This window comes from Vidua macroura, chromosome 5 (assembly GCF_024509145.1).
Source record: "Vidua macroura isolate BioBank_ID:100142 chromosome 5, ASM2450914v1, whole genome shotgun sequence".
NCBI classification, from domain to species: domain Eukaryota; kingdom Metazoa; phylum Chordata; class Aves; order Passeriformes; family Viduidae; genus Vidua; species Vidua macroura.
Window position 1 is genome coordinate 3,761,298 of NC_071575.1, and position 495,773 is coordinate 4,257,070.

Below are 495,773 nucleotides of genomic sequence, written 5' to 3' on the forward strand. Positions count from 1 at the left end.
ACTGATGACACCTACAGGTTTTCATCACTTCCTGGGTTTTTAACGTTTTGTGACACCACAATTTAAAAGTAACAGCAGAGCCTGCAGTTCTGACAGTTACGTGCAAGTCAGGGAAAAATATTTATATATACATGTGTAACTGAAAAAAAACCCGTTCTTTTTTCTTTAGGCATTATTTTACTGCATCTTAGACTCATGTACTTGGGCTGAGCGCACTGTGATTTATAATGCTGCAACACAAACACAGTGCTCAGCTGGCATTGCGGTGTAATTTCCTGATAACCATGGTAGAACAAATTTGCTCAATCGACAAGCAAATGTGTGGAACGTTACTTGTTATCATCCCATTAGCTTCATGGCTTATGTATATCCTAATTACACTGCATTTAAGCTGAGGGCATTCATTTTCTGTTGCACGTGCTTGGTAAGAAGGAATCCAGTAGAGAAAATGTTAAGTGTGTGGTTGCATGTGAGTCACACGTTGGACATCGCGACACGTCAGAATTTCTGTGGTGACAGCGGCACAGACAGCGGTTGGATTTCCTAAGCTGCTGTTTAGTAGAGCAGGCTGTGGCTGTGCAGACCGTTCTGCAGCCCCTTAAACAGGGACAAGAGCCCCTGAATGGCAGCAGGGCCACCCATGGGAAATAAGGGGCTGCAGGAAGCTGTCTTTGATTTTCAGCCACTGCTGGTAGGAGGGGGCAACGTCAAAGGAGTTTTGATACCATTTACAATATTGAACAAATCTGGACATTGTTTAGAAATTTATTAGCAATTTTAAAATAACATCATTCCTTAGATAAAAATGCAATCTTACAGGAATATACATTTGTCCCACACAGAGTTGACCCTATAGCTCACTGGCGGGCCACTCGCTCTAACTTTCCTCTGTTGATTTTAAAACGTGCGAGAGGGCAAGACGGACTCTGGCACTGATGACAGGCTTACATGACGGTTACAAACTGTACAGCAGTATTTACAAAAGCATTTCTGTGGGTTCATGAAAACTAGATATAAAAGTGTGGAAGGAGGTAAAGAATTGAGACAGGGAAGGGCTTGGGTGGAGGTGCAAGGGAGGGCTGGGAAGGTGGGCAGGGAGCGTAGGGAAGAGTGGGAGAGGAGGTTTATATCTGGACTGATTTATACTTGAGAGAGGTCATTTTACAGCTCTGGGCAATTCAAATGAAGGCAAAACACTTATATTTATCAACATTTATAGCTGATGTTCAGAGCAGGGAATGGTGCTCCAGGGCCTGAACTTAAGAGGTGCTGAGGAACCCCATCTTCCCTGAAGTCACTGGGAGACACTGGTACGCAGTACCTGCTGGGCCAGACCCAAGCCATGCACAGGCAGTACCCCCGGACCTTAAACCCTTTGGATCCTGCAGTGCTCAGTCCTTGGTGCTGATGTGAATTCAGACTGAGTGAGAGATCAGCTCCTAAATTACACTTTCGCTCCTGAAACTGGACTAGATTCCAACCACTTCTTGCCAGAATTCACCCAAAGTGACTCATTCCTTGCTCTGTCAAGCGGCAATTGTTTGGAGGGAGATTCATCATTCGGAATTGATTTTTAAGGCAGTTTTATAAGTATCTCCCCTTTTTTTTTGTGTGTGATGCAGCAATGTTTGTCAGAGATATTTACAATGTCACTCCTCCTCCTCCAAAATCTTCCCACATTCAAACTGTTAAGACTAAATAAGCTTGAAACAATAATTTCTATGAGCAATCATAAAGTCGATGATGCTTAGATAGTATTGGCTGCCAGTCTACCTAGGTGCTTGAGATGGGAACAGACTGACTTAGGATGCTTAAAATACTGAAAGCATTTCAGCCTAACTGGGAGAGAGCTAACAAAAAAACACAGGTATTTAATCACCTGAATGATGATGCCAGCAAATGGTGTCTGAGTTTGTGGTTCTGTCTCAAATAGGGAAAAGCTTTGGAAAGGGGCTGTTGGAATGCTGGCAGAAAAATCTGTGGTTGAGTGGAGTGATGTCTGCTCTTGCCTGAGCCTGTCCCTGCTCCCCTGGGCCTGGGATGCAGCTGCTAATCCTGGCCTAAGGAAATGACCAGGCAGAGCCAACTTCAGGCCGCAGGAGTGGAGGCAGAGTGCCTGACATGGGGTAGAAAAACAACAGCATGGGAGTGTGGAGACAAGCTCCTGATCCTGCCTAACTAAGCCCTTGGTAATGCTAATGAAGATTCCCTCATTACATCAGTCATTGGCGCTGCTCCTCTCAATTAGCCCTTTAGAAAGGGACTTGATTAAGTTGCCTAATTGTCCCCTGCCACCTGAGATCTCTGCCATCCTCTGGGGCTGGGGGCTGTGACACAAGCCCTGTGTGGGCCAGAGCTGTGCCTCTCCCTAGAAGGTGCAGCAGACCTGGCAGAGGTATCTCAAATGACAGCGGACACCCGCGTTTAGGCAACTGAGTCGAGCCCTGTGCCCCTAAAGAAGGCCTGGTTTTTATGCTCAAGTGTTAAGTTCCCCGTAAGGGAGAGGAGAAGAACGGAGAATTTAACTAGAACACTAATGTTTGTATCAGAAGAGGGTTTGTTGTTTTTTTTTTTTTTTTCCCATTCCAGTGTCATGCTACTGAGTTTTGTGAAAGCAATTGGAGCCCAATCTGTCTTCAGAACAGGACGTATCTCCTGCTGTGCTTCTGCCCTCACCCACCCAACCTCAGGGAGCTGTAGCAGCAAGGCCAGAGTGGTTTTAGCTTTCCAGAAACAAAGCAGGAACAGAGATAAAAGCTCCACGGACTGAGATCCCATGGGAAACTTTCTGGATCCCTGGGCTTGCTCACCCAGAATAAAACTTTTAAAGTTTCACAACATTCAAAAGAAGAAAAAAAGAAACCCTGTGCAGCTATTGAGAATTGTATTTCTTAGACTCCTTTGAGGAAGAAAATAGATGGGGGAAAGATGTAATTAAATTTTTCAGGGCCCAATTCTGTTTTCCACATCCTTTGCATCAATATAACTCCTTGGCCTCTAATGCCCTCCAGTCTCGTGTTAGCAAGATGGGAACTGAGGCTTCTGATGGCCTGGAATGTTTTCTTTACATGCACTACAGTTTTCATTATGAGAACTGATAAAATCTCACTGCTACCAGAAACCCCTGACTGGATTCTACTTCAATATTGTTGTGCTCCAAATTCCCCATTCAGTGTTCCTCTCCCCGCCAGTGCCCCTGCTGTGGGGACAGTCACAGCAGGACCATGGATGTATCTCAGGATACTCAGTTCTGTCTCAGTAGGGCTGCTTCACTTCAGCTCCCTGGACCAGTGGGTTGGGGTTTCTCATCTACTCGTACAAAGCAAGGCCTGCAACTCCATCTGTGACACAGGTGACCAACCCCACGGGCTCGGGGTGCTGCCACCTCGTCTGCTTGTGTCTGTGTGCAAACGCGCATACATTTCATACAGCAATCTGAAACTCAGGCAGAAAAGACACAGGAGCCTGGCTGAGACCCATACATCTGTTATATTGGCGTCAGTCTAAAGAAAGCAATGATACATTGCTTTGGAAATTATCAAGAAATGTAAAAAATGCATTTGCCCTTTTTTTTTTTTTTGTTGTTGTTGTCGTCGTAGTCACTGGGGCAGGGTTGTGAGTCAGAAAACAAAGCAGAAATAGATGCGGTTCTGTACATGGCGCCTCTCTGGCTGTCCCTCCGTGCTGGGGTGTGGTGGGCAGGGCAAGAAAACAGGCGGGACCCCTGCGGTAGCAGCAGCATCTACACCATCATCGTCCACACGTCCAGCTGAAGAGGCAGATGATGCACAAAAGGTCTGTGGACAACGAAACTCCAGCTCTGGATCATGAGTTCCACTTGCTTTCCCATCACGTCAGCCACACAGAAATAGGGAAGAAAAAAAGAAATGCACCCGATGTGGCTGACCCAGTACTGTCTGGACTAATGAGCAGGAGTGATACAGGGAGGAGGTTTGTTGTTTTATAAGAAATGTCTTTAGTCTGCAGTGTCCTCTCACGAGTCAGAGATGCTCAGAGGCAAACAGCAGATCATTTTCCCCATTCTTTCCTTCCACGCCACTTCTCAGCCATCAGTTCCTTCAAAGCTTCCATCCACAGCACAGTGATTGTACCCACCATCCACTCCCATACACAGGGAAATGCTCCAGGAACTAAACCTGCCCCCTCCTTCCCACTGTCCCCCAGCCTCTGCCTCACTCGCAGGAGGCAGCAGCTCTTTGCTCAGGCCTGTCACAATGTGCACATTGGAAGTACCTGAAATGAAAAAAAAGGAAAAAAAGCCACCCTCCCCAGAAAGAGAAGTTTGCACAGCTGGCACCAGCAATTACTAAATTTAACACCTCCCCCTCAAACTGCAGAATTCATTTGCATTCTCTGCTAGCCGTTCATTTTCCACTCTGCAGCACCTATGAGGCCTTCCAGGAGAGAGTGGGGTTTTCCCTGGCCATAGGCTCTGACCCCCGAGGGAGCAACATCTTTCACCAAGAATGGCTGGGGCAATATCCTTCCTGTCATTTTCCTTTCCATCAAGAAAAAGCCTAAAAGATGGGCTGTCAAGCACCCAAAGCGCTCGTTGTCACTAATTTAGGTAAGCGCTGTTTCCCAGGAGTGAAGAACCCCTGTTTTCCATTGGGAGGGTCAGATGGATTTTGCAGTGAAAGAAGATGAGTTAGGGAGCCCTTACACGGCATTTTCAGGAACAGGCAGGCACGGGCATTCTTCCCTTTCAAAGTCCCTTTGGAGCACATCAGCAGCAGCAAACTCACAGGGAGACACACGTGTGTGCCCATCTCCGTACAGGCACCAGGGATGACAGGATGAGACTGACCCACACCAGCTGGTTACTTTCTCCAGGGAAGCCTTGAATTATGACTTTGATGACAGATGCTTGTACAAATGGATTCGTATTTCTCTAGTATTTGGTTTTTTTTCAAGGTATCTTGAGCTGATACTGGCCAGTTCAAAAAGTACAGACAAAAATACCCTTTGCTATTTCTCCTTTACGCCCCAGAGAATCGAGCAGAAAAACAAGAGTGTCACAAAAATAACGTAATCAATGTATGAAGTGAAGGGTGTTCTCGGGCATCTGCAGAACCTCAAGATTCGGATCAAAGTTTAGCTCTGAGTCAGATCACACCTCAGAACTGATCTGCAAGTTTGTGAATCATCCTGAGGAGGGAAAAAAAACCCAGCAGTAGTCTAGACAAAAAACAGTTGCATAAAATCTAACAATACCTGCCTGTTTTTTCAGCCTCTCTCAGGGTTAGGGCCAACCTTCAGTGTGAGAGAGTTTCACACTTACTAGTCAGGAATTGTGCCTGGGACATGCTGTGCTGCCAGATGTTTTGTGACTTAGTACCACCCACCAAAGTCTGGGAAGAGGATTGAGACCATGCATAGGAACACCAAAAAGTCACTTGGCACCTGCATCCTGACCAGCCTGCAGCAATTCCACTAATAAAGATCCACAACTCTCTCCCTCTCCCTCTGCTTTTAGCCCAGACCAGGGTTAGATAATTTTACTTTGCCAACTGTTCTGATTCTTGCATTTCTTATCCCAGGATCCTGCTAAAATTGATCAGGGTTCAGCTATTTAATAAAATAATTCTGAAGCCAGATTTTTTTACGCCCTGCTCCTTAAATTGCTGGTGCCAGCTGAACATGTAGGATGGATCTGCCAAATGGGCTTTGGGGGTCTTGCCACCCTTGAGTGGGACGAGACCTTTAGAGGAGCTGAGCAAAAGGAAAGAAAACAAAGCCTGAATAAAATGTCCCAGTCTTGGGAAGAAAGATTCTCTACCAATAAAGTCATCGTGCACGTTAAAAGGGAGTGAGGAAGAAGGAAAATGAACACAAGATATGCAAAATCAGTAACGTTCAACCTGTCAGTGGATTGCAGAATAGTTACTTACACCAGGTACACTTTGTTCATCGTACAAATTAAAAAAGGAAAAAATAAAATAAAGTAGTACCCTTTCCCCAACCACACGTAAAAAAGCACTTAAAAGTTCAAAGGTAAAGCTTGGCACATTCCAAATACGAAATGACTCACTTGACATGCAGCAAAATATACAAGAAGTGATTCTTTTTTTTTCTTTTTTTTTTTAAACAAACTTAATTCAATTCATTATCTTTGCTTGGCACAATTGCAATTCATTTTAAAAAAATATTTGAAAAATACTGAAACTGACCTGAATTCAAGTATAACGGTTTCTTCAACAGAAACATTATCAATGCAATAAAACATCACACAGAATATATCGAAGCGTAACGTCTTCTGGTTTGTTTTTCTTTTTTTTTGTTTCCCCCCACCCCCGTAAATTTTTTTTCTATACAGTTTTAATGCCGACACAACTTACAATTTTATTTTAAAATTAATATTATTGCATTGTTTTTGCATATCTTGTGGAACAGAAAATGCAAAGTTACTGATTCCCTTTTCGAAAGCAGAGACAGTGGTTTGTTTTTGCATTCGAATGGCCCCAGATACAGATCTCACCAAACCCAGCAGCTCAAACCAGGACGTGGAGAACTGCTCTTACACACACACACGCACGCACACGCACTCGCTCCTATTGCTCCCACACTCACAGATACACTGAGCACTAAAAAGAACCCAAATCAATCACTCAAATGTGCAAGACTATATCAAGTGCATTGCCTACTATCCTTAAATTATAAAACAACAACAACAAAAGGTTTCAGTTGCTAGTAAATAAAATTACAAATCCTCGGTGTACATAATGGTTGGTAAAACTCATCTATCGTTATACTTCCACCAAATTCCAATGGAGAAACCACCCCAACCCCAGTTTAAATAATACAACATGATCAAACCAATTTAACATCTGCAAAGGTGAAAATAAACCAAAACAAAAAAGGTAGGTGATTACAAAACGCTGTAAACACTCCCTTCTCCCTCAAAATAATAATAATAATAATAATAATAAAATAGTCAAAATAAAAACTGCAACATGCTTTCAAGAAAATACCAAACTGCGAAACAAGAAGAACTCTGCGCAGGCCCGGCGGCCTCTCAGCCCCGCCATGCCTGCTCTCCCATTGGCTGGCACAGTTGGCGCGCTAGCTCTGATTGGCCGGCAGGACACAGCCTAAACTCTGATTGGCTGGCGAGTGACCGCCCGAGCTCTGATTGGCCGGCAGGGGCCGCTGCCGGAGTCTGGGCAGGGCTGGGCCGCGCCTCGGGCTTCTCCTGCTTCCTCCTCCCCGTGGCCGTGTGGGAATCCACAGCAGAAGTCTTCCTCTCCTTCCGAAGCAAAGGGCCTTGGCTTTATGGAGACGGTGAGGCTCATACAGAATATGTGCAAAATGATTTTTACAAGCAAGGTTGAAAGACACCCGTTTGGCGCAGGGTCCTTTTGGCTAGGGCGATCCACAGGAAGCTGAGGTTCCCCTTCGTGCTCCGGAGGCAGCTGTCGTTCCTTGTGCAGGGACTGAAAAAAAGAGGGAGCTGGCTCTCCTCCTCTTCTTCTCCTCCTCCTCACTCTTCCTTCATGGACACGTGCTGGGGTTATATCCGCTCCTGAAAAGCTTTCTTACACCACCCAACTCTGCGACTCGTCCCAACAGAAATGAATGAAGAACGCTGTTCCGGTTACTCCAGGTCACGAGAACAGTGAGGCACTTCTGAAACAAACCCATTAGGAACATTGAAACAAATAAAAAACCAGCATCGCTTCCAGCCCTGGCAACTACAGGCTGCTGATATAAATCCTGCTGTCCTTGAGCTCCTCCTGACTTATCCTACAATCCGGGTTCTGCACCTCTTCCTCTTCCTCTCCTGCACTGTCCTGCCCTGGGTCCCTGCAGTTAGCAAAAGGCAAGAGGTTGCCATTGGGGCTCTGCTTGCTGTTACCATTGAGAATGTTGTCTGCTGCATTTTCCATCTCTTCTATCGTCATGTCGCAGGCGTCTGCGAGCTCCTGGGTTGTGACCTCAATGAACTTTGGATCTTGAGCAAACTGCATCAGTCCTTCCGAAATCAAGACCTTCAAAAGCAGGTGGGGAACCAGAACACAAAGACACGTGTTAGTACCCTGCAGCATCAACCCTGCCACACCTCCAACGCAACCCTCTTCACTGCTGCGTTTCCTTCTCCCGTTCACACTTCTAAACCCCTGCAGGGAGAAGGGCTCTCCTTCTGCTGCCCTGCTCTTGCAGGGCCATGTTTTTCCAGCTGCCCCTGCCACAGCATCCTCGGTGCCCGTGCGCTCTTACCGCTTCCACCAGGCTGCTGGCGCTGCCGTGGAACTGCCGGCTGCTCCCTGCGGTCGGGCTGGGCACGGTCAGGGACACCGGCCGGGCTCTCCTGGGGCTGCCGCCGCTCTCCGGGTACCGGGAGCCGCAGTGCACCGACGGCAAGCTGCTGTTGAGCTTCTCCGAGGACTCGGCCCCGTCGAGGCGCAGCGTTGGGATGTTCTGTTGCGGCCAGCCCCGGTTGCACGGCGTGGCCGGGGGCGTAGCACACAGCCGAGAGAACATGGTGGGGGAATGGCTTCGCTGGAGCAGGGGACTCAGGCCGGCCACTGCTAATGCCTGCGGACAGAGGAGGGACAACGTGAGCGAGAGCTTGCAGGGCTGGGACAGGGAGGTGCTGGAGAAACCATCCGAGAAAGGCCTGGAGAGTCTTGAGGCTTATGAACACAGCTGCCAGGGTTTGGATGTGTGCTGCAAACTCATCTTGCAAGGTTGCCTTTTCATGGTGTACCCCGTGCTAGTGCCAAGCACTGGATTGGAAATTTTCAGAACCGCAGTTCTTTAACCTGGGAGCCACGGCACTGCCTGGAGGGATGCAGCCCCATTCCCACAGCACTGCCTGGAGGATGCAGCCCCATTCCCCACAGTTCTGCCAGGAGGATGCAGCCCCATTCCCACAGCACTGCCAGGAGGATGCAGCCCCATTCCCACAGCACTGTCTGGAGGATGCAGCCCCATTCCCACAGCACTGTCTGGAGGATGCAGCCCCATTCCCACAGCACTGCCTGGAGGATGCAGCCCCATTCCCCACAGTTCTGCCAGGAGGATGCAGCCCCATTCCCATGGCACTGCCTGGAGGATGCAGCCCCATTCCCCACGGCACTGCCAGGAGGATGCAGCCCCATTTCCACAGCACTGCCTGGAGAATGCAGCCACATTCCCACAGCACTGCCTGGAGGGTCCAGCCACATTCCCACAGCACTGCCAGGAGGATGCAGCCCCATTTCCACAGCACTGTCTGGAGGATGCAGCCCCATTCCCCATGGCACTGCCTGGAGGGATGCAGCCCCATTCCCCACAGTTCTGCCAGGAGGATGCAGCCCCATTTCCACAGCACTGCCAGGAGGATGTAGCCCCATTCCCCATGGCACTGCCTGGAGGGATGCAGCCCCATTCCCACAGCACTGCCAGGAGGATGCAGCCCCATTTCCACAGCACTGCCAGGAGGATGCAGCCCCATTCCCCATGGCACTGCCGGGAGGATGCAGCCCCATTTCCACAGCACTGCCAGGAGGATGCAGCCCCATTCCCCACAGTTCTGCCTGGAGGGATGCAGCCCCATTCCCCACAGTTCTGCCAGGAGGATGCAGCCCCATTCCCCATGGCACTGCCTGGAGGATGCAGCCCCATTCCCACGGCACTGCCAGGAGGATGCAGTCCCATTCCCCACGGCTCTGCCAGAAACACCACCTCTTCTCCAGTGGGGGAGACAGCAACTCATTTTCCCACCACTGACACCACACACAGCACAGACTTTTATTGCCAGTTGCTGGTTTAAGTGTCTTCTGAGGAACCTGAACAGATACCAGATATGAATTTTAGATGTGTGTGTGGTTGGCAATAACTTGAAATCCACCACTGGATTTTAAGGCATCTTGCTGTTGGTGGGAGGATCAATATCTGATGATTATACTTTCAGCCATCCAGTCCTTCCTGTAATCATATACACAACCTCTGAATCATTCAGCCTCCTCTTAAAATGAATTCCTCAAGAGGCCTCTTGTTGCACAGGGCTGATCTGATGCCTTATTGATGGTGACTGCTTCCTTGTTCTATAAGCAAGACTGTCAGAGTCATAAGCTCATCTCACAGAGCTCATGGCTGAGCAGTGAAATAAATGCACAGAAATTACAAAAGCGTGTGGATTCTGTTGTGTCCAGGCTGGGGCAAGGCTCTGGGTTTAGTCTAAGCTAACTGTGCAGAAAGGCACTGGCAAGCCTCCCTGCTCTTCACTGCCTGCCTGAGAATGCTGCCTCAAAGACATGACTTACACGAGACTTAAACTTGCCCTTTGGTGATGCTCCTTCTCTCCACTCACCACAGTGGGACTGAACTGACTAATTTAAACTGGACAGCTCACTTAAAGCTATCTAATGTTCAGTGAAGCTCAGGCCATCTGCCACTGAAATCCTTGGGTACTGATAATTATGTTGTGCTGATGACTTCAGTGTCAGAAAAAAAGGATTTTTCATTCTGAAAAAAGTAATTCTTGGTCACCTGCAAGTTCACCAAGGTTTTCTCAGTAATTAGATGTCAGACTCCTATCAAATTTCAATGAGGAAGAAAGCCCTTAAAACTTCTGAATAAGTCATACCCTGCAGGCTATGATGGCCTCAGCACATCCCTTAAACTGCCAGGACTTCAAGGAGAGACCTGGATCTGTCAGGCAGGACAACAGAACCAATTTTCCAGCTTGTTGGCAGAAACTTACACAAAATGTTTTATCAAGAATGTGAGGTTCTGAGGAAGCTGAAGGACGCTCTCTAGGACTGCTTTGAGCTTCAGCTGGACACATTTACATATCATGATGTACAGCAACAGAATCCACTAGGTTTAGCAGAGACAACCTTTCCACTCTTTGGTCTTATTTCAGGTCCTGTTGTTGGTTAACATTTTAGGTCCTGTTGTTGGTTAACATTTTTGTAAATGTGAACATTGCTGAGTGTTGCCAGCTGGCAGCCAGATGCCTCTTTCAGGCTAGCCCTTCAGTCTGGCTGAGTGACACTTGTGTGGGCAGAGCCCCACCCCTCCAGGTTTTGGGCTGCCTGGTGGGTTGGGGAAGGGTGAAGAGGTTTGGAGGGAGGTGATTCTGTCAGCTGTGTGGGCTGGGAGGGCTGGCAGGCCTGTGTTCCCTCTGCCTGGCCTGCCACGGGAGGGCAGGAAGTCTCAGGAAGGCTGTTGGTGCTGTGGTGAACGTGGGAAGCTGTTTCCTGACCAACTCTCCCTGCTCCAACATGTTTTCTGGTTGTCCCTGCCACAGCTGTAACTCTCTGCAGACCACTGCTTTCTGGAGCTCAATAATGAAAGGATAACTCTCTGGAAGTGGAGATGAGAAAAGCCAGGGAGCCTCAAGCCCACCCCTCTGTCACTCCTGTGACTTCTCACTCCTCCCATTCTTGCTGTGTGGCATTTTCTGCCCTTGTGGCAGCCTAAAGAAGCAGCAAGGCCATTCTACCCTGCCTGAGGGGGTTGCACAGAGCAGGATGCCACCTGCAAGGCTGGCACTGCCATCTGCACCTGTTTCTTTTACGGTGACAAAAAGTGGCAACATCAAAGCAGAAGACACAGCTCTCCTTTGGAGCCTGACAGCTGGCTAATCATCCAGGTATGTGTTTAGGCATACATTTGCTAGGCTCCTGAACACAGGTACAAAGGGCTTAGGAAGCTGATTGATTACATGTAATCAGTTTGTGTTTTAAAATGGCTAATTACACTTACTGGTTACCTTTAATTAATATTAAAGTAGACTGTGCACACTTTATTCATGTGCATACTGCCATCAAAGCCAGCGTAAGTGCACTGCAGCATGAAATTTGGGTAGTTATTTTCATCTTTTTGCTAGTATTTTATTTCATTTTATTCATTCATGAGCATCAGACAGTGATAACTGTGGCTGACTCCAAGGGACATATTCCTGTAGCATTCTGGGAATGATAAAAATCCTGATTGCTAAAACCTGGGCCTTTGGTATGGGTGAGAATCTATCCCAAATGATTTTTAAACAGTGGGTTGGGATGCTCTAGGGGGCACTGCAGGTGGCAGGGGCCACGTCTGGTTATTAACACTCACCTGATGATGGACCAGATGCAAAGGCAGGACTGTCTTCTGTGAGACGTCCACACCCTGGTTTTTCTGTCTTTTCAAACACTCTAAGTGAAAAGATGCTCTTCGACCTGAAACAGCAACACACACGATGTGTCCATCACTCATAACATGCTACAGGTAACCTGGTCTCAGTTTCTTTTAGTGCAGTCCCACTGGACATCCAGCAAAGACTCACATGCTTTAGGCTCTGTCCACTCCCCTCAGCACCGTGCCCTTTCCAAAGCAAATGTGTTTACAGAAAGCACTCAGGCATCACAAACCAACCAACTCCACCTTCCAAGCAAGCTGCAAGGTAGGATTGCTGCAAGGTAGGATTGCTGCAAGGTAGGATTGCTGCAAGGTAGGATTCTGCACACTTTTCTCCTTTAAAACACGTGCAGCTGATTTCCCTCCCAAGCAGTGGCAGCGCTCTCAGATGTGACAGCTGAGACTCTGGTGCTGGGCTGGCTGCACACAACACACAGTTGGGGACATTGTGCTGCTCAGGTGACACTGGCACCCTGCTGGCATGTGATCTGTGTCCCTCAGCTGCCAGACATACCACACTTTGTGAGACTGTGTCTATAGCAAGGTCAAGTGCAACTGAATCCATCAGTGGGGAATTTACTGGTGAATGGAAGGTGACTTAGACAGAAATGAATTTTCAGGATTTGGAAGGAAGGGAAGAGAGAAAAAAACATTTTAGAGGGAGCTGCTGAAACAGACACAGTTGTTTACTTGCTATAAAATTAAATTTTACTTCTCTAAATATGAGAAAGGTACTCCCAATGAGGAATTTAAAACTCCTGAAAAGGATGTTTATGATCAAGTGCTTTACTTCTGAAAAATTGGCAAATAAGTTCATTATTAAAGATTCACACTAAAATATTTTGTGGTCTTCTTCATTTTGTTGACATTTTTTCTAAAGAAGGAAAGATAAATAGAATTCTGAAAATAGTAAGTATCTTTAATATTGGATTGTTGAGAAAAAGCCCTCTCAGGGTTGGAGAAAATATGGTATAACCTAGAGAACGCAGGTTAAAAGTATTTCCTCTTTCTAGAGAAAAAACCCAACTACTAAAATGCGTATGACATCAGTATATAAATATTCACCAGAATGTAGTTAGTGAAGCATTGTATCAAGGGCTGACTGCCTTACAGATAGATATAGAAGTTGTCATTGCCTAATATTTTAAGATTTAAAATAAAGTAAATGTTGTTAGAACAGTGAAACATCCTGAAGGATTTCAGTGAAGACTCAGTAGCTTCACTTTAAATATGACACTACCAGTCTGTCAATGTTATTCTGTAAAAATGTATTTTATACACATGATTCTTTTTAGTTTCTCCCTTCAATGCCCTTTTCCACCACACCAATACTCAGAAAAAGGCTGAAAAATGCTATACCTAAGAGTTCATTTTGTCACAGACTCTTGATACTTTCATAAAACCTTGTGATTCATGGGTTTCATCTCACAGTGAAGCACTTGAAAATCTCCAGGGACAATTAGAGCAGAAGGCAAATGTATGTCATATTAACTTAATCTGACATTCAGTGTGTGCCTGGCAGCAGACAAAGGAGACAGTCTCTCATTTCTCCTTGCTGAATACACACAGAGCAGAACACCGTAGGCTCAAGGCTCACCTATTCAGTGACTTCCTGGTGATTGTTTGGAGAGCCTACAGCTCTCAAATAGACTGCCCTAATTGACAGGCAGGCTTGATCAAACAGATCACAGGGACTGTCCAAACAACCACAGGCTCATCTGCTGACTGAGTGTGAAGCCAGCAGAGCCATGTGCCTGATCAGGATTGTCTGCACGCCCTGGGATTCATGGCCTCATGAGCTGAATGCAGCAAACAGCAACACCCGTGCCCACACAGGCTGGGATTCCTTCAGGGAGATGTGGGAACTCCATCAAGGTGGAGGGAACACAGCCCAGCCCTGCTGGGAGGTTACCTAGAGCTGAGGAGCACAGGAACCCCTTCTTCGGAGAGTGCCGGGTGTCCTCTCCTTTGTTGTGTTCTGGTGGAGTGAGTTGTCTGTTTTCATCATCTTGGTATGCAAGCCTGGAAAGGAGAGTAGAGGGATTTAGAAAAGCAGCTGATACTGGGCAGAAAAAGCCTTCTTCCAGCAGGGAAGCCAGGAAGGTCATGCTAGCAAAGGGATGCAAGAGCAAGCTAGCTTCAAACTATTACTGGTCCAGGAGCAGTAACAAGAGACCATGAGACAGAGAACTCTAAAAATGAGCTCTGGGAACATCAGGAGGTAGAAGTGAATGTGGGGGGCAGCCCTGCAGATGCCTCATTCAGAGAAAGAAAGTCCCAGGTGAAAAAATAACCTTTAATAAGCTTTTCAATGTTACTTCTAGGGCTGAACTGGAATTATTTTCTCATATTTGAGTTGTCTAAAATTTTCTGACCTTCTCCCATAAATTGAAATTTTTGTGGAAATATGTCACCTCTTCCCACCTCTCCCCCTTAATTAAAGAACCACCCAAACACCTTGACTAAAGCTGCAAAGCTCACATTTCGGTAGAGAGCAGACTTGGTTCACTACAGTACTCAATGTCTTCATTCAAATTTTCATCGTAAGTCTCATCCTGAGACACTTCCTCTTGGCAAACAATTGCCAGCTGGCTGTCTCTGGAACTGGAGCTAATGAGCAAAAAAGACAAGTCAAGATACGGAGATGGTAAAGACAACCTGTTACAAAGACAAGAATGACAGGCTCCATCTGTCTAGGTTTATTATGATGCTGAAGAGCCTTCATAGGGAAATCAATGACTGAACAGAGCTACAGAGTTCACAAATACAAGGCAACAATCTTTGTCTGTGTCCTCTTTCACAGGATGAGATTCTTAAACTGTTAAATGTATTTTGTCCTCTGTGACTACCTGCATTCTATGAATGTGCACATCACACTGACCACATTTCCAACCATATGCCTCACTGAACTCACAGTAAAATCTGAATAAGGAATAAGCTTTCTCCCTTGCTGCAAAAGATTTGGTTATGGATTTTAGAGAAGCCTCCTGGACACTCACAGTAACCTTCTCATCTCTGTGATGTGTGGCCTTTGCTTCCCAAATCCCTCAGTCTGCACCAGCTCTGCCCTCTGCCTGCTGGTCACGTTCTCATCCTTGCTGCCTTTTCCACCTTTCGTCCCCTTTTTTAACTGCAGAGTGCTTCTACTGAATTCAGTAGGATCTGTTCAAAGCCTTAGGTGTGCCAGCCCTTAATTCCCTGCTTGCCTCCTCTCTGTCCCTCTGTTTCACATTTCAGCACTCGTATTTTGCTTCATTTGGACTTTACTTTTTCTGAGGAGTAAAGTAAAACCTGGAGGTAGCTTGAATCTTTGAGGTATGGACATGGAGGTAGTGGAAACGATTTCAATTTCTTACTAGCTTTTGCAGAAGAGAGCAGGGTGGCTTTTGTTTTCTTTTTCGTATTTTAGGGACTGGAGGGGCAACATTATCTTGTCATCTGGTTAAAGCAAAAACCATTGGGAGAAATGTGGGTATGCATTGTGTAAAAGGGCCTGTAGGACGGTGCTGCAGTGACCCTCCTCTGAAATGGGAGGGTGCAGAGGGGAAAAAAATCAGTACCTGGCATCTCCTCCTGTTCAACTGTCTGTGTTTAGCCAAAACCATACGGAATTTTTGCACGAACGTGCCAGGGTGTACTTCACTATGCTTTGATCAGAGGATGTGTAGATGTGTGAGCCCAGCTAGAATCTCTAAAAAACCCCAATCTAGAAAATAGCCAGAACATGGACCGCTACTTGCCCCGAGTTGGGAGCATTTTCTGGAGCTGTCACGGTGATCGCTATCTCTATTTCAACCCTACTGACACCAAAAAGGAGAGGTCATATTCAGCATTAATGGGAATTTGGAGTTTGAACAGGATGAAGATAGTGGGTCTTGCACCCAGGCAGCATTAGGGGGGTTATGGAGAACACGTACCGTCCCAGTGTCTCGTAGTAATGTGTCCTAATTCAAGGAACGTGCCCAGGGAAGCAAGGAGAGAAAAGAACACCCCGTTAGCAGTGTCACACCAGCACGAGTTCAGCAGGGAGGAGGGCACAAGGGAACACATGCTGTGCAACTCCCTCAGGAAGGCATGAAATAGAAGAACCATGGGACTCTTCACTTGGGCAATTCTGCACCCACTGAAGTTCCTCTGTCTTATTGTCCTATTCTGACCTTTCTGGGGGCAGCATTTGGCCACCTTTTCACACTGTGTACTCTCTGCACTGAAAAAAAAAAATCCATCTCTTTCCTGCTGTTTCTGAAAGTATTAAAAGAAATCCCCCACTGAGAAAAATTATACTCCTTTTGTGATAGTCATCTGTGTGTAGAGAGCTTGAAAACTGTCCAGAAAAGGGGATTTTCTTTGCTTTGTTTCTGAAAACCTTGCCTCCCTCCTCCCAGAATGTCTTTGGTGACCTCTGTAGGGATGTGACCTGCTGAATGAAAACCCACTGACTTCAACAAAGCTCCCTATTGGGCGATTAAGACATGAAGAGCAGTCTCCTTGAGTCACCAGTTGATAAAACACCTCCCCGTGGTGAAGGAGGGATAAATAAGGTTCCCTTTGGCTCTTACAAAGATTTCCTCCTGATAAAGCCCAAAGAAGTCAAGTGTGTTGGTCAGCAAGAGCGCTGGTGCTCTGCAGTGGCCAGTTGGTGTGTATCTGTGGGCTTTGGCACAAGTGGAGAACCACAAGGCTCAATCCAGGCTGCAGGCTGGGCAATGTCTGGGAGTGACTTTGGCTTGGCAGCAGTGCTCTGGTGTTTGCATGCACCTTCCAACACCTGCTCCCTCGGCTCCCTCTCTGCTGGGAGACTTACCTTTTGGATGGGAGTTTCCAGGGAGCCTCCTGCACGCATATGGTGGGTGACAAGGGGGTCCCATGGCCTTCCACCGTGCTGACAGTGCTGGGGTAGCTGGGTGGGCTGGGGAAGCGACACAGGGCAGTGTTGTTGGCATTGTTGATGTTGGCGTTGGAGCCTGAAGATGAGTAGCTGCTGGGAGTGAAGGTGGAGTCCACCAGCTTCTCATGAGATGGAGACTCGGTATCTCCGTGGTTGTTGCCAGACTTGTTGATGTGCAAAGGTCTCTGGGTGGTGAACGTCTGGGGGAACCCACTCCTGCCGTCACTTTGGTAATAGCTCACGTGGTTTCCAAACAAGCCTCCAGCTCTCTGTCAGAGAAACAGAAAGGATTTTTCCTTTGTGAGTGAGATGTGCAAGGGCCCCGGTGTTTTCCTTCTTAGACTGCTCTTGAGGGAAAAAAAAAAAAAATGAGGACCAAAGTGTGCATGATGGCACTGGTGCTCTCTCTTCCAGAAGGCACTGTGAGGACTTCTCTGTCACAGAGACTAGCTACACACAGGCTGGGGCTTCAGAGGGCTGGCAGGTGTATGTCTCTGCACCTCCCACCAGTCCTGGGGGTCCAGGATGGGCTATGGATGAAAGAGCCAGGGAGCTGCTGTCTGGTTTTCCCAGTGCAGTTACAAAGGAATGTTTAGGTGTGAGGGGGAATTTGAGAAGAGCACCAGAAACTATTAAGCAGCTGGAGGAAGAAATGAAGATAAATGAGCCAGTTATGTACTGTTTAGATGGGCAGTGAAAGGGACTGACAGCATCTTTCTGTAAAGAAAGGAGGAAAATGCCAAAGGACAGGAAAAGAAAGAAAAGAAAACAATTTACCAAAGAAAAGATTTATAAGAAACAGGAATTAAATAAGAGAGAAATGTTTTAGCTAAGTTGCTCAGAAAATTTTCTCCTTCCATAAGGGCTCTACTGGGTCCTTGTGTACTTTTTGGAAGGATGCTACCAGTGCCACTGAAAGGAGTGAACAAAACACTAAAGTGTGCCTGGCTGCTGCTCTGCAGATTGCAAGATGGCTGCACTGATCTGTTCTTTAATTTAGGTTTCATGAGGGAATCTTCCAGTGAGAAGTTTCCCTTGAGAGAAAGAGAGAAGGGATTGGGATAAAACTTAGGACCTAGGTCCACACTATTTTCTAGTAAGATCTACCAAACAAAGAGGGCCCAGCTGAAATGCAGAATGAACAAAAGAGAATGTAGCACTCTGAGCTCAGCCTCAGCTCACAAACTTGTTCAGAACCTACCCGGAAGATATCATCTTCAGAGGCAGCAGAAACAGCTTCCTTCATGGCCTTGTCCAGCTCTTCTTCAGCTGTCAGGTCTCCAGAAATTGCTCGTCGGATCTCGGGCCCAATGTCGTGGAGTGTGCGCAGACCAGCCTGCAAAACAGCAAACTATAGAGCTTCATATCTCCGAGTGGGCACGGGAGAGACAACAGCATTGCCATTTCTTCCTAAACACTGTGGAGCCCCTTCAGTTAACACAGCACCCCCCAGCTCCTAGAGAAACACCAACAAACCCTGTTCTTTCATCTCCACCTCAGGCAGAGAGAAACTCTCTCCACACCAAGGAATGTTTGTGCAATGCAAACCAAGGAATGTTTGTTGCTAGTCCTTGGCTCCATCACAGCAGGACATAGACACAAATCCACAAGCTTGACTGAGCAGGTCTGCGTGCTTTCAACTCTGGGTTCTCAGATCCACAACCAGAAGCTCTAGAGCAGCCACAGTTCCAGCTGAACCACGTACTCTGGTGCCTCAGAAAATCTCTTCTTTTTCATCAGCAGCTTAAATATGGATTTAATAACTAAGCTTCTGGCATTGGACCTACTAAGTCCTCAAATCCCTCACTGACTGGAGTCTGTTCCAAAGAGTCCATCCAGGGCGGTAAGCTGTGGGTGTACCGAGGCCTCGTTCTGTGTTTGTGCCCACATCACAGCACTTTTCAGCTTGCAGAAACTCCAGAGTCACCCTTTTTTCTCAAAGTATCCTCGAGGGACATAAATATCCTCGAGGGACTGCTTGTACAGTCAACAGGATTTTCTCTTTCTGTCACACAGCCTGGTAATCTGCTGAGTGAACATGTATCACAGTGGGGAACAAATCCCAGTCCTTACAGTCTGATGCCCTGTCCATTGGATGGCCTTGGCATCCAGGTATGCTTTTTGCATTTTAAGTGATTTTGTCTCCTGGCAACATGCACTCAGAATGGGTCAAATGTATGTGGGAGTAAGCAAATGTCTGTAGATACCAGTTCAAAGGATCCCAAATATCAAATATTACTGGCAGATTGATAAATTGTGATTATGCCTCACCTGTGCCTTCCATTTCCAGAGCTAAGGGATTGTGAGCCCATGATACTCAGGTATTTATCCAAAAGGATTGGTGTGATAATTCAAGTGGTCTACAAACTCCTTTCCAGCAGGGATAGCCCATTGCAACCCCCAGAATGGCTGAAGAGGGAAGTGGGGCCACCTGTCTCTACTGTACCACCCCTGTCCACTCGGGGCCCGCTTGTCACCTGTAAGGACAGCGCGTTGCGCTGCGAGGGCTTCCCCACCAGCCCCTGCTCTTTACGCTTCTTGAACTTCCGGAAATACTCCTGGATCAGGAAAGTGGCGTAGAACTTCCCCACGGTCACCTCGTCATCTGCAAAGGGAGGGGGGCAAAAAAATAAATTCAATAAGCAGCTGATTTATCGGTGTTATTTGCTCATGTGGAAGGAACACTGGGCACTGCAGTTCATCTCTGCTTTTTATGGCATCAGGAGGCAGGGCTGAAGGAAGGGGTTGCTCTGCAGCCAGAGCTTGCTGTGAACAGTGAGGAGGAGAGGTGCAGGTGGCATTGGGACAGACTGGCTCTGCTGGCACAGAACCCCTGCAGCAGGAGCACATCCAACCTTTGCAGTCTCTGGTGTTGGTTAACCACGAAGGATCTTGTTATAGCAGCAGCCTCCCCGTCTGGGTCAACACATGCTGCTGTCTTGTGACAGCCTGGGGTAAGACTTATTCACAGGCTGGCTCGCCAACAGCCTCTGACTGATCATCCATCCCAGGCCTGCTCTGACCCTTCTCTGCACTGGGATTCTGTCCCTTTGTGCCTAACATGGGTGTGAGTGAACAGAGAAGATCACCTCTCCCCTGAAATGCAGTCACAGCCGTGCTCCCACACAATAAAAACTGTCAGTCAGCCAAAACGTGCACTACGTTTTTCTCCAGGTAGCTCTCCTCCTTTCTTGCAAACCCACTGGAAATTTTAGAAGGCATGGGCCACTGAACTTCAGAGCAGGCTGAGCAAAGCTCAGGACCTGGCTGCTTCTGCTGGCTGACTGCCAAGTGCTGTTTTGTGCCCATGGGGCCACCTGGAAAGTCAGTGAATGCCACACTGGATGCCTACACACCAATTCCCGTTTATACATATTTTTTTCTTTCCCTGATTTCTCAGCAGTAAGAACAGCACATTCATGTTCCTATAGAACAGACCTCAGCCTGATGAAATACTGATAGCTTTGAGAAGAAAGCCTGTCCCCCCTATTCCACCTGATGATCATGAGGTGCACTAGGACAGGACAGGAGGGGGAAAAAAACAGAGATCCTCAGAGACAGGGACAAGATCCTGCACTCACCACCTGCAGGAGGCACCACCTGGTCCAGCAGCTTCATACTGGTGCGCTTCCAGATTTTCTTAATTATTGCTCTCAGCTCTTCGTTGGCTTGCTCCAGGTTACCTGCAGGGTGAAAATCATCAGAGACAGGAATTAAGCAGACCCTGCAGAGGAGCAATTTAATGTCTGGCGTGGAAATCTCAGGAGGTAAATATCAGAGTGTTTTCAGTAGTGGAAAGTTTTGGGCCAAGAGATGCTCAGACCATTCCTAAAGCTCCCTCACAGCAAGAGGTCTTCTTCCTAAATATGCATAGTCATCTCTGGGTAGAGAGGTGACTTTCCTTCTAAATACCCATTTCCTCTCAAATGAGTTACCTTCAGTTTTAATTCTTGATTTATGTACATTCAAACCTCTCTCTTCTCTCTCTCTAGGTGTCTGAAACCAGTATCTTGTCCTTCTAAAGGTGGTTTTTCCTGCAGTTCTTCTTATTTCTCCCCAGCACTAAGGCTCCTGAGGATGCTGCACAGAGCTCTGCATGGCAGTAGTTCTTGTAATAGGATGCAGTGAAGATAGGGACATGGAATAACTTGCTGAGGATGCAACACATGGACAGCATCAAAGGCAGAAACCTGACTCAGCAGGGCTAATTCCAAACTCCTGCCCTGACCGCTTAAAAGATCCTGCTAAGGCAAGAAAGAAAGAAAGCAAGCTTTTGAGGCTTTAGATGGTTTCCCAGGAGTTCATTGGCAATGACTCCAAGAGTTTGAGGCTCTCTCAGACAGGCAAGAGAATTGAATCCTTTTTGGGTCTCTGTTTCATAAGGCACAAGATATCTTACAGGGATTGTGGGTGGCTTTTTCCTCAGGAGAGTCTCTTGCGCTACAGACAAATTCTGTTTAGCACAACTTTCAAGGCCTTAATATCATTTTTCGTTTTGCCACTGTTTTTTGGCTCAGCTGTGTACAGCTGGCACTGTAAGGCAAAGTTCTGCTGATCACTGCTTCCCCAGGCCTGAAATGCAATGCAGCCACTCCTGAGGCAGAGGTGTTTAGCTGTGCATCACAGACCTACACTCCCTTTCAATGCATCTCATTAATACATGAAGCCAGATTTGGACTCGGGACCAATATCTTTCATTACAGCAGGTGACAGCAACAAAGAGGACAAGCTGAGCCCCAAATCTTGTCTGCTTTCCTCAAATATACCTGCTGTCTATGCAAAGCTATTAATAGTCCCTTTACTTCTCATCTCTCTTTACAGCACCACTGTTACTATAATGTAATGTTAACTCATGCTAATGGAAGCACAGGAGGAGTTTGTGTGAGATGAGACCCTCGAGTCCAAGCTCTTTTTTCTCCCTTGGATTGGAAGATCAGTGGCAACAGCCGTCAAGAAGTGGGTCAGCTCTGCAGACAGGGTACAAAGAGGAGGCTTCTTTGCCCTTCATCCTTCTCCTAATTGCTGTGTGAGCAGACATTGATCTAAAACTTTAAACTTTCAGACCACTGTGAAGAATGTGATCAGTAATTTGAGATAATACTACAGGAAGCACCGGCTTCCTCGGGGAAGTGGGAAACACTGTGCTTTCCTTAGAAGATATTATTCCTCCAAACCTCTTTACATAGCTTTTTGTCCCACGTGCTGCATATGAGTAATTTTGGATCATTTTAAACATTTAAACATTTTATTCCAGCTCAGGACACCTTGGCATGAACACCTTTGTACCCTTGCAGTCAGCAAGCTTCTCACCTTCTGTCTTGATCCTCAGTGCTGTTCTGACCAGTGCAAAGAGAGTGGCATTGAACATGACGGTCCCATCGCTGTTCAGTGGCATATTCATGGACACAAGGCGCTGTGGGATGAAGAGGAGAAAGACAACAATCACACTGCCACACGTGGACTGAAGCATGCTCCTCCTTATGTGCTCCTGACCCCCTCCAGACCTGCCATGCCTCTTATGTGAATATCCATGGCCTGTGGATTAGTTACACCATGAGAATGCCCTGTTATTTCTCTCTCTCCTAATCTGTCTCGAGATGGGTGTTGGACAGTAGAAGCAGAGGTGTGTTCTTGGTATTTGAGAGCTGTATTTAGCACAGATGTGCTCTCCTAACCAGGCAAAAGGCTGGTGGCCCTGAGTAGTGCACAACCCACCTGCTGGTGGCCCTCCAGCCCTCGACTGGGTGGTTGGAGCCCAGAGGAGCGGGTGAGAGGCACGGGCAGCCCAGGGGTTGTTCAGACACGCTGTTGCTGGCTCTGCCTGGTGGGCAGCGAGCTGGGATGTGCCCAGTGAGTGAGGCAGGGCCAGCTAGGAAATGCCACGGCAGGCTGTTTAGTGAAAAAGAACTGGTCTGGTGGAAGGCAGCCCTGCCCAAGCACGGAGGCTGGAATTAGATGGTCTTTAAGGTGCCTTTCAGGCCAAACCATTCTGTATTCTCTGGCTGATTCTCTGGTTTAGCTGCTGTGAGCCCAGCCTCCCCGAGAGCAGTGTGCCTTACTTTGCAAGCCACCCGGTGAGGGCAGAGCTTCCCGAAGCCCAGCGGGGGCTGGATCCGCCGGAGCAGGGTCACCACATCCAAGTGTTTGATCCGTCCCCTAAAGAACAAAGCACAGTGAGGGCTGCAGCCTGACCAGGGCTGACCTGCTGGCTGGCCTGTGGAGTGCAGCCACAGCTAAAAAGTGTCACTAAGGTCTCATCTCAGCCTCATGCTGCTGCTCCCTGTAGCCCAGGCAAAACTTAAAGTATTATTTCAGGCCTCTTGCATTTAGTGCCTTCTGCAGGATTTGCCTGGCACTCATATAACTTCTACTAGTGCAGAAATTCCAGCTGTCAGTCATATTTGAGTTAATACTTGCAAGAATTGACCTCAGCCTTTTCAACATTGCAGTTTCTTAGTGCATGAACAGATAATTTGGGGCACTCTTCCCATTCACTGACCTGATCAAAATAAATACCTGCTTATTTACTTGTTGGGCTGAGGCCTGTAGCAGCCAGAGACGTGTAAAGGGTCTATTTCCTTGTGGTTTACCTCCCACATAAATAGCCCCAAGCCACTGCCTTTTAATACTTTAATGTTTATGCTTTGGGCTAGAGTGAGCACAAAACAAAGTACTGAACTTCCTTCACAGCAGCAGTTGGGTTTCTCTTAAATTTGGTAAATGGCATCTCAAAAGAAGAATTCTCTCATGGAGGGAGGAAAGTTACCAGGGCCAGAGGAGGGGCATGGGACATGGATGGGGAAGAGGAATAAAAGAGCTTCCCATTTATAAAGAGGGAGGAGCAGGATGCCATCTGAACTGAGTGGCTATCTGTTACATGGCTTCAGCCACTCCAGTCTTGCCTTCAAGGAAGCACAAGCAGTAGCATCTGTTTTGCTAACAAATGGTGTATTTATTACAAGTCTGTGCTTATTCCCCATCCATATTAAAAGTCCCCAGCCCAGGAAGTCACCACGAACGGGAAGAAGTGTTTAAATTCACGTATCACTTTCATAACGTGACATGCCCTCACATATGGCAGAACCTAAGCCCAGACTAATCTTGACACTATGTTTCCTACAGAGATCTGCTTTTAGTTTACACCCAAATCTCTTTTCCATGGCTTTTGCATTATGGAGGGGCTTTGCAATTACAATTATCAACTGTACAGTAATGCCACGGGGATCTAAAGGCACTTTAAGCCTAAGCATGTGTCAAACAGAGCATGTAATACTGAACGTCACTTAAGCCCTCATGTGAGTTGTTGTAGTGTAACTTTAAATCCCTGCAAGTCTGCTCTTGTGAATAGCCCCGCAGACAATGTAATGCAGCCATGTGAACGTACAGCTTGTGGTGGGCATATATGACATATGAAAAAACAGAGATTTGAGCAGAGCAGCTCTGCTGTGAGTACAAAGTCAAGCAGAAGAGTCAATATGGCAAACAAATACAACAATAATCCAACCCCCTAATCTCTTTTTCTCGGTCTCCTGCTGCCCCTCACTAAGTTTATATCTCCCCAACAGAAAGTAAAGCAATGGCCTGACAGGGATATCAGTGCAGCCCAAATGCTGAGATTTCTATGAGTATCTTTGCTCTTTGGGCTTATGGATTCACCAGCAGTACCTGGTGGTGATACCTGTTTTTGGAGTTTTGTACCAAAAAAAAAAAAAAAAGTTCCTGCAGGAGGAACATGGCACTTACTGCACTGAGTCTAGAGAACAGAAAATAATGGAATAATGGGCCTGCTCTCCTGAGGAGCTCTCTGATATCCAGGCTGGGTTACTTACTTTGCTTCAGGGTCATACTCTGCCCAGATCCTTTTAAACTCATCCAGGTGGTGTGGTCCTAAAATGGACCAGTCCCGTGTCAGGTAATCGAAGTTATCCATTATAACAGCTACAAAAAGATTGATGATCTGCAAACAAGGACAGAGATGATGTGACGGGTGAGGCAAGGAACAGTAAATTTTACCAGGTTCTCTATTTAAGGTCTGGATTTGGACTCACAAAACTAGGAAGCCATTGGGGTTAGCTTCTTTACTCCCCCATGCCAGCCCCCTGGTTTAAATGGGAAGAGCCCAGAGGTGGAATATTCTTGTCTGGTTACGTTTTTCTCTTCCCTACTAAATGGATGAGGCACAAATTTGCTAAATTCTTAGATGTGCTGTTGTGGCTTTTTATTTACCTGTGTCTTTGCCTGGCAGAATGAGGTGGGATTTATTTTCAATAGGCAGTGGGGCTGAGATAAAAGTCCTTTCTTCTGGCTCAAGACCAAAACTTTAAAAATGTTGCTGCCGTTCACCGGGAGAGTTTTGGGCACTGCTGCCAGCTGCAGAGCGTGTGCTGTCGCTCTGAGCAGTGCCACACTGCCAACACAGAGCAGATGCAAGTGGGATATGTGTATTCTCACAGTCATTGCTGCTGGCAGGGGAGGAAAAACTGCTCAGCAGCCAGAAGGAAGGTAGGAGGGAAGGTGGGAAGTGTGGCTGAGGCGTTGCTAGCCTCAGCACAGCCCACAACAGACTAATTTGGTTTTCTCATTTAGGGAGAGCGGGGAAGAGCAAAGAGCAATCCCTGTGCACAGAAGACAGGGATTGGAAGCAGAGCATCCCCCAGAGCTGGAGGGAGGCAGGGAAGGGGTGTTGTCACTGAAAGGATGCTGCTGGGAAAGACCCATGGGGAGGTTTTCCCCTCTTTGAGATCATTCTTGTCCTGTGCATTGCTGACAGCTGGGGAAGCAGAGGCTGGGTGTGACAGAGGGAAGGTCTGGCTTGGGGGCACTCACCAGGAAGGCACAGAGCATGTAGAAGCTGATGAAATAGAAGACGGCGAAGCTGCTGCCACACGAGTGATCGGCTTCCGTGGAGTTGGCCGGCTCCGACTCCGGGTCACACTTCTTGTCCGGGAGACATGCCAGCATGATTTCCTGCCAGGCCTCACCTGTGGCACACCTGGGCAAGGCAAAGGGCAGGGGGAGACAGCAGTGACCGTGGATGTGACAGGGACTGGCACATTAGCAACCTGTTCCTGATCCCATGAACATTAATGAGAATTTTGCCACTGAGGTCAGTTAAGAGCAAGTTAGGCCGATGGCTTTGACACCCCCTGGCATATCCTGCTCCTCTGTTTGGTTTTGTTGCCATCATCAGCATATCACTTCTGACTGGCTTTGGCTGCTGTGGGTACTGGGCTCTCACATTCCAAGCAGAATCACGGAGATGTGTGTGACATGGCTGCGGATTGCATCTAAAGAAGTCCTTCAAAATCATGACAGTGTTGAATTTGTGCCAGCTTCCCACCCCTTCAGCACCCCTCCCTGCCCCCAGCTGGAATAGGATGATGTGCTAAGCTGGGTGTGGCCATGCCTAAGCACAAGTTCATCATGTCCCTTTCCCTGCTATAAGTCACACTGGCCAGATTTGAACCAAGGAAGGTTTTGATGCATATCAACTTCGGAGAGCACTGAAAACTGGCTGCCTTCCTTCTGTGTAGGAAGACTCGTGTCCCTCCCCAGCACTGAGAATTACCAGGGTGAGCTGCTGGGCTACAAGAGACTTAATGGACCGGCCCCTCCATCTGACATAATTCCCGGGCTCCCCCACTGAAGGACAACATGTTACTACTCACCTCCTGAACGTGACACTGTAGGAGGAGATAAGCTGTGCCCGAGAGCAGAGGAATCGTGCTCCCAGACTGACACAATGCAGAGCTGTCATACACCCACCTGAAAAGCAGCAGCACTGCCTGGGGGAAGGTCTGGAAGTTATTGTTGCGGTTGATTTCTGTGGTATCGTTCAGCGCAATTTTACCAAACACCTGGCAGAAAGCAGAGGCCTTTTCAGATTAGCCCTGTAAAATCCCCAAACCTCTTGTCACCCGTAGCTCTCTTGGCCTCACCCTGACTCTGATATTTAATGCAATCTGCTTTTCTATTAAAAGAAATTTTTCTGTGTGTCTTTCATATTTGTTGTTGCTTCCCTGGCTTCTGCTTTATAACCAGAAAAGCACTGATTTTGCAATAAAAAGCATTTCATGTCAAAACAAGGTGTCCTTCCTTATTCATACACTGAATACATGACGTGGGGCCTTGATTTAATAGGCATTCAACTGGGAAGGGAGTCCAGCTGAAAGAGATCAGTAACAGAGAAGAAAAGGCTCCTTCCTTCATTGCTTATCTATCTTTGTCATGACGAAATGATAGCAAAAGACCAGCAGCTGTAAAGCCTTGAGCTTCCATCTCATTGGGGGGTCTTGGATCTTCACAAAACAATGTAAATACGTTGCCTTGGATCTGGAATTGTCCAAATGCCTGCCCTTCTACAGTCATGCTTGTCACCAGCAGGTGTTTCAGGGGTCCTCCCAGATGGCAGCAGCATGAGGATGATGACCAGATCTGCCCAGACAAGGATGTCCTAGAGCTTCCTCCCATGCCACAAAAACTAGTTCATCCAGCCCTGGCGTGAAGCCTGCAACCATCAGCAAACTTTTTTAGTTGCCTGTCTTTAGGTGTGAAGTCCCCAGCACAGCAGAGTTTCAGGCTTTAAAAAAATCTTGGATAGCTGCGGTACTTTCAGGCAGTGGGACTCAGAGTTTAAACAAATCTTGTGTGGCAGAAAGGTCTCTACACAGCACAGTCAGGACTATTTATTCCCCATTGATAACAACGTGGCAGAGATCTCAGGGGCTGAGAGCCGTAATCTCTCTGTAGCCAAAACAAGCAGCAGGAACAGAGCAGCTCCGAGAGAACACCGAGCTTCTTTTCAAGGAAATGTCACTGATAATTAGCACGCCGAGAGAAACAACAACATGGAGAGGGGCGCAGGGACAACGGTGGCGCGGCCTTGCCAGACGGGAGGGAGGGTCAGCACATGGCACTTTTCCTCAGGGGTTCCTCATGGATGCAGGGCCCTTCCCCTGCCTGGCCAGCCCCACGCCACAGGCAGCTCTGACTGCCCCAGTTGCACATATTTATCATTTCAGGCAAACGTAGGTAAGGGAGCTTCCCCATGATCTTCCTTTCGACCCCACAGCTTCCCTCACTCAGGAGGCAGCAGCTGCTGTGGGTGTTTTGCATCAGCTACCTGGGAGGAGCTGTTAGTGGAGGTTCCTCCCTTACAGCCTCTCCAATCTGTGCCTCCTGGGCCACCCGACGAGCAGCTTCATCCATCAGCATCGACTTGGATTTTTTCCACCTGAGCACATGAGGTAGTGAGGCTTGAATGTTGTTACGCTCCAGGTTGTGGCAGTAGCTGACATAAAGTAGTAGGTCTCCTTTATATGGGAAATTCGGATATTTTTATCAGTTCTGGTACATCCAGGCTTTCATAGCTTAATGGAGTGAGGGATGATTTTCCTTCCTATGTGTCCCTGTGTGTGTGAAGGAGCTCTGCGTGTCAGCACGTTCAAGAGGGCTGCACACAAAATGTCTGAGATGCCATTTGGACAAAAAGTGATAATCACAGGTCTGTGGGCTCTGGGGCAAACAGGGAAAATAAAAAGAAGTTGGTTTTCTTATTGGAAGGCATGAGGGCACGAAGCAACCTAGTAATCTAGATCAATGTGAAAGACAGATGTATGATCTTCAGACTGCTGAGATGATTTAAACAGAGGCTTGAATGTAAGCCAAGGGTTAAATAGGTAACTTAGAACTAGCTGAAAGAAAAAGGAGTAGAATTACAGAATAAAGCAACTGGCCCTGACCACTGCAGACCCCATCTGTGTGGGTGCTTGGAAGTCACTTATAGTGCTTTGTACAGCAATGTAATACCAGCTTAATACTCTGAAGTGATTTTCTGTATAGCACAGGAAATTCTGTAAGATCTTGGCCATCTTGGGTATTAAAGGCAAAACTGGTAAGTTTACAGTATGAGCTTAGTAGAGTAAATGACAGCTGTGATTACTGGGGCTATTGAGATAACCTGTGATAATTCAAGAAAACATTAATTTTATTTTTCACAGTGGGGCAGGGTAGATGGAGTTTGTGAAAACATGTGATTACAATAACAGGAAACAAATTAAAACAAGGTCACAGAGGTCAGATGAATTTCATTACAAATTCTGTTGTCATTGTGAAACCAAGAAGCCTGTCATGTTTGAAGACCTCTGGAAGCAATTATGCCATGCCTTTCCATACTGTGGCCTCTGATCCCAGATGGCTGACTTGTCTGAGAACTTTGATTAGCATCGAAGTGGGAAGTGAAGCTTAGCTTGAAAAGCAGTGCAGCCAAGGAGGGTGGGACTGTCACAGACTGTGCCTATATCCTGTGCTGTCTTCAGCAGTCTCTGTGCAACATCAGTTCCTTGCACAGGTGAATGCTCAACATGATTCCAAGTGCATTCTGCAAACTGAATAAGGTGATGTGTTGATGCAGCTTCCTGGAGAAACTCTGAGTGTTGGAACATTGGGTCTGATCCCATATTTACCTTCATGGGTGTAGCTCAAAAGCTGCTCTTTACAACTCAGTGGAAGTTATGCCAGTGTGAAAGAGATGCAAGAGAACATTTTGGTTCGCTCAGTGCAGCATGGCCATAAGCCCACTTAAAAAACTGGTTTGGACCAACAAGCAAGGCAGTAAATCTTCTTTGTGGATATTCCTTTGAGAATGTGGAGGGCAGGCGTGCAGGCGTGGTCCTTTTACTGTTTGCATATTGTGTTCTGCCCTTAAATGGGTCAATTTTTTTATTTGCTTGCTTTTTTTTTTTTTTTTTTTTTTTTTTTTGACTATGTTGTGCTGCTGTTGGAAGTACCTGGTCAGACAAAGGTTAGCTTCCATCTTACCTTACTGGGTGAAAACATTGCTGTAAGCCCCCACAACCACACACTGACCTAGTTACCCTGTCAGCCTGTTCCCATGCTCTAGCAGGAGAAGACAGACACACCCGAGCTCTTTAAGCATCACTTACCTGCATCCCAATCACAGCGTAGATGAAGAACAACATCACTATTAAAAGAGCCACATAGGGGAGAGCCTGGAAACGAAAGGAAAAAAAAAAAAAAAAAGAGAGAGCACTGTGTCTCTGCCTGGGTCGTGCTGCTGGCTTCGGGACGCGGGGCGCGGCTGGCCCCAGCGCGGCTCTGTAGTGCGGGCAGGTGGCCACTAGATGCCTCTACAGGCCCACGCTTGGTTGCCCGCCCAGCCCAGCAGGCACGGCTCTGTGCCATGGGGGATGGATGGAGCTCCGCTGCCTTCCTGGCACTCCCGCCCTTGACCGAGCCAGGAAAGCGAGGGAAAACCGGTGTCTACACCTGCTTACCAGGAGGAGAAAGCTCTCACAGCCAGCATTACTCTGGCACTAAATGGCAATGTGATATTTCCCTGCATCCAGTATGGTGAAATAAAAGATGCAACAGCTGCTGGAATCTTAATTCAAGGCTTCTGCTACGATGGCTGCTACCGCCCTAAGTACCTAAGGCAGCATCAGCGCCTTCCCTGTTGAGTGTTGGGTGTCCCTGATGGTGTCTGCCGTGCACCGAGCGTCACTGATCGGCTGCTGAAGAGGAGCTGCAGAGCCCTGATACGCAGAGCTGCCTCCCTGGGAAGGGGTCAGTGCAATCAGCCAAGTGCTGAGTGCTCCCGGTTTCCTCCACCACCACCAGGAATCAAGGGCTCGGGACTTCACAGGCTCAGGCTTTTTGAGCAGGAATCTTTTGAAATATCTAGCACTCAGAGCAGAGACTTTCAGAACTTGATTCAGAGGAAATGGGTGGACACATTCACTCTGAAAATGTGAGCACTGTCTCTGATCTAGGATTTTGAACACCCAGTTTCACAGAATATAATGAGCCTACAACATTATCAGAGGGCTGCAGCACCTCTGCTATGGAGACAGGCTGATAGAGTTGGGGTTGTTCAGCCTGGAGAAGAGAAGGCTCCAGAGAGACTCTGGAGTGCCTTCCAATACCTAAAGGGGGCCTACAATAATGACATAGAGGGATTTTTTTTTCAAGTGATAGGAGAAGGGTGACAGTTTTAGACTGAAAGAGAGCAGGTTTAGATTAAATATTAGGAAGAAATTCTTTGCTATATGGGTGGGTGAGACATGTACAGATTGCTCAGAGAAGCTGTGGCTGCCCCAACCCTTCAAGGCCAGGTTGGATGGAGCTCTGAACAACCTAGTCTAGTGGAAGGTGCCCCTGCCCATGGCACTGGTTGGAACTAGGTGATCTTTAAGGTCCCTTCCAACCCAAACCCTTCTGTAATCCTAAGTTCAACCCAACTAAATCCTGCAGGAAAAAACAAGGGAATATTTTCACTGGCCACCATGGAGGTTTGACTAAGATCTGCATAAATCATCTCAAAGAGATCTGAATATTAAAAAATCAAATCCTTTAGATGATGTCTGTAATCATCACCTTGAGTCTTAGGATAGAATCCTCTGGCTTTTTTAGGGGGCCAAACAAATCAGTATGTTTACCCCACAGTGTCATTGAAGAGACCACCAGCTCAGAACTGGGCTCCAAACATTTTGTGTGATTTAGCTGGGACCTGATACACACAATACCTAAGAGCTCCTGGGATAGTGTCCAGATAGGACCTGAGTTGTATAACTTTAACAGTACTTCTGTTAAAGTACTTCTGACAGTATTTCTGTTTTTCTCATCCAAGTGGATGGGAAAATGGATGTCTTCCATCTTCTCTGTCTGCCCCTTCACTTCCTTTTCATGTTCTTCTGCTCAGTCCATTCCTCTCCACTAATGCACCTTCCTGCTCATCCCTGGCCCTTGTTCCCCATGGCTCCTTCAGCTCCCCACCTCCAATATTCTACATTTCTGTCTCTGTCCTCCTCTGGCTCTGTCCTTCCTTGGCGTCACCACTTTCTCCTTGTCATTCCCACGGTCCTGCCGTGCCCTCAGCACCCTCTCACTTCCTACTCCTCCCACTCCCCAGGCTGACCCTGTTGCTGTCTCTGCAGACGGAAACCCCGCTGAGCATTTTCCCACCGCTCTCACCAGTGCCCCAGCTTGTACGTCAGCACTTCATGCCATGCCCAGGGCACGTGGAAGTTACCACGGGATCTAACTCCACGGGTTCCTTGCTTATTAGGCTGCCCTGTGTGAGCAGAGATGCTTCCTGGAAGCATGTGGGGACACTGAAGGGCCTGTGCCAAAGTCTGCTGGGATCCCACATTCTGAAATTGGAATGGCTGAATTGAGAGCGGCACAGTGGCTATTCTTAGCTACCAAAGGAGCCTCCCGGTAGCTGCAAGAGGAGGAGCTTGGAGCAGAGAATTCCATGTTATAAATGGCTAAAGGCTTTCAAGGGAAAAGGCACTTGCTTGCAACGCTGCCTGTTTTTTCCCCCTCCCCTGCTGTGGAAGATCCCTCCCTTCATATTTTCTCCCACCACCCTACAACCCTGCCTGAAGTGACTCTCCAGTTGAAGAGGTCTGAAGGTCACTGGAGGGAAGTACCAGGTGCTCCCTTTCCCATCCATCTCCTCCTCTCCAGCCATGCCAAGTTCACCTCAGGGTGAGCTATTGCTAAAGAGGCTGGAGGGGCACAGGGGCAAGGAACTGGAAAGTGTGACTCTGTCCCCTGCATCAGGGCTGGCTGAGCTGTGCCAAGGGAATCTCATTCCTACGCAGGCAAACAAAATGGTTCCCAGTGGCACTGCTCAAATAACAACCTGGGCACTGGCAGCTCTGCAAGCAATGGAAAAAGTCACTGTGGTGTGGATGTGTCAGAAACCTGCTGTGCAGGGTTAGGTCCTCTGGCAGTCAAGGAGTGTGCAAAATGAGTCCTTTGCATCAGCCTGGTGGTCTGGCTACCGGGACCACTGAGAGCTGCACTGGAGCAAGTCCGTGCTGATGCCTGGTGTGCACGTGTGCTACTTCTGCTAAGAAGAGACAGAAGTCACAATGAGCTGCAGCATTCAGGCTTTGGTCCCAGCTTGTGTTGTCACTGGTGAGGTTTAAGTTTTAAAGTGTGGGTCAGTTCCTTTTCCATTTGAGTCAATACCAAAGCTACTGACCATTTACAGCCTCAGTCTGGGGGCTGTATAGTTGCTGTTTCAAGGTTTGTGTGTTGTACAAGTTACTCTTTCACGCTTTTGCCTAGTGGTGTGTTCTGCATATTTGCTCATGTTTAGATCACTGTTTGTATTCCTGTGCTGTGTTTCCCTGCTGCTTCCTTTGGATAAGCCCCAGCTAACATCCAGGTTATGCTGGTCCAATAAATCCAGGTCAAGTACTTTTAGAATGCAGGAGTATGCCATTCTTCATCTCTAACTATCATTTTACTATATGTGGCTAGGTTTTTTCTAGCAAGCAACTGTGGTATTTGTTTTCCTCCAAAGGTGATGATTCTTATCCAGTCTGTTATTCTTCACTTCCTCCTATCTACTCTGAAACTTAACCTGCCACTGAAATGCAAGCTGTCTCCAGGGGAAAAAAAGCAGCAGCAATTTAATAACTTGGCATTGTTACCAGCTCAAAAGAGTAGGGCTAAAAAGGTGAATTCTTCCTGGATGAAAGTATGGAGGCCACACACCTCTAATACTCACTGGAAATCCTCAAAACAAGGCTTAAAGAAACTTAATTGAGACACGGGCCTTCCCCCCACAGCTGTGTATTTCACTTAAGAGTTACACATATGAAATACAGTTCAAATAAGGGAAAAAAAAAAAAAGATGAGACCGAAGGGTTACAGACAGGCAGTAATTGAGTTGAACTGAACTATTAAGGCTGTTCAGGAGGGTCTCAAGCAATTACTCATGCTTTAAAGATGAAACCCATACCCAGGCAGTCACTCCCTGCAAGTTCCATTTACTTGACTCGTTTGTGCCACCTGTCCCTGGGCACCTTTGAGCTCAGGCACTGGGGTGAAAGCTCTCCCCGAGAAGCCACCGAGGGAGATCAAAAGGAGTTGGGTCTTTCTTAGAGATAAGTGAAGGAATACCTGGAAGGACTTGATGAAGGTCCAAAGGAGTGTCCGGATGCCCTCCCCTCGGCTCAGGAGCTTCACGAGACGCATCACGCGGAAGAGTCGGAAGAAGGTGATTGAGATGCGAGAGTTTTCCTCTGCGTTCTGGAAGCCATTGGCACAGAGGCAGGAGTTACAACAGCACGAGAGGAACGAGGGCCCTGGGCCACAGAGGAGGCTACGCCGAGGGTTCACTGCACTGTTCCTTGTCCTGCTACTGCTCCCTGGGCTTCCACTCCCCGGCACCTCAGGGACAGGCCAAGGCTGCTCAAGCCTGCCCTGTCTCCCGTGGTGGTGAGGCTGCTCTGTAGGGCCTCTCAAGGCCATCAGCCTCTCCCTTCAGTTTGCCTGGGCTTTCAGGGATTAGGAATAGGATCTGCTCATACCCCTCCCAATACATCTCCTCACATCGGAAAGAGGCAATTCCCCTTTGACCTTGCACCGGAGGGGAAAGACACTTTCCCTTTTGGCCTGTCTTGAGTGGTTCACCCCAGTGAGTGCCTCAGCCAGCAGTTCTGGTGAATCTGGTGTCAGGCACCGGCCACGTGCTGCTTGCTCTGCTGGGAAACAGGAGCAGGTCCCAGATTTGCCCCTGGCTGCAAAACCCCACGGGGGCACGGTGTGTGCTGGTGTCACTGGCACCACTGCCAGCCTGGCTGTCCCTGTGCTGCTGTGGCCGTGCTCCTGCGGGCTGGGCTCTGGTCACTCGCTCCCACTGCTGGGCCTTTCTCATTTCTCATGACCCCTTTGTATTTCCCACAGTCTGTGCACTGACTTTTGTTTTTTTAAAAACATTTTATTTTGGCTTCGCTGCTACTGTTCAAGCGTGGAGTATTTTAAAATAGTCTTTCTTCTGGCCTGTTTTTTCTCACAGCATCTGCTTTGTCCCTAAGCATTTTCCCCTGGGGTTGTAACCAGCTCTGACATTCCTCAGCCTTCACATGTGTGAAGGCAACATCCATCTGAAGGCTGCTGCAGCAGCAGGCTCACCTGGCCTTGGCAGAGGACTTGCTGCCTAGCTCAAGGGCACAGCAAATGCCAAGTTTTCCAGTTTATTAACCCCCTAAAATACTGTGCCAAGCCTGTGGAGCTGGTGCCTTCCGGTAGCAGCACTGTGGGAATGTGACATCCCGTCACAGGGGGAGATAACACTGTCACCCTGCCACTTGACCTGCTGTGGAGCAAAGCGCATGGAAACCCCCTCTCTGTCCCCACCCAGGCTGCAAAGACTGCAGTTTGAGTCTAAACACCACCAAAAGAGCAACATTTAGGAGGAAGAAACAGTGCAGATCACCCCTGCTGTTAACTACTCACCACTGTGTAAACCAAGAGAGAACAGACCCTTTGGATTTCCTGTCACTGGGCAGTGAAAACAGCAGCTATTTGCCTGTCTGCTTCTGGTAAAACCCAAGGCACAGGAGCAGCCCTGGTGGGTGTTTCTGGGATGAAGTGCCCAGATGCAGATGTGTAGCTGGGTGTGCTCCTGTTTCTGAGCCAGGGTGAGCTCTGTCCCTGTCCCTATGCCGGGGCCGTAGCTGTGTGCTGGGTGTGACCCCTGCTTGCACAGAGAGCTCAGCACCATGTGCAAGAGATCAGGATTGCACCCAGCTGCTGTTTTTCTGTCTGCCTGTGGTGTGTCTGTCACCAGGTAACTTCCTCCAGGCTGTACCAAAGGCTGACAATCGCTGCCCGTGGAGTAACTGGGTGAAAAAGATCAGGGAAACAGCCTGTGTCATGAAAAGCCTGAGTGCTCCCTACCCCTCACATCATCCTTGTTTGATTACTTGGACATCAGGCTGTAGGCTTCAGCAAATTGGAGGGAGTTGCTCTGAGGTGAAGGAGGGAATGTGGCCTCCAAGGAATCAAAAATCACGGCACCGAATACTCTCAGCACTACAGTCCCAGAGGGATAACTGTAAGGTCAAATACCTCTTCCAGTCCTGTACAAGCCAAGCTCTAATACTATCTAAAACAGAGTTGAGGTCCAAATTTAGAGGTTGTATGGACAGCAATCATGCTGTGGTTGTGATTAAAAAACCAATGTTTTCTTATTCTACCTGCTGTTCTTCTGGTTGGCTTGGCCCTTTAGGTGGCAGCAAGTTGGGACTGGGTCTGGACAGAGGTTTTAGTATTCCTTTGTCCTTCCTTGCTGAGAGGAGGCAGCTACTGTAGGCAGAAATTTATCTCTGCCCTCCTAGTGCCCTGGAGCAGACAAAGTCCAAGCAGCAGATAAAACAGAACAAATCCCTCCCTGACGCAAATCTGCAACTTACTGGCATCAAACCACTTAGCCAAAAACTCAGCGATGCCTCAGAAGATTACAGTCATTTTAAAACTAGGTGGCTGTAGATTAGCTGATGCTTGAGTAGCCCTGCTTACTTCCTCCTGGCTTTCCTCCAGCTTTTTGAAGGCGTATTTTGAAGGCCTCCTCCTTGCCAGAGGAGGGAGGTTCTGCAGAGTGGCAAGCCAGGAACTGGAGCTACTGCAGCTCTGTGGGGGTGGTGTGGGAACTGCCTTGCACACCAAGGCAGCAGTGTTTTGTGCACCCTTACACCACTTACTCTTTTTTGTGCAAAATACCAACTCAAATGTTATAATGAATCACCTCGTTGAAGAGGAGTTTCAGAGTCCCAACCCTTTTTTTTTTTTTTTTCCTGGAGGCTTGGACATAAGGTCACACTGCAAACTCATTCAGTGTCACATTGACAAGTGGCACAAGGGCATTGTTTGTGGCTAACAAGAAATCTTACCAGGTCCAGTTCTCTCTTGGTGGTTCATTAGAAGGCAGAACAACAGTTAACTTGACCAAAGGAAAGCTCAGGATGCACAGGAGATACACATGTGCAGCATATTCACAGCTCATGTGAACACCAGACTCACACCAATACATGACATGGCAGCTTCATGCACAAATAACTAGGCTGGGCTTGGAGAGAGAACTTGTGATCACGGAGAAGAGGAAAAAAAGGAGTGTGTTAGAAAGAGTGTCACAGAAGCTGGGAGGGTGGTCTGTATTTTTGGTCTTACCATAGAGGAAGAGCATTGGGTATGTTCAGCTGGCTTTAAAGAAAGGCAGACAGAAATAAGCTGTAATAAGTCTCCAATCAAGAGCCCTAGTAAACTAGGTTTTGGCTAACACAGGAGCAACAAAATGGCAGAAGAGGGCAAAAGGGAATTTGAAAGAAATGCACAAGAGTCTGGGCTTATTCCCTAGGATGCTCAGGATCAAGGCTGGCTGTGGCAGAAGTAGGTACAACTGCCTCTGAATTTGATGTAAGCTCTCTCCACTACCACCACGTGAGTCACACCCAGTGTCTCCTGAGTGCTGGACACCCTGGCAGTGGAGGTACTGTACTGGTAACATGTTTCTTGTATCAGCACAGGGGCTGATTTAGCTGTCCAGCTCAGATCCAGGCCATGTCTGCACAGGGACCAGCCAGCTTCCAGTGCATCCGTCTGATTTGTAAACCCATAATATCCCAGTGCTAAAGCAACACTTTCTGTTTATGTAGCCCCATTCCCTTACACACAGCTCTGGGTGAGGCAACGGGCTGGGAGAGTCTAAGTGGCTCTTGGCAGCCCTACAACACCCAGCACCAGCTGTGGAATGTGGGCTGGTGCAGCTAATTAGCTGGCTCTGCCTTTACCCACCTCACAGCAAAGCCCTAGGAACTCAGTGGATGTGTTCTTGGAGGCCAGGCTGAGCTGAGCCCAGCCCTGGTCACGCCTGGAAGAGTCAAATTGCTGCAGACACTCTGCCTGATATTCCTTGATTAACCTCTGGGGCCATTTCCAATACTGAGAGCAATTCTAAAATATACCCAAGGCTGCAAGTATCCTTAGGTGTAAGAAGCAGAATTGTAAATTAAATGAAACTGTCTTTATTAGGAGTCCTTCAGTTCAATAGTAATGTAATCCTTCAGGCCTAACCTCTACCATATGCCAAACCTGTCTGCTAAAGTAGCATAAAGTGGGAACTGATGTATTTCTCCTTCTGCCAGTGTCAGAATTCCCCTCTAGAGCCATGGAGGACTCCTGCAGCATGCTCCTGCCCTCCAAGGATGCTGCAGTAATCAAACTGGCACTGTATTACCTAAAAAACCCTGTAGTTTGGATGCACAGCCTATTTTGGTGAGACGGGCAAATGAGAGCAATTAAAAACCCAAGGTACACCAACTCATTTAATAATTTGGGTTAACTCATTGGTTTGGTAGTGTCAGCTTTCATTGCTTTCATCCTCCTCTTTCACATGTTTGCTCTTGTGTTTTCAGATCACATACAGGCAAAAGTTGGCTTGAATACCAAATGAAGAAGCAGTGCCCATAGAGACATTTCTTACAAGTCAGGCATAGATTTTGATTTTGTGTTGCTAGGCAAACATCTTTCCAGCAAAGCGCTTCTCTGTCCCTTCCTCATCCCCCTTCCTCTTTCTAATTCTGCAGATCACCTTTTCTAACAGTAGAAGGACCCTTATTCTGCTGCTTGCTGCATTCCTGGTAGAAGGTACAAAGGCCCTTCAAAATAACTGAAGGAGGCCTAAAAATCTTTGGGATTCTCCATCCTTCCTGGCTGATGGTGTTTGTGCATCTGTGACTAACAGGCTGAAGAAGCCTTTTGAGGTGCTTTGGGATATTGTGCTTTCATTGTCATTTCCTCTCCTATTCCCTGAGCTAACTGGGCTGTGTTTTAAGATGTGGTCAAAAATGTACCAAATTATATCACTACCGATGGGAGAGGCTCAAAAGCAGCACAGGGAAGGTTCTGCTAATGCTGGAGGTGGGATTTGTACAAACTGTGGCACTGTGGGCTGAGGTTCCTGCTGTGCTTGTGCACAGTGTGTGAGGTCATGAGGGGGAAATCAACCCCCAGCTTTGGGCTGCTGAATACGTTTTTGGATACCCACAAAGGTTTCAGAAAGGAGACAAATCCTACCATCTGTGCCAAAGGGGCACCCCATGGACCTGAGCACAGGTATCTGAGAACCCGTTACTGGAACTTTCAAGTGTGGCCATTCCGAGCTCTAAAGCTGAGAGAGCTACTGCTAGATTATCCAAGAATCTCCAGCCTTGACAGTGATGTGGAATGCCAATTTTAGGACAAGGACAGGCAGCTGGCACCTGAGAATGTAGTGGTCACATCAGTTCCCAGAGATGGAGACATGGTGACGAGTACTTGGAATTAAAGCCAGTGTCTGTTGCCCATCTGAAGTGGACAGGATTTCATTTCTACAAATCTCAGAACAATGTGGAAAAACAAACCCTCATCTGCTTAATGTCTCTGAAAGAGCTTCTGGGGAAGCTACAGCACTGAGCAGAAAGCACTCTGGGCTGTAGTGTTTCATTTGCAGCTGTCCCTGGCCCTGCATGGGCTTTAACACGCAAAGGAACTTCAAGCCTTCTGTCCTGCCCTTCTCCTTCTGGGGCATGAGTAGCATGAACACACTGAATGGGAAAGGTCCACAGCAGGGACATCATCAGAGGTGATGTTCTGAGCAGTTTCCCTCATACAGAAAAGGGATCTGAAGTATAGATCACAAGTGCAAGGCCATATTTAGAGTGATATAGAAGGGAACCTGCAGGCTGAGTGGGAAAAGAAATATCTGAAGCAGGATGCACCTGTGTAAAGACACTCAGGGGGATGAGTGCAATGAGAACTGTTTAGGTTTTTTTTTTTTTTCCTTTCCTTTTATGTCACTATGTTTAAAATGGCAATAGAGATGTTGAGGAGCAGAAGAGGCCAAGAAAGAGAAGAGAAGGTTCTAGAAGCCCAAGTAAAAATTCAGTAGGATAAAGATTGAGTGATCCCTGCAACGTGTCTGAAAACCTCCTCAGGATATTGTTGCCTGCATCCATCTCATTCATGCTCAGCGTGTACCAGAGCACCAGCTTTTTAAACAGATAATTGCTTCACTTGCTGCAAACCTGTGAGCGTTCTTAGAGCCCTTACAGGCACAAAAGAGGAAGCCAAAGCTTGTGCCCATGATGAAGTCAGGATCCCAGGTAAGGAAGTCTCTGGGAGAGAAGGTTTATTCAATGGAGAGATACTTAAAATCTCAGAGACCACAGCCCTGGATAAGGTAACCGTGCTCCTGGTAATCGTGCTCTGCCTGGGTAGGTGGGAGTGAGGCTTACTGGGAACTACTTGTGAAGAACACAACCCCTCCAGGTGCTGTTGAACCTCCACAGTGTCTCACAAATCAAACTTGGGGTCTGATACTGCCATCAAGCCAAGGAAAAAGTTTCTAATGCGTTGTGCTTTGGAAGCTAGGAGAGGATAAAAGTTGCACTCCAGGAGAGCCAGTCTCAATCTTTCAAGAGCAGTATGTAACAGAGTCAATATAGTAGGATATTTATGCTGTAATGCAATCCATGAAATTCTGAAATTCTGAGAAGGGATGATGTGGCTTTTCAGACCTGTAAAGACAGCAGCAAAAATATGAGCAAAAAGGCTTTGTATAGTCACAGTAGTATCAAAGTTCCCTGAAATATCCATGCCTTAGAATATCTTTTGGATAAAGATTTGGAAGAAAGTTTCAGTGGGAAATTCCCAAGAAGAGATATTAATCCCACCTCATCCTTGTGGAACACTGGAGACAGAGGACCATGTTGGGAGGTTTGAGCTCCTTTTGGCTGGTTTGCTGACAGCTGTAATGGCTCTCCAGAGAAGCAGCACCTGGAAATGCCTGAAAGGGAGCTTCATTAGATCTGTACAGAATGTATTTAATCTGTATAACCACGGAGGCTCCTCTACTGCTGGGTAAGTATCAGTAGCTGTTCGGTAGCTGTTGAAGCCTGACTGCACTGAGATGACAGGACAGGCAGGCAGCATTCCCATTGCTCATGGTAGCAATTCTTTTACACCACAGAACACACTGAAGACGAGTTCAACTCCCTTGGAGGGGATCTGGCCTTTGCTGGGAAGTCCAAACTGATCTTTTCCCCAATGTCTGAGGAGCAAAACTTCCTTGCTGATAGCTCTTTACTTTCCAACAACACTTTCATTCGTAGTGAGGAATCCCTTTTTTTGCAAGAGATAATTCAACCTTTGTGTTGTGGAGAGCATTTAAGCAGCTGAATGCACAATGTTATAATTGCTTCACTAGAATTGTCTCAGTCAATGCAGAGGTACAACTGCAGCCTTCTAGCTATGCCTGATAGCCCCCTAGGTTAGAAGAGATGAGAGGAAATGTGTGTTTGAGATGCTGGCAATATGACAGAGTAGCTTCATATTTCTCAGGAGAATGAGTGGTCATATGCTTATGCTGCCTTTTGTGACAGTCTGTAATGGCCTTTCTCCACTGAGGAAACTGTGGCTCATGGATGAAGCTTCTAGGAGCCCACTCAGAGCAGCTGGTTGCTGCTGATGGATGTCTGCTAAGGTATTTCCTTGGCTGTTGTTGAATTTGGAGAGTGGAAAGTTACCAGTGAAGATGCCACATCTGTTGGAAATTTGATCTGTCAGCCTTGTCCCATGACAAGGAACACAAGATACACGTTCACTTCTTGCTTTTTTCTCCTCACTGCAGCAAGGGTCCCTCTGAGAATCTGCTCTGCAGAGCTCGCCTGAGCAGGCTGAAGTGTTGTGTTCCTTTGCATGTGTGGGATATCAGCCCTTTCTAGATCAAGGTCTTTGTGCATAGAGGTCTCCTCCAAGAGTCCTACTTCAGCCATGCTGCATCTGTGACTTTGGACACAAGGTGACGTGTGGCAAGAGACGTTCTGGGGAAATGAACTCATCAAAGCCATAGGTTAGATGTGGAGGGGAATTAAAAGCACAATTTGGCAATGACAAACCCCACTGCTCTTCTGGAGATGTTTCCTTCCCATGTGGTTATGCTGAGATGGGATCTGCAAGGTTGTGAGTTTCAAGAATTTACCAAAGTATGGGGGAAAAAGAAGAGGTTTAGGAGTTATCTGTGCCATAGAGACGTGGTAAAAGAAGACACTAGACATCCTCTTGTATTTGTAGTGTCAAAAATCTGAAGTGACCTCAGGAGGCTGAGTTGCACAAGTCTTTGTGGAGAGCTGGAAAAAGTCAGGGCTTCAATTCAGCCTGACTGCTGGCAGGTAATCATCTGCCATTGCACTGGGGAGTTACCACAGCCCCTTCCAGAGCCCTCTGTCTGCCACTGCTGTCTGAGGCTTTAATCACAAGAGCCCTGGAGATAACCCAGCAGCCACCAAAAGTCTGTGAGGTTATTATGAGGCCAGGCAGAAACGTACCTGGTATTTCTCTGACAGGGAATACTGCTGGATTGCAGATGGCATAACTGTAAATTCCCACAACCTTACAGTGAAATCAAATTATTAGCAGGGGAACACCCCCCCCCCAAAAAAAACAAAAACAAAAACACAGCAATAAATCAGAAAAGCTCCTCAAACTGTGCATTCTTCCTTTAAGTATGGAGCTCTTTGAAAATTTCTGGGAACATTTTGAATAAAACTAGCCAAAATTCTTTTTTTTTCCCCTGCAAAAATATTTTCTGTTAGAAGAATGCTGATGCTGAAAGTCAAATGTTCTGTAGAAACATGCCAATTCTGAAACAGGCATTTCAGAAATGTAAGGTTGAAATCTTACATTTTGTCCTCACACATTTTAATTTGGTTTACATTTCCATTATAAATCATATATAACTGAGAAAAAAAATCAATGCCAGATTAAACTGCTTTTACTTTACTTAAGCATATGTCTTGAATCTTGATTATTTCAATAGAAATGATCTTTTACTGAAAGTTTTTCAACTTTCAATTTTCCTTCTATTTTAAAACAGAAAGAAAAAATGTTACAAGGGGCTTTTGGAAACAAAAAAAATCGAGCTGTAATATGGGTGACGCACTAGAGGCTTTGTTGGATCATTTAATGCCTATTAGAAAAGGGCACCATCTTACAGGAAAACAGGGACTTGAGGGGTGTGATGCTGCTTTTACTGGGGCAAATGGTGAACACCTTGTGGATTTCCCTGGAAAAAGCTCTGAGGGTGTTCCAGTGCAATATATAACATGCAGCCAGCTCAGCCAGCTCTGCAGAGGAGACTGAACTCTCCTGCAGCAGGGAGTTAAAATTTCATTTGTTGCAATGAGGGGAGTTAGGGAAAATGCAACATCTGCAATGAGGTTTGCCATTACATTTCTGCCTGCCTTAACTCATGGGGGCCAAGTGTCAGCTCATCCAAATGCAATATATATGCATTTATACTTCACTGATTCCACATGATCTCAGACCTCTGGGGAAACATTACCATATCCCCAGGCAACAAAAGCCTGTTTTGAATACAGTTAATAAGGGCAAGGTAACTTCTTAAGCAAATGAGTCCTGCAGCTATCAGTTTTTTCCCCTTCATTTCCTATGTATTCTAAGATTTTGAAATTCTGGAACTTGCTTTTCTGATTAGCTTCTAATATGCAAATCATACCAATTTGAATAGCTTATAAATTAATTTCATATACATACATATATATACATATATATCTATATATATCTATATATATATCTCCACAAAATTGCCAGACAGAAGTCTTATGGTTCAAAGTGCTTAAGGGCTTAAGGTAAATATAAGGAAAGTCAATTGCTTTTATTTGGTTATGCAGATTACCCTAGATTGACAATTAGAGGACAAGTAATGAAAGGGCTGCTTTTTCACGCAGCTAAAAGCTCTATTTTTCCCCACGACTTTCAGAAAAGCAGAACAATTGGTAAAGTATATCTATGCAAATTATTTTTAAGTTTTAAGATGTTTTAATAATCCTTCTCATTAGCTCTGGGAAATCAAGGCTTATGGTAATCACGCCTGGGGGGCTCCTGAGAAAGAAGCAGATACTAACCACTGTCAGAGATGCAGTGCTCATTTTCAGGTACAGCTGGTCTGACTCAAAAAGGCAGGTGCAGCTTGCCTGTGTTTCATCACTTGTGTGCTGTGGGACAGGCAGCCAAAAGAAGCCCTAGAACATCTGGATGAGGAGGTGCTAAAGATGAATTGAGCCATGAAAATATTTTTTGAAAGGCTACATGTGTGCAGGTCTTTTTGTTTTGCAGGTGGAGTGACTTTGAGGATCTTCTGTTTGAGTAAGAGAGGAGAGGTTTTGCTGATTTGAACGTCTGATGAACTTTCCTTCATTAAACTTGGCTTTTCATTTGACCAGTTCTTGATTCACAAGGCAATGGCTCCCAAAGGAGATGATCAGTCTGTCCCAGCCTGGAGCAGCCTGAGGGGGCTGACCTTGGGAACAGAACGGGCCACTGAGCAAGATGGAGAGGGAGCAAGAGTGAGACTTTAGCTTTCCAGCTTTCCTCACTTTTATTACCATCCATGCCAACAGTGCCCTAATTTCTGTTCCTGAGCAGTCCAGTGTGCTTCACTGCATTTCCTAAGGCAAAGTTAACATGGCTTTTAAACATCAAACTCAGCAGTGTATTTATCACTGTGCTGGAAAGGGCAGTCTTCTTTTCCTCCACCTCTTTAGAGAGATTTATGTTCTGAATTACGTTGTTCATTATTCTCTTCCCCCCCACTTTTTTTTTACATTGTCTGGGAGGGAAGAGGGAGAGAAACCTGTGGGACAGGTTTTCCAAAAGGAGCACAGCCTGCATCTGGTTTTCATTCTGAGTAACAGTTCTTTTCAAATCCAGGTTGTCCCATCCCAAACACCCAAATAAATCCATCATTTTGACTTCTTATCTGGAGCAGTGTTGTGAAACACAGCTGCTGTGGAGGGCTGCAAGCTGGGAGATGTTCTCTGACACACTTGGCCTGCTCAGGCTCTTGTGTACTGAGACCATGACACCGATTTTGGTGTCAAAATAAAATAGAAGAAAAAGACCGTCCAAAACATCCACACCAATCCAAATGACTTTGTTGTGCACTGTGTAAGAACTGATTTTTCCATTTCTTGTAGCATCCCACAGCCTGCCTTGGAAATGAGAATGGCTTCAGAGCTCTTCTCTGAGATGAACTTCCTGAGCCACTGATAGGCAGGAACTTTGTGTCCAACACCTTGCAATGCTCCATTGGTACTGAGAGGGTGAGTGACATCTGCAGGCTCCTTCTTCCCTGCAGACTGGTGCTTTGAGGAATTAAGCAAACTCCCAGAGGAGTCCTTCTGCTGCCATGGCTGTGTTTGTCTTCTCTGCACTGGATGTTTGAGTACTTCTGCTGATATTTGTTAGTTATTTCTGAATTAGCTGGTAGGATTTCGTGGTGTGGGAAAAGGACAAGGAAGAAGGAAAAATGAAGACCAGAGTGAAACTTGTGTATTGAATGGTATTGGCTGTTTCTGGGGTTTCTCTGGTCAGCCTCAGGCGGAAAGGAGGAGGGAGACCTTTGGGCTTTGTAGAGTTCCAGAAACACGTGAATCCAGAAGGAAACTTCAGCAGCATCTTTGTTGTACTGTACAAGTCCTGGTTACCCCGGGGGTGTTAAGGTTGGAAGGAGGCCCGTGGTCTGCAGCAAAATCCCCACTCCTCAGTATAAATCTGGGGACTATTGGAGCCAGAGAGAGACTGGACCAGGAGCAGGTTTTCCTGGGAAGGGAGGCAGGTAGGCTGCCAGCTGAAAGATTCCACATGCAGTGTTGCCAGGACCCATCCTTTGGGAAGCCCAAAGGCTGTGGGACAGTGTGAAGATGGATGAGCCATCTTGTGCTCTGATGGAGGCTTTTAAAGAAACTGCACATGCTGGTGGAAGCAGGAGAAAACCCAATCACCTTTGTTTCAAAGCAAGAGACTTTGCAAGAAGCTCTGGATGACTGTAGGTGAACTATCAGCCCCTGTCAGTTTAGTGTAATTAATCTTTGCTCAAGGGAGGATATCCAGCAGCCCAAACAGAGAGATTGTTATGGACCATTTTCATCTGAGATTTGTAGCAGCTAGTATTTAATTCCCAGTCTGTGTCTTTTCATTGCCTTTTAAATTAGAAAGTTATTTAATGTTGATGCAGAACATTTCCTAGGAAAAAAACTAGCCTACAGACTCATTGGATTTCCATATGATATTATGGGATGCAATAAAGTCTGTACGTGTCATTCTGGGATTTGAAATGCCAATCACAGGCATTATCAGAAAACATTAGAAGTGGTCATATGGAGACTGGGAATAGATCTTACAAAGCTACTGGGCAAAATTTTATTGTTCTACACATCTTTCCAAGAATAAATTATTATTGATTTGATGAATTCTTTGGTTAAAAAAAAAAAAAAAAACAACCAAAAAAACCAAGGGTAGGGACTGTTTAGATGATATGTAATGCTCACTGTGTGTGATTTACTGTGTTCAGTCTCAAATTCCCTGTCTTTAAACATCAATTTGTTTTGATGTTTTCCTATTAACAAGTGTTTCTTTACAGCTGAGGCATCTTTGACTTCATGTCTGTTCATCTTATATAATGATGTCTGGCTTTGGATGAAGGAGATTTTCTCCCAGCCACTCAGACAAGGCTCAGCAGGCAGCACTGCTGGCTGGTGCCTCAGAGCTTCAAAGTGGAGTTGGAGAGAACAACTGGGGTGCGACCAGCTGGGATGTCCCATTGCTCTGCAACAGCAATTAGAGCCAAGTCACATTTTTTGGCCATCAATCAGCTGACCATAAGCTGATTCCAGTCCCCACAGCTTGGTCATCTGGCTGCAGCAGGGAATGGGTCCCATTTAGCAGAAGCCTGGGAAGATAGATGAAGCAGAAGTGGTTTTGTTGACAAGTTGTGCCAGACAGTCTCCACAAAGAACAGATCAGGGAGCGAAGGTAAGAGCACAACCATTTAAAAACCAGATGTCTATTAAGAAATAATAAAAGAACCACCCCTCTTGTGTTTGCCTGGGTGGTGCATGAGAATGTAGAGGAAGCAAGGCAAGAGCTAAATGAGGGTGCTATATTGACTATATTAGAAAGGGTAAAATTAATTTATGTGTGTTTACCTTTGATTACAAATCTGGGTGAGCAGCAAAGTCCCCACAACTGGATGTGTATTTGATGGGAGGTCTGTACATTTGGGTTTGCAGACTGGTACCATCACCATGCTGAAAGGCTGCCCAGTGCCTCGCACAAAAACCCTCACCAAAGGGAGCAGCTCTTTCCCCGGACTGATGGGATCTTGGCTGAAGACAGAGAGGAAAATCTACTGCTACATAAGATAGAGGGGAACCTCCTACAGCCTTGCTGCAAATGTCTGCTGCCCAAGATTTCAGCAAAACTGGGAGAAAATCACTGGGGGAAAGAAGATGGGGGAGAAGAGCAAGTTAAAGAGGAAAACAAGTTAAAAATGCTTGTGTTGTGTCTTCTCTTCTTCCATCACCTCCGTTGCTTTCATTGCAACTGGCAGTGCAGCCTGGGATGAGTTAGAATTTCTCTAAATAGGTACAGGATGGTGCACGCAGTGAGGTCTTGTAGCACCAATACTAAAAGCTCTTGTGATTTGCATGAAGAACAGGAGCTTTTGCAGCAAATCTGAGTGAGTGAAATGCAGGGGTTTGTGCCCTCTCTGTTACTGCAGCCTGTGTATGGAGAACAGCGACACTGGAAAATTCCTCGGGCATTCTCAGCAAGGTAGGTCTGAGAAAAAAGGGAATTAAATGCCAGAAACATCTTTCACTGCTTCAGGGAATTGCCTAAGATGAGAGAAGCAGCTGGATTTGAACTCACCTGAGCACCTTTTTGACCATCTAACTTAAGGTGCTTAGAGATCATTAACATTAATATATTCAGAGATGATCTAAGGAATCAAGAGTCAAGAAAAAATCAAGAGATTTTCCTGTGGATTCATATAAAGATACAATCTCTATTAGAGTTCAGGGAAAGTTAAAAGAAACTTCTGTTAGGCAAAAGGAATGATTTATCCTGGCTAGCAAGCCAATGGAAAAAAATAATCAGCTTGGGGTAGCTCTTTTTAATTTGAGTGTTTTAACTAGGTTTGTGGAAAAACACATTGGAATTAAAAGGAAAATGAAATATAACTGTAATATATCACAGATGTTGATGCCAGAATATTGTAGTGAGTTTTTTCTTCAAAGTACTGTGATAGAAAAATGACAAGTAAAATTAAATACTGGTCAGAAAATGTGGATATAGGCTTTTTAAAGAGCTCTTTGTACTGAAATTAAGATGTCATACACTTATTTTTACTATTGAACCAACACAGGACAAGGTCTGTGGCTCTTTGTGTTCCTACTATTAGCTTTTACTGTTATTGTAACAATAACTTACAGTCAAATAAGAAAACAGGACTTCTGCTCTAAAGGCCTTAAAAACCCAGCAAGGTTTTGGGTATGTGCAAGCCTGCACTAATTAAAAGCACAATTCACTCCTCAGGGCAGTCAGTGAGATGCTGTGGGCCCCCATTTTAAACATTTTCACTCAGAAGGACTCCAGACAGGTTTATGCATCAGGTCTTATAGTCATAGGGCTGTCTAACTTTCTTTTTGCTGCTTTCACATTTGGCTTCTAAAAATTTGTTCTCCTGGATCCTTTATTTTCGGTTTCTCTTACTTTAACTAACGAGAATGTTTGTGGTTAATTTTTTCCAGTGAGGCAAATTTATTTTTATGCTACTCTTAAGTCTTTCCTGCATTAAAATACATTCTGATTTTTCCGTGGGCCTGGAGTAATGTCAGAAGCCAAGTATAACAATTTTGTGGAAATCACAATATTGAGGTACATCCTTAAAATTGGGTGGTATGAAGAGTCTTTCAAAGTGGGAGCTACATGCCTTCTGCTTATGGTGCTAGTGCTGCTAGTAACAGCTAAATACTCAGGTAAACTGAGAAAGGAGCAATTTGCATTTACTATCCCCTTCTTTTGCAGAAAATACATACTTTTTTCTGATTGTCCATATTTCATATAGATTTCCATACAGAAAAGGTTGTGCAGTTATCAAAATCTACTCTTTTAAAGAGCAAATCACATTATGAACTCTGGAAATGCACTCAAAATACCAACATTTTAAAGACAAGAGATTAAAATAATAAAAAAAAAAAAAAAAGAGGCCCCATTATCATGACAAGTATAGACATAAATAAACCCAAAAATAACCCTGTTCAAACATGGTTGTGATTGGATAGCCATACCATACTTATTTCTCACCAATACAGGGTGAAAAACATGCACTAAAATTGTTGATTAAGCTTGGGAGGTGATCAAATTAAAATTGATCTAAGCCTGATCTGTGGAAGAATCCAGGGCAGCTCTCCTGATGTTCTTCAAAGGCAAAACAAAGCTCTTGCCACTGCTACAGCTCACAACCATGCTTCAACGTGGCTTCCTACAGCTGGGGCCACCGTGGTGTGTTACCTGAATTATTCCAGTGATAGAAACACCACCAGATTAAAAAAAAAAAAAAAAAAAAAAAGAAAAAAAAGGGCAAACTAAATCCACCCTCTCCCTCCCCCCCCCAATCAATTTTATCAGTAGCTTTTCCAAAAAGAAAACAAGTCATATATACATACATATACACGCACACAGGGAGAGCTCAGGACTAAGGACAACTTCTGGGATGGCAGCAGTAAGGGTGTGACAACACAAGATGTCAAAAGAAGCCACTGTGCTTCTCCAGCCCTTTGCTACATAATTTGGAGGCCTCTGCTACCCAGATGGCATTTGAGAGGGAGAGGAAGGAGTGGAGTGGGGGGAGATGTTTTCTGCCTCTTCCGGAAGGTTTGGGTAAACGAGCTTGCAAGTTGTGGGGGGATTGCAAAGATTTGCGTCCGGTGGCAGCAGCTGACGGCCAAAATCTGAGCAGCAAAGGGCGTGGAAGCGGAGAGAACCAGACAGGCAGAGAGAGACGGACAGACAGACAGACACAGCGACAGATATGAATGCCAGTCCCAGGTGAGGTGCAGGCTGGGTGCATGTCGTCCTTCCCGCGATCCTTGCTCCCTTGGAGGGGTGTGTGCCCAGGACTGTGTGGCAGGGCCGAGCGCTGCGGTCCTCGCGCAGGCGGCGGCGCCTGAACGAGGACTGCAGCGCTTCAGCCACTGGTTCTCTGCCTTCTGACACGTTGGTTGAGAGTGAAAATGAACTCACGGGGTTTAGTGTGGCTGGAGACGGGGGAGAGGAAAGCGAGGGAGAAAAGGAAGAAAGGCAGGGTGTGGGTTAAAAGGGAGGAGTGCAGGAGAGGGTGAAAGGGAGATTTAGGTATAGGCTTTCAGATATTCTAAAGAATGGGAGCAGGAGCCCATGGCAAATAATATGAAGCCTCTTGACACCAAAAGCAAGATGATTGTAAAAAAAGGCCTCATGCGCCTGGCTTAAGCCTGAGTTGCTTTACATCAGAAATAAAATAGACTAAATGAGAAATCACTGCACAAGTCTCCAAGTCTTGGGAGCTCGATGCTTTGGTATTTCTCTGGCCTTACTGCACTCAGGATTCAATCAAGCTGCAACCCTCTGCTGACTTCTTAACAGAATTTGGAAAACTTTCCAGAAGTGCGAGAAGAACTTTCCAGCTCTCCTGAACACCTGATGGACGAACATCAAACCATTACCCATAAGGCTGGGGCAAAACAGACCTGACCAACATTTTTTAGGGAACTAATACACCAAGGTGGGGTTTGTGTTTCCCTAACCTTCTTCACGGCGGGGGCTACTTCCTGAGCCACCCAAGTCCTCTGTCTCCCAGATGCCCACACACAACACTGCACTCCCCTCCTACCATCTCCCCCATCAAAACCCCACCATTTCTATCAACCCTCAAACCACTTGCAATGTTCACTCTTAGGGAAACATCTCCTGCTACAACAGGAGGGCATTTTATGCACGGAAAGATTCCATTATTTCACAAAAACCCTCGAGTCACTGGTTCTCTACCCCTGACAGCTCTCATCTTGTAACCATGCTCACCCCCTGGCTCATCACATCTGCTGCATCCTTGTGTACCTGTGCTGGGTAACTCCTCCTGCCCTGTGCCTCCTGCAGGGGTCACAGACACACTCAGACACTGTGCAGCTGCGGCACTGAATGGACAGGCAGGGTGAGAGACCTGTCCAGATGGTTTTCTCAGTCATCCTCATGCACCCCCGAGCACAGCTGGCAAACACAGAGGCACCTGCACATGCAGACATGCTCAGAGGCACCAGCAGAAGCCCTCAGAGACAGCAGAGCCCACGGGTAGGCACAAACCCTCCCTCCCTGACAGCCTTTCCAGACAGACAGATGGAACCAAACACTCAACACACCCCACTGTCACTGTGCTGCTCTGGGGACACATGTGCTCCCACCTGGACGTGCCTCTGGAACTCTCACACATCTGCAGGCCAAGAGCTGCCCTCTGCAGCTGGATGAGCAACCCCCCAGAGGCTCCTCCAGCTCAGTGGGCACTGACAGGAGCATTGCTTTGCTGCCAGATGAGGACTGAGCCATGCAGTCTCTTTGGTCTGACACTGGCAGGGGAAAGGATGAAGGAAAAAGGACCCTGTGGACCAAGGAAAAGTCAGTTTTCCTCTCCAGCCAAGGGGAAGGAGGTCACATGAACAGCTTTCCCAGTGACTCAGGGTCTGACTGTGTTTCTGTCATTACTTTGGGCACTGTGGCACAGCACAAATTGAGCTTGATTTTCCCATTTGATACAGAGCAACAAACAATAATGAGAAACTAAGGGGACAGCAGGCTGTTAGTTACCTCTACAGTACTCAACTCCAGGCTGTGTCTGCTCACGTGGAAAGGAAGGAAGTGCTACTCTGTGCCTGGAGCTATTTCTGGGATGATATAGTCCAAACCTGCTGTTTTTTTTTTTTTTTTCAACTCCTATAAGATTTATTTCCAATTATAATAGAGAGTAATAATTTTTACCACCTTAACATTTTCTTCTAAGGAGCTTAAGGGTTTTGTAAACTCTAATAACAATACCATTTTAACATAAGGAATACTAACAGTCTCCACTGATGGGAAGACTGAGGTACAGGAATCTAATAAAAGTCCAAGGAATATAATCCACAGGCCTCATACATTATACCATTTTTCATCTTACTCTCCAAAAGCCATTCTTTGTCATGGAGAGAGCTGACACATGGCAAAGGTGGTCTCTGCCTTGGAAGTTCTTTTTTCACAAAAGATTAAAAAGACCTTTCCTCCCTCTTTAGTTACTTAAGAAGTGGCATAAGAGTGCCCCAAAACTGAAGCACTAAATATTTAAAAAGCTTTTGGTGAGGGGGGGGGGAGAGGGGGAAATAAAAAAAATGTGCTTTATTTCATGGCTATAAAGTTAGTTGTACAGCAGTCACTGAGAGGAAAGCTCTGAAAATGCAGCTTCAGAGTGATGCAATTTAAATGTGAACTTGGCAAAAACTGTGCCACCCTGAAGTTTTTAAACCCACCAGATTCTTTGCACTTCTTCAATTGTGTGAGATGCCTCTGTGTGTCCGTGCAGCTCCTTGGGGGGACCTAGGAGATGTTCCCAGGTTGCAGGAAGCAAGAGAGCCCAACATGATTGGATTATTGCTTGACATATTTCCCCTCCACAAAGGTGTTTTATGTGAAGGCTTCCTCAGAAATGCTGAGGGGGGCCTACCTTGCAAGCACACGGCTTCCCACTATTTTGGAATGCACAGCCATGCCAATGAGCGTCTGCTGAGCTGGGCATGCACGTGCACACTCAGCCATGGGCATGCAGGGGAACATTCCTGCGTTCAGGAAGCTCCCAGGCACACTCATCCACAACCAGGTCCAGCTCTCACAGTGAGACAGTCAGTTACACACACAGCAACCTCTGAATCCATCAACAGCCATTCACTGCTGAAATACACGTGGAATACTTGTGCTTGCATTCACACTCCTTTCCCCCCAACACATGGATTTATGTCTGGACACTCTCCTGTGGATTTGTAGCCCATACAGGCATCCAAACACGCTCAGGGACATGGAGCACCATTAATGGAGTGCACACACAAACACCCACCCATGCGCACTCACATATATCTTAACGAAGGTTTTGGTCTGGGAAATTCCTTTTCAAGAAACAAAAATAAATGTCAAAAGAAAAAAATGAAAGACAAACCAGAACATGGGGAACTGCACAAACAAGAGCAAGCACATACCTGCACACACACACACACCGTGGAGGCTGTCAGTCAGTCAGGGCTCTCCTCACAACTACAGCTCAGTGCCTGCTGGGTTTGCTTCCCTGAGTGCAAACGTGTGGTGAACCTCACAGATTTCAAGCTTATGTGTCTGTGGCTGCAGGTCACACTGACCTGGGCCAGGAGTCTCCATCTTCCCTTCTAACTGACCACAGGAAGAACTGACCCTTCCCTCCAAGAGCAGCACCTTCCAAGATCCTACCACAAGCACTCTGCAGCTTCCAAGGAGTTAAGCAGAAATATTTCACCTGCACCTGACCAGTCTAAACATCTCCTGTTAGTGGAGCTGGTTGGCAGTTTAGGGTTTATTGTTTCTGTCCTTTTCAGACCCCAGGTCTCCCAGAACAAGACAAGACAGTGTACAGAAACACAGGGCAGGGCTTGCTCAAAGCCACAGACAGCAAGGAAGCAACAAGCCCCCGAGGAGACGGGAGAAGTGTGTCTGATAAACTGCCTCACACTGCTTGGCAAGATGACAACCGTCCGTCCAAGATGGGCTGCTACTTCCAAAGCCCATTTTCTACAGATGTAACATATCAAGTGCTGCTAGCAGGGAGGGAATCTGACAGGACAAACCGACATACAAAACATTCTCTTATTCAATAAGGGTTATAAGTGCAAAGGGATTTCAGAACATTTCAGAACAAACTCAATCCATAGCTGCCGCTTATTTATCGGTGCATCAAAAGGTTGTGCAAGTTTTTAGTAACAAACATTACAAACTAGTAGCAAAGGACTTGCCTAGATAAAAAGAGAGGGTTTAAACATGCCAAGTAACAAAAAGATGTGTGCAGAGATCTGTAAAACTGTATAGAAGGAAAGGATTCTTTAGAGGAAACAGAGGGACCATCACACAATGCTCTTCACAGCCCTTACTAAAAGAGTCAGGGCCAACCCTGCTGCCTCCTCACCTAAGACAGGTGCTGGTTGTTTGGACAGAGGCATGCCCTCATTTTTCATAAGCTTCTGCAGCTGAAAACTGGATTCTGGGCTTGCCTGACACGAACTTGAATTGAGACAGAGCCTTGTCGCTGGCAATTAAACACACCAGCACGGACAGCCCTGGAGACTGAAGATCACAACAATCATCAGCAGACACGACTGTCTCAACAAGATGCTGAGAATGAATGTGATTTATACTGCTTAAATTTGATGTCTGGGAGCTGGGTGTCTAGACAAACCTAACAAACCTAGACGCTCACCAGTCACCGGTGGGCACCTCCAAATAGCAATTTATTCCCCTGTCACAGCCGTGTCCAGGGCGCCTGGGAGGGGAGCATCCCTCAGCACTAGCAGCAAGAGGTCACCTGGCTGTGACTCTCTTCCTCTCAGACAATGGAAGTTAATGAGGAGATGAATCTGAATTTCTTCAAAAGGACCCATTGGATTTTCCGGCAGTCTAGGATTTCTGACTATTTATGTACCAAAACAAAAGGATTTCCTTCCTTTCTGCTTAGAAGACTTTTGTATGGATTCAAATGCATCAGTCAGGGAAGTCTTATTGATGTTTAATATGATTCATTTCCAGTTAACTGTGCTTATTCCCTCCAGTGCCATATACAGCTCTCTCTCTATGGATGAGAATTGAACTTTTCCATAATCTGAAGGCTATTGCCAGGTTCCCTACTTAGTTTGCTTGTGACAAGTGTGGAAGAAAAAAGGTTTTAATTTCACTCTTAAAAATTAACAACTTCAGCCTCATTGTAACATCCCTCTACAAAGTCAGACTAATATCTACCTAGTAAAAGGGTAACCAAAATTGTTTGCAACATTCTGTGGGACACATTTTTGTGTCCAGAAAGTAGGACATTTAAGAGATGCAAAACAAAAGTTCCTTTTCAGTTAAAAACTATTTTCCATTCTTACAAAAGACAAGAAAAATAAACTAGCTTAAAAAAAAAATAAAAATTCATTTATTCAAAATCAAAATGTTACAGCTTGAATAAATATTCTTGTTTCAGAATTATAAAATAAAAAGGAAAAAAGGAAAAAAAGAAAAAAGTTGAGCAGAAATTAAGCTAGAACCAAGATACGAAAATATTTTGTTTGGAAAGTTTCAAGTAAGGCATTTTTATTTTTCAAAACGCTGCCTGATTATTTTTATCTAAACACAGCACTGAGTGAAAACTATGCTGTCACTTCTCTGCTTGCAATGGGTTGCCTTTACAGCACACAATTCCAAGATGGAATGTTTATTCAACAGCCACATAATTTTGAAAATTCACGACTGATTTTCTATTCTTTAACATATCTACAGCAACTTTATTTCAATCTTTCTATTTTCCTGGCCTTTATAAGCTGGACTTTACAGTGTAATTCTTGTCCATGCTCATAAACCCATCATAATCTTTCTTTTGGAAATCTGTTTCCTGCCTGTCCTTTGTCCTATAATTCTATATCCATCTACCTCCAAAAAAAGAGACATAGGGGAAAAAAAATGCCTGGTGTGATTTATTTCCTGCTCATTTCAGTCTCCGTGGCTCACTCAGTCCTTCACCTGTCTGCTGAGATGGGCACGAGTGGGGCCAATCAGTGCCAATTGGGCTGGTGCAATTTGAGAGATGGAGCAAATCAGGTTGCAAACACACATAAAAAAAAAAAAAAAAAAAAAAAGGGGTTGGAACTCTGGTGCTTTGTTTTCCTTTGGGATTTCTGCGTTATTTTTATTTTATCTGCCTTTGTTTATTATCATTTTCACATTTGAAATGGAACATTAGGAGCAGGTTCCTCTAGACAGAGACAATTTGGCCTTTATTTCCTTTGGAGGAAGCCTGAGTGAGGAGGCACAGGGAGGATTCCTGTTTTGGTTCCCTCAGTTCCACCTCGAAAGAACTGACCTTTATCTCTCTGTGGGGTGGAGAGTATTGAGCTGCCATGGGAAGCACAGCATAACACTGGGCAGACCAAAGTCCTGTTCGAGCAGCTTCCCATGGCACAAAGAGCTTTTTCACTTACACTCCACGTTTCCCATCGCTTTTCCTGCTATACAGTTTAATTCATGCCAGGCGGATTATGGAGGGAAGAAAATGATGCAACAGTCAAAAAGTCCTTTAAGTCGTTCCAAAAAAAAAAAACCAAAAAAACCAGAATAAAACCAAACCAAATAAAAAGAAAAAAAAAAAAAGAAAACAAAAGAAAAAGAGCTTTGAAACTAAACAAAAAATTCTGAAAATAAACTAAAAAAAAAAAAAAAAAAAGGAGGAAGAGGGAGGGAAAAAAAAAAAGAACCCGGGAAAGACGAATGTTAGAGCAGGCACGATCATGGACAGACGCCAGCTACTTACGTTCACCTCGGTGATTGCTATATCAACAATGCTACCCACAACAATCAAGGCGTCAAATGTATTCCATGCATCACAGAAATAGTGCTGCATGTGGCAGAGAAGCCAAGGAGAGAGAGAGAGAGAGAGAGAGAGAGGAAAGGAGGAAGAAAGAATGAGAGAGAGAGAGAGAGAAGGGAGAGAAAGAGGGAAAGGGAGAAAAGAGGGGAAAAAAAGCAAAAAGTAAAATAAAATCAAATGAAAATAAAAAGAAAACAAAAGCATGAAAGAGGGGAGAGAAGAGGAAAAAAATAAGAAAAGAAAGAGGTTATGTGGGCATATTAAATAGTCTCTTACCACTCTACAGTATTGGTTGCTCAAACCTCTGTAACGTTTCACATGATGGAGGGTATCAACAAAAGCCTGGTTAGTCAGAAAGTTACACTCAAGCATGTCTACCTTTTGGAGGGAAAAAAAGCACACACACCCCAAACTCTGTGCGCTTTCACCAGTCACAGCCTTGGGGCCAGCTATGACAAGTGAAAAAGAAGGAGGCATTTCCCCCCCTCCTTTTTTTTTCCCTGGGAGAAGGAGAAGGACGACGGCAAGTTCAATAAAAGCATGACTAGAGGGAAAAAAAACCAGAAAACAAAAAGAGAGAGAAAAAAAGAGAGAAAGAGAGAAGGAACAGCAGAGGAGGAGGAGGTGGTGGTATCCTGGGGAGGGTAGAGTAATACTCACATTAGTTTCACTGAGAATGACGTCTATAATGCTGCCAATTACGATGAGGAAGTCAAAAACATTCCAAGGATCACTAAAGTAACCCTACATAAGGAAGGGGCAGGCAGGATGGGGATTAAAAAGGAATGTTAGACAGACAAAAACAGTTCAAAATTACCATTAGAATTTCTGCCCTGACACCTCAAAGGGTTTTCCTCTTAAGTCTACTTGTTGTGTCTCAAGCTGTAGCCTAGGCCTGGGTTCCCTGACTGGTGTGAGCAGCCCCTCTCCAGCTCATGCTATGCCAGAGAAGCCACCCCTCCCCTCCAGCTCTGAGACAGGGGATGAAGGGAAGTCACACAGATCATTTTGAGCGTGGCTGCTGGCAGGAATGGGGTTTGCAGGACCAGCTCCTCCAGACATCTCCATTCCTGGCAATGCAGCACCCTTCCCATTTGACTTAGGGGGGAGAGCACAGGAATAGCGTAACGTGGTTTCCTTAAAAAATGCTCCCCACTGTCAGTATCAATCCCCCAGTCCATGTTCCAGCTGTAGTGCTCTGTGCTGGCACAGGGAACAGCTGGCTGCTGTGCCACGGAGGAGAGGGCACAGTCAAGCTGGGGATGTGCTATCTAAATCTCACCTCTCAGTTTCTTCCAGTAATGCTTTAGGTCCTGTCTCAATAATACAGAGCAGGACTGGTACCTCTGTTACTCTGAAAGCACACCTGCACCACAAAATGGAGCTGTGAATGTAGCCTGGCTTGTCCCAGCAGGAAGGGGAAGAACAGGAGCAAAGTTAGCTTTAGCACTGCTCAGAGCCAGACCTGTTGCTCACTCCTGCCAAAGACAGTGCCACCGCAGCGCTGTCACCTTGGCTGACCTGGACAAGTGATGGCTGATCACTTCAGGGGCTACCCCAAACATCTCACTGTCCTAAGCAGAGCTCAGGAGATGCTAATCAGCACTGCTTACTGTCCTTATCCTGCATAGTTTTTTGGTGGATAGGCTGCAAGGACACAGGACCCTTTTGGAGAAGGTCCTGTTCAGCCTAGGAGATGAACCTCTGTATGTAAACTTCCTCTACAAGTCAATGTCATGAGCAAAGAAAATTCATCTTGGCTCACTGAGCACCTGTGCCATCTCTTGCCCTTGTTCTGCAGTCTTAAAAGGAGGCAAACATACAAAATCCTCCGTGCTGCTTTCATGTGTTTGGTTTTGTGAGCATGGGCTAACCTGACCTCCCTGTTTCCCAGCTGCAGCTTGTCTCCTGTGAGACTGAACCCGAGCTGCACTGTGACTGCTATTCTTAGTCCAAGAGTCAGGTCATGGGTAAAGTGTGAGCCTGTGTTCCCAGGCAGCATTGCAGAAAGCAAAAAGGAGAGAAGAAAAAAAAAAATTAAAGACAAGAAAGAAAAAAAAACCAACTTATCCCAGTACTGGCACTGTACAAAGTCAGGCTTGGGAACCTCAGATTACTGTGGGTTCAACCATCACGTGGAGCAGGCACTGGCAAAAAGTGTCTTTTTGTCTGCTGAAACACTGCCTCCATGAGACTTTGAGACTCACATTTATGAACAACATTACACTTTGGGCAGGGAAAAAAAAAAACAAAAGAAAATATGGAGCAGAAAAAGCCACTGCCCAGCTTGTTCCACGCCAGTGAAGGAGGCTGGTAGAGAGGACTTTGAAATCTTCCCCTCAAAACCAGAATAAAACACCTTTATTCTGCAGCCTGAAATAGGCAACTCTCTTAGCAGATCTACACTGGAAGGAGCAACCATCCCATGGCTACACATAACTACACAATTAGCTACAACAGGGAGGAAGCAAACAGGAGCAAAAGCAAATTCAGAGAATATTATTATTCAGCGTCCAGCCTAGAAATACACAACAAATATTAGAACGAATTCAGCGGTGATGTCCAGCATCATTAACAACCAGATGGACCTGGAATAAAACTGTAATTAGACTTCACCAAGAGGAAGGGGAGGGAGAGAGCAGCAGATTAAATTGTAGAGGCAAACGCATTTTGAATAAATAAAGGATAGACACAGATCATACAGAGTTACACAAAGTGCCTTTGCAGCCTGATGTGACCTTGGCAGACAGTGCACTTGCAGGATCAAAGCAGAGAGTAGAAGACAACAGACCCAATCCTCCTGCCCCTGTCCATGGGCACAGTCCTGCAGAAGGCAATGGCACTGCCCACATGCCAAATGAATACATGTTCAATAGCATGGTTCTCTTCTATTTCCTCTCAAATTGCATAGTTTTGGAATTAATAAGAATTTCAGCCGGAATCCAACCAACTTCAAAAAAACCCAAGAGTTTGATTTTGGGCAGCTGCAAGGCTGAAGATCCAAAACGTGTTGTTTAGATGATGACTTTTAATGTTTTTCAAATCTCTAGTGACAGGTATTTGGTATTTTTACTATGACTGACATCATACTGCAAAGAATGTTTTTGGTGTAACCAAATTTACTATTTTTTTTTTTTTTTCTGAGCAGCTTCTTACATAGAGCTCAATAATCATTGCTCTGGTAAAAGAGCATTTGCTGTTGACATGGATCCCAGGTGACATCAAAGTGGCATCAAATCCTGTCCTCAGATTACCACCAAAGCCAGTCAGTGATTTTTTGCTCCCAGTAGTAGTAATACAACCTCACTGGAAGCAATGACACTGCGCTGACAGACTTGGCACATCTCAGGAGAGATTCAGGCCTGGAAAGAAAAGGTCTCTTTTTCATTGCCATCAAAAATAGCTGCTTTGGACCTCTGAGACACCACAGTGCATCTGGAGTCACTCTGCTGACTTCAACAGTGTTGCTCCAAATTTACACTGCAAGTTCTTTCTCCTGGGATGCTCTAGTGAGTCTCAGCAGCAAGATCCTTGCTTGAAAATCATGGGCTGGTCTGCTCTGGGATCCCAGAGAGAGCATTATCCCAGTCTGTTATTGTGTGGCTGTAAGGTGAACACAGAGCTCTTCTCTTCCTCCTGTGTCTCTTAGATGAGTGACAGAGAGGAACCATGGATATGAATGAAGTTTTACTCAACCCCACATCCAAAATGCCAGTGTTGAATTAAGGAAACACATGGATTTTAAAACCTTCCTTTCCTCCTCACCTGCTCCCTCTGTGTTTCAAACAGAAGGGTGAAAAACAGGAAGATATTATTCACAGTGAGAGAGCTCAAGGAAATAGAGAACACAGATGCTTCATTGGGGTGCAAGGTGATGGAATCCTTCCCTGAAAAGCCACCCACCCTCCTTAGAGACATTTACCTACAAATGGCCCCATGGGACTCGGATTTGGGTCAGACCTCATAACCTGGTCATGAGTTATGAGTGTGCAATGAGAGAGAGCTACACCCCTTCAGGACTTGCCTCTTGTGACCTCAAAGTACCTCCTCAAGCCACATTCCCCACTGGAGTGTACCAGGGTGGCAGACAAACTGAATGAGGGAAGAGCTTTCACTCTAATAAAGACGTTGTATTTCCAAAATATTTTTCCCACCAGAAAGTTCTGCATACTTTTCCCAAGAGGGTGGAGGTCTGACTGGAAATGAATTGATGGCACTGTTTGTTTTTGCAGGACAGGAATTTAGAGTGTAATACCATATTTTACCCATAAAGGGAGAGGCTTGACCCTGATTTAGCTATTATTACATGCCACATAATGGCAACCTCAGGGGTTTACTGGGGAATGGTAGTCATCCTCTCTTGTGGGATGTCTTTGGAGACCCATGAAGCTTTTGGGGAGAAAAGAGGACAGAGAGAGACCAGGAGGGTTGGATTGAATATTCAGGAAGCATGAAATAGCCCCACCAGTAGAGCACATTTTTTCCCCCTTTTTTTTTTTTCCCCCCAAAGGCAGCAAATGATAGTGTATCACCACATGATCAATAAGTTTATGAAAGGCTGAGCATAAATATGCAGTAGCTGACTGGAATGGAATCTCATTTGTGTGAGAGGAGCAGACATTTCAAAATAAGTTTGCCAATAATTTTTAGGTTTCCTAGTTGCTGAGAATAGCTGTTAAAGAAACTAGGCTTTATTTAGGTGCTAACGGAGGCATTGACATCTCTGGACACCATTTCTTCTACTTTTTGTGAGTATGAGATCCTAAATAGGGTATCTAAGAAGCCTCAATAATAACAAGAGGGAAAATTGCCCAAGGGAGTCTATCTGAAGCTCAGAGTCATCTGGAGCCCATAATAAGAATATGTGATAGCTGGAGTGCTGAGCATCCCCACTGAAGCATAGAAGTCCTCAGGGGAAAGGTGCTGTGGAGTCGTGGGGCTGGCTGGGTTTTGAGCATCGAGCCCTGTGGGGCCTGCAGGGTCACTTGTGTGTTAGTTTACGTGCAGTTTTTTTATCTGCTTAGTCACAGGTTTTCATTTCTGCCTCTTCTGAGGCGGCTGGCAAAATTTAACAAACCCCTCTGAGAAAAAGGTCTCTAAAGATGAAGAGCACAGCAAGGTCAAGGCTATTATTCACTGGGTGGGACCTGAATGTAGGTGGGATGGTCCCCAGTAGAAGGTGATGCTGCAGTGCTGTAGGAAAAAAAGGGAAGGACATGCATGCATGTATGCAGGTTTGTATTTATAAATACAGGAATGAAGCATCAAGGAGGAGAAACTAAGACACAGAGATAACTGCACAGCTTAAAAGGAGGGCAAACTGCAGGATGACCTTGCTACCACTTCTCTGAAATAATTCTGCATGCTAAAACAATAAAAAGAAGCATCAAGTCTAAATCAGCTGAAGAGAGTAGATAGGAAGGAGAGAAAGGGGCTGATACCCTGATAGTCGGTGGGATTTCTTAGCAAAAATTTCCTGCTGATTGTAAAGGGCAAAGCAGACTTCGCTGGGGATTTGCAAAATGAGATGAACGGCTAGTCTGGCTGATATTTAGTTAATACAAGGACTCGTTTTTGAAAATGCTGCAGGGTTTTTAGAGCTGTGAGAGTCAGTTCTCAGACTTCATTGAAAGAGGCTTTCCCTGAAAATACTTTTGCAAAAGGGACAGTATTGAGTCAAAGGACATTTACACAGCTCCATAGCTCTTGGCACATGCTCCCACAGCAGATTTGGGGGATTCACGTGTGTCCTGAACAATCTTACAAAAGTACAATAGGAATGGAGATGTGTGTCAGATGCAAATTCTGTTGTGCTAAGATACCATTTAGCCATAACAGCAATCAGGGAAATTAGCAGAACGTAATAGAGGAGGAATCAAGTGGAGCATGCAGCTGCTTGGAGTTCCTGACAGGCTGCAGGAAAACAGCATCTATTTGCATACTATCTATCAACCCTCATCCACTGATGGATTAATTCTGAGACAGAGTCCCTGCAGTTCACCTACCAGTCACTGCAATGAGTCACTGCTGCAGGGAATTAAACAAGGCTCCCTTCCATTCCTTCAAATCTTTCCACACACAGGCAAAGAAAAGAGGAGCATTTCATCACTCCAGACTATTCTGGTGAGTTCTGAAGGAGCCTGATGACTCTTTGCTTATTCCATGAGAAAACAAGACCAACTTACAGCCCAAGATGGACATTCAAAAATGTCCTTTATCCTCCCTCACTTGTTTCATGCTCTCTCTCACAATGAGGGCACCTGTGAAAGCAGACAGGTGTCACTTGAGGTCTGAGGGCCTGCTTGGACATCCTGAATATTCTTCTTGACAGAAACAAGAGAGTTGGAGAACCTGAATGGCTCTGTCATCTGGAAAAAGACCTCAGATGTTTATTTCTAGGTCGCTGGTAGAGAATTGAGATTACTGGCCACTCTGAAGTGGACACCTTCTGATTATTGTTTGAGATCCTGTAGGTCCTAAAGCAAATTACAGGTCTCACCACTGCTTCTGGGGAACAAATATCTTCATCGCAGGAAAAAACCCAAAAAGCCCCACTGCCTGAACCAAAGTCCCCAGGCCACTATTTGACAAAGCTATCAACATTTATGGAGGCTGGAAATATAGAATCTCTTTTTTTTTTAATGCTCTACACACCTATTGATAATTGATAATCTCTGGAAGACATGACTAGAAAAGACTGTACCATATCTGTGAACGGAGAACTTCCATTGCCAGATTTTGCAATCCAGTTAATTTCACCAGAACTGTATTTTCTAAAGAGCACTGTGAGTGCCTCCATGCCCATCTACATGGAATTATGGGATGGTTTGGGCTGGAAGGGACCTTAAAGATCATTCAGTTCCAATCCCTGCTGTGGTCAGGGACACACTCCACTATCCCAGGTTGCTCAAAGCCCAATCCTGCCTGGCCTTGAACCCTTCCAGGGATGTGGCACCCACAACTTCTCTGGGCAACCTGTGCCAGGGCCTCACAGTAAAGATTTTTTTTCTAATCTAACCCAGCCCTTTTTCAGTTTGAGGCCATGCCCCCTTGTCCTATCACTATGTGTCCTTGCAAAAAGACCCTCTCCAGCCTTCTTGCAGGCCCCCTTCAGGTGCTGAAGGTGCTGGCACTTGGTGGCACGGTCATCTTACATCTCCCTCTATTGATTTACTGTAAAATGGTTGAAATACACAGGCTCTCACCCACGGGGGAGGCTCCAAGTGCAAGTTCTGGTCCCAGGTCCTTCAAAGACCGGGAAAGAAGCACGGCAAAGGCAAGATGGAAGCATTTATTATGAAAGCATCTCTTCTTAGACATAGCAAAGAGTGCATTTCCAGGCAGCATGCTGAGAAGGCCTGAGGAAACTATACCAGTAAAGCAAGCTGAAACCAGATGATTCAACCAGCTGATCCTGATGTAATTTTTGGCCTGGATTGCTCCTAAGTGCCTTTAAAGGAGGGTGAGTAATGCCTCTGAACAATAATGACTAAGGCCTCCTTGATATAAATGCATGAAAATGGTGGCAGAATAGCTGAAAGCTCTCTTATAAATTTTACTGTCCACCTAGGAAATAAGATAAACATTCTTGACCTTCCCACAGGTATATTGTGACACAGCAATACCCCATGAGGAATTAGGCCCTTTTTCTCATGAACAGTAAGCTCACAGCAGTCAGTTAACAATTACTGCCCTGCAGCCAGAAACCAGACTTGTTCTCAGCAAAGAGAAACAAAATCACCACCAGTTTTACCAGGAAGACTGAAAAGTGAATGTGATGGGTGAACAGATCTGCTATCATAAAGGGCATTCCATGAGAACTTTGCTGTCAAATTCCATTTGGAAGAAGCTGCAAGTGCTCAAAGACTTTGGAAGGTCTAAAGGCAGCATGTCCTGATGAGGGCAAATAAATAACTCCTGAAGGCAATAAACCAACCCAGCAATATGAAGCAGTCCTATGAAAAGAGCTAAAGGATGGGTTTTATTGTTTAAGATAGTCTATCTCCTAAAGCAGGACTGCCATCCCAGCCCAGGCAAGAATGACTCAAAAGAAGGAAAACTCAGGCTACAAGAACAGAAGTGCCATATCTCTCGAGAGTGAAGAGTCACTTCAAGCCGTGGGAAGATGAGACAGTGGCAAGCAGTGGGTGAAGAAGCATTCTGAATGTGGGGCTGGACTTGGATCAGCTTCCCTCTCTCCGTGTGAAACATGGAAGAGGCTGTGGACTGCCCTGACGTGGCTGCTGAGTGGATAGTGGCTGCTGAGTGGATAGTGGCTGCTGAGTGGCAGAAAGGCACAACGTTCAAGAAACAGCGCAGTAGGTATGAGCAGTAGGTTTTTACATCGTTTCTTTTTAAGTTACTCCATTTTCATAAACGGCTTAATTTATATGGATTAGAGTAGGTAGTAAAATAATACTTATTTTTATGGAATCCATCAACCGTAACTTGCCAAAAGAGGATGATTACTCTCATTCTACTCTTGGGGAAGCAGAAACAAAGAAAACTAAAGTTTCCAAGGTCTCCAAAAGCCAGATGCATGAGAGAAGAGAGATCACCTCTCTTAGATGTCAGCCAGGTGATCATTTGCCAGGGGAAGTATCACTTTCTAACATGACAAATGGTTCTCAACAGGTGCTGTACCACAGTCTGTTATCTGGTACCATTCCTACGTGAAGGTTCACATCTCTGAGAGCTTTGGACCCTTTAAAACAACCTCACAGGAAGTGACAGAGGGTTGGGATTTTTTGTCTGAGAGAGAGAGCAAGTTGCTTTTCCCTGGCACTGTTCCCATTCCAGGCTGTTGCTGCTGCTGTTGATGCTGCTGTGAGTGAGGCCCTGGTTCACCATCCCACTGGGCTTTTAACATCATGTGGATAATTTTCTGTATTAAATAATTAAGTGCAATAGCTAATACAGTGCTTCCCACACTGTTGCATTGTGCAGTCATATAATTATTTTTGATCATTTATAACGACATTAAAACCCCCAAGTGCCAGACTGGAAATACATCTGTCATAATGTTGCAGCAATATGCAAATTATCTGGGTATGTTTGCTGCGAAGGAAAAGGTCCTCTATCATTGAAGCTCTTACACAGCTCCTTTAACAGCCTTTTCTGCCTCCTGAATTCTCCACTGATCCTTCAGAAAGCTGGAGGATTGCACAGCTCTGGCTGATCCTTGTTAGAGATTTCACACATTCTCTACAGTAATTAGGGGATCTATTTGCAGAAAATTGCTGGCCTTGTCCTCCAGGAAGGAGAACATCCTGCATTTAAACAACAGATCTAAAACAGGGAGCAGCAGATCAAACAGCCTTTTTGTCCCTCACCAACTGTTTCCACCACAATATGAAAGGACAAATTCTTTTCCTGAAGAGGGAAGTTTGTTCTGGACAATATTTTGTTATTGGCCTCTTTCTTAGAGGCTGCAACAAAGAAACCAAATAAGGTGCACTCTGCTCATGTCTTTGTGCCAGATATATTTATTTTGTGCAATAAAATGGGAAAGAGCCACTTTATACAGGATGTCAACCAGTGCTGACAAGGAAGGCTTTGATGCTTCCTGACCCAGATTCAAGTAGAGTTATGAGCTAGGATTTAGGGTGAAAGTTTCATTTCTCATCATCCATCTCGTTTCTGCTGTTACATTCACCTACCAAGTGTTTTTCACACTGCATGACTTGTTTAGGTTCAGTCACGCCTATGCCATCTCAGAATATAAGCATATGCACAATAGAACAACAACTTTAGTCTGGCACTACTTTCTTCTCCTTTAAAGTGTTTGGAAGGGCCAGATTTCCTCTCCCACACACTCAGGAACTGGTGAGGAGCTCAGTGAAATCTAGAAGCCATCAAAGAGGATTCCCTGTGCTTTCACATGATAGGGAAGGCAGTTATCTGCTAGCTAACTCCTCTTTTGTAGAAACTGTGGCTAAATCAACCTCATCCCTGAGCATTCTGTTGCACATTTCCTTCCTCTGTATTGATAGAAGATTTATTATTCAAGGCTCTACTTGATGGGCCAGCAGTCTAAAGCACCATGATGTAGTTCCTCCTTGTTCAAATTGCACTGCCTTGTAACATGTTGGCAGCACTCTCCCCTGAGTAGTTTCAATTTATTACCTGGAATAACAAATCCAGGCTTTGGCTCTTGGCTAGTGGGATCTCCCATGGTCTGTGAGAAAGCCTCAGCTCTGAACTGCTGAGAGAATGCTGTGGCACAGACTGGGCTGCAAGAGGCTCACTTTCTTTCTTAGCCTCTCTTTTCCTTCCTTTTCCTGGACATATGGGCAGGTAGAAATTCTGTCAAGCAAGCAGCTTCCAGGAGCAAGTCTACCAGCTGACTGTGCCAACCCACTGATGTGCAGAAAGGACTGAGATGACCTGGTCATCCATGTCCAGAATAATTATCCCAAGTATTTCTTCCCACCAAAGTCACCTAAACATGCTGCTCTGACACACAGTACTTTTAGTATTTACTTTTTCAGAAGGGGTTAGAAAAGAGGTTCCTTCTTCCTTCCAGACCTGTGGATGTGAATGACAATATGCTCAAGCCTCTGCATGATGTGTATACTGTGCAAAATGCATGGGAATCCTGGCAGACAGGTAATCACAGTAAAGAGAAAGCAGAGGAGTGATTAAAGAAGGGATAAGATTTTTTCCCCCCCTTTTTCTAGTTTATTTCAGAAACCCTCGAGGCTGATTCAGCAATTCCTCGAGAGCCTCGGGCTGAGTGCACAGGAAATGCAGTCACTGGTATCTTTAGCTGGGCACGACAAAGACCTCAGGGATTTCTGGGTGTATGGCAGCTGCTGGGCTCCCTGAAGCAGCTGAGATTAATTCCAGCAGGGCTGCTGGTGGTATAGAAGATCCAGAGGAATATACAAGACATTCAGGCTTCACCACAACAAAATTTGGGGTGAAAAAGGACAGCCTTTCTGAGGTAACCTGATCATGCATTTTGAAAAAGGGCTGAGTTTAATCCACAGAAGTAGGGAAACATACTGTACCCAACTTCTACTGCAACTTATTCTGATGAGACAGTACACAGGGAGGCTCTGTGGCTGAGATTCTAATGTGTTTGAACATGGAGACCTGGGATGCCTGCCAGAGAACTTCAATAAAATGTAGAAGCACAAAAAGATGCTAATTAGCTTAAAAGGTATGGGTTTTAATTTAGTTTTTAATTTTCTAAAAATCCCTTCCCGTGTTTACTTTTTCTTTCAGCCCTGTTTCTGTTTTTCTTTTCATTTCATCACTTTTCGTCCAATCACTTCTTCCTCCATTTTATTAATACTTTACTATTTCAAGGTCTTAATTTTTTTTTTCTTTCTGCCTTTAAGGATATTTCATCTTTTCCCACTCTTCATCATCTGTATGGCTTTTCTTCCTCTGTGGACTTGGGCTTTCTCTCTTTTCCTCTCAGACCTAGTCCTTCCTGTTGGTTTTGTTCTTTCCTTTTCTTCAGCTAACAAATTGTCTTACCTGATCATTCCTAGTTCTCTCCATGCTCACTGCTTCTTACCCAACATCAAGCAGAGCTCACTCTTCCTTTTTGTTAAATGGTGTACATTATTCCCCACCCACAGGTTTTGACACATAATCAGCTTTCTTGCGCTTTCTTTTGCCTTTTTAAAGCATTTCTTTCACCCAAAGCCAGGGTGGTGGTTGGAGACTGACCTTCCTCTTGGAGGGGGTATGTGACTCATCAAATACTCCACGTGTAGAAGCTGCCCCTCCAAAACAGAAAAGATAATACCGAAGCTGAGGAAACAATTAGGTGGCTACCAAGCCAGTAAAGGAAGTTTGCAAAGTAAGAGCTGCTTGAGAACCATCCCATCTGGCCACATAGCATCGTGTGGCCACAGTCCATGGAGGGAAGCAGCTGCCTGCACCACGGGCTCACATTTACACAGCTTAAACCACTAATTTATGCCACCATACTGCATCCCAGAGCATGTGATTTTGAACTAAATATGATTCCTGTTGGATGGAGCTGAAGTGTTATTCAGCTCTGAGCAAAAGACCACTCAGTTGCAACTGGTTTTCCTGATGTTTTTTTATCAGTGCAGAATGTCTTTACTTCCCTTACTCTGTGTAAGCTGGAGAAATAAAACACTGTGATGAATGATGCCAGGGCAGCATCCTAAGCTATATTTCTACATGGACTAGAATGAAGTACAAAAAGCATTAGATTTCCAAAATTAACCAACATTGTTTCTATGGATATAAATTTCAGCTGTTTGTGAAAATGTTGAAGCCTCTATCCTGACCAAGGAATAACAGATTATGGTTTTGGTGAGAAAGAAGAATGCAAGTAGTATGAAGCAGCCAGTGTGACTTTAGGAGAGACTGCTCAAAGATCTGTTTATAGGCATAAAAGCATGAGAAATGTACTGGTAAAAAGGGAACAAAAACAGATGAGTCACTTTGCAGGTTTTAGAAGAAATATCTGTACATCAAATGCATGATAAACGCTGACTGAGAGGAGCTTAAAGAGGAATGAAGAAGTGTAAATGCATCAGGGGAGAAAGAAACACTGAGGACACCTAGATCCATCTAGGATGGAGTCTGAGAAATAACCATGGGTGGCACTTGTGACTTCCACAGCACAGAGGGTCACAGCTCTTCCTGGGATCACATGGGACTGTGTGCCTTGTGCTGAGTGTGAAGCTTGTTTGAAACAGCCCACTGAAGTCCAAACTCTGCTGCACAAAAATGACATGTAAGAATGGCAAGAATGCAGAGTAAAGCAGCAGTGATAAATGAGGGACTGAAGTAACTGAGGCAGGACAGATGGCATTTGTTACAGGCTGCTTTACAAGCAACATCCATAAACACCCAGGGAAGAAAGGTGCTGACAGTGTCTGGTAAATGGAATAGACTTGTGATCTGCAGTCTCTCTGATAGTCATAATCCCACAGAGGAAATCTCCAAGATTCCCTTTCCACACGCAGGCACAGATTTGACAAAATATATGATCATGTGCTTTACTTTATGCATAGCAGTAGTTCCATGGATATGTCTTCCCTACTTTGAGATGACAGGCACAACAGGAGAAAATACATAGCTCTTGGATTAGTGGTCCTGCCCTAGCTAATAAGGGGACAGATGAAGTGTTTCCTGAAAGAAAAAGTAGATGTGGCTCATCAGGAAAACAGCCATTCCAGGGAGCTGGAAAGATCTGAAATTCCTGGAGGAATATCCATCCTCACATTAGCATTGACAGATGGTGAAGCTTCATATGAATAGGAATTTTAAGTCACTGTCTTCAACTTGAAAAGATAAACCCCAGGCAGGTTTTGTAGAGCAGCTGGCCCTTCCTGGACTGGCTCTTGTGGGGATTTCTTCTTTAAGAAGCTGGAACAGTGGTAGCTGTGAGCACCACAGACAGCACAGCACCTCATTCCCTTTAGTACTTTTCACTGGAAAAAGCCTGAAGCAGCAGCAGCAGCAGCTTTCTCCATGCAGGAATTGGGAAATAGCTCAGCAGACTGGCTGGAGAATTTATAAAATTAGAAAAACAAAGCAGCAAAAGGCCTTGGCTCAACAGCATTACTTTTAGACTGTCTGCCTCTTTGAAGTAACCAGTCTTGAATCAGTTTATGAGCATCAGCCAAAGCAAGCACTGAGGTCCATTTGAGAGTTTTGCTTCAGAGCAGCATATTAATACTCTGTAAGGAGATGCAGGGCATGTAGTGGATGTTTTCTTTATCAGCAACCCTAATCATCCCAAATCGCTCGAGCTCACTGTTAGCACACCCTCCTGACAAAACTGCAGACATGGATGAGCTGTGTCTGACACAGTGCTTAGATTAATCCTGTATAAAAAAAAAATGGGGCAACTGACCCTCTGCACCAGAAGAAGTGTCACATAAACCCACAGGGTTCTCAGAAGCCTTGTCCCAGCCTGGCATGCACTGACTGTGCCACAGCAGCAGCTGCTCCAGCTGACATTCCCCTCTTTACAGCCACCCAGGAGACCAAGCAAACAAAACACTGCTCACAGAGGATGGCCAGCTGAAAGGACAAGTTTCAAAGGGGCTTGCTGACCAGAGCAACCAATCTCAGCAGTAACAGTATGTTTAGTTAGGAAAGCCCTCGTCTTCCTACTCCCTTCACATATTTTGTGTAAGTGTCAGGAGATGAGCCCTGACTTGGACTTGGCTCCTTATTCCTACAGCTGACCTTTCAATTAGTAAAGCCTGGCTCCCACCACAAGAAATAGGGGCAGGGCTGGATTATCCACGCTGGTTCTTTGTAGACAGGCACATGTGTGAACCTGCTTCTTATCTGTGCAACTGATTGTGTTTGCTTCTTTCACCTCTAGCATCAAGAGTAGCAAGTCAGAAGGACATCTCACAGAATGGAAATGAAGAAATAAAAAAGGGATACAGTAAAAAATTCTATTCAGTCAGGCTGCCACCTTTTCTGTTGTTATGCAGGTAATTCACAGTAGCACTGGTGTGCACTGTATTTAGTGGACCTTGGCAATGGTAGGTTAACAGCTGGACTTGATGATCTTGAACGATCTTGATGATTTTCCAACCCATTTCCAACGGAATCCATGCATCTGTAATCGTGGATGCCACACCATGGGCAGCAGCAGGAGCTCTGCAGATTGGGCTTCCCCTAAAGCTGTTCCAAATGGGCACATCCCTGTGGTGACTTCTGTGAGAAGGTAGCACCATAGCAGCTCCCAATACTTCAAGGATCTGTCCTAGTTCCCTTTCCAACTCTCCCTGGTGAAGGTATGAATAAACAGCAGCTGATTCCACCTTGTGCAGATGGAGAAAGCCTCATCCCTCTGTTGCTGCTGCTGCAGACCCTTCATTCCAAGGGGCCTTTAGGAAGTGGCTGTGCAAGGGAGAGCTCTGTGGTGGCTGCTTCAGAGTCACAACTCGGTTCCTGCTTGTCTTGCTGCAGTTGAAGGTTAAGCTGCAGCATCCACGACAGGGTTAAGCACCCAAAAAAAAGGAGAAAACAGACTGAATGTTGCCAGCTTCAATTCTGTGCTCAGTTCTGTTCTGCCACATTCTCCTGGGGCTTGTCATTAGAACACAACACCTTCATTTAACCACGTTTCCTCCTTTCTTGTTGTCAGTCATAAAGCTTACAACTCTTTTATTTTAGGGTATTCTTCTCACAGACAAGAGTGATGTTTGGGCACAAATTCAAAATGAGACAAAGCAGCTTAAACAAAGGCTGGTTTGTGTTTTATTGCTCGGGAAATGACAGACAAATCTGTCTGCAGCAGAGATGAGCATTTCATCTTGCCGTTTCCCATCTGGGAAACACTAATAACACTCAGCATCTCATTTCTTTGTTGGGGGGAGTTGGTTGGTTAGAGGGCATAGGTAGTGATGTTCTCCCAGGTGACAAAGAAATGATTTTGGACTTTCCCAGCTGGTTTTCCTGGAGACAACTTCCATCTGCAAATGTACTTTGGCCACGAGGTCTAGCCAAGCAGAAGATTGAGGTAACTACTTGCTCCAAGCTGGAAACTCCCACTTCAGAACACATTCTAGGCAAGTTCATCTTCAGTACTGGTGTGCAACCTGAGGAGAAGCAGAGAGTGCTCCTCCCCAGTGCTGGTCCACATCAGTCCCAGTGGTCATCTGGGAGAAGGGGTTGCCTTCTTTGGAGAGCAGGGAATGAAGGCTGCAGCCAAATCCTCGTACATAACAATGACAAGTTACACAAGGAATGTGGTGTTTCCAAACCCGAGTCACTGAACTGGCACTTAACAAAATTCAGTGTGAATATGCTGCAGGAGGAAAGTCTTTTTGCTGTGTTAGCTGTTTTCACCAGGTCAGTCATATTTTTCTTCCCTGTAATCCTTTGTTTCAATTTTTAAAAAGTTGAGGTTTCTTTCATTAAGGTATTTAATTAAAATAGAGGTATGAGTTAGTACCATCTTTGGCATACAGGCCAGACCAGGATTAGAAACATTTATTTTAAGTGCTGGCTATTCTTTCACCTGAGGTTGTTGTCTGAGTTCTAGCTCAAAAGACTTCATTAAGACTCTACTATTCTTGTGATAAGGAAAATTTATTTTTTACTCTCACTTTTACTATAGTGTAGTAGCTGGGGATTTAGTTTGGAAATTACAGAATCATGGAAAACTGGGCTGAGAGGGACCCTGTGGTCTATTCCATCTGCCTGTCTCAAAACAGATCATAGATTCCTAAACTGCTTGAATTAAAGATTCCCCCAACTTAATTTCAAATCCTCGAACTATAGAGATTCCACAATTACTTTAGGAAATCTGATTCAATGTTTTGCCATCCAGAGATACTTGCTTACCCTCAGTTGATTTTTTTCTTTTAGTATTTTTTTTTTGTGCAATAAAACTTGAAAAGGAGATTGAGCAGAGGAAAGTAAACCACAGGAAGTAGAAAGGCCTTCCACTATCATCAATGCCATTTCCCTACTGTAAGAAGCAACCATGTCAGGCAAAGCCTTCCTTGTATATGTACAGAACTCAGTATTTGACCTGGTTGAACTTCTCCCCTAAATGTTCTAAACCAAATTCTGCTGAGATTTCCACCTTCCTGAAAGTTAAGACTCTCCTATGAAGCAGAACTGCAAAATCAGAAGAACATTATAAAGCCTGTGAGATGCACTTCTGGGTACATGGTGTGCAGATAAAACTTCTATGAAGTGACAGAAAATTTGTTTGCTGACAGACATGGTGAATCTCAAAAATCAAACGTAGATGTCTCCTGAAAATTAAAATCTCTGCTGAAACAGATAATGATGCTTCTAAATTTCCCAAGACTGTGTTTGAGACTCACAAAAAACCTCCAAAACCCGTCTTTCAGCAGGACTGCCAAGATACTCCTAACTTACAAGAGAACTACATCCAGGATAGGATAGTGATATTGGGCTAGAAAGTGTGGAAGAAAGAGAGAAGCTGGGTGGGAATAAAGTCACCATGGAGTTGAAAAGCAAAAAATAGGGCCAAATTCAGTAGAAATGGAGAGCAAAGCTTCAGAACTGAGGATGAGAAAGATGTAAGATTACATCTGAGAAGAGCTAAATTCAGTCACCCCCTAACTTTAACATGAAGGACAAGTATGACTGCCAGACATAAAAGTTCTCATTTTTACCAATTCATAACTGATGCTTCAGAGAGCATCTTGACCATCTCCACAGTGTTTCAAAGCACTCTTCAAGACACAACTCCGTGTGTCAAGGTACCACTGAAGATATGAAATGACATGAGGGACCTATATTTAAGTATCTGGATTCAACTGTTTATGACACATCACTGAATTTAAACCCCACAGAAGAAAGTCTTGGGTAATTCTGTGAGGTCAGGATCTATGTCCTTGTCCTGCAGCAGCTGAGAGAACTTAACTAGAAGAGCTTGGAGGTTATAATCATACCCCACAGTGCAGCTGTACTAGCATAATATCATGGCCCAATGCACAGGACAATACTTTCAGACAGGACCTGCTGGGCTATTGAATATTATCAATGAAGTCTTAAATTCAAAACCAGAGCAATCCAAGCCATCACTGAGATGTAGCCCTCCCAGAAGAAACATTTTTTTTCCAAAGCTCATAACTCAAAATGAGTCATGCTTGATTAACTTCACTTGGGTCAGGAGACTAATCATGAGACGCTATTTTAAAATTATATAAGGAAAGTCAGAGAGAGAGCATTAGAATAACATTCAGAATGGGAGATATGTTATAGCCTTAGCAGTGTCACTGTGATAACTTAATGATAACTAGGAGCTGTCTCTATTAGCAGGTGTTGCCTTTTTTGCTTTTTTTTTTTTTTTGTTTTATTTTTTTAAAGTCTACTCTCCAGCAAAAAAAGTTATTAAATGTGAGACTCCAATCCAGAGAGCAACTGTCCAGCTCAGTTCTTGGTGGGGTAATAGATCAGAAAGTTTCACCTCCTCCTTCTCCTCACAGCTGCCCCACACACATGCACACACACACAGAGGCCAGGGAAATCTACTCCTAGTGCACCTACCTTGGGTTTGAAGGCGATTAATTTCAGGACCATCTCCACAGTGAAGAGGCCAGTGAAGAGCATGTTGAGGATATTCATGGCTTCCTTGAACATGCAGCTCTGACCATAGTGCTGAAAAATAGCAATCCAGCAGGAGTGTGAGGATAGGATGTGCCAGCAGCCAGGAATACACAGGACCCCTCCTGATCTCCCTTCATGCCAAGGTTCTCCAAGGAAGATCCCAGTGCATTTCATGTTTTCAGTTAAGAATTCCCATTTCCCTTCATACATAAGCACTCCCATGTCTCTATCCATTTTTGCCACTTTGGCAAAGTGGCAAAGAGCCATTTTGGCTCTTGATCTCCTCTTTTCAGAAGAATCTTTTTGAGGCGTGGCTACCAAAATCATACCTATCATTCCAATTCAGGGCTCATTATAAATTTGCACAATGTTACAATGTGATCTTCAATTGTGTTTTTTATCTCAACCTTCCCTCACACTTGGATTACTTTTTTGTTTGATTGTGACTGCACAGTGAGCAGGGATTTCACTGAGCTGTCCATAATGATACCAAGCCATTCCCCAGGTAATTACACTAAATTCAGGATTCTGCAAAGTACATGAGCAGCTCAAATCATATCTTTCCAATATACATTATCTTGCATTTGTCAACTCTGAATTAAATTTGCAGTCATGCTGCCCATTCACTTTACTTTATTAAGATCTTATGAAGCTACTCTTGATTACTATTACTATTGATTCAAACAATAGTGTCTTCAAATTCAAACAGTGTCTTCTGCAAGTGTTGCCACCTCACTTTTCATACCCCTGTTTCCAGATCATAATGCTTGAACTGATTGCACTGCCTTATTCTAAGGTCACCTTCCAGTTCATGTTACAAGACCCCATTTGTAGTTGCTTAACTTTACTAAACTTCAAACAGCTGGGATGGATTTTCATGTTCTGTATTGGCACAGGGTGATTTATTCAAAGCAGTTTCAGTTAAAACAATTCAGCTGCAGCTGAATGCAAGGTTGAGAAAATACAGTGTTGAGACATTTTTGGCATTTTTCTTGAAAGGCTCCAGTACTTGCAGGACTCTGTTTAGAAATGAGAAATTTGTTTGTTTTTAAGGAGTCAAAACAAAATTGTTGAAAGTGTCAGATGTTAGCAGGAAGAGGGTGAGAGTTAGATTCCTCATTTCAACTGCATATCAAAAGAAGTGAACAGGGTACAATTTTTTTTTTTTTTTTTATGTGTTTGTCCCTCTCCCTCAACACATGGTGTGAAGGTGAAAGTAGGTCTCAACCTCAGCCATTTGTGCATTTCCCCCAGCAAAGTCTACTACTTCATCACCTGGAGGTTTTCTGCTTGCTTACTTACTTGCATGGCCAGGCAGATGGTGTTCAGCAGGATCAGAACGAACATCAGGTATTCAAAATAGGTGGAGTTGACCACATACCAAACTTTGTACTGGTACTGGTTTTTAGGGATGTATCTCCGCAGAGGCCGGGCTTTCAGGGCATACTCTACACACTGGCGCTGTGGGAGAGGCAGGGTACATTTAAAACTCAAACTCAAAATATCAGGGTGGTCAGCTACCTTCAAATGTAATAAAAAATACAATATATTTCAATGTTTTTTTCTGAAATGAAAGAGCTTAGTAGAAGAATTTCTTTTGGGTCACAATGTGAATGTGCACATTCTACCTGTTAAAGACTTCTATATGCAATTACTTTGGCCAGACACTGCTGTTGTGCTCATCTAATCTCAGTGAAACGAATGGTACAGCAAATATTTTTAAGTAATTGTCCCTTGAACAAATCTTACAGCAAGATTTTTTTCTACATGACTCCTAAAAGATGTCAGCAAAGCCAGCTTACAGTTCTATCTGTTGGCAAGCTTAACATTTTCCTCTCTGTGTGCATTTATTTATTAAAAGCTTACTCTCAATGCATTTTCTACCTTTATTGACAGCAGGGTGTTGTAAATTACCTGGTTTTTGTCCAGCTCACAGTTCTTGTACTCTTGTTCTCCTTGTTCCTGAAATGTGACGATGACGAAACCAACGAAGATGTTCATCATGAAGAAAGCAATGATGATGATGTAGATAATAAAGAAGATGGAGATCTCAACCCTGTGATTATAGATGGGTCCCACATCCTCCATGTGGGAATCAATGGACCTATACAGCAACCTGAAAGCAAACAGGAGCCAAATGCAGAGAAAATCTGCAACTGCCTTGAGGCCTTATAGGTGATGCTATTAAAGTTTAACTTTGTGGTTTTCTTCCACTTGTATAAAAATTAATTCACTCAGAGATGTTCAGACTTGCACCGATCTGAGTGCAAACACTTGCAAAGGAGAAGACCTGGCTCTTGCTAATTCTACATTTGAACCTGTTCAGGGGTGAAATGTCTTCATAGTTGAACAAAATTATGCTCTTCAGTTAAAAAAAGACAGAACAGTCTCAACAGGGTTGTTAGGAATTGAGTTTTGTGAGAAAAGGGAGTCCTAGGAGTTAATGGTTGTTAACACTGCTGTTGGCATCACCTGGTGACACAGGTCAGGGTCAGCCCCTGCATGTCCACATCACCCTGAGTGACTCCGTGGGAGTCCCCAGCTCCAGTGGCACAGACAGCAGGGCCTGGAAAGACACTCCATGTCTGCCAGTACTGCAGAGGCAGCGTTTCATATTGCCCTGCTGACTCCACGGGGAGACTCAAACCTGGCAATGCTGGAAAGGACCTGACATGCATTTTACATCCATTTATACACATAATAATGGTAACAAATGCTATTATCACTACCACTAATGGAAATCATCTTTTAAGAACTAGAGACAGTGCTTTACACTGTTTACAAGTACAGTAACAGAAATCCCTGCAGGCCCTGAGGAATTTACAAAGTACATAATACGACAGTGCTACTATTGCTGTATTTGAAGCTCTAGACTTATTTAAATCATTAGAAAGGGAAAGACTATGCTCTGCCTCTGAATTTTCTCTTTTGAAATGAATGAGGACATTGCTAGCGTTGCACCGGCCCGAGAAACACTCACTCTGGCCAGCCCTCAAAGGTGGAGACGGTGAAGAGGGCCATCATGGCAGTGAGGACGTTGTCGAAGTCGAACTTGCTGTTCTCCCAGCTGCGGGGCTGGATCATGGGCTGGCTGACCTCCCCATCCTTGTAGGTGATGTAGTACCCTCTGTGGGTGGAGAGTGCAGACAGCAGTGGCACACCTGCACCGCCGGCGCGAGGCGCTGCGCGGGGGCGGCCGGCCAAGGGGAGGGATTGGAAAAGCTCAGACCCACCTGCACTCTGCTTCCGTCTGCTTGGAGCTGTCAGTGCAGCTGTACAGCTTGCCCTGAGAAAGGAAGAAAGAGGAGTGAACCTTCTGCTTGCACGGTACTTTTATGTGTATGTCCTGAGCACTTGTCAGGAGGGTGGTGAAAGGCAAGGAGATAAAAGCAGACATAAAGAAGGGAATGAACAACGCCCCCGTGCTTATCTGCCCCTTCCTCTGCAAGATGAGAGGCAGGGAGCCTGCAAGGAACAGTCCTTTTGATCAGCCCCCTTCACCTTCCCGGAACCGTGTCATGCCAATGTGCTGTTTAGGGAAGAACAACATTACTGATCATGTCATCTGATCACAGATGATGGGCAAGAGCTCTGCATATGCCTGGCTCAGTGTTGGAGAACTGGTAGCAGAAGCCCAGGTAACACTGACAGTGCCCCAAATGTCTTGCCTGTTACACACAAAAGACCCCATTTTCCCTTCCTCAAGCTTTTTATGCTGTTTTTCTCCCCATCCCTGAATACAGCTCAACGTAATGGATGAATGAATGGGCCCAATGGTTTTACCTTAAACAGCTGAACTCCAATGCAGGCAAACATGAACTGCAGCAAAGTGGTGACAATCACAATGTTCCCGATGGTTCGGATGGCGACAAACACACACTGGACCACGTGCTGCAAATGGAAGAGAGGAACAAAAGCCACTTGTGGGATTGTTCTCAACTGTTCTGGCTAAGGGAAAGGCCCAAGAATAAAAATAAAAATAATAAGAAAAAATTATTTAACCAATACCCATTGCCCAAGTAATGTCGCAGGAAAGGGGACCAACTTATTTCATTCCTTGCTGTACTTTTAGAAGCAGGCAGAAGCAGGTAGGAAATACCAGAACTCAGCTCTCTGAAACTTCCTGCATAAATGGGCAGCCAACAGCACAGAGGAAGGAGTTTATCTAATACAGAAAGGTTATGCTTAGGGTTGTGAGCCCATCTGTAACCCCAGAAAATCACATAGTTTCACCTCTGTGCTGATGGGGCCATTCAGCTGAAAAGCAGCTTGTCAGAAAAGGACCTGGCAATCCAGGTGGACACAAAGCTGAATATGAGCCTTCACTACAAAGATGGCAAGTGCTATCCTGGGCTGCATTAGGCAAGATTTTAACAAGCTGAGGAGGTGATTCCTCCCTTTTACTCAGCACTGGTGAGACTATGCCTGTTGTACTGGGTCTAGTTCTGGCTCCTCAGAACAAGAGAACCATGGACATACTGGAGGAAGTCCAGTCCAGCAAAATGCCACAAAGATGACTTAAGGGATTGGAGCATCTCTCCCACAAGAAAAGCTGAGAGAGCTGGGTTTGTTCATCTGAGAGGAGGCTCAGGGGAATCTGGTCAATGTATATTAATGGCTGAAGGGAGGATGCAGTGGAGCTCTTTTCAGTGGTTCCCACTGACAGGACAACGGGCACAAACTGAAACAGAGTAGGTTTATCTGAACATTGAGAAACACTTCTACTGTCAGGGTGACAGAGCATTGGAACAGGTCATCCAGAGAGGTTGTGGAGTTTCTCTCCTTGGAGCTACTCTAAAGCCTGGGCAACCTGCTCTCAGTGGCCCTGCTTGAGCAGGTCCCTTCCAACCTCAGCCATACTGTGATTCTGCTGAAACTTTACTTGAACAACTGCAAACACCCTTGTAGCCTGAAATAACCTGAATTTATAGTTTACAGAATGCACTGGGACTTTTCTAACCTTTAGTCCTTTGGCTCTGTTGATGGCCCTCAGTGGTCTAAGGACCCGCAGAACACGCAGGATCTTCACCACGTTAATGGCACTGGACCTGGAAGAAAGCATTGGAAGGTTTGAGAGATACAGCAATGTGGGAAGTGTGCAGCTAGGACAGACCTTTGAAATTCTGCACAGCCTGAGGCTGCATAAGTTATTTATTCAACTGTTTGCCATGGCACTTCACGGGTAAGGAAACCAATTTCTGATGTTTTCTTCAGAGATCTGGCTTCTTGTTCTGGATTTCATAATCTCTGCTGTATTAATAGAGGGGGAGTGGAACTTGGGCAAGGTGTATTTTTAGACCAGGGCAAACAGATTCTGTAGAAATCTATGATATAGAAATTGTGCCAAGATGTAGTCATTACCAAGGCATTTTCAGAGAAGGCTTAAAGAAGCACTCCACTGAAATATTCACAGAAGAGTGAAAAGTCCAGGAGACTCCAGCATTAGACTATCCACCTGGAGTTTGATCCTACAGTGTGTCTGGCCCCTGAATCCACAAATCATTTAGGTGTGTACATAAATTTAAGGATGTGAAAGCTCCCACTGAATTGATTAGGACGACTTATGTGCTCATTTTTAAGTACTGAACACAACTATCTTCTGCAGCAGAGCTCTCTGCGCCTTCCAAGACTAAAACCCTGACTGAGAAACTTCCTCGTGCTCAATGACATCATGTTCTCCTACTGATTTTGGGAACAGTTTTAATGTTAACACACCAAGAGTCTGACTTAGGTCTGGAAGAAAGAAACAGCAGGTCAAAACAAGAACTGTGCCATTCTTAAGACTTTGACTGAAAGCCCAATGGAACCTACAAATTGCCCTTCATCATTTAATATGCAAATTATGTGAGCTGCTAGCCTATGATGGTAACAACTGGGAGCTTGTTTCTTATCAGGTATGAATCTAATTAGGGAACTTCCTACCTGACACACAGTTGAGTAAATCTATAAATTGCTAAGTAAATTAACAGATGAACCAAAGGAAATCAGCATGACAGAGCAGCTACTATCACTCTGAAGATTCTCACAAAACTCATCAAGTGCTTGATGGCCTTCCATTGACTAAGACTCACAGCATCTTAGGAAGTAGGAAAACATTATCAGCTTCATTTTCCAAAGAGGTTATGAAAGTCTTGGAGATAACCATAAGTCACTGAACTGTCCTGAACTGATTCAGTGAAACAAAGGCCATGGAACAAAGCTAAGTGTCATGATTCCCAATACACCCATTTTTTATTCTCATTTGCTCTTTCTGAAAGATTCCCCTCTCTGGGTCACCAGAGTAGCATTTCCCAGTTACTACCTCCTCTCTTGAGGATGAATTTTAACTGTCTTGAACCATCTGAGAAAAACAGCTCATGAATACCCCAACAGGCTAGTAAGAAGAATCTTACCCAGGTGAGACAATGAGCCTGAGCCATCCCTCCCAGCTCAGCCCTACAATCCCCCCCCACCCCCCAAAAACCAGCCCGCTGGAAACAGCTCACTCACTGGATGCCAAAGGAGATGAGCGAAACGCTGACCACCAGCAGGTCTAAGATGTTGAAATAGTTCCTGCAGAAGGAGCCCTTGTGGAGGAAGGCCCCGTAGGCAGTCATCTGCAGGGAGGCACACGGAGACACAAACACACCTTGCCATCAGCAGCTGCTCAGGAGCCAAACCCACCTGGCTACGCTCAGAGTGGATAGCTGGGGAAGGGGCAGTATTTCTATTGTTGGCAGACAATTTACCCCCAGACCCCAAAGCAGAAGTTGAGCCCCAATGGAAAGAAAAGAGAGTGAAAAAGACAGCAAGACAACTGTGAAAGGCCTAACTAAAGAAAGCGAGGAAAATATGCACTTGAAGTGCAGTGAATACATAACATTTGAATTAGCAAAGCAGCAGAATGACTGTTTGCAAAAACTACTCTTTGCAATCATTTGCTTTCCTCTTTTTCTTCAGTGACAGAGGATACTTGTATTATATAAAGGCCTCTCTAGCAAAATTGAATAAAAAATACAAAATAAAATGGGTAATGTGTAATGCTTTTCAGTACTTAGACCAGCTGCAGTGGACAGTTGATCGCTCAGGGATAAGATGCTTTAGAGCTGAACTGAAACAATAGGAGGAATTACTGCTCTCTCCAGCTTGGTCCTTCTGTTCAGCTCAATCCCACGTCCCTTTTCCTATTAATTTTTACTCTACATGCAGTTGCATTTTCCCTTTAGTTTTCCTTACAAAGCCCAGGCTACATTCCTTGGAGCAGGGTCGTTTCTTTGTGGAGGTAATCATTATCAACATCACCAGGCAGAGGGAGGGAAAACAGTTCCATATTTTGCAAGGGAGGCTCTGCCCTGCCTGGGTGTGATGGGGTATTGAGAACCTGCTGGCTTTGAGGAGGATGTCACAGCTCCAGAACTGGATTGAGTGACAGTGTAAACAGAGTTCTCTTACCAAATATGAGCCTGGCACAGTTAAAGAGGGTGAGCTGATGGGGTATTTGTACCACCTACCTTAGATTTGGTGAGTGATCTAATGGAGCTGCTTTGAAGAAACCCCATCCCCACAACTGCTAATGTTCCTTTATTAGGAATTCTCATTCCCATCCAGGAATACAGGCTTCTAAGTTTGGTCCTCTGAATCTCATCTAAGTTAGGTGTCTAAAGTAACCTGAGGCGGACACCATGACACTGAGCTGTAGCCAGAATTCCAGCTGGGAAGTGTGAACTGGAAAGTCAAACTGGAGTTTTCTGGCTCCCACCAGTAGCTCAGGATGGTGTGCTGGCTGGAAGTTTCCAGCCTGTGACAACTTTATTCAGAACAAGGTGGAAGGGCACATGGTATATTGGATTATTTTCTTCACCAAACATCCATGACATCAGGGAACTGACTGTCAGTCAGACAGAAATCAGAGGAGGAGGAAGTATAAACTCTGGTCTTGGCTTAGAATTTATACTTGTACACACATTCAGCTGGGGAAGGGAGGAGGGGTTCTTGCCATAACAAAGGTGGTAAAGATGCCCTTTACTGGTTAGATTTTGTATGGCAATCTTGAAAGAAAGACACCATTGAAATCAGGAGGGGAAGCTCTGCTGAGTTTAAGTTCGGTACAAATTGTGGTTCTCTCAAGCCTATTGAGAGATTTTGTCATCTCAGAAGAGACTCTCAGAGAGTGTATAATCTATATCTACCTCCCATCTGGGGCATCAAACAAGCTACAGCCTTTTAGGATGCCAGTTAAAGATCCTTGGCAGTCACCTTGCCAACATTCACCAGAATGCAGGTGTTGTTATAAGCAGCATGGGGGCAGATGAAGCTTGTTCCTCTACAGCCTTGAACATCCCATGGCCATTCATTCTTTTGTTTTCACCACCTACATTAACTTTGCTGTTTTGCAAAACATTGTGCTCAGTGAAGGCAGCAGAGAAACATGTGCTGAGAAAACAAGCTATTTGTGACTTACACTTATGGCCCTTGCACTATTCTCCCACTTGAACTTAGAGAATATCCAGGGATGTTGTCATAAATCACTGAACCTCGGAAGGCCCAGGCTGGGTTAAGTTCTGCTTCCACTGAAGTCATTAGGAGTGTTACCACTTCCTTCAGAGCAAGCAGAATTAGTAACTGTGAGTCCAAACAGGTAACCTTGAACTATTGTTTAATTTTTAAACGTTGCTGTTGGGATATTTTCCTTTTCTTGACAGGCCTTTTGGATCTGCCATGTGATCTGTGCACATTCAGATTTATTGTGTAAACACAGATGCAAACTGCACACAGGCATAATGTGTACATCTCTCTGGAGAACATTATGGCTTTGGTAATTTCAAGTCATATCAAAAAAAGCACGTTTCTCTATAAAAATATGCAGGGGCCACCCTGCTTGCCAGCTTTCCATATAGATACTGTTATTAGGGTCTTGAGCTGCAAAATTTGAGTAACTCCAAGGCACTGCCTGCCAGCACTTAGAACTAGCTTGCTGAGAAAAAAAAAAAAGAAAAACAGCTGCCAAGTGAACCTAGCATTTAGAAAGCCAGAACTTTTCTCAATTACTGTTATTTAAATTATTAGCCTACTAATTTGGGAAAATTAGAGTTAAGAACAAGGCAGCCTATTTTTATTTTCTTCCAAGCCAAACCATTCTCCTGCACATTCCCCTTGGTACAGAGCATGTTCCTGGGAAACGGGAAGCTGGGTTTTGATGCAGCAATTTTCATTGGCAGCTACTGTCCTTGGTGTCTCAGTGATTTGTACTCTTGGTTCTCTCTCTACACCTAAAAAGTGAGCTTTGCACTGTGCTCCCTGACTTCTGCTTCGCTGTGCACCCTGTAAGGTCACAGAACTCATCAGGCACCCTTTGGGCTGGTTTCTGCAGAATAGAGACCTTATCTTTGCCTGTGTAAGAGGTGTGTGTATTCAGAGTTTCTTGCAGAGCAGAAAAATCCTGTTTTGGAAACACTGGCCAGGGTGGAGGGAGAAATTTATCAGGGGATGGCCATTTTCTTGGTCCTCTCTTACATTTCCCAATATTGCATCCTTTCATTGCAATTCCCCTAAAAAGCATTATTTTGCTATAGGCCCTCAATTACAAGTCTGAGTATTAAAATTTCCCAGGAGACTTTTAAAGCAACTACTGAAATGTCAAATGAAAAGAAAAACAACCCTTTGTGTAGAGATAATAACGTGGTTAAAAAAAAAAAAAAAGAGAGAGAGCGAAAGAGTGAAAGAAAGAGAAAGAAAGCGAAAGAAAAGAAGACAACAAGTGTATTTCTCAGATTGGTTACCTTAAGAATAATTTCTAATGTAAAGATACTAGTGAAGACATAGTCTGCATTGCCTAGGATCTGAAAAATAAGCACAGTTGGGTTAGTGGTACTGAGCGTGACCTGGGAACAAACAGGCGTGTGTGTTAGCAACAGAGATTGGCAGAAAACTAGAAAGCTTGTGAACAATTGATGGTAGAGAGGATGGGCACTTTACCTTCAGAGCAATTTCAATGGTGAAAATGACAGTAAAAACTATATCAAAATAAAAGAGAATCTGTAAAAACAAAAGGGGATAGGAGTGGGGGGGGTAGGTCAGTGACTGATCACTTGAGTGGGGAATCACAGTTAAAATCAAATACACGAGTGCTTTTCACGAGGGGATGAGGACGACTCTATAGGGAATGGTTTTGTAACAGCGTCCTGTTGAATGCAGTGAAGGTCCTGGCACAGAGGACAAGAAGCACATTACATGAAATCTTTCCTGAGTTACAATCCCATGAGCACTATACAGGCAAAATAACTTTTTGGTTGCTGTAGGATTTTTTTTTTTTTGTTGTTGTTGTTTTTAATCTCATAAAGAGCATTCAAAGGTTTTCCCAAATAGGATTCTAAACTGAGAATACAAAGAATTCCTGGTCTCTCAGTGGAAAACATGAGATTCCTTCTTATTAACTTCTATTCAGTCTTGTCCTGTGCCTCTCTCAAAGGAAGGAAAGCAAACTGCAAAATCATACTCTAGCTATTTCTTTTCTCTGTCCTGAATTGCTCTGGATTAGGATGAATAACAAAGACTCTGCCAGTTGAACAGCATCCCAGCCCTTGTATTGCAACCATAATTTAGTCATTTGCTAAAGGTGCCTAACTTAGATCCTGCATCTTTCTATTTGCATCCTGAATAACCAGCCAGCTGAAATGCTCTTCATTCCCAGGAACTTAGGCCTGGTGATGGAGAGACCTGTGGCATGCACAGACCACAAAAAGTGGTGTCACAGGAGGCAGCGAGAAGTCTAGAAGTGTAAAGGGGCTTTCAAAATAGCAGCATCAAGGACAGGAATGTCCTTCACTGCCAATATGTTGGCATCCCACAGTAAATGGGAACTTTCTCACTGATTTATGGGACCAGGATTGAACTCTCTTTGTTTCCAATATATTTTAATATCCCAATCCACTTTAGTGCTATCTACACTACAAATGTTGAACATCAAAAGTATCATGTCCATGGTTTACTGTTGTTTTACCACCATCATGTTTTAAACCAGCAGGCCAATATATGGAAGCTGTAGAAAATGGATAATTTGTGAAATTTAGACCTTTGCTGCTAAAACACTGATAAACATCAACCAGGGAACTGCCTGCTCCCATCCCACAGGCATTTATTGTATCTCAGCACCTGTATCCTCACTCAGATTTATAGGTGGCTAAATTCTTACAGCTTGGTATGCAGAGGGGCAGCTATTGCAAATTCCAGGGTTATTTCACATTGCACTATTAAAGCACAATCCAAATCTGGATTGAATTGCAGACGCTGCATGTCAAATAGGGGGGCTGTATCACTTACTGCTGCCATATAACTCAAAATTCTTCAGGTCACTGCTCAGTTTCTAATTCCAAATTTTCCTCAAGGCTGTCTTGGGCTCTACCAATTTTTGCAGCTTAGAGAATTAAGAAAGGGCCGCTTCAAAGGGACAGATCTTGATTTTAACCTATATTAATTTACATACATTACAACTGGAAATATCCTTTTGCCTTGCTGCTTTGTAAGTCCTGACATTTGATTATTTTATCAATGGAATAATTTTATAATTAACGGGCCAGATTCACGGGTACTCTCTAACTGCTTTGCATGACTCCACCAACATAAAGAAACTGCAAACTTGATTGAAGTGAATGATTAAGCTGTACCTATTGCTGCTTTAGCTCACCAGGGGCCTGCAAAGGATCTAGAACCCACTGGTGAATGTGGCCCCAAAGCTGCAGCCAGCAAAGATGAAGTCGTGCCTAATGAAAATGGTCACTGCCCCACCTGTGCAGGCAGCCCCATTTATCAGCTGTGTATATGCATCAGGCATATTTGCTATTATCTAAATATGAACTTGCTCTAGAGTATATTAAAGTGAATGAGCACCTTGCCAAGGTGCTAACAGGAGAATATTGTGAGCACAGTCTTAGCACTTGCTGGGACTTCAAAGGCTGTTTGGTCAGACTGGGCTGGCACTTCCAAGCACTCGCTGCCCGAGCCCTGTGTGACACAAAAGGACACAGCCTGCCCCAGGAAAGCAGCAGAGCCCAAGCCTCTCCACGAGCCCTTGCTGGGCTCTCTGTCCCTGTCTTCCTGCTCTGGGATGGTCTGTGCCAGCAGCATCCCCAGTCTGCACAAGTCCTGGAGCACAGGCTCGTGCTGAGTGAAGGCAGAGGCAGCTTTGCTTTCAGCTTGATTTCAGCTTGCTTTCTTCCTTTTCCTCCCAGGCTCCGTGTGGGCACAGGGGAGGGCACGATCTCACTGTTCTACTGTCACAGAGCAAAGGCAGGCCACATTTGCAACCCAAACATCTTGTCAGTGTCCCCTTGTGTGATACATTTTAAACATCTGTACCTGCAAAAGTTAAACACAGATTTTTCATGCAACACCAGTGGCTTCATATACACAAAACAGTGCTTTGCCTCAAACCTTCAGCTTTTTAATCCAGCACAACCAGCTCTGATTCTCTTTCTCCCCTCTCATTTAAATCTCTCTGCTACAGACTCAGTTTCTGTGGCATGTCAGGAGCCAATCTGCCAGCTGACATGCTGAAACACTAATACATATTGGCATTCAGTTATCCCTACAGAGTGTGCACCCTCATTTGTGCACAAGTGGGTTTATTGGTGGCACAGGTTGGATTATTTAGCATCCTCCTTCGGGACAAAATGCAAAGCCACTCTGAGATACGCTCAGGAATAGACTTCCATTAACACCTTCTCTGCATGCACATATGTGTTCAAATGCATGCTCAGGCCAGGATATTTCAGGGAGCAGTAAATTAAGGTTTATTATTAAACAAGAAAAAACCATCCCACTTTTCAATCCTAGCAAACTCTTCAGGCATTGAGGCACCAAAATGCCACTGCAGGCACCAGAAATCATTTCTGCAATGACCCCTGACTAATGGAAACAACCACTGGCAAAGTTAAAGGAGCACTGAACATTTTAAAAGGCAAATAAGAATGGTCAGGAAAGAGGGTGAGAATGTATCTCTGTGCTGAATGCTTTTCTCTTCTCTCCACAGGCAGGTAAGGAGAGGAGCACAGCATATTTTTTGAGGGTTATCTCAAATTTAATGATAGCTTTGCGGCTTGTGTTCAAAAAGTCTGATCCTAACCTTGATGACATCAATTTCCCCCAGAGTGACAGCATCAAACTCAAGAATGTTACTCCTGATTTACAGCAGTGTGAATAAAATGAAAATCAGGCCCTGGGCTTTTTAGTTTAAAAGACAGCATGTGGCAACAGAACAAATGTTCCAAAGGGAACCTGATAATCCCTCAAAATCAAATTATCTGTATCCCCAATCAATGTTTTTACAGCTCATTTCTAATGCTTTAATCCCAGGGAACAATAATTTTGCTTCAGCCTCCTGTTCTTCCTTTCCCTACACACACTTCTGAAGTGAACTAGAGGCCAGATTCTGCGCTGACTCATGTTTCCTGCAAAACCTAATGATTTCACACACAGCCTACAAAAGGCAGGAATCATGAAGACAGGCACTCCCAAGCCTCTGATGCAGCCTCTTCTGCCTTTCCTGGCTTCAAATCATGATCTGCTTGTCCCACACTTGCAATACCCAGTGAGGGAAGGAGGATGTGGAGCATACTTGGTTCCTAAAGGAGAGGTGTCGCACGGGGTCCTCAGCTGCCAGGGAGATGCTGCTGAGCAAGATGAAAAATAGGATCAGGTTGGTGAAAATGTTATCATTAACGATTCGATGGCAGTGGACACGAAACCTGCAAGAGAGAGGAGAGGCACAAATTTATCCCTCAAAGAACATTAAGACCTGGGAAACATTCCCCCCCCTCCTCTTCTGCCAGCAGGACTGGAGGATTGCCCTGCAGAGCATCTTCCCTCTGCCCCAGCACAGGGGCAAGGTGTGCAGGGCAATGCTGGCTCTCCACACAGGACTCACACTCGATGTGTTTGAATGGGGAACAATCACTCCCTCCTGACAGAGCTTTTTCTGATTTCCATGTGGTCTGAAACCTGCCAGCCCAGAATTATATCCCTTGCTTTCATTTATGGAACCATTCCTGATTCATTCAGGAGGAAAGCAGCAGAAACAGGCTTTAGGGTGCCAATGTCTTTCTGAGCTGGGACTGGAGTGTCACTTAACAGGAGCTGTGGGGGATCTACCTTGCTAACAAAGTACATTTGGCCTGGCCAAATGGATATAGGGCAGGCTGGCATCAGCAAATGACTTCTGAGAGACATCATGCCTTGCAGGTTGTATGCTAAACACAGGCCCACTTGGTGCTCTTAGTGGGAAGCTAAAAGGTAAAGAAGGAGCAGTCTCCCATCAAACTTGCTTACTGGAGACCATTACAGCACTTTCCATCTGTTGGTAGCAGGATGGGAGGAGTTAAACCCCATAATAGCTCTGTGCATAATTCTACAGGCACTTCATTAATCTATTTAGCTCTACTCTTGGCTGTTAGGGCTTCAAGTCCCTATTACAGCAATTTTACAGATGACTGCAGAGGTTAATTTAGTTCTACAAATGACAGGGGGTGGGTGGCAAAGCTAGCATTAGAGTCCACGAGCCCCAGTCCTCCTCAGTCCCTCCCTGTTACACATACCCAAGGAGGAGTGGCACAAGCTCTGCTGGGGAAAAAATGGCTCTGAATTCAGCGGTGCAGGAACAGCCCTGCCTTCCTCTGGGGCTGTGTTTGAAGGCTGAGTCCTCAGGAGAGACCCTGGAATACGTGGTGCTGCACAGAGCATTGGGCAGTGAGCTCACTGCTGTACCCTTGCAAAGATAAACTCACCTGTCTCCTAACAGCCCTCCACCCACAGGTGCTGCACATCTGTTCTGGAAAGGCAGTTGTGACAATATGAGGCTGCACTGCAGGAGCCCAGGGGTGGAGTGTGAGAGAAGAACTGTGCTCCCTAGGCTCCTCCTAGAGCTATGGACTCTCCTCCCCCTCTCATTTCTTCTTTTATGCTCATTCTTGATGTGCAGCAATGGGCAGAGACACATGAACTCCCTACTGGGAGTGGATTTTGGGCAGCCCTTAGGGCAGGAAGCTGTTACCTCCCACTTGATTGATTGCATGATGGCTCTCCTGCAGTTTGGACCTGGATGTGTCAGGAAATTCCAATTTTCTGACTCGCCTCTGTGTCCCCCATTTCTGAAGCTTTCCTGATTTGTGTCTTCAATCAAACCTTGCATGTGCCATGAACTCCCATTTTATATTTTCACTGTACTCCCTACAGTTGTGGTTTCATAGGATTTCATGCCTTAAAGGAGAGGTGGGTCAAAGGAGGCCTCGGGTGTGAACTGCTGAAAGGGAGCTCTGCACCTCATAACTTTTGGGGCCCAGTGTGAAAGGGGTACCAGCTCTTCACCTCCTTCTTCTGGCTAACCAATCTCTTAAGTACCTGTTGTTAGGACTGAAGATGAAAAAAGCACTGGCATCAGGCATGGGCACAGCCTTTTCCTTGAGGTGCAGCTCAGACATCGGGCGAGGTCGAGGGCCGACAGGCATCTCAGGTTCTTCCTCATCTTCCTCTGCTGCAAGAAGCATTTTTGTGTTTTATTGCAAAATACAACCCGTTCCAAAGTGCTAAGGCATTTGTCTCTGTCATAACTAGGGCTAAAAACCATTAAAATAGGATGCTGAAGCCTTGACTTTCTTGCCCTTCCTTCCTTTAAGGCAGTGCCCTTTACCCTGTGCTCACCCTGGCAGACAATGGTCTCGTCTCTCTGTAAAATCATTAGTGCTGGTAAACCTACAACATTCTCACAACACTCTCCTCACATGCTTCACAGTTCCTTCTGCAAAAAACAAACAGGAAGGCTACTTCTAATGGCTCATTTGAATCTTTCTTGCTGAGGTCTAGATACATTATTTGTTTTCTTGTTTTCCATGGACACGGAAAATTAAAAATTGCCTTCCTCTTGCAGAAAGCTTTTGCATACTTGACGACCACTCTTATGCCTCTGGGAGAATATCTGGTTCCTAGAGCAAAACAGCAGCAGCCTTTCCTGAGGTGCTGTGTTCCCCAGGTCTGTGATCACTCCTGCTACTTGCTTCCAGATTGTCTGCAGGATTAACCTGCAGCTGAGGTTTTACTGCTTCAGAGGAAAGCTAGATTAATTCTTATATCACGTGATGCTATCTTCCTGTTAAATGTCCTTCATGGAGACTTTTCATTATACTTTGGCATTAATTTGCCATCAGTGTCTGATATGCACAAAGCACAGATTATTTACTACAGAGCAACAATCTGGCCTGTCACTCCCCACTCTGCATTTCTGCTGCTGACTATTCCCAAAAGTGGCACTTAGACCTCTTCCTTACTGAAGGGCATATTTTTTTCTTTTGACCATTCCTCCAGTTTATCAAGATTGTTTTTCTTCTATTTGTGAGCATCTCCATGGAGCTGCTGCTACATCTGGAACTGTGTCTGGATGAGCACATGTATGCCCCAGAACAAACAGTGAGCACGTGCACATCGACTTACACTGATCAGAAAGTCTTAAAATTGTCCCCTTTTATAATTTAGTGGGGGGGGGGGGGGGGAAGGTCAGAAAGATGGGAATGAGGCTGAGACTCTTGAACCTGTGTCATCTCCAGGCAGATCAGTGAGCAACCTCAATATAGAAAATGCAGAGATGAAGGCTAAGTGGTACCTGAAAGAAAAGCTTCTGCCTTTGAGGATTTCTTCTACCTGCTGAAGTCAGATGTTGTTTTGTATATGACATGACAGGATTTTGCTATTTTAAAGATCCCAATCCTCTCACTTAATCAGCAAGACAGGAAAAAATCTTTAAGTAAAGAGCCTGACATGTTAGACACAACAGATTAATCTTCCAGGCACTGCAAAGAAGGACACTCTAATTAAAAGGTTCATCTTGAGTCCATAAAGGGAGATAAGCTCCAGGAATTGTGTTCCTTTAGGGTGAGATACTGTACTTGATCTGGTTACAGGACACATCAGAAAGAGCAGATGAATCAGCACAGATCTGATCTAGATATCAGAGAGAGGAGAAAAGTGCCCTTTTTGAAGGCATGCATTATTACATGTAAATAGGATTCTTTCTTTACACTGCCAGTACCAAGAGTTCAGCTCAAATTCGCTTGATAGATCTTTGCATAAATGTTTGAGCTGGTACATAGAGTCTGTACTTTTTAAGTCAGTCTATTTTTTAACAGCTCAATTTTATGTGTAATATGCTTCATAATACTCTTTCTACAGGCTTTATTAGTTAAAGAAATATCTTTCAGAAGTACTTTTTTACACAGGACTTGTAGAATAGGTGTTAAGGGTAATGTGCAGGTTTATGTAATATAACCATACTTTGCATGTGCACCTCTTATCTACAGGCTTCAGAGGAGGACAAAGAGTGAGGTAAGCCAATTCTTTTTCTTCTTTAACAGGCCAGAAAACCAATGCCTGGGATCATGTGGGATATTTGAAACTCATACTTAAGAAGAGTATTCTGGGTCCCTGCTCTGTGCCTTCAATGTGAGATCATTCTTCTTTTATTACTCAGAGGAATGCTTAAAATACACTTTTAAATGGGCATGGAGCAATGCCTCTGGAAAAGAGACCCTCAGCAGAAGGATCAGCCCCATGAAGACCATAAAGAACATTGCTCCTCTCCTCTTTTTCTTGTGTCAGCTATACAGCAAGAAATATAGATTAATGACTCTGGCAACCAAATACTTTCAGACTGAAAAATACATTCAGTTCCTCAGCCATAGATAAAGAACAGTGTTCTGCTTTTCACTTATAGTCTAGGGTGCAGAAGAAAGGAAACTTTGAGGGCCAAATTCACAAAGAATAACATGATTACAGCCTCATCCCAGGCCACTGCCCATGCTATCTACCTCCATATAGAAGCAGAACAGCTGCTCACATTTGTAGAAGTGAATGTTCTTTGGCTGTGGAGACAAGCACAAACAGGCCACAGTGCAGCATCAGTGAGAAATTCGATGATGGGGAGTTTGTTTTTTTTTTTTACTGAACAAAGACCAGAACTCTCATATAAGGACATTATTTTGCTTCAAGCTCCCATGAATCATCCCAAGCTTTTACCTTCATCTGACGTTCCGAATTCTTTGTCTATTTCTGTACTAGACTGCAAGGCTAGCTCCCTGTCTTCCTGTAATAAACATATCATCATAATAATCCTTCTAGTGTACACAAATCTCTGGGAGAACTCGTCTGCCCTTCCGAAAAAGAGGCCAGGTGACCAGAGGAGCTGCAACTCTTCTGGGGCTGAGGAGCAACACTGCGCAGCAAACGGAGTCAGAAGAGGTTAAAAACTGGTTTAAGGAGCAGAAACAAATCAGAGAATGAGCAAGGTAGGTTAGGAAAGGACTTATGTTGTTAGGAAAAACAAATGAAGTGACCAGTTCAAATGGTTTCTGAACACAGAATCTTCAGTCTTCACAAAGAATTGATAAATAACTCAGGGAACAGGTCTGTTTAGAAATGGCATTGAGGCCATACAATGGCAAGTGAGCAAGATGGTGGCCCTTTGCATTTCTAATAGGAGACAGGAGAAAAACTGATAAACCATTCAAATTTTAGGTTGTGTTCAAAAGTATGTTAAGACAGGGATTGACACCCTGAGGCAGGCATTAAAAATGTTTTCACTTGATTTTCTGCACTCTCATTCTATGCATGACAAAAAAAAAGTAGATGTAGTGTTTTGCTGTATCTTCCATTTATAAGCTCCTCTTTCTAAGCTGTCTACAGAAAGTAAATAAGCCCCAATTCTTTTAGCATTAGACTTAAAATTGACATTCAGATGACTGTTATTTCACTTGAAAAAATGTAATTTCCTGCAAATCCAAGCCAGCTGAGAAACAGAAACAAAACTGTATCAAGCTGTTTTAATTTGTGCTTCTTACTAAAGACTCCCACAAACCCTTTTAGCAACTGGGGATGTGTGTCCAGTAAGTTCCTGGGCCTACAGAGGTGATGGAAAGATGAAATCCAGAGTGACCTGCCTCAGGCAGTGTTAAAATAGTATTACTCAGAGTTAGAACCACACTCTACTCCTGATAAATTTGCTATAAATATGGAAGAATACAAGTACAGCATATGTGAGGACTTCTTGTACTGAAAATCAAAGGCAATGAACAGTTTTCCATTTTGCTTGTCTGAAGCTCTTGTCCATCTACTCAGAATGAACTCTTGTGTTCTTTTTTATCCTATCAAATCAACCTGTTATCAGACATTTATTTATTAGGAATCATGGAATAGAAGAGAAAGTGTTTTATAGCCTGTTACATAATCACAGAAACACAGAAGAGCAGGGCAGGGAAGGATCACAAAAATGCCTCTGCCAAGCCAGGTTCAATTAATTACTATATCTAAGCTTTTTCTGGGAGACATTTTTCTGCCCTGTCCTTAACAACATTCAGTGATGCTGGGCTTCCACAACCACCTCTGTGAACTTTTACAGCCTCACCATTAGAATATTCTAAATGCTGTGAATCTTATTAAATCTGTTGCTTCATAATGGAGATAATTCTCCTCCTATCTGTAGAAAATTTTATGCTGACATCTGTTGAGCTTGTGGTCATAAGATTCAGATCCTTTTCTCAAGGACTGTTACCTAACTAGCTGTCACCTAAGATCCTTTCTTTGTGAATTGTTTATTCCTGTCTATGCGTAGAGCCTGGCACTTTCAATTTTATTTAGACCATTTATCCAGGACCTCGGGAGCTCTTTGAATTCTAATGCTGCCCTCCAGCACGCTTCTTGTCCTTCCTAGCTTCATGTCATCTACAAATGTAATAAGCATATTGCCTCTTCCATCATTCAGGTCATTAACAATGAACTGAGCTGAACTCCAGACAGGCTTTTGGCTTGTACAAACTCACTTGGGCTACCACTACTCTCCCCATCAAGGGTCTGATCATTTCCCTCACCATCATCTAGACCATATTTTTCTAGTCAGCTTATGAGAACACTGTAAGAGATGGTCAGAAGCCTTAGCAAAGTTAAAGAATATGACACCTAGTTCTTTTCTCCTGCCTACAAGTGTTTTCAGCCCCTTTCAGAAGAAAATAAGGGTAGCTTGATCTGATCTGGTCTTGGCAAATTGTGTTGGCTGCTGATCATCTCCTTATCTTGTGGTCTTATAGTTTGTTTAATCCTTTGTTCTGGCACTTTTCCAAGAATGGAAGTTGAACTGACCAGCTCCAATCCCGTCCCCCATTTGGGGTCTCTTGAACACTGCTTAAAGTTCTGAGATTTTTTCAGCCAATCTTTCAAGTATCTGAGAATGAAGTTAATTAGGCCCTCCTGGCTTGAAAACCAGCCTAACTAATGCTACAGCTTGTTTCTTACACTTCTAGGCTGAGATCTTATGCCTTTAGAGTTATGCTGTGTCACATTGTTTGATTAGAAAACAGTGCAAAAAGGCATTCAGCACTTTCCCTTTCATGACTGTCTGTTGTGACACTCTGACCACTGAGTACTGAAAAAGGACACTGAAAACACTGTCACGTGTATATTTTCAAACAGGGAGGTTTTTAAATGAATTGATTCTCTGTACAGCTCTGTATTTTCCAACAAAGAGCTTTACAGGGGGCCAAATCAAATATGACTGATCAGTATAGGGACTTCAAAGGGCCCAGTCCACACACATGCAAGGACACCATCGTGTCCCATCACAAAAGCATTTCCAGCAGACCTGCTACCACAATTTGGCTTTGTGTACATCAGCAGCTGGAGCTTAGCAGCTGTCGAGTGAGGCATACAAGGAGGGAGATGTGTACCTGGTGCTTCTGTTGTGGGATAAGGGCTCTTTTCTTCATTTTCATTGGGCTGATAATCATCCACGTTGATCTGACAGAAATGGAAGGAGAAGCATCAAAGCCTTTGTCAGACAAGGCAGACAGTTTTCATTCCCTTAGAAACCCAAGCTGTTCATGCCATCACTGCACAGAGTGCTGGCTGCCAGCAGACCTTACCTTGGTAGCAGGTGGGGACTCTCCATCAGCAGTGATCGATTTCAGCTCAATTTTCTCCTCCTTTGTCTCTTCCTCCACAGCTGTTTTTTCCATCTCCTGTTTCTTTTCGGGACTAGCGGTCCTAGCAATTTTACAAGATAAAAACCAGAGTTACAAAGGTGGAAAGCTGCTTCCCTTTCAGGAACTTCACGTAGTACAGCACACACCATGAGAACAATCAACTGGCTGGCATCTCCATTCTGAGTTCAGCTTCCATACCAGGATCTGATCTATTTTTATGTGGTACCTCTTATTTTGTAGTTTTCTCAATGGCATGTGTTTGTGTGTGTGTTTGTGAAAATGCATATTTTAGGTCTGTCAGCTGAGATCCCTTTGTTCACCCAATGACAAAGGCATGGACCATTTCAACCCATATCTTGTGAACTTCCAACTACATTGCCTACAAATGTTTTGCCCCTCCCTGTGCCCCTGGAGAGAGGGAAATCTGCTGAGCTGCATGCAGGATGAAGCAGAAAGAGCTGCACAAGAGATCCCCTCCAAGCAGCCTGGAAGACAGTGAACAGGAGGAATAAGGAGAGGCTTCCCTGCTGTTGGCAGCTGGGAATGACAGAGGAGCTCCTCATCCAGCTTGTGCCCCTTAAGTGTCTGCAGAAGCACTAAAAGAGCTGGCAAGAGAAGAACAGCATGTGGCATCAAAAGAAAAAGAAGCTGCTAAATCTCATTGTGGGAATGACAGAAAATATTCCTCATGGCCCAAAGCAATCAGAAGATAGTAGGGAGATTCAAATGGAGTTGACACCATTTCATACTCATTCTCTGCTGATGCTCTGAAAACTCATCAGTAACCCAGACTTCCTTTCCTCTGCTCACACCCCTGCAACTGGGGGGATTTCCTAGGTAAGACATTTGCCTGTCTTACAGTTGGAATTCCTTTTCATAAAAATTTATATATACATAACTCCAAATATAATTACATGAACCATATGTATAATCTATACACATACAGACAAGTTATATATATTACATATACACACATGTATGCATAGGCATCATATTCATATATATGTATCTCCATGCTGTGTGTAATCACAGGAATGCGTGCAGATAGGTGTATGCAAATGGATTTACCTAGCTAGCTTTTTCCTTTCTTTTTCCTCTTCCTCCTCTTTCTGTGCAGATGTTAAACTCTCAGCATCAGCAAGGTTGTCCACAGCAATGGCCAAAAATACATTCAGCAGGATATCTGTTTGTGTGCTACTTAAAGAAAACAGGCTTTGAAAACTGCAGGAAAAGATTACACCAAAGGTTTCTTAATTGAAAATTTTTAGCAACCTGTCATCAGATCTCTTGGATTTTCCAAACTTCCATTTCACACAACTGCATATCCATCATGCACAAACCTACACCTTCCTTCCACACAGATAACACACTTTGTGGGTTTTCAAAATTTCACAACAGAATGGCTGATGTAAAACAGCAGATAGATTTACAGATTTACATTTTAGTTTCCAGTTTCCCAAGAGCGTCTCCCTTGGTGCAGAGAATCCCACTGAACATAAGAGGAGTATGGGATGCTCTGCATCTTTTGACACTTTAGGTTGCACGAGTGGATTTTATGGACAGCAAGCATAGTACTCTGATGAGCATTCCTGAGGTTAATTTAGTCTGGACAGTGAAGGGTTGAGCTGACAACTCTGCCATCTCCTAGCAGAGAGTCCATGCATGGCCAGTCATGCCCATGTAGCTGAAGGGCAAGGAATCACAACTGTTTTCTTCTCTTACCAGTCAGTGCTCAGATCTCGTGTTACAAATCTGACCATAAGGTTGTTTTATACATTTCTTGAGTGTAAGTCTTATTATACCATGATGACTTTTAAGCAAACCCTGGTTCAAGGCTTAGTCTGGGAACACAGACATCCCCCCCTCCCTGGGCTCCAAGGTCTAAAGGCTCCAAAGTCAGCCAGCACTGTAGAGTTGGCTCACATTTTCACAAGGGGATCCAAGTTGTAGCTTTTTTTTAATCTGTCAGCCAGATTGCCTACCTTGACCTTCAGATAAGTGGAATTGCACCACCTCACTTTGAAGTGAGGGCATGCAGGTCAACCAAAATGTCAAATAACAGGGTTTGAGAGATCTGAATTATGGGCACAGGCCAGAAGAGCTGGGCTGAGTCTATAAGGTGGCTTTATAGAAGCATCAGTAAAAAAGGAAATGTCACCTCTGACACAAGAGGGCCATTTATTAGGGAAGCAGAAACCAAACACGGACAAATTTGGAGCAAACTGAGATAGGGAACAGAGTGGCAGCTCTGTGTTACATGCAAATTCCTGTGAAGAGACACTCACAGCACAATCCTGCAATGTGCTTTCTGCCTCCTGGGGTGAGTACAGTGCCCTCATTTCACCTCAAAGCCAGACAGAACTGAAGTTACTCAAGACCAGCATAGGCTGGAAGATAACAGAGCACAAAATTTTCTGTTTGAAGAACACACAGATTGCAGGGACTGAAATGGAACACAGGTCCTGTTAGTTTATACATCAATTAATACATGATCTCACATAAATCAATTATGTCAAACATATGTTACTCCTGCTACAGCATTTGTATATAGCATATTGCAGATTATACATATTTTTATTCCACATAAGGCTTGGATGGAAGCACATGGAATATATTACTAAAAAAGCCATTAAAGTAAAAAAAAAAAAATGCAGTAAGTACAGTAGGAACACCCAGAGAATAGTTTGTGGAGAAGGCAGGAAAGAAAAACCTGTGAGAGAATTAAGGGGAATGAAAAATAAAAACACTAAACATGTAAAGATACTAAATAAAAACTAGCATGTGGAACTGGCACATAGCTGGCTCTTACAACTGTTTATATGCCTTAGCACCAGCTGAAACAAAATGAACTTTTTAAACTTTTGGCAGTGTAACACTAAAATTCAGACCTAAGGAAAAGGCAAAAATGTGAGGTGTGAAATTCACTATTTTCTGACACATCAAAGTAAATAGCGGTTTTAATTCATCCCCTCTTGCAGAAAAGAGTAGCATCAAAGGATACAGTTTCCACAGATGAAGAGGATGATGAAGTAAATACAGACCAACATTCCTGGAAAAGAGGGGCCGCCATAAGCCATGATCCCATCATACATCACCGAATTCCAGTCCTCCCCAGTCAGGATCTAAATGACACATTCCCACCAATAAGGGATACAGTGTTAGACCACACAGAGAATTTGAAAACCCCATTAACACAAAGATACCCACTGTCCTAGAGAACACCCCCTCCCCCAGGATGGAGCTGATGGAGACTGGCAGTGTCCATCTAGAACGTTAAAATAAAACAAACCACAGAACAAAGAAAATGCAAAGAAGGCCTGTGCTCAAAGTGTGAAAAAGCCCCAAAGAGTGTGTTCTTGAAGATGATGGCTGAAGGCAATGGCTCTCCTAGACAAATCCATTCAAGTGTCCCCTTGCTCCAAGCCTTTCCCTCCCACGGGACTGTTGTTCCAGACAGGCTGCACAGCCTTTAGCACTGCCCTCAGCACAGCCCTCCAGGCCACTGCCCTTCTCCTCCTGTCAGTGAAATCATGAGCCTGAGGCTCTTGGTGGGTCACTCCCAAAGCTGCAGAGGGCTTAAAGGCCCAGGGGATTTCTTCTGTGAGCAGCTATTTGCTCCCCAGAGCAGGGAGGACAGCAGCAGGGCTGGGCTTTGGCAGCAAGTGCTGCCCTGGGACTTGGCAATGGCTCTTCTCTTGTCCTGCCCTGCCAAGACTCCGTAGCCTTGCAACACACAGTTTTATCTTTGTTCCTACTTTGGGAGGGAATACCCCGTGCTGGGGCACAACCAGGCACCCTCCTCCTGGAGCTCTTAGGGTCCAGCCCCATCGTGGGGCCTGCCAGGCTGCAGGACCCATCCTGCCCCATGAAAATGCAACGTGTTGGCCCCCAGGGACCACTCGTGCCCTTACCTGAAACACAGTCAGGAGGGACTGAGGGAAGTTGTCAAATGTACTCCTCCTGGTCTGCATCTCATCAAAGTTAAACTTGCCCCCAAAGAGCTGCATGCCCAGGAGTGAGAAGATGATGATGAAGAGGAAGAGAAGCAGCAACAGGGAAGCAATGGAGCGGACTGAATTCAGGAGTGAAGCCACAAGGTTACTCAGGGAGTTCCAATATCTGGGAGAGAAAACAGGAGCAGTTAAAATTCCTTTGGTTCGAGACAGGTGCTCATGGACTGCACAGGATATTGGTTCTGTGCCTTCTGTGCAGAGCAGGCATTTCCAAACACCCTGTTAAGCAGTGAATCATTGATGTGCCTCCCTAAGATAACGAGACCTACTGCAGCTAATGAGTAATTTTACTACCACATGTGTACATACACAATTCCCTCCACCCCCCACTCCCTCCACACACACACACCCAGAAGATCATTACAGCACTCTCCATCTAAGGCTCTGCACATCTTATATCAATATACAGTGATTAGTTCTTGCTGCTTCAGTGAGTTACATTCTAACCAACCTCATTACAACACTCACAGATGTTGTGGCAGCCAGAATACCTCACTCCAGAGAATGGCCTGTAATAACTAGCAAGAACAGATGGGGAAACTGTTTGGATGCAAATACAAACTTGCCCAAAATTTGGAGTGTGTGAGTGTGTGCTTGGGCTCACTCACAGAGAGGTTGCTGAGCTCTCTGGGACTGGGAGGAATGAGAAAGGTATCAATGCTCCTTTTACAAGGACCCTAAAGCAAACTCCAGATCTACATTTATTTGGAAGACCACAACATCACTTGTTTTTTTTTTTTTGTTTTCAAACCTACTCTACCTATTCAAACAGGCTGCAGAACATTTTCAAATGGCTTTCAAATTCAAGAGACAGGATGGTTAAGACCTTTTCTGCCAGTGTATTCAGGCTTGTGCCCAGTTCAGACTCATGTATGATGCAGGGAGAGGATCCTCTTGCCCTTGTGGTTCCAGTTTAGGGTTCAGAGAGATGCCAGCAGCATCTTTGCTGCAGCATATAAGTTTGCATTCTTTGCCAGCCTGCAGAGTAGTCACAAGCTGGGAAGAGGCTTTAGAAAAAAAAATTCTAAAGAATTCACCACATCACCCATGAAGCAACTTCCACTCTGGTCTTGCATCTGCTCAGTCACTCCTAACCTACTGCTTAGCTGGTCATGAGCAATTCTCTTTTGTGCTTTGAGGCTGGCAGAGCTGTCAGACTGGGCTGAAGATTAGCTCTCATCCTCCAGTCTCCTCATTTTGATGCACGTCATTAGCAAAGCCTCAACAGCTTTCACAGGTCAGCAAGCCAGCAATGTTTGCCTTTGCTCTTCCTTCTGCCTGGCCTGCCACCAAGCTTTGAGAGTCCACCAAGGCCCTCTAGTCCCTTCTCCCAGGGCCCACAACTTTGAACATTTCTTTACTCAGAGGACTCTGCATTTCTAACCCTACTTTCCCTGAAGACAAAAGTTCCAGGTAAAAAGGATGGCAGATTGGTGCTCTGGCTCTTTTGTGGAAGCCTTATCCTTCAACTCATCATTTTTTTTCTGAAGGTAGTATACATCCTCATTAGAGACAAGGGTTCTTAAAATCCTAGTTAAATTAATATTTTTAAAATGTTGATCTAAAAAGAATACTTTTCTTGTCCTGGGGAAGGCAGGGCTGCCTGAGCAGCCCAATCACTTCAGGAGGATTAGCAATCTGATCTGCAGAGGGACATCACCGTGTCCTCTCAAGTTCAGCAGCAGGTTCATCTCCAAGGACTGAGCTTCAAAGAGAGCTGTGATGTTTTCCCTCCAGCTCAGCTTCAGCACTTCAGAGAAAACTAGGATGCTTTAAAGTTTAACTGCAATTAAAGAGATGAGCAATGAAAAACTACAGAGCAAAGGTAAGGGCATGGAAGCTGTGGGCTCAGTGCCACCAAATATCCACACGGAATGTGCAATGTAACAGCTCCCTGTGTTTGCAGTTATGCTCACAGCTCACACACTTTCACACTTTGGAAAGATGGGAAAGTGACACAGGAGAAGGGAAAAATTCATTCTGATGAAAGTCAAATGAATTCAGCATGCTTAAAGCAGAGGTTGATGGGCTCCAGGATATCTCCAAGTCCTCCAATGTCAGCCAGGACACACATTTTCTCAGTCTTCCTAGCTGTGCCCTTAAGAAGCAGTGAAGTTGTTACACATCTGAACAGTCCCAGTGACTCAGTTTAAGCTTAAAGGCTTTGCTATCTCAACTCACAACTGTGCAGACTTCTATCAGCTCTGCATTTCTTACAAATGGCTCAATACCTGGCATTCAGATTCTTATATAAGTATTGAGCTTCAAGCAATTAACTGAGATGGCCTGGTGGTAAGATTAGTGCTGTTTTATCTGTGTACTACTGCTAGCTAGAAGTACAGTACCACTAGAAAAGTAAATAAACCAATCAGGGAAAAAAAAAAGAAAAAAAAAAGAAGGAGAAAAAGGAAAAAGGAGAGGCTAAGAAATGCTTGACTGATTAGGATGTGAAAATAACAATAGTCTTATCTCAGGTCCTAGAAGCCTGATCTGAGGTTAACATCCATCCCATTTGGTGGTTACAGAACTAACATGAACTCCCTCAAAGAGAGATCTGGGATTACTCAGTGAAACACAAGGGTTTCATGTCAGCAATGGTTGAAGCCCAGACAAAGAAGAAGGGTCCCACTGCTTCATCCTCTCTGGTTATCACCTTACTACAAAGGAAAAATCAGCACTGGATGCTGGACGGAATAGGAGGGTTTGGACCAGGCAGCTTTTAGTGGGAAGTATGAGAGAAAGCAGTGCTGCTGCCCCAGATTTATGGGGAAATGGCTGTGCCTCTGAACAGCCCCCACTGCAGATCCCAGGGTGCCAGTGAACGAGGATCTGCAAACCCCCAGGTGAGCAGGATGTGAGTGTGATCCCTGTTTCAAAGGAGGAATGATGCAGAGAAGTCAAGTGGTTTGTTCAGCACCTCACACAGCAGCCAACTGCAGAACTGGATTAGAGCTTACCCTGTTCTACTCTCTTCCCTCCCCTCTCTCTCCATTGCCTTCCCCTGTAGCTTTATGATCACATCTCTGGCAATCACAGATGCAGGGCTTAAAACAGCAGCAACAGCTGGCAGAGTCATTATTGGAAAGCTGCCCACCCTGTTCATCCAATATAAAACCACTTTGACAGTGATTTTTGACAGAAGGTACAAAAAAATGGGGCACCCTTTCTCTCCTCCCTACAAATAACAGTGACTTACCTAGTGGCAGGATTAGGTATAAAACATCAATTTTCTGTATGCTGTCACAAATTATATTATTTATTTTTTAAATACAAAGGACTATAACACATATAAAGCAGTAAAAGCTTATTCATAATGAGAAAATAATCTGTCTTCTCATAACAAAGTGAGATGTTCTGCACAGCACTTTAAAAATTAGGGAGAATAAAGCAGATTACATTGTCTGCTTGTCTAATGTATTTATAATTTTGGAAGAAATGTATGGTCTTGAAATTCTAAATTATGTTTCTAAAATGATGCATTGTTCATCTGATGGTATCTTTATTTGTTCCTATTCTATTATGGAGCTATATTTGTGTTTCTTGTAGAATTGTATCATCTTGATGATCCAGAATTTGTTTGTGCATGGTGTTTACCATGGAAAATCAATGTAAATATATAAAAAATAGTCTACCTTCTGATATAGTCTTACCAGAGTAATGTTCCTGCTTTGTACCTTTTTAATACCCTAGATTATCACTATTCTCACTTCCACTGTATGTCCCCATATGCACACGAATGTATGCTTGGTATAAAACATGACTCTGTAATTCCTCCTGCCCCTCCCAGCTTTCCAGTCTTGTATCTCTCTGAATTATCATTGTACTCAGGTGGGGTATTCCACCGGGGCTGATAGTGTCATTAAAAAATCCTCATTGTACTTAGAGCTGAGTGAAAAATGTGTAATTTACTGGAGAAGGCAAAAGTTTGGCTTTAATGCCAAAGTATTCTGTCCTGCAGTAAGGCATGAGTGAGCCCAAAATACTGTTTTGAAGGCTTGTGTTAGGGTCTTCCACCTGAGGGTGAACGTCACCCACAGAGTGAAGAATTATGAAGAAAATTATGAATAATTACAAAAGATATAAATCTGAAACTACTGCAGCCTACTTGTCAATATTTTAGGAACAGGAAAGAAAGAAAGAAAAATCTGATTAATACATTATGCATCATGAGTCCTTCCTTAGCTCTGTGCTTTACACACAGACCCATGCACAAATTGCAGGAGACATATTCCAGGTAACACTTTTTCCAGGAAAAATTGTATTTTAATTGTGCTGCAGAGTGAAGGCAAATGTAACCAGTCCCACTGCTGATTGGTTCCATCATCACATTTCTGCCAGAAGCTTTAGGAATAGGTGAGTACTCCACCAGCTCAGGCTTTCTAAAGCATTAATGATATTCTCTCAGTGTTTGCCTTTCTATTAGAGAATTCTCTTAGCTAGCTTATATATTTCGTGTAGGAGTGGAGACATGTCTTGAAAAAACAATGACCTCTCCAGGATGCTATGCTGAAGCTCATGCTTTTATAGCTATTGGTATGTTGCCCTGGGTGTATCTGATTACCCAGTGCCTGAAACAGCTACTGCTTTCCTCAGAAACCAGGCCTGGGACTTGGTAATGGATAGATCCAGCAAAAACAATCCCCACACCAGAGATCCCCACTATTTCTGAAAGAGCAAAGATGCCTTTCTTGCTGGAAACTCCTGTTTCCCCTCTCTGGGGGGGAACGTTCCCCTCTGGAAGGTTTTCCCCTCTCCTATGATCACACATCCAAACAGATCACTTCCCTGCCCCCCTTTTGAAATAGTTGTAGGCTTGCTTTGGCCTCTCTCTCTGAGACTGTGAACCAATTTTCTGTCTTTGCCATCTGACCCTGAGATCCATCCATCCTGCCAGAGATCTGAGCCCCAGAAGCTTTAAGGGCAAATTTTGTATGATGCACAATTCCAAGTCTGTTGTGTTTTTTTTTTTTTTTTCTGCCTCTCAGCCGTCTTATCTATCTTCCAGCTTTGGACTTGTTTTTCTCATGTGCTGTGTTTTCTGTCTCAAATTTGTCAGAAATTTCCTCTGGTGGTGGTGGTGGGGGGATGTTACAGGAATTATAGGGACATATTCATGGCTGAGCAGGCAGAAAAAGAACTCTTTCACCACCTCAGTCAAGCTTCTTGTGAGGTGCTGGCTGGTGCCCACATGGGAAAAGGCAAACTTTGTGCTGCTTGGGGCAAGTGCTTGGATAGATTTGTAGCAAGAGCTCTGGGTAAGTTTGGAGCTGATCTCTCCTACAAACTCCCCTCAAGCTGAAAAAGCCCTGCCAAACCAAGCTGGTGTTTTGGAGGTACCTGGCTCGGCAAGCAGTGACTGTTTAATAGATACTATTGAGCTTTTATGCAGAGGGAGAGGGGAAAGAGTAAAAAGGGAAAAGAGGACATATTGGAAGATGGAAAAGGTCTGGTTTCTTCATAAAGTTGCTGCTTCATGATGGACTCCTTGGAAGGGGAATAGCTGGCAACATCCTTTGCCTGTAGCTGCTGGTATTGACACAATCTCCTGCTCAGGTCACTGTTGAGTCTACTGGAGCTGGCATGGGCTCCTCAGTCAAATGCTGTTTTGGCTCAAAGCCTTTCAGGCTCCTCTCTGTCATCAAAAAGCATCAGAGGAGGTCACAAGGCTATCTGCTGGTTTGGTTTTCTTTCTCTTTTGCAGAGAACTGTAAGAGCCTGAGGTCAGTTCACATTATTCCAGATTTCAGTTTAACACTTTACGTGGTATCAGGTGTCTCCAGCTGCCTGTGCCAGACTCCTCACCACTCTCACTGGGGATAGATGTCCAGTCTGTACAGCCCTCCCCAGCCTGTTACAGACTTCAGAAGATGAGGACTGTTAATCTAGCATTGCAGCACTCTCACTACCTAATTAGTGGTAGAAAAAGTGAAAGTAAACAGGGATGTGAGTGACTTGTGAGTGACTTGTACCCATACATGTTGTGCATCGAGCAGCAGCCCTCCTCCAGCCCCAAAGAAGAAATAAAGTACCTTGTGATTTTAAATATTCTTAGGAGCCTCACACATCTCAAAACGGAAATGCCCAGCGGTGACATGATCTTTGTCTCCACCAGGATGGTTTCCAGGATGCCTCCACACACAATGAAACAGTCAAAGCGGTTGAACAGGGACACAAAGTAGGCCTGGAGACCAAGGCTGTACATCTTCAGCAGCATCTCTGCCGTGAAAAGAGCTAGCAGCACCTTGTTGGCAGTGTCTCATGAAAAGCAAAAAGAAACAGATTAAGGAAACTTAGTCAAAAGATCATCACAACTCATCATCGGCCCTTGCTTCTAAGAGAAAGCGTTTTGAGGATCAGCCTGAAAAGTTAACTTTGTATAGCTTGGGCCAAAGAATTAACTCGAAAAGCGTGGGCATCTCATTCACAGAAACGCTTCAGCAAGAGGGTTACAGCAATTCTCATGTACTGCACATACAGCTGCAATGTATTACACAACCTCCAATGGCAGGGACACGCCTTCCCATGCACAACCTGCCTTCACACCCGTCATCTGCAGAGGAGAGTGGGAATAGGAGAGCTGCTGTGCTACCTACTGTTGCTTAATTAAGCCTTTTCAGCTGCTCTCACCTCCAGAGAGAATTCAGTTGTTCTGCAGACAGAAGAACGTTACAAATCACTCTTCATCACCTCCCTAATAATTAGAATTTATCATAAATGCCATTTCAGGGGAAACCTTGGACAACGTGGGGTTCCCAGTAGCTATCCATAAACTGGGAATCCAGTTGCTGCAAATATAAATTTAGCATAAGCTTCCGATTTCACTTACACCCAATGGAACACTACTTTGGCTGGAAAGGAGGTTTTTACATCTTTTCTATAACTTCTCCCACCTCAGGCAGATAAGTTTATTGTATTCTTTAGGGCCCTCCACAGACACAGAAGTGCTTGGAGCTGTGCACGCTCCTTTTACACTGTGTGGTTTAATGCATCAGCTCTTCTCTCAGCTCCCCTTTTCGACACCCTCCATAATAAACAGAACCAGCAGCTCCTCCTCACCTTGGACCTCCGTGAGCCAGTCTGGCTGGTTGTAGTGCTCAGAGGCAATGGTGAGGGTGTTGAGAAACACGAGGAAGATCACCAGCCAATAGAAAACATTGGACTTCACAGCAGCACGGCACTTCCTTCTGCAGAATCGATTCCATCGGCGCCAGTAGCGACTTGAAAAATTGAAGAAGGGAAAGTTCTTTTCAGAGAGGGATCTTTAGGCTATTGCAGCTCTCTGTTAAGGGAGACTCTAGTCTTGATTTATTGTTCAAGAATGGTGGGGAGTAACTCAAGTTCACCCTGAGAAACACTCTCTCATCTGAGTCGACACTTGTGAACATCCTTCCTATAGATATAGGAATAAAGTTTGTCCTAAACCAATTTGCAAGAGCTTCAAGCAAAACCTTAATCTGACTAAGACATCCACTGCAGAAACCTCAAGAGATTTTTTAGCTCAGTTGCCACAAAAATAAATATTCTCCTTGTACTTGATTCTTGTGGCCTGCAACGGCACCTTTCCCAGCCTCAGGACGGTCAATAGATTCTCTATCACATGGAGCTGAAGGATTAAGTCTTTGGAGAGGTGAGGTCAAACAAAATCCAAAGAACATTTCCAGCATTCAGCAACATTCAGGAGTAAGCCCAATACAAGGGCTAGTTCTGAAAAAAATCCCCAACTTAGGGGACTTCAGCATCTCACCTTCATGCCTGGAACTAAGGGTACCATTTGCTAATCAAGAGAGTTTTTAAAGTTTGCCTTCCATGAACACATCCCCTTGTGTCACTGATTTCTCAGGGTAATTACTAACCACAGAAGATATTTAAAGCTAATTACACACCTCCTACTCTTCAGAATTTAACTTGCATAGCAACCAGTTTCCAGGCAACACTTGCCACTGTATAATAAATCTAATAGTTTTATATAGATACTACATACATATGTGTGTGTGTCTGAAGTGACACACACATACACGATGTTACAGGAGAAAGAACTTTTCTTGGCTACTCTTGCCCTTTGTATAATTTTCAGTGGCAAATTATAGCCATGCTTGAGATCAGGGTTCTCATCTACAGGAACTAAAGCCAGACCATGTAAACACAATGTGAACAAGGATCTTGCAACAACATTTTAACAGGTGGTCAAATCTAGGGTGTTTCACCTGTGCAACTTACAAAGGCACCTAGTCTATCACAAACAGGTACATTGGGTGTTTTGCAGTGGATTTGGGGCAAGAAATAATCTTCCCAACTTCCAAAGTGGGCACCACACTTAGACATTAATGTTGTCATTAAACTCTTTGCAATCTCACACGCTTTTCTCCGTACTTTTGCACAAATGTGCGTGCACGTGCAATGCGTGGTGTTTTCTGTGCTTACACCTACATTCTTTACATGGGGATGTCACGTATGTGCTTCCCAAACTGACATCACTCATTGCTCCTTAGGTAAGTAGAAGGACTCAGCTACACACTGTGGCAGCAGCTCTCTGGCCACAGAGAGCAGGCACAGACTTCCCCAGGCATTTTCCCGGGGAAGGCTGTGAGAAAATCAGAGAAAAGAATGATAAACAATTCTTATCTCCACTTGTTGCACCTGCTATTGTGCCCATGTGGAATGTGTCATGGAGATTTGTTTACCAAAGGGTGGTTTCTTAATTGGACACTGGATGGTGTTTGGATTGATTGACCAATTAGGTCAAAGCGGTGTTGGATGGGCTGTGAGGGTTACTGAGTTTCTTAATAATAGGATTTTATTAATAATAGGATTTTATTTTTTATTATAAAATTAATTATTAATTTTATATATTAGAATATATTTATTCTAGGATAATATAGTAGAAGATGATATAATAAAGCAATTGATCAGCCTTCTGCAATCATGGAGTCAATGCTAATTATTACCCGGCTGGGAGCCTGCGGTGAGAACACACTCGCTCCAGTTATTCTGAAAATTCATTTAGTATTTTATAAACCTGACTCTGAATTCAGGGTTATGGAGGCAGTAGAAATGGACCTTAACAACCAAGTTCCATGAGTTCAGTCAGCCTCTCCAGTGAAACCCCAGAAATAGCCATGTTAGGACTGGCTCACTTTTCCAAAAGCTCTAAGTCAACAGAAAACCAAACACCACCAGAGAAGTTCATGTCCCAGGCTGAATGGGAGAATTTCACAAGATGCCAGCTTCATCAGTTGAAATCTTTACAATCAAGCAAAGCAGAGAAGTTCAACAAAGAGAGCCTTGAGCAGACAGGGCTGATGTTGATGGATGTAGTATAATTATGTGGTTGAACTGGGTTTTTATTTCTGGTTTTGTATTTTATGGTTTGAGATACAAAGGTAACATAGATAGGTATTTCAGTAGTCAGTAGTCCCTGTGCCTTATTTCAGTGTGACACTAAGAAAAAAATTATGACTAAAATCTGACATATTTAGCGGGATCTCCTAGAATCAGCACTGCATCCCAGCAATGCTGGTTTAAACAACTTCAGAAAAGAGCAAAAATGGTAGAAAGAAGGAAAAGCAAAAGTCAGTTTTACTTACCTAAATTTTGATTTTGAGATCCGATGCCTGAAAGACAAGAATTGTCATTAGAGTCTCTGAAGCTGTACCACACCTCCCAGGCTTTTGTGAAAATACAATAGAAAGAAACAAAGTTAAGCTCAATGCATTTTTTAATCCATGCTGTTTTCCCCTTGCATCTGTTGTAAGTCACTGTAGGCACTGGGCACGGCCAGAATTCCCCAATAACCAAATCCTGTGTTTTGGTGGGACTCATGAAGCAGAAGTCACGCCATGGGGGCATTCTACCACTTATAAATATCAGTGAACTCTACAACTGCTACCATATCTATTTCTCAAGTATGAATTTTTTTTTTGTCACTATTTTTTTTTTCTTATAATAAAAATTGTATGACTTTATACAGACAGACTTGTTGCTTTCATAAATCACCTGTCACTTCAGGATGTATACACACATTATGAAACAATAATGGTGAAAATAATGCTTTTTTCAGTAATTGAAGGAAAAAAAGTGCATGGCAAATATTTTCAAACTTAGATATAAACACTTATTGGTCTTGGTTATTTATGTAAATCGGTTTGCATTCAAATGAGTCTGTACAATAATAGATTCTGTTGCTATCAATGAAATTTTGAGAATTAAGCATTCCTGAAAATTTGGCCATATTCCCACTATATATGTGTTTAAATATCTAATTCCATGCATTTGGATTTATTCACCTACATAATCTCAGTAATCTTTTATGAGAAGTCACAGGCAAAGCTAGAAATAGGCCCCAGTTTTTAAACCACTGCCTTGTTGTGCTTGACACATGTCCTGTAAGGCCTTTGAACACTTTGGCTGTCTTTTGGTGAATCCACAGTGGTGCACAGAGAGAAATAAATGTGGATAAAATGCTGTGAGTCAGAGGTGACTTGTGGAGCTGCAAAATTTACCACCAATAGCAGCAGAAATGAAACTCTGGGGAATGACTGTGGAAAAAGTATTTCTGCTGGGTTGAAGCGTTCCTTAAGGTTCCCTCTATGAATGAAAGTGGGTCACTGGTGACAGCAGTCAGCAGAGGTCTTACTGCACTGCCCTAACTTTGGATTCACTGTTAGTGGAGAAGGGAGAATGTAATTCTCCAAGCATCTAACACTTCTTACTGTAGCAGCCTTCACAATGGTCCTGTCCCTGCTTGAGGACATCAGTTTCTGACAAGTAATCAGTGATAGGTCAGGTTCCTTATCTGGAAGAGATTTTAGTCAGGGGAACTTTTCACCAGCAGATGAGCTGAGCCAAAAAAAAAAAAAAAAAAGAAAAAGGCCTTTGCACCAAATATCCAAATACATCATTCCTGCTGTGTCACAGGCAGCCTGTCTAGGCCACACACTGGGCAGCAGTGAGGTTACAGACACGTGCAAGACTCTTGAGAAGGAAGAAATAATGCAGTGACAGAGCAGAATGCTAAATTATGCTGCAGGGACAAAGCAAGCTCTAACAAGGATGCCAAGTGAAGCACCTACAAAACACATCCTTAATGTTAAAGCTATTCCTACTTCTCACTGGGAATTCTGGCTTGAGGATCACTACCTACGAACTGTAATGGAGCAGATTTACAGGCAACAGGAAAGAGGGCTCAAAGAGGGGAAGTGAAAAGATGTAAAAATCACAACGAAGCAAAAAGCTGAGCACTGGAAAGGAGGTGGTGAGGATTTTGATAGGAATAGCTTGGCAGGGACAGAGGGGGAGAGAGAGAGAACAAGAGAGAGAGATGGAAGGGGATGGACAGGGAGTGTGAAATCCTCTGGTGACCTCTCTGGTTAATGGTTTCCCAGTGAGGCAGCACTGGAATCTTCTATTTATTTAAGCAAAAGAGATGCAGCAGGTGTAGTACTCATCATGCATGTGATAATTATATCTTTGGAGCATTATGAACAGCAGCCAAGTGCATTCAGTGCTCCCACAGGTTACCTACAGCCTTCATCCCCCTCCCTCCACCTTGCCTTACTGCTGTGGCAGAAGGCTTTATCACATGTGGGTGTGCTATATATATGGAAGAGGACAAGGAAGGAGGATTAGATTTATATTTAGAGGTAGAATCAGAGAGCAAAATGGAATTTTGGAAATAAACTGTATGATAAATGTTTCTGAAAACATTATGCATGAATCTGAAACACGTTTTTCAAATGACTCGTGTGATTAATTTTTTTTCTTTTTTTTCAGAACTTGGGTTACCAGTGTCATATAAAAAAATGCTTTTATGGCATCACTAGGGGCCATCAAATAGTCTGGAAATAGGGCCTTGCCACAGTGTCTGTGACACTCCAAGCTGGCACTTAATGGGTTCAGAGTGGAGCAGATTCTCTGCTGAGTTTAAACATGGATCTCTTTGCATCTCTGGTGTCCTGGGAGGTTTATGTGGTTGGGAAAAAGAGGGTGACTCCAATTGTGTCCAACTCTGGAATGCCTTGAGAAACTCTTGTTTAAAGTTATGGTATAGGAGCCTAATGAAAACCACTTCAGATCACTACTGAGTGCTTTTATCACAGGAACCATGTAACTCAGCTTGTCTTTTAGAAAAACAAACACAAAATTCAGATCTCTGTTTGACTAGCTATCTTTGAAATTCTCTAGAACTCCTCCAACCTTACATTGTTATGTACAGCACACAGATAAGATGGTGAAATTTAAAGGTTTTTTATCAACATAAACTCTGGATAATCAGCACAACTCAAATGTAATGAGATATCCCACATTCTGAGAGATAAAGTCTTCATTTCCCTGTTCATGGAGGACACCAGAGGAGGTGTTTGTGAAGGATGCGACAGTTTTGTGTAACAGGGATTGAGGGCTCTGTGGAATTGTACACACAACAGACAATTCTAGCATTCACACAACATTCCAGTTCTGGAAAAATCTTGTAGGTCACCAAGCATGACACAAAGGCCACATTGCAGTTGTTTTCTGGGTGTGGACATTATCAAACATGACCATTATCTAACTCTGTGGTCACAACTACTTTTATATTGTAGAGGCAACCATATCTTCATAAGGACTCCTAAAAGCCTTTGGATACCAGGAAAAGCTGTCAGAAAAGCAGCAACACAGAAAGGGACTTTACTAAGCTTCTAGGTTATATACAACTTTGGAGAACATCCAAAGAGCTTCTCTGGCCATATCTTACATATTTTGTTACTGTGAGAGGGCAGTCCTGGTGTGACATGGATTCTGCTTTGGTGCAATGTGGTGCATTCGTGCAGTAACTGGTAAGGTGGCACAATTAATTAATCTACGGAATAGCCTTAAGAAAATTGGATCTGTCTAACATAAAATTGAGTTGGTTTGCTATTCAACAGGCTTTCTTACAGGCTGGGAAAACAGGCCAGCATCTAAGCATTCAGTAAATAATCTTGCTCTCCCTGTGGCAAGTCACAGGAAAGGCGTGTCACAGAATCTGAAGCAGGAAGGAAATTCCTCTTCCATAAGGGCATGCTACATGTGTGTCCTTTAGACACCTAGAGCTGACTGTGAATATCAAAAGCACCTTGCTCGTAGTAAGTTGGAGAGCAGTATCTGAGACTGACACATAAGGTTGATCCTGTGAGTTTTCCTGCTGAAGTCAGCAGTGGTTTCAGAGCTTTTGGCAGACTTTTCTTCCCACTGCTCCTGATGTGATGGGAACTTTGGTTCCATCACATCACAAGGAGCCCATCTCCTCATAAGGTGAAAACCGGTGACAACTACAGCAAACCTGCAAGAAAACTTTTACCTTTACCACTGTCTGCTATGCTGATTGTTGCAAGAACTGCACAGGAATTAATTTCCATGCCAAAAAAGCACCAAGGGAAAAATCATTGACCATTCAGCTGCCAGGGAAACCTTCCATTGCTCATAAAACTTCCAGGACACACTGTTTTCAGTTGGAAAGCCAGTGTAAATTCTTCATTTTTGTTTATCCTGTTTTATTGTTTGAACTGTCTTTGGTGAAAAAGCAATTGAACTGTCCCCTGTACATATGGAAATCCTGGCTAAGGCGAAAATGCCAAGTGGGTTTTGTTTCAGTGAAAGCAGATAATTTTAAGCTCTCTTTCCCTTTGAGCTCAAGTGCTTCACTTTTCTATTGAGGCTCTGTGGAGCATTAGCTTCCACAAAGGTCTTTTTTTTAGCTAATGCATATGTATAAAAGCAAGCTCTATTGTGGCACTCCAGATCTGTATGGTTGTATTAGAAAATTAACATTCTGCTTGTATTGGAAGATTATATATGCTGACACCCTGCACAGAACAGATTACTCCTGATTATGAGCAATAGTCTATCCTCAGGAATCTGAGTCCTGCACAGCAGTAACCCCAGAGGCTCAGGGAAATTACTTGCTATTGGGAAGCTCTGGGTGCAAGAATATCCTGTAAACAGAACCCCACTGCTCCTGGGTCTGGGTTTGTCCCCCTGGTGCCTGCTGCAGAGGAAACGTGTCTCTTTGTACCCTGAGGCAACAGGTTATGAAAGCTGTGACACATCAAAAGAAGATAAGTTCCACTCCCAAATGCTGTCCTTGAGGATAAAAGCTGTTCTGCTCCTACTGCAGGGCAGATGTCAGCCCAGTACAAGGCAATACCATGACAGGAATAATATACTGTGGAAGTTGTGGAATGCTTTTCAATGTCCTGTGGAAGCCTGCAAAACCATTTTCAAATTCAGATGCCTGATAAAGTGCACTTCCTTAGGAAATAAACTGTGCTGTGCCACAGCACTCCCATTGCCAGCAGAATTACAGCAGAAATCATTATGAATTAAATTGGTTGGTCTTTGTTTTGTTATCATTCAAAATTTCTTAGATTAGTTCTTAAATTCTTAGATTCCTCCTGAAATTCCTGCTGGTTTGAAGGCTGGCATTTCTCCAGACAGGACAGTTAATAGAGGCAGTTTCTATAGCATGGATACTAGAGAAATAAAAGCTTCTTTGAGACAATTTATCAGTAGGCAATAGTTTGTGTTGGAGAGGTACTCTCCTGATCTCACATAGCATATGTCTCTGTGGAGCTGAGAAAGGCTGTCAGAGAAGTTCTCCTTTTCCAAAAGGCACATTTGAGCCTGGCTTCTCAAGCACATCTTTCTGTCAGTCACAGACCCAGCCTTTCAAAACTCTAAATTCTAAACTCTAGATTTTAAAAGAACAGAAAGAATAGTGAGTAATTCTAAGTTGCCTTCAATGAAAAAGCATTTTCTTTCAGTCTCCTGGGCATCTTTTTCCTTTTATCACGAGTGCATTTTGATAGCAAGCTCAGCCTATAAATGTAGTGGTGGTGCTGGGTGGTTAAACGCCCTAGGCAGCCTGATGTCAATAAATAAATATATTGCCTTTGACTTGAAAGCCCCACGTTGCTTCAGTCATGTCTGGTTGCAGCCTGCCCAGAGCAGCCTCTGCCCTCTGGGAAAGAGTGTTCTTATAGCAAAGCAATGGGGACTCAGAGCCTCGGGGTGAGTTTGGAATGCTGGTAAAAACACCGAGACTCATCTGCAACAGGTGAAACTCAACAATCAAACAAAAATCTTGGCTAACAGAGAGGAGGTGACTGCTCAAAAATCCAGGCCAAATCTTCAGCTAGAGCAAATCAGGATGACATGACTATATGCTAGTATATTATTAATACTAGTACTCAAAATCTAGTGCTTGATAAGGAATTTTTTTAAAAGCTCAACTGACTTCCCACATGAATTTTCACTGTTCTTGAACACTGGGCCAAATTCTGATTCTTAGGTTCCAATAAAAGAACACACTCATTCAAAGAAATCCTTTCTTACATTTTATACATTCCAGAAGGAATATTGATCCATGGGGGGTTTGAATGAGAACTCAGTCAAAAGAAGAGTATTTAATATTTCTTGAAACAATGACAGCTGGTTTCTTTGTCTGCCTACGTGTTCGATATGGTAATAAAGAAACCAGAAAGGATTCTAAGCCTCAGAATCAGAGGCAGGTCTGAATTGGCCCATAACATAAAGGAATTTGCAGATCCACAAGTTTGAAACAAACATTTTACAAAAGCAGGCAGCATTGGCAAAATCTGTATCTCACTCCAGAATTTCATAATCAGTGATAGAGCCATTCATTTTATGAAGGAAGGAGCCTATCCATCTCTTAAAGATGAAAAGCAATCTGAGGGAGGCCTTGAGGATTCTCAACTGTCCTTGGTAAGGACTAAACAAACCCTTTCACTAACAGATTTCAATTTGCCTACTATCCATCACCCATTTCCAGATGAAGTGAAAAGTGGCAAGGAAACTGTTTATCTCTCTGAATCTTACATGTCCTGCTCTGCTGAAACTTTGGACCCTGTTTTAACATTTAAAACATGAGAAGAAGAAATAAAACTCTGTTTTCCTGTAATTTTCCTATGTCCTTTTCCCTAAAATATATTTGACTTAGCCATCCCTTCTCTTAATGCCAAATCAGGGTACTGCCATTCTCCTGTGAGCACGCTGGGCTATTTTAAGTAAACTCCATTCTAAGCCATGATTACGTTTAGAGTTGGGTTTAACTTCAGCCCTCCTGGCCACATTCCAGCTAAGATAATTATGTTCTGGTTGCCAAAATTCCCAATGCAGTTTCAGTGCAAAACAAGTTATCCCTCATACAACCCCTTAAACACTTGTGCCTGTTGTTTTTAAACACCTGTCACATTTTACCCTGAAGGTGGCTGAACTCTAATGCTGTGGAAGCAATCCCCGCATTTACAGTTCATAAAGTGCTTTAGGATCCTTTGGGATTAAGAACATTAAATGAATGCAAGCTGCAATATTAAAAATACATGAAACCTTAGAGTAACTGCTGCCATTCTTTTTGGCACTGTGTCCACACGTATAAGGGACTTTACTACTCTGACATTCTGAAGAAACAACACAGCAAAGCACAACCAGTCCAGGGGGTTCCTGGAAAGAAACGATGACAACTTTCTGACACTGAGGCTGTGGAGGCTCCCACAAGGAAGGATGTGCTGCTCCACCTCATACTAACAAACAGGGAAGGATTTGTTGGAGATGTGAAGGTTTGGGTCAGCTTTGGCTGCTTCTCTGGACCAGATGAGCCAGGGTGGTCCCTTCCAACCTGACCTGTTCTGTGAACCATAGCTGCAGAATAAAGGGGTTCTCCAGAGTGGATCCAGCTGATGCTTCCTGTATAGTGCCAAGAGCACAAGCAACTTGGTGGGGTGCCAAAGAAAGGGCTACAACTGCCCCAGTGCTGTGCATACATCTGGCCTGGTTCCTGCAGGAAAGGGTTTATAATCTAAACTAAAAGATTCAGCAGGTTCCCAACAGCAGGCAGGTAGAAGAAAGCAATCACAAATAATTTCTCCGGGGGCTTGTAAATCACTGACTGACTCTTAAAGGAAAGTAGAGATTGAAATTACAATATATTCCACATACCACATCTTTTAAGGCAGATCACAGAAAAAAACACAGAACTGACTAGGATGGAAAAGATCTTTGAGATTATCAAGTCCAACCTGTGGCCTAACATCACCTTGTCAATCAGACAGACCATGGCACTGAGTGCCACATCCAGCCTTTTCAATCACCTCCCGGGACGGTGACTCCACCAGCTCCCTGGGCAGCCCATTCCAATGTCCAATCACCCTTTTTGTGAAGAACTTTTTCCCAATGTCCAAACTAAACCTCCCCTGGCACAGCTTAAGGCTGTGTCATCCTCTCCTGTTGCTGTTGCCTTGGAGAAAAGCCTGACCCCCACCTGGCTACTCCCTCCTTTCAGGTCTCCCCTGAGCCTCCTCCTCTTCAGGCTGAACACTCCCAGCTCCCTCAGCTGCTCCTTGTCTGGAATTTGTGTTCCAGACCCCTCACCAGCCTTGCTGCCCTTCTCTGGACTCGCCTCAGCACCTCAACATCCCTCCTGAACTGAGGGGCCCAGGACTGGGCAGAGCACTCGAGGTGCACCTCACCAGTGCCACGTACAGGGGAAGAATCACTGCCCTGGTCCTGCTGGCCACACCATTCCTGATCCAGGCCAGGTGCCACAGCATTCCTGATCCAGGCCAGGTGCCACACCATTCCTGATCCAGGTCAGGTGCCACTGGCCTTCCTGGCCACCAGGGCACACTGCTGGCTCATGTTCAGCTGCTGTCAGTCATAACCCCAGGTCCCTTCCTGCCTGGCCACTGTCCAGCCATTCTGTCCCCATCCTGTAGTTTCCTGGATCCTCCTTTCAGCTTTTTAGGGATGGGTGTCACTTTGTCCAGATTCCATTAATCTGGGACCTCCCTGGTGAGCCAGGACTGAAGATAAATGATGGAGAGTGGCTTGGAGAGTTCTTCTGCCAGCTCCCTCATCACACTAGGATGGATCCCATCTGGCCCATTCAAGCAACATCCAAGTGCTCAAGGCAGCTCCCGGGATAGGACAGAGCCTCAAAATACTCCAGCATGATACAAGCTTTAGCACTGATATGTTTAGCTCACGTGTCAAGGAAATTTGGAGGGAATAACGTATTGCCCCACAGCATAAAGTCCATTCTTGTTTAAATAATGCAAAAGGGAATAAAGGACTCCTCTTGCCTATACTTGCTCTCTGTGAGGTTAAAACTATTATTTTATTTTGCCATATTATGGCATTTCTTAACTGCTATCTCACACATTCTTGATCGCCTCCACTTATTACAATGGTGCAATTTCAAGGAGGCATTAATCCCCCCTAATTGTTGTATTTCTTTGTCACTACAGTACTCTGTCCAGCATTTAAAGGGTGTAATTCGGTCTGCAGGATGGGAGTTGCCCTCAATGTATTTCTATTATAAAACACTGTAAAGTGTACAAGAATCTTTAGAAAAATTAAAATAGACCGGTCATTTCCACTCTTCGGTTTACATAGACTGGTTTTGAAAGTCTATAACCAACGAGGAATTTTAAAATAAGAACACTGTTACCCACCAGTTTCTCTTTTAGATATTATACAAAACCAGATCTGCTTATCCTGGGCACTCTGTCCCTTATTTACATCTGCATAAAACAAGAGGTTCTTCACCAATGTCCAGAGTGAGTTTACATCACAATTAAGATAAGAACCTGGATCGATAGATCTTCTTCAGCCTCTCCTTTCACTCCCTGTGGGTTTTTTTCACCTTGAAAAGCCTGACACTTGCCTGGCTTTCCCCCCCAGTTCAACCCAGGCCCTGACACAGGAGCTGGGTGTACTCACGCCAGCCTTGCGCCGCAGTTCTCGCCTTCCATGTCCGCTCCGGGGACGTTGTCGGTGTTCACGGACTCGGTCTCGCTGGTGGGCATGCTCACTGCAAGGGTCAAAGGGAAGAAAAAGAGAGGGATGCCCATTAGAACCTGGCACACCTCTTAATGAGTGCATGACTGAAGGAACTGGCTTCATGAGAAGACCCTCAGCTGCAGCTCCTGAGGATTAAACAATTTGCTGAGCAAGTCTAGTGCCTCCCTGTACAGAGCAGGCTGGGCAGGTAGACTTCATGAACATACAAGTTACTCAAATGCTAAAGAAAAGGGAAGAAGCAGCTTCTCTCCTTCTTTCAGAGTCAGTTTCTGGAAATTTTGTGAATGAGAACCACTGGAAAGTAAAAAACCTGACAAACCCAGCAAGAAGCTTTTGTTTGATTCCGTTGAACATTTAAAAAAAATGCCTCTTTACCTGCAGCAGCCCAATCACCTCACTGCCCTCCCCAATCTTTTCTGCAATTATTAGAATACAAATAAAAGGTACCAGGATTGAGATGCATGCAGATAAACAGCATCTGTTAGCCTGATAACAAATACCACATGAAGAATACTGATGGCCCATCTGTCATTTACTAACCATGAATGTGATTCAACCTTACACCTAGAAACTGGACCTAGAGGTATCAGAGAGAAATTCAGACTCTCTGCCCCACTCAGATATTATCAACAAAGGAGCTAATGAACATGGACTTTGGTGCAGCTTTATACTGACTCTCTCAGCTAAGAACTGGACAGAATCTTCTAGGCTTTTACAGAAGTACCATGGAACAAACATCAAATGAAAGCAACCTTAGGTGTGAACCTCTCTCATCTAGATTCAAGAACCTGGTTTTAGTTGCTATCAAACCTCAAGATTTTATTTGCTTCTACAGACCAAAAAAAATCCCTCCAACCCATACCATTTTAATTTCCTCAGTTGCTCACAGCTCCTGCATAAGCTCCAATCACTCTTTACACATAATCTTAAAGGTAGGAAAATGGATAGGATCCAATATGTGTCCTGTCCCCTCTTCACCCCTTTTGGAATACACAAAAAAAAGAGGAAAAAATTGTACTTAAGACTGAATGATGGAGGAGTTAAACTGATCTCCCAGGAGCCTGGTAGAACTTCAGAACATCACCTGCATTAGCTGTTGCATACATACCTCAGATGAGGTATGTGCTGTTAGCTGTTGGAGAGATTTCTAACAGCCTGCAGAAACATATAACTCAATAATATGTCTGTTTGGGGGTCATTGGTGCAAAATGAGCCAATGTAGAACAAATGGGTTCTGCATTTCAATTGGGCAGATGGCTCATGGGGCCATGGTCTTCTTCCAGGGGCTAAAAAGACATCAGAAGGCCCTTTCAAAAATTTTCTGTGTTACTACTTTGAAAGCATTATGGTAGAAATGTCCCTCAAAATGAGCTATCTTTCCTTCATCCCACCACAATTCACATATCTCCAGCACACTTACTGGGAAATCTAAAATTCTTGTACTGTGTTCTTAGGACCACATGAAATGTGGCCAGACTCAGACTCTCTAGCACTTTTGACAGAACTATGAAATATTGTACTCTAATGGTGCCTACTCCTTTATGAAGACAGATGTTTTAATACTCTTGTCTATTTGGAAAGACAAATAAAGGAAGAAACTGAATTCATGTTCTGATATACATGAAACAGTCAAGTAAGCTATGAGAAAAAAAAACCAACATTCATAATTAAATTTTTTTGTCCAGAGTAAGCCCTGCAGGAGTAAAACCAAAATACTGATATTTCACAAGTCAGTTTGGAAGATGAGGTAAAACACTTCCAAGCCATATTTGAGCTTGTTTGCAAATAGAAAACTATTCTGAAGACATTGGCACGAGATCGATTTGCAGAGCAGCTTGTTATCCTGAGTGCATGAGGAGGACACTGCACAAGCACCAGACAAAGCCAGGCACTCACAAGCAGGAGAACACAAATTTGATTCATAGGCCAGAATGCACAGAGATATACGGACACACAGACACATGCAGTGTGGACACAGAGCGCAGTGGAACATTACCATGGCTTTCTGTGGAGTGACTAAACCAAGCAAACTTTCCTTTCTTCTCATCAGGCAAACCAGCTGGAGGGCTTCCTTTCACAGACAAGATGGTCAGTGTCAAGTACCAGGAACAAGACATCAACAGAGAACATGCAGCCAGTGACAGGCAAAAGAAAAAAACAAGGAACTCAGCTTACACCCGATATCCACTTCTGTCTGAAAACTTCATAATGTGAGTTAAAAGTGCAAAATGCAAAACAAAGGTATACAGAGGTATGAAATATCACTAACAGATTGTCAGACCATAACTTCTCACTTGCTTTCTGTTCTTTTTTATATCTGGCTCTTGAGAACGTGAACTTAATGAATTTAAGTTTATGGGTCATATCCCAGAGACCTCTTAGAGTGTGCCCTGTATTTCCCTGACCTTGCTGCTGCAGAAAGTCAAACTTCAGTGAAGTGAGAGGTGCAGGTGCAGTGGTACTTGGGCTGAAGAGACCCCATGGATCACTTTGCTGGCATCACCTCACAGGACCTCATTACAATGCACCAATGGAAAATGTTAAGGACAATCAAAAGTATTAGGATGGTATGAAGTATTAGAGGAATGATGGTCTAGAGGATAAAGGTCAGGATAGAGAGGACACTAGGGCTGAGTTCCCCAATGCCATATGCTCTCAGAAGCACAATCACTTTACCTGGCACCTCAGACCACCTTCATTGCCAGGGGACAATCAGGTGTGCAGTGCTGCGAGGTTCATTCACGCCAGTTAACAAAACCAGAAAATAAAGATGCTGCAAGAAGAGTTGTGCATAAACTGGGGCTGAATATGAGAGAAAGTAGACCAAGTGCAGCCCAGATGGCTTTCTTATCTGACTCAGTTCTCAGAGAAGCCAGACCCTGTGCCCACACCCTGGCTCCAGCCTAGAAACAAGGCAGGCATTTTTTGCAGTCCGGGTAATTAATTACTGGAACCATGTACCAAGAATGCTGGTGGTAAATCCACCACAGGAATGTTTTAATCAGGAAGAGATGTTTTTTCCAAATGGTGGGCTCCAGTCCAGACCAGAGTTGTGTTTAGGACCATGGCATACAGACAATGCTGTCTCAATGGCCATTTCCTCCCTGTAATTTTGGGAGTTGAGAGAGACAAAGGCAAAAAATATGCAAAGGCTGATGCAAATCATGGTGGCTTTGCTTACATGGGAATCTCCTTGTTTAGATTTATGGGTATCCATGACCCACTGGAGTTGATGAAATCTCCCGTTACCTACATATTCTCTAGGTAGCATAGATGGCAATTTTTTTAAAGTGAAGTGAAACAACTTTCTAAAGTCAGGCGAGTATCTCAGGGTTTCAACAGAGAGCAAATCATAAGGACCAATAGGTTTGATATTCTCTCTCCAGTTCCTTCTGAAGCCTTTGCACTTCTTACATCTTACCACAGTGTGGCTTATCACTGAACATGGACTTTTTCTCCTGGACTACCTAAACTCCAATTTCACATCGCTTACATAGCATTCCTGCAGCAGTTACAGTGGCAACAAAAGCTATATAGCAGCTTCCTTAAAAACAAATCTGAAAAAATGCTTTGTGTTATGTTAATTCTAGCTCTGAGACCTAACAGACAGAGAAAAGTAAGAGCAGAGTCTGCAGTCTGTGACTGACTAGACAGATGTGCAAGACCCTTTGAGAGCCTCTGTTCCATGTCACTGGCATCAAGCACTGATACCAGCTCTACTCCTGCACTAACATATGTCCCTCCCCCGATGAAATGCCCCATGGGCATGCAATGAATTATTGGATGGCAGGTTGCCAAAAGACAGCCAACCACTGATACAGAGAGCTGGCACAAGCAAATATCCTTCTGTGCAGTCCTGAGATGATTTTTCCTTCACACACTTGGAGAACAATATTTGCTTCCCAGCTCAGAAAAACAATTTCCACTGTTGCATCTTGCATTTATGAAATTCTTGTCATCTTGGCAGTGGAAGTAATTTTAATATTCAGATTTATTTCCATGGATTATATAATGCTGTCACACTTCTTGCTGAATCTCGCTTTAATACTGTGACATTGTAAGACTCAGAGTCAATCATGCTTGGGCAAAGGGTGCCCAGTTCCAGAAACACAGACAAAACAAACTGTTCACAGATTTAAATGGGACATGTTACCACATTGCAGATCTGGGCATTAACTATAAAACTGGATATATTGGAGGCTATTCACATTGTCTGACTTCCCCTCTCTGATTTAGCTGTTTGAGTTAGGCTACAGAGGCAGATAGAAACCACAGGTTTTCTGAATGATGTGCTGATGTGTCCCACAGTTGTATGGACTGGTTAAAGAAGACATTTACTTTACATCCTTGGGTTAGGTACTTGGAACAGTGTGACTATCCAGCAGTATTCATAGTGAAAGATCTCTGCAGTTGGTTTTCAGATTTTAAAAAAGCCAACAATACATTTGACTGACTTTTAAAATATGCTCACTCAGACTCTAATTTCTCCAATATGCCAAATTCTACCCGTAATGAACTACTTTGCAAAATATGGGTGTAAATAACCCCTTTTGCCCACACTGGCATTTGAGGTCAGAGAGACCTGAAGCCATCATTTCACTTTTTTGTGTCACCTTGGCCATATGACCAAGCTTTTCTACATAGCTGTTGAGTTTCTCTGCCAGGGGGGTGTAATTCTGCAGCTGCCCTGCCAGCCTCTCTGAGAGGTGCAGATGACACACATCACAGTAAGTGCTAAGTACTGTAGTTATTATTGATGCTAATGTCTCCCAAGTGGGACTCTGCACAACTACCATGCAAACCTAAAGAGCAAAGTAATCCTGTGAATTCTCCAGCTGGTTTTAAGATTTCTTTTCCCATCAAGCACAACAAGAATAAATTGTAATACCCAGGCTGCTTCCTTTAACAGTATGAAGTGAATGACTTTGTCTCTGGTAAAACCCTGCTTCCAGTGGTGCCTTTCATGCCCATCATTTCATGAATGAGTCTATGGACAGAATATCAATTGACTCGTGTTTTTTTGGTGGTGAGCTCTCATTTTAATTAATATGTGAATATTGCCTAGCTTTCCTCTTCTGCCTGTTTTGAAAATGCTGCAGTCATTCATCTTATTCATTCATTTAAATAAGATACAGCTTTCACTCTGCTCCATGCATGCAGTGCCTTGGGAACAATCAGTGGCTATGCTCTTAAATGCAAGCAGCATCCAGAAGATAAATTGCAGAGGTAAGACAGTTTTCCATGGATGTCCTGATTTTGTCAGGAAAATATAGTAGATATGACTGGGGAATTCTTTAGTGTTTTCTGCTTTGAAAGGGAGCTTTGTGACAGATAAGCTTTTACAGGAGAATAAGAAAGGGAACTTAAACTGTGTGTGGGATCTTGGAGGTTGCATGCCTCCCAAACTTAGTCAATGTGTCAATAAATCTAGCACAGTAAAAAATACCCAGAAAAAAAAGTGAAAATACTTGGAAAAGTATTTTCTAAGGGCTCAGAGACCAATACTCATAAATGACAGTATTATACACTACACTACATTTAACACATGTAACACATACACTTTGCATAGCCTGATTTTGGATTATGCACAGATGAATACAATTGCAAGGAGAACAAGCTGGATTCACACTCTCACTCAAGGTCAGCCACAGAACACAAGGATACCAATGAAGAGGCACAAAGCAATTGCCAGTTGCATCCACTTCAGTCAAACAGGAAAAAGCTTTTGGTAGAATCATCTTTCCATCCATGAAAGGCACCACAGCCACTGTGCAGTGACAGGACCTGTGATTACACCAAGCCCAGGCTGGGCACTGGACTGCACCACAGAGGCTGATGCAGTGTGACACTGCTTTACTGAATGGAGCAGCACAAGGCAGGAACATTGCCAATACTCAGATGGAGTATTGGATCATCCAATGTTCCATTCATAGATACGTTATCTACTTTACAATATAAATTGCAAAGTATATTTTAAAGTATATTTTTATACACTTTTATATATAAAGTATATATTTATAAAGTATATAAATAAAGTATATTTTATTTATAAAGGCTTGTTTTAACTCGTCCTTGTCCCCTTCCAGAGGGTCACCATATATCCATATACATGTTGAGGGGATATAGCTATGGGCTACATAAATTTGTACCTTACAGAGGGGGAAGAGGAGAGAGAGTGAAATGTATTAATTGTGCAGGCATGTGATTAACAGATCTGTCATTACCACATGCAGATTACTGCACACCTATAAATGCATTACCTTGCTACTAATTAATCTTCCTGGGACTTATTTTACTGTAACAAACTCCTCAGCTAGTTTGAACAGCTGCCATTTCCCTTCTTTTTATAGCAATATTGACAGTAATATGCTGCATTCCATAAATTCATTACAGCCATAAGTTCATTCCATAAGTGGAATTCCAGTGAGTGGAATGCATGTGCACAGAGGACCAAGTAATGGGCACAGTCAAACTGCTGGCCCTGCCAAGTGACAGTCTGCCAGTGCCACACATATTCTGTTCTGGATTTGAAAGGAAGAACTTAAAATCTCTTTACATTTGCTGCCTGAGGGACAAAGCTTTTCTTTGCATAACCTGTGGTATCTCAAAATATCTTGTAAGCACAGGGTGTGGGACTCACCCAAAAGTAGACTCTGCAGAAAGGAGTCTAACTCTCTGCTGAAAAGGGCAAGGGGGGCAGTGTCCCTGGATAACTGAGCAAACACCTGAGCCTGCTGCAGGAGCCCCTGCCATGCAGAGGATCTGCCTGCTAGGGCAATGCAAGTAACTCTCACAATCCCTGTGGCTGAAGGAGGATGGATTGGCTGGGTCACAGGGTGACAGAGGTGCTACCAGAACACACCTTGAAAGATGTCTCTCTCCTGAATCTGGATCCTCCTGTGACCTCCTAAACTGATTTTCTTGTCTGATAAATGACTTGCATCGTTTGCCTTGCTAGGAGCAACAGCTAAGGTGCCAAAGTGCAAGGCATTTATTTGCCAGGACATGGTTTATAGTGTTTCTGTGCCAGTATAATACTTTTTAGCAACCTCTCTGGTTCCCCACAGAATTCTGAAGCAATTCAAGGATGGACAGACAAAATGAAGGAAAGGCAAACCCGCTGAGGATCTATGACTCTTTCAACAGCATTTTGCAAAAAAATCACAACAACCCATTGGTAAGAATTCTACAAGTTTTCTCTCTCATTCTTCATGATTTTTAGCAGAGGAACTAGGACAGGCAGCAGTGCCATCAAACGCTCCTGAAACAACCCCACAAAATTATATGTGGGCAAAAAAAGCAGGAACATCTCACTGGAAAAACAGAAGGATTCCATTATTGCAGGCTGGTCTTGCAGGCGCCTTGGAAATGGGGACATGAGAGCTGCAAACACTGCAGATAATGTGTTGGGAAGTGATACAAACATTGATCATGAGCAAAATAACTAATGACAAGGGAAATGCCCTCGAGACAGTAAAAACCACTAAAAAAAAATCCCTCTGCTTTTTGTGCCTCTAATAATCATGAAGTTACTAATATTTCTCACTGGCAGTTATTAATGAAAAGAGACAAGACATAGGTTTTAAGCACAAATGTGGTTTTAAAACAGCCCATGTGCTGGGTTCTGCAACTGCAGCCCATTCTGCAGTTGCTGTTCATGGGGAACTTCTGCATCTGCCCACCTACACAAATGTACACCTGCATGATGGGGTGGTAACTCTGATTAGGATCTCCACTTCAGCAGCAGCATCTTTGTTCTTGCAGTGCACAGCCCTGTGAATCCATCTTCCCTGCAGAGTCCAGGAGAAGTAAAAAAAAAAATTATAGAAGCTACTTCCAAGCTGATCTGCTTAGGTCATCAGAAACTCTCCAGGGAGCCTAGGTGTCTGCTTTACACCTGGACTGCTAAACTTCAAAGGGACTGAGATGCAGCTCTGGCTGTTTTATGACATTCCTGCCTGTCAAAAGCCATTTCAAGGTGGGTGATGCCTGAGAACTCAGTGAGTGGCCTACAATTTGTGATCTAGAGCACATAAGAGGATAGGTCAGGACAGCAGGGACTGTTTGGGGGGTGCAATGGGTGGGAGATCATGCCCTGGTAGCTCACAATGGACATTTTCCCCAGAGGAAGCCTGCACAGCCCAACAACCAGGCACCTTAGGCAGGAATTGTGCCAATGAGAAGGTGTATCTTCTCTGGTATAGAAGAAGGAAAGTATTATCCAGGAGGCTGGCTCTTGTTGGCAGACAAAACCAAAAAAAAAAAAACAAAAACAAACCCCAAACCCGAAACAAACCCAAAAAAAGGAAAAAAAACCCAAAAACCAAACCCACAAAAAACCCCAACCAAAACAGAAACCCCCCCCCAAAAAAAAAAAAAAAAAAAAAAAAGCAAAAGAAACCCCAAAAAAACACAAAGAAAAGTGAATGTGAGGGAAAAACTGGGCTGTATTATTTCAAAGGACAGGCAGAACAACTGGGTAGTGACTGGGACACAGACAAAGAGATGGTGGGAAAGAAAAAGCAACTGAGATTTTAATCTGAAATACCACTCTGCAAGCTGGAAGAGTACTGTGCGCTCCCTGCATTTGAGAAAACTCAGTTTAGGGATAGTGTTTAAAATATTTAAGCATTAATCTCATGAAGAAAAAACAGCAGCAAGGCCCTGTCCTTCTGAACAGACAGTGACTGACTGAGATGAGTGCTCAGCAAGTGGAGACATTTTCTAATAGCAGGATTCATGTGGGATGTGTGAGAAGGCTTAGGGATGATGCTTTCCTTGATGGCAAACAATCAAGCAATTCCGTTCACTGATCAACAGATACAGCAACACATACATGAGATTTAGGTCTCTCCTGTTCCCAAATGTGCATAAAATTCTGTTTTGAAACTCTGTTCTGTTACATTTCTTCCGTGCCTAGTAAATTAAATGCTTGTGATTTTGTGTGCTGCTCCTGTGTGTGGTGTTCTTTCAGACACTTTTGCTAACATATTGACTAGTCTGATACTAGACACTATAATCACAATATCATGAGTCAGAAGCACGAGACATGCTAGCTGGGCAGGCTGTGTATTACTGTGCAGCCAGGAGAAAAGCAAAAACTGAAGCAAAAGAGCCTTGCCTCTAAAGTCAGCTTGTCAAACATATGATTAAAGCTTTTCTACCTCTTGAGCAAGGCATTGAGAATAGGCTAATTACCCAAGCCAAAGAAAGAAGCATTTTATAGTGGCCTTGAAATAATAGATTCCTGGTTTGCAAATACCTCCAGCATGCAGAAGATTCAGGGACTGATAACAACAGCTTGAGTTAAGCTTAGTGTGGGCAGGTGTTATGCAAGCTGCCCTCACACAGCTCTGTTAAAACAAGTAATTCATGACCTGGCATAGCCCTGTTATTCAGCTCCTGGTCCTTCAAACAGCCACATAATACACTTACATTTTGATCTGCACATCTGTGAGGATCCAGCAGCTCTGCCACTGCATCCTTGTTCTGATGCTTACCCCTTCTGCTACTTCAGACTAGGCACTTCAATGGGGTTGGTAACATCCTCGCCCTGATCCAAAGGGTCCCCTACCCTTGGGGTCACTACAAGTCCTTTGTAGTTTGAACCTGGACTGACATGTCTGAGTGCAGCCTTTCCTCGAGTGGAAAAGGAGAAGGGAGATGCATCATGCTGTGATTTGTGAACTTTGTAAATGGGACTGAGGATGTGAGCAGCCCTATGAACACCTGTGGGCACTAAAGCTGAATTTGAATTTAGGCCTCCAGATCTGAAAGGCCGATTCTCTAATCTGTTGTCTTGTCTCTAAAATCCTGCTAACTGAAGAGCTGCTGTCACCAGCAGGCAGACTCAGTGCCACAGCTATTTTCAGTTCAGTTCCTCAGTTGGAAGCATTTTCCTTCCCCCGCCACCTCTCCAGGCTTGATGTTGTCTATGAGATAACTGGCATGGAGACACCTGCTTTTCTCCCCAGGAGCAAACACAAGAGATACAGCAGAGATTTTTATCCCATCAGCAGACTGTACTGAGTGCATAGCCAGCAAGCAGAAGGGAGCAGGCACAGAGTGAGGGTGTGACTGCTGCTCCCTTGGAGCCGTGCCTGCCCCAGGGTCCTGCTGCAAGCTCCCCAAAGCACTGGAAAGGGCTGGGTGCCACTCACAGCTGTCGATTCTCCTCAGCTGCTCAGCACTGGCTGCTAGCTTGGTTACATATGTGCCAGTTCAGCTGTGCAATGCCACCGAGCCTCCCTGTCTCTGAGCTGTGCCTCAGATCTCCCGTCAGCCCCAGCTCATTGCACAGCTCCACTGCACTGCCCGTGCACAGCAGGGTCAGTGCTCTAACCTCACTCGTGTTTACAACAAAGTACTTTTATCTTTGCTTTCTTGTGTGCTTGCTTGTGAATCGACTTAAGCAAGCGATGAACGACTCAAGCTGCCTGGCAGTCAGGGCTGGGCAAGGTGGAGGAAATGAGAGTTTCCCCAGGAGAGCTCTACGAATGCACCTCCTGCACCCCTCAGTCTGTCCTGGGCTCTTCCAGACATCCTGCTCTGAGCCCTCCCCAAACAGAACTCTTGGTCTTGGCTTCAGTATTTACCTCTCTGCACATGAATCTTCAATTATAACATAAAATACATAAGGGAAGATAAAGAGATAGGTCACGATGAATAAACACTTAGATAAGGAAGGAAAAAAACATCATACCAGAACACAATTTCTATTACACATGGTTCCATCACACTCTTATAAAACATTCAGCTTACAGGATCAGTATTGAAGGTTCTACTTGTACTAAACTTTTCCTACATGTCATTGGACTAACCACACTCAATTGCCTTTTCTGAGGCACTGGATGACATTTTTGACACCCTATTTGGGATATTCCTTCCAACTATCACACTGCAAGAGTACAAGCCTCAGCTGCTATATTTGACTTGTCAGTGCACAGTGAAACTCTTGGGTATGATGAGGTGTCTAAATTGGCATTAGATTAATGTGTTTAGTCAGCTGAACCCCATCTTTACTAGTTTTGATTTCCTGTAAAAAGGAAATACATGTAACATACTTTTAATTTCTGTATATACAATGCCAGACACACTGTGGCTTTGATCTTGGCTGACATTACTGTAATAAAACTGGTTCTCATCCCCAGCAGTTGTTTCTAACTCAAAACACATGCTTCATGTCCCTCAGCTACCGTTCCTGAACACCACAGCCTCTCTCCTGACAGCTCTTTGCACCACATCAAAACAATGCTGGGGATTTCAGCTATCAGTCCTGCTCACCAGTGCTTTCTTCTCAGTGAAGAGACTCTTGAGACTACATCTGCAATGATAACTTGTTTTAAAACACTGACCATGGGCCATTCTCACTGACTTCACTGCTGAATACTCCACAGTTTTTGAAACCACTTTATAAGTGTCCTTGCAAAGATTTAAGAGCACACTTTAGGCATCTGCTTAAAAAAATTCAATAAAAAATGGTGTTGCTCTGTGAATACTCAGCTTGGAGATTTGTGGCATTTCTTCCAAAACATTTCTGTGGAGATGCTGGTACCAAATTCCTTCTGTGCCCCTCTAACCATGGGAAATAAAGCAATTCATCAGAAGGTATGGCAAAGGCAGCTTTCTCACAGACTAATGTCCTCTCTTGAGTAGAACAACCAGTGTCAATGGGTTAATCTTGACAGCTTCAAGACATACTCACCAACAGGGCAGATAGAGATTAAATTATTTGCACAAAGGTGTCTTTGTCAGCTGTAGAAACAATAGATTCCTTTTAAAGCCTTACCTTCAAATATATTTCTATGTAACAACCTGGTACTATAAGAGAATTCCTACATCAACACAAGTCTCTCTTCTAGCAGGAAAACCGGAGGTGTTATTTCACCAGTCAGTCTTTGCTAGGGAAATAGCTTTTATAATGGATAAACTTAATGCCCTATCAACATCAATGTCAGTCTCTATATGCTATAGCTGTCACACACCACTGCTCCAGCAGTTCTCAGTATAAAGTTGTTTGTGCTCCAGGACACAAAAACCAGGGAAGGGAGGAACTGGAAGGACCTGTGAGTTGAGCCAAATTCTCAGCTGCAAGACAGCAAGAGCACTTGTAGATCACCACAAAACCTTTTTAGTCAGAGAGGATATTATAGGAAGAGGGTTTTTTTTCCCCAAGATGTAAACTGCAGTAACCTAGAAGCTTATCTAATTTGCTGTACCCTTTGATACCTGCAAGGGAGCAAGAATTAAAAAATGAGCTTGTGGGCAAAAATCAGTACAGTTTTGGAGTTTGGTCTCCATGCAGAAGTGGCACAGAGATTTGGTGCTCACCACAATGACCCTCTTAGGGTCAGCTAATTATCTCAGAGCTGTCATTATTCACCAGCACTCACTCAGTGAGCTGGCTGATGGAGTCAGGCACGTGCCTGAATTTAGCCCATCTTCCCAAAATGGGGGAATTTCCATGATTCCTAGAAACACTTCCCTCTTCACTAAATTATATCAAGCCTTCTGATGCTCTGTTGGAAAAAATTAGTGCTGAATTTTAGGTTGTTACATTGGCCACAGCTTTGTCCTGAATACCAGCAGCTTCTTCTTTTGCTCTCTGTTCAAAGGAAACATTGTTTTCTCCACAGTTGTGCTTTGACAGAAATGCAGGCTTGAGCTAAACTGCTTTAACATCTTGTTACTACTACCCCAGCAGTAACTTACCAGCAGAGAAGGAAGGGGAAGAAGATTTTCAAATGGTTGCTTGCTTTTTGTTTTATGATCAAATCTTCCTTTGAGACAGAAAGAAAGAAAAACTGGGAAGTTGTGAAATCTACAGGACAATGAGCCTAAAAGCTGCTTTTGATAAAGGCTGGGTTATTAAATTATATTACTAACAAAAACCAGAAAACCAGACCTTTTGATTCACTTACATGGAGTGAACCATCCATACATTCAGGGGAACAAAAAAAAAAACAAAAAAAACCAAACCCTGTATTTCTTAAAATTATTAATATGACTACTGTCAATTGCCAGAGAAGGAAAATAGTTGAAAACTACCCTGATCAAACTTGGAAATGCCTTATGTGATGTAATCCAAGATCAAAATTCTGCTCTTTCTGCTCTAGAGCATAGAAAATGGTGTGAGAGCCTGTGCCACTGGCATTGTGGGGGTAGGTGATCCTGAGAATATAATTTAGCTTTCCTGTGTCTTTTTTTTTTTTTTTTTTAATTGGACAAAGGAGTCCAGAAAACTATTTCACCCCTCTCCAAAAATCACCCTGAATACACATATTTCAAGAACCAATGTTGTAGATGAAGCATTTTAAAGCATAATATAAACCCCTGAGTTTTAAATTTCACTTTGTTGAGAAGAATAACTTTTTTCCCAAGTATTTCCTCTTGGAAAGGGAGAAAGACAAAACAATCAAGGATAAGGATCTACTTGTTTTTTCACTCACAAAAAAAAAAAATGGCAACATATGAAGAAAGTCAGGAAGAAAATCTACTCTGAATTTTGATTTTATTCCAGTATGAAAAAGTCAAATGTTGACATCATAGTTTTTTGACATTGATGAAAATGTGGAAGAGGAATCACCCTAAATAATCTTTTTCTTTGTTACTTGAGCTGCACAGAAATTATACAATGAAAATGATGCTTGGAAATGGCAGTTTTACTTTCACCTGCATCACTGAAGATCATTGCCGTGTGTACTCTGCTACCACAGCTACCTGCAGGGTCACTATAAAGCCTCACAAATGCTCTTTGTTGTTGTTGTTATTATTATTATTATTATTATTTTCTTTTTTTTTTTTAATTATTATTATTATTCCTGATATGTATAGCTTTTCCTTTTTAGGATATCAGCGTTTACCTGGATCTGACCACAAATTTATTTCAATATAGTTATGGAAACCACATGCTTGTGATGACTGTGGATTGAATTCATGCCAGATACAGCTGCATTTTAGCCAGTGGAATGATGCACTGGCCAAACAGTACTCAGCAGACTGCTCAGTGCTGCAAGTGATTTCAGCCCCCAGATACCTCATGCTCTCCCTTTGGTGGGTGCCAGTTACACAGCACTGGAGTAATGTGTGAGCACTGAGAAGCCTCTGTGCTCCAAGACCTCACATTGGGCAACCTTTTCGAGTGCTGACATGAGCATGTTTTGTTATTGACCTTGGATGAAACTGATTGGAGCCTGAGTCCTTACCCAGGCAAAATCCCCAGGAATTTCAGTACAATTTTTGCCTGAAGACTGTAGGAGTGATTCAGCCTAATGTGAGAGCTAATGTCCTAGAAGCTTTTTCTAGGCAGCATCCTAATTATAGACTCAAGCTTGACATCTGTAGCACAAACCCATGCTGCATTTTGCAACCTGAGCTTCTCTGTGAAGAACCACACAACAAAAACAAAGCTGACTTACCATTTACAAAGGCCTTTAATTAGGTGTCCTCAAACTCTGGTATTTATATTAAGAGCAGTGTATGAGCTGCTTCAAAAGGTGACAAGGTAGGAAAAAGCCACTGGGACAATTTTCTATTGGGCACAGCACAGAGCTGGGAGCTGCTGTTACTCCTCTTCAAATAAACCAAATGCTGGAACCTCTGCACATTAATACATGGATTTTTTTTTTCACCTAGAACAAACTGGTGGACACCAAAAAGCACTTTTGCTCCTCTGTCTCCAGCTGAAAGAGAATAGATCTATCCCAGTTACTAAACTTGTGAAGTGCCTATCAGATGCCCTTGTGAAATGCTTACAAATTGTTGGCACTGCAGCTAATCTCTTCTTGGTTACCAGATGATTATTTTCCACATCAGTGGACAATGATAAAAGTAGAAGAGATTGTGCTTTCTTCCTCTTTAGATGAGGTGTTGACAGATAATAAATCATTTTACAAGACTGGCATCGATTTCCTTGTATTTAAATATGGAAAGCAAAATGCAACCACGTTCTATGATGCCTTCCCCAAGCCACCAACCGGTATTGGAGGAATTAAATTAATAAGGGTTTCATTTTCCAGCCTGTGCCTCTTAGAGCTTTTGTTTAGATGATCTTAAATTCCAAGCAAGCTCCATGTGGAGTTTAATTGCTTTTTGACAATATCTGTACCTGCCTGTCAAGGGGTGGTTGTCCATGTCCTTCCATGTGTATGTAAAATACATCAGGACAGGTTCTGTGGATGAAACTAGAATAATACAGGGTGAACTAGTTTGCTGTTGACAGGCAAGTTCAAGTATGCTCTGCTAAACAGAAATTAACTCAGAACAGCATCTTTTTGCTCATACAGTACGAAGACGGGGGTTTTAAGGCAGTGAGGGTCAAGATTAGATGTAAAATAGAGATCTTTTAAAGATCCACTCTCTCATTTTCCCTTCTACATATTCCATGCTGATTCCCTAGCTGTGCACTTGCCCATTACATTTCATTGCAGAAGATGGACCAAGAGTATTTCAGGCCACTCTGAAATATTAGCTTGTAACCCAGTCTTTGAAAATCCTTCCTACCTTAGACATTATCCCAGAGCACCATGATGTTTTATTTCAGGCTGAAAGTAATGAGCCACTTGCTTGTCAGTACACCAAACACATGATTTGGAGGCCACTGAGCAGGCTGACATATGAAATTACTAAATACACAAATTGAACAAATGCACAAACTGAAGTTGGTGTTCTTTTATCTTGGTATCATGATTAGATCTGTACACAAAGCTCTCTCTATCCAACAGCTCCCCATCACTAACTTTCCCAAAGGGTTGCACAGAGTTTAGTGACAGCTTTCATTCAAGTCTGTGGAGGGTATTTTGCACATAACCTCACTGGAATCAACACAGTCTCTTTGTGGTGCATAAATTGACGGTGCAAAAGGAAGTCAAGTCAACAGGAATTGGACAGATAAATCCTAAAATGCCTGGACTTTTAGGGACAGGTGGACATGCTTTTTTCCCTGTTACATAATAGAGTCAAACTACTACTGGAGTTATTGGGAATAAAGCCCTGTTTGGGTTGAAATTACTGAGGCTTTTATTTCTAGAGTTCTAAAACTCTTCCCTCCTATTTAAACTACCATCTCTCCTGTTCTCATTTATGGCTTGATGTGCAGAAGCACGAATTGTTCCCATGAAAGACACAGATTTTCCAAAAGCTGTAATGGTCTAAGAGGTACCAATTTCATATGAAATTTTGCTTTTTCTGCTGAAAAATTCTTCCTTGTCTCAAAATAATTTTCTTCCAGGGAAGACTCTCATAAAACCTGTGATTAAATGCAGTCTAATTCCTAGTTATGGTGATGTTCAAAAGTAACAGTGGTTGAATGAGTGAGACAAAACCTATAGTCCAAAAAAAGTTAGGTTGTCATTGATTCCTTAGAGGCAGCTATCTCAGATGTTAATGAACATTTCCAAAGGTCACTAAGGCACTACAGCAATGCTCTGAAGGTGAAGATTAAGGACTATTTCTTTTTAAACTGATTAATTTTTTATATATATTATAAAACCTGCCGGTATGTCTGTACTTTTTGTCTTCAATTGTGCACTATTCCCACTTCAACAGAGGCATAAATCTGCAGGTACAGACACACATATTTCATTATTTAATGTACCATCTGAAATATTATATGATTTTGATAGGCAACACATTGATTTGTACTGGGTTTTTTCTGCTGTGCTACATGAAAACTTAGTTATCTACAGCCATCAATTCCACTACAATAGGGCCTTGAAGAATGATTGGACTTTTAATTTTAGTAGGGTAAGCTACTTGCAAATCAGTTCTTGAATTTACAGTACTATGTTGGATATGACTTAACAAGAAGAATTAATTGTCTGGAATCATGGAATGCCTTTACAAAGCAGTGGGCTTTTTTACTTTTAGGGACTCCCAGGAACTGTGGCAACAGGAGGGACAGTTTTCTTTGCCATCGTGTAATTTTGAATTCAGTAGCTGTTCTGTGGCATGATGTGTTTCTCCCCTCCGTCAAATTAAAGCTTTCTTCCCGTGTGGAAGGCACATCAGGGAAAGAGCACAGCACAAAACCATCAACACAAACAGCCCCCAGAAGCCTTTTCACATTTCCTACCTCACATCTGTCACAATGGCAAATCCGTGTTTGCAAACAGCATGGAAAATCTGCCTTAAATGTGGTACTTCCTCAAAAGACTGGGAATGAACTCAGCCTGCTCTGTGAATGTCTCTCAATCCATGTGAGCAGCAAGTGGCAATGAGCTCCCTCAGCAAAATGCCAAGACCTCTGCTATGGAGAGAAGAGCTGAAGACTGCACAGGTGGTCCAACTCTGGTTGCATTTATCTTCCTTTCTTACCCTTTCCTTCGCTAAGGTCCTCTCTGTTGTATCCTTGGACTCGGTAATTCATTAAGGGCTGCAAACACGCAGTGAGGCTTTGGGCAAGGTTTGAGAGCCTCAGGAAAGCAGCAGCATATGCAAAATATGACTGATGACACCCTAAGACTGTCTCAAGCAGTCAAAGCAAAAGGGGATGTGAGTTTCTCTGCCCTTCCACCTTGTGTCCTCTGTTTTACAGGAGGCAGTGCCCATGCTGACAAGCGGGCAGCACTCTCTACAAAGTTAAAAGACAGCAAAATCTGCCTCTGTAGCTGCCAAGGACAAAGAAAAGATGGGAAACAGATGTTCTCTGTGTTTGGGATGATTCAGTTTAGGTAGACTACCTGGGTCAGAGCCCAGATGGTGTAAAGTGCTGAGTCTCAGAACTTACGTTAGCTGAGTCCCTAGATTAATAAGTATTTTTTATTTGAACTTCTGAACTATTCTGATACTCTTTATTAAAAAAAAAAAAAAAAAAAAAAAAAAGCCAAGCCCCCAAACAACCCCCCAGGGAAAAACAAAGAAGCAAAAACTGAGGTGACTTCTTTAAAGTATCAATGTGAATCACTGTCAGAGGTCAGGAAGGAGCACATATCCTCTGAGCATCAGTACAGCACCACTGATGCAAAGGCCACACCTGAAGTTTATTGAGCAGTTTAAGGAGGTGTGAGCTCCCCTGTGTGCTCCAGTGATCTGTCATTTGAAATTCTCAGGGCTGATACCTCAAAAGCCAACATTAATTAGTCACTGAACAATTTGTGCTTGAAAGGGCAGTAACAGTCAGCCATGGAGTTCAGGATGCTGTACTAGAAACAGAAAGTGATGAGCTTTGATGAGCACTTGAACAAAAGACACTGAAGGTGCACAGGAGAAAACTGAGCTAAACAAAGAAAACAAGGAAGACATTGGAGTCGTGGTGATGTAAGCACGGACTGGGAGTAGGTGGGATTCAAATGTCTTGGGAACACTCAAGCCAAAGGGATTCAAGAGGGAATTTACATCTGTGCCATCTGTCCTTTACTTATTTTGTAGATGGCTTTTGGAAGAGAAATAATACCATCTTTCTCTTTCAGTTTAACCCTACTGGTGCTTGACTGCTGGCAGGAATGTCAGAACATTCAACCCAGGAGATAACACCAAAAATAAACCTCACCCTAAACAAAATGCCCTGCCCTGTCACTCACTCACAGTACCTTTTCTGTGATATTATCTTAAGCTGAAACCATTACTTCTCAGTTTTTCTGACTCAGATGTGAGAGGACTAATTTTGATAAACCACGCCTTACAAAACTCACCTTTATCAAATTGACCAGGGAAGAACTGACAGCAGGCTGGAGATGCATTACCTTTCAGTGCTTAATATCACCACCCATAAAAGGAGCTTGGTAGCTCAAATATGGTTTGACCACTCTCAACAGTACATGCAGTGAATCCTCATCTGATTTATTCATGTATGGTGTGCCACTGAGCAGCAAGTTTTGGACATGATTAATACAGTTATTTCTGAATGGTTGCTGAGGTTAAATTATGAAAGTAAGCTATATGAGCTATGAAAACACCAGCATAAAAATCATAATAACCTGATTTGGGAAAAGTCTGAGCAAGTCACCACAGTGACTCCTTCAAGTCCAGATACCTCAGTATTATGGGTATAACCTGATATTAATGACCCTTTTTTTTTTTTTTTTAAGAATTTCATTGTTTTGGCAGGAATAGTGGTTACTAATATTCTAAAGGTCATGAACATCTATTAAAAGTCTTGCTGAAAGAAGAAAAGCACAACTTTCTCATGTCCAATCTTCCTGTTACTGGAATGTATGGGATCATCCCATAGATTTTGATTGGTAAGGAGGGTGATATCTAGGGACATGTTTCATGTCTTCTCTTCCAAAATCAAACAAAGAAAATGCACATTCCCATGATGAAAGCCAAGAGTAGAACCATTGTCCATGGGCTGTGTAAAGGTTCCAAGTCTGACATTTCCCAAATGCACAACCAGCAATGACAACTGCTAAGTGGTTCTGAGGTGTTGCACAGCCCATGTTGGTAAAAGAGAAGGTGGCAGAAGATTCAATAAAGGTAATGAAATGTTGGGGAAGCACTGCTTTCTTCAAGCCCCTCCTTCTTCAGGATGTCTAATAAGGGATTGTTGGTGAATTTGAACTTTGTACAAACACCTTGTCAACTCCAAAAAAGAAGAGTAAGAAATAACACCCTTAGAAGAAATGTCTGAGAGCTTAATCCAGCCTGGAAAAAGCAAACACAAATCCACTGATTTCAATGGAGTTACAGATGGTCCCCTTAAGGTACAACAGAGCTGATTTGGCCCTCCTCCCATACTGTAGCTCTGCTTTCCCTGAGAAACCTTTGCTTTCAAAGGAACCAGCCATGTGGAAAGAGCCTGCAACACTAAGCTACAATTAAATAAATGAGTAGAAGGCACACTTGTATTTTAAAACTTTTCTCAGTAGTGGACTTTACCAGCAAGTATTGATCTTTCATCTGTTTAACATCAGGATCTAAAGTCCCTCTCACAGACTAAACAGAATATCAATTATTGTACACGTATTTCTGCTTCCCATGGTTTCCTCCTAGCATTAAATTGGAATCATGTAGAAGCATATTGCATGTCTCAGGAAGAACTTGTTCTTCCTTAGAAGCCACCTCAGCACTACAGCAGATGGGCACAGGCTTTATGGCTAAAAGCACGGAGAGAGATGGAGAAGGAGAGAGAAAAAAAGAAAAAGAAAGTGAGAGAAGAAGAAAGTTGCTTACTGTTTCGAGGCTTCTCCTCATCCATGCCTTCATCTTCATTTTCTGGATCAATATCTTCTGCTTGTGTTATCCAGTCTAAGTATCCCTTCAGATCCTCCTCTAGCTGCTGCTTTTCCCGTAGCTTCTGGAAATCGCCTCGAGCCTTAGCCTTTTCTCTTTCTTTGGAAAACTCCCTAGCAAGAGGGAGGCAGGGACAGGACATGGGCAGAAAGAAGGAAGAGATGGAATAAAAACAATGGGTTAGATTGATTTCCAGCAGAAAGTCTCCTCAGTCTGTGTAGCACATCCAGCTGTTTCTATTCTCTCCAGACAAACACATGTATGGAGCATCCTTGCTGTGCACACACATGCAAAACAGCTGGAGTGTCCACATATCTATCAATACTTAGGAAAAGACTGATACCTTTTTTTGAAACTCTCCTTCTCAGCATTTGATTGACAATTCAAATAAAACATATATATAAAATTTATGTACAATTTTGTGTACAATACCAGACATTTTTTAACATCCTGTAAACACTTGTTATTCTCCAACAGTTATCTACAAATGTCTGTATGAATAATGGTTAGTGATGAACTGTTTGACAATAATCTGACATCTGGAGAGTGAGCTGGTGACTCTAGTTTCTAGCCAGGTTTCAATTTATGTTTAAGATTTTATATTTCATCACAACTAAATTGGGCTAGTTTAAGTGTAATTAATGGTACTCACAATCCTGTACACATTTAATTATGGACCATTTCACCCACAGTACTGGAAAATATAGTTAAAAACTCAGACCTCAAAGTTTTATTGAAGACTTTCAGGATTTGAGGCTGTTATCTGACATGAAATATATTTTTCAAATCTCACACTGGGTGAACTAATACGATAAATTATGGCTAGACAAAACTTATAGATTCTGCCAGAAAGTGGACAGGGCAAAACATCTGATGACAGTTTAATGAAAGAACACTATTGGGAATATAGACTTAAAACAGGGCATAAGAACAAGAATTTCCTGTTGCTTAGTTATGATCCTGGGTTCTTGGCTTTGTCTTCCCTTTGGCTGCTGTGCTGTTTCTTCTCCTCCTTCATAGACACCTGTACAGCAATAATTTTTTTCAAGAAATGCTGACCTCCCTTATTTAGAGACTCATGTGGTTCTAAACCAGGTTTTAACACTTGGATTTCAAAAAGTAAGTCTAATGATTGTGAAAATTGCTGGGCCAAGAGTACTTGAGCATTAAGTCTTACATCTGCTGAAGCAGATCACTACACAAGACACACACAGCAGATAATACAGGCCACTCTTTCTAGAAAAAGAGGTAAAGCCATTCTCCACAGTGCATAATCCACTCCCATTGCTGAAGACTGTCAGCAATGAATGGATTTAACAAAATGCTGCTCCACTTGGCATTTGTCTTAGGTTTGCTCCTGCAAAAATGAATAGGAAATCTACCACTGATTTTGAGGATAATGAAAATCCTAGCCAAAATGTCAATTTTGTGAGTGCCATGTGACAGAGATGGAGATGGGTTTCTAAGAGTGATGGTGAGGTGCTTTCTTCCTGTCTGATCCAAAATCTGCTGAAAGACTTCCATGGACTTCACAGGCTTTGGATCAGGTTTCCAGAATTCTGAGCTGTGCATGAAACCGGCACTGCAGCAGGACCAAAGAAGGAGGATTCTTTAATTTCTAGCCAAAATATGTGATAATGTATGCCAGTGTCATCTGCACCCCTGTTACACTGCTGAGGGTTCAGGTCCTCCCAAGGAAGTGTGATAAAAAATGTGGAGGTGAGGAAGAGAACCACTGGCTTCTCTGGCCTGAAGTTAGTCCACGGTCAGCTCTGGGTCCAAACTCAGCCTCAAGGCATGGAAAAAATGAAAAATGAAATTTTCTTATAGTGGGAGTGGTATTTTACTATTTACAATATAAAAAGAAACAAATAACCCCAACAATAATAATAAAAACTGTACAAAGATTGTTAGGAAAAAAATCCATCAGTGGTAGTTATATTTTCTGCTTCAGCAACACCTTTCCCCTGGGTCTGCTACAGTGCCGTATCCAAGTTAATGAATTAACTCTTAAAAACATAATCACTGAATGAATCTGTGTATTATTAAGCCTGTGTGTTAAATCAAATTCCAATATTTCAATTTTCAGCTCATAAAGTATTATTTTAGAATCTAAAACCAAAAATGGGTCCAGTTTTGAAATGGGCTGAACCTAGAGCTTTCTAACACAATGCAAAATACTGTGATTGCCTTGTGTAAATGACCTACAATGCCATGTCTCTTCCCTTCGTGCAACACATGGCACTCCACATCTCAGATGACTCTCCAAAGAAGACAACTGGTTTAAATTGTCTTAATTTCTATGCTCTACTAACATTAAGCCATTGAGAACAGGTGGCTCAGGAAATTGCTACTGCAATTCAAACCACCTCCCACGTGGAGTGGCACAAATGTAGCTCCCAATCAAGACTTCCTATCAGTGGCCGTTTTCCATCCCATGGGAAGCGAGTTGGTGGCCTCGGCCCGGGGCGTATTGCAGGCAGGTGCACACATTACTGCTGCCTCCAGCACAGCTGGCAGTAAATGGTTACTGTTTGCAGCTCCAGCAGGCAGGCCAAGGACCAGAGAAGCTTTTGATGGAAGTGCCACGTTCGGTCTAGAGGCTGTCTTCTCAAAAAAGTCTGCACAGTCATGGCAGGGTAAGGTCAACAAAGGCTCGCAGAACTAGCAAGCAATCTGTCTCTTCTCAGTGAACCCAAAACATTGGTATAACAGTGGGTGAATCTGATTGTTTTTACCACAATTCAGTTTGTTTCACTTTGGTTTACTTCTCCCAGAAACTTGTAGAAATGTCTGCCAGTGGGAATACCAGAGAGCAGAGTGTTCTGGAGAGATGTTTTCTCTTTGTGAGGTTAGAGTGGGTCAAGATCATAAACACCCAGCTCTGCATCATGTGCTGTTTCAGAAGAAAATTTCTCTTTCCTATCCCAATGATGGAATTCAGGTTATTTTTGTTGATATGATTTCTCACATTTAGAGGCGATATGGAAAGTGAGCAAAACATCAGAATTCCAACAGTTCAAAACTCTTGCTTACTATTCAAAGTGGAGCACAAGGCTCCAAATCTCATCCACCCTGAGAAGTACACCAAGGAATGGGAAGGGTTGGAAGAGGGGACAGAAAATTAGGAAAAATACCTGAAAGGTCACAAAAACTGCTCAAGGAGGAGCTACAATCATAGCCAGCCTCCTGCTCACTCTGACCTCTTTCTTGGCAGTAAAAGGGTCAAAAGCAGCCAACTGTGTTTTGCAGGATCCTCTCAAAGCAGAAGAAACCTCTGTTCTCCTGCCCTCCGTTTGCCTTTAGGCAACTGCTTGTTTGGCCTGTGTCCTGGGATTTGGATCAAAATATAAAGGAAATGGGACTCTATATTCTTTAGTGTACTTGTCTGAAGGTTGAACCCCCTCTGCCTTTTTTTTTTTCCTCTCATTAATTAACTGAAACAGATAACACAGCGAACATCTCTGATCTCAAGAGACTTCTTATCAGTGCTCAGAGCAATGATGTGGAATTGTTTTGCCTGGGCTTGGGGAGGTCTACTGTGAGATCTGCTGACTGGATATTCCTTTGGAGTACATGAATTTTATATTGTGCTCAGCCAAGTCAGGAAGAGATTACAGCTCCACATTTAAATACTCTGACATGCTATTTAGGCTAGTATGTGATTAGTAAATTCACCAGGACCATGAATGGATGACATACCTGAGGAAAAACAAATTATAAAAGAGCTTTTTCAGCAGAGCAGAATTCAGCATTTCATTTTGCAGGTGCAATCAAGGTGTCTTTGTGAGTACAATTAATTACACTTATGTATTCAGAAGTGATTAAACCCCTCCCAAGCTAATCTGTCATTTGTGAAGTCTACCTACATTACATGCCTGCTGAAGCTTCTGAAATAGAAAAATGGGGAAAAAATCGGAGATGCCCAGAATGGATATTCAGAGATAACCAGGAATGCTGGTTTGTATCTAGAACAGACAGGTGGATCATTAGCATAGCTCAGACTAACAGCAATAGAAGTCTCCAAGAAAAAAAGCTAAATCTGCAAAGTGAAGACACTTTGTAACTCAGCAGAATTTAGAACTGCTTTAGAAAGTTAATTGTTTAAGAACTGCTTATATAGACCAAAGAAAATTTGGAACATTTTTCCCATAATTTCTGTGTTTTTTCGTGGATGCAAATTCTTAAGTTTCTTTTTACTTTTCTCCTGTTGGGGACATTTTTACAGAAACAGTGCAGCTGTCATAACACTGTGAAGACAGCCAGAAAGAGTGACTCACAGCTTAAACAAGGTGAACTTCATCTTTGATTTCAGTTCCCTCTACAGACTGTTTCCATCTCCTACCACTAACTGTGGTGGTTTAGCTGCAGTATGGCAGGAGGTGGAAGATTTAGGCCTCAAAACAATTTATTGAGTTGAAAATGAAAGAGAGAGGAAATTAAATTATTCATTATGCACAGGTACAAATCCAAGTGCAGGTAGATTGAATCAGCAGTGCTTCAAATACTACGTATTCCCTATTGCTGGGCTCACAGGCACTTTTTACCCAATCAGACACCAGATAATCTTTAACAACATTTCTGTAGGGTCCTTGAGCGCACCTCTGATCGAACAGATCCCTTTCCCTGTCAGCTGATCATCATCCCCCACTAGTGCTGACATCCTTACCTGCTGGGCAGAGTATCCACCTGGAGGAATGAGGAGTGTGTGTTTCAAAACTGTACCAGAGCATCACTCTCCAGATATGCAAACACAGACTATTGCCCAACACTTCATTACCGGGACTTTCTCCACGCTTCCATTACGGCGTGGAAACCCTTCTTCTTGCAGCAGCTGTCACAGTGGCTTGTCTCTTCAAGGGAGGCATGAAGATAGAAATAATACCTCCTGCAGACTTTCTATTACCTGTCTCTTTGCCAGATGGCCAAAGGTGGATCTTTTTCCCCAGTCCCACTGCTGCCCTTTCTATCTTGTTGGCCCAAGTACATAATTTCTATGAGGCACCAGGTCCTCTCTTCTGTTCAGACATCATTTTCCCTCTTTTGATCAAAAGACAAGGGACTTCAGGGCTACTGTTGCCTACTCAGGCAACAGGTACAGGCTCTAATCAAACTAATTTAGAGCTCATCAAAGGAGGCAGGATGGTAGAAACAAAAAGAGGATGCATAAAAGTCCTCATACCATATTTATCCATGTACGCAGAATGTCTGTAGCCCCCAGTCATGCCCAAATATGGAACCAGAAGCCTAATCCTAGAAGATTTTTTTTTAATCTTGTAAGGAATGTTTGCTGGCTTGATTCCTTAAATTATGTGTCTCCCCAGGGGTAGTAAAAATGTTAACTACTGGGGACAATACCCATTGTTTTTAATCAAAGCTACTAAAATGATGCTTAGCAGCAAGGGTTGTACTGCAGAACTGAAATACAGCTAATTGGATGTCTCAAAAATGGACTTCTCCTGCTTCTCTGTTCATCCTTGGAAAAGGTCAGAGGGAAATGATCTTTTCTCCCTGCATCATGCCAAGTTTGCAATCTGCACAATAGACAAGATGGGCTTACTGAAGAAGAAACGTGCCCAAGACTCTCTCCAGGGAAAATAGTCTCCTGGTAGGCTGTGCTTTAGATATTCTAAACAATGTGAAAATTTCTCCTGTGAGAAGACATAATTTGGCAGGAATCTCATCCTACAGATGTAAAGGGATTTGTCTCATGCTTTCATTCCTCCTTCAGTCCTACTGACTCTTCCAGAAATTCTACTATAATCCCCTTCTATGGTGTGTGGATTGCTTTGCCCACAGGAGAGCTCAGCGCTGTCCTCTTCCCACAGTGTACAGGTAGAGGAATGTGTTACAGACAAGAAATTGTCTTATATTCCTTTGATTTAGTCAAAAGATTCCTTCTGTGATACTAGGAATGCTGTATTTTGCTATTGGCACAGCAATAGCCTAGGGCTTCTCTTAAGGTTCTTGAGATCAACCCGCCACTGACCGTTGTTTTGGTAACCAGAGAGTAGGAATAGAAAGGCAAAATTTTAAAAATAAACAATAATAAAACATTTTCCTGGTACTGCTTACCCGCTAAGTACACCGAGAACCAAGTTAAGTACAAAAAATGACCCTATGATGATTAGTGTAACAAAATAGATCCAGGGCCAGTCCCTTCCTATGGCATCATTGACCTGGAAGAGTGGAATGATAATTAGTGAGACAAGCTCAGATTCTGAGCACTGCAAGGCTCCAGCCAAAGAGATCCCAAGTCACCAGCAGTAAGGTTCTTCAATAGCCAGTTTTCTGGAAATTTATGACAGGTTGACATAAATAATTTTGAAGACCCTGAGGTTGAATTTCTCTGTCAGGGAATAACACCGCTTTTGTTACCTGTATTGTTATTTGCAATATTTGAACATTTTGTCAAAGTATTTCAGAGCTGATGTGAAGCTTCCTTGGATTCAGATTTTTAATCCCTCTGAAAGTATCCTGGTGACAGGGAAGAACCCTTATTATGGAGTCTTGCCCTGTAGCATTGGAAAAAGGACACCAAAACTGTCAGCTTACCCGCTCAACACACCAAGAACCAGATTTAGAACGAAAAAGGATCCAAAGATGACCAGACTGACAAAATACACCCATGGTAACTCATAGCCCATAGCGTCCTGCATCTGGAAAGACGAAGGAAAGTTAGAAGACAGAGAGGGAAAGCAGAAATGATTAGGCAAAGGAGCAGATGGAAAGGTTTGTAAACAGAGCCTGTGGTTGGTTTACACATAATCATACCAAGCGTGTTCTTTCTGATGTGGCCACTCCTTTGATTGTTTTTTTCATCTATTTCCTCACTGACCTATTATTAGTCAGTGACTAATGCAGCCTAAGATATAACAATGTGCCCTACTGGCACTTCCTTGGATGCTCAAAACTGTGAACTTACTTTTTGGAATTTACTTAAACCATCACAAAGGGTCCACCCCATGAATTCTAAACTTGGCTGCTCACATACATGACCCTCTGCTGCCAGGGAAAATACTTCTAGTGTTTGGCAGGCATTGCCACAGTGTACTGTCAGACCACATTTACTTCCCACGCGTAGCACAGGCACCTCAGAGAGGAGCAGGTGGGAACTGGGCAAATACTGATCTTTCCCTGGCAGTGCTCTGGGAATCTTCACAGTTTACCACAGTGAGGGCAGTGGCTTTGTTCTTTCAAGGAAGGTCTTTTCAAGGCCCACCATGTTATGACCTGGTCAAGTGCTTTCTAGATCTTCCTCACAAGCTTCGTTCTCTTGTCCTGAAGGATGATTCACTTATCAAAACACAATTCCTACACAACAGAATACTAAGAGAATCTGAGAGTATAAACTGGATGACACTGATTTCACACTACTTCAAGCAACTGCACATGAAGCAGGGAGACTTATCTTAGCACCAGAATCTGTATTCTATGAGGTCTAGTTGTAGCCCACAATAAGATCTTGTATATATTCTAAAAGCATCTAGTACATAAATGCTATTTCATCTTGAAGTCTCCTTCAAAGTTCAAAATTTTGGAAAGTTGCTGGATATCTTAATAGAATCTCACTTTTATAATGGTATCAAAAATACCAGAGTCCCTTCTTTACTCTTCATAAACAATTATATTTGGATCCAGAAATAGCACCATTAAAGAAACAGATGGTGGTTAACATTTTCAGGAGCACTAAATTGATTTATGAACATAAACTGCAGAATTTAAAGTACCTAAAGGCATAAAGAAATCTACCTTCCTTTGTTTTTCACTATTTCAAATTTTTTTTCTTCTCTTTCCAGGAAAATGCTCTTTCCTTTGCAACCTAAACATTTGCTGGAGTCACAGAAGAAATATCCTTCCATACACGGGGAATGAGACACACTTCAGGGGAGGTAATTTCACTCAATATTCATAACAACTCAGGGAAGGAATTTCAGACCTTCAATAAGACAAGGCAGGAGAGTAACACTAATATAATCAGTTCTTGGTGGATGGAAGCCCATTATCTATTTTTCTTCCAAAGCAGAGTCACTAAAGTTCTTGTCTGGCAATAGTCCACAGTCAATGGACTGATCCAGAACTCCATCTCAGGGCTCCTTCAGCTGTGACTGAACTGAAGTAGACTCATTAAAAAACAAGCTCAAAATCTGCCTCTGTGAAAACAGTTCAACAGCTCCTTCCTCACAGAATAAATACATTTGGTGGGCAGAAGAGTACCTGAGCTGCTAACATTCCCTAAACATAGCAAACTTCCCTTTTTATAGTTTTGCAGAATTTTTCAGTTAGTTTATAAATCATACTAATTACTCTTTATGCTTGCAAGCCACATTTCATCCCATGTGACCAAAAAGTAGCACCCCTGGTGTCTGCTGCACATCAGGGCTTTAATGAGAACAAAGCATCCTCGAGTATAAAGATGGAAGCAAAAATTCACCTGAGATCCTAGCTGGGAAACCAGGAAGGCAAAATGTAAACAACCAGGCTGGAATTAAGTAAAGAAATGAGATTTAACACCCTCTCTCTCCTACAAAGAATACCAATATCTATTTAAAGCAATCTGCACAAAAAATGAGTATGGATGACTGAAAAACTACCATAAGAATTTACCACTGTGGGCACAATGATGAATTGACATCCCTCTAATTATGATAGATGGTGATAAAAAAGCCTGAGCTGCACGGTATTTATCTATCATCGGTTTGGGATTTTTTGTCAGCTGGGAAAGTCAGCTGGAAAAGTAGAACTTCTCAAAGCTCTGGTACAAGAGAATTGTAAAGAGCAAATGCCAGCGTGCCAGCTACAGAGGTCAGATGCATGTCAGGAGAAGGACAAACCTTCCCTGGCATGGAGAAATTTCCAGATGGCAAGAAGCTTCCACCATGTCCTGGTAAAGTATATAACTAGAATATAGTGTACTCTGTTATTCCCAATGCCTGCACAATTGCATAACAATTGTACCAGCTAGCATCAGCACAAATTAGCCCTGCAAAGCAGACCTGCATTCTGGTACAGCAGAGCATTTGGGACTTCTCAGACTGAAAATTTCAGAGGTCAGCTTTTCACCTCCTTTTTATTGCACATTTATATACGTAACAGAGAAGCTGAGGGACAGAGACAGCTAGAACTTCTCAAGCAGAGAGAAACTGTCAGTATTTGGCAGATGGCTGAGTCTGTCTCTGTTGCTGGACTTGCCTATGTTTGGTGCTCTCATTTTTTTTTGTTTTGTTTTCTTTTTTAGTAGCAGGTGAGATTATTCCATTATTATGAGGTGAGATTATTCCTGTGGGACTGACCCACAGGTAACAGGAATGCATGTTATATGATTATATAATGTTAAGTGCTCATTAAATTATGTAAAAACCTCCCTGCAATAAGGAAACAGTACACTGTGAGCTTACTGCTTGCTCCTGGAAAACAGCTGCAGGAGAAATGCAGAGAAATAGGTTGTTTGGTGAAAACTGGGGGAAAAAGAATAGGAATAGACTTACTCAAAACAGTAACAGCAAAGCCAGGAGTGTTGCCTTTTGCACCCTCCTGAGTGCAGAAAATGAAGTCTGCAAAATCTATTTTGTACTGTTTTCCCCAGTGAACAGGAATCACCTCAGTTATAGGTTACCTCTCCAGGATGAACAACTCCTGGTACACAGCTCAGTTTTGTGGTGCATGTGTGCAACACTTCTCCCTGAGTGCTTACTACTAACCCTAGGAATCCCAACAGAAAAGGCAGATCACCTTCTAAATTCACAGTTCTAAACAAAGACTATAATATCAACCAGTGTAGGTCCAAATTATAACTTTCAGTCCAGGTGATTGCAACCTGATGCCAACTTAAGCATGTGTGGAACAATAGTTACGTCAGCTGGAAGCTCAGAATCAGTGGGAAGCTGCAGATTGTCATTTATGGAAATAATTCTGCTTTCTGAGTCAAACTGCCTGACCTATCACAGCTCACATCTCAACACTTACATGTCACTGCTCTCAACAGTGAGGAAGCTGGCACATTTCAGAGCATCCATCTCTCAGAGATCTTGGAGATAAGGATTCCTTCTCATTATTGTTTCCTACATACTCTCTCTGGCACTGTGGGGACATCATTTGGCTCATTATGCCTCAGCTTTCCAATCTGCAAAGTGGGAAAGTAGCCTGCCTCACTGGGTACTGTCAAAGAAACCACTCAGTTTTGTGACAAAAGGAGGTCATTTCAGCATATACAAGGTCTGTAGGAAGAGCTCCATCTTTGCCAAGCACCCTTAACTGCTACTATGCCTATAGCATTCCATCAAAGGCTTTTCTCTCAATGGTACAGGTAATCACCTAGAAATAACACCAGGGTTTCTAATTCTGTATTCTGCTGATCTCAATTACTATCAGCAGTTTCAGTAGGAGCCAAGGAATAAAAGTCTTTCTTTCTTACCAGACCTTTGTGCCTTTGTCTTTTGGTTCTTCAGAAGACACAGGTGAAATGACATTGGCAAGGCCTCAGGAGACATTCATGCATTAGTTGTTTGGTCATTTTTTTTTCTTTCCCAGGGATAATAGTCTGGCACATTTGCAAGTGTCTTATTCCTTGAGACCACAGGCACCATATTTCCAAGACAATGTTAGAGACATATAACCCATTACCACAGTGGTTGAGCATCACCAAGCACAGGCTTTCAGTCACTTAATGGTGGGGGGGCAGGCACAATTCACTAAATTCTGCTGACTTTACAATTCACGCACTCACACCCTGACACTTTGTGGTGAATGTCTTTCAAAATCAACAGAGGGTCACAGGAAAAGTTTAATCCATCAGAAAAGGGCAGCTGGAAACCAGTCAATGGAAAGCAGCAAGCTGAATAAAAAATGAAATCTGCCTTGTTTGGTGCACAGTGCTGGAGACCTGCAGCTTAATGTAAATTAGGGCACCTGGGCTAGGCTTCTGTTCCTCAAATAAATTGTTAATTGATTTCTAATGACTATAGAATGGTGTGATAACACTCTCTGAAATGCTAGTACTACAAGTATTTTATAATGAAGTGTAGTATTCTATAAGGAAGTGTATAACCTTTCACAGAGTAACATTCATTGAGAGGAGCAGCATATTTAATAAAATTAAAGGGTAGCAAATTTGGAAATTTTGCATAGAAATGCTATTTTCTGTAACCTATCTGTAGAATTTACTGCCTCAGAAAACAGCCTAGGCAAAACTAATGGCTATGGCCAGTAGGAAGATCTCTAGCTGAAACCAAGTCTTTCTTGTGACAATGTAAAATTGCAGAGTATTGGGAGCAGGAGACAGCAGAAATAAGAGATAACACATAACTGTCACTAAATCTGTCCTCCAGCTTGAAGCCTTTATTTTAAAAACCATCTTTTTCAGGAACAGTATTTAAGCACCTTCTTAACTTTTGGGATGGGTAGAAGTCATTTCCTCAGCTAAGATCAAAGATCTTGTGGTAGGCTACTGGCAGGCAGAGCTCAGGGGATGCAGAAAGGGCCATGCTGGTATTGATGAGATATTGGGATATTTGTCATTGATCAAAGAGGTTTTGCTTCAAACACAAATTTTCCTTTTCCACCTCTTCTTTCCTTCTCTTCCCATGAATATTTGAGTGAATGCATTTCATTCACATATAACCTCATGGAACTAAAACTTTAAACTCTGCTAATAATAATTATATATAATTATATTATAATAATTACATATAATACATTATGATATATTTATATAATACACACAGGATGGTGCTTTACTCTTCACAGCTATAGTTGAGTTGACAATATTAAAGAAAAAAAGTATCCATATCATAGACAGGAGGCAAATCCTACATGTCAGACTAGGATTATGTGACCTCAGAAGTAGAGTACTCCTACTCTTACACTATTTTCTTTGGCTTCCTTTGTATCTTCACATTGACTTCATCATCATTAAATCTTTTCTTTGTTTCTGCAACTTCACTACTTTTGAAATTTGCACTCATACAGTCAGGGAACAAAAAAGATGTCATAAATCCAGGTGATCCTTCAGAAATAATTAAGGCAGGCTGAATTTCCTATAAAGTGTCTGAATAAATCTGTCTGGTGAAGAAGCAAAACTTTGAAAGATCTACCTTTCCTCATGCTAGATATATTGCATCAGCAGAAACAGAACAAAATATTCATCTCAAATGAGAAAAATTATATTGCTGGCAGTTCCTAACAACATCTAACTAACAACCGTAACTGGTGGCAGCAGGATTTTTGAGGCTGCTCTACAAAGAAAATAAAAAATATTTTGCTCAACAAAACAATATCTTCTGGGTAACTTCTGAACTGCAGACCAGATTTGGGCTTAAGAACCTTTGGGCTCTGCAGTACTTTGAGTCTTTACCTTGAAAGCTCTTGGGAGTTATCAGAGGACATGTGACAAGAAGGTTTTGACTCCCATCTTTCTCCCAACTTCTGCTTAGAGATCTGAGACATCTGGGAATTGCCTCATTTGGTCATGCTCTTAACTTGTAGGTGGGTAATAGGATTGTGACTGCTGAGACTGTGACACAAATAAATCAACCCCTAAATATGCAGAAATGTAGTGTTGGCAGCTCTGGTAATGAATCCTGTAAATTATGGTTTTATCTGATTTCTAAACTGTACACTTCTGATGTTATAATGTGGCTTTTTAATGTAATAATTGTGATAATTATATTAACTATGCAATTTTTAATGTATTGTAAACCTTGCTGCTTTTAACAAGGAAATTGCTTATTATTATTATTCACAATTTCGAATTTTACAAATCTGTAAATGCTTAAAAGAAGCCCCAGAAATATATCAATGAGGTGGCACAGAATTAAAGGTTGAGTTACAAGGGACACAGTACTAAAATTGACTTTCTCTGTGTGAGAGGCTCAGTAAGCACTTTTTCCAACCTGTGGGGCAAAATATGAGATTGTTTCTTTAGCACTGAAATCCTGCATTTCCTGAACCTGCAGGTCTGTTTGGAGCCTGAATGCTGTGAGGCTGCTGTGTATCATGTCAATAAAGACATGAAAAAAGGCATACTTTTACTTCATAAGTTCCTGGTTGCTCTCCACATACACTTCAATTAAGTCTATGGACACAACATACGTTCATCTGACTTCACCATTCAGAAAAGGAGCAAAGAAAGGATTGTATTTCCTGTTAACCCAGCACTATATCCTAAAAAGTGGATTTAGTGCATTATTACACCAAGCATGCAGATTCCACCTTGCAGATCCTCCATTATTTAAGATCTAATTCATTGTCTTTGCTTGGTTGGTTTTTAATCCAGCAATCATGTATGTGCATAATTTAAGGCACATAAATGAATAATTCCATTGAGGCCAATGGTCAATATTATTTTTACCAGTGGAAGTGAGTTGATATGTACAAGTGCTTTGCTTGAATAGGCTGGGGCACAGGACTGGGAGGAATGTATGATTAGGAGTTAATTTTCAGAAATTCCTCGGGAAAAAATCGAAGCTTAATGTACATAGTGACTAAAAATGACAAAAAACATTTAAGCATTTCCATCTATAAATTCGAGTGCATCATGAAAAGTATTATCATCTTGTTGACCTGGAATAGTCTTTCAGATGTTCTGAGTCTTTAGGACAGGTGAAAAGGAGTGGGAAATTAAGGTCTCAGAGCAGACTCAAGAGAGAGAGATGGGGGTAAAGAAATTACAAAAAGCCCTAACTTTCTAATAAGAAAAAATGTAAAAACTAAAATAAACTAGACTTATTGACTTAGGAGCAATGGCTTAAAACACAGGCAAAGGCCTCCAGATGTCTTTGCTCTTAGTCTGGGTAGAATTTCTTGCTAAGCATCAACACTCTAATAATCTTAGAGGGACTCTGAGCCACAGTCACTCCTTAAAACTGTTCCTAAATGGTTCACATTTTGTAGCTGGTGCTGTCAGATGGATGCAAAGGAGACACCAGAGACTTCAACTCAGCTTCAGTTTGAACAGATGACAATCAAAGGAACAAGCATCACTTGATCAGCTGGTCTTGTTTTGACAGTCACATTTCTTTTATTTTGAAGTACTGAAGGAAAAGGGAAATTTTCAGCTGTCTTCTCTGAGCTCTTAAGGCTCTACTTACTGTGCTGCCTCAACTATGGAATTTTACTAATTCTGTATGTGCATTCTCGAGGTACATATAAATACCTATAACTTTATTCAGTGTCTTCACGAGAAAGGCAAGACAGAGCTGGGTGAAGACAAGGGCACAGGGATCATGAACCAGGGCAGAGAATGCTCCAGACAGGTTATTCTGCTATACAGCCACTGTAGGATAAAAAAGAATAATGTAGGCAAGATTCATCATATGTTGGAAAAATAAGAGGGCTCCTATGTGTAGCTTGGTTCCCCAGTCATTTTGTATACTCTGTAGTGATGGAAAGAGCAAATTAAAATTTCACTCTGAGGCAGAAAGATTGGCAATTTGTACAGAATTCTCTGCAGGAGCTAAATGGAGCCATTGACTGAGAAAGGACTGCCTTGATGAGGACAACAGAAACATCAAGATTAATTTGCAACAGAGAACCCTTGAGAAAAAAATCAAAGACTCTGCAGCAATGGAAGCTGAGTCCAGAAGAGAGAAGGGGAAGGTGGCAGACAGATCTGAGAATGAGGAGTCTGCTGAGGTTGCTTCTTCACCTCTCCTAACAAAGATTTAAGGTCTTCAAAGATGTTGAATCTGCTATAAATGTCCTCACCCAAGGACACCTGCCCTGATCCAGATGAAGCATAACTTGTGGTTTATTAATTAAAAGCTTTTGCTATAGCTACAGTTCATTCCTACACTGCCTGATCTCCCTGACAAGAGGGTGCAGTCTCCAGAAGTGCCCAAGTTTCCCCACACAGCACTGCACAGAAGACAAATGGAAGCAGTGCTGGGGCTCAATCTCCAGAGCCATGAGAGAACACACTCCTACAGGAGATACACCTTGACTGGCTTGAGCTTCCTGGGGGCACTGTGCAAAGGCAGGAGTCCCACAGAAGGGTCCTACCAGGTTGCTGCTACCTGCTCAAGAGCAAGGTGGGAGCTCTGCCTCAGAACCAGGTCACTGCTTGATGGCAAAGTGGAAAACATGTGAAATACCTCATATGAACTTCTCTAAAGTTATACAGGAATGCTATTTTGCTGTTACATGGAGCAAACCATGTCTGCTTTAGTTGCATACAGTTTGAGGGAAGTGCATTGCTACGAGTAGAATTTGCCACACTTATTTTTTATAGCAGCACATTTTCATCACTCATTAAATACAGGCCCCTTTTCAAGGATATGCACATTTTATCAGCTGGGAAAGACTGTATAAAGTCAGAGAAGCATAGAAAAAGACCAAACTTTCATCCTTCTAGTCCCAGATGACTGATACTGACTGTATGTTGTCACTGAATCCTTCCACTCTGTTTTTTAGCTCTCAGTATATAAGCACTGAACTCCACAACATTATTTCACTCGTTAGTAAAGTTCCACATTCATATTTCATCTGTTTTCAGCTTGGGTGCACATTGTTTTTTACAGTCTGATGTTCTTTACCAGATCCAGCCGTTATAAAAAAACCCAGGGTCTCTGTCTGAGGGTAAGGAAGAGAATTACAGCTTGCATTCAAATACCAGCAGGTCAAAATGTCTGTGGTACACAATGGTTCAGCTGAGCTGCTTTCCACTGCAAGGTAGTTCTATTGAAAACCTGATCCCATACTTCTCTAGCACAGCAGTTTGTGTTTGCTGGAGAGGTAGGGAATCACAGAACCATTAAGGCTGGAAAAGACCTCTGAAGATTGAGTCCAACCACCAACCTAGAATCAACACCCTGTTCAGCACTAGAGGGGAAATGCTGAATGTGTTTAGCAGTGTCCTAGTTAAACCTGTGGTTTCAAATGGCCTTCACCCAAGTTTACTGTACAACTTCAACAGATGGCAAAGGCCATTTAACTTCACACTTTTCAAAATAAAGGAAAAAACTGTTAGGTTCTCCCTTCACTTAAAAAAATCCCAGCAGTGTTACTGGCCTTTGTTTTCACAAAGTGGCAACTTTTATTAGCAACTAGTAGTGCTCCAAAGGGACATGCATCACCATGGCAAATCAGCTATCTGAAGAGTGGATTTGCTGACAAAATCTCAGCATATTAAATTTTGTTAGTACAACTCCCTCTGGGAAATTCCTCTAGTCAACTAGGGGAGGGGAAACAAAAATAATCAGGAATACATCCTCCCATCCCACCTGTAATTTTGTGCTTTCTTGAGGGACTTCTCTATTTTTCAGTGAAAACTGGAGGGTGCTACATATCTCTGCAGCATGTTTGGCAATACAGGGATTCTGAACTCCCACTAAAAATATCAGTTACACAGCAAGAAATCCTTACATCAAAGAAAAATTCTAAGCTCCAATAAAACTCTTGCTTTGCCACCTCACTCACTTTCACCAGGCTTAATATGTAAAAGAGAAAAAAAAAAATTGAATGTATCTCAATTCAGTTTAACATGGAACATGTTAACCAAAAGTGAAATACTGAAATTCAATTACTGCAAAGTGATAAAGCAACTCACATTCTAGAGCGTGCTGAAACGGCTGCACTTTGAGGATGTAAAAAATTCCCCTGAAACTGTTCCCTCAGAAGTTAGTTGGTTTTTTTCAGTGGTGGCTCAGGTCACTCTGTCTGCTCTGAAGCTGTCTGGGTCACACAGACCAGTGGGGAAAGAACAGACCCAGGCAGGGCTCTTGAAGACACGAGGCCAAGACTAAGCAGGTCTTCAGGACTTTCCACAAACACATCCTGCAGTCTGCTATGCCAAGCCCTTGCTCTTGGTCCATTCTGCTTGTTGATACAGATGACTGACAGATCATTTTCCCTTCCTCTTCTGTACTCAACAGCTGACATCAACAGTGATATTACTTTGGCCTGCTCAGCACTCTGCTCTTCATGGTTCCTGAAGAGTGGATCTGCTCAGAGGAAGTTCCTGCCATCGATCCACCTTCAGAGTTCTGCCAAAGCAGAGGGGCCATGAAGGCTCTGCTTTCTCTCATGTGACTGATTACCTCGGTGCTTGTTGAGCGAATTTGCAATTTACAGAAATGCCATGGAGTGACCTCCAAAAATTGTTTGGACTCATGTGACTTAATCAGGATTTGAATTCAGCGCTCCAGAGGTAAAAGCCACAGAGCTTTATGTGAGTTGCCTTATTCCCACATAAGTTGTGACCCAAGACTGTTTTTTTCCCCCTTTAAAAGGAAAGGGTTGGGTTTTGAAGAAGTCATCGAAGAGCCCAAAGGCTATTTAGCCACAGTTCTTTCATTAGAGCCACTGCAGCAGTTCCATCTCTTACTGCTACTCCGTTATGGAAAAACCTTTTTGCCCCTTAAAGTCCTTGGAAATTCACTCCAAAAGAATAAAGTGCTCAATTCAAGCATATGGTGGCCTATGATGGTGGGCTTCCAAATCTAAAAAGGTAATTTCATCTTAGAATTCTGGGATATCCCTTCCTGTCTCTGTTTATTTTGTGTTTATATTTGCATGGCTGACTATCCAGAAAGAATTTTCTGCCTGTATAACTGTATTGCTGATTTATAAGTGCTTCTATTTATCTCAGTCCAGACTGATAGCAAATTCTTCCACAGCAACATCAGAACACTCCTGATTGCTGCATACACAGGAATATAAAAGCACGCACTATTCATTGATTTCCATAGTCAATTAAGTCCTTAAAAATAAAGATTATGAAAAACAGCACTGTAAGACATAGATAATCACTACCTTCTTAAAAAAGTCAAGGCAAAACTGTCAATTACTTTTTAACGCTTGATCAGTATATCCCAAGTTCTTCCATATCCAGTTCACAATCTAGGAATCCTAAGAAAATTCTACATTTTAGATAATTAATCCAGTTTCCAGTTGTGAAATCACATACAAAATTCTCAAATAAAAGATAATAAACCTTTGTCTGATAGGCACTCAAGAGATATTGTAAAAGCTCTAGAGGTTTGCTGGAGAAATTACTACCAAAGAGCCTGAATGAGCTGCAACTGCATTACTGACAGACAAGACCACCCCTTCTCCTTTTCTTATGAGTCTTAGAAGCAGCACCAGGTAGGCAAGATCAACACAACAGCCTGACTTGCTGTAGATATGCTTTAAAAGTCAATAGAGTCGATGCTCTGTGGTGAATATTCATAGAATAGTTTGGGTTTGAAAGGACCCTTAAAGGCCATCGAGTCCAACCCCCTGCAGTGAAAAGAGAAAACTTCCACGAAATCAGTTTGCTCACAGCCCTGTCCAACCTGACCTTTAATGTTTCCAGGGGTGGGGAATCCATCACCTCTCTGGGCAACCTGTGCCAGAGTTTCCCACCCTCACTGTAAACATTTTCTTCCTTATATCTGACCTAAATCTGTCCACTTTCATCACTACATGCCTTGTAAAGAGTGCCTCTCCAGCTCCCTTGTAGGGCCCCTCTAGGTACTGGGAGGTCTCCCTGGAGCTCTCCTTCTGTTCTCCAGATTGAACAACCTCAACTCTCTTAGCCTTTCACAGAATCACAGAATTTCCTCATAGGAGAGCTCCTCCAGCCCTCTGATCATCTTCATGTCCCTCCTTTGCACTCACCCCAACAACTCCATGTCCTGCCTGTGCTGGGGCCCCCAGGGCTGGAGGCAGCACTCAGGTGGGGTCTCACCAGAGCTGAGCAGAGGGGCAGAATCCCCTCCCTCCCCTGCTGCCCACAGTGCTGTGGATGCAGCCCAGGACACAGCTGTGTGCACATTGCTGGGTTATGTCCAGCCTCTCACCCACCAAAACCCACAAGTCCTTCCCAGCAGGAAGACTGATAACTCTGATTGACTTCTAAACTCTTCATTTGACACTTCTGGTCTCTGTATATTTTGGAAGATGTGCTCAATATTGTTTTTAGGTCTCCTATTTGGGTGCAGATCAGAGGGTTGGAGTTACAAGGAGACAGTTCTAGAGTGGGCCATGGGTGCAGATAAACTACACCCTTATGACCACTCATCATACTGAGCCCTCAAATCCTGCCCAGGCATAAGTCCCTCTGAAACCAAAGAATAAAGCCAATATTAATGGACCAATTCTCTTTGCAGGCAGGAAGGACTTGATATTCACAGTAAGACTGGTGAAGATTTAATTGTATTGACCTTTGTCTTAAAAGCAAGATGTTGAAACAAGTTAAACTCAAAATAAACAACAATTTAATAAATGGTTCTATACCCATGACTTGTGTCCTGACCTTGGGCCTATTTCCTTGTCTTTTTCTTTCCCAGGGTCTAGATAATGAACCAGTCTGTTATTTGTGAATTTGTCTGGCAGATGTGGGTCCACAGCTAACAAATCTGATGATGTATTTTTCAGAAGGCATCAGTCATCATTTCTTGATAAAACTGGTGGTGGGGCTCAAGAAGTGCACCCTCAAACAGGGACACTCAAAATCCTAAGTCGTGTAGAAATGTCCCAGTAGTTTAGCTCTCAGTTTTACAGCTCTGGGACAAAAGATTAAAAAAACAAGAACAGCCTCTGTGGTGACTAGACAGCAGCAATTAGGATACAGTCTAAAGAAGAACAAAAGAAGAAAGAAAAGTGAAAGGGCAACAGAAAGACAGGGCTATAAAAAAGGTCCTTCCTACACAGGAGCACTGGGCAGAGGGTCTCTATTAAACACCTCCCATAACCAACCCAAAAAAGCTTATTTTTAATAGAGAGTTTCTTTTTATATAGAGGAAGAGGGCTGCTAAGTCCAAAGTTGAGTTCTGAAGGGCTCATAAAGACTCCATTTCACACAACAAGTGTACTGAACAAATGTTCAGCAGCAGGTTTTCGTGGCAGGTGCCAACGAGTTACTCACTGCTGTTACTCATTTTCAAGTCAGTGGTACAGCAACTATTGCAGTTGCATGTGCAGTTGTTAACAAGGAAAAGGAAAACAGATTGAAGTCAGCATTTATGCAAATTAAATGTGTAAACTGCTTTTTCAGTGCTTTGATGCCCTGGCCCTTCAGTGCTCTGAACTATGGCCCCTCTTCCCTTACCCTCCACTGTTACAGCAGATGGAGATGAAATAACCTCTGCAATCACAGCGATGGGTTGCTCACACTTGCATGCTTACTCTTTGTAAATTTTTCACATTCATGCAAACCCCTGCCAAAAAGATGATTAAACAAACCTCAACCCCACAACAATAAAAGCCCAGCATTTTCTTGGAGGGGCGGAGGTGGATGGGGAATAAACACCATGGAAACATGTAGACAGATATATTCTTAGAATCAGATAATTCTCTTTTGTGGAAAGCCTTACTAATTCAAGCTTAAGTGCTGCAAGAATAAAGGGTTAGAAGGAAAAACACAGCTGGCGAAAATTGGGGGTTGCAGCTCTGCGTTTAATGTCTTCCACTTTGTGGCAATATCTCTGAATTTCTCATGTCTTCCTCATTGGCTGCAACAGGCTGGAGGAGGGGGTGAGAAAAGCTCACAGAATCTGTCAATGCTGTCAGCAAAGTAAATTACATCTGTTGTTCAATTTGTTCCATTTTGATTTCACGATGGGAACTGTAAGGGTGACTATAAGCCCGTGTTTCAAGCCGATTTAGCGACTCTTAAAAGTATGATCCCAAAGACTGAGAGGTGGAGGGAAGTTCCAGGACAGCCTGTTTAACCCATCTCATCTATATGTGTTTCTCTCTGCTGTCCCTGGGGATGTGATGCTCCTGAAGGTTTGCACTGATTCAGTCTCCCTGAGTTGTGTCTCTCACTGCACTCTGGTGGCTCTACTGCACTATTTTAGACTATTATAAACTCATTTTCTTGCGTAGGGACTGGGGAAGACTAACAAGGATTTTTTAAATCTGAGAGAATCAACTTATTATGTGCCAGTTTGGACATCTCTTCCAGGGACAGGTTAGTGCCCTGGATGTCATCCAGGCTTGGCCTTAGTCCATCTAAAAAAATACCACACTCTTAAGTTTACACTTAGAGCCTTGAGGTAAATTGTTCCTGGAGGCACTGCATGTTATTTTCAGAGACTCCACCAAGTATTCTGAAGTGTTGTCCAAATGACATGGGTCAGAGCCAAGACTCCAAAACTGATGGCAGGCTCAGGGTTGCTCAGTATTAATAATCTTCAAACAGATCAAGCAGAATTACTCAATCCTAGAATCCAAGCTGTAAGGGGAAAGCAGAACAACTCAGGACCAGGTTCTCCACTACCCAGCAACGTGCACAGCCCAATACAAGAACATATGGTTGTGTTTTGCAATTTCTCTGTGCTTTGTTTCCATTTATATGTACAATTGCTTAGATGCAGGGCAGTGGAGAGACCAGGCATGTAAAACTAAGGCTGCAGTGGATAGATTTGCATGCAGTGTCACAGGTCTCCAGCTGCAGAGCACATTTCACACAAAGATGAAAACCTTTTTAGAGACAGGGCACTGGCCAAATTGTATTTAACTCAGAAACAAAGCTTCCCCTGAAGGAGAGTAACAAACTGATTAAAAATAATTAAAAAGAAGATCCATTAGGGAAGGTTGAAAGAACTGAATCTCCTCAGATTAGAGAAAGATTAAGGGAAGACAAACAATGCCTACAAATATTTGAACACTATGTTATAAACTGCTCAGAGATTAATTTTCCTCCTTAGTCAACAAGACAATACAAAATAATGGACTGCAGCAGAGACTGATTACAAAATACCAAATGATTCCATTTGCAACATCTGGATTTTCATCTGCTGCTGGCAGTTTCCAAGACGGATGGGTCTTCAGAAATGGGCCTCGGTGCCTGCACCAAGCGAGCTGCTAATGCTGGCTGATCATACATTGAGGAGAGTTTTGAGAATAATAACCTCAAATCCTTCTGTAATGCAGAGGAAAAGTTATAGTGTGACCTATCACAAGAGGTGCCTGTCTGCTCAGTGGCACTGTGGACTGACTGCCCATGAGACAAAGGCGCCTGGCATGGGGCAAAATAAACAAAATAAACAAAATAAACAAAGTAAGACTGAGGCAGTACAGGAGATGTGTTTCTACAAACACTTAACACTCCCTTCAACAGAGATAAATTCTTCAGTGAAGAGTCAACAAGGCTGTTTTGCACAGATTTTCCTCCTGTTCAATACAGTTATTTCACATTAAAAATTTGGCTCTTTTAAAGTAATTATCCTACTTTCCATGACAGCAGTGGCAACCTGTTTTCCCTAACATTTTTCTTTCCCATTTCAAAAGAAACCAATCTACTCACAAGTCTTATCTGTTAAGAGAGAGAGGAGATTGGAAAGTGTATTGATCTTAGTGATATCAAGTCCTTCTAGGCAACAAAAGTTTATTGCTCTCCTGTCTCTGATTATCTTTTTGTGAGGATGTGGAGCACAGGCTGGGAAATAGTACTCCATGAGAGAGGAGACAGGCTTCCCTGCACAGGAGGAAAGGCTGCACTGGGAAGCATGAAGAAGGAAGCAGGAAACTGAAGTTAAAACTTGAAGAGCTATTAAGTGAATTAGGAGTCTAGGGCTTGTGGAAGGTCACACAGCTTTCTAACTTTCAGACATGCAGCTTTAACCTTGCAAACTGTGGCACAGGATAGGCATTGGTTTCATGAAATGGCTACTATATTTTTCAGGGCAACATGCTGAAATGTGCTAAGCTCCCTCCATTCCCACTGAGAGAAATGCAGAGATCTAGGAATCTGTCAAAAGTTGGGCTGGTTTTTTGGTTTGTTTTTTTTTTTTTTTTTGTTTGTTTTCTTTTTTTTTTTTTTCCGAGAAAATAAGAAGATATAACTGAGAAGCACTCATAGGAAAGTTCAAAGCAAGGGAATTGCTCCATCGTTTCAACACTTCCAGCCAAGTAATTCAGCCCAGAGCTTTATCTGTTGTTCTGCTGAGTTTTAGGTCAGGCACACATTTTCAGGTTTAAGAAGGGAGCAAAGAAAACACTCTGCATCCGTATGTATGTCCTTGGAAGACTACTCTTGACAGATACCAAGACCCTGATTAGGCATCTGTAAATCCTCATGTTCTACTATGACTGCATATGAGAAACCTCAACAGGACGATCAAGATTTTGCAAAATACAAAGTGAGATCCTGACCCTTTGAAACTAATGAGAATTTTGCCATTGACCCCACAGGACCCCAGATTCAAACCTTGTTATCTACCCTGAATTGCAGAGGAGCTAAGAACTTGACAGTCTGTTTGAGCTTTGAATTCTCAGCACTTTTAAATATTAGCTCATTAGCTTACATTGTTAAGTACAATGAATGACCTCTGAAAATCATCACCTAAAATTTTTGTCTGCAAAACTCTCCGATTTGCAGCCGAAATTTTCTTACACTGTTTTTCTACTTGTACTTTCAGTGTAAAATGTACAACAAACTCTGTATTTCTAATTTAAATAACTGTGCAGATTTACTTCCTTATAAAGCAAAATTTAATTTTTATGACCTCACTGTGGTTTCAGGAGATTTTTCAGAGCTGAGAAGAGAATAGCCTCCTATCTCTGCACCCTGTGGAGATGCAGCTCACAATGGGTTGTCTATGACAAGTCCACTCTTCTTCAGCCAAAAAGGCAAAGATCAGGGAATAAAGTTGTGCATGAGTCAGACTGCAGTAAGGAAACAGTGGCTCACAGTAAGTTTAAGGTAGATATTTGTATCCTACCTCACTAAAATTCTTCCTTCAGCAACTGAAATGTTGCATCTTTTCTATCCTTTACTATCCAGAGTAGTCTTCCTTTTGATCTGGCTAAATTAAGCCAGAATGCCCTGGCCATGGACTCTAAATCTGACTGTGTAAACCACAGTAGATATGGTTGGAAATTACATGAAATGACAGTGGGAGTGTTTAGAGACTGTTTCTACACATAAATATAAAAGCAATAGTGTTTCTCCTAGGTGTGCCCTGCAGTAGGTGCCCAAGCAACACCTGCCCCCAGCATGGCACAGACTTCTCTGCAGAAGGAAATACCTCAGGCATCTCCCTGACCAAAAGGCAAACACTGATCAGAGCTGAGTTCTGTCTGCTTTGTCAATACACCACAAAGAGGCAAAAGTCATATGGGACAATAATATCCTTAGGATTGTTTCCAGCAGCTTAACCAAGAATGTCTGCCAGCTCAGGTGTTCAGGTATTTACTCAAACTTTGTATTTCATGGTCTTTAAACATAAGTGATACTTTTTTTTCTTTATGAAATAAATTCCCTCCTCCTCAATTACTGACATTTTTTTCTGCAGTGCTAACTCTTATCTTTTGTAGTCTTGTCTAGGAATAACTGGGAACTGATGATAACAAATATTTCTGCTCTTCCCAAAGAAAGCATTCTAACAATGTCATAATCTAAAAGGCTCACTATATGCATGCCCCTAAAAATAATGACCATCCATCTGTATTAATTTAAAGTCTAAGTTCAGCATTCTGTCTCCAAAGGAAAAAAAAAAGAACAGCTCAGGAAAGCAGTAAAAAAAAAAAAAAAAAAAGCTGGCTGAATACCAAACAAAAGCCAACAACTAAAACCCAGTTTGCTGCAGGGACACCATGAAAATCAGGCTGTCTGCTGCAGTCATGGTAGAAAATCTTTTGGATGTGAGTATATGCTTTTGGCTCCTGTTATTAGATAACTGATAATGAGTTAAACATGACTCATACCAAGTCATGAAAATGACATATGGGCCCTAAAGGGTGGGAATTGGGAGGGTCTTTCTTAGCAAATGTCTTTGGAGAAACTGATAACTTGTGGAGAGGTTTCACAATTCTGAATGGCATACAGGGCCAAAAATATTTTCATTTCTTCTTCCAATATCATTTACTCTTTCCCATTTCCCCTGTAAATAAATCCTCTCAATCACCCACATCATGGAGAAATATGAGCTAAATGTGGTAAAAAGACAGGTATGTTATATGTAGCCATAGTTGAACTGCAGAGCAGTTTCATTCAGTTTCTCTTCTGACTTTAACTTCTGCTCTTCTTTATTTTATTAATTTATACCCTCTTTTCTAGTAATGGCAATTTTTTTTCTCTGAGACCCAGACTCCCATTGTGGTTTGATCTCTGCCCTTTATCTCAGGCATTAAAAGGAAGTTATAGTCACCATTCTAATCTAAGCTTAAGAAGATAAAGAGACAACTTCTAGCTGTTCCACACAGAGACCATCCTTTGTAGATAAGCTAAATCTTCAAAGGGAAATCTTGCAAACTCTAAATCACTTCTGGGTAGAAGGCAGCTTTGGGCTCATGTGTAAGAGAGAAGCTTGTTGACTAACAGTGCAAGCTGCCTCAGTCCAGATTATCCTTTTGTGTGCTTTGAGCCTTCTCAAGTCAAACTGCATCATGCATTTTAACACATCGTACCATCTGGAGATCCAGGTGTGTCATGGCATGCCAGACTTACAAGCTGGTGTGAGTCTGGGTCAGTCTTATACAGACAGCACTGTGCTGTGAATGAATGAAGTCCTAGGTCATGACACACTGCTGCAAAAGCTGATGGCCAGGGCTGCATCCAGAAACACATTTATCTATGATTTACTGGTGAAAGCTAAACTTGATATTAACTCCTGCAGTATAGTTGCATTGCGTTGAATTTCCCAATACATTAGGAATTAAAAGGTACAAACTAAAGCTGCTGAAATGTCCAGAATTAGGACATTTCTATGTCTCCATTTCTATGACAGGTAATAGCATATTTTGGCTAAACATGAGAGCATGATTGACACGAGTACCAGAGCTAATAGCGTTAGAATAAATTCTTCTATGACAAAAGTCATAATCAGGAGTACTGATGGAATTTGTGAGGCCTTTCTTATAAAACCTATGAGCTGATCAGTGTAGTGCCTTTGTAACACAAATGTCATGGGTAGAGCACATGGTTGTCTGTCACAAATTCTTCTACATCAACAATCTGGAGATGTATGAGATGTTTCACTCCTGCAGAGAGGGTCTTTCAATGACTTGCTGCTCAACCAAGGTACATTGCAAACCTTCAAATCAACAAGCCATCTGCCATAATTCAAAATGAAAATATCAATGGAAAGCCAACATTTACATTTGGCTTCATTGCACCAGATAACCCCTCCGCTTTACCAAAGAGTAAGCTGAGTTAATTGAAGCTCCATGCTAGCAACCATGCCTTCACTCTAGAGAACAAGCAAGAAAGCTGAAGCCCCCAGGTTTCAACATAGCTGTGAGCACGAGCAGGACTCTCAGCCCATCATTTTCGGATACGTACCCAGTAGAGCACATCTGTCCAGCCCTCCATGGTGATGCACTGAAACACCGTGAGCATGGCAAAAGCAAAATTGTCAAAGTTGGTAATGCCATGCTTAGGTCCCTCCCAGCCCGCCTTGCACTCGGTGCCGTTCTGACACTGCCGCCCGTGGGCAGACTGGGGGGCACATGGAGACGGGTCATCTTCTGCAGGTGTATCTTAAAGGAGAGAAGGGGGAGAAAACAGCTGAAGGAAACCATTTGGCACACTGATAAGCGAGTGAAGGATATCAGATTTCAACAAATTTTGCAGTGAGTTTGACAGATTTCTCAGGAATACACAGGCAACTGCTCACTGTCGAGCTTCACTTTCTTTTTGCAAAAAATAATAGCCAAGCTGTCAAATTTTACAGTCAAAACAGAGATGAACTTTTTTTTCCCCCAAAGCATACCCTCCTGTGAGGAAGAATTCATGCCTTTCAACACGACGGGGAACATCAGATCAAGCCTATCATGTTTCATTAGGCTGCGTGCCATGGCCAGCGCTCTCCTGCTGCAGTCCCCTGGCATTGGGGTTAATCTTGGAGGCGCAGCACTGCCTGGCACTGCTGCAGGAGGCTGAGCCCCTGCAGCAGACAGGCTTCAGTGCTCTGGAGACAGGCTGATGTGGCACTGGGCCACTGCTGAATTACAGCAGGGACTGTCTGGGGCTCTGCTCTTTTGGCATTTAGATCATGTGTGGCATTTTATCAGTAGCCCAGTGGCACTCAGAAACTCAAAGACTGCTGCTTGGTTATGCACCCCTTATCCTGTACAGGTGTTTTCAAAGACCTGACAACCTATACAACAAAGCAAGTTAAATGCTTTGGTATATAAAGAACGCTCCAGAAAACATTTTTATAAGCACAATGTGATTTTTTTAAATATACAGATTTCAGATCTTAGTGCCACATTTTTAACAGCTGCAGGTATGTATGTACGTGTAGGGGAATGGGTAATTGTGTTTGCTTCTCATCTTTTTATATGGTAAACAACGTAATTTTCCAAAATTATGATCACATTCTGATCACGAAAGAATGCCAGAAACAGTAATATCAGAATTAGACGCTGTAATGTAAATACTTCCAGACAGAATGGAGAAAAATACACCCACTTTAAAGATGCAAACCGCAGTGACAGCTCATTATAGTTCTAGCATCATGTCCAGAAAATGAAATCTGCCAACATTATAAAAGCAGAAATGCAGAACTTCTGAAAGAAATTTTCTGCTGTGCACTGTTTTCTTATGAGCTGAACTGGGTACTAGGCATTAATACCCTCTACCACATGACAAATAGCTGCTGTTCAAGATCAATAAATCAAACAAAAATTAACAGACAGTTAGATGAGCGACAGTGCAATTGAATTATTTTGAAATGTGAATATTTCTTTCTGCAAATACATTTTGTGATGGATTTGATGTAAAAAAGTTTCTTCCCATTAATATAATTTTAGTTTCTTTCTGGTTGAACTTCTAACCAAAGTTGCAGCCTGTGACTAGAAAAAAAAAAAGGCAGTGCCCTGAATTATGTGCTCCTTTACAATGATACTGGCTTAAAACAAAGATGCATTTGTGCATGACATTAATAATAAAATATTTGAGGTGTTCATTCCTGTGACACCATCTCCTGTGTAGCTCAATCTGCAGTGGTGAAGTTGTGAAACCTCTAAGTACATAAGCAGTGAGCAACAGCCACCCATCTCCTCTGCCAGAAGAAATGCTCTGTTACACATGGGAAAAGCCTCCCTGTGAAAATCTTGCATGTTTGTGTGTGTTCCCCTTACCTATGAGTCCCCCTTGCACATGGTAGCAGGTCTTATGCATCTTCCCCATGAATAACTCCAGTCCAATGATGGCATAGATAATAATGACAAACAGCACCAGCAGGGCAATATGCAACAAAGGGACCATGGCCTTGATAATTGAATTTAAAACCACCTGGAGACCTGTAGAGAGAACAGAAGGAAGCACTTATCAGCAAGAGAACAAAATTCAGAGAGGATATAAGTTGTACAGTAGTGTTTCAGTTTTATTTTTTCCCCCTCACCTGAACTCATTATCTTGATGATGCAAAGATGTACATTTACAGATTACCTCCTCCCAAAAGATCCCCAACATTTCAAGAATTTATCACTGCTTCCAGATCACACACCAAAGTGAAACCTTTATCTTACCTGTCACCAAAACACCCCCATCCTGAGGAGGGAATATGTCAGCTAGCTTGCTTGTTCTTGAAAAGCCCACCTAAGGTGTTGCACACGTGGTGTTGAGGAGAGTTAAAGCACAGGAAAAACAAGGAACAACCTGGCCTGAAGAGGGACAAGAACCATGATACACACCAGAGGGCAAATGCTGGGGTGCACAGAGCATGGGGAGAGGTGGCAAACTGGTCATGTCCCTATTCTGATGCTGGGGGCTTCCAGAAGTCAAGCCAGTCCCAGGCAGAGCCTGAAATGCCCAAGAATCACCAAACCCATATTGAGTGAGAGTTCCCAGCCCTCTTAGGATCTTCCTGTGCTCCACATCCACCTCATCCACTTCAGCCTCAACAGAGGGAGAGTCAGAACCAGCAGTGCTGGTTTTGTTCCAAAATTTATGGATCACCTTTTAACAGAGGTTGCCCAGAAAGGGATATGAGCAAAATATTATTACATGATTGTTAAGGTATGAGATTGTTGAAATCATGAGCAAGCCAGACATTCCCAGAATGGCCCAGGGAAGGTGACTTGTAGACAAGTTTTCTAAATCACTAAGCAGCTGTACCCTCAGATGCACTTGACTCAAGCTGCAGATTCATGTGCTTCCCTCTGTCTCCTTCCCCTCATTTTGTAAAACCAGGATAATAAAGCCAGCCTCATAAGCCTTTAGTAAAGATTTGCATTTACAAAGACTTAAAGTTATCACTTTGAGTAGGAATGATGGCAATCACTGTCACTGGCAAGTTATTAATGATGGAATATTGAGAGGCCTCTAGAAATCTATGGTCTACAAATAGCCAGATCAGAACAATTACAAGCTCATGATTTTGCAATGACTGAGAGCCAGAAGTCATTAATGTCTCCTGCAAATGCTGTCATCTCCTCAGAGAAGTTGGTATTAGCTGTGATTTTTGAAAAATGTGATTCATGAGTTGTAAATGTCTGTTATACATCTGCCAAGAGAGCTTGTGTTAAATAATAACTTTCAAAATCTAGCTAAGATCTTAGACTTTTTTTTTTATTTTCTCCCCAACTAATTTAAATACTTTCTAATGAGGGTGACACATCTCTTGACAAGCACTTTCCCTTGTAGGCAATCCACTTGTCAGCTTACAGCTAAGGCTGAGACTGCCTTTGCTCCACAGCCATGATGGAACACAGCAGAAACAACCAAATGTGGCATCAGCTGCCCTGGCCAGCAGCATCCCTCACTGCCTCCTAGCAAATGCTGGCTGGATTCTAACATCTCTCAGATGTCAGAACATTTTTCAGGTGTCTACAGGTGGTTCAGGTATCTATCCAAAGGATATGCTGCTATCCAAAGGTAGTGCCATTCAGCATGAAACATTCTGGCTTTCTCAGGGACTCCTACATGAACTACATTACTGACAGCATCAAAACATCCTGCACAAGAGTGGGCCACTCTGCTTGCTCAGTTGCCTCTGGGTGTTTTTCTCATTAAGCAATATGTCTGGGGAAAAAAAATTGCTGTGTTTACATGAGGCAGTCAACCTTTTCCTCTAAATGCCCACTTCTTTCAGCCTACTAATTCTAAATATGCACAGAAAATGAAGTGCAGTCAACACCAGCATTGCTCCAATTCTTTACATCAGGAATGTTACATTCCCCAGAAAATTAAAACAATGTCTCACCTTCTCCCAAACAAGGTCAACAGTATAAGAAAGTTAAAAGACTACAGATAGCTGCAAACCTGAAAGAAACTCCCACAAACTTTGCAGACTGAAATATTTGTTGCTTCAAATAAATCTTCACAAAAGCAAGGAAAGGTCTCCCTTTTCAGTTACTTTAGGAGTATTGTTAATCCAAAATGTAGCCAAGCTTATGAGGTTAAGAGTTCTAACATCAGGTTTTATGTAATTTACCCTTAATTATTAATTAATTTTAACATCCATTGTAGGTTATACCAGTACTCTTGAGAGACTACTGAGGACAGACAAAAAGATGAACAAAACAGCTCTCTCATTTTAAAAACAGCTTCATTAACACCCATGCCATGAAAGTGCTTCAGCCTACTACAGATGTCCAGAGAAGAGAGTATCTGCACAAGGCAATGCCCTTTGTGTTAACAAAGCAGTGTTTGTGAAAACAAAGCTTTGCACCCTAAACTTGAGATGATATTTAGATGGTCAAGGGGAACATGGACCACCAGAAGATGTACAGCACCTTCAGCCAGCTTAGAGAAAAGCTTCTTGAGGATAATAAGCCAGCTTTGAAGAGGACATGAGGCACTGAATGCTTTTAGCATGAATTGATGTGTGTGCTGTGCAGTATCCCCTTAGGGCAGCCTGTTTTTAAATCCAGATGATTCCAGTAATAGGCAAACTTAAACACATTACCATCAAAGTATTCAGAGAGTTCCTAAAAGCTAAAAAACCACTATGTGGCAACTTTACAAACGCCCTCAGGAGATGTAATGGTTGCTATCTGCAGAGGGGCAAGAGATCCATGCACATCACCAGGCTCCCCACACTGCTGCTGAGCTCATTGCTGCAGCACAGCTGCTGCCTGCAAATTGCTTCATTCTGTCAGGCAGCTGCTTGCAGCACAAAGAGAGAGCTGCTGCAAGGAATGGCACGAGGAACCACGCACAGAGACTCAGCAAACTCCTTGTACTGGCAAAGGGGAGAACAGGGAGAGCAGATGAGGAGGGATTAAAGGATGGGAGAGGAGCCATGGGTATGTGGAACAGAGCCACTCTTTTAATAAAAGCCTCACATGCTTCAAAACACATCAAATCTGTGTTCTGAAACCCCAGAGGTGCAGACATGTTCCTGATCAGACTAAACCAAGGCGAACCACCCCCTTATAAGCAGTCACAAAGAGTTTTCTAACCCCTGGTGAGAATTCTACACACTTTTATGGGCTCTTTCTCTGTGCAGAGGAAGAAAAGAGAGTTCAGCCTATAAAAGAATGATTTCTCTGTCCCAACTCATGTATGCTCTTAATCTGTGCATGGTGCAATACATAGGCATCACCCCACATGGGTGTTCACACCACTGCACATCTTTGGCATTTTTTTCTCCCTTGTGGAGGTAAGGCTTGCACTCCTAGCAATGAGCTGTGCAGCTGATAATCATAATTAAATCAGAGTGCTTGGTGACCTGATCAGACTGCAGAGCTGGCCTCTGGATTTAAAGGAGGTGATGCCAATAACTGCTTTCTACAGCAGAGCCAAGTTTTTACAGTGCTGCTTGCAGAGGCTGGCAATGTCAGCACTGGCCAACCATAAACACAGGGTCTTGAACTTAAGTCCTGAGAAGTAAATATAAAAACAAAGGATTTTCAAATATTTGGCAATCTAAATCTACTTATTTGTGTGCTAGACTCTCTCCAGACATCTGTTAAGGTGAAACATCTGCCTTGAGGAGCTCACTCCAGGCTGGACACAGAGAGCTGCACAGGGATTAGGGAAAGTGCAACAAAAGGGATTGTTTGCACTTTTTCAGCCCACACTTTTCATCTGTTAATAATTGAAGATCTTAAACAATTCTTAGTATTTATTTTAAAAGCACTTCAGTTTACCTTTAAAAAAAAGTCCTCTTGGCTCTGTTCTGTTGGCTGACACTGATTCCATAAATGTTTCAACAAGCAAAACATGCTAATGCCGTTCCCTGGGCTCACAGAATTTAGCATTTATTTACACTGATAAAACATTTAAAATATTTATTACATGGGAAAAACATTGCTTTTTATACCAGGTCAAGCCCTTTTCAGCCTCTGCATTAACCCAAAAGTTTAGAATACAACTGGGAAGAAGAGGGACTATGGGAGAACAGAAGAAAAAAGCTCATACCAAGTAACATTGATCTTTCTCAAAGCTATGGGAAATTCATTTTTAGGGCTGCTGCAGGTGTTTTAGAGCTATTATATGATGCTGTGCTTTTCTCTCAGGAAGATGATGAGAGGGGCTGGCTGCTGTCTCATCGATTCAGGCAGTTATTGAAGAATGCACTTTATCTTTGAGCATGTGAGTGTCTGCACCTAAAGCAATGGGATTACCTACATATCCCCTTGTGTACTTACAAGCTTTTTTGGATTTCAACCAGTGTTTAGCAAGATGGCACAAGAAAAAGACTCAGCTGCTAAAATGCACCTGGCATTGTTGCATTGTGAAACACATCCAAGGAAATTAATGGTAGGTTTGCTAATACAGAATTCCTCTCAAGAAAGACATGCCTATAAAAAAATAAGACAATTCTTAGAAACACCTAACTTGCCTTTTTTTTTCAAGACTGTGAACTTTCAGACCTGAAAACTCTTTCTGAGACTGATTCTGCCAAGTTTTTTCTTAAAAAGATAATATCTCTTCTTTGTTGCACAGTGGTGTTCATAAATTCCCAATTAATTAGTGCATGAGAGTTAATAATCTCACATTTCCTGCCCATTTTCCCTTAGGTTTCCTGTCCTTTTGTACCCTTCATATTTCCCACCCTTTTTTCTCTCCTTTTGCACCTCACCTTTCCTGCCATTTTTCACTTCACGTTTCCTGCCATTTTTTCTCTCTCTTTTTCTTCCCTTTTCCCCTCTATTTAAATAATTCAAATATTGGAAAAGGAGGATTTCCTCTGAAGTTAAACCCTTAAAACCAGGGGAAACAGGGATTCCCTCACATTAGGATTATGAAAAGGGCTGTCCTGACCCTCCTCATCCTCACTGACCACACCTGGAGCTGTGATTTCTCAACTTCCCAAAGGCTTTTTAGATCTCATCCTGACCCCCAACATTACAATTTATTTTATTTGCAAGGACACTCAGTGACCAGGAGCCCTGCTCCTGAAGCAGTCAATGCACTTTTGGAGCTGTTTGGGCATTAGGAGTGTCATGGCAATGATCAGGAGCTAGCAGCTTTTGTCCAAGGGGCAGTGTGTTTGGACACTCAAACACTGCACCTTTCAGTCTGAGCCATCCCTTCATCTGAGCCCATTTTCTGGGCTCAGGCTTCTGCCTGCTACCTGCTTTGGAAGTGGTTTGTCATGACTGAGTTCCGCAGGCAAAGCTTAAAACATTCTTAAGACACTGATCTCAGAACTAACACTCAGGCCTTGCTAAGCAGAGTTCTCTCTCACAATTTTCACGTGCCTTCAAGTTTTGGATCAAACTTTGCTGGACAGGGCAGTTTCCTGTTCCCATCATATTTGTAGTTCAGGTCTTCAGAGAAAGCACATCCTGAGTCTGCTCTTCCATTGGTTTTTCAGGGCTATATTTTGCCCACACCACAGGGTTGCCTGAACCAGGGGAGTGAGCAGGCACAGTCCCATGTAAATGACCTCCTAGAAGTGAGCAGGAATAAAAGGGAAAGGAGAGGACCATCCATCCTCTGCCTTCCTATACACAAAAAAAAAAAAACAAAAAAACAACAACAAAAAAAAACCAAACAAAAAAAAAAAACCAAAACCAAAAACAAAAACAAAAAAAAAAACCAAAAAAAAAAAAAAAAAAAAAACCAAAAAAAAATCTTCATATTTAAGGCAGTGCCAGGGGTGTGGGAAGCAATTCTTTTCCTGCTAATACAGTTCAGAAGAAAACTACTACTTTATGCAAGCAAGGAGGAAGCAGGGGAGGATTTGTGACTCAGCACAGGGCCTGAGTCAGATCACTTCTGGGAACCAGTGGTAGAGCTGATGCACCATCCCCAGCCACAAGCAAGGTCCACCCACAAATCACATTTATTTCTGACGATGCACTGAGAGACTGCCACTACAGTTCTATTTCCAAAGCACAAGCAATATAACCAGTAATATTCCCCAAAGTGGATGTTTATCACTTAATAAATGTAGACATTGGCTAAGAAAATTGAAAAATATTAAATATTCATAAATATGAAAAGTTTTATAGCAATTTCAAAGGAAGCCTGGAAAACAACAGACAGTTTTAGCACAAAAAGGTCCACAGTCATGGCAAGATATCTTAGATAAGTACATCTACAATGATTTGTGAGAAAAAACACTTCTTCACCAGTGTTGCAAAGGGAAATCATATCACACAGTTCATTTAAGGACAGCTGTACAATAGCAATTTAGGGAGGTAGTCTTTTTCTGTCTTGCTGGATTCTCAAAATCTTAGTGGCAGATTGGTAGATAAAGTAAATTCAGTGGGTGTAGTGCAGCATTCTTGGGGCTGCAGATGTCATTTATATTTCAAGAATAAGAGGGAAAGTCTTGGAATAGTAAGGAAAGACACAGCACAGGACAGAAAACTCGTTGATGTGAAAAGAAATAGGAAGGAAAATTTTCAAGCTGCAGGGTGACTACTTTGGACTAGGCAATGCCTTTTAAACATATACAAGCACTCAATTCAAAACCACGTGCTGAAAAAAATAGAAAAAAAGAAAGTTTTGGCATCTGCTTATGATGTTCTCATTCCTGCCTTTTCAAACCATGCCTTCATTGACTTCTCAAACTGAAATAGTCACACACAAGGGGATTCATGCAAATGGGCATGTGGATGGGAACACAATTGTTTTATGTTTGCCAGGTCTTGCAATACCACCCTTGCCTCATCCTTTGAGGCGAGAAAGGATCAACAGAACAAAACCAAAAGCCACAACAAAACCCAGCTCTTCTTTTTGGATCTTTTTCTCTTGGGAAGCAGCTCAACTTGAGCATTGTCTGCCTGCCAGAGTGACCTGACATAGGCAGAAAATGCAGCTTGTCCTGGTGGCCACACAGCCCCAGCTTGAGGAGGATGCTTGGATAAATGCACACATGGCTTGGGCTCCTCAACTCTCTGCTAGAAGAGACCTCTAGTTCCACTCATAGAAGTATCCCTCTCTCCTCCTGGGGGGCTTTTTTTTTTTTTTTTAGTAGCCTTTTGTTCAAAATATGTAAGTGTCCACTTTCTTATAAAGTTGCTTGGTGACTAGAAAGACTTTCTTCATCTTTCCAATTCCAACATAAGAGGTAGCTCCTGCAAGTTCAGCCTTGCTCTCTAACCATTTGATTTTAGCTCAGTTCAGCTGAGGATGAGATCCAGGCAAGATCTTCAGACTTTAAATGTAAAAAAAAAATCAAACTCAAAAATGATGTGGTGTCCCTCCCATGCAGCTACCTGAATACAGAGGAAGAGCATGGAGAGAAAAGCAACAACTAAGTGCCTGCAGACAATTCCACATTACAGAAAAAAAAAAAGGCTGTCTTGAACAAAACCAAAATGAAGTTCAGTGTGCAAACTCCAAAGCTATTTTGAACAAAGACCACAGAGTGCTGCCAAGTAGTCTTACACAGAGTGGGGAGGTTGAGGTCAAATACTCTCTGCTAGACAGAGACTTCTAAAGATGGATTAAATTTAAGGCAGGTAAAGGGCCTTCAGGAGCCCTGGCAGTTCCTAGGCCAGCAAGGATCAGCTGTCACTTTTTCCCAGGAAATAGCTTGGATTTTCTGCTGACAGGATGATCATGGACAGAGAAAACCATTCATGGGGTCACTGCAAAGGTTTTATCTGTTCTTAACCACTGTGAAGGACCACAGAAAGGAAGAAGTTTTCTTGGCTCTTCTTGCTACAGAGCTATCCAAACCCAAAGACAATCTGGTCCAAAGACTGCCCCAGTTCTCAGTGAAATGATCCATCTCATTTCAATTTTTTAAATTTCTTCATATGCAGGCACAGCTGTGACAGGGAAAAAATATTTACAGGGGGAAATTTTGGTCTAGTCCCATGCCACTGGATTCAATCAGAAAACTTGGGTAGGAATATGTCAACGTGATGTACTGTCTTCAGTCTGGACAGGTGAATGTAAGAAAACAAAACCCAAGCCAAGAGTTAAACAACCTCTGAACTGAGATAATGATAGGAAAGCCTTGTCTCAGGATGTCAAATGCTGTTGTGTGCAGCTCTGAAAAATGTCCTAAGACATGTCCTAAGGAAATAGTTTTGCAAAGAAGGAACTTTGAAGACCTGGAAGTGCTAACGCCTCATGGTAGCAGAAATGGGCTCAAAGCAATTGGGTCTCAATCATTTGAGTGGAATGACTTTTGGGTTACAAAGACCTTTATAAAGTTGTTAACATTTTTACAGTTTATTGACAGAATTCCTCAGGTAAGTGGATATCAGTCTCCTTTCTCTATTATAAACAATAAAGAGTATTTTATTTGTTTGATGTCCTTCTCCAGATGTTCTAACTCATCACTTGTGAACAGGTTCAGAAAAGGCAAAAGCTTAAAAGTTAACAAATGTTAACAGGGATTCTGTAAATGTAGAAGTCTAGCCAGGGATGATAAGATTACAGTTTTTTACTACGTGGAGAAAAATATATTAATGAAAGAAATTGATCTTCTTGCAGGTTAAATACTCCAGCAAACAACAAGTGGCTTACTATGAGCTACACGAAGTTTGAACTTCTCATGATAGAAGGATTACAACAAAATATTGGATAAAATCTAAAACTTTGTCTAGATGACTGTGTAGAAGTACAGCACTGTATGTGACAAATAAAAGGTTGTATAGCCCTGGAGAGGAAAATTGACCCAACCTCTCAACTTGGGATAGTGCTTAATGAGCATAGATGGGACTGAGCTCTGGAGAGACACAGTGTGGCATTTTCAAATCACTGTCATGGAGGGTTTCTAAGAGAATTTTGAGAATGTAGCAATAGAAACTACCCGATCAGGTAATTAAAGAGATGCTCCAAACCCCACAATGTGTGATCATTGCTGTGTTACTGTCTTGATGCACATGTGGGATTTGTTTTCTCTTCCTAAACAACTGGGAAAAAAAAAAAAAAAAGACACAGCCAGACAAATCTGAGCAACTCTGACTCTTTGTTTTAAGAACAAAGGGTGGATTTAGGGACTTAGAACTCAGTGGTTAATCAGTCCCACCTCAGAATACCTAAAACTCCAGCCTTCTTTCTTTTTCCACACTAGTAACACTGTTGCTTTTGATTTTTATAAACCTGATTAGATTAAAACTCTTCTTGCACACATCAGATAATAAAATGCTTTGGGGGAAAAATGCTTTCTGACATAATAAGCAAAACATCCTTTAGCTCACTAGGCAGCTCCAGTATGTTTGGACAGAAAAATTAATGGTTGCCATTTTCACAAAGTTGTACTTTTCAGAAGAAAGAATGGTTCTTTATTGGTATTTGCTTTCTTTGCAACTCTCTTTACAACTTGCACAGTTCAAAGGCTTTTGGTACAGATTGTGTATATGTTGCTAGAATGCACTGGAATTAAACATTTTTTTTTTAATTTTCCTTTTAAATATAATAAGCTGTCAAGGGGGAATCATAAGGCTCTACTGCTGCAATCTGATCAGCTAAATAAAGTTCTTAACAGATACAGAAATCTAAAAATATAAATCTGAGAGCAATCTGACTTCCTCCACAGTAAAGTTTTAAAGTGAAATAATCTCAGCACTGGAATATGAAAAGCAAATGTGGGATAAAGGCTTGAGTTTAAATTTTCACCTATATTTCACCTATATTGTAAGGGGAAGGGTGAGACTCAATGCTAAATTCTTTCACTGGGTGCTGTTCATATTAAAACCCAAAACTGTTAGATTTAGAACAGACCTTTGCAAAACCCGTGTGTATTCATACCTGGATCTATTGGTTTGACTTCTGATGACCAAGACATCAAACCTGACTAAAAGGAACTTTACCCTTTGGTAATTTTCAGTATAATTAAAAGCCAATGTACAGCAACAACCTTCAAGAAAATGCCAACTGTAGAAAAGTCCTGAACAACTTATTTCAGGAAAAAAAAAAAAAAAAAAACCCGACCAATCACCAAACACAACAACCAATGCAAAAAAATAAAAGAGAGAAATGTCAGACAGGCTGCTAGCTTAATATGTGATAATAGAAAATAATATTATTTAATAATAATAGAAAATAATATAATAATAGAAAATAACCACCCCCATCAGATTGTACTTGTAAGATGTGTAGCATTTGATATGCCCCAGTTCTCACACCACTGCCTTAGCCCTCTGCAAGGAGGCTGTGTGGTTGAAAGATGACATGCTTGAAGAAAGTTTAGAGAGGATTTTTTGTAATCCTGTAAAGAAATTGAATTTCTATAGCCATTTCCACTGCTAAAGAAAACAACATTTAGTACGGCCTATGGAAAGAAGTACAAAAATAGAATTTTTATAATTTCTTCTATTTCTTTTATCCCGTGAGCTACATTCTGTCAAAAATGCTTCTGATGTAAAACTGTTGAGCAGCTTTAGCAGTACAGAAATTGAAAAAAAAAAAGATTCTTTGCAGAGGGTTAGCAGATGTTTTCTGAATTGTGATTGATGTGGCAGGGCAAACCAGAAGATAATCTAAAACTGAAAAAATAAGAGGCATAGCTACTCTACTCATAAAAAATAGTTGCAACAAAGGGCAAAACACATATGGGATAAGTTATTGTTACATGTGTTAAACAGGAATTGGATTTGCTTCTGGAAAAAAAGAGAGATTAAGAAAGATATCTGATCTCCTTCCCTTTTCCTTGGCACAAGGAAAACTTAGATAAAACGTTAAGAGACTGGGCAGGTTAGGTGGGCTGTCATTTCCATACTTCCCCATGATCAGAACAGCAAATTTGTTCCATCAGTGAACATCTTAAGCATTGAAAAGTTTATTAGTTGTTCATACCAGCCAACATGCCTGTGCTCTCATCTAGCACAGTAACAGCAAGCAGACATAACTAAGAAGGCAATGCCTAATTTCAGAGAAATCTACATTAAAAAGGAAGGTTCTCCCATGGATTTATGCTGACATTGAAACTTAAAGATATTATTTCCTCATCTTTGCCTGTATTTAATTCATGCTTTGGTTTTTTTCCCCCCTACTATAGCACTTGAACAAGGATGCATTATTATTATCAATTCAGACTATCACTTGAAAAAAAAAAATATTGGAAGGCTTAAAATGCATTCACTGGTTGAGAGCACTGTCTGACTGATCTGCTGCTCTGTGCTTTGCTCATATTTTGATAATGCTTTGTGAAAATCACAACAAGGACCACAGGCATCCACCAAGGCTTTTGGAAGGCTTGGACAGACAGAAGTAATTCAAATGATGCCAGAGTGGTGGAACATCCATGTACCATCTTGTGCCCTGAGCAGAACCTGTGAATTCTCCTGTGTCCCACTTTTGAGTTGACAGCTACCCAGTGTGTGTGCCAGTCACATCCTTGGGACATGATGAGAAAGAGAAAGTTAGAAAGTCTCATCAGGGCAGCAACACATTAATAGACACACAGTAACTAGAGAAAATCAACAAAGGACTTCAAATCATTACTTACAAGATCTTAAATTAATAAGCAATGCAAAATTCAGCCAACTGAAATCAAAGTATGCAATGGCATTTGTTGTAAGCTTGGGTTGACACCAGGCGCAGCAGAGGTGTCATCTGGGAGAGAACATAAGAAAAACCCAAAGCAGTTCGTGCCCTTACTACTTTGATGTGGAACAGCCAGATCTTCCCTCCCCAGCGTGGTGACAGCAGCAGCCAGCAATTACAAGTGAGCAACTGGGAACCCAACGTGCTCCTGTTTGTACCAGTTAGCTACAACCTGTACAGATACAATGCAAACTGTTCTGAGGAGACAGCAGGTGGCATTCTTAGATTTTTAGTTGCTTCAGGACAAGCATCTTGGTGGCGTGGGCTCCCTTTCAGACCTGTGCCCTACACCCAATCTGAATAACTTAGGGCATTGCTTGAAGAATGAAAAATGGTACTGGAAATGTCTGATCCATGCAGAGCCCTTCTGGAAATTCCCTTACTAAGCCAAGAGAGATATTTTTACTATCTCCCTGTCTGCTCTTTGATGTCAGCATGGGGTTTGTTTTCTTCATTTGGAAGGGACTGCCTACACCCTGATGTGGTCCCATATTATGATACTGGGATTTCTTCTGTTGTGAAGACATGCTGAATAACCATGCCAGCATGCACAGTAACTCGTGGGATAAAGGCTGAGGCAGTTATTGGGTAGATTTGTAGTCAGTGTTATTTTTATAAGAGCTACATAGACAAGATCAAATAAATATTTCCCTGCTTTCACTGGTGTTCATTAAACATGAGAGAAATCTTTATTTATCATATTTATGAGAGAAATATTTTCTCTCTATTTTTCTCTCATATTGTTGAGAGCAACAACGTGCCTCCGTGAGTAATCACCCTTAACAAGATGAACCCCTCTTTGCTACTGCTACACAGACTTAACTTCTTCTGCCATAAATGACATCATTCTGCAGGCTGTACCTCTCAGGGAAGCAGGCTTTGGTTCCTGATTGTGTAATCCCTACTCACAGGGATGATCCTTACCTAAGGGAGATGCTATGCTGGAATCAAATTACTCCCTTGAGTAACGGTGACCTAAGTAAATAAAGGACTTGCAAGCATGTGTAGAGCTTGCAGTTAACTATGAAGAAACAAGCCTAATGAGGACATTTAGTTCAGACTGTTCTATCCTTCCTAATCCACTCCCTCCCCATTTGTAATGAAAGCAAAACAAATTGGCCACTTGAGATTAAAAACAGCGAGGCAAGGACATGGGAAAGGTGGTGCAACTTGTCCTCTCATAGTGCTGTATGTGCTGGAGAGATGGCACAGAGGGTTAAGAAGTCTTGTTCAAGAATGAAGGAGAACTTCAGGGATCTGCCTGAGAGCACGTTTGCTACAGCTTCTGGACCTCAAGAGAAAAGGAAGATTTTTTTGGCAAAACCTGACATTATTTAATGTAACAGCAGCAAATTTTAAGGCAGAACTAATATTTGGAAGCCAAATTTTGCCTAAATGTCTATGAAGTAATTCCCTGTGCTGTCAAGGACCTTTATCTTGTAGGTTTGGTGGCAGTAAACTGCTAAGTACATTGTTTCCTCCTTATAAGCTTACTGTATTCTTTAGTTCCTACCTTTCACACTTGGAGAGCTCTGATCCAGCCACTTCTCCTATCTCCTCCCACTGAAGGCAAGCCACAGTCCTGCACTGGTGTTCAGGTCATAGCACAACCTCAGGAGGGCAGATTTAAGTCCCTTGCTCCACCAGTGACAGTGAATAAAAGCAAATCACGTGCAAGACACCCCTGTCAACTGTACGTTGCTAGAAGCATACACATTTTAAAAGAAAGTGGGCTTCCTTACTGCCAGTTAGCATTTCCTTAAGACTTAATATCTGCTATTCAACATATGGAAACAGCCAATGGCTCAACATTTCTTTGTCTTATTCCAAAAACACATGGTTATCGAAAGAGATGCCATTTTGGATTCCTTGAATTCCCTGTGTTTATTACCTCAATTACATTATTTCCTCAAGTCTACGTTGTAGTGTTAATTTTCTTTCACAGAAGGGAAAATAATGAGACATTACAGTTGAAAAGTTTCACTGGACACTGAAAAAAAAAAAATCCCGAATGCAAACCAGATAACTGCATGGAACGTGCTTTGGTTCAACTGCTGCAAAATGGAATCATTGCAATGGCTTGAGCTGTGCTGTCTCAGTGGCTGGGAAGGGGGAGGGCAATCCCAGGCCACACAGCCTGGGATGGACTAGGGTGAATGTGACCACTGCACGTTGAGATACAGAGAGAGAGCTGCTCCAGGTCCTGTTGTCACCCTCCAGCAAAATGGTTTGGCAAGCCCCAGTTGGAATCATGCTACAAATAAGAATAGTGTGTTTTCCCTGGCAAAGAACATTTGAGGGTGGTTAAGCATCACCTGGGCTTTACACAGCCCAGGCAGAATGGAAGGTTCCAGAGGCAGAGCGCTTGCAGCAGCAGCTGGGCTCTCTACATGGTGCTTGATCCTTCCTAGCTTGGCCCAGCCTTCTACACACACCAAGCAGAGGGGCTCCGAGGACGTTTCAACTACAAACAAGTTCAATTTGGCTCCTAGGATAATTCAGGTGTACAAGGATTATGCAAGATAGAAAATGTTGAAATGTTGAAATGTTGAAATAGAAATGTTCCCCCCAGTTAAGTGCACTACCTCTAAATCCAGTGTAGTGGAAGACAAAGCCTGTGCTATAGTATCAGTTTCTAGCTCACAGCATTGAGAGCTCTTCTTATGGGCAACAAGCATCAAACACCCATTTTACTATAAATCATTCAAAAGCAAATTCCAAGTCCTGGAATCAAAGATGAGATAGTCTTACATTAGAAAGATGACCATGGTGGTTCTGACATGTCTCTGCTGTCTTAAACTTAAAAGTTACTCTGTATTTTGCTGCAAATGTATGCCCATATTTTTTTTCAGGAGGAGGAATCACTGAATTATGAGCCCATACAGACAGAATTCCCCTGTGATTTCAAATTATTAGACTAGAACATATCCTTTGAAAAGGGGGAGAAAAAATATTGCCAGCCTTGGTGTTAAGAACAGTCATTATTGGAAAATACAGAGTATAACCTCAATATCTTGTAAGCATTTGAAAGCTTTTGCTCTTACTTCTCCATAAAAACCTGATTGTAATTTAGCACATGCAATATATTTAAGCAGTCCCACACACCTAGAGAGGAAAACATCCAGTCCTATCACACCTGTGATTTCCTTGCTTCATCTACATGCAATAATATGGCAAATTAACAATAAAGGCAACTGGGCGACTTTGCCAATCCAGCATCTCTCAAATGAGCAAAACCTTTCCTCATGCATTTATTCTCCCCAATAGAGCCCTCAAGGTGAATTTTACTTCTCATCTTCATTGCTGTATGTGGTGAATGTGGCACCAAATATATAGACCTGGATGGCTCAGCTGGATCAGGAACACTGCAAGGAAAGACAGAGTATTTTCCTACCTGTTACAAAGTCCAAAGAAATATTTTGATTAATGCCAGAGAGTTTGGGATAAGGATAGAAGATGACTGTGGCAATGAGAAAACACTGCAATAAATATGGGGTAGAGAACACTGCTGAGACTCAGAAAGCATTATACATTTTAATAGAACATTTCAGGGCAGATTACTAATTGCAATGAGAAAGACCAAAATCTAAAAATGTCTAAATTTTTCATCCACCTTGTCTGAAGGTGCCCAATTTTCTCATAAACTCAAGAGTTATCATGGACTTAAACATAAGCATCATTTTGAAAAAGTATGTGTTCCAGTTAATTATTTAAATGCACATAAAAGAGTCATCTCTAGGCATTTACACATGAAAATTCTGGTCTTATTTGATTTCAACTCAAAAATGTACTCTGCCAGTTGCATGCTGCTGTGTCACTAGCAGAAGGACATTGCATTGTCATGGGGAGGGTTTGGTTTAGGTCCTTTTGCTCATGCCTTCTCTTTCCCTGTTATACAATTGCTGCATCTCCACGTAAATACTGGTGCTAGAGAGGTACCTACAGTGCCTTTGAGTAACTCTCCTGCTACAAGACTCCAGTGGAGCTTGAACACATCACAGGCTTAGCTTTCTGTGGTTTTAAAATAAAATTAAAAGAAAAAAAATACATTATGGCAAGTTTTTGTTCCAGTGGAACAGTTAAGTTTTCTCTCTAGCTTCATTAAGAGTAGCAGGGTCTTCTGCCCACATAAATCTGTGCTGTCAGCAGAGGACCTTGCACACAAATATGCAGCATGGCAGCTACTCAAATGATGTGACTTCCAAATTGTCTAGGAGAGCTTATCAATTCAGTCTGGCAAATATCAGATAGACAATAATCTGTGGCAAAAATGCAGTTACATTAAGACGAAGTACAACATAAAGAGAATTAACAGAATGTATGAGGTGGTATAATTGAGCAGCGTGAATAAAGGTGATAGAAATGGAATTTAATAAGTTAAAAGAGCGTGAGCTAGCATGCGTAGGAGTAACTCATTGCCCTTTCCAATAGTCAGGAGTGATTTTCTTTTCTAATTGGATCATGTTTCTTCACTGCCCAATTGGATGTTTCTTTTTGCCCTCCTGGAGCACAAAATGTTTAAAACAAGTTTTAAAATATGTAATAACATAAAACGGAGAGGGAAGAGTAATCAACAGAAAACTCATAGCACAAAAGGGCTAACTTGATTCTGTCCCTAGAAAGCTTTACCATACTTTACACTCCTGCCAAAGGAGATACTGGGTAAGTTTCCAAGACACTGAAGTGATTAAGTTTTGGTAGACATGCTGATTTTGCACTTGTCTACTTATGTCCATCAAGGGAATTGTTTTCCTTCTCTCTCCTTTCTCAAACTATTATATTAATCTTAATGCCACACATCAAGACAGGTGCTCTAAAACACGCGTGAAGTTTTCCTTACAAGGAGACTGCTTTGGTACTCCAGCAGTAAAGTTCTTTCAGCAACCAAAATAAAGTGTGCACTGCAAGAACTGTGTTAATTTGACAGTAACAGAATAGTTGAACAGTGAAATCTGGCCTGTGTATCCACGATATCAAGTTCTTAGATCTCATTTTCAAAAAGACCTAAATAATCCTAAATAATCCATGTGCTCTGCAAAATAATCACCATTCATCTACACATTAATGCCAGGCTAGAAGGACTGAGTGTGGACCATTTTTCCAGAAGCAGTAGGACTTAAAAAAAGTTGTGGGGAAAAAAAGTTTGCTTAATTAGCTCAAACTCTATTTTGTATACAAAGCAATGGCCAGCACTGGGGTGACAGCTGTGGGAAGTATCTAATCTACTGCTCTGCCATACACCTCACACATAAGAACTGTACCTCTCACTCCAAAAAAGGTTTTCTGGAAAAGAACTCAAACTATTTTAAAAAAGAATCTAACACACAAAAACCCCTCACACCAAACCCAGCTGATCCCTATGGAGTCTCTTGGAAATGTGTAAATACTTAACACTATTTTTTTAAGTTGTATTGGGGACCCAAAAACTTTGAATTCAGTGCCTTTGAAGGCTTCTCCCGTGATGGTACAGTTGGTTTTTGTAACATGGATTAAAAATGTCTGTCTTATCTTTTGAACAAAATGTCTGTTTTCTTCCTTATGACAAGTGGTCTTGTGAATGTCCACATAACCACAAAGCATAAAAGTGTCATCTGTTCTCTTAAAGATTATGAAACATTGATGTGCCCACAACCATCATCCAGATGTAGTGTTCAGGCTTTGTTGAATTCATGATCTCAAACCCTTTTGATTTTAGGAGGCACTAACGTAATCTGGGGCCTTGGACAGTTTGATCCTAACAAAGATTGTCAAAGGTACCTTTTTGCTTGTCTGCCCATGGGTGAGCCAACTTTGCTTGCACATGAGCCACTTACTGCACGGACAGTCCCCCATTTCTTGGTTGAGATATTTACTGGCAAGAGACAGCCAAGTCCCAGAAATTAAGCATGCATAGAACTTGGAAAAAAGGGACTGTGAGCTCTTAATATCCTCTATCCTTCTATCTGAGGCTGTTGGATTGTTGTGTTGACCGAAATGTCTAGCATTGGTAGCCAATAGGAGACATAAATAATTAGAAGCCACTTCTGGAAGTGTTAAATCTTGGACTTTTGTTTCCAGCTCTCAATCTGCAAAATGCAGACACCGGTGATTTACTTCAGAGGGCAATTAATATGTTTTTCCCCTACCTCAAATCAAACTTATGTGGAAACTCTCTATATGCTGAGATGGGTCTTTAAATGCATGGACCTGAATACAAAACATGTCCCTCTTAAATTGGATTCTTTCCTATGGATCGAGCCAGAGACAAAAAAAAAAATCCACGTAAACTCCCTGTGACTCAGAAAAAATGATTCCATGCTGCAAGCCAATCTCTCCACCTCAGACAAACTATTTCCCAAGACCAATTCTAATGAGTTTAAGATTTGCATGAAAAAATTCAGCATGTGTTTCAAAAATTTGTTTTATAGGAATCATTGTACTTTACACGCTTTTTTCCAAATAGTGGTAAGTTAGATCTGGACCTCAAGCCAAGCAGCAGATGTTGGAATTTCCATGCAGAAGGTGGCTGCCAGTGACCCAGAGGATCCCCTCTTACTAAAGAGCTGCTGCTTCCATACAGAGACTGTTAAGTGAGAAGGAATCGCAGTGTATGTTACATTCATGTAATTTTAGGACAAATCTGTGCAGATTTTTTCCTTACAGGGGGGAAAGCCTTCTGCATTTTGGAAGGGCAAGGAAGCAAAAAAGCATTTCTTTATAAATGGCAAAACACTGCAATGTTGGTAATTCACCCACTGGTGTTCACGATGCCTCAGGGACAGAACTTGAATGGGACCTGAGACTTGGCTTCTAAACCTCTGCACTAAACTTATGTAAGAATGTAATTCTGTAACGTGCTATTTATGGTTCGCTTAGGCAATCTTATCTAAAAGGCCTCATGAGAAAAGTTATGCTCTAATACATATGGATGCGATAACATCTATTCTAGGCTAATCAACAGGCATTTGTACAACTAAAAAATGCCCAGTCAAGATTGAGGCTGCATTAGCCTCAGATTTCAGCTCTTTAAAGCCACACTGGCCCCCAAGAAGTCTGGTTTAACAAATATGTCCCTAGTCAGAACCAGAAATGCTATCTTGTCAGATGAAGTTGATGGTTTGCTTGCTTCACCCTGCACTAGCATTTTGCTGTCTAGACCAAGTGGTTGTTAGTCTGCACCAGGCTGCCTGGCTCTGTTCTGGTACAAATTAAATACTCCTTGATGAGAAAACTCACAAATGGACTGTTAGATGGTCTATGTTGGGATTGAGATTGGATATGAACTGCTTCAGGCTTGGTTCCCTCAGCTTCCTCAAGTCCTCCAAGAGCACCAAGCACACAGCCAAGCTCAGTCTGTATCAGAACAACTGATATCACAGAGTTTATGACAACTCAACTCAAGGTTTTCACATGACTAAAGTTGGAAGTACTTTAAGATACCAGTCTAGCAAGATCCTCAAATGAAAACAAACAAAGTGCTCCCTACAGCTATTCTGGAGAAGATTAACTCCTTTTCTGCTCCCAACATCTCTCTTTGCTATAATCATGGAAACCAATGACAGTTTTCAACCACTTCTCTCTCCATAAGGTAAACAGGTCCCATCCATAACAAACTCTCAAGCAAAATGATATAATTTTCCCACATTGTCATGTCCATATTCCACCTCCACAATGGAACTACCAGACTTAGTTACTCATAGCTTCATTGTAAACAAGAAAAGGGATGAAAGTCTATCAAAGGCTGCTTGAGGACTTTCTCAGAGGCATTACAAATAATTTAAGCAAATCAGACTAACTGAGAAGCTGAGTATGTCATTGTTCTGTATTCTGCTGCTTCTAAACTGTTCCCAGTTCTCTTGATCTGAACATCACATGCAAAGAAGAAAATACAATTTTAATGAAAAAGTTCCTCTCCCTCCAAAATCAACACACATGACCATACAGAATTTCCATCAAAGTCAAGAATTTATAATACAAAACCTCACCATTTAAAGGATTTTATGCTTGAAATCACAAATCTCCTGGATCTTCTTCCTCTTTCATTATTTAAAAAGGTTGCACAATCAGACTGACATACCATGAGACTTCCATTCCTTTTCAGCTGTGCTTTGGCCATCCTTTGATTAATAGCACGCTTTTCACAAATACATACATTTGAAAAAAAGTCTTCCCCCACACACCAAAAATAACCTGTATCGTGCTCCATCTTCAAAATTGTTACAAAAAAAAACCCTTACAAAAAAAACCCCACATCACAGACATAGCTGAAAGGAAAACAATGGCATGACTTACTAGGAACTCCAGACACCAGCCGTAGTGGACGTAATACTCGGAAAGCCCGCAGTGCTTTAACATCGAATCCGGCACCTTTTCCTCCTATTGAATTCCCTCCATCTGCTTTGGTTGCTTGTTCTAAAATTGCACTAAAAAGCCTGCAAAAAGAAAGAGGAAACAATCTGTAGGCAGACAGCAAGGCTTGGGCTAAACAGGAACAGAGATCATCACCATCATATCACCCAAACTATCTCACAGACCTGTGAAGGGTGTCACACCTCTCTCTTGACATTCCCATATGGTGGAGGAGAGACAGACTCTTCCCATATGCAACAGCCTATTGGTGATGTCTACACCATTTGCAAAACACTTGTTTCTGAAGCAGACATAAACATGACAAAAAGCTCCTCCTTCATGTTCCTCCATGGCTTCTTGCAGCCTGCTATGGGCTACCAACACTTTGCCGTCTTTATTAACCAACAACCCACCTTGGAGGAGAAAATAATCACCCTTAATTAAGCCAGTCATTAATTATCTGCCACTAGTTTTACAAAGAATTAAGATTCACCAATGGCACTGCAGGTAGAACTTGGCATAAACTCGAGGACCCTTCAAGGGGCAAGTTTTTAGATAGAGTGTATGCTCACACTGTGTGCTTGTGGATCCATTTGTAAATCCCCTGATGCTCTGGCTAAGGAGAGTGCAAAACTGTAGGAGTCTCATTATTAGAATGTTTTATTATACCAGCCTTAATGTTTTATCTTGGCTAATAGGAGTAGATGCTTTAAGGAGAAGCTGTCTCACTCAGAATGCATTTAAAAAGGCAGAGCAAGAAAGAAAAGGCAGTGTTCTTCTGTAAAAAACCTGAAGGCTCACCCTATCTGTTAATAAGAACTTGATTTAATAAATTAGCTTTCAGGAAGCAGCCTCCATTTTTCTGGTAAAGCATTAGTACATTTGGGGGAGAACAGATTCCTCATGAATTTGCTAATGATATTGCTTTCAGCCTTGAAATCCTCAGCTTGAGCCCAGCCAAATTCAGCAAAGGTTAAAAGCTGTTCCAGCCTAAATGGATGTTTGGTGCTCTGTAAATAAGGCTTGCCTGGGAGTGGCAGAGACCCCTTGGTCTGTCGGGTGCCATGGAGCTGCCACAGACAACTTGAAAGAAACTCTCTGGGATGACAGAACCAGTCCAGATGGAGAGGCCTGGATCCAGCAGTGGTTTCTCTCACAGACTTTGCAGTCTGTGGTGCCCCTGCCAGGATCTCATCCATATCCCGACTGACACATTCCACAGAGAGTCCCCAGACCATGGGTCAAGCAGACACTGAGTTGGCTGATGGCTTAACAAGCAACTGCAATGCCTGCAGCCTGAAGATAAATCTGACTGGATATTAAAATGAAGATTCATTTACTGAAACATCTAAATCAACAGATTCCCCCAGCACTAAATCCACATAAAAATGTGAATTAGGGGATCGCAAATGTGAAATTCCTTTCTTAAGCAGGTTTTTGTTGGTTTTCTTGGTTTTTGTTTGGGTTTTTTTTTTTTTTTTTAATTCATATTGAGAGTCTTATAAAACTTGTCAGCTGTGACTGAGGAACTCGTAACTGGATCTATTCAAAGCGTCAACTTCAAGCACTGCAGAAAGATTTAACAGCTAGGTAACGAGCATGGGAAAAACTGTGTGTGAGGAGGTTGGATGCTGAGTTTGTAGGTGTTGCAGAAGCAGGAGACAGAGAAGAAAAAAAACAGAGCCTATGAGAAATACTGCATTGACTACAGATATCACAGAGAGAGACAAACAAGGTTTGATGCAAAGAATGTGAATTATTGGAATGTATGTATTTCTTGAGCTGTGTACACAAATTATACAGTGGCAATTTTCTGCTGGTCTTCATAATAGAAACACTGTAGGTCAAATTTGGCCTAATATATTCTCAGTAAGTGACTGATTAAGCTCTAGCAATATGCTCTGTTTCACATTCAAACATTTCTATCTTTCTAGTCCACAGAATTCCATAATAGGTGATCAGTGACATACCTATAGAGCAGACCCAGTCTCCTGGGATCCTCTAAAGGAAAAAGAATCTATTGCAAAAAGGCTTCTAATACTGTTTTTCAGCTCCAAGACTAGGAATCTCAAGGAACTCTGAGTCAGCAATTGTGCAAAACTGGGAGTCCATTTTCCTGATCCCCATTTTCACTGGCCCCATGTTTTCCCAAAGAGCAGCTCCTGGCACTGGGCACCAAGGCTGTTTCTGCTGCCACTTGCACAGTGAGCAAACCTGACTGCTCTAGAATTCTGCTGCCCAAGCAATGTCCTAAATTAGTTCAGGAGGAGCAGAAACACAACCAGTAGGACAGCTCGCTCCTCTGGAGATAGAGCCTGCATTCCTAGACTAGTGAAGCTCCACTGCAGGCCAGCTGGCCTTGTTTTTGTGCTCCAGCACTGGCATGCTAAATGTGCTCTTTTGAGGTACCCACAGTCATCTGCTTTTGCACTTCAGGAATAATTTGCAGTAATTCCTGCTGCTCCTCATTTAAAAACCTACATTTAAACTTGAATTGCATTACTCCTGTAAATCCTGCTTTAATGCATTTACTCCATGCTTTATATTTCCCCTATACTAATCCTGCTTTTTTCTAATGCATTACATCTTCTAATTTCTCTCATTTATTTCACTCTCTTTGCCTTCTGTATTGGGGTCTAGACTGTGCCCAGTGTGGTCTACTGAATCTCTACTCCACTCTTCAAGTTTATAGTATACTTTGTCAATTTTTCTTCTTTGTCCTTACGCTCCCTCAGTCAGGGCATGGGCAGACATCCCATGATGTACAGCTACCTAATGCTCTTGGTTTGTGCAGGTAATTGTTTTCTGAGACTAAAACAGCCAGATGGATTTTAAACTACTGATAAAAAAGATGAGGCCAGAGCACTTCTATCTTATGTAGGAAATCCTGCTCTTTGATTAAAGGCTTTTGAGAAAGTTTGCAGTAGGTATGGTGGAGCGAGATGCAGTCCTTTATCAGTGGGTGAGTTAGCATGCTCCAAGCATAGGGTGAGAGAACACTGTGCTGACAGAGAAAGAAGAGTTTGGGTGCTACAAAAAAGGCAAGAGGGCTAATCTCTTGTGGCCACTGGAAATCTCACCATTAAACTTCCCCTCCTCCAAAAAACAGACATCAACCTTTATTTACTTCCACCTAACTACTTTCTGCCAGCATAAATTCATGCCCCATTTTCATTTGGATATCATACTTTCCACTGATGAAGCACAATTAACATCACCTTTATTTCTGAATTTCATTTGTGACATGATTACACATTAACTAAATTCATCTGACAGACATGAACTGTAAGAGCAGAAAACCAAATTTTTATCACATGCATGTGTGGATATGCTTCATGCTTTGTTTGGGGTTATTTACATTTACCTGTGAAGTAAGAAGCTAGCTTCATTGGGGTTGTTTTTCTTGTAGTTTTCTATTTTCCTTTTGACATTTGATATATCAAAAGGGTTTTCACTTTGCTGGATGACCCTAACAGCAGCATGATAAGGCTGTAACCTGCTCTTCATCTCTTCCTCTGTGGGGAGTACACTGTGATTTTTATAGCATAAAAAAAGAACTTGTCAAGGGCCTCCAAAATATAGAAAGAAAACAGAGGCCTTGATATTTCTAAGGCAAAAAATCATCAGAAAAACATGGCTGATAAAATCCTCTTAGGTATAAAAAAAAGTAAAACACAAATTTTTTTTTCACAGTGTTTTACCTGTCACAAATCACCTGTGATTTGTGAGTGTGAAAATGTTTGGATCTTCCCTCTAGAAACTCCCCACAGGTCTTCAGTAAGACAGAAACTGCGACCACATTTTCCAGTCTGCTCTGACTTCAGATCTTGTCCAAATATCTTCACTGCTCACCTTCCCAAGTTAGACTATAATATTGCCTTTCAAATTACAACACCTTTTTCTCTGGCAGTAGTTACAGGTCCTTGGAGAATGACTGTGCTTGGCAGACAAACCACAGCACTGCCAGGAAAGACAGATATTCTTCCATCACAATATTGTCAAGCTGGTCTTCTCTCAAGAGAAATTTCATAATATTAAGGGACATCACTATGATATCTGAAACTTTTAGTGTTTTCCTAAAGAGGAATAGCAAAAATGAAGGAAGTGGGAGACAATTTGCCTAACCTTTAATGCTTGTGGGTTGTGCCTCATTGAGTGGCTTAGGGGTCTGGTTTCTACTATTAATTAATAATGTTGGTAGAGCCTCTGATTGATACCCTCACACAGACATTCTTCAAAGCAGCATTTAAAGTGCTGCTATAGCAAGGTCAGAGGCTATTTAAAGAGAAGCCAGATTCAAACTCTAAAGGACAAAGCTGATGAATAAACAGGTCTCCCACATTTCAAGAACGATAAGCTGCTACAAGCCTACAGTCTAAAATGTATCCTTTCACCAGAAAACAGAGCAGTTGTGTTCAGTGCTTCCCTCTGCTGCTGTTGCACATTCCTATGGCCTTGTTAGAATCACTGACTCTAAAATCCTTTTGGATACCAGGGGACCTATCTTCAGAAGGCAGGGGAAAGTATACAGGCACATTGTTATAAACATTTTTACAGGAACTGTGACTCCCCTCTAAAATTTATACCTGCTGCTACACATGTCCATTTTCCTCTTACTCTACTGACTAGCTCATTTTAAGGTAAAGGAAGCCAGATGTGCTATTATCTGTTGAAGTTATATGTAGTGAACTGAGTACAGGTGGATTTGAAAGACCTAAAATCAGTCTGTTTTTTTTTTTTTTCTCCTTTAACTTGTAGCAGTATTTGAAGTGCATCCCACCTAGCCAATGTTTTGAAAATCTTTGAAAATTAGAGATGATTGGTAAGGCAGAGCAAGCACAAATGGCAATGACCACAGTCACATTATCCTTTGCCCCACACACCAAATCTCTCTGCCCTCTGCCCCACTGTTCAAATTACTCAGCTTTCCCCAATAGCTCCATCAATAGGTAGAAAAAGACACCTCAAGGAAATGTTATCAGCACTTGCTTTCTTCCTCCTTCCTCTCTCTCTTCCAAATTTATTTTAAACCTTTTCCATGGGGCTTCCTTCCTGGCAAAACATTCAAATACACTGAAGTTTAAATATAATGTCACTGAGGGATTTCAGACAGCCCCTAGGAAAAGAAGACAGGGCAGGAGAGGAACAGATGGTATCACCAAGTAGATTTTGCAGAGGGGCTGTGGAGAGGAAAAGCAGCACACCAGCCTAGGCTGTGGTACTGCACGAGTGAGTTTAAACAGACAAACATCAAAGGAGCCCATCTGGCCTTGAAGTGGAATCTGTCACTTGAGATTGTTGCTATTTAGCAGAGACCTTGGGGTCTTGGCCATGTTTATTATACTCATGTAATTCTTCCCCAGTTACATTTTTTTGTTCCCCATCTAGTGACTAAGAGCTGCTGGAGGCAGAAGCAGATAGAGGAGCTGAGAGCTGCAGCTTGTGTCATTGGCAAGGGAATTAATTTCAGCCTGAATATCATCTTGCTGATTAACTGCCCTCGTAGGAAAATTGAAAAGGACTGTACTTAAACTAGATATAATGCTGCTCTGTGATTTCTGGAGTCCTGCTCTCTCACATCCAATGGAAAAAGAGGAGGCAATGCGTCCTCTCTTTAAAATGCCTCTTTCTCATAAAAATGAAAAGGGAATAATCACATTCACAGGAGTTTTGTTCTTCAATCTTTCTTCCACTTAGGTAGCAATTTCCAAAGAGGTGAGATATCTGAGGGCATTTTAAGGCAGAACCAATGATGGAATTGGACATCAATACCAGGGGAGGGGTGGGGATTGTCCAGTTTTCAGGTACTGGCATGCTAAGGGATCCTCTGTCTGTGGGTAGGAAAAAAGGAGAAGCACAATGACAATGGGCATTGCCCATTGATCCTCTGCCTGTGGGTAGGATAAAAGGAGAAGTTTTATGCCCACGTGGAGGCAGAGAGGTCTTGAGACTAAGAAAAGGCTTCAGCCTGTTCTCCCTCCCCCTCATTGGGAATTCTCCTTCCACCCACTCTTATCCATGGTGACAGGAAGTGGGAGGTATTGGGAAGCACACAGCAGTTTGCTGATTAAATATTTTGGGGCCAGCACAAAGATGGTCAGGAAGGCGGATTGGTTTGGGGCAGAAATTATGAGGGGGTTTTGATGACTAGGAGTGTCTCTTTTGATGTTTTCTCTAGGAGTTCATGCAGGGTTTCCTTGGTAAAGAGGTGAAAAGATTACAAGTTTTTGTGGGCGATGAAACTCTCTAACAATGGAGTGGTGGGAGGATGGGACAAATTATTCAGGCAAAGAAATACTTGCTCCCTTTGTATTCAGAGGTAGTTTATCCTTCACCTCTTCCCTTCAACAACCACAATTCCAATCCCTTGCTTATCTCTGACCCTTAGGCAGAAAAAGCAGATCATGTATTATTTTGTTTTTATTCAAATAAATTAAATGCCAAACTTAAAAAACACGGAGAGGAATAAGAGAATTAGAAAGGTTGCAGCTCAAAGTGGCAATTTGATCTACAGTAGTAAAACTACTCTTCAAGAAGGTTAAAAGATTAAAAGGGTCAGAATTAAAAGTGTTGAAATCACCAGCTGAGCAGTGCAGTTGAACTGAGGAACTTAATTTTGTTTGTGAGTAGGAAAACCTGGGATTTAAATTTTTCTTCCATCTTCCAGGATAAGAAGCATCAGCAAAAGTTCACAAGATGGCAGAATTTATCTGTCATCAAACTCCTAATCTTAATTAAGGGATTACCTAGATATTATTTTTTAAAATTCATATAGATTTAAAAACAAATGCATTTTCTTGCAGTTAAGCACATTCAGGCAATTGACTTGATCTAACACCTTTGGACTGCTTTCTCTTTTTACCTCTGGCTCCCAAAGAGCAGTTTAATTTCCCTGTTTTGCAAACCATTAAAACAGTGTTTGCCAGAGGAACAGAATGGACAGCAATGTCTAACATCACCCGTATGTAACAAAGCATTGACCCACTCTCACTATCCCCATGTGGACAGTGCCTTGAAAAACAAACTGTTGGTACTCACCCTACTACCACAATTATAAAATCTAGTAAATTCCAGCCATTGCGGAGGTAAGCGTTGGGGTGAAAGAGAAGTCCGTATGCTATTACTTTTAAAAATGCTTCCACTGTAAAAATTATGAGAAAGAGATATTCCACTCGTTCCTGGGGAAGACAAGAGAACAAGAGAGACACTGGTTAGTGCGAGTGACAAATCACGGATCAGGATGGGGTTTTTTTGTCCTAATCCACCCCTGCAGCCTCCAGGGTACACCTCCCACTCTCAGCTTGCTGGCCAGAGGGCTTTGCTCCTCAGCCTTGCATGGCCTGCAGTCACTCTGACAGTAAGTTTTAGTTACATTCTGAAATTTGCTGCCCTTTTCTTGGCAGGGACTGACCCCTGTGCAAAGCTGGAAGGGAGAGGGGTCGGCAGGAATGAACTGCATCCTGCCCTCTTCTGCCTCTGGAGAGGAAACGTTGCTGCCTGCAATACTGGGGAGAGAGATGGGGAAAATTCAGATGAGCCCACCTGAAACTGATGTGTATGTCAAACTGAGCCTTCTTTGGGATTCCCTTTTCTGCTGCTGGGGAATAAGTGGGCTGAATATCGGTGATAAGTGATTCACAGATCAGGCTGACTAACGCTAGAGGCTTTTAGTCATTCTGTCAGAATTGTACATATCCCTGCAAAATACAGGCTGCAATTTAGCTTATCCAAACAAAGGCACTTCCAGTTACAGTAGAGGTTGATTTAGGATGAGAAAGCAGGCTTTTGGAGTCAGCACACAGGCTCACCACCTCTCATCCTCAGGGCTTTTAGCCCCAGTGTGGAATAAGGATAGCAGTATTGCAGAAATGGTAGGGGAACTCCACCTAAGTAGGAGGAAAACTGCAGGATTAGGTAATCACTACACAAGTGCTGCGTGGCAAGCTGAGTGGGAGATAAGTACATGAAAACTAGATGACAGCAAAAGGAGACCAAGTCCCTACAAGGTTAAATCACAAAGTCATTAGAAGTTCACACTGGGGAAATAAAATCTGAGAGAAATACAAATTAAAACATCCTAGGCATTCGTGACACATCTTAAAGGATACCTAGCACAACAGACAGGTCACTATTTTAATTTTCTGCTCCAAATTGCAACTGCCCTGTTCCTCTGTCCAGCTGAATGCATGTATGACATTTTCATATTATCCAGCAATATAGAATGAATAGGATTACAAAAAAATTAGTTCCATCATTTGGCAGCTGTCCATTCGAATATCTTCCACTCAGCTCCAGGTAATTAACAACTCACTAGAAGCCTGCAGATAAAAAAAACCACAAAAACCCAATTGCCTGTTCATCTGCATGTTTATATTAATGTGATATTTTAAAAGACTGAGAAACTCCATCTGACAGTCAGTAGCAGGCACATGTTTGTGCTTTAAAATATTGCTGGTTTGCCTCAGACAATTCCTTCCCAATGCCTGCAGTATCCCCCAGTGCTTAGTACAAGGAATGCCTAAAAAAAGAAAAAGTGTCATTCTGCAGTGATCTGAACCAGTAGTAAAGCTTTTGAGCACACCCACAGCAGAGGATTTGTCTGTCGTTGTCCCAGATGGAGACACAGCAGCACACCAAGGATTTCCCTTCCCTTGAACTCAGAAAAGGAAACAACAGCATGCAATATTGTGTTCCCAGCTCTACAAATAGTAACTGCTTGCAACCAGGAGTCCAGCCAGGGGCTTGAGCACAGGAAAGAGCTCCATGATGGGACTGACACAGTGGCCCTTCTCTTTCCACTACAGCTGAGAACTGAACGAGCACTGATACAAAAATCACAGCCAAGCAGACCCTAATGATCCATCTCCACACACACATTTGTAAAGTAGGACCAGCTATTGTGGAATCTCGTGAACAAAACTGAAAAGAAATGCAAAATGACCCCGTGATGGGAAGTCCAGGTGGTCTTCCCAACTGCCCTGCACCTTTGTGCTGCCACATGGCTCTACCAAAATGGCCCGAGGCCCAAGCCCACAGACAGGTCATGGGGGCTCTGCCTCATGGAGCAATGCCCCAGCTCTGAAAGGACAAGGTAAAACCTGCGTAGAGATTAAAGAAAGATGAAAATGGGCTCTGAGTGGGAAGAACCTGCCCTGAACTGAGGATGGGAGTAGGGAGTGCTGTGCCTGAGATGGACATGGCCTCACTAGCACCAAATGAATACCTTGAGAATGGAAACAAAGATTTCTCTTACAGCAACCCAACCCAACAATTAGCCTTTCTCACTCCCTGTTTCAACCAGGGGCTTTGCACAGTTGTGGGCAAGCTCTTTTTCCCCTCTCACAAAGGGCCAAACTACTCCTCACCCTGCCTTTGGGGCTGCCCTGGACACTCAGTTCACCTCCCTCCATAAACACACGTGGGCTCGTGACAAAGTGTTGCAGGCCCTAAAAGCTCCTTTAGCAGCCACAGCTGAGGTGGCACAAGGGGATGTGGGGAAGCCCACGTGCTCATTCAGCAGCTCCAGGGCCCATTAGAAGCAGGTGGGCAGGACAGGTGAAGTGCAAGGCCTAAGGCTGATCCCGTGCCCAGCAGTTTAACAGCAGACATTGTCACTGGCCCCCAGGGACAAACGCTGCTGCCAGCTCTGTCTGGCTTTGTGCTGCACAGCCACAGCACTGTGCAGGACTGCCTGGCCAGCACAGCCTTTCCACTCCATGAATTTCACTGAAATACCTGTGCTAGTGCCAGCAAAAGGAGTCCGTGAAAGAAAAGACTTGGGAAAATTCTGGAACAACTTTTTTTTTTTTTAATTACTATTTTAAAAATATTTAGTGTTGTACAGAGCAGACAATATATCAACAACTAATGTGTTCCATTTGCTGGGTTTGGAGCCTCATACCTTTTCTGTCTCTAAAGATGCCTGTGGGAATACAGACACTTTTTGTTATTGTAATAAACGCTGCTTGTTGAACCATGTTATGGGGGTAATAATATGCCAAAGTATTGCACACACATGCATGCATATACATCTATACATCATTGATATATACATATATATGCAACTACAAGCTGTTTGAATAAATTCCTTATAGTTCTTCAGCTAATGTGGAAAGATTCATAAAAAAATAAAATTCTATAAAAGGTTCTGAAATTAACATAAGATACAGAATGTTGAGCTGAGGATAGATTTTATGATCCTCTGCATTTAAATTAATGATTTCAGGGTGTAAAACTGAAGGAAAAATACTGCTGAGATTAAACAGTGCAGCTGCTCCAAGACCATTTCAGAAAGCCACTCCTGCTCAGACTCAAGAAGAATTTGAAAAGCCTACTAAATAATTTGTGTCCCCTTTTCTTCCTATACTATAAAACTAAAGAGCCTTTATGAACAGAGCATAACTCAGTAATGACATAACACAACTGAGTTCCCCAGAATGTGGATCGCAGTCCCAGCTCTGATACCACCTTGCCCAGAGAGGGCAGAGATGTGACTCAACCACTCCCTGCCTCAGGTTAGCAGTGACAGGACTGCCTCTCACCCTCAGCAGCCACAGAACAATGAATTTCTCTCTGCTAAATGGGCATCTGCACTTTTAATTGCTCTTTTGAAGCTTTGCTCTCACAGATGAGGTAGACCACGGCCCAGTGTTTCAATCTCCCAAGGGACACAGCACTGCAAGGTATCCATCATCCCAACTCCTCTGAGAAGCTAATTTGGTACAATTTTAGAAGAAGCCAAGCTAGAAAAGTATTGGTATTTCTCTCTGAGAGAATTCTCTGCTGACAGGGAGGGAGGGAGCTGAGCACTACCTTTGTGGGACTGAAAGGAGATAGCAAGATCATTGCCCCTTGGAACACTAATCCAAACTACAGCATCAAAAGAGAGGGAACTTTGGAGCTGCAAGAAAGAAGGAACAGTATTTTTTATTTGTTTCTTAGAAATGGGAACTATGGTTATGTGGTTGAGGCACATGAAGCATACTGCAGGCTGCAGAATTACAAAGCAGGAGCTTCCTCCTCGGACAACAGGAACATAAATGTTTTGAAAACCAAAGGAAAAACATCAACAAAATATGACTTGAAGAAGAGAAAAGATAAAAGTTTTAGAAAGTGGAACAGTCCCTGGAGCACACATCTTCTGGGGCTGGCTGTACTCCTGCTTGACTTTGTAGACTTTGCTTTGACTTTTTTTGTAGATCTAGGACATGAGCATCAGCTACCCTAGCTGATAGATCAGCCAGCACTAACACTGCCAAGAGGCAACCTGCATGTCATCTCACTCATAACAAAGAAACAAATATTCACTTACTGTTAAGGCTCTAAGATATATTACCCAGAGAGGATTACTGTATTATGTATGAAACCCCTCTAATCCCATTTGTCGTCCAAAGAAGTCATAGGTTTGGTTTTGTTTATAATTTTTAAACTGTAGCTAATGTCATCTTGGGTTCATAAAGGGAGCCTGAAAACAGGAAATCCAAGGAAATTACTCTAGGGTGTCATAAGGCTTTTCTCCTGTCAGAAAGTGAGTAGACCAGTGCTGTTTCTGAGAAATGGCCATGAGAATGATTCACTAAATCTTGATCCCAGCTCTCTAAACTCCATCCATCCATCCAGCAGCACAGCTTGGTTATAACATTTTCATTGCAAAGAAAGATTAAATCACAATCAGATTCTTGCATTTCATACACACCAGTCGAAAGAGCTTACAGTCTAAAACTCAGTCACTAAATGTTTTCTCAGACTTTGCTGTCTCTCTCTCCTTGCACTCTGACCAGCTTGCTACAAACCATGTTTCAAAAACTACACTTTATATGTTTGAAGTAATGAGTCACAAGCGCTGTGCAGTTAGAACCTTTATGGGGCTGCCTGTTTGACCTCAGCTACATCTGAGCCTGCATTATTATTCCCTAAAGCTCCCTTAAACATAAGAGAATACATCTCTTCAGTAATGCAAATACCCAGATATCCAAGGAAAACAGCAGTATTTTAAGGGCCTCTGTCATATAGGGTGTTTTGGCAATGCTTGTGGAAATAGGCTCTGAAAGATATGAATCAGAGTGGAAGCACTCAGACCTTCCCCTAGTAGGGAAAATAATCTTTTCTGATGGTCAGTAGGGAGACTGAGCTGCAGTGCTGGGAAAGATGGGCCAGAGACTCCACAAAAAAAGGTTTCATGATTCTTGGATTACAGGTTATCATCACATCTGGGATGTGGATATCCTCACTGAGTGACTATGCTAACCTGGAGACTACTGCTAACATGGATAACTGTGACCTTGGGTGAGGAAGAGCCACATGTGTGCACTCAGAGGATCAATTCAATAAAGAAGTTGTTAAGACAGGTTTGTTGACAATGAGTTACTTCTGAGTATACTTAGTTACTCAGAAGACATTTTCAGCTAAGTGTGCATGAAAATATACAAGCACACGAGGGAATAAAACTTAAAGGACAGAACATGTTTAGATTTTTTTTTTCAATTTCTCCTTAAAACTACTGTCACTGCAGAAACAAGTGGTCATATCCATTTAATAGAGAGAAAGGGATGATAAGATGTCATACTGCTGAACATAACTCCATTTGCTGCTATTTCTGGTCCTAAAACACAACATCCCTTCTACATATTCCACAAAAAGAATATCCCAAAAATTAGAGCAGAAGAACACTATCTGATTTTACCTGACAAAACAAGCCCAAAGAAGAAAGTGGGTGACTACTACTGAACTAAAGATTAACCCAACGTTTTGGTAAACAGAAGTCAGGAGGGCTTCTGAAAAGTTTGATTTCCAAATATGATCAGCACTGCCTTCTCTCCACTCCAGCCAAGGACATTGTCAGGCTTTCAAATGGGCAGAAATATAGACCAAGCACTGCAGAAATACCAACTTTTAATTGACCCCTGGTAAATGGGAATTCGCTCACATCTGGCTTAAAGGTGTCCAGCAAAAGAATAAATGAAAGACAGAATTCTCACTAATTTGAAAGAAGCAATTATAAAACAGGAATATAGTGCAAGCCAGCTTTCAGTACTTTATGATAATTCACAACGTGCCCACGATGCATTTAAAGAACTTCCCCTGAAATGAATAGAAGAGAGAACATAAATAGTTTTAAATTATTACAGGCCTCATACACATGCCCTATATTCAGGGGTTCTTTGGCAAATCAATGAATACTTCATTGCAGAACTCTTTTGCACAATTTAGTCTATAAGGTCCTAGGTTTTCTTAGAGCACTTTGGCAAGGATGAAGTTGAATTTATTTACAGGTTTAGTGGAATTATGCTGTGTGTCAGAGTCCATTTGTAATGCAGAGCCGGGGTAGAAGGGGGTTGACCTGGTTTAGGAAGAAACTTCCAAAGGGGTCCCTCTAGAAAGCAGATTCAAGCAGCCCTCTTCCAACTGGTTTGGGAAAAGATTTCCTTGGAGAAAAGTGGGAAAAAACCTGTGTATTTAACAAGTAAAGTATTCACAGGCATAAAAAAAAAAATGAATATTAAACAATAAAACCTCTTGCTGTTCTGAAGAGATGGCAAATTCAGAAAGTCCTTTTCGTGGACTTTTTGCCCAATTCTTTTCTCCCCCTTCGCTCTCAGAATCAGTCTTAAAGGTGCAGAACTTAATATCCAGCATAAAGAGAACAGACAACTGGGGACACAAGCATGTGTCAGGGGTCAATCCCCTGTGTTCGTTACCCAGCACAAACACACTTTCCCTTCCAGTCAGCCACGTGCTCATGCTCACTCAAACCAGAACACAGATGATGAATGGCACTGCTGCTCTGATTTATCATCCTTTCACCTGCAGTTTTCACTAACAGAGTGTGGGAAAACAAGCCCCAAGTAATAATAATGTAAGTATTGGGAGTCCTAAATTCCAGAAAGGGGTGACATGCCAATAATGTTTGGATGGCAATACAACGAGGAATATTGTTTAAAACCTTTATACTAGAGAAGGTTCTGAACAGCTTGATTAATTTTGAAGACAGTCCTGCCTGGAGATAGAATTTGAACTAGACAACCTCAAAAATCCCTATTCAATCTGTATTTTTTCTGAGACTCTAAATGCATGTTTTCTAACTCTAAATGTGTCTCTAGCCCTCAGAATAATCTAGCAGACTTGATATTTCCTTTCCATTGTACACCAATCCTTTCCAGTGGGATACCTCATTCTTCATAATAGAGATGGTCAAGCATGCACCTTTCAGGATACACATAAAGGATTATGCATCCATTCAAACTTAAAACTTGAACTCTGGTGCCAATTAGACAATGTCCAACTCTTATAAAATATTTCTTTTCTGTCTTTGTCTAACAATAGCAGAAATCTCTTGGGCATTGTTGCTCAAGATTAAATTTTTTTTTTTTGACTGAAATAGAACAATAGGATCCAGTCTATATATGAGTCAAATCTAGAGAATATGTTCCTTATTTCTTCAGATTTTCTTTGGCATGACCAAGAATTGAAGCCATACAAACAGGCCATGAACAAATATTCCAAACTAAACAGCTCTGAAGAGGCAAAGAAGGTTGTATCCTAATTTTTTTTTTTTGTCTTGGTCCACTACTCTGATTAAACTGAAATGAACTGTCACTTTATATTTTGATCAGACCAATAAGAAATTACCCTTCTAGGAGGAAGCAAAATCAGGGAAGGCAGCATAAAGTTTATGACTGAGAGAGCCTCATTTAGGATCTCTGCATAGAAATTAAAAGCTGGCAAGGTATTGTTACCATGCCCAGAGATTGAATTCACCCCAAGAAGAAGCTTTTACTGGTTTCCTTTACGTGTTTTTGAGGCAGTGAGGCAACCCAGTGTCTTCTCCCAAGGTTAACACAGCCACTAGAAACACCCCCATCATTTTTCCATCTACCAACCACTGGTCAAGACCAGGGTACCAGAAACATCCATTTAAATCAGAGCAGCCCCAGTACAACAGCTGTATCTAATAGATCATCACAAGGCATATGTGTCTCATCCAGCTCCAAAAATGACTCAGATAAGTGAGAAATTGGCTACCCACCATGCTCAGGTGTCTGCACTCAGTCACGTAGGCAGTGAAATACACAAGCCCAGCAGCCACAAAGCATTTCAGTGCCCCGCTTAATAAATTTTAAAAATCATTATTAATCTTAGAAAAACACGCTGGTGTTAAATACTGAGTGTTTTGTTGCCAGACAGAACTCTGTGTGTGTGTGTGTGTATTTATCTCCACTTAAGGGGGGATTCTAGAGAGCTATCTAATTAAATAATGATTCACTGGGGCAGTTTCTAAAAGGTCTTCTCCAGAGTGCATCATCTAAGCAGGACACACCAGCACACTTGCTTTTTGGAAACAGCCTACGTGACCTCAGCAACAGCAGCTCTAATGATTTTTGTGTTTTGCACCACCCGTGATCCCAGTCCTAAAGGGAGTTCTTCTCACGATATCACTTTAATCTGCCCATCATTACACAGTCAGTGCTTTCAGTACATCCTTTTGCAATGAGCCCCTAAAATTCTTAGTGGTAGGCACGAAGCTTAACAAAGGTGAAACCCAACCATCTGACTGCTAGAAAGAAGTAACCTTGCCCCCATGAGATTAATTAGTTTCTAATCATTTGCACGGTTTCAGGAGCTGATGATTTAACTGCTTGCAATCAACTTTATGGCAACTGTGATTTGTCTGCCCTATAAACTTAGACATGCCACATGAACGGGCACACTGGGAAACATTCATGGCTGTATTCGGTCATCTTGCCAAAAAGATGACCAAAAATGAAGGACTGAATTCCCAACGGAGCTCAGCATGGGGATAGTGAGTTCCTTTGAAAATATACCTGTAATGAGACTTTTTATGTGCCAAGGATTTTTATAATCCCTTCATGGATAAGAGGTGTGGAAGAGTTATATTCCATACCCTTAACCTAATGAAGAATCCTTTCTCTCAGAAAGTTGAGTTTTGTTTTGCTGTTTTTGTTTGTTTGTTTTTTGGTTTGGTTCTGGTTTTGGTTTTGTTTTTGTTTTGATTGGGTTGTTTTGCTTTTGTGGTTTTTTTTTTTTTTTATATTTTTTGGGGTTTTTTTTACTTTTTAAAAATTCTCTGGTCCTACAAAGTTTTGAATAATTCTAGTGCATGCTAGGTTAGGCTAAAATAGAGTTTTAAGCAGGGAGAATTTTGCTACTAATTTTGTCTGTAGGCTGAATTGCCCACTTCTTTGTCTTTACAACTTCTCAGGTAGCACTAAAAAATTACAAACTGTCCCTAGGCTGCCTTGCAAGGGGAACCCAAACTTGCACCCCCATGAGCTGACAGAAGGGTTGGTGTTGCCTCTTCCCCAGGAGCCCTTGACACAGAGAACATTTCCAGAAGGGAGCAGCAGCCAAAGGAAGGAGGATTTGGGCAGCTCTCCTGGGAGGAGATCTCAGCAAACACAGGCTCCTCAATAAACCATGGACACACCCAGCAATATTTAGAGCCTCTGTGGATCACTCTCAAGCACTGAGCTGCAAGACAGCCCCTGCAGAAATCTGGCCCTGGACTTTTCTCTCTGACTGACCACCCAGAACACCTCACCACATCCCACTTTTGAAACATCTCTGTCAAATGCATTTTAAACCCATCACTCTTGCACATTTTGGGATGCTCTAATTTATGTTTTTAATCTACTACAATTCTTTCATAATTGTTTGTGTGGTGATGCCTGACAGGGAATGCTTTATAAATAAATTGAATTTATGACTATTTATAACCTCTTCCTCTTGAATCTTCTCAGCAAATAAATTGGTCCCACAGCTCAGTCTTCTAGGGTTGGGGTTTCTCTGTACACATTCATACAAACACACAACATACATGCATGAAAGGAAGAGAGAAAGGAACAGAGAGAGAGAGTGTGCACATGTGTGTGATTTTTCTTTCCATGAGTAACTTCAGGGCATATTTAACATTCTGTTCACAGTGCTCAAGGCAGACAGGAAAAACACAACTTAAGGGGATGAAAAAATGAAAAGTCCTTGCAGCTTCTTCATCTCAGGCTCCATCCTTCCTTTCGTGGGACAAAGGTTTTCATGTTTTGTTTACTACCCCTGAATAAGTTTCTCTTTGGTTTCTTGCTGCTTGAGCAGACAGGACACATGAAATTAGGCAGATATAAGGACCTCTGACAACCAGCACATAAAACTCATTTTATTTCCTTAATGGAAGGCTAATTGGTAATTAAAAACATGACTGTGACCTGTGCAGTACCCAGAGAATAGAAATTGATTTCATTTTAAACAGATAAAAGCTCACAGGGCTGCAGCTCTGCAGAGCAGCAAGACTTTCTGGGCAAGGAGAAGTGAAAGAAGTGCTTTAGTTTTTAGCAGGTTTTGCCAATTTAGGCAAAAAAAAAAAAAGAAATTTGCCAACTCTTCAGTCCCTTGGTTGACTCCCAAGAGCCACTCTGCTGACCCTCACTGCAGCTGCTACTGATGTTGAAATAGACCCAGGGACAAGAAGCTGGAAAGTGGAATTCAGATTCTTGCCCGGCCTCCCCCAGTCAAACCAGGGCAGGAATTTTCATTTCCTGTAAGACAAGTGTGTGCCTCATGCTCCTAGGTGTGTGTATGGTAGGGATAAAGAGAAACTAATACTCTTACTGGATGCCACCAGCTCCTACCCAGCCAGGACACTCCACCAGCCCCACGGAGCTGATGGCAGTGCTGGGGTGGCCCCAGAGTAACACGAGGTTGTGCCATTAAAAAATATTTGGGTTTGCTTCAAGCAAGCCAAACACGCAGATCTGGGAATGTTAAAACATTTTTGTTCAATAAAAACGTTTAGACATGAGGCTCTGCTGTTTCTGCACTTTCTGAAACTCTCGGACAATGTCCCTTTACAGACAAGGGGAATATTGCATTTAGAATACTTACAACTTTTCATTCTAATATTCAACAAAACCAAATTTTGAAATACTGGAAGTTTTCAGACAATACCTCTATTTCCACCAGCCTGACTGGCAAACCAGCAGGAAGAAAAATAGAGAAAAAAAAGAGAAATAGCTATGAAATGGGTTAATAGATGCTAATGCAATTAATTCATTAAAAATAAGGAAGAAGGATTTCTAATTACGTTCAGACACTAATAAGGAATGAAGATTTCACCCATGCTATTTTTTTGCAACCGAAAACTCTGTAAATAAATGTGGTGAACACTAATTATCATGCCAGAAGAGAGGAGAGGCATCCCATGTACCTGTATTTTCTTTTACTATGATAAACTCTTAAGACAATATTTATTCTCATGCAGATAAAATAAAAACTAAGAAAAATATTAGAGTCTGGACACTGTGAGGTCAAGAATCTTATTAATATCCTATAATATTCTTTAATTAAACTCAGCTTGATTATCTTCTGGCTGGTTTGCAAAAAGGGGTATTCCTATAGTCCCTGGCTGCAGGGGCAGCTCTGTCTCCTGCAAGCACTGCAGGCTGTGGGATCTCTGTCTAAAGGGAAAATTAGATTTCAGCTGGCCTGTCTGAAAAAGAAATACAAAAGATCTAAACCCCACCCACAACCAGAATTCCCTTTTATCGTTTAAGTCACATTCTTATGGCACCCATCACTCAGGGGGAGCCATCCCAGTGAGAACAGCTCTGAGAACTCAGCCAGATTTCCTCTACGTCAGAGTGCTGCTCAGGGCTGGCAAGCATCCTGCCAAATGGACTTGAATTTCAAAGGTTTTGTGTTCACTTGATGAAAATAAGATGTTACACTCTGTTTTCACTCCCTCTGTTCTCAAGGCTCCCTTGCTCTTCAATCACCCTCAGGCTCAGAGCAAACAGGGCTCATATTGATCTGTCTGAAAATTATTTTTAATGCTGTTAATGTTATAGGCTGCTGTAATGGATGTCTTCCAAGTTTTTCATCCTGACTAGTTGTTCTGACTGACCAGCAACACACTAAACACATAACTTGCCTTGCTGCTGGCCAAGAACCAGCTCCCAGAACAGGAAAAAAACCCAAAAAAATATAAATTTGACATCCACGATGAAATTTCTTATGAAACAAAGACCTGATTTTGAAAAAAGATTTTAAATTAAGTCTTTATATGGATGTGATTTCCACCAACTTCTAGCAGGTCTGTACAAACAAGAACTGAGAAAAACAGAGGACAGTAAACTTTGGCCTAGAAACACCAAAAATATTCTACACTAACACAAAATCAAATTGCACAGACTTGGGGGATTTTAGCATTTTCTTTTAGTTGTTTACAAACTGTGCTAAGGCAGTGTTGTGCTAATGTTTGAGTTCAATGGGGGAACTAATTAAAAACTATAATTAAATGGAATAAGCTGCTATTATTTATGAAACAGTGAAAAGGGTGTTAAAAGAACAAACACAGACATGGAAAAAATAATGCTGATATTGCTCCTTCATTCTGTTCTGCCTGTCTTTGGTGCTGTTAGTAACAGACAGATGGAAGGGGAGCCAGTTTTGCAGGTAATAAGCATTGCTCAGTCCTCAGTTTATCCTTATCCCTTGACAGACTGCAAGAACAAACACAGCAACCTAAAATTAGAATATTTTATGAATGAAAAAAGGAGCCGATGATTCAATTTTCACAAACGCTTTTGTGTTCCGCTGAAATCTTCTCATTTTAGAAAATTTCCAAAATACTTTCTTCTCTCCTAGAAATTTCTTCCTTATGGAATCCATCAGGATTCATGAAGATGTAGAAAAACATTCATAGGACAACATGCAACAAGGACATGTCTTAAGCCCTTGAGCATGATTCCACAAGCTACTTTCCACAATTTATATTCCAAACAGCTCTGTCACATGCATGTCCTCTGTTTCACTCTCCTATGCTGTCTCACCCTGCTTTATTTCAAACTCAATTTGTTTTCACAAGGAGATAAAAAAAACCCCATAAGCAATGAGGACTATGAAACCACCAGCCTATGGCAAACGCCTTAAAATAAAATAATTAAGGGAAATTCTTTAATTTTAATTAGCTTCCCTTCTGCAATCATTCCCTTCATGAAAAGTTCAATTACCAAGAACCAGTGCTTTTAGATCCACTGCACTATATTATAGTTAGCTGGGCTGTTGCACAGAAATGGGAACTGACAGTGAAATCTCTTGTACAGCTTGCCAGATATGAAACTAATAGGGCTGAATTATCCCACAAGTCTTCTGGAGCTGCCTGAAAGGATAAGTTTGTCTCATCATATAAATGCTTTGGATCTTCAGAGAAGGCTGCAGGGGTTATATAGTCAATCACATACTGAACGTGACTCAGTGTCATGCTATTGCAAAACAAAAAAAGCAAAACCCCGCACTAGGATGTGTAAACAAACATACGAGCCACAGGATGCAAGAAAAATTCCTTCTGCTCCACGCAGTGGGGGTGAAAGCTTGGCTGAAGTTCTGTGAATGAAAGTCTGCATGGATGGACTGGGGATGATCCAGGAGAGATTAACAGGGATCTCCTGAAGTGTACAAAATCTTACCTGAGAGGAAAAGCTGTGGTGAGACCATTCAGCACAGAGAAGGTAAATCAAGACAAGGCTCTAGGCTACTGCAGAGAGGTGGGGAATAATTCATTTGCCCCCTTTCACTTTGGATACCACAGGCTTTACACTGGCGTAAAGAAGGTTCGGGATGGACATCAAGGAAACCTTTCCTTGGGATGCCAGTATTGGTGAGAAGGCTGTGACAAAGCACGCTGGCTGGGAAGTTACAGACTTTAAATCCCTAGAGGTTAAAATCTCCTCTGGGGTAGGATGACTAAATGACCTACCAGGGTATCTTCTAGCCCTACCTTTTGTATTCTTGAGGCTCTAATAGATGTCCATGGCCTCAAGGTTCAGCCAGATTTGTCTCATCAGGGAGGCAGCTGTCTGTTGGGTTTGAGCAGAAAGACTCCAGGGGACAGTCCTTCTCTATTCACGAGTGAAAAACCTTTCAAAATGTTTCTGACACCCATGCAGCTAAGGCAGATCGAGGCAAGAAATCTATTAGTCATTTGGGATTTCAAGGAATGCTTCCATGTGTCATCATTTGAAAAAGGAGCTCAGTATTTCTCTTGGGGGAAACAGAATTCAGGCTTCTCCCCCAGGGCTCATCAGTTTGGAAATGTCACTGCAATTGTGCTGGGATGGAGCAAGTTTTTCTGCTCTTGTGTAGCAGTTTCAGGGTTTTCAAAGATTATGCTGCAGAGCCCAAGTTAAGAGGAGGGATTTTCTCCTCCCTGGAAGGACTCTCAAGCACCATCATTCTGACTGATTCTCATCCAGGCTGGTGATATTTATAACAGGAGTTTCTCTTCCTCAGTGGATCTGGTTCTGAAGGGCATTCAGGAACACCACCTTGTGAATGTTTAGTCTTCTTTTGATCTCTTTTGCCTTAGGTCCACAGAGCCCCTGCAGCAGAAATCTATGAGATTTGCTGAGCATATTTGTAATTAATCCTAGACTTAGAGAAACGTGGGGATTAGTGGATTGCTGAACTCCTCATGTCTCTGGAGCAATGCTGGAGTTTCCTTATTACAAGCAGCAGAGAAAGTCAGAATTTGGCTTAGGCCACTGAACCTACTGATTTCCAGAGATCAGAGAAGTCTTCAAAGCAGCAATACTATCAGCTTGAATAAATACAGTCTCCTTCATCCAAAGGTTGCAGTAAGACTCCACAGACAGTAATGAATGAATTAAAATATAAATGATACTCCATGGGCAAAAGAGAAACTGTCTCTCTTTCACAATTGGGAAAATTGAGAAATAGATAGGATGGAGGTATTTGAAGGTTTGAGGTCTTCCAAGTCATAAGTACCCATTTTAGGACAATGACAGCCTGAATTTACTTTTTTTTTTTTTTTTTTTTTTTTTTTTTTTTTTTTTTCCAGAGACACCAAGTGGTTTGTTGACTAATTGGAGTGATGATGCCTCTAGGGATAGGAGCTTGGCACAGTGACTTGACTGATTTAACCAGCTAACAAGCTAATAGCAATTTACAGAAGACAAACCTCTGACAAGCATGAAAAGACCCTGTCTAAATGTTTAGAAATCCGATTAATTCCTGGTGGATGAGAACTGAGATGTTGCCATCTCTGCCCCTCTTTGTTGCTTTGACTCCACCTCCTGCCTCATGCTTCTGCCATCTCTCTAACCTCTTTGTCTCTTTTGTTGCTTTGTTTTGCACTCCACTTTTCTTTTTGGATACAGGGATTTCCAGAGGTTCAGCTGAAAGCACAGACATCTGGATCTCCACGTCCAAACCAAAAGCTGTTCTAAACTGAGAGACAAGTTTGGAAATTGGACCTCCCTGATTACCACCTCATGAGAAAATCAGGAGAGGGATGGTGGAATCCTGGGGGGTTTGCTATTCCACATCACAGATATGGTGTACATAGCAGGCAATGTTTGGGAGTTGCCAAAGAAACTTCTTTATCCAGAAGGATGGTTTTTTTGGCTCACTTTTGCAAACTAACACAAAGTGCCCTAGGAACACACCTATTATTTGGTGACATTTGCACTGTGACATCAAAATGACACCAGGACCTCACAAATGCAACTGCAGTGCCAATGGGGACCAGAAGCACCAAAATTCTCATTCAGCAGGAAATTGTCTGAACAAGAAGTTACCAAAAACAGTTCAGCAGCCTTTTGTTGCAACATTTTTACAGGAAGATACGGTATATCACAGCATGATGAATTCTTTTGCCTTGCAGCTGGTAGGAACTTTCACTTGCTAAAAGCTCAGTGTTAGCTGTCAAACCCACAGCTGATTGCTGACTGGGGTGCAGAGGCTGCCTTGCACAGTAGGGACAGGCTGCACTCACCAGAGAGGGAATTTCAATACTTATCTGCACAACACAATTCTCCTGTTCTCTATTAACCCTAATTTGGACAAGTTGACAGGACCCCAGTGAAGCTGAGCTACACCCTGTCCACCAACCTGCTACCATCCTTTCTTTTCTCTGCAGAACCAAAACTTCCCTCACAAAATTGTGATTCAGTTCGAGTAAAACAGTACCTGACAGGGTGAACTCTCTGGGACTGTGACAGACTAATGCAGAAGGCCTCTCCTCTTTAAAACACAGAATAAAAACCAATTATCTAAAAAGCTGGTGCACCTAGTGAGTGCACAACAAGGGGTACATCTCTAGGTGTCTCTTGTAAAACAGGCACAGAACTCCTCCTTTAAGGCGATCAAGAGAATTCATGCTGTGGGTAGATTGATGGAAATGGAGACTCCAGATCAAATTCTGAACAGGACATAAGTAAAAAGAGAGAATATTGACTTTCTATTGACAGTAAGCATTCTTGCCTCCTTCAAACTCACCACGCTCCTTAAGAAACCCCTGCTGGTACGCTTTGGGCAAGGTGGTGCTGCTCTAGAGCATTGCAGTGTGGGCAAGGAAACCCTTCCCAAGGAGGGAGATCAGGGCTCTAATAACCAGAAAGACTGGTGGAGCCCCAGAAGGAGGGATGTGGACTGGTGGAGCCCCAGAAGGAGGGATGTGGACTGGTGGAGCCCCAGAAGGAGGGATGTGGACTGGTGGAGCCCCAGAAGGAGGGATGTGGTGTTATTCCAGCCACAGCTGTGCCCACAATACACTTCCCTTCACCAGGACTCCTACTCTGTGCTCTCCCCAAGAGGAGCTTTACAGCCTTCTAAGATACTTTTTATGGGTCTGCATTTTATCAGGCAGTAATTTCTGAGAGAAATACTGCAGCTTTAGCAGTTATTCTTAACTATTTAAGAATATGCCGGTGTTTAGGTACAAAAGAACCCAAGAATGACAAATATTATTAATTTCTGATTTTCACGCTTTGAAATTCAGGCCATTTAGGAGGAAAAAAGGAAATGCTGCTATGTATGCAAGCCTGTGAGCATCAATATATTTTAATGGATACATTTCTCTCTTATATCTCACCTCTGAGTTTTCCCACCTCTGAGGGAGACCTGAAAATGCACTGCATCATCTGTATTGCTCTGTAACACAAAATCCCAAGTTTCCTCAGGAAACTTTCCTTTCTGAACAATTTAATGTGATATTAACATCCCAACAGTTTCCCCCCATGAATTAGAAGTGCCACTCTTAGTTTTGACTAATTTCTGCTAGATAAATAAGGTCTACCTCGATTAGAGAAATTCCCATGTTCTGCACTTTTTGTTTGACTGGTGGGGCTTGCTTTATTTTGTACCCTGAGCTCTTCAGTGGCTTTGCCTCATTTAAAATCTGTATCTCTGCTCAGCATGCCTGCATTCCTGTGGAGAGTTGCTTAATCCCTCTGTATACTCCCAATCTGCCTGCAAGGAACACACAGAGCATTCCCAGATCTTTAAATGGAGGCAACACACACACACAAAAAAAATCTCCTTTCTTTTATTAATGGAAAAGAATTCCTGTACTATTTAAAAAAGAATAAAAATCAACCAAGCCCCCTCTTTTTTGGTTTTATCCTTTTTTCCTGCTTTACTCAATTATAGCTGATTAACTGCCATGACATATGAGTCATACAGGATCTAGGACACAGGATGTGTTCAGAGTTGCTTAATCATGTTCTAATATCTAACATGTACACTTGTTTACTAGGTAAGAGAGTTGTGCATGGTATTTACATTGTGCCGTGTTAACGGGGGATGTTAAAACTAGAATGGACGGAGAACGATAAATAAAAATGATACAGGCAAATGAAGAGGGAGAAAGAAAGAAAAGATAAACCAAAGCACGATGAGAAACAGACTTCCAGGGCATGGCAAGAAAGAATTCACATTCCTTTTTTTTTTTTTTTTTTTTTTTTTGTTGGGCCGTTTGTAGGTCTTCTCTCAATTATATCAATCTAAGCTTTCTTTTCTTGGTGAATGTCCAGTTTCACCCTAAGAGCAGCCAACCTTTCCATACCTCAAATTTTCCTCAGAAGTACCTAACTCTGAAATGCCCCTGAAACCTCTTCAGTATATGAGGAAAGCCATTTGTGCACCAAATAATGACTTTTGCTGCCTATTTTGAAGTGTTGACATCTGCCTCTAATCACTTAAGGAAAGGGAAAGGACATCCTATATCCAAAAAATAATTTTTTTCTCCTCTCCCTCTCTCATTGCAGCATTTATCTCTCAGTCAGCTCCTCAGACAGCTTTCAAAAGAGCACACAGAAAGAAGCCAAGCTGTCTCTAGGTGAAGCTGAGGATCACAGCACCATGTTCAGTGGTAGGCCAAGAATGGTGGAGAAAACAATTTAGCACAAGGATTTCTCCCTAAAGAGTGAATATCCTTTTTTTTTAATGGGTAAAGACAATAACTAAAAAAAAATTACTTGGCTGTGAAGCTTACCCAGGAATAACAGAGCTACATAGACAAGGGGGAGGAAAGGAATAGAAATAAGACATACTCAGTATAAGCAAGGATATTTGAACTCAGAATATTTAAGAAAGGTAAGGAATATGCAAAATTTAAAAAAAAAAAATTGTATTTGACCAGCTTCTCCTGGAGACACTGGACAGCTGAACATAGTTTTGAAAGGCCTGAAGGCAGTTTACCACAGGGACTGAGTCAAGGCAGCTTTGCAGGAGAGAGGACAATGGCATTCTGCAAGGCACACAGGACAGATGCCTGTTTTAGAGAGATGGTTTGCTGTCTCCAGGGATCCTCATCGTGGATACAAGACAACACGGAGCACTGCAGCAAGCACAGTCACAGAAATAGAGCTTAACTTGGAAACTGTTTTACAAATTAATTGCTTGTTACTTCGACTCTCCTTTGTTTTTCTTCCTCGCACTTGATGGCTTTTGTCTCTTGTCCTCCTACCTGTGACTTCTCCCATTTTCATCCCACTTTATCACCCCTATTTAGATACATTTTTTTTTTTTTACTTCTGTCACACTCTGACAGAGTTCCCAAGCTCCTGATAAAACACTGCAAGGACCCTATAGTAATGATGTTTTTAATCCCTAGGCTAGTTTTTTTGTAATGAAAGCTTACAAGAAAAATGTGTTCTTTGGGAGTCAGCAGAAGCTGACAATGAGGCATGAGGAGTCCAAACAAGACCTGCAAAGGGCGCAGCAGTGAATTAGAGCAAATATTTAAAAGCCATCCATCCAAATTCTGGTCTCCCTGTCTGTATCAAAGCATCTACCAATGTTTCCTGAGCTAATTCAGCAGCTCTCTCTGTGTTTCATGGAAAAAGATAGAGAGTTGTCTTTTCCAGCTATGCCAGGAGCTTTGTACTTTTTACACAAAATTTTACAATTACTTGTCTTTGTGGCAGATAAGCATCTTATTCTTTTCAATTCCCCTTCATGTCAAATTGCCAGGAGCTGTCCAAAATTGGTTTTCAGTCCAGTTTCACCTGCCCAGAAGCTGCTTCTTGCTGGGTACTCTAGACAAGACTGATCAATGCTGCAGGGATCCCTCATGTCTAGGTCCCTCTCCCTAGGCTTCATTTCTGCTTTTCCTCTTTTTTTACCCTTAGTCACTCTGCAGTTTTCTTGTTAAGCAGCCTCTGAACAAAAACTCCCCTTTCAACAGCACAAATATCTCAGTGACATGGCAGAAAAGCTAAAACACAGAGTGATTAAGACATCACTTCAATTTATTGCCCAATTTAAGTTATCAAAGCCTCAACACTGCACACAGTTCTCTCTGAAAAGAGAATCTGAAGGGCACAAAACTCATACCTCAGCTCTGCAATGCTTGTTCAGAGATGTTACCGCTTTATTGCATCACAAGTGATCATGAAAACAGCGTCTCCAAAACCAAAATACAAAAGAGTCTTATAAAAATTGTTTAGGTATAAAGAAAGAAAACCAACAGATCTGTGTTGTTCACCAAACTGCTAAAGTAAAAAAGATTAAAGCCTACTGATTTACAACACTGGAAAAGAATTAATCTGACTCATACAATTACCAAAGGACATTTTTCTCCATAACCCAGTAGGCAACTTCATTTTTCATCCTGTTGAACAATATTTCCAACTTTTTTTCTTTCCCTGGTTAACAAATAGCCTTTTCAGTCTTGTTGCTTTTTAACTGTTATTTTAACTGTTACCAACAAACAAACAAACAAACAAAAAAAAAAAAAAACCCAAAAAACTAAAGGCAAAAAATAATCCAAACATTAAACAACCAGAATATCACTGATTATTGAGGGAAGACGCTGAAATCCCCTCAGCCTGATCCCTGCAGGGAAAGAGGAACTCTACTGCCTTGAGGCTGAAAGACAAGATTCAGGAACAAGAGTGACAAAGGCAGTGGAAACACTGAAAAGACACAGAAATTAAGGAATACTAATTATCTTTGGTATGCCTTTGGAAATATAAATTCAACCTACACAACATGGGTCTTCCAGAGCACTGGAGAGGGTCTTTTTAGAGGAGCATGTAGTGACAGGACAAGGGGTCATGGCTTCAAACTGAAAGAGGGCAGGTTTCGATTAGTTATTTGAAGGAATTCTTTACTGTGTGGCTGGTGAGACACAGGTTTCCTAGAGAAACTGTGAATGCCCCATCCTTGGAAGTGTTCAAGTACAGGCTGGATGGGGCTCTGAACAGCCCAGTCTAGTAGAAGGTTTTCCTGCCCATGGTGGGGGGTGTTTAAACTAGATGATCTTTAAGGTCCCTTACAACCAAACCATTTCATGATTCTATAACATTTTTTTTTTTTAAGCCAATGGGGCTCCTTACTAAACACTTTTGTTTGGGTATGTCAACATCACCTGAATGAACTTATTTGTCTATATGAAATGCCAGCAGGAGTTTGCTGGTTTGCATAGCAGTGTCATTAAAAACTCTGCATTGACGCCCAATCACCAAGGAGAGAGGACCTTTCCTGGTTTTTTCTTACATTCTTTTTTCTTAAATCCTTACAAATTTGCAGAAGAGACATCAAATTCTAGTTCTCTAATTGGCCTCCCTAACCAAAACATCCAGATCTTCCGTAACCTCTCAGATTTCTCAAGCTACAATAAGAAGGAGAGAGGGGAAATCTATTTCTTCTATCCTGGGCTACCACGAGCAAAGGCTGAGCAGGCACAGTGATGGTTTACATGGGCCATTCAGCAGCACTGAATTAGGGCAACTCCTCTGTCTGCTGCAGAAAATGGCAAAGTGCTCAGAAACAGGGGACCATCTTCTCACACGTGGTCTTCTCTGGCCAACAAACACACTGGCTGGCTTCAAGCTGCAGATATTGGCAAGTTGATTATTGCCAGCACATTAATTATTGCTGCTGTTCCTATTATTTTCTACTCATCATCTCTCCTGTACCGACTCACTGGCTGCCTTGGAGAAAGAAATGTGTCTGCGGGTAATTTCTCTGCTTTTCCTCCTCTGCCCGCCTCTCCGTCGCTCTTTTATATTGAATAATCATTTATGTGGTGGTTTAATTAGCTAATTATGAACATGTTTGGGTATTTTAAGGAGGAAGAATCATTGTTTACTTGTTAGTAATTAAGTGGGTTCCATTTGATTTTGGTGTTGGGAAATCTACGGATATTATTTTTCTGCATGGCGCTACCAAATATTAAAAACGTAATTATTTGCTTATATCTTGGTACACTGAAAGGAGAAGTAAATTTCCATGACTGTAGGCTTTGGACTTCTGGTGGATTATTATTAGTATAACCGATCTGGATTCACTTATTAGGATGCAGAAAGAGCAGTCAAGAAAGGAGACCGGTTACGGATAGAAAGACCCGCTGCATTTTGGAGGCCTTGCACAATACCCAATTCACCTGTCTGCCATTAAATCCAGCACAAACAGCTCCCTAAAAAGGCGTGGGCAAAAGGAAGCATCTCAGTGGGTCACCCATGGTCCTTGTGGTGGTCCTTGCAGCAGCTGCTTGAGAGCCCACATTCCTCTCATGCACCCCAGAGCTGCTCTCTGCCCAATTCTCCTGACACTAACAAACAAGACAGGCTGCCAGCAAACACCAGCAGGCCTGGGTGGAAGGAATGAGCAGGAGCAGTGCAGGCAGACACTCTGAGACTCTCTCTCTTCCAGCAGGATCCCAGGAGAGGCAGCAGGAGCTCATCTGCTGCAGCTCTGCTCTGCCACGAACGGCAAGCGATCAGATTTATATAATCCCAGGAAAGTTTTAGCATGCACAGGCTATGAAGCAGGTCTAAAGAAACTCATGCAAGCCTGGTCACGGTGTACCTTGAATATTGGTAATAATTTCCCAGGATCAGGTCCCACCTGTGGCACTCATCCCTCCCTTCCAGTGGGGGACAGCATGGAATGAGATGAATGCAGAAACAACACAGCGTGAAGACTTTGGCCTCCTCACTGCACTCAGTTTGAGGAACATACATTATACTCAGCCATTCCAGCTTAACTGAGTATGGTTTTAAGACCTCCATTTGGCAGTTTCAGGGTGAGAAGACATTTTACTCTTTGGTAATGCAAAGGAAGGAGCAGAACGTGCAGTGCACTCTCTCAGGGTGAGAGAAATGACACGTCCCTGCCAGTCTCCTTCATGCGACAGCGTCTAGAGAGGAGAGATGCCTTTAGGACATCTACACTTCAGTTCCCTCCCAAAGGCTGATTTTACTTAAAAAAAAAAAAAAAAAAAACCCAGCACAGCTCCTACAGTTTTCAGCAGCACTGCACCCAGCGTGATTAATGGATAACAAGGATAAACAAACCAACCTGCCTTGTAACATGTCCCCTGTTCTGTTCCTTTTCAAGCAAATTTTAGGGTAAATCATAAATCAGCTCTTCCACACTCCATTTTGCACTTTCTTGTATACTGCTGGTTGCTCTTTTCAAATGACTTTTTTTCTAAGAACTCTGAATCTGTTTCAAACCAGGACATACTATAACAAACAGCGCTTAAACACACAAATCCTGAATTTGCCTTAAAAGGGCTTAATATGAACAGCAGAACAGTGTTTATAGATGTTTTTCTTTGATTTATAATTTGAGGCTTAACTACGCGTTTTTAAAGTGCAAAAACTACGCAGGCTAGAATGTTAATGTTTTTAAAACTAAAGCTGAAAGAAATGTAACTGCAGAGGACTGGGCTATCACAAAATAATCAACCTGTGAAAATCCATCCACACCCAATTCCTATTTACAAATGTCCCAAAAATTAAATCCAGCTTACAATGTGAACTGAAGGTCATTGGAGATGGGTCCAGCTGCACCAGCAGGGGACAGAGTCCTGGAGTCAAGGACCTGGGCTAAATATAACCTGCCATCAGCTTCATCCTGCCTTAACCTTGAAGCCACTGTCAGAGAATTCCAGGGAATTTCAAGTGTCTTGGTGTCATGTGAGAAGAAAGTTGCTCTCAGGTATTCATATCACTGCAATTCACAACTTCACAGTTTATTAATGACATGTGTGCAGTGAAATTAGATGTGTGAGCCTTAAGCCTCCATGCCCTCACACCATTTTCCCACAAGTATGATTTTTTTAAAACTAGAGTGGAATTACAAATTGAGAGCAGAGCCCAGTCCAGCATTTCATTGTTAATTAATATCTTGCCTATATGAACATTTTATTGCCTCAACACTTTAAAAATCTAGTTGATATAATTTTCCTAATCTAATTTTAATAATCAATAATTGTTCTTCCCTCAGTCATATGACCCATCTGAACTGACTAATTAATATGAAAGGCTAATACTTTTTCAAACATCTTGAGGTCATAGATCACAAAGCCCTACAGCACAAAGACAAGTATGCAAAACACACATGTATATCCAATAATAATAATTTAGAGTTATATTCACTCCAGGGCTGGCCAGATTGCAGAGCCACAGACAACTGCTGCAAGCTTACAGCTGGAGCTTTTTTCACAGCTGGGGCAAAATCCTCCAAAATTTCAGATTATTGGAATCAAATGATGACAAGTGTGCAGAGCCCCTCACGCAGGCTCGCTGCATTTTAAGCCAGCAATGCTACTTGTATGTTTTAAAAAGATCACTTTGGGTCCAGAAAAAAAATGTTTTAAACTCTCAGCAACCTATGCATATGATCAAGAGCCAAGAAGACTCTCATGTCTCGTGATATAAATTTACAAAGCCCCACCTTCTTAGTGTGTCTAATCAATTTAGGCACAGTGTCCCTCACGTTGCAGCCCAGGTATTACAGTCGTCATAACCCAAGATCTGCAGAGTTCACTTAAACTTGATTTTTTGCAGATAATAACTGCCAAGGATAGAAAAAAAATGCCACAATACCCCATTAATTGTTTTCCAGCCCCAAAACCACAGCACAATATGCTGCCAAGCACAGAGGCCCCATAAATGCTATATATAAAACTTAGATTTCTGTTCCTATTGTTGACAAAGAGTCAGGGAGAACGAGGCAGAGCAAGGGGAGGTAAAATGCCCACAGAGATGATCAGAGAAACAAAGAAGAGATTTACTCTTTTATTATTTTTTCACCCCTGGCCTTGAAGGACCCCCCTTTTTCTCATTTGATGGTTAATACCACACAGAGACACATACTTCTTATTATGGCAGAAGCAAAGCTACCAATAGCCCAGACAGCAAAATCAGAATAATTGTAACAGTGGCAGCTGAAGAAACAGGGCTGGGCTCTACAGTATATTCTCCCCTTCAATGCTTTTATTATGCCCACATTATACAGATGGAGCTTCCACTACTTGATTTTCAAGCTGCTTCTCCAAGCCAGGCAGCTTCACAATCAGAATGTTTCCAAATACTTCAGTCTCCATTTTGTTTGTTAAATACTACTAGTTTTTACTCTATCTCCTTTCTCCAAATCAGCTTCCACACCCAAGGAGTTCTCTTTTGAGTCTTTTGGGAATATGTTGCAGAAGTGTTGCATTTTTCTGCACTAAGAAATCAACCCTTTTTAATTCAGGGCTTAGGAAAAAAGTCTACTAAAATAGGATCAGAGAAATTTTAAACCAGGGCGGGAAAGGGAGTACAGATTCTTCCCCAGAGTATGCAAAACAGAAATGAGATTGAAAAGTGAACTAGGCTCAGATAAAGTCACCTTGCTTCAAATTACACAATTGCACATTCCCAGGGAAGATCTCTGTGCTGCCCAGGCAGCGAGGCTGCAGATTGCATCTCTGCTCCAGGTTTATCAGCCGGTGTAAGGATGAAATCAGAAACAGCATAAGCGAGACCAAAACAAACACAAGTGGCTTTGCTGCTGCAGCTGGAGGCAGCTGAGCACCGTGCAGCCACGGGGCTGCAATCAGGACAGGCTGGAAGAGCAGCCTGGAGCCAGCACACAAGGCTTAATCACTGGGCTCCAACTGGACTGCAGTGCACCACGCCTCAGCCTTGTGGTCCCCCCATTATCCCTGATTTCCTGCTCAGGAAAGGGCTGCACACCCTCAGACACAGCATTTGGAAGCGGCCAGGAAATAAATTTAGACCCAAACGGTGCAAAGCCCACTCAGACCTCACTGTTTGTTTATAACTGGAGTGAACACAAGGATGGATGTGCATTAAGCAATGCCCCGAGGACTGGGATTCTGCCCAGAGCACTTCCCTGCCATTCCCAAGAGAACAAGAGTCCTCAGGGTCAAGGCTTGTTGTGCAGTCTGGAGGAATGGTTACCCTAGAAAATATTCCTCTTTACTAATGCACTCTTAGAACTTGTTATTTTGGGTTATTCTAAGTGGAAAATACATGGAGCTGCAGATGAAGCCTGTTGTATGTACAAATTGTGTTAATATAATTTTTTTTTTTAATGTACAGATGAAAACAGTAGTTTGCAGATAAGTGCATTGACCTTTTCCTTCTGAAGCCTGCTCTTCAAAGACTGCAGGAATCTGGGTCTGGAGAAGACAAGAGACATTCTCTGAGGTGGGCAGCAGGAGCATTTCAACATTTTAATCAGTCTCGGGCACATGCACCTCAGAGGTTGTACAAAAAGGACATCAGACCATAAAGGATGCTGCTGTCAGTCATAAATTTACAGTAAATCCGTTTAATTTGGGACCTTAAGATTCGGGAATTGGAGAAAGTCATACAATCAGCCACTATTATTTGGAAACTGCTGCTCCTGGACTGGAATGGGTAAAGCTCAGTTATTTGGTTTGTTTGCCTTTAGCCCCTCCAAGATGGACTGTTCTGGACACTCATTCATCAAGTAGGCATCCACTTTAACTGTCTCACCAGCTTCAGGAAATGCTTTGGTGGCCCCCACTTGTAAAAAATTGTGTGTTGGGGGATCTGGAGCCTCTGAGGCTTTCACAGCTGATGAGATCCCTCCCTAAGGTGGCCTGGCTACAAGTACATGTCTGCTCTCTCTAAAATCCCAAACATGCACACTTGCACCAACATTTCTTAATAGGCAGCTGAAAGGCAGACAGATTATTTCTAATACTCCATCTTATCACAGGTCCTGATGACATGAAGTGACCCACATGGAGAGTGGCGTGCTCCTCTTCAACCTTCACCTAGGTCAGCAGGAGGAAGGACAAAGTAACTGGGTGCAAGGACACCAAAATGCAATTTGCAAAGTCTCTAACTTCAGACCAGAAAGGTAGAGCCTGGAGGGAGGGAGCTCAGGTGATCTAAACAAAGCAGAGACAACCTGGACTTGCCTCTGGCTCATTGCTGATGCAAGGAGTGCCAGCAATTTAATCCTGGGAAAGCTCCAAGGCAGGACTCACAAGAGCCAGCAGACCCCAGCAGCTGCACTGGCAGAACACGCTGGCACGCTGTTCTCCTTTTGCTGTCCCAAGGTGGCTGGGTGAATGCAGCCAATCTTGTTAACAGAGGGAATTTTCTCAGCACTGTTCAAACAAATCTAGGACATTCCATGAGCCAAGATGTTTAACTCCTGTTTGCCTGACCCAAAGCCAGCGTGTGACCTTCTCCTCCATGACTCACCTGAGACAGTTTGCCCGTGTCTGGCATTGCAAGGTTCCAGACCAGCCTTTAGGTAGGGGAGACCCAGCAGCTGCTCAATCAGAGTTAGGAGCACTTTGGAAAGCATCAGTTACCCCTCCTCCCCAAATCCTGACTGACATGATGGTACAGGGACACAAGAACCCTGTGAGGTAGCACAGAAACAAAACCAAGGTCCTTTTGCTTTGAGGTCATCCTATTGATTTGCTTCTTGTTTGCTCCCTCTGTCCTTCCCACAGTATCCCCCACCCTCACTACAATATCCTTCCTTCCCTGTGGCTTCAGCCAGCTGGAAGAGCTACCCAGTATCCCCCTACTTCATTGCCTGTGCAAGTCACAGCTCAGTGAAATGTGTGTGGAACAGTGAAAGTTGGGGAGAGCGGGAAAAGGGTGTATAATCAAACAGCTAGGAAAATTCACTTGTCAGTGCACAAACAGCAGCAAGGACAATTTCTTTCTATCCTGGAGCTTAAGCAAATGGGGCAGCTGTTAGCCAAATGAAACCCAGGGATGCAGAGGCTCTTTCCATCAGTGGGAATTCAGCAGGGGTTAAAAGTTCAACAGGACAGAACACTAATACACACAGGATAAATCTCTTAGGATTGCAGTAATAGGAACAATAATACAAAATCAGAGATACCAGCAGGTGAAAAATTTACTCAGAAAAACACAGGCCAGCAGAAAATAAGACAAAGGTATTCTGGTTCCTGGCTGAGGAGAGCTAACTGGGTCAGAGCCATCTAAAGATATTCTTTATGTGGCTCTCTTATCTACCTTCACTTGTGAAAGAATTTGTGCAGTACTTGTAGTAATGGAAGACAAAGATATGCTAAGAATGAGTTTTCTTTGCTCCAAAATTAATCATCATGATAAAAGGTTTTATTTTGCATATCTAATTAATTTTTACAAGTTTTCTTAGGTCATTAAGGCACGGATATTTGTCCTAAACAGAGATTTAAAGAACTAACGTCAACAGTAAGCTTCACTCACAGTTTTGTGATTATACTTAACAAAGAAAATGAAAGATTACAAAGTAAAACAAATCTTATTTTTCTCATTTGCAGGAGATAGACCTTGCAAAAAACCTCGTCCCACTTGGGGGAAATAGAGTAAAATGTATACATATTAGAGGAAGGAAGAAAATAAAATATATTTATGTTCTGCAAAATGAGAATCCAAAGAGCAATTTTGGTCAAGATGACAAAGGTTTAAACACATTCTAAAAGTACAGACCATGTAGAAAATTTTACTTTAACTTCCAGTATTTGAAATGACAAATCTAGGCATGATAACACTGACTCTTTGCAAGGCTCCACTTTAGTCTCCATGACAGAAAAGGAAAGAGGAAAATGGTATGAGGCAAGGAAGTACTTGGGAGGGCAAAATTTCCTCTCCATGACGAATGGAAGGCACAAGAAATTGAAAGAGGAAAAAAAGGAACTGTGGGTCACAAAAGAGAGAAAACCCTGGAGCCCTGGCACAGACAGTGGAACAACTTGGCTTCTAAGGGAAACCAGGGGTGCAAAACTACAGACATAAGAGGCAAAGGTGCAGAAAGAGGCACAGGGCCCATGGCAGGAAGGGAATGATGTCACAGGACACGGACAAGTAACAGGAGGCTCAACAGGGCAGGAGAACACAAAAATGCCTGAAACCCCCCTTTAGGTGCAAATGCACTTGCACACCTACAAAGCACAAGATATGAAACTGCACTGATGATTAGTCTGGTTTGTTCTGTTTGGCAACAAATTAGAACAGATCAAAACAGGAAGTCTAAAATTAAAGAGGAAGCAACAATCACTAGGACAAGGATGGCATCTCACCAGGGAGCACCAGGAGATGTGCTGCAAGGAGAACTCAAGGAGGGAGGGGACTCCAGGCCAGCCACCCAGAGGCCAGGACAGCAGTCTGTGCTACAATTTTCTGTACTCCCCAGCACCCAAAGAAGGATATGTGAGGCTGGCAACACACAGATGGAGAAGCTCTTCTATGCATAAACAGAACTGCAATGATTCCCAGCAAAAGCAGAGGATATAAAAGGTGTGGAGCTCCTTTGTAGCTCCCTTTTCACAGGCCTTCTTCCAAGGCCAAAGAGATGCTGAGCTTTCTTACCAGAGAGTATATTCTGTTCTGCAGGGAGGTCAACTGCTTAATACAAACTAATTAAGACACAACACCCTATCTTCATTCTATTGTATACATTACTTTCCTTTTATTTGTGATCACAGTCCTGTAGCAAATAAAAGAGCAGCTTATACACGTGACTAGTATTAAGAAATGTGTTTAATGTACTCTAAGTGCCTATAATGAAATTTAGTGTCCAAGGGAAGAGACTGCACTTTGTGACCAGACAATTCTCTGCAGACCACAGGAAACACAAAACTAGGGTTTGCAGACCACAGTCAGTCAGCTCTAAACTACAGAATAATGGAACAAAATTTTCAGTTGCACTAGGTTCTAAAGACTAGAGACTGCCAGAAAAACCTGAGTATCTTTTACAGAATTGTAAAATTTGTGGCTGTAGGGAATATAGCATACATGATGAATCTGAAGCATAAGTGTTTGACAAAGCATCTCAGGCAACATTACTCACAGAATTAATTTGCTTGGATCTCGATGGGAACAAAATCAACCAAAGTGAAAGCAGACTGAATGACAGCAAACAAAATCTGGGGTTTGGCTCTACATCAAGTTTGCACACTTAGCTTACTGAAATATTACAGGAAAGTATGTTAGTCCACTTTTTACCTAACATCTTCATCACTGCTCCAGAAAAAGTGAAGGGTCTATTAACAAAGAATGCCATGGTTATAAACTCAAACTAAAAAAAAAAAAAAAAAATAGTTAGAAAAGTTAGATCAGAAATCAGAAAGTTAGGAGAAAGTAGACTTAAAGGCTGGAATGACAACTGGAAACCCCAAGCACATGAGGACAGCAAGTCTGACTGCGTTCACACAGCAAGTGGCAGGGCTCAGACTGGCCTCCCTACTGAATTAAACTCACCAGATTTGCTCTACCTGCACAATTTATTTGCACAGGTACATTAGGAGCCTTTGCAAGTTGAGAGTGCTGGCTGACCAGAAACAGAGAAAAAAAAATCTGGTTTACAAGGTGTTCTATTTACATGGAAAATCCTGTAATAAACAGAATATCTGGGAATTTCCACATTGATTTAGGGATCTTGTGACCTCCTCACAGTCCCATGAATTAAAATGGCTTTAAAAGACTCTGTTCCTCTTTCTAGAACACTCAGGGATATTTCATTCACTTTGAGACATCTCATTAACTTAAACAAAAATGGAGCTAAAGCAGTAGCAGAAGACAAACAAGAACATCCAGGGGCTGATTTAAAAGATGTTAAGAAAATTAAATACACAGACCTTGGCTTGAAGACAACGAAGAAAAAGAATACAACCAGAAATGACAAATACTTGAAGGCTACAAACACTAAGAAAGGAGAGGAATTTTGGGTTGTGCAATAAGTAGTAAATCTATGAGTAATGACAATAAATTATGAAAATATAAACTTTCATTGAAACATCAATTTGTCTTTACAAGTAGTTCTAGTATGACATCAAGCAGTCTTCCAACAGTAAGTTCAAAAGCTCCATTGCTAAGGGTATTTCGAAAGATTTTGGACAAAAATTGAAAGTGCTCTATAAGGAAAATATTCCATATTAGGAGCCAGAGAAGTTTCATGATTTAATAAATTTTTTCCTTACTCTGACTTCTCTGAGTATCTATTTTGAAACAAGCCATTAGCATAAGATTCTCTAGCTCACAAAGATAGCAAAAGCCAATTTATCTTCTCTTGCTCAAGAGGTCCCACAAATTACACAAGTATTGCACATCACTTATTGAATAGTGTTTGACATCACTGCATCTAAACTCGGTGTAACCTGTTTAAAAGGAAGGAGTAAGGAAAAGATAAATAAAAAGATAAATATGCAAAGAAGGAGAACTCAACAGACACATTTCTTTTATATCTAAAGGATATAAACCACAAGGAATCAGATACAGAAACACACTCAAGAAATGGTAGTTTAAATTACTTCCTCAGAGTCCAGGACTAGGCAATGGTGAAGCCAAGAATTGCAAGAAGCCTGGCAGCAATCACAGAAAATGAAAGGTGTTTAGCTCAAACCAGTCACGTGGTGGAATGAATGGACACATTTAGCTGTATGAATGGAATGTGACAACAGAAGCACAAGCATTTTTATATTAAAGCTACTAACAGCACTTTTCACAGATCACAGGGCATTCTGAGTTGGAAGAGACCCACAAGGATCTTTCAAATGAATGGGACTTACAGCCTGAAGGGTCAAAAGTAAAAGAATTGCACCTGTTACACATGGCCAAGTTTGAATTCACAGATCATGTTCTCATTCAGGCATTGAAATATTTGGGTGATTTTTAGAGCTGCTGGGGAACTGAAGAGAGACCCTTCTGACCTTAAATGAAGTGATTACTTTGAGGTTCTGGAAACAGACTCAATGCAACTAAAAAGCTCTTCCCAAACTTTAGTCTCGTAGAGAAGAAATAGCAATGCTTGTTTGTTTGTATAGTTGAACATCAACCATGTCCCTTTCTACTAAGGGTTGTTGTGTCAGTGTTGGCAGTGGCTGCAGATAATCCAAGCAGCTAGGCTTGGAAATCTTCTTTAAAAGCCTAATGATTAATCAAGTCTGGGTTTGCAGTATTAGCACTATCAGGGGTCACAGGCGGCCTGATGAGAAGAGTCCAATCCCTGAGAAATTAATTCAAGTCCTTCTAAAGGGATGAAGCAATCGCATCACCGGTGGAAAAGGAAAGCATCAGCTGTAAGTTACTGCTCACTGATGGAACTGAAGGGCAGCAGCTGAATCCCACTGGATCACCTTGCCCACAGCTCTCAAGAAGTGGCTTAAACGTCTGCTGCAAGAGTGAAGTTATGGCTCTTCTCAGCTTAAGGCAGAGAGAATTTACTCCAGGATCCTAAGAAAACAGGGGGTGGGGCAGGCAGGATCCAGCTGCAATCTCATTTAGGAAATAAAACTTAGTGACTGCATCTCTAAGAGCAAAGTGATGCTGGGTTCATGCTGCAGGTGGACACCTGGCAGTGCTCCCTGCTCACAGTGTGGCACATGCACTGCCACAACTCCAGGCTTTCTGTGGTGTCAAAACCCCAGGGAGGGGACAGTGCCTCTCCTTCACACCTGGGAGATGGGAACACTGCCATCTCACGGGCAGTCAGGGCTCCCTGAGGAGCTGAGGTTTCAGGGGAATGTGTGGATGCACTTGCTGAACCATGCTCCAGAGCCTGTCTCTCTGCTTTGAGGTTTCCCAGTGAAAGAAGCTCTGGACTTGAGCTTGAAGGTTTTCTGGTCTCTGCAAAACCTGCCTTTTCCTTCAGTTTAGGACTTAGAGTGAAGCTGAAAGGATGGAAAATGGAGGGAGGAGCATGGCTTACAGCTATTGCAGCAAACAAAGAGAAAAAGAAGCACTGAGGTGTTGGAATCATAACACACCTGAACCCAGGGCTGGCGATGGCTGTGCCACACAGCTTGACAGCTGCTTCCCTCTTACCTTGTGCTCATCCTCAGTTTCCCCATACATATCCTTTGCAAGGCCATGGGACCTGGCAGCCCCCACCCTGCTGAGCCTGATGGACAGACATCACTGCTTTTATTCCGTGCAGCTGCTCCGAGGTGAGCCTGCTGGAAATGCACAGCCCAAGGAACTTGCACCAAAAGGCACAGCCACAGGAACCTCCCTCCAGTGCAGACGTGACTGGGAGAGCCAAACTCCAGTTCAGCTTGGGGCTGCCTGCCAGGATGCACCCCAGGGCCACTCCAGGCAGCAGGAAAGGGAACCCACCCATGAGAGCAAGGCAGGGGTGGCTGTGGCTCTGAGATGAGCCTGTGTGCAGAGCACAGCCTCTCTCACCCCGGGTACAGCACTGAAATGACAGAAGAAGCTGCAGGCTCTGGATGGCAGGCAGGGAAGGTGGAAGTCACTGCTTTTGTCACTCTGGAAGGACACTGGGAAATGACTGGGCAGGTCTGTAGCCCTGACTGCACTCCCAGCCACTCCCGTGTCCCAGCTTGCTTTTCCTTCTCTCCTCCCCACCAGTGCAACACACAGCACTGCACAGCTCAAGGCAGCCAGTGGGGCAAAAATGCAAAGTATCACTAAACACAACAGCCTTTTTAATGAAAAAGCTGGGAAAGACTCAAGCCTTGGCCAAATCATGAATCACCAGAAAACTACACTTGCAGAGATCCCCATAAAAGGAAATGTAAATAATCATCCCAAGCCCCCTGCACATTCAGACACCCTTGTGCTCATGTGCAGGCCAGCTGTACTGGGTTGAGTGCATGTGTGGGTATTGTTGTGCACACAAATGTGCCCATGCCTGGAAAGCGGTAATAAAAAAAAAAAAAAAAAAAAAATCAGAGAAGAATACAAGAATAATTTTGGACGGGAGAGCCGGAGCAGGAAATCTATATGAGCACAATATTCAAACAGGATTTATGGGTCTCAAAAAAAGGCTGCAAAAGTAAAGATCATACCCACCAGGTTTCTTTGTGAGGGCACTGCACTACTAAAAGCAGCAGTGTTTGAGCTGACCTGACCCTCACAGCCTCCCTCCCGCCTCGAGAAAGCAGCACCGGGACACGGGAGGTGACAGCACTGCGCTCACACAGACACGGCCAAATCCTGACCACTTTCTTGAGAAAAAAGATCCCCATATAAGGAGATCTGAGGCTTTCCCTTTGGGGCTCAGGCCGTGGGTGGCTGTGCAGGCATTACACACACAGCCACTCTCTCCGTTCAGCATTTTAACCCGTTCCTCGGTGACGTGGATCCAGAACTGCTGGGTGATTCTGGTGCCTAGGGTTGCAGAGACAAGGCAGGGAAGCGAGAGGGGAAGGGGATGCCTCAGAAGAAGGGTTGGGTTCCTGGCTGCCCTGACCTCTCTTGGTGGGGCTGGCGTTTGCCACAGGCAGCACCACGGAACGGAGGCCGCACGCTTGGCCAGCGAGGAGCTCCCAGCCTTTGAGTCACACTCCCAACACAAAGCAGACAGAAGGAAGAGGTAGACAGATGCAGTTGATTCAATCCAAACAACTATTATTGGAAGATGATTTCATTAATGAATTATCCCAGTTGCAGTTTTGCTAGTGGGCATGTGGGAAGGCCAAGTCATCGGCTAAAACTGAAGTGATTTTCTTTTGTTCTGTAATTTAGCTCTTTGGGAGGTGTCAGTTAACAGTTTCTAGCCACACACACTGAGCTCACTACACCATCCACAGGCTCATTTCAGCTCACAAAGTGAAGGTAGCTCCCATACTCCAAAATGCCTTTTTGATGGAGAACAACCACATTAACAGAGTTAGAGAAGAGGGGGGAGGGCACAAAGAGGGGGTGACATCGATAGGAAGTGAAAAGAAGAGAAATTCACAAAAAGAATTAAGGAAAAATGGGAAGGAGGGAAGGAGGGAAATAAAGAATTCAAAGCATACAGTCAAATGCAAATGTACTAAAAACTGCTAAACAAAACATGTGTTTTAAGGACAAGTTTCAATTTTCTGAACAGAGACATTTTGAAAAACTTGAAAAATTTTTTGAGGCAGCCATGCTGGGCTGGCAGATCTGCCATGGACCCTAATGAAGAGCCAAGCTCCCTTGGAGGCCAGGTAGGATAGTCTGGGTACCTAAAAGGGCAGGTGCCCAAGCTTAAGCAGCTGAATTGCACTCTAAATGTGGAAGACCACAAGGTAGAGACAGACACCCAACAAGAAAAGAAGAGAACCAGGACCATGAGGAGCAGTGGCAGAGTCAAATGTTCTCATTCTCTGACAATCTCATCAGATAAAAAAATCCCTGAGCTGTTTGAAAATTTGTAGCCACTACTGTACAAAGCAGGGCAACCCATCATAGGGTGGTTAGACAGACCAGAGTAACTAAAACCAAGAAGAGACATATTTGAATTAGGCTTTTCTTGAACTTCTGTGAACTCTTTAATATCCATGACACCCTGCATGAAGGAGATCCACAGATGTCTCCTAGGACATGTCAAAAGCCAAGTTCTTGTGACTGCTTTGAGCCTGCCCTGTCACTTGCTAGTTTCATGTAATCCTTTGCCTGTCAGAATTCATACCTAGGAGAAGATAAGATTCACTATTTCCCTAGATTCCCACCTTGTGGCAGTTGTAAAAACAAAGCACAGCCATTCCATACAGAAGCTGTGGTGTTTATCCTACTTGTGCTTCCATGAATGAGCAAGTTGGCTTTTATTTTTCTCCTGTACAGTTGTTATTGTACATGGTTAACAAGACAGAGGGTAGTCAGATAATCACACTTGATGAAGCAAGCTGGGGGAAGGCAATCTAAATGTAATTTCTTACATCTTCCCCCTCCTCAGTGGGCTGATCCTGCCTTGTTAGCTGCAAACCTCATTGAGCAGCTTCACGCAGACTTTTATATCCTTTACTAATGCAGCCCAATTGAAAATGGCTTTTTCAGGCTAACTGTCTGTGGCACATATATGCTCCCATCCCCAGCAGCTATCCTGAACAGAGGATAAGGCAATGTTGGAATCTGTGATATTTAAATGATCCTGAGATTGTAGAAAGTCTCTGTCTTTCAGCCCTGCTGCCAAAGAAGTCATCGTAATTTGTCTGTGCTGGTTTTCAAGGTTGTTTATTATTTCTTATCTAAAATATTTTCTCTCTGACCTGCAGCAGGTCTGTCCTGCAGGACAGTGTGCAGGGCTCTGCCCCTCATTGGGATGTTACAAACATTCTATACTAGAAACTACGTGTGCTATATTTACAATAACGTGCCAATATCTATCACCCTTGTTGAACAGTGTGTCCCCAGTGTAAACCAATAAAAAAATGCCAACGCCACAGTGAAACATGGAGGGCATGAAGAAGAAGAAAAAGGATAAGGCATGTCCAATTTTCCTCCCTTTGAACCCCTTATTGAGAATGCTAAAATTCTACTTTTGCACCCGTGCCACACTAATTACTACTTATATCAAGCACTCAGAGCTTGTAATTCATCCTGTAAGATTGAAAACTCTTTTCCATGGACAGAAATCAAGGACAGTGTCTCTCAGGGCTCTGTACAGGGGGGTTCCTGACCCCCTGCCAGGGTCCCAGACCTTCCAGGGCAGCCAGAGGAATGCCCTGGATTCCCACAAGGGAACAGCTGTTCCTGACACTGCCAGGCACAGAACTTCCTTAGTCCCAAAATTTGCACCTGCCTCTTCCCTGCTGTGGGAAATAGGTCCTTTGATGTGCCTTGGGTGGGAAGGGAAAAGCGTGATTTATCATTAAATGAGCCTGCCCTCTACACTCACTGATTCATTTGCTGTCTGGCCATTCCTGGAGGAAATACAAAGGGCAACCTTCATATCTATCAGCACATCAACAACACACATATTCCCAGCTCCCTACAGCAGCACTGCGCACTTTGGGGCGAATCACACCAGGCTTTTTTGTCTTTTCTGCACATCCCTTCTCAGAGAACCACAGAGAAGGAATAAAGAATCTCCTGTGGAAACACAAGAGTGGAGGCTAAGAATGGGCTATGTGAACACAAAGTGGGAAGAACTGATAGATCAAGCAAGGAGAGGAAAAATGATGGAGAAATGAAGAAAGGAGATAAGTGGATAGAACTGAGAGGACAGCTGCTCATGTGATGCAGCACAGTGACCATTTTTAATTGGGTCAGCTCTATGAGAAGGCAAATGACAGTCTGTTTTTACTCTATTTTTGAACTTATGTAACCTTAGCATGCTCCATTATTGCAATACATTTTATTGCTAATCATTTCCATCTGCAAAACCAACTCTTTGTGAAACAAACTGTATGCATCATATTGGAGCCAAAGTTACAGTTGCTGATTTTGTAACTGAATCTGGACTTGTTTGGAATTGGAAAAGCTGATTGCTGGGTTTTTGCACCACCAGGTAAAGAAATCCACAATTTAAAGCACTTTAAAAAGTGCTTTATCTTTCAAGAATTCCATACCTGTATTCAAAGTTTGAAAAATTCCAGAAGGAAATAATTTTTAATGCTTTTAAACCAGGGCTGGGTGTGAAGATGTAATGACATAAATAGCCTAAGAGTTATGAAATAAGACAAAAGTATATTGTTATGTATGCACAAACACATATATGCAGAAAGGACAAGCCTCCCCAGAAGACACTGATATATCTTTAGTCAGCTACTACTAGTAGTATAAACAAAACAATAATACAAACATGAAGCCCTCTGTGGGAGAGCTTTTTAAATCATTGCATATGTATGTAAATGCTTAAAAAAATCCATGTGGGCATAAAGATTAGATTTTGACTGCACAGAAGCCAAGAAATGTGGCTGTGGCAAGATGTGGCTTATTGGCTTTTCGTAAAGCTGCTGACCTTGTATAAATCAATACAAAAAAACCCAAGGAATTTGTGGAAGATATGAGTGATGAAAAAAAATACCTGAAGATACACTTTTACCATTGAAGCCCTTAACCTACAACTATGCACATTTGAACCTCTTTTATTTAGGCTAAAATAGCATGCTCAGTCCCACAGACATTATTTTTAGAGACCTGTACACTCCATCTGGACTTCCTGCTTGCCCCAAGCATTCTTCCTTTGAAATAGCTGTGACAAGAAGAAAAAAAAAAAAAAAAAAAAAAAATCAATCTACCACACATGGAATGGGCTCAAACACCAAGCTAAAGACACAAGAAGGGTGAGGATGGAAAGGATTCTCCCCATTCTGAGCTGTTCCTCTACAGTTCTTGGACAATGTTTATTCCTCTATAAAGCACCAGCCCGACTTACACGAACCATGAGTGTCATTTTGGTAGGAAGCCATGCCAGAACTCTCCCTGGATGGGTGTATCAGCCTGAGGAGCACCTGTTCCTTTCCTAATGCTGATAAACTGCTAGATGCTGTCTTTGAGAGTGTCAATGCACAGAGCCAAACTTCTCTAGAAGTACAGGAAACGATACAAACACACACACAGAGCGTATTTTCCACTCAGTTGCCTGCAGGATCTAGGAAATCTCGCAGCAGCTTCTGTAGCACAGCTATCAAAAGCACAGTTCAGCTGTGATTGAAGGCAGCTGGTTACCCAAAGTACAGATTCCCTCCTTTTGCAGCAATATGAAAAGCCAGGTGCTGGCTGCAGACGTGAGCAGGACCTGTAACTGAGAGAAGCATTCCCTCGTGTGGGAACGTGCTGTTTCTGTGTGTGGCAGGGAGACAAGCAGCTCCCTGGATAGGGAAGGAACATGCAACCTGCAGCTGTTCTAAAACTGAGCCTCAGGGCCAGAGGCTCTGCTGCTTAGGCTCCTTCCAGCCATGGGAGGAAGTCTGCCCAATTAAGGACCAAAACAGACAAAGCCTGTTCTAGTCTACCTACCAGATCAGGTAGAAAACAGAAAAGGAGATATCCCAGGCCTGATTAAAATGTCCCCAAGCACTTAGAAATGGCATTTGACATTGACAAAGCTGTGTCTTCAGCAACAGCAGCTGCATGCAGAGATGCTCAGTCTGTACCTCAGGCTAGCTGGACTAGCAAACTACTGTGAAAAACAGCTGCCTGAAAGTGAAATGCAGTAAAAATAATAATAGTAGTATTAATGATGAAAAATACTACATGAGTCTGAATTACATATTTTAGTTAAAATTCAAGAGAGAAGGACATTTATTTGCATTCCTCTGTATCATAAGCATTAGCAATAAAACTGTTAATCAAAGTCTAGTTGTGCCTCAGAACAATACATCAGCTTGAACCAAGAGCAGCCCAGCTTGGCTCCCAGATCACATTTACAGAAAAGCCTCACACATTTCTCCACTTACAGATCAGAAGATCTTGAGAAGAAAATACTGTCTTGTGGGACATTATAGAACCCACACAATGCAACATTTAATCATCTTTAGATGTTGATACTTCCCAAAGTATTTTGAAACTAGTCAGTGGTAGGGAAAATTAGGTGCATGGGATTATCAGTTATTAATGGAGGGCTGAAACCAAAAGTTAGGAGCTGGATTTGGCTCTTGGATCAGCCCTTTCATCAAGCAGCCAAGGCAGAGTTTCTGCTTTGTTCTTGCCTGTACATTCCTGCTCTAGGACTTGGCTTCTCCTCAGAAGCTGGGGAAACGTAGAGCCCACTGCTCTGGCTGACACCTAAGGACAATTAATACCAAGGAAAACAGAAAGATTTTCAATGCAACCTCCTAAGCAGAAGCAAAAATATCCAGAAACCTGGAGTAAGGTTTTACAGAGATAAAAGATGTAAACTCAGTTTAGAGATGGTGCTGCCTTAAGGAGGTATCCGAAGATCACATTTCCTACCAGCCTCCAGAAAATCCCATTTTCGCACTATCTATAAATGCTCTCTGTTCATGTGTGCAGAAATTGTCACTTGTTTACACCTACCCAGTATCTGGAGAGACAGTTACAGCCTCTCCATGGGCAAATGTACACTTGAATGCATTTGTGCATTGCTCTGCAGACGTGTTCATCCACTGACATTCTGCACAGTTTGGGCAGCTACTGCAAATCTGACTTGAACAAGTCAGTGCCAAAAGCATTGGATTGAAAGATCCAGATTTACACACATTCTTATTTTGTGTGCTGGCTTGTCTAAATTTGGGAGGGTGGTTATAGATTAAGGGGAAAAGAATTAACTGATAACAATGGATCCAAAACTCCTCATGTACACATTTTCAAACCCAGTTTGATTTTGATTTATGCCCACTATAAAATTAATCTTTGCAACTGTACCTAATTGTTCTCTTCACAAAGGAAAAAGGCATAATGGAACAAGTAACGTGAAAAGGGTTAGTAAGAAATCCTAACATGAGCTCTGTAAGTAGCACACCCATTTCAACTCATCTGCTCTCATGTGGTAATAAAAATCTTTTCATTCCAGCCTCCTGAGATTTAGCATGCATAGTACCTCCTGGTAGTTCCATCAACACACCCACACTCTCCTCTCAAGCACGGATGTCCCAGTGTCTGAGTGTCTCTAACCACCACATACAGCACCAGCAGCAGCATAGAAGCAAAATCCTTAAATAGGCAGAAAGAAACCAGGACAAAAACGCATCTTTCAACTTGCAGCTTCCTGAGAATTTAAATAAACATATGTTTAACCTACAGGGGTTAATATTTCTAAGCAGGAGAGCTATGCCAGCTCTTAGGGCCACCAGGTAAAACTGGAGGGCTTCTGGTTACAGTGTCTAACCTGAGGGTCAGGGTATGAGGTTCACTATTGCTTCTTGGAGCACGGGGTTCTTCAGTGAAGTGTGTGCTAGAGGAAAAAGCACTCATGGAGACACAGCCAAAGCTCTGAGCCAAGGTACAGCCTCACCTCAGCAGGGAGGGAGGATTAGCTGCCTGAGCTCTTGAGTCAGAAGCTGCAGGAACACTGCAGGGCATTGCTGGCACCTGGCACCTCCTAGTCCCTTCCCTGTGTGCCACAGGGAAGCCTCTACATAAATCTTCCCTAGAAATCATCCAGTCTCTCAGGGAATTTATGCTTTACAATGCACAAAAAATATCAAGTTCCAAAAAAGGGGTAAACTTCAACATCATCCTTTGCATTTAAACTCTGGGAAAGCCAGGTACTAACATCTGTAGTGTTCCATCTTAAACAGCATTATTGAATCCTGATATCTGTGGTTTAGGTTGTTCATCCATCAATTCTACTTTTTCCCCAACAGGGAACTTTTTAACTTGGCAGATTTTTGTTCCTCCCCTTACCTTCAGGGAATCAGAGTTAAATCCCACAGGGAACTGTAACCTTCCCCACCCCAGTGCAGAAGAAGAAAGTGCTATTTCTCCATCAACAGAATTTGCATGTATCCAGTTAAGTAATCCCAGGGTGCACTGTGCACTTCCCTGAAAAAAGATGAATTCTGCTGCCCAGTTCTACAGCTGCAAATCAAGTAAAGATTATTAACAAGATGAGCATAAGAGAAATCAGAACAATCCAAACAAGGGTTAAAACATCATGTTGGTCAGTCTGCCAGAGAGTCTTACATCAGAGCTATCTAGGAGGAAAAGAATGCTTTTAAGAAAGAATTTATCATTAGCAAGGATCTCAAGAAATTTCAGAGACATTATTCTAATCCATGAATCAGCATAAATACACTGGAATCACAGAACCCCAGATCTTTGCATGACAGCTTGGGTGACCTTTGTAGACATCTGCAGGCAAACATGTACAGCTATCTGGGTGTGATGCCTTAGTCCTTTCATGATATTTCAGTCTTCTATTCTTGTATATTTAAACCCTCCCCTCAAAATTGCCTTTTTTTTATTGGTAGTAGTCTGCCATTAACCTTTTATTCCTATTTGAGCCCTTGTTCAAACTTACACCCATTTATAACATTAAATAGGGAAACCTGCTTCTTTATATCATCCTTAAAGGCTTCAGACAAACAAACCAGCAGAAGACTAAGAGACCAATCAGCCTTTTTCAAAACCAAGGTAATTAGTATGGCATGTAAAACAAAAGTGAGAGCAGAAAAATTACACTCCTTCCGAGTCTTTCATGAGGAAAGAGAGGACCCAAGAACTGTTCTTATAGACAAAGTGAGAACAACACACTGCTCCAATATTTGCCCCTGGAAATGCAAAACAAGTCAAAGGGAAGCCCCACATTTGAGGGAGTTGTTTCGGTAAGGACAAGGGCAGGATCTGCTCCAAATATTCCCAGAGAAGATGGCATGTTCTTAGGTAGGTGAACATGTTTTACCTTCAGCCTTCTCAACTTCACGAGCTTCTAAATGCTATTATTTGTTCTGGGTTGGTAGCTTGAGAGCTGCTTTCCAGAAGAAGCTGCTGGAAAGCATCCAGAGCTGCAGCTAACCTGTTGTCAGGCACCAGTAGGTGACAATTCACCACTCTGTTATGTGCACCTACAACACCTAATACCAAAGTGACTCTCTTGTCCTGCCTTCTCAACATTTGGTTGAAAATATCCCTGTTAAATATCCCTCTGTCCCATGTACCACCAGGGCCTGTGTGCTCCATATTACTGCGTGTCCAGAGGAGGTGTCCAAATACGAATTTGTGAAGGTAATGTCACATAACATCAGGAGTTTCCTCACTCATCTTGCTCATCCTTCAGCGTGTTCCTGAGGGACTGTACAAAACTGCACAGCAGCCAGGGCTGGTGTGGCCTGTGGCTCCCAGAGGAATCCAACTCTGTAACACTTAACCACGTCCTCAACAGAAGCAAAGAAGCCCAAAGTTCTTGAATATTCCCCCAGAAAAATGAAGCAAATCCTTTTCTCTTCACAGGGAGTAAAACCTTCTATCTCAATTCCATCTTTTTGTTTTATAACATCAGTGTAGCTGTTGAAAACAAAACAAACGTTTCATAATGAAGAATCAAAAGATTCCGTTCCAAAACTCTGGAAAGAAAATGGTAGGATGTTCTGCTTCTGTTCTTCCCGTGTTTTATTTATTTTGTCTAATTTAACACGCATCTTTCAAGTATTTCAAATTTGCTGAAATTACTTTGGAGAAGGGGAAATACTTCCAGAAAAATGTCTAACCAACTCCAGCAGTTGTGTCAGTCACCAGCACTTGTCTGTCTCTGCACAGTTGGGTTAATATGCCCAGTGAGAGACTGTAGACCTTGAGTTTGAGATGGTTACACTGGTAGCTGGAGATTAACTGCTGTTGATTAACCAGAACACGACATTTAATTATCAGCACATTTGGTGTGAGATGGAAACTCCAAAAGAGTTGTTTGTACTCTAACCTTTCCTTCTCTCAATCTAGTTAGCTTGGGGTTTGCAGAAATACAGACCAAATTTCACAGAAATATTCAATATTTTGTCATTTGTGTTCAGAATTGCATGGCAGCAGTTATCCTTGAAAGGTGCACCAAGCATTAGATTGCCCAGCAAACAAATAAAAGATATTTCTGTATATGAAAACAGCATGAACTTTGAATTTGGAGGAGGATCTGTTTAAATATCAAAATAAATCACCGCTCTCACTTGTTATTTACTGTGCTTGTCCTAATCATATAATGCCAATGCATCTATAAATTGCCTTGTCACAAAGCGACTGCTGAAAGTGATGAAAGCTGCCATTTAATCAAAAAGCCTGAATTAATCAAAAGCAAAGGAAAGCAGGCCCAGCCCTGCCATTAAGGCTTTTTCCTGCTCCACCAGGAATGACAGACACAACTGAGGGAGTGCAAAGTTAACAGGAAAAATTACAAAAATAGAAAAAAAGTTCCCGGGCCTCAGTGCCAAGGCAGGTACTCTGACTGGCCCAGCATCTTCTCCAACACACATCAGGCTATTCTGCAGTTTTAAGCAAGTTTGATCTTCACCTCCTCTGTTCCCATGGTGACAGTAAAAAGTTCTGCTAAGAAACTGCTACATCCCATCACAGGGCTGAGGCTTCACATCAGCAGTGGACACAATCTTCCTGTCAAGTGCGTAGATCCTTTCACAAACAGAAACTTTCACAAACAAACTTTCACAAACAGAAACAGCTTTTGGATTGGGCAAGATGAGCAGCACGACCCAAGTGATGTTATCCCTTCAGCATCACTTCTCTCCTTGGAGCTGCTGCCAGGCCCGGGTTTGCACAGCAAAGTGACTCATCCCTTCTGATTAGAGGAGTGGAATAAACATGGGCTTGATCAACACTCAGAGTTGTGCTGCTTCAAACCCTTCCAACAGTTCCCAAACACGGGGCTACATCATTTTCTCTTGTAAGGGAATGCATTCCCACTCATGCCAAGGCAGCTTTGGTGTGTGATCCCTTCACCTGAGGCTAGCCAGTAATAACATCACACCGTGTCATTTGCTGCACAAATCATGGTATGTACAAGGGAGAGAAAAGAGCTATTTAACCAAAAGGACACTGTGGCTCAAGAACGAGCTCATGCCTATGACCTCGAGCAGGAATTAGAAAAAAGATTTCTAACCAGAAAAGAATGGAGCTCCTAGAACAGCCCCCCAAGTAAGAGAGAGCTATGGTAAAATGGGGTTTGACCAGCCTATAAAAGGGATTACTCTGTGGTTTGACTGCAGGTCTAGGAGACTTGGCTTCAGTGGTTATTCCCAAATTTTGCTTTAAGTTTTCCTTTCCCCAGAATAACTAATACAGACAGAAAGACTTCAGCAGCAATGTCAGCTACTCCCTATGCAAAAGCCAAAAAAGAGCTAAAGAAAAACCTAAATCTCAGTACTTGACCTCCACAAAGCCTTGAAGATCTTGGTAACATAAACCAGCTGCACGCATGCACAATTTCTTCCTGATGCCAGCTACAAGCTCCTTAAAACACAAGGAGCTGACATTTATACTTTTATGCAAACCAGACTAATCACTACGTTTATTCAAATACAAGTCCAGTCTTCTAACCTATTTGCCCATTGCAAGACAGATTGAATTGCATGTTGCACAGAAAAATGTCTTACTTTAGCATGTTAAATTTCACTCCATTCAACTAAGCCAGGACATCCAACTCGAGCCTGATACCAAACCATTTTTTCATTTTTTCAGACTGCCAGTGAGGATGCTGCCACGTGATACCACAAGTTCCAGGCAGCCTGCCTGTCTTTCAGGGCCCAGAGAATGGGCTAAGATTAATCAAAGCAGAAAGGATTCCAAACCAAACTCTCACTGCTCAGCCCTTTCAGGACGCCCTGGAAAATTACATAAAATTTCAGGATTGGCCTGGAATCTCTCACACAAGCAAGGACACCTTTGGTGGGTCATATAAATAATTAGGGATGCCCCAACATTTCTATTTTCCACAGTGCACTTTTCAGGTTACATTTGATCTCTCCAACTGCTTATCCTCTTCTGATTCATTCTGTTACAGCTTTAAACAAGAAGTCCCCTTTCCTGCAATTACCTTACAATTCTTCCCCTTGCTCCTTTCCAGAGCCCAAGCTCATGTGCTCCCCTCCATTTCTCCATACTCACAGACTCCACCCTGCTCCTCTCAGCATTTCTCAGTGATGGCACAAGGAAAGCACTCCTTTCTCTTCTCATATCTGTCAAATATGCACTTTGCTATGTGGGTCCCACTGGTACAGAGAAAATCTGTTTGCTATTCTCTGCTTTCTGAAGGTGTCACCAGTAACAAACAACGTGGCATCTGCTTCATGTTTGTTGCTAACAAAGGGTTTTAGAACTTAGTGATTTCTCCATGCAATATTCCAAATTAACAGCATCCTTCTCCACTTCCATTGATAAATGATGGAAGGTCAAATTGTTTGGTTTATTTGCTCTTGGAGATGCTCTACTACTATTATTTACAAAAAAATAGAACTGGCAAAATAGAAATGCTCTGTCTGTAAAGACTCCTGCAACTTTCCAGCTTCAATTATGGCCCAGCTCTGCCACATCTGTTAAGAAACTCCTATTGCTGAACAGAAAAAGGGCATTGTCATTCCATTTTAGTTGTCATGTTATTCACTTTAAGGTTTCTTGATAGACCAGCCCCCTGCCAAATGCCAGAAACTGTAGCACAAAGAAACTCAGAGATCCTCCAAAGGAATTTCTGCAACTTCTATCATATCTTGTAATAAGGCTGAAAGGATCCTCTTGATTACATGGAATTTATGGCAAATTGTCACTCAGTGTCGCTAAATTGAGGAAAATGTCCTGTTACTAGAATGGTCATGACAGGAGAAGATCCTTTCTGATTGCCAAGTTACACTCCTGAAGCACCCAACCTGCCCTGTTCAGGAGAAATAACCAGGTGAGTCATGATTCTTTTCTTAGGTGTTCAAAGCTTCCAAACCCCCTTCTCCCTTTATGAGAGAAAGGGTGAAAAAACAACCTATAAAACCAGTCTTCCACCCAACTAATGGGTAATCTGATTGACTGGATTTATTTCTCTCTCCTCAGAAAGATAAAGATGATACTAATGACTCCACGGCCTCTGGTAATAGTGGCTAACTGTAAACTTTCATTGTGGACAACAAATAAGTTACAAAAATAAAGGGATTTGAATTTATTTCTGACACACATTTGTCAAAAATAGCTGCAAACATTTTGGGAGGCCCTTTTCTTTCCACTTGCAAAAAGCCAGCTATACCAGACAACAAGAATTCAAATGTCTTTGACGAGCTCTCTTGCTCTGACAAGCAACTGAGAGAGCCAAGGAGGACAGAAGAGGAGATTATATGTTATGGTCAGCTGAATTAAACCATCTAAATACTAAGAAAAGTCAAGGACGGCCAGAGGAAATTCTCAGGGCAGCTCTGGAGCAGACAGTGTGGCAAAATGGGAGACCAAGGCCCCAGGTACAGGGACAGTTTCTGGCTGCAGGTCATCATTAATAAATTCTAATTTTTATCAGCCAAAATGTCAGCGGGCACTTTTTCTGTCACTTGTGCCATCTGCATTCAAAGCAAACAGCACATGAGTGTATGGGACAAATAAATCCTCAAAATAAGCAGTCAGAAGAGACTGCAAATCCTTTTTCAGACAGACACAATTATGTATGGCTCTCTCTTCTCCCAAATTGGCGTAAAATCGAAAGGATTATGGAATGAAAAGGACCTTTCCACATTGAGCAACCAGGTAAGGCAGGTAACAAAGATTCGAGCAACTGTTAAATAATTCACATTAATTTATTAAAGACAGCTGGGACTTTTTCAGTTGATGTAATGCACACACACACCTAATAATGAAAACATGCCCTGGGGTAGCTAAATTTGGTGACATACATGAAAATTGCTTTTCAGTCAAAGAGCAAATATATTTTTACTAATAATTGTTGACATAAATCAGAGTCTCTGCCAAAATATTTACACTCAATTTGATTACAATAATGATCAGAGAGCATTGTTTCATTTACTGTTCATTCAGTTTTGGCAACAACACCACAAATATGAAATAATTGTCTCCAGATCTTTCATATGTATTTAGTACGTGTTAAATTATGTATTTATGTGTGTTCATAATTGTGTGTACTTTTATAGATAAATGTGTGTATATTTTTTAAAATGTTTCCATTTAGCAAAACCAGAATCATCCCCAATGTTTCTGATGTAAAGCAGCAGGGGTAAGTTAGAGGTTCTGCACCCTCATTAAATTAGCACTAATCAGATATGCACCCAGTCCACATTTTTTTGCTACTGCCTTGAGAAATGACACGTTCTAACTAGGTATGAATTTTTAATTCCACAATAATACTATGTAGTTCTATTTCAAGACAATATTTTGCAGAGCAACAGAGGTTGTTATAAACCAGCCTTTTGCATCTAACCCTCTTCCTCCTCAGTCTGCCTGAAGACCTCAGATCTCCCCCTGGAAAACACACAGTGGGTGTTGTTGAGGTGGCTCGCGGCCACACCAGAATACCTGGCTGGTGGCAGCCACCCCTCTAAAAATGTCCCATGCAGACCACAGCCAACTTTGTGAAGGAGCTTAGCAAACCAAGAATTCAGGCTAAATTTTCTGCATTGCACTGAATCTCTCTTTGTAAATAACCCAAATACCAGAAATAGACTTTGACTGAGTGCGACTTGGTTGCTCTGAATGTGATGAGTGCAAGTGGCAGGATTCACCTGCCTGCCCAGAAGGCAGAGGAAGGACACGGCTGTGCTGCTGCCCACGCTGGCCCTCAGCACCCCCCTGGTGAAATGGAGGCCAGACCTTAATCTCAGATGTTCCCTGATATCAGAAATGAGCCAGAGTCAACACTGATCTCTCTTCTGCAAAATGTGGTTAACCAATACATGCAACAACCATCAGTGTGTGCTTCAGAGGGAAACAGGGGCTGGTGGTGCACGAATAGACTGTCAGGAAAGAGAAGATCCACTAGTGGAGGAGTTTTACTTTGGTGCTCTCATAGCAGCCTGAGCACTGCTGCAGAAACATTCCAAAGTGCTGTAGGGTTTTCCTTCTTTATCATATGGTGGCTGCCAAAACACCTACCTGGCTCCAGTTTGGTCCCTAATGAAAGCACTGGCATTGCACCATCGCCACAGCAGAGTAATCTTTTAAAGAGAATTTCTCATCTTGGGGGGCATTTTCTGCTCTGTTTACAGCAACAGCCTGTTGTGAGATCCTTAGCTCAAGGCCTTCATTTCTCATTAAGATTCTCAGCTTCGTGGAGAAAGGTTTGAGCAGCAAAAGCTTCAGGCTCTGTGCATGTCAGAATGGTTTCATGGCATGTTAAATTCAAACACAGCCATAAACTGAATACTTCTCTTGAAGCAACTGGAGTTTCTATTAACTGCAGCAATTACCAAAAAGCGTCTGTAAACGTTTCAATGTCTGGCTCAGTTCTTTTTTTTCTGTCTGGAAGGCAGTATAGGGTGATAGAATAAAACACCTTGCAGCAAAGGGGTTTTTTACAGTCACAAATAAAATAGAAGGAAGGTCTACATAGTGTTAAGAAGTAATAGCAGCACTTTACTGTGCCTCCTATCTGCATCATCCAGAGCAGTGTTGAAACACTAATTAAACATTTCAGCAGCCTGGAAGATGTGTGAGAATTATTCTCACTTATGGATGTTTAAACATAGGCTCAAGGAAGTTAGATGTCTTATCCTAGAACACAAAGCCAACTAATTGCAAACCTGGCACCTGATTTTTTCAGTGCCAGATCTTGCCACTAAAATCATCTCACGGAAATAAAAGTGTGATGAAATTATTTCTGGACATGTTCAGTTGTGTGATCCCCTCAGTAATGCAGGAATCTTTCACAGGTAGCACTATTGATGGATGTGCTGTTGTGCATTTAGATGTATGACTGCAGCAGGTCCTCCTCTAACTTTTTTCCTAAATTATCTGTCACATGACTCAGAATAGGTATCTTCCCCAATAAGACTTCTACTGGATTCTTTCATGTTGCTTCTCTAAACATATGGGCTTCCTTTTGCTCTGCCCTCACTGTCCAAAGGCATCCCAAAGGCTTCCATAGCTCCTTTAATATTATCAAGGCTTCATCTGCTGTGTGCCTATCTCATCTAAAAGATCCTCAATGTATATAGCATCTCATGGGAAGTTGCAGGGAGACCTAAATGGAACAACTGACAAGGATTACACAGAAAAAAAATAAGTGACTTCAGCTTTCTTATATAACAAGTATGTCAAGGTGATGAGTGAAGGCACAATGCTGGAGAAATGCAGAGTAGCTGCTGGGACAGTATGGACCCTGATGACATCCACATGCAAAAAATGCAGTACAGTAAACACTGACTTTGAATCTCGGTGTGTCCTGTTGTTACTTGACATTGATTTAGTCCTTATTTTAAAAGAACAAGAAGCTAGAATCTCTAGCCATGAGTTCTAACTATACTACTGAAAGGGGGACATCACAGCAGCTTCTTCCTCCTCTTCCTCTCCACCATTTTTCCTTTACAAGCTTTGACCTTTACTGTCACTCCTCAGCACCCCCATCTCTTCCTCCTACTCCCAGGATCCTCCAAAACACAGATTTAGACTCTAATCTGGGTGATAATCAATTTTAGCTTCAGGCTTAACACCAAGTGGAATCTACGCCCCTAGAGATTATTAATGCTGCAATTTGTGATCCACGGGATGCTTCAGCACACAAGAGAAATCCCTCATATCGTTGTCTCCCTCCCAGTCAAGGAAAACGGGCACTCTTTCAACCTCAGTGCTTCCCTTGAGGAGATGGCCAAAAGAAGCTTTCCACAGAAGGCTGGGACATGAACAGTGGTGAACACAAGGAGATGACGAGGGCAGAAATTGGGCCTTTATCTTACATGTCGCAGAGGTTGAGAGAGGTGCAAGAAACAAAAAGGCTCAAAGACTCTTGAGCAGAGCTGGACCTGAATTTAGTGCTCAGAGGACTCATGGAGCTAAGAACTTCGTTGGGAAAGGACCAATCTGGATAGTTTGTGCAGAAGGAGACCAGATAAATACAGTGAAGAACCCACAGATATTGTGAGAATCTCTGTGCCTCAGTTATGTGCCACTCAAAAAATCCCCTTGTGAATTTCCACACTCGTCACAAGTAGAGCTACAGAAAAGGGCATAAATAAGCAAGAGGAAGAAAATATCAGGGATGAGGGTAGGGAATAAGTAGTCAGCACTGATCCTGAAGAGAGAAGACAAATGAATTGCACACTCCAAAGAGGATCAGTTGACAGTGAACTTCTACCCACTAAGTATTGCATAATTTACAACTTCAGTAGCTCTGTATCAAGAAAGAGAGGCTCTAAGTGGTGGGATCAACACACAGCAGCCTTAAATAAAATGTGGGTATCATACCCTAGTAGGATAATACTAGGGTTTTTTTACAATGAATTCCCATGGTTTGATGGGCTAAAGAAATGTTATATTTTCTAGACAGTGCTTTGGAAAACTCAAGTCAGTTCTTGCCCTGGCAGGTGTTCCCTGAGAAATATAAGATTTTGGAGAGTCTATCAAAAATAGCTATGGCATTTGCTGTTAGATAGCTGAGTTCATTTAGAAAAGCTCTTTCTGCAATAAACATTTGCACATCTTTCTGATACTTACTTTGCAGAATACAAGATCTTCTTTTGGATGTCCCTTAGGAATTGTTCAAAACTTATTAATATCATAATACACCACTTCAGTCCACAGCCTGGTAAGCACTCACAAAACACACGTGAAAAATCTCATGAGAAGGGAGGAGTAAAAAGTTTCTTGAAATCAAGCATCATTCTCAATTTAGGGGTCAGGTTTCTTTCTGAAGGAATTGCTATCAGTGCTGAACGGGTGGCTGATCTACAACTATAAATACAACTACAAAAAGGCTACAGCTATTATCTTGTGTAGCAACATGTTCTTTTTCCCCAGACTATGTAATTGAATAGGAAAGGGCTATTGCCAGTCAGTGGCAGGCAATACCTGTGGCTGTGCAGAAATGTATTATTTTGTCCCAGAAGAAAAAAAAAAAAAAAAAAATCCAGTGATGTTACTTAAACTATCAAATATCGAACTTTTTAGTTTTGAAAAGTTTCAATGATAATTAGCTTAGCTCTCTAAAGGAAAGGTCACCTTGAAATGAAAAAGAACTGGTTTTAAATCTAAAAAAAGTCAAAATAGACGTATTGCATATTTGGAAAATTTCTTATTCCCCCAAAAATTAATGAAAACTAACTTGTGACGTGAACTGGTTCAGTTTTGATGAATCCACTTATTTGAAAAATATAGTTTTCATGGAAATATTAATGACTAGTTCCATGAAGTTCCTAGTAGTACAGAACATGCTGTAGTGTCTCAAAGCTGGAGTCACCAATCTCACTGGGCTATACCTTATATTGACATAGGAAAAAAAAAATAGTAGGGGGGGAAAAAGTCTTTGCTAAAGTGGCCTCTCCTAACAAACTGAGAGGGTACTTTCATTGAAATCAGCTGCAAAGCTTCTTTAAAAGTTCTAGGTAGGTGAGATGTTCTACTGCATCTATATTAATTTGATTACTTAAAACTGATCTTGAAACAGTCATGAAGTTAGACTAACATGATGAAGCAAATCCCTAAAGCAAGAATAAGGGAATCTCGAAGCACAGACATCTCTACTATTAAACAAAGTCAAGAAAACTCTTAAATGGAATTAAAACATCCTTAAGGGAGCATTATGTTTTGCAGGGAAAGAAGACCATACTGAGAAAGGGAAAACATTTTACTACTACAAACATTCAAGAGGAGACAAGCAACTTCCAGCCTCTGCCATGGAACAATTCCTGCTCCATCTGTCATCAGAAAACAGGCCCAGTCCCTCAAGAATGAGTTAATTAATAGTTTTGGTGCAAATAATCACACCTAAGTGGATAAAAATGCCGGTTTAAAGCTGAAGAGCTAAGTTAAGGTCTCAGATGTATGACAGGAAAGGCAGCTTTCCTTTTCTAAGCATTTTGCAACATTCCATTAACTGTTTTCTTGAGACGCCCGGGACAATCTGTCGCTGCAAAGGGTGCTGATTATTTTTCTTCTCTTAGATTGCCTCTTAATGTGATCACCCTTAATGTGATCACTCTCAAGACTAAGAGCTTTCTCCATTTATGATAAAACATGAATAAAAACAGACAAAGAGATAAGAACTCTTTTTTAAGACTTCCCTAAAAGGCTGAGGAGTCTAAACAAAGGAGCCCTGATTATTAGCTCAGGACAACCTATCATCACTGCTGTGTGGCCAAATTGCACTGCATGCCAGAGCACACTGAAGACACAATAATTTATCAGCCAGAAAGCAGAAAATTGCACGGTGCATTGTGACTTCCCAGATCACAGTTCTTGCCTTCAGGTCTTCCATTTCTGTCCTGAAGAGACATTGTAATGCAGCACAAAGCTGAAATGGACTTGGGGAGGGTACAGAGAAAGGTATCACATGGAAAAGTGCCAAAATCTGAGCACCAAATTTAAAACCCTACATTAGGTATTCAGTTGGGCTCTGCTAGACTGTAACTCAAAGCAAGAAGTGAATCCCCACTGCTAACACAAACACACATCCCATGACTTCCCATCAACTATTCCAAGAGCTGACAGAATCTAACCTCTGAACTTTGGCACCTGAGAAAGGGAGGGGATATGAATGAATACCCTCCTGTATGTAAAATCTGGGACAACACGAGAAAAATCTGGTGGCACTGATTACAGGGAAAAAGATAAAAGTATTCAGAGTTTTTCCTTTTTCTACTCTTAACAACCTGGCATAGGAAGGCAGCACGACAGGAAAGTCAAAGGAACGAGTCTCAAGGGAGTACACTTCAGCAATCCAAGAGGGCTGACAGGAAAGGTCTCCAGAGGATGGTCTTAAGGAAAAAAGGCATGAAGGAGAGACAGAAGCTCTTTAATGAAATAATTCTGATGGCCTTATATGCCAGCTGGTTCATGATGGAGAAAAGAGAAGTGACACAGTAACCTTGAATAGACCATGAGCTCTTCACTGACCTGAAAAATGAGAAGGAAGCAAACCAGCAGTGAGAACCAAATCAGATAACCACAAAAATGTACCAAAGCCCAACATGATTACATTAAAAGACAGAGTGTTACTCACTAACAGTGTTCAGGGTACAAAGTTGGATGTAACCAGCAAGAAATGTTAAGAAATCATTCAGTAAAGGAATGAACAATAAAGGAAGGCTCAAGAGTATTCTGCAGTGAAACTGAGCATCAAAGTCATTGATGTATGAGGTCAAAAGGGTCAAGTTGTTAATGCTTTTCTGTGTGTTGATCATCACAAAAGACAAGCTTTCATCAGATTGATATCAGCTCCAATTCCAATCACAGAAGAGCAAGAGCTAAGCCTTTGAATGGAAAAAAAACTCCCCCAATTAACAAGTATAAGTTAAATTCAATTGTTTTCAAATTTCCTAGATCTAATGAGCTTCATTCCAGACCAAACCTAAAGGTTTGACTGATGAGATCTAGAGCTTTTAGCAGTTATTTTGATAACTCATTAAGAAAAGTAGATGTGATGTCTAATATCTTACCCATTCTCTAGTTTTTTATTTCTTAAAAGACATTAAAGGAGAATTAAGTGAATTAGAAACAGCCAGTTTAACTTTAATTTCTGGAACAAATTATGAGATGTTTTTAACTATATAGAAGGTAATTATCAACATCCAGCAGAGAATTGTTGTGGAAAAAATCCTCTCACACCAATCTAATTTCTTTTTAGGACCTGGTAGCAGAAAGAGAAAAAACTAGAGCTGTACAACACAACTTCAGTAATGTACATAAGGCATTCTTATGTGCTGCAAATGTAGAAAAACTAGACTTAGATGGAAAAAAAAAAGGTTTAAACTGATAGGAGCACTGTTTTAGATATTATTTCACAATAAAATCATAACTGATATTGAAGTATTGATTTGCATAAGAAAAGTTAACATGCAAAATCATCTTTCCATTCTTTTGAGGGCTTCAGGTCTGGGTGCTCATTTCTGGATGCCACACAAGGACTGATTAAAGCAAGTCCAAAGTGAGTAGTAGAAACCTATGGGAGGACTCCAAAACCATGACCCACAGAGGCCTACCCATGGCACTGGCCCTGATGATAAATCCTAAGCATCTTCCAGGGCAGAATTCCCCAGACAGTAACTTTTAGTAAAGATACAGAAAGGGACTGTCCCTATTTATTCCATATTTTAATATCAGTTCCAGCTTATCTACTCTGGAAAATTAATCTTTTGTTACAGGTGCTTCAATCAATCAGCCCAAAATGATTGGACACTGTCATGGCAGCGTACAATTTTACACTGAATATGTTAAAATATGCATATATAAAAATACATATAAATATATGAATATATACACACACAAAACACTGCAGTATGTCCTCAGAACAAGCAGACAGATTTATATTTTTTAGGAATGTCTTTCAAAATTCAGCCTGTGAACTCAGAGCCTGGGGAGACCTCCATATCCTACAAATTGCTACTCTTTACCCTGCTCTATTTACCAGCTTGTTCATTACCTATTCTCCACATCCCAATCACATTTTCAATTAGCTACATCCAGTAGGATTTGCATTCTTAAATCCCCTATTAACAGCTATTTAAAAAAAAAAATATTACTCCACACTTAAAGGCTTGTGTTTCTTTATTAATTACAGCTGAGATGTGTTGAAGAGTTTTAAGATCTGCTCCAGGCTGAAATCTGACAGTGCCTGCCCTTTCAAACAGGAGGATTTCTGCCCTGGACAGTTCCACAGAAGCCACGACTGCTCTGTGAAGGGCTCCCCTTGCACAGAGCAGAGGTCATTTTAAAGGATCATGACTGTACTTAAAAGATGCCCGGGCCTGCCATCAGAGCTCCATTCTGGCAATTTACACTTCAGACCGTGGCTGGACTTGTCATTTTGTCCTGTTCTCTCCCCTGTAACACAGTCATGGACTTGATGGACTCATAGAATGCCCCAAATCAGAAGGGATCCATCAGGATCATCAAGGCCAGCTGCTGGTCCTGTGCAGCATCATCCCCAAGAACCCCATTGTGCCTGAGAGAGTTGTCCAAACGCTCCTTGAGCTCTGGCAGGCCGGTGCTGTGCCCACTGCCCTGGGGAGCTGCTCCAGTGCCCAACCACCCTCTGGGGGAAAAACCTTTTTCTCTTATCCAACCTAAACCTGCCCTGGCACATTCCCTTGGGTGCTATCACTGGTCACCAGGGAGAAGAGGCCAGTGCCTCTCCCTCCTCTTCCTCTTGTGAGGATGTTTAAGATCACCATGAGGTCTCCCCTCAGTCTCCTCCAGGCTGAACAGAACAAGTGCCCTCAGTCTCTCCTCACACAACTTCCCCTCAAGGCCCTTCACCACCTCTGTTGCCCTCCACTGGACACTCTCTAATGGCCCAATGTCCTTTTAACACTGTGGCACCCCAAATTGTCCCAAACACAATATTCAAGGTGAGGCTGCCCCAGTGCAGAGCAAAGCAGGACAGCGACGCTGTGCCTGATGGCCCCTGGACACAGATGTCCCTCCTGGGGCAGGACACTGCTCTCTCATGTTTACCTTGTCGTTCACCAGAACCCCCAGGTCTCTGTCTTCAGGGCTGCCCTCCAGCCTCTCATTCCCCAGATGCAAAAAACTTCCCTTTCACGCCCTGAGATCACGCTAGAGCCAAAGCCCTCCGTGCTGCAGGCATGACAGCTCCGCCAGTTTCCTGCCAGCTTTGCTCCAGCCCAGCTCTGTGCCCCCTCTCTGCCCGCACCCCCCGGTGCCGCCGCAGCAGCTGCAGAGCTGTGCCACCCCTAATTATTCCCAGCAGTGCCAAGCTGGAGGCGCTGCTGTCACGGAGGATGGCAGCAGAGTGCAGAGCATGACAACAGCAGCAGCAGGTGGGCAGAGCAGAAAAGGCCAGATTACTGTCTGTGTGATTACTGTCATTTATCTCAAGTCAGGCAGAAGGCAGAACATGCTCTGCCTTTGCTTGTTCCTTCCCTCTGTTGCTACAGAGCAATTCCTGAAAACGCTGTACAGGGATGTTATGTGCTTGTTAAGCTTTGTTTTAAGCACTGAAAGCCACCACTGTCAGAGCAAGTAATCGCCCCTTACAGCAGTCACAGGTTTTTCTCAAACACATGTGCTACAGGAAAATAAACAAGGAGGCATCCGATGTTAGAACCAACTGGAAAAGCTGGTGGAATTTTACAAATTCAACAATGCATGCTTTCTGTCTTTCAGTGTATTGGCCAGAGCAGCATTTGAAATGTAAACAGGAGCTTTACCCTTCCAGCTCTGCCTTCTCGAGGCAGCAGGAGTGTGATGCTGTCAGGGCAGCTGCCTGCTGGGAGAGCTGCAGGAAAGCTGCTCAGCTCCAGTGCAGAACAGCCATTGCACAGGTGAGAGAAGGAGCACTCCCCTTTAATGCTGGGATTGATCTAAAACATGCTCTTGCATCTGGTTCCCATCTTTGCTAGTTCTTCTCCCCCTCTACTCCCTGATATTTAACAGAGTAATTCTGTGTCACAGCTAAGTGTTTCAATTCTGGCTGTCAGATTTCTAAATGAAATCCATATATTTAAAAGCATAAGGACTTTTGTATCAATTCTTTATACAAAAAAATGACATTTCTGAATCTTAAAGTAGACTTGCTAAATTTAGCCAAAAGAGCTTAACACCATCACAAATACAGCCTTCATTGCAACACATACTTTCCTCCTCCAAAACTGGATCCAAACTTTGCTCCTTGGCCTCATCATTAAGTTAAGAACAGATGATAAAATAAGACTCAACCAAAGCCTGTGTCCATATGAAATGTAAATCTATTTTGAGGCCTGAAAATATTCCATTGGTCGTGAACTAGAAACAAAATTGAGAAAAGATTTGATTTTGGAGGGAAAGTTTTTCCTTTCCACATTAAGGGAGCAGAAAACTCTATAGCCCAAATGAGGTTTAACAAAAACCTCCTGAATAAATCTATGGGCCTCCTGAGGGTTTTTTCATCACCTGCTCAGACAGGGGAGAGAAAATATAACAAAAGGCTCATGGGTCGAGATAAGGACAGGGAGAAATCATTCAATTACCATCACGGGCAAAACAGACTCAACTTGGGGAAATTAGTTTAATTTACTACCAATCAAATTAGAGTAGGATAATGAGAAATAAAACACCAGCAACACAGGGGGATGGGTAATAGGGGATGTAGGCAGTAGTTCCTGCCACTCCTTTTTCCTGGGGGATAGGATTCCTCACTCTCTTCTGCTGCTCCAGCCTGGAGTCCCTCCCACAGAAGACAGTCCTCCCCGAACTTCTCCCACATGGGGCTGCAGGTCTTCACAAACTGCTCCAACATGAGTTCCATGCTTCAGGAGCAGGCTGCTCCCCAGCAGGGTCACAATTTCTGTGAGCAGACCTGCTCCAGGTGGGCTCCTCTCTCCATGGGATCGCACATCCTCTCCTAGGAGCCCCCTCCAGCACGGGTTTCCAGTGGGGTCACAGCCTCCTTCAGGCCTCCACTTGCTCTGGTGTGGGGTCCCCAATGGGCTGCAGGTGGATTTCTGCTCCATTGTGGACCTCCAAGGGCTTCAGGGGCACACTTGCCTCACCATGGCCTGCAGGGGAATTTCTGCTCTGGCACCTGGAGCATTCTCTTCCCCCACCTTAATCCATGACCTTGATGTTGGCAGAATTGTTCCTGCCACAAATTTTCCCTCCTTTTGCCAGCTACAATTACTGTTGCCCAGCAATATTCCCCCCCACACACACACTTTTAAAATTTGGTATCCCTGGGGTGCTACCCCTGTTGCTGATGTGCTCAGCCTTGCAGAGCAGCGGGTCAGTCTTGGAGCTGGGCTGGGATTAGCTCTGTTGGGCATGGCGAAGCTTCTGGGAGCTTCTCATGGAAGCCACCCCTGAAGTCCCTCTGTTACCACAACATTTCCATGAAAACCTAATACAGGCATTAGTGTGAATGCAAGATAATACATGTGAAAAATGTAGGGGCATTTAAAATGCATTGTGATTCTCATTTGTCTGCCTGAAAAACCAAAGTTTTTCAGGGCTGCCAGTTTCACATGAACACAGTCTACTCATCCTTGAAAGCAAAACTTATTTACTCCTGCTATTTGTAGTATGTTGTGCTTTAAAAACAGGCAGTTGGGAAGATCTGTGTTGGAATATTAAGGAGGCTCCTGGTAGACCAAACGTTCCAAGATCACCGGGAACATGGGTTATGCACTGGCTATTTTTAGTCAGCAGTGTAACTAGAGAGGCTCCACCTCACACCACAAACACCCACTGCTAAACAGCTGTCTCCTGGTCAGATGTGCCCCTCTACCCCGAGAGCACACAAAAACCCAGAACAGATCAACAGCAAGGGCTTTCAGTCTTCCCTAGAATCAGAAAATAGTGCCTTAATTCCTGCTTCCATTGCAATCTCCCTAACCAGCCTACTCTCTCCAGCCATTACCATTCCAAGGAAAACCAGTAGTGAGTGTAAAGAAGACCACTTCAAGCAGCTCTAAGTGTTGCCAGAGTTACAATTCCTTTTTTCTTTTGTAGCTCCAGGAACTCTTTGGTGACTTCCAGCAACAAGGCCTGAACACCAGCAGTGTGATTTCACAAGACAAGCCCAATGCATGAATAGAGAGGTGGGTCTCTACTGGGGCCTCTGACCTGACCCTATCTCCTGTAACAACAGCCCCCTGACCATGGCAATCCAGCAGAGAGACACAGCAAAGCTTGGGAAGGATGAGTGGAGACAGGGAGAGCCAGGGAAGTCAGGAGTGTTGACACTGCTTGCTCCTGCACGCTGCTTTGGCAGGCAGTCCTCCTGCCAGAAGGCCAAGGAGGCAGCTTTTCCCTCCAGCCCCAGACAGCACAGCTGCTGAGGGCCAGTTTTAATGGCAGTAACTAAAGGTGTAGCCTCCACAGCTTCAACAGGGATAAGCAAACACGAGCAAAAACAAAATCCCACATGAGCACGTGCAACAGCCTGCACAGGTGGGTCAGAAAGCTGGAGGAGACCACAAGCTGCCCAACACACGATGAGCAGTTTGAGAAAGTGTGCACTTGAAGCATGATTTCCCAGTGCCCAGTTGGTGCCTTCTCTCGCTCTCCTTCATTCCTGAAGGCCATGACAGCCTTCCCTAGATGGGCTGTCCTGCTCCTCCTGCTGCACACAGGCAGCAGGAGAGCACCTCGACAGCACTGCATGGCAGGCGCTGCAAGAGCTGGTGCCACCAGAGAGAGGAGGCACTGATGGTCTGGAGACACAGCTTCTCACTGGGGCACCTTACAGCAGCATCCAGGTCATGAATTAGCCCTGGCCAGAGCCAAAGCCCAATCCCTGGAAGAGTTCAAGGCCAGGTTGGATGGAGCTTTGAGGAACGTGGTCTGGTTCTAGACATCTAGAAGATGTCCCTGCCCATAGCAGGGAGGCTGAACAGGACAGTCTTTAAAAGGTCCCCTCCCACCCAAACTATTCTGTGGAAGCTGCCTGAACAAAACACTGAGTACAGAGGACCAAAGGCACTACTCCTCTCATGGCAGGGTTAGCAAAGAGCCTCTCAGAACAACCAGCTGCAAAGGGGTCCCCAAAACCCCACGGAGCTGTGGCTTTCCAGCTCTGCAGGCTGCTCTCCCAGGAGGGAAAGAAAGGAGGAGGTTTCCCACCTGCTGCAGAGCCCCCAGGAGCACCCTGTCTATCCAAGCACCCACCAGGCAAGTGCCATTTCCACCTGCCCCTTACTGCCTGCTCTTGCCATGAGCCTGATTAGCAGTAATTAACAGACTTACTGAGTTTTAAAGCAGGGGAAAATAAAACCCCAAACTAACCCAAAAAACCCAACACCTCTCTGGTATCTGCCTCCTCCTTGACATATTAACTCCAGATACCACACACATGCTGCTGCTTTCAGTCTGCATAAGATAAAAGGTGCGACAAGCCGACCTGAGGTTGCCATGGAGACCAAAAATCTTTCCCAGTGCCATGGTAACTGACTCCAGGATGTGCTATGAAAAGCTGACTGCACACCCTAGTTGAGCGGTTTCGTATTTTTAAACCAATTAACTGAGAGTTCAGTCAAATTAGTTGCTGTTTAAAGAAAGGCACTGTCAAAATGTAAGACATATTATAGTTGCTGTCTTTTTTTTTCCTAGCCAAACAGAAGAAAACAAAACCTTAGGGAGATTAACAAGCTTCATTTGATTGTTTCTGAAAATCAAAAGCCTTCTCTTTCCACATAAGAAATCCCATCTTTATATTTTTATACCAAATAAGAGGGAAAGGACTGAGCAGCTTTAAGCCTGCCTCCCTTCCATGCTTGTATGTCCTTGCATGTCCAAGTCTCTGACGTCACTGGAAGTTTTAAATGTACAAGAAATAAGCTTCTAGAGGAGAATAAATAAGGCTTCAGCAATATATTTGAGATAAACATAATAAAACTGTGATGGCAGCTGGACATGGCACATGCAGACCCTGATAAGTGAGAATGGAAACTCTCAATCAGCCCTGGCTTCTCTGTGCCTCTGCTTCCCCACTTTAGTGAGCCATGTTTTCCCCTCTCTTCACAGTATCCTGTGATACCTGTGGACTAAAAACCTCCCAGATTTCATCAGCAGGCGTTTCAAATCTGTTCTTTTCCTGTTTTGGACACATGCATCACAAACACTCTCCTTTCTGTGAAACTTGACATCCAAAGCTTTCTGCACACGAGGCTGCTCCTGATAAACCATGAGTTTTCCAAGATGCTGCTCCATCCTCTGATGCCAAACGTGCTGCTGCTCAGGCTAGGAATATAACACAGCTTCATCTTTACCACATGAGTAGGAAAGAGTGGAAGTGGACAGGCACAGGGGACATAATCAATCTAAAATAATCCACTCTCCAGGGTAATGCTGAAAAGGCTGAGCAACACCTGGGGAATACCTGCCAGTGCTACAAGCCTTGTTTACAGTGCTGTCTTTGTCAGCTGAGGTGGACTGAGCTCACCAAGACAGCCACTTTCCCATGGCTCCTCAAGGGCCTCCCAGAAGAGTCTGCTAATTCAGAAATCTGTTTGGAATCCAGCTCGTGTATTTTGGGGGTCGGAAATCTGGCCCTCGAAGCAAGAAGAGTTAAAAAGAAATAAAGAACGTGTTCATTTCAGCAATGTAGGTGGCAGAGCTCTCCTACTGAAGCAGTGTAAAAGAGTGTCCTCATTTGACCCAGTTGTTAAAGGGTACCTGTGCTGTGGGCTGAGAGCTGGGCAGGTGCAGTGGCAGTCACACCCCACTCCAGGCAAGGAGACCTGAACCCAGTCTTGCCTCACTTTCAGGTGAGGCAAACCTCTACCTGTTTGCCTGCACTTCAAACTCATTTTTATCATAGCAAAAGCTTCAGCAAGAAATGTCTCTGGAACACAGCAGCGAGTACTGCACAGCCACTCCGGGCTCCCAGCACGTGTCCTGAGAGGGGCCAGGAAAGAGGTTACTGATTCTGCAAGCTTTGATATGAAAGCTGCCATTGCTCATAAACAGCTGGTAATAACTAAGAACATTTTGAGTTCAGAGTGAGAAAACTCATGTTTCTATATAAGGGAGCTACTGCTTCGGTAGATCTAAAAGAAAAACGAAAACCAACTCTACAGTCTTTGTTCGGAAGACAATTCCTCTCTCATTTTTAGTTATTCTTCAATTTAAAAAAAAAAATCCCATCACATTAAATACAAAGAAATGCTATTTTGACAGAACTTCTGTAAGACACATTGCTGCAGAATCACAAAACGCCACGCAAAGACAAAGAGGGATTGCTTACACCAAAAAAATACAAGGCAGATACTACAGTAAACACATTGCAATCACCATGGAAATACACTCCTAAAGATTTTGACAGGTATTTACTCAGCAAGTCAAGAGTCTCAGCAAAAGACACACAGAGTAGCAGCTAGAACCCATATGTCTCCTTCCCTCAAAAGAGGGAACACTTACTAGGAAATAAATATTATGGATATTGAATTAAAAAAAAAAAATAGGTGAGTAAAGAGTGCCAAGGAAGCAGATCAGAGATATTTTGATGGCAACTACTGGAGAACACAGCACTGGCTGATCAGCAGCAGGAATCCATCTCTGAGTTTTTCAAGAGATGCTAAATATAGCCCCAAGTACAAGATGCCAAACCAGCCAGCTAGTTGAGGAGAAGCAAGAACAAAAGAGGAAAAATCCCAACATGTTACAGAGACGATTTATAAAGAAGCCAGCAGAAAAAGCAAACCAAGAATGTCCTTCGAGCTCCTGCCCATATTCTGTTCTGCCTCATATTTGCTGCACAATTTATTTAGAAAAAGCTTTTCTAAACACTTCACTGCAAGTAAAATCATGGAATAGGCATTTGGTGCTAGAACAGATTTGTCAAAGAGGTTCCACATGGCACAGACAAGCACTCTAAACACAGGATTCAATCACAATGCCTCAGTACACTTCAATGCAGTCTCATCTCAACTTTGATTTGTACTCTGCTACTCCAGGGACAACTTGGAGTGGTTTATCCTCTGGTATGTGTAGCTACATGCTCAGTTCTGTAAGAAAAGTAAATTGTCAAGCTGGGTGGCTTTCCTTTCATCTGCCTAGGATGCTAGTGAAGTTTGTCTTACACCAGACAGTTAATAAGAGATTCAAGCACATGTCAGACTGAAGTACAGATTGAAACATCTGTAGAGATCTGTGCTTCACTAATGAACCTACAGAAACCAAGTCTTATATTGTACTGTAGACTGTATTTCCTGAGATTCAGAATTAAATAAGAGATGGAGAAGGATGAAGTATGCCTGTCTCTGAAAATAGCTACCCATTCTTCTTTATCATGCTGTAAAGTCAAACACACTTTTTGAAAATATTCTGCATCCTGAATTCCTGTGGCTACACAGGGAAATAGTTCTTTGTCTATGAATATTCTAGAAGTAGAAGCTTCCCAGATGCAAGAGAAATTACAAACAAGATTAATAACAATAAAGAATTCGCAGCTCCATTTCCTCCTTTCCTGACTAAAGGCAATGCTAATTGTTTGAAAGCTGGATGAAAATAGTACTTACTTGGAAGACACAAAAATTTCATTTTCAAGAGTTGTCATTTCACCATAGGCATGTACTTCCACAACCAAAAAGAAATTATCTGCACTTTTGTTTTCATCTAAAGCAAATCTCAAAACTGTCTAAGTAGTTTTCAATCAAATATTTATTCTGCTTTTATTCTACAGTTAAATGATAATTCTACTTGTTTCTGCAATTCCACACTGATCTTCAAAATATCATGAAAAATCCTCTTGTCAAAACACTCTAAACTCCTTGGAAAGAGGTAATTCCCCAAGTTATTACTGGGAAGTTTTCTCCCTGGAGATTTTGAGCATGGTGCCAATAGCAGAAGCCTGTAACTACAGTCTCCTCAGTGCTGTTACCATTTGGCTTTTCAACAAAACACATCCAGGTAAAGCCTGCTACCATTCCCACCCAAAATCCTGCCCTGGAGCTCAGTCAGGTATGGCTAAGGGCAGAACTTCACTTGTAGTGCTTCATCAAATTAACTGACTGTGCTGCTCTTTTCTTTCCAGCTACCCTGACATTTTACCTGTTTACTCTAAGAGCTGTATCAACAGCAAAAGGGCAACTGGCAGACCCTGTGTTATGCATTAGCAGTCCTTAGCAGCACTGGAAGCAAGTAGATAAGCAGCACCAGCCAAAAGAGAAGAAATTACAGAGGTTGGAGGTTTTTTTTCCCCTCCCGCCCTTCATATTGTGGTATAAAAATCAATGGAATGGTTTATGTCCTGAAAGAGGGAAGAAAACTTTCTTAAAAGCCTCTTTGGTGAAAAAATAACATCTTCAGGTACATTACCACGGGAAAATGGCCATCCTGAGCTGCTCCCTCCAGAGCCAAAATTATGGGCAAAGCTCAAATACCTTAAAGGTTCAGATGGGCATTTACAATGTCTGATGCTTATCATAATCCCTTGGGTCTGCCAAAGAGTCTTTATTGCGGTTCCTTGATGCTTCTGCACAAAGTGCAGAGATAGGAAAAATGTGAAAAATTAAGGGAAAAAAGTGGCCAAACATTTCTGAAGTACAAAGAGACCTCCATTTGAGGTTTGTGGGAGGACTGCAGTTAGCTGTTATTTTATCTAAAGTAGCTTATGTATCCCTAAACAGCTTTCATGGTGGGACTGTTTGGAATTCTTCTAATCCTTTAAGCTACAAACACTACCTTAATCATATTCTAACCTGTTACCTCAAAACTCTTAGGTAACATTTTTTTAATGCAGCAAAACAAAAAAAGAATTACATAAATTTTTGTGTGCTAGCAGAGATTTCACTGATTTGGGATAAAGACGGGGAAAGTGGCCACAAACAATCATTATGAGGAAAACTAGAAATAGCCTGAAAAATAATTCTACAGCTCAGTACAGAAAGACACAAAAGTTAACCATACTTATTCCACCACTCACATACTAAATTTCACATATTCACATACTAACTTTCACTCACTGGGCTATACTCAAAATATCATGCAAGCTAAATAGGCTTCACAGAAGCATACAACACGGGCATGTTTTACCATGGCTTATCAAACTCGTGCCAGTGCTCACAGATCTGCAAAATGAACTACAAGATTATGAAAAAGATGAGCAGATAACTATCAGTTCAGAAAGATACTTAAGTGATGGGGGGGAAAGTCTCTAATCCTGATAGATCAGTCTCCCAGACAGAAATATTGATGTTTGTGTTCCATGGGTAATTCTGTATTATGAAGAGAAATTTCAAACCAGAGCTGGAGCAATGATGTAAATGAGCAGGGGAATAAAAACAACAGAGAACTGAAGCAAAGAAAAGATAAAAGAGATCATCCCAGGCCCAATCACCTTCTCCTAAGAAAGTTTCTGATATAAAAACTTCCCATCATCTGCCAAAAAAAAAAAAAAAATTATTCCATTACTGTGTTTCTAAAGACAATCCCTCTATGAATTCACAGTGAAAGAGAAGCTAATTGTATGTGGGGCCACAAAGAGTTTATAAAACCAGTATTTAATTCCTTGCACTAACTAGCCCAGTGTTAAATAGACTCACTCATTTATTCTGGTATCTTCTTTGCACTCTTCATTTATTTCTCCTGAAAGACCTGCTAAGTTTATCTGAATATAATCTGTCTTTGAAAAGTGCTGTACTGCTTTAAAAACAAAACAAAACAAAATTCAAAAAATCTGAGACTTTAAATGATTCTTTATCTAAAACTGACAGAATTTTACATGGAAAAATCAGAAGTCTGAAGAAAAAAACCATATGAAACACAGATAGTGAAACCTGCATCTTTCTACTGGTAAGTCTGGCTGTGTAGAGTGAAGAGTTGCAGGTACATCCCAAAACTGTACAGATTTTCACTCTTTTGGAACAAAGTAAAAAAATTCTCCCTTTAGAATGTAAAATTTACCTTTTGAAGCAACAGATCAAAAAATGGCACAAATTTAAAAAGAGAAAAACTGAAAAAAAAAAATCCACAAAATCAAGTACTTTAAAACTTAAAAATAACTTTGAAGAATGATTTGATTGGACCCTACTATGGTTGTACTATTTCTGATACTTAGAAAACCAAACAAGAAAACCCAAACCTCTGTGGTAGCATTCTGCTGCTACTGGACATTTTCTCTCAAATGGTGACAGGTCTGCTTCATTCAGAACAAACATTTTTTAAGTCATATGATAAATAAAAATATTACAACACAGGAGGAAAAAAAAAACCAACCACAAGAGCAGGCTACAATACTGCTGAAATATTTTAAATAAATAAAATGGTTGGGGGTTTTCCCCTGTAGATTTAACATCAGAAGTTCAAAGTTATTTTAAAACAGACAACAAACGTAGCTCAATTTCACTGGCAAAATGAAGTTAAACATCTTGATATTAGATGCCTTTACTGAGACAAGAATGACCAGCCTTCATTCCCAAGCACCAGAACTTTATGAAAAACAGGAGGAAAAAAAAAAAAAATCAGAGAGCCTTTGACACCAAGCAGGATGAATTCATGTGTAACAAAAAGTTTTGGAGCTTTTAGCTCCTTGGATATTTAACTGTACAGTGGCCCAACATTGTGGGTGTTTTTCATGTTACCAAAGCCACTTACAATTTATTAAAGTGTTCAAAAAATTCAGGTTCCAGGAGAGGTATTAAAAAACACACAAATCAAATATTTTGACATCAGCTCTGACAAAGAGCAGAGGCAGACTGAAGCAAAACCCTGAGCTCAGGTTATTTTGTTTAAGGGTTGTTAATGTAGTATTTCCCTAGAGGACACAGCTGCTCCACAAAGAACAATTAAGAATAGTTTTGTCTCTCCTCTACACCTGTAGAATTTAAGCTTCAAAAGATTATCTAGGAGTAACTAAGGACAAAATTGGGTTCATGTAGTTTTTATTCCAGCTGTCTGTACCAAAAAAAGTCATATCCAATTATAAGTTTGCATCCATTCCTACTTTTGTTGTACAAGAAGTCAAAAAAAAAAAAAAACCCAAACAAAAAACCCCCAAACCCAACACACAACAAAAATCTTTATTGTATTTGAAGTATGTGAAAACAGATGCCCCAGACAGCTGAGAAATGGCCAACTTATGTATTGCTCAAGAAAATTTAATTATAAACAACCAAAGACCTATTTAAACCACATGTTTAGATGTAAAAATGGGGTAAAAGAGGAGATATGTTCTTGTTACCTTCTTGCTTCAGGCCTCTGCATCCATGGTAGCACAACTACCATCTCAGGGCTAGAATTGATCAGAATTTTTATAATTACATTCAGCCCTAACAAATCAAGTGCCTTTTTCTCTGTTTGATGGGGAGTTTTTTCTTTTTCCATTTGAATTTTATAGAGTTACTACCTCAATAATCTCCACCTCCCCCCAGAATGTTTTAAAAAGAATTGCTACTAAATGGTTTCTTTCTCTAGTCCTCTTCACTACGAATCCAATCAGCTAGAAAATCCTGTGTAAAGCAGGGTCAGCTATGGACTAGCTTCCATGTCTTTCCCTGTGTCTCCTTTGATCAGTTACATTTTATTGAGAAGCACATGCTCAGCATTAGAGAAACAGAGCACAATGAAACAGCAAGGAGGGTTTGAAGCCTTGCCTTATCACTGGGCCTTCTGCAGCTGCTACATTAATTTTGTTGACTTGCAACCCCGTGGAAAGGCCAAGAAAAAGTGAATTTGTGTTATCTCCCAGTTCTCATTCACTATTTAGTGGCTTTTATTTTGAATGATTTAGCACTTGTGTCATCTATGTAATTCCCCTTTACAAAGGGATATCCCTGGCTGGTTCTCCCAGACCAAGAGCCTGCAGTGCCTAGCCTTATTCACAGGTAGAATATATAGAGGGAAAAAAAAAAAACTAAAATAGAAAAAAAGGTGGTCTCCTTCAGCTATAAGGACATAGAGACACCTACAAACATGTGCTAAGAATGAAGGATGGAATTTAACCTGTAAAAGGCAAAAAAATAGAAAAAGAACTGATTTGTACCAGGTAGCAACCTCAGAACTGGAGAAGGCAAACAAAGGAACACAATTGCCTTTGCTGCCTAGAGTGTGTGGGAGCCAAGGCAGGAACAGCTTGGGAATGCCCAGGTTTTAGACTCCCTGTGAATTGCTGAGGTGCAGCTCAAGTGAAAGCAAACTCGTGTGTACGCACTTGCTGAGCATTCCTGAACAAAGAACATACCTTATTTTCTTGTGCTGGCAGATGAGTTCATATGGCAGCACATGTTCCTCAGAAATAAGTTTATCACCTCGAGCAGATCCTATAAAACCCTCACAAAAGAAAGAGGAATTCTTGGCTGTTGAGCAGCCTGCGCTGTCTGGAACACATTGCCCATAAACAGGAGGACAGATAACAAAATCTGTCCATTGGAAATCACTGGAACTTCCCCAACACCCAGGGCAACCAGGACTTGCCAGGTTTCTAGAACAGAGCAAACAGATTTTTAGTTCCCTTAGCCAAATGTTCAAAGCTATTGAGAAGACTAAAAGGGCTAATAGAGCCAAGTGAGATTTTGAGACAACTAACCAAGTCAGGCATCCATCTCCCCAGCCCTAACCTGCTTATGCACTTCAGAAAATCTCATTAGGCACAGATCTGCATCTTCAGACCCCTGTCTGCTTTCAGACTCTGCTTTCTTTCCTCTACAATTCACCCTTTTATAGCTGTTTTTTTTTGCCTATTCTTCCTTACATCTAGGTTCTCACAAGATGCAGTAGGCTTTTGACCTTGGAAAAAGGATCCTGGAAAGCTTTTTTATGGGGTGTTTTTAAAGAAGGGACTAAGTACAGAATAACACCTCTTGAAAGAATAGGCTGAACAGTATTTTTTTTCCCTGTTTAACCAGCACAGCTGTAGATTATAAGGAGTTTGGTTTCATTACATAACAACCCATCATTGTTCCCTAATACATTATCTCATCAGGAGGCCCCATTTCAGAGAGGCTGCATAGACACACATTTCTTAATAGCAGAGCTAAGTGGCAGCATGATCTAGTGGATTAATTATATAACTGGCAACTAGGATTTCCTGGTTGTAATACAATTTCAAATTTACATCTTTAAATAAAATTTTTAGACAACTAACAATGTTGGCTTTAAGAGAACTGTATGTAGCTTATTTGTTGAAAAAAAAAAAAATTTCATTTGCCTCGTTAGGAGCTTTTTTAATCGCACTAATCCTCACTATAACCAGAAACTTTTGGGACAACAAATTAATATCAAAAGCCTACAGTAAATGCCTCACAAATTCTACATATTAAAGATAAGACAAAATAGATGAATTAAAATTAGACATTTTATACAATTATTCTCACTAGTAAGGAATACAAAAGAAGGGAAAACCAAGTGGAATCTTGGAGCTCTTACCAATTTTGGCCTTCAAATGAGCCTAAAAAAACCCAAATGAATAACTTTAATCAAAGTGGTACCCAGTTGCTGACTGGAGTAGAAGCATTTTTCAATATATATATTGATATTCTAAGAGACCCTTTGGTAGTGCTGCTCCTGCTCTACCTGGAAAAGCTTTACAGTTTTTGTTACGAAATATCATATGAGACTATGCATTTTACACCCACTTTTATATCTTCTCCATATGGTACCAATCCTTCTATAAATGTAGACTGTGTGGCTACCAGGATTTACGAACAACGTGTGCAAGTCAGGCCACTGAAGCGGATTCTAAAATAAAGCATGGTAGATACATCCCATATGAATTCTTCTCCAGACACTCTCCTTTTTCTGAGACTTTTATTCAGCAGCTAAGAACCAAAGCAGAGGACTTTCACTCTTCTGGAATCAGAGTGCCTTATCAAATTACCCTAAGTGGTTTTGCTATACAATTATTTTAATGCTCTAGATATTGTTTCATGCTGAGATTTATGACGGCTTACAACAAAGTCTCATTTCTTAAACAATGCTGTGATTTACCTTTGTACAGTGAAAATGGAAGACAACAGAATTGTTCCACTCTGATTTTTACATCAGTAGCAGAGCCAACCTCAGCAACAAAAATCAATCCAGTTTTGAGGGCTGAAAGGTTTCATCCTGCTCCTTTCATCACATTCTTCTTATATATTTGTTGGTTCTATTTACTCCCTCTCTCTGAGGGTTGAATATGATGTGGAATGTCTTTGATACCTCCTTATTGCCTGCAGCTTCCATCTTATTCTCTCCAGCTGAGCGACTGAATAATAATTGTATCGATTGATGCCCATTGTCCTTCACAATAGGAATTGCCCCATTGGGTCAGATTTATGAAATAGATTGACAACAACTATTCAGGATCAAGGTGGCTGTTGCCAAGCCTCTACTTGCCTTAGCCCATAACCAAAGCCTGTATATTCATGAGAGGGATCACCTTGGCCCCTAGCACACTCATAAATTAAGCCTGAACCAGATTTTGAATCTGTCAGGAGAAGATCATTTCCATTCCACCTGATTCTCATCTCATTTGCACTGATCTCACTTTTCACTAGTGCTGATTCTGCTAGCTTTATTAGGAGTGTTCCTAATCTTCATCATTGTAGGTAAAGATAAGAACCTTATATTTCAGATTTAAAGTCTGATGATAATTTTCCATCTTGAAAAATTTGCAATTCGCTCTCATTCTATGCATGTTAGTGAAAATCTGGAGTCACTCCAGCTGGAGACTGTAACTTTTTGGCAAGCAGATAGTGAGAGAAATTTAGCAACAGTTTCGTTTGCTCATGTAGCAGACAGCAGCTCCAGTAAAGAAAATACTATTAATGGTCAAAACTGTAAATTCTAAAATCTTTCATCTCTTTTAGCATGGAAAAGAAATTAATTTTATCATGATAAAACTTATGGAAAGAAGACACTTTTTGTAGTTAAAGACCAACTTCACATCAGTCAAGGGATAATGAAAGTTCGAGAAGATGCTTTTGCCAAATGAGATTAGTTAAACTCCAAAGAATAGTAGCACAGCATATTTAAGAGGAAAACTATAAAAATTTTTTAGCAATAATTTTTATTATCACAATTCATATAATTCTGTTAGAACTTGCTGCTAGTTTTTGCACAATGGAGGGGAAAGAAATGCTAAAAATGTTGGCGTAAATTGAAAGCCAGCCCTCCCACAGAATCATTTTAGATAGCTAAGATTATGCACAGTGTGAGTTACAGGGTTAGTAATGCAATTTGAATAAAACTTAACAATTATCTCTGAGCTACAGATTGTCACAAAGTAATGCTTGATGGACAGAAGAGAAGAGATGGAAGCGATAATATTTAATAGCAAGGATTCCTCTACTTGCCTAATATTTGAAAATAATCTATTAGGTCATCTTTTCCTTAGCAGATGCATTGGTTCCTGCTATTATCACTATCCAAGTTTCTTCCTTTGGAGTGGAAAAGAGTTTTGTCCAGGAATGAATTCAGGCTGAAGGAGCAGGCAGCAGTCATGCACTGGAGCTGGCAAGACCAAAGGATCCAACTAATGGGGTCCCAAGGGATGGGAAGTGAGCCCTGACCACAAGTCTTCCCTCCATTCCTTGGAGTCCCTGCTTTTTCTTTTTCTTGCCCTTTTTTTTTTTCCTTCTTTTTTTTTTTTTCCCTCTCAGGTCTGGTCTGAACACATTCATTCTCTTTTTCACCTCTCATGTGTATTCTCCTTCCTGGTTTTTGTTTGTTTGGTTCTTTTGTGTTTTTTGCTTTTTCTTCTTTTATGTGGACCTGAGGGACTTTTTCCCCCTGTGAAAACAAAGGGGCCACTTTGTTGTCTTCACCCAGGTGTAGTGCAGGACAGTGATGCCTCATTTCTCTACTGAAAGAGTAGTATCAGTATTGCTCCATGAATTTACAAACAGGTACAGTTTAGGAGAGAAACTGCACTGATAAAAAAATCAAATAGATTCCACAGAAGAGCTTTCAAATACGATTTCTTATAATTTTCCTAGCTTCAATGATGGTTTTTGCTTAAGCCTGGCTTTGATATGGGAATTGTTGTGATTTAAGTAGCTTTGGCTCAAGACTGAACAGCAGATAAAAAGCAGAAGATCAATCAGAAAGTCACATGAATGCAGTAATTTTGAAATTGTCCAAATAATTAAATGTTAAACGAAACAAGGACTGGCCTTAGTGTAAAAGCTGCAGGGAACTTTCAATATTTCCTTTATCTATTTCATTGCAATGTAAGTCAGATGACACTTATGGTAAGATGATAGATTGGTTGATCACTGACTTGAAGAAATGAGCATTCAATTACACAAACTTGATTTCCTTTCATTAATCACTGCATGTCACACGTTAATCACTCATCAAAAATTGCTCAAAGACTCAAACAACTGCCATTTTTAATGGCACTTCTCATGAAACAAGAGTGTGCCATGAAACAAAACGCACGTAGTATTACAATGCACAGAAGTTCCATTTTTGGGGAGTATACAAATATCCATCGGTAACTCTGTGCAGATTCTGTTACACTCGGCACACTCTGCAACATCTTTGTGGAAATGGTGGCTCTGATCAGTGGTCTCAACAAAGCCAATGCTTTTTAGAACTTTTGCTGAGGGAGAAGAGACGACTGAAATTCAGATGAGTGGCATCCAGTGAAGCCTGGATGTGTATTCCCTATTGTTTTGTGGGAAAGTACTAAACCTGCATGAATTTTGTCATACATCTTAATACCTCCAGCAATGAAAAACTGATGTAGTCATTAGCATTTACATGACAATGTCCATTTTAAGGCAGCCTTTCAGTTTGGACATTCCTGCATTGTCAACTGCAGAGCTAAAAATGCTCCTGGAAATAGCACCCAAGTGCCCACGTGGCAGAAAAGGAGGTGGCTCTTGAAGACACATTAAGAACAGACAGCTCCAAGAATGCAGGTGGCTCAGACAAGTTTACTTGCTAATAAGAGGTTTCACGTTTTGGTCAGCCCTAAAGTGGCCAGACAGTTGGATTAGATGATTACTGTAGGTCCTTTCTAGTCTACTCTAACCTCCTTGCCACATGGAAGATATTTGGCTCTAAAGAATCTATGTACCACTTCAAGTTCTAGGATAGTTTAACAAATATTACAGACATTGAAATAAAGGCTACATAAAAGACCAATTGCTTTAATTAAAAAAAAAAAATTCTAACTGGAAATATTTGACTCCTGTTTCATTTACAGGCCACTACACCTAAAAAAGCTCCATGAGTTAGCTGTCCAAATCCCATCATGGGACTTTGTCTTGAACCAAAACTGAAGGGTACTCTGAGCTTGCTAGGAGCTCACTGAACTTAGAAGCCCATAGAGGCCTTTTGAACTTCTCCCTAAATATCTGTGTCATTTTATTTGCATCACATAGCAACTCATTTTGAAAATTAATTTCTGGATTCCTAGAGATTCATGTGCTTTCTTACCATGAGAGTAGATAAATTGAATCTTTATCCTATGTCTCCCTGCTGCAGGTGACCAAAAGGCAGCCAGCCAAAACTGTTTGTGTACCCATCTGTTCTAATTAGGCCTAAGATCACCAATGTCTGTCTCTCTGAATTCTACCTTGCATTTTAGTCTCCCATAGTTTAGCTTTTACACCAATGACCTTTGAGTAAAAATATCCTTGTTTCATTCCTGAACCATTGAGCTGCCAAAGCACTGTTATTCCATTACTAAGCATTCCAGTCTGCATTTGTACCTTGCACTTACTTGATCCCCAGCTCAGAAATTTTATAGCTGGTTGGACATTCCTGACTTCCACAGGGAAATTCTACAAAGGCTGGGGCAGAACATCAATGTGTAACATTTATCCTTTTACAGTCTACTCTTACATACCTCGATTACATGTTATGTGCAGCTCTATAGCTGCTAATAATTTTCCACTCTCATGGGGAGACTCACAAAAGTATCAGCATATGAAAATAAAACCCAAAACACACTGCAGGAAGAAACTTCAGGACCACATACACCCTGTCTTTGCTGTTTTAATGCAATTTGCCCTTTGCAGAGAAACCATTTCAGAAGATAAATTTAAATTATTATGAAATTCTCCTCCCTGACCCACACCCCTTCTCTAAGCTTCTTACATATTACATTTTTTTGCTGTGGGAATAGCTATGTCACAGTGGGAGGATTGTCTGTCCTAGAAATGTATTAACTACCCAATAGAAAGGGGATATGAAAAGAATAAAAAGGGTGACAAGCTACCCATTTTCATATGCAAATAGATAGTGTAGTAAGTAACAGTTTTGGGACAAGAGTCTCCTGGGAAAAGAATCCAACGTGAAGGGTAAAAGGATTTCTATTTATATATTATGTTTCCATTTGTATTGTTCACTAAGTATGAAACCTCTTTTTTAAATCTATGTCTCCTGGTGTCTTGAAGAAGAACAGACTATTCCTGCCTGTCTGACTCATGTATCTCTGGGCAGTCAGACCTTCTGACTCACTGGATAGTCAAAAATCTCAGATTAATAATAGTGTGTGGCTGCTAAAAATAGGAGCCATAGACCCTGGGACTGAACGTGGGCAGAAATAAACACATTTCCTCTGAATACCTGCAATCAGTAAAACATAAACATAAGCATTTGCATTCTGCTCCTTCACTTGCTTTGCATTCAATTTTATTGGAAAACCAGGTCTGCAACTGCCTGTGCTGCTGTTTCTCAACCTCGACCACATTGTGTTTCCAACTTGTACACCTGGAAGCATCCCGATGGCATTTGATAAGGAATCCCCAAACACCACTGTTGTGGGGTCATCCCTTCCAACCCTACCCCAACCTCAGCATCTTTCACAGGTGTCAGGACACACATTCCAATGCTCAAACACATTAGAAGTATTTTTGCTTACTTTATCCTTTCCTTGCTTTTGGTTTGCGCTAGCAAGTTAGCCATTCTTGAATTAATCAGGACAGATTTCATGAGGATACACTGAAAAAGATGGTCTGCCTGTAAAAATTTACATGCATATGTAAAAAAGTGGTGTGATCATTGTGATACAAAGTATAAAAGTAAACTAAACACTGTAATCTGGTATCTAGTCCTATAAAATTTCCAGGAAAATCCATCAAGATTATTAACATTGTCTTTTATCCTGGATCTGGTGTTGATTCTGAGACTGACAGTTCACTTGTCCATCAGCACAGTGAATTTGCAGTGGTGTTTCAATTATATTCATTTAAACCAATAAAATAATTTTGACCTGTACGGTAAAAATTTCACAGAACTGAAACTCCAACTGTCTTCTGAGTTGATATGATGAAGGAATTCTGATCAAGTACAGAACTGGGGCATGTGATCAGAAGGAACTCCTGAAACTTCAACTTTTGATCTCCTGCATCAGCACATTTTCTTGCACAGAACTTTCAATATCCTTGACACTGTCTCAATACTCTTGCCTTGTAAAATGGCCCCACATGGGTTACCTAGAAACCAGGATTATCAATACCAAACAGCATCTGATTGCTCAACTTAATGCCTGGGAAGGTTAGGGAATTGCCAACTTCAAAGAAAAATTAAGCATAAGAACTCCCAAAAAAATCCTATCAAACAGCCAGCTTTGGAAAGCAAAATATTAGGCTTGAAAAAAGAGATTTAAAAATCTGTCAGAATTGAACAGACAGCAGCGCTTCATTCAGGTTCTAGATGCAACTTAGGGAAAAAAAAAAAAAACTCAACCACCCAAAATAAAGAACTAAAGCAACAAAACAGCCCAAATATAACCAGAAAAAAAAAAAATCACCTAACCAAAAAAAAACCTAAAAAATCCCAACCCAACATGCAGAGAAGAAACCAGGTCTCTAAACACATTAAAACTTTTTCTTACCCTAAGTACTTGCACTTGTGCTCACAACTGCTTCTACTGGGCAACCTTTTAAAAACACTTATTCCATATTGTTTCAAAGAGTACTTTTTGTCTGTAATTAGAGATAATGCAACCCATTTTTGCTGGTCCCTGGAGCAGCATTTTAAAAGAGGCTAGGCCAGGGTGAAACAGAAAGGATGTGGTCTTGCATAGCCAGTAAAGCTGCAAAATAGATATTTTGCAGATAGAATAGATGGAAAGGTGGGGAAAAAAAATCCATAGAATTCTGAAAAAAGAAATAAGACTAGCAAGGATTAAGGCGATTCAATGCCAGAAAACAGTTCTGCAACCCAAGCTGTCCAGTGTTTGACTTCTTTCTTAACTCCTGTCAAGTCTAGGCAAGAGTGCTTTGTAAGAGTGGTAAAAATCCATTGTGGCTGCCAAAAATTAGCAAAGATTGACCAGCAGAGTGAAATGGCTTCTATTCAATGCACCACTGAACTGGCTCTGGAGAGACGTAAGTAGACAGCTACATGGACTTGGAATATTTGACAAGAGCAGAACTTATTGTATTTATGTCACAAGTAACAAAACAGGTGCTTGTTCTTAAACCTCTGGTCTACCCTAGGCAAGAATATCACAGTCATTAAGAAGAACATTCATAGTTTATTAGAACATCAGCTTTCCGTCATCTTTAGATGGAATTTAGGTTGAAACTATAATCCTTCTGAATTAACCCACATTTTTCTAAGAGTCATGGAATTAAATGCAGGAATTAAAGCTTTCTTATTTTGGCACAATCTTTGTTAACACTTGAGAGCACACTCTCACAGGTTTTGAAGTCTCCATGGCATGGTAACCAAATGACCTTGAAATATTTATTTTCTTCCCTTCCCTCCAGGTTTTGTTTTCTGAGTACACTTTGAAACTACAACAACAAAAACACTTGTAGAAATTATTAGGTGCTGTCAAATTTATTGATTTGACATTGGTTGAAAGAAGTGATCAGATGAAATGAAAGAAGTGGATGCAGAGGTCCACAGAAGATCCTTACTTAGTGGATGCACATAAAAAGTGAGTGCTGGGAGCAGCAAGATGCACCATCATTTTCTAACATGACTTGTAGTGGTTTTGAAGGAAGAAACTTGAGCTACTTCCTGCCATCCTTTATGTGTGTCAAGATCTAACCTGTTACGAAGGATTTGTCTACACAAGTATATCTGGGGGCTCTTTACATTACCATAATCAAATAAACTGAATTCTTATTCTCCTTTCAGTTCCCACCACACCCTTATCCATGTAACAGGCACCATTGCTGCCAAGTGACCCTCCTGGCAATCTGGGCAAGAGACAGAATTATTAGGCCAGTAATGATAATTTCTTTGTGATTTATAGCTTTTATTGTTGTGTACTTCATCCTTTCAAAAGCATATATTGACTGTGAAAAGCTCAAGCAGAATTTTTTTTTTAAAAAGTCACTTTATAATGAAGTCTTTCGCAGTATTTACCACTGTATTAGAGCACAATTCCAAGTAATGACAAAATCAGACTGTTGAGCAGATTTAACAGAAAACCTCTTTGCTATGGAATCAAACCAGACATTATTACACCAAGGACACTCTCAGTAATAAAGATTCAAATGTGTATCTATGAAATGATGAACCTGTTCTTGACAGGATTCAAATGCAGCTCGAGGTGCTCCTGCTTGGACAGCTCTAACTTGGTCCTGTATAAAACACAATCAGTCCGTAGTCACACAACAGAATTTCCACATGCAATGATTACGACCTTCCTACATCCCGAGCCAATTAAAACATCTGCTGTCTTCACTGGGACCACAATTTTACAGCATTGAAGGGATAATCATTTTTTTGCCACCTCACATCATTAGCTCTTTTGTGCTTGGGAGGAAAAAAAACAAACTGAATTTTGCACTGAAGACAGCCCTGATCCCATCACCAGTACATGTCACACTTCAGCGAGTCCTTCCACTGGGGACACGCCCTGGGCAGCTTCCACACCTGCTCCAGCACATCTATTAGAAACTTTGACCCATAATTATCTCGGGCAAAGCCCCAGCTGCAATTAATTACTGGATTTTCCTGTATCCACGTGCACTTAGGGGCCCACACAGAGAGCAAGCTGGGCCAGGCAGCACAGCAATACTTTGCTTTTTCTACTTCCCCAGCTATCAACGCAATACAACGTTGACAAAAACTTACTAAAAATCTACATACATTTAGGAAAAACCTCAACATAAAGCATCCTGCAATAAAATAGAGCGCTTGTTCTTAAACTTTGATTCACCTTTGTTTTCCTTCCTCTGCCTAGGATAAGTTAAAAAATAGGAATTACTAGGGTCCAAGTTAATTTAAATTATCTTGCACAGATGCTAAGCAAAAATACCTTATGATAGGTATGCATAAAAGGGGGGTGGGGGGAGGGAAACTCAAACCATTTTATCCACATCAGCTGTTTTAGAGAGGAAAATTTTATCCATAGCTCTATACAAAATCTCTTCTGGTTTCTCTGTGATATTTTGTATATCAATACATATAAAAAGCCCCATGAATTAATTATACTGACTACAGCAATGTTCAACCAATGCATCTAAGATAAGAGACCACAGATTGCACTGACTTTTGTGGAAACACAGGATAGGCTTAGGCAAAGAAAAAAGTTTAAAAATCCAAGCGACTTCTTAAACAGAGAAAAGAAAGAATGAAGGAAAAAAAGGCAAAACGTGATTTTAAATCTCATTTGAAAATAGAATATACAGACCTAAATAATAATGGGGGATCCAAACACCTCAAGTGCTGAAAAAAAATCATTAAAAATCTGACCTTTGGCATAAAACTAGAGGGTTTGGGTCTTAGTAACCAGATGGCAGATACTGGGAGATAGCGAGCTCTATATTCAGGAATATCTCTGTGAACCCAATGGAAAGAACAATTTATGCATTGTTGGGAGTGGTGATGTCATTTTTCTTTTATGAAGACACTTGTCACTACATCCTCTTAAAGTGCAAATCTGACAACACCAGAAGTACAACCATGCCCCTCGTGTAAAACATGAGTTGTACACCACTAACCATGAGATGAGAGTGAGTAGATTCTCAACATCAATTCTTTTTGCCACGGTAAAATTTCACAACTAGACACTGATGTTTGGTGCTAAGATCAGGCAACTCCACAAAGCATCCTGACCTCTCCTCAATTACATTGAGAACTTAACAGAATTGTTAACACATCACCTGGACACACACCAAAGCAGAACATTTAATCAACTAGCAGTATTAGCTAGGGGAGGGAGGAGGGTGTTGTGGTTTTTGCTTTTTTTTACTCAGAAAATTATATTTCTTCTGTTGTGCATCTATTAGAAGCCAGTAACAGAGATGAGCCATTACTGCAAATCCCAAGTGTAAATGATGCAAAGACAGGGTCTCTTCCCAAGGTATGGGCAAGTAAGTCTTACTCCAGCATTGCTCCACTAAATAAACTGACTGCTTCATGGCTCACTCGTGCACTTCTACAGATGTTTTCATTTGTGTCCAAGTCTCAGAATTAACAGCCTTCCTCTATTACTGAGACTAAAAGGGAGATTTGTTCATGGTCAACCTTCAAAACTTCCTGTGTTTTGCTATGCTCTCTCTTACACAAATGCCTTTTTAGCAAAATGTCTGCAGGGGAGAACATTTTATAATTATTCTTTGTCCACAGGACTGAGCTAGTATTTCTGCCCTTTTTACATGAAGGGAAAAATATAATATTTTCGTATGTCTTTCTGCAGGAATATTTTGAGCAGCTATAAAAAAATTACTAGAGCTTAAAACACCAATGGCCATTTAGCTTAATTTTTGACAGCAAAGTCCATCATATTTGTTGATCCATTAAGAGTGAGTGATAGAGATTAACCTAAACTGAAATCTGAATTTCAGATCTGCTCTGCCCGCTTTGCTTTTCATTGCTCCAGCAGCAGTACTGTGGGATCACAGAGTCAGAAGGCCAGGAAGAACCTTCAGAAGCCATTTATTACAATGATTTTCATCTTCTGAAAAGCACAACTCCCTTTTGGGTTATATATCTTCATGCAACAATTATGTGAATAGGGGCCAGAAACATCAAGGTCAAATGCTATTAGATATAACCACTGCTAACACTTTAAGGTTCTTTGAATTCAAAGAGTAGCATGACCCACAGTTTGAAAATCACCAGTTTATTTCATCTCTTTAACCATAATTTACTCCTTCTACATGTTCCAAGGGAGAATCAAATATGCTTACATCATTTTTAACAGATGTTTGCTTAGTCTTTTGGAAAACTTCCAATGAATAAGACTCCACAGCCTTCTTTGGCAATGTATTTCAAAGCTTCGCCATCCTTATTGTTCAAATCTCTTTTCTCATATCTAGTCTGTACTTCCTGTCTCTAGACTAAACACTCTTAAGCTGCAAGTCATGCTTTGATCCTTCTTCCTCTGCACTCTCTGCAGCTGGTGCACACCTCCCTGAACATGTCCTACCCAGGACTGCCTCCATGCTTCATCTAAAGCCTTGCCAGTGCTCAGGAGGATTGAAGGGCTCTGTCCTTTTTCTGCATCCTGTTTTCCTGCTTGCACATCCAAAGATTGCATCTACTCTCCTTAAAAGAGCATAAGGGGCTATTTGGCTTTGTACTGATTTCCTAATATCACTTCCTTGCTTTTCCTATCAGAGAGGCATCTTGCCTTTGCCTCGATAACTCCTGGGTGCCAGAAGAGCCATTTGGGGCCACAACCCTCAGGAAAATAATTTACTCCTGCTGTGAGCTTCTTATGCTGGGACTAGAGCAGTTCCCAGCCTACACTATAACCAAGCCTGGAAGGCAGTGGAGGACCCAACTCTGAGCGGGTACCACAAAGCCAGCAGGTTTCTAGATACATTAACTCCTCTCCTGGTTTTGGCTGGGATGGTTAATTTTCTCCCTAGAAGCTCTGTGGATTTAGGATGAGAATAGCATTGATAACACACTGGGTTTTTAATTGTTGCTAAGCAGTGCTTACCCTAAAAGTCAAGAGGTTTTCAGAATATCAGCTCTGGCAGTGAGGAGAGGCACAAGAAGCTGGGAGAGACCAGGCCAGCTGACCTCAACTGGCCAAAGGGATATTCCACACCACAGCACTTCTTGTTCCACACATGAGCTGGGGGGAGCTGCCTGGGAGCTGCTGATCTGTGGAGGGACAGGCTGGGCATCCATCTGTGGGTGGTGAGCATCTGTGGGTGCATTGTGCATTGCCTGTCTTGGGGTTTATTCCTCTCTCTCTCTTTCCTATTATTATAATATTTAACTTTATTTCAATTATTAAACTCTTCTTATTTCAGCCCACGGGTTTTACCTTTTTTTGGATTTTCTTCCCCATCCCACTGGTTGGGGAGGGGGGAAGTGAGCAAACAGCTGCGTGGTGCTTAGCTGGTGGCTGGGACTAAACCACGACAAATCTCTAATGTGTTCCTATAGCTGCAAGGCAAATAAAATGCTAAATCACACAGCTGTGGGTCCATTGTATTCTTATATCTAGAGAAGGCAAATGCATACAGGCTACAGGGCTGCCAGAATAATGATTGTGTAACTTCCCAGGACTAAAGCTGCAAACCTTGTTAAAGTGTTTGCTACACTCAGTGCTTCTACATTTTCTTTTACAAAATTGAATTCAAAAAATCTAGGATGCTACAATCTTACTTTTCAATGTGAAACATTGTTTTGCTAGGAAATGCAGACATTAATCATTTCAAGGGAATTTGAGCTAAACCATGTGTCTTTTTTGGGGTAAGTGGTAAGCTAGTTAAAGATGCAAGGTAGTACCTAGGCTGTGCAGTGCTGGGAGCTTGATGTTATAATTGAAAACTTCTACACTTCCTCACCTGCTGCATTCTATTATGGAATCTTAACAGGAGCTCTGGCAAGATATAGATCTCTTTTTTTCCTGCCCTTGCTCCCTGACATCTGTCTCTCCTGCATTCTTTCCCTTTTTTTTTTCCCCCTGGAAAGAAGAATAAATAGTGTTTTCCTGACTTCTTCTGAACCATACAGCCACTTGCCCAGCTGAGGCAGGCAGCCTTCTCTTGACTGCTATGAAAAGTTGCTGTTGCTTTGCTTATCACACCTTTAATTTAGAGGAATGAAGCTTTTTGAGCATGCAATTATGGATCTATAAAATCAGACCTTCCAAAACTTTAAATACCTGCTAGAGCCCTCTTATATTTGTTATGTCCTTTATCACAGGAAGAGGTTCAGCTGCAGCTCCCATCATGGAAATACTTCAGTAGCCCTGAGCAAGCCTTTAGGATGACTGCTGACCCCAGAATAATTTCCATACAGCACACACAACCAGTGAGATGACCACATCATTATTTTCTAGTTTCTGAAATGAACTAAGGAGTTGCAAGCTAAGAAAGCTTTCCCATGGGAGTTCAGTAACAGTGTGTGGCATCAAGGGCATCCACACGGCACAGGTAACAGTGGGAATCCAAGCTGTGCATTCCATAGGCAAACGTGACAATAATTACACAGTTGCTTCTTGAGCTGTCCAGTCCCGCTCCTGTCAGTGGATTCCACAGACACTAAGAGCAGATGCCTGAAAAAAGGTGTTCTTTATGAGCTAATTCACATGTGCCAATGGATATATAAGAACTCCAAGATGACCAATAAGTACAGCAATGGAGCATAAAAAGAAACACATTTGTATAGTGTACAGGTAAATCTGGCAGTTACACACTTGATTGCTGTCTGCAAGAAGTGGTATCCTGCAATTCTGCTCTCAAGTCTCTGATAAATTTTTTTATTCCTGAGAAAAAGAAAGCCTTTTTTTTCTTCTCCTGTATAATCCAAGCAACTATGCTGGAACTGTTTCCATTGACTGAGTTTGGGGCAAAATATTTTTACCAAAAGCTTTATGAGACCTGTATGAATAATAAGTGCTAGATGAAAGACCCAAAAATCAAAACAGTTACTCTTCTGGAGGAAAGGTTTGGGTTTCTCTCTAACACATTTACCAGTAGAGGAGAACCTGATGGCTTTAATCCTTCCAAGACTTCAATAAAGAAATCAAAGCACTGAATCTCACACTTACTCCATGACCTTTGCTGGGGAGAATGAGCAATGATCAATAGCAATAGTTTTGCTCCACTTGAGCAGAAGTAGCCTGGGAAATTGCTCCTTAACTTCCAGAGTCCTCATTGGAGGAGTCCTGAAGAATCCAGCCTTTCCTCCACGTTAGCCACTGTCTGCACCAGGCTGCTGGGAGAGCCAGTGAGAAGTGAGAGAACAAACCCTGTGGTTCTGGCAGTCTGTGAGCCAGCCCACAGCTCCCAGGCTCCTTTTTATCACATGTAAACAGCACCATCCCTCAGCTTGCTCAGTGCCTCTATGAAAACAGCATGTGGAGGCACAGAACCCACCCACTGCTCAACAGCCTACACACCACTGAGTAACAGTGGTAAGAAGCAGCTTTTTTCTCTCTTCCCAGAGACATTTGTCCTCAGATTTTCTAACTGGGGTTTATTTAGTCCCATCTGCATTCCTTGAGACATCACCCAAATAGCCACTGTAGCAAGAAAGGCCAATCCTGTGCATGTCTAGAGAGAAACAGGACCAGAGAGGAGGACATCACCTAAGCACCTGTAGATGCTGCCGTGGTTATTTCAGAGATTTATGCAGTTGGAGGCACAAATCACAGAGGGACTTCCCTGCAATACTCAGCTTCCTACTAAAATCCTCTGCCTGATACAGAGCTGAAGGTTCTTGTTCAGAAAAAAAAAAAAAAAAAGCTTTCCTGGGATTATTTTTGGTCAAAATAGAACTACCATTTCCCCTTGTCCCAGCCTTCCTACAACATCCAATTTTCACTGACACAGCTTATGGATGTCACAACTTTTAAGTCAAAAATCACACAAGAGTAGTAGCTGTTCACAGTTTCATTAGTTTCAGACCAAAAGTCAGAGGGTTTTTTTTTCCTGTTGAGCTTTCCCTTGACAAATTTTTACCCACACACAAGCACAAAATAACAAAACCCAACCAAATAACAAAACCCTGTAACTAAAGCAAACAATTCCTGTCTCCAAACTGGAAAGGAATTGACCAAGACCATCAGTTTTTAAATATTTCGGAGATATGAAGATATAACGGCTACACAGACTATACAAACACTTCAGTGGATGGTATCCAAACTCCACAGCCACAGATGAGAGTACAAAAACCATTAAGTAATACGTGAGAGTCCCACTGCAGTAGTCCCAGAGGAAAGACAGACCCTTTCATCCTAGAGAAACCAGTTCATAGTAACTAGGTCAGATTAGTGGCTAGGAAGGGATTACTTTTAGGAACCTTACAAAAAACAAAGTTGTAAGCAGAGTCAGTGGTTGAGATTTATGCCTCCCTCATGGCAGGGATCAGCAGAGCCTCTGTAGTGCCCTTCATCAGAGAGTGTAAGCTAGAAAAAGTGGACCCAGGCTGATTTGCTGCTATTGAAATATTTAGGGAATATGCAATTCCATAGGATCAGGCTGCAGTCACTTTCAGACTCAACCATGCTGCAGATGAACTGCCAGCAACTGAAGCTTCCAAATAATGACTCAACTCATTAAAAGAAAATCAGTCACTGTCAAAACCTCTGAGTAAGAACTCAAAGAGTTGAAGACATCCCTCTCTTCCTTGTGGCTTTACAAGCAGTGAAGTTGGTTCATGGCAAATGAGGGTTTCCTTGCTTAAACACAGCTTAAACTCAGAGGTAGGAGGGAGAGGTAGAAGTCAGTGTATACAGTTTTGGCTTTTCCTGGTGAGAATTAATCTGACTGGGGACAACTCTGTGGGAAAGTGTTTTATTTATGGCTGCTCCATGGATATTATATAAAGCCTTCTGCTTTTCCAAATGGGTCTTGTAGAGGATTTTAATAATAGTGACCCAAGAGGGATAGGTTACAGTGCTATTAATACCTTAGAACATGAACATCTTTCATGTAGCAATGGATACTGTGGACTTCTTTCTCCATAAAGTTCCAGCTGGGTAACAACTTTCAGAGACCAGAAAAGAAACACATCACTGTTTTGCAACACAAACTTCTGAAACCCCCCTGACTAATTTCCTCAGCTGTTTTTATCTTTCATAACTAAAACTATTTACAGATTAAAGTAATTTTACATAAATATTTGATGCTAGACTTCATTATGAATCTGGGTTTAGTAACAGCCACTAAGACAGAACATTTCACAGACAGCATTTTCCAATACAAAATCATTTAAGCATCTGCTGGCTGCAAGAATAAATGTCTCAACCAACTTGTCAGAGCCTGTCAGGCCTATAATTATGTTCTACAGCATTAAAAGAAACTACTTTTGATTGTGTGGGTACGAATTGCAAAAATAACAATACCAAATTACGAAGGCCACCAGCAGAACAGTCTGGGAGGAAATGTGCACAGCATTTACTGGCCAAGGGCTCCTTATCTGTTGTCCCCTCTGACGTGTGCAGGGGCCCTGGCAAACCTTGCATCTCCTGGGTCACCCCAGGTTTTTCATTGCAAAGCTGACGTGCACCTCCCCTGCTGCAGATTCTGGTATCTCAGCATCCCCTGGGAGCCTCCAGCCTGTCCAGCTGGCACTGCCACACCCTCAGGGTCAGCTGCTGAATGGGAGTCCTTCAGAGGACTGGCAGTGGCAGTGTGGGACGTGGTGACATTTCCTGTACGTGACAGCACGGTCACCACGCACACTCAGCTGATCATTTGAAATCCTCACTGTGATTTCAGCCCCACCTGCCAGCCCAAACTCTTTGCTGAGGTGGCTTTGGGCTGTTGTGGAGGTCTCAGGCTCATCTGCACCCCAGACAGCTGCAAACGTTTAAATAGCACACAAGCATCTTCCTTACCGCCTATTTCCAACCAGGGATAGGGTTACAAGTTTCAGTATTTGCTGACTTCAAAGAACAGGGCCTTCTAAACAGTGTTAATTTTAAAATGAAATAGCACATTTTCAGCTCTCAAATCCAAAACACATCTTGGTGATCAAGCTTAAAGATTATACCTATGCCCAGCCTGCATTTCTCACTTGCAGAAGACAAAGAAAGTGCTGAAAGAATTAATGGTTTTACTGCTTGTACTTAGCATGAGAGTGATAGTATAGATATTACTTATAAATGATAGATTATGTGCTAATTATATGGATAACAAAACTACTTAGAAACTAAACTTGAAATTGTAACTCACTGAAACAAATTCAACTTTAAATACTTAATTTTCTAACATTAGAAAATTTAAATTTCTTGTCAAAATCTTAAATGTAATCCAATCTCCAGAAATAACCATTGCTTTTAGTACAAAAAAAATTGTCAAACTACACTATCAAACTGTTTATTAGCTTGTCTGCTATTTAAACCCCTTAGGAAAACTAACCTGTGGTCAGAAAGAAACCCACCACAAAACCCAAAACACATGAAAGGCTTATACTGTCACATTAGCATTAGGTGACATGGGAAAATTAATTTCTATGATGCATTCTTTAAAAAAAAAAAATGCACAAAATTATGTTAGGCAGCAGACAGCTAGAGTTCTGCCAAAACCCCCACAAGGCTGTAAAATAAGCAAAGGAAACCCTCAGGAAGTCACGCCAGAGAAAACCCCTCCCTCTTATCTTCAGGCTGTCATTCACCTGGAGCCTGGTTGCTTTTGCACAGAATTCAGTGGGAAAAGTCAGCAATGGACTTCAGGCAAAGTGGAATTAGGCTGCTAACACTCAAGACCTGAGGGCCAGCACTTTCTTTCAAGATACAATTATCATTCAAGACTGGGTCTATATGGTCTTGTTTTGTTACAATTCTGCACTTGTCTGCTTTGTTATAGGGTGCTTATAAAGAGATTTTTTAAATGGTGTCACAGGTAATATAATGTGTAAGTCAGAACTATAATCTTTATCTTGAAGCAAGATAAAAATCTATAAAAGTAGCTGCACAAAATACATGTAAGAAAAATATTTTATTTTCTTGAGAGTTCTGTTATTCTTTGCTGTGTTGGCTGGATTTTAGTCTTGGCAAACAGTCAAAACACTGGTCACAGCTACATTACTCACAATTTCATTTTTCTTGTTGCATCACCAACACAAGCTTTTATGGGCTCACATACAGTTGAATAACTGTACCTAAAGAACCCTAATAACTAACAAAAGCCACAAATGTACAGCAGGAACTACGAGCCTCTGACCAGATTAAGGAAAACAATGCTTGGATGGGGAAGAAAGCCTTCATCCTTTCAGCAGCAGCTGAAGAGGATAATTTCCTCAAGTGGTCTGATTGTTGGATCAATCCATGCCTTGGGGAGTTAGTCACCAGTCAAAGGTCATTGGCAGGGAAGCAGCCCTGCTCTCCCAGATATAAGCATCACTCAGGAATGGGCAGGAGCAACCTGCAGCAATCTGTCAATATTTGTTGTGCTTCACTTAATGGGAAGATAACTTCTCCTAGACTTGTCTGGAAGCACCCAGCCACATCTTTTCTACAAGAGTATTGTGTTTCTTCTGCATGGAAGAGGAGGCAGTGACCACCACTTTCACCTGCAGTGCAATGCAGGGTCCTCCAGCCATGTGAGGGTAGATCAAAGGACCCTTCCCAACCCCCTGCTCCAAGCACAGTCTCTCCCCATGGCATCTAACCCACCCTTGCCAAGACTATTCCTCCCTGTGTCAAGCACATCAATCACCAAACATTCCTTCCCGCAGCATGGCAGAGCTTTGTCACTTCTGCCAGCGCTGGGGACAGCAGGAATGCTTGGTGACACCATGAGATGCCACTTCCCCCGGTGGCATCTTCTGTGCTGCAGCAGAAATGGCAACAGGAGTATCAGACACCACACTCAGGCATGTTGAAGTGCTCAGATAGCATATTCTGCTCCAATAGCTATTTCCCTGCCTCCTTAGAGTCAAATTTAATGAAGTTGGATGGAAGTGTTTTCAACCTGCAATCAGGCCTGCTGGCATGGGTGATCATAGAGGTTTTATTCCAAGAAAAACTATTCTTCCATTTTGTCATCAGGGATTGTGTGAAATGCATCATGAGAATCCCAGGATTTTGGTAGAGAAGAGAAAGGATTCATCTTTATTAAAAGTCTGCATCTGGAATAGTCACTGAGATTTTTTTTTTAAATTATTTTTCCAAGTTGGCAGCAAATAAGAAACAGTTCTAAGCTAAGATTCCACCAATTATTTGACATCTACCTTGAAGTAGATAAATCTTATTTTAGACATAGTCTGCTCAATCCTACCCTAAAGGAGTAGATCAAGGAAGTACAAGTGGATGCATTGGATTAGAGATGCATCTATGCTTAATTCTGTTTTTCATTTAAACAAGGCTGCTAAAAGATTGAGATTTCAGGAATTGTTCAGGAAAAGAACTGAGGTGGATCAGTGGAACAGTTGAATTTTTATGCCTTATCTTATTAGACAACTGTTTTATGTGAGACTAATTTTCTAGAATATCAGGAATAAAATATTTTAGAGGTATTACATTGGGATTTTGTTTGTTTCAAACTAATCTCATTATATTACAGTTAGGTCAACTGAGTTGTGAACTGGCACCAACAGACAGTTTAGATTTTCAAGAAAAAGTTAAATTTCAATTAAAGCTCATAAAATGGCATAAAGACCACAGGAAAAAAAACCTCAATTTTCAACTGTGCTGCAGTAAAATTGACAGCATATAAAGACATACAGTAGAAACTAAGAATGCAATGTGAATTTCTCATTTTATTGCTTGTGCAGCTGTGTCTCAAGGGTATTTTGCATGGGACCTAGAAGCTGAATATTATTTTGCTACTAAATTCTCATTAGGAAGGTAGAAAATGTACTAGTCACACACACACGAAAGAAAAAGCAACATCTGGGCAGAACTTTTGTTTCTCAAAAAAAAAAAGTGGTGGCAATTAATGTAGAGATGTGTGACCTTGGCTGAAATATTTGACAACATGCAGGAAAATATATTCAGGAAAATCAGTCCAGCAGAGAAGTAACAGAAAGTCACATAGAGTGACAGTCACAGAGGTTAAGAGAAAATGGGATGCTTTGGCTACTGGTGAGATGGGGTGGGTGGGAGGAAAAAAATTTAAAAAAAAAAAAAAAAATGAAAGGTGAAGCAGCAGCAGTTTGTTTTGAGATCTGAGGTGGTGCAGATAAAGCTGGTTGAACAGATACATTTATGAAATGTTCTGATCTGATGAGAGAGATGATGTGTGGTGCAAGTCGCTCAGGCACACTGCTGATCCTGCCATGCCCCTGCTACCAGCACCTGCCATGTGCTACTCACTGTTTACTACGAGCTGGGCAATCCAGGTTTGCTTCTGTTCTGCCAGGAATGCACAGAAATTACTACTGACATGCTGAAGCCTTGACTGGTGTGAAACATGGGGTTTTGTAATGCTGCAGAGCAGACTGAGTCCACCAAGGCTGGAAGAGCATAAACAGACAAGAGCTAGGCAAAAGTGAGAAGTTCAGTGTGTCACTTGGTATTTCAGCACTGCCTTTTTTATCCAGGTAGTATGCCAAAACTCAGCCAAAAAGCCAAAACATCAAGCATGTTTTGTAGAACATGAAGTACCAGAAAATTTCAAAGGCAATTTTTTTTTTTGTCATTAATGTCAAATTGAAATACAAGGCCATACTTTGAATAAAAATAATTTTGTTTTTGCATGGAATTTATGAGTCTTGTAACAACACTGCAGTGGTCAAACAAAGGTTATCACAACCAAAAAAGCCCAAAGGAAGGGCCTAAGCCAGAAAGGGAACAGGGATATGCACCATCTCAATAGAAGCACTGACATGGGACCACAGAAATTCAGGTGAACAAGGATTAACATCACAACCTAGAACTTTTTGGTTCAGCAGCTTGTACCTCTAAAGTAAAATGATATTTTTAATACCAAAAAGAAAAATCAAGAGTTATAGGCAAAACTGTAATTTCCTCTATGAGAAAATGTTATTAGAAAATTGTTAATGCTTCAGGAAAAAAAATAGTGTCTGTGTATATACATATATACTTACATATTTAATATGCATTTTATAATAAAAATCTCCATACATACTCATTTCCCCCAAAAAATGCAGAGCAGAAGAGTTTCCTGATTGTAAAGGAAGCAGGTGGCAGAGAAGGGTCAAGCAGGGCTGGCACCTGCAGGGAGCTGCTGCTTTTCCCTGCCTGCAGAGCTGCCCAACAACTCACCTCACAGGGGGAGAGGAGCATCACTGTGCAGCTTTAACCCAAACTGCTGCCAGCTCCAGGCACAGCATCTCCCCCAAAAGTGTCTCCCTCCTTTACCCAGGGCGTGACTGCAAAACTGCTGTAGCCAAAATTGTCTTTCAAACAGTCCCCAACAGACACCAGCAAAATGGGTTTGGAATTGGCTTCCTCTGATGCATATTCTGAGTCAGCCAGAAGCCTCATGTTTCAGATGTTTGTTATTAGCATTAAGCCTTGTTTCTGATCAACATTCCTTTTCACTAGATGATATTTTATCCTGGGCCTTAAGATTTTTAATCATTTTTTTCTCCAGGAAGATTTTTTTTTTCCCATGTGTTTTTTTCTGAGGAAAATTTGCAACACACTACTTGTTGGGATTGTACAGCTAACAAAGGAGGAGGTTGTGAGCCTTCTCCCTCTGATGTTACAGTTAGCTTTAGTGCTTTTTGCCCAGTCATGATCCCCTTAAATAATCTTAGATCATATCAGCCCTCAAATTGAACAAGCCTTGAATGGGAGCAGGGATTAATATTCGGGAGATATTTACTTATTTGCAATGCTGGTCTTGAACTTTGTTTCTTGAAAGGAAAAAGCATTTAAAATTATTTAACTTGGCAGGGCTGGAAAAGCTCTGTTTTGTTTTAGATCTCTCCAACACTTCCCCTACCTATTATTTATTCTGTGTATGCTCAGAAACACTTAGGCAGGACCTTAATTCTGCATGGAGGAAGCAGAACATGAGGCAAGTTGTGCAGCATTTGAGATTTCATCTTCTTTTTCTTACTGGAGACAGCAACAACTTTTACACAATGCTGCAGATCAGTGGAATTTAATGTAGATAGCTGTCAAATGGAAGCTGTGGGTGTTGGGGCACTCATTCTATCCTTCTTTGGGGTTGTCAGCAAATAGTTGCAGAGATTTTTTCATAAAAAAAAAGGTTAACTTAAGGTTAAACTAAAGTATGTAGAACTTTAATAGAAAAAAAAAAAGTAGAGCAAAAGATTTCTTTAACCTAAATAAACCAAGCTAACCCTAATTGCACTGCAGCGTTTCAGACATAAAATGCCACAGAGTGAAATCTATTGCCCCAACATCAAACCTCCTCAGATCAACCCTGTGGTTCTCCTGGAGTCTTAGTCTTCAACAATATGCATACTCATACTGAAGTCACACCTAAAATTAGTAGGAGCCAAGAAGTAGCAAACTGAATAAAAGACAATTTACACTTTTAAGCATTGGGTAGTTTTCAGTGGGGCAGGGGGTAAAAAGTTCCTTTTTTTGAAGCTGTAACTTTGCCTGCACAAGGGACCTGAGCTGCACTTACACAATCAAAAGCACCCTCAACATCTTGTAACAACAGAGAGATAACGTGGTTATCTCATGGTACCAGAGAACTCAGGCTTGCACTTGAGACCAGAGTTCCTCAACAGGTTTTAACCAGATTCTGGTTTTTCCTCTACTGGCAGAGAAACTCAGGAACATAAGGCTGGGCTCAAGTGCAACCTCTGCCTCTCTGGGCAGCTGGCTAGAAGTCAGCTTTGCCCTGTGCAAAGCCTGCTCTCCAAGCACAGCTAGGAGCAGGAAATCAGACATTCCCTGGGTTAAATACATCGTGAAGCAGCTCTGTGACCAAGCAGCTGTATTGCAAAACTCACCAACGTCGCCCCAGCTTTGCAGTGTGGCAGACGTGACAGAAAAAAAGATTAAAAGTAAGAGTACCACATGCATTTATCAAGATACAGAGCTTATTTAAATACACATCAAATGCTCCCTCTCTTCCTGCTCAAGTCCTAACTTCACTGCAATGTTATTAATGTATGACACATGCTTGTGGATCTATGCTAGAACTTCATGCAGCTATTGCAGAAATGTATCTGAAATCCTACCATGGCCTGTTTTCAAATGTGAAAGACACAAACAAAATGGGTGAAAATCTGAGTTTGCACATTTGGGAATATTTACCGAACAGTTTGTATATTCTGAATGAACCTTATGTAAGAGTCAACATGTTCAAACGGCCAAAAATAGGTCTGAAAACCTTTGGTGAGCAAATTCACCCTATTTCTTTGAGTTTTATTTTTAAAGGCTATGTGCTTTGCCTCCTTCCTGCAGCTTTTGTTTCCTTCCAACAGTCCGTAAAACACCAATATCTAAGGATTTAAGCAGAGACCTAGGTTAGAGATCTACACCTCAGTGTCTGTGGTGTCACTCAACAACAACAGAATTATTTCCATTTATTTGGAAAAAAAACAAGCCCACCAGAAAACCCTTCCAAAGCATACCTCAATTAAGTTAAATAAGTTCCACAAGGAGGTATTTTACACTTGGAGTAGGAGATATACATAATATTCTGCTTATTGTCTCATTACTGCATTGCTTGAGCAAATGAAGAAAGATTAAGAGAACTAAGAAAGTCTGGCCAGCCAAGATTCTTCCCTTACTCACTCCCCCCTCCTTTATATATCATTGCTACCTTTAAGATCCAAACATTATGATAAGAAACTTTCTCAAAGAGCAGATCCAAACTAGAGAAAGTTTGCACCAAAAGCAAACAAAGAACAAGAGGGTTTGGATTGAGGAGGACAGGGCCAACACATTCATTAAATAACAAAAGCCCTCCCTGCCAGTAAATCACTGCAACCTCCAAACAGCTTTTGGATGCAGCCTCACCTAGAGCTCATCAAAGCAGGCTATTCTCAAAGTGACAAAGGCATTAGCAGACCACACTCCTCATCTTCTCTGTTTCTATTTCTAGCCCCACTAGCAGTGCTGGGAAGAGGAGGATTTATAGATATTCTCAGAAGATTTTTGCCTGTTTTCAGATAAGTAGTGTTCATACAGAATTGATTTGCAGTGTACTCAAAAGTAAAAAATAATAATAATAATAATATGAGGAATTTATGTTCCCCTAGAAAACAGTAATTGCATTGGTTACAAATTGATGTGATGTAATGCCCAGATGGAAAAGTTATGAAAGAAAAGAAAGAAAATTTTCTAATAGCTTATGTTAGTAACACTTGCTGCAGGGTAAACAGCAGCTTTCACTTCAGACGTTTTTAAATTTACAAAGCATACTTCCAGAAATCCTTGACTTCTTCCCTGAAGTCTATCCCCTCTGAGGTGCAAAGTGACCATAGTAAAGGCACTGACTGTAGGTAAATGAGGAATTGGCTCAAGGCAGACTGAGTTGCATACAGGTAAGAAGGAAATGGACAACATTCTCTCAAAAAATACCTGACAATGCAAAATCCCTGGTCATGGTTTAGCCCTGAGTGGAGCTAACCTATATCCTGCTCAGCTACCAAAAGAAATAGAAAGAGCTAACAAGAGCTGCTGTAGGTTTAACACAAAAAACTCCATCCTGGCAGATAGCATTTTCCAGCACATATTCCATGGAACAGTCTGATGTCCCCAGACATTTCACGAGCGTTCTTGAGGAACATGCCCTTCCTTTGGGAAAAGGGGCTTTAAGAACATTGGAAAGTTCATTGTGTACACCTTAATTTATGAGAAACATCTTCCTCATACATTATATTTCAATTTTTTTCCATAAATTCTTCATTTTAGAAACATATTATGAGCAGTGTCATTAGAAAGGTTGCAAAATTGGGAAATGGAGCAAAACCAGCTGTATTGTGCTGAGCCTGGGCAGAGGGGAACTGCAGGGTTCCACACATAGGAGCCTTCCCAGTAAGGTTCTGACCCACAAACCACCACCAGGAAAAAGGGCTGCAGAGCATTTGAGGACTAGAACTGAGCTCAGCTGTAACTTGCCACAAAATGAAGCAGGAAAAAAATCACTTTCCCTGATTGGCATATGTAATATATATGGCATATATATGCTTGTGTGTGCAGGATTCATACCCTTGTGAACTGCTCAGAGGTTTTGCTGACAGCCAGAAATTGATCCCCTGTTCTGTTAGGTCTCCAGCAACTCATGAGGTCCAAAGAGACATTAATTCAATATTAACTTGCACCTAAGAAACCTGTCCCTGATACATCTGTAACCAATGCAATGAGAGGTGAACAGTGTAAGATTTTATTTTGCTATCCCTAGTGAAAAATTTGGTAGCAAGTTCTTAAGCATATTCTTATTCTGCTGAAGAGGACTGATTGCCAGCCTGCATTCCCCTTCATGGCATACCTTAAGTATTCATTACAATTTCTGAATGTTTTGGACATTTGTTTTACATGTGCTGATAGCAATGTGGGGACAATTTGTAAACCAAAGGGCAATTTCTGCTTGTATTTAGAATATTTATGAAAAGAAATTCTTTTACTCCATTAAGGATGTCACCTTGGGCAATTTATTCTGTTCAGCCATAGCCACGTAACAGGGGAATTCCCTCAAACAGAGAATTGAGCACAACAGGAGTAAGGAATGGTTTACTGTACATGGCTACGAATTTCTTAAAACCAAAAAAGAAAACTGCACATATTCTGGCTTATGTTAACTTGCACTGTTTCTTCTTTTATAGTCCTTTTTCAAATGCAATTTTGTACTTGACCCAAATTGTCCCTTAAGTAGTTTTGTCAGCAGGTTCCTCTGAAAGCTTCCATTGTCAGCCTTTGTTAAGTATTTTCTTGAAATTTCTGCCAGGGAAACAGGTTTGTACATTCATGCTGGTGGGGCTCCTGAGGAAAAACAATAACTATTTTGCCCAGATTAAATTCCTGATTCAAAAAGCCTTCAGAATAGTTCCTGAAGCTGGAAGGCAGCAAAACGTCTTGTCCTTGTTGCCTGGGCTGCATATTGTCTGACCCAATTTCTTCATTCCTCTTAATGCTCTTCAAATCCTCCTTGACACCTGGATGAGCCCTTTCACTTGCCACTCAAGCAAACTATAATCTTGTGGCACCCCTGTAAGCTCTCTCAGGCTTCTGCTTTTTCCACTTGTCCAAGCAGCTCTAGCCCAACATAAAAACATATGCAGAATGCACATGGACAGCACACACACAGAGCTTGCCAAATTTAGATTTGCTCACAAGTTAAATCCTGCAGGTATGGACATAATGTTTGCCTGATTCACCCGAGTCCACAGGACATTTCTCACTGAACACTGACAAAATCATAACAGGTCAACCTTGTGGTCCTGGTGATAACACCCAACAGCTCAGCTGGAATGGTTGGGCTGAGGTTTAAATTAAGCCTAGCAAGGAACAGTCTGGGAACCTTTTTGAAAATATCACAGCTCAGCAAACCTTTTGCACACGTGAATTAGAAACCCCCATTTGTAGCTTCCCTTGCAGCTAATCATAAAAGCCAAAATTGTATCTTGTGCCAAAGGGGTCTCATGCAATTTGAGGGTAATTTATACTTAGGAAGAAAGCAAAAAAAAAAAAAAAAAAAAAAAAAAAAAAAGAGAGAGAAAACGCGCAAAGGGCTCCGACTGAGCTCTGGGGTCAGCTTCCCCTCGTTCCCAGAAGGTGGACTGAAGTAGCACATTACATCAGTGCTCTCTGCAGCCAAACCCCAGCTCCTGGGGGCTTGCTCTGCTCACCACCTTCCTGCCCTGGCAGGGAGAGGCAGCGCAGCCTGGAGCCCGTCTGGGCAGCGCTCCTGCTCTCCAAAGAGGGGATGGCGGAACGAGGAAACCCTGCCACGAATGTGCAACAACCCCGTAACAGCGTTTCCGTCAAAGGCTTTGTGGCTGTCAGGTTGAGCTGGTGTGAGCGATTGCTGTATCTCATTTATAACGCAGCCAAGCTGGAAACAGCCTTTAAACACAGCTGCTTGTCAATAGCCCAGCTCTCAGTGCTGAGAGCACCGGGGGTGGGAGGTAATTTCCCCTTCTCCCCTTCCTCCTCGTTGTGGGTAATTGCCATTAGGAATTTAGACACCTCAACCAACAGCAAATAAACGAGTCCAGAAAATTTGCAGATGAAATTCAACTTGTCTACGTTATCAACATTTTTTTCTCCCAGCAGCGATCGTATCTCCTTCCATTCCTGCTTGTGAGATCGCAGGGTCATTCACAAGTCGTTCCTGAGAAGTACTGACACATTTTTGGGCACCCTACTCGACAAACGCTCCTTCCTCGAAGTTCAGAGTGGCCAAGTTGCATGAGCCTGGTTTATAAGTCTCAAAAACCCTCAGAGAACAAAAGAATGTCGTCCCTCTTCACAGCAAAAATACTGGCCTCCCTAGCTATTTAGGGGTGCAGATTGATGGGTTTCTTAAATACCTGTCCCCAGGATGGTTTATTCATCTTCTTTAAGCCAATTATTTAAAAAGATAAAAAAAATGTTTCTCCTCTCTGTCCATCCCTCTCTTCCCACTTTCTCTAGTTCCAAGCGCAGAGACCACCTTGGCAGTCTCAAAATATAAAAGATAGTTGAATATCAGACTTACAAACCCAAGCACTCATATCTTGAGGATATTTCTACTAACTCAAAAGCAAACCCCCTCTTTTACTAAGCAAATAAGGATTACTTCATGAAAAGTGCTCACAGGTGTACAAGTTACTGGAATAAGGGATCTTAGCCCCACCTGACATGGAAAGTATTGACAATGGCAAAGCAAATGAGTGCATAAACCTTCAAAATCACATTTTAAAGCAGATCTTCACTTCCAACAACACTACTCCCAGCCTTTTAACGCTGGAGTGATTTCTTCACCTCTTTGCTGAGAAACTGTTGCTACTTTCTGGATGCTTCACATACAGACAAGCGTGTGTTTTCTCACCAGTGAACAAATCAGGTAAGGCAAATGGGGCAGCTCAACATGATCTAGCCCTGTTGATGCCAAAGGTGGTGTTCGACTCCTCGTTTGTGTTTGTGGTGCCTCGGCTGTCGCCAGGACACACGCGTTTATGGATGTGCCCACACGCTCAGCTGCGGGTTGCTAAGCTGCTTTTAGCACCTGAGACATACAAGTGCTATTAGCAGGTTATTCACGCCAAGCCCTCTCCCCTAACACGGCCATTACCCCGTTATCCCTGCGGGATTATCTCTCATTAAGTTACAGCGGTGCCTCCAGCTCACTGCTGTGGATTTCGGGCACTTGGCATTTCTGGAATCTGCACCGGATAGAATTTCACTTGGTGACTATTCGTATTTATTTATTTTATACAGATGACTTCCATTATTATCTCGTTTTTCTATTATAAAACATAAAGACAGGGCTGCTGCCAGCAACCAGTGATTTTGGGAGCTCCTTTGGACTGTATTGCAAAGGCATCCAAAGCTGCTTCAGAGACCTCTGCTTTGCAGGGCTGGACAGGGCACACCCAAGGAGGCGAGCTCCTGCTTCACAGAGTCCATACTAAAGTGTCTTCACTTCTCTGCTTTTGTTCCTTACTATAAAAGGAAGGAAGACACAGATTTTTAACAGAGTTGAGGCCATTTTTAACTAGCCAAAGTAGTGTTCCTTATTGCTAGAAAATTCTAAATCAATGAAGCTAGAATTTCATAGAAAAGGGAGCTTGTTCCCAATGGAGAATTTTAATGACCTGGATGTAACTTCTAGGTCCCTGTCTTTCTTTGGGAAGCCATTTAATGATGTTTTAATAGGTGAAAGAGAAATATCTCCAGGATGCAAATTAATTTTATTCAGCCACAGATGTTAAAGAGGTTCTCTCTTTGACAATGAAACCAGTAACTTCAAGTAGCCTTGTGTCAAAGACAACATAAAGATTTGCAAAGATTAATATTATCCCATCCCAAACAGTTAAGCAGTTTTTCAGCAGCTGTGAGGAGCCCTATACAGAATGTACATATTTAAGAAATAAAGCACACTCTCTAATTCTCAAAAAATTATATATAAACATGTCTGATCAGCCCCCTTCAAAGGAGAATAAAATTGATATTAAAAGTGGCAACGCTTTAGGCTCAGACGGATTCTGATTACACATTATCAAATATTTAAAACAAAAGACTGTAGGCTCTTGTGCAAAAGTAATGCAGGGAAAAAAGATGACAGTCTTTCCTTTTAAGTTTATACACAAACATATATTTGGGTGAGATATTACTTACTGTACTAAAGATATACATCTGAGCAGTTGTAGATATTGCAACAGGATCAATAGGATTGTAAAAAAGAAAAACTTCTGAGAAATTGAGGCTCAATTAAGCTCCTGTCATTCATTTCAGTGGCAGGGGTCAATGAACACAAAAAAACACCCCTGAACACACTCAGGAAAGACAATAAAAAAAAAAAATTCCACCATTAAGGGTGGGACCTCAGAGACAAAATCCAAACACATTTAAGTAGCAAGACACTAAAACTGCAGTAGCTGGCATATCATAGACACAATTCATGGGATGTGTTACCAAGGAGATAATGTTAATAGGGAAGAAACAAGAGAGTAGGAGTGGAATTAAGTAACTATTCTTTCTGCCTGTCGAGTCAGTTGTGTTCGTGTACATGGAAGGATAAATAATCTATTTTTAAAAAGCAGTGAAAAGCATAGCTCTATTTTAAATATAGTTACTGCAGAGCTGAAGCTTTAGCTCGGTGTAAGAGCTTGTCAAAGAAAACAGCTCAGGCAGGAGGGTTGTCTTGTTTGTTCCGCCCCTCCCTGAACACCTTTTATTTATTGAGAAGATGAGTACAAACGGTTGAACAAAAAGCAATTTTTGATAAAAAATAATGGATGCCTGGAGCTCCCAGCACTTCCTCCTGTCCCCAGAGTGGCAGCTGTAGTATTAGTGTGCTCAGCCTCTAAACAATCAGCAGCTCTAGGTACACTCCCAGCATACAAAAGCCCTCATGCTGCAGTAACAAAACACTGAAATTTCTCAGTCCCCGCAACTAATTATTAAATTACTGTATTTATTGAAACACTGACAAAACAAAATGCCCTTTTGAAAGCTGACTGCTTGGAGATACTTCAGCTTCAAATGGATACACCGTGCTTTTTTTTTTGTACAGAAATGAACGGGAGCTATTTAGATTTAAGGAAAATTTCTCATCCAATAGGTGGTGCTAACAAGTTCTCCAGTTATCTAAATAGCTGATATCATTATTTCTAAAAAAAGGAAAAAAAGACAGAAAAATACCCTGAAACCCACTTAGAAGAACCAAACCCAATATTCTGCAACAGCAGACTTCCAAAGCACAGTTATATTTACTATTTTAGGATTGTTGCTTCCTTCTGAAATGATAATTTCTTTCATTTAAAAAATTCTCCAGTTTTTCTCATCAGAACTGCATCTGATAACACCAGTTTGTGTGTGGCTGCATGATACCAGTGACCAGCTATTCCACTTTCAAATTTCTGCTCTATTCCATATGTCCATCATTCCTTTAAGTGAAAGGGGATTTAATACTCTTACAAAATTTCAGAGTGATATTATATTCTCTCTTTCAAGGCACCAGATTTTTTCTAATCATCCAATTGTAACACATTTTTGAACACAGGAACTGGCTTCTTGAGGAATGAATGAAACATGAAAACTAGGACCAAATCACCTATTTTTAGGTGTCATCTCATTATGTTCATCTTCCCTTCAAGAGATGAAAGGTTCACATTTATTCAGCTACAAGGCCAAGACTAAGGTACATTTTCATGTGAGCTGTGCACCACAAGTGGGAAAACTAACTCTGGTTTTTATGAGATGAGAGAGATGATAGAAGATCAAGGTAGAGCCAGTTTGTGGCAAAATAATCTGTGAATAATTAGATTAAAACACCAACCCACCCCAAACCTAGATGGCAGAAAGAATTTTAAAAAATGATGTCAAAATACTTGTATTCAGAAGGTTTCGGCTTGTCATTAGATTAAAAAAAAAAAACACATTTAATCTAAAAAATATTAAGTCTTCAATACACACAATGCAATTGTTTAAATTTTAAATTTTTTTTCAGGTCCCAAAACATTTCTATTTGCTTTTTCATCTAGTTATTTACATTGCACAAAACCTTCATATTTTTGCCCATTTTTATCATGTTTTCAACATTAGTTGGACGCTAAGCACAACTTCACAGAAGTCACTGAACTTCTTTGTCTGTGTGACCAAACTATAGCCTTCAGATACTAAATTTACACATTAAGTTGCCATTTCTCAGCTCTTTCATCATGAAATGGTGGAAATTCCTGAATTTTCTTGTCTATTAAATAACAAATGGCACTAACACAAAAGCAAGCACAATGCACATTGCACAAAGTACTTTGATAATTCATTTCCCAAATGCCATTTATGATAATATTTCTTACAGTACTAGTAAATGCCCTTGGGCATATTTTTATTACTTAAGGCTCCTTTGCTTTTAGAAGATGTCAGTGCAGCACTCTGCTGGTGGATTTTTGCTAAGTGGCAGGGAAACCACCATTTTTCTGTTGGGCAAATAGACAAAAACTTGATTGCTAAGGTTTCTTGCACCTTTTAAGAGCGCTCTGGCTTCCTACACTGCTTCAGATTCAACTGCTCCTGGATATCTTTAAATCATTGGCATCACAACACCTCCTAATAAGCAGGGAAGAGATAAAGTAATTAAAAAAAATAAATCTATATTTGACCCATTGCTGAAGCCTTCCCCACCTCAGGTCAGGGAGAAGAGAGCATTTGTAGCAGCACTGAAAGACAACATGTGAAGCTGATCCTATCCAGCCAAAAGAGTTATTTAGAAGAGAGGAATGCATTTCCCACAGTTAGAGAGGTTGACATCCCAAACCTTGCAAAGAAGCACAACTCATGACCATAAATAGGTTGAATGCTGTAGTTGCTCCATGAGCCTCCATGCCAATGTTTCAACACGTGCTGAGGTCCAAAGGGGCAGTCTGCTCACTCAGCTCCTCACCCCTGGGCACTTCCCATCCACCTCAGCCCCACTGCTAACCAGCCATGGCTCTCCTGCAGGTTTATCCTTCACCCTGATCTGCTTCACCACAGAGCTGCACAAGAGGTGTGCCAAAAAATGTAATTAAAGGCAAGAAAAATGCAAGTGCACCTCCTTGGCAAGGCCCACAAACGATAATTGAACCACAGTTTTGCTTTTATTTGCCCATTATCTTCAAAGAAAACAAAACCCCTGCAATGTTCAGCCTCTCCATAGCCCCAACAGCCCGAATTATTATTTTTTTGTTCAGCATTTCTTCAAGATTGCAGCACACCCTTATGTGGCTGCACTGTTCTAGAAAAACACGTGACAATCTCTGCTGCACTCCCCGGGTGTTGAGCACCTACATGTTCACTTCTGGGGCCTTCTGGGAGATGGCAACAAGTCTCCAACACCTCAGAGAGCAAAGGGACTGCCTTATGGCCGTGAGTAGTCCATGCAAGGATCAAAGTTCATACGAGACTCTGACTTAACTTGCAAACACAAGGAGTATCTCCCAACAATATTATGCAACCAAGGTGTACATTGGTGAAAACGCTGCAGTTACCAAATTGAAACAGCTTCATTACCTTAAGCATTCCCAGATTGGGGTTTTTTTTTTTTAATTTTGAAGATACCAGGAGGGTATTTTTAATGGAAAAAGATAACCTGCTCCTACTTGTCACAAGTAGGAAATCAATGGATCCAAGAAATGCCAAGGCAAATCCAACATATACTGCTCCTGGTTTGTTCCATACTTCATTATCTGGAGAGCTGTGATAGCTCTACCTTTCTTATGCCAAGTAGGCTGACACCTTTAAGATGTTCTTCATTGCCTGAAGCTGTTTGAGCAGCACTTCCAGACCAAAGCCCTGAAAACAGGCTGGTGAAGAAAAAAGGTCCAGCGTTTTCAGTGCCAGTCAGAAATCAAGGCCATCAAAGGCATTTGTCTACTACAGCAGAGCCTTCCTGTTCACCTCTGCTCATTTGCTTTCCCTTCTGTCTGTCAAAGGAACAGCAGAATCATCCAAATCTGAGAATATTCTTTACACAAAACACCATCAGCAAAAGTTATCAAAATACAACAGGACATTTTCCTCTTTTATTTCTGAGTTATTGGTATCAAGAGTATTCCAGAGCCCATTCCTCTTGAGATTATCAATATTATTCTTCATTGGGTAAGGATAAAATATACCAAAATATTTAGAATTCTGAATACCACATTTAACATAGAACCTATGAATGACCCTGATCTTGGAAAAGGAGGACAGAAAGAACATGTTTGTAGTTACTAATGGATTAATTTAACTCAGAAGTGGCATTGAATGCCTTCTTCATAAAGCAGTTTAATAGCATTTTGCATAGAGCTCAATTAGCAAACTTAAAATATTTGGTAATGGACTCAACTTGCAGTTTCACACCACAATCAAAATACAACTAGAGACACCTGCATCACATTACCTTAGATGTACCCAGATTTAGCCATGTCAGTGACTTAGCAGAAACCCTAGGTAGCCATGATCTCAAACAGCCTAAAATCCCTGATTTCTATGACAAAACACAAAACTTACAGGTTGAAAAGACTCCCTTAAACCAGCAGAGACCCACATAATGATGGTCCTGCAGCCAAGCCACTGTGCATCCCCTCCTTGCCCTCTGCCCTTAGCACACCTAATGCACAAACTGTACTCATCTCACAGCTCTTTATTGCTCAGGAAGCTTCTGTCTGCCAGGCACAACTCCATCCATTGTGGTGTTGCTCTACAGGGCAGACACATTTAGTACATAATTATTCAAAGGTGCCGAATTTTAATAAACCATATTTTTCAAACCAGTCCGCTCTGTTAGATGGAAACCCTTTTAGCTTGACTGGCAAGTTGACAATTTGGCATCCTGTCATTTTAACAAGCTACATAGCTTTTGAGCAGAGTTTAATTAAAATTAGCTATACTACATACACTGCCCTGCAGTTTAGAGTGCAATTTTCAGGTCAGATGCACCTATTAGTGCTACCTTTTGACAGTCACAGCTCTCCCAACCAAGCACACTAAATATTACTCAAGACAGGCTGCAAGAGCCACTAGATAGCAGCAAATCGAGCTGTGTGTTCCTCAGTATGTGCAGTGCCCTCTCCCCCAGGCATTCACTGCATACACAAGCTGCTGTTCTCTCAGCATTCACTGTGCAGCCTGTGCAAAGGAACACTTGGAAAGGGAACACCACACAGGAGAAAACACAGGCTCGCCATAAACCACACCTGCCCTGGAAACACACACGCAATATAACAACGGCTAACAGGTACCAGCAATCCCAAAAAGAGAAATACAGGCTAGTCAGAGGCTGTACTCACATGGCTGCTCGTGCAGGGGGTCAGGAAGGGCTAGGAGCTGTGCCTGTCTGAAGGGAAGCAAGCTCAGCCTTGAGGAAAACCTTCCTCCTTAAGGGAGCCCCTCTTTATGCCCCATTCTGCCCCAGCAAGGAGGGGCTTCCTCACACCCCTTATGGGGGACACCTGGGTAGCCCTCTGATCCTCACCACAACAGTCTGGGTTCCCTGTCCTGCACAGGAGCACCCTTTTAGAGGTGATTTGCTCTAAGGAGAGCAATCTGTGCTGGCAAAATCAACACCTGTGCCCTATTCAGCTTAGCAATGAGTCAGGTTCTGCAGGTAACACACCCCCCTCGAGGTCGCTCCAGCGATCTTCTGTGATTCCTAGAAGCAGAGAACTGAGGACAGGTTTCTTCACCCTGGTTTTCAGTTCTTTTGCTACTTTCCACACTGTGCCACAGAAGGCAGCAAATGGATTTGCACTTTCATATTTTCCTGGACATCAAAGCTGGTGATGCACTTGAAGAAACCTCGTGAAACAAAGATAACCTCAAAGGCTTTAGTAACAGCAATTTCTTAGCACATGTGAATGCAAGAAAAAGCAGATATAGAGAAGAGAGTACAGAGCTGGGCAGAAATTCACTACAGCTTTGACAGCACAGACGCAACAGGAGGAAAGGGGGAATTTCACTGGCTCCCATAAGAGGCCTTGAAAAGATTAGATCAAAGGAACAAAGCTGGTGCAGTGATATTGCACAGCTCCTGCTGCCTTCTCTGGGACAGCTGGGTCAGGGCTGTCCCTGCAATCTCTCAAGAAGTGTTTTGTTCCTCTTTGTGACAACCTCTGAGGAGACATGAAACACTCAGGGCCTTAACTCCCCACGGTGGAGAGGCTCCATAAAGCCCCAGTGAAGTCAGTGCTGGTTTGAAATAGCCAGCTGTGTGGCAGGGAAGCCCAAAGGTGCACTACTCCACTCCACTGGAGGGAGGAAGCAAGCTGCCAGGAAAGATCAATGAGGAATGAATTGTTTCCTGTTGGGGATGTTTACATTTTAAGCACTCTGACCATAATGGAAGTGACTGAAATTAAGACTGACATATGCTTTGGGAAGCAGCAATTCCCCACACCACAGATTCACCCTGAGCCTCTGTGTTGACGACCACATAAAACTGCAAATTTTCAGAGCAGAAACAGAGTTTTTGGAGCTCCAGGGTGTTCAGGGCTGGGCTTTGAACTTGAAGCAGCTCTTTAGAATGCATCTTTGCAAAAGATGGTATACTGTTATGTGGAATGACTGACATAAAAAGGATAAGGAAGACTTTCTGGCAGTTCTGTCTTCCACAAAAAGAATCGTGTGCACTCATGCAGGTGCAATTGCTGTATGCAGGTGGGTGTAAAAATGCACAGTGACTGTGGGTATATGCAAGCAGGGAAGAAATAGATAAGAAAAAATCATTATTATTAGAAAAAAACAATTTAGAGATGTTTTTTCCATAACATATCATTATTAAAGAACACAATACTAATGAAAAAATGAAAAGCAAGTAGAAGTGTTAGAAGTGCTAGACATGAAGAAATCATGAGAGAAATCAAAAGAACAGCAAGAGATCTCTTCCATATCCTATTGCAACTCCAAGTTTTTCTACCATCCTAAATAAAAAAGTTCACTGCCATTGCAGAGACCACAGACTCATCAGTACATGCAATATAATTAGAACTAAATTTCAGGTTATGGATCAATAGCAATCAGGCCACAAAATGAAGATGCTCACTACTGGAACTACTGGAAGAAACAACTGGTAAGATTTTAGTAAGTCACATTCATACCCTCAGGAATCTACCCTCAGCCTTCAGGAGACTGAAACAATGTCTAAGCTGAAATAAATCAGTAAATTGAGGATACAAATACATCCCTTCATGAACTCAAATCCCGAATTCCAAATGATTGATAATGGAAGGAGACACACATGCTGGGTAAGGCTTTTTTGATATTCTGACAGCAAAAGTCCATCTGAGTCAGTCAACTAAAAATACAGCTTAAAAAATGGAAGAGGTGTGACTTACTGACAAGTCTTCTCACCCACTCTTTTATAGACTCAGAACATGATAGATGGAAAATGGAAAAACATTTGGGTAAATTGTAATTAGAACTCTGCACACAAATTAATAATGGAACAGTGAGGGAGCTTCTGCAATGCAATAGCTCAGGTCCCAGCTAGGAAACACAGGAGGGGGAGAGGCTGATCCAGAAGAGTCCCCACTGAGGATTCTCCTTCACCTCCAGTGCCAACTACTCTGCTGCAGAGCTGGTCTGACAGAAAATCTGTTAAGAATGTCAGGAATATAAAGGTGAAGCCCAAAGAACTAGATCTACTCAGATGCTCATGCAATTATTTTTCCTTTCCCTTCTTCTTTTCTATTTTGACAATTTTTAAGATGGGTTTTTCAAAGCCTCCCATTCTGGGACTTCAGGTCTTTTAGGCAACTTGAAAAATCTCCCTCTTGCTGTCTGCTTTGCTTGGTTTAACAGAAATGTCAATTGTCCCTCTCAAGAGGAGGGCTAATAATTCAACTTCTTTTGCTCAAAGTAACAAAAAAGCTGGCATCCACTCTCAGGTGTTCCTGCTCAATTTGAACATTTGGAGAGCTGTAACACCAAAGTAGACATTGTTTCTAAACTATTTTGAAGGATGATGTTCTCATTCCAAATGTCTAAATTAAATCTGATATTTGAATAACATGTACAAGCATTAAAGCATTTCTTGTCTGTGGATTGAAGCAGTTCTTTCTTTGTTTGTTCTGCTTTTCTTAAGTTTTTTTGGAGGCAGAAAATATTATTCTCTTCCAAATAACCTATTTGGAAAGAATACGGTCCTGGGCCCCAAATTCTGGTTTTGCAAAGAAATCTAGTTCACTGAGGCTGGAATCAGGTCACCATGATAGTGGAAAATGTTCAAGAAGAGCTCACACAAGAGAAGTGGAAAATTAGAATTCTATGCAAAGAATCACACGGCACTAGAGCTGTGTTAAAACAAGTGCACGGGCCATACTTTGTGCTAGCAGGAAGCAGGAGAGCTAACACAGCACAAATTTAAAGCAGTAGTGAAATGCATACAAAACCAAAGAAAGATAAGGAAATCTGACAAATACATAACTATATATACAAATATAGATCTCAGGAATACTGTAGTGTGCAAGAGTCATTTAAAATGGTTCGTCTGCTTTAGGGAGGGAGCCATCCTACTTGCAGCCTTTGGTGTTTAAACGTGAAGGTTATTCATGTCTGGACCTGGACTGGCTAGTGTTGGGATCAGCTGGCAGCTGTCACATATTCTCCTCAAATCTGTCTCCTCGTGCCCAAATAAGGCTGCTGACTAATCCCATCTGTCCCTGCAGCAGGTGAGCCTGGCCTGTTTGAAAAGGACCACAGGACATCTTTTATGAGTAGCACAGTGGTGCTGCAGCATGACAACAGCAGGCAGAAAACACGGGCTTACTTGAGACATGAACTTTACCTGAGTCAGGGGCAGTGAGCTTTCCCCAGCTATTGATGCACACAGCAGGAAAAAGCATCGTGGCAAGCTCAACATTCCCCCCCTTGAATATCAAGTGGGTTCAACCCCAAGCAAATCTTGAATGCATTTCCAGTGTTGGGTCAGCATTTTTCATTTTGGCCAGAACTAATAAACAGGCCTTAAAATGCATAGGAAGATGTATTCCCAGGCAATTACAGAATCCTTTATGCTGGAAAAGACCTTAGAGCTCGAGTCCAGTCTTCAAGTACCACTTTGTCAACAAGAGCTGGGCACTGAGTGTCACATCCAGTTGTTCCTTGAGCACCTCCAGGGACAGTGGCAACACCACCTCCCTGGGAAGCACATTCCAAGCCTTTCCCATGAAGTTATTCCTCCTGACGTCCAGCCTGACCTTCCCCTGGCACAGCTTGAGGCTCTGTCCTCCTGTCCTGTTGCCTAGGATAAGAGCCTGACCCCACCTGGCTACAGCCTCCTTTCAGGGAGCTGTAGAGAGAAAATGAGGAGTTTCCATCAATTTTCTTTTTGTTGCCTAGTGGAAAAGCTTTAGAGCTGTCCCAGCAACACAGGTAAAGACTCAAACAAATGGGAGAACCTAATTAATACACTACGAAGTCCCACGAGTAGCTAGTCAGTGAACCAACCACAAAAAATCAATACACTGACAGCAATTGTGTGCTCCAGAAATTGCAGACTACTTGCCAAGGTGTGGTGGTCAAAGGAATTTGAATTATATCTATAGTTTTCTAATAAGTATTCTATTCCATGTTGCAAGATTTCGTACCAGTAAATGCAATTTCTTTTGCATTTTTTTTCCATACCTGTCCACTCAACATGACAAACAAGAACCACCTCTCCAGAGATGTTGTACCTAACACATGCTGAAGGTTAGGGCTTTAATAATTAAATACTTCCAGCAATTGTTGGAAGATGTAAAAAAATGTTCAGAATTGTTGCACTATTTATCTTTTCAATGTTATCCATTGAAAAGAAAACTCTTTAAGTTTAATATGATATTAGTGGGAACTCTTGCAACCTGAGCTATTGCTTCTTAGATGTGTTTGTGGTGTTTCATGTCACATTCCAGGGATCAGATCTCCCATGATGGATGCTCAGTGTACAGCCAGAGAACAGGCTGTGAGTGTGTTGTAGACCAAGGCTAATCCCTACAGAGCAGAGAGGCAGCAGATACTTCAACTATTTCTCTTGTGAGGCATTAAATCAGCTCAGGAAATCAACAGCAAAAGGAAGATGTTCCTGTACGGTTCAACACCATGAAAAATTTTGTTTCAGATTAACCAGACTCAAAATCAAATATCTTTCTTTCTCTTCCAAGGAAAACAGAACACTGGTAACAGTTTTTTGAAGGAAAATTTAAGGTTTCCAAAAGACAAGTTTTATTTCAAGTAATGTTTCTAGAAAATGTTGCAATAAATAATAACACAGACCAAAGAAATCCTCTTTCATTTGCAGACTGCTTGAAACTGTTGCAAAACCTAATCCTCTCAAGAGATATCCTGTTCCTAAACCATAAAAACAAATCACTTGTGTGATTCTCTCTAACAAAGAGAGTTTCTGGATTGGAAGCTGCAAGAGCAAGCATAATCAAAATTTTAGTTATATATCTCAGATTTTACTGTAAGCTGGATCAAATATATTTTGTTTGCAGTCAGAAAAGTTCAGATGTATGTCTTATACCAGCAACTTTAGTATCTGCTCTCAAAGCATGATTTGAGAACCAAATTTAAAACAGAGGAACGTGTGAGATGCCCATTACTATATTAATAGATGAGTATTGAAGCAAGTGTCCGTGCTGAAATATTGCTGCTGAGACATCATAACACAAAACCAACCAGAAAGATGTCATGTATAGAAACAGGACTTAGCAACCAAAACTAAGTAGAAAAAATAATCAAGAAATTTTGCAGAGGGCATGTTACCAAAAGCCTTTTTCACTGTTGTAGTAAATAGTCAAGATATCCTTAAGGCTGCAGATACCAAGAGTCCTTTCATTTGCCCTTCCTCATGTGTCCCACTGGGAAAACATCCATCTAACTTTGGCTTCACGCCTCTCATCCCAAAACAAAAACTGAACAAAATAATGTATTTTCCTGTATATATATCTGTGCTACATCTACCTTTTAGTTCTGCACCCACTAGTGCAATTTCTAGTACCATAAGAGAAAAGCTTTCTATTCCTTCAGAAGCAGATTCCTCTGAAAGACAGTCCTCAGAGCCATGAGAATATTTATGGGTGATTAAAGTACACTTAGAAAATTGTTTTTCTTGGTTTAAGTTCAACGTGGATTCCAGTTCAGTTCCCATTCTGAAGAAAGGACGCTTGAACCAAAGAAAACCCCAAATAAAGCTTGTTGGGAGCAGTTGTCTCTTTAGTTCAGATATTTTGACTTCAGCATACTCACAAAAACAAGTTGTGCCAGACACTCTGGGTAAAAACATTTCAAAATCAATCAAATCAGAGTTTATGATAGGACTTAGAACAATATTTAGGTAACAGCATTATGACCAGCTTAAATGTTGACTGTGCATTTCATTTTATATTTAGGAGGTCCCTTAGCTAGTCTCTCTTTTAGTGTTGAAGTAATAGGATCATTTTTGCTAATTAAATCTTAATATGCAACAAAGGAAAAGCACATGAAAACAACTCCATTTTGGGGCTTCATGTAAACAGCTCTGCTCAAAGACAATTAAAATGTGAGATCTACAGCCAGCCCTAATGTTCTAATGAGAAAGGGGATAAGCCATAGAGCCACTGCAACCCCAGTGTGGTAAACCTGCTCAGCTCCATGTCCAGCTGCAGACCACCAGGCCAGTGGAGCATTATTTTATAACCAGAGTGTTTCCCATTTCTAAAAATATCTGTAGTATTTTTTAGCTAATTTCACAGAAATACCACATCAATAATGCAGCAAGTGTTAAATGCTAGTATAGAACTAAAGAAACATTTGGTAAAATGTGCTGTTGCTAATTATATTAACAGCATGTTAAGTTTGCACCTGGATTCAGATTCAGGAGCCAAGGCACTTCATGACACACCACGGAATAAAGTTTCTTTATAAAGAATTAGTTCACAAAATATGAAAACAAGGGAATACAGAAGGGAAATAAAATATAATTGGGCAAGCCGTACAGCCAGTTTTTCACCCAGTAAAGAGACATTAGCAGCCAGATTCTCCAGAAGAATGCCTTGGGAAGATGGGATAAGTAAAGGTTCACCAAGACTTCATTATCACACTCCTTTAGGTAAATGCAAAAGAAATTGAGACGTATTTTTAAGGTATGCACTTAAGAATAATACTTCATCCAAAACTGTTCAGATATTTAAAGATGATAAATTGAACCATCACACCTTTGAGACATAAGAGATCATTATTGGTTTTAGAATTGTTAATGAATATAAAATTAATACATTCAGGTGAGGAAGCCATGACTGTGTTGAACTCAGTACATCTGCCACCAATTTCAATTAAAGCCAGGATTTCACACAGTGCTCAAAGGCTGGAAGAGACTTTTACAATTCAACAAAGAAACCCAAAAAAGAAAGGCTGAACTTGACGTGTTCATTTAAGAAAATATTACATGAGGCAACCATGGCATGGTGTAGGGATGAGAAGATTCCTTGGGAAACAAAACATTTTGGAGGCACAAGCCATTCACATTGCCAATATGCAATGAAATACTGTCTCAGAATGTGCAAGATGACCTCACAAATAAATGCAGTAAAATATTGGCATTAAGTTGTTTAGGATTCTGTTTGGAGATTAGCAATTTTCCCAGTATGGGGTCAGCTTTTGACAAGTTTCTCCAAGCAAACACATGTTGCTAGCAACATAAACATGCTAAGCTTCTTTAGTAAGAAATTACACATTTCATTTTTATTATAGTGACTAACACTCCTACTCTATAAAAAATAAAGTCAAATGAAGAAATAACTCGCTCCAATTGCAATAAGTATTGTGGAATTTCATGAAATATATTACATTTCAGAAATATATCAAAATAGGGGGCTGCCCTTTATTATTCATAGCTTGCTTTCTTAAAGAAATCTTGAAGTCTTGTGCAGCCTTTCAGATTTATGCTCTAAGAGCTGTGAAAGCTCCAGTACACTCTGGAAGAATGACAAAATGTCAATTGATCAGTCATCTAACAATTTTTAAATCTGAAATAATATTTTAAAATATTCCTCATTTTCTAACCTTTTAAAAAACCTTTACATAACATAACCTTTACATGTTAAATTCTGAGATTATCTGCAAACAATCCACTTTATTTTACTAACTACATTAATTAGTGACCTTATCCCTATCTTAAATTACAGTTTTCAATTATTGAGATGTCACAAACCAGGGATGAGCTGCCTGGGTAGCTCTGACAGCAGCTTTGACTGCATAATAAACCAAGCCACTGCACAAACATATTTATCCTAAAAATGTCAAAGAGGAGAAACTGAAAATGTTGTTAAGTCTCATAGTCCAATGATGAGTGTTGAACAATGACACAAATTCTACTTATAGGACATATGGCAATAACTAATTCATGGGCAGATCAAAAAAAAAAAAAAAAACCAACCCAAAAGATATAGTCAAAACAATGCTATCAGCAAATATATAAAAATAAAACTATATAATATTCTCTCTCATTTCTCTTTTGAGAGTTTCTCTTCTCTGCCTAGAGAGTCACTGATAGACTCACATGACAAGGCAAATGTATGCCACAATGAGAAACTTCAGATGACTTCCAGAGTACTTAGTAATTTCAAAACCAAATTGTCCAGGGCAGTACTAAATTATACCTCCCCACTCAACCACCATGAATGTACCCTATATCTGTAATAACTACTGTTTTTTCAGTATTCTAAATCATCAGTTTACAGTATCTCCATGGTCAAACCAAGTTTAAACAACGTGGCAGGGGGTGGGGGACAAGGAGGCATGGGGCAGAACAGAAAAAGCACAAGCACATAAGGAAAATTTGGCTTCTAATCAGAGAAGCAGAGCTCAAAGGGTATATAATCTCCCTGTCTGAGCTGTCATGAATAGGGCTCTAAAATCTCTGTGATAAGATTATGTTTTCTGACAAAAAGAAAAATCCTTTAGATACACTCTGCAGATGAAAGTGGAGAAATTCTTCTATAAGTATTGATAATATTTAAAAAATACTTCACAATAAGAGGCATTCAATGTTCTTTTTAAATGAATTCTCAGCCCTTTACAGAAGAAACTAAAATAAAAGATTGGCAGGATAGAAAAAAAATTAGGATGGAAAGAAGAAAATCTGCAAGACGTCACTGCACAAGTGACTCACAGATTATCCTTCCATCTTTTGACTCTCTTCCATAAAATGTGGCAGAAGAAACATTGCAAAGCAAAAGAGCTGAGCATGTCAGACAGCTGAAATTAAATGAGGGGTCAGTAGTATTTCCAGGCTGACATGCCAAAGTGCAATTTCCTTTTCCAAACTGGAGCTTAAGTGGGCCAGAAGAAACTCCTCGCTAACTGGAAGATGCAAAGGAGGAAATGGAAAAAAGAGCAGAGGAGCAGAGGAAAACTTCCTTAGGAATGATACACCCAAGCAAAAGGGTGCAGGGTGGCAAGGAGGACAGGGGATTTGTCTACAAAGAAACTTCCCGAGGCCATAATGAGGGCAGTTAGCACAGAATAGAGGAAAAAGAAGGCAGGTGGGAGTGGGTTGTCAGACAGGTTGTCAGACTGGAGGAGGTGGCACCTGGGGCAACTCCTGCAGGTTATTAACTCAGTAAGTTTTCAGGTAAGGCAGAGAAAGGTACAAGGTGGAAATGGGAGGGACAGATGAAGTCACAAAGTTGTTTAATTAGAGGAAGAAAAGAAGAGGGGCAGAAGAGGTCGGAGGAGGCAGTATGAAACCAAGATGAATGGCTAACATCTTCCTTTCTGAATTGTGACTACGGCTTAGTGCATGCACAGGCAGCAGGTCTGGGCTGGTTGGTTTCTTTCAGGCCACATCATAAAACAAGTAGTAATCCCTATTAATATCTCTCTGAATTAGTATTCCCTCAGGCCATCTAAATTTCTCCTGCATATTGAAGTAATTTTGCCCATTGCTTGCTCTCCAACAAGTCCCTGTCTGGAGCCTTTCATAACTGTCAGTATTTTGACAGTGCACAGGCATTTAATTCTACACTGTCCTTACCCTGTAAGATAATTTTGCTTGAAGACTTAAGTCTCACCAAACTCACTTAGCATTTTGGTCAGTAACAATGAGGAAAAAAATAAAGTTTGTGTGCCTTTGCAGGATTAAATTTATGTTTATATTCCTGGTGAGAGAAGTGAAGACAGCAAACATATGTACTCAGTTCTTTGGGAAGGGAATAAAAGCATGCTTGGATCTCAAAGAATGAAACCTTGAGAGTCCTTGTTTGTGGCTTAGCAGAAAGAATCCACCTTGGCTCTGCAAGGGATTTATGAGTGGATTCCAGCAGAGTAGAACTAGGCAGGCAGAAAGAGAAATTACATGCCTGTATCCTGGCAAGAAGAAGGTGATGCACATCACAAAAGTGCTTTTGAGCACTGACATTTACAGGTCGCCTGTGCATGATGCCCCTTACCTGTGTGGTAAATCAGCAGTGATTCGGGGCAATTAGGTGTGCCTCCACCCTCTGGCTGAGTAGCTGGCTCCCTACTCATATTAGGTGGCAGAGCTGGATTAGAAGTTGGTATTTCTTCACGTTTCTTTTGCAGAGGAAAGTTGCTGCATGTTTATAATAGAATTTTCAAACAGCTGATTCAAAAGGTTTTCCTTAGAGGACAGCAGAACTGAACCACTTATTTTTCTGAAAGCAGCAAATTCTGCCTAATAGTGAGGATTCCCCACAAGCAAAGCTCTCAACCAGAAAATTGTTCCATGTGTGTGCAGGACTCTGGCCATTCTTCATTTCTTTCATATAGTTAGGCAAGCTTCAATACTGCAATGACCTAATTTCAGGCAGTTTTGTTTGAAAATGCTGGAAAGTATGACTTACCTGAACTCATGGAGCAATTTGTTAGAATACCAATTTCTATGTTTCCTCACACTTCTTGCCCTGGAATACAGGATTCTTCCCTGCAGAGTAAAATACATTTTCCCATCTGTTCCTTTAACTCTCTGATGGAAGTTATCCCACTACTGACAACCAGCATATCAAAACTGCCACAGGGGGAAAAGAATTCTGCCATTTTGTTTTGTAGGCTTGGGTCAATGTAACAGTACCAGCCACTTATCCTTTAATCTTCTTTTCATAGTAGCAGAACCCTCAGAAAGATATTATCCTGAATTTCCTTTCGCAGGCTCAGCAGCAGCAGGCTCCCATTAAAGCAGGCTGCCTTTTCTTCTCTCTGTAACTGTACTTACAGCAAGGACAAGATGGGAGCATCTGTGTTTCAATCCAGAGCGACCTTCCAGAGCAGGAGTACGAGCAATTACCTGCTACCACTACAAGCACTCCCACTAGGAAAGCGTGTTAGCATTTTGTGTGTCATTCAATTTTGTTTCACAGTGGCAGCTAATATCTGTTCTTTGCCTGCAGAGCTGGAAGAATGGAAAACTATTGTCCTGTGACAATATTTCCCTTTTTATTCTGTGGCACACCTTATTTTCCTCCATCAAGTGCAGCTCTAGAATGCAGTACGATGTCCCATCATTTGGAGGTAGAAAGGAGAATGAGGAAAAGAATGGCTGGTGATAGTTTTATCACAACACTGAGGACCCATGGGTTCAAAACCCACTTTTTTTTTTTTTTTTTTTTTTACTATGTCTACAGAAGAAATTTTTCTAACACAACAGAAGAGGATCAGTACGTCAGAGCACTTGATACTCAGACCCCTCCCTCTCCCCCATATGAAGTTCTGCTGTAAATTCAGATGAAATCTAATCTGTTTTCCTGGATCAAAGCATCCCCACTGTGTACATGATGTAAAATGCTCTAGATTCAGACGGATCCCTGGTTCAGACCCCCATGCTCACTTTAGGATTTTAGATCCTCTGGACACGTAGGCAGATCAGAGCTTCTGATCTCAGAAGAATCTATTTAACATGAACCAAAAGCACACATGAGAAATGTAGCAAGAGGGCGTAAGTGTGGGCAATCAGAGTATTTGTTTCAAAACTGCAGCGCTCCTCTGTACCAAAATGCTAAGGTAAAGCCACCTTTCATTTGGGCCCTAATGGGGTAATTAAAAACAAAAAAGTAACACTGAAATAAATACTTAAACAATGGGAGTGAGTCTGGAATGGATGTGGAACCCAGAAAGGCATAGAGCTAGGAAAAGAGAGGCTAGTCCTGAGCACTGTGAGGACTGCATGGATGTATTTATACCACATGGGGCCCATCACTTCATTCTAAGGTGTGGCTCACTTATTTGTCTGTCACACACTGAACTCAGACTTTCTTTTTTTTGGTCACATTTTTTCCACCTGAAAAATTACTACCTGAGGAGATGCACACAAAGCTTTACAAATATTTATCCTGCATCATTTTATGATCAGCAAAGAGAAACGTCTACAACCTGAAAGTCTACCCAGATATTATAATGCCCTGAATATGATAATGGGAATATTATTTTCCCAGTCTGGTGTGCAGCAATTTTCAATCCTGTTAGTTTTCCAACTTGTTCTTTTCCAGTCCAACAAAGCCATAATATTTGCTGAGGGCATTCAACCCTGATGGGCTAAGACAGTGTGGTATGTAAGAACTAAATTATTTGGCTGAGTTTTGGAAGTGATTTGTGGTCCTGGGAATTACTAACTGCCAAAATATTTTAAAAGAGATGTCTGTAAGAAAAAAAGACTATCTATCAAAAATATTATTATTTGAAAAAGTATTCTTGTTTGAAAAAAATATTCTTATTTGAAAAAATCTTTTTACCCTTCAAGACATTCAATTATTTCTTTTCAGAAATAACTACAGCAACAAAATGAACAAGCAATTGTTAAAAAATGAGGTCAAGTTGGCCCTTTATTTGCATATTAAGATGTTAGTCAAGACTCCTGTTATCAGATTTTATGAATGGACAAAAGCTTATGTAAATGGCATTTTAATCCTCTCCAAAGATTGGAAGTGATTCTGCAGGATGGGGAAAATGTAATTCAATTGATAAGGTGCTTAACACAGCCCTTCATAGACTCACACAGTTCAACAGAAAATTCGACCATTTAAAAAATCTTTTAAAATTAACTCACACGTAGTAATGTCATTAACGAGGTTACTGGAGGTGTCGATGCAAGGTTCCTTTGAAGTGGGAGGATGAGATGAATTCTGTGTGTGAAAGCCCAGCATAAAGCTTGAGAACTAAACATTATTATTTATTAATACATATAATTAATGCTATTAATATTTAGCTCTAATGTGAGTGTTGTAAGCAGGGTGGGGGTGATGCATAGGCCTCAGGCTGGCTGTGAGCACTGGCTGAGGAGATTCTCTAAGTCAGAGTTCCACTTGTGATTGACTCATCAAATAACCTGCAAGAGCCTGAAAACAATATTTTCAAAAAGGGCTTAACTTCTCAGCTTTGCCATCAAGCCTATACTCAATGCAGCACATCTGAGTCATTCTGTTTACAGAGCACAACCAAATCACTGAGCAAAGGACAATATGGAAAATAGAACAGCTTGAAAACTCTTATTAAAGTAACACCAAATGGAAATTTGCACTTAACACTGTGACATGACCTTCCAAGAGGGAGAAAAGAGAGGGAAACAGCAGAGTACCAGCTGTGAAGGAAGAGGTCCTGTTTTCATTCCAGATGAGGTTTTCTTATCTAAGTTGTCTGGTCTACACCAAATGTACCAAGAGGTTAAAGATCTCTAGACATTAAAAAATCTACTTAGCAGAATTATACCTTTAGAGTAAAATATGAGATTTAATAATAATTTAAGGCAGATAAACCCATTCAAATGTGCAGCCAGGAAGGGCACATTGAAAAGAGAAGTATGCAACAATGCATGCAAGTAAATAAGGAAGAAATCTTTCTAATCCAAATCCATAATTCTGATCCAAATGGAGTCAGATCCGTAGCTCAGCTGACTGCATTTTGAAGTAGAGGATGCATAGGTATTACTTACTGCAGGCATGAATAAAAATAGAAGGAGCTATACAACTCCTAACACCATTTGAAAACTAAAATTCAGTAAATTTAAGAGAAACTGAATTTTGGAAGTGAAATAATTTTTTCCTTACTCTTTTTATACTAAAGTTGAGGACTTAATTCACCACAGGGGGAAGCCAAAGGACAAGATGAGTTGCATAACTTTATCAATAACATCAGGAGCAACACAAACTATTACTGGTGTCCAAAATGCACTTCTGTGGGAATAAGAGTCTCATTCCTCACCCCAAAAGATCCCTGCATGCCTTGAATGCTGGTGGGGGTTTTGGGTTTTGTTATGTTCTTCTGGTGCCACAAATGATCAGCATTCGCAGGTAAAGGTATTAGAATTGGGGTATTAGGCACAAATCAAGGTAACAAATCAAACCATACCCTGCCTTATGTTCTTCAGAAATTGCTCCTAAGTCCTACAAAGTAACTGAAAATTAAAATATAAAGGATATAGGAGAAACAGATCCCTGCATTGAATTCAGTCATTGTTTGTTCATCTAAAACCAGTCATCCCTACTCTTCTTTACATTTCTCAGTGATGCAGGAAGACTTTTTTTTTTCCAAATGTCTAAGAAAGATGAGATTCAATGCAATATGACCAACAGACAACACATTCCAGATGTGGGGAACACACATACAATGTAGTAAGGAAGCTAGCAATGGCAAAGATAATTTGTACTATTTTCAGGTATGTATTGGGCATTATTTTTAATCTGGTCCCTGCTTGTCATGTTTATCTGAGAGTGCACCAGGTGCATATTAACTATGGATAAAGTACTTCCAAGCTATTATGCCAAAGCAGCAGCTTGTTACAGCTTTCATTTCACTGCTTTTATTGTTACTGGTGGTGTTAGAAGTAAAAGTCAGTGAAATGGCACAAGCCATTGCCTAGGAGGCTCCTGTACATTTTAAATTCTGCAGGGGTTAGGAGGACAGATTTGGGAGGACAAAGGCTGTTTACAAGTTGCCGGGATCACAAATTCCCACTGAGATTCCAATTTCCAAAGCAGGTAAGAGACAAACCCTGCTTTTCAGAAAGGAACTTAAATTGCCAGGCCAAACAGGTGCCAAAGCAGAAGCTGGGCCAAAAAATATAAGCTTGCCACAAAAATGCCCTCATGTCCTAACTCTCCCCAAGGAGTGCTTGTTAGTTTGTGTGAGCACATACCTTTTGAGAGCAGAGTGAACAGAAATATTTATTTTTGGACTCTGGACAGGGCTCCCTATCCCTTCCTATTTCTCTGTGTCTTGACCAAATATTTTCCTTTCTCCTAAGAGAAACAGTGGAACTTTCTTACTGAACTAAAAATGTATTTGAAATTTCTTAGATGCCTTCACATTTTGGAGAACCAAAACCAGCTATAGAGCATGTGATGCTGACGGAAGGTATTGTTCATCTTCCCTCTACATCACTTCTACATCGTTTTTAAACACAGGTGAACTTCTCTAAGATCATAAGACTTCCATCTTCTAACCAGGACAGCTAGGAAGCATAAATTCCTTTTAATGGAAGCTTCTCCTATTCCTTTTTTGTTTGCTTGTTTTTTGGTCTCTGATTAGAACAGAGCTCAGCCCCTTCCTGCAGTGACTCTTGTGATTATAGAGGTCACACACCTATGAGACCAGGTTTAAGTACACAGTCCTTAGCAGACAGAGATGGAACCTGAATATGTGATTTCCCCTTTCTCCTATCTGCAAGCTCCTCCAGAAAGGTTTTGCAACGCAGGTGTAAATTCAGACAAACAAAAGTGAAACAAAATTTATTTCAAGGGAACATATGGGTCAAGGTTTGGCTTTAGCAGCTGGGAGAGCTGAGTTCCTGCTCAGAGAGCTGGATAAAGGCATGGTCTGTGTGTTCCACTGCTTCAGTGCCCTGAGCACACTGGTTCTTGGAAATGACTGGACATTTTAATTAATTCTTTTCAAACGTTTTTGTTAGAGCTGGCAAAGTGCTTAGAGTACCCAGCTCAAGGACCTGTTTTATCAGTTATTGTGAGGGGCATGCTTTTGATGCTGAAACAGTCCATGGATGCAGAACCCTAAATATCAAGAGAAGTGGCAGCCAGGCACTGGCACTTGAGACATAAGATAAAATAGACTAACTTCCAGAGCGTTTTATCCTTTGGCAGCAGAATAATCAGGTTTCCAACATAACATAAGAGGATAAGAAAGAATCAAAGAGCTGCATTAGCTACCCAACAAGAAGATTGCTTATAATGACATTGTCTTTAATTGTCTCTTAATGTGCATTTTACACCAATGCTCTCTGTTGAATAGAACCTAAATTTTTTATGGGTGTGCAATGGCCCTCCCAATTCCATCTATATGAGGTGGTGTCTCATTTAATTCGTGTGGTTTGTGCTCCTGGAACAGCACCTGCTTTTACTGCAAGATGTTCTCAGATACTACCAGGATGTTCTGACTGCCTACAACAGGCAAAAACATGAAGATGGGGATCTGATAAAGCAAAAAACTTGGTTTAATGCCCTCTTAAAATTGAAAATATTTACCAAATATTAGTGTTGAATTTGGCAAATATTTTCAATATTGTCCAGTAGTTTGAATCTAGATTGTTTTGGGTTGCTATTGCCCCAGATTTCAATAATTTATTTCATTTCTTCTCTCCTCTGGTGAGATTAGATTTGGAAAACCCACTACTACAGCTGATATGTGTAGCAGGGACATGTTTGTGGACATAGGGTAAAGGTTCTTTACTTTTGGAAAGAGGGAATTTAAATGCCTTTTCATTATTTTTCATTAATTAACTTCCATGTAAGGAAAAAACTATTTTAATATAAGGGAAAAAAAAAAAGAAGAAACTTTCAAACTTTCATCATCAGAAGAATGCAAAGTGAATAAGAGAGAGTAATTAATTTCCCCAGCTTTAAAATTTTTGCCTAGATTTTTTTCATTGTCCAAGTCTGGGGAGTTACCCTTCCCTGCTGCCAAATCCTTAACCTTAATTTTCTACTTCATTTTCAGTTTCTCAGTCAAAAAGAGTGTTTGGTAGCCAACAAGGAAAAGGGGAAAAACCCATAAATAGTCCTGGGTTTTATACTTGTAAATGCAATTAGAATTTCAATTTAAAGCAAAGGAATGAAATAATTTTAGTTTCTCCAAATAAAACAAATTCTAGTTTGTCAAAAAAAATTCTACCTTCAAAATATCCTGAAGGCAGAAAAAGCCAAAGACTTTAAAAAATTGATTACTAAGATTTCTTCTTCTTTGAAGCACTACCACCAACTTTCTCAGCAGATAGGACCAATCATTTTAATCCTTCTGCTCCTTATTCTCAGAATAGAAGTAATTATATTAATTTGCCAAAAAGGATGGTATATGGCTTTTAGTATTAAAGACAGTGCAGTACTTGAGGAAATCCTTATTGAAGTCAAGCTGCTGGCCATTAATAGATAATTTGAAGAGCTGCAAATCAGTACCATCTTCATTAAAAGGAAGACTAAGAAAAATATTTGTATGACTCTGCTATATGTTTCCATAACTAGATTTCTGAAAATAAGCTTCTGACTCATGTTTAAATATTTAGAAAGGCAGTGTGGTTTTAAAAAGCACAGATCTCAGTAGATACCCACCTGGGATGATGAAACATGTAGAAGCCTAATTTTCATCACACCTTTAAACTTTACTTAAGGCCTGGTCCTAGATATTCTTCTAATTATATCACTTGAATTTTCCATCATCTGAGTCCCTCAAATATTTGACTTTGCAGAGAAGTACAGATGAACCAGTTAGCCTTTCCCCCCTCTGTGGACATGGCAGTGAAGGAGAAAAACCATCTGCCATTACTCCTTCCCTCATTCCACTTCCAGAAATGTTCCAGAAATGTTCTGGGATCAGAGGCACAACCTGGGCACAGAGGAGCCTGAGTGGAGGAAGGGCTCCAGCTTTGTTGCAAGGTAAAGGAAAAGGCTCTTGCTTGTTGGCCATGCCATGGGGAAATGTTCCCTGGAAAGAGATCAGAGAGATTCCAAGCATTCCTGCACCATCACTGAAGCTGGGTCTGCTCACTCAGCATGGGCCCTGGACTAAAGGTGGGTGGCAGAGAACACCACGAGCCTGAATTATTATTTCGTACAAAGAGAATGGCACTACAGTGAGTGGGATTAAGAGAATGCTCAGCATAAACAATCCAAAGAGGAATGCAGAATGTGTGGATGATTATTCCCAAATGGAGACTCTGCCTGAGCCATTTTAGGTGCTTTTAGGTTTCAAAATAGCTCCGGAGTACTAAAGTCTAAGTCTGAATTTTTTGGGGAGGATTGTAGGAACCAAGCCTCTGTGAGTGAGGGATGCCCCAGTAAAATCTGAGAAGGAGAAAACTCAGGGCCTTATTCAAAGCTGAATTTTAAAGAAGGTTTCTATATTTTTCTGTTCCTTATTTTTGCACTGAATTTCAATAGCAAATGCCTTTCTGAAAAATCAAAGGAAGATGAGGATAGATGAATCTAAAATAAACAGAGAACTCTTGTTTGTGGAAAGAACACAGATAGCTGAAGGCAGAATCTGTAACATAAATTATTGGGACCTCTAAGTTTTAATTAATACTGTCACAGGATTCATGGTCAAGCAAAACAAAAACTATTGGAGGGTTTGAGGACTGTGACCGATATCCAGCCACACATTCGCCCAGCAACAAAGACAGCAAATGCAGCTCTGCATAATGAAGCATCTCAACATCAATATGATACACTGTCATACCATCCTGCAAAAAAAAAGCAGAAGCCAATCAATTCAGAGTGAGTATTAACAGAACAGATTCAGACAGCTCACAGGAAATGCTTTGAGACAGATCCTCGATTATCAAGCTGCTGTTCTAGTCAGGACAGGATTTAGACAAGGAAACCACCAGCAGGCCAGAACTGCCCTGGCCAGCATCCAGCCAGCCAGGGGTCTGAGGTGCAGCAAGCAGAGGGGAAGGAAAGGAGTGGTGTTGGTCACACAGCGTGTGAGCCCCTACAAACCACAGCTCACATGAGAGCTGCTGCACTCTCTACCAAGATTGCCACTGAGAGTCAGGGGCATGGAGAGCAGCACAGCAGCATCTGCCTCGGGAGGAAGGAGTGGAGAGAGGGAGCCTCCAGGGACACACAGAGGACACAGGAGCTCCCTACTCACCCAAGCACTTGGGCAGGGGCCAGCAGCAGCAGAAGGGAGGGCACTCAGCATACAGTTCACAGACCAGCTGCTTTTTCAACTCTTGGTCTGACTAAATCAGCTTGAACAGCTTTCAATATCTCACATTTTTATATGCCATCAGCCTGTTCTCCTTTTTCCTGATCCTGAGCTGCTCTAGGCATCTCTGGAGGGGAAGGAGTACTGCATACTGTCAGGGCCACCACTGCCCCAAGAATGATGTAGGTGATGCTTTTTCCCTTTGACTTCCAAAGCCTGGGAAGTTGGGTGCAGAACAGAGAGGAACTGGACTGTCATCTTCTCCTGCACAGCTCATCTAGGAAGGGACAAAAGCTGCACAGATCACACACAGGTTACAGGACACAGAATGGGATGGTCATGGGAAACAAATGGGCAGTCAGTGCTTCCTACTGCCTTTCCACAAAGAGTGAAGTTGACCCGAATATTTCACATCAGGTCCAGTTCAGAAAATCTACTTTTCATTTGCAATCCATTCAAAACCTTCCCTTCAAACATCACCAGCAAGTGTCACAGCTCTGGTCCAAAGGGCACTTTCCAGACAGATCTCACTGTGCTTTTCTTAACGCCATCAGATCCCAACACAGCCAATTACTGGCACCAGGCTGAGCAGGAAGTCTGTTGCTGCAGCTGATCCCAGTCAACAGCTTTTTTAAGAGTAGGAGAACATTTGCAGAGGAGGTCAACATACAAAGTCACGTGGAATTGCACACCAGAAGCTGTCCACCCAAATAAAAATGGTGAGCAAATTCAACAACTATTTTCAGGCTACCTAGAAACTAGGTTTGAATTCATGTGAGATTTGATTTGCATGGCCTAGATGATCTGCTGGTAGTCTAAGAGGTTCTGAGAATCCAACACTGAAAAATTTAATCATCTGTTTTCTTTGAAAATTTCTTTAGGATTTACTATAGGGAGCTAACTTTACTTGATAGAACAAGCCTTTAAAATCAAAGCATTTCAGAAACTGAAGAAATGTCCAGATTTATTTTTGGAGGAGAATCAAGGGACAGAATGTAAAAATCAGGAAAGCAGGATAAAAACAGAAACAGAGAAATAAGGGGCCCTTTTCTGTTCTGAACAGTTCTTAGATTCCCAAGTCCTCTGCTAGCCATCATCCAACTCTGTGTCAAAGCCAGTTCTCATGGACTGTGCACATCTAGAGCAGATGATGCATCCTGGAACAGAAGCCTGGCACCACAGAGAATGGAAAAGAATTAGGTTCATGAGGTTAGACTCCATTAGGAGGCAAGACCATCTCTAGCTGTACCTGAGGACTGACTCATGCCAGCAGCCTCCTTGTGAATCATATTAAGAAAGTGGCCTAAGTGCCACATTTGAAATATGAGCATGGATTGTGACATTCTGGAGGTACAGACTGATAACAAGATTTAGCTTCAGTGATCTTGGTAAGCACATCTGATTTCTAAGCCCTGATATTCAAATATGGAGCACTGCAGGAGGGAATAAAACCTCTTAAAATCAACTGGTAAATATACTTATTTTAGCAAGAGAAATTAATAAGCTTTAGAGCCTGTACTTGTAAAAGAACCTCGGGATTTGAGATTTGTCACAATTACAGGTGATGGAAAAGGTTGTGTTGATTTCTGCATCCTTAGTCTTAGATATTGTTATTGGTATTTTTAGAGTATTCAGCAGTAAAATCTCCTTTCCATTCTATCCTTGGCCTCATTTTTCCCTATGTTAGAGCTTTTTTACCTTTAACTAACCCGAAAGAGCTCTTAGGAGCCTTCCTTTTCCTTTCAAATATTTCATCCACTCTTTATATATCAAATCCTGTTCTCACCGAAAATATGGAATGAATCTCAATAACATCAGTAGGATTAGCCACAGACCCCATGAATTAAACTGCAGAGGTCTGAAGAAATTGCTGACAGGCCCTTATTGGAAATACAGAAAAAGAAATGCACAAGACAGATGAGCTAGTAAATCACTGTTAAATCCCCCTGAATGGCAGAAAAATCTTCTGATTCAGCCACACTGCTGTCACTGTTTCAGTTTGTAGTACCCTGGTACTGCAAAGTGGGAATAGGTCATTTTCAAATGGAGACTTTCCAAAGGAAAAAAATAACAGACTGCAAGGATTGTTAGTGAATTAGTTCTGGAATCTGGCTGCATTTGAAGCATTTTGTGGTTGTAGGTAGGGACCATTTTTCAGTAGCAGGAGGAAGCTTTGAAACAGATCTCTGTCTCTCCTAAGACCCACAGATCCACTGAGTGCATTTGTTAGCCTCGTACCCCTGATAAATTTCCACCTCGGGAATTATTTCTTAACTTTCTGATATACCCAGAAATGTCTCCTCTAAAATCATGCTGTAACTGTGGATATTTTAACACAATTGCTCTATTTCACTATGGAGGGATCTTCTAATGGATTTGTTTGTTTGCCAAACAGGAAAACCCAAATATTACTGTTAAGATAAGAACTTCATTGGGTGAGATACCGATCATGCTGCATTGCCTTGGGCTACACAGGCCTGGGAACTGGAGTGAAGGAAGGGGATGAGGGGTGAGGATGGTGGAGGAGGAGAAAGAAAAAAATCTTTGGAGATAGTTTGACTTGAATGCAAAGGATTTTGTGAGGTTTTTCTGCCCCCCCACACTGCATCTTGCTCCATATTACACACCAGCCTGGGATGATGAGCCTCTGCAGCCCTGTGATTACAAAACTTGGCAACTGCTTGCTTGGAGTACCAATGAGGAGCAGAAATGTGGAAGGAGTGGGGAAAGATGAAAGTACTTCATAAGTTTCCCAGCTGCTATATTGGATTGGCAGGAAAACAACCTGGAAAGGTTGTGGCAGAGCCATTGGCATAAATACAAACCAGAATGTTTAATTTAATAGAAAAGAAAAAAAAACAAAGCCTAACCAGAAAAGAAGTTATGCATCTATAATGTTCTACCCATTAAACAACATTAACACAAATTCAAAAGGTGCACTCCAGGCCTTTGCTGGCACCAAGACCTTTTATTCATTAATCTTCTTAATGCAGCCAAAGAATTTTAGAATGAAAGACTGTAGTTGCTTCCGTGATTCCCTGAATTATTTTTCCCAGCTCCATACAGCTTGTTAGCTGATCACTATATGTAAACAATACTCCATAACTTTGATGAGAATGGAAGGTGTCAATTTGCAGAAAAAAAATTATACACTAAGATGATATTCCTTAACTAGAAAAAATGATAAATCAAGAGGCTGGAAACACTCTGTTTTCTTTGACAGATGATATGCAGGTTTTACTCTTGGGAGAAGATGAGAGAGAAGCATAACCCATACATCAAAATCCTGCTATGACTGCAAGCACATATGTTAAACCCAAAGTTGTTTTTTCATAGGGAAAAAAAAAAAAAAAAGAGGGAGTAGGAAGACCAAAACAAAAACACCATCTCAAATCTACTCTGACCTACATATTCACACATTTTCTCACATAGATGCTCTTGTTCCCATCTACCCCAGCAGGCTTCCATCTAAATAGGATGCTCATCACCACTGCTGGCACGTATGCACCAGCAGTCACATAAACTCCCTTTCTCACCCACATCCACGTCAGTAGTCCATGGGCTGTTGGTCTGTCACTACACTTTAGCCATGACACAGTGATGTCACCGCAGCCAGAAGACAGAGAAATGTTCATTCAGCCTCCTGGGAACAAAGTCTAGCAAACTGACTGGAGTTACTCAGTGCAGCACTCAGAGGGTACCACGTCATCTTTGTTCATGCAGTGTGACCAGAGCCTGGTAAACCCAGGGATAATGACAGCACCCATAGCCTTCCTCTCCTGCAGTAACAGCCAACTTTTCTGGCTGTCAGTGAGGACTGAACCAGGGCAAAGCACACACGTAGAGGAGACACAAGGAACAGAGTTGCTTCAATCAATGTAAGTTTTACTGCACATCATAAAAAGTTTCCATGAGACCCAACCTTGCTTCAGCCAACATAGTAAGAGCAGCACTGACAAGACCCTTCAAAAATGCAAAAATAGGTCAAGCTAAAAATGCCCCCAGCTCTGAACTTTATTGCAGTCAGTGGGAGTGTGGCTGAAGCAAGTTTGGCCTTTGAACTGCAGAGAAAATTTGCACTGCATTAATCTAAAGTCATCTTTTTTTTTTTTCCTTTTTTATTTACTAGTGGGAGACTTATAAGCAAAAGGACACCACTAGAGAAAAAGGCTGCATTGAGAAAATACAATGCTTAGGAGAGCAATCAAGCATTACAGTTGTTGGTATTATGTCTTCTTTGTAGACTATAGATCAAGCAGAGCGAAGAGTTATCATCCTGAGGTATTTGTGTTTCATGTAATAATGCCTTAATGATTCAATTAGCATTGATTCTTTAGCTGCAACAATATTTTCTGACTGATCTAGTAATTTAGCTCTTACTGTTGATTGATACAATTCCTATGAGTAATAAAGCAGTTTAAAAGAAATTTATTTAATAATTCACAGAAGATTTTAAGAGAAGATTTTTATTGCTTCTGCCACTAGTAATCCCTAAGATTTCAGAAAGTGAGTTATTTCTTTTAACAGTCTGGCATTTTTAATAGTGAGTCTTTCTATTAGGAAGTCTTTTTTCCCACCTGACGTGGCCGGGATAATTCCATATGAGAATATTCACTAGCCTTTAAGTGGGGAAGATTAAGACAAGTGTGAGTGATCTGAGGATGAATTTATATTGTATGTAATGTGCACAGATCACTTAGAAACAACACAGGCAACTTGTACAAAGACAATAGAGAAAATCTGGGTTTGAAACCCAGCCAGAAATCTCACTAGCTATAAGGAAATAATATTAAGTGTAATTGGTATTAGAGCAGGCCTTCACAGAGAGAGTTAAAATGGTTACTGAAGGTTGTCAGAGAGAGATACTCAAGCTGTATGACAGGGAAATTTCTTCTAGCATGAAAATGGTAGTAAATAGATGAATTATAACATTCTCCTAAGTGTTTTGGGGGAAAACATCTGTTTAAGAACGTCTGCAGCAGAGGCTTAACCAATAACAGCTTCATGGTCTTCATGATGATTCCTGCTGCAGCAGCAAAAAAATATATACAAGGAAAATTTCATTAGCCTTTCCAAATAGCATGCTCCCTGTGATTTCTGCTTGTCCATGTTGTACAGTGACTCATAAATCTCCACGCTGATAAGTAGATCCTGTCCAAATGAAATGCTCTTTTAATGTGTTTGTATGTGTCTCTTTTTACGTGTATTTATATACACTTCTTATTTCATGATGGCTCCCTAGGCAAAATCCTTTATTCTACTCTATTAATTGGCTAGTGTTTCCAGGGGAAAGCAGTTCTGGAACACATGGATTTTCCCTTAAGTCATATTGTTGAACATTTATTTTTAACTCAGTGGGGAACAATCTGACTGAAAAGACAGTGTGAGGAGAAAAAAACAAAAAAAACCAACTATTTCACAAACACAAAAAAAATAAGAGAAATCCACATGAAGTTTAGGGGAGGATTAATCCTCACTGGGATATATCAACTTTCCTGTTAATTTCAGTCTTTCAAGGAGGATAAATAGCTCTGGGTTTAAAACAGAGACCAGGGAGACTAAAGACATCAGTTCTCCTCCTCGCTCTGACTAAACTCGCTACATGACCTTGAAGATAAAAGGTTTTCATTTGAAGCTGCACTCAAGTTACCTGCATTTGCCCATATCAGCCTTTTGCAAATATACTGGTTCAACAGGTGTCTGCTTTGCTATGAGATAGTGCTTTCACAATTTGGGGATGAAATTCAGAGCCTAATCTTCCCAAGCTTTAGCATCCTATCTTGCACCTGCATAAAACAGTGATAATGACTCTTACCTAGTTGTACTTCACAGGCGTGTTGCAAGGCTCCATTCATTCATACAATATTCATCAAGCTTTCTGAGATCCCCAATAAAAGATTATACAGAGCTACAAATTATTGTTTAGTGGTGGAAAATCCAAACACAGCGTGTGGAATGCAAATGAAAGGGAGATGTGGTGGCTTTGCTCGGGCAGACCGAGGTTGTCTCCTTCCACTGAGGGTCAGCCAGCCTGCAAATGTGACTGCAACAAAGCTGTGCTACAAAAAGCCTGTTAGCACAAGGTTCTCAAGAGCAGCAGAGGTTCTTTCAAACAAGGTTGTACAAATGGCAGTTTGTACAAAAAGGAAAACAAAACTGAGTATCCACTGGTCTGGTGGTCCCTCTCATCCTGTCAGCTAAGAAATTCACACATGCAGTTATGTTCCCCCTTCTTTACTTTTAATTGATATTATTAATATATCTAGGCCATTTAATGAAAACATTTCTAGGGCAGGTAAACGGGAGGTGACACGAGGAACTGGCTGGTGCATGGCTGCTTTCATGCTGTTTTAGAATGAATGTAAAATACAGAATAGAAAAAACATTTAACCTTGTTTACTCTTTCCTCAACTTGCTTCTGTCCCTGCTACAGAAATCACTATTTAGCAACAGAGAGCCTTGTGTTCAGTCTTGCCCTGTTTGGTACAATGTTCTGTGAATTTGGGATGCCCCCAATTTTCCTGCCCTTCCTAACCACAGCTACGAGCACTCACTCATCACAAGCATACAAAGGATTGAATGTACTGGAGGATGTGCTCACAGGCTCACTCTCAGCTCCCTCAGACTTGCTGAGGAGCAGGTCAAACTGCCTGCCCTACCCCCTCCTCTGCCTCCATGCTTGCCGAGGTAGAAAACCCCATAAACCCCACAAAAGAAGCACTTTTATACCTGCAGGGGTAACACACACTTGAGTGCATCAATCACACCAGGTAGACCAGACAAGGGTGAGGCAGATCCTCCTTCAGCCCTCAGTGCTGAAATATCCCAGGAGAAAACAGAGCTACCAGAGCCATTATCTCAGACATCAATGGGACCTTGGCTGTTTAACAGACTATAGATTAAGTGCTTATAGATCTAAAGCCTTTCCAACACAAAAAATGTTTTCTTCTTCTGCTGTGGAACTGAGGCATGGGATGCTCACTTTCAGAGAAGGGAGGAAAGCTGAATATTCACCTTCCATTCAGGATGACCAACTCATGTTGTAATGCTCATCTCAGTTTAAAAGAAGTAAAACCCCTTCAGTACCATTATTTTTAATCACAGGATCTCATCTAATATCCTCTTATGAAAAGGTATGACCATGAGAAATATACAGAGCACTGTAAAGAAAAATTTAAATATGAAACTGAGTATAAGGTTTATATTGTTTGCAGGGGATTGTCTGTAAGTGGAACTATAATACTGAACTATGTCAGCACGTGGTTTCTTCTTTCAAGAATAAGCTCAGTGTCATACTAGGTTTCTTTATTTTGCTTCTTGGTTTGATATCATGCTATTAAATCTCTGATAAGAATTTCAAGGAGGTTTCCTATCATGTAGGAAAATCCTTTAAGAAAGAGAAGAGATATATAAAATACGTTTTTGCAATATATAATTTAGAGATAGTGAACATTATATATGAACAGGAGAACACATTTTCCTCCCAAGAACTGTGACTATGAATCTCAAAATACACAATATCAGAGGAAGGTAATTCTTTTTGATTTGCCATAAAGTTCTGAGGTATCATCTGTAATTTACTAGCTTGCTCATAAACCCATCCACCTCCAAAGCCATATATTTCCAGATAGGCAGAGGAATTCTGGTGAACATTAAAACAATAAGGACACCTTATAATGCTGGGAACTCCTCACTTTTGGATTTCGCCTATTATCTGTAGTGTTACTCAACAAGTAACATTGAATTAATAAGCAGGATATCCTTAACTGAAAATCATTTTAATCAAAGCTGAGGCAAATATAGCAGAGAGAAATATTTTCTCACTGGACTTTCACTCAACAATGTTATAACCCTAAGAGTGGCTGACTTTATTTTGGAGTGTCTCCCTTGCTGCACCACGTGTGTTATTAGCAAGCAAACCCTCTGGACAACGACTGACTGCTCCTGTATCTATAGAATGTTGAGGACATTTTGTATATCAACAATTTATAAACAAGAAATTCCCATTAGTGAGAAATGAAGACCTTACCACAAGTGTGGTAGCTTTAAAATAGCTGGACCTCCTCCAGGATAAAAATCAGTAGCAAATTTAAATTATTTTTATATGTCACTGGAAAGACACTTCTTCCTAGATTTGTAAGTTCTTACATTTGACCTAGAACTTTTATGTCAAGGACCTTTAATTATTTTTCAACATGTTATACTAAAGCAAACACCATTTTTTTAAGATTAGCTTGAGTTTAAAAGGATGAACTAAATTAACACAACTCAATCATATAAAAGACATATTCATTTGACTGTATCTTTCCCTTAGCTGGCAGCTCCACCAGTACTCCTGTACTGTGACTTGCCTGCAAATTAAACATTACTTTTTTGATAGTGCTGATTGTTTTCAGCAGTTTAGTACTGGTGATTCATGGCTGTGGGATACTAACAGGAAGCACAGAAAATATAAAGGGCAGAATCTAACAGACCCTATGACTGCTTCCATATAAACATTCCTCCCTTCCACAGTTCCAGTGGGTTTTTACATGCATAGGATCATATCTGAACACCATTCCCTTCTCTGGGATTATTTTCTAGAACTGGTTAGTTTTTTAAGACTCAAAAAGATAAATTAACACTGTCTATGCACTCACTAGATGAAAATCAGCAGAAAGCCCTACACCCTACAAGACAACCAAGGACAGGGAGTTGAGTATAAAAGTATAGTATTTGAATAGGGAGGAAAAAATATTAAAACTTCCTTTATTAAATAGGAGAAATATTGTTGTATTTATATTAAATATAAACACATTGAAAGTAAAATAAAGTTCACAATGAAGTATATTGAGAACCTGACAGTTCTTTTAAAAAGAGTCATTACTGCATCCTTTCCATCTCCTTGAGTACAATGTCAAATTGTTCCCTATTGTACATTTATTAACATTTTGTCCAGTCTATATTTAAATGTGTCAACATTAGGGTTACCACCATTTCTCTGCTCCACAATCTATTCTCCTCAGATCTAAAATTAACCTGTTACATTTTCCTGCCATTAACTCTATTTAACCCTCTAGATCCATCCTAAAAAAGGTTCTCTTCAGTATTAGATTTACACCTAGATTTACATTCTAACATGTCCCCACTTGCTCTCTACTATTGGTCAAAAAAGCTGCCACAGGTGACAAAAATCTTGTCAGCAAATAGAGCTCAAGGCTGTTAAATGTTCCATATTGAAATGTATTTTTTTCACTACTTATTACTGACACACTAGAAATCTTGCTAGAAATTTTTCATCCTACCTCAAGCTGAGTTTGGGGGACTTTTAAAAATTATTTAGGTAGAGATAATTGTTCTATTAGCCAACAGGAAAACGTTCTTTCCTCTATGTTCTGTCTAAGAACTCCAGTGACATCTCCTTTGAGCAGGCCTAGCATGGCAGATTAAGAACAGAAACCTGAAATATGAATAATCTTCTCTCCTGTTCCTTTTCTTTTTTTTTTTTTTTTTTTGGTGTTTTTTTTTCTTTTTTTTTTTTTTTTGTTTATACACACTTAATTCGAGCAAAACCTTTTTTTAATCTCTCAAGACAAACTCAATAGGAAAAACTGTATTTCACAGACAGCCACCTATTGCTTTCATTAGCACTGTGATTGCTCTTGTGAGCTCCCATTTTCTGGAGCATTTCTGGCAGCCTGTCCTGCAGGGCACTGATTATCCTCAATAATCAATGGAAGCTAAGCACGCTACCCACGGCACAGGAGGCCCTCAGCCACTTAAGATTAGCAGCATATCAAAAACATCACAGGAGCAGCCACTTGCTGATATTCAAACTGCTCTTTCAACCAAAAAAAAAAAAAAAAAAAAAAGCCAAAACCCAAAAGGAGGTCTTATTCTTGATGCAAGCAGGGCTTGCTGCATTTAGAATGTGTTATTAACTGTAGGGAAAAGTGGTCAAACTCTTACAGGAGGAAGGAACTTGAGGGGGAAAAAATGGAAGAGAATTGTGATCTATAGCATGTGCTGTGCACACCGTACAGGCCCATCCATCATGGGACACAGAGAATTCCCTGTTCATGCCCTAATAACTACTATGGAAATCAAGGCTGGAAGAGGAGCATGAACCAAAGGGAAATTTGGCAAAAGCACATGTTTCAGCATATGTTATAAAGCAACAGCAACAATTTCAAGTACCTTGGGACAGAGATCTGTCTCTATGGCCCATCAAGTCCAATTTAAGGCTTGTTTGAGCTAATTAGCTCCTTCCTACAGCTGAGTACATCCTTCAGAACCAAGTGGTATCATGTGGCTGTCCAAATATTATCTGATCATTTACGTGAGTAACTTTTCTACAGCTCCAAAGCTCAGATGATCTATTCAATGGCGTAGGCTGGGTGGACTGAGTAGTCCCTCAAGATGAGCAGACATGAATTCTGCAAATATAAGACTTGTAACCAAGCCTTCTACTTGATAGCTCATATGAGGAGTACAGGTGATGTTGGATACCAAATGATGGTTCCCACCAACTGCATAATGAATATCAGAAATAAGAACCACTGCCATTCCAAATGAAATACCCAAGGCAAACCACTCTGGTTGCCAAATGTTACATGAATCCAAATAGACCAAAGAATACTAAACCTGCAAATCAATAAAAATCACCTTGACATAGCTTTGCTTTTACCTGGTTTTGCTCTGGGGAGTAAAATAGATATTCCTCTGATGCCTAAAGAGTCTACCTAGAACAGAGGCTGGGCAGAGTTAAAGGAATAAAGGAGGGATTTATTAAAAGGCCTTCAAAGGTTACACCTTGGGCAGTACAAGAGCCCGGCCGTGGCTCCACCCAAGATGGACCCTGGGTCACGAGTTTTCACACTTTTAAAAGTTTTGGTCCATTTCCATATTGGGGTTAATTGTCCAATTGCAGCTTCAGGTTATGAAGTCCCATCCTCCCAGATTGCTGTCCTCAATTCACCATTGTTCATACTTTTGGACCCAAAGCTGCAGCAGTGTCCTTGGTTCCCAGGCTGGAAAAGGATTGTTTTGTCTGACTAAACTGTGAAGAGAACTTGCTAACGCTTTATGTGGAGTTCAGAGTCACACACTAAGGCAATACAGAATCTGGAAAATGTGAAAGCTAAAACTTAAGGCATCACCTCCACTTGCAGAACTTTCTAGTCAGTAATGTTTTGCAAAGTACAGCAGTGCGAACTTGCTAGGAATTTTTTGGGGTGGAAGACAAAGACCAGGAAAAATATGGGTTGTGATGTCTCCAGATGCTACAGAACAGTAACTATTCTACATTAAAAACTGGGATATCCCTTTGAAGTGTTTTGATATTTTGCGGGTTCCTTAAAAATTCTTGGGACTACATAATTTACAAGTGTTAGAAACTGCTAGATTTTTTAATACTTTACCTTTTAAGAAAATATGCAGAACTGAATGTGGAACAGAGATTACAATAGTAAAATTCAATGCAAAAAGAGAAACAGGAAACACTGCTGCAGCAACATAACATTCATATATTTACAGTATAATATGTATTTTAAAAGAGCCCTTATTATCTCATGTAATTGTTTACACTCCCAATACCTAATTATGAAAAACAATTAAGAATTCTCAAAAGACATTTAATGGAAAATTGGCTATTAGTCTTATAAGTGAAATGGAGATGCTCTTTAATGCATTTCCATTTCATAGGTACAATAAAAGTCAATTAGATATAAAAGGTCTATAAAAAATGAATGTTCTGGATTCACACCATCTATAAGCAAAAATGCTCTTCATTATCAAGTATTGCCTATATGATGCCAGGAATACCACCAAAACATTCATTTAGAAGAACTTTAAATTCCCAAAATCAAATATTACAACTGAGCTCATGGTAACTGCAAAATATTGCGACTTATGTGTCACAGGAGGAGAAATGAATGATACAAACTCCTTTGGATTTGCTGAAGGGGATGACTGAATATGTGGAGATCCCACTCACAAGCGGTGCAAAGTCTATGAACAGCCACATTCCCACAGTTATGCCTGAACACAGCTTCCAGATGTTCTGGGCTGGGAATCCCAGGGTGCCAAACAAACTGCAAGGCTTCCATGAGAAGCTCCAAAAACACTGGGGCTGTTAGCTTGAGTTGTACTCTGTGCTGTTCTGATTAAAGAGCTCCTGCTAGCCAAGATATTCAGTTTTAAAGCTTGCTCTGCTACTTTTGCACAAGCTGTTGTTATATATGCCATTGTTCTGATCGATCTGTCAGCTATTTCCATTGAAAAAGGAGCTGCTTCTGAGTCTTATAATTCCCAAAAGATTTCACATTGTGTGTATTTGGAAAATACTTCCCACTCTTCAACCTTCAGTATGTGTAAAAAAAGGTATTACTTTCTTTAAGTACAGATATTATTTTCTTTATAGCTTCTGATGATTTGAGCATACAAGGTCAACACATCCAGTCTGGAACTAGACAATTTACCACTTCCCTTCCTGGCTCCCTCTTTTGTGGCCCAACATTTCACAGAAGCTGAAAGCAAGTGAGCTGAATCCTGCCATCAATTCTGACTTTCCCTGGAAAAAGATGTGAATATATGACTGAACATGTTTTTTCCCATTGCACAGTTTACATTTGTGGTGCCCTTACTCAATGCAATCTCACAGCAGCAACACGTGCCCTGGTCACCACGTGGCTGGAAGGGTTGAGATTCTGCAGCTCCCAGGCTTGCAGCTTGTTCAGGATGGATTAGCCCATCTGCTCCTCTGTTCCACAAAGAGATGGAAGATTTAGGCTGCCCTGAGTGCTTTCTGGGGCTGGAAGGTCACTGTGGTGTGAAACCCCAGCTGGAAAGACCCTTTATAACACAGAAACCTCTGTACTGACCTGGCAGCATCCTTGTTCCAGGGATTCTGCTGCTGCCTGTTGAAATGTACTTTATTGTGGCTGATTTCCTGATAGTGGAATTTACTGCTCTACAGTATCCATTTCATCTTATATTCCTAGCCATTTTTTATTAAACAAAAGCCTTCAGCATTTTTGAAATATCAAGGGGATTTTTGAAATTATATTTATTTAATGATTACTTCTGGCCTTATGTTTATTAATGCAGTTTCTTTCCCAGCTTCCCTTCTGAGCTTGTAGATTTGTAAGAGAGAGAGGGATAGTAGCATGCTGCCTTTGTTTTTAATCTGTTTGCATTTTAAAACTATATTATTTATTTAGTATTACTGAATTTTAATTTTTAAATGAGTGATTCCTTGTTTAAATAAACAGAATAAAACAAGAAATTGAGAGTGCTTTATATGTAAGTGCAGTGCTCTAATTCTGCTGGCTTCCGAATGATTGTCTAGGCAGGACAGGGCTGCTGTTCTTAGGCATTACCATATATAAATAACCACATCTAACATTGGTCATGGACCAAGATTCTGAGGCAAAAGTGAGTTTTTCCCATCAAAAGACTAACAGCATCTGCACAGAGCAGCTCATTTTAGAGCTGCAGGGTGATCCCTGAAAAAGAAGGGTAGCTGTTACCCAATCCAGGGACTCTGAAGGCTGCTCTCTTCAAGGAATGGAACAATAAGCAAATCCCCCTGGAAGCCTAAAGTGAAAGGAAGCAGATAAATCAAAATAATTCAGGAACCTATATAGTAAAAGAAGCAACCCCAGATGTGGGAAGAAATGATGATGGCTGGCTCCAGATCAGAAGGCTGAAGGATAGCTTTATTAAAACTATACTATATTACATTAATATACTATTAAAGAGAGACTACCCTATTCTACCTACACACTTCTTACTTACCTAGCTATCAACTCACTAACAACTCCTGACTTCTCTGCTGAGAGTCCGAGCCACAGCTGGATCCGACTGGTCATTGAACACAAACAACCTTCACCAGAATCCAACCCAGCAATCACTGCAGGTAAACAATCTCCACACCACAATCCACATGGGGAAAATAAAGGAGCAGAGATAAAAATTGTTTTATCTTCTTCTCTCTGTGCTTCTCCTGAGAGACAGAATTATGTCTCTCTGTCCAGAGAAAGTGAATGCCACAAACCTAAGGGGAGGACATGGAGAAAAATATGCCTGATGGAAGACCATCAAGGATCAAGCGGAAAAGGATCAAGTGGACAAGCAAGCACAAGCAGGACTGAAAAAGAGACAATTTTGTCTTCTGATAGACCTCAAATTTTGTATGGGAGCACCCAGAGCTGTACAAGTCAGGGATGGTGCAGCTTCCAACTTGGTGCTAATTTTCAGTGTTGCAGGGAATTGAGTGGGTTCCAAGGGTCAAATATTTTGCAAGGAAACTGTTTTGTGAGAAGGTTTCTTCATCTTCTATCTGGAGCTACAAACATAAAGTATTTTTGACAAAAGTCCTCTCAATCTCACAAATATCTTTTCTTTAGAAGAATATTTACAACATATTGGGATTTTTTTCAAAACTATATTTAAGCTTAAAAGCCTATCAAAACTTCAGTGTAAAGCAAAACTGAAGGCAGATGAATGACTGTTAATGACAAGTTAATTCATTTGCGCTGATAAGATCCGTTTGATCTAACCATGATTAACCGTGCACTATCTCACCCATGGTTGCTACAGCACTAATGCATGCATCCAGCTTCTGTCTGGATCTGTCATTACAAATGTTCTGTCACACAGATAAAAAGGGAGCAGCAGAGAGGACAGTCTTCCAAGATGCTGAGCGCTAGTGAAATGACTCTGCCACAGCAAAACTGGAAAAAACAAATGTGCTGCTGCACCCACCCCTCTCTAGCACTGCAGGATGAGCAGGTGTCCTCGATAGACAGGCCAGAGCTGCAGACAAGAACAGAGGAGCAGCCCTCTGAGCTGTGCCAGGCACCCCAAAAGGGTTAACCCTGGCTGCCAGGGCCGGGGATAGCACACACACATCTGTTTAGCACACCCTGACTAACTGCAGCGTTGGCGGGGCTGGAGCGATGCCGAGCCCCGCGCTCATGCGCGATGCTCCGGGTGAGGCATTGATCTGCTTGGCTTGTGTGGGCTTTAAATACCCAGATAAGCCTGCAAAGCTGCAAGAAGATCACATCGATATATCTACCCCACAGGCTTCCCTCTCCCCTCCTGTCATTCTGTTCTGTGTCTACCAAAGGTCTGTTGTGAAACAATCTCCTGAGCCCTGTTGTGCTGTAGCTTTCTCTAATGCGAAATAAATTTCCCTTGGTAACAGAGACACAGCACCTCAGCAGTATTCCCCCTCTGAATAGCTTATCATTTGATAGTGGAGCTATTCAAGATGGCATCTAGTGTTTTCTTCATAAGACTTCAGTGCTGAATTATTGATGAATTAGAGTGTAATTTTAAAGGAGCTGTAATTTAGCAGAACAGCTGGGTGAGTGATAAATAGAGGGTTGGCACATTTCCTCGGTGATAAGTTTTGCCTATAACAGTACTACATCCAATTTCAAGGTCAGGACTCTCATTCTCAGGCAGCATTTAGCTTTAGGAAGAAAACCAGCAAGGCACAATCATAAACTCCCTCACCCCCACAACTTCTATATGAGGCAGGTAGGGGTTATGACGTCCTTTACACAGAAAACTGCATCTTCTGAGACAAAGAGTCCTGTCCAAAGTCTGACACCAGTCAGCAGAGAGATGTTTCAACTACAGGATCTCTGAAAGCTGGCTAAAGATTTTTCAATTATATATCTATTGGATTTTTCCTGAGAGATGTTGATAAATTGAAGTCAAGACTTCAAGTGAACACCTATGCCTGTATCAATGAAGACAGATACCCAAAAAAAGGAGAATGGCTTAACCAAGCTCAGTTTGGCAGTGAGAGAATCTAAATAAGTAAAAGAGAACTCGTATTTTAACAGAGTGGGAGGTTTAAAACTGCCTCAATAGGCATAGACTTTATCATGGAAAAGGAGTACCTGTCCTACTGCTCTAGGAGGAGCATCTTTCCTTTCTTTGAAACAGCTGTCTATCTACACATTGAGTCACTATTTTAAATGTTGCAACATCTCATGGGATAGGAGACAGTCTTTCTGCCCTTTCCTACTAATTGCTTCTGAAGTCCAGGTCCAGAAAGTTTTGCAGAAAGATAAATGAAGTTGTCATGACTGGGGATACCTTGATCTTATGATATATCAAAACCAAAATAAAATTGGCTTAGTCCTTCCAGCAAGCATTCAGGTACCAGATGAGAACTAGAGCAAATTTCACCTCATTGTGAAGTCAGGTAGAACTTGTACAACAGAGAGGAAAACATTATGAGAGAAGTTACTTCTGACTAAGAGAATCTTGTTGTAGAGAATACAGAATAAATAGAGGCAGGAAAAAGGCAATTCAATTTCATGCTAATTTGAGCATATAGTACTGGAAAGTGCAGGTTTAAATTTATCAGCATCTATTCTTAAATTATTAAGTAATAAATATATTGTTAGGATTATTTCTCTTGATCAGTTCACTCCTAAAATCTAATTGTCTATGGAATCCCATTTAGCAAAATTTTGTTTTAATTAATCCATCAGTTTTATCAGCTTTCAGAGAGGACTTATATATCTATCTATTTATTTATTTATTATATATCTCCAAATGAGAAGATGCTAACACAACTGCTTTTAAACTTATTGAGTTAATAAAGGTCAGTCCAAATCAATCCTCTAAGCTGCCATTTGGAGCTTATGCCATGCAGACCCTACTGACAGCCTTGTGATCTGCAAATTAGATTCTTAGTGTCATCTTTTCACTGCAGACCTTTGAAAGGACCCTGTTGGAACAGTTTTCCAATAATGTCACAACAACACATCACTGGAGGTGTACAGTGAGCATTTCTGTCTCTCACCTTCCTCCATCTGGACTAATTTTTCCAGCTGTTTCTTGGCCTAGTTAATTCTCACTTAAAAAAAAAAAAAAAAAAAAAAAACATAATGTAAATTAATTATTTTTCCTTATTTGTTAATAGAATTCTGGAATATAACTATGGCAAAAGAAAAGGAAATATTTTTTAAAAAATTTATGCTGGCTTTCAATCTGAAGTTACCATAGCAGCCACTTCAGCACACTACCTGAAGACTGGAGAGAAACAGATAAATAAAACCTGGCAGAGATCATGTTAAAACCTAGAGGTCTGTTTAGCAGCTTCTCTATTTGCATGCATGAAAACAAGCAGAGATGTGTGTTGTTTTGATTCCTGGCATCCCTAACTTGACAGAACCATGCAGAAGGTCTCCTTGGTCCTCATTTCCTGTGGCAGTATTCTGCAGGCATCCTCTGTGAATTAATTTCTGGTAGGTTTATATAATAATACAGGTCCACAGAAGCCATACTCACTGATGATGAATGAGTGTTTCTTTTCAGTTTTCTACAAATGAAAAAGAATGCCTAATCCCAGATGCTATCAGCTCCCTAAGAATAACCTAATCTGATGTGAGATCTCTGAATTGAATGCAGAGAGTCCAATTCTAATGTTCATCTAATCACAAAGTGATTTGTGTTTGCAAGTCTTGGAGGACGTCTCATGCATATTTTATATTAATGCATACACAGAATCAAAATCTATGTGAGAAACTGTGTATCCAGTTGATATTCAGATGTGCCATTGATCTTCTATGTACTGATCTATTTTGTTTTAACATTTCAAACCACTGGGTCCTTATTTACACTGCTTAATTGCAAAACTATTCTATCATTGAGAATTATGTCAGCCATCAGATTAGCTAAACCACATGGTCACATCAAGATGCTGGATCCTGTAGCCTGCCAATTAATTTCCAAAGTTCATAAAGCTGATAGCAAAAGTAACACCAAAGAGCCATTGCTGGTGTGTAGGTCCAACACAGCTCAGTTTGGCTTCAGAACAAAGTTTGTCCCCAGCTTCAAAAACCTCCACAGGGATGAAGAGGGATTCTTGCTCAAAGTTTATTGTTTTTAAGAAGGGATTTCCTCACTGTTACTTTGCTGGGTACAAGTGAACAATAGACAGCATAAATAGACCTTCTCAAATGTTAATAAAGAAAATACCTAAGCTGCATAGCTGGGATTCTTCTCTGCTACTAATGTACATGACAGCTATCTCTCCATGCTAGATGGAAATCAGGAAAGAGATTACCCAGTTCAGTCCTACAACAATGTTAATGAGATTTAGTCATTTAGTCTCAGTGGGGTTCTCTCAGTGTTTGTCAATCATGCCATTTTACCTGTCCCTTTGGCTTTTATTTCTCCAGTGACTTCTCTGTGCAGCTTGCCAAATAACAATGAGTAACAGTAATGAAAACTTGCATTTTAATAAAGCTTTTCTTTGAAAAAAATAAACACACAGCTACAGAATATAATTCAGGGCCTGGATACAGAAGAGTGTTTAAGAAAATTATTAACTTTAGACATATGCAGCAGTCTTACAAATGCTTAGGTACTTTCCTGAATAGGTTTTGCAAAAGTTTTTGTCTGTGTAATATATTTCCATATCACCCAAGATGCAGGAATTATTATTTTCCCTAAAGCTTTATCTTTTTGTTGCTGAAAGTGCTTATGGAAGTTCAATTCCCATCACTTCTAGGATCATATTTCTACATCAGTTGAGACAGTCCATGTCTCAAAGATATTATGATATTCCGTGGACAAGGAAGACAAATGTGAGAGAACTGAGGGCAATAAAAGAGTAACAGTAAGTAACCACCAAAAAAACGAGCGCTGGGAGAACACAAACCCAAGATATATATTATGATTTTCAGAAGGAAGAGTGGAGCTAAAGGATGCTAATAGTGGGAAGGGAAGGCCAATCTGTTCTCATGCATTCCCATAGACTTCAAATACACAATAGTGACCAGCTTAGACTTAAATTTTGACTCCTAATTTCTGCTGGCTTGGGAAATTAGAGCACCTGTCTTTAATATTGAACCACAAACTTGAATATCAAAATATCCATTCAAATCCAGTTCTGTGCAATTGCTTAGAAGGAGAGTGGAAGTGTGCAGCAAGAATTTAACTTTTCTGACAGATTCAGAGTCAGCTATTCCTAAGTATGATTTATGCAATTTTTCTTGTATGGAAATTAGCGACTGAAATATTTAACTAAATTAAATTGTGTGTGAAGAGATGAAACTCATAAAATATGTATCAAAAGACTCGTGAGTAAAAGTAAAACAAAAAAAAAAAAAAAAAAAAAAGGAAGAAAATCAGCTCACATAGAGAGGTCAAGCTAACAGCCAAGTGTGAATCTGTTCAGTCAGCTGAAAGAATTGATGATTGCCCTGACATCAATGAAAAGATATAATTAACAACTAGACCTAAATCTCAGTTTGTGCAAGGATTGCAAATTTGCTTAATTAAGACCAGCCACTCATAAAGCCCAAATGGTTGTCAGTTTAGAAAAATCTCACTGCAATCTGCTGAAGTTTGTGTTCTAAAAAGAAGTGTCACAAGGATTGGCAGGATGGCCTTGTGGTTTAAAAAGGAAATTTATTTATGAACTTGGACATGCCTGCTTCATTTGAGACCCTCAACCTGGACTTCAAACACTACTTAATTCAATTTCTTATCTGCAAGGTGAGGATAATAATATGGGGCCTTTTCTTAAAGCATTTCATGATTCTTGGCTGAAACGACCTATAGAATTATAAACTATTTATTATTATGCAAATTGTTGTTGAGAATGACTCTGTGGCAGCTAACTGTACTTTCTTCACTTCAGAAACACATCATCTCTTCCAATGGAATTCTCTCCTAATCCCAAAACATTCTTTCATTGTATTAAATTACCACAAAAAAGCGACAAGTTCCCAACATTTTCATTCATGCTTTCTTCAGTCAATGTGAAGTTATTAAAGTGTCTGTTTAAATAATAAATGAGTGAAAACTGATTAAGGAATTCAGGATTGAGTCAGGAGAGTATCATTTTCCTATGCACGTGGAGGAGGAAGCAACTGACCTTCCCTAGACATTATCATTGTTGTAATATGGTGAAATAGAATTGGTACATTGTTATTAGTCTTAGTTAAGAAAAACATCCCTCAGCATCACACAAAATGCATTCCAGCTCTCATTTATCATGCTAAATTTGTTCAGGTAAGTTTTAAAATAGCTAAAATTATTTACTCAAAAAAATTAAGCTTATCAAAGAAGCAAAACACATTGTTTTATTCCCCAAATCTTCAGGAGCCTCTCTAGTCAGATTGATTAAAAACCAAAACAAAACAAACCCCAAAACCAAACAAAAAGTCAGGATTAACATATTCCTGAGCTTAGAATGCATTTGGAAAAAGCACATCCATAACAATGTTTTTATTTTCAATTCAGCACCCCTGTCTGAAAAATCACATATCTGAACGATAACCCCCTAAAGCTGATGAATGTCTTTATTTTGACCGAGCTACATCTGGCAGACAGTTCCCAAAGCCTTTCATAGTCCACTTAAATTCAGAGCTTTATTTTCAATATTCAATCATTACTCCACTTCAGTACAGAGGTACTGCTAAGCAGATGACTAACACTAACAATTTTATGGTACATAAAATTCTGCCAATTGATAATGCCACTCTCTTTCTGTCCAGGTTCAAATTCTCTAGAAGTTGTTCATAAATTGAATTCAATCTTTGATCTTCATGCATTTGGATTCAAAATAAAATAAGCGAACTACACATCACCTTGAAGTCTCTTTTAAGACAAAACTATCAAACAGGAAATGGTCTTTCCAATAAACAACAGATCTCTGTAGAAGATTTTCTTTTCTATGAACACAGTTTATTTCAGTTACTGGAAAACAGGTAAAAATCAAACTTTCCTTGAAAATATTCCCTGTTGTTTTGTTTCAAAGGGAAAAGTAGCAAGAACATTCTAGTCATGAAACTCACGGAGGGCTCAGCAGAACATCTCCAACAAAATTTTGCAGGTTTACCACCACAATACCCAGAGATCAGCCCCATTACAAATTGTCTGGAAGAAAACACATTGTCCCCAGTCGAGTGCTCTAAAGTCTGTGAGATGTGATCAGCAGAGCAGGCTGTTTCTACAAACTTCCCCCACTTTTCTTAAGTTTCTCATTTCCACAGAGGCTAAATGGTTTAAATGCTCCCTCCATGGATTGCTTGAACCCAGGTCATCTCTGCCTCCTGCTCTTTGCTTCCCTGCACTGACTGCTCAGTCACTTCCACCACCTTTTGCAGATTATCCCTACACTCACAAGAAACTGGGAGAGAAAACAGACACTTTTTCACAGGAAGCTGGAAGTGAATGGGGTCTTTGACTTGTCTTGCACTGATCTATTTCTACATGTTGGCAAGCACAGTGAAAACTTCAGTTTGAGTATCACTTGCTGGGGATTAGCAGAACCCATGGTTTTTCCTACCATGATCTGCCCGTTGCTTGTAATTTTCTCTGAGATCCTGTCTTTCATCTCTCCTTCTTCAGACACCTGATGGCCCTAAATTTTTCAGGCATCTTTCCATCAGTGACCTTCAACTCAACTCTCATTCTAGGACACCAGTTACAGTATTAAATAGATCTTTGCTTTGGCATTTTATTAGACAGACATCAAAATATGTGCAATAAACACATTTCAAGATACTTCACTGCAGTGAAAACATTTTCCTCCAATATCCCTGTGAATACTGTTATCCCTTTGTGTAATATTTCACTGTAATATCAATTCCTCAGTGTCAGGACCTGTTGTTTTATTTGTCTGTAGAGTGACACAAACATCTGTGGCTCTGTAAAAAAATAAAGTCATGAAAATACCATGTTCTTATTTTTCCCTAACAGTTTCTTGTCTTTCTCACCTATTAATGCAAAGTCAGCCTGAAAGTTTATCACAAGTAGACTGACCTTTGCTTTAGGTCTTGTCTTAAAATAGACATGCAGTGTTGTAGAACAAGTCAAAAGCCTTGCCCATCTTCTGCTGTTTTGCTACATGGCAATGGCTCAGATGTCTCACTCTGCTATTTCAAGTGGCTAACTGCATTATCTAAAGTAAGCCTTGATTGTCAAAGCTTGAGCCCATATCCTTCCTTGTTTTCTCTGAAGGTAATGCAATTTCAGATAAACGATTATTTCATCTGATGAGAAAATAGAATGACAATACTCTCTCTAATGCACTGAAAGGATCTGAGCACTAATGTCTTAATACACTCTAATGAACATTAAGAAAATATCTTTTCATCTTGTGAAAGGGAAAAATTTTGATTGCAGCAATGCATCTGTGATAGCAACACTACACAGCATTGCATATTCAGCCCAAGCTGATGATGCTTACAGAGCACACAACACAAAGCACTTCTTTTTTTATATGCTTTTGTTCCTGGAGCTTAAGTAAGATGTTCGAGAAAAGCGTGAGGGCAATATTTTGAAGTTACATAACACACTGTCAACCCTTCACAGTTAAAAATAAAAGCATTCAGACTCTGCTCCATAATTGTAATTTACAATGAAGAGTTGCATAGACGTATTCTCCTAAAGCATTTCAGTATTTATTCCTCTTTTTAGCACTGTGAATCATCCCACTTCTCTCTTCAGGCAAGTTACACACACACAGTAACTTTATTGGATTAGCCACAAAAAAGATCAGCTCCAAAAGTGTTCTTGTTTTCTGCTTTTGTTGCTTACAGGCAATTGATAGAAAGTTAAAGCAAACTACCAGCGCACCCCTCAAAGCTGCTGTTAGAATTCACCTCAGGTTTTGGTTCTCCCCAAAACTCTCCCATACCCTTCTCTTCTCTTAAATGCAAGATATAGTTACACCACAACTGGGCAAGAAACTTCAGGGTAACAGAGGCAGGGTAGGACAAAGAGGAATTTGGGAAGAACTGGTAGGAAGCTGCCATGCGGCTGGCAGGGGAAACACCTGACACAAAGGTGCAGCCAGAAAGGAGAGAGAAACAGCATTTCTATTTTTTAATCATTTGGTTTGAGCAACTGAGGTGCCAAGAGACAACAAACTGTGGCTTGACTAACAATTACAATCCTGTATATATATTTTAAGAGTCTACCAAGGAGAAGAGTCCTTCCCCTCTATGATAGTCCTATTTGTAAAAGCTGTATTTTTCTATAAATTTTTAAGGCTTTTATTTCCAAAGGAACGATGAACTACAAGTAACCACCTGCAACAATGCAATAATTGCAAAAACAGTTGTAGCTTGGATATATTCTAAAGCATTTTCCATCCTGCCAACAGCTTGGCTGACGTATTATGTTATTGAGAGAATAAAGTGTTTACTGTGTCAGCAGGGTAATTATATCTGGGAAAAAAACCCCCATGAATGCTCAGAGTCTCTCCCCAGAACAGAGCCATGTGCTAAAATAAAGAATGATGTCTGTACAAATATTCTCAACCTTAGAAGAATTTTGTCTTGCAAAGCTCCCAGCACCCCACCCTTTCCTCCCTATCTTCCAAAGGTGTCAGTCATCTTCTATCTCATCACGGTGAGCGCAGTGCAGTCCAGCGCTGCCAACTCCTTATCCTGGAAGAGCAGTTGAGTGATTAGAGGTTTCTCTTTTGTTTATGTATTCTTTCCAATAGCTCCCTCACTCTTAATAGTAAAAGAGACATATGTTTTCCCACTACTAAGTTTGTCTAAGGCTTCCGCTAACAATTCCTACAGATACCAAAAAGACTCAGAATGTTCCCAAGCCTTGTGTTAAGGGCTTAGGGTGAATTACAAAGCCCTGAACCTGAAGTAGAGGCAACAAAGATCATAACCTCAGCTTTAAAGTGCTGAAATAACACTCTTGGAGGTCTTGAGTAAAATAAGTCTTTAACCTAAGATACACTTAACTTTTCCAGAGGCCTGAATAGGATTGACAAACTGTAAAATTATTAACAAAGATTTCAAAGATCTAAATAATACTGTAGATTCTGGATCAAAATGAAAAAGGATCTCTTTATAAATATTAGATTGAACTATTTAAAATATTTTGTACTAATTAAATTTTTCTAAAATTCATATTTATTAAGATTTTGACCAATCCTTGCATGAGAACCTCAGCAATCTAACAGTGATATCTAGACTTGGAGTAAGGATCAATTACTGATGGAATGAGACAACTGATTGTCATCTCACATAGCTAAGGAATTTACAATAACTTCATGCCTTGACAAAATTTTAAAGTAATCTCCCATAAGTAGGTCATTATCTTGACAAGAAAATCATTTAAGTCATGGGGTTCAACACTGCTGAGTCCTAGACCAAGAAACTGGTCTAAGTCCCAACGATACTGAACAGAATACTCTCAATCAGCAAGTATCAATCAGAATTTTATCTGGAGCCTTATACCAATTTTTTTTTTTTTTTAACTCAATCCAGATTACTAAGTGCAGCTGCTTGAAATCAACATCATTTCACATGCAACATAATACAGCATTTTAACCATGAATGAGGAATGGGGTAGAACGCAAAGCAAATGGTAAAAATACTAGATGTCACCATTCCTTGTAATATATATACCTGTATATTCAAGTTCTCCCCCCGACATCTAAATCAAGATATGTATTCTACAAATTCATTACTTTTGTAGTTTGCAGTAACACAGGAATTTCAGTCAGGTTTAAAACTATGAAATCGAGCATTAGCATTTGATATTTTACTACTGCTAACAGACATTATGAGATGACAGCTACTAAAATATCAGACCAGTGACAGAGTATTCTATTCCTCTGAAAGATAAAGGAAATGAGTATATCAAACTAGTGCTTTTGTATTCCTCTTCAAGATAAGGGAAATGAGTATATCAAATTAGTATTTTTATGGGCAACTACAGGCCCCCAAAGGGAAGCATACCTGGGGTTTAATAGTGTATGTTTGAGTATTGCTGGGTAAAAATGAAAAATGTTTCACATCTACTTTACCAAAACCCTCAAACCTTTACCAATATCTAATAACACACAGAAAATCTTACACATTAAAATTCAAACAATTAAGAAAAAAGTCCCAAGCCTACCAATTCACCTTCAAGATGAGAAATGTCTGTGACCTATCTGCCAAGTACAGTGTATCAAGCCTCATGCTTCTTTCCCAGGTAAGACAGGGAATATTTGAATGTGCTGGTGGGAACTCAGCAGGACCCAAGAGATGCTGGTGTCAGTCACTACATGAGTACACGGCAGAGACTCTCACTCAGTTCTGAAAGCAGGCCCTGAGAGGAATTTGTCCTTGCAAATGTTTTTGAGGGAGCCTGATGTCCCAGATCTCTGTTTGTGCTGGATCTGCTCTCTGCCACTTCATCCCTTCTGTGTTTGACCATCAGCACACACACCAAGGCTGCTTCTTTGCTCTGAGGAATCTTGTTCAGAGCTGCCTTACATATTCAAAAAGGCAGTGACAAAATCAAAGACCTTCATGACATGCTGCTTATTGACCACTGTCTTTACATCGATATCAACCCAAAAAGAATGGCAAACCAGCAGGTATCATGTCCAAACAAGAATGACTCAGAGCAGCCTTTCTATCCCCACAGAAACTTCTGTGAGCAAAATCAAGTTTGAAACTGGCAAAACTTCCAGAAAAACAAGCCTGCTTTTCTATAGATAATACTGATTTAGTTTTAACCTTTTAACATACAATGTTTATTAGGTTGTGATTTTTTGAAAGCCAAGCAAAATTCAGCTTCTGATTACCAGTCTGAGGGCATTCTTGACTTTACTTTTTCTTCCATTATAATGATTAGTGCATCACTTCATTTTCACACTACAAAGGGGAAAACTACAGCACGCTGCAGTCTGCAGGAAACCCTCTATTGCTATACCTCTGTCCTGGTTTTGGCTGGGATAGGGCTCATTTTTTCTTAGTAGCTAGTAAAGTGTTGCTGTTTCAGGTACAGAATTTTGTTGATAACACATTGATGCTTTCTGTCAAAACTAATTTAAAAAATAATTAAAAGTGGTCTCATGATGACTGGGACAGCTCCCTCAGCTCTTATGAGGGCACTCCATCACATCCCATGGACCTGTGTACATTCATTTTGTTTGAATGCTCCCTAACCTATAGCCCTACCCTATAAGGTCTCATTTGGCTCTCTCAGACGGAGAGCTCCATACACTCCCCCACCTCACTCATATGGAAATTAACTCTCCCTATCCTGTCCTGGCCCAAACTTTCTGATGAGCTTGTGCACAGCTATTACTGCGCTGCTCTTGTGTGAGCTATCCCACCACATCAGCAGTTCAGATGATTCTGAAGCTCTGAAAGTGCACACAGACCCTAACTCCTCCTGTTTTTTCCCTACACCATGTGTATGAGCAGACAGACCCTTCAGATGGGTACCTGGTCATGCTCATTTCCCAGAAAAGGCAGGAAAACTTTCCCTGTAATGCAAACCAAAGCCGTCAGCAAAGCAAGCAATATGTCCTAACACCCAGAGGACAGAATGGTCTTTCTGCCACAAATTTCTCTAGCAAACTTTCATGCCAAGATTCCAGAAACTCAAAAACTCTAAATTTTTATGTTTTGAATGAAAGTCGAATAAGCAAAAAAATGTTAAAGACCCTTACATCTGAACTAATATTACTATTGCATTAATTTACAAAAGGACATACAGCTTTCTCCTGTTGTACTAGTTTTACCTTAACGCATTAAATGGTAAAAATTCTGCCCTGTTTCACAACTTTGGCACTAAATTTTCAGGTAAAACTGTAACATCAATCACCAAACTACCCCTGGTGTCCTGCAGAAGGCACAATTCCAGACATGAACCTTATGAATGTAATCAGGAAATGTTCCATCAGCATGGGCTGGGTGCCTCTGGCTGAGAGCAAAATTCACAGAGAGTTAAAGGAAAAGCTTTGTCAGCAAGCAAAGGAACAAAACCAGGTACCAATGCAACTGCAGCAGTGATGGGAACAAAGACAATGATTGCACAAGAGTCCGGACAATGACTCAAAAGATGAGATGAATTTGACAGCAGCAGATCTCTATTTCCCAGCAGAAATTTGAACCCCAGGCAACGAGTTCCTTCCTTCCCCCTCTCCCAGCACACAGGAGGCCCTGGCACAGGGCAGTGCCAGGAGAGAGCCGGGGGCTGTGGCTCTCAGTGGCCATCAAGGGGCTGTGGCCCTCAGTGGCCATCACGGGGCTGTGGCCCTCAGTGGCCTTGGGGCGACTGGGGCCCTCAGTGGCCCTCACAGGGCCGTGGCTCTCAGTGGCCATCAGAGGGCTGTGGCCATCACAGGGTTGTGGCCCTCGGTGGCCATCGGGGGACTGGGGCACTCAGAGTGGCCATCCCAGGCCTGTGGCTCTGAGTGGCCATCACGGGGCTGTGGCTATCATGGGGCTGTGGCCATCACGGGGCTGTGGCTATCATGGGGCTGTGGCCATCACGGAGCTGTGGCCCTCAGTGGCCTTGGGGGGACTGGGGCCCTCAGTGGCCCTCACAGGGCTGTGGCGCTTGGTGACCATCAGGGGACTGGGGCCCTCAGAGTGGCCATCCTGGGCCTGTGGCTCTCAGTGGCCCTCACAGGGCTGTGGCTCTCAGTGGCCCTCACAGGGCTGTGGCCATCACAGGGCTGTGGCCATCACGGGGCTGTGGCCCTCAGTGGCCATCACGGGGCTGTGGCCCTCAGTGGCCATCACAGGGCTGTGGCCCTCAGTGGCCATCACGGGGCTGTGGCCCTCAGTGGCCATCCCGGGCCTGTGGCTCTCAGTGGCCATCCCGGGCCTGCAGCCCCCGGCCAGGCCGAGCCCGGAGCGGCAGCACCGTTGCCATGGCAATTTGCTGTTGCCAGGTAGCCAGCAACTAAGAGTAGACTAAGGATTAGCAAGGCCTAAAAATAAAGGCGTCGGGTTTCTCGGCTGGTTTTTTGGCTTTTTTTTTTTTCCCTAGATGCTCATATGTAACAGGCAAAATAATAATTAAACTCCCTCAAGATCTCGGCAGTTACGGGGTGTTTCTATTCCACAGGCTTTGATCACCTTTTAAAATTAGTATGTTTTTCTAAGCAACGAACACAACCAAAACATGACAGTGGGAAGATATTCCAAATCAATGAAAACGTGAGACTAAAAAAGCAGGAAAGGAGATAAACTGTTCTGAATATTCAAAGAAACTGACAGATAAAAGACGAATTTTTTTCTAAATCTCTGCATCAGCAGAGTAAGAAAGCGTGGCAGCTCTGCTGTTTTACATCACCCATGCAGGAGCTGTCCTGTACTTAAGGGATAGGGGAAAAAATGGATTTAATTTTCATCCCTAAACATTCCATATACATATGGACCCTATTAAATAGAAGAAAATGCAACTTAGGAGATTATGCAACCGAGGACATCAAGGGCTTTGGCATCCTCATACTGAAGAGATGATGGGAATACAGGATGTGCTGTGTCTCACTGCAACAGGGTTTGTGAAAGCAAATGTTGCAAAGGCTCATCCCCAAGGAAGGAAAGGCTGTTGCAGTGAAAAAATTCTCAGCAGAAGTTACAAAGAAGAGAAAAGGTAGCCTTTCCTTATTCTTCCTAGGAATAAGCATAATATATGTATATATTATGTATATATTATATAAAAAGGTATATCTTTTGTAATATACATGGATATATTACAAAACAAACAAACAACCAAACAACAACAAACTAGGAAAGCAAACAAAAACTCAAACAAACAAAAAAAGAAAACAAAAAGAAAACAAACCCAAATCTAACCACAGGTCACTCCAGGCCACATGGAAAGACAGATCTGCATCATCTTTCTTCCCAGGAACAAGTATTTTAAAGGAAAGAAAGCTGTAAGAGCCCTTGCAAACTAAAATATTAGAAATCAAGTCTAATTGTAACCACTTGTGTTTTATAGTTATTGACTCCAAGATCTGCGTGCGTTTGTGCTACTGGATTCCCTGGAACCATTCCTTAGAGGATTCAAGGGATAAGCCCATGGCAGAAATACTGCAGGGTTGGGCCAAACTGCTTGTCAGGCTGACTCCTTTCACAGGAAAAATTAGACAATGAATGAAATATTGAGTCTGAATCCATTTCAATGTACAAAATAAATAATTCCTTTCGATGGACTAAAAAAAAGGAATTTTACTTTTTTTCCTCCCTTCATTTAAAGTAAGGACAATTTGATGGAACACTAATTCTTTCTATTAGGAATCACTGTTTTCTTCCCTTTTTTAGTAAGCTGAAAACAAAATGCAATGACGTAAGCCAAAAAAAGGAATTATGAAATTGAAAGTAACTTCAGATTTGAACAGTGTAAACTTTCAATGCTTAAGATGTTAAAATGAAACATTTGGTAGTTTTTGAACATTGTTGCTTCAAATGAGTAACTTGGCAACAAAAAAAAAGCGATTTCTAAAACATCCTGGATGTTGCAAAATCTGTGTTTCAGTAGCAGTATAATCTGGTGAGATGTTCAGTCTTCTTCTATCTCAAGCATCCAGCCCAGAAAAATATTTCCCCCCTAAATTCTGTGCTGTATGGGACCCTATGTTTAGAAAGACAGAGCACTAAATTACACTATAAGGGCAATTCTTCCACACTTTTACTTTTTTCTTTTCCATGTTTCAATGAATAATGTATATTCTTCAGTGTATATTAGGAATCAATGGGAAGTGGAAAATGTCACAATAAACTTAATAGCAGCATGGTGTATTTTAGAAACAAAAGCACCAAATATTTAAGGAAAAAAAAAAAAAAAGGCCAAATTTGAGTGGAAAATTACTCTCAAAAATTAACAAGAACAGTACAAAGGAAGCTAAAACAATGAGAGCAGTGTTTCTTACTAGTGACTGTTTGTTTTAAGAAAGGACTGAAAATTAAAATGCCTCTTCAAGTTATAAGACTCATTCTAATCCTCTTCCTTTTGTTCTGGCATCCATGACTGAAATTTTATGCATTTTGACCTGCTGAGTATCAGCTAAGATCAATTTATACAAACGTAGGAAGACACACAGAACTCTTAATGTAACTGTGTGTTAACTCAGCTGATTTCAGAACTCTGCTAGAATTTGATTTTTGTCCAAATGGGCTTCAACTCCCCCAAAAACACTAAGCAGTTGCAAGTGTGGTGATAATCTTTAAGGAAGCCACAAGCTTGAATACAAAAAAAAAAAAAAAATTGACTTGATTATTCCCTCTTGTTCCATCCCTTTGGGAAAGACAAATACCCATCCCAGGGATGGTTTCCAGAGATACAATGTTCTCTGAAGTTCAAAGGAGTTCATTTTGAACTCTCTGACGTTCTGAGCTTTGTTTCTAAAGCACAATTAGAGGTTGCTCAGCCCAAGCCAAGTCCTGGCATATATGGAGGTGCCTGTTCTCAGCTCCCCTGAGGAAGGGCACCGAGTGGGATGACTTTATAAAGACATTTTACTCCCCGTGCCATACTCGAGACTCCCTTTGTCTCCACACTGCTTAGCTAAGCCAGAGACACAGTGCTGCCCCCAGCAGCTTTTATTTTACCTCTAGTAAAATAAAAAAGCACCTGTAGTGCTTCTTTTTCCTGTAGTAAGTCTTTCTTTTTTTGTCGTCTTTTAATGCTTAAAAAACCCCTATCAACCCCCCTCCTCCCCCAACCCCCCCCCCCCCAAAAAAAAAAAAAACAACACAATGGCAGAGAATTTGCATAAAAATAACTTTTACAAAATTGCAGGTATTTTGCAGCATGTTGATGTCAACCAAGTTTTTGATAGAACAGCGTCAAAACTTTCCACTTCAGGTGTTGAACACAGCAATTAATCTACTCTCACACTAAACTATTAATTGTAATCATAAATGCAAAAATAATGTATATTATTCTTAGTGAGGTAGTACAATAAAAAGATTAATCAAAATGTTTTGATACCACTAAAGTGATTGCTATATTTTGAATTTCAATCCCAAAGATGTTAAATATTCCAACTAGAAATTATTTTCTGCCTGAATTTTCAAATTTCCCATGAAAGAGGAAAATTGATATTTCAGACACAAATAACTGTCATACATTCACATGTATCTTCTGGGGAAGAAAGTTAAAGCCCAGGAGCATCAGCTAAATAGAATACACTCAAGAAAAAGTGATTATTAATTTATATTCAGAATATTGGCATTGACATAGAATTTAACTTCAAAAAATTTCATATATGTCCCTTCCTCTAGCCTCCAGAAAAGTTTTATACTTATTCCCTTTTTCCTCCTCTTCTTTCTTATCCACATTATATTTCTTAGTTAGAACAACAGTTATCCCATGAAATACAATGAAAAAGCTCCCACAACATTAACTCATTTCCTTGCAACATAGAAATAAAAGCTTTGTGCTCAAATAACAAATGAGGGGAGAGGGGAAGTGCATCTGGTTGGAGCCCCACAGCAGGAAGCATGTAAGACACAACAAACCTCTCTATTAATCGAAAATGTAGAGATTTCACAGTGAAGGAAAACACTGCTGATAAGACCTGTAGCCAAAAAGAGCACAGATCTCATTCTAGCACTAGTTCTCATCTCCCCAATTCCACTGAACCATTGCTCAGTTTGAGAAAATTTCACCCTAATTGCAAGGTAAAAGAAAATACATCATTGTAAAAGTGGTTTGTCATCTGGGAACGTATTTTTTTCTTCTGAATGTATAGCAGCACAAAAATATTTATCCTTTTCCTTTACTAGACTCTTCTGTGGTTTTGTTCAGTTGTAGCTAATTCAGTAGTTACAGGATTCTCTACTCTTGTCCCTTGACTGGGTAAGAATTGCAAAATCTGTGGCTCAAAACTACACACCTAAAATGAACATATATCCATTTCAGTGAGATTTTTTTTTTTTTTTTGCCAGCATAACTCTACTTAAACCAAAAACGTAGAGTAAAATTTTCCCTAAAATCATTGAGTTGCAGCTAATTTGCACTAAAAACTTATAATTGACTCAAATATACTTAAAAGATTCACAAATCTCTTTATGGATTCTCTTCTACAAAGCAACACATAAATATAATTCTATCAACATGAACAGGAGCTACACAACTTTTTTATACCTAATTGCTGCTTTAAGTTCCTTTTCTTCTTCCTATCAATGAGGTAAAAACGTGTTGATCAAAGTCACAGAGGCTCATTTTTGACATATATCAATTTATAAGTTTCCATGGAGAAGCCAAATTTGGAAGTTTTTGGCACCTGTCAAACCATGGGCTTGCATAAGTTTCATTGAGAGTCAAGTTATGCTGCAGAATCTTATCAGTGATGATGCACAAAGTAGGGAGGAATCAGCCTTGTCTTTCTTTGCTAAGTCTGCAAGGCTGACAGCAAAAATATCTGTAATCTAAATATATTTGATCTGAAGTTATAGAGAAAGAAACATGACAACCTATCACACCTTTTTTCTTTTTAAACAAAGTCACATTTTGAGAAGAACTGCAATTTCAGGAGGCTTTCAAGTTTTGAGGTCTGAGTCAGTTATGAAAGCTGAAAGTGGGCATAATGAACATGCAAAGCTCTAGCAGGTACCTTCAGATTCACGTCAATCATTTCACATGCCCCCTGGAAGGGTGGCTTTCCCTCAGAGATGCCCAGGAGAACTGAACAGAGCTTTGTCCTTCGTGAGTGATCACCACATCCCATCTCCTCGGAAGCTCTGGAAAGCAGGCTGGAAATCATCCTGTGCTCCATTGCCGTGGTTCTGCACCACTTTCCTGAGAATTGCTTCCTAAGAGAGGCCAGGAGACCTATCAGCCTCCACTCAGCCTCATCCCTGTCACTCCACCCTGCTGCTCCACCCTCATTTCTTCACAACACCCACGAGCAATCCACCACTGTTGGGTTTTTTCCTCAAAACAACTCAGAGAGGGATGAATGCATTTTGGAAACCAGATGCACCATCTGAAAGGCTCAGATCAGAAAGTGATCTGTATTTTCTACAGTTTATTATTTTTTAATTATTCTAGCCCATCTCATTGGAACAGACTCATCACCTTCAAACAATAAACATATACATATGGAATATTGGTAAGACTGGCAGGAAAACAACACATTTACATAGTGAGTGCTTTTGAAGCTTTGATCTCTTTTGTTTTTTTTATGAAATGAAGGACTTGATCACTTATCTCCCATGCCTTGTGCATGCACTAATTTACACTAATCCATACCTGTTTTGCTGAAATTCTGACCAAGATTTTATGTAATTGCCATCAAAACTGAAGCATCTTACTTCTTGGGAAGAAAAGGAAAGATTTAATCAGCTTTAATTATGACTTTAGGTGAGGAACAAACCAACATGAAATGATAAATTAAACTCTGACTTTCAAATACAGCCCTAATGACTAAAAAAAAATGAAAGGAAAGGTAACATGACACATCTTTTTTGCTTCAACTGGTAAGAGACACAAAGGAAAAACAGAGATGTTGATCAGCATCCAAAGAACATGAGGTTCTTGCATATGGATATTTCTGACTCTTTTGAAAGGTCTCTGACATAGCACAAATCTCTAATTTACAATTTTCAAAGAAAACTTGAATGTGACAACCAAGACGGAGTCAAATTAAACCTAACAATTACCTTCTTTCTCAACAATGGAGTCTTCAAATACACACAATATTTAAAGTAAAATTTTTACAATTCCAATCTATCTTTGGGGTGAGAATCCTTATGCAGAAATGCAAGCCCTAAACCTCAACTAGATTCATCTCTACCTAAAAGGAAGAACAGTGTACAAACACACAGATGCAAAATAAAAGAGAAAAATGGCTCCTTAGGCCAGATTTACACCACATCTTCTGCCTCCTGTACTTTCATGTTTAGAAGCTCAGCTCACCCCATGTTTCCTGTTGTACTTCCATCAGATTTCCAGGCTTCCCCAGATACCTGCAATGACAGCTGCCTGCAAAAGACTTTCTGCTTATCCCCAAATCTGCATTATTAATCCACATTGTTCCCTATGTTCCTTTACCCCATCTCCTGGCAGCAATGTTCCTCATTTGCCCCAAACCCCATTGGCCTGTCTTGTTTGGGCAAGGCAGAGCACGAGTTGGCCCAGAGCTGGGCATGCTCTTTGCTGATGGGATGTCTCCTTCCGTGCTGGTTGCCTGACTTGCACCCTTGTGCTCTCTGCCTGACCAGCTCCTGCCAAACTCCACGGACAATGGCCGAGTTTTCTCTGCCATTTTGTCAGTGGGGCCACTAACAGGATTTCCCTGCCTTAATTAGCCATGCTTTTTGATAATTGCTTTAGGAACTCAACACCTCTGAGTTATCTGTCAACATGCTATTTTTGACTAAAATTTGCCAACAAACTCAAAACTTATTAGCAGGAGACTGACAGAAATTGCTGTCACATACTTTTTTCTTCAAGAACCTATGCAAAAATACAGTTCACAAAGCTGCCATTTGTGGTGTTATTCTTTCTTTTGAAACAAAACTCATCTTAGATTGCCATAACTCATTTCAGTATAACTTTTGTTACATTACACTTTTTTCCTTGGCCAGCTCAGCTAGAGCTTCATACAGAACTAGGAGAAATTGCAAGTTGTTTTGCACAAAGTCACACAATGTGTCACCCCCACTCCAGGTTATTAACCCTCAAGAAAAGAGCATGAGGAGAGACCTCTCTGCTCTTTAGAAAGACCTGAAAGGAGGTGGTGGTGTGGTGGGGGTCAGTCTCTTCTCTCAAGTAACAAGTGACAGAATGAGACCAAGTGGCCTGAAGTTGTGCCACAAGAGGTTTAGATTGGATGTTAGGAAATGGTTCTTCCCCAAAATGTTGCCAAGCCCTGGAAGAGGCTGCCCAGGGCAGTGTTTGAATCCCCATCCCTGCAGGTATTTTCAAGGCGTGTAGAGGTGGCACATGGGGACTTGGTTTAGTGGTGGCCTTGTCAGAGCTGCATTAGTGGTTGGACTTACTTATCTTAACGTTCTTTTCCAACCTAAATTCTTTGATGATTCTATGATTCTAGTTTCTATTTCCCTATCCAGTCTCTCTCTTTCTTCCCTCCTATACCAAAAATACTCTATTTGTTTTTTTTTTAAAACAGTGGAAAACAAAATGTGGTCTTGTATTGGTTCTTCTAATAGGATGTGAACTTCATCTTCTTTATAGAAGAGTATCAAAGAACACACAGGAAAAATCAGGGCAAATTTGCCTGACAAGTACTCCATTCTAGTCATTAAGGCAGCTCATAAAGGCGTGGCAGAAGGAAAGCTTTTAAAAAGACTGAAATGTTGCTGCAATATCTTTGATGGGGTTTTTCCCCCCTAAAAATGATTGAGCATTTTGTTTCTATGAGATTTTGCCTCTAAACACATTGATTAACAATGCACTATAAAATTAATAAATAATCAAGAATACTGTCAGTTTTCTATCAAAACCTGCCGCAAAATCTTAAAAATAAATAAAATGCTCCCTCTTCCAAATAAGTGACTCCTATTTCAACAGATGCAACATGCAGCACTGACCCTTTTGATTGAATATAGTGCACCTCAGGTCTTGAATGAAACCACACAAGAACATAACATTTTATGCCCTTTCTTGCAAAACAGTCCACAACCTCGTTCTTAAATTTCTGTTATATATACATCAAAGGCAAAAGAGATTAATTGCAATGGGTGAAAATACTCTTCTATTTTCATCATTCCAGAGATTTATTTTCTGTGGAAAATAGTTATTAGTTTAAGTAGGTACATGGTTTCTGAAAAAAAAATGTGTTATTTTAACAGCCCCTGACACAGTATTACATGCTTTAATTTCTGTTATTTCAGGTACATAACTGTTTTCTGGCTAGTTCTTCTCTCCTCTCTTGTTACATTCTCCTGCTGTAAGAGGTCTACAATGACCAGTACAGAAACCTGTGACTTGCAAACTCTGGCCTGTGGACCACTTATTGTCCCTACAGACTCCTTGCAGAGAAGTTCCTGGCTCAAGAGGGAAATATTCCTTCCTCAAGAAGCAACATTTCATCTGTAAAGAACGACAGAAATTTTATAAAGTCTCTTTCCTCCCACAGAAGGTTTTTAAGATTTGGAAAACTCTTTGCCTCAAAAATGAAAAATACTTCATATTTTTTTTAAATTTAAAAGTAATCCTAGTGCTGTACTAAAGATCCACCTAGGTACATGGCAGAGAACGCCTCTGACATGCAGAACATGGAATCTTAAAACCCCTTCCCACAGCCAGAACAACAAAGCTTTTAATCCTAGACAGCCTAAACTCAGCTGAAGACTCAGCCACAGCTGTTCTCTTACATTTCCTCCTGTTGTAATAATCCTGTTCTGTATGAATAAGTAGCAATAGGGACAGAAAAATGTAGCCCTCACTGTTTAACAGTCTCTTGTGGGGTGAGGAAAACCAGCTCTCACCTGCTCACCGCAATGAACAAAGTTACACTTTTCCAGCAGTCAAACCATTCCAGCTGAAGGGCTGTCCCAGATTCCCAGAAGGAATCAGAAGAGAACTCAACCCCCTGTTTCCTGTGTCCCAAATCAGTGCTTCATCAGCCACAACACTGGCCATGCTAGAAGTGCTGCTAGCCAGGAATCCCATCCAAGATTTCAGAACCCCTTCTGATTTAAGTTCTGTCAAAACCACTAGATTCCTACAAAAGCTTTCTTTTCAGTGAACTCAATTTCAGATGGAATCATTTAGATGAAAAAAAAAAAAAAAAAAAAAAAAGAAGTCCTTACCAGCCCTATTCACAGTTGTTATGCAACCATTTTTAAGGGATTTGCAGACCCTTATGAAAAAACAGTAAAACTCCTAAAATCAAGCATTAGTCAGTATTTTGCTAAGTTTAGATTTTCTTTGTTGTTCCTGGTGTTGAACTGTAGCCATATTTGTCCACAAAGAAATGTGAACAGGAAAGGACCAGGAAAAGCTCAAACTTTCAGAGTGACCTTGGGATATTAGCACCTCAGGAATGCTTCCATTGCTCACAGGGAGGGAGATACTGGAGAACATATTCAAACTGGTTTTGTGGAAACATATAAATCTCCAGCATCTATTAGATTTCAGTTGTGACCAATATTCCATTTTTTCCAATCCCTAAGAAAGCAGCCAACCCTACTTCACAGCTGCAGATGCAATGGATTTTGGACTCTATTAGGGTAAAAAAGCAAAGCAGTGATGCTGTCCATAATATTTGAATGGGACACTCCAGGTGTACAATGTTACACTCTCAGTCTTTCTGCTGCTCTAAAGAGAAACATGCACACTAATTTTAACATGGATATGGTGTGGAAATAATGTAAATAACATTTAATTGTATGTAACATTCCTCACTACTCATACCTGAGCTCCTTTTACTTCACTGACATGCTCAGCCTTTACTCTCAGCTCAACCTCCACCACTCCCTTAGCACCAAGCCTTGTAGGAAGGACTTGCCCAAAAGCCTAACTTGAACTTGTATCTGTGGACAATGTTATTCATGCCTCTGTGTGGTTATGACCTTCTCCGCTTCAAAATATGCAGGGGTTGTTTGGGTTGTAGTAAGGAATGAAAAAAAAAATGTTCTCTTTTTCTATGTAAAATCAATGCAAATTTAAAATGAAGCAAAACTATTTCCCCAGCAATACTATAAACCACTAAATTATCCTTTAAACATGGTATTTTTCTATGTAATTCTTACTCCCTGAGAACTTGTAGGCAGTAACTGTACCTCCCCTTCAGCTTTGTTTTCTAAGCAGGACTAGTGAAACTACTGCAATCAACTTGACAGCTAATGGTTTTCATTCTGTTACTCCTCCTGTTACGACTTTCCCCACCCTTTGGGTTCATTCATATCTAACATTAAAGATCATGTGGAGTACCATGTACAACAGGGTTATTACCTCCTTCAATCTATTGGACTTCTCTTGACACAAGGAACACATTAACCTCCTTCTCAGCTAAGTTACACTGGAAATTCACACTCAGCCTCTAGCCAAACTATAGCCACCTTAGCTTTTTCCAAAATGCTCTTCCAGATGATACCAGCATTTCTCCTTGTTAGTTCCTTAAGGCATTTTGTGCTACAAGACTACATCTGATTCCTACTACTTTGGTCTAATCACCAAGTTGTTCTTATATATCAAATCTTCTTTGATCAAATCAATAATGTCTCATGACTTGAGTGACCAGCAACTTCCATCAGCACGTTATTAATTTTTTTATTCAAAGTCAATAACAGTAAATAATATATTTAACAAAACATGTTAGTATTCAGGGAATTTCCATCATGGGAAACAAAAAACCCCCAAAACCTCATCTGGTTATACCAAAAGAGGACTGCTCCTTAATGAAATGTCAGATCTCAAAGAAAGACAAACTTTACATTTCCAAATCAGATTTTTGAAATCTCTTCATGTTTTCTTCATTGTCTACTCAAAAAAAAAAAAAAATCACAAAAGAAAAAAACACTAAAAAAGACTTTGTTTGGTCTCTTTTACACATTCGTCTCTACTGGCCACAGACTCCTTGTAAATGTTTGATTGATGATGTACTGGCAACTACAAACATGTTAAAGCATTCTAATTATGCTTCCTATTTCATCAGATCTAGATATGATATACATGCTCCCTGATTTTCCAGGACACATCTATTCCAGCATCTAATGAGATTTAAGAAGCTGACAGAAATGATGGAAGAGCTGGGAATATTCAAGCTGTGAATGTATTTATGCCAAAGATTATAAGCCAGTTCCTAATGATGAAATAACTTTCCTCACATGACTGAAATGCCATCATCTCAGATATTCTATTTCACACTATTTATTCCATCTTCATCCCTAAAGCAATGATACTTAGCATCGTAATGTTCTCCCTTTCAGGATTGCTTGAACAACAAGCATCAGTTCCATTCCAAGGAAACAAAAACTGTTGTTACTCAGAGGGTCAACAGAAAGGAGACCAGCATGGTCTGGATGTGGACACCATCCAAGAACAGTGGTGGGTCTGAACTGAAAGAAAACTAACAAGAAGTGAGTATTTAGCTCCCTAACAGAAGGGCAAAATGTGAAGGCACATCTTAGCAAAATTAAGTCAGGTTAAGGAGCAGTAGAAGTGAACCAAGCTCAAATCAAGGAGCTGGTGCAAAAGATGGAAAGAAAGCTGTTTGGTCAGAAGAGTCTCACTGAAGAAAGCAAAACCACAGAAGAAATACCTACATATAAATAATAATATTTACACCATAAAAAAAAAAATGACAGACACCATGCTATGCTGTTAGACCATAAAAAAAAAAAGTTTTTAGCATTACTTTTACCTATATGTGATTGCAAATGAAAATGACAAGTTCCTCTCAAAGCTTCAGTATAAACCCAATAAAGAGGTATAGTCTGAAATAAGAAATTGAAAATTTCATTTCTGGTTCTTCACTGCTTACATAACAAAGTTAAACACACAGATACCTAAATCCTGGAGCATTGAAAAGATTTTTAGATAGCAATTTTCTATCCATATAAGCCTTGATGCTGCAGAAAGCAGAATTATTTTCACAGGTCTATATTAGCATAGAAATATTACATCAAAGTGTTCTGGATTTTGTTCATCTTTTTAGTGCAATTTTGGAATCACATGACCTTATATCTTCATAAAAGACTCATGCTAATGAAAAAGAACCAAACTTGTCTTCAAGAAATAATGCCTTCCTTTTTAGCATCCCAAAGAAACACACAAATATTGAAAACTATGTATGAGAGAAAATGTTCTCTAGCTCCTAAGAGTTACGATTCTGTGGCAAGCACATTCTTTCTTTCATGATTTTTCATAGAGCAGCAGAGAGGAAAGAAAGAGAAAACAATTTCTCTTTCTGCTCCTTGTTTTTCTCATGTGGAATGTGTTTGGAGAATTGTTTACCTGGGGTGATTGCTTGGTTGGATTCTGGTGAGGGTTGTTTGAGCCTGGTGGTCAATCCAATCCACCTGTGGCTGGACTCGAGAGAGAGGGTCATGAGTTGTGAGTCAGCTATGATAGTTAGAAAAAGTAGGTATGTAGTTCTAGTATTTCCTTTAAATAGTATATTAATGCATTATAGTATAGTTATAATAAAGAAATCATCCAGCCTTCTGAACTGGAGTCAGACATCAGCATTTCTTCCCAGCGGGTTCGCCTGCGTTTACAATATGAGTCCTCATTTGTTTTGTCTCCCAATGTCATATGCCTCAAAATTTTTTAGAATGGAAGCATTTCCTTTACTTTTGCAAATTCAGTTTGCCACAAAAAAAAATTAGAATGGAATTTTTAAAAAAATAGTATTGAAGTGTTCTGAATTATTAAAATAAATTGCAGTTTCCAACTACATATCTATCAGGATGTAACTCAGACCTCAGACCAGACTTTTATATATATATGTGTATATGTGTATTTGCTAGAATTTTTACTTTCTTTTTAGTGTTGAACTTCTTGTATGCAATAAGACATTTTATTCCTGATTTTGAAAAAGACCAACAAACATGATGTTGACAGCTACCTTTCTACAGAGAATATATTTTATCATCAATGTTCTAGAAGTTCCAGCAGTTTCCATAGATGGGCCTCATTAGGAAGCAGCTTTAATTTCTGAAGAAAATTATTTGCCAATATGTTAGATGGGGAAGGGAAGGAGGAACTGACTTCCAACACAGCCAGGTGCTGAGTCCTGCACTTGGGTCACAACAACCCAAGTTGATTTTCTGTATTTTAAGCAGTCGATGGGCACACAGCTGCTGACCCACCTCCAGCCTGAGGAGCACCACAGGTGATTTCCTCTGCTCCACTGATGTTTCTGTACAGTCAGTGTTCTCTGCACCTCCTGGGTTTCATTTTTCAACATTGCAGGTGATTGCCATGGTTTTAACTCACAAACAGGCTATGGGCTGCAGTATAACCCAGTAGACATGACTGAGCTAGATTGCTGTGGTTTACTTCAAGTTGGATTTCTCATACATAGTGGTGAGTAAGAAAACAGCCTTCCAAAGTCCAACACTGAATTATTTGCTTCTGGGCCATTTGTTTATTTCTGCTTGTTCTGACTTTTTACCTGACTGCCCCAATTAGACTAATATGTTTGTAGAGTAAATACTGAAATAAGCTAATCAAAGTAACATTCCCAGCATCATCTGTCATGCCACTCCAAAGTCTTACTGATTACCCTGAATAGCATATGGAGATAAAGTAGGATGAGGTAAAACAAAAAGTACCATGATTTTATCCTTCCTAATGAATTAGTCTTCAGATATCTCCAATGATTCCATTATTTTAATCTGTCACAAGCAAAAAAGATACAAATGCAAACGGCATGGGCCACAGTTTCCAAGCCACAGCATGTGGCTCACTGATGCTTATTAATTAGTATTTCAAGAAAACAAAAAAAGTTTCTCATTACAAGAGCTAATATTATATTTCTCTGCGGAACCTACTCCTTATGAACTTACCGTGGTGGTGTAAAAGAATGCAGAAACTGGCTTTCTGAGTCAGATGCCTGTGCATGCATGCACACAAAAACAGTCTGCATTTTCCTTGTTGCTACTGAAGTGTCAGCTTTGACTAAATTTTATTATCACTGAGGAATATGCTTCTCTGACTTCATCTGACCTTTAAGAGAGCTGCCTGCTAATGCTAATAGCATGCTGCTGTGTCTGGAGCATACCATGAAAGAGACTGGCTGTTAGATATGCAGTGTACTCTCAGTCAAGGAAAACCTTTTTAACTCTGAGCAGTGACAGGCAAACCATTGGAGACTTGAGTTTCTGCTAAAGCACACCAAATGGCTGATTTCCCAAACCTTTACCAAACATCTTTGGTCCTTTAACACAGAAGTGTGGCAAAAGCAGATGTGGGAATTTGTGTTTCTGGTTTTGCTGTATTTGGTTGATTCAATATTATTTTTTCATGAGAAGTTTCTGGTCCCTCCCAAGCGTGGCCTGGAAAAGTTGTCCTTCCATGGTGCAGATCATGAACAAAAGGCCTTCAATAGAACAAGGAAATTTAGAGTTCATAGAAGTGAACCAAAGTGGATTAACTTTAATAAAATGGAAAAGTTAGAGTCCTGACTGTGTGATTTCAATTAAAAATATGTGAGAGATTTCACAGTTACTTCAAAAGTAATCTGATCTAGGTTTAGTTCAAGGACTTGGTAAAGACAGAGCTAGTTCTAATTTTATCTGAGCCGATTCACCTATTTGTAATGGCTGTCCTACGTGCTCTAATAACACAGTCCTGTGGATCTTAAACCAATGCTGTGACATAGGTTTCGGGTTTTTAAGACTCTGAAGAGGTTTTTGTGCTGACAAACTGGCAGCTTCACCAAGCATATCTTACTGGCTCCCATTAGGGGGCACAGATTGTGTAGATTCCCTAGGACAAACAACGGGACAGTAGGCAAGACAGTATGGCCCATGAGGAAAACAAATTAGCAGCCAGCCCAGAACAAATATTAGAGTATAAAAACAGCTTTACTGTATTACAGGTAGAGAAAACAGCAGTGAGTGTTAGAACAAAGAATTGCAGAATACATTTTCTGTGAACACTAAAAAATAGGATTACTACTGACACTATTGTCCATGCCACTGGGAAGGCAGCAGCAGAAGAATAACTGAAACATCAGTCATAAGAACAGAAGAAAGTCAGGACTGCACAGTTCAATGCCTTTCTTTGTGTTCCCCCTCTTTATTGTCACTGAATTTTAGTTTGGACAAAAAGGAAACTTTTAAAGAATTAGAAATCAAGGGGGTTGACCCAAAGAACATCTTCACCAACATCACCAAACTTTCTCTCCTCTCTCCCTCCCCACACTCCATATTCCTTGCCAGTGCTTTTTAGCATTGGCAAAGCAGAACTCCTTTGAAAGGCATTGAGGATGATCTTGCATGAGGATGATCACTCAGCCAATTATGGTCAAATACCAGTGGTGAATTTTCTGATGTGGGCACTACTGATGATTTATACAGACTATTAATGTAGCAGAGAAACATTTACTAGAAACTGGACTGGGGCCACCAATTCATTTCACACAAGCTACTGAAGCAAGTAAAACATTCTCTTGTCTCATTTCTAATTTGAGCCAAAGTTATTTGGTTCCTTTAAATCAGTGTTTCTCATTAGTCTGCTTTGGGTTCAAAAAGGCTGCTTACAAATTTTGTGACAATTTATAAGGCTTTTAGGCACTTAGTTTAGTATAGTTCATTGAATAAGGGTTAAAGTAACTGAAATATCACGGTGAAACATACACGTGCCTTTTCCCAAATTTTTTCCTGTTTTTCTTAAGACATTGCAAAACAACAAAATCAGTTTAATAACACAAATGGTATTGCTTTATTACTGGCTTTCATAATTCTTTCTGACCATTTATATGGGGAACTGCAAAGAAGTCAGCTACAAGTAATTTGGTGCATAGATTGACACCCTTTGTCCACAGAGAGTCCTAATGAAACAGCAGCAAAAGAATACACACCTGAAATGGAAGCCCCCTATCATATTTAACACTGAGGGACTGTGTAACGCCCCATCTAGACCAAGACAACTGAATCTAGACATGAAACAAGTCCCTAGGATCCTATTGCAGGAGCTGGCAATTAATTTTACTTACAGATGAGGGTATTCTGGAGCCTAAAAGGAAAAACAGAGCCCTTACCCACTGCATTAAGTAGCATCTCTGCAGCTGAGTATGGCATCCACCTCGGGGTTTGGGGAAATTCCAATACAGATCTTTGCTCCACTTATTTAAGGAGGTGCAACTTAATTTTTTAAAAGAATGTCTTCACAAATAGAGAATTATTGCCTCCCAAAATTTCCCATTGGAGAGATCTCATTATGTATAAATGATTGACTCCCTGCAGACCAGGCTTGAATCTCTTCTGTACATCTCTCGTGATTGTCCTAACTGTGGACGTGGATTCAGCTCCCCTCACTAGTTCCACACTGCAATTAAGCTCACCAAGAATATATCTGGCAGGAAAAAAGGCAGGAATGATTCTGTAGCATGGTGGTCAGGGCATTTGCTGGGTAGAGAAGCCACTGCTTTAAGCTGTCTGAAGACTTGGATCTAAATCACTGCGTCGAGTGAGAGCCCTGGGCACGGAGCTGCCAGTGCCTGTTTCAGGTTTTGTGTTTTCTCATCTGAACCATAAATTCCTCTTTGAGACTAACTAGCTTTTCCTGCAGGAGCTGATAGTGTACACTGCTATAAGAAGTGGCTATTGTGACACATGCACATGCTCCAGCCTGATTTATGCAATTACATGACTAGAATTGAATTAGAGGACATAATTGCTGGGTTCTCTGTCTTCAAAAATGAGGCTTCTATCAAAAAAATATCACCCACTGCCTTGCTTCCTCCATCTCTGTGTAAACAGGCTACCACAGGAATCTGGATGACTCAAGTGAAGATCTGACATAAATGAGCAATATGATGGTAAATATGATAATGCCATCTTGGGCAAATTTAACCACCTTCCTTCCACACATTTTACAAGCACACTCTGGTGTTCATGTTCCTCATCTTCTTTCTCCTCATGCACAGAGGAGCCCAAAGATGAAAGAACCATGAAAAAAAAAAAAAAAAAAAATAACCAATCCCTCTATTGTTAAATTCTTTCTGCCCTCCAGCCAAATCCAGGATAGTAGGACATTCCAAAACTAAGGTTGACAAATTAAGGAACATCACTACCTATGTTATATAACATGCAATAATACATAGCTATGATTTTTTAATATCTGAAGGTGCTGCTGAAACAGAACTGCTACTTCAAAGGAAATAAATGAACATGAAAAATGTAATATTTTAAAATTTTACCTGGAACGTGACTGTGAACGTGAGAAAATGAATAAAAAATACATCCTGGCAATACAGTGTCTGTGCATCAGAGACAGGACAACCCTTGGCTCAGCAAAAGATGAGACATGTATTTCTCATTGGATAAGACAGCCAGACTTTAATCCAGAACATTTGATTTCACAGCTGTAAGCATTACATTTGCTAAAAAGAAATCCTGAACCCCAGTATGGAGTGCAATGTTTCAGCAAAGTGAGGTAACCAGATAAGAAAACCCAAACCTCCATTAGGCAAAGGTCAGCCACCATCTGCAAGAATATTTGCAGGTCATCTTTTCTCACTCAAACAGCCAACTTCATGTGACTCAAGCAACACACCCTAAGTTTATGTTTTTGCTACAGCAACCAGTGCCTGAGGACAGTCTCCCAAAAATGTATTGTAACTGCACAAATAGATTTTGTTCCTTGGTGTGACAGTTAAAGATGAAAGATGACTACGTAGGTGGAAAGACTGCAGGAAAGCAATAAAATAAGGAAATGCCCGGGGAAGAAGAGCTTATAGTTGTCGGTTGTTCCCCACCCTCACCACACTTAGGCTTGTTTTTTAACATGAAGATTCTGTTTTCAAGCAGTTAAAAGCCAGTCTCATTGAAATCTGTGTGGTTACACCAATTTACACAGTCTGAGGATCTAGCTCTAAGACTGCTGTTTGTTTGGGATATTTTATTGTGAACTGTTTCATCTTCACAAATAACTCACCACCATAGGAGCCTCATATGGGCAGAAATGATCTCATCTCACTGGCCATCCATGAGCTGTAATTAAATAACTTATAGTAGGAGTCCTGAGGCTCCTGCCTGGTTTTAATTGTGTTTTCATTAGAGCAAGCATTGTTATTGTGCAAGGGAACTGCGAGTTCTGCAGAAGGGCCCGAGCTGCCTCTGCACAACCTCTGTGAACCACGAGCTCTGGCTGAGCTATTACACCCTAAGAAATAAAATGCTGCAGCTCACAATGCACACAGGCCTCTTTAAAGCTACTTGATTTAAAGGAAAGCAGCACCCTTATTTTCTTCTTTTACTTTGCTGCCAAGAGAAATAATCATACTAAGCCAGGACAAGGGAAAACAGCCTTATGCAAAAAAAAAAAAAAAAAAGGATGGTACCAGAAAAATGTACCTTCCAACTGAAACCTGGCAAAGAAAGCAAGCAGTCTGCACATAAGGCCCAGGCTATGCAGTTTTGGTTTAACATCTGCTGCAAGAGTAGCTTTCCCTCCAAAGCCACTGGGGTTATTAATATTGAGAAAATAGGATTATTGTCTGAACGGCACAAAGATGAAAAACTATTTGTATCTGCAAGCTGTCTGCTTATTTAGAAAGCATTCTTTTCCTCTTGGTAGCACATGTGTAGAGCAACTTTGGGAAAGCGATTTTTTGGGAGTAGGTTTTTTTTTTTTTCCCTCCCTGCAGATGACCTGTGATTCTTTTTTTTAAGTGACAGAAAGCACACAAATTCTTGCATCTTCCCACCACATGCACAGGAAGGGTTTCCAAGTGATTAAATTCAAGGAGTCCAAATCATAATATTAGAATAATAAAGAATGATCTGGAGGGCTGCCTACCACAGGAAGCTTGCCCTGAAGTACATAAAATCAGCTATTGCCATTACATACAGAGGTAAGTGTCTCTCAGGCTGTTTTTATTTTATACCCTAGCTACAAGGAACTGGAAAACACTTCAAAGGGAAAGTGGATGAAAATACTGGCCCTGATGATGGTTGCTAGGCACCAAGCAATGCAGAGAGGACTACTACTGGCCAAGCTTCAAGCAGATTTAGATATTATTCTAATGAACATAGAGTGTCATTAAAAACCAAGGTCTGATTTAAACAATTTTGACCAGAAGACTGAAAAAGGAAAATAATTTCATCTTAGCCACATCTTCAAAAGCAGATACAATACCCAGATAGGTGAACCCAGCAACAGCTGAAACACAACTCATCATACTGAATTCCCAAGGAAAGGAAGATTAAGTTGCACTCAAGAGTCCTCCTGAGCTTGAGTTCAGTGGCTCACTTGCAAAGCGCCTGTGGCAGGCTGAGAATCCAAATCCTAACTCATCCTTGCCAGCCAGCACAGCCCCCAGGAGGGACATTTCTGTGTGCCAAGTTGTACCACAGCACGAGGCACTGCCGGGGAGCTGCAATCCCTTGAGTTCATCTGGCACAAGCCCAGGCTGAGGTGTACCTCCCTGTACCTACTGTTAAACAGAGCAGAGAGAGACAAGGAACTGTAAAATAATCTAGGTTGGAAGGGACCTCTGGGGGGTAATCCAACCCAAGGCAGGCCCTGGGCTCAATGCAGACAAAGCAGACTTCAGGTCTTTAAGCAGTTCTGTCTTTAAATAGATTCAGTTTCTGAGTCTTCACAGTTTGGGGATTATTAATTTTTTTTCCCTTTTTTTTTTTTTTGCAAGTTCAGGTCTTTGATCAAAGTTGGTTTTGTGGATACATGATGTTTTCTCACCCTTATCTGTCATTTCTCTTCATGCTTTAGATCTAGAAACTGACTGGGAATAAAATAATATCCTTAGTCATCCCAGGTTTTGAAACATAGATAATAACTTCTCCATTTTTGCCTATCTGTTCAAGATGCTTCGTTTGGACATAGTTTGATTCTGCTGCTCTCATTTTCTCCTTATATTCTGATTATTACTATAAGTACTTAAATAAAAGCAGTTTTTTAAAAAATCAACAAATGGCCATCATTCCAATCCAAAAAACTCCAAACAATCCTGTGCAAGTCAAGGAGATCATCAAACTACCTCAAACTACAAATACACACAGAGACATAACCCTGATCAAAAAGTTTCATTTTCATGAGGCCATACTAAATTTCTCTATTAAAAAATAGTTTTAATGAACAATTTCCTGAATATTTTCTGAAAAAAAAAATTATTTAGGTCATATGATAGTAGAAGCAGAAGCCTCTGTTTAAATATTCAGTTATCTTACATCATACCTTCAGAGCATTTTATTCTTTTTGTACTTATCTTACCATCTTTTAAAAAATATATTTTGAGATTGTGTCATAAATTGTGCTCCAATCTACTAATGGTGTTTGGATAGAATTTCCACTTTTTAAAGGTTTGTTAGGCTCTAATGAATTAGTTCTTTTTCATGATTTATTGTGTCAAACTCAATACCTTTATTTTGTTATTCAATTTACTCTTGTAGCAAAATGCACATAAATGGCCTTCTCCAATTTAATAGTTTAAATTTTCTCTTGTTTTTTCCATCTAACTTTCAACCATATTTGAACTATTTTTCTTCAAGCTTCATAAATGAAACCATATAAATTGGTCTCAAAACACTCTGCTAATAAATTAGAGTTCCCCCACTTAAAAACTGAATTACTACTAGCTTTCTGTGGAGAGGACTGGGCTATGAATTTCAGCCTTTATAAACTGGTAACAGAATACCATCATTCTATGAAATAGTTATCTCCCTCCTCTCTCCAGCTCTCCAGCAGTTCTTTGGTCCAGACTGCAGTAGAATCAGCCCAGGAAACAGAAATTTAAATAGATTTTAACCTATGATCATACAGGAGTTTTAATTGTTTAGGTTCTGGCCTGTTGTGTCACACTGCTGTTGGTATTACCTGTATTCACTGTTATTGGTTACAAAATGCAACAGTTTGTCAAGCAACTGCTTGAAGTTGGCATTCTACACCCGTTCCACAACATCTAAAGCAGTGGTTTAATTCTCAAAAGTGCTAAGCATACTGCTTCTGCTTGAGTTTTTAGAACAAAGACTCAAAGCCACAGAAAATCTTATTTTTTTTCCTTAAGAAAGTGTGGTTTTCAAAGTTTATTTGACATGATTTCTTTTCCTTTCTATGATACAACTAGGAAATTTAACAGGTAAAGCAGAAAAGCCTGACTAAATAGATAAAAGCTTTTATATCAATACTGGAATTCATTGCCACATTCTTCATACATGGACAAAAAATTAGCTTTAGTCTTCCTTTTTGGTCCTAATACAATGCACTGCCAAGAGTTTATGAAGAATACAAATTTTAACATTCCAGATCAAAGACAGCAATATCCAGACTACTGATTTTCAAAAACAACCACAGGATCAAAGTTTTGCCACCCTGATACATTAAAAAAAGTCAGACAGGAGAATAACCAAAATTATCCTACAAACTCACATCCAGTACAGCCAGATCACTGATCTGGTCAGTTAATCTGTACTGGGTAGTGGCCAGTTTCCAGCACTTCATAGAAAAACACAAAGGCTCCATCATACCTCTGGACAAGGTTAGGAAGTTGTGACCATGTGGAAAGCACAGAGATGCAAGGAGCTTCACTGACTGCCACAGGCAGTGAGACCTCCTATGTCAAAGTCTGTTGCATAATTAGACTATGACAATCATTAATTTCCTTCATTGGAGTCCAGCTTCCACCTTATTTTATCACAAGTCCTACAAATTAACACCTTTATAAGCATTTCACAAATTTCTGCGCACAGTTATGTGAGAATAAAACAAAAACACTTGTGTTCCTAGCAAATATGTTTACCCTCGATACAATCACATGCTATAAACTTTATGAAAAACAGAATTAAGGTAAATCATGTTCAAGGTCTTCTTCCTTGTCCTGGCACAAACTGGAAGCTGCCCCCAGTCAATAAGTTAATTTTACCTAATGTAGCTGGAAGAGTGTCAGGCCTGTCAAGGAGACAGATGTGGTCACAACTCCCCTCTGCCAGCTGCACAGCTTTTCCAAATCACTTGTCATGCCCAAAGAAAAGATGCAAGAGTCTGTCTTAATCCACTGCAGTGTCAGACCACAAAGTCTTCAGGACAGCAACACACTGCAATGACTGACGTTGAATGATTGCACTGCTTGATTTGAATCTCTCTGGATCTAGAAGGAAAATCTCCTTCTCCATCCTGGTCCTAAACCAACATTTTATACTATGTAAATCTGTAACGACAAATCTCCCTCCAAGGTTTAGACGTGAGGGATGGAATGAAAATTTTAGTGCCTGGATCTCATCTTGTTTTTAGAGATCAAGGAAGACAGGAGAAAGCAGAGCTGCAAAAGCCACAAAATAAGGGTGCAACATATCATGATGATTCCATTCCAAATTGCTAGTTAAAAAGCTTCTTTTCTTTTTTTTTTTTAAACAAAGTTATCATAACTCATAGTCCTTTAAAAATTAAGTGTTATTCAATCTTGAATTGTTATCCACCTGTAGAGTATCTAAAGGCAATGAGAGAATAGAGTCCTTAAGTCTATTGCTCCTTCTCTCAACCTAGTCCACTTCCCTGATTGACTTTTAATTCCTACACCACAAAATTGGAAACTTCTTGTAAATTAAAAAAAAACATAACCCTTTAACCACAGTCTCAAATCAATCACCCAAAAATTAATTTCAAAATGCTGTGGCTACATCCATGATCCTTGGTGCTTAATCAGTTTGAGGTATGACAGTTCTCAAACCTTAAATCACAAAAACTAAGGAGGTCTGGGCACAAGGAGAACCTAAACACGGAACGTAAGCAGAAATATTACAGAAAGTGGACTGCTTAATTATAGGGGGCATTTTCTTCCCTTCTAATCCTCAGTGAGCCAAAAGGGGCCAAAACACCCAGGTTCTCAACACTTGGCAGCAGTGTAACAGAGTCATGACATTTATTCCAGGCAGAGGGAAAAGATCTGTAAAGATGGCAAAATCCCACTTCATGAGATTATTTTTTTGGTTCGTTTGCTTTATTTTAAATTTACACTGTACTCTTCTGATATTTTTTTTTATCTTGTATTCATTAGATGCAGGTGAAAACATAGCTATCACAGCTCAGAGCTATTTTTGTAAAGCACAAAAAATACCCAGTGATATTTTTATATTCTCAAATGCTTTGTTTAAAGGCAGTGGTACTTTATTGCACTTCTAGACATGCAAGAAGCAACAAGACACCTCTTCTTCCAGTTGTACCATATCAGAAAAAGTACCTTAAAAAAAAAAGATTCACTTCAGTTTTACACTGACAGATACAGTGCTGTGACAGAGTAATCCTAAACCCTCTCTGTTTTAGTAAATGTACACAGCTTAAGAGCCTAAAAATGTTCTGTAACCTCACACCTTTCTTTAAAAGAGGCTGGTAAAGCAGTAATTGCTATGATATCTGCCACTTGCTTTGATACATGTCTGGCTTCAAGATAGCTCTTGATACACAGATAAGCTCACTCAGATAACAGCTTGTATTGGCAGATAAATTCTCTGCTCTCCTTGTGAAAAGGACCCTAGAATTTGGAGAAAACTGCTCAAGTCACACAGGACTGCTTCTTCCAAGCACAACGCTGAGATTTGGGGCAGGGATCAGCTTTTGTGCTCTGCAGTGCTCAGCACAATGGGGTTGGGCCTAGCTCTGAGGCTTGGAGCAGCTGTGGTTCTTTAAATAATTTCCATGCAGTCTGATGGCAGGGATGGCACACACAGATCGATCTGTGCACGCTCCACACTGCTGAGGCAAATGTTCTGTGCTGCTGCTATTCTCCTATTTCACTCAGGAGAGCAAAGCCAAGATGACAAGACTCACTTCAATCTGTATTGAAGATATTCTCAGCAGGATACACAAAATGCTTCTAGAACCAGCTCTAACCCACTGGAATCCAAGCTGCTGCTTCAATTCTGAAAGCCTGCTGCTGCTGTACTGCTTTCACCTGAGCAGTGATGGCCACAGACCCTCCTCCATCCTCCCAATGCCCTCACAGGCACATCCGAAACAGCAAATGCTGGTCCATGGGCAGAACTCACATTTTGCCAGCCACAAAATGTTCATATCAGTAATGAAGGGACATAGAACCTCTCAGAGCATCAACATAATGCAAAAGCAGCGAACTGATTCACAATTGTTAACAATCCCAAAATCCGTATTTGTACATCATCTTGCTTGTATTATTTGATATAGTTCAATGCTGCTTAAAAAAATTAGATAAATATTAATAAATGCAGCTTCCTTCACTTTTCCAAAAAGGTTCTTTCAAGAAACAGGTGCACAATTTTACTGCTAATGACAATTTATCTGATAATGATATAATTTAATTTGGAGAGATATATAGAAATGTTTACTTCTCCAGTTTTAAATTAGTCTTTTAAAAATTGTCTCTCACTGATAACACATAGAGCCTTCTCAGAGCCCATAGTGCTATTGACACAATTTAGGTCACATATATTTTTACTGGATTTATTTGTGCTGGTTGAATTAGGCCTATCAGCCTGAGTCACTTACTGGAAAGTTTCAACTCAAGGATTTTTATAACCATTTTATAATTCCTTTGTCCTATGTACTATCAGAGTCTTTTCAAAAGTGTATAATTAGTGTTCCTAACAGAACTGAACTGCTTTTCATAGAATCACTGTATTAACTATTACTAAAATGACAAAGGCATTATCATGATACATACACTTTTAATTTACAAGTGCAGAATATTATAACCCCTCACAGATGACACTTATGTGGGCTCTGTGACCTTCTCATTACATTGCTGGAAGTGTTCTCTTTAAGAAGTGTTAGACAGGAACTGATACCTGTCCTAACTCCAAGTACCTGACTCTGGAATGAAAGCAAATGTAGAGAAACAACAAACATATCACTCATTTCCTTATTAACTGTGACTGGATTATTGTTTTCATGTGACAGTTCTATTCTTAGAGAAGTTGTGAAACTAGGAATGATATAACAAGAAAGGTTCTGGTCAGACTTCTTGGCCATAAAAAATAAAAATAAGAGGGAAAAAAATGCAGCTCCATCAACATTTTCACAGAGATTGAATTTAGGTAAAGTGCAAGAAGTGAATGTGGTGACCTGAAGAACCATTATGGGACCTTCTTCATCCTGTGGGATATGTTCCTGTATTGCTGTCTTGTTTTGAATGTGAGGTTTCCCAGAAGTTCAGTGATCCAGAAAGTGGCCTGTGCCAATCATCCTCCACATCTGCTGATACAGAGGGCACCATGGCCAGCTGGAAGCCAAGAAGATCCAATCACAGATTAGGTAACACAGCAGATTTGCTTACCCATCTTAAGAAATTCACAACTGCAATTCCAAGTTGCACTAGAGTATTTTAACACCCTCAGGAAACGAGTAGCAACCAATAGCAGTCCATAAAAGAAACCTTATCAACAAAAGAGGAACTTAACAGCAAAATTTTACAGAAGTAAAGAGAAAAATATCTCCATTTGCAAATGCATCAGTGTCTGGATTCTAATGGCATCCTGGTGTTAAATTAGCCAGCTAAAAACAATTTTTCAAGTTATTTTTACTGGCTTTCAGGATAGTTTTGCTGAACTGTCTTCCTAGAAAATCTGAGAATTGCCAAAATCTAATGCCAAACCAGCAGGATATTTTCCAACATCAAAAGTCAGCACCCAGACAACACGACAGACTGCCCTAGATGCCACAGAGCTCATCCCAGGCTCGTTCCTGGGCCCAGAGAAATTCCCTTTCATTGCTAATACAGAGGGTGAATGCAGTCCCCTCATAGTTCTGCTATAGCCAGCTCTCAATGGCTTCCAGTACAATCTCTGCACAGTGGCAAACTGGCTAGGCCACCTTGCAAAAATGTCAAACTGGTCCTGTGCTTCCTCTCCACAGAAGTGGCAGGACTGAAAGGGAAGCAGGTGCCTTGTTAAAAAAGGGTGGGACACCCCAGTGTGACCAGAGCTGGCACTTGCTGATGCTGTGTGTGAGCACTGAGCACAACCTGTTCTCCTAAGCTGTCTTCTAAGGAAGTTCCCCAGTCAGGAACTTTATTGGAAAGACTGAGAGGATTCTGTTCCAGCAAGGTTTCTGAGGCCTTAGAGGGATCCATTTTTTTTTTCAGATATCTGGGACATTTATATCTGGATTCAGAGTGGCTGGGGAATTGATGAAAATAGGGACAGTATCTAGACCATGCTGCTAGGTCTGTTTTCCTTGGAGAGAGGCTGAAATGTCTTGGGTCCTGCCATCTCCTTTATAGTCCTTGTATGTGACTCTCCACTAGAAGCTCCTTGAAATAAAGCTACTGAAGGACATCATGATGATAACAAAGTGTCACAAGTCTGATGCTGAATTGTCAGCTTCTTTGTGAACCTGCATTGCCAAGACTAAAGCAGGGTTCACAGTGCCACTTCACAGATTTCCAGTTTCTCTTGCTTAACTGCAGTGTGAAAACAAAATTAAAGATACATGTTTTGAATATAGGGCTATATCACAAATGAACAAACCAACAGTGAAATTATCTGTCTCACTTCCCTTTAATTTCTAGCTGAGATTGCCACCTCAGCTTAATATCACTCTTTTAAGCCTTTGTACCTTTCTGAGATGAAGAATTTTGCTGAATATTCTTTCACAATTACTAAACTCCCAAAACAAACACTTCCTTATTTAACAAGAAGAACTATTTTACAATAAATGACAGCATCCTGAAAGATTCAGGAGAGCACAGAATTTAGTTTTGCTCTTGGAAATGCCAAGGTAATACACATATGATCAGCATTATCACATGGATAATGTGCTAATGGGATTGTCAGGAATCTCTGGTGTGTTTGGTTTACAAGATGTGTTTTTGATGACCAGCCTAATTAAAAACCCACTGAGAGGGAATTAAAGGCATGTTCTTGGGAAGAATTCTCCCATGTGAAGGGATGCAGAAGTAGAAAATTCCCTTTAAAGAGTTTTGCCTGTCACAATCAGATTTCATTTCCCAAATTCACTCGGATATAAGTCCACAATACATATGAAACCAAACGTTATTACCAACAAAATCAGCACTTTGAGATAAAAATGTGTTTTCAAATGTCCATCTGAGTTTGGTGGTTCCTACATTACTGTCTCAGAGAGAACATCTCAGCTGACAACCTTGAACTTCCTCTTTCCTCAGATTTAATTACAGTAACAAGCCACAAATCTTCAGCTTCACTTCCAATTACATTCTCTTAAACCAAACAAAAAGGCCAGGCTGGACAGGCCTTTGAGCAACCAGGTCTGGTGGACAGTGTCCCTGCCCACCACAGGGGCATTGGAACTAGAGGATCTTTAAGGTCCCTTCCAACCCAAACATTTTTTCCTCTATGAAAAGTCAAGGACTGCTGACCTTAAAAGACAGATATTAAAAATACACTGGTTCCTTTCCTTCTCTTCCCCTCCATGCCAGCTGAAGGTTGACCACAAAGCCATAAAGCAAAAAGCATTGTACTCTTTCTGTATTTTGAACCCCAAAATTCTGGTTTTCAGGCTCCCCCACCACTCCAAAAAAGTCTTCATCTTACTCAGAACTGTGCCTCCAGGAGCAACCAAAGTCAAAAGCCAAAGGGAGATCAATGACAAGACAGGCTTGTATCTCTCCTTCACCCTTCTCCCAGCTTCCAATTATTTTCAGCTCAGGGGATTTCCTCATCTGGATGCAGTTTATGTAATTATTAATCCTCAACGGACCTGCCTTCCAAATTCTTGGTCCACTCTCCTCTGGAGTTAATGTAAACTTTCTGCATTTTTATACAACAGTAACACTCCCGACTAAACCTCTTGCTTGTTCTTGGAGTAATGTCAGAGGGGAAGAGTAGGAAGAATGAGTCATTCCTGTCTCCTGACTCAACTTTTGTCCGGGAATGCTATTTTTCTGTGAGGCTACAGGGAATAGGTGGGAACTACTGCTCCTTGCATAAGTCAGTCATTCAGCTCCCGGGTGCAAAACTTCATTTTAATAAGCTATCAAAACAAAAGGTTTTACTGAAAGTCATAAAAGGCTGCTTAAAGATGGAAGCTGACCAGCACATAAAGCTTATAGACCTCTCCAATTCACTGAAAGCAGACTGGAAAATGAACTTTTGCTCACTGAAACAAAACATCACCAAGTAGCAAGAAAAAAACCTACTAAGAACTCAGCCTATTTATCAGCAGTTCAGGGTAAGATTATTTAACAAACTACTTTTGCTGCCACAGGATTATGAGTATTTCAACAAAAAAAAATTATTTAGGTTGAGAAAGACTCAACAACCAGCATATCTGTAAAATACCACAGACTCTGTAATCTAGAACAAAGCTAGGAGTATCTTTTTAACAGAAAATGATGAGACAATGAGGAGATTTTCATTTCTAAATAAATAATATCCACATGAGAATGCAGTGTTTTGTTTTCCTCCTGCCTCTCTTCTCCCTGTTCTAGCACTCAGAGATGGAAGCAAAGATAAGTATAAATCACGATATGCCATCAAGGCAAAACTGTCCCTGAGAGTCTGGCATCATGCCCAGGATTTTACTCACTCCGTGATGAGTGGTGTTCTCTTCAGCTCAGATTTATCCAGCCTCATCAATAAATACCCCAAGCATGGTCATCTGATGGACATGATGGGATTAGATTCCAAAACATTTAGGGCTGTATATATTATTTCACTATGGTAAAGAAAATGGCAAATATCCTGAAGCAGGAACAATTTCTTTTCCTTACATTAAATGTCTGAACAAATTCTTGTACAGTCCTTGATGGCCAGGCATAACATGAGGGCTTTTAAAAAATTTACTCAGTGCTTTTTCTGTGCATTATTCTATAAACCATTTTCTGCTCAGTGTTTGCTTTATAATCATCACCCCTTTACTCACTTAGGTATGACATGGGAGAATATGTTCTTATCTGTATCTTAGCAAGCAAGTCCTGGATTTGCTTACAAGCTTTCAGACCTTGCTTTTCTGAATCAGGCTAAAATCAGGATCTAAAATAACAGGTTTTAATATGGCAAGCAAATAGAACAGACTCAAAGCTCACAATGTCTCTTGCTCCGTAGTCCAGTTAAAGAGTATTTGCTGATAGCAGGAGAGAATAACTCCATAATCACTTGTGTGCAGTACAGGGCTCCAGCAGGTACGACAGAGAGAAGATGGAGAGACATGTCAGGAGTAGCCAAACAGCAAAGGAAACACAACATTTTGTTCACAAGCCGTTCAAGCGGCACTCACCCACTGAGATCAGCCTGCATGTTTCCAATTTTGCTGAAGCAGGGCAGGCTTAAGTGTATTTATCAGAGAATTGGGAAATATTGAACAATCAGTCTCAGCATAGCGCAAAGGCATGAGCCTGGGATCAAGGAACACAGGTCAAGCTTATCAAACTGTTATTACACATTGAAGAGCAATAGTTTCTCAGAGCAGCTTCCAGATCACATCCAAGGTCAACTCAACACAAGCATCAGGGCACAGCTTTTGGATAACATGGCTAATAAGATTCCAGGATGCCCAATGAATTATTAACTTCTTTGCTGTGCTAGTGACAGCAAAACCAAAAGCTTTATATACCTCCAGTGGCCATCCTTCAAACATGATGCTGATGAGTGTTTTCAGGAGAAAGAACAAAAACAATTATCAGCATCAGGAAATAGTGAGAGCCAATGAAAAAGTTACAGCCCTTGCAATACAATCAAGCATAACCTGTCAGAATTTACAGAGTTAAGAAATATATTTTCATTCTCAGTGTGAATTTGTAGAGAAGCAGAGGAATGTATGGAGGAAAAAGCCCTGTGTATTTTTTCAGGTTATATCATCCTTTAACAGCTTCCAATTAGAAGTGAGGTTGTTCTTACCAGTACGTTATAAACATCTTCCCTTTTCTTGATAAAGCAGTCACAGCATGAATTTATATGACCAGCAGAAAGCAACACTAGAGGCCTGAGATCATCACCTCTCACATTAAAATATAGTCTGATCTATGGAATTTGCCTAAAACTTGGAATTTGTGCTTACCTCTGGGTCCTGCTATGGTCTAGTTCATTTGGTCTCTCCCTAGTCCCACAGGGTCAGACATACTTTCAAGAGGTCATAGGCCACTTTATTTTAAGCAGTTCAATGAAAAAGGAATAATTTTTAGCTCCCTATGGATTTTCACGCTTTCAAAAGGTCAAAGGCTCTGCAGAGCCCAGTTTGCCTTCTGGGCTGGAACAGTGAAGGCACATCAGTTTCTGGAGCCAGAGGCACCCAGGGCAGCGGGGCTGCCACTGAACCGAGCTGTGCTCGGATCCACACGTGCAATGCTTCCATCAGAGGTGGCTTGGAACACTCTCCTGAGCTAAGCTGAAACAGTGCCCAAGGGAGAGCAGTGCAAGGCCTCACCTGCTCCGTTCCAAAGGCAGAACAGCCTTCTCTCCTGCACAGACTGCTGAGAGGACCTGCTGCCCACCCCAGCGAGACAGGAGGGAAGGTGCAAGGCAGAGGGAGAGGCTCCCCTCCCGCGCATGCAGCTGCTGCTGTGTCTGCATGCAAGGCAAGGGAGCAGCTCCAGCTGGTGCCTGTCCCCTGAACTTCTCTGTCAGTACCACTGGGTGCTTTTGGAAAAGACTGGGAATGACAGGGAAAAGACCTAGCTCTGACAATTACACAGCCTCTCAGTGAGATTTGTGGTGTGACTTGCCACGAGCATCACCCAGAAACATCATTAAGCTTCACCCACAGGAAGAGCTCAGAAGTGGAGCCCAGCAAAGGTAGAACCATGCTCTTCATAAGTTCTGCTTCAATGCAATGGTTCAATAGAGGATTAAAAAAAAAAACTAATAAAGCCCAAGACGTACTGAAGAACCAGTGATACGAAAATCCTGCTTGGGAAATTTCTAATTATTTAAGAATTGTTTGCATCCAGTGAAACTTTTCTTTGTGTATTATTAAAGAGCAGCACTGGACACACAAACTGGCAGATGTGTCTGGTTCATGTCTGGGTGATGGAAGGCAGGAATGAGCCACTGTTTAAAACCTGTTAAAACCCTCTTTTAAACACACTCCTTAAATTCACATCAGAGCCCAGAAGTGCTAGCTCTGTACCATGGAAAGTGACTTGAGTGACTAAGATGAACTGAGGGAAACCCATGAGCAGCAGCCTGAACACAAGCTGTGATCTCTCTCAGTCTCTTTTTTTCAATACATATTGAAATGTGGAAGCAAAGGTAAACATTTCCAAAGGGAACTCTCAGCCAGGACTGAATTTATTTCAAGAGCTGTTTACCAGAAGTATTTCCAGGATTTTATCAGCAGTTTCTTCTCTCAAATACCACACTGCATTTTCCCTAGATTAACTCCTGCTCTTTTGTACTGCTCAGTCCCTTATATTGCCATAGCCTCTGTACAAGGAATGTTAAGTGCAAGCTCAAAATTTAGCAGAATTAGACCTTCTAAAAGTTACAAATGCTTTTCTGCATTTATTTTTTTCCTTCTCTTTTTCTTTCACTCCACAAAATTTCAGTACAGGAAAAACATCAAAAAGACTCAAACATTATCATATTGATGGCCTCTGAAAGGCTACAACACTCAATTTTGCTTCAGCTCCTTCTTCCTTTTTCCCCTATCTGTCAAATACTTGCATGCAGCAGCCTGATGTGCCAAAAGGAAAACAAAGCAGCAGCAGTGCTGATTTTATCCTAGGGACAATGAAGTTGGAGATCAAGTTGATCTGGACATCAAGATTTATATCCAATATTAAAAAAAAAAACTGAAACTGGAATGTAATTTTTAAGCATGTAAAATGTAGCAAACATTTAATTTGAGTAAGTAAAGGGCAATGCTGGAATATGAACTGCTACAAACAAGAATTTATTTATGTCAGAAGGAAAGCATCACACCTCTGAGATGGATAAATTTGTGTAATTGTCAAATGAGAAGTAGGATTAAATGAAAGCATTAAACAAGAAGATCTATAAAAAAGCCAGTGACTTGTTTCACAGCTAAAACTTGGTTCAGGTTGAATAAGGGAAGAATATATCACAGTTAATGACTTATAACAATTAGCATACAAGTTGTTTGGGTGAAAGGAGATTTATCAGATTTTTGCTGGTCCATATGAATGCAACCTAAGTTGTAAACCACAGCTGCACATCCAGCCCAGACATCTCCATGTAGGTGTCAGCTTTTACCTACTGCTCTCCCTACTTGGACACACAGCTCTGGATTTTGCAGAAAACCCCAGATGAAACTCCAGTATCACCCATGTAATTGCACATGATTATTCAGTATTTGCACAAGCAAATGCTCACTTAGGTTCTTGGACTCAGGAGGTACCTGAGGTGTTTACCAGAAGTGGGAAGTTGGAATTCCTCTATTTCCTTCCCTTTGTGGCATGGACAGCAGTGATTTTAAAGAGCAGAAGCAGCAGATTTCGTTGTTGTACAGCAAAACAACCCTTAACAAATAAATGCCCCAATACCTGTCACCACAGTGACACCAATCCTGTGTGTGACACCTTCCTTTGTCATTGTCATGATTTAGCCACTGCTATAGAAGCCGTGCATTCCCTTTGATGTTATTTCAATTCAACATTTTTCATCTCAGCCAACTGCTCCTGGAGGGCATTGATGAGCCTTTTGTACAGATTCAGGCATTATCTTGATGACCATAATGAGGAGAAGCTTTCTGTTTATTTTTAAATACAAGTTTAGATTGTGAAACAATTATACAACTAGATCTTGAAAAAATCTTTTGTGACCACATGTTTGCCTGCATAATCTCATCTAAACAGAGATTCTTGTTTAAAAGTGACTCAGACAATAAGGCCACACAAGGATAACAGCACTGTAAGAGGTTTTCAATGGATAAAAATAACAACAATAAAATTACATAGAAGTTCCACTTCTGTGTGAGGTTTTATATTTGAGGGCATGTAATAGAACTGAAACATTTTAAAAGGTCCACATAAAAAGCATTCACCATGCTACAGATCAAAGAGCCGTAGTAAAAGATTAAGCACATTTATTGCTAAGTAGAAAAACATTTCAACATACCAGATGAAGATAACCATATGCAAAAGACGTTTGCTTCAGTTCCTAATATAAGCTACCTAAATATAAATTTTACAAGCAACAGACAGCGACAAACCAGCAGAAGATGATGAATTGCAAAACCCCCAAGCTCTCCACCAGTGCAAGTTTATCAGGACAGCCTGAAAAACAGCTGCACACTTGCCAACACAGCTAGCCAGGGAAGCACACACATCTCATTTCCATTCTGGAAAGCTTCTGCTGTGGGAGCTGGGCACCTCACACGTGCCATTGCCAAATTCAGCACACAGGGCTAAAGGTGCTGGCAGCCCTGCTAGAGAGGCTGGAAAGGAACTGTACCAGCAGCAACCCCAGGAAGGTAAGAGCTTTCAAAGGTGCTCCTCTGGCTGCTCAGTGCTCAAGCTCTGTATGGGTAAGCTCACTATGAGCACCAAGACATCAATTTGCATCTCGTGTCTATCAAACCTTACAGCTATACACCATTAAAGTGCCTCCACTGAGCAAAATATGCTTTCCTTGGTGTCCCAGAGATCATCACAAGCTGTTAAGGTTGTGGCAAAGGGTCAGGAAAACACTGCTGTCCAAAGATGGTCCAGCTCCCTTGCCTAGGCTTAGGTGAAGCAGAACTTGCTGGGGGTGTCTTCAGGAGTTAACCTGCTGAGCCAACATCTGCCAGAAATGCAATGCTCTGCAAAGACATTAATGAATATTTCCTGCTGCTTGCTGGAAGTCTTTCCCTAACCAGTGGTCTCTCAACATCATATTCTTCATCAAGAAATATCTTTGCTAAGTACAGGCTCTTCATGGGAATTGTACAAGCAGGAAAAGAAATTTCATTCCACAAGGTTATAGACAATGTCAATTATAAATTGTCCAGAATTTTTGAAGGTGAAATCCAAGAATTGTCTCATTTTGTTTTGAGGCTGTCATTCTGCCAGGAGGAGTGAAGAGCTGCTATGACATACAGACCCTCATGTTTTAGGAGTTAGAAAGCATAGGAGAAAATAGGAATTGTCCTCGAGAGGAATAGCCAGTCAAAACTCTGACAAACACACAAAACATTCCTCCCTTTTGGCAATTCTGTCCCTTGGCAAGCAGCACGCCCATTATTTTACTTCTAAGGGAGCTGCAAAAAGTTCTTGGGGTATTTTCTAGTTTGAACAAGTCCATGAAGCATTGCCTTCAGAGACAATGACTTTGTACACGTCAGCAAAGCCCGATGTTCCAGCAATTGTTTGTCAAGGCACTGAATTAGTGGATGGTTTCTGGTGACAGCCAAACTCCAGTGAAGTCAAGGGGAAGCTTGCCTGACTTAAAGCCCAAGAATGTGGTCTAATATAATCTATACATAAAGGAATCTAAAGGTGATATGTAATGTGCTCAATTGAATTTCTAGATTTTCTAGATTCTTATTTCCTTCCTAACGTCATTAAAAGATTCTGAAGAGCTCATGAACAGAAGTCAAACATCCCAAAGACTTATAGAAGGGTAAGGATACCTGTATCAAAAAGGACAGTACAAAAACGGCCTGCCATTTTGAAAATTCCCACTGCTTTTAAAAGATTGTTACTTTTGTGGTGGCAGGAATGAGACTACAGTGAAAACATCACTACTTAAATATTCTTATTTGGCTTTCTTCCACATTTTTTCTGTCTTTCCTAAACAGGTAAAAAAAAGTTGTAAGAAATCCAAACGAAACACACACACAAATCCTACACTGAACCTGAGGTTTGATAAAGAAGAATAATTACCACCTGAAAAAAAACCTCACTTGTTAAGATTTAGAAAGCCTACACATAAAGAAAGGGAAAAGGTAATCAGAGCTGTCTACAAAAATGGGATAAATGGTTTAATGTTTGGACTAACTTGATAAACCTGCCATCAATCAGAACCAAAACATACAACTAAAATTTCAAAATCACTCACACAGAAACATACAACCTACAAATTTCAAGTTACTCTTTTCATGGAGTTGGATTCGTTAGTGTAACAGTTCATCATTCCTTGCATTTTACACAGCTTACAGTCGTACTGCAAGTGCACACGAGTGTCCATGTCTACTGCTGGTGTTCAGACATCAGACTGGGGAGAGCACCAATTTCAAAAGCAAAAGGCTTTTGAAGACAAGGAGACAAATGGGTAGAGAATGAAGCTAAAAAAATAAGGAGATAGAATGTGCACTGGGATTAATTACTTGGTCACAGAGTCCAGGTTTAGGAAAAGAAAGGGAATTCAAGAGTAAAATTAACAAGAGAAGTGGTCAGGAAGCTGAGTAAAGCAGAGCACTGAGGTCAAATGAGAAAACAGGTGGGAAACATGAGACCACTCTGGAAGGGAGACTGCAGTTAGGAGGAAAATGGAAAAGGATTGGGTCTGTTACAATGTGTACTGGAACAAGGAGAATTACTTGGCAAGAATTATGAATTTAAAAAGCAAAAAGAAATATGGGGGGACACAGCCATGAGAGATGTCAGATCCCATAAAGAGATGGCAAACACCAACAAGCACAGACTGGATGAGGACTCTGGGGCCACTGGTACAAAGAGAAGCTGGGATTTGGTCAGGACTCTGAACCCAACAGCTTTGTTCCCACTAGTAACACATGTGCCAGTCTCTGCTTTACCAGTTGCATCTCCACAAAGCCTAGGAAATGACACAACTATGTTAAAAAAAAAAGAACAACAAAACACCTACTTTTTACATTTCTTTTCTAGTTAGTGACTACTATCTTGGAATTGACTGCTAGTGATTTTCTTCTTTCCTTACAGTCTTTTTCACAGCATTTCTGGTAGTGATGTGATGGAAAAATTGAGATGGCAATTTATCCAAGGCCACATAGCTTGCCAATACCAGGACCTGAACACAAGTTGAATGCCTCCCTCTTAAACCCCATGCTTATTCTTCCACCCTGTGCTTCTCTGCAGCTTGGGGTGCTGAGTATCACCCTGTCAGAAGCAGGATTTCTGAGAACTTCAGGAAATGTTGAGCCAAAATTCCATTACATTCAGCTTCCTCAGAATCACACAGTGATTCACAATCTTTCTGGAAGAAACCCTCAAGGATTTTTTGGCACAATTTCCTTTCTTCTCATCCTGACTCCAGTCCCTTTCCAGCCGCCTCAGCATCCTTCTTCCAGCCCCTGTCACTCAGCCCTCCCTGCTCAAACCCTGTAACTGTGTGAGCTCCCCCAGCTGCAGCAGAGCTGGCATCAGGCCCAAGGTAATAAACCTGTCAGAGCTCATTAGCTCGGAGTGCACTCTGTCCCTCACCCCCCATGCTGTCATCCTCTGCTCACTCACTGCCTGGGAACAGCACACACGAGGGTGAGGGCAGTGATACAGCAGAACCAAAAGCTTTTGTGCAGTGTTCTTCCTCACCCAGAAAAGCCATCCTTTCTTTTCCCAGCCCCCTCACCCCCACTTTGCTCTCTAACACTTCCTGATGTCACACAAGAAAAATTGAGGTTGTTCTGTGTGGTGACTCTAGAATTTTCTGACACAAAAATTGCTGAAGTTTGTTATGTCAATGTGTAGAAATGTAATAGATAGTCACATCCACATGTCTATCTATATAATAGACAGTCCAATGTAATAGATAGTCACAATAGATAGTTAAAAAAAAAATTAAAACAACTTTCTCTTTTTTTTTTTAATGCAGGAATCCCCTGCTCTACAGGATACTCCCATAATGACCAGATAATAAAGCAGCCATTCTCCCTGAATGGCAAGCCCCCTTTCCATAGGCAGACACAAACATTGGCTGGCACAAGAACTGACAATCAAGCAGAAATCCCATCTTTCTTTTCACAGACTCCTATTTGAGGTTTAACAAATTAGCCTGAAGGTGACATCCCATTATGGGCTCACATATAAACACAAGAGATCTTTCTTCACATTTAACTAGTGTACAACAGGATTTCCCTCCGGTAAGAAGGACAAGGAAGGGAAAGCAGAGCTATCAAAGCAACAGAAGGAAGATTTCCCTGCTCTTTACCCAAAGCATAAACAACCAACAGAGCTGCCTTCCCTGGAACGTGTTGTAAACCTTGGTCTTAACCTCATTATGTTATCACCGTGCTGTGACACTGACCAGGCTTGTGCCATTTGCAGTTGCCAGTAAAGTGACAGAAGCATTTTCCTCTCAGCTTCCTATCTTAGGCAGTCTATAGTTTTATTCCTAAATGTATGTTATCTCTGTCCTAATGCATAATTGCAGGGATAACAAGCAGAAAGCCTCCGTATCAGTCACAGCCTCTGCTGCAGACTGACTTTAATGCCCCTCAAACCAGCTTCAATTTTTCTGGTTGCATTAGCACACAACTGTTCTTTGTGCAGGGTTATACATGAGCTTATTTCATTTGTGAATTTAAATTAAGTCTCAGCAAGTTCATTAATACAAAAGAAAGAAAAAAATGCACTTAATACAACTGCCCTCCATCTGTGTAAAGTTTTCCAGTACTTTTTTTCCAGTAACAATAGTTTTTAGTTACTTTTTCAGTAACACTACGAAAGTAGCACATAAAAACTGCTGAAGCAAATTTCAAGCATTTTTTATGAGTACATTATACTATTCTGGCATATTTTTAAAAGCCAGTGACAAAGACACTGCAGTGAGCATAAAGATAGGAAATGTGGGGTTTAGGATAAATGGTCATTTCAAAACTGAAAGGCCTTCACAGTCCAAGTTACTGTCCCTAGACTTGATAAAAAAGGCCTGAAGATTTATAGGAACTATTATTGTAGGAAGACAGATTGCAGAAAAACATGCAGAACATCTATGTGGTGTGAAACCTAAACTTGTAATACACAACAGCTATTCACAATTCCTGGCTAATGCAAAAGGGAAGGAATTATTCACTGGACTCCTCTGTAGCTAGTTTCAATGCTCACCACTGAGGCATCATATCAAATAGGTCTTGCAGCTAAAGACAAATGGAGACATGGAAGAGGTTACTGGTTTTGTTCAGGTACATGGGGAAGCACAAAGCACTGCATGTGTCCTATGTGACCATCACTGGTCATGTGTGAAATCCACACAGAGCAGTTGTTTGTCCAAGCATTATTTAGGCATCATTTTTCTACTTTTACAGAGAGAAGGAAAGAAGGCACTCACATAATCCAGGATTCCTCTCTTTTTCCTCACCACCCTCTACTCCATTAGCTTGTTGAAGGCAATTGTCTGAATTTTAACCTCAGTCACCAAGGAAAATGTTATTTGAAAAGTTGTGATGAAACTTTGGAGAAGGAATACTCTGAGCCTAAGGCAAATCTGGCAGCTTATTGGAAAAGTGCTATGGCACTTGCAGAGCTTGTTAAACAGTTACTGCCCATCGTGTTTTCTGTAGATAGTTTCTTGTATCTCAAGAAGTTAGAGATGTCTCAGGAAACCAGGGATGTGGGAGCTACTGTGGTAGCCTTAAAACAGCTAAATTGCAACATGAAAATGAATCAAGAGTTCTAGGCAGCTAGAAAAATTCTGTGTGCAATCACCTTTCTGCCAGTACACACATCTGTGCATGACCCACATGCACACACTGCACACAAAAACTCCTCACCTGTGTCACATTACAGCCTTTGCAGCCCTCGACTTCATGGCTACAGAATAAATCTGATTGTGAAATAGATGCTCACAGGTAGGGGAAAAAAAACAAAGATGAAGTGAATACATGAGCTTTTACAGGAACATGTTATTAACCCCAGCTCCTTTCCAGTCCCTTCCACGTGCAGTTTGGCTCTTTGGCAGTAAGGTCCCACCCTTGTACAGTTCCTGCCTGATGGAATAACTTTAACTCTCATCTATTCTTTCATTCCATTCCAAAACACAACTAACACATTTTTTCACCCTTATCTCACCCATTTGCCCCCTCTCTCCCCCTCCCTTTTGCTCTGGACTTCACTCACAGAATGCAGCACATGCTGTATACTCACATAGTGTGCTCCTCAACAGCAGTGTGCACATGCCAAGGGATAAATATGTAAACTGAGAAAGCAGCAACAAAACACACAAAACCCAACAACGGCAAACACAGGCTAACAGGAGATCACAGCCTACTGAGCAGCCACAGCTCCAGGCTTTTATCTATAATGTAGAAGGGTCTTGACTTCACGAGTCCACACTAAGTATCCCATTTTCCAGTTTTAATTATTTTTTCCTTGAAGACACGAAGAACAAAGTGGAGTCAAGCAGATTACTCATTTAACTTTCTTCTTTCCCTACTTCTGTGAAACAGTTATTTAGGTAAATTAACAGTTCCTCCTGATCCTCAAGGCTGTAACATTTCCAAACTTTCCTGAGATGATAACTCTTGCTTGGCTAGGTTTTTCTGAACTCCACCAACAAATAACACAAGAGGTTTTTATAGGCATTCTAAATTATGTAAAAGATGTCTTAGAAAACAAATGCAGAATGGAAACTCAAATCACAAGGTGCACATATTTCTTGATAGCAGAACAGTTTCAATTACAAAGATACCTCCAGCCCAGTTTCAGCCAGCAGTCTCCTCACTGAATTGAGGCAAATACCCACAACCCAATTAAATTCAAACCAAATTGTGAGTCCTCTAACCTTCAAATGTTCTTCATTTTCCTCTTTGAACCCTGCAAGTCAGAACATGCAATGAACATACCTGTTTTCCTCACCAGGAGATCAACTGAATGTGGTTTTTATTAAATAAAATGCAGTAATTTTTGGGAGATGCCCTACTGAAAATTTTAAAATATAAACACCACAACTCATCATTGTTAAACACTAAGTCACACTAACAAAGAACAGCCAAAGAGACACAAGACCAACTCATGTGCACTGTACCTGTAGAGAACAGTTAACAATCACTTACCACCTCCTGTTTCTCTTTTTGTACTTCTTTAAGGAGTTACAGTACAAATGCACCACACTACAAGTTTTTTACTTCTCTTTTTTTTTTTTAAACATAGAAGTATTGTTTCAGCAATTCCTGAAGTTTGCAATGTGTTTTCTAAAACTTCAAGAGAGATTTAATCAGATGACTGATTTCCAAGAGCAGCATGAATCTTTTTTAATTACAGTGTCTGTCAGCCACCCCAGTTGTTGCTGCTTTAGAAGTATGGCTTTTGTTCTCCTCCACTGTTGCTCTAAAATTTCTTAAGTCTCAATAAATTTTATTCAGGAAATAGCAGCCCTGCTCCTAAATTCTGGGAGTAAGTTTTTATCCTGATTCAACCCGACAAGTAGGAGATTTATTCACATATTTGAGAGGGGAAAAAAAAATGTTTTCTGCTAATTCAGTGAACTGTGTTCCAGAGCTGGTTTGTGTTTTGCCCTTACTGAACAGAATTCTTTGCTATGGCTTCATGCTAAGCCAAAAGTAAACACTCTTCTTTTTTATACAGACAGCTGAATCCCAAAGTACCAACACTGGCATCGGTGGTGACAGATGAAAAACTATATTCCCCCAACAAGAGGGAATGACTGAAAAACCAAAAACAACAAAAATTTTTTTAAAACCCCATCAAACCAAACAAAAAACGCCCACTGCACAAATATTGTTCAGCCAAATCAATGCATGTGTCTGAAATGCAAGCATTAATCAGTCATCAATCACTTGAGAGGGGGACAGCACCATTTTCACAATGGCACACAGTAAGGCAAAAGCCACTAGGTGATCACTGATTAAAAGATATCTCCCACAAATACCTGCAGGTTAAAATTTACCAAGCCCTTTTGCAGCATGCTGAAATTTTTAACCTCAACATCACATACAGCACCTGTGCAACTTTTTGGAATATTCTTCTCTAAAACCCGCTCCACTGCGACAGGTAATAAAATGAATTGACAAGACATAGCAGTAAAAAACAATTTTTATGATGTTCTAATCTTTGGTGGATATATTCACATTCCCTGCCTTCACAAGTCTCCACGATCACTTTTCAAAAGGACTTTCAAAATAGCAAGACTAAACACCATCGAGGACTTACCAGATTGGAATTGGTGGCATTGGAATCATCTTCTGGAAAGGGGATATAGATAGCTAAGGCCACACAATTGGCAAAAATAGTCAGTAAAATAATTATTTCAAATGGTCTGAGGAATGGAGTTAAGGAAATTGTTCCAAAATGAGCACGCAAAAATAAAAAGAAATTTTGAAAAAAAAAAATATTTATAAGATCTCTGTTTAAAACAAGCATTCCAAGCCTCTTATACTCTGAAAAGAAACATATGCCTTTTTAAGTGCTTTTAGGAGCTCCCAGCCAAAATTCTTCCTAATATGTCAAAAGCAGTGTAGGCCAGTCACGTGCCAGAGTAAACAAAGGTTTCTTAAAAGTTTTTTCTTCTTTTACTTATTTAGATTGTATTTTCCCAATTTTCCTTTGAGCATGGCTGCACTAATTTTAATAAGAGAAACATGTACTATAATGACTGCCCTTGTTCTTTTATGATTATTTTTTTCTTGGTTGTTTTCATCTGCATTTATAAATTCTCAGACAATTTAAACAAATGTTTTGGGGTTTCTTTTCTTTTGTTGTTGTTGCTGTATTTTTGCCCTCCTTTCTCAGTTTCTCTCTCATAGCTTGGAGTTATAAAAGTGAGGGCTCAAGCAGTAATAACCATGGTTAGAACATCTTTAAAAAAGGATAAATTTTGTTAAGGTAAAAAAAGTCTTTGTCCAAAATGTGCTTACACTGCACATTGCCATGTATACTCATTTTGCTTTAAAATGATTTGGGGGAATATTTCTTTTTCTCTTATTTACATTTCATTTGGCATCAGAGAGAACACAAAAGTTCAGTATTTTAGGGACAGCAGAAAGCTGAGAGTCCCTTCTGACTAAGAAACAGTTCAGAGGCATTTCAACCTTGCATCAGCTTTGTTGGGGAAGGGAGAAACCAAACGTTTGGAATGTTCAACAAAGAAATCCTGCACAAGCTCAGTGCCCCCCTGGCTGTCCACGGGAACCAAAGGGCATTTTTCTACTGCCCAGTCTCCTGGCACTGCACTTCATCTACTTCAATGGTCTCCCAAATCTCTGCTGCTGTGAAGTGTCTCCAAACTCAGACTAGAGACCAGATTTATGGTCTGTCTACATTTACTGGCCTGCAAGAATATCCTGGAGGCTACTTCTGGGATAACTCACCAGTACTCAGGAGGGGGATGAGGAGCAGGAGAGAAGGCCAAGCATAACCTGTGCCACAGAGTGCATTTGAGCATGACTTTATCTACCATGGGACTGCCAAATGTCAGCACAGCACGTGTGATTTTGGTCAGCAGACTGCTGTTCTCAGCAGAAAGAACAGGAGATCTTTGAATGCTAAGCTGAGCTGCAAGATATACACGAATTCCAGGCACCTGACTGCTGTTTATACTCACATACATTCTACATTTCATATATGGAAGAGTCAGAGGGTTCCAGACTCACCAGACTACTGTGCTTAAGCCTCTGAATAATAGGAGATAAATGGTACCACAGAGGCAGAAGAGCAGATCAGGACAGGAAGAGAAATCTACATGAGAAATCATAAGACTTCTTAGCTATGTACTACCCCAGGCTGTTTGTAGAATGTTTACTGCTTGAAGACCTGGATTTCCGCAGGCTTTCATTTTCTTAGTCACTTTTTTCCCCCCAGATTTTTGTTTATTTGTTTTGGCAGGATTATTATCCATTAAATTATCACTGTTTACACATATTTCCTTTCACTTCAATTCCCTTTTTGCATTGTAAACATTAAATTCTATAAAATCTACAAATACACTGCACAAAAGGCAGAAAATTAAACACACAGCTAAATCCTTGCAAAAGAAGGTAATTACTTCATTTTATTTTTTCTTGAATGCAATTGCTCATTCAGGCTCTTAACACTGTAACATTTGGGTAAGAAACAATACTGATACTATTTGATATTTGTTTAATATCTATTATGCTTAAACTTTAGTGGTACAACAAATTAGGCTAAGCCTTTCTCAGTAGTTTTTAGCAAGTAGGAAAAGTCAGAATATAGAATTAAACTAAACCTTGTCACAACCCTTTGATATTGCTTGTTGTCATTGAAGTGTTTCATGTTTACAAACTCCAGATGTCCAATGAGAGGTTCTGATGGAAAAAAAAAAAATACTTCCATCAACTCTCCTAAAAACAAACAAAACCCCAAACTGCAAGCTTCAGCATCTTTGTGCTGCTTTAATTGCACTGTTTGGTCATCTCTTGATCTCAGCTGTACCCTGGTTTACAACACCTCATTCCCCTCATTCACTGCTGATCTTATTCATCTACCAAATGTTGCTCTGAAGACATTGGGTGCTGCTGAGTAAACCAAAATTCAGTTTTATCCTGTTAGTCATCACCCATCATCTTATGCTTAAAGTATCAGACTTATGTCAGAAGCAATAAAAAGTAGCAAACTTAATCAGGGGATTAAAAATTAGCATCTGAAGAAAAAAGGAACAGGCAGGCAGGTAGTTTAAGGACATCAAAAGATTGACAGGAGCATTTTTAAAAAGTTCTTAATCTGAAAAGTATGTCCATGTCAGCAACACCTGATATACTCATTTTCTGTTTTCACCCAGCATCCCACCAGACACCCAAGGGAATAATATTATCACGTTGTCTTAAATGACTTAATTCATTTTTTTTATCATATTAACTACTGCCAAGTTCTGTACTGCCTTTCCTTGGCATGCTTATCTACCCCTAAAAACCTTCTTTTTCTTTTGTATTTCCTGAACAACCCCATTAGCTTGTGATTACTGTTCAGGATTAATCCTGGTTTCTCTTTGAGGATGCAAAGGAGGCATACTTCATTTCAGTTTGAGTTTCACACCAAAGACTCAAACTCCAGCTTGCACCCATCAGGCTCGGATGACTAGAAAGGCTTTGCTCTTTGCACACAATAAAGCAATGATCAGACTCTCCCTGCCTTTCCAGGGAAGCAGCACCGACCCCTTCACTCTGCAGCTCTGTGTCAGTGGTTATCATCCATCATCTGTGACACCATCTGTCTCTTGTTCAGACTGTCAGATCTGGCTCTGCACTGCATTTGGACATGTTACTTTAGCTGTATTTCTTTTTCCCTTCTTCTAGATAACCATTATCCCTTACCATACAATAAATACTGAGTCTTATGATTTTAACCAGAATTCCAATATAATTAACAGTTCTCAGCCCAGTCTCAGGGTCTTACTACATCCCTTTGGGGGTTTTTACCTCGTCCTTTTGCCCCATTCTTTTCTCCATACTGTAGAAAATGTGACATCTCATGTTTAACAAAAAAGTGTATGATTCAAAGCAGTAGAGCTTTGGACCGGTGACACCTCTAAAAAACCAATAAAAATTAAAAAGGGAAAGCCAGGAGCTGCTTTAATCCCATAGATTGATAGTTCTGACCTCAGACACCTTGAATACCTCCCACGCATTTCCTGGGCCGTACTTTTTTCAAAGAGCAGAACTCAACCACTAAGCCATACTCAAGCTATTCAAGCTTCTAGTGGTCTCTCACACGGGGTGTAGTTAAAGTTCCAGTTCTAATCCTCTTTCCTCACCTGCCCTCACTTCAGCATAAACCACCTCAGGCAAGGCATCAAAAATTATTCGTGCCCTTTAAGTTCCCAGTGGTGGAACTTTCAATGTGACGCGTTGACTTCAACCCAACGCGTTGATTTCAACCCAAGGCATTGACTTCAACCCAACGCGTTGATTTCAAACCAAGGCGTTGACTTCAACCCAACGCGTTGATTTCAAACCAAGGTGTTGACTTCAACCCAAGGCTTGACTTCAACCTTAGGCGTTGACTTCAACCCAAGGCGTTGACTTCAACCCAAGGCGTTGACTTCAACCCAACGCGTTGACTTCAACCCAACGCGTTGACTTCAACCCAACGCGTTGACTTCAACCCAACGCGTTGACTTCAACCCAACGCGTTGACTTCAACCTGATGCATGGACTTTTCCCCCCAGCCATGACCAGGAGCTGATGTGCACAAAGGCCTGTTGGGCTGTGCTAAAGGATATTTCCATTCGACGATGCTGATGCACGCCCTCCGGATGGGATTCTTCAGCGTGAGGCACAGCAGCGCCCGGGGAGGACGGGTGGCTGTGGTGGTGCCCTGCTTCTTCTGCTTGCCATACTGCTGCCGCTTCCTCTGCGTGGAGCTGGCCGTGGATATCGTGGCATTGCCAGCGCTGCCCATCAGCTTGGCTTGCCTGGCAGCATCGATGGCAGCCTGCCAGGACAGAGCAGCCCCCGGAGTGGGGATGTGCTCTGGGGCAAGCCCTGCAGCTGCATTGGCATTCATGTTGGCATGAGCTGGACGGGGACTCCCATAGTTGGAACCTGCGGGGCGAAAGAAAATTAAGAATAAAATGAAGCAGAGAAATTTGTGAAGACGTTTTTTAAACGGCGGAAGAGATCGCGAGTGGTTTTTTAAAACCTTTAGTGTAGGGTATTGTAGATAATTCAAATTCTTCATTGTAAAGAAATACCACTATGCAATCCTTTGTCTTGCAAGAGACTCCCAATAAGACTGATGGATGCTGAGCTGTTAGAAGTGCCTCCAATCAATGCAGTCTCCAGAGATTCAGAGAAAAGAAACTATCCCTTTTTTTTTCTACCCTATTTTGCACTTTGGACTGTTTGAAAGCTCAAAAGATAAGGCTAGTCCTCATCACTTTCTCACTCAGACACGCAGCACGATGCTATCTGGTACATGGCAAAGGACCCAAACAAAATTGTCAAGTCCTGTCATAAAAACCTTCATGCTTCTTGGAGATCACCTGAAGGTAAGGTGAAATTTTGCCAATAACCTTAATTCTCCCTGCAAACAACACCTATGTACAGGTCTAAGAACAGCCTGAGCAGAAGCTACAGTGAAGCAGAAAGCAGCACACAAAGACACAGCTGGTGGCTTTTGTGCTCTGTATGTTCCTGTGCAGAGAGTTCAGGCCAGCCATACATTTAGAAAATTGGAACTATCTCCATACCCTGATAAACTACTGAATCAATGGAGAAATTTATTTTAAAAGCATAAAATAATAAGAATGCTAAAACCTAGCAGTCCCAAGTCTTGCAGCTTCTTTAGCCAGAAGTGAGGAAGTATATGCATTTGCCCAATCATAATAATGGAATATATACATCAGGTGACAGGTGGCTGATATTGAGAAGGTCTTAGCAGTACAAAAAATAAAGTCACTCTTTCAAGCCAGTGCAGCTGTTCCAGTGTTTCAGTAAAGACAGCTAAGTCACCTGTGCCCCTTAAGTGAGGCATGAAAACCTCCATCACTTCAAGAGGAAAGAATTTTGAAATTTCAAAACAGATTGCTTTAGTCTTTGGACTATGCTTCTGTTGAGTTCTGCAAGAACTTGTGAAATATCAACTGAATTTTATCCCAGACACTTTAGGGAAGAAAATGTAAGCCCTGTTTAAAAAGTGCAACACAGAATCTACACAAAGTCACAACAGCAAACTTTGATTAAGAAGAACGCCTTGTTTAGGTATGCCCTGTATTACATTTAAGAGACTATTTAATTTGTTGAGGACTTGTGAGTCTGCCTGTGGCCCATAATTTGAGGTACAGGTAAAAGGAGGCCTGAGAGGTCTACAGATCTCATTCCTCCACAGTTCAGCTTCAAAACCCTGCCCACTCCTGAGAGTGCCCATTCCTGATTCAGGAAGCACCTGGCTGGTGCTTCCACTGACATCTGAGCAGCAGCCTGTGCTTCAGAAAAAGTGCACACACAGGGGGCAGAGAGTGGAAACCCAGTCAAGGAGTAAGATCATCTATTTCAAAGCAAGCTCAAAGCCTCCTGTTGACCATGTTCCACTTTAGATTAGTGCAGAAATATGGTGTTATTAAATAGGACAGATGGGCTCCTGCAGTCTGTTAGACAAAGCAAAGGGAAGACCACTTGTAACACTGTTCCTTTTACAGTATCAGATGAAAGGCATTTAAAACCAGGGACTTGGAAAGCTCTTCTTGAATGGAAATAATTACTCAAGATGCATATTTCATAGCTGGATGTGCAGTGCCAAGGTAGCACAGCACTGACTGCATTACAAATGAATGAAAGCAGGTGGAATAAATACAATTACGTTGACACACAGAGTGCAACAGGATATGCCTCTGCCTAGAAAGCATTCAAGATTTGTAAATTCATCTCACTGGATCACAAGGAAGGACGTGATAGAGTCAGATCCTATTTTATGTCAGGCATTGCCATGAGATTTTCAGGCTGTTACAGTCTCATTATAGAGCAGGGAAATCCAGAGCTTGTCTCTGCTCACTGAAAAACCTCCTAGCTGCAAACCAGCCAAAGGAAGCTGATGAGTAACGTGACTCTGATATGAGAAAGGGAAAGCTGAAAGAACCAAGAAATGGGAAATGGTTAATTCACATCCCTGGCATTTTGAAAATGAAGAAAAAGAGCTTTCAGATTCCTACAGGCTAAGCAGATTTCCTCGATGAAGCAGGCAATCAAGAGGCAGACAAACTTAGTTTTCCAAGGCTAAGCAAATTGTACACAGCACTACTCATGGGATACGTATTTATTTTCAGACTTGCTCCAGATGCAGTTTTTCTCTTAGCATCTATTTGACTGCCCTAGCCTGAGGCATCCTGGAAAGGAAAAATAAATGGAAAATCACTCTAATTATTCTCCAACTCCAGCTCTGTTTTAACACTGACCCATTACAGGGGAGAAGAAAGATGTGTGTTTTCCAGTAAAAGCAAACTCGCTGATCTCTCTCCACAGTGGTCTTATCATGCTGACTAGACCATGTGCTCCTGTAAATAAACAGCTGCTGCTTCTTAATGAAGACTTTTCTGCAATTTGGGAATGCATCAAGTTTCATCATTATTACTTCTTATTAGTTAGGGTTTCACACGAGGATCCAAGTCATGCATTTTGACTTTGACGTGCCAGCAAAGTTAAGGAACCAGCTTTTGGTTGTTTTATTGGCTTTCCTTCGAATATGATCAGCAGACTCATAATAAAGTGCTTTGTCTCAAATTAATTTCAAATTATGAGACAGTAATGACAGATTTATATTAACAAATATTACAAATATTGATTACTGATAAGGATCTGTCTGTTTTGAGAAGCTCTGAGGCTGCAGACAGGATCTGTAGTAAATGAGAAATGGCAATGGCAAAAGATTTGTTCTGGAAGTACTTTATAGAAATAGAGAATGAATGAAAGAGAGAAGTCCCCACAGCTACATTCAAGAGCTGAGCAAAATATTTTCAAAGACAGCATAGTCAAAGTTTCAGGGAGAATGAAATTCCACCCTATAATCTAAATGCTTAGGGTTAATTCCTGGGAAGTAAGGAGTACACAGTTCCTGCTGAACTCGTGAGGCACCACGCTGAAATTTCACCGACAGCGCTCATTTCTCCCCCACCACAAAACTGCTGCAACCTGAGAGCTGCAGTTACTGGATTTGGTTTTTTTTTTTTTCCTTTTTGCAGTGTAGCGGTGAAATATTCCACTCAATTTCCACGCTACTAATAAAGTTTCACACTATCAAATACGTTATTAAGCTGGATGTTGACTAGAACTAGGAAATGGAGATTGAGCCCCCACCCAAATGTAATAACTCACTAAGCACTGTGATCCACAGCATCATCACCCTGCTAATCCCCACCACCCTTCAGCAACAATTTCTACTGTTGACTGTGTCCAGATGGCACACAAAATTCTGCCCTCTCAAGCCCTTCTGTGCTATGGATCATGAATTTAAGTATCTGAATATAATTAAACAGAAAAGTCCATATATCTGAACAAGTCTGATTACAAAGTCTTTGGGAAAGACTCACTTCTGAAAAAGAAATGCAGACTTGTAGAACTAAAACAGATGCAGAAACAACAGAAACAACAGAAACACAGGTCTCAAAAATCAGAGTTAAGTCACAAAAGTAACAGGTAAGGTTGCTCTGCAACAGGAAATGAACCACGTTGTACAAAGTACCCCATGCTGAAAGCTTACAACTAAATCACCAAAACTGTCATTACCAAAACCACTATTAAAATACACAGTGATGACCATTTTAGGTGGTATTTGAATTCTAGTACTATCTGTCCTGCCACCTATTACTATCTCAAAAAAGCATCATAAAAAATCCCAACTATGCAGTGATCATTTAATACAAGAAATGGGCAAGTTAATGACACAATGGAATCACAGCTTCTGAGGGATTTTGCCTTCCTCTAGTTACCCATACATTTATTTTAGAAAAACTTGTGCTTAGATTAATTATTTAAATGAAAAATAGACCAATCCCGATGTGGAATGTCTTTTTTTTTTCCCCAACATTTTAAAAACCACAGATCCTAAAATTGCACACCTTGAAACTGCTGTGTTTTCCCCAAAAGCAGAGGAGAGCTGGGTACAGTAAAAGATGAGATTGGTTAACTCAGTGTCTTAACTGCAAATAGGAAGTAGGCAACTGATCACATTGCTAAGATCATGTGTGAGACCAGTTCAAGCCCACAGGAAAAAATGTTATAAAATATTGAAGTGAGAGGTGTCAAAATCAGAAGCATGAAAAACAACACCAAAAAAAAGTCAGTGTATGAGACCACCTGTTAATGAGGAAGAATGTGGAAAACACTGATCCATTAACCCATGGAAAAGGGAGAGCATATGATTCCAAGAAGGATTAATTATTACATGACATTTTTGCATCAATTTTTACTAAAAAAACAAAATCCATCAAGAGCTGATGACTAACACAAATAAACCCCAAGCCAAAACAGGTATTGTTTCCTACTGTAAAAGGGAAACAAGTCATTGGATAATGTCCATGCTTTCAGCTACTTTGGTAGCTACTTTGCACCCTAGAATATTTAAAGCACTTTCTGAAGTTATGTCAAAGCTGTTGGCTGATGCCTTGAACTCAGGGAAGACAGGAGAGATCTCAGAGGACTCAGAAATGGTACGAGGAATCCCCAGTTTAAAAAAAAAAAAAAAAAAGTAGAAGGGGGGCAAATTTACATCCAGATTTACTTCAGTTTCAAAAAAGAAAAAAAAAAAAACCTGGAGTAAGTAAAATAAACAAGCATCAGCAAGTACTTGTAGGACAAGTAGAAAATGAGGAGCAAGAGACATGGACCTGTCACGAACACATTGCTTCAAAGAAAACCAGTTTTCTCCAGAACTGAGCAATTCACAGGCAAAGTGGAAACAGTAGGGTCCATACCTCCTGATTTTATTAATAGTTTTATGAGGTCTTGTGTGATAGTTTCATAAGAATCCTAGGGACATACAAGCAAAAAAAAAAAAAATTTGTTATGTCAGGAATATGAAACCAGTGGATGCCTGGGAGCAGTTATCATTGCTGTACATCTAAATTGGAGGTACCCAAGAGCCTGCCCAGGATCTGATTCTGTTCCATGATTTGATTCTGCTCAATTAATGATCTGGATGATTAAACAGTGAATAGTGTTATTAAACAAGCAGGTAACTGTGAAGCTGGGAGGTAAAGCAAATACACTGAAGGACGGGATCTGAATTGAAAATTAACTTCATGAATTGAAGAAAAAATCTTTAAAATAGGAAGGAGTTCAGCAGGGACAAATGCAAAGTATTTAAAATGAATCATCTGCCCAAATTATTTTCAGAAAAGCTTTGGGGGTTTACATTGGATCCCCAATAGAAGAGAGGTTGCTATTGTCATACAACAGAGCAGAAGTTGATATTGTCATACTGCCTTCTTCCCGTTAAAATGCAGTCATAACCAGGTAGTGCACAAACAGGGATAAAACCCACGCAGCACTACGAGCAATCCTTCCCCTCAGCTGGGCACTGGCAGGGCTCCAGCTGAAATGCAGGGGGTTTTGCAGGTTTGGGTTCCCCACCCCAGACAGACTAGCTCAGGTCAGGCTGGCCAAAGTGGGCAGGGAAACCAACCCAAAGCCTGCAAAACATGAGCCACGAGGCAAAGCCACAGGAATGGGAAGGGCAGGACTCAGCCTGCTGTTCCTGGGGATGGGAGGGTGGCATGAGAACAGCCTTGAAGCATGTGTATATATGTAATATATATATATATATTTAGACCTATATGTATGTTCTTCAAAGAACAGAAAGAAACACCAAACTCACAGGCATTAAGTAAGAAAAACTCAGGCTGTACCTTCCACACTCTCAAGTCTGTCAGACCAGGCCAGCAAAAATCTCTACCTGCAATCACACACCCAAGGTGAGGTTTCTAGTGAGCAGCAGTTTCTTTTGTTCATTTAAAGCAAGTTTGACATGAAAAAAAGCCTGTGCACAGAAAGATAATGTATTTATTTCTCCAGTTAGTCCATCAAAAGAGACCCCTCTGAGTAAACCCTTCTTCACTCCAGCCTTTAGAGGATCAGCTACACCTGCACCTCCTAAGGCTCCTATTTCCATGGCTGTGTTCATCACCTCACAGCAGGGGGAAGATGGGGATGCTCAGGACCATCAACCTGAAGCTCTTTCTTTGATTTTAAAACCTCACTTGGCAAATTTTAAAAGCCTAATAGACTTTCTAAAGCCTAAATTTTAGCCTAATAGACTTTCTAAAGCCTACAGTTTTTAAAAGCCTAATAGACTAACCCTGGTATCTCAGGACAACAACCAGTCACATGCAAACTTTTAAATCTTGACATAAAATAAACCCACTTATTTATATGAGAAAGCAGGGTTTTTTTTCTCCAGAAATCTTTAGTAACTTTTCAGTTGCCATGCCTAGAACCTTCCTGCAGTAAATACAAGGCTGCACTCTACTAAAACTCTTTCTTTTAAGCATGATTTGTATATTTTTTCCTTATTAGCCTTTTTTAAAAAATTGACAAGACAATCATTCTGATATCTAACAGCTAAAGTGATGCTAGGGGATTTTTTCCCCCAAATAGAAAGTTTTTCTGAAGGCATTCTGTAAGCAGAGGTAGAAATTATAATGAAAGCTGGATTGCAACTTGAACTAGGGCTTTTTCTATAACAAAATTTATAATAGACACATACACTTTTAAATATCACATCAGGCTAAGATTCAGTGTAGTTTCCAGCCCACATAAGAGACTTAATTTCTCCTGTAAATTGTTTGGGGGTTTCAGAACATACATGCACATAGAAAATACATGATTAAAGACAGCTTAAATCATGTTTAAATCTATGTTTGCCACAGTTGAGACTAAAGATTTTTTTTAAAATCTAAACAAAATATCATTTTCAAGAACTGTGCTTCACTCGACATGAGATCCTGGTTTTCCTTTATTTCCCTCCTCAAAAGCAAGGGTTTTTTTCTGCTTGCCATTCACAGAAGATGCAATGAGCTCCTTGCAATGTGAAAAAAAAGTCCATTTCAATGAAGAGCACAAGTGCACAAGCTGCTCTCACTTCCAGTACCAAATGCCTCCAAGTTAAATATTTACGCCTGAAAATTAACTACTGACACTGCGTGGCAAATTATTGTCATTTTGCCAACACTATTTAGATTCTGAATTTTCTGAGAAAAGTTCCACATTGGTAGAACAGGCAGCACATTGGATTTCTGGCTCATGAATAAGGCACAAGACTACAAGCAATAATAATTCCCTACTGAAATAAAGCATGGGACAGCTCTTCCTTAAAAATCACCACATAAACAGTTGTCTCCACGCAAAAATCCCATATTTCAGAGTATGTTGCCAATGAGGTCATTCTTCTAGATGCATAAATCTTGGATGTACAAGAGATCCAGACAGCAAGATATAAATTTCTAGGTTTTCCCTTACTTTTCTGCTAAAAAAATGCTGTGGTTTTCCAAGAACACAGTTCAGGTGTTTAGGGTGGCTCGGGTTTTTTGAAGTTTTTTTCTTTGTGGCTTTTTGTTTTGTTTTGTTTTTTTTGGAGGGTGGGGAGAAAGGAAGGGGTACTGCTTGTTTTGCACCATGGGCTTTTCTAATAAAAGACACCACCTTTTACTTGTAGTAAAAACAAATTATAATCCTGTCTAGTGATAAATTTAGGGTTTAAAGCAACTCTTTGTTCTGCCCCTTAACCAGAGAGGCATCTCAAACCTTTCCCAGGAGAATCTAGAAAGCTCAAAGTTTGAAAATTCTCAGCAGACACAAAGATCCATCTAGCTTGGGGCGATTCTCTTCTGTAACTATGGATTCAAAAGAAACAGTCTGAGGGGAAAGATTTGGGGTTTTTTTAGAGAGGAGGAAGAAAGGGAAAAGCATGAACCCTACTAAATGATAGGACCTGAGGCAAGTGCCTGATGTGTTGATAATTGTTGAGAGGTCAACTCAGCTGAATCACAAATTCTATCAGGAGATAAATGTATTAGGGTGAGGAGGTGTTAAGAGGGCAATTTCCTTCAAAACACTTGGATTTTTTTTCCTATTGTGACTTTCAAGCTACAAGAAAGCCCAAAGAAACTCACCAAGAATCCTTCCTGGTTTCTTGAGATGAGTTTCTGGTGGCACCAGACATCAAGCCAGGGAACACTTTCCTTCTGCAACAGCTCAGTGAAACGTTCATAAAACTCAAAAGCAGCAACAGAGCACCAGTGACAAACATCTTTTTGCTGATAAGAGGATTTCTATTTGTCTGAGAGAACCCAATTAGCCCCGTGTTTGAAGGAACAGCTAGAGAGGTTATTTTTTTTCAGAAACCCACAGTTCTCCTGGGATAACAGAATCTCCAGCAGAGCACAAGGGCAATGCTAACACCAAAGGGCAAGTAAATAAAACCCCCAAATTCCTCGCCTTCAGGCAGCTGTAGATGCATGTCTCATGGCATGTTGCTTTGATACATCATTTTAAAGTAGGACACCTATTTTTAGGGCACCTGTCAGCACAAAACCTTTGCAGTAACATGCACACACATCACGGTGAGCAGCTTGGAGGGACACCAGGCTTCCTGGGCAAACTCCAGGCACAGATCCTTCAAATGGAGACACCAAGAGAGAGCTTTCTTGTTTAAATGCAATTTTTTTCCACTGTTTGTCTAAATTATCATTATCACCATTACAGATCCTGGGTGCAAGCACATCTTTGGTAAGATTTCCTAGACTTCAGTAAAATGTCTCTGGAGATTAACTGTAACTCAATAAATTGGATTCTTCTGACAAACCTGTCATCTTAACAGCTTGTCATTTCCTTATTGGTGAATGATTACTCTTCACTTAGTGAGTAATCTAAATATAACTTCTTTACAGAAATTAAGCTCTTACACTTCAAAAATAATCCTCACTGGATGGAGATGGTCTCCAGATTCCATTTGAAAATGCAGAGTGGGATAGAAACCAATACACAAACCTGTTAATTTGACTGGCCTCACCCTACCCAAACCATTTTTAAAAAGGGATCTTGTCTAAACCCCCTCCACAGTCAATGCAGGGGATCATTTCTTCCATCCTTAGGACAGATTTCTGAAATACAAGTGAAAGCAGCTGCTCCAAGTGCCAATCTCTCTTAGTGTACAGCAGCAATCTAAAACATAAGTTTAATTGCACAGCAAATTTCAGTGGATTAAATGAGATTAAATGACTCCCATTTATTTGTGGGGAGCACATGCATGCACATGTGCTTGTGCACAAGGTAGAGAGCATTTCTGCAGCTGCTTTTAGCCCAGGTCTGGAGCTGCTCTTGGCCCTAAGCATGTGACACAATTTGGAAAATATGTACAAGCGTATGATATCTAAATAATTCAAAGCCTGCAATTTCAATAGTCTTCATCCTAGAAAAATCAATCACAGTCCTTCCACAACTCATAGTATACTCAGTCCAGAAATAGCAGCCTGTTCCCATTTACAGCAGATGATGGCCAAAAAGCACAAAGGGATCTCTGTGTGGGTCTGTATCTGAGTTACAGACAACAGACATTTCAATAAAGACACACATAAACAAGGAATCAAACAAAATCCATCAGATCTAGATGGAGATCAGCCCTGACAGCCAATAGGCAGTGGCAATTCTGGCAGGCTGAGGGCTTTTTCTTCCTCTTGCTCTTCATGGAGTCAGCCTTCAGCTGCACAAACCCAGACAGCAGCAGAGTTTGTGGGGAAGAGCTTAGCAAGAAGGAGGGTGTAAATCTAAACTTCCTATACCAGCCACGAGCACTGGCTGCCAGCCCTCCCTGGCAGTGGCCATACCCACACCAGGAAGTCATTAATCTGCATTATTACCAAGAAGTCTGATTAAAAGGGACCTCTGAGGGCCATCTGCTCCACATCCTCCTCCTTTTCTAGCCCCCCTCCTTCCAAGTGGTCAAATTTCATCGACCTCTTTGGCTCTCCAGCCTCACACTTTGCAGCAATTATTGGGATCTCTGAGCCTGTGCAGGCTTGTGAGAACTCGCCCAAATCAAAGATTCATTCAGGTGGTGGCCATACAATTTAAGAGTATAAATAAATGAATAAATAAATATATTTATATATATATATATATAAAAATACATACATATATATACATATAAATACATACATATAAGTACATACATATATATAAATACATACATACATATGTATATATATATAAATACATCTCTATATAGAATCTCTCCAATTTCCAGAGGTACTTACTACTCAGTGAAAACCAGACATCAGCACACACACACACACACAAAACAGGCAGTTTGAAACTATTTCTTGCTTTCCAGAAAGGCAAACATTTATTTTAAGTTACATTTACCTAATTTTAGATCATGCATGCAATATTCTAATAAATTAAAGATGCACTCCCCTCTTGAAATGCAGGGAGGTTCAAAGGAAAAGGTATTTAAAAGATGCTTCAGTGTCACTTTTATTTCAGCTATTAATCTTAGTGTTCCAAAAATCACATTTTTCTATTTTTAAAATCTGATTTTTTTTTTCCTTCCCCTGCTGCTTGGAATTAGATCAACAAAACATCACCAAAACCAATTGAAGAGGAAAGTTTTGAAACAAACTGTACAAAAGGTTCAATCAAATCCTAAGGATTAAGTAAGTAAAAATAGAAAATTTTGGTGTTCCGACTAATTTCAGTCACTTAATTCATGTTATCTCATTTTTTAATAATTTTAGACAAAAGAAAAGTATTCAAACAGGAAAGCTCTTTGTAACTTGGCATCATTAAGGTGTTTGAAAGAGATCATGCAAAAGAAGGCAAAATTTGAATTGAGGGAAGAATGAAAGCTTCTTCCATTCTCTCTCTCTATTTCCTTTCATCCACAAAATCCTCAAGAGAATGCTGTATATTAAAACATGCTCTGCGAACCAAGGAAAAGGAAGTCCTTGTGAACCTCCCCTCAAACAAACCCACAGAAAATTACTAACCACATGAATGCAAACCATGCTGTACAACAAAGGGAAACAGTGGCTTGCTTTAATATTCAGGGTGATGTTAAAAGATAACTAAAAAAAAAAAATACCCAAAACAATTCATTTACTCAAACTAGACCTTTGTGGTCTAGAGGTATTATAGCATTAACAGATTTAGAGTCATTTTTATAGCACTTTGCATAGAGGAAAATAATTTTAGTGAGTTGTTTGGTACCTAAAGTAATGTGTTCTATCTCCAGCGTGCAGAATTTTCTCCAATATTTTTTTTAGCTCCTGGTATCTTCTTGCTGAATGTTCCAAGTCTAAATATTAAGCATGTGTAATATACAGATGCAAAAATAAGCACTCTTGGCTTGCTCTGCTAGTTATGAGCATTCCCAACCTAAATAAGGCACTAATCAGAAGATTGCAACTGCAGCAAAGAGGGGAGCTGAGGGCGAGAGATAATAAGGGGTGGGGAGAATCAGCAGGAGACAATCTTTGCAAGCACCTGTATGAGGAAAGCCAGCATCTGCTTTCCATCCCAGGCTGAACACTGTCACACGTACCCCCAAAATAGTTCTTGAGTCACTGGGTGACTGCACAAAGATAGCCAAGCCTCTTCTCTCTGACCTTTCCTACAGTGGATGCAGACAAATGTTTGAGGCAGTCTTTGGAGATTCTTTCTAAAAATAAAAGCTCCTGTTTATATAAAAGCAGAACCATTGATCATGGCTGAATTTACCCAGAGCAGAGCAGAGCAGAGGGGGCACGAGCAGATCCAGAGCAGGTTTGCAGAGCACTTGGTTAGAGCTCAGGAGGCTCTGTGTCAGCGCTGCCATTGGGAGCAGGCTCTGGCTGCTGCTCCAGCTCTGCCTTTGGAATTTGCAGATCTCACCAAAGATGGTGAAAGCTGAGGCTTTTGTGTTCCTTTCTCGGGATGCTCCACACTTTGCAGGATCAGCACCACAAAAAAAAGCCAGAAATTTCCTATAAACCATTCATCTGACAGCATCTGAATGCTGGTCAAGAGGTTCCATGTTTCTACTGCTCATTAGGGAACAAAAAAAGGATAACACAAAGCCAGCAAACTAACAAAAACATAACAGAATGCCTCAAAACACCCAGCCTATTTAAAAATTGCCATAAGTATTGTGCCCTCCCTTTTGGAGGAAGGAGGTGCATGCAGATTAACTCCTCTTCTATGACTGAGCAGCTTTGTCCTTGTTGGCTTTTTTCATCCTGGACAGAATGAACCAACACCCAGAAACACAACCCTGAACGATTTCCAACCTACATGCAAGCCTGGAAGTCCAGGAACTGGAAAAAAGAGCTATAAGGAACATAGAGCAGGATAATACCTTCAATGAAAGACTAAAAATAGCTGAAGCATCTAGTCTTATGTAAGAGAGAGTTATAAAGAATTGATCAGAATTAATGAGCACGAGCACGTGAAAGGTTTTTGACACACCTCATGACCCTTTCAACTTAATGGAATAACCCTTATTATATTCCATATTTGGCAGCTATAACTAAGCAAAGTCAGATGTCTAATAAGGTGTACACTGGTAACAATGAGGAGCAACAGCCTGTGGAAACTTAACTGTGAAGTGTCCGGGGTCACTTCCTGACATTATTCCACTTTATCTCCCCAGGTCAGGTCTGCTTAATTTTCACCCTTTTGGTGATCAAACAGCAGCATTCAGAAACTGCTGGGAGAGATTCTTCAGCCTGGCAGATGTCCTCAAAAATCTGTTACCCACAGACAGCCCAAGGACAGCAGGAAACACAAAGCCATCAGGATGATCTTTAAAGTACACCAATTGGAAATGTCTCTGTAAAAATGTGTCTTTTGCAACATGTTGAGGCCTACAGTGGGATAAATGCAACATTTTCACATGTAGACTGGGGAATCCCCATTGTCCTTATTTCAAGTTATTTGCAGTACAATGGCTTAATCAGAAAAGTAGTGTTACAAAAACAGTTACATTATTTTAAGTAAATTACTCCCACTTAAATCCATACATTTCCCGAAACATTCTCTTGTTTTGAGTCATTGTATCATTACCAGGCACAGACAGTAAATGAGCATTCAAAAGCAAATGGTGAAACGATGACAGAAAACATCAGAGACAACCCTATGCAAAATTACAGAATAGCTTTTCAAAGAGGCAAAACATATGTTTGTGATTTCTTCAGAAAAATTAAACTGGAAGCCACTGATGGTAAATACTACATTTAGAGGTTGTTATTTAATTTTAAAATCCCCTTACTTCCTATTTTCAAAATCCAGATTTCACAGCTGAGTTCACAAAGTTCAATTACTTCACCAGCACCTTGTGAGAAGGGCAAGCACAGCTTTGAGCTGGTTTGTCCCACTGCAGATGCCAATTTCTGCAAGGAGAATCTCTGGCTGGTGTTCTCCAGGAAGCTGAAAGAGCTGCTTCACAAATCCTAGGTGCTGTGGCAGAGCCTTTCTCCCAGGGCACAGCAGGATTTGGGTACTACAGAGCTTGTGCAAAGGGCAGCATGACAGAGCCAGAGCTGTAAATCCTGGACAAAGAGGCCCTGAAGAGATCATATGATACAGAATGACTTCATATCCCTGCTTGCTGCAGTGAGAGGGAGAAATTAGAAGAGATGCATATTCTTTGATGTGATATAGTAGCACAGACATAAAGAAAGAGTGTGCCACCCCTTATTTATGATGATAAAAACTTTCTCTGCCAAGACAGGTCCACCTTTTCTTCTGATGCCACCAGAAGCATTGCTCCCCTGGCTGCATGCTGGGGTACAAGGGCTCTCCCTCTGGCTGAAAGCACAGATCCAGCACACCTGGAAATCCAAGCTCTGGTGATTTATTAAAGAAATATGGGTATTGATCTAGAACCGATATCCAACTGTGACGGACAAAAACTCTCTAACAGTTTAAAGTTAGAAAGTGTATGTTCATTGCGGCGCCGGGCAGCGTGCGGGATAGCTCCCAAATACACACTGCGCCTTTCAAATGATTACAGAGTCCTTTTATCCACACAAGAATTGAATACCCAAAATACAAATACATATTCATCATTTTGGTACATCCCATTCCTCGCTTCGTATTCTAATCATTCCAAAAGCTATTAAGCATGCATAGTTTGTTCCTTGAAATGGGTCGGTGGTCCCTTTCATGGGGAGGGGTCCCAAAATGAGGAAGTAAATGAAGTCTTCCTCATTCTGACCTTTCTACCTTTTCAATGCAAATATGACAAATGAACCTTGGTAGAACTCCCATTCCTTGTCTTCAATCGGTTTCAGAACAGAGGAGGCCCACAATTGTCTTATGTTCCTAAAAGCTATTTGTCAGTTTCTACATTCTTCATTATGAACCCAGCTAACTAAACATTGTGTTGACAAGCAATCAATTATTAGTTAACTACTAACTCTTAACTTCATCAAGGCCTACTAATTTATTTTAATTAATTCTAGTAAGGCTTATTTCTAACTAAAATCTTAGCTCCTCTAAAATCTCTAAATCCCTTAAAGTTTATGTTTCACTGGCAGGCAGAATCCCATTTGCCAGCATGTCCAAGGTTCAACAAAGTCACCAAGTTCATAAGACCAAATGAATTTCACACCTCGGTTTATCTTCTCTTTGACACCCTGCTAGAGGAGGAGTTCTCCACGACTCAAAAATGGCACTCTCAAAACCAGGCACACTGCATTTGTCCACCCCAAAGCAGAGCCCACACAAACCAAAGAGTTACTGCAGAGAGCCCTCTCTGCATTGCTGCCACCCAACTATTAATCTTGCCTGGTGAATTTGGTACATTGCAGCCAACTCAGGTACCCACACTCACTAGGCAGGAAGCAAAGCCTGAACTGAGGACAGCATAATTCCTCTGATGCTGTGTCTTTTGCCACACTTGCCATCCCTCTCTGACACTGCAAAGCCCATCTCCCTCCTGAAGCTGCCTGTTCTGCACTCACAAAGTTTCCCACTCCTAAACGTAATCTCAGGAAAAATGAACTGTTCTCACAACACAGGGATTTAGCAGGGATATTCCTCAAGAAGCAGCTTCCATGAATTTCCAACTGTTATCTTCCTTGTCATGCTTTTCTTTGCCAATTTCTTTTGTTTAACACCATGCATCCAGGCAGGAAGTATATACATTGATTGCATTTGCATTCACACAGGCCACCTGAAAGACAGGTGACTTTAAACTAAAATGGTCATAGAACTCCTTTGTTCCCACTATGCTTCTGCTCTTGACAACCACAATTAGAAGCAGCACGCATGCATAAGGTAGAATTCAGTTCAGTAGTTCTAGCAATCTGAAATCTGACATTTAATCTAACTTAGTCACCAAAGCTTTAGCTAAGTAGCCAAGGCAGAGTTAAGTAGCTCCCAAAAAAGCAGCCTACCCCACCTGTTTCATATATCTATAATGTTCTTTGGCCATGGCTGCCTTCCTCTCTGCTGACTACACCAGCTCTAAAGGATTAGCTCTAACTAGACAATTTAAACACCTACAGTGAGGGAAAATGAAATCTATGCCAAATGATCAGTTTTACTATATGAACAACGACAATTCTTAGAATGAAAACTTAGAGCATTCTCTCTTATTTCATACTATTCTATTCCTTTCAAAACCTTTCATAACACAGCTAGATCCTTCCAATCACAGTCACTTATTCATTCTGGTCCACTAAGCAAATTATACTTCTGCCTGTATATACACACAACTGTGTAGGCACAGTGCAACTGCAGACATCTCAAAGACATTCTAATGGTTCCCAAGAGTAGATATATTTTTTTTTTTTTCCCCAGCTATTTGGAAACAAAAAAGTAAAAATGCCTCATGATACACGCACTGGAGAGATGGCAGTTAAAAATCAGAAATATCTGTATATCTAGGTTTTCAGTCAAGCCCTGGAGGTGCCTAGTGATAAGTATGTGTAGGTTTAGGAGGAAGAGATTTAATTCCTCCCATCCAAGTATGCTGTGTGGCACCCCACAGCACCATGTGCAGTCCCCAGAGAGAGACCAGACAACAGCCCCCTTTCCTATCAGATTCCCATTTGATCACAGCAATGTCTGCATTCAAGAAAAACAGACTTTGTCTCTGCAACTTACATCCAAGAGGGAAGCTCTGCACACATCCTGATCATAAAGCCTCTGGTTCAAAATTCACAAGTCTGTGCACTGACTCCTTATAAACCTGTCTGGCCATTTGCTTCCAGTTACCAAGAAGGCATCGGCCCCCTCCCATGGCTGTTACATCCTGACTGTAAAACTGCTCATCACCAGGGAAAGATTACACTGACAAGGAAGAGAATCCTCTTTACTTATTAATATACAGCACTCATTACTGAAGTTAAGACTGCTCAGAATAATTGGTGTTAGGGCTGCAGGCAGATGACTCAGCCTGGCCTGGGTAACCAAAGAGGACATGGAAAACTACTGGCTATGACATGAGAAATCACCAGGAGTGGCAACAAAGTGAGGGGCTGACAGGAGTTGCAGGTGGAACTGTGAGAAATGGCCACATTCCACACACAGTTTAGAGGGACTTGTCAGAGAGGAATAAACTCCACACTTAGTTGAGGAAAGTACTGGAGTCCTGTAGGGCAGTATCCCTGGGACAACAGTGCCCTGGTAACTGTGTTAGGAATGTGAAATAAGGGCAGCATTACTGAAAACCAGTACCAGAAACACCAAATTTGGGTATGGAGGTAGAAAAGCTGGTGCAGCTGGAAAAAAAACCAAACCAGGGTCAGGTTGTTTACTCTGAAGAAGACTGGAATGACAGGGGAGACACAAAGGCAGAGAAAAAGCAAGTCAGCAGAACTGGAAAGAGAGAAATCATGGCACAACAGTTGTATGGGGGTACTCATCAGAAGCCCTGCTCCTTGATCACCACAGCTGCACCAGGACAAAATAATCAGCCTGAGGTTCCAGTCGTACCAGGGGACTCCAACTTGCTTGTGCCTTCAGGAGGACCTGGGCAGGGTTTGTTCTCTCTGATTTACACAATCTCTGATTTACAGACACAGGGATAAAACATCCCAATATTGCTGTGTCTGTTCCAGGCTTGATGATTTCAGTAACTAAACACCATTTCATAACATGGATCTTATTAAAATTAAAGAGCTTATTAATTTCTTTGCATGCACCTCCTAGGGTGATATCTTCACATAAGCATACACAACATAGCTGATGAAGACAGAGAAAATTAATTTTCCAAGCCTATTGACCTGCCACATTGGGAAGATGAAGAGAGCTTTTAATACTGGAAGATGTTCATATTACCAGGGACCATGACCATGTAAATATGTAAGAGCAGAAGTAAATAACTTCAGAGAACATATTTCTTTTTCAACCTTCCAAAAGGAAAGAAATAGAGCTTTTATGGAGATATGAGACTTTCTGAAAGTCTACATCCTAACACAAAAATAAATTAGAATACAGTCTGCTCCTCTCAATGTCCATACTCCAGTCTTTACATTAATCTCCCAAACAGCACCTGACAGTCTGTCAGATCTTTGTTCAGTGTGTTGTAGCTGCAGAATCAGGTTTAGATACTTTCTATTGCTGTTATCAGAACAACTAGCTACATGAACTAGAGGTTTAAATCCTAAGATGACAAGTGGGGCTTTCCATCTTCTGCAGTAATTCCACCTCTAAATAGTATTCTAAAATAGTATTCCAACACGACTTAGGGAGACAAGTAATAAAATCCACCAATGTATTAAACCATCTGGCTGAGCTTACATCACATTCCTTTTGAAGTATCAAACACCACAGATACGTGCTAAAAGAATCAATTTCCTTCCCTCTGATATTTGTAGAGCTGACTCCACACAGGGCTTTCCCATCCATATTTCTCATAAATAATGAGGAATTATTTCTGGCCCTGCAGCATGCACACCAAAATCCTTAGGAACATTCAGTGCATTCTGGGCACTGATGTTCTCCACCAGAAACCACCTTAAAAGCACAACAGGCAAAATCTCAGGAATGCACACCCCAAAACAAAAGTAGAAAAGTGTTCTGCTGAAATAAGAGCAAATTCGAGGCAAAGATAACAGCAAAGCTCTCAATAAGAATGCTAAGTACTGGAAAAATAGATTGAGATCTGCTGACCCATATGTACTTATTTAGATACAAGCTTTGCCTTGAAACAGCAGGATGTATGCTCCAGTCAAATGCATATCTCTCCACAGAAATACTCCAAGCTGTGTAAACCACATTGCAAATTAAAAGCACTTAAGGAGATGTCTAAGCATAACGTTTCATAGAAAGTAGCAGAAGTTGCATTCTCAGCATTAAAAACTTCCTGCAGTGTTTTGTTGAATTATTCATACTTGGAGATGTGATCCTTTTTTAAGCACTTCACATTTGACCGTGTGCCATGATACATTCCCAGGGATTCTGCCAGGCACCTGTGAAGATCCATGCTCAATTTTTCCAAAGTTTGAGGTCTGGATTTTTCAAAATTTTATTTTGAAATGCTTTGGTTCTGTTTAAGAACTGCCAGTAGCAAGTCCCTCTTGTCATTTTTTGACTGATTTCCTGGCATGCATAACATCTTTTATCACTGCATGCAAGCTGGGACGCAATTTTTCATCTCTTATGATCTTTCTTGACACCCTTTGCCTGAAAGCAGAGAAAAGCCTTCAAGTCATGTTCATCTTAGTCTTTCACTCTGCTTTTATTTCTGACTTTTGCCATAATGGCTGAAAAGACAAGAGATACTCAGAGTTACTCCATTCCAGTCATCACTGTGCCATTGCAAATCCAATTCACTGCAATCCATTTCAAATCCAAAGTTTAAATGAAACTATTAACTTCTTGGTCATAACGTAAACCCAAGAAACTAAATTAAGGATTTGTTTTTTCAGCATATACCCTCAAGAATGTGTTCATTTCTGATTTAAGCAGTAAGTTTCATTCCATTGAACAAATACCAAACAATTCTCAAAGAAAACTGGGGAGAATTTTTTTTTGAGAACTCAGCAGTGTGTGCTGCTACCTGCAGGACCAGCACATCCCAAAGACCTGCTAACAAACATTTCACACTCACAGAATTTGTGCAATTGAGCCAAAGCCAGTGAGAATCTCCCAGGCAAGATATTGGAGTTCTAAGGCTAAAGCCATTCACTGATTTATGAATTCAACTTCTGATGCTGCTGGCACTAAACGTAACTGATGCCTGAAATCTCAGGCTTTTCACTTAAAATTTTCACTTAGGTGAAAGTGATGTAAAAAATTTCATTTAATCCACTCCTAGCTATTGCTCCTGCATGCAGTCACACTAAAGTTCCATTAAACCCACAATTAAACCTGATCACTTTCAATTTTCACCCCATAAATGCCTCTTACTTCTCTCTAAAGACACCAATTTGAATTTAAATTACACCTGAAAACACTCTGTGCATCTATACAATTTATAATAGGCAATAATAACAGGCAATATACAATTTATAAGAGCAATAATAGGCAATTTAATTATCATATGTGAATTTCAGCACACAGGTGAAGCTTTCCTCCCTGCATGAGCCTATTTGTGCACAACTCCAGAGAGTAATGAATACTATGGATTGCCCCTGTTTTCTTAATGACCCTGGGGTCTATGCAACTTCATTTGCTGACTTTGCTGTCAATGTGTTAAATTCATCCCAAGGAAATCAGACCCCTCCATACTTAATTCAAATGTGTAATATTTTCATGTAGGGTCTGCATGGAGAATGTTCTTCTGTGAACTAAATGGAAGCTACAAGATGGAAAACTCAGCAAAGTTTGGCATTACAGGTGAGTCTCAACTTTCATCTTCCTGATATTTGTCAATCTGCATCAGAAATAAGGTTCAACATAAACCCTCCATGCACTATATTTAGGTGCAATAATTCATTTTCCCCTCTGTCTTCAACATACATCAATTTTAATTCCTGTACTCACACAGATTACCTTTGCTTCTCACACAGGTCATTGTTGCATTCCTGGAGCTAAAATTCAGGAATTCTACTACTGACAGCTGTATCACACAAGTTGCAGTTTCAAAATTATCATTTTTGCCAGTAGTACATGAAACTGAGTATAGCTGCTGCCTAAAAGAGTTGAGCTGATTTACAAGCAAAGAGACACAAGAATTCTTTTTTGTCTGGGTAAAAGATTACTTCTTCTGACAAAAAGCGTTAGAAGAATATCTGATGTAACAATAATGTATATTAAATGTAAAAAAATACATCTTAAATTTAAAAATTCAGGCATCTTAAGAAGTATTACATCCAGCCAGCCATATTGGAGAAGGAGAGCCTTTTTTCCTCCCTTGGAATAAAGAATCTGAAATCTGATCAGTAACATGACTCTGTTCCTACAATGCCTTTAGGAAGAAATGTTGAGTTAATTACTCAATTAGAGCATATTTACTTTGTAATTATAATGTCATGTTCAGTCATATTTAATTGTTTTTTCCAAAATACCCGAAGGCAACCATACACATAGTGGGTTAAAAACCTGAATATTTTAGATAAATAACAATGCCATTTAGAGAAGGATATTTTAAATACATCATAAAGTATTCTTTAAGGTTAGGTGGTTCTCAGACAATATTTTCCTTGCAACAATTAACTCTTTAAGGTTTATGTACAAAATTCAAAATCTGTGCAATCAGATTTCTTTTTATTACTGTGTCTGGTTTGAAAACCACTATGTTTCCAGTCACCCTTAAGAATTATTTTATTTTAATCTTCTGTCTTTTATTAAAGAAGCAAATTTTCCCTCCCTCCTAAATTTGTTGAGTTTCTTGGTGCTGAGGTGAGATTTGTGGATTGCTTTTATTTAATGACAGATGCCAGGTTAAATAACTTTTTTTTTTCCCCCACAAACAAGGCTTTAACTGGTACTCTGCTCATTTCTCCCAGCTGTTGAATGACAGTCAACTTGCTGGAGTTTTTTCATGGATTCTGAATGCTTTGCCTGCAGAGACAGCCACCAAAATTTAGAATTTTCTATGTGGGACTGAAAAAAAACAGCATTTTAGCATTCCTGTACAAGCTTCTAACATTCCCAGAGATTTCCAAAAAAGCAAACTCTTCCAAAACTGGAGTGATGCACTGAGCAAAAGCCCCTCAAAGAGCCTCTGAGTCTGATTAAACACAGAAAAGTGGCAGCAGCTCAGCTCTTGGGTGATTTTGGGAAATGAGCTCTCCATCTTCACAGATACAGACTGAAATACACAGAGCAGACACCAGGAACAGCGTGGCGAGTTTGTTTGTTTGTTATGAGGGTAGTTAAATTCTGCAGCAGTTTGGATAAGCTCCATCCTCAAAGACACTCAGGATTTGAGTGGACGTAGCCCTGAACAATTCCTTTTAATTCAACTCGTTTGGAGGGGGGTGTTGAGCAGCTCCCTCCCATCACATAGTACCATTTTGTTTAATCCTCACTTCCCAGAAATGCAGTTTTTTCTTGCACTGAAACCTGAGCCAGGGAGAGCAGCACCCCCCAGAACTGTGTTTTTGGGAAGAATGCCTGGGAAGGTGACATAGAGAGCAGCCCACCTCCAAAGCCATCAGCAGTAGGTTCTCCTCAATCTAATCCCCTCCTGAGATGAGCTGTGCTAATAATCTCTCAGCTCTAGATTGCAGTAACTCAACCTTGCTATCTGGACAACTGCCAATTTGGCCAAATAAAGACAAAATGTCATTCCATCAAATCTTCTGTCACCTTCTACAACACATATATTAATCTTTTCTCCTTTTTCTAATTTTTTTTCTTTTTTCTTTTTGCCCTCCCACATCTCTCATGGACCAGCAAAGGCACCTATCCAGACCATACAGTCTTTTAATGTTGTGTTTGGGTTTCTGGAGGAAAATCAGCCAGGCCTTTTGTTCTGGAAATCTCTATACATGGTACAGAAATACCTGTGACTCTTCCAGCTGGAACAGTCCTATCCTGAAACTATCACAAGTTCTTAAAGGAGTTCATTCCACTCTCGTGATTATGCCTCATCCACAGAAACTGACAGGAATTCTTCCAGAATTCTTCCTTTTCTTTCACATAAGGGTTGATATGCGTTATCAACTGCACCCTGATGTATTTCACAACAACCCTGCAGTAGCAACAGTTGCCTCTGTGATCATAAAACCTCACTCCTGGATATCAGAGATCCCAATAGGACCAATCCACCACCCGAACCCACACCTGCTCTCTGGCAGGAGCACCACGAGCCCATCACTGCCCTCCCTGCACTGAAGATGGACTGGCATTTCCTCTCTCATTAAAAAATTAAAAAAAAAAAAAGAAAAACTGAGGAAAAAAATAAAGCTTGACATAGCTTAAATGCACAGCGACACTTTTACTCCAACAAAACAGAAAAATTCTAAAATATTTTTTATTTTTTAAGTTTTGTTGGTAATATTACTAAGAAGAAATGCCAATTTTATGTTAGGTAATAGAGGAACTACCAGAAAAAGGAAAAGTGTTCAGTGGCCACCAACATGTCTGAACCCTTAATAGCGTTTTCTCTTTTTAAAATTAATGATGCTGAAATCCAGTAATAAACATTTTAATGAATACACTTGCTCTCAAATTCCTATCATCCCCACTATCTAAATAAAACCAGTGTTTCAGATAAATGATTGTCCAAAAATATACTGTGTTTGTATACAGTCTTAACAAAAAAAAAAAAAAAAAGATAAGCAATTGAACCATTTAATAACATTATGTTTTGTAAAGCATATATCTGCCACTGTTAAAGCTTTCTTTGGTGTTGATCCGATTTGTTGTGTTCAATAATTTAGGAGAGACTTTTACTGCACGCAGTCACATCTGTTATTCTGGTTGATAGTCAATAAATTTAGAGAACACTTGCTCAGAGGAGCTCTTTTATTTGCTGCTCCTGAACTTGAATGACTCTGTTCCTTTCATTACTTCCCAGAAAGGGTTAAACAAGACACTTCCCAGCAAGCTGATGGCCACAATGACAATTCACACACACACAAGTAAATTTAAGAGTGACTGCCATTCAGGTAAACCCTATTTTAAGCATGTATGTAGAACCATTTTCCACAAAACTGAAAGAAAGGAAGCCAAAACTGAGTACATACTGCACCACTGCAGCTACAGAACGTGTTCTCTGAAGTGTTTTGGGGAAACAAAACAAAGAGATGAGGACAAAGAATTCAAAGTAAATATCTCAGTGGGATAAATTAATTCCACGTGGCAAGGCTGTGTCACATCTGCTCTAGTGAATTACTCAGATGTAACCCCAAAAACGCATTAGAGATGCAAGCAAGAGGGGGTTCATAAAGGTGCCTTATGAACCATAAAGACACCAGGTGAGTGCTCATGGCTCATGCAAACTTCAGGAAGAGCCACTCAGCAGGAACACTGATGATGACCTAACCAAAACTGGTCTCTGTGACTGAAGATAATTTCAAAGAAAACCTTTCAAAAGTATATACTTTGAATTCCATGCCTTTTGCAGGACACTTAAATACTCCTTTTAAGGATAGGAAATGCTTGAAAGCACTTAAATACCTTTCTGAAGGCTCTACAGGCAGCTTTCACAAATAAATGCAGTGCACTGCATTATGCAGAATGTTTAAGTTCTGTTACTTAACATTATGTTAAATATTGTTATATTACACTGCTATTTCATATAATATTGAATTAAATGCTTTACACCAATCAAAAGTTCCAAGTACTTTGAGGCAGAAGATAATACTTCATAAATACAAGCGTTTATTGTTAAATCAGGGGAGGTGGGAATTCTAGCGCTGCATCTTTAAACAGTGATTCAGACTCTTTTTCTCCAAAAATCCTGAAGATAAGCTGTTTCAGACCACATAGAGGTATTCTTTATGCCCCATGACTGATGGCTACTCTGACCAAGCTTTACAGCAAAACAAGAGCACAAGAGCAAATACTCAAAAACGACGACTAAGTTTGCTAAAATGGTCACTTTGTCACCATGGAAAGCACGTGGTTTCTCCTACACATGAAAGCATTGCCCCAAAACAAACAGGAAATAAAATTGGTATTCTGAAACCAGAGCAGAAAATTAAAGCAAACATCCAATAAGTTCTAAAGCCTATAGCCAATGGCTTTGTTTAGTGACACAGCATGAGACAGATTTCAACTCTTCAACTGAAATCAGCTGTGAAGTGTACACAGTCATCTCTATTATACCTGCAAAGTTAAGAGGAATATTTGTGGGTTTGACCCTCATTTCAGGTCAGAAAATGCATTAGGGAGTATGCCTGGGACTTGACCCTCTCGCTATCAATAGGCTTCTGAGAAATAAAGGGTATACTAATTAGTTCTTAATTTAACAGATACAGGAGATACAAGGACTATGAGAAGAGTGTCTTACAGGGAAACATTTCAAGAACAGGGTATGTGCAGGTTAGGAAAGGAGGTTGCAAGAAGACCTAATTATGGTTGACAAATACCTGAGGGGGTTCTCTTTCTACAAGCAGCAGGTAGAAATCTGTTCAAAATACGCAATAAGGACAAAGCCCAAAGGCATTATCTGAAATTGAAGGCAGGGCAGTTCAGACGCGGTAGCAGAAATGGCTTTTCACTCAGAGGATCATTACTGTACGGAATAAATGACCTACCAGGGGCTCTTCAATCCTAATGAATTTTATTCCGGGATAGACACCGATGTCTCGGCGCTCCATCCGGAGAGCCGGGCCGGCCGCAGCATCCCGGGCAGTGCCGCCTGCCGAGCCCCGGCTCCGCGGCCCTGCAGTGCCACCTTCCGGGAGAGGCACCCGGGACCCCCGCTGCCCTCCCCACCCCGGGGGCTGATCACCGCAGCAAAACCTCTGCCTTCGGCTCCTTTCCTGCCGCATCTGCCCAGCGCAGATCCCAGCGAGCAGCGAATTTAATGCGTGTCCGAGCAGCGCCGGACACCCCGAGCGGCCACCCCGGGGCCAGGCGGGCTCGTTCCGCTCGCTCCCTCCCTAGAGGGGGCTGCAACACGTGGGTTTGCAAACCGATTTTCTGTTCCATTTCAAGAGAGCAAGTTTTCAGCGGTGTTAAGAGGGAACGCACTAAAGATGCCCGTCTAGGATTCCACCCAGTCCCACATGTGCACTAGATGTGATGTAGTTAGTTTTGGAAGCTTTTGTTGGCGCTTCTTGGGTGGGGTTTTCCCATTTTCTAGACAAACATAAGCTGTATCAATGAATAATTATTATAAAAAAATATACTCCATTGTGTATCAAAAAAATGAGCATCGTGTCTCAGCGTCAACAAATAACACGCTATTTACCAGCCTTTGTGCTATAGGAGGCTGTAATGAAAGCACAGCAGGCTTAGCAACCAAAAAAAAGAGGGAATTCTTACTTTAGGGCCAAAGATTTTCAGGATACCTAGTCACATTCAGAAGTGTAAAACAAGCATTATTACAAACCTACCCAAACTGGCAGTTCAGAAGCCAACGAAGCCCTTTCAAATACAATTCCTCTTCCCCACAGCCCTCACAATGTAACTAATGGCCTCTCTACGCTTTCTTTATTTCTTTACCTTGAGTAAGCCCTGTTGGAGCAGCTCCCCTGCTGCCCAGGTAGCTGAGTGTGAGCTCAGGTGGGCTGACAAGGGGCTGGCTGTCAGCAGCTGCTAGCAGAGGCCTGCTCACATCAGTCACATCTCAAGAACAGACATCAAAATGTGTCTTGCACCACCAAGAACCTAGAACATTCACCTTGCTGCCAGCAACTGTGCAGGATGCAAGAGCAAGGACTGATCTAAATCAGTCTTGCATGTCAGGAGCGAGGAGCAGACCAGGATCCCAATCCTGGCTTCATCTTCTACCCCCCTCCTATCACTACCTTGCGAGTGGCAATCTGTGGCTGCTTTAATGGCTCCATTCCACCTCGTGATTGGTTTGCTCCCATCTCCTCACCACCAGGTTTTCTTGACTACTGATCAATTTAACCTTTCAGGTGCTGTTTGCATAAAATAAAAATAGACTGTAAATAAATGGCAACCTGAGCACTATCAGGGAACAGAACTCTCTTCCACCTGGCTGATTTTCTGTTTGCTTTAGAAGTTGCTCTTTCACCTGGGAGTAATGACAATCCGCATCAAGAGACAGATGCAAAACTGTTCCTCCAATTATATAATCACTGCAGCTGATAAGGAGGGAGCTGGATTTAGGTTGCCATAGCGTTGGCATATTGCTATGGAGGCTGAGCTCTTCATCCACTTTATCAGCACTGGACCAGGAAGAGCAGCCCAATTATGCCTGCTGAATGCATGTGCTGCAGACTCGCTCCCACTTGGAAGAAGCACTCTGGATCAGGGGCTGCTTCCTTTCCCCTCCCACCTCATTTCGATGGAGTGCTTAGGGGTGGGGGTACTGGGTGGTTTTATTCTTTTTAATCTGCATTCAATCGGAAGGAGGGTGGTGTTATCTCTAAACCCCACTACCCTTCCACCATTGAGGGCTGCCACAGCGCTGCCGCCCCTCCCCAGCTGCACCTCCAAGGCGCTCGGGGGTCCCTGGGGGCTCAGCGGGGCACGCTCGCCCCCGGAGCAGGTGCTGGATGCCGGCGGGCGGGGGCACGTTTGTCAGCGGGGAAGTTGTCGCCGGCCGAGGGAGGGGAGGGGCTGCCCTGAGGACCGGGCGGGGGCGATGAGGGAGAAGTTGGCCGGGTTTGGGGGTTCTGCTGTGGGGAGAGAGACACCCCGGCAGCTGCTCCCGGCGGAGCGCTGCTCTTCCCTCGCCGAGGGGAGGAAATGGCTCTGCCTGCTCTGCAACACCGACGTGTGTGTGTGTGCAGCCAGGGCTGGAGGGAAGGGATGGGAGGGGAGGGGGTGACACCATGCAGGTAACGGGATAAAAATAACTTCAGGAAAGGCAGATCGGGGTAGGGCGGGGGCGGGGGAAGGCTTCTGGAGTTTGGACAAACAAAGTTTTACTACAGGGAATAGCGGGGGACATTTGCTAATGCCGAGGAGCAACAGCACGGGTTGGTATCCATGATGCAGGCGATCCTGCGAGGAGCTCGGCGAGAAATCACTGCCCCGAGTAAAACCCAACTTTCATTTTAATACAGACACCCCCGGCGTCCCTCGTTCTCTCGGTATGAGCGCATGTATGGTGCACATGTGTGTAAACAGATAATTCTCCCTTCCCCTCCCCTTTCGTGTGAGAGATTGGAAATAGCGTAAGAGAAGGGAAGGGCTCCTCTCCCGGTGCCTTAGGAAGCCGTACCCAGATGGAGGTTAGGGGGACCGGGGGGACGTTAATTGGGAAAGATCCCCTAATTCCGGCGGCCCTGCGAGTTCACCCTCGTTTGACACGGAGGAGCGGCTGCTCCGCGGCTCCCCCGAGCCCCCGGCCCCAGCGCGCTGCCCCCTCGCCGGCCGCCCCTCCTCGCCCCTTCGCCTGAGAAGGCGACGACGGCGACTTTAAAGCAACTTTTCTTTGCCCGGGCTTTCCTAAGAAAAGCCGTTCTGTGAGGGGCTGCGGGGGTCTCCCCGGAGCACGCCCGGCCGAGGGGAGCTATGTGCTCCGAATGGAACCCGGTGTCAAAGGCTGTCCTCTGCCTGTGGCGGCGACTGAGCTGAGCCGGGAGATAAGGGACAAAGGGCAGGGGAGGGAACGGTTGCTAGGTCCTCGGAGGCAAATCTCAGGCTTACCTTGATGGTTTTCTTCTGGAATGTACATCCTCTTGTTTTCATTGACCATTTAAAACGAGTCCAGAATAATCCCTCCGAAAATCGGCTTGGTAAAATTCAAGGAAGAATGGAGCTGCAGAATCTCCCCTTTTATTATTACCTGATTCCCATTATTGCATCAAACACCAAAAACTGATCCTTTCCACTACTGCCTCCTTTAGTGAAATTGCAATGCATCCTCAGTACATCCGGGCCCCTTCCAAGAATTTAGCACAGCACCTCTGGCTGTTAAACCATAAAAAAGAACAGGAAGGGGGGAAACGAGAGGAGGGGTGGGGGGAAGGAAAAAAAGCAAAAGCATCCAGGACAAACCTCTGAGGGTTAAATGTCTTTTTAAAATCCACCAACTACAAGATTAACAACAGGAGGAAGAGGAGGAAAAAAAAAAAAAAAGGGGGGAGATGTTCAAACGCTGCTGCTCCTCCTCTTCAAAGCCATTCTGAGCGCGTTGTGTTGGCAGGGAGCTGTTTCTGCAGAGGAAGAGAGCACAGTCCCAGCCCCTTACTCCCTCCCCTCCCTCAGCGCGCTCGCTCCCCGCTCTCTCCCTCTCGCCGACAGACAGACACACTGAACGCTTCCAGATGTTCCAGCTGCGGCGGCTGCACGCAGCTCCCCGCGCACGGCGTTGGGAGACGCCGGACTTGATCTGAAAGTTTAACACGCTGCCTGCCTCCACTGCGCCTGCTGAAGCCTCGCCACAGACATGACGTCAAGGAGGCGAGCTGGAGCCGGCTGCTGCCTGGGGGAGCGGGGGACGGAGAGGGGAGCGGCGGGGGCCGGGCCGGGCAGCGGCGCGGCCGGACAGCGGCACGGCCCCGGCCCCGCGGCCCCGGCCCCGCTCCGCTCCGCTCCGCTCCGCTCTCTCAACAGCGCGGGCTCTGCCCTGCGGTTCCGCTACGGAATGCGAGTGTGAGCCGCATTTGAAGGAGCACGAAGCCGCTCGCACGCTGTGCGAGAGCGCCGAGCGAGGCGGCGGAGCGGGCTGCGGCTCTGCTCGGAGCCCCCGCGGGCAGGCAGCGGAAGGGAGAGACACCCAGGGGTGAGCTGCACAGACGAGAGGATGCACAGATGTTTAAACAGATTAATCAGGCTAGGATTTGCAAAATCCTTGGTGGAAACGCCGAAGTGCTCCGCTGGTATCCCACCACTTGCTTTAATTATGCCTGTCATTTGGCCCTCTGTAATTGAAGCCTCCGCAGAGAGCAAAAACGACTCCTTTAAAATGAAATGCGAACTGAATGCAGTACATGTTAAACCTGTCTGGACTCTCCGAGCTGCCATGTTAAACAAGAGATGCAGAGTCCTAAAACACTCCTCAGAATCGCTGCAGAAACTGCCACAACCCAAAGAACTGAACCACTCTGAGGTGCACGGAGCTGAACGCCTGGAATACCATGTCCTAGGAGCAAACCCAGGGCTGTAGATTCTCACCATGACCGGGTATCCACCTAACATCACACGCATGCAATACTATTTGTGGAGCTTAAAACACCGTGGTTATTTCTTTTCAAGTGGTTTTCCATTTTAGCTAGGAAAAAAAAAAGGGTATTTACAATTTGTAATACCCCTATAAAAGAAATACTTTTGACCAAACTTAGTGCCTCCTCTACAGATGCCTTTCAGTATCAAATATCCATCTCCTCATGAGGGTTTCTCCCCTCCACTTTAATTGAGCTGTCTTTCAACTGGTACTCAAAATACTATAGAAAGCACCACCAGCTAACAGATTCATGGAAAGAAACAAAAGAAAAAAAAAAAAAGAACCAAAAAAACCCACAACAAACAAACAAACAAACAAAAAAAAACCACCACACAACACGTCCATTTGGAAGTACAAGAAAATCTAGAATAGATGTAAAGCACTTACCAAAAACTGGATGCAGCCAAATCACTTGTCCTAAATAAAGGTCATTTTGGTTTCTAACAACCACTGATCATCACAACTTCTGCATTAGATGCTATTCAAAGGGTAATTAACCAACACCATATTGCCATTGACAGCATGTAGAGGCACAGCTTTATTTCTGACTCAGGAGGAAGAGTTCCTCTGAGCAATTAAAATACTCTGTCCTCTCTTGCCTAGTTTTTCTCTAATAATGTCACATGCACTTACCCATTTAATTTGCCAGATCAGGCAAGATCTTAGCTAGAGGTAGAATGGCAATATATTGGCTTTCATTTCCAGTTCAAGTTTCCTTTTTTTTTTAAAAGTCAAGTCCTCCCTTCACCATTATAAAAAGGACTGAACAGAAGATACTTCACTGCCTATATTTGTTGTGTAAATGTACATTTTGTTTTTCTCTTGTGACCACAAATCCTTGCCATTTTGAGTTGTGCTAACTCCAGTTTTTCCATCCATGAGTCAACTGAGCCTTGCATGATTCACCCTTGCATGGATAAGATACCTTGGGAAGTAAATGCATACTGACCACCCTCAGCCCAGAAATCAAACACTGCTGGAGCACCTGTAAATGTTTCTTTTGCCTTTCTTGGGTCACATCCTCCGCTAGCTGAAGAATAATGTACAGTATTATTTAAACAGCTAAAATCCACATAGCCCTGCTTTATGCCAGCTCACATATGTATGCAGGCACATACACAAGCTGTCTCTGACACCTACAAATCTTTTCCTCTGTTCTTTATCCCTCTCTCTCTGCCAAGCTCCCACAGTAGGACACAAGTCGGGCCAATTACCAAAAATCAAATAACGAAGAAAAATAGAACAAGAAACAACACTATTAGCTGGCATTAATTTCTCCAGCATAAATAAAATTCTACTATAACTTGAGATTTCCTTACTCAGCAATTCTAATAAAATAATTTCCTGTACAGAGACGTGGAAAGAAACTGATTGTAGGATTAAGATGGAAAGATCCTGCTAATGAATCAGGTGGCATAAGAGTGAACACCACACCTTCCCCTGAAGTTTTTGCATTGTCCAAGTACACAAAGAAGATGCAGTCCATGAAAACAAGCTTGGTAAAGAGGCGGCATTTGAAGTAAAGCTGCTTGTAAGAGTTTTTCTTAATGTGATTTACTGAAATGTACATTTAATATGGATTCCATCAGGTAAGAACGTGAGGTATTAACCTTCATAGAAACTAGGAAAATTGGCCTTCTTCAGAGTTCAATCCCTACACACACACCCGAAGAGGAGTATACAAGTGAGAGATAAGCTTTAAAGAAAATTATGGAAGAATTATTATTTCAACACAAAACCAATTCAAAAGTTTTCTTAGTCCCTGCCTGATATGGCAGCCAGCAGATTTGGAGGTGAGAAGGACAATGCAAAGGTCAGACACAAGGGTATCTCACACTAGCCTGCATCAGTGCTTGTGGACTTCCTCTGAGCTCATGATGATAGACTGGACAAATGATCCAATGTCTATTCAGCCTTAGGCCTCTCTAAGGTGGAGATACAAATTTTCTATCCCATACAATGGTACAAGAAGAAAAATTGTTCTCCAGTTGCTCTGAGAACAATTCTGATGAGGGCCATATAAAGCACCAGTCAGAGATTCCTGAAAAAACTGCTATTTAAAGTTGTAAAGTGTCAAAAAATGACTTGCAGGGTACATACTGTGAACATGCAAGTCCATTCTTCATGTCAGGAATGTTTTGTTCTGTGTAAAATATAGCTGCCCTTCCCTGTTATCCAGCCTTATAAAGAGTACACTGGGCACAACAACTTCTTCAAAATCCAGTAGAGGACCTGCATCCATCTTCAGAACAGAAATCACCTGAATAGGTTGTGCAGGAGAACATTTCCCTGCTTCCAAAAGGAGGAGTTACTGTCATGCTGTATGGAACAAATGGGGCTGGAAAGCAATGGGATGAAGGCAGACCAGAGTGTGCAAAAAAACTCTGCACTGAACTATTTTTATAACTTATTATTTGTAAGGATCTTTTAAGCAGTCTCAGTACTCCTAAAATGATGTAGGGTTTCCACTGGGCCTACTGCATAGGCTGTCTAATTGCAGTAGATTATGCTCACACTATTTTGGCAGTAATGCCTTCTACTCTAAAAGAAAAGGGTAAATTATTCAAAAGTGGAAAAGAAATGCATTTTATCCCAGAAATGGTACTAATGTTCACAATACAAATGCAATTCCTCCCAGGGCCAGCTCAGAGAAATGGTGCCAGAGTTCTGTATTACTTTGCTGAAAGCTATTTTTTCCCCACAGATTTTAGGTTTTGCACCTCTGCCAACAAACAGAGAAGGCTGCTCATAAGAATCTGAACTTTCTTGCACTGAAGACTATGGAATATTATTTTAAATAAATGACCATTCCAGCCTAAAGCAACAGCCTGAGAAGTCCTTGGCACACTAAAGAATCACTGTGCATGAACAACGTGATACTCTTAACAACTCCTGTCATTTCTGACAAGACTGCATTGTTGGTCCACACACAGTAAAATACCAGTGTTGGGTATTTGCTGGTATTGCACAACTACAATGTAATTTTTTTTTTAAATTAAATGTTCATGATAACAAATTTTTCTCATATTTCAGGACTGCTGTGTTAAGAATTGTTGTCCCAGTTATTTTTGATTCTTTTGAACTATGTATCATCTAAAGCTGCATCATCCTCCACACTTCTTATTTGTTAATGAAAAAAAAAAAACCTTTTTGAACCTATGAATACAGATTTATAAAAATGTTCTTTATTTGACTTTTCTTGGTCGCTTAATTTTAATTGAAATTAAAGCAATTGATAATCCTATCTAAAGCTATTCAAAGTGTGGTCAGGAAACTGCAGACATTTCAAAACTATCAGCTAGCCAGAGCACAGGAGACTTTCTCAACATGAAAAAGGTCTGGTATGGATGGGAAGCAGAAGACTGATGATCAGAATTTCCAGGTGATTTCATTTCTTAAAATCTGGAACAGTTACACGCACACAGGAATTTTTGAAATTTTATACAGTGAAAAGGATTGATTTTCAAAGTCAAGTTGGGGAATTTGGCTGTATTTTTCACATTCAAATTAAAAGAAGTGGTTAATTGACCTTGAAGTTTCAGTCATTAGCTTTTATATTTGCATTTAAATGTTGTCAAGCAACTACAAAAAGAAGGGAAATGATATTGAGGTAGTTGTATGGCCCACTAAAGCATATTAAGGCCTAGTCTTGGTAAATGATATAAAATGTTAGATCTAAAGGGAAAAAAAAAGGAAAGGATGAAATAATTGACTGCTGGGTAGGAAAGTATCTAGTTAGGAGAATAAATGGTCATTAGACACAGAAGAGAAGGAAGTAGATGAAATTGATGGTCTTCAAGGAGGTTTTGGTTTTCTAGATTGCAGAAGCTTCTAGAGAATAACCTAGATGTCCGAAAGTGTGATTTTATTCAAATCTCACTGGCTGTCCTAGCTGTCAGCTGTGCTCTGTGACTCAATGGGTGGTGGCAGAAGTGCTTTTTTTTTAATTCCAGCTGTAGAAATGGAAGCAGTCACCATTTATCCCTGTCTGATTACTATGCAGCATTGCATGAATCCATGCACAATTTTAAGATGTAACAGCAAACAACTGCTTGAACACTCCAAAAAAACAAAATAGGCATTTGTCCCAAGTTAAAACATAAATGCAGCTCTGCTTATCAGACTTGAAAAGAACTTTTAGCAGTTTTCATTATGCCATCATCATCATGGATACGTGGCCAGGAGGAAGGTTTAACACCTTTGCAGAATTTATTGTCTGGAAAAATTTGGTGTCTCTGCCGTAAAAGTTTAAGGGAAAGACCCAAACTTAACAAAAAGTGTTCCACTGTTTCTATTTTAAATAAGAAATAATTGAGTCTATCTAGATTGGTTATGTACTGACACAAAGAGATTTAAACTCAGCATTGTTTCATTAGCTTCTGCCAATTTAAAATAAAAAGAGAGAGAGAAAAGCAAAATTGCTGCTGTTAATACTAGTCAAAAATCGTCAGTTAAACAAGACATGGGCTTATAATGTCTACAAGGAGAAGTACAATGAACAATGAAATTTTAATCCAATCAGCCTACATTGGTGAAAATAATCATGCAAACTCTTGAGTGTATTTTAGATACTTGCTACAGCTTACACAACAAAAAATTGAGAGCTTACTACCGTTCTAATCTTCCATCATAGTTCTAGAAAATGCTCAAGAATATGGAGTTTGAAGTTTGTTCTTAACTAAGAACCGAACAGAATTTTGGATTTAGGGCAAGCACAAAAAGACAATTTTGGAAGGGAGGGATTCTTCAAAGAATAAATGTTTGCCAGTTGCTGAGGAAGACCTGACAGTGACTAGAAGAATTACATGATGCTGACATTTGGAAACCTCAGTGGACCTAATTAGCAAACAATGAAAACTACACAAAGTGAAAATAAAAAGGCAATGCAGAAAAGCATATTTAGCTAGGAAAACCAATTCCAAGTATAAAATTCATAAACTGAGTTCAAAAAAGAGAAACAAATTGATGTTGGGGTGGGCTGTAAGACCAAGTTCCTTCCTTGTCTTTTGGAACTTAAAGATTCAAAACTTTTAAATATGCTTTGTCAACACAGAAAATTATTGACAAACTCAAGGAAGCCAGCAATTTGGAGTCCTGACAGATTTTGGAGGATTTGCAATAATCACTAATGAGATAAAATAGTCTAAAAATACATCATCTTATGGATCAGCTGCAAGGAAGATGATTAGATTAATTTGTTAAAATACTCAGTTACCGTGATGTTGGCCTGATATACAATGTCAACATTTCATCCTCAACAATGACTCTTTCTCTGCTGAAGGGCTACACTGCATAAGTGTATCTGGTTATAATGCAATCGTTGTGGTATTCCTCTGGCTGTTTTCCCCCCAGTCATTTCTCTCCAAAATGAAGAAAAACACAACTCACCCTGCAATCAACCTCTCTTTCAACTGCAGCAGCTTTATTTTTTGTGATCTGAAAATCTGCCCCACAACTTGCAGTTCTCCTATTGCCTCCTGTTAAGATGGCTGGTAATTGTGTTTAGTTGAATAATGATTTTGTGGTCAATTCAAAAAGGGCACTAAGTTAGAAACAACTTCCATATGGAGCAATGCTTGATTTCAACCCCATTTTCCAGAGTTGTATGATTACAGACTATAGACAAATCAGAGTTATCTCAGCACCACCTAAACATTGTGTTTGATTTTTTTGCAAACTGCCCTTTAAAACAAAATTAGCTCCAATAGACTGCTCAAAAGAGCTCTCTTTCTTTCCAAAAAAATAATTGTCAAAACACCAAAGCAAATGCTACACAAACCCTAATTGAAATGGTTACATCATCAGTGTTAAAAATGTATATTTCATTAAGGTGCCATCTTGACTAATCCCTCTGCTAGGTCATCCTAAAAACTCATTTAGTGGGACTTTAAAATGTTACAGAAGTTTTGGAAGTGTGAAACAAAGTGTTTAGAGATGCTTTTTGCTGGAGACAAATTTAAAGTATCCTGAAAAGCTTCCTGAACGCTGTATAAATTCAATCTGCTTCTGTTGCACACATCTGGACTTGCACACAACAGTTATTCAAATAGCTTTAATTTAAAAATGGTTGTGTGGCTGTCACTGTGAACTCCAAGACTGCTGAAAATAATTCCAAATACTTGTAGCAATATGTAATGGGTTGCTGCCTGAATATGTGCTCTCCAAAGCTTCCTCAGCTGCAGTGGAACCTTGGTGGAACAGAAGCAGAAAAATAGGTGAAGTGGCAGACAGCAAAGTCAAGAGCATTATTCGATTTGAAGGATAATACAGTAAGGTAGTAGCTTTTGCATTGACATTATGTTCATTATGTTTGCAGTTTCTCAAAAAAATCTGAAGCTTTAGAAGATGACAAAAAAATGTTATACTGTTATTTAAACTACCACTCCAACACACAATCAGAACAATTTATTTATGTCTCCACTTTTAATTCTCCCATCTTTGCCTAAACATGCAGACAAGCAAAATAAAACAATAAACAACTTTAAAATCTTTACTCACTGGTTCCACATGTTCTGAAGGAATTATTTATATTTCCTTAACAGAAATGGTTAAGAGTTCAGTTATTTTATAAGGCCATCAGGGTGTACACTGGTTTATAAGAGTTGCATCCGCAGAACTCCAGGAGACCATGAATGACCAAGCTAAGCTCCTAACATTCACAAGAAGAGGAGAAGGAAGGAAAGAAGGAAAGAAAGCAAGAAAAAAAGAGAAAGAAGAGACAGTTTTATCTGAAAGTAATGTATCACCAGAAATAAGTTTTCCAGATCAGGTTTAATATCCTCTTTGATTTAGGGGAGAGTAAGAGAGAAATAGAGAAAGACCTATTCTGCTTGAACTTCAAATAGCAATAGTTTTACAGTGCTGGGAAAACAGGTAGGTTTCAGAACAGGTTACATCACTGCCTAAGACTGCTTCAACTGTTATTCATAACTTATCCTTTTTTAAAGCACAGTGGAATTTTTGCGTCTTTATTTGATATTTGCTTTACACAATGGGAAGAGAAACTAACAATTTTTAATAAGAATAAACAAAAACAAAAAAAAAACAAAATTAAAAGATAATGGAAAGCTCATGCCAATTACACATATAGCAAGCTCATGTAATTGCATCATTTCATTCTTTGACATTATCCTTCTTTCCTGTCCCCTTCTCCTCAGCTTTTTGCACTGTTTTCTTAAATCAGAAAAAAACCCAGGAGTTGTAAAGGACTGAGGTTTTGATCCTGATAAAATATAATGATACTTTTCATAGGTAATCTTTCATATTGGTAAAAACCGAATAAATGCCTGACCCAATGTTGCACAAGAACCAAACTGTAAAGAGAACAGAAGAAGCTCCACTTCCCAATTTGTTCCCCGACTGCCTTTTCAGATGTCCTCTACATCTCATTTATCTGTGTTTCTATTAGACAGTGTGAATTTTGTGACTTCAGAAGAAGACTGGATGAGTGAAAGCGAGATGAACTTTTCAGACCTGGCTCCTTAACAACTAAATCCCTGAAGAAGTCTCTATCCAGTTCCTCAGTTTCTTCTTCTAGACTTCCAGAGCAAAACAAAGCCATGCTCTTTACAAACAGGTGTGAGTGCTCATAAAACAAAACACAGCATGATCCAACTTGACATGAAAACTTTTTTTCACACTGTGAGCTGTCAGGCACTGGACCATCTTTCTTTAGTCTGAAGGTTTCTTCTCTTACATCAAAGGAACACAAAAGGCTTAAAATCTTACTCAGTTCCCTCTGTATCATTGCAATGCCAAAGGCTTGATCATTTTGTTACTCAGCTGAGTAACTGTTGGCCATCTTTCCTCTTCAGTCACAAAGATTGTCCTCTTCAGTCACAAAAAGTCTGACTTTTACAATTATTGTATCATCTGCTGCCATCTCCTGAAGAAACACAGCTTGAACTTTGGAGGAAGGCAGGGAAATGGAGATATCCACATTATGAGCTTTCTACTGGTCAGTGCTGCCTGTCAGTCCCAAAGGAAAAGCGTAGTCTGAAAGTTCCAGGCTGGTAGATTGTGAGAATGTAGAAAATAATAATATGGGACGTTTACATCCCTCTGATTCCATTTATTTCCCATTCAAATCCGTGGTGTTTGTGGCAATTGCTACTACACACAACAGGGGCTGCTGGTTCCACTGCAGCCTGGGTAAGGAACTCTTATCAGCATGAGCACAACAGCAGAGCAGAGAAAATACACAGAACACGGGCTGCACAAAGAGCACCTGATTTATTTAAGGCTGTTCTAACATGAACAGGCATAGACTTGTGCCCAAGGGATGGACTGACAGATTTCACGTTTTGAATATCTGTATTTAGCTCTACACTACTGTACTGCTGTTTTTGCAGCCCAGCGGATGTCTACAAGCAAAATACATCAATTAGTTGAAGAAGGAAGAAACTAGGGAGGAAATTCTGCTCTCCAAATAAAATAGGTTGACAGAAGAAGAATGCTACAGAGAGGGGGGGAAAAAAGCAAAAAAACGAGAAAGAAAAATGCACAACAAAACCTAAACAAACCCTGCTTGGCCCAGTGACCCAAAGATCTGCCAGTAGGATGATCCTGACCACAGCCTGAAATGACTCTATATCTATACTTACATAAATCTTCCTTTTTGTGCTGGTGTATCAGCTTCAGTTTACCAGAAATAGAACTACAAAAATAGATCTATAACCATATATAAACAATTTTTTCTTCCGCGCTCCTCCAGTTTTTAAAAATCATTTTAAAATCATACAGCTATTTTTAAACTAGATTTTTGCAGCTTAACTGGCCTAGCATATCAAAACAATGTAGTCATCAAGAGAGTTACAAAGATAGAGGAACAAGCACACTATGAAAGAATGGCAGATGGTATTATTGTCAAAATGGAAGTGAGGTGGTGGTCAAGTCTAATAATTCATTGAAAGCCACATCATGCCTGAACTTTCACACGTGAAGAACACAAGGTTTAAATGTCTTAATTAATTTTTTAAATATTCTACTGACGCTTAACAAGCAGAACCCACAGATGCTCCCCAGTGCAGGGGAAATCCACATGCTTTCCTGGGGAACTAAACATATGTATTTGCTAAGATCAAAACTGTTTCTAGAGAAGCTGTTGAATCTGACAAGATTTCACACAAGAATTATGCCGATGTAGGTCAATTGCCTTTACCAAATTACTCCCAACTTACATTATTACAAATGAGATCACGATGCCATTTAGTCGTCAATGGAAGTAAAATCTAACCCATAAAGATGCATCTGCACTTGAGTACTCAGCAGAATGGAAGTGATGAATCACACTCTTGCCCTAAGAGTGACACAAAGGAGCAATCAGCTTGTGCTGATGTTCTGGCACCAGTTAAGAACACACTCGTGACTCCCCGTGTTCTAAGTTCCTCAGTCCTTGAGATGAAGCTCCCATAGTTTGCAGCAGCATAAAATACAGTCACTGATGATATTCAGAGCACCTCACATCCAAAAAAAAATCTTCAGAGCACACAAAAAGTGTTTAAAAATAATTTTACTAGTCACAATTGACATTTGAGTTAAAGCTTCATTTTGAATTAACACTGCACCGTACTTTGGAATCGGAATTGGAAAATGCCATGTGGAATGATTTACTATTGTAAGAACTTGGTCAGAATATGAATATGAAAAGGTGCAGTGAGATGTGGAATGACCAGAAATTGTTGAGCTACCAGTTGTATGTTACAATTACAGAGGGGCTGCACAGCAGGCAGCACAGTGAAACCCAAACCATAGTTTGGTTAGCTCAGTACTTCTTCCAGGAGAATAATGGAATCTGCTGACCAGCTTTACTACATCTGCTGTTATCCTAATTTCTTCTTGAAGTCCCATTGGATTAGTAAGTACAACTGAACAACTGATTTTGCAAGAGCTCAATTGCTGGCACTATGGCAAGCAGGACAACAAAAAGCTGGGCTAGGAAATTAAAAGGTGAGTAGGTGGCTGCCTTGCAGTATTTCTGGATGTTAACATTCTCCTCTCTGTCCATAACTACCTCGGAGAATAAATGTTTAATGGACCTCACAGAAAAGTAGCTTCAACTCTGTAGCTTAAGAGTTCTGTGGCTTTTTAAAAGAAAAAATTTAAGCTCCACACCAGCTTCCACCTACTTTTTGTCTTCTTAATAGATCAAATAAGACACTTCGAAGTGTTAGGCCTTTCAAAGACAAAATGAATGGTAGACCATGGGGGCCAAGAGTAAGGGGTAAAAGGTAAATCAGAATTGGACTCCCAATTAATTTGCTGTTTCCTGACAGCCATGAGTAAGGAAAGCTACACAACTAAGGCCATCTTTTCCAAGTTGGTGGAGCCAGATAGTGTGATGTGATGGAGTTAGTTTGAACCTTCTCTTGACTAATCAAGAGTGCTGCTTCACTCTGGTTTGGGGAAGAGGGCTGCAAAGCCAAGATCTGTCATTCTAAGGAAAGGTGAAGAAAGAATTTCTCCCTGTTCAGACAGGATTTGGTTTTTATAGTCAGTAGCCAAAGTTCTAGGCAGACTTTTATCTTCAAAATTTTATTTAACAGAGTTGTCACAGTATTGTGAATACCTGTCTTCAAAATCCATTCCAATTTTCATTTTTTATTTGGAGTTGTGTATCATTCTCTTCCCCCTAAACTATGATCTTAGATAATATTTGAAAAGTCAAAGCAGTAACTCACAAGTCATTTCTTTTACTCCCTGACACAATTTAGCACTTTACAAAGAATGTGCAAGAGTTCCTTTCATTGAGCTGAAAAAACACCACAGTGTGTTACACCCTTTTCCTGTGCTTCAGAAGAGAAATTTAGGATATTTCTTTACTCTTTCAATCCCATCAGTGTAGGATTTCTTAAAAAAGGAAGCACTTCCAAACAACCCATATTTGGATACAATCTTGATACTGGAGCATTAACAATTGCTACCACCTTCAAATCACTTGGGCCAATCCTACAGGATTTACGTTCATTCAGGTAAAATGTTAGTCAACCTAAATAGTGACCTCAGATCAATAAGAACTTAATGATTTCACAGACTGTTGCTTTTCATTTTTAATAAAGATGGATTTTTCAAGTCCACATAAGTTTCCTTCACAGGCAATCAAGGTAACTTTTGATCCTAAATAATCCAGTTTTTAATTGTAATCTACTTCTAGAACACACTTTCATCTTAATATATTTTACTTTTTTGGTGATGGAATCCCCATCTATCTTCCCTTAGTAAGCAAAATGATTTTTCTAATACCATTTGCTTTTGTTTTAATTTGAGAGATCTCATCTCTATGGCTTGTGTTCTGATATTTGGTACATTCTCTTCTTTAACAAACAGTAATTCAACTTTGCATTCTATAACTATAAAGAATACACAATTTTTTAAAAATAGTTTTCTTTATAATATTTAGTAACACAAAAACCACTCCAAAACCTAGACTGCAAGAAAATATTTTCAGCTAAATTACATTATAAATTTCATGCAATTTCTATTAACAATATGAACTAAAATCTGGTTTGGCTTTTCATACTGAAGTGGTACATCTGATCTTCTCAGGCACAAATGCTATTTTTAAATAAAAAACTGCTTCTATAAATACTCAGCTTTAAACACCCATAATTCAGTTTCTCTTTTTTTTTTTTTTTTTTTTTTTTTTACATCTAGAATTGCAGCAGGGCCTTGGAGAGGTTAAACAACTACAAAAAAACCCTAACATCCTCTTAATGACTGCTAGTAGCACTTCCCCATGTTCAAAGCAGACTGTCCGTAATTCAGAGGACAAGACAAGGTCACTAACAAACATCAGTGAACTGTGTCTGCTTTTGCAACTTCCACATAAAAATAGTGCATCCCTAGGAACACAAAACAGACATAATAGACTGGTTCACATCAGAACACACACTAACACAAGAAGCTAATCATCTTTTGATTGCAAGAGGCTCTGGCTCAATTATTTTGCAACACTAGCGGCAGTCTCCTTTGTGTAGGGTTAAAAGAAAGGAAAAAAGTTGCTTGGTGGCTTTAAGCAACCAGAACTAATGCCAGGATCAAATTAAGCTCTTTGTAGACATAACTAAAAGGCTGCATTTGGCCTGCTACCATCTACACATTTGGCAGAGCTGGACCCAAAAAACTACAGTGCTCATCATGAAGACATCACCAGCTGAATTATCCTCTCCCACCAGAAAACACACGTGCAGTAGGGTGGGAATGAAGCTGTTTTCCACCACTTTATTTCTCCTGAATGTAAAAAGTGATTCCAAGAGGGATCAAGGTACCACTTACCTGCAGCTGTGTGTACCACAGAATATCCAAAAAAGCAAAAGCACACTGCACTGCCCTTTCTACATAACCTCCCTTCAGCTCTGAACAGGGAATACACTCACCAAGTGACCTGAGCCATGTGCTCCCCCATAAAGTGCGGGGGAAAGCCACGTGGCCACCATGAACTCAATGGGTAAAATGTCAGCCTGTGAGAGGCCAACACGTGGAAGTTACTACAAGTGGTACAGAAAGAAGGTGGCCCTGAATAATTGACTCACATAATAACAAAATATCCAGGAAAAGAGTTCTGTCATCCTGAATACCTGAGTGACAATGACTACTGAATCCTCAGGGAAATATTAATGACCTCTGAAATACTCAAAACCTTTGTTATCGGACACTTGCTGTCATTGAGTTCCAAAGGATAAGCCAGAGTACACCTTAAAATACACTATATTTAAATAAGAAATTTACCAGCTGTCTCAGCTTCCCAACCCACCCCATCCTTCCCCTTCTCAAAAAATAAGAAAAAAACATGCAACGTATTTTACTTTTGTTTCTCCCATACTTTATACTGTTTAAAGTATTGATTTATTGCATCTTCTGCATATTTACCTTGTGGTTTTTTATTCTTATCCCTTCTTAGCTTTCTGGGTTCAGATCAGATTTAAAGTACCAGAAAGAGAGAAAGACAATTTCTTCAGTTTCTTTGGTTTCAAGACATATTTTGATTAAGCCAAACTGTCACGTCTTCTGCCCTTTACTTCCCACCACTACACAGAGTTAGTAAGGATGGTTTTACTGACATCTCCCCATCTTTTCCTTCCTGTGGCACCATGGAAGCTGGTGTGCTCCCAGTTAAGGGTGGAAAGAGTAGATTTGTAAGTGCAGAGTAATTTATTATTGGAGCTTACAGAAAAAGGAACACACACTTGACATGCCCTTGCTAAATTCTGCATGAGGGAAACAACGTCACTTACATACAGCACTGTCAATATTTTGACTGGCAAACTTGCTAAATACTGGAAATATTTCTGAAATAATAATTCTCATTATTTTTTTGCCAGCAGGAAGTTGTCCATACGTGATATATTAGGTATCTTCAGAGGTATTTCATTAAAATGGGCACACCTGTGAATGTAAAGAGGGTAATAATCTCACCAAGCTACATAAGTGTATTAGAAGCAGAAGGTAAAAATTATTGTAAATGCAGAATGACACTGGTCATTGCAACAAGAATCCAAAGCAAAATGTAAACAAACAGTATCAGTAGGGATTTAAAAAAAATATTCCTAAAAGCTACAGGCTGACAGATAAAACACATTAAAATTTTTCCTCTTGAAATTTTTTTTCCTGCATGTCCATTTAACTTAAAGTCAACAGACTCTCTTTAAAGAAAAGGCACCAAGAGAGTCCTCTATAAGAAACTATCCATAATTATTTCCAAATTAATCTTTGCCTTGAGAAGCATTTTTCTAGACCAGATATCACAGGGTTTGCCCTAGCCAGACCAAAATGATGGAAGTGAATATCTAAACTACTTGATTCACTTACCAGACACCTGGGCAGGACATGCCCAGGCATTACCTGGGAATATCAAGGGTAAAAAAATACATAAATTATTGCCACTAAGCAAGTTTTTTGTGACTGCATGAACAGTAACAGACCTAAAAGTTACTGAAGTCACAGGGCCATACTGACCTCAGACATCCTAAACAAAAATGGAACTACTAAGGATTCCCAAAATCTGCAGTTTCAATGGTTACCAGGAAGGACTTGGTAAATTATTTCATCTCTAACCTCAAACATGTCTTCACTTATTCACACTGACCAAATGCAGCCTTTCCCACCCTACTTTTATTTTAAAATAAGATGAATATAGTATTTCTGCATCTCACTGAGGTATTTGTGAAGTTGTTTGAAACCTTGTAATGAAAGAATTGAAAAGCCACATGAACTACAGCGTTACTAAATGGTACCCTGTCATTTGATTTTCATTTAAAAATAACCCCTCTTTAGCACAACATAAGTACAAGGCAGCACTACTACAAGACATTCTTTTCAGTTTTCGATAACGAAGTTTTAGCTGCTTGGATTGAAATTTCTCAGGGTGGAGGTTGAATTTATTCTGCAAATTTCTGGAGGAAAAAAACTCAGTCATTTTTAAAAGAAGTGCTTTATCCTACAATATTAAAAAATTCACACACTAGAAATTCCCAATGAAAATGGGTAATAAATGCTTCAGAGCCAGGACTTGCAATCTGACAAGCAACGTTGCCCAGATTTCAAGGCCTTCTGTCATGTACATGATTTGAATCTTGTTGAGTTAAAGTTCCATAAAAGAATTGTGACTTCCATATGCTCAGTATGGAAAAAGAACAAGCTATAGGGCCAGAACCACTCCAGAACACAAGAGGCACTGAACCTAAAACTAACTGGGACTTCACCCCTGGATCTCTACACTCTCCAGCAGGTGTAGCCTCTGTTTACTCCTCAGGGCTGACATGATCACCTACACTTGTTATCAGTTTCTCCTGTTTTCCAAATGGTAAAATAAGGAATATGAATTCTAATAGACTGTGCAGTAAAGCCATTTTGTGTATTCAAATTTGGGGGTGGCTGAAAGAGTGTCTTTCAGGAGGTGCATACCAAGAAAGTGATATCCAAAAGACTGTGTGAATGATACAAGAATTAAGCCTCTGTGAGTAACACCATCACTCTGTTTCCATGGAATTATAATATTTACATTATGTTCAAGTACTACTTCCAGACAGAACCCCTGGAATACCTTATTTCTGTAATATTGATTTCTCTTCTCTACTTTTGGAACTAAAAGACCGTGTAAAGAGGTTGGATTTGCACTGAAACCCCTTCCCCTGGAAAAAAGGCATATCTCTATGGTGAACCACTCTGGTATCACTGTAACCCCCAGCAGGAGTCAAGAGTCCTTGCTGATGAACAGTAGAAAAGAGCAGGCTGAACATAGTTTTCCAAACTATGATGCCATGGCCATTTGGAGACAGTCACCCTGTCACTTGGTACTCCAAATCAAGCTGGAATCCTCCTTCATAGGCAAGAACTTGTTGATGGTTCCATGAAGGGTGACGAAGGAAAATTAATTCTCCATCAGAGTGGGACAAAGGCTGTTCTTGCATTTACTTCTCTAACAAAATGCCTTGATGCCAAATTCAAAAAAAGTTGAAAAAAAAGTTAGGAATTTGGGCCTTGGAAGACAGAACTCAACTTTTACAATCATCCTCAAACTGTGATTTTTCAGCTGCAGATTATCAGCCGTTCCTCTGGGACACTAAATACCTCTATGAGCCCAGACTTTCAATGACCTAATTATTCTGTCTTATTTTTCAGTAATCTGTTGTTTTCCTTGTCCTTTGGTAGGATAAGGAAATGTCCTACTTTTTGACAGTGTCCTCATGAATGCTGTATCCTCAAAAAGGGGAGGAAAAAAAAAAAAAACCCAACCACGTGGAGAACTTCCAATCATGAACCTGTGCCTATTGATGGTAAGAGCACAGAGAATGCTCTTCCCATTTTATAACCTGTTGCACTTTCATGTTTGTAATATTACAAGGAGTATTTTTTTTAATTAGAAGGGGTTTTTTTATGAAGCTTTATACCAGTTGAAACATGCAATAGCTTGTATTATATCACATCCCTATTTAATCTCTGAGGATGTAACATATAGGTGTCTAGATGACTCATTTTCCCATATGACAGCTTTCTGATGCCTTGGACAGTCATAAACTTCTGTTTTCAAATCATACAAAACATTTCCTCCCCTCATTTGCTTCCCTTTGCTTTGTTTAGAATGATTCACTGAAACAAAATTATTATTTTCATAAGGCATTCATTTTTTCTCATACAAGACATGAAATAATGCATTAAATTCAAATATATGCATAAGAATTGGATGTGACCTGAAAACCCTTTTCTAACCTAATTTAACAAAGGTTACTAACTGCTCTGTCCATGTGTATGAGGACATTCTAAAATCCTAACAGTGTGCTGGGCCTGCATTCCAAAAAGTGATCTTGGTGACTCCTTCTAATCCCTTTCCCTGGAATAACGCTCTCTGATACACAGCTCAAAAGTCCATGTATCAGAGACTGGGCAGCAATTGACTCTCAACAGTACAGTCAGTTCACTTCCCCAGAACAAACAGCAATACCTGCTCCTATTAGCCTTTTTACTCTCCTGAGAATCTTTATGTAATGTTGCATTAGTAGCCTTTACTAAATTAGAAAACCAAAAGGGAAGATAAATCAATATGAATGTACGTTCGCTGATATTGATTTTTCCTCTCATAGTCAGCATGGGAATATTGTGGCTCCTATTAATACAAGGAGTGGAAGAGCTTTAAACTGTTCTGTTTGGATAATTACCCAGTAGTTGGAGAAACTTATTCAAACTTCTTTAGCTTGTAATTTTGAACTAGACACTTCATGAAATCAATTCTTTCTCATGAATAATCATATTAATATGTTGATGACAATTTCTTGATGTGGCTTATCAAGATGACTAGGAGAGGCAGTCAGCCTGGTATTCATGAACAAAGGATGAGGGGCTAGAAGACGTGAAAGTCAAGGGCAACAAGACTGCAACAAACACAGCATTCTGCAGTTCAACATCTTGGAAGAAACTGAGCAAGAAAAATATTGGAGTCACTTTGGAATTCAGACTATATTTCAGATTGTTTAGGAATGGGCTGTGGGGGATCCCACAGAACGCTGCCCTGCAGGGCTAAGTGACCCAGGACATGTGGCTGGTCCTCATGGACCCTCTTTTGAGTGCACAGGAACAGGTCAGTCTGCCAGCAGGAGGGAAGCCAGCGTGACAAGAAGGCAGCACAGAAGAACAGGGAACTCCCATCCCAGATCAAGAACATGAAGATGGAAGGCCAGTGCCAAAGCTCAGATATAGCTGGAAAAATGCAGAGATTAAAGGGCAGAAGGGCTTCTGTAAGTACATTGGCAGCAAAGGGAAGGCTGGGAAGGATATGGCCCCACTGCTCAGCCTGGCAGGAAAAGCAGTGAAAAAGGACATGGATAAGGCTCAGGTGCTCCATGACTGGTTTGCCTTACATACTTTTCTGGTTTTTACTTCTGGTTTTGGTGAGGGGAGGGGTTGCTTGGGGTTTTTTGGGGGAAGGGGTTTAGTTCCTGGTAAGGTTTGTCTTTGGGCCTTCAGAGTCTCCAAGCCCCAGGTCAGTCTCTGGGGAGTGGTGCACATAAGCCAGTGGGACGTACCCAGATCCTTGGAACAACACGAGCTGCATCTGAAGGGCTGCAGAAAGGTGGCCAATGTCACTGTAAAGTTGTCCTCTCGTTTTTGAAAGGCCGCAACTGTCAGGTGAGGCTTTTGATGAACAGCAAGACAAACACCATATCCATCTCCGAGAAGGAGGAGCCAGGGAGCTCCTCCTGGAGGGCAGTCAACCTAACTTCAGAAAGATCATGGAGTAAATTATCTTAAAGCCATATCCAAGCAGACAAAGGATAAAAAGGAACAGCCAGCTTGGAATTACCAAAGGCAGAGAATGCCACACACACCTGACTATTCCATGGCAAGATCACTGGCTCTGTGGGCAAGGGGAGGATAAATGGGTGATATTTACCTTGACTCTAGCAAGGCCTCCGACAGCTTCCCATACAACTTTGTAGCTCAGTTGCAGAGCTGTAGATTAGATATGGAAGAAAGATTAAAATTTCCCTGGACTGCCACAAATGCCAAACCCTGCACCTGGGATGGAATAATCCCACGCATCAGTAGAGGCGGGGAAGCAGCTTTGCAAAAGAGAGCCAGGTGTCCTGGTAGACATAAAGCTAAACACCAGCAAGTAGCACGCCTTGGCTGTGAAGGAGGCCAACCACATCCTGGACCCACTCACCAAAAATGTTGCCAGCAGGTCACAGGGGAGTCATTCTGAGAGCCCATGAATGGAATGCCCCATCTAGTTTTTGGCTGCTCAGTACAAGACACTGCAATAAGAACAAGTCCAGAGCCTCTAAGAGGCTGAGGCACACACTGAATGAGCACAGGCTGAGAGAACTGGGTTTGCTAAGCTTGAAGAAGAGACGACTAAGACAGACCTTTTTGCTGTCTTCAGGTGTTCAAGAGGAGGGTATTGAGCAGTTGGTGCCTGTCTCTTATCTGAGGTACGTAGCAAAAGGATGACAGGCAGCAGACAAGTCATAAAGGAGGAAATTCCAAGTAGACACAAAGAATTATTTTTTTTTATTATGAAGGTAATAAAACACTGGAATAAGTTGCCCAGAAATGCTGTGGAATCTCCATTCCCATTGCTATTACTTTAGTTTAAGTCAAAGATCTGTTAAGAAACACTTTTGCAGAAAAGGCAAATTTGGGATCTTTTTCTTGTTATTACTGTAGCAGGTGAAGTACAATATTCTCATTCACAGAACAAAGATCACATTCCTTAGTACCACAGGACAGCTCAAAATCAATGCAGCTACAAAACTAATGTGGTTATCATTCTCTTGTCATGTGAAAGGAAAAACCCACAAGTCAGGCAATCTTATTCACTTACACTGAATGAAAATGGAGTAATCACTGATGGAGTTAATGCAGATGAGAGGAAATCAAACTTCAGAGAAGCTTTACATCATTTCATTGCTTGAATTTTTTAGTGATAAGCAAAATTACCCTGCCTCTTCTTTGGGCCTGTGGGTTTTTTTGCATACAATCATACATACATATACTACCTAAAGCTCAGACAAAACATCTTGATTTATATAATTTTTGAAAACTCCCTCTATATCCTAAACCACATTTCAAACCACTGTGTCTATGGACATACTTTTATGATAAGTACGACTTTTAGGATAAAATGGAACTGCTATTTGTCAGCTGGAGTTAATGATACTTAGACATTTGAAAATGTTAGACCACATCATCTCTCTTGGAACTGTACAAAGGGCTTCTATGTCTTGTGGCAACTGTTGCCAAGTAGTAGGGAAAACAGAGATGCTTTCTAGCAGGCTTTTATCATTTCATAAATGCTTCCTCAATCATTACAACATTTTTCTTGATGGTCAGTCAACTTCTCCTACAATTGTTAAGTCTACATCTCTTTCTTGCTTGAGAGAAAATGTCTGCTGGTCTGTATCCCTCAGAAACCCCTCAGAGACAAAGAGACAGAAAATCTATGTGATGCTGTATCTGCTTTCCAATTGCTCAGTGCTGCATGAGGGGAGACTCTCCATAGGTTCTGTTCTGTAGGAGCAGCCACTTCCAACTAGGTCACGTCACAACCAGCAATTAAAGTGACCTAAAAAATGCTCATGGCATTATTTACCCATCCCTGTGCTCAGCATTTCCTTCCATCAAAACACTCCTGGTTTTGATGGAAAGAAACACTCTATTTCCAGTTGCATTATCTACCTGAATTTTCCTTCCTCCAGACCCACACAAGTCTGTCCTCTCCATTTAATTTTGTTCCTAGCAGGTGTCCCATTCTGGTGGCAAACCTCCATCAGTTTTGCTTGCATACCAATCCTGCCTTCCCAATCACACATTGTTCCACCTCAGCCCTGCCTCCTGTAGTCCATCCCAAGCTTCCTGGTCCTTCTGTCCCCTCGTGACACCAGCTGTGATTCGTGCATCCCACCTGCCCAGTCTGGATGTTGCTGTATTGCACCAACAATGACACAACACTCTCAGGAGTTTTTTCTTCCAATCCTTGCCTCCCCTTTAGGGTCATGCTGAACAACACCTTCAGATTCCCCTTTCAACCTGAACCCTGCAATTCTGAGAGCACCACGAAATGCTGTTATCAGCTGAACTTTTAATAACAGAACTCCCTCAGAAGCCGTGTAAAACAGCTGCAGAAGGATCTTTCCTTAAAGATGAGTACCAAGTCAAAAGTAAATAACAAAACCCCCAACAAAAATGAACCTGATTTAGTCTTACACACTCTTGGTAGGTTTACTAGTGCTTCGATGACACAGCAATTTCACTGTAGATAAGAAAGCAAGCTCAGCTCAATAATATAAGATGAATTTAGGATGATAATAAAATTAACAGATTTGGGCAAACCAGCATGAAAAGTAAGAGGGGGAAAAATAAGAAACCCTGTCCTGTTACTCCTTATGGAAGCTTTCCTTTGAAAAATCCATGCAGTTCATGTTTCTGTCAGGCGAGGTAATATGCCTGTAAATTTAATCTGACAGAAGAAGCAGCACAGCATCAGCAGAAAATGACAAAATCAGATTGTAAGAGAAGGACAGCCAAATGCCTTCACAGCTCTCAGAATCCACTGAGGGAAACAAATTCACACAACTGTAATAAACCTGGACTCAGACACTCACTGGAGGTTTGTGGTGCTAATACCTTTAGTTTCCACTTCAAAATCTCATTCAAAAGTGCTTAAATCTTGCATTGGCTGCCTGATGGAAGGTGCCTTTGCCTAAATCCAACCCTTCTAAAAACCAGGGATAGACTGCATTTATTGTTTCCAAGGGCAACACTTCAAATGTTACCAAGTTTTGTTTTCTGGTTCAGTTACACAAATTTGAACTCCTTTTTCTACACAGGCCTTTCTTCTCATTATCACAGATCCTAAAGCAACACAAATAAAGCCCAAAATGCAGGTTTAAAATAAAAATGAAATATTTTTACTCTTCCGGAAGCTGCAAGTAATTGCATTTAAAACACAGAGGTAATTGTGGATCCTTATTGCAACATGCTGCATAACAAAGGGGAAAAAAAGTCAATTTTCAGTTTGATAGGAAGCTTACTTTAAAACAAATATTTTCTTCATATTTTCTAGTGAAATAAAGCCAGTAACATATAAAAATGATCACTTAAGGTGTTGTGCCAAAATCAGCTGTTAAAGGTTAGGAGATCTTACCCTAAAAGACACTTAAAATAGCTTTTAAGTCGAATTGTAATTACAGAAGGTGTATTTATGAGAGCCTGCAGCAGCTCTGCCCACCTGGAGGAGCAGAGCTGAAATAGCCACTAGTAGCACAAGAATTTCCCCACAGCAATATCCATGGGCAGCTATCAAAAATACAAAAGCATTGGGGGAATATTTAAGACAGAAATATCACTTTATTTGCTTGATTTCTTTAACTTTGTGGATCCTTCCTTATACTTATCTGCTCTCTGAAATTCAGTATTGCCGCAACACTCTTCATTCATTTATATCTAAAGCTATGAAATGCTGTATCAGTCTTTAACAAACACCAGCATTCTTCATTTCAAAAAACAAACAAGCCAACAAAACCCAAGAGGATACTTCTGCCAGTTGAGAAAGGAAATAATGCAAATTCTCTTAATAAAGTAACACTGTAACAGCTAAAAGCATAAAGTTATTCAGACTTTCTACTTCCTCAATGAGCTCGAACAAAAGCTGATGGGAATGTTCAGAACTCACAAAAAGATATTTTGGCACCACAGGCACAGCTTCCCAGCACTGTGGATTTCTCTGCAGCAGCAGCAGTGGCTCTGTGATGACTCCATTCTCTTCACAGGGCAAGAGCTGCTCTGCCAGGTGACACATAAAAATAAGACCCTGACTTAGTATAATTATCTAATGAAACTTTCCATACTAGGAATTAATTAAACAGGGGCATCTTCTCTGTAAGTGGTTGGAAAATACCTATTTTTAGAGCAACAGGTGTTTGATTCTGCCAAATTAAATGGTGATTACCAGGGAGATGTGGTTGGAAAGGCATTATCTTAGGGAAGATATAATTGCTACTGTACCTTATTAACCTATGGGAAATAGCAGGACTGCCTGATCCTCTTCAATATTTTGGTGGCTTGTCTAGCCAATCAACTGAGCAAAGAATGAAACTGATGGCTCCAAACAGTTTATGTCAGTTTATCAGGACAGCAATAAGGTAATGGCTATCAATAATATTTTATTGAACTTTAGCACAGACAGTTGTGGTAACAAAATCACAGAAAAAAACCACATGCTGGCTCCAAATGGTTGCCTTCTCAGGATAAAATCTAGTGTTAAATTTTAACTTTAATTAAAGTAGCATGGGGGTGGAAGTAAAGGAATTTGCAAAGTTAAACCTTATGAGAAATGTTACTGCAGTTAGTGAATTCTGCTACATTAAATAAATAAAGAAGGAGGAAAAAGCCTTCTGTAAGTTTTGACAGTATTTTTTCTTTGCTCTAGCAGGGAAATCAACAATATATGTTTGGAATATTATCAGCATTAGAGACAGACTGGAGGATGAAATCTAGAATTTTATTAAGAGATCTGACAGAATCATACTTACAAACATATAGCTATAGAAGTCAGGCAAATTTTGGTGATAAAGGCAACACAACCAGGAAAAATATTCCACACACCTTCTTTAGGTTTATCATATTCTCATTTCTGCTTATCTAAAGACAAGACAGTGAAATCATATAGTCACTTAAAGCATTGAAAATCTAACACTGATAAAAGTTTTTACTGATTAAATGTACACAAGGAAGATGTTTTTTTATTTTCCTGAATGACACTAGAATTCAATGCAATTATATTGGTATATACTCTCCCTTCTGCCTCCTGAAATAAGCCTTTTCCTTGTGTTAAATTTGTTTTTGCAGCTCAGATTATGCCCTCTGAAAAGTAACTGAAAGTAAATCAAAAAGAATTCTTCACAATTATAATATGTACATAGGAAGTCAGAAAGGAAAAAATGTAGCTCTACTAATGATGGCAGGTAGCTTCCCTCTAGCTCTCCCCAAGCTAAGCCACTGGCAGAAACTGGGCCCATAAAAAGGTAAAGCTCAGTACCTTCCAAATAAATGCATAGCAAAAGAAGTAAAGAGTTATATTTTTGCAAAGTGATTACGATAGTAAGTCAGTCAAAGAAAAAAATAAAAGTCCTTTGGTAAAAACCCAGGCTCTTACATGCAGGAAAAATGTAATCTTCAAAATCACAGTAAATTGTAGTTAATTATTTCGTACACAATATGTGTAATATCAGAATTCCAAATCCAACAATGCTGAAGAACACTATCCCATTCCTGTGTGGACTAACACTGCAGAAAATCTCAAAACAGTCTCATAAACTTCACCAGAGAGCCACACTGCAGACAAGCACGTGCCTGCTAAGAACCTAATGTGCTGGGGTTTATCTGGGGGCAGGAGGGGTGCTGTTTGGAATTGGAATGAAAGCAGCCAGATTTAGTTTTAGTGCAGAGAGAGAGTATTTTAATAACAGCAACAGATGAAACCGTAATAGTCTGATCCTATCCTCAAGAAGGAACCTTCAGCAAGTAATAAATTACTAACAAAAAGACTAAAATTGTTTTAACCATTAGGGCTGGAATTAAGAAGTGGCCTCAGAGCACAACTGAAAATTTCAAATTTTGAGCATGAAGAAAGTGTTCCAGTGCAAAGCTACTGAGAGCCTTAATAAATGTGGGCTGAAAAGAGCACATATTTCAAGTTATTTGTGCCTGGGAAGGGATGCAGCCAGACTCCAGCACAATCCCAGGGCACTGGTTGCCAAAGGGGAAGAGGGGCTGAAAAACCCACATGTTTCAGTTGTGCCTGGGAAGGGATGCAGCCAGACTCCAGCACAATCCCAGGGCACTGGTTGCCAAAGGGGAAGAGGGGCTGAAAACCCCACATATTTCAGTTGTGCCTGGGAAGGGATGCAGCTAGACTCCAGCACAAAGCACAGGGCACTGGTTGCCAAAGAGGGAGACCTACCATGCTGCAGCACTGAAGGCACATGCCCAGGAATATGTGGAGCATGGGTAATCAAGCCTTGCTGGATCGTTCTGGCTCCACCAGAGCAACCTGCTGCTCGCAGGAAAGCAGCATGCTGGAAGGCATCACACAAATGCATTTAAGTGGCCTTGGATGAGTAAGAGGAACTTAGGAGTGCTGCCTCAGCACTCTCTCCTCTAGCAGGGGCAGCAGTGGTGCCACCAGTCAGGGTGAGAAGAAAACTGTGGCAGCCTTTGGGAAGGAATAAAAAGGAAAAGGCAACTACCATGCAATAACAGCTCCAAAGGGGCTGGAGAAGGGGAAGTGAGGCAAAGGAGGTGCTCAGCACTACACTGGCTCAAGTGATTTCTGCTGTTTATCAGAAAAGGTGCAGCTCAGAGGAAGGAGCGAGTGTGGGCAGGTAGGCAGGCAGCCAGGGGAGGCTGTGAGCTCAGCAGGGCTGTGAACACTTGTTTCTCACACAGTTCATTTCCCCCATCTGTCTGGTTCACACTGAGGCCACGCACACACCTGTGCCAGGCCAGAACCAAGGTGCCAGAAGGGCAGGACTGAATGCCTGGGACCTGGGGCAGGGCTTGCACGTGCTCAGCAGTGCCCCCCAAATAAATCCACGCTCAGTGCCAATAATTTGCTGGAGGAAGCATGCCTGAATCTTTAAAAGTGTCACAGATCCTTGAATGTGAAGGTTTAATAACTGCTTGAACAACCCTCATGAAAAGGTTTGGCATAACCATCTCCACATTTGTTATTAAAGGAGACCTTCAAAATGTCATGCTGCATGGATTTTGCCTTAAATTGGCCTGAGTATTACCTACAAAAAATCCTTTTCTTGCCATATCAAAAGCAAGATGTGGTTTGGGTTTTTTATGAAAACAGTATTCAGGTAGGTAGGAGACAAAAAAGTTACATTCTAATTATATACTTCATGAAATTATGACATTTTGAAAGCCAGAAAATTACTTTGTTTCATAAACAAAATTACAGCAAAATCATTCAGACTCAATTTTACAGTTGTCATGAACTACAGGATTACTGACTGTAAGAAAAAGAACCATAGTTTAAGTAATCGATGTTTTTAAGCTGTGACATTTTTGCTAAAACATCCTTAAGTTTTTAGAGAATTCACAGTGTTTCTCTTCTTAACAGAGCCTTGTTTCATTGGAAAATTTTTAGTCTGCTATCAAGTGATCCCATAAAGCAGGGCAGAACTAATGGCTTCATTAAGTATATTTACTTCAGGCTAAATGGAAGGAGCAATTATATTCCACTTATGCAGGAAAACAGCTGGAACCTACTGAAGGTACCTCAGAGTGTAACAGAAATTATAAAAAGGCCTGATCAGAAGCCTGACAGGTTCACTGACTCAAAACACAATGTTAGGGAACTGCCTGTCCAGCTGTGTGAGGAAGGGGCACGGGGACCTGGGAGGGAGGTGGTAAAAAGCAGTGACAAACAGAAACACACAGCCAAAATATCAGACAGTCTGCTTCAAGAGATTTGAAGGGGAAAAACAAACAAATAAACAAACAAAAAAAAGTAGCAGGGCATCTTTAAGTATTATTGTTAGAGGCAGGAAAAGCATCTGTAAAGGAAAAGTCAAGGAGTGAGACTCCAAGAGTTTTACACTTCTAAGCTTCTAAGCCTTGCTGACAAGTTTGGACTTTGTGTAAGCAGGAGAATTGCCAAAGAATTGAAGATGATGGTAAAGAGAAGCCCCCAGCACATGAGGAGGAATGTGCTTAAGGGTGCCTGAAAACTGTGAATTGAGAACTATTTAATCAGCAAAAAAGAAACTAATACACATCTTTTAATTATTTAAGCAAAAGCTGACTTATCTTTCTACTTACTACTTTTTCTTTTTTTTTCTTTTTTTTTTCTTTTTGTCTCTCTACTCTGGGTCATGTCCAGACCAAGGACAGCAGTTTTCCTTGTCCACCATGAGCACATGTATCTTCCTTGCTGTTACAGGATCTGTAGGTCAGCCAGAGCTCTGCAGTGGAACTGCTTAGAGCCATTTTCCTACCACAAGCATCACAAAAAAACCACAGAATTCTAAACTCTAAAGCTGTATTTCATCACAGCCCCAAATGAAACAAGGTGGCTTTAGACAAGGAGGAAATGAGAGTGAGACAGATTATAACCAGAGTATGTTCAGATGTTTCCTCTCCTCATAGATGCTTGCAGAGCAGGCTGTAGGTCCTTATTCTTAGTGATGTCATTTTTGGTGACCTTCTGGGATACAATAAAACTCTCCTAAGTCCCAAAAACCAGCCTTTCTTTCTGTCTTTTTTGACTACGTGGCCACTCCTAACTCCACTCAAGACACTCACTGTCCATACATTTAATTTTATGAATTCCCAGCTTGCTGTCTCTCAATTCTCTCCTATCCTCACTTCACACAATGGGAGTCTTTTACCTGGGTTTGCCCATGTGCTCTTGGAACAGATGCTACTGCTCGCTCTATCCCACCGGCTCCCACCGGCCTGGAGCAAGAAGAAGGGAAGAAAACACAACAGCAGACCTCATCTCCTCTGTCCTTTCGAAAATGTTGTGTCAGGAATATTGCAAACAATTAAGACAGCATCCACTACCACCACCTTGGTTCTTCCAGGGCATCCTGTTCTCTGGAAGTAAAATATATCACCCTACTGCTTCTGTACAGGGAAGGTGGTGACTGCCTCCAGAATGGCTACATCAGTCTGAGGTCATGAAGTAAAAAGAATTTGCTCTTGCAGAGGGTTCAGGCAGGAGGGTTAAGCAAATCTTTTCCATGGAAGTATGTACTGAGCTTATCTGCGTGCCTCATAAAGCTCATGTATTTGCTGTAAACTGTCGGTACCAACAGATTAGTAATAAACATGTGTGTCTGATGGGAAAAGGTGGCAACTGAATCCTTGGTCTTGTCCATCTGTTGCTCGCTGTTGGTATAACTCCACATTATAGCATGCTTGTTTAGGTCTCAGCTGCTTGTCGCATATACGAGTGTGTATATATATATATATGTATGTATATATATATATATATATATATATATGCATATGTTTGTGTGTATATTTATGCACACGAGGGCTGTGTGATGGTTTAGCTTGCTCCCTTCGGCTGGGTGCAGGGGTGGGTGAGGGTGCGCCAGCAAACACGGGCTGGCTGTGCCCGGCGCTCCGAGCCCGCTGCTCTCCCTGGCCCGGGGGCTGGAGCCGGGCGGAGCCCCTCTCGGATCCCCGAGCCCCTCACGGATAGCTGAGCCCCTCATAGATCCCCGAGCCCCTCACGGATAGCTGAGCCCCTCATAGATCCCCGAGCCCCTCACGGATATCCGAGCCCCTCATGAATTCCTGAACCCCTCATGGACAGCCAAGCCCCTCACAGATCCCTGAGCCCGTCATGGATCCCTGAGCCCCTCACGGATCCCGGAGCGCCTCACGGATCCCTGAATCCCTCATGGATTCCTGAACCCCTCACGGATTCCTGAACCCCTCACGGATTCCTGAGCCACTCACGGATCCCTGAGCCCCTCACGAATCCCTGAACCCCTCACGGATCCCTGAACCCCTCACGGATCCCTGAACACCTCACGGATTCCTGAACCCCTCACGGATCCCCAAACCCCTCACAGATTTCGGAGCCCCTCACGGATCCCCGAACCCCTCACAGATCCCTGAGCCCCTCACGGATCCCTGAGCCCCTCACGGATCCCTGAGCCCCTCACGGAACCCCGAGCTCGCTGACACACACGGGCTTGACGCGCTCGGTCCCGCTCTCTGCAGGGACACCTGAGCACCCACACAGACTCAGAGCTGTTCGGCTCGGAAGGGACCTCTGGGGATCATCCCGTCCCGTGGCAGGGCCACCTGGAGCAGGTGGTACAGGAACGCCTCCAGGTGGCTTTGGAATGTCTCCGGAGAGACCCCATGGCCACCCTGGGCTGCTGTTCCAGTGCCCTGCCATCCTCAGTGTAAAGTTCTTCTACATGCTGAGGTGGAACTCTTCGGGTTTTAGTTTGTACCCGCCGCTCCTCGTCCTGTCGCTGGGCACTGCTGAAGTCTGGCACTTTCCCCTTGGCACCTGCTTTGGCGATATTTACATGTATTGATGAGATCCCTCTTAGCTTTATCTTTCCTACAGAAACCTGGAGCTGGACTAAACAAGCGCAGCTCCCGCACGTCCCCTCCTAAGGGGTGAGCCCAGCCGCGGCAGGAGCACCACAGCACTCCCAGGAGCGCAGGGAGGAGCTGGAGCCACGAGGCTCAGCCCGGCCCCCCCGCGTCGTGTGTGGGACCGCGGACACCCCAAGCGACCCCGCGCCTCTCCGTGCCAGCCCCGTCCCCGACCCGCCCCTCGCCACCGCCCGCCATCCTGAGCGGCCGGCGCTCGGCGCTCGATTGCGGCGGCTGCTCCCGGGGCGGCGCGGCTCGGCGGTGGATTGGCGGGGGCTGCGCGGCGGGCGCAAGATGGCGGCGGCGCTGGGCCGGGGGCTGGACATCAGCCTGGCGGCGCTGCGGCAGCACGACCCCTACATCAGCGGCATCGTGGACGTGGCCAGCCAGGTGGCGCTCTACACCTTCGGCCACCGCGCCAGCCAGTGGGTACGTGCGTGAGCCCGCCCCGCCCGCCGCGGCACGCCCCGCCCCGCAACGAGGTGTGAGGGTGGGGAAGCGGGAGGGGCCTGCCGGTGTTCCCCGCGCGTGTCCCCGGTGCGCCGCGTACAGCCCGCCTGGGCACGCCGGGGAGTGCCGGGGTGCCCGGGAATGGAGCTCTGGGAGGCTGAAGGGTGGAGGAGTTCCGCCACGTGCGGTGGAGGCTGGGGTTTAACCTGGAGCTGTGGGAGACAAGGGTTCAAGCTGGGGCTTAAACCAGCTGTGGGAGGCTGTGGCTTAATCTGGGGTTTAGTCTGAGGCCATGGAAGATCAGGGTTTAACCCAGGGCTGTGGAGGCTGGAGTTTATCCCCGGGCTGGTTTTTATGCCAAGGCCATGGAAGACTGGGGTTTAACCCAGGGCTGGTTTTTATGCCAAGGCCATGGAAGACTGGGGTTTAACCCAGGGCTGGTTTTTATGCCAAGGCCATGGAAGACTGGGGTTTAACCCAGGGCTGGTTTTTATGCCAAGGCCATGGAAGACTGGGGTTTAACCCAGGGCTGGTTTTCATCCCAAGGCCATGGAAGGTTGGGGTGTAACCCAGGGCTGGGGTTTAATTCAGGGCTCTGGGCCTCAGGCACTCCTCTGCCCTTCCAACACCTGTAACGTGACCCAAATGTGTGCAATTGGATGGAGTTACCAGTGCTAAAAGCATTGTTGTAAGAGGTACAAACCTAATTATCTTAGGGAAACTTTAGGTAATAGAACATTTAGGCTCTTGGCAGGTGGTTCTTGGCTTGCTGTAAGGGTGAGACTCGGGGCCTGTGTTTGAAGAACCTGCCCAATCTGCCTTTTGTGTTGGTTTTCCCCCATTTCTGTGCCAAACCACACCCTGGAGGGCAGGTGCCCTTTGAAAACTCCTCTCTCTGCCTCTTGGCTGTGTGTTGTGCTCAGGTGTGGCCTAGAATTAACCCAGTACAATATTTAGTGCCATGTTGGTGTGCCTTGAGCCTTTCCATATCTTACCTGGGTCAGCTGCGTGGTGCCCTGTGCTAGCTCCAGCCTCTCACCACCAACCCATGAAATTTGGTTTAGTAACTTTTTCCTGGCTTGGGTGAGAGAGGTGTAACTGATGGTACTGGTAAAACAGAGAAAAGGGAGCTCACTGATGGCAACCAAAACACTGCCCTGTTTTCAACTTTCTAAATGTTCCTTTTCTTCAGGAGAAGACTGATGTGGAGGGAACGCTGTTTGTTTACACAAGGTGAGCACTTTTCAACATAAACAGGTGAAACCTGTGGATATGGAAAAGCTGGCTGGGATGGAGCGTGGCTGAAGGAAATAAAATGCTCCCCTTTGTTCAAGGGTGAAAAGAAACTGAAACTGCCAGAAGCAGATGTGGGAAAGAAAACCCTCTGAAGGAGACATGACCTTGTATCTTGATAAGACTTTCAATGTGATTTAAATGTCAGTATGGGTAAACTGTAGAAATCTTCTGGGATGGTTTAAATAGGATTTTCAATTTAAATTTGTCTGAACAAAAAAGAGTGAAATAAATAATTATATTGCTTAAAGGAAGGGAATGGCAGAGATTTTGAAATATTGTGTCCCCTACTTAGGGAACTTTCATACTACTTGTGTCTGTTTGTTTTTCATGCATATTTCATCCAACATTTTTGGATGGTTTTCACGCTTTCTTTCAGCAGCAGCTCTGGTTGTGGCTTTCAGAGCATAATTTTTTGCACCATTTGTTCTATCACATGTGTTTGTTCTGTTGTGAAGCCCTGTGCTAGGGGTTCCTTGTTGGTGCCCCAGAATTTCTCTGTGACTGCTGTTAAAATCAGGAAGTTACACAGTCAGCAGCTCTTGGCAGTATCTGCTGAGGTATAACACCAAAGCAGAAAGTTACTTTTCCAGCTTTTACACCAAAGAGGATCTGGTAGGAGAGCTGAGAAAGCAGGAGATGGTTCTGAGAAGTGTGTGAGGTGACAGAGAGGCCCAAGAGCCTGTGAGCGCTGTGGGAAGTGGGAATGCTGGTTTCAGTCTCTGCAGCTCTCTTGTACCAGCAGTGGCAGTGGTCATCAGTAGTTTTTCTAAGCTGCTCTCAGGTAAGTGGAGATCAGCTGCTGTTATTTATAATTTACCACCACAAGAGGAAAGCAGCAGCGCTTTGTTGTGCTGGCACTAGGTGGATGTGGTGGCTTGTGTGCTGAAAAACAGAAGCAGTGTTTCCTGGTATGTTGGTTTCAAAGCTCAAGAACTGACAACATGAAACCTGGTCCTTCTGGTATTTATCTTTCGCTGTTGTTTTTGTTGCCCGAGGAAGTTTCCATTTAGGGCACAAGTTGCTGCCTGGCTGCACTTTAGCAGCAGTATGGAAGAGGTTGTGAGCAACAGCATGCATTGCCTTCATCATCAGTTTTAACTTTAATTTTCTGTACCTTCAAACAACTTTATGAAGTCCTGTGGAAAGCACATTGCCAGCAGACAGTTTGGAGACCAGTGGTGCTGCCTTTGTTTCTTCTCATTACCTTAGTCACAAATGTAAAAATTAGCCCAGCTCATCTTTGTGAATTAGAAGTCAAAAAGTCAGACTTCCAACTGAAGGAACACCAGTGGAAGTGGACTGTTTGTTTGTTTGAAGTGAAATATTGACCCTTGCAAGCAAGAGTTCTTGTCAAGGATTTCCCTTTTGATTATTTTTTTGGCTGACTCCAATCCTGTAATACAGGTTCCTGTATTTTGGTTTCATATCTCTATGAAAGAGATATGGTCTCCAAACCATATCTATGAAAGAGACCACTGGTCTCCAAACTGTCTGCTGGCAATGTGCTTTCCACAGGACTTCATAAAGTTGTTTGAAGGTACAGAAAATTAAAGTTAAAACTGATGATGAGGGCAATCCACACACCAGCAATTAAGCAGAGGTGGCACTTCTCCCAAATGTTTAGCCATCATCTTTTCCTTTATTGCCAAACTGGGTTTGGAAGGAGTGTCTCCTGTCAGGATCATGACAGGTTTAGCAGTTTTATCTAAGTGACTTGAAGTGTAATCTCCATGAATGAGCATAATGGCTTAGAGTCATTGCATGGTTTAGGTTCATCATTTATCAGGGATTATTCAGGGATGGGGGAGGGTTCACAGCTGCTCTTGGGCTACCTGTTTCAGTTTCTCACATGGTGACTTTTACCCTTACGCTTTAGGTGGTATAGAAAATTCTCTCTTTGATGACTGTTAGAATCTGCAGTTGTTCACCTGAGTGCTGAGAACTTGCCTTGCTCTGACTTGCTTTAATTGCTGCTTTCCAGTCCAGTGAGGGGCTGTAGGGTAGATGGAGGCATTGGATCATGTGATGCTGATGGTCTGTTTATTTCTCCTACATAATGCAGGGCTTTGTCATAATTAAAAAGATTACCAAAACTGCAAGAGTCAATTGTTATTTCCTTGGCAACAAAATTAGATTTTTGTAGCATCACTTAGAAATAAATAAATAATTAATCTGGAGCACTACACAACAAAGACATTCTTGTGATTTCCTTTTTCCTCGACTTGATGGGATTTCTGCTTGTTCCTTTTCAGATCGGCTTCTCCAAGGCATGGTTTCACAATTATGAACAGACTGAGCATGGAAAATCGAACAGAACCCATTACTAAAGACCTCGATTTCCAGCTCCAGGACCCTTTTCTGCTCTACAGAAATGCCAGATGTAAGTCTGTTGGGTTAAATACTGAAGTCAGGTTATCTTCAGTCTGTTCTTGGTTAAGGTAGTCCAAGAACTCAGACTGCAGCACTCAAGGGGTAAAATTGAAGGAATGAATTTTGCTTTTTTGATGTGCTGGAATAGAAGAATTTCTCAGTGTTCCCTAAAATGCCAGTCTACTAAAGAAAGTATTAGGATGTGCTTAGGAGTAATCTCCTCATTTAACTGACAAATTGTGGATGTTTGTGGTTGCCTGTAGGTGATGGGCTGAGAGAGACAGTGTGTGTGTGTTTTCTGAATACGCCCCAGTCACTGCTAGGCAGTCTCAATGTAATATTTGTAGTCTTGATTTTCTGCATAAAAATAGACAAATGCAGCCAATCCAAACCCTGTGTTCTGCTCCAGTTCCAGAACATTGTTCTCAAAGCATGTTGGAAGGCAGGTTGCTTCTCAACTCTTAAGCGTAACTCTTGACAACATAATGCTGGGTCTAATTTAAACCCTGCTGAAAGACAAAGTTATTACTTTGGGCTTTCTGTTGATATTGTGTGATTATCTTTGCTCAAGAATTAGCAAGTGTCAGGCAAGCTCAGAAATGAGTGGAAGACATGAGGAAGCTTATTTGTGCATGCAGATCTGCACACAGACTCTTAGGATGTGCAGGGAGCAGTTGTAAATCCCGTTGGTAGATGTGCTTGGAAGCAGAGCTGTAGGACCTGATCTGGGCTTTGTGCTTTGTGCATAAAAGCAGATTTCACAAATGGTTTATGTGAACTGTGATGCTCAGGTGTTCCCTCTGGATGAAGTAAAGGCAAAAGCAATCCATGGCTTGCAAAGTAGCCTGATTTGATAATCTGCTAGACCTTCTTATTTCACAAACTAATTTGGAGTTGGGAAATACATCAAGAGGGAATCCAGTTGTTCACACACACACTATGTGGTAGAAGCAATAGAGGAAGAACATTCTAAATAGCCTAAATGAAACTGCTATTTTTGAGACTATTTTCTAGGTTGACAAGGAATTGGAATTCAGAAGGAAACTGAAAAGACTTGCAGAGATCTCCAGGCTAACCTAGGCTGGGCCAGACATAAGGATTTTAAGTACTGTGACACCTCTTTATTCCATCAGATTTTGAAGGCCTTTTCTTATGTAGCTATAAGCTTGTTTAATCTCATTTTTAACTTCATTAGGAGTTTATGTATCTATCTACCAATATCTACCTTTTGAAACCTGACCTATTAATTTTTCATTTTTGTTGATACAAGTGTAATTGGAAGCTGTCATAATTCTGTGGAAGTAATTAGAAGTTGTCATAATTCTGTGGTGACAGAAAATAAGTTTTTAGTCTGATTACTGCACATAAACTGTAACTATTTTTTTTTTTTACTAAGAGAAAAATCAGAAGTTGGGTGATGTAAGCTCTTTTTTCACTAAGAGACGTGAAAATTTTAGATTTGCAGGGTGTCAAATATAAGTAGGAGCCTGTGCTTCTGAGCAGGATACCTGGGTCTGTGGATCTGATTTTTACCAGAGTTAGCTGTTTGATCTAACCATGGGTAAATCTGTACCTCTTCATTGAATTGAGAGTTTGGTTGTTTGAGACCAGATTCATGTTTGTTTTTACTAAAAAAACCCCCTATTAATTCTGTCAGTATCAGATGAGTTCTGGTATAAGGCTGTGTTACCCCTAGCTGTTTATCTTCCTAAAATGTTCTTACTAAGGTTAATTATTATTTCTTCAAGAAAACTGAAGGTTTTGATACTTCAAAGCAAAAGCTGTTGTTTCCTCAGATTTTCATGAAGACATCTGTTTCCAGAGCAAATTGGAAGACAGTTTTTACCAACTCATTTGAGTTGTCCAGGTTTTCTTTAGGTCCCTACAGTTCATGATTTCTTCACTGAGTTGCACGTGAATCTTGCCCTTTCTTCCTTATTTTGTATTTCAAAGCTTTTGCAACATGAAATAAAGGGATCTCCTCGACAATAAGTATGGGTTTTCACAAGGGTCTCATCCAAGCACAGTTCTGAATATCCTCTTGAATTTTCTATATGAATATTTTCTTGCTCTTGTGCTTTATTGTACAGCTTGCCTTTATAGTTTTTTGCAAAACTAAGGCTTGAGGCTTATTGTTAAATGCAGTTTACAAAACTGGGGCGTTTAGGCCCTTATGTTGTATTATTTTTATCTCCTGCTTCCATGTACTAACAAGGAGTACTCAGTGATAGCTGTTTACTTTGCAGAACAGTGGACAGTTTGGCAGTAATACTTAACAGTATCTGGAAACAAATTATCTTTTTCTAACCTGTTGTTTAGCTTGGTGACTTCTTAGGCTGCTTTTCATGCACGTCTTCTTCTTAGATCTACCAAAACTAACAATTTCCTCTGTTCTGTTCTGTTTCCAATTGCTGGCCCTGCCCATTGTTTTGTTTCTTCTAATATTCAAAATTCATTTTGTAGAGCTGAGTATCTGTGGCTGGTTGTATTACACAGGCTAAAATAAATCTTTTTGGCAGCAAAAGATGGTACTTGTGTACTGGACAAACCCAACAACATTTTGTGATGTAATAGCTGTCTTTTTGTAAAGCTTGCTTTGTATCCTGTATATGATAACAATAGAAAAAAAATCCAAAACTGCACACAATAGATGTAAGTTTTAGAAATGCTTAAAATAAAAAGGGTGTATTTCATCTTTTTACTTTCTTTTTCCATGTTTCTTTTATTGTTTCATATGATCCTGGTCATCTTAAGTTGAATTATTGTCTAAACATCATGTTGGAGGCACAGTCTAATTCCAGGACTTTTCAGGCTGGATTTGGGATCCATGCCAGTTAATGTTTGCTCTGATCCACTATTTCACAGCAAAGTTGTTTTTTTTTTTGGAAATCTGTTAGGGTAGAGCTGGGGTTATTAATTTCAAAGCCAGGAGGGAAGCTCAAATTACAGTTTTTAATGCCAGCAGAAATCTTTGTCCACCAAGGAACAGAAGGTTTATGGCTCAAACAGGCAATTTTCAATGTGACCTTTAAACTTCTATAGTTAAGTGCCATTTTAGATGCTTGCCTTCTGAGAGCAAGACAGTAGTTCTGGTTTTGTTTAGATGATCTAACAATTTTTAAATTTTCATGAGTTTTTTATTTGACTAATCTTAATGACATAATTATTACTTTTTTTCATTAAGTTTTGGTGATAGTTATTGGGAAAACCAATATTCAGAACTTGCTGCTTAAGCCTTGCTGCTGATTGATATGAGATAGTTCAGAAGAAATACATAGTAGTAAATTATTGATTAAATTACCTTAATTTTCTCCCTTTAGCAGCTATATAATAATTACAGCTATTCCCCACTCTCTAATGTGCCAATTGTTTTTGTCTGTGTGTTGGGTCAGGGAATTATTTCTTGATTTCATTCATTTACCTTTTCATCACTGCATTCTGCTTTTGATGCTTATAGGAAAAAAAGGAGTTTGGGGAATATTAAGTTGCTTATCTCAGAACTGGCTTCACCTTGAGCATTTTAGCTGCCAAGAACACAAGATCCTGCCTTAAAATAGTATGCTAATTGTGACAATGATCTGATACAGGTTAATTGGGTGCTTTTCTGCTATATTGAGTGGAGAAAGAAATTGTGTGACATGTCAACCAGTATTTCTCTCTGACAGTTTCTGTACCTATTTGGACATAGAAGTTGCTTTTCAATTCTGTGCCACACTGTAGCAAGGGCTTTGCTCGTGTCATCTCCTAAACCAGAAATGGAATACAGCCTTCCCAGTGAAAGGTGTCTGCTGAATTTGGGTTTTTGCAGAGGTTCAGCAAGTGGTACCAAAGCAGAGCAGACATGCCTGCTTTTGGCAAAGCTGTCCAGACACACGTGGTCTGTACATAACCTTGGCCTTCTGCATACTGACCAATAAACTACTCCTTGCTTAATTGAGACAGGCAAAATAGATATTCCAGCCTTTGTCTTTATGATATAACAGAGTTTCTGTTTGATGTTTTCCATTTGGGTAGAAATACCAGTTTAGAAAGGAGAACCTCGTTTATCAGCCTCTGTCCTGCCAACATACAGTATCAGGTCCAGTATCAAAACCCCAAAAGGATGAATGCAGAAAATAGAAATGGGTATTCAATTGATTATTCCCCAAATGCTTATTCATCTTTCAGAATTTTGAAACAAATACCTGTAAATGTGTTTAACTTAGTCCAGTTGGTATTATTTTTTCTCTAAATGTCTCCAAATCAGTGGTCTACTGACTCAGAAACATTACATGGCTTTCTGTTGCTGCATCATTACACAAAATGCAGTGTTTTTGTCACTACTGAATAACTTAAAACCAGTTTTTTTGAGCTTAAGTTTGTTTGCAGAACTCGTATTCTGGCCTGCTGCAACTGCATGTTTGGTTTAAGAAAATATTTCTGGAGATTAAAACCCTCTGAAAAGTGTTAGTCAATTTGAAACAAAAGTGCAAACTTTATCTCAAAGCTTGCTTTCATTTCAATCTTGCTTATAGCTTCCATATTCTCAACATCTTTTGCCAGGCAATCATAACTTTCCTGTTTCATCTTCCCCAACAGGCCTTGCCCTTCTTAGGGATGTATTCTTCTCAGCCTGGTTTTTTGCTAAACAGTTTTTGGTAAAGCTGTTTTTGAAAAGTCTGCCTGGACTGACTTTCAGAATACAAATGTCTGCGGTTTACCTGAGGTTCTGTCCTTGGAGACATTTTTGTCTCAGAAATACAAACAAATCTCTCCTCTTTTCCATTCCAGTTTCTCTCCTCTGATCAGCATTTTAAAAATTCATTGTGTATCCAGCAAGGCAGAACAACAGCAGAGGTCATGATTATCTTCCCTGGATGTTCCTGGCCTTAAAGTGAAACCTCACTTTTGCTGGTGGTGTTGGAATACTAACACTCTTGAGCATAGGCATTATTTTCCTTTTTTAAATTTCCAAAGGAAACATACACGCTGAAAATAATTAATATTTTTGTAAGAATTAATTCTAAACCCAGAAAATGAAGGATGCAGCATGAACTTTGTCATGTTGCATGCACTTTTTTTTTTTTTAAACCTGTTTAAGTTTCTGTCCCACTTAGCTGTTTTATAGTTTGTAATCTGCAAATTTGCTTGAGAGAAGCAAGCAAGCTTCTTACTAACTCTATTTATTGGATTCATAGTGATGATAATTTTTTTTGCAAGGTGGCCTCTGGCACTCAGTTTATTGACTTCCTTGTACCTACACTCAGAAATTACCTGTTCATAAACCAGTTTATAAAAGCGTAGATGAAGGCATTACTAATTTTCTACTACATTTCCCATATAGTTCCTGCCCTTGTGGTCTATACTTCAACTAACCAATGATTTTAATGTGCTTAGAGAATGGTAAAAATTACTTCAGAATGTAAAGAAAAATAATAAACTGCCCCTTGGAAATAGTATAGTTACCAATTTACATTTTTATCACTAAAACCCTAAAATATATGCATTTATGTTAGGTTTTTGTGCTTTCTGTGTCATTTTATTTTTTAAGGCTACCTGAAAATCTTTAATGCCTGCTTGCTGAGATATAAAAATATTATTATAACTTGATGGCATAAGTTAATAGTGCAGTCAGGGATAGATGGACATGCAGCAGTGCTGTCTCAAGGAAAGTGGGTTTTAACATCAGTAATTATGGTTTAGCAGTCAGGTTATTTGGCTTGCCTGTTCTAGAGTGCACAAACTACAGGGTTTTGAAACCTGTAGCTAAACTCTGCTTAATTCCATGGAAGGAGGAGTGGATTTTTATGCTAGGGAAGGGGAACACGAAAATTAATTAAAAATAAATCAACTGAAAAGGTGCCATAGAATATAGTTTTTTTATGGAAACTTGTAGTTGATCATGATTTCTTCTTTCCCCAAGTGTCTCTCATACTGAAGCTGCCACTGTTCTGAGCAGAACGCTGGACTAAGTGAACTGCAGAGGCCACAGCCAAACTAAACTATTATTGTGACTCTAGGAGTAGCAGCTATTAACTAATTCAGCTTGAGGGTGTTTGGGGTTTTTTTTCTGTGTATTGTGGAGAGTAAACGTTCTATGATTTAGATTTTTATGGTTCATAGATTTAAAAAAAAGGAGGAGGAACTACAAATTTCCTTTTTGTTTGTTGTTTTTAAAGCAAAATTGTTTGTAGTAAGAAGTATTTCTAAATTTACTTTTTCCAGGGCTGCCTTATTATTCATATTTACCTTTAAACTAAGTACAATTTATGTTTTTCAGTGGCATTTGTATACAAAACTTCTGAAGGACTTCAGTTTTAATTTTTGATGTGAAACACCACCTCCCTGGTCACGGCGCCCAATGCAGCACAGATAGTTTCTATTCAGACTTTCTAAACAGGATGTTTTAGTTGCTTCTTCCTCACCCTTCCTACCCTGAGGATTCTGTGACAATTGTGAAAGCCTTTGGCTAAGCAAAGCAAACAGGTTTTCGTTGGTGAAGTGGCTTTTTGCAGCTGTAACTGTGATGACTGCAGCCCTCCTTTTGCTCTAATGATCTTTTTTTGTTGTGTGTTGAAGGTAAAAAAGTAAGGAAGAGAAGTGCAGCAGTGCTAATGTAGGTTTTCAGTTTCAGCCCAGTCTGGAACTCAAGAGTATGCCATGTGAGAAGAAGCAGGCTAAGGAGCTAAGACAAAAATGCTGTGTAGTTTTTGGATGGCTGCTAATTATTTTGTGCATGGTACAGCTGTATCTCAGCTTGGGCAAACAAATCAGTAGGAAAAGGGTATGGAATAGAGTTAGAACCATGTATCAAACATCCCACCTTTAGGGATGAGTTTCTGTATGGGATGGCAGGAGAGTAATGCTGCATATATCTGCTAGACACAGTCCTTGTTTCCCATTTATGGATGTCAGCATATAAGCAACAAATTAGCTTGTCTGGAGGTTTACTGTGGAGAGTGTAGTGCCAGTGCTGGGCATTCCTGACGTCTTTCCAAGATAAGATAGGCATATGATGCAGTAATGCTCAAGAGTTGGGCTTGCAGCAGATAATTATTTTTTTTTCAGAGGGGTTATTTTCATGTGACTACCTGTATAACCTCTGCTTCACACATTCCTCCTTGTACAGCATAAAATGATAGGTGTTTCAGGAGCAGGGGAAATACGTACATGAGTGCCTACATATTTCTCCTGCAAACGAGGATATTCCAGAGCTGGTTGCTTTTCACAAATCCCTTGTGTAACCGCCTTTGCAGCTTAATCCCTTCACATACGCACACATGTATTTAGTATTTTCAGCTTTCCTATGTTTTAAACTTCTTAGCCTCTTTGTCTACAATAAAAAAAAAAAAACCCTTTCTTTTTCCTTATACTTTCATTCCTTTTTTTCAATCGTGTCACTGTGGAAGCGAAAAAGCAATGTTCATTAGATGCTCAAAATACAGTATATATAACCAAGAGAAGCCATCCATCTACTTAACTCCCCAGATTTGAGAACTACTAGAATTATCTAAATCCTGTGCTGGTGTGATCACACATTCAGGGCTTCCCAGTACATTATCACCAAATACTGCTGTGAGGTATTAGGGTAGTCTCCTCCGTTACACAGCTTGCTCTAGTTAAACAGGAAGGCAACACTTACGGCAGCTCTGAGTACAGTTTCTGTGCACACGAGTGGGTGATACTGTCTTACCTCCAGGTTTGATGTAGAAGCAGTTCAGCTGAGTTTCATGCACCAGCTTCCCCTTGTACTTGGCGTCGGGTTCCCCCGGCTGGTGGCTGGGCAGGGGGTGATACGCTTGCCGAACCAAGGCTTGAAACATTTTAAAATTCCAAGGAGCGCTGAAGCAGCTGAAGCTAAGTGTATTTTCTATAGATAGCAGAGGTACATTCCTTTTGGTTAATTTCCTTGCTTCAGGGTTATGTAATAGCCTTGTACAGAAGTTAAAACCTGAATATTGTTTTAAATGGCTGACAACTGGATCTTCTAATCTAGGAACTATTTTCTAGCTCTTTGAAACGTTTTCAATATCTTTTGCATTCTCCTCCCTTTTCTTGCTGTTCACTCCTAATCCTTTGCTTGTCCTCTGTGCCTTATGCTCAGTTGGATCCTCCTCCTCCCCCTGTCCGTTTTTCAGGAAAACTTGGATTGAGGAGTGAAGATAATGGGTGCCATCCACCCATCAGCTCATCACCTCAGCGAGCCATGACGATCTCTGGTTTCTGTATATCCACACGGGCTCCTCTGATAATATCCTCTTGTGCTTGAAAAAAATAGGTTTGCTTAGCAGAGGGTGGACTACACTCCTGACATAGCCAGAAAACTTCTCTTGGAATGTGAGCTTGCTTACTCACACTCTTTTATATGTGTGTGTATATATATAAAAATATTTGTAACCTTCTCTCAAAACATGGAAGATAAATATGTGAGCAAGTGTATCCCACAGCACATATACAAGCTGCTCACTTCTGTCTAACTTTGATTTAATACAAGCTCTTGAGTGCCTCATCAGTGCTCTCTTTGTCAAAACAAACCTTAAATCGGCAGTAAAGAATACTTTTCAATTACAGGAGGGAAGAGGAAAGAAACCCTTCCCAAGTGTAAGATAGCATACCCTTTAAAGGACAAGGAATGTGTTATATACAGAAACATGGTGCAAGTGCTCCAGTGGAATTTCACTCAGGCTGCAAAGGCAGTGTTGCTTTTTTGTCTTAACTGCTGTCCAAACGAGTAACAGCACTGGGCTTATTGCCTGCTGCCTGCTCTGCTTCAATGGCTGGGGCTGCAGCCCAGTTGTGGGGTTTGCATAAAGTCTTCCTATCATAATGCATTGCTTAAAATCAATCTCAGAAAATACTCCTATGGGTTTGTCCTGCTGGCATGATTATTTTGGACATACATATGCCTAGGACTTTTAGAGCCTGTTTTAATAATCCCTTTGTATAACAAAGAGGTATTATTTACATGCATAAAACCAATGAGAGAGATTCTGTAGCCAGGAGGGAAAAAAAAAAAGTAAGTAATGTAAGACAAGCTTCAGGTCAGAAGTCAGCAATACAGGGACTAAGAGAATCTTTCTGTGGGTCATCTGCAGCTGCCCGTTGTCTTAGACAGGATATGGACTTTCTGTTTGACCTGTACCAATTCTTTTGTCTCTGTCAAACAAACTGCCTTTCTGTAAAATGTCAGTATCTTTTCCTAAGCAACATACAGTGTTTAATCCTCTATACAGGCATGTGTAGCATCTCTCAAATAATAAGTTCATGAAATTTCATAATAATTAGAAAAAGGAGAGAACTAACATTGGATTTTTATTTCTTTTTTTTTTGTGAGTATGTGATGTCTTCCTGCAGGGTTTTGCTGCCTTCTGTTTATTGTTACTTGTTGTTTTTATTCTGGTTTCTCTCATGTGAATATTCCTCTTTCTAACACTTTAACAGGAAGGAAATATATGTTCAAATTTACACTGAGAGTTAAAAACTGAAGGAGGGGAGAGACTGAGGAACCAGATGATGATTACTGTTAAGTTTTATTCCAAAGGATCATGTATAAGCTAGTAAAACACTGCTGACTTCTGAAGCAAAATGAAATACATATCTTTACTTTGTGTGGAAACAATACAGTTGCTCCAGTGAAAATAGTCCCATGAAAAAATCCCAAATTTTTATTTAAATATGACTGTATCTCTAGTTTATAATCAGGGATTCAGAGTTGCAGGGTACCTCCCAGTGCTGCTGTTGTGAAATATCTAGCTGCTAATATATAAAATGAATTTGATAAATGTGAGGGGTTTGTTGTTTTGTTTTTTTTTTTCCTGTTGAATTACGGGTTAAATAAGAAACTGTTTACTACTTAAATTACATTTTCTTGGTGATAAACTTGATCTCAGGAGTGCATTGTTTCTCTCTTTGTTCATATACACAGAATGTTCTGTATTCTTGCACACAGAATGTCTTGTGTGCAAGATCATAGGAAAGTCAGTAAACTTCTGAATAATCAGAACACTAACTTCAATTGTTAAAATAAAATTTTAAAATAGATACCAATATGTTAAAATAGTATTACAGGAATCAAAGGAAAAAAGCAACAAGGTACTTCAAAGGGGTGTATTTGTATTTTCATGCAAGAAATTACTAAACTGCAATTTCACAAGAAAAATGCAGGTGAAACATTAATATCAATACTTTAATGATCCTTCAGCTTTCAAGCATGTAAAAATGCAGTGACCATATGTGAATGATAAAGGGTTCAGGGTGAAATTTAGCTTGTGAACGCAGTGTGAACCTACCCACAGTTTGCCTGTCATTCTGTGACAACAGCCAACGTCCTTTCTGTGCCTGTGAAATCGTACTATATTGCTGAAAATTGTGCTGCAAAGTTTCTGCCTGCAGCTCCACAGAGAAGCAGATGTTACTGAAGGCAGTGTAACAGCTGACTGCAAGAGAAGGGATGGTTACAGAAGAGTAGAGAGCTCTTTGATGTGTGGACTATAACCTGTTAACAGGCTGTGGCAAAGCAATAAAAGGGAATGCATAAGATACGCTGTAAATACTAACTCACTCTTTGAGGTCTCAGGAGGAGTAGTTAACTTTTGCCTATTTCTATGTGGATTTTTTAAATTATTTTTCTAACCATTTTAGAACTAGAGATGGTGTAGGAAAAATGAAACAATTGACTGTCCAAAATGATGTTGTGTATAGAGTATGGAAATGAAAAAATACAAAAATGGGGGGTTTAAATTCTCTTGATCTTAGGGTATTTCTTATGTGTTTCTTGTTACAAGAACAAGGATATACAAGTAATTGAGACTTTTATTGTTGCAGGCTAAGAGCTCAGTCCAGATCTGCAAATGTATTTCCATTACTTAGGATCTGAAGGTATGCAGTGGAGAAATAAGAGATGAGATCACAACAGTCAGAATTAGAAACATCATGTATAGTTAAGGTTGCTTATTTTCTTCATGAAGCCCTTTCTGAAGTTGTTCATTATTTTGTGGGAGTTAAACCATTTGGAGTGACAGCTCGTCATACTGATTATAGTAAAAATTCAGGTTTCAGGAAAAAATGACATGCTATTGAACACCTATTTGAGGTTAAAATAGTCTTCTCTTTTTTCCCCCCTCTCTACTAATATACTGGAAAATGGCATTGTCAGAGTTTGGAAAATAATTTGACCTTGAACTTAACTATAGCTGTGGAATTAGAGGTGTACCTTTGGCAGGTACCTCAGAGATGCACTTTAAAAATAATTGGGAACGTATTCTTAGATTGGACTAAATTATAAATGAAAACCTTGATGTGAGAATCCTGGTGAGTCCTCTAGCAGCTGTGTGTGTCACAGGCAGCAGAGCTGCTCTTCCCCGTGGGACTGGAAGCCCAGATACTCCACAAGAAACACACGGAACCTGCTGCTTTTCTTAACATAGTGGATAGAAAAAGGCTGGAAATTGAGACACTGAAGATGGCTCTCCTTCCTATTCTTGCCAATAAAAGCAATTTTTTTCTTGTCTCCAGGTTAGGAAAGCTGTGTTGTCCTTTTCTTGATTGAGCAGTGTTCTCTTTGCTTTTTGGTTACTTGGTAGGAGTGAAGTGCACCAAATCAAGAAAAGGCTTCTAGTTTAACCTCTTCCACTTGTGACAGTCTTCTTTTAGTATAAGCCTTTCTGCTGATGGAAGGTATGGATTTATATTTAGCCTAGATTTGTGTAAGGCATTGTTGTGTTCTGCTCAGGTGATTTCTGTAGATCAGGGCCTGGCTTCATTTCAGTGTGTTGAAGACATGTTTTATTGTTAGCTTTAGAATGTTAGCAGAGAATATAGAGCACAGGTAAGCTAAAAAAATACTCATTTCAGGTGTTGAGGAGTTGCATTTGTTTTCCAGTAAGCCCCTTCTCTGATGGATTCTTATTTCACAGGAACCCTGCTTGTGTTGAATGAGGATATTTGGATGTATTTTTTAGCTTATGGAACTCTCATCTGACGGGGACATTTTGGAAGTCTATTGTGAAATAGTAACGGGAACCATTTGTTATTTAAGAGAGCCTATTTATAAGAAAAAATATTTCTTAAGAACAGCTTGTTATTTAAGAAATTGATAGCCTGGCATCTACAGTCTTCCTGCCTTAATTTCAGTGTCATGCACCATCATGATTTAAAAATTATTTGGAACTGATGATGCAATGGCAAGAGGTGTGACTGGAAAACCAGTGGTATGGGAGAAAAAAAAATTCTCTAAGCCAGATGGATCATAACATAGATGCTATTCCTGTGTCAGGACTAAAAAATTCTTGTAGCATCAACAGAAGGCATATTTAAGGGAAATCTTGCAAATACAGTTTGCATTTGGGCTCTTTTCCAAAAAAAGTAAAGAACCTGCTGATGGACTCTTACATCTGCTGAGCTTTATGGAAATAAGTGCATCAATGGGCTTTAAATTTTCCTGCAGTACTAACAGAACTTCAGCTTTGAGGCCATTTAGGGGACTTTCTATTTTGTTTGACTGCTACACTGTTGATTTTTTTCTTCATAAAAATTTCTGATAAATTTGGATTAAAAATCTGCCTGAAGTCAGTCTCTCACAGTAGAGTCACAGACGTGATTTATTAAACCATCCACCATGTCTGTGCTGTCCCTTTTTTTGCCTCGTGAAACCAGAAATATTTACTGGCTCTATCTGGAAGTCTGCTAATTGGTCCCCCAACTTTCACAACTGATAGATGATGGTAGGAATATTTCAGGGTCCATTCTATTAACAAAAATTTTGTCTTGTTTTTAAGGCATAGTTCCAAGAACAATTAAACAGATGGTGGTGACGAACTTATCATTGACTTCAGTAATGTTGCCAATCACTGCCCACTCTCAAACCATTTGCTTTTGGGGAAAGGGGTCTGGAGGGGCTTTTTCATTTTGTTGGGAGTTTTGTTGTTGCATATTTTGTGGTTTGTTTTTTTTTTTTTAATAAAATTGCTTTAGCAGTTCCCTTCTCAGTTGAATTTCACTGGTTAAGCTGAAAAATGGCCCTGTGTAATCATTGCTTTGCATTGACATGTCTCTGAGTAGGATTCTTTCTCCTTTAACAACTGGTTTGGTTATTTTTTAGGGGATTTTTTTTGTAGCTTGTTTGTTCATACACAATATTTTAAACATTTGAGATAATGGAAATAAAAAGTCATCCTTTTCCCTGTTTTTGTTAACAGTTCTCTAAATAAGTGGATCAGGAGCTTTATCAACCTTTAAATGAAAGAACAAGTGTCTGATAGTTTTAACAGGTAGAGCCTTTTCAGAGCTTTCTAGGAATTTAGGTTAAGCTCATAGCAAAATACATTTTTGTTGTTTGAAAAACTCTTTCCTTGCTTCAGTTTATTGCCATTTTTATGCCTGAGGAATTATTAAAATTTTGACTTCTCTTTAAAATCTTCCAGAAGTACCAGGATATAGCCAGAGAGAAAATTCCATTATTTAGAAACAAATACATTTACCTAATACATATTTCGTATTGTGCAGCTTTGCACAATGTTGAGAAGCAAGAGGCCTAAAAATTCCAGTTGTATTGATAAGCCACATTTCTATCAATATGGTAGAATAGGATACAATTGAAATCTTTTTTCTAGTGTTTTGAGTTTAAATATCTAAAAGTAAAATTTTGTGTTTGAAAGAACTTAAAGCCTACTTAGAGCTAAAAGAACTTTCAGAATCCTAAACTAGGAAATACCAAAGTTAAGGCTGGTTGTGCAATCTCTCTGTTTGTGGGCTTTTATATTGTGTGGTTTTCTTCTTTTGCAATAAGGACTTTGTTTCAGCTATCAAACAGTTGGAGTGGTGTTCACATCGAGAAGCTACTCAGTATTCTGTTTTTTTCCTCATTACTCATGTATGGCCTTTGTTATATGCCACTGGAGTTCTGCACTAGAGTCAGAATTATTGTGTTTTCACATTGTTTTCTCCAATAATCATCACTATAAAAGCTGGTAACTTGTGAACAAAGAGAACTGTTTTACCTTGCTCAGATTAGAAATACTATTCTTCCCATTTCACAAATTTGGATTCTAGGGCAGAGTAGTTACAATTAGAATGGAGTGTCTGACTTCATGTACTCAAGCCAAATTTTTCCAGTGTATTTATTATTCATAAGTTCCAAAACACTTCTGACAGACTCGGATTGGGATGATTGGTGTTTTTGCAGGCCACACACTCAAGTGTTGCACCCAGGTCTAGGATCTCGACTCAGGCACTGGGAAATGAAGCACACACAGCCAGTGCAGCCACTTCAGATAACATTTCACAGCTTGTGTATCGTTGCATAACATCTCTGGGATGGAATTCAGCTTTCCAGGATAGTGTGCAGCTGTCTGCTCAGGTTTTTTATATTTTTCCCTTGTTGCAGTCCTAAACATAGCAACGTAAAGGTGTCTGCCTGCCTTGCAAGACATGGATACAGAAACTTCTTTTTCACATAGCCATGTGTGGATTTACATATTCAGGAGCAAGAGTCTAGACTATACATAGAGCAAAATACATTAAGAAGCATGGAATCAAGAATAAAACACAAAAATTTCAGAATTGGGGTTTATTTATTTATTTTTAATACCAGCAATATAAAACAGTATACAACAACTATAAAACAGTTCCTAGGTACAGGGGAATCTCTAGTCAGTAGTTATTTCTGTATCCATTTTTACCAAGCTTAAAGACTTTATGCAGTCTGTGAAGAAATAGCTTAAAAAATCACGTGTTGCAGGTACACTGAAACAAAAGCTTTGATAATGGAAATGTCTATCCAGAAGACAAAAATCTAATCACTGGAATAATGAAGAGGAAAAAAAATAATCCTAGGAAATGCCTTTCTTTTTAATAGAATCCTTAACAGAAATGATTGAAGTTGATAAGAAATTCTATATTATCGTAATAACTAAATTAATGTTTCAAATATTGAGGGGTTAGAAATTGTTATCTATAATTCTGGAAGATAGCAGCTGTCAGCTTCTGCTTATAAATAGTATCAAGTGTTCTAGTGTTAGTGAGGACAGGAGAAATCTATAGCCAAAAAAATGAAAATTGTAAGGCGGAAGCTTTCGAGTTGGTTCTGAAGTCGTGATTTAAAACTTAAATAGTGTCCTTCCTGAAATTCAGTCACTGAGCTATTAAAGGAGCTTCACAGATTTGGGTAAAATTTTTCAGTTTTGATTTATGAGTAGCCTGCCTTTAAGAAATTCTAAAAATTCTAAATACTGATACCCTTAATTATTAATAATTTCTGTCAGTTTACTTAAGTAATTTATTTAGCTTCCCATTCAATGTTAATTGGATCTTCTTGATTTCATAGCTGCATTATGTCATAGTTTTATGTAATCTTGTTAACAACATTGTAATTTTGGCACTTTTTTCTTTTAATGTCGTCAATTCATTACTTGACTTTGTTTTTATTTTTTTCTGTTTTTTACAATAATCTCTTCTTACATAACTTTATGGTTGAAGCTGGGCCTAAAAGTGTCTTAATGTTTCCTCTTCTGTTTGGCAGTAGAAAAATTTGCTTTGTGTCTCTGATGTTTCGTGATTCATTTTTAACATGAACATGAAATTACCACTCTACACATGATACTTAGATGTGGAATTCTATTTTGTCAAACAGTCTGACAGAGTGGGAAGGCAGATAAAAGTAATCTGTTTATGTTTAATCCTGATAAAACCGGCAGTGTTTTCATGCTGGTAGAAAGCTTGCAGTGAAATTGTATTGTGTGTCTGTGAGTGTGCCAGGCTCCCAGGTTGTTATCAGCTTAGGTTCTCATTCTGGTTGTGGGGTTTTATGTGTTGCCACACACATAAGAATTTTTTTTTTCATTTTGTCTTCATTATTAATCAAGATGGAGGCCATTAATACTCTTTCTTACTACTACTATCTGTGCTTTTTTCTCTTAAATACAGATTATAGGAGAATACAGTACTGAAATGTGAATTTATGCCATGGTTACTTCAGGTATCTCAGATTTCCACAAGTTTCTGTGTTCTCACTGCTCCCTCATTCTCACATGAATAAAAGAGTTCGGGGTGTGTTGTGCTGCCACAAGTTCAGGGATTGTTTCTCAGTATATTTCAAGTGTTCCATCTCCTCTGGACAGATGGGAGCAGTGTGGAAGGAAGAACAGTAGGACTGTCCACTTCTGAAAGATTTCATCACTGACTGGGTGAGCTCTAAGCTCAGAGGTTGTTGGCTTTGGTCTTAGCTTGCTTTCAGCTGTGCTTCCTAATTTGGGTTGGAAATACCATTTAACCAAGGGGAGAAAGTAAATGTGGGTAGGTTTGAAGTTCAGCTAGGCTAAAGGTCTCTGGATCTGCAGTATCCTAACTTAAAACTGGAGTTAAGATGGGATATGTTGTGGGGTGGTGGTGTGGTTTTATTTGGTGGCACAGACTCAGTGTCCTTGCTCTGTGACCCAAACAGATTTGTATTTGTTGCAATTGTATTTCAAAATATTAGTTGTAGTTCTGTAAAATCTGAAATCTGTCATTATTCTGGTTATTGGTTTACTTGTGTTTGTCACTGAGTTGAGGTAAATCAACAGCAGAAGCAAGCCAGTTTGAGTCTTGCAGCTTCTATTGGCCAGAAGCAGTTTGGCATTTCCAAGGGACTGTCAGCTTTCAGATTTATTAGATATTCATCAATAGTCTGTGACATGTCTGTTCTGTTGGCCAAAGGTGAAGCTGTCCAACCTGTGCTGCATAATTGATGGTACCACAAGCTGTGGTAGACATAAACAAAATTTGGGAAGATGGAGCAGATGGCCAAAATTTCATCAATACTCTTCTCCACTGGAGATTCTTTTATAAAGAATAAGAATCTTGATTAAAACAAATTTGATTTGTCTGGGATTCTTGGTCTGCTTGCTGTGCTGTTGCATTGAGGAATATGGAGTTACTTCTGATTTGGACAAATTTTCAAATGTGTTTCATCAGAAGAATGAAAATTTTGCATTACAGGTTGGTGTTCTGGAACTTAGGAGTTGTTCACACACTTTTCTACAGGTCCACAGTTTATTATTGAACACCCACTGGAATATGCTAGAATACTAATGTGAATTTTGCATAACAGATCAGTGTTCTGGAACCTTATGAGTTGTTCACACACTTTTCTACAGGTCCACAGTTTATTATTGAACACCCATTGGAATATGCTAGAATATTAATGTGGATTTAAAATGCATATTTTAATATTTCTCTTAAAAGACCTGAGATTACTTGTGCAGTTCAGCTCTTACGTTGTACATTTGTAGAACCACAGGTGCATATTAAGTTACTTGCCTTTTTTAGGTGAATAATAGAAATCATCACACTTTTCAATAATCATAAAAAGGACAGCACATATTTTAAAAGTTAATTTTTGTATGCCTACAGGATGTCTGATTTGTGAGATATTTTAGACTTTTTGCCAATGTGCTGTGTATTAAACATTGGGATAATTTTTAGTTCTATAGAAGACAACACACAGCTTTAAATTTGGGAGAGGAATGGAGAAAATAATATACTTGTGTCTTGCAAGCAGCTGTACATTCATTTTCTTTCCAAACATTAACAAAGCCAAGGTACACTTCATATGCCATGGGTTTGGCTCTATGGAATTGAAGGAGTTATTGCTTTTGGACTCTCCTAATGTTAGGAATTATTACATCATCAGAGTCAGTGTTGCAATTGTTTTTGAACAGGTGCTCAACCCATTTCAAATGAAATCCATTTTCAAATGAAATGTAGCCACCACTGTGGTGGAAGACATGGTAGGAACTGCCAATTTCTGGTAAAGTTAAGAGACAACTCTTGCCTGCAGTAGGGTAGGGAGGGAAGGAGGAGGAAACCCAGGATCTCCTGTAGAAAACAGTGAGCAGAATTATAGCAAATCTCCAGGGAAGTAAAGATGTGCATCCTACTCCAGCAGCTCTGATGCTCTGTAAGATAGACCTGAACATTCTTTGAAAACTAAAGAGATTTTCCTACTTCCGTATGCGTGCAGTGCTCCCTGCAGCATGCTGTAGTGGAGTCAAATGGATATGACAACTGAAATAAAGGACAGAGAAAAAGATTTCAAAGAAAAAACCCCACTGGTTTAGCGTTCTGAAGAAAAGGATCAAATACCTTTGCCTTAATTGACTATTTAAGAGCTTGTAATTTAAACGCTTAGAGATGTGCCTTTGATCTTTTGTGATTTTATGGGCTCTGACGTGTCAGTTTGTGTTTCTAGATGGGGAAACATAAGATGAAAATAATTTTTAAGATTAATTTACAGGTCACATTTAAATATCTACCAGGAAGAATTGCTGTTTGAGAAGATGCTCATAGTTTGTGTTTGATGTGCATTTACAGTGTCCATATATGGGATTTGGTTTTATGATAAGGAAGAATGCCAAAGAATTGCAGAGCTCATGAAAAAGTAAGTGATGGGTAAACAAGACTTCTGTGCTTTTTTATGTATGTTTTTTTGGTACATACATGTACATTTTATGTTTTTAGGATTATTATACCTTTCTACTTTAAACTTACAAACATTGTTGCAAGTATCAAGCCTGCATTTCATAAAATCATAAATAAGTCACTGTATTGCAGTAATTTTTCCTAATTTGTAGTGCAGCTCTCCAGCTACATCAGAGTGTACCAGTTGATATGATTTATTTCCTGGTGACTCAGAAACCCATTTTGAAGAATTGTATTCTTTGGGGGTTTAATATATTTTTCAATTTGGGAAGATTTTATTTTTTAATATTGTTACCATTCTTTTTTTTTCCTTATATCAAGGTAAGTGCAGGAAATCATGAGGCCGTGCTATACTAATACAATTTCTGTGGGTTTTGTCCAGTTTGTACAGCATGGCTGAATTCCTGCATCCTCATTTCTTAGCAATAGATACAAAATTAACTTTGTTTTCAGCATTTAAAGCAAGACTTCAATTAGCTTTTAAGTCATTGCTTTCATGCATTTAAAAATGTTTTTTCCTAAATCTTAAACTTTAATTTTGCAGTCCAGCCAGAGGTGAAGATTTCACACAGAACTGTGTTCTCAGCTGTATTTTTAACCTAACAATATCATATGGGTAGCTTTTTCAGCATCACTTTTCTCGTGTCCAGGATGGACAGGGCTCATTCTTCTGCACTGTTTGCAGGGACACTTTTCTTAGGACTGTGTCCTGCTGGTTTTTATGTTTGCTTGGAGAACGAGGGAGCTGAAGTCATACAGATTTTATCAACATATGTAATCTACATTTTTTAGAGCTATAATGTGGAGGATGTAGTAAAGGGGCTGGGTAGGAACAGGCAGTGATTGGCTATTCCAGCTACCTGTGCTATATGCGGTAAGACACACCAGATAGGATTTGTGATAAAATGCTATATCTCTCCTCCATATATCCTTTTTTTGAAGTAATACCTGCTGCTTTTCATTTTGCAGTGACAAAACTCTGTGAAACACAGACTGTGACAGTGGTGTGGTTTTGTTCAGTGGGGTTTGTTGGTTTTGCTGTATATTCTACAGCTCTAAAATGAGTCAGCTGTGACCCAAGAAATAATTGATGGGGATGAATTTACAGAAATAAACAATGAACCCTAGGAAACCCAGGTTTTTGACAGCTCATTTTAGTTAACTAGCTCAAGTTTCAGTTGGTGGTGATTAGGTGCTCTCAAACTGGTAATTTACTACAATCAAACCTAGTTTTCAGAGGATTCATGCAAATGTAAACCATGTGTAGTGGTTTATAATAGCAGTATTTCATATAGATAAAAAATACCCTGTTGCTCAGCCAATTGGCTGTGTGTTTTAATTCTCAGCATTCTACAATAATAATAAAACAGCTGGGGCAGGAAATTGGTCATTTGCTAGTACTTAATGCCTGATTTGTGTGTGTTTGCCATCCTCCACCACCAGCAGAACTGAATAACACTATAAATTCCCTGCTCCTTCTGGGTATAGAAATTGTGACTCAGTTATGGAAATTTTATTCTATGGTATAGTGTATTCAAAATTGGACAAAATTAATCTCATGTCAAACTATGATTTTATAGAGATCTTTTAATAGCGATTTTTTTTTTACTGCATATTTTAATGTAGATGGGGAAAGACAATTATTTGAGTTTCAATTAAGTATTGTACAGTAATTGTGGTTTTTATATTTTATTTGTACTTTTTTTTTTTCTCATATATCCTCCACCTTTCAGCCTAACTCAGCAGGAACAATTCAAAGCACAACAGGGCACAGGAACAGGGGTGTCCCCCATGATCATGAATTCTGCTAATAACAAAGAAGTGGATATCTTACGGATGCTTACTAAGGCCAAAGATGAGTATACCAAGGTGAGACTTGCTCCCACTTTACATTGTGAAACATAAAAGGTTTGATTTTGGGTTTTGAATAGTTTTACTCAAAGTGATTTTGGACAGTGTGCTCTCTTACTTTGTGTAGAAGTGGCTGGTAAAAAAAAGTTTTGACAGAATTTGCTAAAAATTCAAAAGAAATTAATGCTGTCAATAACAGGTTCTGGAAGGAGGATGTGGATATGATTATTTGTTGAACAGCAGAGGCTGCCTTTCATTCTGACTCTTAGAGCTTTTGTGCCTATTGAGGAGCACCTGCAAGCTGTGCCCTGTTTCTGGGTGAAGTATTTACCCGGTGATAGTTTCTGTGGTTTGTACAAAGGACTTGGTTCAGGAGACTTCTGACAGTGAAGTTACTGCTTTTAATTGTGGTTGTTAGCTCCTTTCAGGCATTAATGGAAGGAAATGAAAAGGTTGAAATGTAGTATGATTTCAGCCCATGTGCTGCTTTGGTCTTCTGAGGCTTCTAAATAAAGAAGTAACTAATGGACTAATAATGTTCTCTATTATTGAGCAATCAAAAACGTTTTACTTTGGGGAATAAAAATCTAATAATTTTAACTATCCATATATAAGCTGCAAATTGTTACAGAGCCTGCAGGTTCCTGCTGCTGTTTCCTGTATTGCTTATGTGCTGTCATGCGATAATACAGCTCCTAAGTGTTCCATAAGAGTCTGGAAATGTACATATATCTTAACTTTTTATCTCCTTAAATTCCTTGCATTTATTTCTTCTGAAATGTAGCTACTAATAAAATCCTCAGGAAGATGATAGCAAACTGCTTGAGCTAGGGTGAAATGGAGCCTTTTTCATTGCATATAGTTTCTATTGAAGCTTGGGGCCTTTGTATTTTCTGTAGTAGAGATTTACTGTATTATAGTGGACAAACACTTCCAAAACCCGGTATTTTTCCCATCTTTTAATACTGAATCAGTATCTAATCTTGGCATCAGAGAATAAGATTTGAGATGTTCTGAAATGTTTAAGAGGTTTTCATTAGATAACCTTAAAAATACTGCAAATGGAAAACTGGAAAAATATTAGGCTGTCTTCAGATTCTGTGGAAAGAGGGTGATAAATCTAAAAGACGTTACCTTCCATTTCTGCACTAGCACACAGAAATCAAGACAAAGGAGAGGAAATTCTGTTGTTTAAATAATAGCTTTTAGGACTCTTTTCCCATTAGAATCTTTTGTAGATTTACTTCTTACTTTATCTTTAATCTTTCTACTTTTAAGGGATTGCCAAGGACATAAAAAATAACATGAAAACTTCCTCCTCATCTGGGACATGAGTGCTAGGAATGCCTGACCTCTTATGAACAGGATGTGTATGATTTCTTGTATTGCTAGTAATATAAATTTCTAAAGAGTGTGATAAATAAAGGCAATGACAACCATTTTTCTATTTAATGTCAATATGTTTCAGAGCAGTCGTGCTTTTTGACTGGTTTATGACATCTACTTTCTTGTCAGTGTATGTTTTATTACTTACAGTCTGATGTGCTGAAATTAGTTATGAAATATGTTGTTCTCTTCTTTGAATTTTGTGTTTATTCAGTGAAGAGTGTTTTAAAGTGTTGGAAGCTGTAGAATAAGAGCATCAATTTTCAAAACTTGTAAGGAATTTTGCTCAGTTTTTAAAAACTGAGTGTAACTAATTTTGAAGTTCCTTGTTCCCAAATTGTTTTATACATTCGGAGGTTACATTACATGCAAAATAAAATACACAGCTTCCCCTTCCTTTTTGAAATGATGGAGCTGTAAGATGCTAAACCACTGAGTTATTTTTTTTAATGTACTTCTTACATACTTGCCTTCTCTTGACCTCTGGTAAGAAAAAGTTGGCCTCACTGACAGCCAGGGAGAAAACCAGTTGAAGGGTTGCAAGGGTACAGAGCAAAGCATGACAAAATGGGTTTCTCCTTAACCATTGTGCCTTGTCTTGTACTGCAGGACAAGCTCTGGGTTGAACTCTGCTGCACAGTTCTTCTCCCAGCATTTAGCATTTTCAGCTTCATAGTGTGCAGGTGGAGTATGAATCTCACAACACAGAGCAGCTGTTTGCTTTGAATATCTGTGTCTACCAAACTTGCCAAAATCCTCTCAGTGATTTTCTTGCTCTTTTTGATCCACATGGACCATATGTGTCCAGTTTTGTTCCAGTGTTGCTGAGCCTTTCTTTGACTTGCTCTTAGAACCTTTTGATTACTTAGGAATCTTTTGTAGCAGCAGAGCTTTGAATAGGACACCTGACAAAGGGCAGACCTGTGAGGCAAGGCATATTGCCAGATGCTCTCTTGTTCTCTCACTACAGAGCTTGGTGGGATTTCTTTCATGCTGCTTTTTGCTGTTTGCTGATAATAGCATCTGATATCTTCTTTACCTGCCTACCTGGCAGTTGCTTAAAATGCCATGCTAGCGCTCCCAACTTACTCATCAGCAAGGCTGTGCTCCCCATCTGCCAAAATGGCTTTAAATTCTGAGCTCCAATAGTTACAGATGCCTCTGGAATAATCACAAGCTTCTTTTCTCTCCCATGTGCTTCTGTGTTTGATAGCAACCTACTAGCCTTGTTATCAAGTCACAGCAATGATACCAAGTCAGGTCAATGTCATTCTTGTGTGTGCTGATGCTCATTTGGCTGAGGAATTTGGTCTAAAATATGCTCATGTAGTGATGACTCTGTTAAACACTGCTGCTTCTCACCTCATTTTTATATGCTCAGTTCTGTGATTATGCAGGGTATGACAGAGGAATCTAATGTACTTAAGGTTTCTGAAGAACTCAGCCTATTAAAATATCCTGAGGAAATAAGGGTATTATTTAAATTCTGCAAAACTCTCTGAGAAATATTCAATAGTATGTTATTCATAGTGTTAAAAAGTTTATGTGCTTTTTGCCCAAAAAGTTAGGCTGAAAAATAGCAATGAGAAGAAGATATGTTGAAAAAAAGGCAGAATCACTAGAAAGAGAACGGTTTGGAAGGGAAAAAAAAAAAAAAAAAAGCTATGTAATCTTACTGAAGTGCAGTTTTGGTCCATGTAGGATCTGTCCAACCTGACAAACAACTTAAAGTGTTGAGGACCTACTAAAGCCCCTTAAGTCCCCACAAGAACTCCAGTTCTGGTTTACTGGGCAGCCCTGGAACCAGCATGTCTTTATTTATTGTTGCAATAGGTGTCAGAAATGGGTTAGCTTTCTATATTTGAGAGTGGGATTAGAATTAATATAATAATTAACAATTAATAGAATTAACTTTGTGTTAAATAATTATTTTTAAAATCTTTCCAGTTTCTTGGTTTCAACTGTATCAAGTGACAGTGATTTCAAAGAGACTGTCTTTTTTACTGACAGTAGTGTTCTGTGTATACCCAATGCTTTTGAGTTTCATTGACTATATTCTTATATATAGCATCTTATTCACATTTTCCTTTTCCATTTACTATTTCTCTTTCTCATGTGGTTTTTTTCTGAATTGAATCACGCCCTTCTCTCTCCACATGACATTTTTTGTTCCTGATCACTTTTAGTAATCTGTCTCTGCCCATCTTTTTCATAATAAGAAATCCTACTGGTCCTACAAATTGATTAAATCTTTAATTATTTTTTGTGCTTGTACATGCATCCTGCAAGTTCCTACCATATGAAGATTTATGTAAAAGAGTTAAGAGTTATTATTCTACTTTTTGACAAAAGCATTTTAAATTATCTTTATGGGCACATTAATCCTTCATGGATCTAAACTACTTCTGCCTGTTGGATGCAGGAAAAGCATGTCTGTTGCTTGGTTTTTAAGGTGCTTTTAAAAAGTATTTTTTGTTTTTGAAGTGCAGGAAAAGCAGAAGGCCAAAAAGAGAACTGAGATTTAAATTAGAGGGAAGTCTCATACTAGGGAAATCTTGGAATCAAGATTTCAAAACCACATATGTCTTGTGGTTTTAGAAAATTAGGTTGCAGTTGCTACTGTTCTTCTAATAGTATAATACTTCATCATCAGTGCTGCAGTTAGTATTTTTGGTTATTGAATACGTGTTTATGTCTGTTATTTTACTGTGGTTGGGAACTAGGGGAAAACATATTGTCACACATACTAAAAATCCTTTTTTCTTGTTGCAGTGTAAGACCTGCTCAGAGCCCAAACAAATAACCAGTTCCTCTGCAATCTATAACAACCCCAACCTAATCAAGCCCATTCCAGTGAAGCCGAGTGAGAATCAGCACCAGCGAATCTCCCAGCAGAGCAAGGTAAAGTCCGTGGTGGTTTCTGACTGCTGCTGCTGCACTGAGTGACAGGAACATTGATTTGAGGTCACTGCAAGAATTTGAGATGGAACCACTGTAAGGAATGATTTTAAAGCACATCTAGTCTGGTTTGTAAAAGCTCCCTAACCCCCACTGTATGATGTGGAAACATATAAACTACAGACAGATGCAAGAAAGAAATACTGGTCTTTCAAATTCCAGGTGCTGTTTTGGTCACAAGCTGATCTAGTCAATTGCAGGACCACACTTTTTGTGGGTTTTTGTTTGTTTGTTTGTTTGTTTCAGAGGAAATAATTGAAATAAAGAAATTCAAGCTAAATCACAGTGCAAAATTGTAAAAATTAAATTCAGCTGTCACCAGCAGAGACACAAGAAGTGGCTCTACTTCATACACAGGCAGATTTATGTCTCTTACTAATATTGTACTGATGGCTGTAAAAGATGCTCTTTCATGCTATTTAAAGCAAAGCCACTGCTATGTCTCAGATTCACTGATTTTTCTCCCACATTAGCAGCTTGACAACAGTCTTCGTGCCCTTTCTATGTGACAAAACTATTAAAAAATCCTCTTGGGGAAAAAAAGATCATAGCAGTTTTCTGAGCTTTTCATTGAATTCTGCTGGCTAAATATTGTTGCCGCTTAATGTCCCTTCTGCACGAGGGAGCCGTGTTTACTCCTTTCCTTTGTCCCCTCACAGAACGTGGATCCTGAACCGCAGCACTTGTCTTTGACAGCGCTGTTTGGCAAACAGGACAAGGCAGAGGGCTCAGAAGCACTCACTAAGCAGCACCAGGAGAACCTCCCTGTCAGGCAGGGTGTGGTTCGCTCGCTGTCCTACGAGGAGCCCAGCAGGCACTCCCCCTGTGCAGAGAAGCAGCTGTGCCCCGCCATCCAGAAGCTCATGGTGCGGGGCACGGAGCTCCATCCCCTCGCCGAGTTCCCCGAGAGCCGCCTCTGTGAAAACGGCAGCGTCCCCGCCGTGGGGGAGACTTTCACGGGCCTCTTCCAGCCTGTGACTTCCCACGGCATTGCCGCGCCTCACAGAGCTCAGGACGCTGCTGGCACTCAGAGCCTGCTGCAGAAGTTGCAAAGTCAGTCAGGGTCGGTGGCTAAAATGGAGCCCAGTGCCACAGGACCTGTGAACTCGACAGCTTCCATGTTCAGCAGGACTCCTGCTCCTGTTGGAGCACCAGCTGCACCAGTAAATAACATGAACCAGCCCCCTCTGGTGTATTTCAATGGGTCCCTACCAGGCCAGACTTTAGAGGCTCAGACACTTGGTAAAGAACAATCCAAACTTCCCAGACAGCCACTTCCTCTCTCTGGCAATCAAGCAGCCAATTCTGGGGTGATTTCACCTCAAGAATTATTGAAAAAGCTCCAGATAGTGCAACAAGAACAGCAGCTCCATGTATCCAGCAGACCAACGTTGGCAGCTAAGTTCCCAGTTGTTACCCAGAACGCCAATACCCTGAAACCACTGGATTCCTGGATAGAAAAGGCTCCAGGCACAGAAAAACAGAGCACTCTCTTCCAGGTAAATGGGGAACTACTTCATCATAAATGAATGCAAATCCAGCAGTCTTTCAAACTTGATGTTTTCTGAGGTTAGTCTTGCCTTTGTTGTCCTGCTGCATGTTGCACATGATTCATTTTGCAGGTGACACTTTCCCAACATCGAGTAAGTTCTGATTTACCAAGATGTGATATTGTAAATCCTGAAGGCCACATCTCTTACGCATCAACAATGACCAGAAATACTGCAGTGCTGGGTTATTCCAGAGCCCCTTTGAAAAGTCACCTAGTTTTCACTTCCCATGCTTGGGCTGTTACGTGTAATTGCTTGCTGCTGAGTGTAATATTCTGGGTTTAATAATTATTTTCTGCAAAGTTAGTCGTAGCTTTCTCTGTGTAGATGTGCATTCTTTTGTATGCCAGTTGCTAAAGATACTTAAAAGATCCCTTGTTTTCTAACAGCAGCTTTTAGAAGTATTTGTATATTGTTCAGTTAGTTATCTTATACCACACCTGCTACTTCTAGATATTCATTAGCTATCTTTCTTTAATTTGCTGTGTATTATTTTGAAAAAAGGTCTTCTGCCTAAAAGACCTCAAAAAATTCTGTTTATTTTGATCCTAGAAGTCAGACTGGTGTCTTAAAAAATTCAGGAGATGTTAAGAGACTGTATCTCTCTGATGAGTACATTTTTAAGTTCTTCAGAAAAGCAACATAGGCAATTACAAAATGTCCCATCCACAACAACTACTGTCTTTAACAACTTCATTTTCAGTGGGATTTTCTACACTATACTGTCTTTACATGTCCTGTCTGGGAATGCATCTAAGCCCTTCAGCTTCCTTTTTTGGGGATAGGCTGTGGGGTACTTGTATGGGAGTCTAGAAGTTACTGATCCCAAGTATTCCCCTTTCCACTGTAAAGTTGAAATCTGCTTTTCTATTGTGACTGTTCCATTCTTGTGTTTCTGTTTTATTCTGTTTTTCTCCTTTATTCTATTTTTCTAATTCTGTCAAAACCTGGTTGAAAGACTACAGGATATTTGCTACATGCTAGAAAGTTCTTCTATACATGAAGAGGCTGAAAGAGTAATAATAAAAGAGCCACATCTGTCACTAAGTTTGTGACAGGTCAAGTTTTCTAATTCCATGAGAGAGGTAGGAGGAATATTAATTTCATACAGCAAATAGCCATCATTATTTTTGTTCTTTTAATTAATGCAGTAGGATTTGAATCTGTATGGAAGAGTTTTTTGGGGATTAGTCATTGAAATTATTCAGAATCAGTTGCTTACAGATGGTAACTTTGACTTTCCGGTGGAGAACTAAAGAATAAAAGGAGGATCCAAAGTCAAACAAATTGATTTGTTTTTACTGGGAATGGAACTTGCCTGCTTTAAATGTAAGAAATTGTGTGATTCACTGGTACATGTACTAATAGCATGAGGGAGGACATAATGAAGGTAAAAGTGAAATGAGGCAAGTCCAAGCTCTACATTGTAAGTCAGTATGCATGAATAAAAAATACAAAATATGCTGATATATTTTTCATATGAAAAATCCCTACAGATGCTGCTATGACAAAGCACTGTCTTTTTCATATATACAAAATTAAAGTAGTGCCAGTATTAGTTGCAATGTGGAAAGGCAATTCCTGAGGTCTGGTCTAATTGCAATTGCAACAGTTTGACTGCTTGAGTACAGGTAGAACAGCAGCTTGTGAGAAAAGTCCTCTGTGGAACAAGGCTCATTCACTGTGATTATTGCTGCAAGTTTGCCTTGAAAGAAAAAAAAAAGCAGCAACTGAGATTCTCAGTCTTCCTTTGCACGGCTGTGAGCAGAACAAGGAGACTGAGGCTGTCGAGGAGTGGCTTCACAGGCTGCCACAGCTGCTATCAACACAATATTAGATGCATTAATTTTGGAGATTTAATGCATATACTAAAAAGGATAATGAAAGTGTCACTAATTATTGCTTAGAACACGTAAAGCTCTGCAGTCTGGGAGGAATGGCCTCTTTCACATGCAGCAGATTGCCACAAAAGAAAAAGCAGGGAGGCTAAAAATGAAGGAAGGACTCTGTTCCTTTGGAAGCCATGAATTAGCCACACAAAACATGCCTGCTTTTGAAAAACAACCTGGAAGATAAAAACCAACTTCTAAAACCAACATTAATCTTTTTATAATATTATCCTTGCAGTAGACCAGAGGCTTCAAGTGCTGCCATGCCTGCAGAGTAGATATTTGAGTGAAATTGAATTGGCACAAATATATCTGCACATGCTCATGCAAAATTGATCAAAGCAGATTCTCACAACAAGTGCAGCAAAAGGTTTGTTCTCTGCAATTATTTGTCTTTTGGTATTGCCTCTCCTACTATGCTTCAGCATACAGAAAAAGCAAAAGATTGACAGGAATAGAGAGATATCTGAGCAGTGTCTGTTGTTGGAAAAATCAGATTAAAGGAACACCCTAAATCCATCAGCAGCACTAAGAAAATGTAAGCAATAGTCCCTTCCACAACTGACACATTACAAGTCCAAGTTTAAATTGGCTTCTGCCGCATCTCCATATGGTACAAGAACTGTGATCTCCCACATGAAAAGGAAGAGACCAGTTACCAAAAAAATGGGAAAAAAAAAAAAGGAGAAAAGCAAAAGCCAAAGAATAATACTTGGAAGCGTTCAGCCTGGTCTGGTGCCAGCCCTGTTTTGTGAAATATTCTTTATGCAGACAGTGAGTAATGTGTGCTTAAGAGACAATAAAAAAGCATTAATCTACAGTGGGCTCTTAGGGATATGTTTAGTGTTAGGCATGTGTTATCCTGATTATAGATACATGCATGCTTAAGTGTTTATGTTAATCAGAATTATGGTTTTAAAAGGGCTTACAATAACCCAGACACACATTTATCATTTCTTCAGAGGACCGCATATCTTGCAGCTCATTTTTCGCATTTCTTGGAGCATTTTTCCATCAAGAATGTATTTTGTACATAATGTTACATCTTCTGAGTATGTGCATGAAACCCCAGTGTCTGTAGTGTGAGCATCACAGCACTGCTTCTCTGTTGTCCTGACTGCAGTTTCAGCAACTGTATAATGCAAATAGGTGCATTAAACTTGTTTCAAAAAGTAATTTCAGCTTCTGTAGCTAAACATCAATTAAAATATTCTAAATTAAACTTGAAAGACAAAGCAATGTTAGCATTGACGCCAGCTTTATTTTAATTAACTGCCTTTAAAGTTCCTGAACCATTCTTAGGAGTATGTTCTCAGTTGTAAGCAATGCCTCTGAAAACGGTTTAGGCCCACAGCACACACTGGGTGCTGATGTTCCAGAGGAGCACTTGATCCACCTGGGATTCTGTTCACGCAGGAAACAACAGAAGGTGCCAGTTTGCATTGCAGGAGACCCAGTGCACTCCTTGGTTCGTGCCAGCTATGGTGTCATCCAGCTGCCAACAGCCACACAGAGCACCAATCTGATATCTTAGTGAGCACTGGAGCTTCAGGGAAAGGATGTTAGATACTGCACAAGTTATTCTGCACATTTTTCTTGTTCTTACTTCATTGCTGCACAGCTGATGGCAAACTCCTACTCTGTTATTAGTGACTCAGAGATTTAAGTGTTGACCTGACAGCTGGAGATAATGGATGAAGAAGCAGCTCCATTTCTGTGGGTAAGGAGTTGATCAACAGAAATTTGGAAGGGCTGTTGTGACTGGTGAGAAGTTACTCAAAGCTAAAAGATTGGTCCAAAGCCTGTTTGTGTCCCTCCAGAGCATTTACAGTGCCTTCTGCAAAAGTGTGGTGTTGCAGGAGTTGCACTGGTAATGCCAAGATCAGCATCCTGTTTTCTGGTGGGTGTCAGTTGTCCCAGTGACTCAAGGTGATCTGAACTGAGTCTCAAATGAAAATTTTGCTTTCTTTTTAAAACAAACACCAAACAATCCATGGGGTTTTTTTTTGTAAAGGTTTGTTCAATGGCAGAAGCTTTGAACTTGAGCTGTTAGCAAAAAATACATTCTAACATTGAGGACAGGCATAAATGCTATGCACTGAAAGAAGACACATATACTCTATTCTTCTGACAAAGTATTTGAAGTTCTGCATGACCCTGTAGATGTCGGCTGTGTCACCAGCAGATGGCAATATTGCTCATTCCATATAGTTTCCATATGCTTGGCATGTCCTACCTAACCGAGCTTTCTATCCAGAGAAGACAAAGCATTCTTCATGTGTCTTTTAAACCACAACATGTGCTTGTCAGGAGGAGCTGCGTATTATTAAGGGCACAGTTTGTCTCAGATTTCGTTTGTTTGCCTTGGGCAAATGAGAAAAATGTCTTTTGACTTCGAAGGCCGTGTTATCTGGGGCTGGCAGAGTCTGCTGTAGATTAAGCTGTGTTAGTGGGACACTATCTCCTCCAGCTGCTCCAACCTTCCCTTTGCAGGAGGTTTCTGCCCTTGTAGAACAGTTTTGTATATGCATTCTTGAAATCACATTAGGAAGAATCATCTTGTTTAAGCAAGCCCTGCCAATTTTGCTGGAGGTAAATTAAAGAGAAATTGCTGCAGCAGCATGGATGAGTAGAGCAAAAGCATTGGGATGAGTATCTGGGGGTAGTTGGTGTTCCACAGGCAGGACAAGATCTGTGCAGAGTCTGAAGGTCTCACTCTACAGAGGGATGTCACTTTGCACTCATACTGGTTTTCTTCTAAAATGAGTGTTGCTTTTCAAGCATAGGTGTGCAAAGCTTCAGTCAGTTTGTAATACATCTGCTCAGTCAGAGGCTTGGAACACAGATCTGGTCATTGCTGTTTTGATTACGTACTGTGGGGTTGGAAGAAAGCTGTAGTCTAGAGTTTTGTAGTACTGTGTGTTTGAGAAACAGACACAATATTTACTTAACTGGGTAAATATTGGGGGGAACAGAAGCAAGACTTCTGCATTAGGTGTATGTTGCATGCTTTCTTTCCTGACCCCTAGTCTTTCTGCTTCCTTAAATTTTCCATAAAACAGAATGAAATCTCAGTCCTCTTTGTTTCTATTTCTCTTTGTATCGTGGTCTCACAAACGTTGTTCAGAAATGTCTTGGGTAGAACAGTCATAACTAGGAGAAAGACGAGCTACAAAAATGTGACTATTCGTTAATGATAATCTCTGTGGTTTTGCATACCTAGGAGATCAACCTCAATTCTTAATTTTTCTTCAAAATTGAAATGTAATCCAGGACACAGAATGAAGTGATTCAGTAGCCTTTCACCTTAATATGGTAGCAATGAATCATGCTCCAGTCCAAAAGGGAGGAGCTTTGGTGAGCTTGTATCAATGCCTTTGTCTGTACTTTAAAAAGATTGGATACTTGAATAGCAAGAAAATGGCTGATTAGGATAAGATTTATTACTGGAATTACCTGGAGAGAGAGCTGACATCTGAAAGCTGAGTGAATTAACTTTCTGTTATGTTGTATATTACATGTGATAGTATTTGCTAATATTATATCTGATAGTATTTGCTAATCCTGCATGTTTTACAGTTCCAAGATTCACTGCAAAATTTGAAGGTGAAAATTATTTGGCAGATGTGCAGGTTGGTGTGGCTAAGATACTGAGGGAACTGCTGCAGCACCAAGGTTCTCTCTGAGGGCCACTTTGATTTTGTCAGCTCTGTGTTGGTTGTGTGTCTCTTCTGTTTCTGACAGTGCCATGAGCTCACTATGGATCTTTAGCTAAATCACTGGATCTATGGTTTTGGTTTCTCTCTCCTTAAGTAAAATGAGAAGGTAAAATACACACATACATATATTTATAAAGTAATTTGAAAGTTATAATTGGAAAATACTTTCTAATATTAGGTACAGGGGTTAGTCTTTAACAGTGATATTTGCATGTCTCATGTTCTCAAAGATTAAAATTCCTGGCTTGCTGTCACTGCATGGAAGCCTTTACAGCTGCATTCTCTAAGTGCTGATATTTAATAGTTGTCCGATTCCTGTAATAAAATCCTGTTGTCCTAAGATCATTTGCCTATCAGATAGATTTATCACACTTGACTCCATGTCTGCAATGTCAAATTGGATGGAAGGCCTTTTCATCTGGAAATAGATCCTAGAGGTGGTGTTGAGCTGGAGTTTTACATGGCAGTATTGCTCTCCAGCAGTCTGTGCCCGCTGCCAGTCTCTCTGCAGTTCTCAGCATCTCCATTCCCACGGAATGAAGCAGACAGCTTTAACTGATGCCTGTGCTCTTACCCGGACAGGTCATGTCCCCTCAGCGCATTCCTGCCACTGTGACCCCCACCCTGCTGATGTCCCCCATGGTGTTCAGCCAGCCCACGCCCGCTCCGCCCAAAGCTGCTGAGAGCGGGCGCTTGGCAGCAGCAAACCCCGAGGCCGCTGCCGGCTCGGCCAGCCTGCTCCTGCCCCTGCCAGCCCCAGAGCCAGCCGTGGCCAGCAGCACCTCCATCACCAAGATGCAGCTGCAGGAAACACTCCTACACCTCATCCAGGTACAGTGCCAGGAGTTCTCCCGCTTTGCTTCAAACCCCGCTGCCCGTTTTGATACAAGCACCCTGTAGTTGTTGTATTTTTCTAAAGGCAAAGTGAATAATTAAATATGTGTTGGAAGTGGGGCTACTTGTGCCAGGGTGATGCTATAGGCTCTCCCTCCTTGCACACTGCTGCCTCAACTGCATTTTGATAAATGCATCTGATTTGGGGTTCAGGAGAGGTAATAAATGTGGTGGAAAAGAACAAAGATGACTGAAAGCTTTGTAAGGTCAGCCTCTGAGCCAGAGAGACATCTATTATATTTTTAGCCAAGGATAAATAATGGGTGATTATCCTAGCTGCCAGATACTTCCGAGATGTGTGTAAGCACTAAGAGGAGTTCAGATGGGAGATTAAAATTGCAGGATGAGTGTGAGTAACTTTAAAATATGGGCTAGATAACATGAATGTATGTTAATTCAGTTTAGCATTTGAAATAGAGAATTACATTTAAAAATTCCTTTTGCTGCAGTTTTTCAAGTTTAATTATGACAAAGCATTAACAATGTTATGTATGAGATGATTGTTTACTGCTCTGGCATGATGCATAATTATGATTTTTTTTTTCCTTATCTTGCTGTGTGAGTAATATCTGAAGAGTAGAAGTTGAGATTACATAACTAAAAACCTGGCTGCAGAACACAAGGGGCAGAGAAACACATCCAGTATCTAGGTCAAAACTATGTGCCTGTATGGCTTTGGAATAAAATTAAAAGTCATTATTGTAAGTTACTTAAAATGTTATTTAAGTTACAAATTCAGAAAATAAATAGTATCTTTAACAAGCTGGAGGGCTTTCTCATTTTTCCCTGTACTTTTATTTTGGGATTTAAAAAACATCACATTATCTTGCCTTTACATACTTTGAGTGTCTGGATACTATTAAAACCATACATTAAGTTAAAGAGGAAAAACTACTCAAGGAAGATTGGGGTTTACCCTCTGTAACCTTGTACTTATAAAATACATATTTAACCCTGCTATTCTTGGTGGTAGTTAGGATTAACTGAGTTACCTTGAAATTATTCACTGCCAATTTGTTAGCTGTCATTTTCCATTATATAAAACTACAATCTTGGATGCACCTAATTTTCCTTAAATAATATCTTTATTGTAATTATCCTCATATGTTTATGTGAGCTACTTATAGCATTCTTTCTTAATGTGGGCTGACTCATTCTTGCAAAACGTTCTTCAGAAGGAAAAAGTTTAGCATCACAGCAAAAGGAGCAGCATCCCTTAGGGAGTATTAGGCCTAAAAGAGCTAAACAAGGTGCAAGGATTTTCCCAGGTAGGATTTTGGTGTAGGATCACAATCCAGAGTGTTTCATTATTCCTCAGACGTGCTTGGAATTATCTCTGACGTGATAGAGGACGCAACTTAAGGGAGTCCCTAGATAAATGAGGGCAAAGAAGAGAAATAGCAGGGTTGTAATTTCAGTATTGTCACTGAGTTATTATGCAGCAATACTGGACTCTATTTAAATGCACAGTGAGTTTAGAAAATCTTCTTTCTGTGAACTCATTGCTCCTTACCGAGGTGCAGTCATGGGAAATAAAACAGATCTTCGGTGAAGGAAAGGGCTTTGCTGTTGTTCCCTTTTTTAAAAAAGAGTAAGACTGAAAAGTGTCTGGTCCATGAAATGGAATAACCTTCTAATCTCTTTACTCCAGTTATCCTGCTAACAGTGACCTGTTTTGTTTTTCAGAATGATGACAACTTCTTGAACATTATTTATGAAGCGTATCTCTTCAGTGTGCGGAAGGCGGCAATGAAAAAGCCTATGTGAAAGATCATCTCTTAATCCATTTCCATGGCTTCCTGAACTCCAGGAAGAAGAGTTTGAAATTTTCAAGTATGATTATGTTTGAAGAAATGAATGGTCTTAGGCATTTTGGATACACTTAGATTTTCCTTGTTGGCAAATACATGCTGTACTGAGAAAAAAAAAAAAGTGAGCAGAAATGGATTGTGCCTTTAGCAAGGGGAGCGTCACAACACTGAAGAATGAATCACAAAATATCTTAAATTATTTTTCTTACCCTGGTCCATACTTAGAGTTGGTTTCCCGGCATAAGGACTCAGTTCTCAGGATGCAGTTTCCATTTTCCCTTGCAGCGTGGTTCCTCCTTGCCGAGGTGTTTGTCCCTGGTTTTCCCCGAGCCGTCCCGCGCAGCTGTCCCGGGGAACGCGCCCGTCCCTGACCACATGGTGGCAATGTTGGACTATTTTTAGGAACATGAAAATCCCGCTCAAATCTTGGGAAGGGAGGCTTCGGGAAGACTGATCATCGTACTTAGTTGTCTGCAAAGCAATTTAGAAGAAGTGTCATGACTTCCCCCAAAATTTTTGTAGGAAAATCTTTTTCTATTTTGACAGGAATATTTTTAGCTAGATAGAGAAATGGGGTTCTGCAGGTGTTCGAGGAATTGGGGTGGGGGGTGGGGGTTTGTGAATGTACTTGGCTGGCACAGAGCTCTGGGGTGACACTGGATTCATGTTTCTATTATTCCAGGTCCAATCTGCATAATTATAAGCAATGTGAAAATTTGTTAAGGGGAATGCTACCTGGTGTAATTTTTTTTTTAAGCGTGTTCCTGGAGCACAGTGATTTCATTGATCCATTTCTAAAGAAAATAAAAATGGATAATCCCTCCTATGTGCTGATTTCATTTTATTGCACCATGGGCTATATATTTCATTTGTATGACTCCAAAATGTTTTTACACTTGGCAGAAGACACATGAGGTTTTAAATCAACTAGAATAAATGATTGAAAGGATTTTTATGTATATTTTTATTAGCATCTGCTGCTGAAGTGCCAGTTTACTACAGTTTGGGAATACACAGTTGTTGCTGAGGAGGCATTTCTTCTGTGGGCGCAGAGAACCCAAACTGTCATCCATGAATGATTATTCAATCTTCTTTACTGTGGGCACTGATGTAGGCACAGCTCAGTAGCCTCATCTGTGAAAGTTCTTCAGTGTCAGTTTAGCTGCAGGTTGTAATGAGTCAAACAGTTGCTCCTGCCCCATGCAAGGGTAGGGGGGATTTGCTGCCATTTCTTGGGAAAAGCTCTAAACACATAGGAAAAAAACCCCAAAAAGTCAAGAGCTACTTTCTTTATTCACATAATCAAATAACCCCAAGAAACTGCTGGAGTTTCCTACACTAAGTAACTGGTAGACAGCAAGTCACACTCTGGTTGCATGCTGTTAGTTTATGATTCTTACAGATTCAGTGAAATGAATGTGTTGAGCACATAGCAGGAAAAACAGACTTTAAAGATAGCAAATTCTAATCCTGTAGCCTTCATAATTTATGTAGCCTTTATAATTTATGGGATTCTACTGAGTTAATTGGTATTATTTCAGAATGAGCTGGTGTGGAAGATACTGCAATCTACACAAAAGAGTTTGAAACTAAATACATGCATAATTGGTGTCTGTGATGGATTATCTGAGAGTGCAATTTAAAGATGATGAGGACACATAGTTAAGACTTCATTTGACATGTAGAACTTCTGTAATTGGTGGGTAAAAATAATCCTTAAGCATCTCAAGCCATCTTGATAATCGATTTTCTAGTTATGGGGAAAATATTTTATTTATGAAAAGGTAAGTAGAAGTTTTGAAAATATTCTTATTTATTACTTGTCAGAGCAATTTACAGAAATTAAAGGCATATTTTTTACAACATCTGTTAACTCTGGGTGCTTAAGAAAACTGTAGTATTGGCATTATGCTTGACAAGCTGAGGCTTATCTTAAAGCAGAAAGGATTGAGGTAATTCAGGGTTTCTTTTCACTGCCCTCTCTTCTGGTTGCATCTACGCCAAGTAATGCTGGCAGAATTGGATTTTTCTCACTGTATTGCACTGTAAGGGATTTCTGGGATTATTCAGAAGGCATAAACTTGCCTTTTGTGGAGTGAAGAAAAGTTGTTGTTAAAGAATGGAGGTGCTGTTTTAAAGTCTATTCTGCTTACCAAGAACAACAGTGGTAAGAAGATAGAAGAAACTCAGAAAGAAACCCTGAGTTTTATGACAATGAGCAGAAGAGGAAAAGTAGTGAGAGAAATCTGTAGAGAAATGAAGCCAAACTTCTTGTCTAGGTTTCCATCTCAGGGGACAGGATCTGCTTTTTCAGGTGCATTTGAGAATTGGAGACTGAGCTTGGGTCATACTGGAGTGTAGAACTGACCCATGTCCCTTTCTGAAGTATCTGTCTCAGAAAAAGGCTTTATCCAGAAATACAGCTGGAGGCTTCCAGTGTCATGCAGACCTGGAGGATTCTCATGGAATACTGCAAACTTCATCTCTGCCTTTTGGCATTGTGGGTTTTTTGCAGCTTTGTATCAGCTGGGAGTGTCTCTATTCAGCCAGGTCTGTGCATGATACCAAAAAAGGTGTTTTGGGTATCAAATAAGGTGAATTTGATATAAAATTTGGTGAATATGAATGAACCACCTCTGAATATGGTGGTTGCAAACATTCAGATTCCTCAATTTTTTAAATTTTCTTTTAAGACACTGTTAGAACTATGAGCTCTTAGGCTAACAACGCCTTTCGAGAAGAAAAGACTTCAGCAGTTTAGAATTGCCTTTCTTTGGGTGTGTTTTGTTTTTCTTTATCTGAATATGAAAAAAAAAAAGAGCAAGTAGAAAATCAGAAAGTATATAAGGATCACATTAACTACTTTAGATGACTTCCCAGTATGCATGTGTAATTTTATTGTTTACGTACTTCTTGTGATACTGCTCGTTTTGAGTTGTGGTTTTTTGGTTGTTTTTTTTTTTTCCTCCCAGCAGAATTAAATAACTTTAAATAACATTTGGAACCAGCAAGAATTCCAGAAGCAGTTGCAGCAGTGCTTTATGCATTAATCCTCTTTTCAGCCTTGAGCTGATGCTCGTTTTCAGTGTCGTTCCACTTAACCACTGTCCACTTCCTTAAAAAATTCCACACCTATTAAACTAGAGTGAGAAGACAAGGAGTAAAAAGTCAGCAAAACACTGAAGCATCATTTCTGTCTGTGTCTATCATGGAAATCCACAATACTCAGTGAAGGCATCCAAATATTTTCTCACAGAAAATTCCACTCCTTACTTTGATTTTTATTCACTAGCTCTCTGTTGTTCCTGCTTGTTGTAGCTGCAATGGGGATAATTAAAATGCTGCAGCAAAAGAAAATTTCCTAGGAGCAGGATGCAGCTCAACAGGCAGGATGCTCCACCTCCTCTGACAGCCTATTCAGAATGTGTTGAGCTTTGAACTTCAGTCATAAAAGCAGTAGCTATTGGGGATACCAGTGTCCCTTTAGGACATTAAAATCATAGTTCAATATTTTAGCAAACTTGGAAGTCTTTGCTGAGGAAAAGGCAAAATTAAAAGACATTTTTCAGTAAGCATTGGAGGTTCTAGTGAAAAAAATGTTATGAGAAGGCAGCTTTACCCAGAGGGGTCCATGAAACCTACAGAAAGGCAAAATTCCACTCCTGGAGATGAATAATGCACTAAAACTTTAATCCTCAGTCAAGCTACAGTAAACCTTACTGCTAATTCTGAGGACTTTTAGGAGACTCTTACAAGTCTTTGCCTTTTCCAAACTTCTGTGAATATCTCTAACAAGCTTATTCTGGCCTTTAGATGTAAATCTGTGCACAGCTCAGTTGGGAATACTGGAGCAGGGAGCTTGGCATATACAAGCTGCAAGTGGAAAATGAGGTTCTGCAAGACACTGTGGAAGCAAAGGTTGTGGCTTTATAAATACTTTGAGCTGGCTCTGCTGCTGAAGAGGAAGCCCATCCCAACCACTCACTTCTAGCTGCTCATCCCTGCTCCCACACCAGTCTTTTCTGCCTTTTCCCTTTGTTTTTCTCCTTTTTTTATTTTAAGATGGCTATTTTTAACATGTCTTGCAGCGGAATTAATGCAGCATGCCAAGGTTGGGATTGATGTCGTGGGGCTCAGAGGGAAGCCCAGGCCCTGGATCAGGGCATGTGTTAGAAATGAGACGCTTGACTCAGCCAATATATCAAGCAGCAATTCAATTTATTAATTAATAAATTAATTGTATGAGCAAAGACAGCACTGGGTGCCGTGGTGGGGGTTTTCCCCTCTGACTGCACACTGGTTGTTGGGCTGGCTGGTATTTATCCATCATATTCATGCACATTCATAATCTTTTCCCAGTTTCCACGTGAGCTTTCGGCAGTTTGCATTTCTACCTTTTAACGTCACAATTCTATACTCCAGGATGGTAAATCTATGATGGTGATGTCTGGTCCCTTTCCAATTTCTATACTCTGTTGTGTGTATCCCAGGATATGTGTCCAGATGGTGGGGTCCAACTTCTGTTTTCTAGGACCATTAATCTATGGTAGTGATGTCCAGCTTCCCCCTTCGAAATCATTAATCAGCAACCTTGATGTCCATCTTCCTTCTCCAGGAGCTTGAGATAGGGTCACTTCCCTTTCTGTTTAAATCCTTTATACATTCTAAAGCTACAGTTTAAAATCCTTAAGTACTAAGCAACATTCTAAGGTTATAATTCAAAAGTTCTTATTGCAAACAGCTTAAGACTTACACATTCTACAGTTTAAAATCCTTAATACTAAGCAACATTCTAAAGTTATAATTCAAAAGTTCTGATTGCAAAACAGCTTAAGGCTTATACATTGCTATTTGCAGATAAAAGATTGGTTTAAAAGCCTTCTTCCATCTTTCCTGGTTGTTTATTAGAACTCATCTTTCTAACTGCCCCATGGCTGTGTTCCACACATTTCACAATTACAATTACACAGGTTGCCTTCATTTACCTGACACGAAACACAGCTTTGTATTTCACACATGGATGGGTTGTGCAGCCCTGGGCTGCGATGTGGGGAGGGCAGAGAGAGGCAGGAGCTGCAGCTCTGCATTGAACTGCTCTGAGGAGTTGGGGAAGCTGGGATCCAGAGGCTCTGCCTCTTGGCTGACTCTGGGAATCCAGGAGTGTTTGCAGGTACCCTCCCACAGGGCAGCTGCTGATCCCGAGCCTAATCTCCGCACAAACCGGTGCAAAGACGGGATCTTGGCGAGGGCAGCTCTCAGCACAAACCTCATTTAGCGTGGGGGGATCAGAGTGTCTGGGCTAAAGTTAGCCTGGGCAGCACCTTCCCCAGCACCAGCACCCTGTGCTGAACCTGCACTGGCACCAGTGTCAGCCCCTGCCTTTCCCCAGAGGGCAGCAGAGGATGGTGTGAATCTGCCCTTCAGATTTGTGGGGTTTTTTTTAATTTAATGGAGCTTGTACCCTCAAAGCAGAAGAGTGTTCAGATATAAATCTGCCCAGCATGGAGCAAATGTGATATGCAGGAACCACGTTGCTTTAAGTATAGCTGAAAAAAGCTACTGAAACAAGCAGGAAATAAGTACTGGCAAGGGTAAAGTGGAGAAGAAAAGGAGACTTTTACATCACTTTAAAGAATAGATTTTGGAGAAAATATGTTTAATGTAGGAGTGCCTTTCCTTTATAGCTGTTGTGGTAAGAATTTGAGTTTCAAGTAATCTCCATGCTTCTTCTTTTCAATAGGTGAGCGACAACAAAAAAAAAATCCAATAAATTAATTTAGAATAAACACCTGGTGTATACAATAGGAAGTCACTGCACATTTTCTGAGAGGAGCAGCTTCAGTCAAAGAGGTAATTAAAAAAACCCCACACATTTTTTTTAAGCCATTTGGAGCGTACATTAATTAAAATATGCTTTTTCTCTATTTGGACACAAATGCCATAAAAAGCAAAGTAAGCCCTGTAAAGGCAGAAGGGAAAACCCTCCAGTGTGTGACTAAACAGGAGAAAAGAAATAGAAAGGATGACATCTTCCTATCAGCAAGAGAGTATCCTGCTTCCATGCCATGAGGGAACTCTGGAAAATGATGGTATTCCCACAGCTGCTACTGTGTGCACAGAGGGATATTAATCCCATGGTTAGATCCTATATAAATATTAACATTTTTCTTGCCCAAGTGCTGCTGCCATACATCTCTTGTTACACCCTTTGTCTCCAGGTACAGCCACCCATCCTGGATTTCTTCACCAAGACCTGAAATCTGCTTCTCAAACATCCTAGAAGGGAGAGAGAAATTATTACTATGTCACTTCAGAGCCCTGCCCACCTCTGGGTTTTTCTTCAGCACTTGCCTGTAAATACGAGGTTGAGAGGGAGTGAGGAATGGAGCGTGCAGGCTCTTGGCAGCCCCCCCAGAGCAGGGCTACTCAGGCTGGGAACAAAAGCTCTGTTTTCCTTCATTTTTACTGCTGCTTTGCAGTCTGGCTCACCAACAGCTGCCTGCTTTCTGCCTGGAGCAGTAGCCCCAGACCTACCACTTAGCAAAAAGTGCCTGCATTTCATTCATCTGAGCAGGGTTTCTTTGTGCCTGGGGCTCCCCTCCTGGATCCTTATCAGGGAAGTCCTGCCTCTCCTGCCTTCTGCCATGGATGCAGCGAGCTGCAGCCAAGAGCTTGGATTAGGGGAGCTGCCAAGTTGCAAAATCGTACCAAAGTTCAGGAATCACCTACTTAATGCTGGAAGTTTGGCAGCAGAGGTGCAATTCCCATCTCTGTGAGAGATTTGTGTGTTTGCAAGCAGCAGCAGCATCCTCGTGCCTCTGCTGTCTCACCCTCTTTCCCTTCTCCTGTTTTCACCCCTGAAGGCCAAAACCTAGTGTTTCCAAGCCATCTGTGCCCCCTCCTCCTTACCCCTGCCCCAATTCCTAAAATCACCGCCTCCAGTTCCTCCAAAGCAGCCGCAGGGAGATGCTGTAACCCTTGTCTGCCCCACGGGCAAGCACAGGCCATCACCAGGGGCTCCTTTCAAGTCCATCACGTCCCACCAAACGTGTGCCACAGCTTAGGAATGTCTCAGAGTGTCAGCAGGACCACAAGTGAAGATGATGAATCCTGTAACAAACAAAAGCACTGTTGTCTTTGAGAAAAGTCCCTCCAGGGATCATAAAGCAGGAGCTTCATCAAGGGAAGGGTAGAGGGAATGAGTAGAAATGTAAAGCTGAGGAGTCTCCTTTGAGTTAACTCCTTTGTCTGAGAGATATGAAGAAATTATGACTGCATACTCAAGAAAATCCACTAAGGACTTTGAAATTAGTGAATACTTCTAAAGAGGTGTGAAAACTGGACATTTTCAGCTCACCTTTAGGGGCAGAAGCGAAGGTGTGGAAATCAGAACAGGGAGCGGGGAGATAGAAGAGCACAAACAAAACATTGTTTTGTTCAGGAAAACTTTCACCTCCTTGGCTAAAAGCAGAAATTTAGAGAGCATTAAATTTCAGGACACTCAGCTAATCCCCCACTGCAAGGGGCTGCTAAATCCCAGAGATGAAGACAACAAGCCCCTGTGTCTCTGCTGTGCACACCTTGAAGCAACCAGGTTATGAAATGGGAAGACCTCAGAGATAAAATATCAGCTCAGGAGGTGACAGGAAGATGGAAGTGGAGCTCTTCTTGCCACGCCATAAAAAGCTGCTTAATCACACTGTGCTGAGAGGGCAGGCCTGGCCAGACAGAAGGTGGGGAGGGGAACAGGGACAGGTTCAAATACAGAACAGAGGGGCACAAACACTCTTCAGGTATTTATCCTAAAGTGCTCTGCTCCTTTTCTGGAAGTGATGATTTCATAATCCCCTTCGGATGAGAAATCTTAACATGATTTTAAAAGATTTCTGTTTCTTACATATATCTTTTAACTCTTCAACATTGCTCTACAGGTGCATTTACATAAATAGCTAGATAGAAGTGTGTAAAAGTGCTTTTTATACACATTACCCTTCTAAAGGAGAGAGAAGGAAATGTTACCCCACTTTAAATGGACATAAGGAGCAGTTCCATAACGGATGTATGGAGGTCACAGAAGTCAAGAGGCAGAGACTGATGCTCAGTCACACCTCGCTGGGGCTTCACTCCTCTCCAAACACTTCATTTTTGTTTGCAACCAACTGAGAAATCCCTCAGTCCAGCCCAAACTCCTCTGTTTCTCAGATCCAGCACTTTGTAAAGAGATCAGCATGTTGTGTAGGCAGCGAAAACTGGAAAAAGCAAAGAGCAGACAGAGGCAACAGCAGCAGCCTAGCAACCAAAAATTAGTCCAGACAAATGTGGGATTTCTGATACTATATTCCTTTCCCTTTGCAGGTACTGTATCACCCAGCAGGAAACCCTTCCCCTCTCCCTTGCTCTGCAGCATCCCAGTGGCTGGCACGTGGCAGCCTGGCGTGCCCTGAGCCCGCTGTGGGCCAGGCAAATGAACAAAGCCAGCAGGGAGTGACCAGAACAGCAAGAGTATTTTCATATGCAGCTCCTGTGTTGATCAAAAAAATAAATTACAGTTGCTCCCAAATATGCTCTCTCCAGCTGTGTGACAAAGATGACACTGAGGAGACCAGTTGGTGCAAGATTCCCATTATCCTTCCTGTCCCATTAGCTCTGCTCTTCCCTCGCTCTCTGCTCAGTCTCTGATGGGATTTGCGACGTGCTGCTGTCAAAGCTGTTGTGCTTCTTCCTTAGAAATGTTTTCCTCTTGCCTGATGACTGCAGCAGCTTAATGGGAGTCTTAGAGGGGTTTTGATGGTCTGTCCAGAGGTGAGCAATTGCTACTGTCATTTCAGAAAAGACCAGAATTACAAAAAGTCCATTTTCACTGGGAGAGGAGAAGGCAAAACCTCCTGTTGTAGCTCCTTCTCCACTAACATGACTTTGCCAGAATAGGGTGGGCTGTTGAGCTATTGAGCTCTGTTTCTGCCCTTGGCCACCCCAGTCTTCATGTGCTAGGGAATAGAGCTGCTCAGCAATGCTGAAAACAACCCACTGTGGGTGACAAAACATCCTCCTGACTACAGGGCACAGGTTCTGCTCACCTGATCTCCACAAAACCCCTGCCCAGAGACTCACCTCGCTCTGTGCTCTCTGCATTTGTTTCTACACCTTCATGGCCCTGAGCTGCCGTGGCACAACTGGCTATTTTCTGGAGCTAATATCAATTTTCTCCTTGGTTAACACGTTCAGCAGCGTACTGAATCCAGCTAATCAGTGTCTTCCCTGCCAAAAAGCAGACAAAGGGCTCCATGGCTATTTTAACCTGTTGGATTTCTCAGCCCTCCTAAGCAACCAATTCTAAGGAGTTCTAGTCACATCAACCTTCTCTGTTTCCATCTTATTCCATACTAGCTGTGTAAGGCTATCCCTTTTTAATCTTTTATCCTGAGTATGACCAGCATGCTCTGGAATTTGGAAGTCTGCTGGAATTCCCCCAGCATTTTGGGAGGCCTGTGAAAGCAGTGAGCTCCTTTCTTTCCTGATCACCCTCAACAGAGGTTTGTGAGATGAGGAAGAACACCAGCCTGCCCTTTGCTGCTGCAGCCCATCCTTGGAGCAAAGGCTTTGGAAGTGAATAATCTTTCCAGTTGCTGTTTCTGCCAGGGTAGATGAGAAAAAAATAGCTGGTGGTGGATGTGAAAACAGCTATTAGGAAAAAAATACCAGCAGAGCTCTAGAAAAACCTCTGGAAGGCAAAGAGAAAATTGTGGCACTCAAGGATGGGACAAAGCTGACCAGTAACTGAGGACAGTGACAATAGCATGGCACAGTTTGAAGGTGGCCCAGGAAAGGACTTATGGAATCCTGGGCACAGTTAGTTCCCATCTCCAGGTGGGAGGAGGAAGATGAGGAGTGCTGTGTCTCTGGCCCTGTGTGCTTCCCTGACAACCAAAGAGGGCCATAGCCAGTCCCAGGAATTCAGCTCCCAGATGAGCCAGAGCTGGCAGGGGGGAGGTGCAGGCTGAGCATTTGCTGGAGCAGGAGAGCAGGTGGAGGGTCCTGGGAGGGGTGGCTGTCCCTGAGCCTGGTGACAGAGCACGAGGAGCCTTTGGGCTGCGTGACAACATCTGCTGGAAAACCCAGCTGCCGTGTTTGCTCGTGTTTCCCTCCAGCCCAGGGCTCCACGTGCGAGGGTGGCACTCAGGGGCTCAGTGAAGTAGCTCAGTGGCTGTCCGAGTGTGACACCGAGCATTTCAGCACAAGGACAGCCAGGTAATGCTTTTTCTGTCTAGGGGAGTTATAGGCCTGGCCAGCAGAGTAGATCTAGGCTTAAACTGCCCTTGTAAAAAAGGGAATCACTCCAAACTGAGAATGCCAATTAACTCCAGCATCACTTGAAGGAATTAAGCCAAGGTCAGAGCTGCAGCAAGCAACCATCACTAATGAGATTTCAGCGCAGCTCTGCCTACTTTATGCACATCAGATTTCCTGTGAAGGAATCCCTCAGGGCACAACTGTTTGGCTTCTGTCTGAAATTTCAGGAGCCTCTGGCTCAGAAAGATGTAAACTTCAGCCTCAAGGCTGCTCTAAGGAGAAGGCAGGAGTTGGAGTGCAGCTTTGGCAAATGAAAGATGATTTGAGACAGACATCACAAGTTGGAAAAGAAATTTCCTTTCTTACAACACAAGATCCAGATATATTTGCTCGATTTAAATTTTACATTTGAATTTTATATATATATATAAAATATTATTTCTCGATGCCTCTTGCAATCCTACATTCCATTTCTTGTGGCGGACGGTGGACGCAGTCCCTGGTTCCATCTCCAGCGTGCTGCAGGCTGCTCTGTCCCTGACCCAGCAGTTTGCTGAGCTCTCCCTGTCTCTCTCCTGCCCATGTGCTGCCCAGATGCTGACAACAGCAGGGGGAAGCAGAAGGAGCCAGGCTGCTAGAAACTGATTTTTTCAGGCTTTGTGCACTGCTACACGTTCCAGCAGTAAGAGAGAGGTTATTTTCTCTCATCATGTACGTCCCCAGACCAGGCTGAATCCTTGGGAACCACTCTGTCCTGGGGGCTGGCAGCTCCCATGTCGGCAGGAGATGGCTGAGAGCTGGAGAGCCCTCACCCACCCCAGGCAGGGACCAGCATCATCACCCCACACCGGGGAGGGCTCTAACACTTAAACAAAAATAAATAAATTAATAAAAATGCTGGCGAGAAACGCGCTGGTTCGCTTCCTCAGCTTGTTTGTGCTCCTTGAAGGAAATCAAAGAAGGCATTTAATGATCCTTCTGGGCACAACGTGGTTTGTATCTTCATCCTTTCAGGGCAGGCTCACGGCACAAAGGGCCCTGGGGTGGAGGGGAAATCTGTCTGAAAGCCGCTGGCAGAGCGGGATTGCTGTCAGATGTCGAAGGGAGGAAGAATGAGCGTGTGTTATGGAAGCTGGCAGGTGACTGAGCTAATTACGGAGTCAGAGGCAATTTAGGGTGACGGGAAGTGACTTGAATTGCGACCAGAGGTTAAAAGAGTTTAAAAGGAGCAGTGCTGGCGCTGCCATGCTTGGATGGGTGAACACCATTCCCTGCCAGCCCGCTGAGCAGCTGCAGGTCAGCACCTTCCACACCGAGCACAGGGTAATTTCACAGTAAAACACAAAACGGTGTTAATTGGATGTGGAAAGCCTTTTGCAGAGCTTTCCCCCACCTCTTTCTCTTCTTCAGAACTGTCAGGGTATTTTTAATAACAATTGATGGTTGCCTAAAATCACAAAACATGTTTTCATTAATATTCATGAAAGAATGGACTGTTTTTATCTACACCTACATCAATGTGTGGTAAAATGTATCCAAAGCCCAGCTTTTATCTTTAATCACACTGAAACTGATCGCCTCTGATTTTTGTGAGGGAAAAAAAAAAAAAGTGGTCTCATTTCCAAAGGAGAAGAGCGTGAAATGTTACAATTTGTGACCTAGAATTTTGGCAAAGCTGCTGCCTTCTGTGAAATCAAAAGGAAGGGAAAAGAAATAATAAGACTTTTAAGATTTTTTTAAATTGAGTTCTGAATATTCCAGAAATTCTGATACACACTTCTACAACAGGTCTTGCCTGAACACTCAGTATCGGCAACGAAACAAAAATAGCAGGAAAGATTCAAAGATTTTCAACCTCTGAAAGATGAAAAAAAAAAAATATATCAATCTTTCTGCCCAGACATTTCCATTTATTTATGCCGTGGCAGCGTGCAGCAGCTTCCCCAAGGATGAGGCAGGAGTGCTGTGCCAGCCCACAGATGGGAGAGCCCGTGGCCCTCAGCGCAGTGCTGGGGAGAGGCAGCTCAGCTGTGCTGATGCCATCTGCCCTGACAGGCAGATGTTTGATGCCTGGATCACTACAGAGAGGCCTGCAGAGTGCTGCAGCCCAGCTCCACGGCCTCCCCGAGCTGCCCCGATTGCCAGGGAGCAGAGAAAGCCTCCCTGGTGAACCGACAGTGTGATCCAAACATCAGGGGAGGGCAGGGAAGGGGGGGCTTTGCTGCCTTGTCCCTGTAGATCACTTGCCAAGCCAGAAGAGGGTCCTTGGCACTGCAGGCTCTGCTGTCTCCCCCTGCAAGAGCTGGGAGAA

The 495,773-nt window shown here is 41.4% G+C and overlaps 2 protein-coding genes and 3 long non-coding RNA genes across 9 annotated transcripts; 3 read left to right on the top strand and 2 right to left on the bottom strand.

Moving 5' to 3' along the window:
* Positions 1-751: 751 nt before the first annotated feature.
* On the bottom strand, positions 752-456,481 carry CACNA1C (calcium voltage-gated channel subunit alpha1 C). 2 transcript variants are annotated; one of them, XM_053978340.1, is made up of 49 exons: positions 456,352-456,481; positions 387,032-387,355; positions 383,010-383,113; positions 193,574-193,713; positions 186,479-186,618; positions 166,438-166,599; positions 164,636-164,832; positions 144,502-144,605; positions 138,367-138,539; positions 118,177-118,267; positions 109,008-109,034; positions 106,480-106,640; positions 105,453-105,678; positions 99,322-99,529; positions 98,412-98,532; positions 96,479-96,593; positions 95,351-95,471; positions 95,156-95,225; positions 89,793-89,925; positions 88,015-88,144; positions 84,378-84,437; positions 84,182-84,241; positions 80,913-81,019; positions 79,384-79,471; positions 78,207-78,314; positions 77,657-77,709; positions 77,404-77,550; positions 76,338-76,539; positions 75,726-75,884; positions 74,364-74,474; positions 57,033-57,116; positions 56,316-56,399; positions 37,007-37,039; positions 33,956-34,084; positions 29,962-30,027; positions 26,783-26,874; positions 25,844-26,009; positions 24,847-24,974; positions 23,077-23,173; positions 22,328-22,430; positions 20,599-20,700; positions 19,495-19,622; positions 18,219-18,353; positions 16,934-17,286; positions 14,611-14,739; positions 14,042-14,151; positions 12,067-12,170; positions 8,239-8,556; positions 752-8,009 (listed from the first exon to the last, which is right to left on the bottom strand). In XM_053978340.1, exons 1-49 carry the CDS (start codon positions 456,479-456,481, stop codon positions 7,713-7,715), a joined length of 6,630 nt encoding a protein of 2,209 aa, XP_053834315.1. In that variant the 3' UTR covers positions 752-7,712. The 2 variants fall into 2 exon arrangements, with proteins under 2 accessions (XP_053834315.1, XP_053834316.1); XM_053978341.1 differs by lacking the exons at positions 56,316-56,399; positions 84,182-84,241; positions 144,502-144,605 and adding an exon at positions 144,982-145,085.
* On the top strand, positions 10,816-12,969 carry LOC128807782 (uncharacterized). 2 transcript variants are annotated; one of them, XR_008437268.1, is made up of 2 exons: positions 10,816-11,602; positions 12,235-12,969. It is a non-coding gene; the product is annotated as an uncharacterized LOC128807782 (long non-coding RNA). The 2 variants fall into 2 exon arrangements; XR_008437269.1 differs by having other exon boundaries at positions 12,245-12,969.
* On the top strand, positions 209,103-212,225 carry LOC128807787 (uncharacterized). The gene is made up of 3 exons (XR_008437273.1): positions 209,103-209,228; positions 211,609-211,712; positions 211,983-212,225. It is a non-coding gene; the product is annotated as an uncharacterized LOC128807787 (long non-coding RNA).
* On the bottom strand, positions 438,907-444,690 carry LOC128807785 (uncharacterized). Its single transcript, XR_008437272.1, has 2 exons — positions 442,257-444,690; positions 438,907-439,067 (listed from the first exon to the last, which is right to left on the bottom strand). It is a non-coding gene; the product is annotated as an uncharacterized LOC128807785 (long non-coding RNA).
* On the top strand, positions 444,854-483,993 carry DCP1B (decapping mRNA 1B). Of its 3 annotated transcripts, none has more exons than XM_053978345.1 (9): positions 444,854-444,992; positions 446,206-446,246; positions 448,562-448,689; positions 467,007-467,073; positions 468,848-468,983; positions 473,124-473,252; positions 473,969-474,808; positions 481,050-481,298; positions 483,048-483,993. In XM_053978345.1, exons 1-9 carry the CDS (start codon positions 444,858-444,860, stop codon positions 483,126-483,128), a joined length of 1,806 nt encoding a protein of 601 aa, XP_053834320.1. In that variant the 5' UTR covers positions 444,854-444,857; the 3' UTR covers positions 483,129-483,993. The 3 variants fall into 3 exon arrangements, with proteins under 3 accessions (XP_053834320.1, XP_053834321.1, XP_053834322.1); XM_053978346.1 differs by lacking the exon at positions 444,854-444,992 and adding an exon at positions 445,580-445,708; XM_053978347.1 differs by lacking the exons at positions 444,854-444,992; positions 446,206-446,246 and adding an exon at positions 459,483-459,536 and having other exon boundaries at positions 448,602-448,689.
* The last annotated feature ends 11,780 nt before the right edge of the window (positions 483,994-495,773 follow it).

What these genes read in the sequence shown, in the direction of transcription:
- DCP1B (XM_053978345.1), top strand. Translation starts at nt 444,858, where the DNA reads ATGGCGGCGGCGCTGGGCCGGGGGCTGGACATCAGCCTGGCGGCGCTG. An exon ending in GAATCTCCCAGCAGAGCAAG is followed by an intron (nt 473,253 to 473,968) that starts GTAAAGTCCGTG and finishes GTCCCCTCACAG; the next exon opens with AACGTGGATCCTGAACCGCA. An exon ending in AACAGAGCACTCTCTTCCAG is followed by an intron (nt 474,809 to 481,049) that starts GTAAATGGGGAA and finishes TTACCCGGACAG; the next exon opens with GTCATGTCCCCTCAGCGCAT.
- CACNA1C (XM_053978340.1), bottom strand. Translation starts at nt 456,481, where the DNA reads ATGTTTCAAGCCTTGGTTCGGCAAGCGTATCACCCCCTGCCCAGCCAC. An exon ending in TGTGCAAGGGGGACTCATAG is followed by an intron (nt 164,833 to 166,437) that starts GTAAGGGGAACA and finishes CTCTCCTTTAAG; the next exon opens with ATACACCTGCAGAAGATGAC. An exon ending in CCATTGAAATTGCTCTGAAG is followed by an intron (nt 84,242 to 84,377) that starts GTAAAGTGCCCA and finishes CTTATTTTTCAG; the next exon opens with ATCCTAGGCAATGCAGACTA.